Here is a 527,500-nt window from a genome sequence, read left to right as displayed (position 1 = left end):
AATAGAACTCTGTGTGTGTGTGTGTGTGTGTGTGTGTGTGTGTGTGTGTGTAATTTTTCAAATACATGTGAGTCCAGTCTGGCTGGGAGGGTGGTGGTGGCGATCAGGCCTGGAGGCCAACATGAGCAATCTGGATTTGGGACAGAGAAGAGGGCCTCTGGACCTAGTTGTAGGCAAATGGGAGCTCTCTTATCAGCCACCTGCGAGGGTCCCAGGCTGGGATGGGCAGGGACTTCTGGAGAGTGGGGAGTGAGAGGGTCTTTTTGTGTGTCACTGCAGTATTTGTTAATGAAATTGATATTATTCTGACTTATTCACTAGGGATACAAAATTTTTCAGACCCAGGGAGATGGGTGGGGAGCCTGGGCGGGGTGGCTGGGTGCTCTCTCTGCCTTACAATGGGGAGGCTGTCAGCTGGCGCAGCCTAGGACTCATTGCCCTTCGGCTCGGCCCCCTGCCTTCCAGTTTAGTAAATTTCCTGGTTGCTGGAAGCCTTAGGAAATTCGTTTGGAAACCCCAGATCCCTCAGGTTTCCCAGTTCCCCTTTTGGGTCCCACTGTCAGCAACCCTAGCAGGTGGCAGAGTGAGCAAGTTGAGAGGGAGAGGGAGGAGAGAGAGAGAGAGAGAGAGAGAGAGAGAGAGAGAGAGAGAGAGAGAGAGAGGGAGAGAATACGCCTGCCTGGGGCTAGGGAGGTGGGGAAACAGGGTTCCTCCTCACACTTCAGGGATTCTCCTCCACTTCTGGCCCCCGGGAGGTTTGGGAAGTGGGGAGGGGAGGGACCGGAATATCATCTGGCTGCGTTTTTATGGTTCTCCATCGCCCTTCATTCGGAAATGAGACGCCTTTGATCTTTTTCTCAGGTTGTAAACGGAATTGCCCGTCATTAAAAACCCAGGGCCCCATCTGCTTGGTCTCCCAGCATTTTTCCTTTACAGCTGTTTCCCCCTCATTTTACCATTGAAATTTTCCAAAAGGACTTTATGACACCCCCTTCACACCCAGCCGCCTCCCCTCCCCTCCCTTTGCTAAGAGGCGCCTTGAAAAATATATAGATATTCGTTTGATCGCGAACGAAAGGCTGCAAGGGTCACTGGAGGAGCCCATTGGGGTTTTGTTTTTCTTTTTAAAAAGTCCTGGGGGGATGGGAGGGGCGGGAGGGCACCCAGAAGGGCCCGATTCTGACTCGCCGCAGCCTCGGGATGACCCTGCCTCCTTTTGTGTTTGGCTAATGTTTACATCTCATAATTCATGCCCCACCGCGGAGAGTTGCGCAGCGGCGGCTGCGAGGTTTGCGTCTCTTTCGCCAGACTCGCCGCTCCTAGTTGTCCCTAAAGGAAGAGGAAGAACATGGAAAAACCTTGTAATTCCAAGGATGGACCCGCAGTCTCTTTTTCCTGTTCCCAGAACTCAAAAATCAGAACAGAACGAAATAAACCCAAAGCATTCCAACCACACCCCAAACAGAAGAACCCTCGGAAAAGTAGGAGAACTGGAAAAGATCTCTGTCTTCTGTATATACCCTGTAGATCCGAATTTGTGTAAGGAATTTTGTGGTCACAAATTCGTATCTAGGGGAATATGTAGTTGACATAAACACTCCGCTCGTTTTTTCCCCCCCTGAAGAATTTTTATTTTTAATTTTTCCTAAAGGAGGAACCATGCAGTGACTGGCCACGCGAAGACTCCTTCCTTCTGTCTTCTTCCTTCTTTTCCTCCGGAAACTGGTTAGAGAGACCATTTACCTGAAATTGCCCCATGTCTGTCCCCGGGAGCCTTGGTCCCCTGTCCCTTCTCTGGATAGCTTACTGTTGGCGGCGTCTTTTAAATTTTATCCTCGCCCTCCAGCCCGCCTGTTCTCTCTTCTGGGCTCAGAGGGGTTTGACTGAAAATCTGGGGGAAGTGACTGTTGCCATCTGTGTGCAAAGGCGAAGGAAATTCGCTTTTCAAACGGATGTGGATGTCGCCTTTCCGTTTGCCTTGAGAGCGAAATGCCCTGGAAATACCTGATCACCAAGGGGTGTCATTGTGTGTGTGTGTGTGTGTGTGTGTGTGACCTCCAGGGCACCCATCCCCAGCATCCCAGGGATGAGAGATTTGTGTTCACCGAGGAGGAGGCTGTGGCATTAGTGGCAATTACCACGTCTCCACCCCGCGGTTAGTGTTGCTCCGATGGTTCTGGAATTAGCAAATTGCCATTCAGCGCGGAAAGTTGCAGGTTTTTTTAGCCGCTGCTCCTGTTCAGTGTGGGAAACCGAGTCGTGTCTCCCGTCGTCGGGTAAGGAGAGGAGTGGCTAGGAGAAGGGGACAGACAGACGGACTGACAAAGCCGAACTAATAGCGCAGCTAAATGCGATTTGGAAGGCGAGGTCTCCCCGAATTAGTGCATGAATTTTCTATCGATCCGCCCGCGGTTCCATTCATCTCTGACAAGCCCCTCGGTGCACCCGCCCGCCTGCTCCTCTCGCTCCCTCCCCCTCCCCATGCGGCCGCCGGAGGACCGCTCCACGCTCGGTGCCTCTCGCCCCCGAGTGGGGTCCCCTCTGTCTCCGGGCAGAGCCCCTGGCCTCCTCTCTCTGCTCCCCACGCGGACGCGGGGTCCTGACGGGCCTCCTCGCCTCGGGAGGCTGGGAAGGGGCCCACGGAGGCAGAGGATGCGGGCCCAGGCGAGGCGGGACACGAGGGGCGACACGGAGAGCCCCAACTTGCGGGGGTACCTGGGGATTGCGCCTGCCCAGGGCCCCCCGAGACCCCCCGCGGGCACCCGCGCTCTTCCTCCCCCCCGCCCCCCCCATCGCGGAGGCGGCCGGGGGCGCGGGCGGGCGGCCCGCGGGAGCCCCGTGCAGACCGCGGCGCGGGCCGGTGTCGGGGGGCGGGCGGGGAGGGGGTGCAGGCGAAGGGGAAAGCAGCCTCTGCGGCTGGAGTGGGGTCCGGGCGAGCAGATTTCCTTATCCGGGAATCGCAGGCGGGGCGGCCATTGGCTCCCGGGATCACGTGGGGCCCTAACTTTGTTCACTTGACAGTAAGTAGGAGGGCTCTCGGAAACAGGAAAACGAGTCAGGGGTCGGAATAAATTTTAGTACATTTTGTGGGCCATTCCCAGAAATTAATGGCTATGAGTTCCTTTCTGATCAACTCAAACTATGTGGACCCCAAGTTCCCTCCGTGCGAGGAGTACTCGCAGGGCGACTACCTGCCCAGCGACCCCTCGCCGGGCTACTACGGCGCCGGCGGCGGCCCGAGGCGGGAGGGCGGCTTCCCGGAGGCGGGCTTCGCGCGGCGCGCGCCGTGCCCGGGGCAGCGCTACGCGGCCTGCCGGGCCCCGGGGCCGCCGCCGCCGCCGCCCCCCGGGCTGTCCCCCCGGGCGCCCGCGCCGCCGCCCTCCGGGGCCCTCCTCCCGGAGCCCGGGCCGCGCTGCGAGGCGGCCAGCAGCAGCCCCCCGCCGCCGCCCTGCGCGCAGGACCCCCTGCACCCCAGCCCGTCCCGCTCCGCGTGCACGGAGCCCGTCGTCTACCCCTGGATGCGCAAGGTCCACGTGAGCACGGGTGAGTGCGTGGGCGCCCCCCCCCCCCGGCGCTGGTGCCACCGAAGGGACCTCGGAGGCGTGGGGGGGCGGGGGCGGGAGGGGGAGAGCCGGGGGAAGCCAATTGTCCCCGCCATAAACTCGCCACGGCCCGAGATTTACGGGCGCCTGTTTTCAGAGCCACATCATTACATCCCCCATAAATTTTTATGGCCTGGTGGGCCCCGCGCCTTTGAAGTCGGCTCCCCATTCTCTTTTTTGGCCATTCTCACCGGCGACTTTCTCGCCAGGGACCTGTGTGTGTAGTTGGAAGTTGGGGAGGGGGGCGGGAGGCTGGAGAGGAGGAGGAGGAGGAAGAGGAGGAGGAGGAGGAGGAGGAGGAGATCTGTATTTAAGCAGAGCAGTTGAGTCAACTCCCACTATTTATTTTCTCCCCCCTTTTCTTCCCTCGAGCCTGGCTCCTTGGCTTGAGAAGTGGGCAAAAAGTTTTTTCCTGGGGGCAGGCCCTGCCTGGAATCTGAGCGGAGAGGGTGGGAACTGACAGGAGCCAGGTTTAGGGAAGCCCCCCTCCCCTCTCACCCCGCGTTCTCCCTCCCCGGGCCTCAGGCCAAGGCGGGAGAGGAAGGATGAAAACCTTGTGAAGAGTTCCTCACGCTGAACGCCCCCCCCCCCAACAACGTGGAGATAACCCTGCAAAACTCTGAGGTCCCGTTCTCTCCCAGCAGCCCGCTTGCTTCCCTGTCTCCCCCCACCGGAGGGAAGAGGTGGCGGGAGAGAGGGCGGGAGGGAGGCCGGGAGGGAGGGAGACGCCGTGTTTGCTGCAGGAAAGTGCTCCCCCCCTCCTCCTCCCGTTTGGGGCAATAAAACTTTCTCTTTCTCCCTCTCTCCGTGTGTGTCCAGTCAACCCCAATTACGCCGGCGGGGAGCCCAAGCGCTCCCGCACCGCCTACACCCGCCAGCAGGTCCTGGAGCTGGAGAAGGAGTTCCACTACAACCGCTACCTGACCCGGCGCCGGCGCGTGGAGATCGCCCACGCGCTCTGCCTGTCCGAGCGCCAGATCAAGATCTGGTTCCAGAACCGCCGCATGAAGTGGAAGAAGGACCACAAGCTGCCCAACACCAAGATCCGCTCGGGGGGCGCGGCGGGCGCGGCGGGAGGGCCCCCGGGCCGGCCGGGCGGAGGGCCCCCCGCGCTCTAGCGGCGCCCGGGCTGCGGGCTGCGGGCACGGACCCGGGGCGTGGAGCCGGGGAGCGCGGGGGAGACAGGAGGCGGGAGGAGGCCCCGGGGCCTGGGCCTGGCGGAGCCGTCCTGCCTCCCCCTGCCCCCTCCGTCCATTGACACGAATAAACGCAGAGAAGGGGTCGGGGAAGCTTTATTTATAGAAACCACCGCGGAGAGCCAGCCGAGGCCCCCCTCTCCGCCCCAGAAGCAAAGCTCAAGTCTCTGGCTCTCTTTCTTTAAAAATAAACAAATAAATAACAAGAGAAGGAGAAGAAGGAAGGAAGAAAGGACAGAAAGAGGAATAGGAGGAGGCTGCCCGCCTGGCTCTGGGCGGCGGCGAAGATGGATCCGCGCTTCATCTGTAATCGCGCCGGCCCCGGGCCATCCGTCTTGTTTACGCCGCCGCCGCCGCCCAGAGGCCGGGCCTGGGCGGCCACCATTACCTCGACACCCGCTAACAAATGAGGCCGCCGCCGCCTCGGAGCCTCTCTCTTTGTCCCCCATTCCCGGTGACCTTCTGATGGCCAGAGCGCGGTGTGTCGGCCTCGGTAACACACACACATCACACCTCCGCCCCGTCCATCCAGGCCCCTCGGCGGAGACACGGACTGCAGCACCCCCTTCCTCTGCGGGGCTGGGAAGGGGGTGGCAGCAGGAAGGGGCCACTGGAGGCCAAGGAGGGGAAAAAAAAAAGAAGAAAAAAAAGGAAAGAAAAGAAAGAGACCAGCAGACCCCGGAGGGACTTCCTTGGTTCTGGGCAGGGTGAGGGCCGGTGGGGCTGTGAGCACACCCCTCTCCAGAGCTGTCCAGGGGGGACCTGCTCACCCAGACTGAAACTGAATGTGAAACTAGGAAATGCAGATCCGGGGGAGGATGTTCCAGAGACCTCTCCCCTCGCTGATCATGGTTGCATCGATGACGACGATTATTAATAATTAATTAATTATTATTATTATTTTATGTTATGTGTGTCCTCCCTCCCCTTCTCTTCCTGACATTCCAAACTAGGCCCCCCTTCCTAGGTCGGGGGGGGGGCTGCCCGAGTCTAGAACCCTTCCTTGGAGTGGAAAAACCAATGTGTGTCCTGTACAGAGTGACAATAGAAATAAATGTTTGGTTTCTTGTGTGACCAGCACGGCGTGTGTTTGTTGAAGCCTTGATCTAAAGATACGGACAAATGCCCCCTAGCCTCTGCCTGAGGCACCTCAGCCCATTTGGATTCCCATTGGAGGTGGCTGAGGATTTTTTTTTTTTTAACCAAAGGGTCCGATGGGAATTTCTATCTTCAAGGACTCCAAACTGTGGTAGCTGGTTTGTTTTCTTTTTTGGGGGGTGGCTGTGTTCTTTAAATGTTCCCCCTCCGGTCCAAAAAAAAAATGGATGGAAAGGACTAGGAGGGCTGACTCCAATCCTAATGGGGAGGGAGAATGTTTCATTGTAGGACACAAGAGGCTTAAGTACGGCAAAGCCTCTCATATCATGATTTATTTGTCATAAGCAAATAAAATGCGGTTAAGCTGTCTCCTTCTAGACAGACGGCTCTTTGCTTATTAAAGTTCCGAGGGAGGATTCCGTGAGGCCGGCCCCTTTCCTCTGCATGAGAAGGTATCGTTTTCTCCTCGGAGGTGTTTAAGGCTTTAATGAGTCTAATTTTTTGCACAGATGTTTCTGGGTGTTTGCAGGTTTTCAGAGTATTTTTATATTACAAAGGAGCTAGCCGGTGCCATAGCTCAAACTCTGACAAGCAAATAGATAATCAAGAAGACAAATGGCCTCTTTTGTGAAGCCCTGCTCCTGTATTAATTTTCATTTTCTTTCTCATAGAGAGTATCGAAAGTACGACTGGGGACCAAATCGCTTTCTGTCTCGGAGGTCCCAGTCACCCCTAGAGTGGAGTGGGGGAAGGGAAGGCAGGTGACCCTCAGAAGTTCTGTTGAGCGTGGGCCGCTTTTGTGCAGAACCCAAGAGACGTATGAAGGTCTGGGCTCCGGCCTGAGGTGCCTGGTCCTGGGGTGGCCCAGGGCACAGACACTGCCTCCGGAGAGCACATGCAATTCAAAGTGGCTGGTTTCTCTGGTCCCATCTCCCTTCAGAAAATAAAAATAGCCAATCCCACCCACACATTTTATTGTTATTTGTGTATTGTACCCCCCTGCTTTGCAGCACCCGGGAGTTTGAGGCTGGGTAGGGCCATGGGACAGAAAAAGGGTTGAACTGCCGGTTTCAATGTTGCGGGAGATTCATAAAAAAAATCCCCCCAGACCTGGAGGCTGAGAGCGGCCAGCTTTGTTCGGTCAATTTGGGTGTGATGTTTAGCTGCCAGGAGATGCGACTGCCCTCAGCAGAGGGAGAAAACAGAAGTTAAAAAGCATATTGCGTGCCCCCCCCCCAGGAATGCCTCTATAGAACCAAATCAAAGCTACTCCTTGGAAGGTATGAATAGAATCAAAAAAAGATTTCTATGGCGCTTAAAGTTCACAGCCATTCTGTGTAGACAAGAGCTAAGAAAAATGTGAGAATTATACAGAAAACCATTAATCACTTCTTTTCTTTAAATACGTATCCTCTCTCCTTTGTTATTATTCAACAGCAAATCTCCGCAGACCGGCTGTTTGGGGGGAAAAGTGTTAGCCGCCTCTCCCAGACCTGCGAGGGGGAAGCATTTTGGAACCGTAAAGTTGAAAACTTTTTTCTCTCAGTTTGGAAGAAGCCCTTCGCCATGCGTGGGATGCGAGGAGGAGTTCCGGGCGAGAGGAGGCGAGAGGCAGAAAGGTAACAAAGCCCCCGCCTGGGCTGGCATTTTTTTTCTCTCTCAAATCGTTTTATGAGCTGCTTTTTTCTTTTTCAACAAGGGGTTTTTATGGTGACTCTGGTCAGGTTTGGGGCCTTTTATGATGACTGATGCCTGGGTCAGATGGGCGAGAGAGGCCTGACACCTGGAGAATGTTTGGACTGCTGGGGGCTGATGTCAGGGTCTCTGAAGAACCCCAGAAAAGGCTGTGTGGGAGGCAGCTCAGCGTGCTATACCAATTTGGGGGACCTGCAGGTGGACCTGTGGCACCCAAGCATGTGTGCATGTGTATGTGTGTGTAGCGACGCGCACATGTGGCCGGTTGTTCTGCGACTCTGTCTGCGCCGAGGCTTGTGTCCCGTGTATCTGTTCACAGTGAGATGTCACGCCGCCCCCTGGCAAAAGGGGATGCATTTCTCGGATGGAATGCCCCTGCCTCAGAGCAGGGTGTAGGTGGGGGTCTTCCTTTTGTCCCCTTTTTGCGGCAAGCTTGGGATTCTGGACAAATATCCCCAGTTCTCTGGGGCAGGAAGCTGCTCCGTTCACTGGCAAGCTTCTTGCCGCTGGAATCTTCCTCTTTAGTGCTGTCGCCTCCCTTTTTCCTGGAGGCTCTGTGTTGGGTTTGGTTTCCTTTTGCTCTCTCTCTCTTAGTTTGGGGGCTGTGTCCCTCCCTGCCCCCCTCCTGCCCCAGCCCGGGGCCCAGCTTCTGAGGGTGAGGGAGCCAGCGGGCCAGGCGGCCTCAGACCTGAATGTGCCGGCCCTTTTTCCCTGGGGCTCACTGCGTGTTTGGAGGCAGGAGGTTGGCAGGAGAGAGAGTTCATGGAAAGGCCACGTTTTCTAGGCGATTAGCTCAGTATTAGAACCACAAAATGACCTCGGAAGCCCCTTGACCTCTCTGAGACTGGACATTGTGCTGGCTCCCCGTCCTGCCCGGGAGGGAGAGTCACACCTCCGCTGGGAGCTGTGTGCCCATGTCCACCCCCCTCTAGCCTAGTTTGGAATTTCTGGATTGTGTTTCTATTACTGGGGATTGGGGAGAAAAGGAATAAAATTGTTAGCTTGGGTACAGCCGGGGAGGGAGGAAGGTGCTGGTCTATCTCACTGTGCAGGCTCCTTCCTTCAGCCGTCCCCATGCCCGTTCACCCCTCCTGTCCTGTCTTGCTTGGAGGGAGCTGCGGGGCACAGACAAAGGGAAGAGGCAGGAGAGGCCCAGCAGATTCAGGGGGCCAAGGGGACAGCCTGTGGGTCCCCAGGAGAGAGAGGGCTCCCCACTTGAACAGTTCCTTGGAAATTACTGTGTCTCAAAGTCTGATATCCCAGTCCACAACCCCTCTCCCCATTCCCCCCTGAAGTCCCTTTGTCTGGGAAGCAATTCCTAGAATCACTCTCACCTCCTTCCCCTGATCCCCCATTTCACTTCAGCTGCTCCCAGAGCCCATGGGATTCCTCTCCAGCAAAGGAGAGCTGGGAGCAGGGCCCGTGCAGGCCCTCCTGTCCATCTCCAGGGAGAGTCTGCCATGTTAGCCCAAGTTTCCAGCAACTTTTCATGTTCAGAGATGGGTGGGGGTGGGGGGGTTCCTAAGAGCCTTTCCAACCTGCATTCTGCTTGCTGCATCTCAAAAACCCGCTGTGGCAGCCATCCCCTCAGGAGGAGCTGGGGGGGGGAGGGGGGGGACATGACACTCCAGCTGGAAGAGGAGATGCTCCTTTGGGGCTAAGACCAGGAGAGACCGAACTTTGCTGGGATGTGTTTGGCCTCGATCTGCGTGTTGTAAATTGTCTGTTGGAACGTAGGGGCTTGGTCTTAGGCAAGAAATAACTGGAGTCTATTGGTGTCCTCTTTGTACCTGGATGGCATCATACATGCAGGGGGGCGGGGAGGCCTGGGGAAGGAAAGGGGGTGAGCAGAGAGGGGAGCTGGGCTGCTCTTGGGCTGATAAAAGCTGGGGCTCAGGGAGAGGCACCCATTGCTTATAAAGGCAGATAACCAATGGTGGGGGCTCTGTAGGCCTAGAGAGTCTACCAGCCTCTGTCTGGCATGTGAGGAAGGAGGAGGAAAACAATGGGAATGGAGGGTTAGGGTTCACTCAGGACTTCATCCTACAGGTGGGGACGTGGAGGTCTCCCTTTCCCTCATTGCCAGACCCCAACCTGAGCATAGCTCCCTGCTTCGGGCTCCTGGCCCTTTGGGCTCACCTCCTACAAGTCTGGTGGCTGCCTCCAGTCCTCCTCATCTCTGACCTCTCTCCCCTCCAGGTCCCGGTCCTCCCCATCTTCCTCTTCCTTCCCCCCGCAGCCCCAGGCCCCGTGGTGGGTCTCCCTGGGAAGCAGCCAGGGAATGGGGTCTGGTTAGAAAACCAAGTGGGGAAGTTTCCCAGCGTGAGCTGAGCGCTGACGGATTTGTGATCGGCCATAAAACCGGCGCGTTCAGATTCGTAAATCAATCTCGCCTTTCCCCCAGTATAAACGTTCGCTTTATCGGCCGCGAGAAAGCGCTGGGCGCTCGGCTGGCTCTGGGCGCTTGTTTATTTGAACACGGACATTCCCAGGGTCCGAGGAGTGTGGGCATTTTAACAGGACCTGCCCGCATGCCTTCTTGTCAGTTTGCTGTTCTTTCCCTTGTCCTTAAAAAAAAAAAAAAAGAAAAAAGAAAAATTTCTCCGTTTCAGAGATCGCCGCCTTCCCATGCTCCAGCATGTTGTACCTTCTCTCTCGCTTGCTCCTATTTTTCTTTTTTAGACTTTAGGGGAGCGCTTTCTTGGGGGGACCTTTTTAGTGGATTTGTGGTCAGGACCTTGCAGAGAGTCGCAGGGGCTGAATTCAATACGGGTCTGTGTTTTGTATTCAGACAATCAAAGCCGACCACCCCCCTACAGAGTCGGAGCCGGGCCTGGGCCTGCCAGTGCCCCACCAGTGCATCTAGCAAGACTCTGAGGAGGGCCTTCTGCGGGGGCCTCCCGGCACCCACTCAGGGGTGGATGATTCTTTGGGGGTTCCTAAACCGGCTAGGTTCTCAGCTTTCTCACCATTGAGTTGCTTTTGGTTCAGAGCCCTGCAAACAAATCAAAAGGGGAAGCCCCGAGCCCCCTACCCTACAGCGCATCTGTTCTTCCCCCTGCCCGCCTGCCCTCCCGGCCGGGCCTGGCCTGGCTGCCCCCAGAGCTGCGAGATAAGGCCCGGGCCGGAATGTGCTGCCGGGGCTCCGTCAGGAATGTCTTTCCCTCCGCGCCCTCCCCAGCCCATAGCCAGACTCTGGTTCTGGCTGTAACTGGTCTGCTCATTCTGGGGCTGAGGATGTTTTGTGGGGGAAGGTTTGGGGTGTTTTGTTTTATTTATCTCTGAGGTGCAGGTTTCTCTCTCTCTGCCTAGGGAATGGCTCCCTCCTGTCATCCTGGGTGTTCAGCCCTTTCATAGGCAGCGGCCCCCATCTTTTTCCTATTGACCGGTCCCCATTGTCTGCCGATGGGAAGCTTAGGGGACTAACACCTGGGAAATAGGGACCCGGGGCTGCCAGGCCGACTTTGACTTCAAAGCCTCTTTCTTCCTCTCCCCTGCCCGCCCCCTCCCCGTCCCCCTTCAGTTAGAATCTCCAGCTGTCTCCAGTGGAGCTGGGGGTAAGGGCACTGAGACAGGGTGTGACAGAGGTAGAGACAGGCTGAGAGTCCACTCCTTTTGTTAGGAACTTCAGGCCGGTCTTTGTCTCTGGACGGGGTCTCAGATCAGTCAGGAGGACTCGGTTCCCCACAACAGTAACACCAGGAATGAAAAAAGTCCTGGCTGCGGGTCATTCTCAACTTTGGAAGTCCCAGAGCCTCCTGTCCATCCAGCCCCTTTCCTGCCTCTTCCCAAGGTACCCCAAGAGATCAAAAGGAGAACGAAAGCCACAAGCCCCATTCTTTATACATCTATAACGTGGCCTTAGGAAGTGTATCTTTTGGAAATGGTCCCTTTAGAAATGTTGTTGATTATTTAGGAAGAGGGTGGCGGTGGGTCCCACTAAAATCAGTACCCTAAGAGTGAGGGGAAGGGAACCTTAAAGGGCGCAGGGAGAAGGACTGGAGGCTGAGAAATCCAGGGGCTTGGAGAAGGGCTCTCGCCCACCCCACCCCCACCCCAGACGCCCCTGCAGACTCTCCCTGCACCTCCTCGAACTAAGCAGAAGCAGGAGGAGAGGTGGGAGAGGAGAGGTGGGCTGTAGGTAAGTGTGTCGGGTGGAGGTGGTCAGGGAGCTGTGGGTCTCGCAGGCACAGATGTGCATCTGGAAGAGAGAAGGAGAGCTCCATACTATTCCATTGGTGGGTTGGGGGGGGCAGATTTTGCAGGAAATTTTCTCCTCCTGAAGGGGAAGGTCATAGTGGTCCTTTGAGCCTGAAATCGAAAGACCCCCTTCCCCCCTGGTCACGTGATTCATTAAATAATTAATGCCGAGGTTGCAGAATAGATATGTATTCGTCAGGAAAATCGCAGGCTCGGTCTCTCTGTTTCTGACGTGCAATTCAACTGTCCTTTGAAAAACAAGCCTGTACCCTGAGAAAAAAAAAGGGGGGGGGGAGAGAGAAAGAGAAAGAGAGAGAGAGAGAAAGAGAGGGAGGCAGCAATAAAACAGCCCCGCAGCCGGAGCCACACCACGGGCTGGGGTATTGTAAGTAGAAGGGATTTCTCACTACCTACCGTGTCTTATATGTCCATGTAAATTTATTGTTTGTTATTAATGTTATTGTCGTAAACTGTGACAAATAGCCATCTTCATTTCCTGCCATTTCTCTTCACACGATGCTCTCTGTGTTTATACCCATTGAGGCATTGCATAGAGATTTTAGGAATATTTCTCTCCTCTCTCTCTCTCTCTCTCCTTCTCCTCCAACCCTTTTCTTGATTTATAGCAATATGGGTGTCAGCTTCTCGGGCCGGCATGCCAGCCATTGTGTGTGTGTGTGTGTGTGTGTGTGTGCGCTCGCATCTGCGTGTGTTTGTGAGCGAGTTGTGTTGTTTATGGCCATGTCTTCGATAAATCATTTCTCACGGAAAATGATGTGGAAGCTGGGCTATTTCTGCGGCCGGGAGAGAGTCGCTCTCTCTCGGAGGCACTTCCTCCCTCTCTGCTCTGCTCCCAGGAATTGGTTATTTCAGAGGATCCACAGTAATATATCAGCAGTTAATATGAAAGCTCTATAGCTGGAGGTCTTAAATTACAGCAGCCGTGATTATCAATTAAGGCGAGATTTGTATAAATTTGGTAAACCAGAAATGCCCCATTGGCATATAAACCCAGTCAAAGACCATGACCTAATATAAAAATTATATTTGGGAGCCTGATACAGCCAACATCCCTGCAGCAGCAGACAGAGCTGCGTTTTGCAGCCATTCCATTCCCTGCCGGGATTTGGGATTTGGCTGCTCGATTCCAGCCACTGGGAGAGAGCCCAGCTCTGAGGGCAGAAGCAGCCTGGGGGCAGGAGAGGTGGAGGCAGAGGAAGAAATGACTGGAGTTGAAGGCAAAGATTTTTGTTGTGGACGGCAGCGACCAAACCCAAGTCCCGAGCGATTGGAAGTGGGGTGGGGGTGGGGGGCTGGAGAGATTCAGCTATAGCGTGAAAGCTTAACCTATAGGACTGGTGTGTGTGACAGGGTATTCAGGGTGGAGAATGAGCTGCCCAAACTGGGGGAGACAATGGAGGCAGAGGGTGAAGGGCACGGAGAAAAGCTGAAGTCCTGGCTCCCCACCCTGCTGGCTAACAAAACCAGGAAATGAATTCACACCCCAGCAGCCTTCCTTCGACCTCCTGAGACAAAGAAAGTTTCCTCAGACTGCGTGGAGGGGGGGGGGGGGGGGCGCTAAAGCAGGGAGAACTTCTCCAAGTTTCTCTAGGGAAGAAATGTTCCAGGAATCAGGGGGTCCCAGAAATTGAAGTGTGTTCCTCTCCCCAAGCCCCCGTTTCAAAGAGGAAGCAAACAGGGTACAGATTGGGACTGGGGGGGGGGGGAGCTAGGGTTTCCTATGGGGGTCTCAGTCCCTCCCCATCAGGGAAGGGTCTGCTGGCCAAGAGCAAAGGAGTGGTGGCTTCTGGGGACATGCTATGCTGTACCCCAAAGTTGTGGCAGATGAGGGGCAGAGGCTACGGGGCTAGTGGCTTTTTCTGCCCTGGCTGGAGCTGGCTAACTGACTTTATAACTACTGTTATCTGTGGTGTTTGAGTGGGGAACCCAGAGAGACTCTGCACCCAGGTGTTCATTTCTATGGCTTGAGGCTCTTGGAGTGGCTGAGGCCCCCGAGGAGCACCTGGAAGCTCGTGCCCACTCTCTCCTCCAAGTGGGCACTGAGCCCGGCCTTGTTCACAGGCAGATCTGAGGAGGGTGGTGGGTGAAGCCGCTCAGTTTGGGAGTCTGGGCTGACCAGGGCTTAGGGAGAAGGAGAAGGAGCAGAACAAGGCCCCAGGCTGGGGTGGGTGGGGGCATTACCTGGCCTGGATAGAACGAAGGTGGAGTCTGGATTCAAGGGCTGGAGATCTTGGGGAGGGTTGAAGGGTTGGGGGGCAGCAGCAAAGAGAACTGAGGGAGAGGGGGCCCTCCCTCCTTCAATGTTAGGGAATTCTGTGCCTCCCCCAATGTGGGAGGCGACAGACAGGGTGGGTATAAGTGTGAGTTCACCCCGAAACTAGTGCTCCAGAATGTAGGTCAGAGTCTGGGGATCCCTGAGGGAGTGAGAGGCAGGACTACCTCTTCCTTGGAGAGGAGGAGGGACGTAACAGAGAAGGGAGAGAGTGGGGTTGTGTTGATTAGCTTCTGAATTTAGTCTGTTTTGGAGGCTGGGGAACAAAAGGGTGGAGGCTGGAGGATTTGCTGTTGGGGACAGGCCATGGCTCCTGGGAAGAGGTGGGGGCCAGCGCCACAGGCTCCTGCCCCTGTGTTGCCACCTCCACTCCCTATCTTGCTCCCTCTGCTGCCTTTGCTTGTGCTTATGACATGGAGGTCTGCTCTCCACCCCCACTCTTTCCCTCTCCATTCTTCCAGCCCCCTTCAGGTCTTTGTCTCTTCTGGCTCTGGGGCTGCCCCCTCCCTCTGCCTTTCCCCAACTCTCACAGACTCTTCCCCAGGAGACAAAAGCAGGGAGACCACCCCCCCCCCTCCCGGGATCTCTTAGTCGCTGGCCCCAGATAAATCTCCCTCTTTGAGGCCTGAGGCCCCCCATCCGGACACATAGGCTTACCCCCCAAACCATCCAGTTTGAAAAGACTTAGTTTTTGTTTTTTAAAGATACATTTGGTCCATTTAACCACCAAGCACTCTGCCTCTTGCCAGTACTGTGCACACACACGCTCTGTCTGCTTTTGTGCTTGCTGGTCAGGGGACGAGGTGTAAGGCGTTTGATGGAAGGGGGTTTCAGGAAAGCTGCCGATTCCGTGTTCTCCCCAGACTGGTGCCCACTTTCTCCATATAATGATCCTGTTCTCCCCCGGCCTGGGAGAAGCCAGGCTGCCCCTGCTTTAGTGACCAGAGGAGTTGGACAGGAAGATGGGGAGAGGGGGTGAAGGAAAGAGGGGCCCAGAGAGAGGATGGGCAGGAGAACCCCTTTCTGAGGTGGGAAGTCAAGGCAGAACGCAAGGGGAGGGTGACAGGAAGAGTGGAGACAAAGGCCAGTCTGAGAGGCAGCGGGCTGTCCTGGAAGAAGAACCCCACAACCAGGATGAAAACACACACACACACACATATGCACACACTCTCCTCCAATCTAAGTGAGAAGAAGGGAAATGAAAAGGAAACCACTTCCCTTGCCCCCGTCTCTGGAGGAGAGAATGTCTCCTTGACAAAGGGTAGGTTTTCCCTGCAGGTGAGAGAGCCCCCCCCCCCCCCCCCCCCTGAGAGGGGCAGCCCAGGAAGGCAGCCCAGAAGTGCTTTCTGGAGATGCTCCTCCATCCTCCCCACGATCCATTCAGATTTCCTTAACACACACTGAGAGGCAGAGCATGAGAAGACAAAGGGGCGGTGAGAGAGGGCCGGAGGCCAGAGCTGGTTACTACATGGGGGTGCAGGGCAGAGAGACAGAGAGAGCGCACCAGTGAGCCCAAACCCCGGAAACCCCTGAGGGGGCAGGCGCAGAGGGGAGAGGGCTGTGGGGTGTGGAAGCTTTGCTAGGCTCCCGGCTTTCTTTGCAGACAGCGGCCCAGAGCGGAGGCCGTCGGGGAGGATGGGTCCCCGGAGCGGGCCCTCTGGGCGGCTCCCTCAGGGGGAGGCTGCTGGCAGGAGGGAGTGTCAGGAAATGGCCAAGATGCCTGGGGCACTTCCATCTCCTCCCTGCCAGCATCATGAGTAACCTGATGGCTGGCCTGGCCCCGGAACAGAATTCCACTTGGAGCACTTTCTCTCCCACCCGGACCTGGGTTCTTTCTCCGGCTTCTTTGCCCTCCCAGGTAGGGTCCGGGTCTGGCCGCCTCCTCTCCTCCGGGGAAGGGGAGAAGCTGATCTTCCAGAACTTTCCCTTTCCCCTCCAACCCACATCCCTGCGCAGGAACCTGCGGCCTGAGCAAACGGAAGCCACCTTCACTGGTCTCTTTCCTCCCCCCCCCCCCCCCATCTTTCAGGAAAGAAAAGGGAAAAGGGAAGGGAAGTTCCCACCCGCCCAGCAGCCTTAGAGACTCCGGGGACCTGGAAAAGGCAAACCATTCCGCCTCTCCGGGCCCTCTCCCCCCCCTCGCCCTGCTCTGCTCCCTCCACGGAGCCCCCATCCCGCCGGTCCTGCCCGGAGCTCCCTCCCCGCCCTCCCCGCGGCCGGACATATGGAACCCATTTCGCTGGTGACATTGAAGGGCCGCCCGCGCCCGCCTTCCCTTCCGCCATGGCGCCCCCGCCCCCCGCGCCCCCCGCCAGTCGCGGCGCCCCTGCCCGGCCACCGGCCGCTCCCCGAGCCCCGAGCCCCGAGCCCCGAGCGCAGCGCCCGGCGCGGGGACCGGCGTCTCCGGAGAGGGGCGCCCCCGGCCCGCGGCCCCGGAGGCCGGACAAAGCGGGGGGCGGAGGCGGGGCGGGGTGCGGGCCGGCTTCCCGGCCTCTCCCCGCGGCCGCCCGCCCGGCCCGGGGCCGCCCCGTGGGAAGGACCGGGATGCGGCCGGCCGAGCCCCGGCGGGGGCCCAGGGACCCGAGCCCGGCCGGCGGCGCCCCGGCGGGGGGCGCCCAGGTAAGTGGGGTGCGGGGTGCGGGGCCCGGGGCGGGGGGCAGAGCGGAGGGAGCCCCCGGCCCGGCCTTTCTCCTGGGTCCGCACCGAGGCCGGATCCAACCCGCGGGAGGCAAAGATGAGGGCCCCTTAGGCGGGTAGGGGCTGTGGGGGTCGAGGGGACCCCGTGTGCGGGGCAGAGCGGAGGAATGCGGGTGCCTGTGGGGTGTGCACAGGGTCGGGGTTCGGGGTGGGGAGCTCTCCCCCGCAGGAAGGGTGCTGGAGGCAGTGGGGGGCTTTCCAGGGGGCGAGGGGCATCTGCCAGGGAGGGGCAAGCCGCCTGGGCCCGGCTCCGGCGCGCCCAGCCCAGCTGCCACCGGGCCCAGCCTCTTGGCACCTTGCGGCTGTTTGAAGCCCGGACTACAGGGGCTGCCCAGGCCGGGTGTTAAGCGGAGAAGGTAGGCGCGGGGGTGATTTATGGCCGCAGAGGAGCTGTGTTTACTCCCCGCCTGCTTGGGAAACCAAAAACCAAACAGAGCGGAGGGGGGCGGCCCCTCTCCCGGAGCAGGAGGCAGGCAATGCCAGGTGGATGCTCTGGGCCGTATTTCCTCAGATGCGGGCGGTGGTGGGAGCTCCCCTGGAGGCACAGAATGGGGTAGGGGGTCCGTGCGAGGGATGGGGAGAGTGTGCACGCATGCACACGTGTAGGTGTGTTCGTGTATATGCCAGGTCTCGGGTTGGGGTTTGTGGGCGCAGCACTGCTTTGTGAGTGGGCACCCAGGGAGCTGGGAGGGAGGCGGGGTGTGCTCTGGTCTGGTCCTCTGGGCGGGGGCAGCTCTGCTCACACTGGGCTGCCCGCTCCCTGGCCGTGGGGCTCTGTTCGGTTCCGCCTGGGGTTCCTCAGGCCACATGAGCCCAGTCCACTTGGCCTGGCCCCCGGCCCCTCTGTGTCATCTGCCCACACGCCACCTGATAGTCACTTTGAACCTTTAGCTTTGCTGTGGGAGACCCAGGAAGCAGTGAGCAGAGCTGTGTGAGGAGGGGGTGGGGGGAGAGGAGGAAAAGGCCTGGGGTAGCAGGGGAGGGAGGTCAGTGGTTTGAAGCTGGGCCTTGGCAGGCTTGGGTTCCGCCATTGCTGCTCAGATTCCCCTGAAGTGGCTGCTTGAGGGAGGGGGGGGGGCAAGGGAGCACAAAGGGGAACCGAGCAGGAGGGTGGGGGGCGGGGAGAAATATATTTTTGACCCCCGGATCTTTGTTTCCGCAGGCCAACCGGTGGCTCTTTGCATTTCTGTCCAGACACCCCAGCTTTGCCTGGAAATTGTTTTGCATTAAATTTTCTCAGCCGCAGAATTATCTTTCCTCGCCTCCAGCTAAACTTGCATTTTTCCACCAGACACTTGGGTCCTGCACCAATGAAATCTGAGAGGAAGCGGCTGGGCCCTAAGTGGCCGTAATTTAATTGATTTTATCATAAATCATCAACTTGATGAAGAACCCGAGGTTTCAGTGAAGTAAATTGATATTAATGGGAGTTTCTTGAAATGCAAACTCGCTGTATTGCCGGATTGTTGGGGGCATCTTGAGCTGGGGAGGTGGATGAGTCGGATCCCAGGAGCGGGGAGCCTGGACCCGGAGCCCAGCACAGCGTCAGGGGGTCGGGAAAGCGAGCCGCAGAGGCAGCTGCAGGCAGGCTGATTTCTAGGGGGTGGGGGCAGGTAGGGAAGGAGCAGTCTGACTCGGTAAATCCTGCTGGCCGTCTTGGGAATGCTGGTCCCCAATTGGGGGGGGGGGGCAGCTGGAAAGCTGGGCTGGTAGGTGTGTGGGCAGAGTTGGGGGTCGGGTGAGAAGGCCAGGCTGGTACAATGGGTGCATTGAATTCTGGTTAAAAATTGCCAGGCCCAAGCCTTCCTCCTCCAATTATACAAATTAATTATTTACCGCTGAGGTTCCTGTGTTCAAAATCAGCACTTTTGAGTTGGTGATGGAGGTGGAGGACAACCCCCCACCTACACACACACAAGCAGCGAAGCAGTAAACGCCAGTGCAGAGTCTCTGTGGGGCCAGAAGGACGGAGCTGGAGTTGGTGTTGGGCAGTAGAGGTGTAAGCCTTCAAATCCCCAAAGGAAATTTCCTGTCTTATTGTCTGAACTTAGCCTATTGTTACTGCTTAGTGTTGGTGCTCACTTTTGAGAGAAACACAAACTCTCAGACCAGAAAGGGCCTCAGAAGATCATGGAGCCCGCCCCTCCCCTCCACACACAGGCGCTGGCTTTACAGACCGGTATGCTGAGGCCTCACACAGCCAATCTGGAATTTAAGCCTCCTGACTTCCATGCCTATTCCAAGGGTGACTTGTCACTCAAGTCACTTCCCTGGTCTCAGTTTCTGGGTCTGTAACAATGACAGGCATGGACAGGACGACCCCCCCCCAAGTTTTCCCAGGTCTGGCCTTGAGTAGCTTTCTACTGCTTGGGAACATCTCCCCTGCACACAGAAGCTGCTGCAGGCTTATTTGCAATGTACAGGGGTTCTCGCCCATCGGGAGCAGGGGGTGGGGACTCAGACTGGCTCTAGGAAGCCCACTGGAATCTGGACCGTTCCTCCTCCTGACGATTAGAGGAGAAGCTCAGGCCTCGGAGAGCAGTGGGAGCAGAAGGCAGTGGAGAGGGGCTCGCTGGCTGGATTGGGCTGGAATTGGCATTTGGAAGGGGCGCTCAGGGAGGAGGGCTCAACCTCACAGAGCAAGGCACTCTCCCCAGGTGCCCCCGGAGGCTGGAGTTGTTCAGAATGCAGCTCTTACAGTCCCTTCTGCCCAGCCAGGGACTGAATTGTGGTTTTAGAGTTTAGATTCTATGGTGGCAGCCTACCCCACCCGCAGCTTCACCCGGATCCCCTGGTCTTCAGACCCTCTCTTCCTAGGAGAGGGCAAATGTGGTGCCATAGCACTCTACCAGATCTGCCAGGGCAGCCGGGATAGGTCTGCAAGGTGGGTGACCCCCACCCCCCACCAATTCTTGCTCTCATTTTCCATCTCTTTTCCCAAACTGGGAGAAAATAAAATTCAAGAGGGGTGGGAGTTCCTCAGAAGTTTAATGGTTATGAGAAGAGAGATTTCTTGTAGGAGCAGAGATATGAGGAGGCCAGACAGACAGGTGGCGGGGGGCCGCTCCACAGACTGCCTTGGGAAGTGTGATCAGGGATATGAGTTGTGCTGGAGGAAGTGGGGAGAGATGGGAAACAACCTCATCTGAGAGAGAGAGAGAGAGAGAGAGAGAGAGAGAGAGAGAGAGAGAGAGAGAGAGAGAGAGAGAGAGAGAGAGGAAGGAGAGCTGGCAGGTCCAGACTCTGGCCCTATCCCATTCGACTTTGGAGTTTTATATTTGGAGGCAATTCAGAAGGCCTTCAGCTGATTGGTCATTAATCCGGTGAGTTATTGTCTGTTAAACAGAGGTCACTGGGAGAGAGACATCCAATCTGTCAGGGGAGACCCGGCAGTCACTCCCTGGCCCGCGTCTCCCCCCCCCCCCTTCCTCAGCACCCCACCCCCTGCCCCGCTGTCCCAGGCTCGACCCTCTCCCTGGTGCCTTCGCCACTTTGCCCACCTTTGTCTCCACATCCGCGGGTGTGGGTTAGCTAGGCCAGGACCCAGTTTCTAGATGAGGCGGGACCCCTGATTCAGAATGGACTCCTGTGCCAGCGAGGCGCCCGCCCGCCCGCCCACCGGAACTCCCAGCTTGGCCGAGGCAGCCCCATCCGCTGCTCTCCAGTGCTTTAGGGTCGGTGGACACGGAGGAGTTTTCCCTCTTCACCCCGTCGCTTGGGGTTGGGGGAGAGTACAGCTTGGGTTTTCTCCCACCCTAGTGGCCTTTTTATCCTTTCGATCCCCGTTTCTGCTGAGCCAGGTCTATGCCAGGTCTACACCGGTCTCTGCCCCTTTGTTCCCTCCAGCTCCCGGCGGCGTCTTGGGTGGGTGGGGTGGGGTGGGGTGGGGTGGGAGGAAGGCAGGTTTGAGGATCCAGATACCAGGAGTGGTCTTCAGGAGCAATTTCCAGTTTATAATCCCAGCTTTAAAACTGTGAGGGGTATTTAGATGGAGATGGGGGTGCGTGCGTGAACTTTACAAGACTCCGCCGCTGCAGCAAAGTTGGGCAGTGAAGCTGGAAGGTGTGGGTCTGGGGACAGACAGGAACAGATCCCCAGATGCTTCGTTTGGCTCGCAGGTCCTGGAGTTTGGGGCAGGCTGAGCTGGGGGCGGCATCCTTGGTCACCCCAAGGCTGATAATCAGAAATCAGAAATCGATTTTAACTGGGCCAGCCAATTTGTGCTTTTTGAGAGGGGAATTTTCGTTTGCTCTTTGATTTTTGTGTGTGTATGCGGGGTGGGTGGGAGGGGTTCGGGGAGAGAAGCTGATAGGATTCCCAAAGGCCTGGAAGGCTGGGCCGCCGGGGACTTCTCCCGGGTGTTTAAGGTGCTCTGTGTCCCCTGGTGCTGGGCGCAGGGTAGGAGTGGGGGAGGGGAGTGCCAGTGCCAGAAGAGCGCTCTAGCTTTTCGGAAACTGAAGGAGAGAGAAAAGAATGTCTATGAAGGGGGACATTTTCTCTAATTCTTAGCTTTATTGTTAAGTTTTGCCTTTAATTATTAGATTAAAAGTCTCTGTGTCTTGATCTTTCTCTCCATTTTTTTCAATCTCTCTCTCAATACACACACACACACACACACACAGTAAGTTGTTAGGTTTCCCTGCCTTGAGTCCAGGAAGAGGTGGTTTCCTCTCCTCTCTGTAATCTAGGACTCTCTTGGCATCACCGAGGCCCCCTTCCCTTCTCTTCTCCAGACCCCCAAGTCTCCCCTCAAACCCCTCTGGAGTCTCCACCCCAAGGCCCCTGCCCACACTCCTCGCTGGCCGCCCTTTGTCCCTTGAAGTTTGAAAGGTCCCAATCCTGCATCAACGCCTCAAACAAACGAAATGGGAGCCCTCAGGGCTGCCTGTGCTCCCCCCCACACCCCCCACCCGCCCAGTCCCCATCTGGGGCAGCCGGCTAGCCAGAAATCTCGGAGAAAGGAAGCAAAAGGGCAAGAAAGAAACCAAAATGGGACCTAATTGCCTCCCAGACATTTGAGAGGGGCTCTGCTTCCCAGAATTAAGAAGTCTCGCGTCATCTCCGACCGCATTTGGGGGTGCATGTCTTCTGAACTTTCTCTCCAGGTTAGTTTTCTTGCTCCCCAGTTCTTTCTGCTCCCGCCCCAGGACACCCCATTTCTTTGTGACGCTCGAGGCAGCACAGTGAGTGGGGCTCCAGGAGGGGAACAGCTCACTGCTGCCTCTGGAAAGTGCCTGCACCCCCAGCTCAGCCCCAGGCCCTCCAGGCTCTCTCTTTATTCCTTAACGCAAAGCTTGGGAGCCACGGACAACCAGGTTTTCTCTTTTCTCTTTTTATGATGATCTTCTCTAGCAACAGCTTGGAGAGAGGGCGGGTCTGAGATACATTCTTGGCTTTTTAACTTTGGGGAGTGGGAGAAAAGACCCAAAGGTGCTGGTTCCCTTAAGCCTCTGGAAGCCTCCCTGGGCTGAGTCCCTGACCCCTCAGACCCAAAGCTACAGAGTCCCACTCGGCAGGTCTCTAACCAGGGACTAGAGAGCTCAGGACCCATTCCTTGCAGCCACATACTCAGGGAGCCATCATCACTCTCTTTGGGGGTCATGGCTGGAGCCCCCACATTGGGTCTGGCTTGGGCATTGTCTTTTCTCGATACCATTGATGAACCCAGAACAAAATGGCTCCCACCCTCTATCCTCATCTGCCCTCTCTCTCAGCCACCATCTCCCTGGGAGGCCGCAGGATCCTTGGGGATATCACAGTGAAAGCTCTGCATGCTGTTCTGTGGCCAGAGGGTAGGGAGGCCCTGGGTCCCCCATCCCTCCATTCAGCAGGGCCCCAGGAAACCTACTGCTTCCACCCAGAAAGCCTGACTTAGGGGGCTGGGAGAAGTGGGGGCCAGAGGAGCCCAGGAACCACTTCCTGTGGGAATGGAATACTTTCTCAGCCCAATGCAGAGCCTGGGAGGGAGGGACGCTCGGATACGAGGGAAGCTTTGCCAGACACAACCCCCCTCTCCTGGAAGGAAGACAATAGAAGAGCTGGAAACGGTCTCTCACCTTTGTTCTCCCAGTCCCATCTCTCCTTGGTGCATCCAGATGGGAGAAGGCAAAAGCCCAGTATCCTAACCGGGAGCTCCCAGGGCCAGGGGCTGCTTTAAGTTTTCCCAGCTGCCTTTGTAGGGGAAAAGAGAGAGGCTGCCTGCCTCCCTCCTCTTTTTCCCCCTCAGCCCAGAGTCAGCAGTTAGGCCGAGTTGCAAACCATCCTGCTCTGGGGAATGTCCGGGTGCTCTTTTTGTCTTCCCTCCACCAACGGGGCTCTCTCTTCCCCACCCCCGAGCCAAATCTGCAGACACCTACATTCCTGGCCCCGGTCTTCCTCCCACAGGCCTTCCCGCCCTCACACACAGGCCCTGCGGAAAGTTCAGCTTTCACCCTCTTCCTTCCTTCTGCCAGGAGCCATCCTCTCTCAGAGCTAAGAGAGCAGGTTTGTTCTGAAGAACAATCATGATCACAGCCACCACAGCTAGCCGCTGTCTCTCCTGCCAGGTCCCTCCACCTTGAGCCATTTTGCGAGTTCTTCTCATCTTCTTAGAAGTACAAATCCCCTTAGCACCTCTCAGCCCCCTCTGCCCGCCCAGAGGTGAGAATCCGCACAGAAACTTCTCTGGGAAGTTCTCACAGACCATGGCCAGCCCGCCCTGAGCTGAAACTAAACACAGGGTCCTCCTTTTGTCACCATCTCATCAGCCCCCCCACCCCCCGCCCCACCTCGCCCTGCAAGATGGTCTGGGTTTTTAAGATAATCACTCACCGCTTGTTGTCTGTTCTCAAAAAAAAAGGGGGGGGGGAGGGGGCTGTTTTAAAAAAAAATCTGCCCCCCCCCACCTACCAGTTGGAAACTGGGTCTGGAAACTTGTGGGGAGAGAGGAAGAATGGAGTGGGTGTGGGGGGAGGAGAAGCAGACCGGGAGGCTCAGATGGAGGGAGCGGGAGCCGGAGGGCGGGAGACCCAGCCACCAGTCCCAGAGGAGTGAAACTACTTAAAAAAAAAAAAAAAAAGTCCTCGTGTTCCAGGCAGATGAATACAGAGGGGCGCCCAGCACCCCACCCCCAGGGAGGCCGGGGCCTCTGACGAGGCTTCCCCACCGCTACTTCCATTAGCATAATGGTTTGCTCCTGGGGTGGCGAGCGCCGGGCGCACCAACTGGCTGCAGCAGCGCCTTGCCTGGCTCCCCCTGCCTCGCCTGCCGAAACCTCCATTTCAAAATGTACCTGTTCTTACAAAATGAAAAGACACACACACACACACAAATCCCAGACCTCTACCTTCTTTCCTTACCCTTTTTTGGGGGATGGGGGTGGGGGTGGGTGTAAACATCCCCTCTTCCCCCAATACCACCGTCACCTTCCCTCCTTATCAGGCATCTAAGCTCGCTCAAGGGGGAGAGGTGGTGTGTGTGTGTGTGTGTGTGTGTGTGTGTGTGAGCTGAGTGTGTGAGTGTGTGTGTGTGTGCATGTGTCTGTGTGGTTTTTTTTCCTCCCTGTGCAAAAGCAGAGGCCATTGTTACGGAGAGTAGGGCGTACCAGTCTTATAGGGCAACCGCACTGTGGCGACTTGGCCGTGGCGGAGCCCGGAGCTGGATCCCGGGCGAGCCCCGCAGCCCAAGCGCCGCTCGGTCCGCTCCGCGTCTCCCCGCGCCCCGGCCCCCGCCCCGCGCCCGCCGAGTGAATCGGAGCGGACGCCGCGGCTCCCGGCCGGCGGCCCCCGGGCGCCCCAGCCGGGGTGGCTGCGGGGAGGGGGCGCCGCCGCCGCCGCCTTAAACAGGGGTCTTTTCTCCCTTTGCCTTCAAGGAGGGGAGATTTCTCGCCTGCCGCTCGCGCTGGGGCTCGATGTGAATATATATTATGTCTGCCTGTTCTCCCCTCGTCGGTGGCTAAGGTAAGCTGGACTAAAATAGGCTATCAGTTTGTGAATGGCGGAGAGTATGTCTCAATGATTTATGGCCCATATGACTCCAATCTCGGTTCAAGAAGAGTTCACAAGCTTTAAGCTTCCTTCCACGCAGCGGCTGACTCTCTCTCTCTCTCTCTCTCCCTCCCTCCCTTCCTCCCTCCCTCTCTCTCTCTCTCTCTCCTTCTCTCCCTCCCTCTCTCCCTCTCTCTTCCTGCTTCTCTCCTTTTCTCTCCTTTTTCTTTTAGCAACCAGGTCCTGGGCAGATTTTTTTCCTCCCGATAATCAGAAGAGCCTAACCTTTTTCTCTCCCTTCCCTGTTTTTATTTTTCTCCCATTCATTTATTATTATTTTTTTTTTTTAAGTCCTGGAAGGTGGCCTATTCCCCCCCCCCAGATTCTCCCCCCCCCGTGGTGACTCCCCAGGCTCTCCCAGGGGTGTGCCCTGCCTGGTGGGGTGCTGGGGGTGGCTCCCTCCAGCCAGACCCTGGGGGGAAGCCCGGAGCCACCGGCTCCCTCCCGAGAAGCCAGATGGAGCCTGGGTTTTTCCAACATGGAGGCGAGGGGGATAGACACGTTTGGCCGGGTGTAGAGCTGGTCCCCGCCCCCCGCTTCTCCCGGATCCCCCCGATCGCGGGTCCCCCCCAGGCACCTTCCCCTCTGCTCGCCGCCCGGCCCGCCTGGCCTGGGCGCCCCGCAGCCGGGCCGGCCCGGAGCGGAGTTGCCGGCGCCTCTTAGTCCGGTTCCTCCGGCGCCCGAACTTGCCGCGCCGCCCGCGGGGCCGGGCGCTCCGCCCGGGGCGCTGGGAACCCGCCGCCGCCAGCCCGGCCGGCGTCCCGGGCTCCCGCCTCCGCGGGCGGCGGAGCTGGTGGCGGGTCTCCCGGCAGCGGCGGCGCGGACAGCCCGGCTGCGGCGGCGGCGGCCGGGGCTCAGCCCTCGCTCCCTCCCGGCCCCGGCCCCGGTCCCCGCCGGCGGCGGCGACGGCGGCTCCATGCTCGCCGACCGCGCTCCCGGCTCCTCCGCTCCCCACACTCCCCGGCCTCGGCCCTTCGGGTCTATTGCAGGGGAGCGACAGGAATTTGGGCCTCAAATTATTGCTTTATTATCCTCCTCCTCCTCCTCCTCCTTCTCATGACTGCTGTAACCATCATTTAGACTAAATAAAGCCAGGGCCCAGCCAGCCAGCCCCCTCCAACGTTTTTATTTTTATCTTATTTTATTCTCCTATCTATTAATCACAAACTCAACGGATGCCTGCTAATTAATTCCCCCTTCAGCCAGGGCGGCAGCTCCGAAGCTAATTTTGGTTGAATCATCGGAGACGAATGGTGGTAATAATAATAATCCGGGGCCTGGGTCAGCCTGGTCCATGGACTCCCGTTTTCCTGAAAGGACCTGCTGCCGGCCGGTGTGTGTATTTTCCAGGAACAAATTCTTCCGGGAAGCCAATCGGAACTCAGGGCCACCCCGGCTGGCTGTCTTGGCTGGCTGTCTTTTGAGTATAAATCTGTGCGATGAAGAAGGGGATTTATGTGTGGGAGGGACTTCCTTCACCTACACTCCTTTTCTTTTTTTTTCCTTTCCTATTTTTTAAGTTTTCTTTGGAGTTTGCCAGCTGGGCTGAGTGAGATTTAAGGATCCCAAACTCACATGTCAGGAGAGAGGGTCAGGCTGGAGGTTTTATGAAAAAAGGGGTGGGGAGGCATTGGGGAAGACAGAGGAGGGGGGGGATGAAGTCAGAAGTTTCAGAAGAAATATACAACAATCCTATGACAGCTTGAACCTTTATTTTCCCGGCACACTTTTAAAAGGCTGCATGAAAAAAAAAGATTTTATTTAAAAAAAATTTTGCCCCAAAGAACTTTAATAAACAGGGGTAAGATACCCAGCTAGAGAATAATATTGTTGTTGACTTTTTTTTTTTTTTTTTTTTTTTGCCTAGGGAATTTTTTTTTTCTCTTTTAGAAAGTCTTTTCCCATCTCTTGGTAGAAAAGTCCAGCAGTTATCCAGTTTCTTTCTTCTTCTCTTCTTCTGAAGGAGTCAAAGGGAACAAACTGTCAAGAAAAGGGTGGGAAAAATTAAGTCCCGTGAAAAAAATGAAGGAGGGAGGAGACCTGGGCCAAATGGTCACAGCACTGACCAGCCGGCCCGGGAATTGACACAATCCCGCTCCATTTGGGGGCCCCCTGGGGGCGGCTGGCCCGGTCCCGGACCTGGCTGGGCCAGGACTCAGGCTGGAGGAGGTGGTACCTGGAGCAGGGACGCGGGAAAGGCCAGGTTTCTCTGGTTCCCGAGGTGAAAAGTCTCCAGGAAGTTTCTAGATCAGGCCGTTGTTATTGTCTTGGTGAGCGGAGAGGATCCCTTCCCCAAGAAGGCTCTCTGCTCACCATGCTGCTTCCTCCTGGCTCTCTCCGAGCCGTTTTTCCTTCCGCTGAGCCTCTGCGTGGGTGAGAGAGACCTGGATGGACACGGAGGGAGGGAGACAGAGGCAGGAGGCCTGAGCTCAGGGTATTGCTGATGCTTTTAGAGTCTCCCAGTCTCCCCCCCACCCCCCCTGGAGCCCCCCTCTCCAGAGTTGGGGTGGAGGAGCTAGGGGGAGGGAGGAGGAGAGGTGAGAGGCTAGTGTGCTGGCAGGCGAGAAAGCAGGGACTTTTGCAGCAAGTCATACGATTCCATCCCTAGCCAGACCACAACGGTGTGTGCAGTCCTTATCTTTACGTGGCAATGAGAACCGGCGGGCTTTTACTTTAAAATTAAAGCGTAGAAATCAGAAAAATCCATTGCCTCAGCATCTGCTGTGAAGATGTCGGGGTTGGGGGAGAAGAAAAAAAATCTCTATTGATGTCAGCTCCCTTTTCAGTCCCTAAGATGGATTCGAGCCCCAGTCCTCTTCTCCCCCTTGTGTTTCTTCTCTCCCCCCGCAGGTCAGCCAGCGGCTCCCTCCGAACAGACCCCGGGAGGAGGGGGGCGGACAAGGGAGGGGGGGTCCGGCGCCCCACGTGACCCCCGGGGGTGCCAATGTCCGGTCGTGAGGGTCCCAGGCCCTCGCAAGTCGCCCCCCGCTGCCCGGGTCCCGCCCAGCGATGCAGAAAGCCACCTACTACGACAGCAGCGCCTCGGCCGCCCTCTTCGGAGGCTACTCCTCGTACCCCGGCAGCAATGGCTTCGGCTACGAGGGCGCCCCCCAGGCCCCGTTCCCGGCCGCCGCGCACCTGGAGGGCGACTACCAGCGCGCGGCGTGCTCGCTGCAGGCCCTGGGCGGCGCCGGCCCGCACGCCAAGGCCAAGGAGCTCAACGGCGGCAGCTGCATGAGGCCCGGCCTGGCCCCCGAGCCGCTGCCCGCCCCGCCCGGCTCGCCCCCGCCCAGCGCCGCCCCCACCAGCACCTCCAGCGGCGGCGGCGGCAAGGGCGGCCCCCCCAAAGGCGGCCCCGGCGCCAGCGCCACCCTCACCAAACAGATATTCCCCTGGATGAAAGAGTCGAGGCAAACGTCCAAGCTGAAAAGCAGCTCCCCCGGCACAGGTACCGGCTCTCTGCGCTTTTGTCCGGGGCCAGGAATGTCCCTGTTATTCTAGCACCAGCCCCGCGGCGCCCCGGCGGCGGCCCCCGAACAATATCAGGTGGAGGTGCGGCTCCCTGACCTCCCACCGCCTGGTGACCCCTGACCCCACCGACACCCTCTCCCCCCGGCCACCCTCCACCCTCCACCCAGAGATGGAGAGCTCCAGAAAGGCCGGGCGCTGGGCCTCGGCCCTCCCCAGGCCGCCGGGCCTGGAGACGCTGCTGCTGCCGGCAGACGCAGAGCCGCCCACGATTGATTATTATTAAGTATGATCACTGCGGGTATTAATCACACGCCCTGGGGCGGCCCCGGGGTCCCGGCCTGTGGGCTACGGCCGCCTCTTCGCGCCGCACACTCCCGTGTCCTGCCCACGGATGTCCTGGCTCCCCCAGGGTCCTCCTGGGCCACCCATCCTGGTCACAGGCAGGGGCAGGAAATGGGGGGGTGGTGTCTCCCCAGGCCTGGAATTAAGGATGGGGGAGAAGGGACGAGAGAGAGAGAGAGAGAGAGAGAGAGAGAGAGAGAGAGAGAGAGAGAGAGAGAGAGAGAAATCCAGCCCCACATAAACAGCCATGTGGCTCTCGGTCTGCGTGACACGATCAAATTTTCATAAGCTGGGGCAGCGAGAGGAGAACAGGTCTCTTAATAAATGCCACTATTATAGAGTGTCCGCTAATGCGACGGGCGGGGGGGGGGGGAGAGGGATGGGAGCGAGGAGGAGGAGGAGGCGGGGACGGGGAGGGGAGGCGGCGGGGGACCCGAGTCCAGGCCTGGATTTATTAAGAAATGATGCATTCAATTTCGGCGTGTTCAGTAATTATCCTTTATTTCATTTTCTCCCCTTCCCGCCCCTCCCCCTCGGATCCAGCGGAGGGCTGCGGCGGCGGCGGCGGCGGAGGAGGCGGAGGCGGAGGCGGAGGAGGCAGCGGTGCAGGAGGAGGAGGAGGAGGAGGCGGCGGCGGCGGCGGCAGCGGCGGGGGAGGGGACCGGAGCCCCCCGGGCTCGGCGGCGTCCAAGCGGGCCCGCACGGCCTACACGAGCGCGCAGCTGGTGGAGCTGGAGAAGGAGTTCCACTTCAACCGCTACCTGTGCCGGCCGCGCCGCGTGGAGATGGCCAACCTGCTGAACCTCAGCGAGCGCCAGATCAAGATCTGGTTCCAGAACCGGCGCATGAAGTACAAGAAGGACCAGAAGGCCAAGGGCCTGGCCTCGTCCTCGGGGGGCCCGTCCCCCGCCGGCAGCCCCCCGCAGCCCATGCAGTCCACCGCGGGCTTCCTGAACGCCTTACACGCCATGACGCCCAGCTACGAGAGCCCGTCCCCGCCCGCCTTCGGCAAGGCCCACCCGAACGCCTACGCGCTGCCCCCCACCTACCAGCCGCCCCTCAAAGGCTGCGGCGTCGCCCCCCCGCAGAAATACCCCCCGACGCCGGCGCCCGAGTACGAGCCCCACGTCCTCCCGGCCAACGGGGCGGCCTACGGGACGCCCGCCATGCAGGGCAGCCCGGGCTACGTGGGCGGGGGCGGCTACGTGGATCCGCTGCCGCCCCCTGCCGGCCCCTCCCTCTACGGCCTCAACCACCTCTCCCACCACCCCTCGGGGAGCCTGGACTACAACGGGGCGCCCCCGATGGCCCCCAGCCAGCACCACGGACCCTGCGACCCCCACCCCACCTACACAGACCTCTCCTCTCACCATGCGCCTCCTCCTCCTCCTCCTCCTCAGGGTAGAATCCAAGAAGCGCCCAAGTTAACGCACCTGTGATGGGAGAGGGAGGGCGGAGGGAGGAGGTAAAGGGGTGGGGGCGGGGGAGAGCCTGGAGGTCTGAAGGAAGAGGCAGGGACTTGGCCACCAGGCTTCCTGGGAAGGATGGGCCTGGAGTCCCTTCCCTCCGTGGCCTGGGAGGTTGCTTTTCAAAGATCCTCCAGCCCTTGTGCCATCTGTCTGCCTGCCCGCCGAAAAGGGGCCCACAGCAGGTTGGAGATGACAGCCTACCCCCACCCCCACCCCCCACCCCGCAATCAACCCTAGGCCTCTGGCAATATGCAGTTGGCATTCCAGGCTTGGGAGTGGGCTAGAGGGAGGAGACAGGGCAACAAGGTAGAGAAGCACATTTTAAAAACACAGACAAGATGGCAAGGCCATCACTAACCAACCAACCAACTTACCGTCAGTCTCTGTGGGTACTTCCCCCAAATCTTGATTGTTTTCCCACCTTGCAATTCTCCTTTAAAAAGAATTAGGAAACGTTTCAAAACCAGGGGCACCAAGCACCACCCCCTCCCACCTCCCCGAAGTCTCCACTGTCCTCCCGTCTCTCGGAGTTAATTGGGCACTCCCTTGTAGCACCATATTTTTCTGCTCCAGGACATTAATATCTCTACCCCGACCCCATCAATTACAGTTTCCAGAGGGCTCAGGGATGGCGAGAGATCTTGAAAGTCAAAGCTGTCTATATTATAAATATCTATATTTTTTTCTTTTATGGAAAAGCTGGGAGGTTGAGGGCAGGCAAAGTGTCAGGACGGAGGGTTTGCCCATTCTACTGCCTCCCGCCCATCTCAGCTCCAGGTCCATCCCCCTCCTCCCACAGAAAGCAATCGGAGACACGAGGTTCTTCTACACTTTTTTCTTCCGTTGCTCTCTTGACTTAACGTGAAAACAGGGTATATTTTAACAAACTGTCTGTCCCAGGCAGGGCTGCAGCTGGGCCCGTGTGCCTTGCTCAACCCCCTGACAGGACACTTTCGTTGCACTTAGAGTTTACATTTTAATGGATATAAAAACAACTGTGAGAGGTGCCTGGGCCTGCAGGAGTCCAGCGTCGCTCAAAAAGTGTGTGTTCTAGTGAACATTTTCATATATATTTATTGGTCATAGCCTGTTAAAATATTTTCTTTTTTTTGTATTATTTATCCCCGTACATTATGTATTTATATGAGGGAAAAAGGAAAAAAAACTGTTTTTTTTTTAGTATTACTTGTTATAAAGGACGTGTTTCCTGTCATGTAAAACCAGCTATTTTAGTTATGATTGTACTCTAGGAAAGAGCTGTAGATTTATGTTAAACTCGTATTTAGGAGCAATTGTAATTAGTTCTAAAAGGCATGAACTCAGCTCCTAATTGTCACTGTATAGTCCTGAATTTGTAGAATTAGAGTTAATTCCCTCTTGGAACTTCCTTTGTTCTTCCGTAGTTACTTTTTTTCCTTACTTAAAAGGGTTGTCTGTCAAACAATTCTTGAATAAACTTTCTGTTATCAATTTTATCTTGTCCTGGTGGTCCAATTTAGATAGCGGACGGAGGGAGGCCCTGACTGCCAAATTTCCCCCAAGGGGATGGGACACCGGAGACCGTCTCCTGGCCCTTTTGTCCCCTGCTCAGGCGCCTGCCTCCCCTGGCTGTGTCTCATGTTTATGTAGCTTTTCTCAGAGGGGCCTGGGCCATCCTGCCAACTCCTGGAGCTAAGACTGATGAAACAAGGTGGGAGGAAGGAGGACTCTTGGGTGCTTTCTCTAGGTCTTTCTGTTTGGCTTCTTTGCCTCTCCATTTTTCTCCCTCATTGACCATTTTTTGTCTTTTTGATCCTTTGGCTACAACTTCCTTACCCAGCCCCCTCACCCCAACAACAACAACAACAACAACAACAACAACACCAACACCCCCGCAGATTGCTGCTCCTTCCCAGCCACCTAAACCTCACAGTCCTCTTCCGGAGCTACAAAGAAGCCGTCACGTGACCCGCAGCCCAACCACCATTGGGTCTAAAATGAAAACAAAGGAAAATGATTAATCTAAAAAAAAAAAAAAAATCTGAGGCCTGGACTTCTAAGGTCAAATCTTAAAACTAAAGTGAAATTAAATTACTAAATAAAAACGGGGGGGGGGGCGGTGGAGGAGGCGCCTTGATTTCCCCAGCCAGGCAGGAGAGGAGGAGGGCGGGAGACGCTGCTGGATCTCAGCGTCAATAAAATAGTCCCCGGGCTACTGGGCGGCTGTTGCCACGATCCTCGGGAAAACGTCATTTCTTAGTCGTGGTTCCATAAAAGTTTTATCACGTTTGGAGCGAGGCTAGAGAGGCTCTGTCAAAGATGAAATGTCACCGCTGCGTCGCTGGAGTCGATAAGAGCGAGGGAGACAGGGCGGCTGAAATATGGAGCTAATTCGCTGAAAGGGAAGCGATGGCTGCTCGCTGAAGAGTTGCATAATTCTAATTGTAAGCGATGCGCAGGCATTGCTTAATTAGGAGCATATATTTGGTGGAAGGGATTGGGGGTGGGGGTTGGGTTGTCGGTGAGAATCCTTGCAGGCCCTCCGCCTTAAAGAGAGGGCTGATTTTCATTTTTATGTTGCATCCTGGCAGTCCAAGGTTAGTAATTACAGTCTTTATGCAACAATAAATAACAATATATATATATAAAAAAAGCAACCTGAGTGCTACTCCCCCACCCCCACCCCAGTGGGATTTTAACTGGACTCGGCTCATCCAAGCAGCAAGCAATTTAGCATCGGGTCAGGCTATAATTTAAAGGCACAAGAGCGTGCAAAGTTTGATTGGGATCAAATAACGCTCAAGGGTTTTTTTTCTTTCTCCCTTTTCCTCTTCCCCAATAACATTTTCTGAATGATGTAACTGGATGAAGCGCCATGTTTGGCTCTGGGGGGTGAGGCGGGCTGATTAGTTAGCAGGAGAGAGAGGTAGGCCAAGAGCCAGGATGGAGCTTGAGTTTGAAAACCAGAGCTTTGGCTTCAAGCTGGTTGGCAAACAAGAGCAATAAGGCGGGCTTAGCTTGGTGTCCCCCACCCTTTTCTTCTCTTTTTTTTTTTTCCTTGAGAGATTCCAGCGCTAGCTCAGCAGCCAAAGTCCTGGCGCAAATATCTTGTGCTGTAAGATCCACAGCACAACAGGGGGCGGGGGAAGGAGGGCTCTCTTGGCCCCTTTTAACACCCAAGTTCTCTGCTGTTCTCTAATCTGGCAGTAAAACCTGTCAGCGGGGTTAGGCGCAGCCGTATTTCCTGCAGGGACAGGCAGAAGCCCTGGACCCTGCAGCCAGCGCCAGAGCCCGGGAACCCCCTTCCAGGGCTTCTCCAGGGGCCGGCTCTCAGGCCTCACTGCACAACTTGCACTCAGCCTCTGCTACTCGGGTTGTTCTGTGCACCCCCGCCCCCCTCCCCGCGCCCCATCCACGCCTCCAATGGGTAAATGGTGCTTTCTGTGGAGCTGAGCTGGACATAGCCGTCCCTGGCCAGCTTGTCCAGGTCACAGCAGTTCTCGGAGCCCTCCAGAGCTTGCCAGACCGGCCACCCCTGTCCCCGCAGCTCCCACCTCCAGCGGGCCCCAACCTCCAGCCCCAACCCTCGATGCAGACAGCTCAGCCTTTTTAAAATACTCACCACCGCCCACGCGGATGAATACTCACCGCCACCCACGCGGCCGTTTGCATTGACAGAAAGTTTCCAGTTCCAGCTCCCGGCTGAGTTGCCATGTCTCTGCTAAGCAGCCTTTCTCCTCCTGGCTGGGCAGCTGGGAGCCGGGAGGGGGAGGGGAGGCCGGAGCCGTGGGAGTTCTCCAGACAAACTTTCCACCCAACTCAGCGCCCCGACCCTCTGTCCCCATTTCCCATCTGTTTCCCCCTCTCCCGGCATCACCTTTCTCTTGTGCTGCCACCACCCACCCCCGGGCCTTTTAAAGGGATGGGGAATTTCGGCTGCTCCCTCTGCCTTCCCAAAGAGCCAAATTCTTTGATGCCATCCGAGGGAGCTGTCAGGGGGCTAAGATTGATCGCCTCATCTCCTCTCCTGTCCCTCTGACCCACTTATTTAAAAACCTTCCCCCAGATTGACTTTTCATTTTCTGCTTGGAGATCTGGTTTACCCACCAATTGCTTGGAACCCTAAGTCTTGGGCCTCCTCCCTGCAGTAAATTGCAGCACGCCCTCAAGTTCCCACTATCTGGATACCTTTAAAATAAATTAAAAAAACAAAACAACAACAAAAACAACACAAAAATTTCCTCTGGGGCCAGGAAAGGAATATCATCTCAGTGGTCATTATTTCCACCCCCTCCATGTTCAGGGAATTCTTTCTTGACAGTGATTCTTTTTTTTTGAAACTAGCACAATGATAAAAATAGGAGGAGGCATCTCTTTATCCTAGGGGGAAAAATCCACCCCCCACCCCAACTTTGAGATGCTCTGAGTTAAATAAATGGGTGGCCACCTTGGTTCTTGTTCATGTTCCTGGGTGTAGATACAGATGCAGACACAGGCTTGAGGTTTGAGCGGTGCTATGCATTTTAGACGCCCCCACCCCCCTGCCCTTGAGGGGGCGTGTCCTGGAGGATTGTAGCTGCCTCCAGGTAAGGAAGGCAGGTGAGGCGGGTGGACACAGGGGCAGCGGCAGGCAGCGCTGCAAACACTGGGCAGAAGGGGAAGTGAGACCACACAGCTCTGGAGGCCAGAGGCGCCATCTATTCCACTCCCCTGTGTCAGCCTGGGAGTGCCTGTCGATTTCCCAGGATTTATCTGTTGCTTTTGGACGGCGGGATGGGGCTAGTGGTGCTGATGACTGTAAATCTCTCCTCTTCCTTATGGCACCTGAACACCCACTTTCCCCAAAGGCTGGCGGGGAAGCCCTTTCTCCTGCCTCTTCCTGCCACAGTGAGATCCTCGCTCTGCCTCCTTTTGGGGGAGGGGGAAGATGTGCTGGCCATGGACAGAAAGCAATGAGCTCTATTAAAATATTTCGAAAAGAGGGAAATCTCTCCCTTAGATACTCTTGTTTTCCAGGCTTCTGGAGGATTTTGATCCTCTGAAGGGGATGAGGGAAATGTCTCTCTCTCTCTCTCTCTCTCTCTCTCTCTCTCTCTCTCCCTCTCTCTCTCTCTCTTTCAAGAAAGGGAGGCATTGGGGAGAGGGAGTGAAGGACTGGGGGGCTCATGGTGTCCAGGTCGGGGGTCCTCTAGAGTTTTTGAATCAATTAAAGCAAATAATGCTCTCTGTTTTCCACCAGGCCCAGACCAGCGATTGGCCGAGTCTGGTCCCGTGACCACGAATTCCCTGCAATTTCGCCAGAGTCCTGGGTTTAATAGAGAGAGTCCCCATACGCTAGTATTTATCGGCAATATACAATTATAAAGGCCCAAAATTAAAAAAAAAGAAAAGAAAAAAAGAGAGAGACAGCAAAATCCCTCCCTCCCAAAATCGCTCCATCACATAAACCTGGGGGGCGGGCAGGAGGGGGGGTCCCTTCCGATCCTCCCTCCTGACGCCCCCCCCCAGCAGGCCCCCTCCCCCACCACGGAAAGCCATGAATTTTGAATTTGAGAGGGAGATTGGGTTTATAAACAGCCAGCCATCGCTCGCCGAGTGTCTGACTTCCTTCCCCGCTGTCTTGGAGACATTTCAAACTTCATCAATCAAGGAGTCGACATTAATTCCTACTCCTCCTCCTTGCGAGCAAACCTTCCCCAGCCTCCAGCTCGGCGCCTCCACCCTTCAGAGACCCGGGAGCCAAAAGCCAGCCGGAGATGGGCCCGCTCCGCCGCCGCCGCCGCCGCTCCCCGCCGCCCCCCGGGCCCCCGAGTTTCCCTGGATGAGGGAGAAGAAATCCGCCAGGAAGCCCGGCCCCGCGGCCCCGTCTCCCCCGGCCGCCTCCTCGGCCCCAGCCTCCGGGGCCGGCTCGCCCACAGGTCAGTAGCGGGGGCGGCAGGGGTGGGTGAAGGGCGGCTGGGAGACGGGGGGAGAAAGCGATGGGGGAGGCAGGGAAGGTGGCGAGCCCGGTGGGGCTCCTTGCCCCGTTGATTTCAGCGACGACGCGGCAGAACAGACCGCTGGGGCTCAGGCCCGGCCGCTGCCGGATTTCTCCCCCCACCCCCACCCCCACCCCGCTTCCCCCCGCAGATTTTGGGCGCTGGCTGGGGAAGAGCCTTTTCTCTGCTACAAGGGAATTCGATTGCCCTTCATTGCGAGGAGGCGGGGGACTGTTGTTGGGGCTGGATGTGAGGACAGGAAGAGATTCGGTCCCATTTCCCCCAGCTCCAGGGAGAATCGGGGAGCCAGGGAGGAAAGGAGACGAGGAACCATCTTTCCTTTATACACGCCCTCCCCGGGTGGAGTCCGAATGAAGGGGTCCCCTCGGAGGACCTGGGGGAGAGGCTCTGAGGTTCCGGGGGGCGGGGGGCGGGCAAAGGGGAGCCGGCTCTACCCCCGGCCTGGCCCGTGGGCGGCTCTCTCAATGCTTCGCCCTGACCCGGGCCGGCTGTGCGGGCGAGAGGGACGGGAGAGGAGGGAGAGCGGGGGAGGAGGGAGAGCCGGGAGAGGAGGGAGAGCCGGGAGAGCGAGCCGCTCCGGTGGGCGGGAAGGAAAAGGGCGCAGCTGCTGCCGTTCTTTGGCGGCGGATGGGAGAGTCTTTTATTGCAGCCGAGCTGAGGCTGGGAGGAGGAGGATGCGGCCGCTCTGAGCTGAGGCCGGGAGGAGGAGGATGCGGGCCGCTCTGAGCTGAGGTCGGGAGGAGGAGGAAGAGGAGGATGCGGGCCGCTCTGAGCTGAGGCCGGGAGGAGGAGAAGGCTGCGGGCCGCTCTGACGCTCCGTCCCTCTCCCCGCAGACGGCCCTGGGCTGGCGGAGGCGGCGGGCGGCGGGGCTCGCAGGCTGCGCACCGCCTACACCAACACGCAGCTGCTGGAGCTGGAGAAGGAGTTCCACTTCAACAAGTACCTGTGCCGGCCGCGCCGCGTGGAGATCGCGGCCCTGCTGGACCTCACCGAGCGGCAGGTCAAGGTGTGGTTCCAGAACCGCCGCATGAAGCACAAGCGGCAGACGCAGCACCGGGAGCCGCCCGACGGGGAGCCGGCCGGCCCGGGCGCCCTGGAGGACACCGGCGAGCCCGCCCTGGAGCCCGCGGCCAGCCCCGGCCGCCTCTCCGCCCCGCAGGAAGCCTGCTCGCACCCGTCCGAGGCCGCTCCGTGCCCCCCGGCGCCTGTGGTCTCCGGCCCCGACGGCGCGGGGACGCCGAGCCCCGGCTGCGCCCCGCGCGGGCCCCGCGGGCTGGACCCGGAGCTGCTGCCCGAGGAGGCCTTCCCGGAGCGGCAGGACTCGCCGTTCCTGCCCGACCTCAACTTCTTCGCGGCCGACTCCTGCCTCCCGCTGTCCGGAGGCCTCTCCCCCGGCCCGCAGGGCTCGCTCCACAGCCCGGTTCCCTTCTCCGAGGAGGACCTGGACTTCTTTACCAGCACCCTCTGTGCCATCGATCTGCAGTTCCCCTGACCCCCCTCCTCCTCCCGGCCTCTCTGCACCCCCTCCCCGCCTCCCTCGACCCCCGACCCCCAAGTGGTTCAGACTTCTCGATGTATTTTGCTAAAATTCAGGTATTATTGAATTAGCGTCTCATCCACTTCCTTTCTTCTCTCTAAAATATGGGATACTTGGGTGTCTTTTTGAAACCACAGAAACATTCCGTTCGGTAGACTCCTTCCAACGAAATCTCAGGAATAATCACACTGTAGGGGAGATTTGAAGGGGATGGGGGACTTTTCTTTAAAAAAGAACTAGAGGAGCCTATTTTCCACTTTTTTTTAAGTTTTAGACCGTAGATTATTTATTAAAACTTTAATAATAGGAAGAGGGGAGAGTATTTATTGTACATTATTTTCATAGATTAAATAAATGTCTTTATTATACGAAAACGAGTGTTTGTGTTGGGACCCAGCCCCTCCCCCCCAAGCCCTCGGTTCTCCCCGGGCTCGGTCTGCTCCTGGGCTGGCTCGGTCCGGTCCGGGTGGTACAAAAACAGCCCCCCCTGGGCCACCGCTGGAAGCTGGGTCACCTCGCCACCGCCCCACCGATGGCCTTGGCCCCCGCGCCCGTGTCCAGGGCCCCCCGCTTAGGAAGGTGGGGTGCGGGGAGAGGAGGCCGCGGACCCGCGGTGGGAGCCCGGGCCCAGGCCTCAGGGATGGAATGGAAACGGGGGGCGGGGGGTCCCCGAGGCCTCCCGGCTCTAAGCTGCCGCGCTCCTAACGGTTTCCCCGGCGCGCAGGACGCCTGGGGGCTCGGCGCGGCGGAGGGAGTGGGCGTCGGGCGTTTCTCGGGAAGCAGACCCGGGCCCGGGCCCGGGAGGATAAAGGGCCTCACGTGGGCGGGAAGGAGCCGCGGAGGCAGGAGCGCGGCCGGCACCGATGCTCTGCGCCCCGCAGTGGCTCCGGGGCCAGGTGAGCGTCCGCGGGGCGCCGGGCGACCACCCCCGGAGCCCGGGCCGCTCGGCAGGCGCTGGGCCTGCGGGGAGGGAGGGGAGAGCGAGGGGCGCGGGAGGGAGACGGGGAAGCAGGGAAGATGCTCAAAATGGCGCTGGGCCGGGCGGCGGGGAGGCGAGGGCAGAGGCGCCATGACGCTGCTCTGGGGCGCGCGGGTCCCGCCGGGGGGCCCGCCCCGCACCCTCTTTCTCCTTTCTGGGTCGTTCAGTGCAGAAAGGGAGCCAGCGAGTCTCCTTCCAGCTTTTGCTTTATTTTATTTTTAAATGAGCCCAATGGATGCCGAGGACGCGAGATGGAAGGAGGGTCCGCGCGGGGATGGAGGCGGAGGGGAGGGCGCGCGGGCCCTGCAGGCCCCAGTCGGTCTGCCGGGGCGGCTCGGGCTTGGGATGCTTCGCTCTGGGAGTGGAGCCTGCCCAGCGCTTTCTCCAAATGCAGACCCACCTGTCTCTGCCAACAACTTCATTTGCCATCTCCACACCCTCTCCGATCCCCCACCTCCCAGGCCTGGCCGCTTGCAAAGCCCGTGAGCGGGAAGCCAGGATCGATCTTCCCCATTTGCCTTCTTTCTTCCGGGGGACGCGGAGATTTAGAGGGCCCTGGGAAGCCATCCATCCTCCTCAGGTTTATTTAATATTTCTCAGGCCCAGAAACAGACACCGCAGGGCTGCCTCCCTGGCAGATGCTGCCAGGATCTAAAATCAGCTTATTTCTTGGGCCCCCCAGACATTCTTCTGGACCAGCAGGCCGAGGACTTGGAGTCCCGGGCACCAACAGGCACAACTGTCAGGAGAAGCCAGAAGCCAGCATAGGTCATGACATAGAGACAGGCCTCTGAATTGTATTTTTTTTTAACTGGACCCTCCACGTGGGAAGTACACACATCTTATTCAGCTGAAATTTAATCCCTTAAACTGTCTTAATATAGAATTCACCTTCTGCACTAAATAATCTTATGTCATGTTAAATGGCACGCATTTCTTTCACAAATAAATTAATATAGAACAATTAGACGCGTTCTAACAACATCGTGTGTCTTATTAGTTTATTTTTCCTCGTAAAATATATAGGTATGAAATAAATTCAATATATTAAAGTAATAATGCACAGCTTATATTGGCTTGTGTGTTAATTCCCCTCATAAATAAGTGAGTGTACAATATATTAAAACCACACTCTATATTTTATTGGGCTATATGTTTATTTCCCTACAAAATATGCCCATAGGCAGTGCTTAGCGTCTTAAAAGCCACAGCACACAGCCATTTCCACGCTAGCAAAATGAAGCAGACGTTTCAGCTGGGGCTTTGATTTCTATGCACAGCCAAACGGGATAATTTGGTCTAATTAAAAATGCCCTTTCAGCTATAACAGGTTGCTCCAAAGATCAAGAATACCAGAAGGATCTTGCTAATTGGCCACCTTCCAGCTTCCTTTGGTCAAAAAGAGAGCACCCTTCATCAATGCCAGGAGGGCAGGATCTGCTCTGCTGGAGAGAATTCACATCTTGGGACCAGGGCTCCGTGTGCAGCACTCAGGGGCCTCTGAGGCTCTGGTTCTGTCAGAGCCTTGCTGCTCTGCGGCCCAGCGGCACCAGCACCACCCGGGAGCTACTTAGAAATGCAGAATCTTAGGCCCCGCCCAAAGAGAATAAAAAACTCCATGTAGCAGGCCCCCAAGTAACTCACAGGCACGTTAAAGTTTGAGAAGTACAGCTAGATCGCAGTGCTACCTTGCTCCCTGCCTTCCTCACATGCTTAAGAATATTTGACCCACTTTCCCTGGCTATTGCCTTTCAAGCTCCTCCCCGCCCCCCTCCCCTCCCCATCTCAGTGCCTGCCTGAGGCTGCATTAGACCGGATTTCTTCTGCCCAAGTGAGTGTGGGGCCGGGAGGGGCCAGCCAAAGGCTCCATCTACCAGTCTAGTTCTAGGCATTGGGGGCGAGAAGCAGTCAATCCAAGGAGATTGGGAGTTTTACATTTCCCTTGGCTGATTATTAGAGAGCATTTGGAACTCTTTTTACAGGCAACACACACACCTCTCTCTCTCTCCTTATACTCACAAACTCCCCATTTCTGATGCTACCACAGCGGAACAAAGAGGCAATGCATTTTCAGAAGGAAATGACTCCTGCTTTCAATCTCCCCACCCAAATTACAATTCAAAGGAATGCCTGGCAATTTGGGATTCACAAAGAATTGGGACTCAAGACACCTGTGTTCCAACTTAGCTCTTTTTCTTGTCTCATCTCTGGGGTCATCCTCTATAGTCTGATTTTCCTGGTTGGCTATGGAGATGGAAGAAGAGGAGGGGTTCCCAGATAAGGCAGTGGACTCCCCAGTGATGACAGGGTGAAGGACAGGGGCAGTGCCAAGTGGCTGTACTCACCTCATCCTGGTTAGGCCAGGACCCAATGTGAGTGGTCTTGGAGCACAAACTGGACATACGTTGAGTGTGGTTGGAATGGGAATATTTCAGTGCCATCCCAAAAGCTGCTTGTCAGTCTGCCCTGCTTTTGATGAGTCATTCTTTTAAGAAGAATGGCTCATTAATATTATAGTGAAAGCCAAGGGCCATTAGACTGAGGAATTTATTTGCAATCACGATAACCCTGAGTCATTTAAAAAAATGTAACTTATGCCTGGACAAGTCCCTTCTAGACCTCAGTTTCTCTATCTGTAAACTAAATGGAAGAACTAAATGCCTCTAATGTCCTGCACATGATGTGCCAAAAGTATATTCGTTAGTCTTCACAAACAATACATTCAATATTTCTTGTAGCTGGTGCCGTGTGCTTTTAAATGGAGGTGCTGACAATTGCCCACCTCCCAAGTATCCAGGAGAGCCATTTTAACAAATTTTAATTTGTATCTTTACACCAAAGTTGTGCCCATAGTCATTATTTAAATGTGTAAGGAGAGAACTCTTTTCAACAGGCATGTAATTGGATGCAGTGCTGTGTGCCAGATGCCAGGCAGTCAATAAGTATGAATATTAAGAAGTGTCCTGGCCATGTTTTCCGCTGGCTTTCCCCACTGCCCCCTTCCCAGCATTTGGTTATGCTTCCCCTTGTTTGAAAAAGAGCAGGATGTTTTATGCAACAAGAGGCAGGCATCACGCTTCTTCTTTGACATGGTGGACTCAAAAGGCCCCCTCCTCAGATTTTATCTGCTTGCTGGAGCACTAGAGCATTGGTACAAATTCTGGATCTCCCTAAATAGCCCTGCGGAACTGTCCTGCCCCCCTGTCCCCCAAGTCTCTGACAAGCACTCAGGGGTCCCTCGTGCAGCTTCTTGAAATGGGCTCTAGTCAAATACCTTTCCTCAGTTTGCAGAAAGTAGGGCCCCGTGTCCTCTCCTCTTTACCTGCTCCCACCCTCATCTATTTCCTCTGTAATCTCACCTCTTTCTCCCTCAGCCTGCTCAGCCACTCCAGCCTCACTTGCCTCCTCTCTCATCTACAAACAGCCAAGGACATTAGTGCTGCAGGGCCTTAAACTGACTGAGCCCTGTGGCTGGAGAGTTCTTCCCAGGAAATGCACACACTCCTTTCCACCTAGAAGTCTTTGCTCCAATATTGGCAAGGCTCCAACCCCCCAATGACCTCTCCAGCTCAGCTCTGTTCTTCTGTCCCCCACTGGGCATCCTCTCTCCAATGGTGAGGCAGATATTTAGTGCCTGAAGGACATCCAACAAACTGCTTCCTCCTCTAAGGAAGAGTCAACAGTGAAAGAATCCTCCTAAAACCTTCTCTGACCACCACAGAAAAGATCACAGCCTGGACAGTCATTCAGATACAAATTCAGCTTGATCAGAACTTGGGGAGGTTTCCAACGTGGGTATTTTGGCCACAACCACCGCAAACCAGTAGGAAATTAGGTCAGTTCTTCCTGTCGCTAGAATCTTTCCTTTTAGAATGATCCCAACTCTCTGACTCACATTTGGACCCAGATGAAAGTTGACATCCTGCTGATCTATCTAGATTCTAGAAGTGAGGTCTAACCTCCCAGGAGGACAGTTTCTGATGAATCCCTCCAGGAAGAGAGACAATGTCCTCCTTAGAAAACTTTTTCCAAATATGAGATCAGGAAGGTCTTGTTAATATCCAACTTCAAACCTTTCTTCTGCATTTTAATGATTTGGGTTCTTTTAGATTATATAATATTCGGTTTCAATTATCAGAATACTCTTCAGCTTAGAAGAAAAAAAAAATCCTGTCTAAATAGAGCCAACTATCGCAATTCTCAGTGAAATTTGCATATGATAAAGTTCATATTGTATAATATATGATATGTTACATGAAAATACAGTACATGTGCTATTTTCCTATCACATATTTCCATATTTTAATATGCTAGTTTTATTAAAAAACAGAAGACTGACTCACACTATTTCAGAATGTGCATGTAATGTTAATATCATACCTGTATAGAGTTCTCTATGGTTTATATTTTCTTATTTACTTTAATATTACTAACAATGCAGTGAAATAAGTACTATTAAACCCATTCTTCTTCTTTGAGGCTGAGACTCAGAAACCAGGAAACTTGTCCAGGGTCATAATGTTTAGAACTGGTCAAGCAAGAATTTGAACCCAAGTATTCTGGCCCCCAAACTGGTAGTGTTTGAATTACAATATGCACCACTTATAGTCTCTGGTTCTTAACCAGATGTGTGACAATGTAATTAGCTTGCATTAAAACAAATACCACTGAGTTTAAAACCATTCTGCCCACAAACAGGAGAAATAATGATAGAGAAAAAGTTATAACCTTGAATATCTTTTTAATTCTTTAAGTTCCAAGCTTTGATGTTGGGCTTGGCCTTCAAGATCCGGGCTGAGGAGAGCAGGCAGAGAGACACTAAAATACCTAAGGAAAGAACTGTACAAATTGCTCCTGCCAATCCCCAGCTAAAACAGCTTCCTCCACAGAAAAGGCCAGAATCAAGTGTAAACTTCTGATTAGAATTGTGTCCATGTCTGCATGCTCATGTGCTAAGGACTAGCACCTCTCAAACATAATTTTCTAAGCATTCCTATGTTCTCCTTACTCTCCTATATGTCATATCTAAGTATATGATATAAATGAGGAAATCAACTTCATTTCACTTGGGTGTTGGGACCATCATACCTTCTCTGGTGAAGTTCATTTGGCCAACCAGAAAACCCTATAGCCCATAGATTACCCCAGATGTGGATTCCTTGTCCTTGTTTGTTTTGTTTTGCACTCAGCTGTGGGATTAGTAGGGAGTCCAGGCTCCACAGACTTTCTCCTCAGGTCAGATGGTGAATCCTCTCTCTAGGAGGAAGAGACTTGGGAATCTAGGGAGCCAAGTTGATTTTTCTCCAAATTCTTTCTGCTAGAGCTGGGAAAACCAGCAGGAACTTTGGGAAAAGTCTTAAATTTTTCTGCTAAGCAAGAGAGGGAAGCAAGACGCAGGGATGAAGTGGAGATGATGGTGACTTTGAAGAGCTGAGGGTAAAGCATTCACTGACAGTATGACTTGAGGCCCTTTTGCCCCACCCCCTTTTCTTTTTGTCATTAATAATGGACTGCTGGTGACTTCAGCTGCTATCCCGGAGACTGCATTTCCCTAGCTCCCATACAGATTTCTGCTGTTTTATTAAACTCATTTGGAATCTACTTCTTCCTTAAGACCTCAGATTGTTCCCATCATTAAGAGGGCAAGGAATGAGGCTCGTAGGTTCTCTCTGGGTTGAGGGAAAGGTGGAAAGAGAAGGCTCAGGTCTCTCAGAGGCAGGGCAGCCAGGCCTAGTTCAGATTTAGGCCTAACTCAAATATAGGCCTAGCTCAGATTTGGGGTTAAAAGAGAAACCTTAGTTTCCTATACCCTTCTTCCTCTAAGGCCACTGTGGAGAACATCTTAAAGTCAGAGGAAAAAGCTGGGAACATCTACAAACCCCAAAAGTTTCTGGGAAATAGAAAGAAATATGCTTACCCTCACCTCAACACCCTTTTCTCTCCAATCTCTCTGCAGGCCCCCCCCCCCCCCCCCCCCCCCCCCCCCCCCCCCCCCCCCCCGCCTCCCATCTCAGTGCTCCTTTCCTTTGTCTGCCCTCCTCCCTTTGGCAGTGAACATTATCTCACCCTCCCCTATTGTATCTCTCTTAAAGGAGCAACCAGCTGTCCTCCTCCCCCAACTTGCCCTGGTCCCAAGCAGGGGTCCAAAGTAACACGTGAGGAGGGAAAGGGGCAAGGTCCTGTGAAATGCTTTAAGGTCTTTCTTGGTTGGGGGCTAAGCAAGGCACAATTATTAAGAGAAGAGAAAGGCGGTGTGACTCTGGGGATCAACATAGAAAGCTGGAGAGGAAAGGCAAAATGATGGAGAATGGGAAACAGAAACATGGAGAGACACAGAGACTGAGAGACAACGTTGGGGTTTGCTGCAGGGTGAGGAGTACGCCCCCTGCCCTTTTTGCGGGCGGGAAACCTGAGTAGTTTGGCAGTCTCTCTCCGGACCTGTCCCACCTGCTTCTCTTCCTTCCCTGAGCTCAGTTGTTTACAAAGATCCCTGCCTGAACTCTTGCCCTCCTGGACTTGCCCTAGCACCAGCCCCGGCCTCCAGCCAGGCAGACACCCTGACAGGTTACAAATGAGCGTGGGTGTTGGATTGCACCACGCTCTTGTCCTCAGAGTCTGGAGGAGGAGAATCAATGGGCTCTACCTAAGAGCTTCTCTGCCAGGCCCAGCCCAGTCTGAGGAGAGTAAAAGAGGCACTTCCTGTCCTCTCTCTCCCCCCCCCCCCCCATTCCTGACCCAACAGTCAAACCAGAGCAGAAAGGGGTGAGAGTCCCCTCCTGAGCCTCCGGACCTCCACCCCGACTCTCCCATTTTCTGAGCAAACTCCCTTGAGCTAGTCTAGAAAATTCATTGAAAATTTGAGTAATCTGGAAGATGTATTTGGTACAGAGCTTATGGATTTGAGGCTTGGGATTCTTTGGGGAGGTGGGGAAAGGAAATGGAGGGTGGTGAAGGGGACAGGGCTAGGAGGGAACTAAATAATTCAGGACGCACACTAGTTTTCAACGCCTCAGAAAAAAAAGAATAAAATTTCCCTCCTCTTCACCTGTAAACATCACCCAGCTCGGAGCTCATGACTCTCTGGAGGGATCCAGGGAGTTATCTGAGTTTGAGCAAGCGAGCCAGCTACAGCTATGGATGGCTAGAGAGAGGATAAATACATCTTGAGAGATGAGTTGATGGATCGGTAGGGAGCAAATATAAATATGGAGAGAGATGGACGAACGGAGAGATGGATTGAGACAGAGGGAATATAAAGAGAGGCTGAGGGAGAAAAATGGATGTGGGAATGAGGAGAGAGCATTTAGGAGGAGAGATGGAGAGAGAAATGGGGGCATTTCTCATTCTCCATCTGCATTGCTGCCCTGTTTCTCTCCCTGAAATGCCAGCTTCCCACCCTTCCTATAATGAATTCAACATCTAGATTCTAGACCCCGCCTCACACCCCGAGGTGTTTTTGCACCCTTTTCCTTCACAGTCTCACAGCCACCCATTTGGCCCAAGATAACATACCTCCCCCGGCTGTCCCAGCCCACCACCCCTGAACAAACTGGGAGAAAGAAGCTGGGAGTGGGAGCCCTGGACCACGCAAGGAGGCTGGATTCCTTACCTCCCCTTGGGGGGAAGGCCCCCTTGGGGGGGTGGGAAGAGTGAGGGGCAGCTGGGTTGAATTTGCCCAAATCTAATAACCCAGGAGCCTATTGACGGTCTTGGGGGTTGGGAGGGGAGGAAAGTCTTCAATATTCCTCCAACTTTCCCCCCCTCTCCCTCTGGTCCCTTCTTTCCAAAAGTCTTTGAAGAAAGATGTTTTTGACGCTTCCACGTCGCTCTCAGATGGATGGGCTGCGGGTGATTGAAGTGTCTTTGTCATGCTAATGATTGGGGGGTGATGGATGGGCGCCGGGGCTGCCAAACTCTGGCCCACCGCGCCCATTGGCCTGGGAGAGATCACATGCGCCCCTCCACCCCCACTCTCTGCCCCCTTCCTGGGGGAGCGCCGGCCCAGGAGAGCCGGCCCGGGCCATGGACGCAGGCCTCCGCGCCGTGACATACTGCCGAAAGGTTGTAGGGCAAGAGGGTGTCTCCCCCGAACGGGCCGACCCTCCTGCGGCCGCCACGCATGGACTATAATAGGATGAACTCCTTCTTAGAGTACCCACTCTGTAACCGGGCACCCAGCGCCTACAGCGCCCACAGCGCCCCTACCTCCTTCCCCCCCAGCGCGGCTCCCGAGCTTGACAGCTACGCAGGCGAGACCCGCTATGGCGGGGGGCTGCCCAGCCCCGAGCTGCAGCAGAACCCAGGCTATCCCGTCCAGCAGCCGCCTCCCGCCCTGGGGGTGCCCTTCCCCAGCTCCGCGGCCTCGGGGTACCCCCCGGCCACTTGCAGCCCGGGCTACGGGCCTTCCCAGTATTACCCTCTGGGCCAAGCAGAAGGAGACGGAGGCTATTTCCATCCTTCCAGCTATGGGGCCCAGCTAGGGGGCTTGCCCCACGGCTATGGGGCTGGAGGCGCGGGCCCCGGGCCATACCCTCCGCCGCAGCCCCCGTACGGGCCGGACCAGAGAGGCGCCTTCGCCCCGGCCTATGCTGACCTCCTCTCCGAGGACAAGGAGTCGCCCTGCACGTCAGAGCCCAGCGCCCCCACAGCCCGGACGTTCGACTGGATGAAGGTGAAGAGGAACCCGCCCAAGACAGGTAGGGCTCAGGCGTGGCCACCCTCCCTCCGGGGCCCCAAAGCGGCTCCTGCACCGGGGTGCCCTGGGCCCAGGCTGGGCTCCGTGCTCCCAGACGCTCTGAGAGAGGCAGGTAAGAGCCCCCCCCCCCCGCCCCCCGCCGGTCTGAGGCCCGGTGGGGACCCCACTGAGTGAGTGCGGGTCTACCCTTCAGAGGAAGTCTCGCCTCACCCCCATCCGTGTGCCTCGCACAGCCCTGGACCTGGCGCGCCTAATGGGCCGGGTGGGGTGTAGTGGGGTAAGGTGGGGTGGGTGGGGGATGGAAGTGTGGGGCAGGTTGCTCTAGATTTGGGGAACACCTTGAGGGTGGGGTGTGCCTGGTGATGCCGGAGAACTTGGAGAGCAGAAGTTGGACAGAACGGTGGGGGTGGGGGGGTGCAGAGGGCCCAGGAGGAGGGGGCGAGGAGAGAGGTGAGATAACGGGCCTGCCCTCCTCCGCCCCGCCCCCAGCCAAGGCCTCGGAGCCGGGCCTGGGCGCGGCCGGCGGCCTCCGGACCAACTTCAGCACCAGGCAGCTCACCGAGCTGGAGAAGGAGTTCCACTTCAACAAGTACCTGAGCCGCGCCCGCCGCGTGGAGATCGCCGCCACCCTGGAGCTCAACGAGACGCAGGTCAAGATCTGGTTCCAGAACCGGCGCATGAAGCAGAAGAAGCGCGAGCGGGAAGGGGGCCGCCTGCCCCCGGCGCCCCCGGGCTGCTCCAGGGAGGCCGCGGGGGACGCCTCCGACCAGTCCGCCGGCACCTCCCCCGAGGCCTCGCCCAGCTCCGTCACCTCCTGAACCAAACCCCCACCCGACGGGGCCCCCGGCGCCGCCGTCCAGCCTCCGCCATCCCTCACCCGGGGACTGGGCTTTGCTCATGGGAGATTCTCACCCAGTTTGGAGCTGCCTTAGCGGGCAGCAGGGAAACCCTTTCCTCCGGGGCCGGGTGGGATGCTGATGGCTGGGGACCCCAGGCAACCAGAGGCGTGGGGACCCGCCCAGGTGGGTGGGAGCCAGCGGGAGCCCCTGAGCTCTGCTGGCCCTCACCACTTGCGTTTGCTCAGTTCAGTGCCTTTCAGCTGCGAGGACTGCCCTCTTGCACTCACCCCTGTCCTAGGCACCCCCTCCCCCCCTTCTAGGCCTGGGACAGAGAGAAGGCCTAGGAGTGTCTCGCGTGGGACGTGTTTGGGTGCGGGCCTATCACCAATGCTTCCTCTCTCCAGTCACCACAGCCCTGACAATAGCACCAGCTGCCTTGTGACAGACCAAAAAGCACCCCCCTCCCATCTAACCCTGTTACCCCCCGCCCCCACATTTGTATTGCACTAATGCAGCCTCCAGAGGTTGTTTCTGAGAGCTGACTCCTCTGCCCAGCGATCTCATCTCTGAGCCACCAAAGTGTTTGGGACTCGGTTCTGCGGAGACTGATGGAATGTTGGGCGAGGCCTGCCCCCAGCGAGGCTCCACCAGGAAGGCGCAGGCACGCCCACTAGCTCCTCCCCTATTTATTGCCTTCTGGAAACCCAGGACCCTCATCCCCATTTCCACCTCTGCCCCCCACTCTGAGGGGGGGGGGGGACCAGAGAGGCCCAGGTGCAGGGCAGCTCCTGGCAGCTGCACGCCTCTCTCTGAACCCCGGAGACAGTGGAGGCGCCACCCGCGTTTCCAGAAACCCGAGCCCCACGCAAGCTGGGCTCTCTCTGTACTTCCGACTACCTCATTGCAATAAAGTCTGTGTTTCCCCTTCTTCCTGGCTGCTTCTGCTCCTCCGCCTCGGGGTGGAGAAGGCTTTCTGCTCCCAGAATCCCAAGGAGCGGGGAAGGCGGGGTTGGCCAAGGCCGGCTGGGTGGGAAGAACGGGGTGGATCTAAAGCAGAGCCTGAGCCCCAGGTTCTGACAGATGTCAGTCCCCGGTCCCCGGAAGAAGCAGACAGACAGGGAGGGAAAGGCACGGGGAGAAAAGAGCTGGGAGAGAGTCCTGAGAGGAAGGCAGGGAAGGAGAGTTCTTTGGAGAAAACAGAAAAGGGTATAAACAGAGGAGGATGTGTGGGGGAGGCAAAGGCAATTCCCTCCTCCCCCACTCTTCTCCCTCCTCCTCTCCCCCCAAGGCAAGGCCTGGCATAGAGAGAGTGTCAGAGGATGGGTCGCCCCCCAACCCAGCTCTCCCACCCAGCCAGGACATCCGCCAGACCTGGGAAGTCAGAGAGGCTGGGACACCCAGCCACAGCGGGCCCACCTCCGAAGTGCCAACCGCCCAGCTCAGTGCCCTCCCTGCAGGGTTGAGGGTGAACTCTGGGGGTCTTGGGTGCCGGGCCACAGGAAGAAGGCGGCCTCAACAAGGGCGAGGGGGTGAGGGAGAAGGGGAAGGTGGCTCAGAGGGGGCAGGTTGGAGGACCAGGGCCTGGAGGTGGGCGGAGGAGGAGGCCGAGGCAGGTCCGAATCCGGAGCTGACCTTTTTACCTCCCAGCGCCTTTGGGCTTTCCAAACAAGCCAGCAGAGCCCCCGCGGGGACAGCCATTGTCTCCGGGGCGGTCCCACCAACAAACCCTTGGTCCGAGGGGGGTGGGGAGGTGTTGGGGGAGGGGAGGCCGGGGCTCAGGAAGCTCCGAGATGGTCCACAAACCTCCATGGCTCACTGGCCCCTCCGTGCCATTGAGGCGACCCGGGCCTGCGGGCTCCAGGCACCAGAGCCCCGCTTTATTGAATCCGGTTACCCAGGGAGCCCACATGCCCCCGAGCCAGGACAGCTGGTGGGGGCGGCAGTGGAGCCAGGGGCGTGTGTGGGGGCACTTATCCACCCCATCTATTTAATTTTTGACTATTCAAAGCAAGAGAGGCAGCGAGGAGAGCTAACCGCTAAGAGGACTAAGAGCATGTCTATTTGCTTCCTAATGAAATCGGTGCCATTATGGGAGAGGCACCGTTGGCGGGAATGGCACAGCCCAGCTGCAGAGGAAGAGAAGCGTGTGGCGAGAGGAAGTCTGGCTTTCCCAGGGGCTCCCGTCTCATCCTCCGTCTTCAAAATAAAAAACCCATTAACTGCTTTTCTGTATTTAATGGAAATTGCCATCAAGACTGGCTTCCCCACGGGGGTCACCTTGACGGAGGGGACAGAGCAAGGGCCTGTGGAAACAAGACTCCCTCTGCCTGGAGCCGGCCAGGGTAAGCCAGTAGAGCCTTCTGGTTGGCATAATTGTGGATCCTACAACTTCGGATCAGTGGGCAGGAAAGCAGGGAGGAGCAGTGGTTAGAGCAGGCCCCCAAGGATGGTGGGTCTGGGCCTCAGGCTGGTCCTGGGGGAGGGTGACATGGTGGAAGGGACAGGAGGAAAGGGATGTTGGGTCAGAGCACAGGGAACCACCAGGTTCCCCCAGGGAAGGGTGAGGGTGCGAATCAATTCTCTGTTAACAGAGGCGCAGACTCGAAATAATCCCCAATAGATATGAGCCGCCTACCTCCTTAGAGGCAACGCTACCGCCCCCACCCCACTTTGCTCGCTCCTAAAACCCCACTTTGAATGTAAGGCCCCAGATGGATTGACACAGGAGGCGTTTATTTGGAGAAAGAAGAGATCACTGTATTTCGCCAGCATAAAGGACAAAGGAGAAAACGGCCAAACAAATAAACAAAAACACATTTGCTGCCGTTGGGTTAAGTTGATGGTCTTTGTTAAACGTTCCAGTCAGAGACTCCTCCCTCCCTGTCAGACTGGGGGGTTTTCACAGCCCTGGACGGGGTGAAGGGAGTCATATTGGACCAGGGCATCTGACAAGGCATCTCTGCCAACATTGGAAGCCCTCCCTCCACTCTTCCACCTTCATTTTCTAGAATTAAAAAAAAAATTTCCTGTTTTGAAAGTAAAAATCTTGAGAGATTTTTTTTCTTCTTGATTCTTCAGGAACCTTGACAGGGTTTCTGAGGAGCATCTCCTGGCCCCTCCCCTAGGGGTGGGGGGACGGTCAGGCCTCCCTCCACCCAGCCCTCTGCACCATCTGTTTCTCAGCCGCAAGTGTGAACTTTTCCTCTCTCATTTGCCTTTTTCTGTAGCGTTTGTTCTCCCAATGCGAGGTCCTTTGATCTTCTGGACAAGAGACAAGAAAAAGAGAATGGAAACCCTGAGGTTCTCCTTACTTTTAATGTGGGTTTCTTTGTTATGAACGTTCTTTGCGCCAATACCACTGGGCTGCTGGAAAGGATTTGGTGGGCCGGGGAGTGGAGGAGGGTGCAGACGGGAAGGCTGGGGGCACCTCTGGGTCATGGCCAAGGAGGTGGGGAGATGGCCAGGACACTTGGGTTCAGATCCTTCCAGCGCTGCCTCTCAAGCTTGGTGCCCTTGAGCAGGTTGCCTGATTCCCGGTGAAGATGATAATAGTACATATTTCATAAAGTTGATGCCGGCACTAAATAACTTAATATGTGTAAAATGCTTGGAGCAGTCCCTAATAAACACATGTGAGCTATCATAAGAATAATAGTAATTATAATTATTACTCAAAGGGACATGTCCTCTCCCTTTTCTATAGTCCTTTATTCCAGAGCACTTCTTTAAACACACACACACACACACACACACACACACACACAAACAAACAAACACGAGAGCAAGGGAGAGGGAGAGAGAAATAGAAACATCAATGATGAGAGGGAATCATTGATTGGCTGCCTTCTACATACCCCCCACTGGGGATCAAGCTCACAACCAACACATGTGCCCTTGACTGGAATCGAACCTGGGACCTTTCAGTCCACAGGCCTACACTCTATCCACTGAGCCAAACAGGCTAGGGCTCCAGGGGACTTCTTGATCCTTTTGAGATGTGCACACACTCTCACCTCTTGTTGGACCCCAAGTTAGGAGTATGGAACTAGAGACAGGTTATAAGGCTAAGGATAGGTAAAAGGGGTTCCTTCTCAGCAGCTGAGAACATCTCTATTGGGTCGAGACCCCTTCCTTTCCTTCAGGTCTCAGCCTACTCACTTAAGGAAGAGGAGAGTTATCCTGAGCCCCCCACTCTTCCCCTCCCTTCCCCATGGAGAGGATGGATAAGAACTCTTGAAGGCAGACACGTTGAGGACCTGATTTAGAGTGGTGGAGGGCAAGGGTTCTGAAGAATAACTTTGTTATCAACGTGGCCCCCCTCTTATGAGTTGGGCGAGCTGACGCCAGTTATACAATTTCCCTGTGCTCCCATTTCTTCAGATGTAAAATGAAGGACATTGAAGAATAAATGAGATGTATCAGAAACACTCAGAATGCTGTCTGGCAGTGTTCGGTAGCAATTTTCTGTTTCATATACTCACACAAGACATTTTTCTCCTACTTTTTCCTGCTGAGTTGTTTTTGGCTTGATGGAAGCAGGTATCCTTCAGCCTTGGTCCTCCTGCGCTGCACCCACAGGCCCACCTGGTATCACAACCATGAACCTTGCTGCCAGGGAATAAATTATGAATGAAAGGGTTCCAGGTGGTCCCACAGAATACTGGTTTTCAGCAAGTAGTGCGTCATAATGAGACATGCCCTTGGCAGGATGGCCTCATTGCATAACTCTGGGAGCACATGTTCATGTAGGGCATGAGACTGGCACCCCCTGCAGTTGTGCCAGATTTTTTTCTGATGGGTTAGTCCTGGCTCTGAGTACTTCCTTGCATGACTTCTTCGCATGAGTCAACCACAGATGCTTCAGCTTTGGCTTTATATAATCAGAGCGAGTCTTGGGCAAGACAGGGGTTGGAGATGCAAAATACTTAATGTCCATTCCTGGAAGAACAGAGAGGCTCAAGCAGCTGTAGATTTCAGCTCAAAGATAGACAGACCTCTTGGTCCTTGTCCACTATTGTTCGCTTCATCAAAAAGTAAATGGATCAGCCCTGACTGGTTTGACTCAGTGGATAGAGCGTTGGCTTGCGGACTGAAGGGTCCCAGGTTCGATTCCAGTTAAGGGCATGTATCTTGGTTGTGGGCACATCCCCAGTTGGGAGTGTGCAGGAGGCAGCTGATCGATGTTTCTAACTCTCTATCCCTCTCCCTCCTCTCTGTAAAAAATCAATAAAATGTACTAAAATAAAATAAAATAAAATAAATGGATCAGAGATTCCAGAGAAGAAAGAACTTTATAGGAGGCTCCCAGAATGCTCTCTGCCAAGGGCCTCTGTGTGTCCTCTCTGGGCCCTGCTTTCCCAGTTTTTAATACAAGTTGAATTGAGCCACTGCAGCTTGACTCATTCTTTCCTCTGTGGATAGAAGAAGACATAGGTAAGAAGGAATGTTAAACTAGCTCTAGGATGGAGGTACAGATGGGGGGAAGCATCCTGTTGCATATAGGCTACTGGCCTAGTTAGAGCTAATTAAATTCAGGCTCACCCTAACTCCTACCCACCTCTAGTCCATTTCCTTCAAGCTCTCGAGTACACTGGCCTGGGTCCAGATAATTCTGAGTCCTGCAGTTTCTTCTGCCTAAAGGGAAGCCTAGGGGGGAGGGAGTCCTACAACACATGGACCCTCCGCTCCTCTGAGGCCTGAAGCTCCCTTCAGTTTCCTCCGGTCTGACAGCCCCATTTCAACCCCCACCTTGGAGATGAGGCGGCTCAATATTTATTCAGCCAGAGAGGTTTGCCTAGAAGCCTTGCTTCCTCCTCAGCCTGTTCCTGCTGGCTCTGCTGGGCCTCCCCCACCCCCTTCCTTTCCTGGTTCATGGAGAGTTCAGCCCTGCAATGGCCTGCCAGCTCCCACCCCCTAGCCCTGGCTAGCAGTCTGTCCAGAGGATTGCTGAGGCCAGTGGGGCGGGGGGAAGGGTCTTGGTCATGGGGTCATGCCCTGGTCTCTCCACTCTTGCTAGACCAGCAGCCTGGCCTCCCAGAGGAGAGAAGATTCAGGAAACGATTGTCTTTGTGGGGAAGGGGTGCATGGAGATTGGCTAACATGGTATTGCTGAGTTGGGGAATGACCCAGGCCTATGAAGGGCGTGTATCCATCTGCATGTTATTAGTATTAGAGATTATGTTGGTAAACTTATGAGTTTGGACTCTTTCCAAAGACACCAAAAGAGTTAATACAGTAACGAAGTGACACCCGTGTTTCCAGCAGCCATGTATGAAAACAGTCTCTCGCCTCCTAACCTTCTAGAATGGGAGGTCCATGAAGGCTGAGATTTTTGTCTGTTTTGTTCATTGCTTAATTTCCAATGCCTGGCACATAGTAGATGCTTAGTAAATACTTGTTGGAAAAACGAGTGTTGGAACAAAATTCTCCTGTCCAGACATCCCCCGAAGGGTGCTCTGAAATGATGAGGGCCTCAGATGTTCCATTAGTCCAAGAGTATTGCCATAGGCCATGTATTGATATTACTATAAAGATGATGGAGGTAGGGTTAGAGATGGGAGGGAGTTCGGGAGGCATTTTCTTTCCCTCCCACCTTCCCTTTGTTAAAAGCTCTGTCTCGTGCGCTCCCAGGGCTGCCCAGTTTGTGTTTGTTTGCTTTGTTTGGGCTTCCTTTAACAAGTGTAAACTCCAGAAAAGACTCAACTTGGGGGATGTAAAGGATCTGAAGGCCCAGCTGGAGCTTTAGCTTGGTAGAAAGGCCGGCAGAAAAGGGACAGAGAAGCCATCCTCCTGCAGGGAGATCCAGGCGAGGTGCGCCTGTCACAGACACGTCTCCCCACCCTCCAGCTGACCCCCGCAGAGTCAAGTGTCCTTTATATGCGAATGGGCTAAAGTTTCCTTTCATCTTAAAAAAATGTTTGGGATGTCTTCCCCTTCTAGGGCCAATAAAGTGAATTCATGCAAGGTAGTGTAGTGCATGGATTTGTTTGGGTCTACAGGGGGACAGGAAGAAGCATTACTTTCTTTTTTTTTTTTTATTTAAAACAATTTTTTATTAATTTTTTACAAAGAGGAAGGGAGAGAGATAGTTAGAAACATCGATGAGAGAGAATCATCCACCAACTGCCTCCTGCACACCCCCTTCTGGGGATGTGCCTGAAACCAAGGTACATGTCCTTGATCGGAATTGAACCTGGGACCCTTGAGTCCGCAGGCTGATGCTCTATCCACTGAGCCAAACCGGTTTTGGCAAGAATCATTACTTTCAATGCTAATGGAACTCAAGGCAAGGAAGGCCACTCCTTGAAAGTTTTAGAAAATTTAGGAAATTCGGGTCTGGCCTTCAGTGGAAATAGTTGGGAATTGATGACATCCTGGTGCTTATTCCTACTGCCATGGATCTGCACACATGGATCCTGATCCCAGAAACAGAAACCTCACTTAAAGCAGGAAAAGGAAAGGGAGACTGTTAAGGAAAAGGGGAAGTTACCTTTCTGGCCTTCCCTACACTTCATCCTGGGGGTAAAGTTCTAGATCGCCCCACCCAAAGAGCAAAGTTGGGAGAGGGAATTCTTCAGCAGCAACCTGAAGGGGAGCAAAGGTTGGAGGTGCTGGGCGTGGCTCTAACCATTTTGGCCAGAGTTCTTTGATTCCCCATTTTCGTCCAGGCCGCTGTCTCTTCTAGGCACTGTTGTTCTTTCTGGATGGGGAGTCTAAGCAGGTGAAATCTGGACAATCAGCTGTTTAGGAGAAAAAACACCTTTGAGATGTAGGTAAGGAAACATAGGCTGCATCTTGCAGAGAGCTATGCCCCACTCTTTTCCAGTCCCGAATTTCCTCCTCCTTCCATCCCCTCTTCCAGTTCCTCCAATGTCTGTCCTATTCAGACTCAGTCATTTTCTGGAACTCGATGTTTCATTCCCACAGTTGGGGCTCAGCAGGAGAGACCAGGGAGTTGAAGCTAGAAAGAGTCAGAGGAAGACAGGAAGCCGATGTCAGGAAGACAGGAAGCCAAAGACAGGAGGATGGGTGGGATGGAGTGGAGCAACTCCCGAACCCAGCATGGGGTCTCCATTCAGCAATTCAAATTCAGTACTTTGGGTGCATGGCAAAGGGGAATCACAGAGATGCCTTTGAAAGGGTCAGTGGGCCTGTAGGCTCCCACCTACAGTGCAAACATTTCAAACCCATTGACATCCACACCTTGACACATTCCCGCAGACACGCCGGTCTCCCGGACAACAATTACAGACCTCTCTGAAAACAAGCTGTCACCTGTGACCCCACCGAAACACAGCTTTGCACACGGGGCTGCTACAGCGCCATAAAGCAAGCCAGGTGACCTGCGTGGAAAGTTTCTCTTCCTCTTCGACTCTTTCGAGTTTCTTCCGACTGTAAGTAGTGCAAAACAACACTTCCGAGCAGCGTGAGTGGGAAATAGAAGAGTTCTCCACGTAGACATAACAAGTAAGAGGGTCTTTTGCTAAACATCCTCCAATCTAACTATTTCTATAGAATTCCCAGGATGAAAAGGAAAGGAGCTGAGAAATGAATCAGCTCTCCATGTTCCATGGTATGTGGCTAAGCGCTCACAAGGAAAGCAAAAATTAAGACAAAGCAAACTAAACAAACAAAGAATTCCAAACATAACGAATCTACATTTTCCTCACAGAATACCAAAGATCTGGAAAGCTGAAGTTCCTGGTTTTCATTTGGGTGCTTGGATTCAGAGTTTGGTGTGCTTTACCTGAACAGTTATACCTTGAGTAGGGAAAAGAAAAAGAGCTTGTATTTACCCTTAGAATTTAATAATGAAGAGCAAGGGGTCAGATACAAACATTAAAAAAAAAAAATCATCCAATTCATGTCTAATACCAATCCCAACTTTGGGTTCTTTACATCCTCACCTAATTTTGAAAGACATTAAGCTTTCAGATGGGCATTAAATAAATCTGGGCATTAAATAAAACCAAAAATAGTTTGAGTCTCTTCCCAAATCCTCCCTTTCTGAAAAACTCTATTTCGCTAGAAAAAGAAATCTGTTTTTAAAAATTCCTCTTTTTGAATAAGAAGAGAGTTTATCAGCAATATATATAGGTCCTTTTTTTTGTCTCTTTTTTCTTTCTAAGTGAAAGGGATAGAGAAGACTGGAAAATATTCAAAGCAAAAATTAAAAAATATATATTTTTATTGATTTCAGAGAGGAAGGGAGAGGGAGAGAGATACAGAAACATCAACAATGAGAGAGAATCATCTATCCGCCACTTCCTGCAAGCTCCCTACTGGGGATAGAGCCTGCAACACAGATGTGTGCCCTTGACCAGAATCTAACCTGGGACCCTTCAGTCTGTAGACTGATGCGCTATCCAGTAAGCCAAACCAGGTAGGGCTCAAAGCAAATTTTGCTTTACTTTTCCTCTGTCTTCTTCCAGCTCTCTTATACACACATCTCTGTGGGGGTGGGGAAGGAGGATTCTAGGAATTGAATCAGTACATAAACCTCTTGCTCTTATGTCTTCTGCATTGGCCAGGCGCTTAGTATGTCAGATTCCTCCCTTAGAAAACAAGAAAGGACCTGATTCTCTCTCTGTCCCCCTCCCCCACAACCCCCACAGATATTTTAAGTTTAGTTTTCAATTTTATTTTTGCTGACAAGTGTAAACATTTGCTCTGTTGCTGAGACATAGTTCAGATTCTTCTCCTGGGTCAGGGAAAGCCTGGAGGAGCACTCTTCCATCCTCTCCCCTCCACTGAGTCAGGGACCAAGACGCAAACAGTTTTCCTGAAGCCACAGAGGGTCTCCCTCAGCCCTTTCCTGCTTCAGCCTTGAACTGGGAGTGGCTTCCTGAGCCACAGGGTCCACCCTTCAGTGGGTTCTGAAAACTCTGATTAGGAGAGAAGAGAGAAAAGCTCACAGATTGTTGACACGTTGACAGGTCTGAATAGTAGATCTTTCTATACTAGGTGTACCTGAAGAGAGAGGATTCTCTCTGATCCTCTTCTCCCCCCAGCCCCCATACACACATGACTGCAAGCTTAAAGGAATTTTGTTAAGGGAGAGGAGGAGTAAGTTACTCTGCTTCCAGCAACAGGGAGAGGTGTTTTTCTCCTGATCTTTGGCAGATGTGGAAAGAAATGCCTGCCCAGAAATGAGATACCAATCCAGCTTTCAGATCCACGCTGCCTTTGGATATTTTGATGATCATCTAGCTGCTTCTTCGCTCATAGAGCTGAGGAATCTGCATTGCTGAACTCTATTCTGTTCCTTTCTTTCTTTCCCCATGCAACCCCTGAAAATAGCTCCAAAGCATTTTATTTCTCCTTCAGGTAAGTGAATTTCCCTAGACATATCAGTGCTGAAGCTGACTATTACTGGGAATTTCTTGCTCTTCTCAGCCTCACTTAGTGCCCACCTGGGAGGAACTTAGAGGATGAGGGTGGAGCAAATCAAAGCAACATACTGATTAAAAGCTTGGAGATGGAAAGCATGTAAAGACCTTGTCTTTTCTACCCTCACCCAATCTTTACCTCAACATCCTGGGCTCAGACACCTCTAGCAATAGGGGATCACTATTAGGAAGAGTCTTCCAATGTTGGACTTCTCTAAATGACAGAAAATACTCCTCCAGATATTTGAAGACAAGTGTCCTACGTGGCCCTTCTCTAGAGTAATACACATTCAGATTCCTCAATTTGTTTCTTAAGACCCGATTTCCAGATCTTTCCTCATTCTGTATTCCTTCCTTAGTTAATATTTTCCATAATATTAAGTGTCTACTAAACAGAAAACAAAGTGTAATTGGATCAGTTCAAAGTAGAGTGGAAGTGACCTTGATGTGAGCACTGTATTTCTGTTGATACAGGCAGGAGAGCTTGGGCAGGGAAGAACAGAGGGCGGACTAGTGTTTGGTGATAAGGGAAGGAATTCTCTTTCTCTTGCAAATTGTGTCCATCATTCATTTGACCTTTAGTGTTGCATCAGTCACTGATACCATAAGCCACGCAAATCTCTGAGCTCAGGGAGAGAGCTACCAGACTGGCAGTTATTGGTGGGGAGCAAACATTTGCTGAGCAGTGTGTGTAATCTGTGAGAAGCGAAAGGGGCATTGGAGTAGCGAAACAATGTGGACAGGTGAGAAGGAGAGGCCTGTTATCTCAAGGGAAGGAAGTACAGATGATCTTGGCTTAGGCAGCTACTCCGGTTCTGCTCCCTATCATTGCTATCCAGGTAACTGCTTCTTAATATATTTTTTAATTGATATTTTACAGAGAGGAAGAGCGAGGGATAGAGAGTTAGAAACATCGATGAAAGAGAATCATCGATCAGCTGCCTCTTGCACACCCCTACTGGGGATGTGCCTGTGACCAAGGTACATGCCCTGATGGGAATTGAACCCGGGACCCCCCAGACCGCAGGCCAACACTATCCACTGAGCCAAACTGGTTTCAGCTAACTGCTTCTTTATACAGGGCTTTACCCTGACCTTCCAGCTGTCCTCATTTCTGTTACCACTGTGGTTGTTATTGACACGTATATAGCACTTTGCTATTAGTTCTTACTTTTCATCCTATCTCTGGGAGGTTAGTATGATCATTACTCCTTATATGAGGAGCCCGAGGCTCAGAGAAAATAACTGACGCATCCAAGATCACATATCTGAAAAACAACATATCATTTCCTTTTTCTGCCTCTGGCCCTCAAGACTTTATATATAAGGCCACATTTTTGAAATATGCAATGCATTTTAGATGATGGCCTCTCTCCCACCTCATCCTACCCCCAATTCCACCCTAGCCATCGGACCACCAGTCATTGTTCAGGGTCTTAGGTCACTGTCTTTTTTCCTTTCGGAGGAGAGAAAATCAAGCAGACTTCTCAAATATTTAAGATAACCAGGTTCAACTAAGGAATATCCCTCTCTGTGCAACCCTTGAAGGTTGTTATTTCCTAAAAATAGAGACTAATTTGGATATTGGTTGAATTGCTGGTTCTGTGAAAAACTCTAATGGTCCATGTTTTGGTCATGATGAAGGTTTTGCTTTGGGCATCTTGATCTTCTCCAAGTTTGAAAAGATATAAACACTTTGAACACGACTGAGCTTGAAGTTGAAGGGTTCAAGTTTGGTATATTACAGCAAGCCTGGGGAAACGGGAAGGAGGGTGTTAAAGTGAATTGGGGAAGGGTTCTCACTGAGGACACATATTTCCAACTTCTTCTGATGGGTATACGGAGGTACTGGGAGTCATAAAACAGGGATAGATAAAAAGTAAAAGCTTTCTACATAGTTCAGGTGTCTGCTTCCTCCATATTATGAATTAGCTTCCCTCCATATTCTTCCCATCACTTTGTTGAAGATCTTGGTCATGGACGATGTATAGGTCAAAGCTTAAAGACTCTGAGGAGCAAGCAGATCAAAGTCCAAATCTCCGATCTCTTCCACCTGTGAGCCTCCCAGCACTGGTCTGCAGAGCCAGGCACAAGGCAGATGGAAGGCAGAAACCTGGGGGCCAGGAGCAGCTTCCCATTCCATAACTCAGCTGGTTCCTGGAGACCCAGAGTGTGGGCCTGACAGTATCATTAACATGATAGGAGACAGGAAGAGGAAAGAGGAGGGACACGGAGCCAGAATCGGGGCAGTAGATCACCCGGGTCTGGCATCTCCTCTTCTGTTTCATGCAAATGTTGCTTTAGCCCAAGGAAGCCACATTCTGGGCCTGGCTTGCTGTTTACTTAAAAACACACAGACTTTGCAACCCATCTGGAAAGCTCTGAAGGCCTCCTGATAAGGGCATCTCATCATCTCCCAGCAGCAGGCAGTACATCGAGAACATGCAGAAACATAAAAAAAAAAAAAAAAAAAAAAGCCCTTTCTTGATCAGATGTAAAGAATTTGCCAAGTCTGCAGATAAGGAGATCACTAGAGAGAGTGCGGTGTGAGTCCCTCCGAGAAAGCTTATTTATTTTCTTCTTTCCCTTACCTTCTGCTTTCTAGATGAGCAAGGCATGCGCAGCGAGGGGGAGGTGGGCGAGCACTGGTTGTGAGGCCACGGAGCCCAACCCACCAGGTGCTCCCTCCAAACAGGCAATGGAAGGAGAAGCTCGCCTGTCCTTATCGGTTCTGGATTGCAAGGCACCGAGACGCAGCGGCTGCCAAGGTAAAAGGCTATCATTGAGCAAATACCCCGAATGGGAGAGCCATATTTGAGAAAGAACAGATAACATTTTCAACATATTTAGAGATCCTAGCCCTTGTCCAACATCAGTATCGCTTTACCTGAACTTGTACCGGTAAGAAGTGTCAAACAAATGAAAGAGTTTAGGGAAGGCAGGAGCCAGGCATCTTACCAGTCCTTTTTTCACGTGCTAGAGCCAGCATGCTGAAATAATGGGTCTTGGTAATTTTTTACAAGCTAAGGGCCCCCAAGCATGCCACATTGCACTTACTCTGCTCATAGCCACTCAGTTCCCTAACCGCCCTTCCCCCCCCCCAAGGGAATATCAACTTTTTGCTGAGAATCAGTTAAAATGATTAAATAGTAGTGAGAATGTGTGGGGGTATTACATTTCTTTGTATAAAGTGAAGGCTTATGAGTCTCTTCCACTCTCACTTTCATCCCTCCCATCATTAGCCTTGTTTGTTAGTTAAAGAAATGGAGAACAAAGGAATTGTAATTAATTGGAGACAATATTAGAGGTACAATATTAGAGGACATGCTTGCAGAGAGCGTCCTGATGGGAGATCCAAGACAAGCCCATCAAAAGGTAGAATGAGCCCCAACTGGTTTGGCTTAGTGGATAAAGTGCCGGCCTACGGACCGAGGGGTCCCAGGTTTGATTCCGGTCAAGGGCATGTACCTTGTTTTCCGGCACATCCCTAGTAGGGGGTGTGCAGGAGGCAGCTGATGGATGTTTCTCTCTCATCAATGTTTCTAACTCTCTATTCCTCTCCCTTCCTTTCTGTAAAAAAAATCAATAAAATATATTAAAAACAAAAGGTAGAATGAGTAGATGAAGTGTATTTTGAGGAATCAAACATCTGAAATGTACAACCAAAAAGAGACCAATTCCAGATTGCTATATCTGCAAAATCCTTTTAAATATAAGCACAACTGGAAGGAGAGAAAACACTAAAAGCTAATTTAATAAAAACTTACAGTGAGGTCACCCGCTTAATGAAGGAAAATATATTGGGTCTTAAGGAGGGGGCTATAAAAGTGGGAAGAAGAAAAAAAAGAGGTTGCATGCTTAAGCCTCTCTCTCTTCCTCCCTCTTCCTCCTCTTAGAGTTGTGACACATTGTTGGCTTTTCATATTTCCTTGAGATCCAGCCTTACCTGGTTACTCTACTCATCCCTCCAAAACATGGCACTCTTTATTTCTGGACTTCTAATAAGCCCTTCCATTTCTGTGAATGATTTTCTACTCATTCTATGTTTGGAAAATTGTTGTTTACCTTCCAAGATGCAGCTCAAATGTCACTTCTTCAAGGAATCCTTTTTGCCATCCCTGGCGACACAGTGAATCTCTGTCCTTGATTGCTCTGCCCTTGCCTCATTAATATCTCACTGTTGGGCACTTATCTCACTGCTGTTATCATTGCTTATATGTCTATTCATTTTTGTATCCTTAGTACCTAGGGAAAATATATCTTGTAAATATATATGATGTATAGGAAAGGTAAATGAATGAATATAAGAGTAAAGATGAGACAGATCCAACAGTATGCAAAGATGGTGTAATATATAGTAACAGCTGATAGATATAGCAAAATTACTTAGTTTTTTATTTTCTCTCTTCTCATATCACATAAAGATATTTAAGATTTAGCCGAAACCAGTTTGGCTCAATGGATAGAACGTCGGCCTGCAGGCTCAAGGGTCCCAGGTTCGATTCCGGTCAAGGGCATGTACCTTGGTTGTGGGCACATCCCCAGTAAGGGGTGTGCAGGAGGCAGCTGATCGATTATTCTGTCTCATCGATGTTTCTAACTCTCTATCCATCTCCCTTCTTCTCTGTAAAAAATCAATAAAATATATTTTAAAAATATTTAATTAACATAATAAGGAGGGTATTTGTATTACTAACTCAATCTATTACATTGTGTTCACTTCCAGGTGCCATATTTTAAGAGCATCTTAGACTCTCTGCATTGGAAGGGACAACAAAGATTATGTGGTCTAATCTCCTTTTCGTGACATTGTTTTCACCAAGTGGTTGTCTAGCCTTTGATTGATACCCTCCCATCATCAGAGACAGGAAATTGGTCAGTGTTTTCTTCAAACCACTCTGACTGCTTTTCCTTATTTAAGATGAGATTTGTTTTTCTGAAGCTTTAACCCTTTGCTCCTATTCTTTCAGCTATCAGAAGATAATAACAATGCTTTTCCACCCCAGTCTTTCCCGTTCCAAGTAAAACAACCTCTTTTCCTTCAGCTGCTCATTATATGATACTAGAGGCCCGGTGCATGAAATTTGTGCATGGCGGTGTGTGTCCCTCAGCCCAGCCTGCACCCTCTCTAATCTGGAACCCCTTGAGGGATGAATTACTATCTTAACCACAACCACCACCAGAGGTTGTCTACAACCATCACTTTGTAGACAAGTGGATTATGTCTTGCTTTTAGAAGTAAGTAAAGAAAACAACTCTGAAGTAGAAGAAATAAAGGCTGGTTCCCATCAGGAAGTATGCTCCTTCCAAGATGCTTAAGCTTGCAATGCTAAAAAGCTCTCATTCCAATTGGAACCAGGAAGTCAAGATCTCAAAAACTCAAAAGGTGTGACCACATGGGAATAAGGAGAATGGTTACATTAAGGACTAGGCGGAGGGGACTGCTGAGCCAGACTTTCCATCTGTAGACCAAATACTTTTCCGGGAAGCACTTTGAAAATTTGACTTCATCTTTTTTCTGGGAAAAGGGAGAAGTCAGAAACTTTGAGAGTCAGGATGGGAAATGGTTGAGACATAACCCAAATGTCCTTCATACTCCTCTGTCAAGATTCCTAGGAGATCAGGCGGCCTGACTGCTCAGTGAAGCACTGAGCTCCTGGGAGGAGTGGGTATTGGAAGAATATCGATGTCTGCACATTCAGGATTTAATAATCCAGACGCATATTGTCCTCGCCCTTCTGTGAACCCGACCTTCTTTTCAAGTCCCTGGCTTCCATGTTCATTAAAAAGTCTGCTCACCAGTGACCTGGGCCCCCATGTAGCTGACACTGCCTCTGTCCTTTCATTTCTGCTCTGGCCCTGACGTGTTCCAGGGATGCAAAACAGTCAGGGCTCAGTGGTGAGAAAATAACTTGCTGGAGAAATCTGTCTACAGCAAGGATTTCAGAGGAGAACTAGGAGATGGGAAAAGGACAGCCGGAAATAAGAGGTTTTGCCCTGCTGAGCAGAAAAAAATATTGTTTTCATGGGCCACCAGGAGGCAGAGGTTGAGCCAAGGATGGCATTCTGAAATTCTCTTTTAAGGCAAGAAAAACAAGAGAAAGAGCATCTCCCCAGCTACAGCCAAAGCAGCTTTAGGGCCAACCTTTGGGTCAGGGATGCCCTCTGCTCTCCTCTCACAGCTTGAAACTCTGGATCTAAGAACTATCTCCAACCGGCTTTTGAGAGGGTGATATGGGTTATATTCCTGACAGCTTCTTTTTCTTTTTTAATATATTTTATTGATTTTTTTTGCCCCGCTCCCTCCCTCGCATACATACCCTCCCTCCCCAGAGTTTTGTGTCTATTGGTTGTATTTATATGCATGCATACAAGTCCTTCAGTTGATCTATTATCTCCCTCAGATCTCCCCCCCCCTCCCCACTGTAAATTGACAGTCTGCTTGTTGCTTTACTGTCTCTATATCTATCTTTTGGTTCATCAGTTTATAATGTTCTTTATTATCCATAAATGAGTGAGGTCATGTGGTGTTTCTCTTTCATTGATTGGCTTATTTCACTCAGCATGATGCTCTCCAATTCCATCCAGGTTGCTGCAAATGATGAGAATTCCTTCTTTTTTATGGCAGCATAGCATTCCATTGTGTAGATGTACCATAGTTTTTTGATCCAATCATCTGCTGACAGGCACCTAGGCTGTTTCCAAATTCTGGCTATTTTGACAGCTTCTTTTTCAAAATGTGATGTTGAGGCTGGTCCCCCTCCAGCCTTGCCCACTATCTCTGCAATTCTCACTCTGAACCTTCACAGGGATAGAGCGCTGGAGACTTTTGACATGATTTGACATCTCCCAGGCTTTGACATTGAACAAGGACCTGAGTTATGACACATGACTCTCTCGGTCCAACGGGATAGACACACTGAGGGGCTTCTGTGAAAGCGGGGCTGAGGTGCACTGAGTAATCCACTGTCTCTGGCTTAGGTGCCTCCGTGACAGCATTTGTAACGTGACCAGGTAGGCTCAGAGGTGCCACCTAAGATGGAAGAGCAGGTTTTTCATAGGCATGACGTAGCCCTGAATAAATGTTTGTTGAACACGTACTTTGTGTCACACACAGTGACAGATGGGACAATAGCAATTGATGTTGGCATAGCACTTCCTTTTTAGAAGGCCCTTTCACAGACATCTCCTTTCCTCTCCATAAGAGCTCTGTGAAATATTTATGGTAAGTTATTATTATTTTCAAGTTTATTTTACAGATGAAGAAACTGAGAATCCAATGAATGAAGTGACCTGCTTAAAGTCATACAGCTAATTAAGGGGGGACATGTTTTCGGACTTAAACTCCCCCATTCCCTCTCCCATAACAAAATAACCTACACCTGTGGCCAGCATAGCTAGCTTAAAACAGACTCTTTCTTGCCTTAACCGATTTGGAAGGGAGAGGGATAGAGCGTTGACCTGCGGACTGAAAGGTCCCAGGTTCGATTCTGGCCAAGGGCATGTACCTTGGTTATGGGTACATCCCCAGGAGGAGATGTGCAGGAGGCAGCTGATTGATGTTTCTCTCCCATTGATATTTCTAGCTCTTTATCCCTCTCCCTTCCTCTCTGGAAAAAAAATCAATAAAATATATAAAAAAGAAGAAAAAAAGAAAAGAAAAAAAAAGGAAACTCTGAACATGGAATTAGAGACATTCCTATCCCACTGCTGGAAAAACAGGACTTGTAAACTGAAAAGCTCTTCCATTTGGCCAGGCCTGTCTGTCCTCACCTCCCTTAGGGGATTCAACCACTTAACTTTGTTTTGTAATCTCAGGTGCTTGAAGCTGGCATCCATTACCATCTGAGCACAGGGGTCATGGCTTTTTTTTCCTCTTTTCTTTCAGTTCCTGCCAGTGAAATTTCTATCAAAGAGGTGGGAAAGCAGGTAGAGTGGAGTGGAGATGGGGCCAATCGCCTTCAAAAGAGATTTAGGTTCCATGCCTCTTCGTGGCTTCATGGAACTAACCTTTGGCAGGCAGAGCCTTTCCCGTCACTGGACTGGCCAAGGTCACCAAGACCAGCAGGGCGGGGCTGGTCCCCCTCCAGCCTTGCCTGATTGCAGCCAAATCGTGCTCTGGCTAGTCCTCTCTCCTCTCCAGGGGCGGCCTCCTCGTCCTAGTGGGAAGAGCCGTGGGCTGTTATCTGGTGTGGTATCAAATATTTAGCTGGAGAACTTTCAGAGTGCTTCAGGGACACAGGGAACTGTTTAGATATCAGATTCTCTCCTGCCAGGTCAAGCGAACCCTCTGTTGACGAATGGCTGTGTTTCCTCAAGCATCTTTCCCAGCAGCTAGTTATCTGCGTGCCCTTTAACGTGCTGTCCAGCTGAGAGGCCCCAGGCCCGCAGGAGCTGCTCCTCTAATCCCCATCGCAGGCTCCAACCGCTGCCGTGGGCGCTGGGAGATCGTTTACAAAAGATGAAGGCTCGCGGCCTCGCACCTGGTTTCTGTCTGGCCCACGCTGACAGGGATGAAGGATCCTTCATTTATCTCAGTTTCTCTTCTCAGGCAGCTCCCGCTGTCATGGCAAGCTTGGGCCGGTGTTTCATTCCCCGATAAGCAGCTTTCTGAGGAGCTGGGGAGAGCCTCTTACAGGCCTCCATACCCCTCTGAAGGCCCCCACCCCCGGTCGCAACGCAGGGAAGCGGGGCTGAGTGGGGTAGGGGCTGCTGAGGGTTTATAGAGAAGGTCAAGTGGCCTTGATTCCGTTTATCTGGCGGTCAGGTCACCTTGCTCTTTCGCTATCTACAGATTTTGGAAACAGGTAGCCAAATAGCCCAGGTGCCCTTTGTGCCCGCTGAAGAGGGAGAGAGAAAGGGCACCTGCTGGCAAACAACATCAGGAACAACCTTGTGTTATGAAGAAGGGGGACAGTGAAGAGACATGTCCACGGAGGCAGACATCGCATTCTAGAAGGAGGGAGTTGGTATGCAGAGTGTGAAATCCCGTCCCTAAAAGCTCCTGAAGATAAAGAGATGGTCCATGGTAATAACTAACATTTATGGGGTATTTACCGCGTGCCCAAGCGCCGTGCTAAGCACTTGATCTCAATTAATCCCCAAACATAAATACTCTTATTACATCCATTTACTAGATGAGGAAACAGAGGCTTAGAGAGATCACGTATGCAGCCAATTTGAAGAAGAGCTGAGGTTTAAACAAAGGATAGCTCTGCTCCGGGGCCCCCAGCCCAGAGACACACTGTGGGGAACCAGGTCTGAAGGTACAGGGTTACGTGGCTACTAATGTGTGCTTGGGAACACTGGTGTCTGGTTTTACTTGGTGACAAGCTTAGTACTTGAACTTGGAGTGAGGAAGCAAGTGTAGGTGGCGAGTTAGGGAAAGCAGATAGCAAAGGGTGAGTGTGAAGTGGCCTCTCAGTGAAGCTGAATTCGGGGAGGGGCAGGAGACCTCTGGCCCCCAACAGCCTTTGGGGTTTTGAAGAGGCTTCCCTCTGACTTGGATAAATCCACTTGCTGCCTTCCATCTTCCTGGGAAAAGTCAATAACGCATTGGAAATAATACGTGATAGTAGATCTCACAGTGGTATTTTCCTGGGTAAAGCAGAAAGTTAATAATCTCAGTTTTTGGAATCTACTCCAAATAGTTGAATAAAGCACTGACCCTCTAGGAAAGTGTCTCCCTCTTCCCGGGTGGCTTGGGCAAACCACTACCCTCTTCTGCATCGGAGCCATTGGACCCGTCCACAGACAGGACGCCCCCCAGACACACCTGCTGTGCTGATGACCCTGGAGAGCCAGGGCAGACAGTGCGGATGGTGCAGTTACACTATGTCCCCGACCATCAGACAGTCCTGTTGAGGAGACGAGCATTTTCACATTCAGAACTGGTGGTAACATTGGCAGCTGAGCGGAGAAGGACTGAGGCCCTCACCCCAGGCTTCAGTCCCGGGAGGGCTGGTCCCAGATCTGGGAGCTCTGTGATCCATCTTGATTCCACCACTGAGTTGCTGTGGACATTAAGAAGAGGCTCCACAGCTGAAACCGGTTTGGCTCAAACTATCTTCTCTACATCTCTCTCCCTTCCGCTCTGTAAAAAATCAATAATATATATATATATATATATATATATATATATGAAGCTCCATAATCCCTGGACCTCCTCTTCCAGTACAAGGAATTTTGTCCCATTCCTGGACATCAGAATATGACAAAGACAAACAGGATCACTCAAAATGTCACCTTCACTCAAGGCAAGGTGGCTAGGTGGCTTTATTTTTTATTATTATTTTAATATATTTTATTGATTTTTTACAGAGAGGAAGGGAGAGGGATAGAGAGCTAGAAACATCCATGAGAGGCGAGAGAAACATTGATCAGCTGCCTTTCGCACATCTCCTATTGGGGATGTGCCCGCAACCAAGGTACATGCCCTTGACCAGAATTGAACCTGGGACCCTTCGGTCCACTGAGCCAAACCAGTTTTGGCTAGTTGGCTTTATTAAAGGTAAGTCCATGTTGCTGTTCTCCCTTACCTCCTCCTGCCGAGATCTGGGCTGCTGCTTTATTGGAGCAGCCCAATGGACTCCTAGGACCTTACTGTCTGGGGGCAGAGAGTATTGACAGAAGACCTTCAAGCCTCATTCCTACAATTGCAGCTCCTATCTGACCCCTTGAGGACAGACAGTTGGAGACAAGGGGAGATTGAGGTTGGGGAGGGAGAGGGTGCTCTGTTTCACACTCTTCCAACCTGATGCCGTGGTGAGGACCATCCCGGTGACAGGCCCTGGGCTCTGTGTTCAGAGCAGCTGAGTCTTGTGGACAAGAAGCAGATAAACTGCACCAGCCTCTTAATGAAGCCAGCGCCAGCTTCAGATAAACTGTCGCCACTTACTCCTGGCCCTCCCTCCCTTTTCCAGGAGAGAAGGCACAGGCTGGGAGCAGGCCCTGGGTTGGTGACTTGCTCTCCAGGGAAGTTCGGAGCGGAGCAGACTCTCAGAAACTCTGATTAGAACCTTGTTTGATTCCCCTGTGCTCCAGCTGAACCCAACTCCCCAGGCCCGATGAGAAGCAGGAAACTAGCAGATGTCAGAAAAATATAGATAAAAACCACTGGGGGAATGTTAACTTAGAAAACGTGTTCCCTGATCCTTCAGAGTGTGACTGTATTTGTAGATCGTTCCCTTAAAGAGGCAATTAAGGTAAGTGAGGCCGTAAGGGTGGGCCCTAATCCAATACAGCCAGCGCCCTTATATGAAGAGAGGATTAGGGCACAGACATGCTCCGAGAGAAGACCTTATGAAGTCACAAGGAGATAATAGCCATAAGGAGAGAGGCCTTAGAAGAAACTAACCCTGCCAATACCTTGACTTTGGACTTCTAGTTTCCAGAATTGTTAAGAAAACAAAAAAAAATTCTATTGTTGAAGAAAAAAAAAAAATGCATTTGCTTTCTTGCTTTTTACCACTTCTCTTCCTACAGAAGTATGCACAGTGTAAGCCAGCACATTTCTGTTTAGAGATGTTGAAAGCCTCAGCCCAGATCAGCAGGGCAGTGGCAAAGATAAGACTAAAATCTGGGAGTATTGCTTCCCACCAGGAATATTTCATTATAATATTTCCCTTCCTATTTATCTCAATAATTGCCTCAATTTTAGGCTTTGTTTTGGCCCTTGGAGACCTGACCATACAGGTTCTAAGAAATGGATCATCTCTTGGTAGGTAATTGGGACAAACAGATTTAAGCTCATTTCTTCTAGGTTGCACTCTGCTAGGATAACCCCATGAAGTCATACAAAGGTTAACCTAATATTAATGTGTGAACAAGTGGTCATTCTTAGGAAAATTAAGAAGCCTTTTCCAAAGGCATCTGGAAGAGAAGTATGTTTCTTATTGGGGTGATGTCAAAAAAGTATGCGAACACTAGGATAAGGGCCAAGCCCAGGACTGGGGAGAATATGTTGACACAAATCTCAAGCATACCTATTCCAACAGCTTTAAGATTCTATGGGAATTTGGCAGAAGACAGTATAATGTGAAGGATATGATCTAGCACAATCAAGGACCTTCTAATTTTTATCTCAGTGTTTTACATCCAGGATAAATATTTTTAATTGAAGGAGATAGGAAAATTCCCACTTTTTTTTTTTGGACCTAGCTGCTAAGTTTGGATGGATTGGTATTATTCTCTAATGGTTTCAGCTAAGGGAGCAAAACATGCCATAAATTTCTCCTATTGCCCACACAGTGGCTACTTATCACAGCTCTGATCACTTAGTAGGGCTCTATTGAATTCCGAATGAGTTTTGGATGCTTCCTTAGCTGGTGATGCTCATTGGTATTATCATCCTTTCTATTTGACTAGTAAATAATCCATAGCCTTCGACTCAGTGTGATCCAGGGACCAGTCTCAGCAGTATCACTTGGGAGCTTGTTAGAGGCTCAAAATCTCAGGCCCACCCATATCTATTAACTCAGGGTCTTCAATGTAGCAATATCTCTACATGATTTATATGCACATTATAATTTGAAGAGCACTTGTTCATATTACACCATCTCATTTCATTTCTCTTCTATCTTTGACGTAGGCAGAGCAATTACCTCCATTTCATATCAATGGAAACTGAGACTCAGAGGTCAAGCAATTGGCCCATGCTCACACAGCTAAATGGAGGAGTTGGGATTTGAACCCCGGTCTTTTGACTCTAGATCCTAAGCTCTGTCTGCTATGCCATGATTCAGAAGGAGAGACAAACTGCTGACTCAGTGCAATGAGATATCCAGACACTTCATCTCTTTGTGTTTCTGATTGTTTTTCTGATGTGGAAGATGGCCTCTGAAAGAATGTGATGATGACTTTGGTTCTCCCTTCAGTCCTTTTCTCTTCAGCCACCTAACAGCATCCCTAACCCTGGCCAACAGCTTCACACGTACAGGCTGTTAGCAATAATTGCCAGCACCTGTCACAGTGCATGGCGTTTAGTAGGCACTCAACAAATGTTTGTTGAGCCAAATAGAATTACCTAGCGTTCGCGTGAGCTCTCAGCTGTTGATTACCAGGGCGCATTGGTGAAGGAGTGCTCTGGGTCCTTGTGACTCCTCTCTCACGGTACAGAGAAACATTCAAATTCCAGGTCTTCCTGACAGGGATTAGGAACACCGTCTTCTTAACCTGAAAGGCAGATTTAAAAAGCAAATTCCGTTGTCTGTGTCTGTCTCCTTGAGTAGGACCCGAGCCAGGAGTTGCCTGGAGCCGGTGAGTGTGGAATTTACACGCTTACATTGGAAAACAGACTCTGCTGTACTTTCTTGACTGGGAGCATGGAGTGTGGGAAAAGTTAAGAGCATGGACTGTGTAAGCCAAGTTTGAAGCCAGGGGTCAGCAAAAGGAGATTACTGGGTGACGGAACTGGGATCTGCCTATAAAAATTGGCTAAAACTTGAGGCTTTCTCTAAGATTGGTGATAACGGGAAAAACCAAGCAGGGAATTTCAATGCATCCAAACACAGATTGTGTAGGAAATGCTGAGGTTTCGTTGCTTATTTCCCCAAGAGAGCAGAAATGAAGCAAAGCTCTGAGAAGGGTTGCATTGTTATTCTGTAAGAAGTTTTCTGGTGATCTGGGCCCGTAGTCAGCAAACTGTGGCTCGCGAGCCACACGCGGCTCTTTGGCCCCTTGTGTGTGGCTCTTCCACAAAAATACCATGGCCTGCGTGAGTCTATTTTAAAGAAGTGGTGTTAGAAGAAGTTGAAGTTTAAAAAATTTGGCTCTCAAAAGAAAGTGCAATCATTGTACTGTTGATATTTGGCTCTGTGGACTGATGAGTTTGCCGACCACTGATCTGGGCTATGAAGCTGAATCCCAGTAGTAAATTTGGCAGCATTTTAGCATCCCTTACCAAAATATAAACAAAAGGAATACACTGTCTTGTACAAGGAACTTCTCACGCCTCACTGTCCCTGAGTGGGGCCCATACTTGTGACTAAGCTACCTGAGCTGGGGTGGGGCTGGTTGTTCTGTTTTAGCCGTATGCTCTCACCCAGCCCTCTTGGTGTCTGGTGAAATCTGTGAGCCATAAGATAGACAAACCTATAACTCTGTCTTCCTCTGTGTCAGATCCCAAACGATAGAGTGAGCGAGTCCCAGATGCAGAAGATGCAGTGTGGCCTTTGATCATCATTCTAGAGATTAAAGAGGCTCGGTTCATCCTCATTCAACTGTGTTAGTAGCCAGCACAGCGACTCTTTTGCTTACATATAACGAACTGGGGAGGCAGGGAAAGTCCTCCCTTTGCCCCTCCCTACCCTGCTCAACTTGTTTTGACCGGGAAATTTAGGATTTTCTAAGAGCTGGATCAGAAAGAAAGAGGACCAGCTCCAAAGTAGATCTATTTCCATCGTTAGCTCCTTTACTTGTTCTGCCTGTTTCAGAGCTTTGTTGGGGTAAGTAAATTTCTTTCCCTTCCCGTCCTTCTCCTCACTGAGACCTACTCCTCCAGGCTGTTTGCTGGTTGATTCCCTTATCCAACAGGCATGGCTGCGTAGAGCACTGGGTAGTCATGGGAAAGAACTGACTTCTTCCTCTTTGTCCCTCCCCAGATGCCCGCTACTCAGACTTCTGTCACAGCACTTACAGCATTTTATTGCATTTATTTGATATGTTTTAAAGTATCTCCACTTAGAAGACAATGAACATCTTGAGGATTTGTTTCCATCTTAAGCATTTAGCCAGGGTGTTTGGCACATGGGAAATACTTGGTGTATAGTTGATTAAATGGAGTGAATAAGGAGGGTTGAAAGGATAAAGATGAATCAACCAGAGAGATCCAGGTCTCAGAACGAAAAACAACAGATTTCAGTTCTTCTGAGTAGCCTGGGCCTGGGGTAAACTTCCAAAATGATTCCAGGTTTGTAGATGTGACCTCTTCAGTCTTGACATTGCTACAGCCTCGGTGTGGTTGCTGTGCTGGTGATAGTGTCATGAAGATATCTGTCAGGACTGAAGACAGCTGCTAATATATCATCATTTTGAATGTCAGAGAGAACACTTATCAGTAATAGAGCATTGCTTAGACACTGTTGTAACAATACATTTATTAATTGATTTGTAAAATTATTGATATACATATTAGTGTTCATACTTCGTGTGAAAATTTTTTTTATCATCATCCAAAGAATGAGGATATTTTTTTCCATTGGTTTATTTTTTTTTTGGAGAGCATTGAAGTGGAGGGAGAGGGAAACATCGATGTGGCACATTGATTGGTTGCCTCCCACCGGAGCGGGGATTGGACCCGTAACCCAGGTACATCCCCTTGATTGGAAATCAAACTCAAGATTCTCTGGTGCACAGCCCTATGCTCTGCCCACTGAGCCATGCCGACCAGGGCTCTTGTGTGCATTAAAAAAAAAAATATATATATATATATATATATATATATATTTTATTGATTTTGTACCGAGAAGAAGGGAGAGAGATAGAGAGCCAGAAACATCGATCAGCTGCCTCTTGCATAACCCCCACCGGAGATGTGCCAAGGTACATGCCCTTGACCGGAATAGAACCTGGGACCTTTCAGTCCGCAGGCAGATGCTCTATCCACTAAGCCAAACCGGTTTCGGCTCTTGTGTGCATTTTTAATAGAAATATAAAATGTCAAAGGTGAAAGGACTGTAGGAGGAAGTTCACCCCCTTCTTTTTACAAATGAGGAACTGAAGCTCAGAGGCTGAGCAAGAACATTTCACTAGCTACCAGAAGAGCTGGGAGTAGAACCAAAGCCTTCCAACCCACAATGAAATGCTTGGAAACTGTGGAGAAGGTGGCAGTGGCTGTGCAAGAGTTGCTTCTCTCTTATTGGGAACCTGAGTATTTCCTTCTATTTCCTTCCAGCTGAAACATACGCAGCTGTTTCTCTCTCTCTTACATTCTTTCTCTCTCTCATTTTTCCTCGGTCTTACTCTCCTTCACTTTCTAGTGCCAATATTTATTGAGCACTTACTATGTTCCAGGCACTTTGGTATGCATTCTCTCACTTAATTTTCACTAAAACCCTGTGAGGTATGCATAACAACAATTCTTCCTGTTTTATAGAAGAGGCACAGGGAGTTAAACAACCTGCCTAGTTGAAATTAAAATTCAACATGTATCACTGTAGAGTCCATGATCTTAGTCATTGTTTTGTAGTTTTGTGTTGTTGTTTTTTTTTAAAAATAATTTTACACAGATTGAAGCAATAACTCGCTATGGAGAAATGAGCTCTTTTGCTGTAAAAGGAGCCATTTTTTGTCAAGCACTAGGTTCCAGGCTTCACTCTGTTTTGTACACATCAGCCACTGTAGCTATAATTTGTTTTTAATGCTCATCTCTTCCACTAGAGTGGAAGAAGAAGGGGTTGCGCCTTTCACTTTTTAAGATTTCCAACACCCAGCACAGTGCCTGGCACAGAGAAGGTGCCTAATGAATGAACAGAGGCGCCCTGGCTGGGTGGCTCAGTCGGATGGAGAGTCATCCCGTACTCCAAAGGGCTTCAGGTTTGATCCTCAGTCGGGACTCATTCAGGAGGCAGCCAATCCGTGTTTCTTACATGGGCATTTCTCTCTCTCCCTTCCTCTTTCTCTGAAACCAATGAACATATCCTCAGGCGAGGATTAAAAAAAAAAATAGATGAATGCAACTCTGAGAGAGCTCACAGGAGGCAAACACTAGCATACATAAATACTCAGAGCCCCTGAGCCGGGGACTGGATCCACTCCACCTGCTCTTTGTGCTTGGTTTCCTCCTGGGAGAAAGAACATGCCCTTCCAAACGGAGATGCCAGGAGGCAATCTTCCCATCTCCGAGGCCCGGGGCCTGGCCCATTTGCTCCTTTGCTGGGTACCTCCCCGCAGATACCAGTGCAGATGGTATCTACAGAACCAGGGGCTATCTGCGGGCATCAGTAGGTACAGTGTTCCATGAAGATGGCTTTGTTCTCTGGTCTGCTACAGAGTGGGGGAGAGGGGGATATGGGATAGGGAGGGACAGGGCCCAGTAGGGCATGCCTCCTCCCTTGGGCAATACTTTGATGTGGGTAGCCAGGAATCCCTTTCTCTCCCTGATGGCTGGACCTCCGCAAGCTGCAGTGACTTAGGTGCGGCAGCACGGGCCTCATAGGCAGGTTGCTGAGGCCCTTTGGCTCCTGCAGATTCACCTGCTACTTTGAAATGAGGCCAATTCCCCCCAACCCATGTTTCCTCTCTGGGAGAAGCATCCTGGTATCCAACCAGACACCCTGCAGGCCTGCTCCGACTTGAAACCTCTGCATGGGAAGGCGGCTGTTTCAGACCCTGCTCGCCTCCCTGGTGAGCGGCTCACCTCTGCATGCGGTTTGCATGCTTCCGGTCAAAGCTGGGTAGGATCCGGGTGGGACTCCGCACACCCTGCTCCCTCTTCCTGCTGAGGGAGCTGACCTGTCCCTGGCGGGCGAGGCAGGGCGGGTGGCCATCCAGGTTTTTGCGCTTCCCAGTGACCAGGGGGTTCCAGACTCCCCAGAAACGTGCTCTCCAGCGGGACAAGATGGAACCTTCCCCAGGAGCCCCCAGAGGAGGCGCAGGCATAGGCAGAGGGGAAGTCAAGCCCCCTGGCCTATAAATACATCCCTCCCGTCTTCTGTAAATCTCCAGACGTGTCAGGAAGGCACAAAGAAGCCAGCTTGAATTAGAGGCGATTAGAGACCACGTTCTCCCAGAGCAGGGCAAGCCTGCCCGTCAACCGAGCCCCGAGCGGCCCCAGGGACCACCTCCCGGGAAGCTGGACTTCCCCGCAGCTTTCCCCGCCGCCCTGCCCCATTCTGGGGCTCTGGGGCTCCGGGAAGGACAGACACCAGCGTTTCCCCTTTGCCCTCTGCCCTCGAGGAGAAGAGCGCCCTGGTCGCCCGGGGTGCGCCCTGGTCCCTGGTCCCGGGGTTGGGGCCGGGGGGTGCGGGGAAGCACTGCGATGCGGCGCAAACTGCCCGGCCGGCCGGTGGGTGATTTATGAAGTGCTGAAAAGCATCTTCGAAGCTGTCATTTATCTTGCAGCTCTCAGCCTAAATAAACACAGAACCCGCCTAATTATAGTTACAGTGGAAACACAACACCCCAACGGCCTCGCCATCGCTGCCAGCCCATCTCCCGGCCGCCCCGCCCCGGCTGCCCGCGCTGCTCAGCCCACAGCTGCACCCTAGCGGCAGCCTCTGCACCCAGGTCCCCCCACCCCACCCTTCCAGCGCGGCCAGCCTGGCTCTGACGCTCTCCTGGCGCCCCTCATCCCCGCCCCGCCCCCCTCCCCCCTCTCACATTCACTCAGGAACAAACGACTGCACATCCCAGGTGCCAGGGTACCATCTGCGTCTTGCCAGGAAAGGCACCCGCCGGACCATCTAGCTGCAGAGGGGCTGGAGGGGACCCTTGGCTGGATGCTCCTCCTCTTCCCTGTCCTCCTGGGACCTTCCTAGGGTTGTGGCCACTTGGTCTAGCCCGGCCCAGGGGACCCCTGCAAGGTCAAGGGAACTCCTGTGCCTGACCACATCAGGAAAGGCAGAGGGGCCGGAGGGTCTTGGGTAGAGAAAGGAGGAAGTTCTCTGTGTTCCTCGGCGGTTACGGGTCCTCCCAAGGAAAAGGGGAAGCCTCCTCCTGCTTAGGATTCCTCTCTCTCTATCATGTCCCCAGACTTGAACCTGGAACCCTCTTCCCCCTTAGCATGTGGGGATGCCCCTGCCTTTGGAGGCTGTTATCCTGGCGTCACAGCAGAGAGGCAGATGCTTCCATAGCAACCGGGACAGTGATGTCACCGGGCGGTTCTGGATGAACCATCCTTGGGGCACCCTCTCCCTCCCACTTAGCCTTTGACCTGGGGAGGCGGGGCTTAGGGTCAGGGCTGTGTTGGGCACAGCATTATTCAACAACCAAGGGCAGTCAGCCCCATGACTGATGGAGTCCTCGTCCCTTCAAACCTGCTGAAACCAGTTCCCTAAAAGTGGGACTTTCAGGGCCCAAGGGGCCGTTCAGGATGTCACCACGTGGTGTTAACTTACACGCCAGCATATACATTACACTGGACGTATAACTCACCTCTGATTTACTGCTGTCTCTCTGTGTATGCAGGTCCTGTGCTCGCACACACATTTGGGGATCTGATAACAAAGCGAAGGAAGGATTGCTCGCGGGCAGGTGTAACCTGAGCAGGCCCCTGGAGGACCACAGCCAGCCCCGTGGAGGATGCGGGCTTCGCAAAAGGGTCTACAGAAAGGGCTGCCTCTCACCAGGGAATGGAAAGGCGTCTTTGAGGAAAGAGGGACTTGGGGTGAGGGAGCACCTAAGACAGAACAGAAAGAGGAAGTAACTCTTCTTGCTCACTGAGGGCGCAGACCTGGGAATTTTTAAAAAATATATATATTTTATTGATTTTTTACGGGGAGGAAGAGAGGGATAGAGAATTAGAAACATCGATGAGAGAGAATCATTGATCAGCTGCCTCTTGCAACCCTCCACTGGGGATGTGCCTGCAACCAAGGTACATGCCCTTGACCGGAATCAAACTGGGGACCTTTCAGTCCACAGGCTGCTGCTCTATCCACTGAGCCAATCCGGTTTCGGCGACCTGGGAATTTTTAATCCCGGATTTGCTTCCGCCCTCAGTCCCGGCTGGTTCTGCCAGGTGGTTATGGAATGTGGTTCGGGCTCTATGTCCAGTGTTGAAACCAGAGTAGCCAGAACCTGGGACCCACATACTTGGAGGGGCTCCGGCGGCTGGGTTCGGAGGGAGTCTCTGGATTCAAGCTTTCCGAGCATCAGAGCCAACGTGTGGGCTTCTCCCCTTCCAGAGGGCCGGAGCCTTTGGAGCCCTCCCCCCGGGGCTGCTGGCGCGGCTAAGCCTCAGAGTCCAGTCGAAGGAGAAAGCCGGGGCCCTTTCCAGAGTACCGTATTTTCCGGTGTATAAGACGACTCCCTAGTTTTACAGTTAAAACATAGGTTTAGGCCAATATTCACTGTATAAGACTCCCCCCCCCCCTTCAAAGAAAAGACTTACTTTGCCGTCAAGATCTGCAGGTAATTTTTGTGCAATTTTGGCCTTTTGCCCCAGATTTTCAGTTGACTTATTTTCGTTTCAAAAGTCGTCTGATACGCCCGAAAATACGCAGAGGAGTGTAACAACAGATATATATATATATATATATATATATATATATATATATATATATATATATATATATATTTTTTTTTTTTTTTTTTTTTACTAGTTATACCACCGCTTATCCATTAAAGTGAGATAAAAATACCTGTTCCCCGCCTGGCTCCCCGAGCGCCAATTCCAATGAATGAGGATGTAAAAGCTCAGGAAAGAAAATCTCTCCCCAGGCAGTTCCAGACGAAAGAGCAGCTCTTTAGCACTTCCAGTGAGTGAGGCAGCGAGGCCTCTCCTCAGAGCCGGCTGGAGTAATCCGGCATTTGTTATTTTTAATAATAATAAGGGGGCATCAAGCCTCAGAGCAGTTGAACGATGTTCCTGGAGCCGCACAGTGAATCACTCCCGAAGACTTGGTTCTTTATGGGATGGCGATAATTCGAAAATATTTGGTTTGCGTTAACTTTTTGTAGGCCAAGACAGGAGAAAAGTGCATTTTAAAATGGCTTACTTAAGCTGAAACCGGTTTGTTTCAGTGGATAGAGCATCAGCCTGTGGACTGAAAGGTCCTGGGTTCGATTCCGGTCAAGGGCATGTACCTTGGTTGCAGGCACATCCCCAGTAGGGGGTGTGCAAGAGGCAGCTGATCGATGATTCTCTCTCATCAATGTTTCTAAGTCTCTATCCCTCTCCCTTCCTCTCTGTAAAAAATCAATAAAATATATTTAAAAAATAAAATAAATAAAATGGCTTTCTTAAACCAGCTTAAAACACTATATTTTTAATAGGAAGAGGAGAGAAACTCTCTCCTATATTTTGTTTTGTTGAGTCCCTGAATCTCTCCCCCCTCCCCCCATTTTGGGGTGTGTGTGTCTATCTGCCATTCTTTTCCCATTCCCATTTTCCCCCCTTGCCTCAATTCCCCCTTTTCTCCCCTCCTTCCTAACAGTCCGGTCAGCAGTTTTTGTCCCCAGGATGCTTTGCTTTTTTTGATGCCAGCCCCTTCCTGCCAGCCGCCAGGCGCCCCCCCCCCCCCCCCCCCCCAGCTGATCCTGTGCAGGGCCGATAGCTTATCTCCACGCAGCAAGGAGAAAGTGAGATAGTGGGCTCAGATGCCAGCCACCCAGAGCATCTTGGGAAACTGCTTGCTGTTGTGAACAGTCCTGCCCCCTCCCACTCCACCCCCACCCCCAAGCAGAGATCATCCACAGATACTCCTCTCTCTGATCTAAGCGGATTAGGGCAGACAAAAGAAAAGGCTCTGGGCAGCAGAGGGTGCCATGCCATAGGTTGAACTTCAAAGGGAGTTCAAGTCCTGATTTTTTGTCTGCTCTGCTGTGCAACATCAGAAAAGTCACTCAGTCTCTCTGGTCTCCAGGTTCTGAAGTCAAGTAGGATCCGATTACAGGGGCCTTATGTGGTCCAGCTCAGGTTGAGAGTGCCAGTAGGTCCTTTCTGAGGAGTGGAGAGGAATTGCCATTTCCAGTCACTTGGGAGGGGACCTGCCCTCACAATTTTCCATTTCCTTCTCCTGTCACTCATTCTGTACCCCAGTGACCTGACGGTGAAATTTTGTCCCAGGCAGGGATTATCTCACTTGGAGTGCTCTCCGTTTCAATTCTGTGAAACCTCAGGGATTGGAAGTACATTACTCATCAGTTCTTAATCTAATAAATATGCAAAAATTTCCGGTAGTAGAAAAATCTTGTCCATTCCTGCAAGGCAGTAACACCTAGAGAAATCGCTTCTCCTTTTGCCTCCGTCTAAGTCAGTAGTTCTCAAACGGGCGTGGTTTTTTTTCTACCCCTGACCCACCCCTGCTCACCACAGACCTTTGGTGTTTGAAGACTTTTTCAGTTGTTATGACTGGGTGAGGGTTGCTACTGGCTCTAGGAGGCCAAACATGCTACTAAATATCCTACAACGCACAGGACAACCCCCCCCCCACCCCCCCTCCCCGGCCAAAAATCAAGTTATTATCTGTCTCAGAATGTGAAGTTTGAGAAATCCCCATCTAAGTCATTAAGGGAGGTCCCTGGTGGCGTTTTGGAGCTCACAGAACATGGAGGTGATTTGCCCTTAAAGGGCTTCCATACAATCAGGAAATAGTGCCTCTGGCTGAGGAGCAACCTGTCTAAGAGGAGAAACATAGTTTTTAACTCCAAGCTTGAGGCATTTAAAGAAAAATCATATAGATATGTGATATATGAAACCAATGTCTACCCATCCAGCATGTTTTTTTTTTTAAAATATATATTTTATTGATTTTTTTTTGCAGAGAGGAAGGGAGAGGAATAGAGAGTTAGAAACATCGATTAGCTGCCTCCTGCACACGCCTCACTGGGGAAGTGCCCACAACCAAAGCACATGCCCTTGACTGGAATCGAACCTGGGACCCTTAAGTCTGCAGGCCGAAGCTCTATCCACTGAGCCAAACCGGTTAGGGCCTAGCATGTGTTTATTGCACTCCTACCGTATGCCAGGGCCTAGGCAAGGTGCTGAGAATGACCTAAATCAGTGGTCGGCAAACTCATTAGTCAACAGAGCCAAATAGCAACAGTGCAACGATTGACATTTCTTTGGAGAGCCGAATTTTTTAAACTTAAACTTCTTCTAACGCCACTTCTTCAAAATAGACTGGCCTAGACAGTGGTATTTTGTGGAAGAGCCACACTCAGGGGGCCGAAGAGCCGCATGTGGCTTGTGAGCCGCAGTTTGCCGACCACTGACCTAAATGAGTTCTCAATCCATGTATCGGGAGGGAGTTTCCCTTTCATTCAGTTGTGTTTCCAGTCATTGCTCTGGCAGGTTTGTAAAGGGGAAGGAAATCCCAAAGAAAGGCAGCATGGAGAGGGTCTGGATCATATTGGGGGTAGTGCTTAGAAAAGGAGAAGCTAAACTGGTGGGAAGAAAACAAGAGCTGGGCCCTTTGCAGCTGCTCACCGCCAAGGACAGAGACCCCCCTCGGCAGAACCAAGCATTACAAAGGCAGACACGTGGGAAGGCTCAAACCCTGTGCAGCAGGCCACGATCACCTTTTGGTCTGGGTTTCCTTTTCCTGCAGCTGGCACAGGGCTGCGTCGGGAGACCTGAGTTCCAGTTTCCGCGGCTAACTCGCCGTGTGACACTGGAAAAGTTGTCTTCTCTCTCTGGGCCTCGTTTTCCTCATCTGGAACGTGAGGGTTTAGTTCTAAGTGATGTCTAAGACTCCCCTTCCAGCGCTGACCCTGTAGGAGCTTTGACCCTGGTGACCTTTTCATTCCAGTGCCTCCTGTTCTCTCAGCTCTGTGTCAGCAAAACTGCTCTGTGAGTTATATATAAATCAAATATATATAATTGATTTCAGAGAGGGAGAGATAGAAACAACAATGATGAGAGAGCATCATTGACCTGCTGCCTCCTGCACGCCCCCTACTGGGAACCGAGATCACAACTTGGGCATGTTCCCTGACCGGAATCGAACCTGGGACCTTTCAGCCCACAGGCCGAGGCTCTATCCACTGAGCCATGCCGGCCTGGCTGTGTAGGCTCTGATACGTCCATTCACACAGAAGCACCTTTTCTCCCAAGGCTATTGGCGTTTCTGTTGGAATCCAGATGGCAGAAGGAGCCTCGAACTTAAAGTTTCTTTGGTTGGGAAAGCAAGGGGCGTTCGGAAGGGGGAAGGTGGAGGTGGTGTCAGCGGGGAGGAAGTTACCCAAGCTGCCAACTGGCAAGGGGCTCAGCCCTTGGTGGAGATCTTGGCATAGCTCTCCAAGTGTGGCACCGCCGTGAACCCGCCATGCAGCCGCTTCCCTTTCCAGGGACTCCGCGGGGAGCTGGCAGCCCCTCTGTCTCCGGAGAACGGCGCTCCGGCTCAGATACCAGTGAGGTCATGGGGACCCCTGTCTGAGCTGGAATTCGGCACCGGGGCCGCAGGGCAGCTGTCTGTGGTTTCCCTCCTCCTCTGAAGGAAAGTCTGAGCAGATGATCTCCTAGGTGCTGCCTGTTTCCATGTGAGATTGAAGCAGGATGTGGCTTCAGATGAGTGGAGTGGGAGGGGGGCTGGCAGGGAGAGCCCGGGGGGACACATCAGTGACATATTTGGTGAGATGAAAGATCCCAACTTCTTTCAATAACTTCCTCCCGCCTGCTTTTGTTCTGGAGAATGTTTCTCCCCTAATATTTATTCATGAAGAGTCTTGTTTTTGGAGACTTTGAGGAGCAGCTGCTTTGGGTCTGAGGGAATTCTCTCCACTGTGAAGGCAGCTTTTCATCTGCTCGGGGCAGCCAGGCGCCTCATCAAGAAACATCAGCTCCTCAGGGTGCAGGGGCCTCCAGTTCCAGCGGGATTCACGCGCGGTTGTGGAGGGCTTGCAGGGTCCTCAGGCCCTGGCTGGGCAGCCCTGGGGCCTGGGGACAGGGCAAGGGCAGCTTCGAGAACACAGGGGAAGCCACATGGCCTCCTGTTTGGCCAACAAAGGACTAGAATGGAGGCTCTGAGAGGTGGGAGTTCCAGACAGTCTTCATCTTCCAAAGGCTGATGAGTCACGGAAGAAACCAGGGAGTCCTGCCCCCCTGAACACCAAGCCAATGTGACATCGGAATGAGAGCCCAGTGGGGAGGGCCGGGCTTGCTCAGCAGTGCAGGGGGAAGACAATGAGAAAAAGGTGTGCTCAGAGCGGTTTTGATGGAGGAAGTCAGGAATTCTAGAATATCAGAGTTAGGAGGGACTTTCCGTTCTGGTCCAATCCTCTTGATTTTCTGATGGAGACACTGTGAGAAGAACTTATCTAAAGTCGGCATTGAAGATGAGATTCCAATGTAGGCCCAGTGCTCCTTCCTCTACATCTGAGGAGTTAAGATAAAGATTGGGGTTAATGTGTGAGAGTCAGGATTTGGTCCTGGGGTCAGGTGATGTTTAGGTTTTGAGTTGGGTTTGAAAAAACAAGGTTTTTTAAGATAAGGTTTAGGGTTAGGGTTAGGGAGCTATTTAAGATTAGAAGTGAGGTTAATGCTCAGGTCAGATTGCGCTTAGATTTAAAGCGTGTACACTGGTGATGTTTATGTTAGCACCTTGTAGAGACAAAGGCGTTATGGAAATATTACATAATGGGTTTTGTGTCTCGCCATTGGCATTACTGGGAAGTGGCTGCGGTACTTGGGGCAGAGATGACAGGGAAAAACCCTCCTCCTGGGAAGCTTTCCTAGAACCCTGCTGAGGCTGTGGAGAGTCTTTATTACGACCTTCAAGCCTAATGAGGTGATTATTTGGGGTTGCTCCTTATCGCTCTGTGTGACTGCAGGAGACTGGCTTTTGTGTACACATGTCCTGGCATACACGCTGTTGGTGCCAAATGCCTATTTACATCATGTTGCATATCTTATTTGCATACTTCTGGCTCAGAGACACTCATGCCTAAGGTTAGGAAATCATTGCAGACGGAGGGCTCCCCCGCTGTCAGATTGCTGCCGGTACCAGGAAGCCAATCAGGAGGCAGGAGTTCCCGGGAACAGTACCGCGAGATGACTCAGGGACCCCAGCTATGGGAAGATCTTGGAGCTGGAAGTCAGGACACCAACCCATCTCTCACCCTCATTGTTCTCCGTGCGTGGAATGGCAGGTACGTTCATCTCCTTACCCTAGTTTCTCCATCTGTAAAATAACCAGAATAAAACTTACACGAAGCCCTCCGTCCCTCCTCAACTGAATTGGGGGATGAAGTTAATTTCAACAAGCCCTTGACGTATTTGGAGAGGAAGATGTGGTATCAACCCAGGGTTTGTTCAAGTTTCTAGCTTTGTCATTCTGTTTCCAGAAGGAAAGTGTGTACAGAGCTTCTAGCTCAGCATCTGAGCGGTGGCAGGAGCCTGCCCGGGCCTCCATCTGCCCGTGTCGGAGAACACAGGGGGATGGTGGTGCCAGAGGCAGATGCAGCAGAGAGGGAACTATGCTTCACCAGCTTGTCAACATGTCATTAGGGTGTTCCTGTGGGAGCCAAGAGCAGAGTCAGGAGGCAGGAGATGCGGGAGGGAGGGCGGGGGAGGAGCGAGGAAGAGAGAGAATGGGAGAGATGAAAGGGTCCATGCCAGTGCCGCATTCATCCCTGTCATGAGGAGAGCTCTATCAAACCAAGGCCAGGCCTATAAATCAGGCCATAATTAGTTGCAAAGAGAAAGCTTTAACATCCTCATCAAATTGATTAATACATCTTCCAGCTCAGGACAGGCTGGCCTTGCTTTGGAGGAACTGCAAGCTCGCCCAGCTGGGTGGGGATGGAGTGGGGAGAAGAGACAGCTCCAGCGGCGGCAGCTCGGAGTCAGGTGAAGTCTTCCCCTTTGGAAGAAGGCTTGACGGGTGGCAGGCAAGGCCAGTTCTTGGTCCAGGAGAGCATCATGGGCCTGGAGCCTGGATGTTGAAGCGAATGTCCTGATTTTGCCAGGAATTAGCCCTGACACTCCTCTGGCAAGTTCTTTTTTTCTTCTGGGTCTCAGTTTCCCCATCTGTAAAAGGCACATGTTGGATCCAGAAGAACTTTGATTCGTTCTAGTTCAGAAATTAAGTACCTGTGAGCCCAATGGACAGAGACATTTGCAAATTAAGACCAATGAGGACCTCACTGTAGGTTCAGTTTCTAGGATATTCAACGAGAGGTCAGGAGTTTTGGAAAAAGCTAAAATCTGGTCTGCCTCAGGCTTGAGACTACCAAGCACTGAGATGCAAATTTTCTAAGAAGCAAATACCCTTCATATTTCAAGGCAGCATAGAGAGAAAATACAATATATAGATTAACTTGAGTTCCCATCCTTGCTCACCTGGTTATTAGCTATATATTTAGGAACAGTTACCTAACCTCTTCAGCTTCCTCCTCTGTAAGATAGGGATAATAATGTTCACCTTGCTGGGTCATTATGAGTAGATTAGGTAAATTATATTAATATATACATACTCAGCTAAGAGCCTGACACACAGTAAGTGGTCATCAGGTAATAATTAGTATTATTATTATTGTTCAGATGACCCTTGATGAAGTAATGGCATCTAAATCACACAGACTCTACAAAAGTAAAATCTAGTAAAAAAAAATCTGGCCTGGGTAGGCGGCTCAGTTAGTGGGAGTGTTGTCCCATATACCAGAAAGTTGCAAGTTTAATTCCCAGGCCAGGGCGCCTGCCTGGATTTCAGGTTTGATCCTGGGCTGAGGTGCTTGGGGGAGAGGAGGAATGGCCAGTCGATATTTTGCTTCCACATTGATGTTTCTCGCTCTTTCCCTCTTCCTCCTTCTCTCTAAAAACCAACAGAAGCATATCCTCAGGTGGGGATTTAAGAAAAAGTAAAGCTCTGATTCCCACAGGATATAGCATGAACAGGCAGCATTTTTGTGTGCATATGTAAAAAGCATTGGACTTGAAATTGGAAGATGTGGGTTCTGATCCCATCTTCGCACTTATGAATTGTTTGGCATTGTGCAAGATTCTTTACTTTTCTGAATCAGGAATGTTTTTTAGCATTTAATAGGATACTCCTTTAAATGATCCTTGTAAAAGATAAATTATTACTCAAATGTAAAGCATGTTATAAGCAATGTTCTGAGTATCAGTCACTCTCGCCTGCTGCCGACTACTCTGGAGTTCTCTGGAAGAACCAATGAAATAGGGACTTTTCAAGCCCCTCGGACATGCTCCAATGCTTGGAGGGACCCTTTATCCTTATATTTTCTACGAATCACAATTTTCTTGTTTCTGGTTTTAACAAAAACTCTGACCTAATTGCTTATAATAAATTAGAGGCTCAATGCACGAAATTGGTACAGGAGTAGGCCTTCCTTCCCCTGGCTGTCGGCACTGGCTTCCCTTTGGCACCCGGGACCCAGGCTTTCCTCGCAGCCCGGGCTTCGTCTGGGAGGACAGAAGGATGTCCAGAAGGATATCGGTGTAATTAACATATTACACTTTTATTAATATAGATGAAGATCCTCTATTTGGTGGTTTGGGGCCACACGCAGGTTGGTGTAGTGATATAATCTTAAAATCCATTCCCCAGCCCTCCCTCTTGTAGCTAGTATGGTCACGTGAATAAGTTCTGAGTAACAGAATGTAAGCAGAAGGGATATGAGCCACTTAGGGGCTGGGACCTTAAGAAATGGGTGTGACTCTTCTACACTTTTTATTATTCTTGGGATCCAGAATGTGAGTATACTCTCAGTCCAGCTTGGACCAGGCAGACAAGGGCCACCAGAGGGGATTATGGAAAAGCCAGACAGAAGGAACCTGGGTCCCTGAATGGCAGCATGGAGGAAGGTCTCCTGCCAACCTGGAACTCAGGCTGTTCTGTCAGAGAAAAACAAACTTCTATCCTTCGGGCCACTGCATTTGAGGAATCTTTATTATAAGAATTTAATCTTTCATCACAACTAATTATTCGCACTGCATGCCCCCCAGCAATCCAGACATTTTTGTACCTGTCCTACTATCTCTAGGCACCACTGCAGCAAGCCTGCAAAAACACTTTCAATTTTTAAAGATACATTAGGAGATTCCACTGCTCTTGTTGTATCTGCAGGCTGGGTCTGCATCTAAGTCAGAGTCATCTCCTGCTAATAATTTTATTCAGAAGCTCTCTATCCATCAATATTCAAAACTATCCCAATAAAAGTAATCAGTTCCATTTTCTTGTTCTATCCTGCCATAAAAAAAACAACTAAAAAAAGCCTTACTCTTTACTGGAAAGCAGCTACAAGTAGAAGGCCAAAGGGAGAGAAGAAGGAGCAGAAAATACAACTGTAGGTGGAGGATGCCTGGAGCCACAGGACACTGAACTCTGACCCTGGGCCAGGTGAGGAAGCCGGAAGGGCCCTGTGACCACAGACCTGGAGAAATGGGACAGAGGTGCCCAGTGACTCCTCACGAGCCTCTGGTAGAGGAATTGGAGTTTTCAAAGTCTGCATACTGCGTCCTTATGCCTTTAATTCACAAGAAGACTTGACCCTCGTTGGTCAATCCATCGGCCTCCTCATCAGTTTGCCATCATCATCATTACAAAGCCTGTGACAGTCAGAAAGCCTCCTTCCTGACACCCACCCCTCCCCTTTTGGAAGGCGGTTCTGGATGGATCAGCATTGCCCTTTAACATGTTTAACTAAGCTGATGGTTTGGGAAGTGAGAATTGAATACTCCCTTTCAAAAGCCAAGAGCTACATGAGTCTAGCGGACATGGGGTTGCAGGGAAAAAGAGAAAATGAAGGAAGAATATCACGCCAAATAACCACAGGTGGGGGCCGGAGCGGGGAGGAGGGCTGGCCTCACTTTGTCACACCACCGGCCTGAATCGCAGGGCAGGGCCAGAACCGAAGCACCAGTTGCAAATGCTCCCACCTCATCTCACAGCTCACCAAATATTACGGCCTCACACATAAAAGCCAGAGTGTTAAGCTGCCAGGGGTGTTAAACGCAAGGAGCTGTGACCAGAAGCAGGTGGGCCCTGGGGATGGGCATGGGGAGGGGGTTGAGGTAGGCCAGCAGCTCCCATCAGGCCCTGCGGCTCTCAGTCAGCCACGGAAACAAAGTAGAAAACTCCGTTCTTGCCCCGAGACCCACCTCTGCCTCCTGTCTCCCCAGTGAGCGCATTCAGAGGAGTCCCTAGCCTCCTTAGCAGGAGCAGGGCCACCTCTAAGCAGAAAATAATTGCTCTCAAGCCACATAAATCAATGAAAATTAGCGGGAGTCGAGGTACAAATCCATCCTCTGCCACTTGGATGTTTGAGCCAAGGTTCTTCTCAGTGATTTAGAGCTGTGTAATTAGCGCGATCCCATCTCCGCACCCCCCCACCCCCGCCCCGATCCTCCCTTCCCTTTCCAGATAAAGTCCTCCACCGTGAGGCAAATTCCCACTAGTTGCGAGCGAGCGCCTCTGTTCAGAAGCAGGTGTGTGCACCTGTCAGCAAGGCCCCGTGATGGATCACTGTGCTGTCCGGTTTCCCTCCTCCCCGCCTCCTCCTCAGTGAACAGTGCACCTCAGGCCAGGTATGAGTTGTGGGCAGGGAGCTCACATTCTGAAGGATGTTGCAGAGGTAGAGATTTGTGACTGCTTGACCCCAAAGGAAATTTGGACTTCATCCTAGAGGTGGGGGAGGGTGTGCTGGAGTCATCAGAACCCTTGACCTCTGACCTTTGAACTGGGGAGAAGATTGACAATGGCACGAAGTGTTCACAGCCCCGAGGCCTGTGCCAGATGAAGAGCATAATCCAGGAGTTGATGGAAGTGTGAGCGGGGATCCAGGGAGGTTAGGTGAATGGATTCACCTCAGGAAACAGAGGGACACAGGGACAGCACAGTGTGGGAAAGGAAGGTAGAATTAAGAGTCAAGAGAGACTCTAATCCCATCTCTGTCACTTAGCACCTAGTTGAACTTGAGCAAGTTTCTTAAACTCATTGAGCCTAAGTTTCCACAACTTTATTTAAAAAAATTTTTTTAAACAAAGGCTTAAGACATTTCTTTTCTTTAAAAAAAATTTCTTTTATTGATTTTACAGAGAGGAAGAGAGAGGGATAGAGAGTTAGACACATCGATGAGAGAGAAACACCCATCAGCTGTCTCCTGCACAACTCCCACTGGGGATGTGCCCACAACCAAGGTACATGCCCTTGACTGGAATTGAACCTGGGACCTTCCAGTCCACAGACTGACGATCTATCCACTAAGCCAAACCGGTTTTGGCTCCACATCTTTAAGTTGAATATAATGATATCATCTCAGAGAGCTGTCGTGAAGGCTACGCGAAGTGATTGATGTAATATTCCTAGCAATAGTGGCTAGGACAGAGTATGTATTGATCAGCAGGTGTTCTAAAAATACCGATACCTATTGTGCCCAGGACAGTTGTTTGTGTTGTGTGATATAAACTCTTCACCCTCTGCCCCTAAGAAATCACTATTTCTGGTGCACCAACCACATATACCTAGTGGTTTACACACATTCTTTCCTTGGGTTTTCTATAACCTTCCACAGGTGAAGAAATGGAGACTCAGAAAACTTGAACAACTTGCTCAAGGTCACACAAGTGGTCTCTGGCAGTGAAGGGATTGTCTACCTCTGGGTACCATACTCTGTTGCCCCTTTGGGCCTCGGTTTTCTGAGGTTCAAACAGTCACTTAACCCCTCTGGGCCCCAGCTTTTCTTTTTTTTCTTTTCTTTTAAAAATATATTTTATTGATATTTAACCGAGAGGAGGAAGGGAGAGAGATAGAGAGCTAGAAATGTCGATACGAGAGAAACATCGACTAGCTGCCTCCTGCACACCCCCCACTGGGGATGTGCCCACAACCAAGGTACATGCCCTTCACTGGAATCGAACCTGGGACCTTTCAGTCCGCAGACCGACGCTCTACCACTGAGCCAAACCGGCCTCGGCTTGGGCCCCAGCTTTTCTGTCTTTAGGAAGGAGTGTCTCTACTGTTTCTCTCCTTGATCACACAAATACTTGATCGATAATAGAGGCACTTCTAGATTTTTTTTTAAACAAACAACCCTATTGTACCATTAAAAGCATGCTATTATTAATCCCACACCTCACATGCTAAAAGGCCTGCTTAATTCATCCTGCTCTACGGAGCCAAAGAAAACATTTCCCCTCTGTTTAATTTATTTTTAATCAAATGCCAAGTTTGTTCTACTTTGCTTCCTCTCCACAGAAACCAGGCGTATGGTTCCTCCTCCCCCCAAAAGTAAACAATTCAAAATACCATGACTATCTCAAAAGACCCCTTTCTTCCCATACATCTCTGCAGCCAGACTAACCCCGCGGTGTTTAACAAACAGTTCTCCAGAAGGAAAGTTCTGTTCTGATATGTAGCGTTTGCCATTTTCCTTGGTGTAAATATTCCCACCACGCCTGGCCTCACACTCTCATTGTCATATAATTGCATGCAGAATTAGGAAGCCGTTATATTGTATTTCCACCAACAGATATAAATAACCCCCCAAAGTTCGATTATAGTAAGAGTTAGCAAAGCAATTAGGAAGAGTGTGTTTTTAGTATTTATTATTTTTGTCTTAAATGTAATTTATTTAGTTGTAACTTTATATAATTCTATTGTGTGTGTGTGTGTGTGTGTGTGTGTGTGTGTGTGTGTTTTAAACAAATGTTTTGCAAAACTCTTGAAACATTTAAAATTAGTGCTTACATCCCTGGCAGGGTAGCTCAGTTGGTTAGAGCATCATCCCACTATCAAGGTTGCGGTTCAATCTCCAGTCAGAGCACATACAAGAAGCAACCAATGAGCCCTGGCCTGTGTGGATCACTGGTTAGAGTGTTGGCTCATGTACCGAAGGGTCCCAAGTTCCATTCCAGGAAAGGCACATACCTGGGTTTCAGGTTCACTCCCCTGCCCCCACCCCAGTTAGGGTGCATGCAGGAGGCAACCAGCCAATGTCTCTCTCACCTCTCTCTCCCTCCTTCCCTCCCTCCCTTCTTCCCTTTCTCCCTCTTTTCCTCCCTCACTTACACTCTCTGAAAAGCAATGGAAAAAATATCCTCAGGTGAGGAAAAATTTTGTTTTAAATAAAAAGAAGCAACCAATGAATGCATAAATAAGCAGAACAACAAATTGACATTTCTCTCATTCATTAATAAATACAAATTAAAGCAATAAAAAAAGAAATTCAATTGGGAGTCCTGCACTAAAAAAATAAATAAATAAATAAATCAGTGCTCACAGGACAGAATAAAGCAGCTCCAGTACACCCCTTTGTGAGCCACACATGCACAGTAAGACAGGGAGTCTGCAGCACAGAAGCCAAGCCATATTGGAGAAAATGCCAAGTGCTCCTGGGACATATTTTCCTATTCCAGAAACAAGACTCTCACAATAGTATGCTGAGTTGACAATGGTTATTTCAACCTCAGAGATTCTTAAGTTGGAAGCACTCATCCAGTCCTATTCCCTAACCATGAGCAAAAACTCCTTCTGAGTCTTTTCTCCAGAAGCCCATATGGATTGGGGTTCCGGTGGGGAAAACGATGGAGCACTGGAACAGGGTTTGTGTGAGAAGAGTTGAGTAAAGGTATACTAGCGTTCACAAAGCTATGGGCAGGGTTCAGAGAAAGCCACAAGGACAGAGTGGGGAACCATTGGCTTTCTAGGCCAGAAGGGTCAGGGAAGAAGTATCCCCCAGAATCTAGAGAGAACTGTTGAGAGGGTGCCCCATCGGAGCTGCGGCCGTTAGGTGAAGAACAGAGTCGCTGTCAACCTGAGGTCCAGATGCCAAAACCCAATCGCACGTTCTTTCTGCCTTCAGTATTCTCCAGTGACTTGCATGACATAAATGTGTCCTCCTTTTCCCCTTAAAAAGCAAACAAAAAACTTTGGGTAAAGTCACTGTTTCTTGAGCATTGACCATTGATTGAACCCAACCAGAAGTTAGAGACAAGGGAGCCTGTTGAAACAGTTCATAAAGGTCACTTCTGAAACCAGTGTGGCTCAGTGGATAGAGCGTCGGCCTGTGGACTGAAAGGTCCCTGGTTCAATTCCGGTCAAGGGCATGTACATTGGTTGCGGGCACATCCCTTGTTCGGAGTGTTCAGGAAGCAGCTGGTCGATGTCTCTCTCTCATCGATGTTTCTAGCTCTCTATCTCTCTCCACACCTTTCCTCAATAAAATATATTTTTTAAAAATGCATAAAGGTCACTTCCCAGCACCTGCATCCAGAGCAGGGGAGGAGAAGGACGGAGAGTGGATGTGGAAGGGCAGAGAGAGAGATCATCTGGCACAGGTGGATCAATGGCTCATTGCAAGAAGTCATTCCCATCCTATCATCCTAGGCTCATGAGGCTCATGCTTCTACAACATAATGAGCACACCAGTACTAACCTTCCAGGGATTACAATGCAATTTCTGACTCGGTCTGTGTGAGTTGAGGCCTAAGATCCCAGGTGATGCTGCTGCTGCTGCTGACCTGAGGACCACCTTCTGGGAAGAGGATCTTAGGCCGTACCCACCTCAACCTCCCACCTCCCCAACCAGAGTTTTTATAACTGATTTCCTAGTTAAAGAAAAAATCAGAGTTATAAAATACTCTTTATTCTTTCCCTTCTTACTTCTTACCCCCCTCCCCTTTTCCCCCTCTCCCAAAATACCCTTTTTGTAGAACCCAACTATCTAGCAACATCCCAGAATTCTGTTCTCTCTCCTCCCCCCTCTCCCAAGGCCATGGAGAGAGAGGTGTTTGCAGACCTCCAGCAATGAAGGCAGACCCCTCCCCTGGAGGAAACCATTAGGGAATATTCCTAATTTCCCACAACCTCCCCTGTCTACTTCTTTCTCTCTTTGTCCTCACCCTCACAGCAGGAGGAAGCAGCCGCAGGCTCAGCCCCTGGACACTTGGTCCAATTTCCTGTATGTGAAAGGTTGACTTTAGGAATATCTTCTTTAATTTCAGCCATAATGCCGATGTGTGTGCTGGTGGGTATAAATATATGAAATACGTGCCTTGGGGTGGGCGAGGAATACAAAGCTGTAGGATAGATCAAGAGGGCTTAACACAATTCCTTCTCCTCAGAACGTGGATAAATTTGAAAGAGGAACAATGCAACAACAAAGGTAATTAGACCTACTGCCTTTCAAGATGTTCCTCATTACCTATATTCACTCACTACAATTTCCACATAGGATAATTTCCATGTGTGGGTCCAGGCAGAGTCAAGTGAGACTTTCCCAGGGATGGCCCGTTAGTCAGAGCAGCCACAGATATCCAGATCCAACTAGTAAAAGACTCCCCAAGGAACACATGCCCAGCAGCCTGTGGCTAAATAGTTCTGCTTGCTCTTTTTTTCCAAGAGAAAGCAGAAGGGGAAACAGTCCCAGATTCCTGTCTAGTGAACGCACTGTCCCATAACACTCCCCGCACTGTTATTTGGTTGTCACTGTCGTAAAAACATCGGACACCAGAGAATAATTTACAATTTATAAGGATCCATTCAAAGACATTATCCCATTTAATTTTTACAACAAACCTGTGAGATAAGGTGAGGCAGCGTACCACCTTTGTACAAACAAGAGTGGAGCTTTGAAGAAATTAAATAATTTACCCAAGGCCACAAGACTCTTAAGTAGTGGAGCCAGGACTGCAATTCAGGTTTCCCAACTCCGAATTCAGTGTCCTTATATTGCCTTCATCCTCATGCATTTCCGGATCTAGTAGGCAATATGTTGGTATTTAGTCCCCTTACTGATGTATGTAAGTTCCCTGACAGCCCCGGCTTTGTCTCTCTCCCTTAATATGTCTTCAACACCTAGAACAGTGCCTGATACACAGTAGGAACTTAATAAAATTGTGTTGAATGAGTGAATAAACGAAATAGATTACAACGTTGATTTTTGGAATTACACGGTGGGAGAGTAAATATTATCGACAGGACAAGTGACTGCTATCCAGTGGGTGTGACTGACTCCCAGGAAGTCCTGTTCCCTGGAAGGTAAGATATTATGAAGAAAAGGGTCCTCGCCATGGCTTCCAACATTCTAGGAACGGACTCTGTATGCTCAGCGTTTCTCATTACCTTCACATGCTAAGACACTTGCCCTTTACACAGACGGGCATCTTTTTGATTTAGGAACTAGGCACCACGGAGGCTCATAATAATGCTTTGCATTTCCATGTGCTCCCACCGCCACCAGGAGTAATAAAATGGTTTGTTTCTCTTGGCAGCCTCCACCCACCGGTTCCCCATGTGTGTGTTGCTTTCTTCAATTTTCCCCTCTACAAAATCTGGTCATGTTTAATAACAATAAATCAGAGGAGAGATTGCAGCCCGGAAGAGAAGTCTGGGGCAGCCGGGTTTCCACATCTGGGGCCCATTCGGGTTGAAGCGATGACAATTCCTAATAAATGTTAATGGAGAACCTCCTCGGATTCATACACTCCAGCCATAATTTAGCCTGTCTCCCTGCCAGATGACCTTTTGAACATCCAGAATACACCCATCACAGCACCAGCCTCCGCGCGGGATCGCTTCCTGCATACGAAGTGGAAAAAAACAAGGCTTGTTGTTATTGATTACGTTTCTCCCATTTCCCTTTCTTGTCTTTTTCTTCAAAGGCTCACGAAGCCCTGGGGCCCCCAGCCACACAGGTGGTTAGCGGAGGGAGTCAGGTTAAAGGATGTCCCCCTTTGCTCCTAAAGGAGGCTTCGCAGGGTCTGGCAGCCAACGCCGTTCGGATGAGAGACAGGGCTGGGCATGGACACCCTTCCACGCCCTCCTTTGGGGGGTTTCTGAGACCCTTTGCTGATCCTGTTGGCTCTTTTCCCTTCACCAGTCACCCTTTCTCCTCCTGCCCCTTCTAACGATGCTGGGTTCAGTCTTTGGCTTTTTTATTTTATTGATTTTTTACAGAGAGGAAGGGAAAGGGATAGAGAGCTAGAAACATTGATGAGAGAGAAACATCAATCAGCTGCCTCCTGCACACCTCCTACTGGGGATGTGTCCGCAACCAAGGTACATGCCCTTGACCAGAATCGAACCTGGGACCTTTCAGTCTACAGGCCAACGCTCTATCCACTGAGCCAAACCAGTTAGGCCAGTCTTTGGCTTTTTTCTTCCTATACCAATCACCACCTTGAATCTACTGTCTATGTGCAGTTTTCCGGTTCTGATCTTTCAAGATGCAGTCCTGTCCACCGGAGTGGCTCAGTAGATTAGTCGACCTATGAACCAGGAGGTCATGTTCAATACCTGGTCAGGGCAAATGCCTGGGTAAGGGGCTTGATCCCCAGTGGGGGGCATGCAGGAGGCAGCAGATCAATGACTCTCATCATTGATGTTTTTATCTCTCTCTCCCTTTCCCTTCCTCTCTGAAATCAATTTTAAAAATATATTTTAAGATGCAGTCCTGAGTTTCTAACTGAGAGCTGGGTGTTTTTACTTGCAAGCCAGTCATTGTCTAAGATTCTATTTGTCTAGATTACCTTGTCATCTCACTCAAACACAGTTGGCCTTGTCCAGATTTCCATGTTTCTGTTCATGGAAATGAGGCACTTGTATTCTTTCAGCTATCCAGCTATAAAATCATGGCACTATCTTAGACACTCCCTCTGTGCTGCCCCTTTTACATATCAGGTGATAGGGTTATTGAATTTTCCATCTCAGTCTCATTCCTTTTAACTTCCGTTGTCACCTCACACTTTGGGCCCTTATCACCTCTCTTTGAAATTGCCTCCTAACTGGTCTCTCTCTGCTAAACCACCCCTGGACCTGGCAATTATATACATCATCCCAAGATGCTGTCTTGACCATGTCCTTCCCCAGATCAAAATTCCTCAGTGGCTCCCCATTGACTTAATATTTTTGTTATTATTCAAGGTTTCCCTAATTAGGTTCCTATTGAACTATCTAAGAGGACATAATGTTGGAGCCAGATTTCTAGATAGTAAATTCCATGCTTCCCCCGCCCACCACTGTTTGTCCCTAATATGGTCTAGTGACATGCCTTATTCAAATTTATTTAACAAATCTATTTTTTTTGAGAGACACATTGACTGGATCTTTACCTTAATGTATGAGGAATTCAGGTTAGACACAGTGAAGAACTTCCTGCCAAAACTGCAGTGGAACAGGTGCCTGAGGGAGTGTATCAGTTAGGTTGACTACAGTAGTGCTGTATAACAGGTAATCTAAAGTCTCAGAGGTTACAACACTTATTTCTTGCTCACAGGTTTACAGATTGGCTGTAGCGCCTCTGGTCCAGGTTGTGAATCTTGTTCAGGTTTACTCCATGTACCTTCTCATTCTGAGACCCAGGCCAAAGTGACAGGGACACCCTCTTCTCATGGCCAAGAGTAGACATGGAAGACAGCAAGCCAAACTAAGCAAGTAGAGTTAAAACCTCTGCTTACTTCCCATTGGCCAAATCAAATCACATGGCTAACCCCATCATCAGTGGAGCAGGGAGATTTTTCTCCCTCCACGGAGGGGCATGGAGGAGACTGAATATTTGCTGAACAACGATACACTGAGCAACAATACACACCGCAGGAGGCCATGGAGTTCCCTTCACAAGTGGCCTTTACAAATAGAAGACACTGTTATCTATCTGGGTTCCTCTGTGCACCATATTACCTGAACTATAGCAAAGGAGGACAAGAAGACATGATTTCTTAAAAATGCCTACTTTGGTACAAGGGTGATGTAATTCTTGTTTGATATCTGGTTGCTACGGAAGTCACTTTTTCTTTTCCACCAGAGCTGTGCCAAGGGGGTGATTTGCAGCCCAAGTCTTAATACCAGGATCTGTACACAAGTGACAGTCACACAGCAAAAATAAATACGGAAGAGCTTCTGATACCATCAGGGAACAGTATTCCTGCAGTTGGGCCAGCTTTGTCTGACGCCTCAGTACACTTAACTCTGGAATGAAATTGGAGAGGTAACTGATGGTCAGAGGGGACGGGGAGGTTTCCATTTGTAACTGAGACAGGCGAGCTCAGCAGAAGATGAGGCAAGAAGGATTTTACCACAGCTAGATAAATTCAGCTTATAAACATTTCTCCACGGCATTAAACCAGTAATGGTTCTAATATTTGAGCTTATTCAAATATAAAGACATAGGCACAATTATGAACCCACATCTCAGCAGATCTCACTCCAAGGTCTCATATTCTGTATCCCTTTCACTTTTGATAATAACCTTTCTCTCTCTTTTTATTCCAAGGTCTTCTTTTCCTTCTCCCCTCTCAAGACCTCCCACCAGAAACTTTGTAGGCGCTACTCAAAAGTATAGTCCCAAAGGCATTAGCAGCTGCAACACCTGAGAACTTGTTAGAAATGCAAATGTTGGGTCCCTTCCTCAGACTTGCTGAGCCAGAATCTCTGGTGATGGGGCAGGAAGGGAAGGATTGTCCCATGAAAATTGTATTTAATAAGTTCTTTCGGCAATAACTTAAGCACACACACTGAAGTTTTGAGAACCAAGGTGGTTCAGACTTGGTAGGCTTGTAGGTCAATCACCTGCATATTGTTAGAACTGCAAATTTTAACAATAGACAGGTGACACTGAGGCTGCTGTCCTGTTGACCATACTCTGAATAGCACTGCTAAAGAATTCAATCACATACATGTGAAATGATGGTCAACAGTCCAAGCCTTACTGCTCATGAGTGGATAAGATCAAAGTCTTAGTGAAAGAAAAGAGTCACTAATAGTGGGATTTCAGACAAGAGCCCCCAGGTTAAAACAAACAAACAAACAAACAAACAAAGCATGTTTCGGTCAGAGGGTGGACTTGGAGCCTCTGAAGTCATATCGTATATGATTGACTTCATACTTTGTATACAGTCGGTCTTGGCTATGGATGATGAAAGAGGGAGAATCATCTGGGGGCAAAGCATAGGACTGGGAGTCAGGAAACCTGGGATCTAGTTCTTGTCTTGTCACTGAATGTAATCATGGTTGGGTCCCTTACCTCTCTGATTCTCATCCACAAATTGAAGAAGATGAGAGCTACACAATTTCTACTATCCCTTCCCCCTCCCACTTTTTTTTTTTTTAATTGATTTTAGAGAGAGTGTGAGAAACATCAATGTGAGAGATTTGACTAGGGACCTGGATCCTGGGCATGTGCTCTGTCCAGGAATCAAATAGGCGATCTTTTGGTGCAAGGAGGACGCTCAACCAACTGAACCACACCAGCCAGGGCCCTCTATCCCACTTTAAAAAATTTTTTTTTAATTGATTTTTTACAGAGAGGAAGGGAGAGAGATAGAGAGCTTGAAACATCGATGAGAGAGAAACATCGACCAGCTGCCTCCTGCACACCCCCTACTGGGGATATGCTCGCAACCAATGTACATGCCCTTGACCGGTATGGAACCCGGGACCCTTCAGTCCGCAGACCGACGCTCTACCACTGAGCCAAACCAGTTTCGGCTCTATCCCACTTTTTATTGAACAAGATTATGATGGCCTTATCCACAATTTTCTGTCCAAGTGAGTAAGGGAGTCTCAAAAGTATGGGAACGCCAAGATGCAGAATTGAGGGTCCATTGAATTAAATACTTGGCCCTGAGTTACACTGGAATCATGAGTGGAGTTGGGACTGACTCTGATCATTTCACCACATGCGTCCTGGCATAATGCTGTTCAGCATCCAGGCTCTGAGGCAGACTTGCAGGATTGGGATCCTGGCTTCCCACTCCTTCACTGTGTACTTGGAGCAAGTTACTCTTGTGGAGCTGCAGTTTTCTGTTTTATAGAACGGGGGTGACAGTAACCCCTACCTTCTAGACTTGTGACGTTTAAAAGAGTTCATACATATCTAGCACTTAGGACAGTGTCTGACACAAGAAAAACATTTGATAAACCACAGAGACTATGGTGACAGAGGACTGCGATGCCCAGCTCTGTCTGCCACAAAGCCCTAGAGTTCTTGAGACCAGATTGCAGGGCCTCTTCTCTCCTGTAGGTGGCGCTTCCTCTCGTTGAGCACGCTATCTGAGTCCAGGAGCGCTTGATTGAGCAAGTTAAAGGAAGTAAGTTTCTTTACAGCTCTGCTCTGTTTAGGATTGCCAGAGCAGGATCTTCTGCAGTCTCCTGAGACCTGTGCCCAGGACAGCAGGGTTTGGGGACTCCTATTTCCTTCCTGGAATGACTCCACCACCCCCACTCCCATCAAGAGCCGCTCTCTCACCCCAGAAGCCGCACCTCCCTTGAGGACGCCTGCAATTTTACAGGCCACGTCCTGGGGGGATTCAACTCCCAGCACCTGAGCTAGGGAGTTCAGTGGGAGTTTCTTTCCTGCTCGGTTAAAATGACAAATTGGTACATGAGCGCTTAATGAAAGATGCTGGAAACATCCGTGGGGATCAGAAAAATCGCCTCTGCGAGCTGACAGCCAGGCCATCTGCATTCCCGCATTCCTATTAATTCCTTAACAATAAACGACAGGAGCGCCTAGAGGGTTAACAGCTTAATTTAATCTCTGAGATTCCTTCCCCGGAGCACGGAGAATTAGATAGGCATTTACAAAACATTATCTGCACACCTGATTTCCCCCCCACTTGATGTGTCTGCTGGACGGTCACACCCATTTCCTGCTGCCTCTTGTGTGAAGGCTCTGCTCCTCCGGCCAAAGACCGGGTCCTCTCCGCCTGGCGCCCTTGGCTTGCTTGGACCACGTGATTGAACTCCAAGGGTCACAAGATTTGGTTTCTTATCCGTTGCCCCCAAAACTGGTTTACATGATTTCCTCAGGACCTTTTAGAGACAAAATCCCCCAATAGAAAGTTGGGAAATGCCCTGTTGGAAATGATTTTCCTTCCCTGGCAGGAAGCAATGCAACAATGTAGGTGGTAGCAGCGACCAGCGTGGAGAGCTATGAGGTCAGGCCTTGAATGTCTCTGGTAGGTCATGAACTATTCATCAGAGATGGCCAATTCTAACGTAGTTCCCTGATTTTATGGGTAAGAAAACTGAGGCCTGGAAATACCGAATAGTTTGTTTAGGGCCAAATATCCAGATAATGTCAAAGCTTTAAAGTAGGATTCAAGTCTCCTTATTCCCAGACAAATATTTGTTCAGTGAGAGGCTTGGCAAATAGACTTCATCGTACATGGTTGGTACCGCTCATAACTGGTTAGTAGGGGTGGCCCAGAGCCCCATGGACTTTTTAGGCTGAGTCCAAAATCCCCAGGGAAGGCCTTGGTAACAGTTTGAAGATGCTTTCTGGGGACAGAGAGGAGGCAAAGGTGCCGGGTATTTTCTGTTCCATTTACCATTAAAATGGAAATATTATCTGGAAGAGTATAGCCATTATCTGTCATTAATACCTTGGCTAGAATTCATGTCAGATTAGTGTGCAGCCTGGCTGGTATGGCTCAGTGGTTGAGCATCAGTCGACCTACATATGTACCAGGAGGTCACGGTTCTGTTCTGATCAGGACACGTTTCAAGCTGAGTCACCATGAGGGGGTGTGCTGGAGGCAGCTGATCAATGATTTTCTCTCATCATTGATGCTTCTCTCTCTCTCTCTCCCTCTCCCTTCCTCTTTGAAATCAATAAAAATATCTTTTTAAAAAAGATTAGTTTGCAGACCCATGCGGGAATGAGAGTTTTGACCAGGATAGGGACCTAGGAAAGTACAAAGGGCCTCACTCTGGAGGGTGAAATATTTGGAGGCTCAGTGCAGACAGGGTTAGAAAGAAGACACTGGATATCTAGCAGGAGGAACACTGAGGGGCTTCGGAAAGGGGAAGAAGTGACCCTGAAGAGATTTTTGCACAGTTCTCTCTTGGCTTAAACTGTGCATAATATGATCTTTACCAGCCACACTGCTCAGTTTCTCCAACTGTAGAGTTGGACTAGATCAGACCACATCCTCCCACCTAGGCAGGAAGTGTAAAAGAAGATCAAGGTCATTGAGATGTGTTTTGTTAACTTGTGATGTGACAGCGTCTTCCTGAACAGCAGTGTCCTGTCATCCGGGATCTGATCCTCCCACCCTATCTCGCTAATTGACCCCACAGCATCAGACCTTCATCGTACTCAGAAAGAGACCACCCACTTTCTGGCTTCTGTGCCTTCATCTCAGACCACGGGTGTTTGTCTGTCCGTGACATCTGCAGAGCTTTGTAGGGGCCCCATTTCCCTGAAAAACAAACTTGATTCTGCTGCCAAGAGTGTGAGGAGAAAAGAAAGGCATGTCCATACACTAAATAAAGCTGATATCTAGAGAACAAACTGGACACGTAAGCATTGGGGTGATGCCCAACAAAAGGACCATCAGCTGGGATAGTCAGATTATAATGACAGATAATGGCTATACTTCTTCCAGATAATATTTCCTGGCAAAATTAGCCATTTTGAGAATTGTCTTTAGATAATGGGTTAATATCCTTAGTGTTGAAGAAATCTCTAAGGAGAAAAACAAAAGTGAAGACAAATACCCCCAAAGGAAAGCAGGTAAAGAGTAGAAGCAGTAATTTATAAAAGAAGTAATCTGAAGGCCAATGGATGCATTTTTAAGAGTTTATCTTTACCAATAATTAAATAAATATAACTTAAAACAAGATACCAATTCTATCAACTTGATAAAAGTTTAAGAAGGTTCTAAAAAACAAAACAAAAACCTAATGTACCAAATAACATCAATTAGCACTTGTATCTGTTCCTATAGGTTTTGGTGGAGTTTTTTTTTGTTTTTTTTTTTGTTGTTTTGTTTTGTTTTAGAATTGTAGAAGTTGGAAAGTTAAATACTTTCCAGCCAGGATTCTAGCTGTGAATTGGGTTCCACTAATTAATGCATTTTTCTGAGGTTTGGATGATGCTCTCTGTGACTGTCCAGAAGCCTTAGCCAGCATTCCTTTGTGTTAGGTTCTTTAGGTTACTGAACTTTGTGGCAAATAACTAACATGTATATGGTGCTTTATAAATGAACTAGAGGCCCAGTACACGGATTCGTGCACTCATGGGGTCCCTTGGCCTGGCCTGCACCCTCTCATAATCTGGGAGCCCTCAGGTGAAGTTGGACTGTTGTTTTGGCCCAATCCCTGCAGGCTAGGCCGAGGAACCCCACAGGTGCAAGTGCACAAGGTCTCTAGTATGCATTTAAGATCTTTGGTAAATCTTTTCCCACCCTCCCCTCTCCCCCATTCCCTCTGAGATTTACCAGTCTGTCCCATGTTTCCATGCCTGTGCATTGGGCGTCTGCCCTCCTGGTGGTCAGTGTGCATCATAGCTACTGGTCCAGTGGTTACTTAGGCTTTCCTATATATAGATTATAAAGCAAGGAAATGTAGATTAACTCAAGGAAATTTCTGGCTTTGCTTTCATGGTCTTAAATAGGCACTTATCTCTCTGGGACTCAGTTTCTCCATCCCTACAGAGAAAGGGACTTATTAGATGACTCCTGCCATCACTGACAGCCTAGCCCCATACCAATCAAACACAGTGCTGGGTTCTTTCTCCTTGGGAGACTCTGTCATGCAGGTGACCCTAATCTGACTTGAAGATCTGTGGGAGAAAAAAAATCAAAGTTTGTTTGATTTGAGGTAGATCAATGTTTATTTCTTTGGCCAACTCATTTGGCCAGGGTAGACACCACACATACTCTTAGCTTTAGTATCTGTGTGCTTTGCCATCTTAGTTCTGCCTCTTCTACACAAGGAAAATGGTTACCATGCTTTTAGGAGTTGTTATATAGGTGTTCTTAAAACCCTCCTGCTGACTATTTTCCAACTCTCACTCTCCCAGAATGCTGGCAAAGTTGCAATCACCATTAGAAATGACTCCTAATATCAGGCCAAGGAATTATTCCTAGTTAAAGCAAAAAATGCATTATTAAAAGAAGCCATACATTCATATATTAACCCCAGCTAACCTCATTAGCACTTCTTACATGTGAGGTTAGCTAACTCGTTCTCGGTTTGGAAGGCAGAGAGCAGGTCTGGAAGAGAATGCTTTTCTTCCTGGTGTGAAGAAAGAGCTGCTGGTACAGGAAGAGGGGGGTGTGTGTGAACAAACTACAGCTACCTTGATTTTTATCTAGGGCCAGCCTTGATAAGGGAAGTGCAAACCTCCTTTGTGATTGGATAATGAGGCCAAATGAGTTTATAGAAGAATCAGAGGCAGAGCTCCATTTGACTTCTGTGGTAGGAGGGCTAGCTGCCTGCCCAGCATCTGCAAGTTGCCAATAGCAACATGGGGTACAGGTTGTGGTGGCTGAGAGCACAGGATTTGCTATCACACTTCCTGGGTTGAACCCTGCCTGGCTCTGTGACCTTCATCTAAATACTTACCATCCTTGGCTTCACTTTTCTTGTTTGTAAAGTGCGGATAAAATAATACCCACCTCATGGAGTTGGGAGGATTACATGAAATAGTGCATGGAAGGCAGTTAGCAACTGTGGCAATTTCCATATATTTTCTGAGAAGTGTTCCATGAAACAGAAGTTACCTCATTCAATGGTGGAGTCCAGGAAGTCCAGCTCTAGTTCAGTATCTTTGGTTTCCCTGATGAAACTAATAGCTTCTCCATGTATCCCAGCGATTTTGCAAATCTTTTTAAAAAAAGTATATTTTATTGATTTTTTACAGAGAGGAAGAGAGAGGGATAGAGAGCTAGAAACATCGATGAGAGAGAATCATCGATCAGCTGCCTCCTGCACACCTCCTACTGGGGATGTGTCTGCAACCAAGGTACATGCCCTTGAACGGAATCGAACCTGGGACCTTTCAGTCCACAGGCCAATGCTCTATTCACTGAGCCAAACCAGTTTTGGCTGCAAATCTTTTTTTACAACCTTTTTCCTGCCTCATGTTCCCATCCAATTCTTTTGTAATTAGGTGCCTCACATTCAGAAATCTCAGGACAGGAAAACCTGAGTCTGTTAAATAGATATATCTAGAGTTCATTATTCATATTACAAAATAATTATTTGTTTTACAGGAGCATTAACCTTGACGAAGTTAATTTCCCATGTACACGCAAAACTGAATGCAGAATATAAAAACTTACTTTACACACCTCTTAGACAATAAAATTGTGAAAACTTAAAGGTGGAATGGGCCTGAGAAATCATCAAAGCCAGTGGTTTTTAAACTTTTATTGTTGCAGCTCTGTTTCTTTAGAAGTCTTTCTTAAATTCCTTAGCTACATGATACAAAGGAGCACAGCTACTCTGATGAAGCCAGGGATGGAAAGGTGGCAGCAGTCACTCCCTCACTCTTGCCCAAACTGTAAAGCCGCTTCAGGGCCCCTCTGAGGAAGCTTAGGGCTTCTAGAAACATAAATGTGAATTTCACCGATCTATCTGAGCCATCTCACTTTGCTCATTCCTTTTGCAAAACGTGGTACTCCTGTATTTCTATTTAACTGTCTTATTTTATTGTTAAAATTACAGGTTTCTTGAGGCCAAGAACCTTTTTATTTATATAAAGCAATTCTTAATGTGCTGTTCTACATGCAAGTTAAGGTTTTAAGGTCTGCTTTAAGTCTTCCTGTTAGCGCAAGAAATGACCAGACTATTATTATGTCTAAACATCCTTTATTGAATCTTTGAAAACGGACTTCATAAAACCATCAACTTTTCAGCTCGAAGGGACCTTAGAGAACTGCACTTGAACAAGTTCATTTTCCAGATGTGGAAGCTGGGCCCCAGATAAGTGATTTGGTTGATGTCATGTTGTAAGTTAATAGCAGGGCTGGGACGACAGTGCGGGATGTCTGATTCTTGGGTTAAAGCTGTTTCAACTTATAACAAGAGGCTGCTCTTATTGTACTAGAGTGCTATAGATTTGTATTCCTGAAGACGTACTTAAGCTTCCTACACATCTTCTTTCTTTCCCCAATAATTAACCCAGAGAACTACCTTTATAATTTCCTAGAGGCCTGGTGCACGAAATTCGTGCAAGGGGCACAGTCCTTGCAGCTGCAGCTTTGTCGGAAGGTCGTCTGGACAGTTGTCCGGATGGTTGTTCTGCTGTTTGGTCTAATTAGTATATTAGCTCTTTATTATATAGGATAGCCTATGTTTCATTAGGCAATTCTTTTAAATTATAAAAGTAAAAAAGTACTGACCTAAAGAGATGTCCAAGAAATAGTAAATGAAAATGTAACTATTACCATGTTTCCCTGAAAATAAGACATCCTCTGAAAATAAGACCTACTTACAGGTTTCCTTCTGAGTGAAATATAAGGCATCCCCCCGAAAATAAGGCCCCCCCTAGGCTAAACATGAGAGATTTGGTCCACTGATTCTGAAAGAAATGGAGTCACAAGAAATTCACCAGGAAATTCAGGAATTGGATTGGTATGATGATGTTCCAGAAGATGATGACATGATTGTCATTGAATAAACGAGTAAATTCTTGACACTGTAGGATTCACAGTTTGTCTGGTTTGTGTTGACAACTACTGTACTACCGTACCGTACCGTATACAGGTAATCAATTTCCTTTATTTTCATTTAACAATAAATGTGTACCGTATTCTTCTTCATGGAAAAATAAGACATCCCCTGAAAATAAGACCTAGCGCATTTTTGGGAAACAGGGTATATGTGGGATGAGATTCCATTTTGTTTAAAGCTTGGGTTATTTCTCTAAAGTTTAGCTGGATGTATTTTTCAACGATCCCTCTTGACACAAGTACCTAATGATATCCACACCTGTTAACTTATAGAAGTTGACATTGATGCCTGATTTCAACAACCATAAAAGTTTGTATTTGCTTTATCTTATTATTATTACTTCTGCACATTGTTGTATATTACATATGCATGATAATTTATGTGCCCAATTCTTTATTGGCAACATGTAACTTACATGCAATTTTTCACCAAGCTGCAGGGAAATTCCTCACACATACATCCTTTTGCACATACGTGAGCATTTTCATAGGATAAATTCCTAGAAGTGGAATTGGTGGAGCAAATTTTGAGATACTGTATGGCATTTATTCTCATAAATCCTCCTCCTTGTTGTTGCTGAGTCTAACATGAATAAACCTCAGCATTCATACATAACTTTGTAGTTAATAACACATACATGAAATTATTGGAACTTTTATTTATTTATTTATTTTTTATATTTAAAAAAATATATTTTATTGATTTTTTACAGAGAGGAAGGGAGAGAGGGATAGAGAGCTAGAAACATTGAGGAGAGAGAAACATAGACCAGCTGCCTCCTGCATACCCCCTACTGGGGATGTGCCCGCAACCAATGTACATACCCTTGACCAGAATCGAACCTGGGACCTTTCAGTCTGCAGACCGACGCTCTGTCCACTGAGCCAAACCAGTTTTGGCAATTATTGGAACTTTTAAAAACATATATTTATTATTGATTTTTTACAGAGAGGAAGGGACAGGGATAGAGATTTAGAAACATCAATGAGAGAAACATCAGCTGCCTCCTGCCCACACCCTGACTGGGGATGTGCCCACAACCAAGGTATGTGCCTTTGATTGGAATCGAACCTGGGACCCTTCAGTCTGCAGGCCAACACTCTATCCACTGAGCCAAACCGGTTAGGGCTATAGGAACTTTCTAACAACTCAGTGAGTTTATGGATGGGGAAAGTGAAGTAATTTGCCCAAGTCCTATAGCTAGAGCAGATAGAACTAGATTTGAAAACTAGGCCTTCTTCCTTCAGGTGTAGGGCCAAAAGTTCCCAGTGAACACAACATAAATAAACGCTTAGGATGAAAACAGGTATGTCAACGCATCTCTTGCTGTAGCCTCACATGGCCAAGAAGGAAAGATCTCATGTCTTTTCCTCTTACAAGGGCACTCATCTCATGAAGAAGGCCCCACCCTCATGACCTAGTCTGGCCACCATTACCTCCCAAACACCCTTCCTCCAAATACAGCCCCGGTGGCATCAGGGTTTCCACATATGCACTTGGTGGGACACAAACACTCAGTGAAGCTTCACGGCACAGAGAAGTCTCTGATGAAAACTTTGGGCGCCTGCTGGTAGCACCTCCTTCCTCAGCTACCCAATCCTTCTCAACCAGAGTTTCTCTCCGGCCGATGCAGAGCTAGCCAAGGTCTGGCTTGTCACCCCCCTGCCATGGGCCACTGGCTGTGAGGGGGCCTCGGTAAACTTTGGGGCTGGGGTACGTTTGGCTCCGTCTCGTCGGCTGAGACCCCCCCTGACTCGGAGCTGCGAAGGATGCCAGCAGGGCCCCAGAGATGGATTTGGTGACCTTTCTGGATGCGGCCTCCAAGCAGGAGGAGGAACAAATCAGCTTCGAAGCGGTTAATTTTACTGGCTCCTAAATTGATAAGGGGGGGGCCACAGGGGGGCACGTCAGTCTGAAATGAACTCGCCTTGTTCAAAGGGGTTCGAAGACAGCGGAACTCAATCAGCGGCGGGCCGCGTGGTTCAAGGCTGCAATTCATCCCGCCGCGCCTCTGAAAAATGGGAGGTGACAGTTCATTTTGCCAGTGACAGTCTGTCGGTCTCGCTCGCTGCCTCTCCTGTCGATTGCCTGGCGGAGGTGAAGTGCAGCCTGGAGACACCAGCGTTTGGTATTCCACTCAGCCGAGCAGGAGGGTCCGTCCTAGGACCAGGCAAGGTGTGCAAACCTCACTCGCGCCCCCACGGCCTGTCCTCTCCCCTTCCCTGGGTCCTGACATGCTCATGTATGACAGTGAGTCCCTGGAAGCATCTTCCCACGTCCTGCGCCTCAGCTGTCCTTCCAGCTTCCACTTCTGGCGCCCTGGGCGTCCTTCTCTTTGTGGGATCCCGTGGAGCAAAGCCATCCCGCTCAGGGAGCTCCCCGCCCGGCAGAGGACCGTCGGAGAGGCGAGCTGTGGACATGGATGCAGAGAAGTTAGGGGAGTCAACAGGAGGGTTACAGTGGCGCACAGGATAGGAAAGGTCTGAACCCTCAGGAATCTTGCAATTGGGCGAGAAGACAGGTGGCAGATAAATAATTACAGATAGTCCTAATGCTACCGGAATGTATGAGAGGGCAACAAGCCAGCCTAGGAAGCCAACAATGATTACCAGGAGAAATGATGTTTAAAGTGAGACTTGAAGCATGAATGAAGGGGAAGAGCGTTGCAGAGAGAGGGAACAGCGCATGTGAAAAAATGAAAGTGGGAGAGGGTGTGACTCATTGGAGAAACCGAAAGAAGGCTGAAACTGAAGATGATGGAGTACAGCAGCCCCCTTACCTGCAGGGAATATATTCTAAGACCGGAGTGGATGCCTGAAGCAATGGATAGTACTAAGCCATATATATATATATATTCAGTACTATGTGTTTTCCTATACAAACCCATGATCAAGTTTAAATTGTAAATCAGTCACAGTAAGAAATGAACAATAATAACTAATAATAAAATAGAACAGTTAGCTTGACTGGTGTGGCTCAGTGGTTGAGCATCAACCTATGAACCAGATGGCCACAAGTTCATTTCTCGGTCTGTGTAAATGCCTGGGTTTGATCCCCAGTAGGAGACAGCCAATCAACGATTCTCTCTCATCACCGATGGTTCTATATCTCTTTCCCTCTCCCTTCCTCTTGGAAATCAATAAAATTATATTTTTAAAGATATTTAAAAATAGTCCTAACTGGTTTGGCTCAGTGGATAGAGTGTCAGCCTGCAGAATGAAGGGTTTCAGGTTCGATTCCAGTCAAGAGCATGTTCCTTGGTTGTGGGCACATCCCTAGTAGGGGATGTGCAGGAGGTAGCTGATCGATGCTTCTTTCTCATCGATGTTTCTAACTCTCTATCCCTTTCCCTTCCTCTCTGTAAAAAATCAATAAAATATATTTTAAAATAGAACAATTAAAACAATACTAAAATAAAAGTATGTAAATGTGGTTTCTCTCTCTCGGTAAACTAGCATGAATTACTTTTTCCTTCTTCACAGTTTCACGGACAGAATTCCAGGGAAGAAATTGTGAAATAGGAGTTTCTTTGCCTTCAGATCCCATTTGTTCTCCATATTTCTTTGTTACACTGTCATTCAAATTGGCGTTAATATTCACCCAGGCCTGAATTCTCTTGGGTAAAGTTCAGTGTCTTAAACATTTCCTGCTTTCATGTCCTATCAAAATTTACCTGCCCACATCCTACATCGGCCCCTCAGGACAGCTACTAATCTGATAAACTGATGTGTATTAATGGGACAAAGAGTGGGAATGTAGCAACATGTTCGCCCTGCCAGGTAATTCATATCTTATTTATTTATGCATTTTTATTATCGGACACTGTTCCTGGCACATACCAGCTATTCAGTTCATGCCTGCTGAAATGACATTGATTGAATATGCTCCTTTTCACTCAGACATGCTGGAGATAATACCTTACTCAAAGTTAAGGCCTTTATGGAAAAATTTTAAGCATTGTAGCACATCAGAAGAAGAAAGATATTTGGGAGCAGATGGCCTTATAACATTCCTCAAACTAACCACATCCTGAGGTCAAGTGCCCATCCTGGTTCTGTTTAGGATAGACCTGGAGGTCCACATGAAACATTAATCGAGCATTTATTTGGGAGCCCTTGTTTTGGCACTGAACATCTTTGGGTGCTCAGTTAATACTGAAGTATTAAACAGGCAAGTATTTTGGTCTCTAAAGAGGATCGCACTGTAATTTGGCATGAAGATGATATTAACATAGCACTGTGGGTCATGTGTTGGGGTCCAGTCATGAGGATGAGAGTAGTCAATATGTTTGATTATTCTTGAGAGCAGCTCTATTGCCTCTTCATGTCTGTGTTCTAGTGCTTTGAACATAGTAGGTGCTTAATAAATGTTGAATGGATAGATGAAAGAAGGAACCCACACTGGTGTTCCTGGTTCCCTTCCTGACTAAAGGAATACCCAGGCCAAGGCCATTTTGTAGTTAAGGTTAATAGAAGTTCAAAGGAGCGAAAAAATGGTTTGTTGTGTTTTGTTTCCTTTGCTTGTGAAACTGAGGTCAGAGCCCATAACCTTGACTCTAAACAATATAACTGCCCTGCCTTGAGTTATCCTATTAGCTGGAATATTAACATCTTAGACTGACATGAGTAAAACCGAACAGGTCTCCTCCTCTTCCATCTTGAAACATTAGGCATTTTGCTGCATGTGTCCATTCTGGTCTAAAATCCAGAGGAAGCCCTGGGAGTTGAACATGCCTTTGGTGTTTGCCACATTGATGATATAAGCTTGGGCAAAGGGAAATGAGCTATGTATAAGATGTAGATACATGATCACATGTGTAACCAAGCACTGTAACAAAATACTGGGGAAAGGCTGGGAAGTCTTTGTGTGTAGAGATCATGGAATTCTGAATGTTAAAAAGGAAAGAGAAGCAAATTACCTGCCGTAGGTGGTTTAATTACTAGAAGGCAAGATGCCAAACTAGATATCCTCTTGGCGCTCCTATAAGCTCCATTATTCTTTGATTTCATGATTGGATGTTGGACACCAACCAATAAACAACTTGAACCATCAGATCGTTGCTCCCCTCAGGGAGCGGAGAGAAACAGTGTGGGTTGAGTGGGGACAGTTGTGTGTAAGCCCACGATCTTGTCACTTAACTCTCACATTGTCTCCTCCAGAATCCTGCCCCATCTTCCCTCCTCCAGTATCAGCTAACACAGGAAATGGTGATGCTATTTATCTGTAGATTCAGCCAAATCACCATTTCCTGATTCAATAACCACTTTTGAATCCTCCCCCCACTTCCTCTCCAATTCAGTTTGAAGTTCAAAACCATCCAGGAGGTAAATTAGTTCTCAGCTCAGCAGAGTGGGGCCCTCACACCCTTGCGGTTCGGCCCTTACTTTTCTGAAACTCAGGCATCACTTCTCCAGTCTGGGCCCCTGTAAGTCATACGGTTTCAAAAGTCCCTCTCAGTTCTGAAAATGTGAAATTCTTCGACAGGATTTCAAAAGGAGAATCTACTGGACCAGCTCTCTCTGGGAAGGAAAATGTGTCATACAGCCCTATGAATCTCTTCTTAGTCCCGACCTCATTATTTCTTTCAGAGCGCCATATTGGAACAATGAAGGAAATCAGGGAGGCAGTGTGACTGGTAGCTGAAGTCTGCCAGCATCTCAGGTGAATTGGCAAATGGAATCAGAGGATGCCAGCTTTGAAACATCCAGAGCTGCTTTTTGCTGAGGCTGTTCAAGGAAAGAGGCTGTGGGTTTCTCCTTTGACATTGCCATATATATATATAATTTTTAAAAATGCATTTTGTTGATTTTTCACAGGGAGGAAGAGAGAGGGATAGAGAGCTAGAAACATCAATGAGAGAGAAACATTGACCAGCTGCCTTCTTCACACCCCCCACTAGGGATGTGCCTGAAGCCAATGTACATGCCCTTGACCAGAATCGAACCTGGGACCTTTCAGTCCGCAGACCGACGCTCTATCCACTGAGCCAAACTGGTTTTGGTGCTACATTTCCTTTTCTTTTTAAAAAAAAATCTTTAAAAGTTTTCATTTATAATTATATAATATATAATCAATATTACTATATTAGTTTCAAGTGTACAACATAGTTATTAGATATTTACATGACTCACAAAATGATCAGATAAGCCTAGTACCCAGCTAATACCATGCCTAGTTATTACAATCTTATTGATGTGGTGCATATATACAATGGAGTATTACTCAGCCATAAAAAACAAAGGGGATTTTGCCATTTGTGAAAACATGAATGGCCCTGGAGGGTATTATGCTAAGTGAAATAAGTCAGGAAGAGAAAGGCAAATATCCTATGATTTCATTTATATGTGGAATCCAAAAAAACACACAACAAAATAAGTGAGCAAATACAATAAAACAGAAACAAAGTCATAGACCCAGAGAACAAATCAATGATTGCCAGATGCGAAGCATTAATGGAGGACAGATGAAAACGGTGACGGGATGACGAGGCCCCGGTTATAAAAAGTGTCACGGGGACATTGCTATATTTCTCTCTCAACTTCTGCTTCCCATCAGTTTAGTGCAAAACTCTGGTCTCCTACTCTAGGCCAGCTCAGAAAAAATCGCATCCTGGTTTTGTTTCGAATTCAGGAGTTAGGTGAGGAAGTCCTCTGAGGCCCTCAGAGGCACTCTGATGACATAGATGAAATCAGGGTTAGATGCCCTAGTGACTACCACTGTTTTGATAAAAACTCACTTCCTAGGACAGGACTCTACTAGGGGTTAAGAATGACTGGGAACCATCTTCTCCTGGGGACTTGGGAAGCCCTTCTCCTTCTCTTCCTTGGTGGAAGATGTTGAAACGTGGAGGTTAAATGACTTGCCCGAGGTCCCACCGTTGGTGGCAGAGCAGAGATGAAAACCTCAGGCCGTATACTGAGTGCTTAGCCTGGCTTTCCTTGGCTCCGGCCACAGCTGTTCCCTGCAGAAGGGACAATTGTACCTCCTGAGGATGATGGGCAGGAGTGCCAGGTATTGATATGACTGCTGCTCCAGTCCCCAGTGACCTTTTACATCCTGCAGCGTGCTGAGTCGGCGGAGGAAGGAGCTCTGGGGCAGAGGGGGCTGCCATATGCAGAGCTGCCCTGGCGAAGATAACAGGTTGTCAGTCAGCCCGGGAAGCCTATGTATGACCTGGACCACAGAGCTTCCACCGAAGGAGAAATTAAACCTGTCTCACATACCAATCCCAGCGCTCTGATTACATTTACAGAGGTCACGGCCTGCGTTCTGTCGCCATGGAAACCTCTCGTGCTGCCAGGGTGTTGTCTGTGTGTGTGGTTGATATTTAAAGGCAAAGTCACAAGCCCTGTTGCTGAACTATCAGCTGCCAGGGGCAATCGCTCTTCTTCACCAGCCAGCATCCCGGTGCCTCATCCCAGAGATAAGAGGGAGGGAAGAGATGGAGAAAAGGTCCTGCCTGTCTCTCACAGACAGGCCCTTTTAATGGGTTCAGGTTTGTAGGCAGAAGGGCCCCGGGAGGGAGGTGCTGGGATAGCAGATGTGGGGGAATCAAAAAGCTCCCGGATTTTGTCAAAATACGAGCATCTTCTTACAAGCATGTGAGCCTGGCATGAAGTGGAGCCCTTCTCTCCCTGATGCTTTCTCCAGCTCCTGAGCACATTGCAGAGTGGCCAGTCGGAGCAGGAGAAACAGACCCCCTCTCCCTGAGTGTCTTTGGTGGTTTCGATTTTGCACATCTGGTAGCTGTGCGAATTGTGCTGATAACAATGGGGTTTATGAAGGATCCCTGGTCCTTCCAAAGACCCCACAGCATTGTCCTGGAAAAGCTACCAGGGAGTGACTTATCGGGAGCCCCAGGTGTTGAAGAGGTAAATAACACCTGATTCAACAGAGTAAGGAAAGAACACAAGTGCTGACTCGGCTTGTGACCATCAATTTTTTTTTCTTTTTTTCTCAAGACAATTATTTCCACACCATTGAATGGAGTGTAGATAACATGGGCACCTTAATAGTCTGGGAGCAGAGGCTATTTAGAGGAGATTTTAAGCACTGTGAGCATAAAATGAACATGGATATTCTGCAATCTGCATCTTACCACTTGTCATTAAGTGGATGGCCTCAATGATGTGAAGCAACAGGCTTCGATTGGAATAGTGAGCTCCGAAAAGGAAAATTCTGCATCAATAGTTCCACGATGCGGAATATCACGTATAACTCAATAAAACGTGTCATTATGTTGATAGCGTATACGCTAAAAAGTACAGTGGCCGATAATAAAGTCTTGAATCTCTACAAGGCACTTTTTAAAAAAGAATTTACAGCCATTCCCTGAAGCTTCTGTGTCCTTGGGGGTGGGACGTGGAACATCTTGAAATTACAATTGGGAAATAGAGTGTCTATATTTGATTTCATGTCTAATCCCTCAAAATATGGAAACATCTTTATTTTCTTCTTATGTTTTATTTCTATTTCTTTATTTCTTCAATTTTTCATCTGGCTTCTCATTCACCTTGTTTTCTCTCTCTCCTTCCTTCCCTCCTTCCTTCCTTCCTTCCTTCCCTCCCTCCTTCCTTTCTTCCTACCTCTCTCTCTCTCTCTTTCTGTCTTCCTTCCTTCTTTCTTTCCCTTCCTTCCTTTCTTTCTTTCTTTCTTTCTTTCTTTCTTTCTTTCTTTCTTTCTTTCTTTCTTTCTTTCTCTCTCATGTTATCCCTAGGCCATCACTCCTTCCCATTACCTCCCTTCCCCCACCACTGCTTTCTGTAGAGTGTAGCCCCGCTGGCAGCCCTCCAGACTAAAGAGGCTACTGACTCCTGGGATATAATCTGCTTTCTGATTGGCTCTTCCTGGAGTCTGTGTTTATAGTGGAAACTTGGTTTCTGCCACAATGAGTGAAAAGAGGAGTTAATATCTTATGCCTTCCAGATGAGTGTTTTCCCCAGGTGGTTTGGAGAAGACTGCAAATATTCCGGAATAGATAGGGCAGGGAGGGAGCCTGGAGGTGGCCAGGGAGGATCTGCAGGCTGATTCTCCCAGGTTGTTGGAGCCTGGTGCCAAGGAAGCCAAGGCCACTCCTTCTGCCTCTTTAAAGGCAAGTGACCTTCCTAAAAGAAAAAATTCTCATCCTTGGAGACCAATGGCACCCATATCTTGGCCCGTCACTCACAGATATATCTTTAGTGAGCAAGGAGAACGAAGGGGGAGATTCTGAATGACTCAGTATATATAGTTATTGAACACTTCCCAGATGCTAGTTGCCCCGGGGAATGCAGAGATAATAATAATGGCTAACAGTTAGGAAGCACCCACCGTGCTGCAGGCAGTTAGAAACATAATATACATTCGCTCTTTGAATTTCCACAACGACCTTGAAGACACTGTTAGGATTGCCATTTTACAGATGAAGAAATTGAGGCATGGAGACAATGAGTTGCCCACTTTCCTGCATTGCAATAATCAGCCATTGCTGGTGTTATTTCTGAATCCAGGTAGGGCTTCTGTTGGTATTTGTGAACTTTGGTGATTATATCAGCTCCTCTTAGTGTGCATATACCTCCAAAGTGTGTGTGTGTGTGTGTGTGTGTGTGTGTGTGTGTGTGTATGCCAGGCAGGGTTAGCTTTCTACCAGATTCTAAATAACTGTTCTTCCTCTCACCTTGAATCCCCTTGTCCCAACCCTGAATTCTAAGACCTGTAGTAAAGGAAAGGCAGAAATAAAGGAAGGGGCTTAGGGAACTTAAACTTTTACCTTTTGAAATAACAAAGGAAAAGAAACCAGTGAAATCCAGTTCAACCTTAGGAAATTCTCTATTATTTACTTTAATCTCCTTAATCACCTCAAAAGAAATGGCTGCTCCTTCTATATAGTTTCCCAAAGTTGTCATGTCCGCAAATGTCTCGCCTGTAAGATTTACCTTGGCCCCACCTGCCTCTTGTGCAGACGAACCTCAGAGACTGCCCCCACATCTCACTCGAGTCCACAGCCTCATCTGGCTACAGCTGGCACATTCTTCCTGCCACCCTCTCAAGAGAACCAATCAAAGCTAGAGAATGTCAGAGTCAGCAACCTCTGTGGTCTTTAGGGCTTCTGCTGGGCTCAGCGGAACCCATGGGGGGTGCCTAATGTGGTCTCAGGAATGGGCAAAGAAATGTAATCGGAGAATATAGGGATAAAAAACAAGGGTGTTGATAGAGAGATAAGAGAAAGAACGAAGAAAGACATGTTAGATTTAGATGGAGAGGGCCCAGCAAGGAGCGCTCCACAGAGTTGCTCAGTGATGCCGGGGCTGTCATTACCCATCTCCGATGTTCAGCTCCGGAAGAGCTGTAGACCAGTGTGAGAACACCAGGATTCCCATGCCCGTGCAGCCCCTGGTGAGTGGGGTGGCCCTGGGCAGAGCACTGGGTCTGTTCCTCATCTTAACTTTGATCCCCTTGAAGATTCCTTTGAGTTTCAATAGTTCCTTGTTCTGTTCTGAGCCTGTGCCTTCTTGAGAACTTGCTTTTGGGAATGTTCCTTGAGATGATTAGAGAACCTGCTTGTTTTGTAGGCCAGGCAGGCCTACAAAAAAAGTGTAGTGTGAACTAGAAGGGGAAACCATCCAAGTTCATTTATGCAAATACTCAAATAGGAGGACCCTCCTAAGTCAGAAGGTTAGCTAATTGGTCAGAGCAAAGGAAGCTGTGGAATCTCCGCCTTTTAAGGCCACTGAAATGATGGGCCCAAGCGAACATCTTGTATCTGTCCCTCTGCCTGGGGGTAGCATGAGGCTTGGATTCTGGGGCCTCGCAAAGCGTGCAGCAGGCCTGGTTTTTGGCATTGGCAGGACGCATCATCTCTCCTTCCATAGCCCTTAATGAAGTGTGCAGCCCTGGTCCTCAGCACGTCAATAAAAGAGTCAATAAACCTGGCGGATGGGGTTGGGACCGAGGGGCTGAGATGCAGAGGCCGCAGATCCACGGGGCAGGTGTCAGCTCTGCTGTGTGTCACGCCCCAGCACCCAGGGATCAATAGTCAGCTCCGAAGAAAGCCCCAAAGCCTGTGCTCTGAAGTCTCCTCTCTAGACCCATTTTTTGCCCAGGGCAGAGCAATGCCAGCCGGTCCCTGCTTTGCTTGCAGTTGTTCTACCCCATGCCATCCGGGGCGCCAGCTGCTTCTGTTTCTTCCTGATTAAGCCCTCCGGACACCCCAATGGATGCATATTTAGTGAGTGCCCACCTGGCAGGAGAACTTGGAGATGGCAACTCTAAGCAGCCCAGAGGCTGGCGTGGGTCCTGCTTTCTGTGTCTGCTGTCTGCTGACAGTAGGCGCGGAGCCCTGGTGGACCCGGCAGTATATTTTCTGCATGCCGTGCTGCCAGACTCCATTCCTGCCTGCTCTGCATCTCTTTAGATACCCTTATCTTATCTAATTACAAGGAATTTCTGATTAATTTTGTGGCCTCTGCTCCAGAGGACCGCTTATCGGAGAGGGCCTTGTATTTCAACCTTGTCATTCTTTTGTTGTTTGTTTTTAAAGGCCGGACAGCTGAGAGGGGGATGCTTGCTGAGATCTCACTGGAATTGGGGCCGTGGGGGGAGGGGAAGGGAAGGGAAGCAGGCAGACCTGGGATTTGTGTACCCGCTCCATCCCCCGGCCTGTGCGTGGAGACAGCTGGCTGCTTACTTCCGTGACAGCCACATGGTACCCAGCCACACAGAACAGGACCGGGGCAGGGACGCGTCGGCTGCCAACCTCTCCAGATCCCTTTGATATTTCCGACAGAGCGGTAAAGGACTCTTGACTATCACATTCTGCCCTGCCTCTCTCACCTCCTCCAAGACTCCTCCGTGTAGTTTCCATGGCTACCCCCAATCAGATCCGGCTTCCTGCGAAATTGGATTTCAAAGGAGGACAAGGCTTCAAAGGAATTTGTCCATTTAACAGAATGTCATTAGGAGTGAGGCTGGCTGCTGAACCAGGGCCCCCCCGATGATGAAGGAGGGGTCGCGCTCATGGGTGGAGGCAGGTTTCTGTCTGCCGTGAGGAGCCTTGATGCAACATGACAACGCCATATTGGAATCTGCCAGTCACCCAGGCACGCTCTCCAGCCCTGCACCGCCCTCTCCCCGGCTCTCAAACCCGGCGTGGATGCATGGCTGCTCCTCCGTGTAAGGAAGCTCTGATAGGCAGTGAGGCCTGAGAGGATGGGCAATGACCTGGGTTTATCGCTTCTTACCAAACAGCTCATTAACTTGTAGCCTATAGTCGCATCTGAAAAATAGCCTAACGGAGAGGGGCTGGAAGCCAACTTTCCTCCCACGGCAGAGAGGGGAAGCAAGGTCAAGCCGAGGTCACACACAGGAGAGACTCGGCTTCCTTTGCATTTTTTTTTTTTTAAAGAACAGTTTTAAATTTAGAGAAAAATTGTAGTCATCGTAAAGAAAGTCCCAATATATCCTCCCTTGCTTTTTAAAAAATTAAATATATATATTTTTCATTGATTTTTTTTTTTAACAGAGAGGAAGGGAGAACATCGATGAGAGAGAATCATTGATCAGCTGCCTCCTGCACATCCCCTACTGGGGATGTGCCCACAACCAAGGTACATGCCCTTGACCAGAATCAAACCCGGGACCTTTTGATCCACAGGCCGACGCTCTATCCACTGAGCCAAATCGGTTTCGGCTATCCTCCCTTGCTTTTTAACATGTCAGAAGTACTCAAAAATGATTCAGAGCAGCTCCAGTGTTGTGGAAGGAGCAGTGAGTGTGGTGAACTGGTCCCACCAGGAGCCTGGTGTTCACTCCGAAGCCTGGAGGAGGCAGCATGTTCCCTTTTCCAGAGCAAAAAGGAGCCAGGTGCCCAGAGACCCCTGCCGGCCCTTTCCCTCCACCGTCAGCCTCACCCCAATTTGCTGCAACTTGCCAGTGGGTCATGTGATCCTGAAATCAAGGCACCGTTTCTCTTCAGAAAGCAGGGCATAGACCTGTCAACGTGCTCAAAGCTACTGCAGCCCTTCAAGCAGGGGTGGGGAACCTTCTTTTCTGTAGGGGCCATTTGGATAATACCATTCGCTTACTATAATTCATTCAGTATAAAGGTATGTTGCTATGAAAAAAAAAAAAAAGCTCTTTGATTTATTGAATTTTGAGTCCCACCTGCAGTTGCCTTGGCAGGGCCAGACCAAATGTCTTCCCCGCCCCCTTCACCCCCCTCCCCACCCGTCCCTCGCCTTAAAGGATCGAGTCACCACATCCTGGGACTGTCTCTGGAGAGGAAACCATGCCAGGAGCAGGCATGTTACCACGCGTGCTTCTGGGCAATCTCTCCATGCCGCTCCTGTTCCCATATCCACGGTTTCGTCTCCCCGTGTCTCCCTGAGGCTGCTGTGAACACGGACTCACCCACCTTTTCCCCGGGTCCTCTCCGACCATTCTCAACCCCGGCCACATAGCAGGCAGGGTCCGAGGACAGAAAGCCCATTTTTCACAAAGAAGGGAAAGGGTAGAGGTGGAGTGAGATGTGAGAGATCACACACCACACAGGGGCCCAGCTCAATGCTGGTCAGCGGCCCCCGGTGTCACTCAGTCAAGTTAAAATCCCTCATTTCTGCCTTTCAAGTCCCTTCGCAACAGAGCTCCCATTTTTCTTCAGCACCATTGTTTCTGTGCGCCACCCAGCCAGAGAGGGCTGCGGACTGTCCCCAGCGGGAGGCTCTCCCATCTTTACCTGCTCCTGGAAAGCCCACCGAAAAGCCCTTCTACCTCTTCACAGTCTGGGTGTTCATGCCAAAACCGGTTTGGTTCAGTGGATAGAGCGTTGGCCTGTGGGCTCAGGGGTTCCGAGTTCCATTCCGGTCAAGGGCATGTGCCTTGGTTGCGGGCACATCCCCAGTGGGGGGTGTGCAGGAGGCAGCTGGTCGATGATTCTCTCTCATCGATGTTTCTAACTTCTCTCTCATCGATGTTTCTAACTCTTTATCCCTCTCTCTTCCTGTCTGTAAAAAATCAATAAAATATATATTTTTTTAAAAAGTCTGGGTGTTCAGAGTCCATCTCAAATGGCATGTGAGGCATGAAACACACATATATGGCACCTTCCTCCTCTTACAGTCTTCTCCCTCCTTTTAACACCCACGGCACTTTAAAACTTCCTGTGGCACTTGGTCTATTGCACTTAACAGTAACGACAACAACGCCTCTTTCTCTGGAGATGCTGCAGTCTCAGGAGTTATGGAAACATCCAGAGCCATGCTGTCTCCCAGCCGCCCTAGTGGGAACACCGTCACCCCAGGACCCTGACACCGCCTGCGTGTGACTGAGGGGCAACACCCGCTGTCCTCCCTGGGTCAGCTCCTGGGGTCCCCTCGCCCTCCCTCCGCTTTCTCCCCGGCAGCCCCTCCTGTCCGTGAGGGAGGACGGGGCACGGCAGCGCCCTCTGTGCACCGCTTTGGTGCTCCCCAAGGTGGGTGCTTTGGATCATCCATTGGGAATGGACAGTCATTCCCTTCCAGTGTGGGTGGGTGTGGGTGTGGGTGGGTGTGGGTGGGGGTGGGTGGGGGTGTGGGTGGGGATTGGGGGGCCTAAAGGACACAGCCTGAGCTTCCCCCCCCCCCCCCAGGTGGGAGGCGGGCAGGGCGCACAGGTGTCTCCCTCCCCCTCCCCCCCACCCCCCCCCGCTGCGCGCGCCGCTTCCTGGGCGGCCCCGCCCCCGCCCTGCGCTCCGCCGGCCGGAGGTCCCGGTGCAGGTGCCGCCGCCCCGCCCGCCCCGCGCCCCGCGCCCCGCGCCCGCGCCAGCCTCCGCCGCGGGCCATGCAGGCCGCCGCCCTCCCCGAGGAGATCCGCTGGCTCCTGGCAGGTAACGCCCTGGCCCCGGGCACAACCTCTGGCGCTGCCAGCCTCCCGAGGCTGGGCTTTCTCTCCCTGCAGCGCCCACCACCTCCTGGACTCCAGGCTTCCAGAGGCTTCCGCCTGCAAAGCCCGGGTGCTGGCTTCCACCCTTCATCCCCCTCAGTCCCCCCTTCGTTTTCTTCTCAGGGTGTCTCCACCCCCCTCTTACCCTCCAGCCTCTGACAAACTTCAGGCCAGGTTCCTGCAGACACACACACACCCCTGGCCAACTAGCCTGGTACACACACACACACACACACACACACACACACACACCCCCACCTAGTCTGGTACACACACACACACACACACACACACACCCCTGGCTGGCCACCTAGCCTGGTACACACACACACACACACACACACACACACACACACACCGCCACCTAGTCTGGTACACACACACACACACACACACCCCTGGCTGGCCACCTAGCCTGGTACACACACACACACACACACACACACACACCCCTGGCCACCTAGTCTGGTACACACACACACACACACACACACACCCCTGGCCACCTAGCCTGGTACACACACACACCCCTGGCCACCTAGCCTGGTACACACACACACACCTGGCCACCTATCCTGGTACACACACACACACACACACACACACACTCCAGGCGGCTCCTGGTATCCGGGGGCCCAGGGTGCGGGTGAAGGGGAGTTTCACCCCGGCCTCCCTCCCCAGCCTCAGACCTCGGGGCCGGGGGCCCTGCTTCGCTGACCCTCGCTCAGGGTAGTGGCTGCCTGTTCCAGCGGTGCCCGCGGTGGCGTGTCCACCTGCAGGCGAGGGCCTGAGCGGCCTGGGAGGAGGAGCCCAGGCCCTGGCACTCAGACCCTCCCAGCGCTCAGAGAGGCTTTTCGCTCCTGGCACATCGCCCGCTCAGGCCACACTTTTCCTGGCGAAAGCCGCTTGCTTTCCGGTACTGACCTTCCCAAAAAGAGGCCCGAGGCCTACCAGGTCCGGGAGGAAACTGCTCAGAGTGAAGCCTGTTGGCATCGCGGGCCATTCCTGACACACCTTTAGCAGATGGCCTGCTTGGGGCCTGTCAGCCTTTTGGCAAGCAGGAGTCTCCACCCCGCTCCAGTTTCTCTCCCTGGAATTGGTTTTAGATCTCCATTACCTTGTTATCTTGGTATAAATGCCTCCTAATCAAATATTTGGCAAGTCCTTTCGGTCTCTGTAGCACTGTTTCCATTCTGGGTTGTTTCTGGGTAAAAGCTGTCAACTAGGTATTTCTCCTGAGGCGACCTTTGCCAAACCTAGGACCTGAGGAACCGTAAGACCTCAGCGTGGAAAAGCGTTTGCGGGTGCAGGGGCATCGCCGGGGGGTCTAGGCAGAAGCCACCCAGCTGCCCTGTGGTTCCCGTTCGATGTGCCCAGAAAGGCTGCGATAGCTGACCTCCAGGGGGCAAAGAACTGTTGGCAAACCAGTTCTGCCCTTGCACTGAAATGTAAAGATGCAAAGTGATTCCTTTTACGGGTATCTGTCCTCTGACGAGAGGAAACCCCCTGGACAAGCTTGTTAAACCGAGTTGCCATGTTTGTGGGCGGCCTCGGTGAAAACGCCGTTTTATTTTCAGAGACTCGGAGGAAACCCACTCCTTCAGCATTTTTTTTTTGTTTTGTTTTTTGATGTGCGGTTCTTTATTGTTCAGACCTGACACTTTGTAAACAACTCATTTCTGCACCTGCCACCTTCCTTTAGCTTAGATTATTTTCCTGTTAGCTGACTGGTTTTAATTGAAGTCTTCAGATCTCCCTCCAAAGCAGAGCCTTCGCTGACAGGTGGAGCAGGGTGTGGATGGAGATTAATTGCAATTAGAGTCCCGTTCTGAGGGAGAGAAAACACTGCAGAGGTGGGATTCAACCGGTCATTCTGTTGAAAAAAAATGTTTGAAGAATATGTTTTAGAAAAGTTCATGGAATCATAGCCACATATTGGTTATAGGTTTGTTTGTTTTTAATTAAATACTGTCTCTGGTATAGAGCCAACAGAATTACTTGCTATACTACAAATAATTTGTGTGTGTTAGAAACCGTAATGGCTATCACTTTGGCATAGGTTGCTGTTTGCTCGCTCTCCCCAACCCCCTCACATACGCTTTAAAAAAATTTTTTTTAATTGATTTTTTACAGAGAGGAAGGGAGAGGGATAGAGAGTTAGAAACATCGATGAGAAAGAATCATCAACCAGCTGCCTCTTGCACCCCTCCCCCCACACTGGGGATGTGCCCGCAACCAATGTACATGCCCTTGACCAGAATCGAACCCGGGACCTTTCAGTCCACAGGACGATGCTCTATCCATTGAACCAAACCGGTTTTGGCCACACACACTTTTTAAAGTTGACTATTGACATCTAGATCTTGAGCTCTGTATGGTCACTCAGTGGAGGGAAAAGGCTGCCATGTGGGGTTGGAGTTCCCACTTTCATAAACCAAGGCCTAAGCGTTTGCACGTGACTGAATGCTGATCATCATAAGCCATAACTTAAGCATTTATTTACTTATCACTACATGGGCATAAACGATAGGGGTGCTGTTGACATAATGCATATACATTTACAAGGTAAAATATGCAAAACATTGTGAAAGGTTATGCCAAAATTATATACATTGAAAAAGGAAGCAGAAATTCTGGAAGTCTAAAGTTAATTTTCTTTCAGGCTAACATTTTAAACATTTGAAAATGTTTCATTCAACCCAGAAACTACTTTCAGGGACCTGTGTTACTGAAATGAAAGGACATGAGGTGTATATAACATACATCTAGCCCAGCCGGTGGGCTCAGGGATTGAGCATTGACCCAGGAAGCAGGAGATCTCCATTCAGTTCCAGGTCAGGGCATGTGCCTGAGGCGGAAGCTAGATCCCTGGAGTGGGGCATGCGGGAAGCAGCTGATCAATGGATTCTCTCTCATCACTGATCTTTCTATCCACCCCCCTTCTCTTTACTTCCTCTCTCTGAAATCAATAAAAACATTTAAAAAAAAAATACACCCTAAATGTCCATGAGTTGGGGAATATGTGGAGATTATATGAATAAATTATTCATCTTATGGAATATTTTGCAGCCGTTAAATGGATGTGATGTGTATATGTGTGTTTGGGAAGCATCCATAACAGATTTTTAAGACTAAAAAGCAAGGTGTACAAATTACCCCTCCCCCCAAAACAAAACAAAGTACCCACAGCCTTCCTGTTGTATGTGTTTGCGCAGCCTAGGAAGAAGTCAGAGAGCATCTACACCTGTTAACACTGCTTTCCTCGCGAGGGATGTGAGAGGGTGGGAGAGAGCGGGATTATTAATTATACTTCCTACATCTTCCAGCTGTTTGAACTGTGACAATGACCATATATTGCTCTTGTAATCAGGAGAAAGCAGCCAGTAAGGTTACTTAAAAGAAAAAGGAACAAACAAAAGACAAATAGAACCTTAGAGAGATCAGAGTGCTAAGGGGCCATTAACCAAGATTGTGATTATATTTTTCTCCTCCTAGCCCTTTGGGAGTGTGGGGGGAAATTTTTTTTTTTTTTTTTTTTAATATTTTCTTGGATTTTTGGTAAATGTTCAAGCCGGGGGAAGCTTCTAGACTAACTCAGGAAACAGCTCCCTCAGATAGACTCTGTCAAGCTCTCATATAGAAAGAGTAGCTAGTCTCTATCAGCAAATAAGTATCTTCTAGATAAGCGGCGTGAAGGCCGGTACTGCATTATTGAAAGCGGAGGAAATATTCAGGGCTGTTTTCAAACAATGAGGCTTCAGACGCAGAGGTTATCTTTTTGTTTTTTTGTTTTGTGATAACCATGCTGAAAACAAATACAACGGGTGCTGGCAGTTTGCATAATCTCTGTTCCACAGATAGAAGCATAATCAGCTTCTGGCTTGTCTTTCTAGCCTGGCTTTCGAAGTCAGAAGCACCAGAGGCAAGTATGAAGCACAGAGAGTAAATATTTATTTGGTTCACAGTGTATTCTGTGTGATGGAATGGCACCTACTGACTTCACCTATTATATATAGCTAACAGGGCCCAGCTGCCTACCAAGTACCTAAATCCTTCTCGTAATATGGACTAAAGCCAAAATAACACCCACACCCTGGCTGCATTTAGTAGCAATTGCTGTGTTAGTGCTGATTCTGACATGCCCATGGTTACTTATTTTTAAACTTCCTCCGAAAGAAGCAGTCATTAATCATTTCCTTCCAGATTGTTCTCCAGATTTGTATTGGTCGATGCAGCCGACCATAAAATCCTATTAACATAGTAAAACTCCGGCTCTGTGGAGCCCACAGGCTTGACTTGCTCTGGATAACTGGGGTTGTTCTCTTTAAGCTCTCTAACTTTTTTTATGATAAACATTTGTGATCTTTTTTTTTTTTCCTGTATGGCATTAGGAACTTCTCTCACTTCCTCAACCAACCAGTCTGTGTTCAGAACACTTCAATTCAGAGTTGTTATCATGGATCATCATCGTACTTTCAGAAATATGTCGAGTTTTGGCTCAGGGACGTTTCTGCCATCATTACAGCTGGATTGCTCTGGGAATGTCTATGTCTGGTTTTTATTTTTATTACTGCACTGCTCTCTCTGCATCTCTATTCCTAATGCTGCTGGAAGATGAGATAACCGAGTCTGTTGGAATTGAGATGTGGGTAAAGGAAGGTATGTCTGGTTGAACACAGGACCCAAACCTTTGGGTGTGGCCTTTGTGGCTTATATTTTGGCTGCTTACAGCATTTTTTGCTTGATTAAAAAAAAAGATCTTTATTGTTGAAAGTATTATCTCTCTCTCTTTGTCCCTCATTCACACCCTCTAGCCCACCGAGACCTCCCCGCCCCAGGCTCTCTCTGTTCTGGGTTGTATAGACCTAAATTAGTGGTTCCTAATTGGGGTAATTTTGTTTCTGGGGGGGGGGGCCTTTTGGCAGTACACGAAGACATTTTTCATTGTCACAGCTGGGAAAGGTCCTTCTGGCATCTGTGGGCAGAGGCCATGGATGCTGCCAAACTTCCTACAGTGCATAGGACAGTCCCCACAGCAAAGAGTTACCCAGCCCAAATGCCGATTGTGCCAAGGTTGAAAAACTATAGCCTCAACCAGCGGTCGGCAAACTCAGGTCAACAGAGCCAAATATCAACAGGACAACGATTGAGATTTCTTCTGAGAGCCAAATTTTTTAAACTTAAACTTCTTCTAATGCCATTTCTTCAAAATAGACTCCCCCGGCCGTGGTATTTTGTGGAAAAGCCACACTCAAGGGGCCAACGAGCCGCAGTTTGCCGACCACTGGCCTAGACACATTCTTGTCCTCAAATTCCACAAAAGCCTGCCCACGTGAAGTCCCAGTGAGTGTAGAAGACATCACTAGAGATTTAGGGGGTACCGGATGTGGGAGGAGGGGTTTATATTGCTGTGATGCAAATGATTTCAATTTGAATCTTAGACCTTCCTCTTCCTAAATGCCCCTTTACCACCCCAGTCATCAGAGAGTATCCTCTGACCCTTCACCTATATGGTTCCCTGCCTTATACCTTCTCACTGGCACTTTTCCCCTTTATGCTATTTGGAGCAAAGTTTTAAATCCTTTTTTAAATTGCCCTGTGAAAAAATAGTGTATCTATATGTTTAGTTGTTTAGGTTCCCATCAACACCCACACACAGAGAAACGAGTTACCTTTCCCAACAACAACCGTTCTCTTCTTAAGAGAGATTCTAGTGCCAGCTATTAAGATAATAACATTTTTACCTCATTATGTAAATGTAATACTTAACCAATTTTTAATCACTTTAAATATAGGGAAAATAAGTTAAGTTTCAAGTTTACCGCCATCTGAGAATCTTAACATATTGACATAACTACCGCAGATCTAATTTTTTCACATTATAAACACCCTACAGAAACCCTATAATTTCTGCTACATTTATTCATATTTATTTCCCCTGTGTTTCCAAGTTCATTGCTTGCTTTTCCGGTTTGTCAGTGCTGCATTATAGGTTAGGTGATTATAACAGATGGCTTTTCTGCTTTGGAGTCTTTGAGTTCCACTGTTTAGTTTTACTATCCAGCTTTTCATGGAAGATAGGACAGATGTGGGCTCAGGAGCAGAGTGGTCTTAGCATCCAGTGAGCAAGCTTTCCTGAAGGCTGATGGCTTTGATAAAATCGTTTACGAATTTCTTAAATTCTTCTAACATTGTTGACATTCTAATACTAGTTTGTTATAGAGAAGTAAAAAATTTTATTCGCCTAATAGGAGTTTTTATAATAAAAAGTAACCAGTGGCACATATTTATATTTAGTTGAACCAATACTGTGAATTAGAATTAAGGTGCTCATAATCCAGGATGAAAAGTTTGCCAGGGTACTTAGCTAAAGAAAATATCTCTTAACTGCATCGTGATACTAGTAGTAAAAAGGATAAAACTGATACACAGAACAACATGGATAACTCTTTAAAAAAAAACAACACATTATGTTGAAAACAGACAAAAAAAGAAAAAGAAAAAGAGAGATCATACTGAATGTATGAAGTTCCAGAACCGGAAAGGAAAATTTCTAGGATCATAGTAATGTTTATGTCTTGATCTGGTTGGTAGTCCCACAGGTATACTAGGTGTACTGGTTAATAATTCAGATTGTTTTTAGATGGAGTTACACATATATTGATATATATATGATTTGAAATGTATGCTATTTTGTTGTATTGACAACAAGCTTCAAAACTTCATATGTCAAATTTACTGAAGGTGTTGACATCATAGATATTTTTATGCTCAAAAAAAGTCAAATTTCATGCAAAAAAAAAAAGAGCATTTGCAGGAAGTTTTAATATATTAATTTGTTTTGAAGAAAAGTGCTGCTGAATACTTCAGGAAGCTTATGGTGAACATGCTCCATCTCAAGATACTTGTGAATGCTGGTTTAAATGCTTTAAAAGTGATGATTTCGATGTGAAAGACAAAGAACGTCGAGGTAAACCAAAGAAGTTTGAAGACCAACAGTTATAAGCATTATAGGATGAAGATGCTTGTCAAACTCAAAAACAACTTGCAGATAGATTAAACGTCACTCAGCAAACAATTTCTGATCGTTTACAAACAATGGGAAAGATTTTAAAGGAAGGAAAATGGGCACCAATTCAACTGAACGAAAGACAAACGGAAAACCGAAAAGTCATCAGTAAAATGTTGCTTCGGTGGCACAACAGAAAGTATTTTTTGCATCGAATTGTGACTGGTGATGAAAAGTGAACTATTTTGAGAATCCCAAATGCACAAAATCATAGGTTGATCCAGGTCAACCATCATCATCGACTGCATAAAGAGGGATATTTCATAATGATAAAAGGGCCAAGTCATAAGGAAGATAGAGCAATCATAAATGTGGGTACACATAATAACAGAGCTTCAAAGTAGTTGAAACAAAATCCAACAGAACTAAAGTGATAACAAAGACATATCCACAATTATAGTGGGAGATGTTACCTTCCTCCATCAGAAGTTAATAAAACAACTAGACAAATAATCATTAAGGAGAGAGAGGACCTGAACAACACTATCAACTACTTTGACCTAATTCAGATCCATGGAATGATATGTCCACCAACTATAGAATACATATCTTTTAAGTGTACGAGGAATGTTCACCAAGATATATCTTATTCTAGGCCATAAAATAAGTCTTAATAAATGCCAAAAATCTAAAACCTCCCAGAGTATGTTCCCTGACCATGAAAGAATTGTTAGAAATCAATAATAAGGAGATACCTACAATTTGAAATAACATAAATCAAAGAAGAAATATTCTTTTTTTGAACAAATTGAATATTTCAAGTGGAATGATTATAAAGCAAACCCAGATTTGTAGGATTTGTAGATTTCCTTGCTTAAGGAAATGTGTAGTTTTAAATGCTCAGAGAAATAGGTTTAAAATCAGTGACCTAAGTTTTCACCTTAAGAAAACTGAGAAGAAGAAAATCAAATTAAATCCCAAGTCGAAAAAAGAAAATAATAAAGATGAGAGCAAAAATCAATTAAATAGAAAGCAGAAAAAACTCTGGTTGGTTCTTTTAGAAGACCAATAAATTTGATAAGCCCCTAACAGATTTATCAAGATTCATGAAAGGAAAAAATAGAAAACACAAATTACCAATATCAGGAATGAAGACAGGATATTATTAAAAATCTCACAGAAGTTAAAAGAATAAGGGAATAGTATCAACGTCTTTTTGCCAATAAATTTAATAGATTAAACCAATAAATCCCTTGAAAAGCACAACTCACCAAAATGACACAAAATAAAATCCAAAATCCAAATACTCCTATGTCTATAAAAGAAATAGAATATTATAGTTTAAAAAAACCTTTCTAGAAAGAAAAGTCAGGCCCCAATGATTTCACAAGTAAATTCTATTAAACATTTAAGGTAGAAGTAATACAATTCTTACACAAACTATTATTACCAGAGCAGACACTTTCCAATTTATTTTATGAAGCCAATGTAACCTGATATTGGAACTTTATATTAAGGGAAGAAAATTTACAGACCAATACATAATACATTTGCCCTTCAGTTTAAAAGATGGTGCTGCCGAAACCGGTTTGGCTCAGTGGATAGAGCGTCGGCCTGCAGACTGAAAGGTCCCAGGTTCGATTCCGGTCAAGGGCATGTATAATATATTGGTTGTGGGCACGTCCTCAGTGGGGGGTGTGCAGGAGGCAGCTGATTGATGTTTCTCTCTCATCAATGTTTCTAACTCTATCCTCTCCCTTTCCTCTCTGTAAAAAAATCAATAAAATATATATATTAAAAGATGATGCTATTCACAGTGAATGTGATCCGAAAGGTGCCTGAGCAGTACCGCTCGGAACACACCACTCACCACTGTCCAGGGGAGAAAGTTGGAATGGCTCCTCAATAGATCACCTCCCTTTTTCAACCATGCTCACCACTCTACCTGATGGGTTTTCTATTAAATGACCAACCTTTTTAGCACAAAACGTTTTCCAGTATCAACATCATGTCACGTCACCTCAGGAGACCTTGGGTTACCTACGAAGTAGATACTACTCTTTCATTTTCTGGATGAGAAAACTAAAATTAAAAAACTTGCTCCCAGCTTACACACTGAGCAAGTGGTGCAGCCAAGATATGGATCCAGGTAATCTTACTCCAGAGTCTGAGCTCTTAATCACTGCCCTGTACTCCTCCCCCCAATAATTTAATGTAGTAAACACAAATTCAGGTACTAAATTATGGGGCAGATGCTTCTGGTAGATTGAGAGGGGAAAGGTAGAAAATGTGTTTCTCAGACTTACAAACACAAACACATTTTACCTTTTCTTCTAATAATAAAAAAAGGCATTATTGCTCATTGTAGAAAATTTGCAAAATACAGAAATTGATACGAGGAAGAAAATTATAATTACTTATAATCCCACCACTCTTTGTTTTTATTCTCTAACATGACCTTTTATCTTCACTTTCAAAAATTAGATACCAAACGTGCTGAGGTTTTCCACTTAACATTAGTTATATCACAGATCCATATAATGAATGTATAGCTATTTAAAGATAATATATTCATGAAGAAAATTTAAGGAATTCAAAAATCCTCACATATTTTTATTGATTTTTCACAGAGAGGAAGAGAGAGGGACAGAGAGTTAGAAACATCGATGAAAGAGAGTCATCGATCAGCTGCCTCTTGCACACCCCCTGCTGGGAATGTGCCCACAACCAAGGTACATGCCCTTGACCGGAATCAAACCCGAGACCCTTCAGTCCGCAGGCTGATGCTCTATCCACTGAGCCAAACCGGTCCCGGCCCTCCCAGTATATTTTTAATACAGTACTAAAGAAAAAGGAAGAGGAGGAGAAGAAAAAGGAGAACCAAAGGTGGAGAAGTCAACTTCAAGACTTACTATGGCCTTGGCTGGTGTGGCCCAGTTGGTTGGAGCATCATCCTGTATACCAGAAGGTTCAATTCTTGGTCAGGGCATGTACCTGGGTTGTGGTTTCAGTCCCTGGTTGGGGCACATGTGGAGGGCAACCCATCAGTGTTGTCTCTCACATCAATGTTCCTCTCTCTCTCTCTTTATCCCCCCCGCCCCGTTTCCTCCTCTCCCTCCTCCCTCCTTTCCACTTTCTCTTTCAGAAAAAAAAAAAAAATCAATGTATCCTCAGGTGAGGATTAAAAAAAAAAAAAGAGTAGCATAAGCATGGGAACATATGTCCAAAGGTCTTGAGGTGACAGATCTCAGAGAACCTGAAAGAATTTCAACTTGGAAGGCAGAACATACAAGTTAGGGGCAAGAGGGACAGTGGCAAAAGATTATTCTGGAAGGCTGCCTTGTAACAATATACAGTATTTTGTACTAAAAGTAATAAACAATGATGTTAAGTCCCATATTTAAAAGGTAAGCACAGCTCTGGCAAAGATGCATCTTCCTGTTATAATTCACAGCTGTCCTAAAACATAGATTCCTCAGCTCCCAGGCAGCTTGTTTATTCCAGCAAATAATCGCAGAATAATCAATAGGAAAGGAAGACAGGAGGCTAAGGGAGCAGAGAGTATGTGGATGGAACACTAGGCATGATCTGACCTTCACATCCCTGGGAGATGGCACTGCAGGACTGTAGGCTGGCTGAGAAGATTCTGACTTAGCAGGACACGCCCAAGATCACTAGGCTTTGCAGACTGGTGAAAGCCTCTGACGTACCCCCAGATCTCTGACCCTGTCCATTTGCAAGGCTATTTTGTTTATTTGGAGAATGATGTCTTATGGGTCACATTTTTCAAGTTTGCCTCCATCTGTTTTCTAAGCAATGCTCCTAATACACGGAAAGGAAAAAAGTTGTTGGTGTTCCCTAATAGTTGCAAATGTCTTTTTGTTGATATATGTTTCTACAGCTCAAAAGTTTGCTTTAATCAACCTTCTGTATGGAGGCAGGATGAATGGTCAGTGCTGCTGAAAACAAATCCATCAACCAAACACCAATAAAAGTATTCCTAGGGGGGATATTTTGTGAAAGTATTTGAACTACTAAAGCAGAACTCACATTTCTAAGAGAAGGATGGCACAAATTTCTGTCTGTATTGGCTTATACATTGAAGATTTTTTTTTGTCTGTATGCAAAAGGATTGGCACAGGCTGAAATGACAGTATACAGATGCCCCCCATTTTCCCTGCCTTTGCCCTCCTCCACCCAGTCCCTGTCCTTCACCACACTATTGTCTATGTCCATAGGCTATGCATATCTCTCTATATAAAAGCCTAAGCAACTGTAACAACTGAAAGGCCAATCGCTATGATGTACACTGACCACCAGGGGGCAGACACTCGATGTGCTCCCATAGCCAACCTCTTATGGTTGGCCAATCTCCTGTAGCTCCTCCCTCTGGCCGCCAGGCCCCACCAGGCTGAGGGGCCCCACCCATGCACGAATTTGTGCACTGGGCCTCTAGTATGCATGTAAGTTCTTTGGTTAATCTCTTCCCATTTCCTCCACTCCCCTCACCTCTGAGATCTGTCAGTCTGTTCCATGCACCCAGATATTTTCTATATAGATACAAGACCATAAAATCCGAAAGTAGAGATAGTTTTACTTCTACCTATATAATCTAGACTTTTAAAACTTAATTTTCTTGCATAACCTCCCTGGTAAGTACCAGTAAAGTTTTTAGTATAAATGGTGAGAGCAGACATTCTTGTCTTGTTCCCGACCTTGGGAACAGGGAGAAAGTATTCAGTCTTTTTACTGTTAATTATATATTAACTGTGGGTTTTTTGTGGATGCTCTTTATCAAGTTGAGAACGTTTTCTCCTATTCCTGGTTTGTTGAGTGATTTTTATCATGAAGAGATATTGAAATTTGTCCAATTTTTTTTTCTTTATCTGTTGAGACGATCATGTGATTTTTCCCCCGGTTAATATGGTGTGTGATATTAATTAAATTTTGGGTACTATTTATTTTTACCTTTTAATTCAACTTCTCATTTTCTTATTCTTTAGCCTTCATAGGATCTTGGAAAAACCTACTAAATGACATATACAACAGCTGTGATGCAGGATATAGAAGTTGATGGTGGTCCTCTGTGGAAATTCTAATTTTCAGAACTTTATACCTCATCAAAAATGTTGGTGATGGCTATCTGGAATTTTTTGTTTGGTGATTTTTAATGGTATGAATGTAAAATAGATTTGTAAGGGTGCTTATTATACAGTGACCCAACTGTATAAACTCTAACATTATTTTGATAGTATTTATGGTACAGTTTCATATTACAGGCTCTATTTTTGGAGGTGGAAAATTTTAACTATATTATTTATATACTTTTTTAGGGATGATAACCATTTTATGTATAACAAAGTGTGTAGCTAGTGTTTCTGACAATTGTAATCATTATCAATATATTATAATTTGAAAATTTATAGTTCTCCCCCAATTTCTTTCAACATAACATGATTTGTTTCATATTATATCTTTCTACCATGTTCCTGTTTTATAATGTATGCTCACATTAATTGCCGTTTCCTTCTCTTAGACACATTTTTCTTTTCCATGTGGGTTCCTTCTCTTGGCTGCAGTGTCATTTTCATTGATGATGCATCTGCTAATTAATTTTTCTTCTTTGGATGCTTGCCCTTTTGTTCTTGATTTTGCAGTTCTGCTCTGTTTTTCCACTTCAGCTTTATTTATTGGTACTTCTTTCTAGCTCCTATTGGTCTGTGACCTTCCATGAATTATTTGTAATATTTAGATGTTTGTGAAAATGACAGTCCATCCTCTGCCAATGATATTTACTACTTACATATTCCTTTAAAATAGCTTAGAAAATAGATTTTTGGTGTTGTTAATATATGCATTAACTTTCTAAATTTGTAGCAATGCTTTGTGTTATCCAAAGGTGTCACTTATAGGCATATATAAAGTTTTATTTATTTTTTATTCTGGTAAACTCTACGTGACAAAATTTACCATTTTAACCAATATTAAGTGTACAGGCCCGTGGCATTAAGTGCATTCACATTGTTCTGCAACTTTAAAGTTTTTAGAGAGAAAATAATATCCGTTTCTAAACTCTTCAAATTTTCCTGTTTTTCCTTTAGTACTTTTTAGTTGATCTACTTTCCTCTTCTTTTAGATGCTGAGGAGTTTCTGGCGGAAGATTTGAGGAATGAGAACCTCAGCCCTGTGGCAAGGGACCACCGAGACCACATTCTTCGGGGTTTTCAGCAAATCAAAGCTAGGTTTGTATAAGGTTCCATTCTTCTTCCTCATAATTTTAAGACAGTATATAATCAGTAAAATCTACTTTAGTAGTGTATAAGTTAACAAGATAAGACATACCCATCATAGTTCTTTATACTTGGTAGAAGCCTAGTGAATATTATTTTTGTGTGTGCGTGTATGTACATTTATTTTATTTAAATGCAAGGTAAGTTAACCATTCACATGAAGCTTAATAAAACATTTACTGAATTGAATTGGAACGAGGCAGGTATAATTAGTATAGTTTACCAAAATAGAAACAGTTTGACAGTTATGTGTCTAAAGATAACAATCCTGCTTTTAGCTTTAGACTATATTGGTCTTTACTGAACACCTTTGCAAAATGTGTGACAGCGAAACATTTGTGCTTGCCCACGTTGCTAAAGGGAATATGTGAGGTAGCGTGATACAATTAATTTTCACTATGATTTTCAGTCCTAATTTTTCTTCCATATCTCCTTCAAAAAACACACACACCAAACAACAACAAACAAACAAACAACAACAAAACCCCCACACACAAACAAAAATTATAAACCCAGACTTATCTAGCTTATTCTTGACTATATTGGAATGTTTCAGTCTCAGACTGGACTGGGCCATCATGCTCATTAGGATTTTTAAATAAGAGGCTCGCACCTAGTTTGTGCCTTTGAGAATGTGAGCACCTGACAGATGCATACACCTGTGTGGGGAGGGAGCAATGAAAAATGTCCTTTACAATATACTTCTCACCCAGGTCTTACTGGCAGTGTGGTAACTGAGAGAGAGTTGGGGATAAGTGAGCATGACTCGAAGCCTTTCCCAACCTGGTGGTGTGATTCGGAATGTTTGATCTGAGTACACTTAGGAAGGGCAGAGCATCCGCAGGGTTAGAATTGGGAGGTAATCTGTGTGGCTGACCGATCTGAGCAGCTACTTTAGAAACCTCCCTGAAACTCCTGGGAAGCAGGGAGCTTCATCCTTTCAAAGGGCACAGCCAGAGTCTCTTCTCTCCAGGAGTGTGAGAGAACCTCACAAGATGCCCTGCTGGATCTTAATCGATCTTTCCTGCTGGCTAATTAAGCATCACTTTTATTCAGCGACTGGGGACTGTGTAATTATCAGCCTGGGTTGCCCTGAATAATTGAAACTAACAGAATGCAGTAGATGGGAGCTTTTGGCAAAAGTGAAAATATTATAACATTTGGTAGTCTGGAAGAGTATTTAAAACGAACTCTCCCATAAGGCTCCTTTATGAGTAGACTGGAAGCCTGGTGCACGGGTGGGGTCCCTAAGCTTGGCCGGATCAGGGCCAATCAGAGTCAGGCCAGTCAAGGCCCAGCCAGAGAGGAGGGGAAGTCACCATGCCAGGCATGGAAGGAATGGACACCAGATGCTGACTCCGCCATTGTTGGCACCCTGGCACCACGCGGTTCCCTACTCCTCTGCTCCCTCCTCCTTCACTCACTGCCACACTGCCACCGCAGTGGGCGGGCAGCAGGCCGATCAGGGCACTGGAGGTTGACCACCAGCCCCAAGGAGGGTCTGGCCCTCAGTCCCCCTGGGAAAGGGACCATGTCAGCTGCCACCCACCTCCAGTTCCCCATCCCAGCCTGTTTGGCTGGGGGGAGAGAATGCGGGAGGTTGGCTGGCTGGGGGAGGTTTGCTGTGGAAGTGCACTGACCACCAGGGGGCAGCTCCTGAGTTGAGCGTCTGCCCCTGGTGGTCAGTGCGCGTCATTGAGACCAGTTGTTCTGGTCATTCTGATCCATCTGGTCGCTTAGGCTTTTATATATATAGATAAGCCCAGGCTTAGATGTGAACTTGAAGGCTTAGTTAGTAACCCATAGAATTTTTAATCTTTTAATAATACAGAGTTGACCTTTGCAGGATAAGGATAGCAGGAGGGATCAAGGTGGGATTATATTCTTAAAAATATTTTTTCTGTTTCTATTTGGGGTGGAATTACTTTAAATTATATTATAGGGAGAAGGATGCCCAAAATATAATTGTGTATATGGAGGTACAATTGGTGTAAATCTGTGATAGGGAATGCAAAAACAATTTTATTTCATCTGTAGGGACAAATATGCAATGAATATGAGTTCTCCTTTTCCATATTTGTACCACAGCATTTGGAAAGGGCTAAATTTCAATCTGAAATTGGTAACAAAAGGTGATTTTTGTGGTGACTCATTGTTATCAGTTTCATATTACTTATTAGTCCTCTTTTATTTTTATTTTTTTTAATTTAAGATTTATTTCTTCAGTCTCAGTAGACACATTTTTTAAAAAAATGTATTGCTTTTTTACAGACAGGAAGGGAGAGGGATAGAGAGTTAGAAACATCGATTACAGAGAAACATCAATCAGCCACCTCCCGCACACCTCCCACTGGGTATGTGCCGGCAACCAAGGGACATGTCCTAGACCGGAATCAAACCCAGGACCTTTCAGTCCGCAGGCCGATGCTCTACCCACTGAGCCAAACCAGCTAGGGCTCCTAGTCCTCTTTTTAAATGCACACACCCACACATACGCACATCGAAGCTGTGTTTGTTATGGGGTAAAGAGGCTTCCTTGTTCTCAGAGAACATGCGGTGTGGTTTGTGGGATAGACATTCAGGAAATCATCAGCAGGAGCTTTAGGAAACATCTGCATTGTTGATGGGAGCTTTCTGTTCATTGATTTGTTGCAAGAAAGATGACACTTTATTTAGAAGTTCATACTTATCAGATCACGGAGGAAATGAGGAGCCAGAAATGTACAAGGAGAGGGGAGACGGAGCTCCCCTTTGGCACGCTGTTTAAAGTTGCCTTATAGCCACCCATTCGGTCATTACTCCGTTAGTGTAACCCTCGTTTCTCTGAGTCCTCTCCTTCAGCTACACTGCCTTTAGAGCCCCTGTTTTGCATTTATGTGTATTAATACCAGTTGGTTTGAAAGCACTAAAAGCCTGTGCAATGCCAGCCTCATTTACTTTGGTTGTGTGACCCCCCAAAAGCTGGGCGTGAAGAGGAATTTGGAAGCCATCAAACTTGAGATTTAAATGCTGTGTAACATGAAAAGAATTATGGGAGATCATTAACGGTGTCTTATCTTTGCCATATTAGAGCAATCATATTTCAGGGGTTTGTGTTTCCTCCAAGTGCTCAGTTGTTTTTCGGTACTGGTAGCTTAGTTATTCTCTCCTCTCCCAGACTTAAAAACAAAAAATGAAATCATATCTGTGTCTTTACCTACATATGAGTTCTTGGGCTTAACGGTGTTACCCAGGAAGGGCAATGCTTTCCATGTAAGACAAAATAAAAAACGGATGGCAATCGGTGATTCCAGGGAAATGAAGCCCTGATGTGGCATTTGATAACCCGAGCTGTGATGTTTATTGCTCTCCTTCAAACCGCCTCCTCATTCAAACCTTCTCCCTGAAAACGAGCGGCGTTCACATTCCCAGTCCACGTTTCCACTGGGCTCCTTGGAGAAGGATTGGGATGAAAGCCAGGCCAAGGCCCCTCCTGTTTTATGACACTGGTCACTGCAGGAGCAGCGCCAGATGTGCGACACCTGGAATGAGGCAGCCACAAGCTACACTCAGATGCCTGATGGTGTCCTTATGCACTTGGAGAAACAGCTGAGCATTTCTTGAGTTTGATTCAGGGGGAGCCATCTGACAGCAAAAAGACTTCTGGAGAAGGAAGGAAGAACATAGAATATTTTTTATTACTGAGGGAGGGATAGATTCTCTCTCAATGGCCTGTATTGGAATAAGTAGTCCTTTATGCTCACCGTTGGAGGTGAAAGCCAGGGCCAATGGAAACAGACTGGAGCATTATTTCTTCTTGTGAACCTTAAAGGAGTTCCAAAGAGAGACAGGCAGATGGATGATAGCGTATCGGAAAGGAAAGAAATAAAGAAATAACTTTATGTAACAGGATTATGGCACAAAACCCAAGACATTTAAAGTACAGGCTGAAGAGTATCTTGAACATGTCTCATTGTGGGTGGTTAGAATATAGCTCTGTATGAAACATTATACACTAGTACAAATATTATAAAGGTAATTCTAGTTTTCTTTGGGAACTCAAGTTTTTGGTGTTTTTTTTTTTTTTTCTTTCAGATTAACTTGGATTTAGGATTTAGCTTTAAAACAGGAGTTAGTTTAAGAATATATAAGTCAGATGTCTTTGTATTATAGGAAGAAAACCAAAAAGTTAGTCTGATACAAGTCTTGTGTACAAGACTTTCAAAGTAGTGTAAGTACTGTAAGATGTCATTGCCATTCATTACATAGAGGGTTTTACTTTTCCTAAGTGCTGGTTAGTGAACTTAAAAACCTCCAGAACAAAATGGAGTGTGCTTATCAAGAGAACGAATATATAATGCGCTGTTCATACATTTGTGTTACTCACAAGTGTAGATATTTGGTTATAACATCCCTTCCTATTGTTCATTTTGCTACGTGTACTGGAGTCTCAGTGCCAACACAGAAAAGGAAGAGAAGAGTAGGAGGTTATGGCCCAATTCATCTAAGTTTAAAGAGCTCTGAAAAAGCTCAAAAGTCATCCCCATAACCTGACCACATCTTGACTGTTAAAAATCCATTTCTTCCTTTTTTTTTTTTTGTCCTATCCCTTCCTCTTATCCTTAAACCAAGAAAGAAAACAAAAACCTGCAACCACTTCAGGGTTTTCAAGTGTCAATTTTACATCAAATTCCTGTATAGTCTTCTGTTACTCACTGGGTGTATGCTGAGATTTGCAATTGTGTTCAACATTTTTGGAGATATATTTATCTGGGAGCAAGGGGTTATATTTATTTCTTTTTTTTTAATCTGAAAATGCTCTGCAGGTGAGACTGGTAATGATATTAACTGCTGTTGGTCTCTTGGTTTGACCTGAAAAGGAAGATCTTATTGTGTTCTTTCATAGCAAGTCTCCTATCCTTTCAAAGCAGCCTTGCAATGTACAGCTCTCCTTTTAAATTTATGATTATTTTGTTTATTCTTTCACTTGTGTGGGTCTCTTGAATTTGGCACCAGTTCTACGATTAAATTGATTCTTTTTTTCCTTTTACACTGGCCTGTGGTGGTGGTATTGATGGACAGGAGCTTTTCCCTTTGGGTATCCTAAAAAAATAAATATTTTTTTTGTAAGTAACTCTGTTTCTAAAAATAGTTCTGTATTTTTTATGCTCAGTGATAGGTGGATTTTAAAAAATGTCTGGATGAATAAATTTGTTTCTTCAGTGTTGAGCTCTTTAAAGAGAATATATTCTATCAAGAGTACAAAGAGCTGGAACCGGTTTGGCTCAGTGGATAGAGCGTCGGCCTGTGGACTGAAAGGTCCCAGGTTCGATTCCAATCAAGGGCATGTACCTTGGTTGCGGGCACATCCCCAGTGGGAGGTGTGCAAGAAGCAGCTCATTGATGATTCTCTCTCATCGATGTTTCTAACTCTCTATCCCTTTCCCTTCCTCTCTGTAAAAAAATCAATTATATATATATATATATATATATATATATATATATATATATATATACACACACACACACACACACACACACACACACACACAACCACACAATATATATACACACACACAAAGAATTTTGAAATGTGGTACAGGTGACAGGCAGGTAACTGAGTTTTCACCCTTCAGGTTGGACTAACCTGTTAGAAGAATAAGCTGAGCACTGCTCTTCAGCCATGTAGTTCGGTCACTGAAATGTGCTGTACTGCTGATGGGAGTATAGTTGTCATTATCACACAGGCACATTCCCACTATCAATGTAAATGTGTCTTGGAAGGTCTCAGGAAATCCTGTGTCCGTTTTTTAATACATGAAGCTTTTCTACCTGTCTATTAAATGGAGGCTCTTATTTCATACATTGTGTGGAAAGATCATTTATATAAAATGACGGTATTTATTTTACCACCATGTGCTTTGGCCTTGGTTTTCTGTCTCACGTGATCTACAGCGGTGTACTGCAGAAAGCCAACAACAACAAAGGGCCCCTCTGTGTTCAGCTTTTGTGGGTGTCCAGGAACCTGCACGCAGGGTCTTCTGGTTGTGGTTTGCTCTCACTGGCTGTTTTCTCTCATTTCTGACACAGACCCATCCTGTCTCCACTTCCTGTGTCACAGTGGAACTGGAGCGAAGAGGAGAGAAAGGCAAGAGTTGGGTGTCAGGAGCCCAACTCTTAGTTCTGAGGTTGTTTCTGTGACACTGGCTGATTCCAGTGAAGATTCCCCTAATGTCAAATTCCCCTGATACTTTCTCTCTAAGTTGTCTTCCCCCCAAAATGTTTGGAATTATTTTCACACACAACCCCCAACCCCCAGATGTTACAAAATGCAGCCATGACCAACCATACTTCGAAACCTCGATTTGATTTCTTTTATGGTATCACTATGTTTGTTTGTTTGTTTGGTTGGTTTTTTTTAATTTGGAAAATGATTCAGGACATTTCGTCTCCTTGGGACTTTATTTGATGTGATGATTCTGTTGAAAATGAGCTGGGTGCGAAGTGGGTTTTTATCATCACACCACGTGAGTCATTCTTTCTTTGGAAGCCGGATCTTCTCCCCACTGTGCAGCCCCAGCCCGTCTCCCCGACGTGCAGCGCTCGCGGGGCTGATAATGAAATGCAGTCCTACTTATCCCGCTCAGCAAAGAGCTCAGAGAAGGCAGAGAAAATCAATCCCACAGGAACCTCCCCAGCGCTGGGTACCCATATTTAACCCCTGCGCATTGCAAACGGAAATGAGATAGCTCAGGGTTTTCGTTTTTTGATTTACACAAGGTGTCACCGCCTCCTGGGCAATGGGGATGTTTTATGGACCAACCGCTGACCCGTCGGGGAAGCTCTCAGCCCGTCGCCCCAGGTCCAGTTTGGCTTCTTCATCTTTCCTTCCGAACGCCCAGCGGTGTTTTCCGTAGTTTTGGTTCTTTAGGCTTCAAAGAATGCCCCTTCCAGAACCAATCTTCCGAGAGAGAAAAAATGAGTGTAGGGAACAGACAGTTTGTAAAGGAAAGACAGCTCTTCCTGGGGCAGCTCTCACTGGAGTGGCTAGTGAGGAGTTGGCAAAAGCCAAGAAAACTCCAACCTGATCCTATGGCTTTGTTACAAAATTCCCACTTGAAGCGACTCGGTCTCCAAGAGTCCAACTGCAAATTATTTTATTACAGACACACAGTAAGGCGACCAGATGTCTCGCTTTTGAACAATTTGTCCTGCTTCCCGCGGCGTTTAAAAAAGTCCTGATTTTGGGGAAGATTCTTTTTATATTGAAATAATCATGTTTCAATTCTTTCCAAAAGCGGGACATCTGGTCACCTTAACAGAGTGGCTTATGTTAGATGCATGGTCATTCCATGTTCAAACTCAGGCGCCCTCAAGTCTGTGAGCCTTTTTGAGGTTCTCATTATAACTTACAGAAAATTGTATGCCCACATAATCTCCAATTAGCTATTTCCTTAAGTCAGTGGTCGGCAAACTGCGGCTCGCGAGCCACATGCAGCTCTTTGGTCCCTTGAGTGTGGCTCTTCCACAAAATACCATGTGCGGGTGTGCATGTACAGTGTGATTGAAACTTTGTGGCCCATGCGCAGAAGTCGGTTTTTTGGCTCTCAAAAGAAATTTCAGTCATTGTACTGTTGATATTTGGCTGTGTTGACTAGTGAGTTTGCCGACCACTGCCTTAAGTTATATTAGTGAGTGTCTCATTTGTGAATTCTGTCATAACCACAAAGTCCATATGCAGTTTGGTAATTGAGGCATTCCACCATGTCTACCAAATGCCTTGTTTCCTTTGTTAATGGGAGAACTGAGATATAAGAAATTAATCAAAGTAACAATTAATGGAAGATTAGGATTTAGAATGTAGAACTTCCAATTGATTGCTTACTTTGCTTAGCCAAGCCATTGGAAAAAACAAAAGAATGGGCATCTTTCAAAAGGTTATTGGTTTAAAAGAACTGTAGCTAAATATTGAAGTTTAGTTAATTATATATGCATGCTTAGGGTTGGAGTGTACTGATGTCTGCAATTTATTTTGGGATGCATCAAAAAAATAAAATGGGTGGGTAAATATGTAACAAAGCAAATGTAGCAAAATGTGAATCAGAGAGTCTAGGTTATAGTCTTTTTTTCTTTATCTTTTATGCATATTTGAAAGTTTCTATAATGCTATAAGGTTGCAAAAACATTATTTGTTTCACTTGGCAGTTCAGAAACCATAGACTTCATTCACTGTGGTTTCAGAAAACCATAGACTTCCTCAATTTGGAAATGTAATAAACATATTTGTGATTATTTTAGGATGATAATTTTCTAGGAATAATATTATTTTTGGATGAGTGTGGACTAAGGGGTAATCTTCCAGTTTGTTATTTCTGACATAGCTAACATTAGGTGGCCAACTTTTATGCTTCTTTAAAACTTCCAGGCCGGCAATTATTGAGAGCTGAAATTTAATTCAAACATTCTGCCCAGGAGATCCTGAAATTTTGATTTTTTTTTTTTTTAAAGGAAAGGCAATTTCTGACTTTTCCCATAAATTTGATAAAAGGAAAGCTAATATGAGATTGGTACTCCGGTAGGAAATGGAACTCAATTTTACATTTTTTAAATCATTTTATGGCATTAAAAATGACAAAGGTTAGAAACAAAGCTCTTATTCTTTTATTGAACTAGAATTGAAAGTGGCAGAAAATCATTTTGGCCCTAGTGCAGTAAATGTTATCACTAAAACATGTTCAGGGGATATTAGGCTAGTCTCTCAAGCACTGGAGACAAAAGTTCACAGAACAAGAACTGATTTTTCTGTCCTTATCTTGAAGTTATTAGATGTCCAGGAGATGAAAGTATCTTAGCTCTGAGAGGACAGGGATGGAGTATGTGCTGAAAATGATAATGTCTCCATTCTGGAGAGAGGTGAAATGGAGAAAATATGGTGGGATGGTGAAGTTCACAGGGACAGGAGGGCTGGCCATGGGGGGGCTGAGGAATCCAGAACCAGAGAAAATGAAGACTTGTGCAAAATGGTGAGCTGACAATGAAAATGGTAAGAAAGCAACCGATAACTGTTCATGAAAAGAACTGTTTGAAGATTTCGTTGAACCAGTAAATTAAACTGGAACTGTCAGCAGCTCCTTCACTTGGAGAATCTGGTAGGAAAGACATTTTAAGTCCATTTGGGAAAAGCCAATCATTTTTGAGTGCGCAGTTATTCTTTAGAATTTTGTGTAAACGGAGCAGGTTGGTAGGCATATGTTGGGTGATCCTGTAATGATTAAAATTCAGAATAAGTAAGACTCCTGTGAAATTGAGTTTTCAGGTTCCAGCGAGTGCTCTATACTGCCATATGGCATAACTGGAATTAATTGCTCTTCCCAGTCTCTTATTCTTTTACTGAATAGCTAGGTGCCTGTTTGAAACATTAGAGGCTCCACAGAAGTGTTTAATCGCAGGAGGTAGAAGTTTTTTAATCATGAAAGCAGGGTGTGAAGCTAGAAGGAAAAACCCTTCTCCTTTTCTGAGGTTTTCTACCCCTCCACCTTTTTTTTTATTAGAAAAAAATGAATGGATAGGAGAGTTAGCAAGGAAAAGAGGAAAAATTCTCAGGATTTTACAGGTCAGCGCAATAGAAAAGGTAAAGCAAAGGAATCTTTTGGGCCAGAGTCTTTAGCTCCTTGATACTTCAAGTGTGGCTGTGGACCAGCCATACCAACATCACCTGGAAACTTGTTAAAAATGTGGACTCTCGGGCTTCAATGAATCAGACTTACTGACTCAAAATCTGCATTTTAATAAGACCCCCAACATTATTCCACATGAGCATTAACATTTGAGAAGACTGCTTGTAACACATAATTAAAAAAAAAATCCTTACCCGAGGATATTTTTTTCATTGATTTTTTTTATTTTTATTTTTTAGATAGAATGGAATTGGGGGAGGGGGCAGGGAGGAAGAGGGAGAGAGAGAGAGAGAAACATCAATGTAAGAGAGACACATCGAGTTGTTGCCTCCTGCCTGTGCCCCAACCAAGGGGATCAAGCTTGCAACCCAGGTACGTGCCCTTGACCAGGAATTGAACCTGCAACCCTTCAGTGTAGGCTGATTCTCAAACACATACTTTTAAGTTCATTTAAATTCAGTTTCGCAGAACTGAACACATATCTCTGGAGATTATAAACTCCTCAAAGGCATGGATCATCTTATATTCATTAGAGAAAAGTTAGCATGGTGCTGCCACATGGTGTGAGCTCAATGATGTGAGTTGAGTGAATGGATTGTTACAAATGTGTTTTTAGGTCCTAGGCTAAAACTTAAAAGAAGAGACTCTCTTTATTAGGAAATTTACTGTTCTGTGGCCAGCTCCACATATTCTATTCCAGAAATAGTATTATTATTATTATTTTATTTTTACTGAACATTAGAGGGGCCAAAGCCATCTGTAAAGATGGTGTCCGTTTCTTCAGATTTATCCTATGATAACATTGCTCTCATTTGGTGATAAAAGGTTACAAGACTGCAGACCGTGTGTTAGAATTCTGGGGGAGTATGGATGCCAGTCATTCCAGCCATTTCTGTTCTCCATCCTCAGCCTTTGGTCATCATCCTTCCTGTTCAGCTTTGTACTTCCTTGTCTCCACCACCTCTCATCTTTCCCGATGACCTCTCCTCGAATCCTTTCCCCTGTGTTTCCTAGGATCTATGTGCTATTATAATCAAATTTTACTGTATTCTCAACCTCTTTTCTCCCTCTCTGACTAAGTAAAACATAGCTCTTCCGCAGGATACTGTTTTGCTTGAAGTAATCTTAAATAGAATTTGCTCATTTCCCAGAAGCGCTGTTGGCACTCTTCAAGCTCCTTGCTGCCACTTTTACACTTTTGCGATTTAATCTTGTCCAAAACCTCTCCCCTGTTGAGAATTGTCTCTGTGACTTTTCCATTCTCTGTTCCTCTGTCATCTTTTGAGTTCAGAGTCCCTCCTTACACTGTCTGAGGACTGAAGCACTGACTTGCAATTGTCATCTTCATTCCACTATTACTGCCCCCAGACATCCTGTCTTTCTTAAATTCAGCTTTTCCTTCTCTATTACATCTCTCAATTCATCATATAAATGTGCTCAGATGTCTTCTCATATTAATAAAAACATTACATCCTACACAGCGATTCCCTTTAGCTACTATCCTGTCTCTGTGCCCCCCTTCCCCAGAATTTTTACCAGTTTACTTTTAATTTTGCAAAGGATGCAGGACAAAAAGGATTAGACCTAGAAATGGCCATTGCCTATTGGAACTTAGTGCTTAATGGAAGATTTAAATTCTTAGGCTTATGGGAAAATTTTTTTGTTGGAATGTTATAAACAAGCAATATCAAAATAAAAATAGTTGGAATCTTCTTTTAGACTTCAGTACAGTGACTGCAGATGACATGTCTAATTATGAAGAAGAAGGAGCATGGTCTGTTATTTCTTCTTTTATTCCTTCCTTCCTTTCTTCTATATATATTTTTATTGATTTCAGAGAGGAAGGAAGAGGAAGAGAGAGATAGAAACATCAATGATGAGAGAGAATCATTGATTGGCTGCCTCCTGCACACCCCTCTCCCCCACCTCAACTGGAGATCAAGCCCGCAGCCCGGCATGTGCCATTGACTGGAATCGAACCTGGGACCCTTCAGTCTGCAGAGTGATGCTCTATCCACCAAGCCAAACCGGCTAGGGCCAGACAAACTTCTTGAAATAAAAGCCTAAACTAGCCATTTCTATTTTCCTCTTCTGTGTTTACACCTCAGTTGCCGGCTCTTTTTCTAGCAAGTAACTCTCTCATTGCCACATGCAGGTAACACTGTTCAGTTTTTGTCTTATTTGGTCTCTCTGCAGCCTATGACACTGTTAATAGCTCCCCTTTCCCCCAAAGGTTAAAAAACACACTTCTCCCTGTTAATACCTATGACAATAGTTTTTTCCTAATTTTTCTCCTTACTTTAAGTAACTGTCTGCAGGAGGCAGCTGAGTGATGTTTCTCTCTCATCAATGTTTCTATTTCTCTCCCTCTCTTTCAAAAAATCAATAAATTTTTTTTTTAAACGCGAATTCTCAAGGTCCACTCGGACCTACTAAATTAGCATTTCCAGGATAGGGTCCTAGAAATCTATTTTTAACATGATCCCAAGTAAATCACATGATGGGACAAGTTTGGAAAATACTACCAAGGATATGGGTATTTTACCAGCAGTTTCCCTGTTAGGACAATTCTAGACGGGCAGCCCCAGTTCAAGTATAGACTGTGTCCCATTTCTAGTTGTTTGGACCTTGGAAAGCATTTTTTTTTTTCTTTTTAAATAAAACAAAGTAATGGGTATTGGTAACTTTTCTGGGCCGGCTTACAAAAACCATTAAACCTTGTTAACAGATTTGAAATATAGTAAATATAATCTTTAATTTATAAACCGATCACATTTCAAAAGTTGAAGCATAAAAATTCAGATCTTTAGAATGTATTGTCCTATAGACATCAAGTTCTAAGAAGGGATTAGGTTACCTGGCTGTCCACAAAGGTTTATTACATCCACAACAAACCAAAGCCAGCTGCAGAAGCAAGGTTATAAACATGAGCTTGGCCTCCTCAAAGCCAAGATATTGAGAAGGAGAAATGATTTGTCTTTCTTCTGTGGGCTTAGTTATTAGCCTTTCAATGAATTCAGTTCCATTTTTATAATTTGAATAATTGGATACCTCCATGTAAAGGTTTAATGATGTCTACTGTAGGTATTGTACAACAAAATAAATGGGAAAGGATGATATTTTAGTATCCAGTCTTATACAATTAGGAAAAAAGTCAGGTTGAGGGCTAAACTGTGAAATAATTTAAAAGTGATTTCTGACTTTGTATACATCTCAGTTCTTAACTGGAAGAAACTATACACATAAAGGTAGGAGGTTGTTTTTGTTTTTTTTAATTTCAATAATCCATTGTAGCTTTTACAGTGGTTACCAGTAGAAGCCTACTTTCTGGATTGTGTTTTTATATAACTATTCAGATTTTGGTGTAGTATGAATGAATGAAATAATATTATGTCTTTAATTAGGATTCTGTTGTTATTTTTCCAATTAATCTATGTCAGTAACTTTAGCATTTGTATTAAATCATTTTCTTCATGAAAGCTTTTAATGAGGAAACAAATTGATTGTATTTATATATTGGATTCTTGCCACTGCGATGTGTATTCAGTCGTGTCTTTTGAAGTATATTTTTGCCGGCCATTTTGTGGCTAGTCTTTGAAGCCACGCTTTGGGGCAGGGTGGGGGAAGGGGGATAATTCTTCATTGGGATGAAGTTTTTAATTCAACAAAGCTTCCTTGTTTTTATTTTTCTCTACTTGCTTTTCTTCTTCTTCTTTTCCTTTGATTTTCTTTCTTTTCCCCCCATTTGCCTCTGTGTGAGTAACTTAGAGAAAAATTATTTCTCTTTGGGATAAAACCCATGCCCCATGGCATTCTGGGAGAGCTTGGCCTTCCGCCTGCCTTTTCAGCCTCAACTCCCATCCCTCCCGGAAATGCACCCTCATGCTGAACTCAGCCAGCTGTTCTGTTTCTCACCGTCAGTTACTTACTTAGCAAGCATTCATTGAGCAAAAGCTCTGTGCCAATGGCCCTTGAGGGCTCAGTCAAGAACATTGAGAGATAAGAACATTGTAGTACCATATGACAGGTGTTGCTGAGAGGTGTGTACATATGTGCTGGGGGAGCATCTACAACTGGAGAGTGAACTGAGCCTCCAAGGACCATCAAGGATTCCCTAAGAGAATTCAGGGGGAAGTGTGCTGGCTGATAGAGCAGTGACATGTCACAGCAGGAGGGTGAGCAGAGCAGAGGAGGACCTAAGGTTCAAGCAAGAGAATAATAAGACAAGGTTTGTACCTTAGGCCATCAGAATAATGATGGTATTAATGACACAACAGTGGACATTTATGGAAAGCCTGCAGGTGCCAGACCTAGTGCTTAGTTCTTGCATTATCTCGGTTCGTCCTCCCAAGAGCCATAAGAGACAGGTATGATTATTATTTCTGTTTTAAAGATGAGAAAATGAGGTTGCAGCCAACTTCTCACAGCTAAAAGATGGAGGATCTGAGACTCCAACACAGACCTGGCTGCAAAGACTTTGCTCTTCAAGGTCACTTCCACTTCCTTCTCCATAATCACTGAGGAGAATGGGTTAGAGAGGAGTGAAATGGCAGGCAGACCAATTAGGAGGTTACATTGATCTAGGTGAGGCATTCTGAGGGGTTGAATGAATTCAGTGGCTGTAGAGATGGGAGGAGATAAAAAGTATGAAGGGAGTAGAATTTACAGATCTCAGTGGTTGGGTGTACATGGAAACAGAAAAAAGAAGTAAGAGAATTATTTGTAAGTTTCAGTTGGGTGTATGAAGATGTCAACCACTGAAACAAGGAACATGAGGGTAGGGAAGGTTTGTGACTTGTGGGACAAAGCATAGTCTTGAGAGAAAAGAGTAGAATAATAATATCTCCTGTTTTTGATATTTTAATTGGTTGTTAAAAGTATTTGTGTGCAGACACCATAGTCAAGTCTTTGGCCATTTGTTTCTTCCCTGGCCAGCCTGAGTGAGCTCCATGACATGACCCTCCTGTCTTCTCTTACTCTCTCGTCCTTTCATCCCACAAGCCTAGAAAAATCCTGACCTTGGATCAGTTCAACTGTCCACCTTTTATGCTCTTATACCTGGGCAGCTAATCAGTGCTGGAGCAAAATTATACGATTGGATTGCCACCACCATAACCCTTAGTTGCCAACCTCAATGGAACCCTTCATAATGCCTTGAGGTTATATTATATGCTCCATAGCAGCAAGCTCTCCAATTTTCCTCAGTGTTTCTTTCCTCTCAAGTCCGTAACTGTCTTTATCATTTCACTTTGCATTCTAACATGGCAGCATAGCCCACTTCACAAGATAAAACAGGGTTTCAGGTTGGACCCCCCCCCCCCTCGGAATCCAGCCCTGTTCCCTCCTCTGCCACCTGCTCTGGTGAATCTGGATCCCCTCTGCGTCCTGACCCCCCAACCCTGCTCCTCCTAGAAATCTTTTATCATCTGATCCCACAGGCACCCTCAGCAGTCCTCATCTGCAGGCAGTGAGACAGGTTCTGGCATTAGCCAGACCTGGGTTCTTCTAGCCCCAATGTTCACCCTGGGCATGTTTTGGGCCAATCACATCACTGCACAATTTGAAAATTTCAGCCAAACTGGCTCACAGCTCAGTCTTTCTGCGCTTTCAGAAATATCTGGCCAAGTGTGAAGATTTATTAATGTTTGAGAGAATGAATGCAGTCTTCCTAACTTGTGATATAGAGGGCATGTTGTCATGTTAATGTTGAGAAATCCACCCTGCCTAGATGCGTTCTAAGAACCAGTCCAGCTTAATATATATATATATATATATATATATATATATATATATATATATATATATATATATATATATATATTTGGTCTGTAACATTTGCTCTCAGGTAAATAATGTGATCATGTTAATAACACAGAAAATATCAAAGAATTTTTAAATATCACGTTTTCGAACCTGCCTCTGATTCTGCACAAGATAAACTCCGGTAGCTCCATAGTACCAGGCGTCCTCAAACTTTTTAAAGTGGGGGCCAGATCACGGTCCCTCAGAGAGCTGGAGGGCCGGACTATATGAACTACTAATTCCTACTGTAACACCTCGGCTGTGCTCACTGCCCAAAAAACCTGGCGGGCCGGATCAGACTCCTCTGCGGGCCGTAGTTTGAAGACCCCTGGATAGACTTTTAAACTTCCATGATGCAATCAGATACTCTCTCCATGCTTCATTTTTCTCATCTGTGAAGTGAGGGGCTGGATTGAATGACCTTCAGTGTCCTTCCAGCTGTAAAATCCAGTGAGTAGGTGGCTGTACTCACAGAGCCATACAATTATCTGTTATTCGCTAATCAGATAATTAGGAGGTCTCTGTGGTCCAGGAGTAGCTATTAACCTGAAGCAAGCAAAAAAATAAAACAAAACTGGGTTCTAAGCATCAACAGTGACAAAATGACAGGGCAACAGCCAAAGATAATGCAGCTTAAAATATGGTAACCAGCTGGAGTGCTTTGTATGTGTTGCTTTGTTTTCTTCAACAAACAAGTTTGGGAACAAAAGGTATCTCTGACTCTTGTCTTGATGCTCTATTTCCAACCTGCCTCCAAGTCTGTTATCAAATCTCTTGTTTCTCTTGCTCTTCAGGAGCTTCCTAAACTGCCTCTGGCTTCTCTCCCTCCCAGTCAGGCTACACATTTCTGCTAGGTTTTATCACAGCAGACATCATTCCCTACCCATAAAAACAGGCAAACAAACCAATCAGCCCTGCGGTTGCTCCCTTTTATCTACAGAAAGAAAGAAAAAAAATCTAAACTCTGGCCTGACATTGAAGGTCCTTTATTTTGCTACAGTGGACCTGGCTGGCATTTAAAGAATAGTTCATCGAGTTACATTTGATACAGGGAGTATGAGTATTGTGTAGACATATAACCAAAATCTGCAGTCCCAGTGCTAGAGCGTAGAGGAAGGAATATTAAGATGTTGGTTTCCAGTGTTGAGTGAAAGGGTATAATCACTGACTAATCAAGAAGAACTACCCACCCAGCCAGAGTGAGTGGCTCAGTGGTTGAGCGCTGATCAATTAACCAGGAGGTCATGGTTCGATTCCCAGTCAGGGCACCTGCCTGGGTTGTGGGCTCAGGAGGCAGCTGATGGATGATTCTTTCATCATTGATGTTCCTACCTCTCTCTCCCTCTCCTTTCCTCTCTGAAATCAATAAAAATATACTTAAAAAAAAAGAAGATCCCCCAGATTTCTTACTGTTAGCATCAGAGCGGATGTTCAATTGACGATAGCAGGGATTTTATGTAGTTCAAGTGTTATAAAAGGTTCTAGTGAGAAATAGGGTTTTATTTGTTTTTAAATTTTATTACTCTGTTCAGTGTCTTGGAATAGACTTCAAAAAATTTTTAGTCACGGGTGTTACTGTCAACATCAGATAATATTGCTTATTTAGCATTTAGTAAAAGATTAATTGTGACTTCTAGTTTGTAAGGAAGAGAACATTATGTTGCCTTCTGGAGTAGGTTTTTAAAATGTGTGGCTGGCTATAGACTCAAGCCTACAGAAATGTTACCTTTCAAAAAAGAACACAGAAGCTTTTTTTTTTGACAGGTTCTTCTATTACTTTAGTTATATGCATATTGTCTATTATTACCATAGTGTTCGTTATTTACTACCTTAGATTTACACATCTCTTCTTGTGTAAATATCTCATAATTTAGACTAGATCGTAAGCTTCTTGTAGGCAGGCACCAGGTCTTTTCACTTTTTTAAAAATCTTTTCACTCTTGATAAATTAAAGGAACTGGGGCTAGAGGGACACCAGCTCCCCCACAAGGACCTTTCCAATTCCTTCCCAACTCTTTCTAAGGCTGGTATCCCAATCCCTGGGTCCCAGGCCTCTGATGCCCCCAGTAAGGCTTCCACCAGGTGGAGCTCTTTTCCCATTTCTGTTCCTGAGTTGTCCTTGGCCATATTACTCTGGTCACTTGCCCAGGCCTTCTGTGAGGGAGGATGGAACACTGGTAGAAAGACGATTTGAAATCAGTTAAATCTTCTCAAGTGAGGAAATAAACTACAGGAAATATCTCTAGTGTCCAGATGGTTAGCATTGTTCAGGAAGCCCATTTCTTTGACATTAATCAGTCTCTGCCATATGCCTTGCTGCTTAAGATCAATTACAAGGGTTTCTGTGCTCATACCATTTGCCGCTGAAGCGCTACTCAGCCAGGTGTCCATTTGAGTCCTTAAGATTCCATTTCTAATGCCAGAATAATATTCAGTATGTGTCTTTGCCATCTGTTTGGAAATAGCCACTACCAGAGAATAGAGATGGTCAAGAGGGAAATAGAAGATGACTCTGAACATCGGGTATTGCAGACTGCCTATCCATTTACAAAAACTGAACCTTAAACTTGGACATCCCTAAGACAGCAAGAAGAGATTTGACTTTGTCTACCAGGCAGCAGGGAATATCTGATGAGCTTTAAATTTACATAAGTCACAGATGAAACAACCCTTTTAATAACTTAGTTGCAAAAAAAAAATTTCATCTAGATGTTCTAGATTTATCACATTACAGATGTTGGCCTTTCTATGGATCTAGAGTTATAATGCCATTACAACCTTGTTCATCTAACCCAGAGCGTCTTCTCATTTTGGAGGGAGAGAGTTATTGATATATTTCAGAAATCTAATGAAGTTTTTGGACTATTTTTCAAGAGAAAAGAAAACACATATTACTTTTCACTTATAATTTTAGGGAGTAAGAGAACATAATGTTTATTTCCCAAAGCTCAACTATGGACTGACTTCACGTTAAAGACCTCTGATCTATGTACCCTCTGAGAATAGGTTGTCCGACAGAACAATTATATTTTCTCTTAGTACTTTTTTTTTTTTTTAAATGTTACAGCCAATTGAAAAATAGTTAATATGGAATTTAAGAGCTGTGCTCTGGAAGAAAGTAGACCTGGGTTCAAATCTTGGTTCTGCCACTTAATAGCTTCATGATTTTTGGTCAAGTTTCTTGACCTTCCTGAGTCTCAGTTTTCTTATCTATAAAATGGGAATAATAATGGTACTGACCTCATAGGGTTGTGATGAAAATTAAATAAAATAATACATGTAATATATACCTATATATCTCAATGTTTATATTAAATACGGAATATGTTAATTTTAAAACTATAGTTAGGAAATAGAATTATTTTTCTTCCTAGATATTTCCAACATGAGGATAGTTACAGTTGTTTGTTTTACCTCCTTAATTTATTATTAGAATACCTATTCTGGAACTAGTTGCTAGGATTGGTAACTTGTTTGCCTTATTTGCTAGCTGTGTGATTCTGGGCAAGTTATCTCACCTCTTGATGCCTCAGTTTCCTCATTTAGAAAATGAGCATAATAATAGGGTTAGAGTTGAGGAGGGAGTAAGTTAATATAAGAACTGCTTAGAACAGTGTCCAACAATGTGTTCAAAATATCTTAACATTGTTATTATTACCATAATTATAACAATACAGTGGGTTCAATTTATTTGTTGTACCTTTCCTTAAACTAAAGCTCAATTAAAGGGGATTAAAGAAGAGTGAAAAGATAAAGGGGATGGAAAAATACAAACTTCTGTTGTAAAATGAATAAGTCATAGGGATGTAATAAACAGCATAGGAAATATAGTCAATAATATCATAATAACTTTGTAAGGTGACAGATGGTTACTCTACTTATCGTGGTAATCACTTCATAAGGCACATATTTAAATATTAAATAATTATGTTGTACACCTGAACTCATTAAAATATGTGTCAACTATACTTTAATAATAAAAATAAATCAATAATGTTCAATTGAAACCTCTTTAATTTAAAACATGTATTACAAACTTTGCCTTGCACATAATATTTAACCCTAAATGTTCAAGACTATTTTGTAGAGTAAACTTAATGTTGTGGATTTTTATTCTTTAATTTTTATTTTTGGAAGCAAAATATGTATTTATTTTGATTGTGAAAAATAATCACCACTATGGTTTCAGCATTTTCTCTCTGCTCATTCTGTACTCATCTTTTTCTAGTTTCAAATCTTATTTGCATGGACCTGATAATGTTGAATATGACTATTACAGAGGAGTGATAGCTTCCCCTTCACGTTGAAGCCAAAGCTTCAAAGAGAAGATTAAAGAAGTATTTGTTATCTATATGCACAGGCCTGATTTGAAATTCTCAGAGGCTTTTAGGATAAACACAAATGTGTGTGTGTGTGTGTGTGCGCGTGTGCATGTGCACGTACTTTGCTTTCATATATTTCTAATGTGGTCTTTGCATTTGGGTTCAAAAATTTTAGTTTCAGACTTTTTGGGGTCTCTGGCTACGGGATAATTGTTTTCAAAGTGAAGGATAAAAATTAGAAGATTTTGGCAGGTTTTGACTAACTGCCACCTAAAGAGTATAGAATTCTCTAGTGTGGAATCATCTTTCCAAAGAATGTGATGAAGGCAATCCATAGGCTGTGTTTAACAAGACAAGATCAAGACCTTAAGTGTGTCCAGCAGAGAATAATCTGTGGCTCCTCCACTGAGGGATGAGGTTGCTCACCTTTTGGCCTTGCCTTTTAGAAGTATCCTCTGTGGTCTACGGCCATACCACCCTGAACGCGCCCGATCTCGTCTGATCTCGGAAGCTAAGCAGGTTCAGGCCTGGTTAGTACTTGGATGGGAGAAGTATCCTCTGTGAACTGTGTGTGTGTGTGTGTGTGTGTGTGTGTGTGTGTGTTAATAGACTTTCTTTAGGGTCGTTACTAATTAATACTTAGAGTAAGAAGAGAGAGGGGAAAAAGGAGGTAAGGTAACAGGATAATTTTGTAACTTCTGAAAAATAAGGGAACTAACATTCCACTTCATGTCATCTCACTTTAGTTCTACGTATGATTTTTATTGGCAGAAATATTTAATTACAGTATTATCAAGAATAAAGCAGATTCTGCTTTTTAACATCAAGATAAACCTACTATATTTGATCTATTACATCTAATCTTTTTTCAAATATAATCAGCTGTCTTAAGTCACAGCTATTGGCAGAAGCACCACTCTTAGTGTCTGTGAGCCTAAAACATCTTCCTAACCAACAAAAGAAGTCGGAAGGCCAGAGGCACATTATGTAGGGAGAGGAGGGGACTGAAACTGTGTGTGTGAGTTGGAGTGGGGCTTATGGAGGAGAGAGGACAAAAGAAGAGACTGAAATCATCAAAAACATTTTACTTAACAATTTGCCAAGAGTTGGTCTTTTAATTGCTGTTGCATGGCTAGGATTTTTGTGGGTAATACATGAGAACATTGGTTAGCAAAGTTCCTGCTGTTACCGGTACCATTAACATTTTGGTGTCCACATACACACACACACACACACACACACACACACACTCACGCACACACACACGCTCACATGCACACACGAACTTGCATATGCTCACACCCTAATTTCTCTATATTGAATTAGAAGTTGGTTAATGATTGGAATCAAAGGCTTGGGCAGTGCTCTGCAAGAAGATGGAAAATAGTAGGGGAAGATGGCAAATTGCTCAGGCCTTTAAAAAAAAAAAAAAAATATATATATATATATATATATATATACATACATATATATATATATATATATATATATATATATATTTGATATTTTACAGAGAGGAAGGAAGAGGGATAGAAAGCTAGAAACATCGATGAGAGAGAAACATTGACCAGCTGCCTCCTGCACACCCCCTACTGGGGATGTGCCTGCAACCAAGGTACATGCCTTTGACCGGAATCGAACCTGGGACCCTTGAGTCTGCAGGCTGACGCTCTATCCACTGAGCCAAACCGGTTTCGGCTGCTCAGGCCTTTTCTGATGAGCTTGGGTAGCTGTATTTACAGAAAGGGGTTTTATGGAAAACTCTCCCAGTGGCCGCAGGTACGGTGGAGCTGCATTGTCTGCTGGTGGAGATTGGCCCATCATGCCAGTTCCTGTGTGCATGTCCCTACATCCACACGGCGCCTTCCCGGATGCTGCAGCTTTACATTGTCCACCCCTTTCTTTTCTCATTCCCTCTTCCTTTCCACTGCAGCTGCCAAAGCTGTCTTTAACTTCCTGCCATCTAACCCAAGCATCTTTCCTTTCCCCTCACCTGATTGCCAGCCCAGAACTGTTCCGGGAAAGGAGAGGAAAAAGAAAAGCCAGTCGTGAGGTTTCCTCTCCATCTTCTCTTTGTCATCTGATCATTTCCCACGGATTCATTACGGGATTACGGCAACCTCTGCCCCCTGATTTCCTTCCTCTCCATTTTCTGAAATTTTATCTTATTAATAAATAACCTAGATACTCACTCATATGCACATATAACTCTTGGGAGGCCAAGATGAAGTTAAGAAATATCCACTCTACTTAGTGGTATGGGAGGGTCACTACGTCCACAGCAAGAAATAACATGTGGTGATTGTAAGCGAGATTGGACTTTGTTGAGAAATGAGTGGGAGGTGAGGAAATAAAGAGATCAAACTATAGACAAACTTTTGAAAATGTCACGGTGATGTGAGGGAAAAGGGGATAGTCAAGAAGGAGGGATATTAAGAAGGTGAGGTAAGGTTCGCTTTATTTTTATATTAACATAAATGCTGATGGAAAGGGACACGGAGAGGAAGAGGTTGATTATAAACAAGAGAAAATCGATACAGAAATCGTGTGAGCTTCCTGCGAAGGCAGGAGGAAATGGGAACCAAAACACAATAGACTTTTGTGGGTAGCCACCATGTAGAACATCTTTTTGGAGGGAGGGGATGCAATTTAGATTCCAAATAAGTGGCTTTACAATGATCCTACCACTGCGGTCTCATTGGTTTTAAGGCTTTAAGGGTTGTTAGTTTTGCCAATCATTTCCCCAAATAAAAAAGGAGATGGCAGGAGCCTTCAAGAGCCCCAAACTTGACTCAGATACTAAAATGTGTGATGACCTTGTCAGTTGCTCATGCTTGACCTGTAAGATTTAAGAATCATTTAGGCCCAGAAGTATTTGAGAATGTGTTGGGGGGGAGGGTGTATTGGAGGTGCCACTGGCATTCGATGACCAGGACCAGCGATGCTGGTTGTCCTATAATACTCGAGACGGGTGGTCACAAACAAAGAATTGTCCTGCTCCCAGTCTGTAAGCTCCTATGAGAAACCCTGGTTCATGGCTAGCAAACCTCTTAGGACAGTGGTCGGCAAACTGTGGCTTGCAAGCCACATGTGGCTCTTTGGCCCATTGAGTGTGGCTCTTCCACAAAATACCATGGCCTGAAAGAGTCTATTTTGAAGAAGTGGCGTTAGAAGAAGTTTAAATTAAAAAAATTTGGCTCTCAAAAGAAATTTCCATCGTTGTACCGTTGATATTTGGCTCTGTTGACGAATGAGTTTGCCGATCACTGTCTTGGGACATTTCCAGCAATGTGGGCAAATTTATCTAAGGAGTTATAGTGAGGTAAATGCCGCTTTCAAGCCTTTGAGAATCTTTCAAGTCCCTTTGGTTCTTGTCAAAGTGGGTAGTGGCTTTGGCTAGTTACTGACTACTTAGCAAGCTTTTGGGACTGGATGCTATAGCTACCATATGCCACCCAGATTGAGAAATACAGGTTTGACTCACCTGCATTCTTTTTCTTATGTTTTTCAGATACTATTGGGATTTTCAGCCCCAAGGTGAGTACTCTGACCAGTTATGGTTTCACCCTAAGAATGTGGAGACGGTATTGTTTACTTCTGTCTCTTATGAAAAAGCTTCTCCACAGATGGCAATAGCCATTTCTGAGAAAGTTATTTTTTTTAATTTATTTTTTATTTTTTTAAAATATATCTTATTGATTGTTTTTACAGAGAAGAAGGGAGAGGGATAGAAAGCTAGAAACATCGATGAGAGAGAATAATCAATCAGCTGCCTTTTGCACTCTCCCTACTGGGGATGTGCTCGCCCTTGACCGGAATCAAACCTGGGACCTTTCAGTCCGCAGGCCGACGCTCTACCCACTGAGCCAAACCGGTTTCGGCCATTTCTGGGGAAGTTAGCGGAGTGTTTAATGGACCTTCATCCTGCTGGGCCCCCTGCCCTGCTTTTCAGCCACAAGAGCCTTGGGCGCGTCATCTTTCTGAGTGGATCGGTGCCAGATTATTTTATAGAGCTAACACTATAACATGCTCTTATTTCTTGAGCTTTGTTAGAGACCAACAAGATCCACTGGCATTCAAATGAAATGGTAGCCACGTCCATCATAAAAGCTTTGAGAGGGCTCCAGCTCGGCCGATCCTTCATTGGCTCCAGAAATAAATTCCAGTGTGTTGCCTCCTCGATCACAGTGCTCTTCCCCGCAGCCGGCCTGTCTGGCAGGAGAGAAAAGTCAGAAATGGAGCTGTGCTGAAATTCCCACTAGAACGGTGTTATCACATTTTAATATGGGCCTCGCTGCAGCCTCGGAGCTTCTAATTACTTTCAAACCATTGTTTTCCTGCCTTTGCTTGATGAACCCAGCAGCTGGCATGATTCTAAAAAGTACAACAGACAGCTGTGTGCAAGATTAAAAACAGGAAAAAAACAAAACAAAACAAAAAAAACAGGATTGGAACACATTTTTAAAAGGTTCAAAATTAGAATATATATATTTTTTGAATTCCAACAGTTTGAGGGGAGAGTATGTGCTTCCCTTCTTTTCGGTATTCTGGTTGAGAATGTCAGAAACATCCCTGTGAATGTTAATTACCTTATCTTATTAGAAGTACAGACTTTTATTTTCTCAGAAAATAATAGGTCAAATTTGCAACTACTTTATGAACTATTTTGCGCTATAACTTTTTGACCAATTGTAAACTTTCCCCATACTTATTCAATTTATTTATTTTATTTTATTTTTTATTGATTATGGTATCACATAATAGTCCTCATCCCCCCATTCCTATCCCAAACCCCTCCCCATGTGTACCTCCACTCCCCTGTTGTCCGTGACCACTGGTTAGGCTTATGTGCATGCATACAAGTCCTTTGGTTGATCTCTCCCCCTTTCCCCCCACCCTCCCCTACCTTTCCTCTGAGGTTTGAGAACCCCATACTTCTTATTCTTTTACTGTCACTGTATCTCATCTCAGTGAACAGATAGGCCTTTAAGAAATTTAACTTGTGCATGATGATACTACAATAGTTTTATTAAATTTTTACTTTTCCTAGCTCATACTTTGTTTTCATATATTTCAAGTTTTTTTTAAAAGCAAACTTTAACAAATGAAAATATTATATTGTATATTTCTTATCTTGAAATTCTTAACTTCATTTTTTTCTTTTTTAAAATTCTTTTATTGATTAAGGTGTTACATATGTGTCCTTATTCCCCCATTACCCTCCCATCACCCCACTCCTGTTCTCACCCCCCCTGTTGTCTGTGTCCATTGGTTAGGCTTATATTTTTAAAGCTTCTTGATTCTTGTAACAAAGTCATACATGATGTATGGTTATATGGTGTGTGGTACCTATATATCTCACTGTCCTAAAACATTAATGGCAAAAACATAGGTTGAGAATAGAACATTATATGTAATCCTGTAGCAGTTTGCTTGTAATATGTGAATATGCTATTCAGGGAATGGCCCTACAGTTTGGGTTTAACAGATGTTAACCAAAATCCACAGGGGCCAGAGCATGAATGTGAACTGGCAGGAATGAATGGAACTGCGAGGGTAGAATTAATTACCTAAAGGAGAAATAAAGAATTAGTGTCAGAGATGTGGTGTAATAATATGTTGAGAAGAAAAAATAATTTTGGAACTTAACATAAGAGACTATCTGGAGCTAAAAAGACAAAGGACACATCTTACCAGATGCTAATAATAGTGGCATTGCAGTCATCTTCCGCACTGGGCCATTTCTGCACAGCCTTTCTCTATTGAAAAGAGTTTATTTAGAACAGAAAACTATTTACCTCTTTTTTCTCTGTGTTTTTATTTTAATTTTCAAAAAATAAATCATTATTGTTCAGATTATTACAATTGTTTCCCCCAGCCCTATAGCTCCCCTCCACCCGGTTCCCACCCCACCCTCTGCCCACCACTCTCCTCATCCATAGGTGTACGAATTTTGTCCAGTCTCTTCCTGCAGCCCTTCTATCCCTTCCCTGCCCCCCAAGAATTGTCAGTCCACTCCCTTTCTATGCCCCTGATTCTATTGTATTCACCAGTTTATTCTGTTCATCAGATTTTTTATTTTAGCCAAACCAGTTAGGGCTAATTGTAGTTTTGAAGTGGTTGTGCAAGCCAGCAATTTCAGGTGTTTACCTATGCCGCCATCTTGGTTTCTCACATAGCTATTTACCTCTTGACAGTGGTTGAATATATGTAGCAAAATCTTTGCTCATTTGGAAGTACTAGTAAAATGTAAAGAAAGATCAAGTAGCAAAACCCATTGTCGTGTGTTTTGCCCCCAGCCTTGCTCTTACCCTTAAGGCATACTTTTGGAGCAGGGGAGGGAGAATATCTGTTACCTTGAAGCCCTTTTCATCAAGTCTTAGCTCCCTGTGTGCTTCAGAAACTGGTAGAGTGGGTGCGCACAGGTCTGTATGAGGTTGTAAAGGTCAATTTAGGATTATACAAAGAAAATGAATATGTAAAAAATAGACCAGCTGGCGGAAGACTTTCTAAAGCTCTAGAAGACAAGGTGGTATTGAGAAGGGAGTAAGAAAGGACAGAAATGATAGCCCCAGACTTTTTTAGCATCTTCTATCTATGGCAGGATCTTCTGTGTAGGAATGTGATGGGGTGAATTTTATTAACTCTGCACACCAATGCACCTGTGTGCTCTTCAGGATATTTGGACTAAACCAGAGTCTGGCGCCTGGAAGGAAAATGGTCCTTAATTAGAAAAGATCCCTTATTTATAAAGCTCTTTAGTAGCGCATGTTTAAACATATGTTTATGGTGATGATTCGGCACAATGTGCTGAAAGAGTAACCTTTAAAGAAAGATGCTTGCCCAGACATGGAGAAAGATTGCAAGCAAAGTTTTTCTTATCAATCCCAGGTTTTCTATTCAATCCCAGGTTTAATGTGCTGGAGGAGTAACCACTGCTTAGGATTAGGGAGGGTCTTATCCCTGTTTTGGAAAAGAAACATGCTTGGCAGAAAGAGCATGAAGGTTGAGGCTTGCCAGACCTGGTTCAAAGCCCAACTGTACTATTTAGCTAAAGGTCATTTGAGCTTAGCAAGTTGCTAAATTTCTCTGATCCTCAGCTTTCTTATCTATAAAGGACCAGACACTGGGCTAAATTCTTTACATGCACTATCTTATTTAACCCTCAGAACATCCCCACAAAATAGGTGCTATTAATGTACCCATCGGCAGATTTGGAAAACTGAGGCACAGAGAGGTTAAGAGGCTTGTTCAAGATCGTTCCTCTCAAGATTTCAACTTGGTCAGTCTGATTCTATAATATACATTTAAATATATAGAAAGCATGTATTAATATATAATTCATATACTTTAAAATTCACCCTTTTAAAGTATACATCAATGATTTTTACTTTTTTAATTTTTTAATGTATTTTTATTGATTTCTGAGAGGAAAGGAGAAGGAGAGAGAGAAACATCAATGATGAGAAAGAATCATCAATCGGCTGCCACCTGCACACCCCCTACTGGGGATCGAGCTCGCAACCTGGGCATGTGCCCTTGATTAGAATAGAACCTGGCACCCTTCAGTCTGCAGGCTGACACTCTATCCACTAAGCCAAACCAGCTAGGGCAACATCAGTGGTTTTTAATATAGTCACTAAGTTTATATAACTATTACACTATTAATTTTAGAACATTTTCATCACCCTGATAAGAAACCTGTACTGATTAGTAGCTCCAGAACCCCTGCTCTCCATGGTGATATATTATTGCCTCATTTTGGGGTTGTTATGAGGACTAATTGTAATATGTATAAGCCCTAAGCACAGTACCTACACATACTAAACAGAAAGAAAATTTAGTTGGACTGTTTGATAGTATTAATGGTAATTCTTTCCCCCTCATATTTCCACCCAAATTTTCTTATTGGTCCACTGTCGACTTCCTGAATTATGTTCATTAAAAAAGAATGACACTGAGAGGAAATAAAATGTAATCCAGACAGTTATTACTTTAATGTAGGAGGACATGAATGAAAGAGCTCTTTCAATGAACTCAAATATGATTGGAGAACGTGGGAAACCCTTATTTTTATTTTTAAAAATATTTTTATTGATTTTTAGAGAGAAAGGGGGCAGAAAGAGAAAAACACAAAACATCGATGCGAGAGCAGAACATCCATCAGCTGCCTCTCGCATGCCGCACACCAGGGATCAAGCCTGAGACCCAAACAAGTGCCCTGACTGAGAATCGAACCAGCAACCTCTCAGTGCATAGGGTTATGCAACCAACTAAGCCACACTGGCCAGGGCACCTCACTTTTATTTTTAATCAGACATAGATTCCCTTTATATTTCAACTCGTGCCTACTTTAAGAACTTTTCACCCACTTAATTTTTCACTTAACGTTGCAAAGAAAACTCATTGGAATCTTTGCCATGGAACTTTTACCACTTCACTAATCAGACATCTAAAAATAAAAAAAAAGATCGATCAGATGTCTAAACAATAATATTAGCTTTTCCCTTTACATATGACAACAATACCATTTTGTCGCTTGAGAAAAATGATTTTCTTCATTTGGTTTGGTTTCCCCTTTTGTAAAATAAGTTAATTATTGCCAGTTGTAATTTAAACTTCATTGCAATAAAACTATCTTCACATGTATTAGAAAAATGGCCACCATGGACCCAGAGTCTGAAACAAATGACACAATATTTAAATAAAAAGTTTAAGAACACTGACAATGTAAATGTGTGTAACAAAATCAGTGATCACTCATATTACATTTGTGATCATGGTGAATACGGGGCAGGGAAATTTCTTGCCAACTTGAAGATCCTGCATGGATAGCATAGCGGGTTTTTGAGGAGGTTATTCAGTATATTTAAATATGAAAAATTTTCATTCTGTGACCATTAAAAACCTATATTGAAATGGCAAACCTATATCTCTTGTCAAAGCAAATCTATCCCTAACAATATAGCTTGCCAAAAGCAAATAGTGCACAGTGGAATGAGGTAAATATTATTATAAAGCCACATTAACTATAGATTAAGAGAGATGTGTCACTATAAAAAGTAGTATCTTATCAGATAATTCAAAATTTTAACACTGACTGCATAGTTTATATTATCAAAGAGGAGGTAGAAGAAGGGTTAGGGGCAATAAATGGTGATGGGAGGAGACTTGATTTGGGGTAGGGAACACACAATACAGGGGTACAGATGATGTGATGTGGAATTGTGCACCTGAAACCTGTATAATTTTGTAAAGCAGCGTCACCCCAATAAATACAATAACAAGAAAAAAATGTTAAAAAAGAAACAACTGTTAATTTTTTAGGTGTGACAATGCTTTATGCGTATGTTTTTAAAAAGAGTCCTTATCTTAAAAGAGGTTTGCTGTGATATTTAAAGATAAAGTGGCACTTGGCTGACATATTATTCAAAATAACTCAGGAGGGGAGAGGAGTTTTGAGGTGGAGTTGTAGATAAAACAAGTTGGATCATAAATTGACTCTTGTTGAAGCTGGAGGATGTGTACCTGGGGGCTTATTATACAGTCTTTTCTACTTTTGTACACGTTTAAAATTATCCATAATGCAGAGATAAAGGCAAAAAGAAATCCAGGTTGAGATTAATAAAAAATGTGCCATTATTCTTTTATTTCTGTTGTGAGACCTCATACATGAATGCGTAAGATACTTTGTGTATCTTGAACACAAAATACATAAAGTAGTTAGCTGCTTTTTTTTTTAAACTGTTGTTTCAAGTTTAATGTTTTGTGATGAAAGAGCATGAGCTTTGAAATCAGACCTGAATTTGAATCCTGACTCCTATTCTTAACAAGCTGTATGAGCAAGTGACATATCTCCCCATTTACAAAATCTTGCTAATGGTATCTACTTCACAGTTACTATGTATGAGTTGTAATGAGGCTTTTAAAAATTAATTTAAATTACTTATTGTTTAAAGTATTACATAAGTCTCTTCTCCCTCCCCCCCTTGCCTTTCCTGGCCGACCCCATCCCCTAGCTAGCACATGCCCCCATCCCTGATCCCGTCTGTGTCCATTGGTTATGCTCATATATATGCATACAAGTACTTTGGTTGATCTCTTACCCTCTCACCCCCTGCCTTTCCTCATAGGTTGGACAGTCTATTCAATGATTCTATGACTTTAGTTCTATTTTTGTTCATCAGTTTATGTTGTTCACTATATTCCACAAATGAGTGAGACCATGTGATATTTATCTTTCTCCAACTGGCTTATTTCGCTTAGCATAATACTCTCCAGATCCATCCATGCTGTTGTAAATGGTAAGAATTCCTTCTTCTTCTTCTTCTTTTTTTCTGCAGTGTAGTATTCCATTGTGTAGCCATACCACAGTTTTCTAATCCACTCATCTGCTGATGGGCACTTAAACTGTTTCCAAATCTTAGCTATTGTAAATTGGGCTGCTATGAACATAGGGGTACATACATCCTTTCTGATTGGTGTTTCTGTTTTCTTGGGGTATATTCCTAGAATTGGGATTACTGGGTCAAATGGAAGTTCCATTTTTAATTTTTTTGAGGAAACACCATACTGTTTTCCACAGTGGCTGCTCCTGTCTGCATTCCCCCAGCATGCAAGAGGGTTCCTGTTTCTCTGCATCTTCGCCAGCACTTGTCATTTGTTGATTTGTTGATGATAGCCATTCTGACAGCTGTGACATGGTATCTCACTGTTGTTTTGATTTGCATCTCTCGAATGATTAGTGACTTTGAGCGTATTTTCTTATGTCTTATGGACTTCTGTGTGTCCTCTTTCAAAAAGTGTCTAGGTCTTTTGCCCATTTTTTGATTTGATTGTTTATCTTCCTTTTGTTAAGTTGTATGAATTTTGGAGATTAAACCCTGATTGGAGATAACATTGGCAAATATGTTCTCCCATGCAGTGGGCTTTCTTGTTTTTTTGTTGTTGTTGATGGTCTCTTTTGCAGTGCAGAAGCTTTTTATTTTGCTATAGTCCCATTTGTTTATTTTCTCTTTAGTTTCCATTGCCCCAGGAGCCGTATCAGTAAGGATATTGCTATGACAGATATCTGCTACTTTGCTGCTTATGGCTTCTTCTAAGATTTTTATGGTTTCCCATCTTATATTTAAGTCTTTTATCCATTTTGAATTTATTTTTGTGTATGGTATAAGTTCGTGGTCTAGTTTCATTTTTTTTGCATGTATCAGTCCTGGCCGCTCAGTGTATATCTTATATAATAAAAGGCTAATATGCAAATTGTTCCTTCAACCAGGAGTTCAACCAGGAGTTCGACCAGGGGGTGGGGCCAGCCACAGGACCCCACTGGTGCACAAATTCGTGCAGTAGGCCTCTAGTCTTTTCATAAAACGTATTCATTTCAGCTGAACCTTGAGGTAGCAGCATGTAAGTCACCATGCACATGTTTGTGGGGTTTGCATTTACAGGATGTATATGCAGAATTTTTATTGGTAGGTCCTTCAGAGTTTAGATTTATGAGCTTGTTGCTCTGTAATGTCTGAGACATGTTGAATTGAAGCATGGATGTCACTTAACTTCTCATCTCTTACTATCACATACTTGGAGCATGTAGTTATGACAACTACAAGAAGCAAACCATTAAAGCAGCAAAGAAACACCATCTTTGCACTAAAAAGGAGAGAGAAGGGTTTCCCTTTGAAGTTGAAGAGAAGTGTTTTGGAATTAATGGAGTGTACAGTGATTTTACTAAGTTTATTTATGAAAATACTCTTTGCATTTATGCCAAAAGGTTTTAGCAGAGTTGTAAGTAGGATTTATACAAAGAAACACAGCTCAAATTTATGACGTGTTTGCAAATGCAAGAAAAAGTCCGAATTTACAATATTTGTAATTTATTGTTAAGTATCTTTCTATCACTATTCCTGGAATGCTAATATTTTATAAACACAAGTGTTGGTTATGAACCTAGCATATCCTAACCTATGCTACTTTTTACAAAGAAATCTTCCAGAATGCTTTCTGTGTCTTTCGGGGACTTAACGGGGGAAATGTACACAGGACAAATACTCCTGCTTTTGGCTTTAGCCCAGCCTTTTAGCATCAACAATCTTGACAGCTGCTTTTGTGACTTGACTTCCTTTAGGCCTTTCCCCCTTTCTTTATTTGCTCCATTTTATACAAATCAATCTGTGGAAAGTGAATGTACACACAAATTGTTTTTGAAGTTAATTATTGACTTTAATACCTTTTCAAATATTTTACTTCCTATACATCTACTGGTTTTTATTTTTTTATTTTTATTGTTGACGGTATTACAGATGTTCCCTATTTTCTCACCCTTTTGCCCCTCTTCACCCAACATGTTTTTAAATTAATATACTTTTGCAACTACTGTCAAAGATAGATTTTAAAATAAAAAGACTCACTTTTTTTACTCTTTTAAACATTAATTTAACAAAAATTAACATTTTCCTACAATTTTTATGTCCTTTGTAAATGTCCTAACTCGAAGTAGATTATGTTGAGAAATAAGAAAAAGAACTGCTTTCATGGGGGTAAAAGAAGAAATTATTGGAATCAGATGCTTCTGTCTTCTGTATCCCCGACACAATATATTATGTATAAGGATGTTTATTATACGTTGTTTGCAATAGCAAAGACTCCTAAATGTGCAGCAGTAGAGGACTAGTTAAATAAATTACATTACAACCATTAATGGGCCGCTGCATAGTGTTTAGAAGAACATAACACATATATATATTTGTAGCATGAAAAGCTGTCTCCAAGGCATATTGCTAAGTGAAAAGAGCAATTTGGACAAACATTGTATAGTGTGTGTGTGTGTGTGTGTGTGTGTGTGTGTGCCTGCTTGCTTTTATTTGTGTATGGAATAATTTTAGAATATAATAATAGTGGTAACCTCAGTTGATAGGTTACCCAGTATGAATGCAAGAGAGAATCTTTATTATTTATATCCTTTGGTACTACTTGAATTTTTACCACATGCACATATTTTGTGCTAAAATGAGATAAATCTATATGTGCGAATATAGAGCAACCTTAAAGATAAATGCTTAGGAGAAAAAGCCGGTGACCAAACAGGACAAATCCTACCATTTGTTGTTTTTGTTCTTTAAAAAAAGATATACCACACAGACCATTAAATGGAAAGTTCATAGAACACCCAAGAAGCATCACAATGGTTGTCTCTGGAGAGAAGAACCAAGAGAAGGAGGGGAAGATGAGTTTTCATTATATGTCTTCTTGTAACATTTGAAAGTTTTGCTCTGGGCATGCTTAACTAATGAAGAAGCTTACAAAAAAATCTTGATTTGACACAGGAGTGAGCTCTTTTTCAGTAGAATCATGATTTGATCATTTTATATTCATTCAAAAATCTTTCCTCCTTTACTTATTAATTTTTACATATGAATTTTTGGGCAAGACCTTGATGATGGTATAAACTAGCAACAATCTTTGTTGCTTAGTCTTTGAGAATCAGCAGTATGTAGGTATGTTGTCTTGACATCCTATCTAATAAAAGAGTAATATGCAAATTGACGATCCCTCCAATACACAAGATGGCTGCCCCCATACAGTGTTTCCCAAACTTTTGACATATGTGTACCCCTTCTATAATTTCCGTAACGCTGAGTACCCCTCGTACTCATGAGAACATAGAATTAGGCGCAGCTAAGCACATTGCAGTGCACATCCCCACCAAACTCCAGTGCAACGCGTACCCCCACCAAACTCTTCCCGTACCCCTGGGGGTACATGTACCACACTTTGGGAAACACTGGAGATGGCTGCCCCCATGTGGACACAAGATGGCCACCATAAGATCGCCAGCAGGGGAGAGCAGTTGGGGGGGATAAGGCCTGCAGGGGAGGGCAGTTAGGGGCAATCAGGCTGGCAGGGGAGTGGTTAGGGGGTGATCAAACTGGCAAGCAGAAGCAGTTAGGGGCAATCAAGAAGGCAGGCAGGCGAGCAGCTGGGAGCCAGGAGTCCCGGTAGGATGGGGCCTAAACAGGCAGTCGGACATCTCTTGAGGGGTCCCAGATTGGAGACGGTGCAGGCTGAGCTGAGAGTCATTACCCCCCTCCCTGAATTTCGTGCACTGGGCCTCTAGTATCACTTAAAAGTAAATTTTAAAATAAAATAGTATCATATAATACTCATGGTAGCTGATTAAAAAAATATCTTTTTTTTACCCTCAGTATTTTTTTCCCCTTATGTGGTATCTAAATGTTCATAGAAAATCTGGTTCTTGTCTTGATGTAGATGGCAAACAAAAATCAAGTAATTGATACATTAATGTCTGCTTTAAATGTCTGATAAGTTTTGGGAAATTTAGTAGAGAAAAAAAATAAATTATTTCTCTTAGATAATATTATCCCTAGAGCAACACAGAAAATCAAGCAAGGAGTATAGTTTCTAAACATAAAATTTTGACATAAGAATTTATCTGTTCAGAAATTCTGCCTCTAATGAATTTTTATGTCTGGACACAAAATGTTGAGAAAAAAATGTGGCTAGTTTAAATATATATTTTTTTCTGCTTACATTGTTTTTTCATAAAGGTTAAGCCCTTGTAAGCCAGTGAATTTGTTTGATATTTGGAGGCTAAATAATGTGGTGGTTGAGCCCAATTCTTATAATGCATTAATTTTTCACTATGCTGACCATCACTACACACTTCTCTCAGAAACTTGTTTACTAGTTATTGGGTACCAGGATGGCCGAAGGATCACTGAAACAGAAAAGGAATGACTTAGTTATGGAGAAGGGGGCTTATATATGATGTGTAAAATAAAGCTTCCAGCTACTGCTGACTCTTGTGAGGCAAATAGTGGGAACTTTGAACCTTTCTGTCTTTGTCAGCTGATGTGTATTTAACACACACCTTCCAGCCTGAAAAGTTCTTGATCACAATTCATCTCTAAAAGATACTTTCCCAATTTGAATAGACATTGTCTGTGATCACTATGAATTCATGGTGGTATCTTGTTGGAACTGGCAACCCAAAGTGACAAATCCTATCCGATATAATAAAAGGCTAATATGCAAATAGACTGAACAGCCAAATGACCAGTCGCTATGACACTTACTGACCACCAGGGGGAAGATGCTCAATGAAAGAGCTGCCCTCTGGTGGTCAGTGAGCTCTCACAGGGGGAGTGCCACCCAGCCAGGAGCCAGGCTCATGGCTGGTGAGCACAGCAGCATGACAGGAGCTTCTCCTGCCTCTGCAACAGTGCTAAGGATGTCCTATTGCTGCCTTACGCCCACTTCCTATGGGCCCAAGCCGTTAGTCCGACATCCCCCAAGGCCTCCCAGACTGTGAGAGGGTGCAGACTGGACTGAGGGATACCCCCCTCCCTCTCTGCCAAGTGCATGAATTTCGTGCACCAGGCCTCTAGTTGATTAATAAAATACATGTGTATTAATTAAAATAATAATAAAAGGCATTTCCCAAAACTTAAAAAATGGTATCACCTTGCCCTCAAAGTCTGTGCACTTTACTTGTGTTAGTGATACCCCAATAGAAAAGGAAAAATAAGTTTTTTTAAAAACTTCTGTTCCAAAAGGGACCAAACACTGAACAGAACGCAGATAGTGAGAAGTTTGGCTTGTTGATATTGTTGTTACCTACATGTGGTTACACACATGTTATTTTCATACATGAACAGGAGACCTTGGTTAAGGTGGGGTTGGGGTATCTTGTCACCTGTTACCATTACACCCTTAGTGATCTTGAAGATCTATATTGCTCACACAGAAAACTCTCCTTTTAGGCAGTCTGCTAAAAGATGTTTTACATTTTCCAGGTCTGCTCACCTAACCTGTGAATCATTCTTTATTGTGTGCTGTGTTATTTTGACTCCTTGGCTGTGTGGGCAGCTGTTCCTACATCTGCTCACAGCCGTCACATCATGCAGTCCCTTCTTCTTTAGCAGGAGATATTGGGATCCAACTGGCCTGACAGTTTTTCTCAAAAAGAAGTAACGTTGGTACAAATGATCCTGGAATGCATCAGGACTAAAAGTGGATGCCACGGTCTTACTACAACCTGTCATTTGGGAAAAAGAAAAGGAAGAGAAAAGAGAGCAAGATGAACCAATAGCAATAAAATCACTGTATTGATGTGGGATTGTATATTTTTCAACCAGTTTTTCCACTGTGAGACTTAAAGCATGATAGTGCTGGAAAGGAAATAACATTCTTTAGGTCCAAACTATATTTGAATGTGTAACATGTTGGTTCATTTTACACGAAGCAAGACCAAAATACCTAGGATCCAATGAAACCAAACAGGAGATGTAGGAAAATATTTAATATATTTACTTGACTAAACCCAAAGTAGTTGTATACATTCTGTAAGCATGAAACTCGTGTCCCAAAGTGGTATTTTTTTTTTTTAAATCACTGCAATAATTCTACTGCAGTAAGTTTGGACCTTTGAATAGGGCTAACTCCCTCTTGAACAAATCACTGACCACGTTCAGCTTTGTCTACCAGCCCCATGCCTAATGTGATTACTGGTATTACTACTACTTACAATAATGTATACTTTTGATTATAGATTTACTTTCCTGAAGTAAGAAAATAATAATTTATAGCACATGCCACAAACCCAAGTCATTCAGCATGCTTTGCCCTTGAGTAATGGCCGTCATTTATAAAGCATGCAGATTTGGAGACTGTACAGCTCAGTGGGTTAGAACAAGAGGTTAGTAACCAGACAAGGTAGGGTCAGAGCCTGCCTCTGCCACTTGTGAGTCACTGATGTGGCTTTGGGTGGGCTATTTCATCTCTGTGTCTCATTTTCTGCAGCTTTGAGATAAAAATATATCACAGGATTATTCTGAGAATTAGATGAGATAGTGCGCGATAAGTCTTGATCCAGAGCCTGTAGCCAGTAGGAGCTGCTTCCTACCCTGTTTCCCCGAAAATAAGACAGTGTCTTATATTAATTTTTGCTCCCAAAGATGCGCTAGGTCTTATTTTCAGGGGATGTCTTATTTTTCCATGAAGAAGAATATGGTACACATTTATTGTTAAATGAAAATAAAGGAAATTGATTACCTGTATACGGTAGTACGGTAGTTGTCAACACAAACCAGACAAACTGTGAATCCTACAGCATCAAGAATTTACTCATTTATTCAATGACAACCATGTCATCATCTTCTGGAACATCATCATAACAATCCAATTCCTGAATTTCCTGGTGAATTTCTTGTGACTCCATTTCTTTCAGAATCAGTGGACCAAATCTCTCATGTTTAGCCTAGGAGGGGCCTTATTTTCCAGGGGATGCCTTATATTTCACTCAGAAGGAAACCTGTAAGTAGGTCTTATTTTCAGAGGATGTCTTATTTTCGGGGAAACACGGTAGCAAAAAAATAAAACACTAAGAATGTAGGGGTCCAAGGAAAACAAAACCAGGTTATGATTGCCTGGTTGTTATGTGATAAATGCATTCATTTTACCGTATATTCATCTACACGCTAGTAAATACCTATGTTTACATGTTTTGAATTCTGTCAAATGCCATCATTACTGAAAACATGCCAACTCAGCAGGCTGTATGTGAGCAGCAGTTGAACAATAACGGTGGTAGATGGAATGTGTTAGTGTAAAGCCAGAATGATTGCTGACAGGCTGTAATTTGCTTTATGAAGTGTGTGTTGTCACATATACAATTATCTGGTTTATATTTGTTGCTGCCAGCCCTCCAGTTCGTTAATGTCCAGGAGTTATGCCTTTATGTGAAACCTAAGAAGGGTTAAAAAAAATCTCAGCTTTTTTAGGGGGCTGGGGAGAGCAGAAGGGTTTGTTCCCATGATGGCTACCTTTTCTTTCTTTCTTTCTTTCTTTCTTTCTTTTTTTTCTTTTTTTTCTTTTTTTTTCTGATTTCTTTTTTAAGAACTAGGATGATGCTATACACTGCAGCCCACCCTACTGGTCAAAAGGAAAAACTGCATTATAAAGGACCATTTCTTGAAGGAGAGAGGGGGAAAAAGAACTTTTTCATTGGCTCCCACAGGCCTGAACAACCCAGCACTGACGGATGCCGCACATTTTGGAAATATTATTAAGCTATGCTGCCCTTTTGGTTTATTGGGTTCACAGGTGTGGTAGTGATCGTGCTGTAAGTGTCTACTCAATTTGGTTCCATTTCTGATCATTTAGATTGTGCTTCTCTCTGCAAATAGCACCCCTAAAGTTTCTTAAGAGGTTCGTTATTCTTAGCATGATCCTTATGATTAGTAAACAGTATTCTATGTTAAAAACTTAGTTTTAGGCTCAATATAGTTCTTGTCCGTTCAAGATCTAGTTGGAGCAACTTATAAAAAGAATGATAAATGGAAACTTTCTTTACCTGGCCCATGGTTTGTTCCGTAGATTTAATGACATTCAGTACTATTACACTCACTGCTAGGGCCTTGAGGGGGGAGGGCAGAAGAATATTTATACATTGAGTTATGGCTACACGTAAGAGGAAAAAAGAGGGACGGGCAGGAAGTCAGACTGTATAGAACAGAGAAGAATCTGAGACCTTCACTACATATGGATTAATCACAAGAACTAACCACGCAAATCCAAATGGGTATTTAGAAACCAGTGAAGCCTCTGAGATGTTCTGTGGGGGAACACCATATATTTTCTAATGCACGAGTGTGTGCAAAAGGGTACGTCATTTATAACGGACGTGTTGACAGAACTTTAGCTTTGGTGTTGCAAATGTGCCCCATAATATATTTACATGTGAGTAACGTTTCACACATATGGACACATGTGTACCCAACATATTTTTTTAGTTGGCGTTATATCCAATAATTTAGGTAAATGGTGGCAATAAGGAGCAATAAGCTGCAGTTTTGCTAATCTTAACCATAGTTCAGCTTTGGGAACCGCATTACTATTAAATTGGCCAATGAAAATCTGGCAATATTAATGCTATCAAGCATGAAAACTAGCTGGATTTGGATCAAGGACCTTTATTTATAGCATTTTACGTAGGACTGATTAGTTTAAAGGCAGAGCTGTGTGTCTCATGCGTTTTTAAATATTAAGTAAATTCAGAAGTCATGTGTTCCCTTCCAACAGCAACAATAAAAAAATTACAGATAATTTCACATTAATTTCAATTTCCTGATATTACCCAAAGATGCTTGATGAAGTAATAGCAAACCCTGTAAAGTTTTTAACCATACTGTATAAACAGTTGGTTGCAGATGTGAAAAAGCCTTAATAATACAGCTCACAGTTAATTAGAAGAGAAGATGATGACTTTATAGTTACATGAAAAAAATCATCGAGCCTTTACATATTGAATAAGCAAACATGTTTACGTTTTATTTGTTCTTTGTTACTCTCATGTTATTTTTTATGCTCATACTACTTTCTGTCTTTTTCTCACTTCCTTCTCATTTCTTTGGTAAAATTGTCACTATGACCTGTGTTTGTCCCTAAACAGTACCTGTACGTTTAGGATCAGATGGGTTTGCTGTGAGTCAAAATAGTTACAAGGGGAACATCATCATGGTTCATTTTCCTCCCTGTTTTATTCGGAATTGAATTAGGAAATTAAAGGTTTTAGCCGTTTAATTCACTTCTCCATAAAGTTTATGGAGCAGCAACAGCTGGTTGAATCCATGGCAGAAAAATCCAACTTCAAGTGTCCAAGCTATTGTTTTAGAATTAAGTGGGGGGAGGGGGAGAGAAACTCATTAACTGTTAATGAAAACACAGGGAATAAAAACAAATAGCACAGAAACCCTAGCAAATAATTACCTCACACCTACCACACAGCTACTTTATCTTTCTGCTCCAATCCCTGAGAAATCCCCAACTTATCACTCCGCGGAGCATGAATGAAATTGAGTTTGACTCTCAGGAAAGAACAATAGAGAAATGCCCCCCTTACAGGCCTCTCAGCACAATACTCAGTGGAGAACCTGACATTGAATGTACTAAGGAGTGTATCTAGCGCCCAATTCTTATGACACTTAGGATGAAGGAGCAAATGATCAGCTAATAGCGGGTGAACCCTTGATATAGTTCCCCCAGACCCTGTTTAGAAACACAAAGAGCAGGAGGTGGTGGATGTGATGAATGGAGATGCTGTGTGGTAGGATATATATGTCCGTATAGAAATACATTGATTCTGAGTGAGTTGCAATGGGAAAGTGTGTCACCAGGGGCCAGGGTTCTTGCTTGTGAGAAAGCCACGCTGAGCAGATGGAGTTCTGGGCCCTAATTGGAAAGCTGCTGGAGTGGAAATGTCTGTCACTATAGCTTGTGATCATTTACGTCTGATCCCACCGGACCTTCGTAGTGGCCACTTGGAACTGCGACTCTCAGAGCTCTAGATAAATCCACAGATCACTTGCGGCTATGTTTTAGCAACAAAAAAAATGATGTTATAAATGTAAACAAATCCAAAATGACCGCAGTAATGGCTGGTTCTTCTGTAAAACTTTCCGCCCTTGCATCTTGAGTCGCTGTAATCACTTTAATGACATGGGAGTGTCTGTTTATATGGTGTTAAGGGCTTCATACAGTTTGTGCCCATGGGAGCTGGGCCACTCGATATAACACTAAACACACTCACAGCAACATTTCCGTCACCGGGAACTAATTATGCTTGGGTGTAAAAACATATTTTCAAATATTTCTCCCACTGCAGCCATTCTTAATACTGACCTCAGCTGTCTTTCTTGCATTGTGTACCTTTGTTGTTATCTGCTTTATGGAGGTATGGTCTCATCTTTGGCTGTTAAAATCCTACCTTGGGAAACTATGCCCAGAAACCATATGAATCATGCGGAAGCGACGTTTCCATCTGAAGTTGGTAAATCAGATGCCAAGCCCAGGCAGGTATTTTGGGTAAGACTTTAACGCTCTAGCCCTGACCGCATGCATGGCTCAGGGGTTAAGCATGTACCTGTGAACCAAGAGGTCACAGTTCAATTCCTGATGGGCATGTGCCCAGGTTGTGGCAGCTCAATCCACAGTGTGGGGTGAGCAGGGGGTGGCCAATCAGTGGTTCTCTCTCATCGATGTTTCTCTCTCTCTCCTTCTCTTCCTTCCTCTATGAAAGCATTAAAAAAACATTTTTTTTTTAAATGGAAGCTCTAAATGCAATTGGAGTAGATCCTGGGATGGAAAAAAAAAATTAATGGGAAAACTGGAGAAATCCAATAAGGTCTGTATTAGTTAGCGGTACCAATGTTAAATTCTTGGCTTTGACAGATATAACCTAGTTACATACTTGGTTGACAGTTGGGGAAACTGGATGAAGGGTATACCTGAATTCTCTTTACTATCTTTGAAATAAGTCGATATTATTCCAAAATAAGAAGTTCATTAAAAAAACAACAAAGCAACACAAACCCCTACCTGATCTGCTTATTTAAGAAAAAAATAAAAGTAAATAAAACCTGGGATGCTAGAATGTATAAGAGAGTAGATTTGTCACATTTCTGAAGCAAGCAGAAAACTGTGTCTAGAATGTTAGTTGATAAATAATGTTTGGTATATCCTACAAATGTTCAATGTTGCATGGCAACCCAAATGATTTATTTATTTATTTTTTTAAAAGATTGAATTTGGTTTGACTCAAAATTTTTAAATTGCTTTAACTTCACAGCTCACGTTCAGGTCACCTGCCAGGCAGACTGTTTAGGTGGTGTTGATAGAATAACTTCAGTGAATTCGCAGTGATGCAGTTTGCGTAGTTTAATTCCCTCTTTGAGGTTGAGAATTTTCCTGGTTATGATGGACGTTTCATTGGGATACTTTAAGCATAAGCATAAGCTTTCAGTCCTGATCAGTGACCTAATAAAGGAGAGCATTTCCTGTGGCTCTCGCCAGCGACTGTTCTATGAAATGTTGTTTGCTTTTCTTTTTCATTTTACTTTTCTTCCCCACAATGCACTCCAATTTATTTCTGAAGAACTCCATCTGCAGGTGTTCTGCTCAGTTAGGAATATCTACCTTGATTATAGAAGAGTCTGGATATGATCATCTAATGTAGGGGTGTCGAACTCAATCAGAGAAGGGGCCAAAATCTAAAATCCAGCCTAAATCGCGGGCCGAATGGTTTACTGAACAGTCATAAACTGTCATTGTGATGGAAACGCAGCGGAGTGCAGTGATGACAGTGCGGTGCGGGCCACATTGCAAGGCCTGGCGGGACGGATTTGGCCCGCGGGCCTTGTGTTTGACACATGTGATCTAATGTATGGAAGGAGAAGGCTACAGCCATCCTTTAAAAAAAAAAAAAAGAATAGTTTATTGATTTTTAGAGATAGAGGAAGGGAGAGGGAGAGAGAAGCATCCATGAAAAAGCACACCGATAGGCTGCCTCCTGCACACCCCCATACCAAGGATCGGGCCTGCAACCCGGGCATATGCCCTTGACAGGAAATTGAACCGGCAACTTCCAGGTGCACAAAGGATGCCTAACCACTGGGACATACCGGCCAGGCTGCTGTCCTTTTGTTGCTGTTGTTGTTGTTGTTGAATTTATTGGAGTGACATTAGATAATAAAACTATACAGGTTTCAAGTATACAACTCCATAAAGCATCATCTACATACTGTATCGTGTGCTCAGCCATTCTCTTTTCATCATTTTATATCCTCCCTATCCTTCTAGTTTAATTGTAGGAAATAAACCTTTAAAGTGAAGCAATACAGATTCTATGTAGGTTGTTTGGTTTCACTGCTCCCTCGTTGAAACCCAGGGCCAAAACTCGACAGTGTTTACTGAGATTAGCATCGGTGATTTCCTTTGGAAATTAGTATTGGAAATAATATTAAATTCGGCTGAAAATCCCCTTTTCATGTTTGCGAAATGAACGCAGCAGCTGTTGGTGTCCTTTCATCAGCAGACTGTACCTCTGTTTAGGGGATTTTAAGGAAAGCCATTTGCAATGCAGAGCCTCTTCTTCCGGTTCCTGACTGAGCTAACATCTTCCGCCTGAACCTTTTAAAGTATCATAATAGCACAGGCCACTTCTACAAAATATAATCCAATGTATGTTGAAAACACCCAAAAGAGATTAGCATTGTTTTAATTGCATAATTCAGTATTGTATATACATTACCTTTCATCAAAGCCATTTTGCAGAACAAATATTACCTTCTCAGAGCTTTTAGAATTCCTAAGAGGTTGGGTTGCACAGGCTGTAAACTAGAATTATAAAGAGAGAACTTTCTTAAGATTGCAAAACAAGTAGTGATTGAAATTGGAATGGAATCCGGCAAAGGCCAGCCTCTCCATATTTTTACTTCTCTTCCTTTTCAGAACCAGAAAGCATATTGGCCTTGCTCCATTGCATTATGCATGGAAGGTTAACCCTTTGTGCAATTTAGTCTGCTTCATTTGGAAATATAAAGAGAAAGAGCTACTCATGAACAAGGCCATATAATGGAGATAGAGTATAGAGGGATACATATTTATATTGCTATATTTTAATTTGAAGTGTGGTGGAGAAGCTTTCCTCTGGTGACAGAGGTCTCCCCAGTCTAAGCTAATAGCTACTAAGCTCTAGTTAGAGAGTACTAGAATGGAAAACTTCCCAGCCAGGTAAGTTGGTTTTTGAGCTTATTATCTGTTTCTCCTATGTTAATGGTTAGCAGCCATGTCCATCGAGATATAGCTTTTGGCGTATCTTTTTATGTGAACACCAGAAGAAATAGACAAAGACCTTTATAAAGATGCCCAACGTATGACCTTACTTATTTTCTTTTCTGTCCCTCAGGGGGAGACCAAGCTGAAAATTTCCTTGGACAGGACAGCTCCGATGATAACCACAGTGGAATTCATGGCCCTTCCTTCATCTCAGATGCACCTTTTTTGCCAGATTATCAGGATGAGGGTGAGTGTCATTTTCCTGGATTTTGGCTCATCATACTTTGTTGCTTTTTATGTGTCTCTGCCCTTTGTCATTTGGCTCAAGCAGCTTCGGTGTGGGTCCTCTGAATGGGTAATCACTCGTTTGCAAAGAACAACTATTTGTTTCATTGTGGTGCTGGGCCTCCTGTAATTCAATACTTCTGAAGTTAATGTATTTAGGAAAACGCTAATTCCATATTGAAGCAGGAAGACATCATTATTGATCTTTTTATAAGGACTGTAGCTTCGAACGCTAAGAGGGCATTTTCAGGTGGCAGGGCCCAATTTGCCATTCTTTCAGATTTTTGAGCCTCATAGAGTTGCGTGAGAATTAGAGCTTTCATTTAGTGGTTATTGGATTATTGATTTGTTGTTGATTATTTGAAATTTTAAGATCATCGTATTATCATAAGACGTTGTTTTTACTTGTTCTTTTCACATGCCCAGCCATATTGGTGTTGTTCAAGGGGAAGCCACATGAAACATAATGCAAATCTTCCTGGAGCATTGATTTTACTTGGAGATTTAGGAATGGGAGGATTTAAATAATTCAACTGTTACGAATATTGTTTTTATATTAAAACACATTGCTGTGTAATAGAGTCGGATGCAAAATGCAGATGAATTTTTAAGATGCATGAAAATAAAAATGTTGGCTTGGTGGCTGCCAGTTTCTGGCTCAGACTCAGACATCCCAAGGGTAGGGTTCACTGTGCCTCGCTGGCATCTGGCCACTGGAACAGAAGGTTTGATCACCACTGATGCACACGGTTATCTTACCAACGTCTCTCTTGTGCCTTGCCAGTGGAGGGAAAAGGTAGAGATGCTGCTAAACTGAATATTAAATTGGAAGCTTACTACTCACTTAGGAGTTGGGAGTAAAGTTGGTAAATTATTTCTTATTTCTCTTTATTAGTCTGCAATCTTTCCAGTTATTTTTCTTCCAAATTTCCCTACGACTTTGGCATTTTCCAAGAGTTCTTAATCCCTATATTCCCTTCTATTCTCAATTTATCCATGAATTCTTACTTCATTTAGCTCGTTTGGTGATTCATATTTTCTCCTTTGCATTGACTTGATAACCTCCACTATGGATACAACCACACAGAAACATTTTATTTTGTTTGAGCTTGGTAAACCGGCACAATTAGTAATACCCACGTTTTAGAAATTGGGCCCTGTAAGGTGAGATCTGAATATTGGTTCAGGTATGATTTGGGAGCTTAATAATTACATTAGTAGCTGATTAATAATTGAAGAAAATTAACAGTGCAAAACATTAGGAAAAAAAAAAAAAAACAGACACCAAAAACCTGTCATTTGTTTCGGATCAATCTGATGCTTGACAGAATTAGAACAATAGGCCCTCCTTCATCCATAAGTCACTTATTTGGTATTCCCAATTTTCCCAGACACCGCTGAAAACATGGTAAGTAAGCCTCTGAGTAGAAATAGATGTTCCTGAGTCTGTGTTAACACTGACGTGCCTTCTCTGTGAGAGAGCCCTGAGGCCTCACTGCGCTCTCAGCCCACAGGGAGTGAAGCATCAGATTAGAAGAAGGAGGTCCTGTCAAGGCATCCACCGAGGTATAGTCACATAACACCGAGGTAAGGAACAGAAAAACAATTGAACATTTATATAGAAAACGAAGTTTATCATTAAAACAAAATTTATGTGGAAACTTTAAAAAAGCTGTTTGGGGACATACTGTATGATAGAGGGAAACAGCTCAAACTCTCCAGTAGCTCAGTACTTTAACAAAGTGAAACTTTTTAGCTAGCATTTATTGAGTCTTGAATCTATGTTCTAAGCACTTTGAGCATACCGTTATTTAATCCCCCCGAGCAGCCCTAAGAGGTAGATATTAGGATTTATCTTTATTTTACAGATAAGGAAGTTGGTACCAAGGGAAGTTAACTTGTTTAAGGTCACACAGCTAGTACATAGTAGTGCCAGAATTTGTACTTACAAAGTCTGGTCCTAGGACCTCTGTTCTTAACCACTCTGTCATCCTTACTATTATCCTCATCGAACTTATCCAAAAAGATGGATTCATGTTCCAGACATTTTGGTTAAGACTATGCAGATACACATGGCATGTTTGGAAATAGTTTCATTAAAAATAGTTGAAATTTTTTTTTAAAAATTAGTGTTTCCAGACAACAGTGTGGTGGTTGCCAGAGGGAAGGGGGTGTTGGGGTGAGGAGGGGACCTCATATATGATGATGGAAGATGGTTTGATTTTGGGTGAGGGGCATACAGTACAATATACATATATGATTTCATAGACATGTACACTTGAGCCGAAACTGGTTTGGCTCAGTGGTAGAGCATCGGTCTGCGGACTGAAAGGTCCCAGGTTCGATTCTGGTCATGGGCATGTACGTTGGTTGCGGGCACATCCCCGGTAGGGGGTGTGCAAGAGGCAGCTGGTCGATGTTTCTAGCTCTCTGTCCTTCTCCCTTCCTCTCTGTAAAAAATCAATAAAATATATTTTTTAAAAAGAAAAAAAGAAATGTACACTTGAAACCTATATGATCCTATTAACCACTGTCACCCAAGTAAATTTAATAGAACTTTTAAAAAATCATGTTGACATTTTTCTAGTATCTGGAAAGTCCCAAAATGGGGAATTCTATTCTATAGTGGCTCCCCGTAACAGATGAGTTAGTAACTATGTTAGTAATATTAAATTCTCAATAGATTTTTATTTTTCATTCTGTGTATAAAAGTTAAAAGAATTCCCAAAGAGCCAGAGTCAATGGTAGAGGTAAGAATAGATTTGTTTATATGTGTTAAAAGTTTACTTGTGGGATGGTGAGATAATGTTTAAATATGAGTTTCTGTAAGGCATTGATTCTAGCACATGCCTGAATACTTGATAAGTAATGAACACAATACATGTTTGCTTCCTTCCCCTGGGAAAATAAAAATGTTTACATTTCCTGTGAAATTTAAGAGAAGGTTAGAAAGATGTTAAAATTTTAAGTAAACGTATCCTGATTACCTAGATTTTACATTATAGAGAACAGTAACGCTTGACACACTACTTATTATTTTTACAAACACTTATTTAGAGATTATAAGGTAATACCAAGTCAATATGCTAGGTTGTAAGTGAAATATGCAGCTGAAAAATCAGACACAGTCCCTCTCCTCATGGCGCTTACCATCTCATTGGGAAAACACACTATTAATAAGTAGACCAGCTCTAGCCAGTTTGGCTCAGGGGATAGAGCGTCGGCCTGCAGACTGAAGGGTCCCAGGTTTGATTCCAATCAAAGGCATGTACCTTGGTTGTGGGCATATCCCCAGTAGGAGGCAGCTGATTGATGTTTCTCTCTCATCGATATTTCTAACTCTCTATCCCTCTCCCTTCCTCTCTGTAAAAAAAAAATCAATAAAAAATATTTTAAAAAATAAATAAGTAGACCAGCAAATATAAAGTCAGTGTCTTCAGTTGCCAGTGAGATAGGTAAGGGCATCCTTTTTTTTTAAAAAAAAGATACTTTACCTTTCTTTGTAGTGCCATTTTTTGGGCTTTTGGAATCTTATCTTTATTAGATAATGAAAGGTCACTGTTAAAATATTTCATTTTTGTTGCCTTCCACCCCCAACTAGTGTCCTAAAGGTACAATTATAAAAGGACGCATGGACTGACCCATCCACCCATAGCTTCAGTGATGAGAAGCAATAACCATGGTGCGTGTCATGTTTGGGACACGCTTTTGTGAGAACTACAAAGAGATCTGGAAGAATATAGAAACCTAGCCAGGTGCACAGCAAAAATGAAAACCAAGGTTACAGGCTAAACCATGCATAAAAATGAGAGCATGCTGCCACCGCCTCACAATTCCTTCTTCTTTTCCTTTCTAAATGCCCTCAAACAAGCACATAGCCCACCATTAGAAATGAAAACTTGCTAGCAAGTAATAACATTTAGATTTCTAAACCTAGGGAGGCACACTTTCTACCATATCGAAGGAAAAACATTTAGTATGAAATGCGGAATATAATAACTTTACAAGAGTCAGCCAACTATGAAGCCCATTGCTTTTATGGTCCAAAATATATAACGGATTTTAGTGTATCTGTAAACTTACTTTATTAGTATAATGAATAACCCCTATTCATTAAAAAAAAAAAAAAGATGGATTGGGGAAAGAAATTATTCTATAAATAGGGTATAGTGACTCCTTCTGGAAGAAAAAGAAAAACATTTTATAAGAGATGAAACTTAAAATCCTATATAATAAAAGCTTACTATGCTAAGTGTCCGACTGTTCATTGGACCATTTGACCAGTCGCTATGATGCGCACTGACCACCAGGGGATAGATGCTCTGACAGGTAGGTTAGCTTGCTGCTGGGGTCCAGCCGGTTGAGACTGGGCCACATGGACGGGCCAGATGCACCAACGGGGTCCCTCAGTCTGGCCTGTGGGGATGGGGCCAAAACTTCGACATCTTCCGAGGGGTCCCAGATTGTGAAAGGGTGCAGGCTAGGCCTAGGGACCCCACCAGAGAATGAACCGATGCACTGAGCCTCTATATATATAATAGTATATTATTTATTATGTACTATGTATTATTACATTCTAATTAAGGTAAAGGGAATGAATGGATATGGGACAGATATATCTGAAAACAAATGGGAAAAATGTTTTTAGAGTTTATTTTTACATCAGGAAGTTGAAGGTTTAGGGAAGGTTGTTATTCTCTAGCAAAATGAAACATATCGATAGATTTGGAAACGTGAAGACCTATAACCATCTTTGAAGAAGAGTAATAATGACTAAGTGAAGAGCCTGGTATTGGTCAATTTATAGTATGCTACTAGATTTGAAAGAAATTTCAGATCTGTTATTGCACCAATAGTGGCCATTTTCAACCCCATGCCTTTTCTGAAAGGTACATTAAAAAGCATATAGAATATTTGAAAATATAGAGAATAGGTTTTTGTGTTTTTGTTTTTGTTTTTTACAGCTTTATCCGCATCCCCCCACCCTTTTCCCCACACCTCCCTGCTTTCATTTGATTCTGGGATAGAAGTTGGTTTTGGATTTAATATTATTAATAACAGTAGACTAGCTCTTATTGATTGTTATGTGTTTTATTTCTATAATAATAATAAGAAAAAGGTATTTTAATATATTTTCTAATGGGAGGAAGAATATATTTTAAGCAAAACTATTTTAATATTGTGAAATAAAAATTAAGCTTTAAGTGGTTGATTAGATTTTTGTAGTATGTCTTGAATTTCATTTTACTAAAGTTGGAATCTTGAAATCTGGAGTTGGAATGAGTGTCATCTAGCAATAAGAATAATGTATTGAGCACTTACTGTGCAGTAAAAAATGCTTTATATGGATTATCTTATTTAATTCTCAAACGATCTGAGAGTTAGTCCCATTTTACAGGTAAAGAAATTGAGGTTTAAAGAAATTCAGTGACTTGGTAAAAAGGATGATGTCTAATCCAGGGGGCCTGGGTTTAGGGATTGAATTTCAATATTCTCGACTGCTTTAAGAAGAGCTCTGATTAGCTGGATTTGTCCTCTGAAGCATCCATTCTTAGGTGCTTTACATCTCATTCTCCTTATTGCTTTTATTCCATTGAATATAATGTTCATTTTAAAAAATAAATGTAATCAAAGCTAAAAGCTATCCTCTAAATACTACTTTAACTGTAACCTACAAAATTTGATATATACTACTTTCATATAATCATAATTCCATTCTAGGTATTTTGTTATTTCTTTTATGATACCCTTTTAAAAAAAATTTTAAAGTATATTTTTATTGATTTCAGAGAGTAAGGGAGAGGGAGAGAGAGATAGAAACATCAGTGATGAGAGAGAATCATTGATCAGCTGCCTCCTGCAAGCCCCATGTTGAGGATCAAGCCCACAATCTGGGCATATGCCCTGACCAGGAATCGAACTGTGATGTCCTGGTTCATAGATTGATGCTCAACCACTGAGCCACACCAACTGGGCTCTGATATCCCTTTTTAATCTACATGCTATCTAGAAGCGTTTTTGCATGTGTGTGTATTTTTCCTGGTTTTTGTTTTGTTTTAGTTTCTAGGGATTTTTAAACTTGCTTTTTAATATTGACTTCTAATTTTATTACATTATAGTCTAAGAACATAGATTTATTACTTATTTTCTTTGCATTTTATTGAGACATCTTTTGTGGCCTAGTAATGATCAGTTTATGCTTATGGGCTGTGTGTACTCCCAAAGTATTTATTGAGTACACTCTTATTATTTTTACACTTGTAGATATTACTCTTCAGGTCTTTTATATCTTAGCTTTTCTTTTATCTGCTGAAAGGATTGCGTTAAAATCTCCAATTACAGTGGTAGATTTATCAATTTTTCCTTGTTTTGTTTTACATTTTCAAGGTCGTGTTATTAGATCCTCATAAAGAGCTCTAATTGTTTTTTTTTAAGGTTTCCTCTTACTGAGCTGGAATCCTATACCTAGAGTTTCCACTTATTAAGCAAGTTTTGCTATCCAAGTCTACTCATAGCGCCCCTAATAGACTTGATACTCAAGGAGTATAAAAGGTGTTTGTTTACTGGCCAGTTTAAGACACTCGTAGCTGTGAATCATCTATAAGGTGTGATTTTAGTGTATAAATTACATTGCTTCACAGAGTAAATAAGCTACGTTTCTTACAGTGTCTACTGAGGCATATGAATTAATGATGCAGTGATGAGTGGTGAGTGACCTCACTGATCAGCTAAAACTTGGGAGAAGCACGCGTATATTCTAGGGCTGCTTCATTTAGAATCTGCCAGTTCAGATTCCAGGTCAGGGCTTACCCCCCAGTAGGGGACATGCAGGAAGCAGCGGATCTATGTTTTGCTCTCACATCAATGTTTCTCTCTCTCTTCTCCATTTCTCTATCTCTAAATATTAATAAAAATATTTTTAAAGAAATTTCAGGCCAAAGGTACCTATTGCAGGCTCCACCACTGATTCTCTAGTACGTGAAAAGCAGCAAGCGATTTGCTTCCTTCTCACTGATAGAGCCAAGTGCATTACCTTCTCTGTGCGTGTGTATGTGTGTTTTAATGACATAAACTATGAGAACATAAAGTTTCTAGTTCCTTTTTGTTCTATGCTACGAAGAGAACGAAAGTGATTCAAGATAGTCTCTGTCCACATGTACACATATAAACAAACATATGTGCATACATACACCCACCCAATAAGCATTTATCTCATTTTCTATTTGTCCTTGAGACAGTTGCTTTCATCTTTGTTGCTCGCAGGTATATTTTCCTTTAATAAAAGCACATGACTCCCGACAGCCCTAATGGAATTTATGTGTGTTGAGAGTGCACATTGTGAAAAAATACACAAAACTTGTTTCCATGTCTGTGTTTTGGGGCCAAAGAACAAATTCTTCTGGAAAACACACACTTTTGTGAGCGTGGTGAGTTTCTGAACAAGTTCCTGTTGGCTCCAGGTGAGCCCACCAGACTTCTGATCCCGGTTCGGAATGAAGGGCTCGGTGCTGAGTTAACTGTGATAAGGGTAAGTAACCTGTCACTCAGGACTGCAGTGGCCTCCTTCATGAAGATAAATGTCTTATTAGATCGAAGACATCATGTCGTTTATATAATCCGTTATAAATCACAGATGAAGATGACAAACTGGGTTTCAAAGTTAACAGTAATTTATATAACTTAAACAAATGATTACCGTGGATTATACATGTTTTGCGAAGAATAAAAAAACAATAACAATTATCTGTCTGTGACCCACCCATTTTTCATTCTTCAGCCCAGCACGTTGGGCTGTTGGTTCATGTTTAAACTCTAACCTCCCATCCAGTACCCAGTAGAACACTCCCACGTATGTCGATGGCTGGCTAGCTTCCATAATGCTTCTTTCACTAAGACAGAATCTTTGCAAATTTAGCGCAAGTTTGCACATCTATTCATGGTCTTTCAGAGCTGTAAGAGACTTGGTAATCACTTAATCTGATCTCTCTTTTACCAAAGAGGAAACGAAATTTTATTTTATTTTTATTGAATTTATAGGAATGACACTGGTTAACAAAATTATACAGGTTATTCAGGTGCACAATTCTACAACACATATTTGTACACTGTATTGTGTGTTCACCACCACAAGTCAAGTATCCATCACTATTTATCCCCCCATACCTCTTCTCCCTCCCCAGTCCCCCATTCCCTAGCAGTCAACACACTTGTCCATGTCCATTAGTTTTTTCGAGAAAACAAAATTTTATTTTTTTCTCACAAGAATTGAGGGGCCGGGCACAAGAGAAAACTGCATTTTAGAGGCTACGTGCCTAGGTCCTATGGCAGGCGACGTCTGTTTCCTCACCTGCATGATCTCAGCGCGCTTTTCCGTGCAGACCCACACAGTTCTGCAGGAGGCCTAATCGTGGCTCTGAATCTATTTCTTGAAAGTTTTTGTCAGGTTCTTCAAACATGTGCATCTCTTTGTCCTGTGTATGCTCTTAGCCTCTTCCCAGAATAATTTGGGAACAGTACATTTTATAAAGAATTTCAAAGGGCTCATAAATGCTAAAAATTATAATTATGAATAATATAAAATTAGCCCCTGAATCGATTTGACATAGGACTAATAGTTACCTTTTTTGTCTGCTCTAGATTTTAATACACTGCCAATGAAGAGTTTGTTATTGAATAACTTTATTGCATGCCCTTAGTTAATCATGAGTTTAGAGGCTGTTTCAAGGATACAAAGAGAAGTAAAGTATGACTCCTTTCCTCAGTGAGTAAATAATCTAGCGAGTTAATAATCTCAGTGTGAAGATTAGACACTTCCACAACAAAGTACCTGGTCCATAATCAAGTGCCTATTATTAGGGACAGAGTTTTCAGAAACACACACACACACACTCACACACACACACACTCACACACACACACACACACGGTTGGATTTGTAGTAGTTTGGAAGAAAGTCAAGATAATATTTGGCCTGTGCTACGGCCAAAGTGTTTTTAGAAGTCTTCCAGAGTAGGCGTATGAGCAAAAAGTCCATTCTTTGAAAGGTCAAACATTCATTGAGCTTCCACTATAATTAGCAGTGAAATATCGGTGGCTGTTTTCAAGTGCAAACAGTTGGTTGTTAAGTGAGTAACTTGGCCGATGAGATTAAGCTTTTTCATACTGCCTTAAGTATTCTCTCTGTTTCTCCCCAAATTCTAAACTAGTCAACAAGTTTAATGGTATTATGAGCATTCTAATATACGATTACTGAAAGTGTTAGTGTGGTTAATACAGTGGTGGTGAAATGATATGCATTGTTTTGGTTGCTAATGTAATCTGTTTATCTGATTGGTATATAAGTAAGTTAGAGGTGGGGTTAGGTTATGTTATTGTAGTATGTCTTGGTTTATTAGAAAATCTTATATACTGTGTTCTTAGAATCTATAAGTGCATTATAATGAGCCATGGCACCTGCCTCATAGATGAACACCGGATTATCTAAGGGTTAACTGCCTTACCCGCAGCAATGGTGTCTAATCTGGATTCCTCGTGATAATTTTAACCACCAGACCATCCTTCCTCAAGCTTCAAATCTGTTGACCATTTTAACCTCAAAGTTCAATATTCACTTAAACATGAAATAATTTTGTTTAAGAATTTTCAGGCCAGCCCTTGCACAGAAAGGTTGCCGGTTCAGATTCCAGGTCAGGGCTCATGCCCGGGTTGTGGGCTCAATCTCCAGTAAGGGACATGCAGGAAGCAGCAGATCTGTTTTTGCTCTCACATCAATGTTTCTCTCTCTCTCTCTTCTCCATTTCTCTACCTCTAAATATAAATAAAAATATTTTAAAAGAAATTTCAGGCCAAATATATAGATACATATACTTAATTTAATAAATATAAATTTATATATTTACACTTAATGCTTTGGTGACCTTTTTTTCCTTTTTCTTTTTTTCACTAGCCATAGTCTTTCTGCCCTGTCATAGAACTCTGACTTTTCAAAAAGAAGGTAAATGCTAATAATACTGTTTAAAATAATGCTGAAGCACCTACTAATCTAGAATATGGCCTACTAGGGAGATATTGTTGAATTCACAAACCGTATTACACTTATGGTCTAGACTGCCTTTCTGACTTTGAGTGACAGTTTGTTTATCCTGAGTCCTAAGTAGCTTAAACCCAAATGCATAGTCTGGTGGGAAAGAAAGATTATACAGAGTGGTTCTCTGGCTTGTAAAATTCCTTGATGGAAAGTTTTCACTATAGGAGCCTTATCCAATTTGCAGACACTGTTAGGATATAGCTTACATGGTTCAGTATATTTTAATAGAATGCTCCAAAAGATAAACATAATTGTCATGGTTAACTTTATAATTATGTTATTTCATAATAATACTCCAGATTTTGTTTTAATCAACAAAACATAGGGTTAACTGGGTTCATGAGCTCTCCTCTCTATAAATGATCATTATCATCATTGAAAGACATTTATGAATGTCTAAGAACATAGTTGGGCCTAGAGATTGTCACAGCTTAGGGGAAAAAAATCACTTGAGTTATCTAATCTAGCCCTTCTAATGAATTCCCATCATTCTTACTAATATCTCATTTAATTAATTATCAAATATAGCGATTGTGCTTTGTATCCTTCCTTGGCAGGACATCTTTCCCGCCCAACTATTATTACTAATTTATTCTTCATGTCTAATCTAAACTTTTCCTTCCTTAGTTTCAGGCCATTGCTCTTTCCCATACCATCTTCTGAGACTGAATAATTCCCCTAATTCATTTATATTGTTACCTTTAGAAAGTATTTAAAGACCATGAACATTTATCCCCAGAGCCTTTCACTTTTTCAAATTACATAAATTTCAGTTCCCTTAATCCTTACCTCACTCTGCCCCTGTCATACTGTCCAATCCTTGGGTATTTTATAACACCCCTTGATATTTTCCATTCCAAGAGAGAGCTGCCTTTTGGGACGGAAATGCAAAAACATAAAATCTCATATAATAAACCACTAGAAGGTGCCTCAGTGTTCATCTGATGTTGGCATTGGTGATCATCTGGTGGGCATGCCAGTGTAGTGCTTGCTCTGGCATATGTTGGGATATATGTGTGTTTTAAAGCCTTAATGTATTATGGCCTGTTGTAATTGAATGTCTATAAAGTAGCAGTTAAGAGGGTTTTATAGACCTTAGAAGAGATCAGAATTCTCTAGCCCCCTCTTGTGGTAAAAGTAAATACTTCTCTTGGGCTTTTCTAGATTTTTAGTTGAACGGGAAGGTTAAGAGACACCACTTCTCAACATGTGACCGTAGGAAGTGAATCCAAGAATTTAAAAATTATATGTATATATCTCCAAGTGTATACACCCTCAGATATAAGAAGTTTCTGTTCCTTTATATTATTAATGCTCTAAAGCCGAAAAGATAATCACCTTCTTACAACCATCATTTCAGTATATTCTTATTACACAAATCAGGAGGACAAATAAAATAAAACCATAATCTTGAGGTTTTTCTATTCCTAAATCAGTAAATAAGAAACACGTGGATATGAATATTAAACCAAAATTACAGGTACTTTTTTATTTGCCATTATAAGTGGATATTTTAGCATTTCTGACAGATGTAAACAGATATTCTATATCTCCAATAACATATTAATTTTACCAGTTTTATAACTTATTATTGTAGCATTCCTTCTATGATGGATGCATTTCAGATATTCATAACCGTTTAGTAAGTAGCAAATAGCTGAAGGGAAGACTAACCTGATATGCAAATAAGTTAGTGTGCATTGCTTATGGGAAAATTCTCTACAGATAGCACAAAATTATGTTTGCTTTTCTAGGAGACCACTAAAAGTAACACTTCTGTGTTGGAATAGTTGGTCTGTAGGAAAGAACCAGTGAAAAGTTGCTGCTAATATGCCTCACATGGCAATTCAGGAAGAGATTGAAATTAGACATTTTCCCTAAGTAGTTATTTTTTTTTAAAGCTACTAAGAAAAGCTTAAATAATGGTTATGCAGATTGCCTTTATGCTCAAGGCACATTCTAATAAAATATGAGGTCCTATTTGGCAATTCTGAGAACTCGGGAAATAAATTTGAGATCATGCTTTTTATTTTTACAGTTTAAATTCCGTATTATTTTGTATTAGTTTCAATTGTACCGCATAGTGGTTAGTCAATCATATACTTTACAAAGTGTTCCTCCCAATATTTCCAGTACCCATCTGGCACCATACATAGTTATTAAGTTTTTCCAAAAGGGAATATTATACTGATTGAGGGATTGCAAGTGAAGAGTGGCATAGACATAACAGAACAAAATGAAAAGGGGTTGGGCACAGGTGAAATGAGTGAGAATATTGTAATGATTGAAATATTAAATACAAAACTGCTAATTTTGACTGATTCTCTTTTTATCTCCCTCTTGAAGAGGTGATAATAGTTATTTTTTTAATGGGGAAATGAATTCCACTTATGTGCTTTTCCCTTAAGATGCGTGAATAAAATTTTAATCTCAGCCACTTATTAATTTTTAGAATTGATATTCCTCTGAACATATGAAGACAAAAATGAACAAATCTAAAGGTGAAACCTCTTAGGAACAAAGCACTTATGGATCTTTGTAGGAATAGCCTCATTTTGATACTTTTTAAAAAGCAATAATTTGACATAAGGTTTTCAAGATTTATCTGTAATCAGTTTAGATTACAGATACCCACCCTGATTTTCCTGATCTAGGTCAGGTTTCTCAGGGAAATGCTGGATCTGATTTTTTCTTTCATGTAATCATGATTTTCTTTTCACGAGACAGACTAAATTGTGGACTTTCATAAAAATTTGGAACATTCTCAAATGAGTAAAGAGCAGAAAATGGCCCTCAGTTATTATACCTGTGTTATTTATATTTCAGTCGGTTAGATCAGCCAAAAAATTACAACTGCTGTTGGATACACTGTTCTTTGACTATTGATTCTAAACTAGGTATATGTAAACTCTCTGAAACATAGCTTTCTTACTTTCGAGATATGTCTGTCTGTGGCTATTGTAAAAAGATTCACTTTAGAATAATTTACTAACCCAAATTTATTAATCAGTTTAAGCGTTTGTATTCTTCATTTTAGCATTAACATTAGGGACATTATAATAACCAATTTCTTGGATGATTATAGTTAACAACAGTAAAATATAGAAAATGTTTGGCTTGTGTCTTGTCAGAGTGTCATGGGTTGTTGTCAAAGTACATGATAGAAGAGATTTTTCTGGGAAACCACATCCTTATTAAATGTCTTATTGTAAATATCTTCTTTAGCCTATCGCTGAATCTGCAAGTAAGGCGGGTTATCCTTTCTTCCTTGCCTTCTCACTCTGTCTGTGTAAATGCCTTCAGCTATAAAGCAGGCATCTTTCTGCATTTTCCTAAGGAACCGCAGGACAATTCCGGGAGCTTTTCCCGTGGAATCTTTTGCATGTTTGCTTCTTTAAAAGAACACATTTCTTTTAATATGATAGTGTCGGTTTTGTTTTTTTTTTAAGTGTTTCCCCTTAATTTGGAATCTACTAAAATTCCCTTTTCATTTAAGAGGAGACACATTAAAAAGGAGCCAAACAGGAAAAACTTTTTACTGCTTTATCGACTTGTTCAGAGCCTGCTTTTCTAAAAAGCAGCTGCTCACTGCTTTTATATCTGTTCCATGGATAAATGATCAAATTGTACTGTAATCTAGTTCTAAACACATCAACTTTTTTAAAGGTGTGTTTCATTTAGCGTTAGGAGACAATACAGATAGCTTGTCTGACCAGTGGAAAGACATTTTTCAGCTCTAGCAAGTTTTAGCTTTATCTAACGGAGGGAGGAAAATATACACATGAACGACTTTGTGTATTTGGTCCAAAAAATTAGAACAAATGTTGGAAAAGTTGATAGTAGTTCCAGTTCAGTTAGGAAATCTAGATTATTCCATTAACTAGATCAAGCGAAAATACATGGGAACTAACTTGTGGAGGTACATACATTTATAAACCTTTAGCATGTTTACTTTCTGTATCTGATTGTGTCCTTCCTTCAGCATTTTTGTTGTTTCTTATATTCTTTTCATTTGTTTGTTGTTTTAAGAATTTTGTGAAGGAGAAATCACTGAAATTGCACAAGGGATGATTTGGTAAATTCTAAAAGTTGAGTTAGTAATGAGGGCACACTTTACAGCTCATGTATGATTGTTACAGTGTGCTGTGCTATGTACAGCAGTTATGGCTGTGACAGTATGGATCACTGTACAGAACTTGCCAAGACCCCGGTCTAGCCCTGTAGAAGCCAGACGTAGGTAGAAAGTTTCACAACGCTAAGTTTACTTTTCCTGCACAGAGTAGGCAAAAAATTGAGTTCTATCTGATTTAGTTATAATGTTCTTTAAACTCCTACCCGAGTTATCACTCACACGAATTCGAACATACTCTGTTTTTCAGTCCAAGTGATATAAGAGGATGCTGGGTATGATTTCCAATACATGGCAAAGGTGCACAATTAAGAAAAGATTCCTGTGAAGTTTTTCGCACACTCTGCTAAATGAGTTATTGAAATTCCAATAAAGAAAAATTTTAAAAACCTAAAAAGCCGTATGGGTTTTATTTTCTCCTCAATCCTTTCAGCTCTCATAAATGTCTCCGTGAAAGCTGTATCTGCAGGGTTAGAAAGGAATATGTCCTTTAATATTTACCCGATCAGGAAGATTTTTTAAATGAGGCGTCTCAGAGTGAGGTATTGACTGGAGTGGGCTGGCAGGCTTACTGGGTTTGCAGTAAATCCATGTGGCAAAAGGCCCCTGAGAAGTTTCTGATGAAGGAACTTTTACTATCCTTTTAAAATGAAATATGCTGGCCATTTTTTAAATGATAAAAGCAGATATTTTATGTTGTTGTCGTCTGAGCCAGATTCTGAAATATATTTTTAATGAGTTTGCTGTAGAAAAGTTCCTGGATTTCTAAGATGCTAACTTAAATTGATCAGTCCGTAGTCCAGCACATCCAGAAAACATGTAACAAGAAATGATAAAAAAAAAATAAGCCTACTCAGCAAAAATAAGTATAAAGTGTTATATCTAAAGCCAGAAACTCTGCATTCAGAGAAGAATTCATATTGGTTTTATTTTATATAAATGTTATGAGTTATTTAAAGCTGTCATGCTATAAGAAACTTCTGAATGGTATAATTAAAGAAAAGACATTTTTAAATTAACAAATACAATCTTAAAATATTTGTAGTTTTTTAAAAAACAAAAGTTATGCCTTCTAGATTACATTTCTACTTAGAGTTAGTAAAAAAAAAATGATTAATTTAAAGCAAAGTGAAGAGACTCAAAATGCTAAACAATTTTATTAGGAATATGAATTTAGAGAATGTGAATAATGTTTTGGATAGAATTTTACAATAAAAGCTTATATAATTTATTGAGAATAAAATTTTGAAGAGGTTGCCTGTCCTTCAAAAAACCACATGCCCAATGAGTATATTATCTCTTTCCTTAGATGTTTTATTAACTAGAACTTCTTGACTTTTGCATAAAAGTTAGCATTTAGCCCAACTGGATTTTTAGAAGTCTTATATGATTGAGAATTTTAAAACTTTTTTGATTTAATGAGGTAAGAGCAGAGGAGGGAGGGAGGGAAGGAAGGAGAGAGAGAGGGAGAGAGGTGTCTCAAATTGATTTCTGGTTGCTGTTGAAGAAGAGCTATGTGTCTATATTCCCTCCCAAATTAAACTTTTTTTTTCTTTAATCCTCAACATCGCAGTAACAAAAACCGCTCCTTCACTCACTGGGACCCTATGTTCAACTCCACCGTTTCAGGAGAAGCAGCTAAAACAATCGGCCTCATTCTTCACCTAGATAATGCTTCCTCCGCAGCTAATAGCTCCTTGTTCATCAAGGAAACGAATGTGCTGGGAGGTGACATGCTCCTCACCCGCTGCTCTTTGTTCTGGGGTCCCTCAGACTGATTGTATCAGCCCCAGCACTGACAAATATCCCCCCAAACTTTAACACTACGTTAAGTTGAGTTATGAGGTTTTAAGGTTACTCTCCTCTGGCTAAAGGTTGATTGTCTCTGAGAGATAAAGGAATCGTGCTTCACGAGAACAGAATCCTTGCCATGGGACAATCCTGGTTATTGAACTCATAGCTCTCTTTATCGGGTTACTTGGTCACCTCTCTCTCTCTCTCTCTCTCTCTCTCTCTCTCTCTCTCTCTCTCTCTCTCTCTCTCTTTCTCTCTCTCTCTCTCTCTCTCTCTCTCTCTCTCTCTCTCTCTCTTTCTCTCTCTCTCTCTCAATACTAAATTGGTGAATCACCATTTTCCACTTCCTCCCCCAAGGATATTTTAGAAAGACCCACAACATTCTAACAGTTAAAGGAACAAGAAACTCAAACAAATACCAATACAACTCCTGGAGGTGTCACTTAGGCTGTACCAACTACCAGATGCAGGAGAGTCTCGGTTCTTTTTGCCCTTCTCCTGGCTACATGACTGTAGGAGGGTCTGAGGATCCCTCCGCCTTCCCCCAGCCCTCCCGTTTCTCATGCATCCATTTTATTGCTGTTTTTAAAGAGAAAAAACAATGTTTTCGGATTATACTCCATAGGCGGAAATTTCCGACTTGCTGTACGGACAAAATTTTAAGCTGCAGGCTTGGTGACAGTGGTGAGACAGTTCTGTATGTCAGTCTTTGTCCTTCCAACCCAGCCCACCATTCCACAAATGCTTTTCTAATAGTAAAAAGTACTGGGTAATGGTAAATTTAACCCTACGTCATATAAACTTAAGAGAACTATTATGAGTGGATTGATGATGCCATAGAGGAAAACTTTGGGTTAGCTGCATTCTAGGAACACCAGAGGAAGCCGTCTGTAGGGAGAAGTGCCTAAAGAATGTGTGATGCCATCCTGCAAAAGATTTACTAGTCTGTCCTTCATTACCAACAGCAACAATCACTTAGCATCTAACTATGCTGAATGCACGGCGCTCTATAAGGTTAATTAATAGTGCTTGCTTTCTATAATAAATTTATGGAATGCCTACCATATGCCAGCCATAGTGTTTTACATACATTATCCATAATTACCAATACCACTGTGCAGCGCAGGTATTATTATTCCCACACTGAGGAAGAAACTGAGCATCAGAGAGGTTAATTTGCCCAAGGTCCTCAGCTAATCAAGAGGCAGAGGAGGACTGGAACAAGTTTCTATGCATCAAAAGCCCATTATCACCAAAACCGGTTTGGCTCAGTAGATAGAGTGCCGGGCTCTGAACTGAAAGATCCCAGGTTCAATTCCGGTCAAGGGCATGTACCTTGGTTGCAGGCACATCCCCAGTAGGAGGTGTGCAGGAGGCAGCTGATCAATGATTCTCTCTCATCAGTGTTTCTAACTCTCTATTCCTCTCTCTTCCCCTCTATAAAAAAAATCAATTATATATATATATTTTTTTCTTTCTTCCTTCCTTCCTTCTTTCTTTCCTTCCTTCCTTCCTTCCTTCCTTCCTTCCTTCCTTCCTTCCTTCCTTCCTTCCTTCCTTTCTTCCTTTCCCATTATCTTCCCAAAATGCCACCCAGTCTCAGAAAAAAGGAAGTAAGTTTTGAGGCCAGTCCCCCCAGAGGACCTGTGTACACTGCTAAAAGGAAAAATTGGAGACTCCAGCGTTCCTTGGGAGAGCAGTAGTGTGTTATTAACGGCTACCGTTAACTGAGCACCTACCCTCTGGACCCTGGTGCCAGGCACTTACACAATTCCACGTCACCATTCAAGACTGATATCCAAAAGCTAAGGGCTGGCTAATTGCAAAGCTCAGATCTCTCCCATTACACCCCATTGTCTTCCAGGACATGGAGAAGAGGGGTGGGAAAGGAGCTCTCACTCCGTGCTGCCCAACAGGACTTTCTGCAATGATGAAGATGTTCTAGAATAATGATGCATTTCGAGCTACAAGGCACTTGAATATGTGGCTAGCAAGATGTTTTAATTTAAATATCTATTTACTTTGGGTGGTGGGCGCACAGTGTAATATGCAGATCATGTGTCATAGAAATGTAGACTTGAAACCCAAATGATCCTAACAACCAACGTCACCCCAATAAATTTAAAAAATAAAATATATGACTGTAAAATCTATAGCCACATGTAGCTAATCGCTACCATATTAGAGAGTGCAGCTCTAGAAAAATGACAACTTCTTAACTAGTCAAGACAACCTGGAAATGGTGTTTTAAAAGCTTATAATATATATATTACTTCAGGTAGGAAGAGAGAGGTAGAGAGGAGATAGAAACATCAATGATGAGCCGAAACCGGTTTGGCTCAGTGGTAGAGCGTCGGTCTGCGGACTGAAAGGTCCCGGGTTTGATTCCGGTCGGTCAAAAGGCATGTACCTTGGTTGCGGGTACATCCCCGGTAGGGGGGTGTGCAAGAGGCAACTGGTCGATGTTTCTCTCTCATCGACGTTTCTAGCTCTCTATCTCTCTCCCTTCCTCTCTGTAAAAAAATCAATAAAATATATTATATATATTAAATATATTTTATTGATTTTTTACTGAGAGGAAGGGAGAGAGATAGAGAGCCAGAAACATAGACCAGTTGTCTCTTGCACACCCCCAACCGGGGATGTGCCCACAACCAACGTACATGCCTTTGACCGGAATCGAACCCGGGACCTTTCAGTCTGCAGACCAAAGCTCTACCACTGAGCCAAACCGGTTTCGGTGATAATAAAATATTTTTTTTTTTAAAAGAAAAAGAAAAAGAAACATCAATGATGAGAGAAAATCACTGATCGGCTGCCTCCTGCACGGCCCTACTGGGAATTAAGCCTATAGCCCAGGCATGTACACTGACTGGAAATCAAACCCTGCCCTCCTGGTTCAGAGGTGGATGCTCAACCACTGAGCCACACCACCAGGCTCAAACACTTCTTGATAGATGTATAGGATAGAAGCTAGGTGGGCAAGGGAGAGAAGAAAGAATGGCTCGGGCACAGATGATGGTGGAGGAAAAGGTCAGAAATGGGAGGTAGGTGAAGCAGCAGGGGGCCCTCAACTAAATTTATGTGAGAAGTCCGTCAAAAACAGGATGTGGAGGGGAGTGCTTTGAAGAAGAGCATTAGAATCCATAGTTAATGGATTTGCACAGATTGAAAGGTAAATAAAAACCAGCATTTTCCCCCCCAGTATTCACCTGCTGTAAATCATTTCTCGACATGTTGATGAGTAGCTTCAGTGTGAGTTGTTTAAACGGGACTGTGGTGTTTGTGTATGGGAGAAGCTCATCAGGCTCTCACCCCCAGAGCCCAGAGCTCCGGAGTGAGAGGGCAGTAAGTTTCCCGGGTGGGGCTGGAAACTGTCATTATTCCTTTACAAGTGTTCGCTCAGTCATATAGGTCATCTTGTTTCGAGTCAGTGCCCTATCTAACCTTCCTCAAGAAACTAATTCTCCAAACATTAAAATATTTTTTCATTATAAAAGTATTTAAGGCCTGTTAATAATTAATGCCGTCACTAATTTATACACATTCATAGCACTTTACGGTTAAAAAAAAAAAATCTTGCTTGAATGCATCAACCCATTTGACCCTCTCAGCGATCTTGTGAGGTTAGTGGAAGGTATTCTTGTTTGATGGGTGAGGAAGCAGAGCCCGAGATTTATCTGTGATCACACATCTTGCATGCAGTCGAGCTGGAACCCAGACAGAAGATGGGCCATTGCCGGGTCTGAGTTCTCTGGCCATACTCTCACCAGCATGGTTTGTCCGCCTTCAGCTCCCTCTGCAGTATCTTAGTGAGCTGTAATACTTTCATGTGTGGGCTTTCATTTTTCAAATTAGGAAACAGAGGCACAGAAACCTCAAACATGAGTCATTAAGCCTTTGGGTCTAACTACACATTTGCAAGAAAAACAGGCAGAACAACGTGTCCAACTGTCTTGTGAGTGTGTTAGTTACCAAAATGTGGACAGTTCCAAATGGAACTACCAATGAACATCCCATGTTTTTCAACAGATAAATTATAAGGAAAAATAAGGGATGAAGAGCAACATGTAGATTAAAAGAGATTTATAAGACAAAAGAGCTTACATGGGCAATGTTTTTAAAAAGGAAATAAAAATTAAGATGCAGGTGTATTAGAATCCAAATCTGAAAACCATGATTTATTTTCTTGTCTATCATGTAGTTTCTTGAATTATATTGAAAGAGTATTCCATTAGTTAATATTTAGCAATTACTTTGGAAGATACATATTTAAATTGTTTTTAAAATAAACAACAGTTGCTCTTTTGTGTGTTGACCCTAGTGGTTCATTCTGAATGACCATAAACCCTTTGCCCATCCAGTTTTCTTACCGCACATTTTGTGGTCATCCCTTAAAATGGTTCTTTGGGAAGACAATATTTTGGATTGAAGCGCCTTTTACGAAGTTCCTAGTATTCTGTAAATCTTGATAATGCTCAAGTTTATGGCCATTGGTACAAGGATAAACCTAGGGGGGAAAACAGCAAGGAGAAATTGTTGGATATGTTATTAATGTCCTGCTCTGGATTCTGATCTACAATCAATATAAGCATGAAAACAAACATTAAAAAAAAAGAAAAAAAATTGGACATAAAATGAATGCACATATACTGTGAACGCTACAGTCCAAGTGTTTGAATTTGGTCTAGATAAACCATTTAAAACAAAATCAGTTCTTAACTCACAGGGGTGCTGAGTTTGCAGGGGCTGGGGGTGGTGGGGGATTTTTCAATGAGAGATGGCAACCTTGCAGATGCTATTTCCGATCCGTTCCAAAGCTCCAGGAGATGGAAGAGCCTGAACCATTTGACCTTGGAGTTTCCCATAGGCCATGATGGTTCCTTTTGTTTTTATCCTGTGTTCCTAGCTTTGAAACAAATGAATTTATCAAGGTTTCAAGAATAATATGGGACAGGAAGATTCTGACAGGCATCCTAATTAGTCTGGCCCATGCTAAAATAAACAAATGTATTTCCCTCCATTATCGGGACAGTTCTAGCAAGAGCAAGATATATGTACAAAGATCTTTTGTGTTGTTTATAATAAAAGTGGAATTATTGATGAGTTACACCCTTGGAAGGATTTCAAAGTGTTATAACATCAATACAACATAACTCTTTACGTTCCCCCCATTCTACTTGGTTGGAACTTGTAGACCTGGGTTGTTTGCATAAAAAGATGGGGTGCGTATGTGTGTTTTTGGCAATGCAAAGTGTGCTTGTGTGCATTAATGAACAATTCCCCCTTTAATATGAACGTTATTTATAATATTAAGAGTTTCTTGCTTATAAATACTTGTGTAGAGCTTTCTTGGTCAAGAATTCTGAAATAAAAGGTCTAAGTTTGGAAATACATGCTTTGTTTTTCCTTCCATAAAGATTAATCTGCCTATGAACACTTCCCACTAGATTAAACTTTCAAAATCTTGGACATTTCCTGTTTTTCTTTAACACCTATGGATTCTTGTATAGCACATTGTATCAAGAGTTGGTGTTCCTAGTGGGTAGAGCATTGACCTTGCACCAAAGGGTCTTGGATTCAAGTCCCAGTCAAAGGCACGTACTTGGGTTCTAGGTTCAATCCCCAGTCCTGGCCAGGGTGCAGGTGGCAACCAATCAATTTGTCTCTCTCACATCAATGCTTTTCCCTTTCTCCCTTCCCTCCCTCCCTCCTTCCCTCTCTCCCTCCCTCCTAATCTCTCTGAAAACCAATGGAAAAAATATCCTCAGGTAAGAATTAACAACAACAAAGAATTGAAATCTGAAAACAAGCTTGCAGCATTTTCTGTAGGAAAACTTGGGAAGTTCTGACATTAATCATACATTTACCCAGCAAATATTTGTTGGTGCCTAGAGTGTGTCAGACACCGATAGATACTGGGACTATAGCAATGAATAATATACCCCTGCCTCTAAGAAGCATAGACTAGTTGGAAAGACAACATTTGAATGAGCTATTTGACTACAACGTAGTAAGCACTAAAAATGAGGAACATAAATTGTATTATAAGAGCACATTGGAGAGAATAATAAGTACACCTGGAAATGAAACTGGAGGTCAAGGAAGGCCTCTCAGAGGAGGTCATATTTTAATTAGGTCCTAAAAGGTCAGCAGGAATTTATCAAGCTGACAAGTGTTGGGTAGCAATAAGTGAAAATAATCAGTGTAAGGCCAAAGAGTAGGAAGTGGCCACCACTGCAGGTGGGTATATTGCTAGGTACTGTTTTCCCAGAGAGAAATTGGGGGGAAATACAACAAAAACCTTAGTTATAAATGCCCTTTGACTTAGCAATTCAACTTTAAATTTAATTTAAAAAATTAATATACATAATGATGTTTCAGGATATATATTGCTCACTTGTTTATAAAAGCACAAAATTGGAAACAAGCTAAATATCTAAGCTACTATTATACAATGGATACATGCAACCATTAAAAGTGATGTTTGTAGGAGAATATTTTTATGATTATGGAAATATGTCCATACCTTATTACGTGAAAAGATAAGCAGATATAGTAAGCTCCCGGTTTTGAAATATATCTATATTTGTGCATAGAAAGACTATAATGTTCTCCACCAAAATTTTGGGCTTGCTTTTATTTCTGAATTTTATGCAGTGAAATGTGTTTGTTTTATAAAAAATAAACAGTGCAAGTTCTTTTTCAAAAAAATCTGTAGGCCCAGAAGTTTCGCTGTAAGAATTTATTCTAAGGAAATAAGCCAGTGTAGCTCCCATGAAGTCATTGGAAGCAACCTGAATGTCTAATTACATGGGATTGGTTTAATAAATTGCAGCGTACCATATGATGAGCTGCAGTGCAGCCATTAAAAATCATCTTGTCAAGTAGGGTAGCCATTATTGTCATGAGAAAATGTTCTTGATATATTAAAGGGGTAAAGGCAGAGGACAAAAACAGTATGGAAAGGCACATACCCAAATGTTAATAGTGGTTTTCTCTGGGTTATGGGAATTATGTTTTTGTTCTTCCTTTGCGCTTTTCTGTATTTCCTAACTTTGCTGATTTAAGCATATTACTTTTTTTTTTTTAAATGAAAGGTGTTGTTGTTTTCATGAGTGTGCTCTTAGTTGTGAGATTAAATAATTATCAACGAACAGCTGAGGATAGAACCTGAGAGTCCACAGTGACATGAGAACATATTCCGAGCAAACAGCACCCATAGTCTGTGTTTGTAAAGGGGTGGATGTCCTATAAAACATGCCCACCAGACCTGGGAAGTCTCCCCCATCCTGTCTCTAGGGCAGAGTTAGAGCAGCAAACATCCCAATACCCACGGTCCCATCTGGGATCTACCCTCACTCAATATCATCCCTTTCAACCCTCTTGTTTTTGTCTCGGCCTTCACATGTTTCTCCCTCTTCATCGTCATCTTTTATGAAGGGAGTGATAACGCCTCATTCAGCTTTAGATTGTCCTTCTCTTTCCAGCCCCCAGAATCTGGCCTGGTGCTTTTTGGATAGAAATACTCAATAAATGCCTGTTAAACTATTTTTAAAATAAGTACATTTAAAAATAAAGGTCGGCCGAAGCCGGTTTGGCTCAGTGGTAGAGCATCCGTCAAAGGCATGTACCTTGTTGTGGGCACATCCCCAGTAGGGGGTGTGCAGGAGGCAGCTGGTGGATGTTTCTCATCGACCTTTCTAGCTCTCTATCTCTCCCTTTCTCTCTGTTAAAAATCAATAAAATATATATAGATTTTTTAAATAAATAAATAAACATAAAGGTCGCAGTGCTCTCCGCCATCATGCCTCCAATGGTACGCCCTGTTTGTCCAGAGCAGGCCTTTAGGCAAATGTCTTCAAGGACATCCTGGTCTAAAAATCGCTTTCTAATGATCTCAGTGAGAAATTTCGCTTTGGTGTTAATTGTTGAATGTCCATAATGCATCAAGTACGATTTGGATTCTGTGAGTAACATTTTTGTATGTTTTCCCTGTACCAAACCAAGCATTAGCTACCACTCAGCTACACCGGGAGCGCATCGGCCATTTCTCCACCCAGTATGGATGCAGGCTTGTGAGGTTTTTCTGCAATTTGTTCACATTCACTTGACTTTTTCCCCCCCTCCCTTTAGCTTGGTTTTACTGGGATCTGAAAACTTAGTGATTTCACTGTCTCCCCTCTGCTGAGTTGTCACAGGCTCTCTTCGTTGTGTATCAGTATCCATTTCACTTTATTTCTTTCATACAGAACCCTGCTTTTGTTCACAATGGCTTCCTCAGGCAGAACTGCCATACGGTAGCTACATAGTTCTGGCCACCAAGGGGTGAGGGGGAAATCACCAGAGGGAGCACACCTCCCCAAATAAAAAAGCTGAGAAAGCCCTTTATCCCTACTGTTTCCACCTTCCCTTCTGCAACTTTACCTCCTTCCCACCTGGAATGCTGACTTATTGCCTAGAGATATATTAGCCATTTGCTCCAAGATACTGTGACTTGCCCTGGCGATAGCCAATAAGTGGCAAAGTGAGAAGAATATAATAGAAAAATATCCAGGCCGTTCTTTCTATTGTACTTTGAGTGTAGTTATTAGTAAACTTCCCGTTATTACTGAACATTTCAAGTGAGAGAAGTCTAAATAAATATATGCATATACAAATATGCATAACTCAGCAAACATATGAGTGCCTTCTTGTGCAAGCTTTATGGCAAGAAATAAAGGAGAGAGCAAGACCAACCCTGCCCTCGAGAAGCTTACAAATAGACATATGTACAATTGTAATGAAAGTAGACTATGAGTTTTATCTTGGGTGGGGAATTCTACAGAAACTTCAAGAAGGTAGCGGACCTTGAAGTACAATCAACAGTTATAGATGAAGAAAAGGTAATTCCAGGCAGATAATGAAACATGGATGAGAAGATAAAAAGAGACTTTTTGGGTAGGGTTCAGAGTTGGCCTGGCTAAGATAGAAACAGAAGAAGACAGAGATGGAAAACAGTTTGGACTGCAAAGACTGTTTAAACTTTGTTTTGTAGGAGGTGGGCAGCTCTGGAAAAAATTAATCATGAATGGACATGATCAGATCTCTGTTTTGGGAGGAAGAGATCAGTAGAGAGAGGTAAGGAGGCCCTTGCCATGGTGTTGGTGAGCAATGGCCAGGACATTCTCATCTCATCGGCAAAGGGGGAGAGAAGAGGGATGGATGAGAGAGAGAGCACTTTCCCTTTAAAAATGATGAAACAGAAGGATGAACTGGACCCCAAAGATCATTGTAGAATATTGTTCCTTGGAAACCTTTTAAATTTGGGTGGCTAGCCATCTATCTTGAATGAGTCACATATTTATATCTGGGAATGTAAGGAATTGCCCAAAATGATTTCATGAAGGACCATTTTCTGCTCTTGGGTAAATGGGAAACATGTACAAACGGAATAGCTCCTTCTATAGTCTGGTTAGATTATTGATTATCTAAGTCCCTTGTTTCCCCGCCCCCCTCTTTATTCTGTTTAGACCGCTAACTATTTTAGTGATTAGTATAACATTAAAAAAAAAATAACTGGGAAATTTCTGAGACCTCACATGCTAAGGTATTCATTATCTGGATGCCTGCCATTGGCTCGGGTAGCCTAAGCTTAAATACACAGATTTACCCTAGAAGTAGAAAACATTAGACTTGTAATGAGTTCAGTAATCACTGCCTTCTACTCCTCCCTGGCCAGCATGATAACAGTTAAATGAGTTTTTAAGTATCTATGAATTGTATTTATTATTGCTCTTTCCCCCAACTTTATTGAGGAATAATTGACAAATATAATTGCATATATTTTGAAGTGTACAGTTTGACGATTTCATATGCATATACATTGTGGAACATTTACCAAGATCAAGATAATTAACACATTCATCATCTCACTTAACTATCTCTCTCTCTCGTGTGTGTGTGTGTGTGTGTGTGTGTGTGTGTGTGTGTGGTGAGAATGCCTTGCTCTCAGCAGCTTTCAAGTATATAATACCATGTTTTATTATTGCTCTTTTAACTCCCATTATTATTGATAAGAAGAAATGCTTTTTTTTTTTGCATTCATTTTGTTTCTGTGTTTCTTTTGCCTTAAAAAGATGTTAAAGAAAAGCATACTTTCTTCTCTATACTACAGTAACTGTTACTATTTTTAGGAATTACAAAGTTCAGCCCAAATAAGTTATTTTTATTTAACATTTATAAGTGTGTGCTAGGAACTGTGAATTTTTACCATGTTCTGGGTTTTTATAGTAACTTTAATTCCAGAACAATAAGATAAAATTTTACTTTTGAAGGACATACTTGTCTAAAAATATCAGTTTAAGGTAATATTATTGATTTATTTAGCTCTCAGAATTGATGTAGAGGCTTTTTAAGGTATGCAGAGTGATTATTCAGTTCATGCTTAAGGCCAAGTTTCTCCTGATGACATAGTCTTAAATTATTACTTGGTTATTTGTGGTTCATGAGAGACTATTTCCTGTTGTAATCTACATCACTCATTATTTTTTTCCTTTTGGCTTGATTTTTTGTTCCTGAGTTATCTTGTATGCCTTTATATCTCTTATTTCATTAACCACCCAATAATTCTGCTCCTCAGTTTTTTTCACAGTTGATTACTAGAAGACCTTGGATTATTTGTCCATTTGGTAGGTAGTTTTTATATAAAGCACACTTTATTTATTTTAAAATATATTTTATTGATTTTACACAGAGGAAGGGAGAGGAATAGTGTTAATAATATCAATGAGAAACACTGATCAGTTGCCTCCTGAATGCCCCCTACTGGGCGTTGAGCCTGCAACCAAATTACATGCCCTTGACCAGCATTGAACCGGGGACCCTTCAGGTGCGAGCTGATACTCTACCCACTGAGCCACACCAGTTAGGGCTATACAAAGCATATTTTAGATACTTACCAATAGGCTTTGTCATCAAGACTTCAAACATTCAAATTTTTATTGAAAGAGAAGAACCATCTCAAAAACAATATTTGGAATTTTAATATAACTATTCTGATCAAGTTCTGGAGCAGCATCATTGACCACCATGATCTGCTGAAGTTTCTACGTCCAGAATACACTGACGGAGAAAATGACTGGCTTCTCTGAGTTTGTCATTATTTGCCCCGTTGGGAAAAGGTATCACCCATTCTTTCATATTAACCTAAATATGGATCTAGATCTCACTCTTAAATTGTCTGCTCCAGGGAAATGGAAAAGGTGTGGCAGGTGAAGATCTTTCTCAAAGAGGTGGGAGGACCTTGGGATTTATGGCGGTAGCGCTTCTGTGATGGACAGTTAAACCTACAGGGGACTGGACATTCCTGAGACGGCTCTAGTTTGACACTCCTGATTGCATGCCTGTCTGCCTGCCTTTTGCCATTCCAGTCCGTTTCTTTTATTTTCCTCCCTCTGTCAGAGAACCATCAACAACCAAGTCCAACAATACATTTGCCCAAGATAATTTCTATGAGAAAGTTATTCTTGCCTTTCTGTTACTTATGGTCTGATGCAAACATTAAACATTTGTGTCTTCTTTTTGGTTCCCCTCCAAGGTAAGCATGTATATTAAATTGGGAATACTCAAGTCTTTGAAACATTGAAGGTAATCACAGAAAAATTTCATTTTGAAGAAAGCAAAGATTTTTAAAACATCCATTAGTAGAACCCATACAACTCTTTGTATTCCATCCACCTAATCCCGACCCCCTGAGAACCTAATACTGATAGTGGTGACAGCAAATCCTGAAAGTAGCTTAGCGTGTCACAAAAGCCAAGTGAACGAAGATAGCAGCAAGCCTTGATGTAATGTTAAGTGGGACCTCTTAAGTGGGCCACCCAGCATGAAATCCAAGGGAGCCAGCCTCCTGCTTTGGGTAGAAGATAATTGCCATCCGAGGTCACAAAGAAATGATGTTCTTGATATAGAATTGCACCATTAGGTGTCTTATTGGATTTGGGCTGGTGAGGGGAGAGCTCTCCCGGAAACATCTGCTCCCTGTCAGGGCAGCCTGGCAGAGAAAGATGAACCAGTGGGCTATTTCACTGTGGCAATTCCTGCACAAGAACATGGGAGCACAACGCCGTCCTAGGCTGCTGTGACGTGCGGTGCTGTACATGAAATCTAAAGTCACTGTTTTTGCTTGTGTGTCCTATTGCCAGCTCATTTGCCCTCTCTATTGCCATGAGATCTTGACAGCACCATGCCTTTTTTTTTTTTTTAACTTTCTTTTTTATTGGCACTTGTATTTTGGAGTATTTTTCTCCCAGACCTGTTGATTGCAATTTTTCCTTGATTGAATTCCATTTTGTTTTATCCTTGAGGTACTTCAGATTCTATTTCTACTCTATGCTTTGAATTCTTCTCTGTATTTGTAGATTTCTATGACACCTTCTAGGTTAATGTTTTGTGAGAGCTTAATATTTGTTCTGGTCTTGGCCATTAATAAGCATAAAACACACTTAGCATCCTAAGAAGCTCAACTAGATTCTTATTTAATTTTTATAATATAATTATTATATTACACAGCTCCCCTTTTAAGCCATAGGAAGATATATATTACATAATAATATATTATATATAATTATAATAATTATGATTAAAATTTTAAAATACCAGAAGTTATTTCAAAGCCTTTAATTTATAGATAATGGTACTAAGATGCAGAAGTATTAAGTCACTTGTTTATTACCATTTGTTTGCAAGTTTTATCTAATTTTTGGTACATGAAAATTATTCATGTCCAGTTATATTTGAGTTTCTTTCAAAAGGAGATTTTTATGGGCATTTTATATGTCCAGCCTATTGTCCTAAGTATAGAATTATACTTTGCTTAGCTTGAATCTTTGAGCACTTTAATGTTATCATCCTTAAAATTATTCCTATTAGGTAACTCGAATTCTTAATTTTATTCAATTCAGTATATGTGTTAGGCATTATCATTTTAAGTGTCATATTTGTGATATTTCTACTTCTGTTTGAAAATTGACCTCTGGGGGGAAAATGAAGGTCACCTAGTAACTTAGGTTTAGTTACTATTTGTGTTCATCATTATTTCATCAACATTGGAGTAGTGTTTCCCTCCATTATCATGCAAGGAATAGGCGATTTTTCATAGATTCATTTTCAGCGTGAGTCTTTTTTCTTTATTCAGCCTTGTCAACAGATGAATGCCCGTGAACATTCATCTGAGTGTAGAGTCGGGGATTATCATTCAGGGTGGCTCCAAGGGGTTGGCACCCTTCACTCCTGCACTAGCAGCTGAACCTCAATCTGTCATGGCCGGATGTGACTGTCAGCTCCACCCATAAGCCAGCGCTCGGCACCTGCTCCGTGTTGGATGTGGTGAGGGGTACAATAAAGGCTTAGCTAGGGATTTTTCTAACAAAGGCTACTAGTGCGAGAAGATCGGGAAGATCGGTATGCAAATAAGCATGGCACAAAAGAAATAGTAATAGGTACAATCAGAAAGACATATTTTAGTGTTAGGGAAATTGAGGAAGAGACAGCTGATGTTTAGTCAGAAGTGTAGCTGATAGTTCAGTTAGGTGTGGTGGCTTCTGTTGTGTGAACACATCCCTTAAAGTTCACTTGAAAACGAAGAGCAGTAGATGTCTGTTGCTTTGACTGCTTTTCATTCATTCATCATTAAGTACCTACTGTGTGCTAGATCTTAGACTAGGCTGTTGAGGACACAGAGATGAAACTGACAAAATCTCTAGCCAGAGGGAGCTTATATTTTACTGGGGGAGATATATAGTACAATCCCAGGTCCTGGTAACTACACTGAAACAAAACAAGACATAAAAAGCCTGGAGGACACAGAGATAGAAAATAACTAAGATTCCCTAACCTGGTTTGTTCCATAGGATAGACGTCAGCCTGAAAGGTCCTGGGTTTGATTCCCATCAAGGACACATGCCTCGGTTGTAGGCTCCAGCCCTGCCCAGGCCCTGGCCTGGGTGTATGCAGGAGGCAACCAACCAATGTGTTTCTTTCACATGGATATGTCTCTCTGTCTTTCCCTCTCTCTTCCACTGTCTCTAAAAATCAATGGAAAAATATCCTCAGGTGAGGATAAAGAAAAAGAGAGAGAGGAAGGGAGGAAGGGAAGGAGAGAAGAAAGGGAGGAGAGAAGGAAGGAAAGGAGGGAGGGAAGAAGGGAGGAAGGAAGGAAAGAAGGAAGGAAAGAATGAAATGACTAAGAAAGGGTGGCAGTAGGACTCTTTGAGACAGAATGCCCAGAGGAGGCCTTTGAACAGAGACCTGAATGAAGTGAGAACTCAAGCCACCAGCAATCGGAAGTAGAAGCATTCAGGCAGAAGGAACAGCAGAGGCCAAGGCCCTGAGGTAGAGACTGTCTCAGAGAGTCTAAGGGAGAGTTAAGAAACCTGTCTGGCTGGAGCTGAATGAGTGAGGCAGAGCGAGGAAATGAGGTTGAAGAGGCAGAAAGGAGTAAATCCTGGAGGGCCTTGAGCTAGGGGAGGTATTTAGATTTTATTTTGCATATCATGGTGGCAAATAGTAAATTTTAACAAGAGATTAGCATGACACAATTTATATTTCTAAAAGATTTCCCTAACTACTCTGTGGAATTTATTATAAGGGGCGTGGGAGTGGAAGAGAGGAGAGTCCAGAGTGAGATATACTAGATCAGTGGTCGGCAAACTCATCAGTCAACAGAGCCAAATGTCAACAATTGAAATTTCTTTTGAGAGCCAAATTTTTTAAACTTAAACTTCTTCTAACGCCACTTCTTCAAAATAGACTTGCCAGGCCGTGGTATTTTGTGGAAGAGCCACACTCAAGGGGCCAAAGAGCCGCATGAGGCTCTCGAGCCACAGTTTGCCGACCACTGTACTAGATGATCCACAATAGATGGGAAGAAAGTATTAGAGTGTGTGTGTGTGTGTGTGTGTGTGTGTGTGTGTGTAGAAAATTAAGCTTTTATAATATTAATGGACTAATATTAGCATATGCATATAATCTATAAGTTAATATACATATATTTTGTGTCTAATAGAAATTTACTACTGGGGCAAATCGATTTTCAAAAGTTTGAAAACCACTGTTTCTAAGTGAAAGATGATGGTGACTGTTAGTTGGCTTCCAACACCTTTCCTTTGGAAATTGTAATAATCATTTTTTGTGCGTTTATTCCTTTCCTTATCACTCTGTAGCAGTGTTTCTTCTTGCCATAAAAATGAGCTCGCACAGGCAAGCCCACATGCCCATTTGCATATAATTTCAGGGTGTTCAGATACCACATTAAGAATCTCAACTGTAGAGTACCCCTCCACCCCGTTTGTCCTTTTTTCTGAGCACTCTACACCAACATTTCTATCCCTGTTTGTGCCAATTCTAAACTTATTATACAAGTGCATATTTTTAATTTACTTTTCAAGCCCAGAATTCGGACCTGCAAATGGGCACAGATCTCTTTAGTTGTATTTTGCTATCCATCTATTTCGACAGTGAACTATCTTGAGGCTCAGAATAATGCCAAATCCATGATTTCTGTCACAGAATGGGTACCCCATTCTCCTCTGTTTCCTGGAGGGTTGCCTGGTATACCAATATGAATAGATATTGGTAAAGGTCCTTACGATAGCCAAACAAACATTAGAGGCGATGTTTTCATAAATAAATGGTGTGATTTTGCTTTCGTCTGGGAAGTTTTGTGACCTTCTTCTATATTTCTTTGGCCATGCCTCAGACCCTTGCCAGAAGTGGGAGTAGAAATAGGGCATTTTTCAAGAATTCTTCAGAGTTCTTTATAAGTTGTACTTTTGTAAGTGAAGGAAGGTAGCATATTTGACCCATTCCCTTTAGGAAATACCTAATGGCCCAGCATCGTGGGAACCTTCCAGCTCATTCTGTAATGTCCATGCAGCCCTGGCTACACTTGGCACCATAAAATGTTAATCTTCTGAAGATTTGCCTCAGTGCACACTGTAATAATTTCCTACTCAGAAAGTTTGCCCACATACTTCTTTTTTTCTTTCCTGTTTGCTTAGGCCTCTGGGTTAAAGTGTAATTAAAACTAATTGCTGAGAATAAAACTCAGGATGCTGGTCCACCATGGTGATCAGATGAAGGATTACTTTCGCATTGTTTAATTATTGTAAGAGAGGACACAAGTAGGCTCCACAAAAAAGAACAGGTGATCTGGCTTCACAGGTGTGTGCTTTCCACGCCTTTTGTCCCCTCCCACCTGTCATGACTGTTAACATTTGGAGTGACATGATGCACACGTGACATAAAGGAAAATGGACTGTCATCTCATTTCTGAGAGAGCAGGATGCCTTGGAATATGAATTATGACATAAAAAAGTGAAAATAATCTCTTCTTTGTTTATCTTTTGCTGTTTAACTTTCTGCAATTCATCTTTATTTTTCAATTGTCTAAGATAAGATATTGAAACACTGCAGTCTCGGTTTATTCCTTTAAAAATTGTAACTTGTGGTAGAGAGAAATACAGTTCATTTTTAAAGTAAATATAATTTCTATCAACTCTAGCTTTGTTTTTAAAGCACTTATTTAATTTTTAAGAATGTGTTTCATAATTTAAGCTTTTTAATGAAAGTATTTTGGATTTGTTGCAGTAAACTTAGCAGACACCTCCTCCCCTACACACACACACACACACACACACACACACACACACACACATTTTCTTTAAAAAAAAAAATTCCCCTTAGTTTAAATTGATTATACTAACTCTATTGACATTGCCTGTGTCTGCTCTATAACCTGAAGTCTGTAAATTATCAGGAGAAAGTCTGAATCATAATGGATTAATGCTGAGAAGTCAGATAATTTCAGAACCTTGTGGGAACTTTCTAGTTTGCACTCTTTTGTCTCCTCAGAAGACTTTTTCATGAAAGAGGGGGATTAGTGACAACTTTCTACTGCAGAGTTAGTCTTTAGTTTTTTGTTTAAAAATGACACTTTGAACATGGAGTGCATTAATGCATTTGAAGGTCTGTTGCCAAGCAGCTTGGATCCCAGGGGGCATTGTTGAGTGTGAGGGAATAGTGGGTTCAGGGAAGGGGCCAGAAGAAAACTTGAGAAAAATAGAGTAAGACTAAAGTGTTTTATGATAATTAGAATAAAAATTGGATATCAGGACTTCACGGGTCAGCTTCTGTTCACACATTCAGCTTTCACCTTGCAAAGAAAGGGATGTATCAGGTAATTAGGTCAAATCAATGATTATATATCTTTAACTCAAGTGGAAGGGACTATAATTGTGATGAAATTTGTCTGAAGGGGAACGCATGGGGAATCTTGTCAAAGGTCATGAGTTCAAAGGGGAAATTAAGTTCAAGGTTCGGTTCCTGTTCACACTCCCCCCCTCCCCAGCCCCCAAATACCGCATAACAAGAAACCAAGCTACCACTATTTCTATAAACAAATTATTTTCATTATTTTTTACATAAGCAGAATCTTTCTCATTCATTATCCTTCAGGGACATAGAATTAAAGCAGTTACACCTCCTTCATGGGGTCTTTTCTCCTGACATGGACAGAAAGAAAAACTCCAGTATTGTGTTTCCTGTTTGTTGGTTTCTTCTGCTTTGTTGCTGATCACACACTAGGAGCACAGCTGCATGGATCCCCAAGAGATCACATGGCCATGTGTCCCTAATGTAACTTCTTCCCTTATTTACAACAATAAAGTGTTGTAAGATTAGAGGTCTAAGAAGACATCTAAGAAAGTTGTTGGGCTCTCTCTCTCTTTCTCCCCCTCCCTCCCTTTCCCTCTACCTCTCTCTCTCTTCCTGAATTCAGTTTCCCCTTAAACTTGACAAAGTGGAACCAAAATTCACCCTTGTCTTGGTCATTCTTCTGAAACAAAGGGTCTATTCTCCCTTTTGGTGCATGTAGGACTTCCATTAAGGTTGACCGTAGTAAACTCTTGCATGGGATGAGAAAAAAAGAAAAAGCCCTCAAACCTTTTCTTTACCCTGGTATTATTTTTAAAGGGCAAACAATAAGAACATAGTTTCACATAGTGGTAAAAAAAAAAAAAAAAAAAAAAAACCCACAAAAAACAAAAAAAAAACCCACACAACTCTGGCGGAGGAGACATGGCCTTTAGAACCCAATGGCCTTTAAATACTCTGGATTCCATGTTTACCTCAATACATTAAATCCTATAAGATTGTGTTAAGACAGAGAAATATATACAAGACAAAAAGTATATAATTAGATCAAATCAAGAAAGTCCTTGCAGACATTTTAAAAATATTTTTTTTCACCTAATTGGGTATGACGTTTACAATTCATAAAGTGACCCCATTGCTGACTGAAAACCAAGAAGCATAGCTAGTAAAAGAAAAACTATCCAGCCTGTTTTACCTAATCTACAGGGGAGTTAGTGTGTGGACCTGCACTCCCACGTGCACTGGGGCTCAAACAAACGAGGCTAGTCACTGAAAGAGTATTCTAATATTAAATGTGATTCATGGAACAGAAGACAGAAGTATTTCCATCATAAACACAACCACCACATCTCAGATGTTTAGTTCCTCCTTAGAAAATGTTTCATAAAAGCAAATTCTTACCATAAAAGGGGGAAAGAAGGCATTTGATGAAAACCCTACCCATATTTTTTGCTAATAAATTTCCTTGTATTTATGTTTGATGCTTGAGTGGACTTACTATCATGGTGTTACTTCTTAAATAATTCAATATTTTTGTGTCAGAATGTATAGGATCTCTGTGAACTCTAAGATACTGCCTAGATTTTAACAACAACAACAACAACAAATCTCTGACACAGATCGTGATGGATAAGCTATTTTGGGGTAAACTATTTTGGGGTAAACAGGCCTGTGCGTGAAGAGGAGACAGGTGCCTCGCTTGACTGGCTGGGTTGGGAAGGGATGGATGAAAGACTCAGCTCTGGCAACTAAAACCTCCACCCTGGTGAAATGTAGAAGTTCAAGGAACAACATTGGCATGATATTAATGACCTCTGGGGGCGTCTAGAGTTCAGAGTTCATTTTCTATTTACAACATCTCTCGCTGCTCCACCTCTTACCCTTCCCTTCCCTCACCCCCCCCCCCCAAACACACACACACACACACACACACACACACACACACACACACACAAACAAAACAAAAAAAACAGCAATGATTTAGGACACTGTGACACTCCGCCGGACTAATTTTCATACAAAAATAGAAACACTGGGAATATATATAGCAGTTCCGTCTTCGTAATGGGTGGAACCCTCAGGGTGCCCAGTGCGGGGAGAGGGGGTACATCTCCTGAGCCGTGCAGAGTTCACCCTTTGTTCGCCTCGAATGAAAAGTCTTCAGTTATCAGGTATTTAAACCCAAATCAGCAGTTCCATATCCGTAACCTGAGCCGGGCGGCCCTCCGCCTAATGGCCGCGGCTGCTGTCGTTTGCAGCGAGCTGGGTGACATTCGATTTGTACGGGCGCCGGGAACAGATGGGCCTGCATTGTGGGCCCGCCTGTATGCAAATGTGCACGGAGTTTCACCCGGCCCGGGCCTGACCTGACCGTGCACACGCCTTCGCCCGCCGGGCGGGCGGGGCGGCGGGGGATAAAAAATGGCAATCGGATAGTACCAGCGGCAGGTCAAGTTTACCATCCGTCTTCCCGCGGCCCGCGGTGGCAACACCGTTATTTAGTCTCCGTGCTGATGGGCGCTGCAATAAACTCCATCATTTCACCTGTTTATGAACCCGGCCTCGTATGAGATGCCTGTGAAATCAGACAAAGCTGGCAGTCGCCTCCCTTGTTGCCAGCAGAATGGGGGATTATGGACTTTTTTCTTTCTTTTTTTTTAAAAGCATCTTTATTTCCCCCCCCCCCAGCCTCACAATTATAAATCAACATTGTTCCCCCCCAGCCCTATTTTTTATTATCATTATTTCTTCCATTGAATGTATTAATTTCGTCGTTAGAGGGGGAACCAAATACATTTTCCCCCAAATGCTTTTTTGTTTCAAATGAAGAAATATGATCGCTCGCGTCAGAATAAACAACCGGCGTTTTAGATGTCAATTAACGGTTTTTGCCTGCACACAAGCCGTGTACAGCGCCTAATAAATCTTACAATTAAACGTGCAGCCCTTCATTAGGGCGAAAATATGAACAGCTGTAATCATGCCCATGCTACTGACAGAGAAAAATTTGGTTTCGTTTCGTCATTTTTCACACCGGGAGAGAATGAGAGATGGATGGAAACACGATTGTGCTGCTGTAGCGGTGGGCTTTTTCCTCACACGTAGAGGACAGCAAGCCAGCATCTCTGACTCCAGGGTCTAACAGCAGTCATTTGCCTCAATTTTCTTCTCTCATGAAAGTAAATTTCTCTGGGGAAACATTAGAAGCCTTTGGCTAGGAAACCCACAGGACAGACACCCCCAAACTGTAACAAAACAAACAAAAAACCCACTAGGAAAAACAAATGGATGCATTTCTCCAGTACATCTGTTCTTGAAGGGGTTCTGTTAGCTGACGTCTGGAGCTGGCATAAAAGAAAGAGTGGCTGAGAATATAGTGAGAGTGGATGCATGCAGCAAAAACGGCTGCTGGCAACAAAAGACACCACTTCTGGTAACACATATGCATTGCTCAGGATGCAAGCGTGGCCTTTGGGCGTTGTATGGGTGCCTGTTTCAGGAAAACCAAGGCAGACTTCCCTCAAAAAAGACGCCCCATCATCTGCATAAGGATTCTCTTCTGCCTCACCTTATGCCACCCCTCACTCAAAGGAGCAAGGTCAACACGTCAGGACAGCTTTTTCAAGCAGTTCTAAAGAGTTAGGTTTGAAATAATCTCAAATAGAACTAAATGGTCAGGACTGGGACTAGCATTTGTCCACAAGGCACTGGGTGGTAGCTGGCAGAGATAATAAAGAACAAAAAGTTGCATGACAATATAGTGGTATTAAAAAATGTTGTACTCCTTTCCTTGAGTATTCAAATTGATTTCCTTATCTCACCTGGTCTCTAAATATGTATTTCCATCTATTTGGAATATATGTGGAAGGTATATGTGGACATATATGTATAAATACATACTGACAAGTACATATGTATTTACATCTGTATATACAAGTCCTTTCTTATACAAATAAGGATTTATGTGAATGCAGGATTTAAAGTCCACATAAACTTTTGCTCATGGTTGAGTTATTGTAGGCCACCTTAAATCAAGGATATAATTTACACCCTTAGAAAATCTGTTTGAGAATTGTCAAGACGGTGCTTACCAGGGAATTTAAAAAAATGTTTATTTACTTTAGAAGCAAGCAATTCGTATGTCCTAAGTTTAACAAGAAGCTTAACAAAGTTGTCTTCTGGCATGAGTTAGATCCTGAAGACTTTTTTTTTTTCTATTCTTCACCACTATTTCATTTTAGTGAAAAATTGAAAAGTAAAACATTTACGACAATATTGTAACCAAGTTATTAAAACCACTACATGTGGTTGTTTTAGTAAAATGATGAATTTACTAAAAGACTACCTAAAAGAAGCTTGAGATTTTGAAGTCAACAGTTTCTTTATTAAATAAGAGTATGAATTGGGAAGAAATGCTTAGTGCTTTTGAAAGTTCTTGAAGAGCAAAAATCTAAGACATGATCTATCAGAGCATTAGGTATCTAGAAAAATGATATTCTTCATGTCTATAAAATCCACGAAAGTTCTCCCTTCCCCCTTCCTAAATGATGGTGGCACAAAGTACTTGCAAACAAGGAGATTCTGAGCTCCAAAACCATGATGATGATGATGATGATGATAATAATAATAATAGCATTTATGTGGCTATTATTATGAACCAAGGCCTCTTGCAAGGGTTCTACATATGTTAACACATTTAATTCTGACAGAAGTTCCATAAGGAACATGAAGCTCCATTTTACAGTTGAGGAAAATGAAACTTGCCCAAATAGCTTCTCCCTGGAACAGAAAATGGAAAAAGTGAGAAAATGAAGACTCGGACTCTTGGAAAGAACTTCCATGCAATCAGATGAGTGATTTGTCTCTCTCTGCCTCTTTCATCTGTAGAAAATTATGATGTTTTCTGAAAAATTACATTTGTGAAATATGTCCTGTTTCTTAAGCAGCGGTAAGTAAATAGGAAATATTTTTAGTCCTCTTAAAGCTTTGCAGTGCTTGGGGTCACTGTTCTTCGTCTATGACATGGTGCAGGGCTTCTAAGAAAGTGCTGCAAAGTCCTCATGGAAACTTTCCTGGTGGGGAAGTCTCTAGAACCATAAAATCCAGACCCCTTTCTGACTCCAAATATGAGTTCCAGTTTGGTGAGAACATGCTGTAGGCTTCCCTTAAAGTTTGGCCTTGTCTAGTCTGTGACTCTGTGCTCTGGCAACCAAAGTAGGTTCCTGGAGAGCGTTTCATTCCTTTCCTCCTATTGCTCTAAGTCAGCCAGTTGCACCCTTGGAAGGATGAGTAAAGAGGAATTAGGCAGGACACAAAGGTCTTTTGCTTCCTCCTCTTTCTAAAGACTAGTTTGCATTTTATCTTATTGTACCAGGGTCTGGGTTGTGATCCATTCGATTCACAATAAAAATATAGTATTTATGGGTCATAATTAGCCTCTGACTCCTAGTCCATTGGCTGCACCCTTTTGGTTCATGAGAAGGGGTCGGGGGAGCCACCTTGTGGCCGGAAGAGGATCCAGCAGCTTCTAGGACCCAGTTCTGTTTTGAGTCAAAAGAAAAGACCATGAGGGTAGAAGCCAGAGGTAAATCAGAAATATCAATCACTAAATATTTGTGGAAAGTAGTAAGGGATATAAATAGAATGTATAACTACAATAACACTGAAGCTGTAGTTGTAAATATACATTATCCTCTTTAATATGACATAGAGTAGATTGAGAACCGAGAAATTATTAAGATCCCCACCAAAAAAAAAAAAGAAGAAAGAATGAAAACATTTAAGTTAAAATTATGTTCATTTTGTAATTTAATAAAGAAATCCCAGAGACATATTTTTAAATTTAATGTTGTTTTCTAAAGCACAGCAAAAGCCCCACTGACATCTGTTTGCATACATTGTGTGTCAGGCAGCATCAGATTTGAATGGAATTTATCTAAATTTTATATGCATGGCTTGATGTAAATTGAAATAAATTGTACAGCATACTCTGCGCGGACATATTGGTTTTTCCATCGCTGCTTGAACTTTTAACCCCGGGGCCTGAGCCGGTCACACGTTGACCTGTCTGAACTCTGCTGGTAGATCCAAGTGTGGAAGGCTGACCTTGCCTCCATGGCAACCACCAAGGAGGGTCCATGACTCTCCTCTCCCTTTCTCTCTCTTTTCTCCACACTCCACATAAAACAAAACAAATTAGTATATTCTCAAACAGCCAGGGAGTGTAATCTTGGAACAGTTTTGCCAAAAATGCATTTTGCCTCTAACCCAAGCTCTAAGCAAAGCTTTCGCAGCTTGCTTGTCAGATGTTAATGAAAGTTTGAAACGAATGCCTTTATAAAATTAATGGAAAAGACCCCTTCCTGAGACACATTCCGTTTGCTTGTCTACTATTATAGTAAAATATACTTCACATACTCATATATTAGGTAATGCTGCTATAGGTGTGTTACACATGCAGATAAAAATTATACTTGTGTGGAATGGCCACATCATTCTTTATAGGTGGGATTTAAAAAAAGAAAAACTTGGATTAGGTTTTTCCAATGCCCACAGTATCCACATCAGATTTAACATTTTCCCAGTGTCATGGAGCTAATGGATCTGTAAGGAGTAAGCATTATGGATCTAGAGTTAATCTCTCTATTGTGGATTATAGTCATCTTAATTAAGGTACTTTTATGTTTCTGATTTGTCTTCATTTGAATGATTGATCTTTAAATCCACGTACTAACAAATTATTATTTCAGTGGTAGTTTCAAGGTGTTATTTATTCATCTCTAAAGTTAAAATTATGTTCATGGGGTGTATTTGTAGTCATTCATTTATTAATGCAAGAAGCATTTGCTGAATGCCTACCATGTAGGTAACTTCAACTATTGATATATACTATGGTGATAAAAAAAAAAAAAAGAAAAAAGAAAAAGAAAAAGAAAAAGAAGAAGTGTATGCTTAGTCTTAAGGAATCCCAGTTTTGTTGCGAGATAGGAGGTTATTACACAGAAAGAGAAAAACTGTAGAACAATTAGACAGCAGTGACAGATGTATATTGTTTAAAATTGTATGCCAACTGACAAGGAAACAGGGCATAATGAAGTGACCATTTGGGAGTGGATTTAATGGAGAAAGGCCTCTTATGAAGGAAGGCTCTAGAAAGGTGGTTGACCAGGACTAGTAAACAAACCTTCTGCTAAGTTTAAGAGTAGATTAGGAGGTTTCATAGAATTTGCAAAACCTGGAATAGTGTTGTTGATAAAGAGGAAAAAATGACCAGTGAAAATGGCCTATATTATTCCAGGAATAACAAGTATCTTTGAATGCTCATAGATTAATCTGCTATCCTTCAGATCCTGGGGTTCGGATGCATACCTCAATTATTTGTTTCTGAAGTTGTGCAGTAAATATATATATTTATTTTAAAAACAGGCGTGTCAATTTTGATTTGCAAGGGCCTTCTAGTGTCCTTTTTAGAAAATCTTAATTTTTAAAAGTTTGAGGTAGAGACCTGAAAATAGCAAATGTTTGACAAGTTGCCTCTGGACAACTACAGGTGACAGGATTGATAGGAGTCCAGTCTGATTAAACTGAAATCCTCATGTAGAGTGGCCTTGGGGTAGTTTAAAAATGGCAACCGAAATATCACAAGAATGTTTTTCTTTGTCAGGCAATGTAAAATATAAGAAACAGAGTATAGTGTAGGCAAGGAGAACCAGGAAATTCTCCCAGTTTGCCTCTAGCAAATTCCTTGACCCTCTGAAGTCACATTATCTTGGTGGGCCACAGTTTCCTCATGTATAATAATAAAAATATCTAACAAATACCAAATTCTTGCTTTATACCAGGCTCTAGTGTTCCAAGCACTTTCACTAATTCTCACAACAATCTATTGGGTGAGTATTATTGTTCTCAGTGTACAGATCAGAAAACAGAGAAACACTATCTTTCCTAGGATCATACCCAAGTAGTCCACTGCACCAGGGGTCAGCAAACTTTTTCTGAAAGGGACCAAATAGTATGTCTCTTAGGATTTTGGGGCCTTGCAAGTCTCAAGGTGTTGACTGTGCCAATATACTGCAAATATATCAACTACACTAATAAAAGAGTAAGATGCAAATTGACTGTACCTTTGCGACTCCCACCAGCCAATCAGAAGTGAGTATGCAAATTAACCCAACAAAGATGGCGGGTTAATTTGCATGCACAGGTGCCAAACAGCCAGGGGTGGGGTGGGACACTTTGTTGCCATGGTGATGACACGGGCATTCCACAGTGCCCGAGCCACTGTGGGCCTCTGGGCAGCATGGGAAGGTGGAAAGGCGGCTCTGGCCGGAGTGAAGGCGGTGCCAGCAGCCAGGGGAAGGAAGGCCTACTCTTGCACAAATCTTTGTGCATCGGGCCTCTAGTATGTAAATAAACAAATGTGACTGTGATCCATTAAAACTTCTTTTATTGTCACTGAAATTGGGTGATGTGATAAAAACAACATATAATGTCTCTCATATATCATGATGTTCGTACATATTATCCTCAGTTACAACCTTAGCCTTCAAACTCCTACATAGTCTGCTGAGCTGTATGCCTTATAGCTTCCCAAACATTCACAATTTATTTCATAGGTGGCAAAAAATATCCTTTATTATCTAATAACCTTCTGTATGTCCTAGGTATGATAATATAGAGGGCTGTACTTCATCCTCAGGAATGGCCATTGGAATCAAATTTTCAAAGGCTTTTCCCAAGCCTGTGTCTTTTTTTTCCCCTCCCCAGATATTAGAACATATAGTTTTTTTGATATAAGATGGTTCTATAGCCACAAAATTAGAAGTACATGAAGGAAAGCAGACTGCTTCCTTTATGTGTGTTCCATAAGATCTTGGAGTACCCACTCAACAGCTTCGCTCATAGAGCTGTAGTGAGACCAGATGAATAAGGAGCTCATCTATTTATATTTCTAAGACTCTAGACTATTATTTTACAGATGACATGGGCATTAATGTAAAGGCTATTTACAGGGTATTTGAAGGGGATGAGATAAAATCTGATTTTATCTAGGGAAACATCTAGGGAAAAGCCTTAGAAAGGGAAAACAGTAGCCTGACAGGGAGATCTTATCCCCTTAAACAGTGTCACAGGACAGTGGCACAGATGACCCACCACCTGGTAATTTTTCAGCATAAACAAAAGACAAATTTAAAGTTACTAGCTGTCGTGAGATCCTCTCCTATTTCTTTGCCCTTGCTATGTTTTGCTTGTATACAAAGAGTTTATTGCCGTTAAAGAACTTTATTTTGAGAATAATCTGTTCTCTGAGTAGGTTAGTCAATTTTTTTTTTTGTCTTTTAGTTTGTACTTGTTTAGTTTGTTTGCATTTAAATGATCTTTTAAAACTTCACATACAGCCCGGATGTGATAACTAAGTGGATTGGGCATCGCCCCATGGACCAAGAGATCCCAGGTTCGATTCCCAGTCAGGGTGCAAGCCAAGGTTGCAGGCTTGATCCCCAGTAGGGGGCGTGCAGGAAGCAGACAATTAGTCTCTCTCATCATTGATGTTTCTATCTCTATCTCCCTCCCCATTCCTCTCTGAAATCAATATATATAAAAGAACAAAAAAGAACCTACTACCTATGTTTTAAAAAAACACACCTTCAAATACATTTTAAGTTTTAAAATCTTAAAATATAGGATTGCCCAAAACAGTTCACTCTCTTTTTTTTTAATCCCTGAGATCTGACTTCTTCAAGTCACTGCCAACGTTGTATTAGAACTCCATCTTTATAAACCTGTTCCCACTGGACTCTGGCCCCTAGAAGGCCTAGCACAATGCCTCTCACAGGGTAAACGCTCCCAGAGTGTTCATTGATCTGAACTGTTGAACCAAATAGTGACAAAGATGGTGGATTTTGACTGAGCATTAGAATATACTCAGAGAAACTCGTGGCTTCTTTACATTTTTAGATGGACAGGACCACTCTAAAGGAATGCTGCAAGTAAACAACTGTAACAAGCCAATATTGCTGGTTTTCTTAGGCATTTCACATTGCTTGCAATAAGCTGGATAGCAATATAGGGTAGAGAAGAAGCAGGGTAACCTGGGTAGACACTTGTGTGAAAGGAGTTGTATGACATTTGAGCTGTTCCTCATGGCTCCTAAAGTTTCTCAGTGAAATGGAGTTTATGAGAGATGGGAGAAAGGACCTCCACTTCCTGTTAGTGAAATTCCATAGCCATATATATATATATATATCTCCAAAAACAGTGTCCCTATATCCTTATGCATCTGAGTCTGAAGTAGAAATATGTGCTCTTGCACCCAATGCAAAAAAGCATATTTATTTATTTATTTATTTTATATTTTTGAAATTTATTCTTTTTTATTCTTTTTTTTAATTTTTGTACATATACCCCTTCCCATAAATACCCTCCCTCCCCAGAGTTTTGTGTCCATTGGTTGTACTCATATGCATGTATACAAGTCCTTTGGTTGATCTCTTATCTCCCCCAGATCTCCCCAACCTCCCCGCTGTAATTTGACAGTCTGCTTGTTGCTTTACTGTCTCTATATCTATCTTTTGGTTCTTCGGTTTATAATGTTCTTTATCATCCATAAATAAGTGAGGTCATGTGGTGTCTCTTTTTCATTGACTGGCTTGTTTCACTCAGCATGATGTTCTCCAATTCCATCCAGGTTGCTGCAAACAATGAGAATTTTTTCTTTTTTATGGCTGCATAATATTCCATTGTGTAAATGTACCATAGTTTTTGGATCCAATCATCTGCTGATGGACACCTAGGCTGTTTCCAAATCCTAGCTATTGTAGATTGTGCAAAAGCATATTTATTAAAGACTAGAGGCCCCATAGACTAATTCGTGCATGGGTGGGATTCGGCCAGCCTGTCCCAGTGGGGGCCAATTGGGCCAGGCTGGTGGGGGGGGGGGGGGACAGGAGGTTGGCCAGCCAGCCCTAACCCTGATTGCAGGGGGGGGGGGGGTGGGATCAGAGCCCCAATCAGGCTGGTGGGCCCCCACAGTATGCGTCATAGTGACTGGTCATTCTTGTTGTTCCATTGTTCTGGTCGCTTGGCTTTTATTTATAAATATATATGATATGGTCTTTGGAGGCAAGGATGGGAATAGAGGGAAACAAAACAGGAAGTGCTTTACTAATCTTTCAAGGAGCAGTTCAGTGGACTAGTGGAAGCAGAAGCATGATTTTAGGCCATGGGTATGTACTACTTTTAAAAAGCTGGTTGATGAAAAGAGGGAGAGGGATAAGTGGTTAGTAGCAAAGAGGAATTTCTTTGCTTATTTTGTTTTTGTTTTAGGAGAAAGCAAATCTGAGCGGATTTCCCAGCAGATGAAAATGAATCCACCTAAAAAGAGAAGATATGGATAGAATCAAGTCCTAGGAAGGGTAGAAGTGGGATCAGATAATACTATTCAAGAATCAGTCTTGTCTAAAAGGCAAGGCACTTACTCTCTAATGATAGAAAGTCAAGGAATGGAAAGGGGTAAAGATGCAGAGATATTTTACTTGAAGGGAGAGGAGTGCTAAGCCATTTGCTGAGAGTAAAGAATATGGAGTAGGGATTGGACCAGGAGCTGGGGAAATGGAGAGTGGAAGTATAGGGAGGCACTATAGAAATAGAATAGAATCACGAAAGTAATAACTGCTAAATAGTAATTAATATACAGCGTGAACCATCTCAATCCATTAAACAAATGTTAAATATTAAATGGAGAATTCATGGAGGAATAAAATGGTAAAAGCTCCTAATCCAACTTCATTTCCAGGCTCAGCCGGCATCGCTTTCTCTTGGTGTCATGTGAGCCATAGCCTTCAGTCCATGGAAAATCACATGACTTCTTGCTGAGTTGCCCTGAATCTTGGCTTACCTGTATGATCCCTGTTGACAGCAAGACCCTGTCCTGAAAAGATTCCACATTCACAGAAGCACATTAAGAGGAAGCATTTCAGGCCCCCAAAATACCTGAAGTATAATTTTTAAAATATATTTTATTGATTTTTTTTACAGAGAGGAATAAAGAGGGATAGAGAGTCAGAAACTCAATCAGCTGCCTCCTGCACACCTCCTACTGGGGATGTGCCCACAACCAAGGTACATGCCCTTGACTGGAATTGAACCTGGGACCTTTCAGTCCTCAGGGCGACGCTCTTTCCACTGAGCCAAACCAGTTAGGGCTGAAGTATAATTTATAAGATAACTTTCCCCTCCTCAAAATCCCCACAACTCCCTGGAGCCTCTTGCTGTCCTAGCCCAGAACTCTCCCAAACATATAGTTCTGTCCTGTCTCTCCTGATGCCCAGCAGTACGGAGTGGAGAGTGTTTCTTTGTTCTCTGTCCTCTACTATTTTACCTGAGTGACCTCTGTCCTTTTGAACTCCCATCTCACTCTCCTCAGTCTCCCCAAACTGTGCAACGAAAGGCTACAGCACTAGTCTGAGGGCGGCAGATCCCTCCGAGGAAGGAACCGAACCAGTGACATGAGGGGCACACAGTGGGGATACTAACAGGCAAGGAGCACTCGTCATTGAGAACTGTTGTCTGGTTACACTGCAGCTTCGTGATCTTGCCTACGATCTCAAACACGAGTCATCGTTCTGCACCTACCTTTCCTCTTACCTTCCTCATGTGAAACTCTGCCTAACCTTTGGCCTCACAGGATTATTCATCATTCCCCAAACCCAGCTCCGTGGCTTCCACCTGGAACTCCTTTCCCACCCTCTCCAGCCACCCACGTTTCACTAAATCCTTCAAACTCTTCTCAACATGGCTTCCTCGGTGTCCCAACTTAGACTCAACATCTCCCTGTCTTGCAGTTTACTTGACCAATAACTCTATTATGGCTGTTGCCACCACTTGCCTTGCATTATAATCCTTACATGTTCTGGCTTCTCTGACAGACTGGGAGCTCCCAGAGGAAAGGGTTTTGTCTTAATTATTTTTTATATTTCTTACAGATTTCAACACATAGTAGACATCCAGTAAGTATTTGTGAAATTGAACCCCTCCCCCAAAAATGTGGTCATGTGGCCCAGTCCCAAATTATATGTATATATATGAATTCGTCATATCCTAAAAACCTTCAGAGAACCTTGAGATAATAGCAGTCTCTTGTTCAATAGTGTTTCTTAACATGTCACAGAGTAACAACCTCCCCTTCTCCTTCTTCCCTGATATCTGGAGGTTTTCCTCCCTTAGACAACAGCAATACTGAGGGTAGAAAACACCGTAGCAGATAAATCCAAGATAAGTGTTTACTTCGTTCAATAGAGCGTATGAGTACAAGGCAAATGCTGGACAGTATATTGGCACTACAGAGACAGGAACTGGGAAATGAGGCAGTCAACAAGGACATGCTCACTTGTGTACGTTACAACTCAGGGAAGAGAAAATGGCAGAAAAACCAAATCTACCTAAGAGTTTATTTCCCTTAGACTACTGAAATATGTTTATGCTTAGTTGTCAACAACCTATGATCACCCACATGAAATGAAAATGTTCCTATTTATATGGTACTTTTCATCCAGAGAATCCAAAGATACTTTACAAATTAGAAATATGAATATTCCTGATGCAATGACCCTGATATTCTCCATATACAAAATCCAGCTCCTGGTGGCCAAAATCTCCCCTACCCACACCACACCAATATTTAAACATTTTTATCAAATCACATTTTTTTGTCTTTAAAGTATTCTCTATTTTGAAAAGTCTACAAGTCACACTATTTCTCTTCTAACCAATGCTGCATCTCTCCTGCCCACTACCCTTCCCCCACTAACATGGAAAGTGAATTCAATTAGATCTACGACAAAGAGTAATTGCATTGGAAAATAGAAAAAATATCTCATCCAAGAGTGATTAAGCTCTTTACCTTATAGAGGGAGTTTAACTCTTTCAGCAAAAGAGGATCCAGTGTAATAAATTAATACAGAGATTTGCTAGATCAAAGTATAGAATCTTGTTTGAATCTAATTCCCTAGTCACCAGTAGGCTCTGCTTCAAGAGAACAGGGTATTTATTTTAAGGTCTGCAAGAAATATAAAGACTAACTCAGTAAAGAGTTTTAATTCTTCAAAACTGTTCTTACTTATACACTAAGTATCTTAACTCACCCATTCATATCTTAAAGTCTGAAACTCAGACTAAACTCTTAGATTGTGGAAAGTGAATCTAACCATCTACTTTCCTAGAATTATTTTGTGCTTTTGGTATCTGGATTTGATAACCCCTTCCATTAACTCAATCAGAATTAGTCCAAGCAGCGTCTGAGTCATTCTGCTTTGCCAACATTCTAACTCATTGCTTGTGGGTGCTCATCCTGGAACTTCGCAGGAAGATAATAGAGCAGCAGAAGGTGACAGGTCCTTTAGAGGACGTCCTAGAACTTTAGATGACCCATTAGGTAGAGATGACTGGCATACAGGACTTTCATTTGCGATACTCCACTTTTGAGGTGGGAAGGATTGTCAATGGCAGAGGAGACTTACTACTAAAAGGTAAATAAGGGAATATCTGAGACAATCTGGAGTCAAAAGACAGGTCAAATGTATATTTGGCTGCAGTCAGCCCTATGGAGGTTGCTCAAGGGCACAGTATAGCAAACAGAAGAAGAGACCTTTCTAGGGCAAGGAATGAATTCAGGTGCCTTGAACTAAGAAACCTTCCTTCTTGGACTTTTCCCCACCTGTATTATTCAGGCATTTCATACCTATCAATATGGATCAATTTCAATAAGATTGCAAGAATTTCTGCAGCTGGCCCTGTTTTAATTACCTTAGTTAAACTGTCTTAGTTGCTGAAACCGGTTTGGCTGGGTGGATAGAGCGTCAGCCTGCAGACAGAAAGGTCCCAGATTCGATTCTGGTCAAAGGTACATACCTTGGTTGCGGGCACATCCTTGGGTGGGGGGTTGCAGGAGGCAGCTGATTGATGTTTCTAGCTCTCTATCTCTCTCTCTTCCTCTCTGTAAAAAATCAATAAAATATATTTTAAAAAAAATAAACTGTCTTAGTCATGGCGAAGTTCTATAGGTCCAATCCATATATTTCTGTTCGTCCTCTGTAAGAACCTATAAAATAGGTACTATACCTTTTTTACATCACATTTAAAAACACACTAGCGGCACAAGGGTCGGGCTAGGTTTTGACCTGCGTCTCTCATGGTGGCATGTACTTTTCTCTAAAGCAGCTATGTTTTTTGAATGTTGATGAGACCCTACTTTTATTTGCTTGATAGGAGGGTGGGTCTGATTTTAAAAGTTAGAGCAAGGGGAATAAAAGTTGAACACTTGTCTTACAAGTTTTATTCCACCTGTCTCACCAGATGACCTTGGTTGTCCCCACTCCTAACGAAGGACAATAACATCTGTAGTTATGTATGAAGTAATGTATATTTTCTTGGAGAACTACTGGTGAAGGACACTGTGGCAATTAATCCCAATGTTAATATATCTATGTTTTCACCCACATCTTAACTCTATTGTACATAGGACAATTTCCTTTATGACATGTCCTCAGTTTGTTACACTCAACAAAACTGTCACGATAAATACTTTAAAATAGTTAGACACATTAACTAGGGGTCAGAGAGACTGGTGTATCTACTTGGAGTGGGTTGAAGAATAAAATATAGCCTCCATCTTTCAAAAGAAAGATGGAATGGAATCGGATAAGTCCAGAAGTTCTTAAGTAAAATGTTTTTAGTCCACAACAGGGTGGGTCGCATCAAAAGAAGCATCTGTCATAATGTAATACAAGAACTGGCTTATAGGACTTTCATTTGCAATACTCCAATTAAAATATTAAAAATTTAATATTTTAAAATCTGGAAATGAGTGAGTTAAGAAAATTAACAGCTCCTTTAACTCCTGAGACAGAGAATGGTCCTTTCAAGTATGATGGAGGTAGTTTTCAGGACAATCTAAGAAAGAGGTTACAGTTCAATTTCCACTAGCAGGACTTCAGAAAAGGCAAAAAGAAAAATGGATTGAGTTTCTGAAGCTTCTGTGCTTTAAAAAAAAAAAAAAAAAAAAAATTAAAGCTGCCCAGCTGGTGTTGCTCAGTGGCTGAGCATCAACCTATGAACCAGGAGGTCACGGTTCGATTCCTGATCAGGGTTGTGGGCTCCATCCCCAGTGTGGGGCGTGCAGGAGGCAGCCAATCAATGATTCTCTCTCTCATCATTGATGTTTCTCTCTCTCGCTCCCTCTCTCTTTCTCTCTGAAATCAATGAAAAGATATTTAAATAATAGTAATAATTAAAGCTGATAAAAATGCAAATGATTACTTACATTCTGAATATTTTATGCTAGTAGTGTATTTTTTTCTCCCCCAAATTTAAAAATTTATCATTTTTTTCCAAAGACCACAATGGAGAGAACTCAAGCTAACCAAGATACAAGGAATGTGTGGCAGTGTGTACTGACTGCTCATGGAAATCTTTCTTCACAGCAGGATTTGGACAGAAGCTCACCACTTAATTGAATAGTTCAGACGCCACCGAGTAGAAAATTTTAGTTAGAGCAGAATATTAGTAAACTTAAAGTATACAAACTTATATGTTTTCTGTCAACATAAACAGTATTTTCAAATATCAAAAAAAATATTTTTAAGAAATCTTTTGTGCTCTTATGCCAATTGTGGGTATTGGGACTTTGAAGTATTCCTTTTATACTGTAGCTGTTGTTTTGTTTTGTTTTTAACAACGACAATAATCTTGCTTTATTTTCCTTTTTATTTTTGAGCTGTTTGCAACCCCCTTTTGAATAGCGAGAAACAATGCAATTAATTTTCTCCAGCGCAATCATGCATAGATTTAATAAGCATCCGAAGGTAGGATCCATCTGCAAAGTACGCGTTGCATGTTAAATTACTTCTCTTCTGTGGATTTTTTTTTCCTTCCAAACCTTAATTAATTGGAGAAAAAAATGTTTATTAAAGTGGGAACAGGCTGGGCTCTGGCTCTCCGCCTTTGGTTCAAAAGTTCAGACAATTCCCTGAAGGCTCATCTGAATGTGTGTGTCTCCCTCTCACAATCTCTCTTTCTCTGTCTCCATTGTCGGGATGAATGCCTAGAAAAGGTGTATTATCTTGTTCCCAGGATCCATTTTAATAACCTGAACTTGAGTCAACTAACTTTTTGTGTGTGTATAGATTTGCATACATTATGTGTTTATATAAATAGTCCATATACGCAGACACACAAATGTGTTACCCATTTTCCTGTTGCTTAAAATAAAAATTAAAAAAAATTGATATCGTTTCAGTGGCATCTTTAAACAGGATGTAGGGGGAGAGCAGGAAGTATGATTCTACAGGTGGATCTCAGACAGGAAATTAGAGAAATTATGTATGACACATAAGCCACGTCTTCATGGGTAAATTTAGACCGGAAGAAAAAAATATTAAACCTGTCCCAAGTGGGAAAATGTCTACTGGTAAACAGAGAAATGGGGGGAAAAATAAATAAATAGAGGACGTGACTCGCTCCTGTGAGGTGCTTTGGAGACAGAAGAGATGGCCCCACCTGCAGTAAGCGTTATGTGAGCTGGGTAGAAAACAGCACGTTTGCTGTAAAATGAAAATATTATCTGAAAGATGAACTCGGAACTTTTTCAAATTTTTTTTTTTTTTTTTTTTTTACTTTAACGTAAGACTTGTTTTCTCCTTTAACATGAGGGAGGTTTGCACGGTCACGTCTAGACTTAGGAGTGTGGGGAACCAGGAGGCAGTGGTGAACTTGACTGTGATCTCATGGGACCGAAGGCTACTTCCCTGTGCCCGGCTGCCGCTTGTGCAGCGCAGCGTCCACAGAGGCGCCCAGAGGCGGGCTTCCTACAGGTTGTTCCGTTTTCTCTTTGGCCTCTTACCCAGGGTCCCTCCAGTCGCTGGCCCGTTAGTCATTTTAATTTGTTTTTAAAGAGACATTTAAATAGGGGCAGCAAAGCAATAGGGAAAGCTATTTTAGTCTGGCACGGATGCAGCCCGGGCACGTTGGCCCTTTTAGTATGCACACGTTTACCATCCCATACGCTTGCTGCGGGTGTCACATGAGCCAGGAAGGAATTTTGATGAATCAGCATCCCATATTTTTTCTCTCTCAAAGGCCTTGTTGCTACTGCACATGGACATGCACCCATTGGGGCCACATTTGCTAACGTGTACAATAAGTGACATGGAGGTGATGCTGAAACACGACCACTCAGGAACCGTTATAATTGTCTTGGAAACTTCATGATTGCCGTCTGCCATGGAGGGCATCTACTTGTGTGTACACCCTGTCACCATCTCCCCACACCCCAAACCCTATGACTTTCGGGGAAATCTCAGCCATTGCTTTCTGAACAGCTTTTGGCTTAGACTTCAGTGAAAACCCTGACCTGTGTGTTCGTGGGTTCCGCAGCCTGCATGCATGTAAATAACATACCTTCGAGGGGAGGGTGTGCGGGCCCTGACTCCTACATGCTATGTCTCTGTTGTCGTAGATTGGCGTCCTTGGTGAGCCATTCAGCGACATTTCAGAACCATTTCCCTCGGCAGAAAGCCCGCAGTTGTGTTTCTTTAGCTGACACCGTGGCACTTGGCACTTGAAATTGCTAGTTAGAAAAAAAAATTGTTGAGGCCGCCGGCTGTAATCAGCGCTGTTGCTGTCTGTTCCCTCAGACTGATAGCGGAGCGATCCGAGTCTGAGGGTTCAAACAGAGGTTATCTTTCCCAGGTAGCATCTCGTCCAACGAGAATTTGATTTTTTTCTATGGGACTTTACTCCATTAGATTAATGAAATTTCAGTGAGAGCCTGGCGCCCCCTGAAGCTTTGTTAGGAAAACAAATGGTGATTCTGGAGGTGTGACAGCTTGCTCGGAGAGTTACGAGAAGGTGAATACAGCCCCACCATCCAGGCAGCCTGCAGCCCATTGATCTCTATTTAAAGCACCAATCGGATTTTTGTTAATTATAAATGATTGATCTGCAGTGTTCCCCTCTCTCTCTCCTCTTATGTGCGAGGGTGCCCCTCCTTCCCCCACTTCTAACTTCTTTGCATGCTGAGTGCGGAGCTTTTTGTTTAAAGGGACAATCAGAGAGAGCAAATGAGAGCAGGACCCAGCAGCCGTGCTGCCGGGAATGCCATTGTCACAGCCTTCACCGCGCCCCGATGGAGGTGCGCCCCAAAGTAGGTTCCAGGCAGACTCTGTGTTCCCTTTTATGTGGCGAGTTCATTCCTGAAATAAAGAATTATCTTAATGAAAATAAAGCCATCGGAATCATTAGGATAGTATACAGACACTATCATGGTTATGTTCTGAAACCTGGATTGTGAGCCCACGACACGAAACCCCCAATATTCACTCTCAACCACAGAGCACACCTTGGACTCACCAGGACATGCTGTGTGGCCAGCCAGCCCCGCATGCTGACAACAGGGTGCGCGAAGGAAACATTTCTGACCTTAAATCTCAATTTATAGGCATTTTGGGTGATTAATCCACCCTTTATCAGCTCTGTGGAGTGTTGCGTTTTTTTAAAATAATGTTTAGGAGCAATACTGTACTCAAAAACCGACACGTGTATTACTCCTGACAACCGCTCTCCACCTGGTTCTGAGGAGCACAGAAACATGACCCTCGCTTTTTGGTGAAACTATTTTTAGTGACCATACCTGAGCATTAAATGCTTACTTATTAATACAAAAGCACGTGGTTGCTTCTTTGCTACTTGTAACATTACAATACATGAAGAATATAACTCAGCTCTTAGGAAACATATTTTGTAAAAGAATTATTGATAGTTTCAGGAGTCCAGGGCCTAGTAGTTACATTGAAAACTACATTGATTTCACAGTTCTAACTCAAATGCAGCTTTTAGGAATGCGCGTTTCTGAAGTTTGAGCCCTTAGTGAAGTTTCCGGACGGATCTTTTCGAGTTAGAATCATGAATTTGCCTGGGGGTTGCTTTTGTCTATATAATCCAGGCAAAGCACAAGACACTTTTCTAGGTCAAGAGTCTTGGAGTGGTTTATATTAATAGTTTGCAGTGGCGCTCTTCTGCAAAACCTTCTAGATCTGAAGAAGGATTGCCTCGTTTCTTCAAAAATCCTGCAACTTGTTCAACTTCCTTAGGAGTTGCTGTACCACTAATTATATATTATAAACTCTCACTAACACAAGAGCAATTCTGCCCTTAAAGCAGCAGTGTAAAAAGGGCAAGAACCTCAGCTGTAACAGACCGTAATCTCTCCACATCCCAAATTCTGTAATTTTTGGCAGGAGCTCACTACTGCTTTCTAAACAGTATTATGGATTTTGTAATACTCACCCAAATACGATGTTCTGACAGAACTTACCGATGAGGTCACTATTGAATGATCCTGTAAGTACTCCCAGGAAAAAATAGAGTTAAAGTGTAATTTTTGCCACATGCTGTGCGCCCTCAGCATTTTAAAATATTTTTCTTCTCCTTATAACTGCTTATTACTTTTATTATAATATTTTTAAATTAGCAAAAGTTATTAAGGCAATTTATAAATACTTATAACTCGGACTTTGGAAATCAGATTTTGTATTAGCCAAAAAAAAAAAAAAAGCAATATGACTTTTTTACAAATATTAACATATTCGAACAGTTGTTGATGTCGATGTCTAAATAATAAGTGACCGATGGCAACAGTAAGAAACGGGTGATCATGGTAAACTCGCCACATTGTTTTCATAACACGTGTCCAAAGGGCTGATTTGTAAATGGTTTTTATTTTCTTCCTGTTGGTTGTTGTGGGTTTTTAAAGATAGGCTAACGAATGATTTTCATTAGTGTATCTGTAATTTATGTGATCTTAGTGGGTACCACCAAGGTTAAATAATTTAAGGAAATAAACCCTTACCTGATGTAAGATAGCTAACGAAGTATATTAGATCCTTGCCCTATTGCTACATGAAATGGATCTCCAAAGCTAACAGCCGCTTCCTGCGGGAACACAAATCTCTCTATAAATATCCAAATGGAGCAAGATGTGGCAAATTTTTAAAGATATGCCATAAAAATAGATTAACGCTAGCTTGCCGTCCTGTTCAACTGAATTACAAAGGGATATCATGGGATTGCCAGTGACATCCACATAAATAAAAAATCAATTCTTAATGATGAGGCAGACTCCTCTTAGCGCATTACCCAGGTTAAATGGGAGCACACAAAGACATCAACTCCTATAAGACTCGTGGAGTCATTGTGTATGAATATGATTTAGGGAGCTCCACACCTCGATGGAATAATTGTTATTATATCTATAGAGCCAGATGGCATGAGGTGTAAACAGCCAGGGAGCACCTCGCCCACGAGGGTGGCAGGTGATTGCCAAGGTGTTCTCGCATCCCGCTCACCCATCTTATCACTGGGATCTGCATTACTGTTTGCAAACTGCAGGATGGTTTAATTGCTGGTACGCAGATTTCTCAGAATGGTTCTGTTGTTCAGTAGGACTGTACAATATAGAGTGTCCTTCGCGGGAGAACAGATGAGGTAGAATAAATGAGAATTGATGAGGCAGCTACCTGGATTTGTGTGGTGAGGACTGTATTTTTTACAAGAAAGAGACAGGGAAGTCATTTTTTTCCCCCCCAGCATCAGTGGCAGCAACAACAAAAAATGGTGTTTTCTAAAATTCTAAAAAATGAATTCACAAATTTTCAGTGAAAGAAGCTCTAGTAATTACTGTTATCAAAATACTCCTATAAAGGAGACCAAAGGTTACAAAATCGTGTGCTCCCAACGTAAGAGAAATGCAAATTCGGAGAAGTATATTTAATTTCTTGTAAAATATCTTCCTTTTTTTTTTTTTTTTTTTTTTTAGACTTAAGTTGATTTCTGCTAACTATCCAAATGGAGAAAACTCACCCATTCAACAGATATTTATTGGGCACCTGCTATGGGCCAAGTATTGGCCCTGGAGATACATCCATGGGAAAACCCTGCCTTCATGGAGTTTACATTCCTGGAAAGGCGGCAACACATGATATATGATATATGATATATGATATATGATATATGATATATGATATATGATATAAGAAGATATGGGAGAAAGTGTGCTAAGTTAGAGTGTACAAGTGTAAGATTTGCTTTTTCCCATAAAACATAATAAGACAATCTAGGAATAATAAAGAGGCTGCAAAAGTTCTTGTTTATCAACTTCATTGAGCGTATGAAATTTCGAGTGATGAAATACTGATTAGGTATCTGTTGTTTCATCCTCAACTCAGTGGCCATTGTTAGAGTTAGAATGAGTTCATGTAAGCTTAGATTTTCTTGGCTTAAATTAAACTTAATAGTGCTACATTTTTTTATTATTTGGTTGCTTTCCTTTGATAATGGCTTTGGCCAGGTAGCTCAGTTGGTTAGAACATCGGCCTGATATGCCAAGGTTGTGGGCTCAGTCTATCGTCAGGGCACATACAAGAAGCAACCAATAAATGCATAAATAAGTGGAACAAAAAAAATCAATATTTCTCTCTCACCCCCTTCCCCAGTTTCTCTCTTAAATCAATCAATAAAAAATGTTTTAAGCATATTATCTTTAATTATAACTAATTCCTAAATTGTTCCTTGCTCTTCCTTAAATAATCCATGGTTTCTGGATTATCAATATCAAGGACATAAAACTAACCTCGTATTGGATTATTTATCATAGTGTATTTAGTGGATTTAGATTTCCAAACGTAAAACAGATTTTCCAAATGTCTAAAATATAGCAAGTTCCTAAAATTTTGGGGATCTCATAAAATAATCCTTCTGTCCCCTAATATCAAAAGCATCTCAATCCAGAGATTATATTCCTCACCCTACTCCATGGTGCTATTGACTAATTAACTCCTGGGTTTTAAACCAACGCTCAGTTCTTCACCAGAAGTAGTTACCATGGAACTGCAGCTACTCTTTGGATGAGACACGGTACATGCTGTGAAATATTCCTGTAGTTTTGGTGAAAAGGTGAAACTCATTTTGTAATATCGTCTTCATTCAGGTTCATTTTTTATTAACTATTAAGAATAAAAAATATATATGCTTATCGCTGCATTTAAAAATTCCTGAAAGGATGTGTTCCAAAGTGCCAATGGCTACAGTTTATAACATAATATTAGGGGTAGTATTTACTCTTTCTTTGCTCTCTTCGTTATTTTAATTTTTTTCGATAATGAGCTTGAATTTTTTTTTTTGTAATAAAGAAAACTCTCAATATATTTAGAGACTAAAAATTGATTTTTTTATTTTATTTTATTTTTTTACATAACACAAACCTCACAGCTGGCAACTGTATGCAGGTCAGTTCTGCAAATAGAAAGTTGTAGAAATCAGCAAGCATCGAGATTTGGACAATACCATGAAATTACTAATCTAAGCTATCTCTATTCATTGTACTTGAAAAGTGCTGTGCAAAAATTTGATCAAATCATCAAATTTGGCGTGGCACTTATTTTATTACCAATATATATATTTTTTTAAATAGTAGGCTGCTATGTTTCTATAGCGCCATGTCAGATATACTAAATTTCATGAGGAAACGAGTTTTTATCTCAAACCTTTGAATGTGGTGTCTCTCCATAAGGATGAGTTTTTATGAATGTATAAGAAAAAGAAAAAAAAAAAGCTTGGAAACTTGATTTCTTTTAGCAGTCAACAATAGTTAGCCTATCAGGATGCTTGAGTGGATAAACATCCCTACTGTTTTAATTTTGAATATAGATTGTTTCGTGCTGATGGGGAAGTATGGTTAATTTTAATAAAATTAACTTTATATTGTTATTTCACCGCTTTATAATAATTTTACATGGCACCCTGGGGATGCCTCTGTTTTACATTATCAGGTGTCACATTTGCCATTTGGTTCTATAGCTGCGTTCAGCTTCACTTCTCTATTCAATCGCCTGAAGCCACACTATTCACATTATATTACAAGTAGCTATATTGCTATAGGCTGCACAAGTTTACATACTTTTGTTTTATATGTATATATCATTTTTGCATTTTCTTAAAATCACTGTTTTGTGCTGTTTACCTGCACTCCTGTTACTTGCCTTTAGGTAGACATAGTTATGACAAGTTGGCTAAGATTCCTTAGCAATAGGCATCAAGTAATAACATATATTTTTTTTCAATCTAGTAGTCAGTCATGATTTTGATACAACCTCAAAAAGTGCTTCATTGTTTTTGATAAGCGTTATAATTTGATAAACCCTTTAAAAATAACTTTTTAAATGGAGCGATTGCTTAAGGGGAGATTATTGATGACTTTCATAACTCACCGCATGTCGGACAGATCACTGAGAGATAATCAATCAAAACACGTCTTCATTAAATGCTACCGCTTGGCTTATGCTCTCCCAGGAATTCATAGAAATCAGACAGACTAGCAAATAATCTGTAAGAGAATTGAGTATTTGTCAAATTAAAGACCACTGTTACTAAATACACAGTAATTAAAGATACACTGAGTTCCTCCTGAATCCATTCATGTGTTTACTTTTTACACTTTTTAAAATATATGTTGATGGCTTAGCTTTAAAGTTTAAGTTTTCTCTCCCTTGAATTGTTCCATGCTTTTATCATGCTGCCAGTAAGGTGTAGTGTGTTAAAACATTTTGATTGTGTTAAATATTTATTGTGGACCGTTTAGAACATGCATTTGAAAGTAGACTTTCTTTTCCACTTGAGTTTGTATATATATAATGTTGATATGCAAGCTGGTCTCTTGTCTGAGATCCTATATGCAGCTGGCTGGTTTTTGATTGATAGACTAATGATTCCTATAATCAGAGGCGCATTTACCCAACTGATAACTGATTTAAAAATAGAATAATCAATTTAGCTCTGCTTTAGCAGTTGGTAGACAGAACTACATATACTGAGTACTGAGAGATTTCTATGGAAGTGTGCTGTAGATTGATATTTCTGTCTTTTAGAAAATATTCCATTTTTTCTTCTCATACCAAAAATTTCTGTGGCTCATAGGAACTGTCTCAGCTTTGAATTATACCATTATTCCTTATTAGTAGTAGTAATCACATATCACTTTCTTTCACACTTTCAATTTTTATATTTTGTGTACTCTCTTTTAGTTAGAATCTTCAAATACATTATTACAGTTGTACTTTTGTTTCTACAATAATAACTGCAGCTGCCCTCTCATTCTTTTAAAGTGTAAGTTGCTTAGTGAATATCTGTTTTTCATTTCCTTTTATTATTGTGGAATTTGTAGGTTTGGGGAACGTTGTTGTCTATAGGCAGTGAAGGGGTGGAGTCAGGTGGTCTGAGCCACTCCTATGTCGTAGTTGTGACACTGGTATGACTTCCAAAGTGACTTCGATGACATAATTAAAATTATCTAGCAAATTAAGATGAGCGTTATGAAGAGAAATTGTAAGAAAAGGGCAGGGCAATTATTAAACTGATTTCAAACCCAAAAGAACTCTTGTCCTTGAAGAAGACGTGTGCTTATTGTGGGATCTTGTAGATGTTGGCTTTAGACAGGGTGTGCCTTTTGAATGCTTACGTGGCTATCCATTCAGAACATTCTAGATGGCTATTTGCCTCTGCGCTGAATTCGTAGACTTTATCTTTGTTTTTCTATCAATAGTTCAAATATTTACAGCTCCTACATGTGCTATTTGAAAAGTAGTACCTAGGCCATTGCAATGGCAATATTGCAGAGAACTTTCTGGTAAAAAATTTAGCAGAATGTGGAGAGAATTTGGGGGTAAAAATTGTTTGCCTAACATCCCCCCACCCCCGCCATTTCTGAGTCAGAATTGGGGCAAATGACCCACAATGTGAACAAAAATTCAATGACTATTAATATATTTCTGAATTTTTACAGGGAGATGTATTTGAAAATGATTTTACGAAGTCTCTGAAAATGTGGGTAATTTGGATAATGTTTATAAATATTTTACCTGCCTTGGATGCATGATTAGTTTTGTCCAATAACAATTTCAGAGCAGCTAATGTGGCAATATAAGTATGAATATTTAGGGAGGCATTTTCTCTTTATATTGTAAATATGTGATTAGTAATGATTTCTTTTGCAGAAGGCTTTTTTATGGCACATTGCTTTATATAGGAAACAAAGTTAAGTCTGAAGAATTATATAATGAAATCTGGGAGCAGGTAGTTCAAGTATAATTATAAAAGTGAAAATGTATAATTTATGCTTTCATAACACCTTTCATTGAAGGTTATGAAAATAAATCTTGTGATGCATTCTAAGCTTTAAATTTCTTACATGCCTTCCTATATAATAGAAACAACTTCCCTACAATGGTCTAACAATAGTCCTACACTCACAAATACCTAAAATTTTGCATCATGCAACAGATTCTCTCCAGGAGATGAGTGATGCCTTATGTGTCTTTCTTACTGTTTGTTTATGTATTTCCTTCTTCTACTGAGTCTTTGAAGTCAGCCTCTCCCACCTTTTATCCAAGCTAAGTAACTACAATCAAAAATTAAAATTGCACCAAAACCGGTTTGGCTCAGTGGGAGAGCGTCGGTCTGCGGACTGAAAGGTCCCAGGTTCGATTCCAGTCAAGGGCATGTACATTGGTTGTGGGCACATCCCTGGTAGGGGTGTGCAAGAGGCAGCTGGTCGATGTTTCTCTCTCATCGACGTTTCTAACTCTCTATCTCTCTCCCTTCTTCTCTGTAAAAAATCAATAAAATATATTTTTTTAAAATTAAAATTGCAAACGTTTGTTGAGAGTGCTATGTTAGGCATTGTACTCTCTGCTTTCCATATAAAAACTCATTTATCTCTCCTACTAATTCTATAATCTAGATATTATTATCCCCATTTCACAGATGAGGAAACTAAGAGTCGGAAAGGTTAAGTAACTTTCCCAAAACTCAACTGTGGCCCAGCAAGAATGTTAGCTTACATCTCATTCCAAAAGCAGATGTCTGAGAAAATGAGGAACAGAATAAGGAACGATGTTCTGAATTCCTGTGTTCTATTCTCACTATACAATTGCTTTTATGATTTCTGGTGGAGAAAACAATAAACAATAAAATTATAGAACTTGTGTAAGGCCAGAGGATCAAAAAGGGCTCATGGGAAATACTGGCTGAAGGGCTCCCTTTTTCTCTCTAGACCCAGCATGACCAGCAGAAGGAGTTGGTATTCTGCAAAGAATACAGGTGTTTAATGTAGTCCCACTTATTGGTTTTGGCTTTTATTGCTTGTGCTTTTAGTGTCATATCCCTCCCCAAAAAAAACTGATGAGAAGATCAACATTAAGGAGATTTCCCCCCTATGTTTTCTTCTAGGAGTTTTATGGTTTCAGGTCATATGTTTAAACCTTTAACTCATTTAGACTTCATCTGAAAACCATATATCTGATAAGGGGTTACTATCCAAAATATATAAAGAACTCCTACTATTCAATAACAACTATAAACTATCCAACTTAAAAATGGGCAAAGGAACCAAACAGACATTCTTCCAAAGAAGACTTACAGATGGCCAACAGGTGCATGAGAAAATGCACATCACCACTAATCATCAGGGAAACACAAGTCAAAACCACAGTGAGGCCCCCGCTGGTGTGCTCAGTGATTAGAACATCAACTCACAGACTGGAGAGTGGTGGTCTCAATCCCCAGTAAGGGCACATGCCTGCGTTATGTGTTTTCTCCCCACCCCTAGTTGGGGCATGTGTAGGAGGCAACCAGTCAATGTGGCCCTCTCACATCGATATTTCTCTCTCTTCCCCTCCCTACCCCCTTTCACTCTCTCTGAAAAAAATATCCTCAGGTAGGAACAACAATGAAAAAAAACACAATGAGCTATCACCTCACACTTGTTAGAATGGCTATGACAGAGAGAGAGAGAGAGAGAGAGAGAGAGAGAGAGAGAGAGAGAGAGAGCGCGAGCTGGCAAGGATGTGGAGAAAAGGGAACCCTGGTGCACTGCTACTGGGAATTTAAATTGGTGCAGGCACTATGGAAAACAGTATAGAGGTTCTGCAAAAAAAATTAAAAATAGAACTACCATAGAATTCAGTGATACCACTTCTGGATATATATCCAAAGGAAATGAAAACATTATCTTGAAGATAGATCTGCACTCATGTTTATTGCAGCATTATTCACAATCGCCAAGATATGGAAATAACCTAAGTGTTCATAATGGATAAATGGATAAAAGATTTTACACACACACACACACACACACACACGCACAGGAATATTATTCAGCCGTGTGAGAGAAGGAAAACTTGCCATCTGAGACATGAATGGAACTTGAGGGCTTTATGCTAAGTAAAATATGTCAGATTAAGACAAATACTTACATATATAATAACTTATATACACTAAAATGTCCAGTTCGTAGAAGCAGAGTAGAATGGTGGCTACCAGGGGCTGCGGGATAGAAGAAATGGGGCGATGTTAGTCAAAGGGTTAGTCAAAGCTTCCAGTTAGAAGATGACTGCTCGGTTGTGGGGATCTAATCAGCATTGTGATTGGAGCTAACAGTTTCGTATCATGTACTTGAAAGTTGCTAAGAAAGTAGGACTTACATTCTCACAGCAAGGGAGAAATGGTAATTATGTGATGTGATGGGGTGTTAGCAAAAGCTACGGAGGCAATCATTTTGCAATATATGCACATCAAATCAACACATTGTATACATTAATTGACACAACTCAAATGTCAATTATATAGCAATACCCCTGGAAGAGAAAAAAGGACAGTTGTAGAAATGTCTTCTGATCCTCTCCTAAAATCATCTTATTCACTGCTCATTCAGAAATAACTCAAATATTTTATTTATTTGTTTGTTTGTTTGTTTATTATTCATCCTCGCCCAAGAATATTTTTCCCATTGATTATTTTTCCCCCATTGATTTTTAGAGAGAGTAGAAGGGAGGGGGAATGAGGGAGCGAGAGAGAGAAAAACAATAATGTGAGAGACACTTTGATTGGTTGCCTCTCGCACATGCCCTGACCCGGGCTGGGGATCAAACCTGCAACCCAGGTGCGTCCCCTTGACCTGAAATCGAACTTATGACCCTACAGGGCACAGGCCAGCGCTCTAACCACTGAGCCATAGGCAGGATGAAAATAGCTAAAATATTTTGCTAATTGTTTCCTCGGCTATAATAACACCTGGCCATTGAGGAAAATACCCCAAAGGAATATTTAGAGATGGCTGTGAAAACTTGGAGAACTTACAGAGTGAACAGACCAAAGGCATTTTGAAAAATGGCCTCTCTTTATCAGAAGCCTCAGGCTTCCTGGGAGAGAACTCTCCCTTTAATTGCTTTGTAGGCTAATCCATACGTTCATGTCTTCCAATATGACTTCCATAAATCTCAGGCAACTGAGAACTTCACAGTGCACTGCCCGGCGTCGGATGCTGAACACTCCAGATCTGGTAACCTGATCAGAGTTTAATGAGCGCTGAGGGAGAGCCTGTTAAATTGTGCACAAAATCCAAATGCTTTCGGTCTTATCGTGTATGTCTGTGCCAGATTCCTGGCAGCCCATGAAAGCCAGGTTTGCCCCGACTTGGCTGAAGTTTAACTTTCTGTAAGATTTCTAAGCTTCTCGGACTGCTACAAGATGTCCTGCCGTGTAAGGTAGAATGAAATGATCACAGCATATAGAAAAGGGCAGATCAAATATAAGTGTGTTTCCCCACAGAGTGCCAGTTGTGTTTTTCAGAAGCTATTTCTGAGCATGGTGCTGGAGCACATCTGAGTGTAGAAGTCACCTGTGTCCTCACACCTAGGCCTCCTTTACAGATCACCACCCTCAGAGCTGGCAGAGCCCACCTGCCTCTGAGTACACCGAAAGGAATGCCATTTCATAAATAGCCTGTGCCGAGACACGACCAACCATTTCTCTGCATGTTCTGACAGCTACGCGTGAGCGATCTGTTTCAGTGTTTCAAACTCACCATAAAATTCCCATTTGATACAGAATGTCTTGAAAGAAACTGATCTTTACAAATGACTACTTATCTCTACCAGCAGTTCTATTTGTAACCCACTTTTTAAAAAACATTACTGAAGGATCTCCTCAGTAAAATCATAACAACAATAAATGTTTGTCATAAATGGTGTAGGGTTGCCCTGTCAACAGGTGGGGAGCTCCCCCTAGAACAGTGGTCGGCAAACTCATTCGTCCACAGAGCCAAATATCAACAGGACAACGACTGACATTTCTTTGGAGAGCCAATTTTTCTAAACTTAAACTTTTTCTAATGCAACTTTTTCTAATGCCACTTTTTCAAAACGGACTCGCTCAGGCCGTGGTAGTTTGTGGAAGAGCCACACTCAAGGGGCCAAACAGCCGCATGTGGCTCGCGAGCCGCAGTTTGCCGACCACGGGCCTAGGAAAAGGTGTCGTGTGGGATTTGGCTAAGTAGAGCAGGCACCAGAGGAGAGGTAAAGGAAGATTTCAGGATGTGACACGGAGGAACAGCTGGTTTCCCTGTGAACTGAGTTTAAGAGAGGCAAGTAATTTCAAATTTACACCCAAAGCATTCAGCCCAAGCGGGCGAGGCAGGGAATGGCATCAAGGCCGACTGGGTGATCCAGGCACTCAAAGAACGACAGGGGAGAGTCTGGACATTCATCGAGAGTTGATGCGGGACAGGAGAAAAGTGGAGTCTGGCCGAAACCGGTGTGGCTCAGTGGATAGAGCCTCGGCCTGAGGACTGAAAGGTCCCAGGTTCGATTCCAGTCAAAGGCATGTACCTTGGTTGCGGGCACATCCCCAGTGGGGGAGGGGGGGGGTGCAGGAGGCGGCTGGTCAATGATTCTCTCTCATTGATGTTTCTAATTATCCCTCTCCCTTCCTCTCTGTAAAAAAATCAATAAAAAATATATTTAAGAAAAGAAAAGAAAAGAAAAGAAAAGAAAAGAAAAGAAAAGAAAAGAAAAGAAAAAAGAAAAGAAAGTGGAGTCTGGTCTCAGAGAAGCCGGCTGGCTGGAGTCCCCCTTCCACCCCTGCTGGAGCCGAGCCCACAGCAACCTAACTGGGTCAAGGAACCAGGCAGGAGGGCCAGTTAGGCGATCGGAGAGCACACTGTTCTCCCGACACCTAAGTGCCTACCCCACCCGGCGGGAAACGGAACCAGCCCTTACTTGTGACTGGATGAGAGTTCAAGAGCCAAGGCGAAGCCACCCCTGCCTGCCCCCACGTTTCAGCGAGGGTGAAAGATCATCCGTCAGCCGCGTCAGCAAACACTCCATCTCCCCTGTGTGGGTCTTATGGCCACGCCTGTTGCATCTGTGGGTGGGAGAGGCTATGATAAGCATCTTCGGTCAAGCTGGATCTGAAAGGGTTAAACAGCAACGTACAGAGCACTGAGGGGAGCACTGAGGGGGCTGAATGTGAGTTGAGCCCAAGCAGTCTGACTCCAGAGCTAATCTTGCCTTCACCGCTCCGTTATGCCGCCTCCGTCGCCTGCTCTTAAATGTAAGACACAGTTTTAACAGACCTTCCCTTGGGCACCTTCCTCCAGGCCTCTCAGCAGTTACGTATTTTTGTCTAAAGACTCTAAACTTTTTATTCTTCGCTGTTGTTAATGCTGCTCTGAGGTATTCTCGAGTTGCTTAAGATAGGTAATCATTTTTTATGACCTTGACAAAATCGCGGGCTCCCCAAGGGCCTCGGCTGTGTGTCTTGACCTAGTTCACGTATTGGCTGGAGCTACAGAGAGGAGAAGCATGCTAATCCTGCTGGCTCTTCGGGGTCCGCTAATTACTGTTAGAGAATCCAGGGGAGATTACCCCAGCAAGGTCCTCAGACCAAGAATCCCAAATATTGGATGACTGGAATAACTTACGACATTTCATAATGAGCAGCGGAATTCTGGGTGGCAAGGGAAGCGCATCTGCTCCCGAACATCCTACTGGGACCTCGGATCAGGAGTCTCCTGACATCGTAATTATCTATGTGTTAGAAACGGCCCATGTGTCTAGGCCAGAATTTTATTGGTATTTCTGTGTTTGAATAATTATTAGATCAGATTATGTCCCTAACATAGGAGCTTGACTCTCCCAAACATCTTGTTAACTAAAAATTTCATTAGTTTATGGCTATTTCAGAGATCTTAAAGCACTTGCTCTTTTTTGGCCAAATTAAGAAAATAATTACAAGGAACCACAAAATTGCTAAGGGTGGATGGTGTTTTATAGTTATTGTTCCCTCAAATGAGTGGATTTGCATGCAGCAGAGGAGCACAAAAATTGAGCCGTTTTTCTTACAGAAAAATAAAAGCAGTTTATGAGTATGGGTGGCTACACTGTGGTTTTGTAATTTGCTAGTACTGGGGGGCTGATAAAGGATTTAAAGGACCACTGTCATATTTTAACCATTTTTTTAAAATCATAAATTAATTCAAAGTTAAAAAGGTTGTTGTTGTTTTTTTTACAAAAAAAGAAAGACATAATTTGGGTGGAGGTGAGGAGTGAATAGGAGATAGATGAGACAGGATTGGCCAAGAGATGATAATTATTGAAGCTGGGTGATAGGTACAGGAGGTTTATTATACTATTTTCTCTATACTTGTACATGTTTGAAATTTGTAATGATAATTTTAATCTAATAAAATAAATAAGAAAAAATATAAAGAGGAATTATGCACAGTTTGAGGGGAAAAGCATAAGAATTTTCTAAATGATAGTTGTCAGCTGGGACAAAGTTGTATTACTTTGGATACTTATCCTTTGGTGCACAAAAAAAAATAAAGTATGTGCTTCTGTAATTTTTTTAAATTCTAGAATATATATTCTTCATTATACTTGGCTATTATTCTTCAGATTTTTTTTATTATTACAGTGCTAAACTATATTCCTATGATAAACCAGAAATTTTTTTAAAGTTGTCTTACCTACCCATAGACTAAGAATATTTATTTTATAAGTTTGGTTTTTATTATTGTTTTCCTAAACAATATGAATGTAAAGTCACATCATTGTCAGATATTTCCCATTGTTTTTACAATAAATGTATGCTATTCCAAAGATAATAAATTATACTGGGTCAGCACTGATGGGTAAGAAGTTTTAAGTATTATACCATGTTAGAATTTAAACCATGGGCCACTAAATGGTGGCCTGAATGTTTATTTCTTATTTTCTAAGTCCTCCTTTAAAGATATCTGAATTAGAGGGTTTCCTTATAAATGAATTTCCTTAATTAATTTGGATATACAAAGGGCTTCTCTAAAGCACAATTTTTTAGATTTTTAATATATATTTTTATTGATTTCAGAGAGGAAGGGAAAAGGAGAAATAGAAACATTCATGATGAGAGAAACTCATTGGTCAGCTGCCTTCTGCACACCCCCTACTAGGATCAAGCCCGCAACCTGGGCATGTGCCCTTGACTGGAATCGCACCATGACCTCTTGGTTCGTAGGTGGACACACAAACGCTTAGCCACACTGGCTGGACTAAAATACAACTTTTAAGGCATGCTGCTTCTGCCCACCAGCTATATGTGTGGTGTTTGACGTGGGATCAGGCAATCTCCACTTGGAGAGCAATGCAGACAGCAGGAGAAATCAAAAGAACACAAAAAAGGGGCGCCATGATGATGGCAAAGAGCTTAGGGGTTCATTGGATACCACTGGCATGGAACGCTTAGAAATATGAACTGTTTATCTAGACTGCCTAGGTCTGAACACAGGTTTTTGGTTTGAGTGTTTATAGCAGCTTCCTTCACAATAATCCCACACTGAAAATAACCCAAGTATTCATCACCTAGTAAGTGGATTAAAAAAATGGTATATCCACATAACGAAATACTACTCAGTAATATAAGTGATAAACTACTGATACATATAACAACATGGATGAATCTCAAATGTTTTATGCTTATTGAAGGAAGGCAGACAAAAGATTAGGTACCATATTATTTCACTTATAGAACACTGTTTTAAAAACTGTACACAAAAATAGTTGTTTTTTATAGCCCTGGCTGATTTGGCTCAGTGGATAGAATGTCCGCCTGTGGACTCAAGGCATGTACCTTGGTTGCGGGCACATCCCCAGTAGGGGGTGTGCAGGAGGCAGCTGATCGATGTTTCTCTCTCATCCATGTTTCTAACTCTCTCCCTCTCACTTCCTCTCTGTAAAAAAAAAAAAAAAAAAAATATATATATATATATATATATATATATATATATATACATACATACACACACACACACACACACAACAATAAAAAACCTATACACAAAAATATAGATTAATGATTGCCAGGGGTGGGAGGGAGTAGATGGACTGTAGAGAGGCACATAGGAATTTTTGGGAGTGATGGAAATATTCTCTATCTTGATTTGGTAATGATTATACAATTACATATATACCGTCATTATACATATTTATATGTTTGTCAAATATTCAGGATGGGGAAGCAGTATGTTTATGGTTGTTCATACGGGAACTAATACAATCATTAATAAATAATAATACGAGAATAAACTCTGTGTTTTTGCATACTCACAACTCTTTTGCCCCACCCTGTATAAACATGTGGCAAAGAACTCATTTATCACTTGATTCTAGAAGGACTTCTGACCTAGAGCAGTAACAACAGGCTTGTTCATGGAAGCCAGACAAATTAAAAAGGGTCCTAGAAAATGTATTTTATATATTTGATTTTGAATATTTTTGAGATATAATTTACATGAAATAAAATTCTTTATACATTTGGATGAATTTTGACAACTTAGATATATGCAGGGTGGACAAAGGTAGGTTTACAACTTACAACTTACAATTGTGAGTACATGAAATAGTATATTCTTGTATTATTATTTAATTATTGTAGTCTTTTCTGAATTAACAGCTGTAAACCCACTTTTGCCAACCCCTATATATTCTCTTATCTATTTACTCTCTTCTGCTAAAACCATATAACAGAGTTTTTATCCAAGCAGATAAAGACAGCAAAAGGGACCCTGGGTTAAATACTGGCCTTGGAAGACAAGCTTTTAGAAGGAACTGTAAGCACAGGAGAGAAGGACTGAGAGAAAGTGGAGCTGGCCAAGGCTACAGAGAGAGGAGGATCCCAGAGCAGTGTTGCCTGACCCTAGCAAAGGAGGAGGGAGGGAGGTGACCCTGCGGGGAAAGGAGGCTGGGAGAATGAGATGAAATGTACCTCTTTAGGTATCACGGCTCTCCAATTAACATGTTTACACATTCATGACACCCAAGTGGCTTCAATTTCTCGGCAGTGGAATTTCTCACATAATTAAGCTTTTAGAAAAGAAAAAAAATTCCTTTTTTTTTGCCATTAAAAGAAACCCTGACAAATGGGCCACATGTATCATTTGGACACAGGTCACATTACCCAGATAATGAACTCATTCATGTAAAATTTCCAGTAGATTTTTAACATGCAAAAGTCCTTCTCATACGTTATCCTGCATTGATCCGATCGGAGCTGTTAGTGTCTAGTGGATCAATGACCAGCAAACTAAAAAGTCACTTAGTGACTATGACACCCATGGCAGTGTTAGAATCTATTGTGTCAGGAATTCTTGTTTTATTAACTCTGTAATTACCTGTTCAGCTGAACCGGTGAATTTTATTACACATTTTCTTTCACCTGAACAAGACCTTTGCACTTCTACCAGTGCCCTGAGGATTCTCTCCCCCCGCCCCCCTTGCTCACTGTCTCTCTCCAGCGCCCTGTGGCTTCCCCGCCATCTGTTTGGGCAGGTCTGGGTGTGGAGAGCGAGGCTTCACAGAGACCGTGGCCTCGCTTTGGGAACTAACTGGCCTCGCCCTCTGGGAAGGTTGCCTCGGTTGAGATGCACTTGGGCCGGCGTCAGGAAAAGGGAAGTCAGAACTGCAACTCTGCTTCCGTGTCCTGGTGCTCTCTTTAAACAGAGGATCATACGCTGAGCGCATAATAATCTGGCCACTCAGTGTATATGCTATATAATAAAAGGCTAATGTGAAAATTGTCCCCTCGACCAGGAGTTTGACCAGCAGGCAAGCTGGCCAGCAGCCCACGTCCCCTCCCCCTGGCTAGGCTGGCCGGACCCCACCCATGCATGAATTCATGCTGCACCAGGCCTCTCTATATTTATATACACACACATGCATTCAGAGATCATAATAATCCGGCCACTCTGTAATTCTGCATGGCACAGGAGTTAACAGCAAAGGCTTTGGAGAACTCCTGGCTCTGCCAGCGGACAGGCTGTGTAAACATTCTCAGCCTCAGTTGCCCTTCTGTGTTGAGGGGAGAACAGAAATAGCTTCTCCCTCATAGTAACACATGGATGTCTCCCCAGAGCCTCAGGCTCAACTTTCCTCCTCTGCCCCCAACCCGTATCTCTTCTGCTTTGTCCTGGGAAATGGTGCCATCTTCTTGGACCAGCTCTCTCGCTCACCCCACCCAAACACCCAGCACTCTCCAAATCCTATCAGCTCTGCCTGTTTAATGTTCTTCTTGATACATCCATTTCCCTCTATCTCCATCAGCTCTGCCAAAGCCCAAACTGCTACCATTTCTCATCTGAACTACTGATCATCCAACTGCACTCCCCAAGTTCACTCTTAGCTTCTTTTAATATCATCACCACGCGACCCTTAGTCAACGATTTCTCTCTTATCTTTAGAATCAGAGTCAATATCACTAATACCTCCAAAAGACTTGGCATGATTTCATCCTTTTCTCTTCCTTCACGTCACTCCTCTTGGCTACTGTTGTACTAGGGTTTAGACATAACATTTATGTTTTTGTTTATTCACCCATTCAATTAACATTTATTGAGCAGGTATTGTGTGTGAGGCACAGTGCAAGTGCTGAGAATAGAAAATGAAGGGGTTTGGTCTCTGCCTAGGATGAGCTCAGTGTCTAATGGAGGATAAAGATACAAGAAAGTGATTTAAAATGGTGAATGAGAGAGTGATTAGCTTTGTGTTTGGCATGTCAGAGAAAGCTTTGTAAAGACAGTGACCATATCATATCTGGAAGGATAAAGAGAAGCGTATGTGGCTTTGAGTTAGATTCTTATGCTAGAAAACATGTTAGGAACATAATACAAACCCAAAGCATAACTCTCCTTCAGAGAATGTGGATGGTGCCTAACAGTGTCCCACAGCATTTAGGTTACGAGTATAAACACCACTACCTATTGATAATTTCTCTTGTAACAAATAAAGCTGATGAAACATCCTTTTTTTCCCCCCAGGAGAAGTACTTTTCTGTCACCTTTGTTAAATCTGACTACTTGTTTTGAGTGGCCAATCTAAATCCCCAACTTCCCATTTTCTTGAATCATATCCAAGGAACAGGGGAAAAATCGAAAAAGCTTTTGATTGTAGAATATGGTCAAAATCAACCAAAAGGAAATCAATTCAATACCTTCAGACTTTGAGTCTTTTAAACTGGCTTCTTAACAAAATGCTCCATATACTCATCATGTAAATCAGGCCTTCTTTAATATTTAATTTCAGTACATAGCAATTAGACTATTCACAAGTGACAGAAGGTTTGTCACTTTAAGGTTTTGTGGCCTGCCTAAAGAACACATTAGGTATGAAATATCTAGTTTTCTAGAAATGCAGCCTTAATACTCAGCTATTACTGAATGTCCACTTGATAAATTTAACTCAATAACAGTTTCCTTTAAAATTTGGTCTTCTGATTGTATTTTATTTTCCAAATTTTTAGATAATCATAATCATTTTCTTAATTAAAATTTGAAAAAAATTATTATGCAGTTGAGATAATTTCCATAATGGGAAAGAGAGACTTAAATTTCCTTTTATGCCTTATGATGTTTATTGACCATATTATTTAGCAGACATTTCATAGAAGCATTTGTACCATAAGGAAACTGATTCATAAACACAGACACTATATCCATTGTTAGAGATAATATCTGTCTAAAGCCTGTCACATAAAGATCTTAATGTACTTACTGCATAAGGTATTTTAGAGTTCTTAGTTTTAAGCCCAGTGCCTAAGATACAGAGAAATGCATGCAACTAGCTCACTCTGTGCTTCTGAATGAAACATTTATCAATTAAGCAAAATTGAATTGCTTGTGAGACCTCTGAAAGTACCGATGACACCTGAGTTGTGAAGAGCAATGGGAACATTACTCTCCTTTTCCTTTGGCTAAAGAATAAGAAGTAAGAAAAGTTACCTGACCCCGTGTGAAGTTGACCTAGAACTCTATAAGACTGTTTCTTTCATTTGAAATGATTAGAAAAGCGCGGTGTGTGGGACAAAAGAAATTAAATTGAAAAACGTAAACCATAAGTTAAGAGACCTCATCATTATAGCAACATCACCTCTTCTGCTTCCTAATTCTTCCTTAAAACGTGCTTACTGAGGTAGACTCTAAATATATAAAGATGAATAAGATCCAATCCCTGCCTTCAAGGAACTAATAATCCAGTGGAAAACAGATGTGTACCGCTCACCCTAATCACTGAGATTCATTGTGTTTTCAGAAAAGTCCTAAGTGGAAGAAGAACAAAATAAATTAATTCTGCCCAAAGGAATCAGGGAAGACTTCATAGAGGAGGTGACATTTAGTTGACTCTTGAAGGATGAGTAAGCTTTAACCAAATAAAGAAGTAAAGTAGGATTACCATAGAAAGATAAATATCAGGAAAACAAAGGCAAGTTGTAAAAAAATACTTAGTATGTTTGAGGATACACAGAGAGAATGGCTGAGAAGGTATATTAGGGTTAGTTATGAAAAATATGAATATCCCTCCTGTGTTGATCCACTTCCATCACCTCCTGTTGATAGTTTAAACTTTATTTTGTAAAACATTGGGGACCAATCAACTTTAATATTTTGTGGTAGGCATTTTTCATTGTTTGGCCATCTGTAGTCAACTCCTTTTCTCCCTACAAACCCTCTGATCCCTTTTTGTGTGATCTCCTATCATGTGTGGTATGAGTAAGAGGTAGTGGTCCCCTTCCACTTCCGGATCCTTCTTCAACCAAATGCAGTGCTGTCAGAGTCTAACCACAGGATTTGGATACTCTCTCCTTGAAGACTTTGAATCTTGCTTAAGTGATGCACATATGCAGCAGCAGCACCTATAGGTGCATTGCAGGATGTTTGTTGTGGTTCCTGTCCCAGGGCTCTCGGTAGTTCCCTTAACCCCAACCTTGAGACGGTTTCTGCCTTGCAGCTAAGAATCCTGACAGAATAACGTCCAAAAACAAATTCATCATTCAATTTCAAGAGTTACACACTTGAAATTTATAACTACAGATTCAGAACTTTAAAGGAAAGAGTTTTCAGAGATGAGGAAGACCCAATCTATGAAAGCTGAGAATTAAAGCCCAGGAGGTATGTCACCCAGAGAGAGACTATAGAGGAAGAAAACAAGAGGACCAGGATAATTATATGTGGTAACTGAGGGCTCTGTAAGTCAGGGATTCTCTGAATTCATGTGAAGTCCATAAATTAGAAAACTGTGCCATTGAGGGCCTTGCACTAGTAAGCTCAGTGTGTGGTACAGGTTTTGTCGTGTGAGAGGGTTTTTCTTACGTAGTCCTTTGTCATCTTATTATTTCAATCTGCCTTTCTGAGCATTAGCTGCTAATGGTTAAGTAATCCAGCCCTGATATACTTTGCATCCTCTTCCCATTCTTATAATTAGCTTATTATATTGGGTTGGAGACCTCATCAAGTCTTTTTTTTTTTTTAACTCTAGAGAGAAATGTCTATCTTTCAAATATTTTATATGATTCATTTTGTAAAGTATTCCAAACCCTGAAATGATTATTACGTTAACTGCCTGGGTGATCTCAGGGAAGGCATTTAAATTCTCTGATCTTAAGTTTTCTCATCTATGAAAAGGACAATACACACACGATGTATTGATGTAAAAGTACTCATAAACAGCCCCTATGTAATCACTCAAGAAATTATATGCCTTTCCATATCTCCCTTTCCTCCATATACCTATTAATAGCTATTTGGTCAGTCTTCTCTGCCTTTGGCTTCATGATTACCCTTCTTAAGGGAGTTCCTAAACTTTTCCCATAGAAATTCTGTCACTTGCTGACTTTACTTAAGACCAAATGGGCTAGGAATAGAAATAGAGCAAATGATTTTGTAAGCAATTATAAAATTAATTGATGTTAAATTAATCATAATTCATGTTTAATTGATTAAGGTATTACATATGTGTCCATATCCCCCATTGCCCTCCTACTCCCATACATGCCCTCACCTCCCTGTTATTTCTGACCATTGGTTATGCTTATCTGCATGCATACAAATCCTTTGGTTGATCTCTCCCCCTTACCCCCACCCTCCCCTACTTTCCTGCTGAGGTTTGAGCATCTGATTGATGCTTCTCTGTCTCTGAATCTGTTTTTGTTCATCAGTTTCATTATAACCCGAAATTCTGTTGTTCATTATAACCCGCAAATGAGTGAGATCATGTGATATTTATCTTTCTCTGACTAGCTTATTTCACTTAGCATAATGCTCTCCATGTCCATGCATGCTGTTGCAAATGGTAGGAATTCCTTCTTTTTTACAGCAGCGTAGTATTCCATTGTGTAGATGTACCACAGTTTTCTAATCCACTCATCTGCTGATGGGCACTTGGGCTGTTTCCAAATTGTAGCTATTATAAATTGTGCTGCTATGAACATAGGGGTGCATATATCCTTTCTGATTGGTGATTGTAGTTTCTTGGGATATATTCCTAGAAGTGGGATCACTGGGTCTAATGGAGTTCCGTTTTTAGTTTTTTGAGGAAACTCCACACAATTCTCCATAGTGGCTGCACCAGTCTGCATTCCCACCAGCAGTGCACGAGGGTTCCTTTTTCTTTGCATCCTCGCCAGCACTTGTCATTTGTTGATTTATTGATGATAGCCATTCCGACAGGTGTGAGATAGTACCTCATTGTCATTTTGATTTGCATCTCTTGGATGATTAGTGACTTTGAGCATGTTTTCATATGTCTCTTGGCCTTCCTTATGTCCTCTTTTGAAAAGTATCTATTTAGGTCACAGACCTAGAATGAACTCTCCAAACATTGATCTGGAATAAAAAAAGACCTCGAATAGCTGCAGCAATCCTGAGAAAGAAGAGCAACATAAGAGGGATCTCAATACCAGATATCAAGCTGTATTACAAAGCCACTGTTCTCAAAACTGCCTGGTACTGGCATTAAAACAGACATATAGACCAATGGAATAAAATAGGGAACCCAGCCAAAACCGGTTTGGCTCAGTGGCTAAAGTGTCGGCCTGTGGAATGAAGGGTCCCGGGTTCGATTCCGGTCAAGGGCATGTACCTTGGTTGCAGGCACATCCCCAGTAGGAGGTGTGCGGGAGGCAGCTGGTGGATGATTCTCTCTCATCGATGTTTCTAACTCTCTATCCCTCTCCCTTCCTCTCTGTAAAAAATCAATAAAATATATTTATTTTTAAAAAATAGAGAACCCAGAAATCGACCCAAACCACTATGCTCAATTAATATTTGACAAAGAAGGCAAGAGCATACAATGGAGTCAAGACAATCTCTACAATAAATGGTGTTGGGAAAATTGGACAGATACATGCAAAAAAAAAAAAAAATGAAACTAGACCACCAACTTATACCATACACAAAAATAAACTCAAAATGGATAAAGGACTCAAATGTAATATGAGAAACCATAAAAATATTAGAGGAATCCATAGGCAGAAAAATCTCATACATATGCCCAAGCAATATCTTTACCAATACAGCTCCTAGGGCAATGGAAACTAAAGAGAAAATAAACAAATGGGACTACATCAAAATAAAAAGCTTCTGCCGAAACCGGTTTGGCTCAGTGGTAGAGCGTTGGTCTGCGGACTGAAAGGTCCCAGGTTCAATTCCGGTCAGGGGCATGTACATTGGTTGTGGGCACATCCCTGATAGGGGGGGTGTAAATGGCAGCTGGTCGATGTTTCTAGCTCTCTCTCTCCCTTCCTCTCTGTGGAAAATCAATAAAATATATTTTTTTAAATAATAAAAATAAATAAATAAATAAATAAATAAATAAATAAAAGGCTTCTGCACAGCAAAAGAAGCCATCAACAAAACAACAAGAAAGCCCACTTGCATGGGAGAACATATTTGCCAATGTTATCTCCAATAAAGGTTTAATCTCCAACATTTACAAAATACAACTTAACAAAATGAAGATAAACAAACCAAACAAAAAATGGGCAACTGACCTAAATAGATACTTTTCGAAATCACAATTCATTTTAATAATAGAAAATGGAGCCAAGTCAGTATTCATACCCCTCCATTAGAAAAGAAAGTGATGTTTGGGGAAATATCATCTTCTAGAATATTACTGATTAATATAGGTCGATAAATTTGGTGTTGATCTTAAGGACTTACATACAAAGTCTGTATTAGAACCAGGTGGTCAGAACCAAGTGTAAATGCTGATCGTGTCTCCTTCGAGCCAAAATTGTTGATTAAATGGGCATGTTCAACATTGAAGTGTGTATGTGTTTCATTAAAACTGATTTTAGAAGAATTCTCGAACTACTCTTCCTAGGTAAAATGGTATTTTCTGCCTGTAAAAATGAAGTATTGTAAAATTGAGATATATTGTAGTTTGGGTTAAATTGTGTATGTTGAGAAGTATCTACTTTTGTTTTTTCTCTCTAAGGCCTAATAACTTATATATCTACTCATGTCTTCATTTCATTTTTAAAACTTTTTTAATTTTCTTTATTGATTAAGGTATTACATATGTGTCCTTATCTCCTCATTGCACCCTCCCCCTCATCCCTCTGCTCTTGCTCTCACCCTCCCTGGTGTCTGTGTCCATTGGTTATGCTTATATGCATGCATACATACAAGTCCTTTGGTTGAATTTCACTTTATCCAAGGAAAGGTTTATTCGCGTTTATAATTCGGAAGTTGAAATTATATCTAAGGAAGATTCTAGATACCATAAGAGCATTCAGAGCCCTAAGAACAGGGAGGGGTGTGGAAAACAGATTTGAAAAAAAATAAGATTTTGATTGCTATCCATCACCTTTTTTATGCTAAGCTAACATTCAGTGTGCTAATTCTATCATTTCCTATGCTCTATTGGGCTTTCCTTAGAGCAGTGAAAGCATATATGTTTAGTCTTAGTCATAGTCACAGAAAGAAAGAAAATTTCATGTGTATTTGTACATCTCCACTTTCCACCTACGAATTCTCACTAGTAATTAATTATAAGGTAGAAATATTCTGAAATTTAAAATTAAAAAAAAAAGAAAGAAAAGGGCATAATTTAAAAAAAAAATGGAATTTTAAAAATTTAGTTGATTTTCGGCTGCAGACCTGATTCTTGCGCTAACAGTTTCAAAACTGTATCCACTGATGTACACAGCATAATTAGTATCTTACAGGCAACAACCATCCATCTGTTCTGATAACCGGCAACTACCTTTAATAATAAAGCACCTCCTTTCTGACACCAAAGCTCTCTGCCTCTGAGAGCTAGGTAGAAAGACGCAGCACAGTGTTTGCATCCATCTGTCATTTACATGAAGACGCATCTGATGATTCTGTCTTATAAAATGCATCATCTTAGTAAACGGTTTGAAAAGACCGAGCTGGTTTTTTAGTTTTGTTTCCCTTTCAGACTGCCTCTAAAATATGTCCAGCTCCCTCACAGGTTAATAATCGCCCGATGATGTCAGGCAAATCAAGCGCTGACAAGGAAATGGGAGGCCTGTTCAAGAGAGAGATGAGTAAATATCCCAGGAGGGGAATCAAACAGCCAGCAGTCATTTTTCATAAAGAGAAAAATCACTAAACTAAAGAAAGAGGTTTTTTAAAAAAATAAGCTTAACTGAGAACTTGAACAACCTAAAAAGATGTACAGATGGTGAGAGGCTAATGGAAGAGGCACCTGGGAGTGTGGCCGGCAGTATGTCCCACCTGCCACAGGCGTTTGCCTGTGGGCAGATGCAACTCCCTCGTTTGAAAAAAAAACAAACAAACAACACAAAAGTGAAATTGGTACATCCAGGTGAGGTAGACACATCTCCAGCCAGGGTGATGTTCCGAAATTATTCACATGGCTGCTGACGGTAACAACACTATAAAAAAATAAAATGTGAGATCAGGGTGCTGATTTTTTTTGACTACCATGTCAACAGGCTTAAAAAATAATTTGAGGGTGGTTTTGTGTGTGTGTGCCTTTTCTAAATAAAGAGTAACCACACATAGGTTTATGGCTTCATAAGTTTATGGCTAATAAAGGACTCGCAGGTTGTTAGACGCAAACTTCATCTGAGAGTCTTCGCGGCTTGAATGCGGACTAACTTTCCAAATTAAAACTGGGTCCAGGTACTTTTTCTCTTTAACAGATTGGGATCCATTAAGTCCCACCACACACAAATCCTTTTTTCTTTTTCTTTTTCTTTTTCTTTTTTTTTTTTTTTTTTGTGTGTGTGTGTGTGTGTGTATTGTTTCAAATAGCTGCAGAGGAGCAGCTTTGCCCATCACTCACTGGAGCTGTGATTCACCCCAGTAGAGTCGTGTTTTTAGTAAGGCTCCTGTGGGAGACCTGTTTGTGAAAGTGGCATTTGTGATTCAGACTCCGGCTCCCCATGCCAGCTTCGGAAAGTCAAACAGATGTTTCCTCGTTTACGGCAGCATAGCTCATCACTTATCCCAAGAGGAAAATCGGAAGAGGCTGGGGACAAGCACAATCCTGTCAGCCAAGCCACAGGAAAATGGGGATAGAAAGAGGATGTGTGTGTGTGTGTGTGTGTGTGTGTGTGTGTGTGTGTGGTGTGTGTGTGTGTGTGTGTGTGTGGTGTGTGTGTAGTGTGTGTGTGTGTGTGTGGTGTGTGTGTGTGTGTGTGTGGTGTGTGTGTGTGTAGTGTGTGTGTGTGTGTGGTGTGTGGTGTGTGTTCTGTTTCTGAATAAATAGGAGTCTACACTTTGCTTTATGTAAAGATAGAAACATTCATCTATAGAAAGATTCACCCTCCACCTAAATTTCCTTTTTTTACTCTCTTTTCTCTCCTTCCTTCCTCACAAAGTCCGGTATTTGATGAATCTTCTGGGAGTACAATCTCTGTGCTTTTCAGTTTTGCTTTGAATTAATAGGTTGTTTAAGAGCAACGCTTAGCTCCTTGTTTGTTTTGCGAAAATAATAAGACCACACGTTTCTTATTCACACACATCAAAACATACATACAAAAAAAAAAAAAAAAAACACCCACATCTAAACGTATTTTAAATCTCAATACCACAATGGAGTGGCCTGGGAATTACACTCCTTAAGTGAATTACCCAAAAACTGGGTCATTTATAGTGGAAAACAATTTTGCACACACCCTTAACTAACATTAGGAGGGACACAGACATTTCCATTTCTGATCTGAAAAAAAAATTTTTTTAATAGTATTGCTGATTTTCAAGCTAGAAATCACATTACTTTAGATTTGCAACAAAACAAAACAAAAAAATCAATCCGTTTCAAGCATTCCCATGTTTTGGTTTCGGCATATGTGAGACATAAACCTCCCTGACTCTATTCTAGAGTCAGATCTTTAAGTTGGATCTTTGGGAGAAATAACCTGACGTCTCTCTGCTCGGGATGAATTCCCCTGGCCCCAGGCCTCAGGCCAGCAGTGGGGTCGCAGCTGGTTTAGAGGGTCCTCCTTGGGTGTACATCTCTGTCTCCCCTTTCAGACGCTCTCGTTTGCTCTCTTCTCTGGCTCTGTGCGAACGCAGAGTGCTGTCTGTGCTCCGGGAGAAGAATGTGTGTTCAAAGAACTAATGGTCCGACTGTCCATCAGGCTGGGCAGCAAGGGAGGTCATCGGGCGGTCAAAACCAAATCATCTCAGCCTGGCCCGAAAGCCCCCGAAGCTATTGGCTCGATGGCTGGAGTTCACTGCCTCTTGTTGCTTCTGTATCCTCTGAAACCTGGGAGTTTTCGTCTTGGAGACAAGAACGGGCATATTTTCTCCCTAGCAACGGTGTGTACACAGTGCCTGCCTTTCAGCATGGCTCAGGTTAGCTGGGCTGGAGTATACAGTCAGTGCTCCTTCTGGATACAGGCCTGGCCTGAATAGACAATAGGCCTGGTTTTAAACCGGGCTCCCAAAATATTGGAAGAGTTTAACTGTTTGTGCTTGTTTGAAGTGCATTGTTATTTAGAAAGCCTAAATGTTTAAAAATAAAATATATATATATTTTTTTTTTTCTCTTTTATAAAGAGATCTAATACTCTGAAACTTTCTACAGGCACATGTGTTAAGGTCACTTCCAAGTTTTCCACATTCATATGGAATAGATGGGAGTGGAGGTGGCTGCAGAGCACTGACAACTCAATTAAAAATGTTTTTAAGTCCAGAATCCATAAATCTGAACCAGATATGGGTTATATTCACAGCCCTTTCGTATTCCTTGTACCCTGTTTGTGAACACCACCACCTGCTGGTAGTTAATGACAAGATCTTACTTTGTGGAAGGGTCAATCTGAAAGTCAGTAGTAAATAAAATTCAAATGTTTTAAGTAGGTAAGTTTTTGAAATGTAAATCTATTCACTGTGTTAGTTTGAAACATCCTAGCCACAATTAGTTTATCAAAACTTTTTAAAAGGCATTAGGGGGAAAAATTGTACATGGAATATTGTTTTGAAATGAAAGTGTTCTTTCATTTTACTTCATACCAATTGTTATGTATCATTTCACTTCAGATTCTTTCTCTTTGTCCACTAGATTTCAAAGTGATGGTAGAAGTCAAATCATCCAGTTTGATTTTCTTCTACTTCTTTTGTCTGCCCACTTTCTAAGAGAAGAGTTTGTTTGCAACGAGGAGGAGGAGGGACAGGGAAGCACGGGAAATCCACAAGCTGAATAATTAAGTACCATCTTCTGAAGCTTATGCCTGTGACTGAGAGATTTGCCACCCTTATTTTGGCATTGACTCAAAAAATACATGTTCACAAAATCTAGATGTGTTTTTTGGGGGGAGAAGGGGTTAAAACAGGCTAAGAAATTCTAAATACACAATAGATTAGGAAAATGAAATTGTCATGCAATCGTATTATGATAGACTTGTTTCTTTTACTCCTCAAACCAAAACATACTATAATACTTATAATAAAGTAAATTAAAATAATTAAAAAAAAGTCACTGTTGCCCAATACAGGGAATAGCAAAGTTTTATGGATTAGGATAATCCAAAACTACAGTATTCCAACAACAAGAACAACAACAACAAAAAACATGCTGTTTTTATTCTGAAGCTGCCATTCTTAAATATGCACCCTGGTCCAATTTTAATATATGCCTTTAGCAAGGTCGCTTTAGGATCTCTTGGTATCTAGTACTAGAAATGTACTGGTTTGGAGCCAACTCAAGCAAAGCTTCCTTCTTCTTCAGTGTCTTTTTCTGTCCTCCTGGTTGAGGGCCGCCTTGAAGGCAGATGTTTCTCGGCGGCCCTCCCAGGTGAGAGGCCTCCCCTTTCCCGCGTACAGCACACTCCTGATTGGCTAGCTGTTTGGAGCATGCATGTCTCAGTATGTTCAGTATTTCCGTCAATTAGAAGTTGCAGGTCTTTGGCAGCAAGAAATGAAGCCTTACCAAAACTTGGTTATACTTGCATAGCCTGGCACTGAGTTTTATGCGCTACCTGGAGAAAAATAAAATTGACTCAACGCGAGAGAGAGAGAGAGAGAGAGAGAGAGAGAGAGAGAGAGAGAGAGAGAGAGAGAGAGAGAGAGAGAGAGAGAGAGAGAGAGAGAATGCCTTCCAGAGATTTTACTGTCTTGGGGGAGCTTTTACAGAATTTTTTCAATATTCTTTCATTGTGTATGAGATTCCCCGCCCCACCACCACCACCACCACCACCACCATCACCACCATAAAACAAAAGTAACCCTTCATGTCACAAGGAAGGAGGAACAGAAGAGTGGAGAAGGATCATACCAAGTCTCTTTTGATCATGGAAAATCTAAGTAGCAAACCCTATTAATCCACTTTAAGAACTTCTCCCTTAACCTGAGAAATCTGGGTTCAGGCTGGCCCTTGCTTTTATACTTTTCGCATTTCCCTCCACCCCAGGCTTCTGAGGAGTGCTAAGACCCCACTTCTGCCCCCTGCTGCTTACATTTAAAAGGTCACCAAAGCAATGACGCTAGGTTTTCTGCAGGCTCCACCCATCCCTGTGAGCACAGCCTCCATCGGTATTCTCCACTCTGAAGCGCCCCCTACCGTTCCGGTGATGCAAGTGCACGAATGAGTCTCAGGCCTGTACTTCCAGGACTCCCCTGCATAGGCCTAAGGGGAAGGTTTAGTTTGGTGCCACACTTCTTACAGCTTTCTCAGGGTCTGTGCAGGGCAAGCTACCCTTCTTTGATCAGTAGAACACAGAATTCTCACTCAGCACAGCTTTGAAACAAACCATATTTTGAGAGGTGATTTCACATAATCCTTTCAACTAATTCAGATAAACAGGTGAAGCATTGTCCCTCAGAGAGCACGACACCAATCTTTTCCAATACTTGTCAAGGAATGGCTCCTGAGACTTCTAAACTCGGGGTCATCCAAACGCAAACACAGGTATCATCATGCTAATACTAGAATGTGATAATGACTGTCATGGAAGTGTGTTTCTTTTAATTCTGTAGGAAAGGGAGAGTTTAGTTCCACACGGTGGGTTCTGAAAGGCATTCTGGAGTAGGTGGGTTTCGAATTGAATCCAGAAGAACGTTCCAGGCAAAGGGAACAGTAGCATTGAGAATGTGACATTTGTTTTCACCAGGTCTTCGGTTTCCCTTGACTTCTTGGTTGCCTTTGTTGTTGACTGCGTGGTTAACCAATGAAAGCCAGGGAAAAGCTGGTTTGAGAGAACCGAGTGTAAAAAAGCTTTGATCTGGACATTTGTTTGTTTGTTTTTTTCTTTTCACTTGGTGATTCTGATATGGATTACATCATTAACTCTTTTTTCCTCTTATAATCCATTTACCTCTTTCCATCTATATTCTCTCTCTCTCTCTCTCTCTCTCTCTCTCTCTCTCTCTCTCTTTCTCTCTCTCTCTCTCTCACACACACACACACACACACAGAGTTTATTCTTGGGCACATTCCAGTTTCTAATATGATCTCCACAAGTCAAATCAATTAGTGAAATTGACAGTACAACTTAATGACCCTGCTTATCTTCGCAGGTAAACTTGAGAACAGGATGAATCTAACTGCCAACTCATTAACCTTGAGAGACAATCCAGGTGGTTTTTATCCTAATGTTTCTAGTGTTTGTTTAGAGTTGAGCTCACTTTAAATATGTCTGCATTGTTTAATAGCCTCTTGTTGTACACAGTGTTTTGATGGGCTCAATTGATAGTCTTCATTAAAGACCAGATCTTAATGAACTCATTCACATTCCTCTTGAGTTTACATTCAAAGAGGAGATTTCTTAATAGCGTCTTAAAATGCTGACTTACTGGTTTTAAATTTATGTATTTCATGCCGGCACACTCAGAGTTTCTTGTCTACATCAGATTTCCTAGGTTCTCACTCTGAGCTTTGTGGGAAACAATTACCCCACCCTTCTCTCTTTCCATTTTCTCTCTAATGTTGTCATCCATGCTGATCCCTTTCCGGGCCATGTATGTCTTCATTAAGGGATTGGTAGGCTTTCGGTCCCCAAAGACAAATATTTTGTTATTTCTTAATAGTGATCTGCTGTGGGAGGTTACATTTCAGGACACTGTTTATTTTAGTCTTTTCGTAACTTGTTTTTAAGGAGGCTTTTTCCTCCTTTTACATTTCCATCGGAGAGAAATCCTCCAGAAATGTCTCCACTGCCACCTACTTGCAGTTTGGAAATTTACATGCACCTGGCTTTTCAAATAAAGCTGATTTTTTTCCCCCTGCAAGGCAAGATTGCTGTTGAGAGTACTGTAGGTGGCATTGTGGATTCTTCTCATGTTCTTAAAGGCGTGGGTTCTGTGAAATTGTTAGAAAAATACCCCCATTATAGGATTTTTACTAACATTCGTGGAAATGACTTTTTCTTTAAGTGTGGTATGTCTTCTCCTAAGATAATTATATTGCTACAAATTATACAGGTAACAGTCTAAGTGAAAAAGCCATTTAGAAGTGCTTTATTCACATTTATATTAGGTTTATGTTGCTATAGTCATAATCCTTAATAACTTCTTATAAAGCATGTTATATAATGCATTTGTGATTATGCTGTGGAAGCTGTTACCTAGCATATTGTAAAGACAGACATTTAAAAAAAACAACAACAATGCATGCTCCTGTTTAATGGAGAGAGATGAGTTATCAGACACCGTGTAGTTGTAATTTTATAAATAATAATAAGGTGTGTGTAAATGGCTCTTTAATGTCCAGTGTTAGGTAGAGAAGAAAGTGAACTATTCTAATATAATAATAGGTATGAGAATTTTGAGTCATTTTTTTCTTCTCATCACTCTTCGCCTAATGATTTCATTTTATTGCAAATCCTCTGAATGGAAGCTTAAAGATTTGACATTGTTATGCGCTTTTTAAATGCAAGTTATTCTACCTTTTATTCAGCCCACTAAAAGTATATTGCCCTGTCTTAGATATTCAACTAGAAACTCCAGCTGGAGTCATTTTGCAGCAGGCTCTATAGAGTCTCCCTTTTTTTTTTTTTTTTTTTTTTTTTAATTATGGCCATCCAAGCAGCTGCCTAAAATTTTAATTATATCCCAACCTTCACTTCCTCATTTTTCCTCAATGTTCATTCTAGATAACTAGACTCAATTTTTAAGAACACTTTGGAAAGTATTAGTTAATTATCTTTAATCTGAAAAATCATTTGGATCCTATGGTATATGTATTCCTCTTCACAGGAGGACATATATGATTTGTGATGAGAAATACGGCATTATTTTCTCATGAATACAGAGCTGACAGTTCAGAGTAGAGGGCTGGTCCTTTTCTGAAACCATCCAGTACTATCTAATTTCCCATCTATACAGTTTGTCCCTAAGTGACATTTTAAAAGCAGCTGTAACTTTATGGTTGTTTATGTTCGGTGACTAGGACGGTTGTTGAAGAGAAGTATAACAAATCTCTGCTGTGTGTTCCCTGGCTGGTACATAAGCAGGATTGCCTTGTACTTTCAAACAACTTCTACTGTCATTTGTTTTCATTTGTACGCTGCTCCCTCTTTTTAAGATTTTTTTTAATATCATCAAGAGAAACTGCAAGTCATTCACGTTTTCTTAACAGCCCCAGTCATGTATATAAATTGTGTTAGCGTGCAGTGCATTTCAGAACGGAGTGGCATTCGAACACTCCTTTGGTGCAAAGTCATGCTTTAAGGAAGGCTTCCAGATCTGGAGATAAATGGCTTGCTTGGCGAAACCACTTCATCGGAAGGTGTCTGGAATGTAATTCATCTTGTAAAGGCAAACCTTTCACATAGCATAGGAGCCAGTAGATTCTCGTTACCCATGTGGAAATCTGTGCAGTAGGATTAAATATAGCTTTATGTTTTTCTCCTGGATACATGCAGGAGAACAACATAGTGAGATTGTGCGTACGGTTGTTCTTCGAGTGCGCAGGGAGCTTTGAAATTTCAGTATCAACAGCGGGGTCAGAGGATGTCCTTTTGGGATGGCTGGCCATTTATTCTACAGGAGCATGCCTGCCAGTGGCCAGGAATCGTGACTGTCCTCATGTAGAACGAAGAAGCACTAGCGTGTCACACTGACAGAGCCTTTTACTGGCACTTGGTGTGAACAGACAGGCAGGCCAGAGGTGACGACTGTCCTCAGCAAATTTCCAGTGTGGGGTCACTTCTCTCACTCGTGTGGCCCACGCCCAGAGTGGCTCCCTTTGTGAGCAGATCAGCCTCTTGCATTCACTCAGGAGACATATAGACAGCGGCAGAGGCTCCAACTGTCAGCTCCTTTTCTGCTTCAAGAAACGAAGAAGCTCCATATACTACTGTTATATTTTAAAAGACGGTAATAAGTTACAGTTATGGGTCATGGCAGTTTTTTTCTATAGTGTTATTACCATTATTATCTTCCACGGCAGTAAAAATTGATTGTTCCGATGAGCAGTGTGAGAGACCCTCAAATTCAGGCAGCAGGACTAAAGCTCCCTTCTAGATAACAACAAAACAAAAAAAACAAAAAAAGGAAAAGGAAAAGGAAGAGCAAAGAAAAGAGGACACTAACCTATTCCTCCTCTTCCTCTCATGGCTTTCCTAGAAAATGTTATCAGTACCCATGGGTGGACCACAAATCTGTCCCTCTGAGTGAAACTACATGTTAAAGTTGTAAATCTTAAGTTTGTGACCATCTGTCACCTGTTTAGTTCATCTTTAGTCATAATCTACTTTACTGTTATAATGATGATAACTTCTCACATAGCTCCACATGTAGGATTTGTGCTTGTAATAAAATGGCTAAATATCATTTTGGTTACATATTTGTAAATGCAGATGAATGAAGGCAAACATTTTTGAGCCCCGGAATACATTAACAGAGACTATGATACAACTAGTGGTTAAACAAGGAACATTAAGTTAGGAATCCTTGAGTTCCATGACCTGCAGCAAGCTACAGTATTTTCCAGACTCATTAGACAATGAGACTTGTTTTAAAATGTTTTAAGATGCATACTTTAAAATACAATAACATGGTTTTTAAACTACCATATGCTAGGCTTTCATAGTTATTAGTGGTAGTTTTAAAACTTGAGATTGTCAAAATAACATTCTGTGGGTTTGTGTGTTTTTCTCATCTCTTTATTGCCTATCAGTTCCTTAGGATCATCCCGGTGCTTAATCAAGTAAACTTATAAACACTTAATAAAACCATTTTCACGTTAGAGGATATTTGGAATCCTTCTAAAAATCACAAGACTGCCAGCAGTCTTTGGACCAAGTGTTTATGATCTTGGCTCTATTCCATCTTGAGATGTGGCTACTCTCCCCTCCATATTGAGATATATTTCACCATCATTAATAATGCATCAACCACATACCATTTCTAGAAGTATTTTTTATTTATAGCGTGGCTCCTTCCTTCCCCACCTCCAGTTGCCAGAGGAGCCCTCAGAGCCTCCTGCCCGTTTTTATCTCCCTTCCTCATCTCAGAGGCATTGTCCTTTAGAGGACTTTCTGAGCAGCGATGGATAGATCGGTCCTTCTGTTCCACGAATCATAGTGTCTCCAAAGATTCCAGGGGAATCTCTCTTCATGGAGCTTGGCGAGCACCGTCTCCTCACAGCTCTCCTGGAAGGAGGAGGACTGGGACGCTGATAGAGGTTTCGTTTCTTCCTTTCCCATCAGTGCTGAAGTGTAATTGTGTCATGCCACAGACTAAGAAACATACACTGATGGGACTCTGAAAATACTTTTATGTCCCTTTTATGTGCACACTTGATAATAGTTTTATTTTATTTTTTTGCTAAGTGTTTTCATCTTTATTTAATTTTCATTGATAATCACTTTTAACTGGGAATGTTCTTCTTGTAATTTTCCCCATTTTTCATCATGTAACATCAGACCATTAATATTATGTATATGAGATGAACTTCCTTGGATTGTTCTCTTGTCCTCTGTTCTCCGGACCTTCTTCACTTAATTCCATGTGTGAACTCCTAACACACACATGCCTTCATTCGCACACACAAATTTTGATAAACTGAAGGATACACGTGGGTGTGAAGAAAGTGACGAATGCAGAGGGGTGACAAGTAAGGAGAAAACCATGCTAAGTCTGGCTATTTTATAACCCTATTTATATTGATTTAAAAATGCATTCCTTGCAGAAGCCTTTTCCTTTTGCTCTTCTGCCTGCTAAACCAAAAAGGAGGAGAAACCAATGAGAGCCATAGTGTTAAGCGGAGAGCAGACGGCAGCGATTTAGTAAATATTGCGGTGTCAGTTTTATTTCATTTATACAATTTATTTCATTGAGAAATATTGGATAAAATAGATTTCCAAAACAAACGTTATGACTTATATTCTCTTAGGGTGAACCGACTGCATTTCTCATAAGCTGAGGCTGCAGATCTCTTCAAAGGAAAATTATGAGGCTGATGTTACAAACCTCCTAGGTAGCTCTTAGGGTATAGATTTTGAGGTTGGGGGACTAGAATGTTTGAATAACGTGGAATAGTTGTATCACAAAAACTGTAATCTCTGGCCACATTTTGCTTAAGTTAGGGAAATTTTTAACATTCAACGTTTTGACTGGGAAAGTAGTCTTTTTTTGCCAGATTACATAATTATCCATTTTAGGGGAATTGTTTTTGAATTTAATAATTACACAATGCTTCATAGGAAGGTCAGGATTTTTTTAAATCTATTACTATACTCCTCATTCTAATGTGCAGTACATCGGTATTTACATAATGATTGCTAAAAAAAAAAAATGAAAAGAGCCTTTTTTATGTGGCTAAGAAATTAAAAAAGAGTTTGCCTATAAGTAGTGAAGCGAAATGGGAGACCCAGAACGTAGAGCAGGTCACCTCTAATGAGTGCGAACAGATGACTGCAGTCTCCACTGCTAGACATAATTCTGATTTAAGATCCAGTCATTTTGTCTGGCTTTCATTTTAATTATATTCTGTTAATTAAAAAAAAAAGATAAGCCCAAGAAGAGGTTTTAGACTCTTTTCCTCTTCGTTTCTTCACCGAGGATAAAGCTTATCGCCATCCATCTCACACGAGGTCCCACCGCTGTGATGACGCTCAGCATCTCAAAGGGGAGTACAAGCCCATCCCAGGGAGGAGCTTCTGTCTCATATTAATGTGTGGAGAAATTCAATGAAAGGGAAGAAGACATCTCAACAGCTTACTCAGGAGAAAAATAAAAACAAAGACCTCAAACTCTAAGAAAACCCAGGTCCCTCGGAGTCAGACCTCATTGATGTTTTGCATTGTATTTGCTTGCATTATCAAAGTTCATATCCATTGCTTTGGATTCCTAGAATTTGATGGTATTTTTAGAGGTATAGGAGAATCCTTGTCACTTTAAAGAAGTATAATACCAAGGTTAAGTAAATCTACTTTTCTCCCAAGAAAACGTAAGGAAGAAACTTGCATATTTTGTGGGCACCCTTGCAGTTAGTAGGCACTCAATAAATAGGAAAGAATGAAGGAATGCTCTGTGAGCTAGAGCATTGTCCAAATTCTCTAAAAAAGCATCATGATACTGTACTGAAGAGTGGATACAAGTAAGTCTTGTTTTTCTCTTCAATCAGACATGTATGCATTTGGAGGGAAATGAAGCCATTGCTCATGTACACTTGGGGTTTACACTCTATTCATGCACACATGGTGCGAATACTGTGTATCAAGAAGCTAGTGCTCATTTCTCAAAATGTTTACACTCATGTGGAAGGCGTGAATTAGGGAGTTCAAGCAATACGTTCCGTAGCAGAAAATGGCAATTAATAATGTGCAGATTTCACATATTCCATTCCAGCCTTGTGATTAGGAGTGAAGGTTGTTTTATGCGTTGTGACTCATGAACCAAAGAGGGGGGAGAGGGGAGAGAAAAGAAAACATTCCCTGAAAGAAGTTTTCTCTTACCAAAAGTTTTCCTAGTGTTATTTTTATAGCCGAGTGAGAGAGAATTTACAGGGAGCTGAAATCATTGAAGCTAATTAGTTGAATGGCCCTATTATTTATCCAGGGACACGTAGTACAATAATTGCTATTGCAGGTTTGAAGCATCTCAGGGATATTAATTCCAGAGCTTTCATGTCATCTCAGTACAGTAAAACTTCCTAATGGCACCCTGAAGGTGCATAATCTCATTTTAAAACTACTTTTTCTTATTTTTTTCTGAAGGAACTGGCAGAATCTCCTTCCATAAAAGCTGAAAAAGGGGAAGAACTCATAATATTTTCCTCATAAGAAAGCAATTATATTTTCTTCTTCTTCTCCTTTTTTTCACTGTGTGACCTTTCCTACCTTCTGATGAGGGGGTTGCTATGGCACTTTATCAAAAGTTTATCTGAACTCTGCTCCTGTGCCTCCTCCTCGTGGCAGCTAAGGTATCTCTCGATCTCTCGGGAGAGATAGGGAAGGTGTGAGGCGGAATAGCCCTAGTCCCTTTCACAGTCACTTAGGAAAGGACCCATCACAGGGTAGTGAGAGTTGAGTCCAGCACCCATGCCTAAGACAAGTCTCCGGTAGCCATCCCACCCTGTCCCTACATTGATTCCCCTCGGAGAAAACAACAACCATCATATGATCTCTACAAAACCCCACCAAGAAAAGCCACTTGTGCAATTTTAGAGGAAAATGAAGCCATTGCTCACGAAACTGCTAGCACCGTCTTGAGTCAGGCCTCGGGTTGGTTGTTTGGCAAACATCCCACACTCATCTCAGGAAAACCACCTCCATTCTTCCATTTCTCTCTCCTTCCTCCTCCTCCCTCCCCTTCCTATTGCGTTCATGGCCTTGACACAGCTTGAAGACCCAAGTCCTGACCCAGAAAACAGATAGTTCAGTCTTCAAAGTTTCAGACTTAGATGCATACAAATCTCATCGGACTCAGGAGCTCAGTGGGACCTGCAGGAACCATTCCACCCAGGTCTCAGCCTCAGGCCTCTCTCTTTCCACTCTGACCTTGCAAATCTCCAGAGAGGTAGAGATTCAGAGCCTCCGATCTATGTCAAATGGCTTCCAATCAGGAATGTACCATGGATGCTTCCTGTTGCAGTTCTCTAAGTGAGAAGTGACCAGAGGTCCACAGTGTTATGTCCTCATTGGGGACCAGATCGAGGCTGCTCAATCTGTGGTCTTAAAACCTAAGCAACAATTTATACCCAGTTTTCAAGAAAAGCAAACACAATTCTTGCTCTGCCATTAAACCGGAGAGAAGGTGTATAGCATCTACTCCAGCAATAAAGCAGCAGAGACCTCCAGGGAAGCTGATGCAATTAGGGAAACTTGACTTAAGTACAGTATATAGATCAACGTTCCCCTCTTATTGGCTGCGGTTGTAAGTGGCTGGGTCTGTACACACACGGATGCACGCCCACGCGCACACGTACTGTCTTAGAGCTCTGGCCGTTTCTTTCATGATATTCTCATTTCATTGTTAAGGTTTCCTTGCATCCCTTTAAACCCAATGTAAACTTATTTGAATAGCAGCTCTATTCATTAAGGTCTTAATAGAACACAACACTAAAATGGTAATGCTCCGTCCTTGTTTTCCTTCTCTTGGAGTTCATTATAAAGATTGGTAGATTTTCCTCAGGAGTCAGGGGCTGCCTTTTCCGATATCCTTGTAAATACTACAGGCCAAGGAACAACCAGTTCATGGCTTCTCTCAGATCCGGGACGAAACAGGCATACCAGAAAACAGTGCCGCTGCTCATCTGACTTCTGGTCTCAAGAAGTGCTGCCGAGTGAGAAAACCAGGATTAAAATCAAAGATCCCGTCTTCCTGCCCTGTATCAACCAAACTAACAACATCACTCATGCATGTGTTCCCCTCCTTATTTCCCTCTCTCTTTCTCTCTCTCTCTCTCTCTCTCTCTCTCTCTCTCTCTCTCTCTCTCTCTCTCTCTCATCCTCTCTTCCATATATTATTTACTCAAGAGTCTGTACCAACCCTTTGGGGGCTGTTAGAATCTATTTTATAGTTTGGTGGTCACTGACCTGATAAGTCATAATGGTTCAGAAAGAATCATCACAATTTTATCAGGTGAGGGCAGCTGCGGCACAGGCATAGTAAATTCTTGGGCTCAAAATCTGTGCAGTTATTTCTTTCCCCAGAAGAAATGTTAAATAAATCCATTATGCATGCAGTGAAAGACTCTTCAACCCTATTTAGAGTTTAGCAATGGTGCTTTGGGAGGGGAAATTAAAAAAAAAAAAAAAAAAAAAAAAACAGTGTTCAGGGAAAGAATAAGAAAGAGGATTTTGAAATTTGACACAATCCTATCCATATAGGACTTTGAAACCCTTTTCCCTTTTCCTTACACAAGTTTACAATTGCAAAATAAACGGGAAGGGGGAGATTTGTGTATGTGTGTTGTGTGTGGACAGGAGGTGAGTGGTGATACAATGGAATTTCTAATGTTTAATATCCTTTAGAAAATCCAAGTACATAGAAAATTTTATGTTTTAATCAATTTTATAGCTAGTATGCCTTCGAAAGCTGGTTTTGTTTTGTTTTTCTGAAACTCAAGAAAAATCTGAATTAAATAAATGTCTTAAATCACTAGAATCCTCATCTCTTTTGCCCCAAGATGAACTTTTAAAAGTCATTAAAGATAAATAAAAATTCATTTCCAGGCAAAGCTGCCCAGTATTAAGGTTCTTCTTCTTTTTTATTTTCTTTCTTTCTCTTGTCCCTTCCAAGTTATAAACTGGTGACAGCAAGGTTTTGCATAAAAAATGCTGACAGACCTTTAACTCTAACCATGTGAATGGTGCTACTTTCCCTTTGATTTAACTTGCTTTACATGAAAAGAATGTGAAATGGAAGAGGGTGTGCATTTGGAGGTGATTCTGTACACTTGGTTTTAACCAACAGGCTTTATAAGTGTTCATTAAGAAACTCCACCAGGCATGTTTCCTGCTGCAGAATAGACTTTAACGGAAGAAATAAAGCTGTGAAGATTCCGTTTTCACTTTGTTTCTCGTAAAGACAGTCAGGATCCAACATAAACAACAATTTACACCCAGCATTTATTCTGGAAATTACAGTATCGTGCCGTTAACGCACACAGATAAATAATGTTTTATGGGATTCTGTGGAGCCCTTTCAGAATAGCGGATGTTTAACCGAATTAAAGGATTCTGAGAACGCAAAGCTCTCGTTTTAAGCAGGTTTACACAGTTAATATTACAAAACACCAGCACCAAGGAGCTGGTCCAAATATATTTTTAATGCACAGTTATTTTATTTTCATGATTTCCCATCTTGGTTTTATTACCAAATTTGGCACCTTCCGTTTATGCTAAGTTACTTGTCTCCCAAGCCTTTTCCCTCAGGACTTCGCTTGCTTTATGGTGACATTTTTTAATCCACTTTTTAATCCCCTATATATCTGCAGGTGTGGAAATATCAGAAATGGAACCATAATTCCTGCTAGATGGAGTAAGGCAACAGCGATGATTATAAAAAATAAAGAATGGTGATTTTTAAATAATGATACCAAGAAACTATACATATATATTTTTTTAACAAAAAGGAAAGAATTGCATATTTAGGCTAATTTCTGGCTTTTCTGAGTCAGAAAGGGCAGTTGTTGTTTTTTTAAATCTCTCTTTCTGAGGCAGAAAGGAAAAAAAAAAAAAAAGATATCACCCTTAAAAAAATAATGAATGATAACAGTTTGGAGTCATTTTAATATAAAATATATTGGAAAATTGTAGTCAAGGAATGCTGATGTGAGAAAAGGTAGAGAGGCATCGGAGAAAGGTGAGAGGCCGCGGGGAGGATGCTCCAGGTGAAAAGCTATGGCTCCGAAGAGCAAGCTTTAGAAAATGCTCCTCGGTCCTCCCTTACCCTTCAGAGCGGTAACAAATCTGTGTCATTTTCCAAAGATTGCTCCCTTTCCGTGTTATTAGGTCTACCTTGCCTCCCTTCCCACCCGCTGATGGGGCCTCTGTGCGCTCCCAGATAAGCCATATATGTCAACGGTTATCGGGGAGCCATAATTTTTAGTAAAATTCAAATTGTGATTTTAAATTTTAGTAAAATCCCAGGTTTTTTAAAAAAAGATAACCTCAGGAAATAATTATGAAGCTTTAATGTTCTTGTTTCGCCCATCTATTTTACACAAGGTACGATTTTCAATCCTGTTTTTATTACAGCATTAGTTTAGCTATGGTTAAGGTTAAGTTGGCATTTCTATTCTAAATCATCTTTTTAGGCTTTTGAAACTTGACCTTTTAAATTCTAATGGGGCCGGAGCTGAGAGAGCTAGACCAAGTGAATGCAATTAAATATACATAAAGCCATTAAAAATCTGCTGTGGGGGTCTGCCCACTAGTCTGTTAGAACTAGTTTGAATTGACAGCTACAGTCTATTGGAAGATCTGAGTATTTCTCTTCTGTAATTAAATTATCTAAATGTGGGGTATGTTGAGGAATAATGAAGTTACGGGATCGTTTTTAAAGGCCCTCCAGTGAGCCCTTTCCATGGATAGAAATCCAACTTCTCTTCTATTTAAAATCTCACCGCCTCCAAGCCGTCCTTCCTGATCACTCCAACTGAAGGCATTTCTCCCTTCTCTGACTGAGAACACGTGCATCACTTATTCTAAATTTGTCTTTCTTGCCTTATCATTGTCAAGAGCTCCCTGGGGGAAAAGGATTGTGTCTTAAACCTCTTATCACCTACAATTATTTTTATTTTTAATAGTAGAGGCCCGGTACATGAAAATTCATGCATTGGAGTGGGGAGGGGGGCGTCCTCAGCCCAGCCTGCCCCCTCTCACAGTCTGGAAACCCTCAGGTGTGGGAGGTGACATGGCGATTAGGGGAAGGTGACATCCCCATCACACCTCTGCTGCTGCCACTGCTGGCAGTGCAAGCCTTGGCTGGCCCTGGTTACCTGAGCCTCCGGTGGCCCTGGGCAGTTGCAAAGCCTCCATCCAAGGCTTGCCTGCACCTTGGGGCTGACCTGGGCAGCAGGCGGGGCTGAGAGGACTGGGCACTGCCATGTTGTGGTGGTGCGCGCCACCATCTTTGAGAGCTTGGCAGTCAATTAGCATATTCCCTCCTTATTGGCTGTGGGCACCCTCATCTTTAAGGGTGGGTCAGTCAATTAGCATATTCCCTCCTTTATTGGCTGTGGGTACCACCATTTTTGCGATGGTGTGAGGGTCAATTATCATATTCCCTCTTTATTAGATAGGATATTTTATTGATTTCAGAGAGGAAGGGAAAATGTGAGAGAGAGAGAGACAGAATCATCAATGAGGAGAGAGAATCATGGATTGGCTGCCTTCTACACATCCCCCACTGGGGATTGAGCCCGCAACCTGGTCTTGTACCCTGAAATCTCTGGAATGTACCTTGTATCTCTGGAATCTCTTTTAAAGACCTCCTGGTTAATAGGTCGATGTTCAACCACTGAGCCACACCAGCCACGCTCACCTGCAGTTCTTGATACACACCCTATACCAAGAACACACTTACTAATTTTTTGGTGAAAGATTGACATAACTAAAAATTTGGACCACTAAAACCAGTTTGGCTCAGTGGATAGAGCATCGGTCTGTGGACTGAAAGGTCCCAGGTTCGATTCCGGTCAAGGGCATGTACATTGGTTGTGGGCACATCCCCGGTAGGGGGTGCGCAGGAGGCAGCTGGTTGATGTTTCTCTCTCATCGATGTTTCTAGCTCTCTATCCCTCTCCCTTCCTCTTTGTGAGAAATCAATAAAATATATTTTTTTAAAAATTGGACCACTTGTTCCTTGTAGACGATCCTTTTTGGAAGAATAAATTAGTAAAAATACAGCTAATTAGTTATACACTGGAAGGTCTGTTCATTGGCCTCTTTTATCATTATGACTTGTTTGCCTTAATAGAAATAGTATAGTTAATCATTCATTCATTTACTCAGCTATTTTTTCCTGAAAGCTTACCAAAAAAGAACAAGGTAGACAGGTTCCTATCCTCGTGGGATTTATATCCTATTGGGAAATAGCGATAATGAAATAAATGAATAAGTAAAATAATTGTAGATTGTGATTAGTGTCATAAAGAAAATAAAGAAAAGAGGATATTGTAATAGAGATATGCCTTTCCTCCTTTGGGGAAGTTCATGAAAAGAGATTCCAGAGATAAAGTAGAACAAGTTTGCAAAATTGATGGATGTCTATTATTCACACACATACATCTATGGTGTTTGGTTAACACTTGACACATCCCTCCTAAAGTTGTTGGGGTGGGGAGGGAGGATGGAAAGAGATCTGTAAAAGCACTTTGAAAAATTAAAAACAGTTCATGTATTGTGGTTAGTACTGTCCCCAGCTGAAAAGGTGCTTATATTATAGTTTTCAGTCAGACTTTAATAAGGAAGGCAGAGGTTACCCTTAAATCACTTAGTTAAGAAAATGAGTGACGGAGGTGAACAAATCCACAATATTGGGATTAGTTTGCAAATTGGAGGTGCACAAAAGAGACAACATAAGACATGCTACATGATACCAGCAGCTTCCTCTGATAACTACTATACCCTTAGCCTCCCTGTGCCTCTTTCTTTCTTTCTTTCTTTCTCTCTTTCTCTCTTTCTTTCTTTCTTTTTTTTTTTTTTTTTTTGTGTGTGTGTGTGTGTGTGTGTGCACGCGCACATGTGCCATTTGCCTTCCTTGTCACATATGTGCTTTTGTGGTGCTTAGTTAATAGCTCTCTAGTGGTATTGTGCATAGTTCTTCCCAATATGTTGTGGCCAATTGGAAGAGAGGGTTTGGTCTCCTACTTCTTTGGTAAAGGACTAATCCAAGATTCCCTGTGTACACTTTATAGTCAAATGCACACCAGGGCCCAGAAACTTTTGTGAAGAAAGCGAATTAGCGCATTCATATAAAGTATAATGATGCTTCATTTCCATTAACTTTTCTGCAAATGTGGATGTATTTCTTTATTGTGCCCTGGAATTGATAGGTTTGGTCTAAAAAGAACTTTGAGAGGATGAAAGATAGGAGACAATGCGATGGGAAGGCTCTTTAACTCCTTCCTTTTTCACATTCATTCATATGTTCATGAAAATGTGTACTTAGTGCCTGCTGGTTGCAGGCTCTGTTCTAAGCACTCTTGGGGATAGAAATGGGGGTGTCAAAGGTGAATGAGGCCATGTGGGGAGGTAAGACATGTACCCAGCCATGTGCACAGTATCCAAAAGCAATTCGAGACGCTATGTGATAAGTGCTGTAGGTACTTCTAGCAACTCCAAGAAGGCCAGGCAGGTTCATCTGAGAGTGAAGAGGAGGACCAAGAGGCTGAGCAGTTTGCTCTCAGAGCTCTCTGCACAGCAAGGAAGCCAGGTTGTAGTCTGAGCTATAGATTAGCGTCTGGGCAAATCACTTAACCCTGCCAGCCTTAGGAAAAGAAAGTAGACCTTTTGGTCTCTAAAGCTCTCCCAGCTCCAAAACTCCATAATTCATCAAGTAGCTACATTTGAGCCAGGCCTTGAAGGATGGATAGAAAAACAAAATAAAGCCTTATTGTTTGAACAAGAGAATCTCGGCGATGCTATGATTTCAACAAGGAGAGGTGGGAGGTCTGGGAGGACAAAAGTGGGAATGGTAGATTTCGGAGTGAAGGGGCTACATCTACAAAGGGGTAGATGTGGGGAAATGCGGATGTGCTCAGGAAACACCGAGTAGTGCAGTCTGACAGGCATTACTCATTGTAGACGGGTGATAAGAGAGAGAGCTGTAAAGGTAAGTCAGCCTAACTTATGGAAAACTTTGCATGCCAGTCTGAGGCCTAATATTCAGCTTAGTTGAAGCTATTTAAGAACGTCACTGATATCCTTTGTCAGTGATTCCACTTCTAGGAATATATCCTAAGGAACCTGAAGCACCCATCAGAAAGAATGTATGCACCCCTATGGTCATAACAGCACAATTTACAATAGCTAAGATCGCGAAATAGCCCAAGTGCCCATCAGTAGATGAGTGGATAAAAAAAGCTGTGGTACATTTATACCATGGAATACTATGCAGCAGTAAGAAGAAGAAAAGGAGAAGGGAGGAGGAGAAAGAGGAGGAAGAAGAGAAGGAGGAGGAAGAGGAGGAGGAGGAGGAGGAGGAGGAGGAGGAGGAGGAGGAGGAGGAGGAGAAGGAGGAGGAAGAGGAGGAGGAGAGGAAAGTTACTTAATCTCTCTGTGCCTCAGTTTTCTCACCCATCCTTGAAAAGTCTCACTCAAACCTATAAAAAGGATACAATTAACAGTCCCTTTTAAATTTTATTTATTAAAAATATACTTTGGTTTATTTCATAGAGAAAAGGAGAAGGAGAGAGAGGTTAAGTAATTTTCCTAAGGTTACACAGCTGGTGAAGTGTCAGGGCTGAGCATCAACCCATTTGCTTGAACTCCTATAGAAAAGTTATTAGCACTATCTTCATTTTTCTCTAAGTTACATACTATCTAAAAACACATGTAAAAATCAAAAGATTGAGTAACATAAGCCAGTACAGAACACCCATTCTCAAAGCATGATGAATGCACTTTTACCCAACTCCAGGCTGAGTAAGCAACAACTTATAACCAACAGCAGCCTGTCACTATCATTATTAAGAAGACTTATTTTATCAGAATGTGTTCATAAAAAGGTTGGTTTTGAAAAATCAGAGTGTGAGTTGTGTTTATAGAGACTGCAATCATTGTTGAAAAGCACAAATATCCCAGGAATCCAAGAGGGCAGTGGCTCCAGCCAAGTCGAGGAAGAAGATACCCACTATCTTCCCGGTTCCTACCATTTTAGATCCCACAACTTTTTTAATTCCAGGAGCCCTTCGGGCAAATGGTTTCCCCCAGCATCCCACTGCTCCCCGTGAAGAAAGGACAGTCAGACCGAAACCAGTTTGGCTCAGTGGATAGAGAGTCGGCCTGCGGACTGAAGGGTCCCAGGTTCAATTCCAGTCAAGAGCATGTACCTTGATTGTGGGCACATCCCCAGTAGGGGGTGTGCAGGAGGCAGCTGATCAATGTTTCTCTCTCATTGATGTTTCTAAGTCTCTATCCCTCTCCATTCCTCTCTGTAAAAAAAAATCAATAAAATATATTTTTTTAAAAGAAAAGAAAAAAGAAAGGACAGTCAGGAAGTCAGGCCTCCTTCCTGGGCCCTGATTCTGCTAAGTAAAGAGATGTGCATGCTTCCTCCAGCCTCTGGCTCAGCTAGGACTCCGTATTGAGTCACTGCACCCGGAAACCTTCTCTTCCCACCCTGTGTAGTCCTGGTCCACTTTCCAGAACCAAGAACAAATGGAAAGAACCCACTCAGCACTTTGGAGGTTCTAAACAAAACACAGGGCCATTGTCCCTCTTCAGTTCTCTGGTTTGTCTGTGACAAGGATAATGTTTAACTAACTCCTGGCGCCATGTTCCCCTGTGAACGCATCTTCTTCAAAGCGGGCCTCCATGCTTTTTGTGGGCCGTCTGGTCATTCCTTCGTCTGACCAAAACCCCTTCTTTTGAGGTCCTCAAGCTTCCTTGACGGCACTAACGACTGTGTGCCATCAGCCAAGTCTTCAGTTTTCTCTCCCCACTTACTTCTAAACGCTTGTTGAAATGAACCCTTAACAGGAAGTAAACTTGCCCGGCGTGGCCCAGCTGTGCAGGAGGCTTGAGTGAGAGGTATTTATGACCTGACAGGAAGATAAAGATAAAGATGAAGCTGACTCGTGGCTGTTAGCAAGGGGAGAAGGAAATGTTTATGACCCCATCTGCTGGCGTTTCAATAGGATGGCGCTGCCTTTATGGTGCCAATCTCCCCTGTGACTTCCTTCCATTTGGGGAGCAATATCTTATTTCAAGATGTTCCCACACAACACACGGTTGTCCCCTTTGTTTGGGGATGCGGGAGGAAGGAAGGACTTTGTTACTGGGATGTGGGGATGAGTGGTATTTATGGTTATGACTCAGCTAGAGAAAAGGCTTCATTGGAGTTGATTGTATAGGTCCAGAAAGCTGCCGTGCATTCTGCTACTTCCTTTAATGCTATGCACACTGAAAGCAGCACCATATTAGCTCTCATCATTATCAGGCATTAAGGCTAACCATTTTCTAACACTATTATAACAAGAATTACTGTAGCTTATTTCCTTGCCCACGAGGGGGAAAAAATGACTTTTATTTTGTTGGTTCTTTGTTTCTTTTGTTTAACTCCTTTAATGTTCCTCTCCTCGATGTCTTTTCTTTCTTCTTCTTGGAGGAGGAGACACTTAACCAACAGGTGCAATGTCTACTCAGTTCAAAAATCTATGTGCACGAAACAAAAGCAGCATGAAATGATTCCTTTCTTAAAACCAGCCCATGTTAAGAGAACCTGCAGATGGATTGATATTCCTTTGTTGAGATAACACATTTTAAAGTGCTAAGCCCTAGCTGGTTTGGCTCCGTGGATAGAGCATCGGCCTGTGGACTGAAGAGTTCCCTGGTTCAATTCGGGTCAGGGCAGGCTCAACCCAAGAGGCAGCCAATCGATGTGTCTCTCTCACATCGATGTTTCTCTCTCTGTGTCTCTTCCTCTCTTCCACTCTCTCTAAAAATCAATGGAAAAACATCCTTGGGTGAGGATTAACAAAACATAAATAAATAAATAAATAAATAAATAAATAAAGTGCTAAAAGTATGGGAGTAGGTTTACAATACCAAATCTTATGTATCTCTGAAACCAGTGTTTATTTGGATAGATAGATAAATGGATGGTATTCAATTTACTGCAAAATAAGTATTTATTTCTCAGTTTTATTTGTACTTCCCTCAGGCCCATTAGTGCAGATTAAATTTTATATTAAATGGCTCAAATAATTAGCACAATATATGTAAATCAGGAGCTTTAACTTCATTGGCACTATTTGTGTAGATATATGTGACCGTAGTCAACAGAGCAAAAACAAGGCTTCTTTTTAGTGCTAAGATCCTATTTCTAAAAGATGAATTGTTTACCAAATTACATATCCATAAAGCTCAAAATTACAAAAGGAATGACTTCGTTATTGCCATTTTGGTTTGTCTGATTTAAAGAACAAAGGGGAAATTTTTGTTTGAGGGTAAATTGCCCAATGATGGGCTTATATATCTCCTTAAGGTCCTATCTTCGCTTTCACTGGTGGTGAAGAGTAGGGAACACTATGGCTTCCTTAAGCATTTTCCTCTAGAGAAATCCTATAGTAATATTTTTTTTTTTTAAATAGGAGAGTCTTGTAGTTAAGTTGGGCAAACTAGTTATAATCTTTGGAAGTGCTTACCTAAAAATTGGGAGGCCATACTGTGTTGACAAGTTACCCTTCACCTCGTAGCCCAGGTATAGCCGATTCACAACGTGGAAATACTCAGGTGGCCATTTTCCTTCCAGGGGTAGAGCTATCACTGAAATAAATCCCATATAAACACTGAATATCCTAATGCCAAGATCTGATCCTGGATTTTTAAGCAAGGTCCTCCAAATATATATATATATATATATATATATATATTCTACCATTCCTTCTATAATACAGATCCAAGCCTTGGCATGTTCAGGAGACCAGCAAGTCCAATGCCAACCACGTTTATCCAGTGTGATCTCCAGAATAATGCGATAGGCCCATGAGGGGAGGTCCTATCACACCTGCCGTTTTCTGGGATCTCCTTTTGCATTACAGGTTATCAGGCGGCGTTCCTTTTAATAAAGGTTCAAACCACACCATCCCATGGTTAACCTCCTGGCTTAGGAGTTAAACCAGCTTCCTGACCCTCCCTTGCAGCGGTTCATTCCACCGAGAAGCTCTCTATCAGCAATAATAGCTCCAAGGTAGGAAATAAAAAATGGAGAGTGTTTAAATTGTTAATGGGTTTCATGTTCTTGTCACTGTTGAGGGTTTGTTCCCTTTTATAAACTCATAGTTTTTGGTTGACATTGCTTTTATGCGAGCCATCAGCCAGTTGGTGATGGTGTTGCTGTGTTAGACCATTACTGCCGGATTGTATTTGCAGTAAAGAAGGAGAATGGAGGCCGTAAATCTGCAGCTGGAGATTTAGGGCTCTGCTACTCTGCAGTTTAGGCCCCTGTGCTGGGGAGTCCATTCTCCTCTGGCAGAATTATACCCTCCGAGCATGCCTTCCCGGGCACTGATCGACGACGTTCATTCCCTGGGCTTCCGAGGCACTTAATACGGCTAATTCAGTTAAAGAAGCCTGAGGGGCGAGGCGGATGAGGCCCTCTCCCTGCTGGAAGCCAGACGCCGGGCAGGTTGGCAATGCCGCTTCATCCTCTCCCCCGTGCGAAGCTGCAAGGACAAGCCACTGCTGCAAACACAGAGAGGAAAAAAATTTTTTTAAATGATTTTCTAATGCCGTTGGACTCCATTCTCCTTCAAACAGGAAATGCCGCCTTGCCCAACCTCCTTAACCCCTTTAGGACTGAGCCCATTGTCAGCAACATTCAGGAAACACATTCTTTCAGAATTCAGGATGTGCCAGAGGCCTGCGTAGCTGGACATCGTTTTTTTACAAAGCTAATACCGGAGAATGAGGAGCAAGAGAGTCAGTGTTTTGGGGGTACAGGTAACTGAAAAGTTTTTAAAAATTCCCACCCTCATCCAGCCAGTGGGTGTTGGACAGAGGCAGTTTGGAAGCTAGTATCTGTTACTGCTGAATTCAGAAATAATCTCAAGAAGATGTCCATATCAAACATACTTAGGATGGCTTTATGAATTGTGTATCATTTGTAATTGCAGATATTTTATAGTACAAAGAATACTGCAGTATGCCTTTGGCTGGCAGACGTCACCACCATGATTGTGGAGTTTGCATGTTTTGTTTTGCTTTGTGCCGCCTTCCCCAGAGAGGAAGGACGTTAAATACAGACTCCTCCCCACGCTCCCTGCGAGGCATATGGGCCGGCTCTCCGTGTCAGCTGCGGCACAAATGTGCATGATTTAACCACACGACTATTGAGCCGGCTTCGGCCTATTAAGACTTCGGATGATCTGTTCATGAGCTGTCAGCCCAAATTGAGCTTGAAGCCTGCTGTAAAAGATCTAATTTTCATAATTATCCAGAACCTCCACACCCTCCTTCCCCGCCCGTCCCGCCCACCTCCGCACAGGCACCCGGAGGAGCAGGCCCTCCCACACGGACACAGAGGCACAGGGCAGCGCTGTCCCTGGAGATCCATCAGGCCCCTCGCCCGAAAATGCACCGAGTTCATCCAGGGGTCAGGCCCGGCGCTGACTTCCTGTCTGAGGAGCCCCATGTGTGGTGTTCCCGCATCGCTAGAGGCTAGGGATAACGAAGTAACCTTTCACACTCCCGCCTCCCGCCAAGACACCAGGTCCCTGATGGCCCCCGGACCTGGGGTGATTAGGGCACAACAAATACCTTTTTAATGTCTAAGGTGGAACTAATGCCTATAGAAATAGCGCTCTGCTGTCCCCGTGGCTTCACGTGTATATAAAGGGGATGGAGCCGTTGTCTTTGAGGATGAAGGATTTTAAAGGCAACCTGATTCCCTCTCAGTATACACTGGGGACTTGGATCATTTAGGGCTTGCTTAAGGCTACCTCTGAGCTTTACCTGACCCTCATCTCCAGAGGAAATCATCCCGCCGCGTGTGGAGTTCAGCTGGTCATATCCCTCTGAGATGCGGATCAGTGGAAACGGGCAGCACACTCTCAGGTTTAACCCTTTGCAACACCGGAGATAAATAGCGCACGCTCCCAGGATCCGGTCCCTCTGGTGTGGCTCCCACAATGCCACTGGAACCACCCTGCACCATAAACCATTTGATTTCTGGACATATTATAGATCGCCCGTGTGTTAAGGGTGGGCTGGCAGCAAGCACTTGACTAGGTTTTTCTCATACAACCTCAGGTGTTTTTTCTGAGGCGGCTGAGGCTTACATTTCCTTTCTGAACGTAGGACAACTGTATTTTTACACTGGCTGTCAACTGTCCTTGCCCTTAGAGGGCATTTGCTGCAACTCAGGGCTCTGCAGTTGGAATAAAGGGAGTTATTTCCTGTCTTCGCCTTTTTTTTTTTTTTTTTTTTTTTTTTTTTTTATCGTGAATGGAGACCGAGTACATTATTCAAACCTTGTCTTTTCCCTGAAGTCCGTTGTTTACAGAGAGGCATTTGGGTCCCTGGGGCTCACTCCCATAAAACCTTATTATCATATATTTCAAGGCATAAACTTCAGTTGTCAGCTCGGGAGCACCAGTTTGAAAGCCCTGGCTGCTCTTGTTTTTCTTCTGCTCCACCCCGGTTTCTTTTTCTTTCAGCTTCGGCGTTCTACCCCCTCTTGCTCATCTCCAGCCATGCTCAGCTCCGAGCTGGCTCGCTCCTTATTCCACTAATTAGACAAGAAGTCCAGAGAGGCCATTATTAGATTCTGAGAACCTTTATCAGAGCCCATTATGGCCTAAACACTGCACAAACATTTTACTAACTGAACCCATGAAATTTCCAGCTGATGCATCCTTGGTCTTTAGCATCTACCTTCTTTGTACCTACAGGGTTATGTTACTGATAATAGAGGTTCTTAAAGGTTTATTGTTCTTTGTGTTAATTTTCCTAGAGGCAGTGAATCCCATTCCCTCTCTCTCTCTCTCTCTCTCTCTCTCTCTCTCTCTCTCTCACACACACACACACACACACACACACACTAATTACTGGTGGTGGAGGTGCAGGTGCAGGTGGAGGAGTCTAAGGAGCCGGATTTTTTTCTGGGTGGGGGTATGTGTGCGTGTGTATAAATGCCCTATGGATTAATGTCACCCGTGAGTAGGATTCATGGTTGCCTGTTTTTCTCCTTTTCTTTGCAGAGCCAGGGATTATCTGTATGGGCCATGGTCTACCTTTTCTTTCCATGGAAGAATAATCCTGCATTATAATATAGTAACTGCAAAAGAAAGCTCTTTTTTCTGTTTCATTCTTTTCTTTCTTTCTTAATTCACTGTCTGGTGAGTTTCTGATTGACTCGCAGACCAATTAAAGTAAAATTTAATGGAAGAATAGATTAACTCCCTGAGGTTTCCCTCCCATCCATCACATTTTTATAGCAGGAGCTGTGAGGAAGCTCATAACTTCCTGCTGTGAATGTGATAATAAAGAGGGCACGGAAAGGATTCCGATTTACTGCTGGGCTCATGTTCGCCGGGACAGAATTTACTGCCCAATCCCCTTCCCCTTCTTATTCAGGGGGAGGTCACTGGATCTGCCCTCGGCCCGGGTCTGAGACACCGAAGGGCAGACTGTCAGGTGGAGATTCTTTCCCTTTAATTGGGGTGGTGTGAGCAGGGAATGCGGGTTTCATTGTCCAGAGGTGGATATTGTGTTAAATTCATCTCTGCCTTTAGGAAGCCGCTGTCACCACAAATGATATTTTCAAAGGACGTATTTGATTTGTTACTATTTACTCTCATAGAAATTTAAAAATATCAGGCATATCTATTTCTGAGTCACTAAGTTGTTGTTGTTGTTTTTTATCTACATGCTTTTCTGGGTAACTAAGGACACCTCTCTCTACATTTTTTTATAGTTGACATTAATACTATCTTCTTCTGGGTATCTTTCATGTGAAGACCTCAACGCACTTTGTAATCATGGTTTTAGTCTCTCTGGTAGGTCCAAAATAACCTATTAGCCTTCCAAGCATTTTGCCAGTTCACTAACATTTCTCTGATTCAACTTAATGACGTGTGATAGTGTTCAAGTGTCATGGTAGTCATGTGATGGAGCCCCACACCTGCGCCTAAGGTGAATTTTAGACAGTTACTAAAATGTTTACTTCGTGTGGCACCATCTATTGTTAGGCCTTGAGTATTAAACCTATGTCAAGTTTCATGATTATACATATCACATAATTTTTTTCAGAAGCTTGTTGAGATAGATTCAAAGTTTTAAAATCATGATCATCTGATTGTCCTAAAAATCAAGATGGGTTTGAACTGAATTCATTACCTGACTCCTCCCTCATTATCAACTCACTCCTCTTCCTGTGTACAAAATCTGATACAAGAGGATCCACCCTTCAAATTGTTATCATTTGGAAATTTGGGCATCATCTTATATTCCATCTCTCTCTCCTCTCTCTCCTCTCTCTCCTCTCTCTCCTCTCCTCTCTTCTCTTCTCTCCTCTTCTCTTCTCTTCTCTTCTCTTCTCTTCTTTTTCTCTCTTGCTCTCTTGCTCTCTCGCTCTCTCTTCTCTCTTTCTCTCTCTCTCTCTCTTCTCTCTCTCTCTTCTCTCCCTCTCTCTCTCTCTCTCTCTCTCTCTCTCTCTCTCTCTCTCTCTCTCTCTCTCTCTCTCTCTCTCTCTCTCTCTCTCTCTCCTGCTCATGGCCCACTGACTCTACCTCCTTAGTGTCTCTTAAAACCATCCCTTCTCTTCATTCATTCTCTTGCCTTGGTTTTCTTTGTTGGACCATTATGGTTATCTTCCAGATGATTAAAAAAACAACACTTGGCCGGGACCAGTTTGGCTCAGTGGATAGAGCGTCGGCCTGCGGACTGAAAGGCCCCGGGTTCGATTCTGGTTGAGGGCATGTACCTTGGTTGCGGGCACATCCCCAGTGGGGGGTGTGCAAGAGGCAGCTGATCGATGATTCTCTCTCATCGATGTTTCTAACTCTCTATCCCTCTCTCTTCCTCTCTGTGAAAAATCAATAAAATATATTAAAAAAAAAAAAAAAACAACACTCGGTAGTTCTTATTTTTCTTGTTTTACTACAGTTCTGAAGCTTCATGTTGTTCTCTTCTTGTATTTGTGAGCCTGAAGTGGTTAAGGCACAACAAATATCTTTTTTAATATAAAAGATGAACTAATGCTAGTTAAGTAGATGGTCTCAGGAATTTCAAATCCAGCTTCATGATTTAATCGATATACAATCATAGGAGAGTTGCTTAACCTCACTGAATTCAAGTTCCTTTATCTGTAAAATGTAGTAATAGTACTTACCTCTTAATGTTGGTTTGAATATTGCATGATATATGTGTATAAAGTGTCCCCACATAGTGAGCACTTGACAGTGTTAAGTATTATTATTTGACCACCTGGCCTCATCTCCTCTCACTCCTCTATGAGCACCCTATGTCTACAGATACACTAACGTGTATTCGGGGGGTTCCTGGTGGTTCCTGGACCAAACATAGTTCCCTATTTGTCCCTCCTCCTCCATTGGCAAACATCTTCCGTGGTCCCATAACATTCTGTAGACTGCCAAAATCATACTCCATGCTTGTCGTATTCTTTAATCTCAATATGTGATTAAATACCATAATATTATAGAGAAATTGATATTGGGATTTTATTGCTTTTTATTCATTGATTCAATGAATATTTATTGAGAATCACTATATGCATAAACCTCTGCATACGGTATATTCCAATAGCAGAGATGCAACATCCAAGGTTTGGGAAGAGCTAATTACTCTCTTCTGTGATTCTGTGGAATCTGGTAGATGCATTAATACAAATGACAATCTGTATTCTAATTATTAGGTTACAGTCTGACTCCTTCCTCTCTAGACTGAGTTCCTTGAGGGCAATTATCTTACTCCTTTTTGTCTTTCCAGAACCTAAAGCTTTGAGGGTGCTCAGAGTAGGTTTATTGAATAAATAAAGCAACATCAGCATTCTCAACTTTAAAGAGCTTGATCGAATCTTGCTAACTCTATGGTTGACTGTATTGTCCCTGTCTTTGAAAGAATACCATGCCATTGGAACTATTTTTAAAAGGCTGAACATCATTTCTGGTGGGTCCACATGAATTTTATCCTACAAATTGTGTGTGACGCTCCATCCAAAAGCTTGGGATGGTTTCTCTCTTAAATCAATGAATCATCCTAAGCCATTAAAAAATTATATGTGTGGCCCCTTGAAATACATACCAGACTATTGTAATAAACTCAGATCTTCTTGTATGTTCTGGTATGTTTTGACTCTAGGATTATAATGAACTAGAGGCCTGGTGTATGAAATTTGTGCACTCGGGGGAGGGGAGTCCCTCAGCCCGGCCTGTGCCCTCTCATAGTCCAGGAGCCCTCAGGGGATTCCGACTGATGAGTGGGCCTAAGCCGTCAGTCAGATATCTTTAGCATCCTTAGCATTCTTAGCACTGCTGTGAAGGTGAGAGAGGCTCCCACCACAGCTTCTGCACTCACCAGCATTGAGCATCTGCCCCCTAGTGGTCAGTGCACATCATAGAGACTGTTCGTTCTACCGTTTGGTCTATTTGAATATCAGGCTTTTATTATATAGGATAAGCAAGGGCAAGAACTATGATTTCTGGTCCAAGTACATGTAAGACTTGCCTCTGGGTAACATTATTTTGGGGGGTTAAATATCATCTTACATTTGCAATTATGTTCTCAAATTTGGGAGGTGAATATCAACATCCCTAGATACTAAAAGCTGTGAATTATGAGCAATCTCTCTGATCATGCTTATCCCAATTTAACACATCCCAATTTAACACAATTTAACACGCATCTTGGATATTCAGCTGTTGTTACGTTAGCATTCTGCCTTCCAGAGTTTTGTTGCAGTTGATTTTGCTCTAGAGTTTGCTAAATAAATAAAGTTTTACTAAATAAAATCTCTGAGCAACATTGATGAACTCAATAGAAAAATGAAACTTAACTTTTGAAACTCTGTTCAAACTTCATAGTTATTGAAATACATGGCAAGTCAGGACAGCCTGCTACTTTATAAACCTACAACTGTCCTCATGCTTAATACTCCATGGTCACGTATTCTGTGACACTCCTCAAGAATATACATTTTTGTTAATTTTTTAATTTCTTTGTAGATCAATGCCACCTCCTTAGCTTCATCTCCCTTTGCTGCTCATTGCCCCTTTTATATATCAGCAATACCAGATAGTCCCCACTTTTTACATCTTTTTTTCTTTCCAAATATTGTTACTCCTTTATTCTTAGAGAATTCTTGTTCATCCTTCTACACCCAGCTCTGTCTTTGTCTCGTCTGTGACGCCTTCAGAGAGAGAGAGAGAGAGAGAGAGAGAGAGAGAGAGAGAGAGAGAGAGAGAGAGAGAGAGAGAGAGAGAGAGAGAGAAGAAGAAGAAGAAGAAGAAGAAGAAGAAGAAGAAGAAGAAGAAGAAGGAGAAGAAGAAGAAGAAGGAGAAGAAGAAGAAGAAGAGGAAGGAGGGGAAGAAGAAGGAGAAGGAGAAGAAGAATTTCTTGAGTTCTTGTTAGGATAATCATGCCAGGAACTATGTTTGATGCTTTTACAAGTCTTAAGCCTCACAGAGCACTTCAAATAGGCATTATCCCTATTCTCAAAAACTAAACCGAGGCTAAAAAGTTACAATATTTTCCCCAAAGCTTAATGGCAAGCAACTGAAAGATCTAGGATTTAAACCAAGGCCAGCATGATATCAAAATTGATACATATTCTACCATATCACACCACTGCTCATCTCCTTAATCTGTTTTAATGTATATGTCTACAATTTTGCTTTTTATTCATCATGTCTATTGTGTTATTCATTTGCCAGTCTTTCCTACCAGAAAAATAACTCGTGGAAGTTAAACTTAATTCTTATTAATCTTGGTACCTCCCCACCCCCCTTTCCAGGGCTCCCAGAATATTACCTAACACATAACAGAAGCTGGAAAAGGTTTACAGGGTTGTATTGGATCACATTGCAATTGAGTTGCACTAAGCAACATATTTAGCTTAAATCTCAAAAGGTTGCATTTCTGATAATGTCTTGGTGACATGTAGCCTCTTAGCAATTGTCCATGTCTAACCCTGTACCAACTTCATCCTGAATGTCTCCCCAGGAATGTGACTAAACAGCATAGTCATTAGCATATAGAAGTTCCTAGAGAACCGCCTTCTATCTCATATATTTACTGTAGTCAGTGGAGTATACTCAGTCTTTTAGGGATAATTAAAATAGTCTGTAGTTCTAATTAAAGTAGTCTGGATATTTTTAAGAAACCTATATATAAGAACAAGCTGAGTGCTGACATCAAGTTAATTGTGTTATTTTTAGTGGAGCTATCATTGGAGACAGCAATATGGCACCCAATGCCTTTTTAATCCTCGTCTCTGGATGTATAATGTAAAATAACCAGCATCTTAGGCTCTTAAGAGAAAAGGCATTAAAGCATAAATAAATAAAACTGTTATGAAAACTCGGGAAATTATCTAAATGCACTTGAATTAGAAGTCATATAGTTATTAAGTTGCTAGCTCTAGAGATTAATGCCCTTAAGACCTTTCACTGCCAAAAGCAAACAGCCCAACAACTTGGAACCCTTGTCATATAAGGATAATGGGGGGAGGCAGATAGAAAAGCCAGTGTGGCTCAGTGGATAGAGCGCCGGGCTGGGGGCTGGAGGGTCCCAGGTTCAATTCCGGTCAAGGGTATGTACCTTGGTTGCGGGCACATCCCCAGTAGGGGGTGTGCAAGAGGCAGCTGGTCGATGATTCTCTCTCGTCGATGTTTCTAACTCTCTATCCCTCTCTCTTCCTCTCTGTAAAAAAATCAATAAAATATATTAAAAAAAAAAAAAAAAGAAAGAAAGAAAGAAAAGCTGGGCTTAAATTAGATAGAATGATATCTGATCTGTTTAAATCACAGACTGTTTTTGTTTTCACTAGACGTCCCCTTCTTTCGAGTCCCTTTCTCCAAAGCGTGGCTGAACAGGGAAGACACAGACCCGCAACACCACACACCCTAGCATGGCAGTTCTTTCGTTTTCTTCCACGTGAAGGGCCATCACTGTTTCCTCTTAATGGCCTCCTTCCTCTTCATTCCAATTTAACATTGAGCCCCATTAGGAAGTGGCACAATTTAATTTTCTGTAGTTGAAATGGCGTTTCTTTCCAATGGACCATCCATTACTGGTGGCCTCCCCAGATGGTGACACCTGCTAGCCACAACGGTTGCAGACCGCCCAGTGGAGGTGGAGCATTCTTTCCATAAAATTTACTCAGGAAGCGGTCACCAGACTAAGCTTCTCTGGTCTTCGTCTCTTCCTGTTTTCCGTGACCAAGAACGGCAAACACGAGTCTCTTGACAATAAGGCACAAGGATCAAGTCACAGCGTGGGTATCCGCTCGGAAATCTGGCTCTGGGTCACCTGTGAACCTGAGAAAAGGGAAATCGGGGGGGGGAGGGGGGGGTGAATTTGCTTGGAAATAACAAACACTGCCGGTTGGGTTTTGTGAGCGGAAGTTCTGGAGTTGATCATTATTCTGCGGGATCCTGAATGATGCTGCTGGTAGCTTTCCTATGCAGGCGGTGTCCCCGGGGAGTCCTACTAACGGTCTTTTGTCAGGCACTATCAGCAGTATTGAGCCAACCTGAGCACCCTATTATTAATCCTTTTCTCCTCGTGACATGACAGCGATCGATGTCTGAACAAGCTATTGAAACTGTAGCAATCAAGTGGACTCCAGTTAATCCAGTGGGATACTTACTCAGAGCCTATGGGAAGGGCAGGGGATTTTTTTTTTTCTAGCCCTGGACTATTTCCATATCCATACGCTCTATGCTGCTTTTATTTGGGTAGTCGTTGACATTTACCCAGGCCTGTAAAATACACAGGGCGATGACAAATACATTCACAGCACCTTTACAGCCATCTGCTACTTCTGTAAATACATAAATGTATGATCGTTATACAAATATTTGTGCCTATGTAAATATAAAGCAAGGGCGATGAGACCTTCTATGGAAACGTCCTCACCTGGTGATGTTCATGGTCTCATAGAAATCAATCCGCATTGATAAAGACCAGCGTGTACAACACACGGGGACCAGATTTCCTGTCTCCTATTTCAGATAGAAGAGTCTGCCATGGTGATGCCCCCGCAGGCTGTGCTCACCGATTCCTGGGTTCCATTCCCACGGGTTTCCATTCAGTTCCGGTGGGGGATGCCCAGGAATCCACAGTCTATGTTCCCAGGTGATTGGCCTACAGTGAAGCTTTGAGCTATATCCCATCATGCCTTAGGATTTCCTAAGCACCTACGTGGTGTATAGAAGGGACAAGAGGGGCAAAGGCCAGGAAGGACAGATCTGTTCTCAGCTTTGCAAGCAAGAGCATCGCTTGTAGCAACTCACCTCGGCTTCTTGATTCCGTTCCTCTGGCTGTAAAACCCACATCAGTAATGTGTTGCTTTATGTGTTCTACATGGATGTTTTGAGAAGAATAATAGGAGAGGGTAGAGAAAAGAAGGGATGATAGAGGATGAAGCCAGCTTCCCAATCAGTGTAGAATCCTGTTAACATGAGGTCACACAGTCACTGCTTAGCCGTACAGTGAGGTGGGGCTTCCTTTCGGTGGCCACCCTGTCTCCTCGGGGCTGGAGTGGGGACAGCTCTCAGGACCTGCTGGGGCTTCCTGGTGCTGAGCCTCAGCTAACCCTCCGTCCTGTTTGCCTCTGCTCATGGGTTCTAGGATTCCCACTCTTCCCCGTTTCTTCAAATATTTGGGGATTGTTATGTCTCAGGCTAACATTTCTTGCTTTCTTAAACTATTCCTCAATTAATTCGCTTAAAGTTTTCTGTGTATGTTTATTCATGCATAGAACAAAATTAAGAAATGATTATTTATCTTGTTTGTATATATGTGCGTTTGTTTTGAGTAGTTCATTAGCAAATCATTCTTTGGCTGGGCAGCATCTTGTCTGTCCCCATCCAGCAGTTCTGGAAGAATGTGTAGAAAGAGGCCTTCCAGTGTAACCCAAAACAAAACTTGGCTAATGCCCTCACCCGGCATGGACATGATTAGACATCCTAGAAGGCTCCGGGGCACACAGCAAGTTCTAAGAAACCGCTTTCAACAAGAAAATTGCCTGGTTATTATTTTTAACTTAATGAAACTTGTTCCTGTAAAAAAAAAAAAAAAAAAAATGCAGGGCAGATATTCCAGGAAATCAGCATCTTTTTTTAGCCCTAGAGCAGACAGCTTAGTAGTGGCCACAGCGAGACAAGTGTCCCTGACCTACATTCCAGCCCCAAGGGGCATTGCTGAAAAGTGAGAAAGATTTTTGAGTTCAGGGTCTGAGCCTGGAGGATCCTTCCCACAGAGACTGGCCACAAGGAGGCAAATTTGGAAACAAAAGTTTTGTGACGTGTTCATTTTCCACTACAAACTGGACAGAGCCCAGAACTCGTTTCTCAGAGTTCCCCGTCCAAGCAGAAGATGAGGGATGGTCTTTGGTCATTAGCGCTTGGTTTGGAATAGCCCAGAGGTGGGAGTTGCTATTGGATTTCATTAATCTGAAGAATAGTGTTTAGGTTAAAATGTCTTCCTGGTGTTTAATTGGGGAGGGTAATATTGGTGTTCAACAACAGGCAAAATACATACTCAAGATTAAGGGCAGGGAGGGGACAAGTCCTGGTGATGAACCTCTGAGTAAAAAACTGAATGTTTTAAGACAACACCAATAAAAAGTTGATTTTTGCCCACTGAGTTGATCCTTCCACATCTGATGGTCATCATTCTCTTCATTTCCAAACTTACATAATAAAAAACAAAACAAAATAAAATAAAATTTTCATATTAAAACTTCAGAACTCCCAAACTGAAAAGAGTAGTCATACTGTCCACATGCTTATGGGGAGCCGACAATATGCCTGGGAAAAATAAACTTTTTTGTTGCCATTAGGAATCCCACCACACTCTACTCCCCTTCAGTCCAGATCTGTGGTGCCTAGTTCTCTCTTCAATTTCCTAAAATGCCTTAAACCCCAGCCAATAAGCCAAAAGCCATGACTGTGAACTCTGAAGTTCACTAGCTGTGCAACCCAGACAAGTGTCTTAATCTCTCTATGCCTCAGTTTCTTCATCTGTCCAATGGGAGAATATCTGCCCCCTGTGGTTGTTATAAGAACTGAATGAGTTGACACATATATCAATAAATCACTTAGTACAACAGCTGGCACATAAGTGGAGTCTCATGAATGTTAGCCGGACTGTTTGCTCAGTACTTGCACAGTACCTCGTTCAAGGCTTAAATTATGCCTACCTTTGTCTACGTATTGGATATGATTTGAGAATCTCACTCAGTCCTGCAGCAGTATCTGAATGAGGCTCCCAAAGCAGAAACCAACCTATAGAAGCATCTGTTACTAGCTCTAGCCAGATGTCAGAAGACATTTAGGGCTATTGAAGTGTCAGTGCTCTCTATGGGAGGTTTATTAACAACACAAATGTTCTATATCCTGTCCTTGAGCTAGACACAATACACCAGTGAAAAAAATTTTAAAGTAATTTGTAGACAGACTTTTCCTTCATGAGTTAGGAAGATTTCTCCCTTCCTTTCCCTTCTTTTTTCTTCCCCCTACTCACTTTCTCTCTCTCTCTCTCTCTCTCTCTCTCTCTCTCTCTCTCTCTCTCTCTCTCTCACACACACACACACACACACACACACACACACACACTACTTATATGATGATGGTTCCAACAATTTTAATGATAGTGAATCAAATTAATGTTTCTATACACAAACTCTTAATTCTAGATATTAACTATGGATCATAAGATCTTTGCTACTCATTAATGCTAAGATGTACATAGAAATATACTTTGAAATTATTGACAGAATTTAAGTCCAGTATTTTTCTTTATTTAACAACATTGTATAGTGCTTACTTACTGTGTGTCAGGCACAGCTCTAAACACTTTTCAAACAGCAACTCATTTTATCCTTGTCACAGCTTTTATAAGGTAGATATTATTACTGCCCCATCTTACAGATGAGAAAACCAAGGCACAGACAGAGATTTTCTCAAGTATCACAGCAAGTAAGTGGTGGAACCTGGATTCAGAATAGACCATTTGGTTTCAGAGTCCATGTTCTTTACCATTACTCCACTGACCAGTAAATGTCACTTCTTTTAGTCCTCAAAACAAAACAAAAAATTCCTATCTCTTTGAGTCTATGTTAGTGAGTCTCCCTCTCGCTTGACATAAATTTTCAAAGTGCCAATAGCCCCTGCATTATATAAAATTCTAAAATTATTAACATAGAGTGTTAATACTCAATCAGCATTTATTAGCGATGATGATGATGATGATGATGATGATGATACATAAAATTTAGGTTTTAAAATGTTTTCCAGTCCCTTTCCCTATTGAACTGAAGCCCAGATGGCAGTGGTCTAGGTAGAGACAAAGGAGGATCTGAGAAATCTTTGAATTGGGAAGGAGCCATGTACTCACGAGGCCCAGCCCACCCATGTTACAGATCAAAATGTAGAGAGTTCAAATGACTTGCCCGTTATTGTAGAACCACTTAGTGGCACTGCTGGTACTAGAGCATGGGACAAAGAATGAATAGGGGTGGTTGAGAAAACAAGTCCTAGAAACAGTCTCAATTTCTCCCAAGTCGGGGCTCTTTCAATTATACCATGTTTCCTCTCCCTGTACAGAAACTGAAGTAAGACGTGAGAGATCACACCAATCTTGGGAGTCAGCGTAGGAGAAATTCAGAATCCAAGTTATTAATTAGGGTTTGAAGGATTAACCTGTGCCAAAATTAAAACAAGGTCAATGGCCAAAACTAGAGAGACAAGCCAAGTCCAGGCCAAGAGAAAGATACATTGAAAGTAAAGCCAGACAAGTAGCTCAAATTCAGGCGAGCAAAAGGTGAAAGGTTAAAAGAAGCCATTGGAATTGTAATAACCTGCCCATTTCAAAACCCAGATGCTTAAGAAGGTCTCAAACTTAGGGGAGGATGCACTGTCACCCTAAATGGTACATCCCTTTTGAATGATTAGCATCACATTTACCATTCATATTATTCAAAATTTTCCAACAGGGCCAAAACACCAGAATTGAATTTAATGTCAATTATTTAAAAACCAGATGAGATTATGGGTTGCTACAACTCATCTAAGAGATCTGTGCACAGTAAGCTTCTCAGTATCTTAATTTATCTGCCAGTGAAGACTGGAGGACTAAGCCAATACAGCTGGGAATTGAACCTGTGGTTCCAGGAAGTCTAGATATTTCAAACCTCATACTGAGTCCATTAAGATATCCCCTCCAAGAACTTAATGTAGTTAAAGTAGACTTAGGTATCTTTAGTACAGAGAGTGGATTTTATTTCCACTCTGGGAATTTCTGATCCATAGTAGGGAGAGCTATAGATGAAACTTACCTACAGGAGTGCCTATGGAATAATGCGTGTATGTCAACACACACTGTCACTTTTCTGATTTACGGTAAGAAGAGGAAAACCATCCTGAAGGGAGAATAGATTATGAATGCATTTGCTAAATGGGGGCTTCAGACATATCCCCCTTTTCTTATTCTTCCTAAAGACTCACTCTTGCCTCTATCGATAAAAATAGAAGCAATTATACTTACCTGGACAATTTGAAGAGGGACCAGAGATTTCACACATCTGTCAGGTGGGTCGGTTTATTTTGGGGACATTAGAGGAACATCCTGTACCATTACAGGCTGTCAGCCACAGAGAATGTTTACTAATAAGCCGAGCCATTAGGTTGGGTCGATGATGGATGGTCTGTGTCCCCCTGCCCTGGCCTGGCATGTGCTGTGATACTCACTGACCAGCAGCAGCTGTTGTACTAGCTGCCTTGTTAAGGGTCTCGCCAAGTGACATCAGCTATACATCACACTGGCTGATACCTTTGATTATTTGGACAGCTCCTGGCATGATGAATCGTTGGGATTGATCTGTCTTTTCTCGCACGTCCTAGTCAGTGTTCTTTAACCATCTCTCTCAACTCTTCATTCTTAAGTTAAGGGCCCTTATTACTGCTCTTTCAGATGTGTGCACCTTCCACCCTCTCCAATTTCAATGGCTTGCTCATGTTAGTCTTCATAATGAGAAACTGGGAGGGGGCCGGAGAACATAAGTGCACCATAGTCAGAGTAGGCCGGCCGGCGAACAGCAGTCACTCTCGTGCAACCAGAAAAACAAGGAGAAAAAGCTTTTTACCCTGGGCATCAAAGACTCAGCAGCCTTCATTACTGAGGTCATGGGCCTTCCACATATTCCATGTGGTACAAATTAAATGGGAATGTTGTGGGTAACCTGAACAATGCCTTCTCTTTATAAGATCCCTTTCTTCCCAGGAGTACAAATCGTTTTTGCACACAGTATCTCAAGCATCGCCATATTTATGTAAAAGAAATGTTATCACCTTGATTTCACAGGAGAAGAAAAAAATGAACACCGAAATCTATCCATACCCAAATCTATCTGGTAAATGAATGGCAAAAAATCAATAGTAGGACCTAAAATCTCTGACTCCCTGCTATATTAAATCCTTCAGTTTGTTGGTTTATAAAATGTTTATTAAGCACCTATTGGGTGTGCCAACAACTAAGAATTTGAAGAGGCTCTGTGTAGCAGTCCTTAACTCATTCAGTCCCACTTAACTTTAACTGTTAGTGAGGGGGGAGTATATGGAAATATACTATTTTATTTTAGAGAATTTACGTCCAAGTACTATTCCAGCTTACCATGATTCAGCCAGAGGCCATAATAGACTGCTCTCCCATTTAAACTATAAATTCCTAAGTGGTTTTGAGACAACGTTCCCTATAGTTCGCTTCAAAACCATTGATATTGAGTAGATTCAAATATGGATACATAAAAGCAGTAATTCTCAATGTGTCTTAATTGACTTGGCAAAAACTTCATTAAATATGTTTAATTTCTTTCCATAAACAATTCTACCAACATAAATTATGGCCATTTTATATGTAGCAATATAAATGTTCAATATCTTCTTTCTCTCCCAAACAAGAACCACTGAACAATCAATACAATCTCAAAAAAAAATTTTAATGTATTAACTTACAAATTTTGTTTTGTTTGATTTTGTTTGGGGCTATATATAGAAAAGTGATAAAAAAAAAATAACACAAGCTATAAGAGAAAATTATGGGAAAATTTTCAATTTGAAAACATTTTCTATCCATTAACTAGATATAGAAAAGCCATATTGTTCCAGAAAGAATCAAAGGCAAGAACTAATTTATTAAGGCCAGGACCGGTTTGGCTCAATGGATAGAGTGTCAGCTTGGGGACTGAAGGGTCCTGGGTTCGATTCCGGTCAAGGGCATGTACCTTGGTTGCGGGCACATCCCCAATAGGGGGTGTGCAAGAGGCAGCTGATCGATGACTCTCTCTCATCGATGTTTCTAACTCTCTATCTCTCTCCCTTCCTCTCTGTACAAAATCAATAAAATATATTAAAAAAAAAAAAAAGAACTAATTTATTAAGAACTATTATTCTAGCTGAAGCCGGTTTGGCTCAGTGGTAGAGAGTCGGTCTGCGGACTGAAGGGTCAAGGGCATGTGCCTTGGTTGCAGGCACATCCCCAGTGAGGGGTGTGCAGGAGGCAGCTGATCGATGATTCTCTCTCATCAATGTTTCTGGCTCTCTATTCCTCTCTCTTCCTCTCTGTAAAAAACAAAAAATCAATAAAGTATATTTTTTTTAAAAAAAAGAACTATTATTCTGCAGAGGAATATTTTATAAAACATATGATTACCTATCTAATATGCTGTACACCAGAAATTAATACAAAATAATACTGGATATAAACTGTAGTTGAAAGGTTTTTTTTAATTTAAAAAGAAAAGAATTATTATTCTGTTTGAAAAACTGAATAGTTCAGCCAATGGGAGAATAATTATAGAGCAACCATATATAAATCACCTCCATTGCTAGAAAACACTGGTTTTATCATGTCTTTTCCTGACTGAAAACTCCCAAGGACTCAGTATAACTGAAAGGACAACTAAATTACTGGAACCTCTTAGCTTGACCTTGGAAGCTTTTCATTGCTCATCCTAAACTCACAGAATAAATGCCAAGTTCACTTTATAGAATGCACAATGCCTGTACATCCAAGAAAAGCTCCAGGCTTCGTTCACGTTCCTGTTGGCCAAGGACGTGCCATACTCAGCATGGGATTCCAAGCCCTTGCTCCTGTCATGCTGCTTCCCTGTCTAGAAAGTTCTTCGTCCTTCCCTCCCTATGCAGTCCCCACCGTCCAGCTCAAGGTTCCCTTCTCCACCGTCTGTGAGCACCACCTTCTCTGAACTTGAGATGTTTATTTTAGTGCTTAATCGTATACTTTCTTATATTATGAACAATTTCAGGTACACAGATTGCCACACGATGCCAGCTGTTCTTCTCTGTCTCTAGCATAGCACTGTACTCATAGAACAAACATCTGTGGCAGTCCTTCTAAACCTGATTTGTGGAAATTTGCAGAAATGTATGTCTTAGACTGATTTCAAAGTTCTGTGGCCTGGCTTATATAGATATACACTGAGTGGCCAGATTATTATGATCTCTGAACGCATAATAATCTGGTCACTCAGTGTATATCCTATATAATAAAGGCTAATATGCAAATTGTCCCCTCAACCAGGAATTCAATCAGCAGGCGGGCCAACCGCCCATGTCCCCTCCCCCTGGCCAGGCTGGCCGGAACCCTACCCATGCACAAATTCATGCACTGTGCCTCTGGCTATATATATATATATATATATATATATAGCCAGATTATTATGTGTTCAGAGATCACACAGGGCACTTGGCCCACATTTCAGTTTTCAGCACCCCGTAGGTACATGCCAAAACGACATTGCTATACACTATGCAGTATATAATGTAGATTAATAGGAACTAGGAAAGTGTCCAGAAGATAAGGGACTGGTCATATGATTCAGGGAACTGCAGTATTGCATACAACAGCACCCGTACTCTGGTTGTGCCAGAAAGCCACTCTGGAGAAGTTCAAAACCTGAAACTGGAAGGACCTTACATTTCCACACACTGTAATTATTTCTCTGGCATAGGTCTTTATGACGCATAAATCTATTTCTGATTCTTTAGACCTTAGTTGCTGTAATTCAGTTTCCATTTACCTATGAAGAATCAGCAATTTTTAGAATGCCAATACTTCCAAAACCATATGGGAATTGAGCTAAAAACCTAGTAGCACTTTAACATTGAAGAGCTTGATTTCAAACCAAGCGTCTTTTGAGAGAGAGCATTAAAAATATTCTTTGACATGCATCTCCTCTTTTAGCTAAGTAGACTTCTCAGCCGCCAATCCCCCAACCCCACCAAAATAGACCAAGGCAGTTAATGACTTCCATAGAATATGGTTTTTTTCTTGGTGGCAGAAAGAGTATAGGAATATGAAGGAAGATAATCAATGGGAAGAAAACTTTAGAAAACTATAAATGAGAGCTAAAACTGTTACTGACTTGCATTTGTTTGAGAAAACGTTTTTATCACACTTACTAAGGGTTTCCTCTAGACTCATCTCCATTTAGCTCAGCTTCACTCCCCAAAGGCCTTTTTGTGAGTCCCTCTACTTCTCAAACACCATTGGTGCCAGTGGCAACTTCATTTCTGAGCCAGTGTTAAGTACCAAGTTACCATTTAAGTGGGTATTTTTGACATCATTGTTGCAGTTGGTGGGTTTATGATAATGATTCTTTACATTTACATACCATATTTTATCATAAAATCACTACAATTTATAGATGTTAGTCAATTGGGCTTTCTTCTTCCTTTGCCATCAGGAGGAGAAGGCCATAGAGATTCACAGAGAGAGAAACTGAGTTACGGACGTTTCACTATCAATAAGTGAGCTAAGACTCTCAGTGCTCTCTATAAATATTATTAACAATAATACAGTGGAGCTAATATTTTTTTAAAATATATTTGTATTGATTTTTTTACAGAGAGGAAAGGAGAGAGATAGAGAGATAGAAACGTCGATGAGAGAGAAACATCAACCAGCTGCCTCTTGCACACCCCCTACCGGGCTTGTGCCTGCAGCCAAGGTATATGCCCTTGACCAGAATCGAACCCGGAACCTTTCAGTCCGCAGACCAATGCTCTACCACTGAGCCAAACCGGTTTCGGCTGGAGCTAATATTTTTTTAAAACCTACTCTTACCAGGAATTTTACTAAGCTCTGTGAAGAGTAGCTTTTTAAACTATTCTACCATTCCACTGTTGAACTGAAGACTATTGCTTAAAAGACATCTCAAGGGATCTTGTGATCAGCCCACCTGCTAGATGGTTTTCTTTGCTTTGCTTAAAGATATCCAGCAATTCTGATTCCACAATTATTTAACTTCCTGGTCTAGAAATTCTTTTAATGTCCAGCTGAAACTATTCCTGTTTTAATTTAAGCTAATTTTCTCTTGCTGCACAGAGTAACAGGTTAACACCCTCCTTATAAAACATGCACTTACAACACTTGAGTGTATAAGCCTAGTCACCACTTAGCCTTAAGAGCTCCAGACTAAAAAGCACAATTTTTGTTAGCCATGCCTATGTATTTCTCTAAAACTTTCTTTTTAATAACTGTATAGTTAATTTCAATCAAGGAGAAACTCCTTTGTTTCTCAGTATTTCAAAAGTTGACCAAGGCATTAAATAAATAGCACTGATATCTTTTTGTTCATTTTCTTATTGCAATATATTATCCTATATAATAAAAGGCTAATATGCAAATTGACCAAACGGTGGAACGACCAGTCGCTATGACACACACTGACCACCAGGGGACAGACGCTCAATGGTGGTCAGTGAGCTACCCCAGGAGGAGTGCTGCTCAGCCAGAAGCCAGGCTTATGGCTGGCGAGTGCAGCAGCGGTAGCAGGAGCCTCTCCCGCCTCTGCAGCAGAGCTAAGGACCTCTCGGGGATGTCTGACTGCCAGCTTAGGCCTGTTCTCCATGGGGAGTGGGCCTATGCCGGCCGTCAGACATCCCCCAAGGGGTCCCAGACTGCCAGACGGCACAGGCTGGGCTGAGGGATTCTCCCCTCGCCCTTCCCACAGATGCCATGCACTGGGCCTGTAGTTATAAACAGATAAAATGCCCAAGTCATAAGCATAGAACTCAATTATTTTTTAAACAAAGTGAGCACACTCATGTAATCTCCACCCAAATCAAGATATAGATCATTACCAGCCCCCCAAAAGCTTCTCTCTGTACTCCTTCCCAATTGTCATCTCCCCAGAAGCAATTACTATTCTGACTTCTATAACCAGATTAATTTTGCCTATATTTGTACTCTATATTGGCAGAGCCACACAATATATACTCTTGTGTGTCCGGATTCTTTCACTCAGTATTATATTTGTGAGAATCACCCATGTTTTTGCATGTAGCAGTAGTGCTTTCATTACTGTGTAGAATAGTATTTAATTCATTCATTTGTCTTACTTTATTGTAGGCAGGCATTTGGGTTGTTTCTGCTTTGGAGATAGTTCGGATAATGCTGCTGTACACACTCCTCTACTTGTCCTTTGGTGCAAATTATGTTGACATCTCTGTTGGGTATATACCTGGGAGAGGAATTGCCAGGTCAGAGGGCTCAGCTCTAATAGATTCCTCCAATTAGTTTTTCAAAGGGTTTGTGCCAATTTACGCTCCCACCAACAGTATGTGAACATTTCAGTTGCTCCCCACCGCACTGGCTCTTGCTATTGTCAGTTTTTCTTAATTTTAGCAATTCTCACGGGTAAGACTTGCTGCCCTGGTGGATTAGGTCTCTGAGGACATCCTTCTTTTCCTACTGCTGTTGTTCCTTTGCCGGTGAATCACAGGCATGTCCACAAGGTGGGGAGCAGTCCTCGTTTGCATGACTTTGGACTGTTATCTGTGGCTGTTGGAGATTGTAGCAAGAGCAGACTGGGACATAATGCATGCAGCCATGATGACCTTTTCTTGTTTTTTCTGTTTTGTTTTGTTTTGTTTTTTTAAAGAGCATTTGCGGAAAGTTGTTTGTTTGTTTGTTTTTAAATATATTTTATTGATTTTTTTATAGAGAGGAAGAAAGAGGGATAGAGAGTTAGAAACATCGATGAGAGAGAGTCATCCATCAGTTACCTCCTGTACACTCCCTACTGGGGATGTGCCCGCAACCAAGGTATATGCCCTTGACTGGAATCGAACCCAGGACCTTTCAGTCCGCAGACCAACGCTCTACCGCTGAGCCAAACTGGTTTCGGCCTCTTCTTGTTTTTTTAAGGCCCCACGTAGCTCTTCATGGAGCAGCAGTAGAAACAACCTAGAAACACGGGTCACGACTCTGAGGCTATATAATATTAACCTCATCAGTAACAATTCAAAGAGAAAAAGGCAGAACTTGAACAGCTGGGTGATACCAACCCACGGAAAATGCAAAAGTCAAGTTAAGAGCAGCTGTACTTGAGTTTTCAACATGCATAGCACTGACACGATCCTGTTCTCTGTAACATGTATTCAGGGTTTTAAATTTTATGCTGACATCTAGAGAGGGGAAGGTTGTCTTGAAGTGTATTTAAAAAGACTAGTAATCAGTAAGCAGTCATGGCAGAAGCAGTTAGAATTAGTGCAGTGCTTAAAGCTGGACACATCAGAGTTTTTAAAAGCTTTGTGAATAATAACTCCTCTCCTTTTGTGAGCAAGAAATTCAAGTTCAGTAACCAGTTGTTGTTTTTTTTTTTTTGCCAGTGAGAAGTGAATAGTACAGCTAACTTTAAAATCAAATATCAAACTCCACATACTTCCCACCTTGGTTTCATTTAGTTTCTTAACAATGGAACAAATCCTATACAATAAAAGGGTAATATGCAACTCGAGCAAATGGCAGAACAACCAGTCACTATGATGTGCACTGACCACCAGGGGGCAGAGGCTCAAGGCAGGAGCTGCCCCCTGGTGTTCAGTGTGCTCCCACAAGGGGCGCCAATCAGCCACAAGCTGGGCTGACGGCTGGCGAGTGCAGCGGTGGTGGTGGAAGCCTCTCTCACCTTCACAGCAGCGCTAAGGATGTCCCACTGACAGCTTAGGCCCACTCCTTGAGGGGAGCAGGCCTAAGCCATCAGTCAGACATCCCCCAAGGGCTCACGGACTGCTAAAGGGTGCATGCCAGGCTGAGAAACTGTCCCCTCTCCCTCAGAGCAATGGGGTCTCTAGTTTTTCAATAAAAACAGAGATGCAAAGGCTAGCCAAATAACTTTATTAATATTGAGGGGATTCTTACCTATTGGAAATCTGTGTGTTCTGCCCAAAGTTTGGAAACAAGGAGCCCTTTACTGATAATTCTGGAAACTCAAAAATTAAACATATGCTTGTTAGGCAAATACAAATGAGAAATTGGATTGTTATATTTTTTTCAAAAGGTTAACTTTTCCTCAATCTCCTTTTCTCTAGTTCCCACCGTAAGATGTATGCATGTACATTCCTTTCTGCTTTATGTTCTGATTCCACTTGACTACCCACCCACCCCGAGAGGTTTTTTAAAATCTGTAACCCCCCAAAATATCGGATGATTATGGAAACAAGGTGCAGTATTTCAAGCATCATGCCACAATGAAAGTAACAAGATAATGATTTTCTTTCTCAGTCCAGACACCAGAGGCCCAGGTATTGATTGCCTTTTCTTTCGCCGCCTGTCCTCTGGTGAAACTACACTTTTGACACAGAGTCACAGGAAAGTGTGCCCTTTCCAGCCCGAGATCTCTGTAGATGTCATCTCCACGGTCGTTGTTTTTACAATTCTGTGTTCTTCGCCGAGTGGAGGGAGAGAGCAAGCAAGGTTTCTACTTTCGCTGGAACAAGCGGGTTCCATTATTTGGCTAAGGGCAAGTAGCATTCTAACAATAAGACTCCTTTTCATAGCGACTCCAACATTGCTATTATTGGAATTGGCTGGATGCTAAGGACTTAGACACCGGGAGGCTTCGTGCGATGTCGTTGGGATTTTGATGTTGGGTTTGGCAGGCAACGGGAGGTCGTAAAAAATCACGGTGAGCGTTGGTGTTTATGGACGAGAAGGACTGGCTGGCAGCCTGGGCTGCAGGCAGGCGGGGGACCCCGAAATGACAGTCGGTTTCCTGCTCCACTCTTCCTCCTGACCTGCACCTAACTCCTGCTGCCTCCGCTCCACGCCTCTGATTCCAGCTGCCAGCTGGTGATTTGTGATTTTGCTTAAGGATAACTCTCGGGGTCAGCCTCGCTGGAGGCCACCAAACTCATTTCACTTGTGCCCTGCACCCAGTGTGATCCCAAAGGTAGACAGCACGTGTGTTAACGCAAAGGAACACTTATTACCTTCACCCTCTCCCGTGAAATCGGTTTATCTCGAGCCATCGCCTACAGAGGACCCGCAGACACAAGCCCCGCGCGGAGCGTTCGCGGACGCCGTGATCGATGTAGCCCGCGCACCGATGGCTTTCCAGGCCCGCCCACGCCGTGACCCGCCGTCTCACTTCCAGGAGCTTTTTTATTTATTTCTAATCGCTTTCCAATCAGTCAGCACCGGAGTCCTTTGTCTAACCTCCGATCATGTTCTAATAATCAGTGCTGGTGCTTTTATTGGCCTCCGAGGCAGTGAGCGGGCAAAGCCTTTCTTTAACAGGTTTCCCTTTGATAACAGAGGTTTCAGTGGGCTCCGTCTCGCTTTTACCTTTGCCTGACCTTCTCTGGACAGACACAAAATCATGGGTCACAGACCCTAGCAGCAGCATCTGACCTCGACATTAAACTCACGTGGACGTAGCATCACCTAAGCCTCCTGAAAATTCCTGGTCGTATGAGGTCGGAAGACGGAGCATGGTGTCTGTAACGGTCACTGCACACTATTGCATTTTGTGAGAGATTAAAATGGCCTGGGAGTATGATGAGAGCATTCTTCCCACTGCTAGTTGGTTTTCTTATTTTTTTAATATATATATATGTATATATATATATTTTAAGTGGGTTTTTTTTTGTTTGTTTTTACAGAGAGGAAAGGAAAGGGACAGAGAGCTAGAAACATCAATGAGAGAGAAACATCGATCAGCTGCCTTCTGCACACCCCACACTGGGGATGTGCCCGCAACTAAGGCACATGCCTCTGATCGGAATCGAAGCTGGGACCCTTCAGTCAGCAGGCCGACGCTCCATCCACCTAGCCAAGCCAGTCAGGGCAGTTTTCCTATCTTTTGAAGATTAAATGCAGGGAAGAGAACCAACTGCTTTATTTGCATTCTCCATTTTGTCTATATGTGTCTCGGTTTCTACCTCCCTGGGCCAGTTTATGTCCCAGAGGATGAAGCCAGCCAGCTGCAGCTGTTACCTAGGACTGATGCAGCCAGTCCCATCAGAGAGCAGTCCTCCCGGACCCATCCAGAAGCTCCTCTGTCCATGCTTGCATCAACCTGTGTGGAAGGCAAAGTCACTGGGAGATCACTGAGAAGACAGATCGTTTCTGTATGCTTCCTACCTGTTTCCTGTTGATTGTCCTTCCAAGAAAGGTAGCTGATTTAGAGGGTCCGAACATGGTTGTGGAGAGACTGGAAAGGGGGGGAAATGAGATCAGTGTGAAGAAGTCAATATCACCCACCCTTCTCCAACTTGGCAGACACATTTAAGTTCTGAAGTAGTTCAGCCCCGGCCAGTGTGAGTCAGTGGGTAGAATGTCAGCCTGCAGACAGAAGGGCCCCGGGGTTCAATGCTGGTCAAGGGCATGTACCTCCGTTCCCCGGCCCTGGTAGGGGCATGTGTGGGAGGCACCCAATCGATGTGTCTCTCTCACATCGATGTTTCTCTCTCTCTCTTTCCCCCTCCCTCCCACTCTCTCTAAAAACCATTGGGAAAATCTCCTTGGCTGAGGAGTAACAGAAATGTGTTAGATGTTCTTTCTATTTTATATGCAAGAAAGGTAAGTAGTGGCTTTATCAGTGGGAGATGGTCAAGGTAGAACCTAATTTGTAAACTCTCTGTTTTAGGCAGGGATGTGAACCCAGCCACTCCACATAAGGCCCTTTCAGGAAAGAGGGCATCCCGGGTCCTTAGGGCATCTTTCCGCTAAGGCAGAGGCCAGAGATGGGACCCACAAAGCCATATTGTGGGAGCCCATTGTTTCAGTTCGGAGACACAGACCTGGAGGGGAAGGCCTAAGTGGGGGGCTGTTGTCAGGCTCAGGGGGCTCCCCTGAAGGGGAGCTGGCCCTGTGGGTGCTCCTCCTGTCCACAGTGGGAGGAGAGAACAAGTGTCTCAGATCGGAATCAGGGGAAGCGGATGGGGCTGGGGCCACCTTTATCTAAATCCTGATCTCATACTGCTTCCCTGTGGAGAAGGCTCAGAACTGCAGCTTCCCTCCACAGGCCCCGCCCTGCCTCTCACCCACCCGGTGTGCTCTCTGGCCTGGACTCGGTGTCCTCTGAGGACCGTAAAAAAATCATAAAGATTAAAATTTTAAAAACCTGCTGTTGAGAATCTCAGCAAAAAGAATGGGAAAGCCACGAGGGAGTGGCCATGTCCTGAATCCAGATGTGTATCTGGCTGCAGACCTGCTTCCTCACCCTCCCCTCTTAACACACTTTTCCAGAAGCTTCCATCTGCCGGGTGGTATTTTCCATCTCTGCTTCCACAGAGCTATCTGTGTTCAGACTTGCACCCTTGGAAATTCAAATCAATGGGTAAAACTGCCTAAACTGTCTCTGAATCCTCCCCCCCCCCCCCTGCCACTACCACCACCACAATTCTCTGTCCAACAGAGAGGTCCCCCCACTCATCTCTTGATGATTGTCATCACACTTCCCACTCACCTTCAGCATGCTCCAAGGGGCATTTTGGTGGGAGACACGGGCATGAACGAGGATGCTGTTACCCCCAGCCAGCCTTCTGTGTAGGGCATCAGGGCATTAAAGCACACTTTTTGTATAGATCCTACTACTTCATCATGATATCAAAACAGCATTTGTAGGAGCAGTATGGCTAGTGTGGCTGTCCCATTTTCCCATTTCTTTACATCTTAGGAATGAGGAGAAAGCTCAGACGTTCTTAATTTTTTTTTTTCATTTTGTATTAAGGGATTATATTATACATATTTTACCATTGCCCCCTGCCCCCCACTCTCATACACACCCTCACCCCCCAGAGTTTCATGTCCATTCAGACGTTCTTAATTCGTCGACAGTCAGAAGCTAACGGAAAGCAATCGTGGTTCCATTTTGACACTTTTTAGGGGAAGTGAAGAAAAGGGGAGTAAGTCCTCTGCGCTGGCCAGGGGTATTTTCCAGGGACCATCTGAGTGAGAAAGGAGAGAGGAAGTTGGCGATGTAACTCACATTCCACAGAAAACCTGTGACCCTTCCTCTTCCTCTCCTCTCCACCCCTGTCAGAGGCTCCAGGGTGAAAGCTGTAAGTTGAAGAGGACAAGCCATCAGCAGAGGGTAACTGATGACGAGAAATAAAAATATTTGGATTAGCTATAATACCAAGCCAGTGATATTTACAAATTATTAAACTGCCATCCGCACATCAAACACTCTTCCTTCTATGAAATGCTAAGCTGTGCTTTCAGTGGGTTTCAAACTGTCAGGCCCATTATTTGATGTTCCTCTGTGTTTGTTTATCTTAATTAAGATGTTGAATCAATCATTTTTACTTTCTCTCCTCAAGAGCGGCAGCCGGCTCCTCGTCCAACGAGGGCTGGCCACCCTTGAGTGCCGTGCAGGTGCTGAGCTCGTTTGTTCTCTGAGGGATAAAAAAACAAAAAAAAACAAAAAACTGTTCTCCAGGTCGTGTGGACAGACGGACAGATTTTTTTATAGGGAGGCGGAGTGGGGGAGGGAGTTCTGCCTGTGGGGAGAAATGACATTTCTATCTAGCACAAGGAAAAAAGGCAGTAGCAAATTTTATTCCTGTGTTGCAGATGACTTTCTCCTACATCCTGACAACTCACCATGGGGTGGGGAGCACTGATGTGGGGTTAAAATGGGAGACAGCCAAAACCGGTTTGGCTCAGTGGATAGAGCAACGGTCTGTGGACTCAAGGGTCCCAGGTTCAATTCCGGTCAAGGGCATGTGCCTTGGTTGTGGGCACATCCCCAGTGGAGAGAGTGCAGGAGGCAGCTGATCAATGTTTCTCTCTCATCGATGTTTCTAACTCTCTCCCTTCCTCTCTGTAAAAAATCAATAAAATAACTTTTTTTTTTTTAATGGGGACAGAATGTGGTGTCCTGGACCAAATATGAAGCAGGAAATGAAAAACTCTGAATATGACAGTTGTGTTCTTGCCACTCTAGCTTTCTCTTCCCACTTCTGATGTCGCAGTTCAGTCCCCATAGGTTTGGGTCATATCTCCTGAAAGTTGGATGGCTGATGGTCGGTGGGCCCAGTTCATATCTGTGTTCCTTTCTGTATGGAGATGAGGGTCTGTATGGGATTTTCCCAGCAGTACAGACACCTACTCTTTCCTAGTCGGTCCCCCTTCGGAGAAGCAAGCTTTCATTCAGAGCAGCTAGCCAGGGACAGAGAAGAAATCACCTAGACATGGAACAGAATTTTCCTCGGCGTACCCATCCCTCTGTCTATGGATTAGCCTGTGACCTTGGTCTTGTTAGTACTGACACGTCTGTAACCTTAGAGTTATACACTTGGAAGAGTCAGGAGAAAGAACACCTTTTCATTGATCAGAGTCTGCTCTTAAGCACAGCTAAGCAGAATGTGTGTGAGGTAAGGATTAGCATTTCTCCTAGTTAGCACTGTCAGGACGAGCAGCCAGTCTGCAAATCCACGGTGTAGCATCTGCTCCACTCCCGACACATAACGGAAGCTGACTCTAGGGGTTCGGGCAAGGGGGCTCGCGTTCCCGCCCTTCATTAAGGCGAGAGGTGGAGTCGTGGGATCACATAATTCCGGGAGGAAGCGAGCTTTCAAAAGAGAAACCAGGCACTTCATTTATTTGAGGCCTCTGTTATGACTCCTGGGCCTCAGATAACTACTTTCGACAAATCCTCACTCTTCATTAGTGGAAAACACGTTGCTCTAATCACCACCAATTACCCAACACCTGGAATGAAGCAGCCTTCTCTTACCACACTCATTTGCTCTCTTTCCGGGGGGGACTCTGGGTTCATAAGGTGACTGCCAGCCCTGGTGTAGCTGTGCGCACAGTTCCCGGTGTGGCTGAGACACCTAGCTGGTCCCAGGTACGCCCTCTCTCTCTTCTGCATGTCTAGGTGGTCTCATGGCTGCCAGAACAGCTCCGGGCCTCCTGACCTCCCTGCCAACTGCATCTAACCGTGCGGCTTAACTTCTGGGGTCACACACCAGTGGCCTTACCCCGCAGGGAGGGGCGAAGTGCTCTCTTCCCTGCCCCCTCTCCCCGTCCTGCTGGCTGCAGCCGGAGCCAGCTTGGACGTGAGGAAGAAACCACCTGCTGAAGGTGGTGGAGGTGAGAGAGGAGCCTGGGCACGCGGAGTGTGCTCCCCTCTCCGGGCTGCCTCCCTCCAGCCTGTTATACGTGACAGAGAAATCGTCTTCTGACTGGTTCAGGCCTCTGTTGTTTGGGGTTTTCACTTGCACCGGCCGAACTAACCCCGACTCGCCTCATAAGGACGCCCTCAGAAAGAAAACCAAGGACAAGCTGAGCAGGACTGAGTCTTAGGGAGGGAGGGGGTGACGATAAAGAAAGGGATGGGCCCTGGCCAGTACTGTCAGTGGTTAGAGCATCAGCCTGCAGACGGAAGGGTCTCAGGTTCAATTCTCAGTCAAGGGTATGTACCTGGGTTGGGGGTTCGCTCCTTGACCCCGACCTCCCTTGTTGGGGTGAATGCGGGAGGTAAGCAGTCGATGTGGCTCTCTCACATCAATGTTTCTCTCTGTCTCTCTGTCTCTCCTCTCTCCTCCCTCTCCCCCCTCCTTCCTTCTTCCCTCTCTCCCACTCTCTCTGAAAAAGCAATGGAAAAACTTTCTTCAGGAGAGGATTAACAAAAAAATAAAGAAGAGAAGAAGAATTGGATGGGAAAAGATACTATAGTAATGAAAAGACTTACAACATTTGAAATGATGAAATAAGCCTATGTTAAGTGGGCGTAGATAATAATTCCCCTGGCATTTCTTAAATGGTGCTATGCAAAAGCCCTAACTTCCACAGATTAATGTTGTTTCTCCGAATTTTGGTAATAATACCCCTAACTAGTTTGCCAAAATGGTGAGGTAGACACATTGCCCTGGTTTTTTTCCAGGTCACCTTTGGTTACTTTTCCCTCAGGGCACCTCTCTCGCCTCTCACCACCCGTGTATGCTGGTGCTCAGTGTCCAGCCCCTCCCCCACCCAGAGGCCCTCCTCACCAAAGCCCACCAGCAAGCCCTCAGGTTGAGAAGGACCTCATATTCAAATGCACGCTGAGGTGCTGTGACTTCCACCCCTAGAGCTTGGTAACAGTAAATGTCTCAGCTCTACTCTCAGATGCTCCTGAGTCAGCCTGTGTAGGGTGCAGTCCAGGTATCTCCATTTTCGGGGAGATCCTGATGTGCAGCCAGAATTAAGAACCACTGCTCTAGTTGATGGTGGCGGGTGGCTCAATGCAGTATCGTCAACCATGCACCCCTCACGGGTAAGAGTCACGGCTGGACAAGCTCTGCCAGTTATCTCTGCTCAGTGGCCTACTGCTTGGTTACAAATGGCCGCACCTTATCCCTGGCAGAGCTTGAACGTTGGGCCTCCCTCTCCCAACGGTCTAAGACGCACCAGTTTGTCACCACTCTGTGGACGAGAATGCCTCACTCTAATGGACCACCTCTCCCAAAAGGCACTTATCACTCAACAGGAAATCATGCTCTCAGTTAAGGGATTGGGCTCCTCCTGATGGTGGACTTCCGGGAATGAAGGAAGTCAGCTGAGAAGATATTGTGGAAGAAGGACCCTTAAACACACCCTATTTAAGCAGCACCAGTTCTGCTTGGTTTTAGAAGGTTAGGCTTCTAGACGGTGGGGTAGGGGAAGAGACACAAACATATGCCCTCGTTTTTTCTCATCTGCTATTTGCAGTCTCCATCAGCCCACATGTTCTCTTGCCCCTGGAGTAGCAATGTCATGCATCCCTAATTCCACCATAGATAGATGGCAAGAGAGCTTGTGTTAAAAGAGCACATTACACTATCCTAACTATCTCTTCATGCCTGGAATATGATCTTAGGACACCGCGCAGAGGGTCATTTAGAGATCAGTGCTCTGCCATAAGCACAGAAACAGGCAGGCTAATCAATATTCTTACATCTGGCTATCTTTTACAAACCTGGCATATCATTAAGATTCTCCAGCGTCTTAGGTAATCCTTAATATTTCACTGGCTTTTCGTCTCAGTTGTTTAAGCTGTTTCTTCTTATTTTTATCCTCTCATTCCAGGTTCTGTAAAACCTACCTCGTTAGGGCTATTATAAAAGTCGAATGGAAATGTGTAAAGCGCTGTACAAATGCAGAGTAAAATTTCTATAATAGGGACTATATTCCTTGTGTAGCAGCAGCACTTCAAATCTTTGGTGGAAAGAGGAGGGGAAAGGATTGAGCGGTGCTGAGAGATAGATGCTAAGGATTGGCATGGGGATTCTTGACTTCGGCTCCTGCCTCATCCACTTACTAACTGGGAGACTTGAGCAAGTCACTTTAATTCTCCATCAAGAAAAAAAAAATGATCATTTTCTTACTACGGATAATTTTCTTGCTTTAGAAGGAGTGGTCAGGATTAATGAATCAACGTGTATAAGAAGATTTAATAGTCCATAGTGTTAATGAAAAAAAAAGCAAAACATTGAAACCTGTAAAGAATTTTTGTGAGTTTATTTGAGCCAAACTGTCGACATATGCCAGGAAGCAGAACCTCAACGGATTGAGATAATGCTCCGAAGAATGGCGGGTTACATTTCTCTATTTATACACTGAAATCAAAGGAGGGACATAGGTGGGTTACATGAAATTCATTGATGATGGCCGAAACCGGTTTGGCTCGGTAGAGCGTCGGTCTGCGGACTGAAAGGTCCCAGGTTCGATTCCGGTCAAGGGCATGTACATTGGTTGCGGGCACATCCCTGGTAGGGGGTGTGCAAGAGGCAGCTGGTCGATGTTTCTCTCTCATTGACGTTTCTAACTCTCTATCTCTCTCCCTTCCTCCTCTCTGTAAAATATCTGTAAAATATATATTTTTTTAAAAAAGAAATTCATTGATGATGGAGTAAGGAGGCAGGAGAAAGCAAAGCGGTGGGAAACTCCTGGTGTTTGATAAAAAGTAAAATGATGGACGTGTACTCAGGTGAGTGCAGGAACAATTAACATGATAACGAAGGAATTTGAGGCGTCTGTCCTGGCGTTCACCACATTAAGTTGGGCCCCAGGGGCTCCGGAAAAAGGGAAGTTACAAGTTACCCAGACATCTCACAGATACGTTATCTTAGAGGCAAAAAAAAAAAAAAAGGCAAACGGGCTCAGTAAAAAGCTCGAAGTTGATCTTTGTCTGAGAAAATATCGGCCTAGAACATGACTACCCACTATAACCTGTTTGTAGTTAGATATTTGATTTTCAAACCATCTTTTGTGGTTAGTTTAGGTCTCTGAGTTTGCAAGACTGCCACGCAGGCCTCCCTGAGCTTGTCAGGTTAGCATGTGGCTCTTTTCTTTCACGATAGGTTTTAAAAAAATCCTGCAGAGAGAATCTGGAAGGTTCCGATCCAGCCCCAAATCACAGTGATGAACTAGAAACGGAACCCAGGCATCTAGGCGCTGGGTTCTCAGTTCTAACTATGGGCGCACTTCCTCTGCTAAGTAGGCTGAAAGGAAGTTTTTGTTTTGCAAAACAACCTCACACCGTCTATGGAGATTTTTTTTTTTTTTTTTTTTTTTTTTTAACCATTGCAGATTTATTACCCTGGAAATAGGATTTGTAACAGGGGTGTCCTCCCACCATGGCTGGTCCTAACGGGGCTCCGGGAGGAACAGACAGAGGAACCGTTGAAATATTAACAGGACAGCGCCACCTCCTCTAATTGTTTATTTTCTTTTCCCAAGTGACAAGGAGCTGTTGGGGTTTCATACTTCATTTTATATACAAATTGAGGTCCCGGGGGAGCGTATCCTTCATGCGAACAGCTCTCCCCCGTTCCAGGAGAAAACCGAGCAACAGTAAAACCCTCAGGGACATCACTTAATATTTCCAGCATTTCGCGTGAGCTTCCGACACCCCGGTCTTCAAGGGGGGAACGATTTATGCCTGCAGCCGTTAGACAATGTAAAGGTGAGGTCAGGCACGGGCATCCTTCATCCCCTCTCCCCCTGCTCGCCGGTCCCCTGGGCAAGGTGGAATCAAAGCATTTCAAATGGGAGAGGTCACCGGAGTGACACCGTGAGAGGGACGAGAGCACAGGCTCCTTCCTCCACCGTCGGGCCTGACGCCCATACATCTTCATATTGCTGTTGTTTCCACTTGAAAAATTACACGCAGTTGGTTTTACTTTTCCTTCCCTTCCTATTCCTAAAACATGATTTCCACCACCACCACCACCCCCCATCTGAAGTGTAATTTATGTCGAGAATGATGATGATGTGTTCCTGATTATTTTTTAAAAAGGTGAAACCTTGAACATAAACGCAGGACAACAGGTGTCTTGTTTTATGGCCTTGTACCTCGCCAACCCTATAAATTAACATCATGTCTGTGCTCTCTGTGTCTCTGCACTGATCTGAAGTGGTCTTTCGAGGACGTCCTAGGAACTCCGTGCCCTCCTCCGGCTCGAGGCTTCCGACACGGGAGGCGCCGAATACATTTTTCCTGATAGGACTTTATCTGCAAGGTACTTGATCCGGTTCCGGTCATGCTCAGTGCTATTGCCACCCAGGTGTATACCCTGGGCTTCTGACCCCAACTTTCATAATGAGATTGGTACATGCCCTTTTGTTACTTGTGAAATAAAACACATCTCCCTGTTTTACGGGGGCCCCCTGGCAACGTAGGAAGAGCTTAAGCAGGATTGAACCGAGGGTAAATCAAAATACAACATTGCCAATGAATGTCAAAACTGCACAAAGACTGCAGGTTATTAAAATATTCTTCAAAACAGCACCCAACTCAAATATGGCTTTGTGTAAGTGTTTTTAATAAAAATAGTTTCTCCTTATTCTACACTGACTTCACCTTTCTTTTCTGGATTCCTTTGCTTTAAACCCTTCACATCAAGTTTAGGAATTTTGTTATGTTGAGCCATTCAGAATGGACGTCATTATGTAAACATGGGAACATATGTCTTTGTTGTAAAAATGGTTTTAAAATGGCACCTTTCCACTTCCTAATGGATTTTTATTTTTGTCAAAATAATGTAGATATATAGTGTTTTTTGTTTTTTTTAATCAAATAGTAGTATTCTGGCTGGTGATCTCAGTGGTTAGTGTCAACACATGCACCAAAGGGTCAAGGGTTCAATTCCGGGTCAAGGGCACATACCTAGGTTGCAGGTTTGATCCCTGACCCAAGTTGGGGTTCGTGCAGGAGGCAATCAATTGATGTGTCTCTGTCACATCAATGCTTCTCTCTCTTTCTCTACCTCCCTCCATTCTTCCCTCCCACTCTCTCTAAAAATCAATGGAAAGAAATACCCTCAGGTGAGGATTAACACACACACACAAAAAAAAAAAAATCATACAGCACTACAAGCAGTCATCACTTCCCAATACCAGAGCACTGCTCTCCAGGGGCAACCCCTCTCAATTCTTTCATCAATTCTGGTGTGCACTTCCACATTTCTAAATAATATTATTACACAGATATTTTTTATTTATCAATTTCAGACATTATCTATTGATTTCATATAATGGCAGAGAATTTAATACTCCTATCTCATCCCGACCCTCCCTTCTCCCTTCATCTTCCCAACATAATTATATCATAATTTTTAGTTAGTTTCATTTTAGGGTTTACATGATTTTAACTATGTAAACTGTATTTACTGCCAACCCTCATAAACTTCTGTAATTAAATTTTATTTCCTGTTTTTTCTAGAGTTGGCAAATGCCGTGGCTTTTTCATTTGATTAGTTTTCTAAGTCACCATCTCTAATTCTTCCCAAACTTTTCAACAGGATTGTCTCAGGCGGTATCCTGAGAAGGGCTGCCTAGGAGGTAGATTTCTTGGGATTGTACATGTCTGAACATTTATTCTACCGTCACACTTGATGGATAGTTTGGGTGTAAAATAAATTGTAATGGAAATCATTTCCCCTTGGAATTTGGAAAGTTTTGCCTCATTGGCTTCCAGCTTTATTTTTTTATTTATTTTTGTTAATCCTCACCCAAAGATATTTTTCCCATTGATTTTCAGAGAGAGTAGAAGAGAGAAGGAGAGATACAGAGAGAGAAACATCAGTGTGAGAGAGACACATCAATTGGTTGCCTCCCAATGGGGCCGTGGGCCGAGCCTGCAACCAGAATGGAACCTGGGATCCTTCAGTCCTCAGGCTGGCGCTCTATCCACTGAGTCAAATCAACTAGGGCATTTCCAGCTTCATTATTCTTTGTGCATGACCCGATCTTTCCTCCTGATTCAGAAGCTTTTATGAACTTCTCACTATCCATTGGATTCTGAAATTTCATGGTGATTACAAAAGTGGGGGTCACTTTTCATTCATGTGCTGGGCGTAGAGAGAGCCTTTTAAATCCGAAGACTCATATCCCTCATTTTGAGAAAGTGTACTGGTTTGGGGTTTTTTTGTTTTTTGTTTTTTGTTTTTTGTTAATACTCACCCAAGGATCTTGTTTCTATTGATTTTTAGAGAGAGAGGAAGGAAGGGAGGAGGGGAAGGGGAGAGAGAGGGAGAAACATCATTGTGAGACAGACACATCGACTGGTTGCCTCCCACACGCACCTCAACCAGAACCAGGGATCAAGCCTGCAACCCAGGTGCTTGTCCTTGACAGGGAATCAAACCCACGACCCTTCAGTCCTCAGGCCCATGCTCCAACCACTGAGAACACTGGCCTGAGCAAGAAATTGTAGTTTCTTGCATCATTTCCTACCCTTTATTCTCTATGTTCCAATTTTTTTTGTTGTTGTTGATTTCAGAGAGGAAAGAAGAGAGAAACATCAATGATGAGAATCATTGATCAGCTGCCTCCTGCATGCCCCCTACTGAGGATCAAGCCCACACCCTGGGCAAGAGCCCTGACCAGGAATGGAACCCTGACCACCTGGTTCAAAGGTCAACACTCAACCTCTGAGCCACACCAGCCAGACTATGTCCCAATATTTTTTATCTTTTTGTTTTGTTTTCTTTTCCTTGATCTTTTTGTCTTATTTCTTTAAGATTGCCTCAATTTATCTTCCAACTCACCTTTTGATTTTGTTTTTAATTTTGGCTATTATGAATTTCATTTCTGTCTTTTCTTGTTCTCTGATTATTCCTTTATAATTATCCTATTTCGTGGACATGACGTCTTCTCACTCTTCTGGTGATATAATGATGATATGTTTGTTTATTTGTTTGTTTGTTTGTTTGTTTTAGTTTTTTATTTTATTTTCTGCTCCCTAAATTAACTGTTTCCCCTGACTTCCATTTTGTATGTGTAGGTCTTTGTCTTTCATCTTGGAAGCTTTTCTGCAAATGTCTGATGATCCCTAGGCCCCGCTTCCATTAAAAGCAAGGCACTAAAATGCAGATTGAAACTTCCGGGTGCTGAGGTGGACCACATCCACTCCTGGGGTTCACTTTGAGAAGCCTAGTGTTAGAAGTGATGGGGGGGACCCAACCATCTTGCTTGGTTTCTCCCAAAAATTACTATCTGTAAGTCTTTTCTTTGAGGCCGTTCATTTTTTCCAGAAAAGGATCCATGAATCTCCTGGTGGTGCCATTCTACACGACCTCTGAGGTCCTTGTAACGGAGCAGCAAGGGGGCGAGGGGGCTCCGTGCTCAGGACATAGGCTGTTACTTAAATCACCTCTTTCAGGACGCTTCTCGCTCTGCACTGGACTCTGCGCCCCAAGATTTGGGGCCTCCATGGTTTAGTTTCCCCGCATAAATTAGACCCCCTGGAGCAGGGTTAGAGAAAGATTGTTCCCTAGCTAGAGGGGGAGAAGTCACATTCTGAACTGGAGTCAGAAAACCCTATTTCTCTTCTCCACTCTGCAACAGATGAGTCACGTTACCTGGGGTGATGTGACATAATGACACCGCGGAGTGAGTCACATCATGACATCACCGGGTGAATCAGAGTCCGGCTGGGTGGGCGTTAGCGTCCCCAGCAGTAAGATGAGTTGCAGGGTCTGGCTTCCTCCCCCTGGAGAGCCCCGTGACCTCTCCACCTAAGCGCACCTCCTCCTTAAGGTGCCTCACGGAGACGCTGCTATAAGGGGTGAAATAATGCTTAGAAGGTTTTCCTTGATGCCTATCGCTGCCTTCTTCAATGATGTCCCCTTTCAGCAGTTGCTCCTGCAGATGGAACTTTAACTGCGGGGCGGCAGGACACGCAGCTCAGACTCTGCACCAGAGCTCTCCTTCCACATGTTCTGTGCAGTTTGGCCCCTGAGAGGCCCGGCAGGTGGGGTTCAACATTCCTGTGAACCTCAGACCGGAGGGTCACCCCGGGACCTGCCTCTTCTCTGACCCTGCCCAAGATCAGGTCCCACTTGAGGGGTGACATCCTGGACAGCTCTCCGGCTCCATCTGGCAGGACTGGGACCCAGATCCACGGAATTTGGGCTGAGAAATATGGACTTAAAACATTCTGCAGCTTGAGTTTACATGATGGTTATGCCTATAACATTATTCATTGTGGAAAACATTTGTATAGCATGGTTTAGCAAAAAAAAAAAAAAAAAAAAAAAAAAAAAAAAAAAAAAAAAAAGTTCTGAATTTGAAACTTAAAAATAAGAACACCTGAGTTTATGTCTGATTCTTTTCCCCCCATCTGTGTGAGAAAGTCCCTTTCCCTCCCTGAGCCTCCGTTCCCACTTCTGAAGGCCAGACTGTTGAGAGCTTTGCGTCTGTATCAGAATCAAGGAGTTGCCGTAAAGGAAAGCATCTTACAAACACTAAGGAAAGTGCTCCCCAGCTACAAAGTGTTACTATTACCATGGCTACTATCCTCGCTATTTGATCAGGGAAGCCTGCCTTCCGTGCTGCCTCTCCCGTCTGTTTTGTAAAACTCGCAGGCAATTCCACAATGAGAGCTGGCTTTCCGGAGAGACTATTGTTCTTTTCTCCCCTGTAAAACAAATGAATCCGGAACCAGTGTACCTTAGCCATCCAATATGTGCCGTCTCTTTTGTTCATGAACAACCTGAAGGTAATAAACCGGCCTGCCCCTCTGACAGAGAAAAATGTCGGAGGGAAATGGGTTTCCATCCCTGGCTCCTAAGGTTCTATGCCAGACAACAACAAGGGGAAAATTATTCAGCTACACCTACCTGACGCGCATTGGCGTCCACGATGCCGCCCCCCTTGCGAGGCATTGTTACTTATGCACCTGCCGCTGGGAAGGGCTGCTCAGAAGAACTACTCTATGTTCATCAGACATACATTTTAGGGACTTTGAAACAAACGTATATAGAAATACAGAACAGCATGTCTTCTAAACTTTGCTATTTCATCCGTCTGTACCAAGCACCGTGAAGCAAAAATGGATGTGCCTTCAGCGTCCTACGGCCCTGGAAAATGAGCCAGTCCGCTTAACAATAAATGGTGGCTGGTTCACACACACATGACTGGCCTAGTGAAGAAGAAAAGGAAGCTGAGCGTAATGAAGTCCGGTGTCTGTGTCCCTGTGCTTGGACAGGAAAGGACGAGTGTTTTATAACTGTTTGTGGGAGCTAATGGTAATAAATCCCTCACTTGTGATGCATTAACTTTAATGTTTTCATTACGTGGTGATTTAGGTTTTCCCTTTTCACGTTGTAAATCATGTCGTCCCAGGAGCAGAGCAGGTTAGGTGCCTGCCACAATGTTCAGAATGCTCAATGGGGAAAAGAATTCCCTCTCTCTCTCTCTCTCTCTCTCTCTCTCTCTCTCTCTCTCTCTCTCTCTGACAAAAGATACTTTGCCTCATCCGATTTGCTACTTTCTAAGTCAGCAAGGAAGACAGACTAGACAGATGCATCTGACAGCAGCCTAGCAGAATGTGGCAGGGCCTAGTTCAGATCCTGGGGATGGACAGTCTGCGTGGTAACTTTCCAAATGTATTTGGTATTGAAGTTTTGTTTTGTTTTTCTTTTTCTTTTTTTGGATGGTGTGTGTGTGTGTGTGTGTGTGTGTGTGTGAGTCTTCCATTTGCTGAGTGTGAGCCCTTGCTTAATGAGCTGTGCAAATAGATATTGAGATTTAGTGTTTTTATTTTGCAATTACAGACTCGATTTGGTTGGAAACTTTTGGGTCTAGACACATCACCCTCATTTTCCCCTCTCTAATTTTTTTTCCTTGCGAAGTTCGACTTCCTTCAGACTTGAGTTTTGTCGAATGAAACAGAAGAATCAAGTAAGATTTTAAACCTCAAGTGCCCTAAGGTTCCTTATCAGAGCCTTCATTTTTCTGTCTCCGGTTCCATCCTGCTGCCCAGGGACACCCAGGGAGCCGGCCAGGAGTGAGGTCTGATTTGAGAGTGGCGCTTGGTCCAGGAGATGATCCAGGCCAGGTCAAAGCCACATCGCTGAGGTCACTGCATCCCATCAAGTTCTTCCTGATGGGGAGGAGAGTTCTCATTAGATCACCCACCCTGAAATAGCCCCAGAGAATCACGATAATTAGTTCCCATCTTCCTTTTTATTTTCTGCTTTGTTTGCTTTAACAGTTTTTATTTTATTTTGTTTTGTCTTTTAGGCAGTGCTCTCATGATATCTGAGTGTCTTTAGCGAGAGAGACAGGGAGGAGACAGAATTATCGTTCTCTTCCTCCTTGAAATCTTTTGGTTTGGAGAGTAACTAAAATAGAGACGCCAGGATTCTAGGACATGAATCCCCACGTAGGCTTCACCAGCAACTCCGTTAAGTGCTCAAACACATGTAGGATGTTTGCATACAGGATGCAAACAAATGTGCCTTTGGGGGCTCAAAGAGAAATGAACAAGACTGGGGCAACACCATAAGAAGAGATCAAGTTCCCAGCCACTCAAGGTCTGTAGCTCAGAAATTGATCTCTCTGAAACCGGTGTGGCTCAGTGGATACAGCGTCAGCCTGTGGACTGAAGGGTCCCAGGTTCGATTCCAGTAAAAGGCATGTACCTTGATTGTGGGCACATCCCCAGTGGGGGGTGTGCAGGAGGCAGCTGATTGATGTTTCTCTCTCATCAATGTTTCTAACTATCTCTCTCCCTTCCTCCCTGTAAAAAATCAATTAAATATATATATTTTTTAAAAAGAAATTGCTATCAACAGTTGTTTTCTGAAGAGTATTCAGTTACTCGTTTAAGTTGTTGGAGTTGGGTTCCCTTTGTACATTTATGGTTAGCCCCCAACCCCCTTTCTCCTGATGCTTTCCTGAAATAGATAAGATCTGAGTGAATAGAATTGGTGTCTCACTGAGGCTGTGAAATAGGCTCAGAAATTTAGTTCTCTGCAATTGGGGCTCATAATATTTTTTCCTAAAAATTTCCCCAAAATCCTCCTTGCCCTCCTATTATTTTCAGTACTGTTATTCATCTGACTTCTGCACTCCCCACATCCTCCTTGCTCTCTTGTCTAATGCTTCCTTTCTTTCCCTTTTTTAATTTCTTATTTCACATTACCAACCTTGATATTAAAAGAGTGAATATACAGCAGAACAGAAATTGCTGTTTGTGGCTTGAGTAAAAATGACTTATCTAACAAATATTCACTCCCATATTGCCTTCTTAGATCACAAGTCCCATTAGGCTAGAAGTGGTTTCGGTTCAGCTTAACAAACATTTATTGGGCACCTACTGTGCGTACTGTGTCTTTAGGGATAAAGAGGCAGGTATATGGTCCTGGCTGGTTTGGCTCAATGGCTAGAGCATCAGCCTGCAGACCAAAGGGTCCTGGATTCAATTCTGGTCAAGGGCATATTCCTCAGCCACACGCTCCTCCCTGGCCCAGGCCCTGGTCAGGGCTGGTGCAGGAGGCAACCAATTGATGCCTCTCACATCGATGTTTCTGTCTTTCCCTCTCTCTTCCACTCTCCCTAAATGTCAATGGAAAAAATATCCTCAGTTGAGGAGTAACAAAAATAATAATAAATAAATAACAAAACTGGTATATGAATGATGAATTGCACTGCCCTCTATGAAAGGGACCAGATTTCCCAGTGGCAGCTTTTCTTTAGGTTTCAAGAAATTAAATCATTAACACCAATCTCCTTAGAGTTTATACTATGTATATTTCAGGGAAGGATTCTTATTCTAAAAATGAATTATCCAAAATCTCCACACCTTCAAGTAATCAAAGGATACCACTGTGTCATGATACCATGATTGAGAATCAATGATTATTATATTGAATTAGCTATTCTTTACAATGAACTATTCACACCCACCAGATGCTATTCTTAACATTGATTAAGGCGCTAGAAGTAGTGTTGTAGAAGTTATGATGCCTTCTTTCTAATCCTTTCATTTCTTAGAAATAAAAATCCCACTGAAAGTGAAAATCTTGGAGACTTTAAGGCCACCATCCTATTCACTTAGCGTGGTTCCTCTTTGTCCGAACAAGAGCCTTCAGCCTCCATGAATATTCATGGTTTCAGTATGTTGCCTTGCAGCTTGGCATCCCTGGTGGAGTGTTTTATGAAAAGAATCCAACGTGGATATTTGGCTTAACTTTTTTCTTTCTTTTTTAACCAACGCATCTTCCTTAAAGAGTAAGCAAACCGGGTCCAAGGTGCCTGTGTGAGCCCTCCGCTGGAACAGAGCTTCATTTTTCTAGATCTCACTCTTGTGTCGGAAGAGGTTTTATAGACTTTGGTGACAAGGGAGCATTTGTTAGAGAGCACCAGGTTGCTTCCACTTGTATTTTCTTTGCCCTGTGTATCCTTTGATTATGTTATCATTCATTTATTCTGTGCATCTGTTGACCTCTTCATTTCACACAGCCTTGGCCTAGAAAGCAATTCCACAGATAAATCAGCCAGCACATTAAAAAGTAAATAAGAAATACAAGATCTTAAAGTAGTTTTTGACATCAAGTATGAGAATAATCATACATCGGTCTGTTTCTTTTTCCATGTTTAAGTGGGGTCTCTTTTGTGGGAGAATGAGGTGGAAAGACCCTGTCTTTCCTCAGCCTTTTCTGAGTCAGTCTGGCTCCAATTGCACTTGTTTTGTTTCCTAGCTTCTTATGTCACAGCTTGCCAAAGAACTTGATGAAGCACATTCTGTTGGCTCCTTTCCTTTCATCTGCTATTCAATATATTTCTCCAGGAAGTAAAAACTGAGTGGTTTCTATATCTTTGAAATTTTTAGATCCTAAGTCTATTATTAGTGATTTAGAATTTTTCACCTTACTTGTGTTGGTCTAAATTCCTTTAATAAGTGAAGCAAAATGACAGAAAAGTGTAAGAAATATAAACGCACCTGGATATCAAATGGAACATGGATGTGAAAGAACTGTTACCAGCTTGTCTCACGGGACTAACGGCAGAAGAGTCCCTGAAACCAACTTCCCGTTAGCATCCAGCTCAGGTGAACACTGTTTGACAGACACCTCAAGATGCCATGTATTGACTGATTCCTGAAAAAAATGAGGAAAAAGGCACAAAGTAACCCAGAAATGCAAAAAGCTAAGGAAAAACAGTAATGAACTTATTAAAGAAGGTCACCAAAACGAAACACACGGAAGAGGGTTTCATGGACAGAGTTAGGGTCCACAAACAGGAGAATTCTATCCACACACCCCACCTGCCTGTTTCCCTTTTTGTGCCTTTGAAACACTGTGAAGTGTGTGTCCGCCACTTGTCTGCAGGGCACACACACCAGCGATCTGCAAGTGAAGTGGAATTGCAAATGGAACTTGACCGTTCCCAGCCTTCAACTATTAGATTTTCTCCAACCTCATCCACCCGGCTCCCCGGGTCCTCTATCCTAGGTCCCTGAATGAAGGCCCCATGGTGAGAACTCACCCCCGGGAGCTCTCAGTCTACAGGCTGGATGGGGATAGTTGGGTCTCTTTTTCCAACAATGGAGAAGAACTTGAATTAAAAGGAAAGGGGAGGGTGGGAGACGTCCATCATTTAAGGTGGGGACTTGAATAAAACATTTTTCTTTTCTTTTTTTAATTACTGATTTTTATTTCAGTTGAGTTAGCAAGAGCCCAAACCAACTCTACTGAGGTTCGCAAGCACCTGGTGTGTTCTGCAGGTGCTGCAGCCTTCTCCCGGTGGAAACGGAGTGGCCTCCTGTACTATCAGCCTGGTGCTGCGGTGTCGCCAACTGATTTCTCCAATTCTCTTCTCTCGGTGGGCTAGAACACAGCTGGTTAAATAGGCCGTGACTCACATAAGCTCCCGTGTCTTTTTTATTGACTGTTTTATGGAAATGTATCACACTCCACAGGATCCCCATTGTTGTGGCCGTGAGTAGCTGACTGAGAAGCCACGTTTAGCACTGAGAGATGGAATCCTACTCTGTCGCTTCCTTATTGCGGAGTTGGGGATGGGTGGGATACAGGGCTTCGAGGAATCTGGGTGAGGATAGAAGGATGTCTGAGAATTGCTTTTCTCTTTCTCTGCCACGAAAGTTGGGTGGCCATCACTTCTGGGTAACACGCTTCTCTGTTGATCTTATCTTTATGGCCCCACAGCATTCAGCTAAGTGAATCTTTTCTTCCTGTAGGCTATTCTGACAGCTTTAGTTAAGAGTAGTGGTAGAGAGAGATTATGACACTAATGTAATTCTGTTGTGTGCTGATATAATGTGATACACCCTAAGGTTTATCCAAGAGGGCCATTCATTCCCAATAAATCTAAATCATTTCTAATCTCTTTTTAGATAATGGACACACACAAAACAACTCAATTCTTTAAAAATTGCATATATAAATAAAAATGTTTCTGCCTTAAAATAGCAATTGTTTATGGCTTCTTCCTATTTTTATTACCTTCCTGCAAGTCATTTGTGTACTTGTATTCTGCATTAAGTAACTCTGTAGATCGGTTCACTTGCCAGTAGGTGTCAATTCGGACGTACAAGACGCCTCCTGTCTCATCACCCCAGGACTGTGGCTCACGTGTGCACCCTCAGGATAATCCGTTCTCATCAGTAGGACCCCAACTGACACGGAAAGAGGAGACAGTTTGATTGCCTCAGTGGTTGTCTGGATTTATCTGAGAAGTCATGGAGCTGATGCACTAGAGCTCACAGTCCACTTTATGTGGAGAACAACTCTGTCATTGTACAGGGCCCTGCCCATGGAAAATGATCAAAAGAATAGAGATTGGTCTTATGATGTCCTCACTTTTTTCCATAACCATTCCAAACGTCACCTGTCATCCCACTTCCCACAAGAGAAACCAGGCAAGAGAGTTCACCAGTACAGATTCCCTCTAATGAGAAAGCAGCCTGACACATCTTACAAAATCCTGCAGTTTCCAGCTCTGTTACTCTCCAGAATCTTGTTGGTAAATGACCGAGAAAGGACATTCAGCAGCTCCTTGGGTGCCCGATTTTAGAACGCCAGGTGTGACGCTGGGGGGAGAAGGTGGTGACGGTGCTGTCTCTCCTCTCCCAGAATCGGTGGCTTGAAGTCCAAGCATCTCTGCTGCCTCATCTCTTTGTTTTCTTGGAGGCGGCATTCTCGGGTTTCAGTTGGTGGGAGAGAAGAGCCTCATGCTGATAATGTACTGAAAGTAAATGAAATTAAATAAGCGAAGCAGTGCTCATCGCTCCTTCCTTCCCCCCTGGGTAATTCAATTCAAGCTCTCTCTCTGATGGCAACTCACGGGGACCGTCTCTGTTACCCCGCTGGGGTCTGGAGTCTTAACATCTAAATAAAAGTTTCACTCAAGCATTTTTTATGCTCCTGCCAGCAGGATCAGTGAGCTGGTGTGGGCACATTAATGCAATATTCATACTCACTCTCCCTGCACACAAGGCAATGTCTTCCCATTTTCATAATTATAGATGTTCCATAAAATGGCATTTAGATTTGCATTTTTAAAAGGAGGTTTGGAGTCTAATAGGACGTTTAACGTGTCTTTTATGATCCAGACTCTCATCATCTTTTAACAGGTAGCTGTGTCTCTTAAGTTTTAACCAGACCTTAGGAGAAGGAAAGAAAAAGGTAGGGGGAAACCCTGGGAAAAAGAGATGTATACTTCAAGCTTAGGGGACCCTGTTTTCCTTGTCTCCTGTGTTTTATCATTTAATTTTTAGGCCTCTGGGAGCGATTTTTTAAATATATTTTATTGATTTTTTTACAGAGAGGAAGAGAGAGGGATAGAGAGTTAGAAACATCGATGAGAGAGAAATATCGATCAGCTGCCTCCAAGATCAGCTGCATGTACCAAGGTACATGCCCTTGACCCGAATTGAACCTGGGACCTTTCAGTCACAGGCTGACACTCTATCCACTGAGCCAAAGCAGTCTTGGCTGGGAGCAATTTTTTTACTGCACTGCAGACAGGATGGGCTCTGCTTCCAAGGGCCTTCTCAGCCGTGCTGCTCCTCACCCATCTCAGTAGGACCTGTCTGTTTTCTTGGAAAGCATTTTCACAGAGATAATGGAATTTTCAGAGAGGTGGGAGAAAGGAAAGTGTCCTAGACAAACAAGCTCTCCTTGGTTGCTGTTCATCTCATGTATGCACCCTGAGACTCCTCTCGGAGGCTTCGTAGCAGTGTTAACTGTAAAACACACAAATCCGAGCAGTCCATGAACAAGGAAGTCGGCTTTATGGACAAACAGGTATTTAGACATACTAAAAAGGAAAAGAGAGAAATTCTTCTGATCCATGTGTTTAAAACTAAGCTTGGAACAGCTTAGAAGCAAGTGGTGATTTTAGTTACATTTTACGTTGTCGTAAAATGTTATTTTTAGACAAAAGTATGCAAAGCACTGAGCAAAGTAGCCATCACTGGATACAAGTTAGTTATTGTGGAAGATGTTTTTAAAAATCATGTAATTGAAAAAAAGTTTTCCACCCAACAGTCTTAAGATATTGCATAGGCTGTGCCTTATTTTGGTTTGTGCTTTGTTTGCTTTCTAAATATTTTAAGGCACACGAAAAGAGATTTGGGTTTAGGGACTAAAAGAATAAATATTAGGACTACACTAACCCACTCCCTTTCTCATAATTTTGGGGGGTTTTGTTCTTTTTCTTTCTTTCTTTTCTTTTTTTTTTTTTTTTATCCTCACCCGAGGATATGTTTATTGTTTTAGAGAGGAAGGAAGGGATAGAGAAAGAGAGAAACATCAATCAGTTGCCTCTTGTACACACCCAACCAGGGATCAAACTGATAACCTAGGTAAGTGCCTGCAACAGCTGAGCCATCCATCGGGGGCTCATTTTATCTTTTGAGGGTAAATATCTTCCTCTTGGTCTCTGTTCTTTGCCCCGCCCTTCTATAAAGTAAGTATAAACTCCGATGGTGGAAGATGGATTAGGATCTTGACTTTTCAATAAATTTGTACCTAACCACGCTAGTTGAAAGCCAAGAATGTTAGCAGCATGCAACTAAAGGCCGGTGTCAGTCCCAGGATCTTCCCTTCAAAAGAGCTTCCACCATTCTTAGACTCCTTCCCATACTGTTACAAAACCAGGATTTGGCAGTCATTGCCAAGTTCCGCTTGCATAACCCTTCTTTGTGTGAACTTAATAAAATGTATGTTCTCTAAGGTGGCTGTTCGCTTTAAAAAATAATAATAATAATAATGTGTGTTTATTGCTCCTGAGGTAACTGTGTTCATGGTGAACTCTCACTCATTAAAGCTGTCTGTCCTGGAGGCTATTCATTTGACTGTTGGTTATCTCAATGTGGATTATATTCACAGCATATTCTTCATTCTCTGGAGTCCCTTGCTGGTCAATCAATACATATTTAGGCTACCTTCCCCTTGAACAAACTAATATATGTTTAGATCATTTTAAGTGATCTTAGCCTTAGATATACTTAGGAAGAAAGAAAATTTACTTTTTTCCCTAATCATCTTGACGTCGTTTTCTTTTGTGCTGTGTGTAAGCAGTTGTCCTTCTGTACCCCTTCATCAATGTGCACTATGGGAAGCAGCCTAAACAACTGAAAATTCTGTCAGGTTTCCATGACGCATTGTGCTGTTGTTCCTTTCAGGAATGGAGGACTTCCCAAGAGGAGCTCAAGAGCTGGATAGCGTCATCAAGCAAGGGTACTTGGAGAAGAAAAGTAAAGGTAATGATCAGACCCCTGGGTCTCAGACCATTCCGGGAAGGGAAGGGAACTGAGGGAAAAGAGGGCTGACACAGCGGTGTCCTCTCTAGGCCAGGACTGTGGTAAGTAGGTGGGAGGCAAAAGGAAGGGGAGAAAAGAGGTCTGGTGTGTAGGCTAAACAGAGATGGCCCCAAATCCTCAGCAGGCTGTGAGCTTCATCAGGATGGGGACTGGATCTACCTTGCTCACCTGGTATGCAATAGATGTTTAATAAATACTTGTTGAATGAACCAATGAATGCTATTCTTTTTTTATATATATATTTTATTGATTTTTTTTTTACAGAGAGGAAGAGAGAGGGATAGAGAGTTAGAAACATCGATGAGAGAGAGTCATCGATCAGCTGCCTCTTGCACAGCCTCTACTGGGGATGTGCCTGCAACCAAAGTACATGCCCTTGACTGGAATCGAACCTGAGACCTTTCAGCCTGCAGGCCGACGCTCTATCCACTGAGCCAAACCGGTTTCAACTGAATGCTATTCTTTTTTTTTCTTCTTTTTTCTTTTTTAATATATTTTATTGATTTTGTACAGAGAGGAAGGGAGAGAGATAGAGAGCTAGAAACATCGATGAGAGAGAGTCATCGATCAGCTGCCTCCTGCACACCCCCTACTGGGGATGTGCCCGCAACCAAGGTACATGCCCTTGACCGGAATCGAACCCGGGACCCTTCAGTCTCCAAGCCGACGCTCTATCCACTGAGCCAAACCGGTTTCGGCCTGAATGCTATTCTTGTTCTCATTTCTCCATGTACTCCCATGAAGAATGAAACTATGTTGCCTGGAGTATAAATTTTTTTATTGTTTAAAGTATTACATATAGTAGTACATATATCTCCTTTTTTCCCCATTGATCTTTCCCAGGCTTTCCTACCCCTTATTATTTTTAATATATATTTTTATTGATTTCAGAGAGGAAAAGAGAGGGAAAGGGAGAGAGAGAGATAGAAACATCAATGATGAGAGAGAATCATTGGTGGGTTGCCTCCTACACATCACACATTGGCGATCGAGCCCGAAACACAGACATGTGCCCTGACAGGGAATCAAACCATGACCTCCTGATTCATAGGTCAATGCTCAACCACTGAGCCACACCAGCTGGGCTAGAGCATAATTTTTATATCATATGTGAAGCAGCCACTTTTAAGTGTCAGAGGGACCCAACTCTCAGCCTATCACTTGTTTGATTAGAGCAGGTACTACTAGGGCCAGCGTCCAGTTTAAATTGGCCTCATACAGAGAAAGCCTTTCTTGTGCCCAGGGCCTGGAGCAATCTTTTGGTTTGCTCAAAGGCAGCACAGGAAGACATCCTGGAGAGTTTGAGAAGTACAGGGAAAGATTTGAAGCTGAAATAAAGGAAGACAGGCAGCTGGAAGGGGTCAGAGCAGGCAAAGCCTGTTTAGGACTTGGACCTCTGACTGAGCAAGTCCTCTGGACCCTGAGTCAATATGGGATAACCTGTGCGAGTGAAAGGGAGGGTTTTACAGTCCATTAACCTGGGAAATAAAACAATCGTACACTGGGCTGTGTGTGGTTAGGTTTTAAGGACTCTTCGGCAATTGTAGTTACCTGAATTTATGTCCCTCACTGCTGTTCCATTTAGATCCCAGTTTCTTTGGATCAGAGTGGCAGAAGAGATGGTGTGTTGTCAGCAGAGGCCTCTTCTGCTACTATGCTAATGAGAAAAGTAAGTGCTCCTCGTTTGCACAGCAGCTTCTCACTCCTGGATGCAAACACTCCGTAAATTCTCAAGCACTCGGATCTCCAGACAGCAATCTTTAACTAACACCCATAAAGGGACCTGCTTGGGAGAGAAACAGGCCTGAGTAAATAATACCTTGCCTATCACCAAACACTCAAATGCCAATTTAGAATTTATGTCCCCATAAACAGCAGGATATTGTGGTCAGCATGTCGCAGGTTTATCTTTTATTATGACTAATAACATCATCAAGGTTGAACACTTTGTCATTTAAAAAAAAGAACCTCAAACTCTTAATAATATAATTAAATTTTAAAAATAAATTTAACTCTGAGAGAGATTTAAACAGCTGGCCAATGGCCCAGAAATAGAACCTTCAAGTCCAAACTCTCTAAGAACATGTTTCAAACTTTATTCTACTGACTGCTGGGAAGTAATCCATGGAGTGTTGAGCCCCAAATGGTCACTGTGCCCAAGACACCCTTCAAGCAGATGGCAGCCACCACAAAGTGTTGACTCAGGCCAGAGTAGCTTCTTAGTCAGCCACCACTGACTCAATCAAGCACAGCACTCGAAGCCACCCCTAGAACTCCCGTCCATGCTTAATGCAGTTGCTTCTTTCACGAGAAGGAATAGGAAATATAATCACAACTTGGAGGCAGCTACAAATCTACACAAGCTAAAAAATTATCCCTTTAGGTGAATGCAAACTTTCAAATAGGCTCTCCTCCACAGAGTCAGGCTGTCCCAGGAGTAATTCCACAGAACAAAAGGGAGATTACGTAAAGCAAAACATTCATTCTTTTGGGAGGAGAAGTCGGATTTCCTTCTGCTCTGTAGCCTTGGTCCAGAATAAATTCTTTCTTTTCCTCCAGATCATTTTCTGTTTCTCCACTCCTCCTTCTTTCCCAGGCTTATTCCTCTCCCAAAGCCCGAATATACAGTCTGAGAAATATTCAGATTTTACCCTCATTGCCTTTGAACTTCCTGCACCTTTGGCACTAAGGTAACAGAAAGGACTGCAGCTAAAGGACTTGGAATTCTCAAGATTTACCCTTGGTCTTTGAGGCAATGGTTTCACCCCACCTCTCTGCCTACAAGTATCACTGACCTTCACCTTGGGTTCACTACTTCGGGTTTTTCAGACCCCTTCCACCTAGGAGTAAAGAGTGAAGCCCCGCTTAGCAATGAGAGCAGCATCCCTCAAAAACTGAGTAACAAGTCCCCTACCCACATTCCAGCCCACTCCCAAACCCAGCCACCACACTTTCGCCCCTGAATTCTCGGCTTACAAGCCAGCCAGGTGTGTTTTGCTTATTTTAAATCTACAAACTAATTCAACATTTAGGTCTTTGTAAAAAAAAATGTTCATCGTTTCCCTTTGCATTTAAATAAGCGGTTGGCACATCTGAATAGAAAACCAAGGATCGTGTTCATCTATTCAGAATCCTTTACACTCAAGATGAGAGGGAGAACAAGAGCGAGAGACTAGGAGACTTTTATTGACCATTTTGCTGTCAGGGTGAAATAAAACCCGGTGACCGAAGAAACAACAAAACATTTTAGTGGCCAGTTAGAACAAGGAGAGATACTTTAACAAAAAAGATTCTGGTGTCAGAAAGCACTGTTGCATGGCTCCCTTCTCTACAGTTACTTCTTATTGTGCCCAAGACATTTCCTTAGTAAATACAGAGTGTTTGCGTATTTATTTATTTTTTTAGCTCAACCGGAAAGGACAGAATCTTTTTCTTTTTAAACTTTTAATTATCAGTCCACTGCCATCCTCATCATCATCATCATCATCAAAATGCCCTTATTAGGCAAGTCACTCCACATGATACAGAACACAAAGCATCACCCATATATGGAAGTGCCTGTCCTCTATGCATTCTGCCTGAACACACCATGAGGACACAGAATTCTTAGGAACCACTTCTTCCTTTCCTGTATCTAATTTTTTTTAATATATTTTATTGATTTTTCACAGAGAGGAAGGGAGAGGGATAGAGAACTAGAAACATCGATGAGAGAGATACATCAATCAGCTGCCTCCTGCACACACACACACACACACACACACACACACCCGGGGATGTGCCCGCAACCAGGGTACATGCCCTTGACCAGAATCAAACCTGGGACCTTTCTGTCTGCAGGCTGACGCTCTATCCACTGAGCCAAACCAGTTTCAGCTCTAATTTTTTTTTTTTTAAGGGAGTGGCAGGCAGGGTACTGTCTCCTTCCTTTCACGTAGAGTCCTTTGCCTTTTATCTCCTTCCTCAACATCTGATAATACTCAACATTACTCTGCTATTTCTCAACTTGACCTCTTGGAAGGAGGATAAAATACTGAGTTTTAATTACTTAGCGTCTAGCATAAACCCCCATCCGCCCAGGAGGAGGGAGAGGACAGTTTAGTCCACAGGCTGCGTAGGGCATAGGAGGAGACCCGGGAACTTACAATGTCCCCTGCGCTGCCATCCCTCCCCTCAAATGTGAGCTCTGTTGGACCCGATGATCATGTTTCATTTCTATAACAGCCTTCAGGAGCCTCACGTGTATAGCCATGCTCTCCCTGCTGCAATAATTCCTTCTTTCTGTTATTATAGATCTCTGCACATTCTAATAAATTCTCTGTCTCCGTTGCACTCCTTTGGCAAAATAACCTTTCCCGTAGCATTTCCCTAGCTTGGCGGCCATGTCTGCCTTGCTGTCGCGGTAGCCTCTTCTTCGGCTTCCCTAAAAACCTTTCCTTGGCTCTTGTGGTTCCTCGGGGATGTGACAGCTGTTTCTGCGCTCTTATTTTACACACCCGAGAAGATGCCTTCCCTTGGCAGTTGCGTCTCTCTAGGGGTACAAGGAGCTTTCGTGTCTTGCAGGCAAGCAGCCCAAAGGGATCTTTCTCATTGAGGGCTACAGCGTACGGATGGCCCCCTACCTGCGAAAAGATTCCAAGAGAGAATCCTGCTTTGAACTGACCTCCCCGGATAGGCGCAGCTATGAGGTAGGATGAACCAAGGAGATGGCGGCCTTCCTTAAGGTTGCAGTTTCCTTCCACATTGCATGTGAGCCGTGTCTGCCAGGCTGGGCTTCATCCTTTCTCTGTTACCTGCTCATCTTCTACTGAGACCTTCTTTCTGGACAGGTCCACACCTTTGCTATGTAATGCCCTCCCTTCTCCTGTCGGCTGCCACTCTCATCCTAGATACTGCCACTGCCTCTGCCTGGCTTCTGTCGCTTCATCCCTCCTCTTCTTGGTCTTTCGCCATAGGTGAGAGTCTTGTCATCTATCGCAGCGAACAGTCTAATTCCTCATTCAGAGCCTCTAATTTCACGGCTTTAATTTCCATTCTATTTTTCAACTGATTATCTTCACTTCTTTTCCCATGAAATCCAGAAAAAGAGAAATCTGACTGTCAGGTGATAAATATTTTCCCATATTTATCTTGCTATCCGAAATAATCTCCCTGTGTGAAGAGCACTGCCTATCTTTGGACGATTCCTAAGATATTGGTGACAGTGATTACTGAATAGTAATAGTGATAACTGAGGGAGTAGACCTGGGGGGGTGGAGGGGAGGAGGTAAGAAAGATTTATTCCTCACGATATTCATTTTTAATGTATTTTGGTATCATGCATGATATAATATGTAATGTATTTATAACCTATTACAAAATTTTTAAAGCAATAAAAAATGTCTGACCCTGAGAACATAGTGATTTTCAACAAAAAATATATTTGTGCGTATGTATATACATGATGTTTCCTGCTTACTGGTCATTTTTATCTTACCACAATTTTATGACAACAATTTAGAAAACCTTTAGCTAACTTGTGAGAATGAGAAAAACCATGCTAAGGTTAATATTAACCACTTATGTAACCCTTTGACTCCAAGTTTTTGTCAACATTCATCCTTTCATGTTTCAACAGTATCTTAACCCTTATTTTGTCAAATGACTTAGGTCTTCATTATACGATTTCAAATATTTTTAATTTAAACTTTTCTATAGAATCATTTGTAGATATATATAACACAGATGGATGCACTGGGTATGTTTATAAAAGTTATGTTTGTTATTCGGCTCTGATGATGCCTTACCCAGATAAAAACTTATATGACAAATCTAAATCCGTTTCCCTGGACATTTTTTATACAAATGTGTTTTTAAGAAACCCAGAATGACAATATCTATTAATAAGTATTAAGCAGGAATGTAGGTTTCGTATACAGCACATATCTTTGTCTTCGCCTAATGGCCAGATAATAAAAATGTTTTCAGGAACATTCATTTTGAATTGATTCATTTAAAAAATAAAAAAATTACTGAGGGCTGATGCCTCACTGGCCTGTTTTGTGAATCAGAATGCAGGGTTTGTTTACTTCTTCTTTTCTTTGGCCCATTGAATCCAAGTCATTATCATGGTCTGTGGATTCTTCGTCTACAATACCCTTTGGATCTTTCCCTTCTTATTTATTCCCACAGCCATCACAAGAGTTAAGTCCTTATCCCTTCACCCAGAGGATTAGTTAAACAGCCTTCTAGTTGGTCTTCCATCTCCAGTTTCTCCCTATTTCAACCCCTTCTATACACAACTAGTGAATCTCCCATTTCTTTTGTTAGAATTTACAGTGGCTTTCTCTTGCCTACATTATAAGTCTGCACTCCTTGTTTCATCCCCTCTTCTCTGACCCTCAACCCTTTAGCTTCATCCTTGATTGTTCTCCAGTCAAGTTTATCTGCCTAGCTTCCCCATACCAGATGGTGTCATTCTTAATCTTTTGCACATGGTTTTCCTTTCCTAAACTGTCCAACTCCTTCCACCAGTTTTCAACAACTCCTTCTAAAATCCAAGCAGGAACAGTATTGCTTCCACAAGCTTCTCTGCTTACCCTGACTTCTCTCAACATCCAGCTGTTCCCAAATGCTCCGACTTCGTAATGTTTCCATTTCAAGGGCGTATGTTGTCTCCATAACTGATGCATTATTCTTTGAAGTCAGGAATTTTGGGTTGCTTTTTTTTTTTTCCTATAAACTTTTATCAAATAAATGTCTGATGAATGAATAGGTAATCATATGAATGCACACGGACATGAATTCTGGACTCAAATAGCTATCAACATTGGCTATACAAAATTGCTAAAGGGAAAAAAAATCACTTTGAGTATTTTGGTCTTTTTTCAAAATATTAAGAAGGCAGAAAATCGTGGAAATTTTAGTGAAGGTGATAAATTAACTCACTAATTTTTCTCTAGTTTACAGCTACTAATCCTGCTGAAGCCAGAGACTGGGTGGATCAAATAAGTTTCTTGCTAAAGGGTAAGTATCATTATTATAGAAACAATACTTGAGTGGGTTTTGCAGTTGGAGTTCTATGGCACAAATATAATCCACAGGCTTCAATGTGTGTTTCTTTCTACCTGTTCCCCCTTTTTACCCTCCCTACCACATCCTTCACATTATAATAACAAATGGAGCCCTACATAAATGAGAAAATAAAAGAAACCTGGAGAGGACTGCTGAGATCTTTCTAGCTCATCCACCTACCTATAGACAAGTGTGTCATATTCATAATCACTAGGAAAGGAGATTTTGATCACCAGCTCAGCTCAATTTCATAGTTCATGATATCAAACTTAAGTCATCTAGATGCAATTTGATCCCAAACCCTCTTGTTTTGGTCTTAGGAGGAAGTAAAAAACCTACACTCAACTAGGTGGCCTTCAACAACATTGGACATTCAAAACAAATTGTTACTTCCAACCCACAGTGAAATGCTCCTTGCTTTATGATTGGAAGAGTCCTGCCTGGAGATGTTAAATGGCTGCTCTTAGAGTACCCTGTGCTGGTCAGCCTGCAGGCACAGCAATGACCGTGGCCTGGGAAGCCTTGTCTGGGAGTGGCCTGGCAGGTAGAAGTAGCCAACCTTCAGATGACCCTCATAATGGCGTACCTCATGGCAGGACCCCAACTCCACAGAAAGACAAAAACATCAACTTCGCATGTGGCCCACCACCTAGGGAGAAGTACGTCAACCTAAAAGCATCAGGCCTTTCATCTCTGTGGGTTTTTTTTTTAATCTGCTATAAGATTTTATAAAAAGAAGGAAGCACCAGAGCTTTAATTACGAGAATTGCCTATTTTACTCAGTTTATGCTTTTTCTATCACAAAAACAAACCATTGCCTCTACCAAGAGCATCACGTATAATAGACTGGAACCAGGCAAACATGAGCATTGATGGCGAGACTACAGGGTACACTCTCATCTAGGTGCCTTAGATTTATGCATGTAATATACCCCTAAGTGTGGAAACCTCAATAAAACTCAAAGCGGCTTTATTGAGCTGTACCCTGTGGTACTTTCAGAATTCCACATTGAAGAAATTATTCATTCCATTTTATTTTAAAAACAAACAAAATAATAACATATGGTTTAAGCCACAAATGCATCTTCGATCCCTTTCCTCATGTGAGGTGGCACCAGAATTCAGAGGGAAATCGTTTCAGAATCTTTATTAAAAGCCTACCCAAGCCAAACAGTGTTATTGTGTTTTGAAATGAACATCGGATGTCTCTCCATCCTTCCCTTCCCTAGAGTACCCCGCCTGCACTCGCCCATCCTGCAGAGGTCCCTCAGCAGGGTTTCACAGAGCACTCTGTACTGCACATCGGAGAACGAACCTTCCCAGTTCCCTATTAAAATAAAAAGCCAATCTCCCGCCACTGCCCTGGGCTCCCCAGTGCTGTAATGGCTCACCATCTTCTATGCGGTGACCCACTTTAAGGTCAGCCAGGCTGTACTGTTGCAAACGGACATGGTAACCACTCACTAAGCCATTCCACTCCGTCTTGTGTTGCTGTTATATTTTTTCCATATCCCGCTTTCCCTTCCTCTTCCTCTTGTGCCCCTCTGTTAGTAAACTTGTCTGACGTTCTGCAAGGAGATCTTGGGAGAGATGAGCTTCTGACAGCTCAGATGCCCTACGGACGCCGCCATGGTTCCCACAGCGCCGTGGGCCCTGGTGGTCCACAGGCCATCACTCACACTTCCGGTTTTCTCCTTGAGGAGCAGTGCGGGGACGTGCGGGCATCTCCTCTCCTGGCCTATTTTCTTCCCTTTATCTCGCGCGCTCCTTCGCACACCCATACTTCCCAGGGCCGCTTCGTCCTGATCAAGTTTTATTGCAAGGGAGGATTTATGTTGATGGTTTAAACCTGACGCAGTGCTAGTCTGGCCTTTTCTGTAGATTTCCTGCCACCAAGGCCCACATTAGAAATAATAGCACTTAACCTGGCGTTTCATTTTCTTTTGACATGTTTTATTCTCAACCCTCCTTCTCCTCCTCCCTCTTTCCTCCCCTGCCTTATTCTTTTCCTTTTCTCCCTATCTTGATTCATTCTCATCTTTACTTTGGCAGATCTGAGTTCCTTAACCATTCCATGTGAAGAGGAGGAAGAGGAAGAGGAGGAAGATGGGGAGATGTATGATGACATCGATGGCCTTGACTCCCAAAATTCTGGTTCCCAGCGCAGACCCATCATCTTGCCTGGGAGTCTAGGACTAAAACAGCCCTCAGAGGAGAAAGAAGAAGAAGATATTTACGAAGTCTTACCAGGTGAGAAATGTCATCTTCTAGTTATCTTCCTCGAGCTTCAGAAACTCTCAACCTGGTAGAAGAATGTAACTCTGGAAACTCCAGATGAAGCCAAATCTCTAAAGGAGAGCATGTAGGGAAGCTCCCGTGATTAGAAGCTCTCCCTTGCTCTGGTAGCAAGATGAATTGACCAGGGAGGGTCTTTCATCTGAACCACATGCAGGAATGCATTACCTATGTCAACAAAGCAAAAGAGTTAAGAGTATTTATGTTGGGTTTCATTGGTTCCCTGTGAATTTGGGGGTGGATCATCAAAACTCTCTTGTTTCAACTTCTTTGCTGTGAGAACTGTGAGGATAATGGAAAGTTACCTCCAAGTGATGGATAGAATAGAAGTCTGAAGGCCTATAGATAAATGCTGACAAACCTCTTCTGTAACCCAGGAAAGCCCTGATGGAGCACAGCTCCTTGTTACTTAGTGCAGATATAGCGGGAGTCCAACTGTGCCTCTCACAAATAACCCTAATGTGTTCCCCCTGCCCACCATTACAGCAGGTCCTCTGCACATATTTCCTCCTTGCCAAAGGCGCCATAACTGGCATCTCAGAAAACGTACAGTCATCACTGCGTCTGCAGAGCCCCTTCTTGTGGGGATAACGGCAGCTGTTGAACAGTGCGGAGCACAGTGGGGGTCAGACTGTAGAAAACCGGAGCCTGAGCCTTTTAATTGTGAGGTAGTTAGGCTGCAGGAATGCTAAATCTTCAAGTCCATTCAGAAAGATGGCTCCTGTGGAAATTTGCCAGGCTCTGCTGAGAATTTCAAGTTAAGCCTAAATTTATAACAATTTAAACTCCAATCCCAGATAAACTTGGGAAATAAGGTGAGTCTGGATCCCCTGAAGACAGGGCTGGTTGCTAAAAAGCATCGAGTAAGCAGCTTGTGTTTCGGAGCTTCCTAAGAAGAGGGTCTAACCCTGTCGATGCTGCATTTGTCTCTCCCCTGGGGGAGAAGCCACGTCATTGCTTCCTGAGTCAAGGACCAGGGCTGTGGCCACAGATTTTTTCCTTGCTGGGACCTCACCCACCCACCCATCCACCCATCCGCCAGCCACCAAGCCAAGTCTCCCTTCTTCTCCTAGCACTTCCAGCCTCTGCCGGTCCCAGCTTCCCCAGCCCTTGTGTTGTGTTTTATTATGCAAATGATATCTTGGTGGAGGTCGAGCCATTTCTTGTGTCTGAAGTTAAAAAAAAAAAAAATGATAATTTCCTCAGCAAGTCATCGTCGTTAATGAAGTTTTACAAAAACAGATACAACCAAAGGAAAATAAAATTTCACAGGTGATAAATTTTTCCAATTTCCCTGGCAGAATTCGATAGGATTGTTAAATTAAGAGTGAAGGTGTCTGTTAGAAAGCAACGAGCAGTGATGGGTAATTTTATAGAGTGGAAAATTGAATCAAATTGCTACATTAAAACACAGCTCCTCTGAGAATCTTCCCTTTCACAGTCTGCTCCATCGCAACAGCAGGGTGCAGAGATGGATCTAATTCACAGCGCTCCCTAAAAGGAGATGTACTCCCCAACTTGGCCAGCGTCTTCCTCGTGAGCTCATTTCCCACTCACTCCCGCCCGGGCTCGGGGAAATATCCGGGTGACAGCGATGGAAGACTGCTCTGGGAAAACTCCCTGAGTCACTCAGCCTTCGGGGAGCGGAGGAGGGCCTTTTCACGCACCCCGTTTGGCTCTCAAAGGAGCCAGGGAGGAGGGGGCTGATGTTCAGAGTGGGGGAGCCAAGAAGAGTTAAGGGACAGAAACCTCAGAAAATAAGATGAGTTTTGGATCATCACATTACCCCAGGTGGGTCCATGAATGCATGATTGACTTCTTAATCATCATCCTTCCCCTGCCTTTGAAATGCCTACTCTTCGCCAGTATGGCACTGCCCACACTATCAGGGCCTTCCCCCCAAAATTGCACCAGTCTGGATGTTGGCATGGACTCCAAGGGCATGGAGCCTGGTCTGCTTGCTCAAGAAAAGTCACTTCCCCTCTGCTCACAACTGTCTGTCCCTCGGGAGCGAGGGCAGCTGCACTGTAGGAGAGCCAGGGTCTCTTTCTGTGGGTGAGGAACACGCCAGCATGGCCCAGGGTGAGCCTGAGGAGGGGCGGTGGCAGACTAAAGGAGACAGACAGAGAGAATCCAGCTGGGGCTCTGCGGATCTCCCAGGCCTGGATGAGGACACAGAAGACCCAGCCTGCAAGCCTGTGCTTTATTGTATAGTCTGATTAAGACAAGGGTAGATTAACATGTGTACGAAGGTTCTTGTTTTGGCAACACTTGCTGCACCTCCCACAGACCATTAGCTACTTAGGAAGGAATTAGGGTGGGCTACAAGGTCAGGTTTAATTATGCTAAGAGAGCTCTGCCCTCCAGGCTGGGACTTGTTTATGGCCCTGGCAGAGGTCAGCCCGAGGCTTACCCTAGCTGCTCCCTACAAACTTGTTTATACGTTTCCGAAGGACAGCGCTGTATGCAACAAACAGGTTCTTTCCCAAAAGCCTCTTTCTATCCATCACCATTTTCAGAGATAGCATTAGAGCTGAAAATATTTTGGCATCTACCCGTATTTTCCGGCGTATAAGACGACCCTCTAATTTTACAGTTAAAACATAGGTTTAGGCCTATATTCGCTGTATAAGACTACCCCCCACTTCAAAGAAAAGACTTACTTTGCCGTCAAGATCTGCAGGTAATTTTTGTGCAATTTTGGTCTTTTGCCCCCGATTTTCGGTTGACTTTCTTTCATTTCAAAAGTCGTCTTATACACAAGAAAATATGGTACACTAATAAAAGAATAAGATGCAAGTTGACCGTACCTTCCCGACACCCACCAGCCAATCAGGAGTGAGTATGCAAATTAACCCAGCAAAGATGGAAGGTAGACGGGCACTGCACTGTCTCTGGGCAGCGTGGGAAGGTGGGAAGGTAGCTCTGGGCTGGAGCAAAAGGCCGCTCCAGCCAGAGTGAAGGCGGTGGCAGCAGCCAGGGGGAGGAAGGCCCATTCTTGCACAAATCCTCATGCATCGGGCCTCTAGTTTAACTATAATAGGAATATTTCCGCCGTAAGTCTCCCATCTACCCCACTCAGATTGTTGCTTCTGAAATTGTTATTCGTTTTGCAGTCCTAGAGGAACTGAAGAGGGGATGTGAGGGGCCTCACATGGTCTCCCCTCTGCCGGCATCTCCAAGACCACCTACCAAGCAGCAGCATGAGAGAGGCAGCATGGAATCTCAGACCAAAGTACTGGCTCTAAGTCAGGTTGGACCTGCTCTGCCACCTGCCAGCTGTGAGGCCTTCAGCAAGCGCTTTGCCCTTTCCCTGGGTGACCTTCCCACATGTGGAACAGGGATGGCAATAGTAGCCGTCAAAGAAGGATGATATGAGAAGTCTAGAACCAATGCGTGCACAGGACAACCCTGAGAGCAGGGCCCTGGCATACAGCGAGCACTCAGTAAAAGCTGCGTATTGTGAATCTGGCGGTGGTTACTAGTCAACAGGAAGCGTTTCTTCCTTGAAGAGTTGGAGGGTGGCTAGTGCCCCACCGCCACCAACCAGACCTGAGCCAGTCCCCGTCGGACATTTCCAGCGCTGGGTAGGAAGCAGGTGAAAGGGAAAACCCTCAGCAGGTGGAATGTGGCGCACACCTTCCGCTCAGGCCCGGCTTTACTGCGAGGACGGGGGCTGGGTGGAGGGACAGCGACGGTAACGCTGGGTCATGCTAACGTCGCACACCATCCAGAGTCAGTGGCTTGGACAGCTCACGTTCGTTTCATTGTAATAAGTCAGTGAGCTTTGTGGAGACGCTTTGGCATTGATGGCGCTGTCTCCTGCCTCTTTGGGATGGGGCCTCCCACAAGCCTCCCGGTCTCCATGTGGGAGGCCTTGGAAGTGAGATTCTCCCTCCGTGGCTGGTTTTCCAGGGAGAAAGAAAAGCGCCTGTGACCTATACCAAGCCGATACAAAAAAAATACGTATTCCTAATCAAAATAGCAAATGGGTCCTCCGGGGACGTGCTCTCCATCACATTCATCGGGGGATGAGTAGCGTTTGCCACGTGGTACGCTACCTCCTTCCCACAAGAGAAAACCAGAGCACTTGAGGTTTGCAGCCAACCCCACAGAAACGCTCCTCCTGGATCGTATGGCTTCCAGGTTGGTATCCGGCGGGATTTCTGAACATCCATGTTGAGCATATGGGGGCCCTTGATTTTTAAGATCTCATTTGCAGTCGATTAAACTGCAGGGAACTGCCACAAAGAAATGCTAAAGCAATATGTGGGAAATGGCTGGTTTTTCCCGAGCCCTCTCTCACCCCTCCCTGAAATTATTTTTCAGGCTAGCACAGGCCCAGTTTCCTGATTTGAGATTCCATAAAAGGACAGCTTTTATCAGGTTTCTCTCTGTCTGGGGCCTCGATGCCAGAATCCAGCAAGGCGCCGAGACCGCGGAAGAGCTATAACGAGGGCCTTGCCGCAGCTGCGGTGGCAACAGAATCCGGCCGTGTTCTCTGGAGAGGTTTCAGGGGAGCAAACAGAGAGGGAGACAAAGAGCCTTCCCTGGGAATGTCTGTGTGCATTCCAGTGCCGCCTGCACCGCCCCGGAGGGTTATTACAGACTCGGAAACCGGATTGCGTTAGAATAAAGCATAGCACTGGGTTTGGGTGGGTTTTGTTTTTTTGTTTTTTTAATTTGACTCTAATGGAAACAAGCATTCTGTGGAATTATGTTTCCCCCTGTACAGCTGTCCAAACCCACAGGAAGGGGAGAAACCATGATCCTGGGAGGTCTAACGAAAGAAAGAGGCAGGCCACCAAAAATACAAAAATTAGGAAGAAAGTGAATTCCAGTTTCATAGCAAAGCAGCACTGGATGGAGGGGCGGGGGGGGGGGGGGGGAGGGGGGGGAGGGGAGACATCCAAGAAGAGTCAGCACCAGCATCAAGCTCCCCCTGAGCTCCCTGGCCTCTTCCCTGTCACTCCCAAGCGCACAGGGTCCTGGCCACACAGTGCTGATTGGCCAGCACCCAAACCAGAATCGTGCTGATTGCTTCTCGCCAGACTAACCCCCCTTGGATCTCCGCTGATGGAGTCCTGCACAGCGGGCTCCACTGTGTCTCCTCGGCGGCCCAGCTGGAATGGAGTTCTGTTTTAGCCCGCACCCTGGGGATCTGTATTCCCGTCTCTCTTCCCCCAATTAGTAGGTGCTCAGTTTTTACGTGTTGAAATTGAGTTCAAAGCATTCCAGGTATTGCAGTTAGCAGAAAATCGAGTTTCATATCGTGTCCATCAAGACCGTAACACAGAGACGGGATGCAGACACCTTAGTAAGGTAACCCGTTGCGATGGCCAAACACACACCAGAGAATGAAACGGGGGATTCGCGCCTCGCTCGCATTTCCCGCGTTGTCTAACAGGCGCAGTGGCCTCCTCGGATTTCTAACACGGATGTGCGTGCGGAGGAGCGGCTCTCGTCTCTGCTCTTCTGCGTGTTCGCTTTGCGCTTCGAGTCTGGCTGCGTGTCTGTTGCATCTGTCACCGGAGCACCTGGACCTCTGGATGCTCCTTGATAGTGTTTGGCGTGTTTTAAGCGTCTGCCACTCGGCTCTGTGTGGGGGGAAACGGCCTCCCTCTTTCTGAGCTGGTCGTTTTTTGAATGTTTTTTCCCCTCGGCAGCACTTCCGAAAGGAGCCGGGTGTCCAGGGAAGCTGGCTCCTCTCTCCTCTCTGCGCCTCCCCAGCGGCTCCGCGTCCTGCTCCCCTCAGCCTCTCATTAGCGCCCCTGACTTTGTGCCAAGAGCGCTGATGGAAACCAACTCCCCGGATGCTGGTGCTCATTTGCGGTGCCCCGTGGTCCTCGTACCCGCTCACACAGTTAACAGAACCTTCCTCAACTCTTTTCCCAGTTGAGATGAGATATTTGGGGATCAAGCAGAGCATTTGATGTTATAAGTGGACGGTAATCTTTGGAGGTTCATTTGTTTGAAACCTCTGTCACACTGGGGTCCCCTATGCCCCGTTAAGAGCAAGGACCAGTATAATCTACCACTGTTGCAAGTTGAGCTAGCGCATACATTTTAATCCTCTCTTAAATGAAGAGGTATTTCCGTAGATGTCATGCTAACATGCCCAATAGTCTTCTTCTAAAGAAGCACAATAAGCTCTTTAGCCTAAAAAAAATGTTTTTAATAATATCTTTTAAATGAAAACCTCACCTTACAGGTGAATAAAAATGAGACATTGGGCTGTTTAACCCCACCCTCCTCTGTGGGCACGTGATCCTGCTGCCATAGAATCGGTTTTCTTGGTTTTGGAGCTCGAAATTTGATTTTGTTGAAGGATGTGAGATGAAATGTAGGCCCCTCGGTTTATATGGTTCCCTCTGAAGCTGGGAAGGTGCTAGAAGGGGTGACCTTCACTACCAGCTGTGGAGGGCACGTTCCTTCTCCGGGGGATGGGACCCCAAACTCGCTTAAAAAGCCAGAGACACAGCACCCAGCTTCTCACATCAACGGCTGGGCTTCTTGGCTTGGTCCACTTTCAGCCAGCTGGGAAGGACAGCGTTAGGTAGGACAGATGTGGGGACGGGAGCTTCCATGTTCACACCCATCCCTGCAGAGCATAGCGCTGTGAGATTACGGCCAGCATCCTGCTTTCCTTCTCCGTGACGCCACGGGCACAATGGGAATCAGAATATTCGGTCTGGGAGTGAACCGCGCAGAACAGATTTTTATTCTTCCCGTTCTTGTTTCATGACTAGATTAAGTGCCGTTGCCTGAAAGGATAAAGGAGGAATCACATCTTAGTTTTCATTTTTATCATTGCAAAATACATTTACATTCTCCTCTTTTACAAATGCAAAGAGCAGGCAAGCCACTTTCAATAATTTATTTTAAAATCAATGCTAATGAGGTTATGTCTCGTCAGTGGCCGCGTTTTACAATAAAGTCTGATTTATTTAGAAAAGATCTTCGGTGCAGCTTCCCATCTAATGGTGGTGGGAAGGAGGTGGAGGAGCAGGCACGGTGACCCTCCAACTTCGGATCCAATTTGTAATTCACAGCGGAGACCTGACCCAATTTACATTGATTAGAATTGGGAGGAAGAGACATCTGCGCGCAGAGAGCAGAGGTAGTGGAAACGCTCTCCACTGCAAAAGCGTCTCAGCACAGCAGATTATTGAGCTTCATGACTGAGTTGCCTGAGAGCAGCAAAAGAGCTGTTCTCTATCCCAATTATTGCGTATCTCTAACACCGAGGGCGTGCCAGCTCCTCTGCTAAGCGTCGTTTTCAGTCCTGTGAGATTAGTCCCATGTCCAAGAGGAAGAGCATCCTAGCAGAGAAGAAAGGACGTGGGCAAGAAGTAAGACGGTGTGCAAAGAATGATGCTTGACGAGACTTATTCTGTCACGATCTGTTTATGATATTTGATTTCACTCTTCCGATATCTCACATCTTTATTCCTAATGGCGCGGAGCGGGGAGCACCACAGGTGGCACTAGGAAATTCTCTGCTGCTCAGTCATACATGCAGATAAGGAGAATGGAGTCAAAGTATCTTGTAGGGTAAATATATATATATATATATATATATATATATATATATATATATATATATATACACACACACATACTATTTTTTTTGCCTTAATAACTGGTGACTTATTTCTCCAGAGTATCAATCCCTTCCTTTTTTTTATTTTTGCCAGGAAATTCTATCATTCTGTATGTGAGATCAACTATTTCTTTAATGGTCTAAAATATGTTTATGCTGTTTCTTCTTACTTATGAGCTTAGAGTTTATTTCCCCCAGTCTGGCATGTCAGAATTCATATTGCCCTATATGAACCTTATATTTTTAAAAAGCCATCTCCTCAAAAAGTTCCATTCAATGGCATAATTATGGGGAAGCGAGAGAGGTAAGTGCCCTAAGACCCAGGAGGAGAAAGGAAAGGAAGTGTAGACAGAAGAAACTTAAGTGTTCAGCCCTCAAAATGCTACTTACTATGCCCCATTCAGAGTGTGTGTGTGTGTGTGTGTGTGTGTATATGTGTGTGTGAGTGTGTGTGTGTGTGAATGTGTGTGTATGAGAGTGTGTGTGTGTGTGTGTGTGTGTGTGTGTGTATGTGAGTGTAAGGACTCATGCTTTCTTTAAAAAGGCCCAATGTGCCGAAGCCGGTTTGGCTCAGTGGTAGAGCGTCGGTCTGCGGACTGAAAGGTCCCAGGTTCGATTCCGGTCAAGGGCATGTACATTGGTTGCGGGCACATCCCCGATGGGGGGTGTGCGGGAGGCAGCTGGTTGATGTTTCTCTCTCATCGACATTTCTGGCTCTCTATCTCTCTCCCTTCCTCTCTGTAAAAAATCAATAAAATATATTTTAAAAAAATAAAATAAAATAAAAATAAATAAAAATAAATAAATAAAAAGGCCCAATGTGATCAGGGAGTATGAAGTCTGAGATGAAACAGGTTAATGAGGGTAAGAAATACAGGCCGATCATGTTGTGACTTTGACCACAGAAACACTTGACTGGACTTAGACAGTAGTGCTGACTTAGAACCCGTTGGGTACCTGCAGCAGTTCACTAGAAGACCTTTCCAGCTGCCCTCAGGAACGTACACTCTAGTGAACAAGGCAGGCTGAATAAAAAAAGATAACACTAGGAACATAACTGTATGTACACGGCCAGCTTTTGTTACAGCTGAACGAAGCCTGATACATGAAGGACTAATTATTAACATGAAGGAGGTTTTAAACACGTGCTCAGCTTCACACGCTTTCACACACACACACACACACACACACACACACTAAGTCTAGACATTCACATGGAGATACTACATTTTGAAGAGAATTCCAGAAGGGGAGAAGAAATGGGATTTTAGGAAAAGGACCGGGATTTAGGAAAAGGACCGGGATTTTGGGAAAAGGACCAGGATCCACTAGATAATCCAATGGATGGCAAGCTCCCGAGGGCAGGGCCTGCCGGGCTTGTCCAGTTCCTAGTGCAGTGCCTTGCACATCGTAAGCACTTTAAAATGTTTGTGAATGAATGAACAGGGAGGAGAGAAGGAGAGGGCCTATTTGAAGATAAGAGGGGATAAAAAAAGAAAAAAAGAGGAAAAAAGAAAAGAAAGAACATGGCAATTATTCCCTTAGGAAGAGAGTTAGGAGGTATAAAAAGCCCAAGACTATGGACCATTCACTGCTAATGCTGACGCTGTGTCTCCCCTCAGATGACGAGCTCGATCTAGAAGAGGAGGAGAGTGGCACTGGACAAAAAAGAGGTATGAGAGCTTCGCACATGTATAGGCCTGGGTCGGAGGACACTGGGGCTCCCGGCCGGAGGGAGCACCGTCCTGATATTCCAGGACTCACTCATTAAGAAGGTTCTGGGGTGTCGACCTCAAATGGCCCAACTAAGATGACTGGAGAGGAAATACCTTACTCTAAAAGCCGCCACCCCACTCGTTTTAATTAATGTTCCCAGGACAGGATTTATCCTAGAGAAGGAGGAAGCCAAGTCAGATATTTACTTTTTTTCCTATCAGTATTTCTGAAGTCAGTCCAGGGGAAATAGAATTGCCTCATCTGGAAGAAATCAGAGGATTGAGAATAGAAAGAATGGAAATGTTCCCTCTCTGAGAGCCCGGAGATTGCAGGTTCAGAGGGGAATGGGAATGTGTCAGGCCTGAGGAGTGAGCGGGGGCTGAAGGATAGGATTGCTCGGTGATGCTGACTCCTGATGGCCCAGTTAGATTCCAGGCACATTGGGAAATGAATATGTAATAGGTTTGTTGAATACAAAATCGCATCTTCTTCATCTCGGGCTGTTAACCGTGCTTCAGGCTGTTAGTGAGTCCATCCTTCCGAAGGTCAGGTGCCCCTCGGAAGCCGCCTTAAGTGGACGGAGGACCTCTTCTGTCATCGTCAGCGAAGGGATGTGTGCTGCAAGGACATTTCATTCCACCAGCAGAGCCTCAACGGTGGCTGATTTTTTTTTTTTTTTTTTTTCTTAGAGATTCTATGAGTCTTCAGCCTAGGAATTCTTTTCCTCTTCCCTTCCCTGCTCCCTCTCCAATTCTCTGTTCCAATTTTTCCCCCCTCTTTCTCTTCTCTATGCCTTTCCTTGCGCCTTTTCTTCTCTTTTCGTTATCCATTCAACAAAACCCCTTTTTTTGGTTCATTCCCCACAGAAAGCGAACATGTCACAGGTTTGGTGGAGGACCCAACTTCATAAATACCCAGCTTCTCCCAAGGGGGGAGAAGAGACAGAAAGAGTCATGTGCAAAGCAGGAGAGAAAGAAAGAACAGGGGCCAGTCTGATGCAGGAGGGTTAGTGTAGCTTCAAGTCAGGACCTCCCAGGGGTCCTCAAACTTTTTAAAGTGGGGGCCAGATCACGGTCCCTCAGAGAGCTGGAGGGCCGGACTATATGAACTACTAATTCCTACTGTAACACCTCGGCTGCGCTCACTGCCCAAAAAACCTGGCGGGCCGGATCAGACTCCTCTGCAGGCCGCATGTGGCCCGGGGGCCATAGTTTGAAGATGCCTGTAAGCACAAGTGGCTGAGTCCATTCTGAAACCTATCCCCCTACTGTTTTCCACTTGGCGTCCAGACTTCCCACCGAAAATCTGTTTCCTGACCAGCCCAGGCCCCACGGATGCCTTTTCTCCTCTAGTTTCCATCCCCGGAGCAGGGAGGAAACAGTTCATGGGGACGGCGAGGGTGGGAGACCAGGAAGCTTCCCATGGCCAACTGGATAGTAAACTCCATTCCGGAAGCAGCAGGCTTCTGGCAAAAGTCTAAAAATTCCGTTTCAGACTCCTCCTCCATCTCGCTTCCTCCTTCTGCCTCTCTTTATAAGGTTCTATCTGGGTGGCAGGGGATGGGGGGCAGCACAGGGGGGTGTGAGGGGGATGTATTTCCTGTTTCAGTAGCTATAATTCAAGTAGGATTTTTGCGTTATATTAAAAAAGAAAACCCTTTTGTGCTTCATGCTTCCTGCCTAATCAAAATAGATGCTGTTCACGTGCAGTGAGCTCTGAATATGTTTCTGTGGTTTATCCTTCCCACCAGTTATAATGATGGGTGAGTTGGTGATTTAAAAAAACAACAGCAGGGGAGGACTTTCCGCGCGCTCTGCAGAATCTGAGGCGGGAATTTTTATTATTGGTGTTTACTTATTTATTTATTAAGTTTATATAGTGCCTTTTCTCCCAAGGAGCTATAGCAGCAGCAACACATATGTAACATCCAAATGTCACCGCTTAGTGTTGTAACAGTTAAATATGAAGGTCCGGAGGAAGGGGAGGCAGCCCCACAGGAAGCCTGCAAAAGGCACGGAAACTCTATGACAATGTGAATTCCTGTGTAACAGACAAACTACACACGTTTGGCTCATATAGTTTTTACATGCTACATCTCAGGTGACACATGCCTTTTTTTTTTTTGGGGGGGGGGGGGAGTCTTTTCTCTTAAAAGGTACTGTGGCCAAAACCGGTTTGGCTCAGTGGATAGAGCGTCAGCCTGCGGACTGAAAGGTCCCGGGTTCGACTCTGGTCAAGGGCATGTACCTTGGTTGCGGGCACATCCCCAGAAGGGGGTGTGCAAGAGGCAGCTGGTCGATGTTTCTCTCTCATCGACGTTTCTAACTCTCTTTCCCTCTCAATTCCTCTCTATGTAAAATCAATAAAATATATTTTAAAAACAAAAACAAAAAAAGAAAAAAAGATCCTGTGGTTAGCAGGGTTACCTTTAAAATCCGTTTTCTCTACCATTCCAGGAATACTCCTTTCACCCCTCCGACCCTCCCCCCACTCAATGCTGCACTTTCCCCTAAAGGAATTGCTAACATTTTTAAAGCCAGTGAGATCGTATCAGAAGAGGAGGGGAAAAGGAATTCAGTTTATCCTTATTGGGTGTTAATGACCCCGTAAGATGTAATTTCTTTTATTTTATTCTGTTACCTAGAAAATCTATCACAGCCCTGTCGTATTGATTGTCCAATCTATAAAGAGCTTGGTTTACAGCATGACTGTTAGTAACAGGGTTATTTTAATGAGTGACTCTTCAACACCTCTGATGTTCACTGAATTCTAACCCATCAGCCTAACAGGCTAACACTAAGTGTCTTCGGTGATGAATTTATCTCCCTTTCCTATCAGGAGAAGGCAATGTCCAGGTAACCAAAAATAAAGCTCCTTCTGTGCTGTTTATATGAAAACTACTGGCCGTTTGCTTGGGTATGCCATGCCAAATAAAATCAGGGATGGAACCCTAGCCGGTTTGGCTAAGTGGTCGGCCTACAGACCAGAGGGTCCCGGGTTCAATTCCGGTCGGTTGTAGGCTCCTCCCCGGCCTGGGCCCTGGTCTGGGCTCGTACAGGAGGCAACCAATTGATGTATTTCTCCCACATCGTTGTTTCTCTCAATCTTTCCCTCTCTTTTTCACTCTCCCTAAAAATCAATGGAAAAATATCCTCGGGTGAGGATTAACAAAAATCTATATATATAAAAGCCTACTGTGCAAATTTTTCCCTTGGGAGTTTGACCAGGAGACCAGGAGTTCAGTCTCTCATTATAACATGCACTGACCACGAGGGGGCAGTGCAGATGAAGGAAGGCCCTGGCCAGCAGACAACAGCCTGGGAAGGAGGGCTTTGGCCAGCAGCTGGAAGGCCCCAATCAGCCCTGATCCCTGGCTAGCCTAGGGACCCTACCCATGCATGAATTTCATGCACCAGGCCTCTAGTAATAATAATAATAATAATAATAATAATAATAATAATAATTAATAAATAAATAAATAAAAAGCAGAGACTGTGACGCAAATCATCCTTAGATGCATCTAACCTCTGACCAGGGGAGATCTTGAAACAGTCTATTTTCACTCTGAAATTGTGGGTGAACTCAGCCAAAAAGGAGCCCATGTTTAGTAGTCTCTGCAGCGAAGGAAAATGGTCGCTGATGAGCATTCCATCCCTGAGGCATTCTGGCCACTTTGGTGCCCACCAATGGGGTGAACTATTACACACACAAAAAACCAGAGGGAAGCCACAGAGGTATTTGCAGCATTTACTTTTTGAAACTTATTTCCCAAGACCAAACATGAGTTAATTATCAGCCAGCTACAATTCTGGCCCAATAAAAGGAGCACGGGAGATGAGAATCTAGATCTGCGTGTGTTTTCACTTCAAGATCATAGTTATAACATTAAGGATCATAACTTCAAAAGTAAAGATTAAAGAGCTACAAAACTGCCAAAACCGGTTTGGCTCAATGAACAGAGCGTCGGGGACTGAAAGGTCCCGGGTTCGATTCCGGTCAAGGGCATGTACCTTGGTTGCGGGCATATCCCCAGTAGGGGGTGTGCAGGAGGTGGCTGATCGATGTCTCTCTCTCATCGATGTTTCTAACTCTCTATCCCTCTCCCTTCTTCTCTGTAAAAAAATCAATAAAATATATTTTTTTAAAAATAGAATGTCAGCAGAAAAAAAGAGCTACAAAACTAAGCAAACGGTATTGCTCTTCCTGTTCTGACATCATAGTCAATGAGCTTGGCACATTTTTTTTATGCGTTTCCTTCCGAATTAGTTAATGTGGTATCAGACTGAGACTACTTTGATGGACTGAACACAGTGGCCTTTTCAAGTCCTTTACAACGGCCACTGCTTTGGCCTTCTTTGTCCAAGTCCTACCAACCCAGGCTCTAGCAAAGACTGGCTTTAAGTGTCTTCTCGTTCTCTTTCTCTTTTCTATAATTCGTTATGTAGTGGTACCCAATGCCAGGCCTTGTTGGCACAGTCCTTTTGCTCATCCAGACAATGTAGACACGCGCTGACCTGCCTTGAGCCCCTTTCTCTTGGTCACAGCTTGAGTTCTGGAACTGCCCAATGTCCCCAAACAAAAGCCCAAGGTAACCGATGAACTCTGGAAGTCACATCCTGTTGTCCCTAAGGAAGGCTGGAGGCAGAGAGGTGTCCTGGTCCTTTCACCTTTGAACTCTCCTCATCACAGAGGCTCATTTCCATTGCCGGAGAACTTACCATCACTGGCTATAAAGAACTTGGTGTGAAATGACAAATGCTTTGCAGTAACTACCTAGAAAAGGGAGAGGGGGAAAAAACAATATTTTTTTTAACTTGGTCTGTTGCTCTTTTTTTTTCTACAACATTTTGTTTACTGGAGCTTAGCTTCTCTTACATGAGATAAAGAAAATAAGATGCTCTTCCCCCCCCCCCTTATTTTTCTCTAGTAAAATTCCTCAGCTCTGCTAGCAATTTAAAAGCCGTGATCATACACATTAGCTTCTCCATCATTGTAATTGTTGTTAATTGTTATAACTGTTTTAGTTATTAGTGTTGTCATTATTGCTCTAGGTCCTCTATCTGTTTTATGCTGAATATATTAGTGCTTTGCTTTTGAATTATCAGGCTTTATCTAGTGCAGTTACTTTTTTTTTTAAGGGGGGGGGGGGGGTATTGAGAAATACTGGCATTAAGCTTTATTCTTTTGTTTTTCATTCCAAATGGACAGACTCAGGGAAAAATAATTAGATGGAATAATGTCCTCAAAATGAGGATGAGGGTGTTTTGAATTAATTAAGTGGTCAGAATGCTGCACCATTTCTGATCTCAGAGTGCTGTCTCCCCAGCTGGAGGGTAGGCCTGAGAGCAAGGACCAAAAATATGGCCAATGTGGGGTTCCCAGCATCTAGCATGGCCCCTAGCACTTAGTAGGTGCTGTGCCCATGGTTGTTAAATGCTGAAGAATGAATGCAGGGAAGTTGTGTACATACTTATGCATGAATGCAAACCACACATATGTCATACAGGGAGTTGGCAATAGTCAGTCCAATCTTGTCCAGTTAAGGTGTTCCTCCTCCCTGATTTCCTTAGTGCCAGAATACTTCTGTCCAATCAGCAAGTCTAACCTCTGCCTCATGTTTAGCCTTTCATTCTTATTTTTCAGAGCTTTTTTTTTTTTCTTTTGGTCATGGTTCTGATTATTGCAGTTCTTGCGGACGAGGCTGACCTATCTCCTGGATTCCTGAGCTCTCTCTTCTTTTGGCCTTATAAAGAACTGAAGGCATTTCCTATTCCTTTTTTTTTCCCTTGGGAGATTTTCCTCTTCCTTTCTCTGATCTATTGTGCTTTTAGAATAGTTCTTTTTATAAGTGTTCTCCCCAGATGCCTTATATCCTCAATATCAAATCTTCTTCTTTTTTTCTTTTTTTTTAACACATATATCCAAAAGGCACTCATGGTCTTAGGCACTATCCCACATCCAGGCCTGTGGGGAGCAGTACCCTGCAGTGACCATCTGCTAGGCCAGAAAAAGCCAGGATAATGTTGTCAGTCTTACCATTTGGATATATCATTGTTTTAAAAATCTACTTTTATACATTTTCTCTACCGTGTTCTATTGATGTCAGTATACTTTTTATCCCTAAATTTAGCCAAACTCTCTGGGTGATTAACTCCATTCCAATTGCTCTCACTTTTCAGGAACTGTTGTTTCTCTGTGATTTCATGCACTGATATCCAAGAAATATATACCTTGTCCTTTACAATAGCATTGGTATCCCAAAGTATTGTTTCTTCCAAAAACTTTTCCTAACTGTAGCAGACTATTTCCAGCGTAGCTGTCTTGTTTGCTGCCCTCTATTGTCTACTGCATATATAATACAAGTCATTTTCTGTGTCAAGGACACGTGCCTGAGTTTCTGTATGGTGAACATTTTTACTTCCGTTTGTAATATCCGAATCTTAACTCAATAGCTCCATGCCACCTCTGTTTCTGTGTGCTTTGAGCTTCCTACTAAAGTTCTTTTCCAGAGACAGGGATGTTGTTCCCCTGTGCCTTTATTTTTTTAATTACTCATAAGTTAATAACAAGCAGGAAAAAAAGGAAACATAGCCAGGGCCTCTGTCTCTCCCCCCGCCTCTCCCTGCCCCACATCTATTCCCACCCCCAGCGACTAGCATCATTACTCCTCAAGGGAGGGTCAAGGCAAATGAAGGAAACGATGGAAACTGGTAAAAGAGGGTCCCCCAAAATCACTTAAACTTCCATTAAAACCCAGGACTCCTGACTCCCAATGATAGGAATGTCATCTTTGGTAGGCGCTTTGCTTAAAGCGCTCATACACAGCATCTGGGGAGCATCGCCCCAGTATCCCTGGTCTAGTGGGTATTGGCTCTCCTGCCATTCAGATCCCCAGATCCTCTCCCACTTTGTACTCCAGTGTTTAACCTTTCCGGGTAGAAGGAGATCAATACAAATTCTTCATTGTTAAGAATCGATGGCTGTCCTGTGGCATCACTGCCATCTAGTCTCGCTGAGAAGCTCAGTAAATCTCTCCAGCTGCTTCGAAAGCTTGGTTTGTCGTCTTGAGTTGCTTTCATTTTTAATGCAGATCACTCTGGTTTCCGTTCCCCTGAGGGCTTGCAGATAAATCTTGGCAGACATGTTCAGGGTCTACAAATGAGATGCTGGAAAGGGGCCAGCCCACCCAGAATTTAGTTGTAATGGATGAGACACCCCCTTGGTTCCACTTAAAGACGGAGCTATTTGTTTCCGTATTTATTGGTGATGGCCTCATAGAGTACCTGGGTGGGAAGTGTCCAGGATGGAGTTCCTCTGGAACAGAGGAGGCCAGTGTGTGAGACTGTGATGCAGACACATGCTGGTTGACTCAGCCTCTCTTGTAAATAGGAAGTCAGGGACTCACCCCGTTCCTTCAAACGCATAATGAAGGGAAGCACGGATGGTGTAGACGCCCTGGATCAAGAAAGCCTAGCTAGCAGGAAATCTCTTTGTGCTACTTACATACAAGCCAAGTGAGAAATTACCTGCCTGGTTTCCTTTTGTTAATAAATGAATATATTTATCATATTATTGAACAGCATCCGACTAAGGGTGATTGGTAAATATTTAATGTTAGTTAATGATCTCCCTCTCCCACGGAGTATGTAGCTGTATCTCATCCCAGCCCCCCTGAATCCTAGGTTTCCTAGGGGCAAAACCCTGGTTTCCATTTGCAGCAAAAATGTGGGCTCTCTGGTTAACTTTGATTTCTCCTCTCTTTGATCAGCGGACTATGCCAGCTATTACCAGGGCTTGTGGGATTGCCATGGTGACCAGCCAGACGAACTGTCCTTCCAGCGGGGTGACCTCATCCGCATTCTGAGCAAGGTAAAGACACACAGAGGGCGGGGCTTGGACCGAAAGTTAATTTTTTCCCTCTTGATGATGTAGTCACCATGACCAGAATTATTCCACATGCATACACTTGTGTGTATTACATGGCCACCTCACACATAAATTCCCATTGACTTATAATTCTTAGGGAAAATCTTAATTGAAAATTCAGACCCAGGAACCAAGTTTCAAGTTTAAAAATACAACAAGGTAGACATCATACCAAAGCTATGCCAATCAAAATTTGATCTTTCTAGGGTCTGGTGATATTTAAAAGGTCATTACTATGTACATAATTTATTATCATATAATACTCTTAAAAACATTCTGGCTAGATCAGATGCCTTGTTTCATTTATAGATAAACAAGACGGTAATAGAATTACGTATGGAAGGAGGAGTCAGAACCCGCTAGCTCAATTGGTTTGAACAAGTGCTGATAAGACCAAGAGAGTGACTCAAACCCCACCAGGGCCAGCTAACTGCATTCTCTTCCTCAGTCACAGAGTTAACCCCTGGCCCCAGCTAAGCATCTCACAAATGATATTGTTGATCAAGAAAGAATCGGGGGAGAAAAAAAGGACAGATTATTATAGATCCATCACCTATGTGAAAAAGAGTCAGAACAGATGGGCTACAGAGGAATCAGTAGCATTATCTTTGTAATGAAATACTACACAGTCTGTATAAGTGGATAAGGAACTAGGTCCCTGAAAAAAAAAAAAAAAAAACTTATTAAAAAGTTCTTTCTCTTGCCCTGGCTAGTGTGGCTGGATGGAGAGTCATCCTGTACGCCAAAAGGTGGTGGGTTTGATTCGAAGCACATACCCAGGTTGTGGGTTTAATCCCCAGTCTATGTTTCTCTCAAATCAATAATTTTTAAATGTTTGTTGTTTTTACAAAGTTCTCTCTCTCTTTCTCTTTCCTCCTCCCTCTCCCTCTCTCTTCGTCAATCAAGATCTACAAACACATTTTTTAAATAGGCACAATTTGCTCTTTAATCGATGAGTCTGTGGATTCCATAAAGCAATATTGAAAACCCACTGTGTCACTAACCCATTATTTGCTGTTTATCTAAAGGTTTGTCTCAATTTAAACACACCATAAGCTCCTTAGGAAACACCAAGGCTGACCCACGGCACCTTTCAGTGGTTCCCTCTGCCCCAGGACCAAATTCAGACCTCCCTCTTTTCAAAGGAGTATCCGAGGCCTGCAGGAGCCCTGCTGAGTGAGATCACAATCTTCTAGCAATTTCTTCCAGCGTCCTAATTCACCAGCACCCTAGCGCCATTCCCGTGCAGCTCTAACACACCAAGAATAAATTGGAAGCAAAGGAGGGAGTGGACATTGGCCTGATTGGTATTTCAAATGCCCGAAAGCAAGGTTTGCGTGTAATAGAATTTGTGTACATTACCACGCTGGCATTATAGGGGTAATCGAGTTACCCACTCAGGTGTGACCAGGCCTCTGTTTGCCCAGAGCCTGCAGGTGAACAAATTAACTGTTTACATTGTCTGAGGGGCCTGCAGCGGGAGGTGGGAGAACAGAGCCAGACTGTCTGCTGGCCTCCTCTCCCGGTCATGATGACTTTGTTTGTTTTGCATGTCTTTTGCCTTTGTTAATGGCTTCTCCCTGGGGGTCCCTCTCCTCCATTTAGAAGTGGCTGTGTGGTGACTTGCCCAGCAGTGAGGAGCTGTCTGTGGTTACCATGGCTGTTGTGTTTTTAAGAACCTGGGGACCTCCCCCACCTGTGTTTCTTTTTAACCAATCTTCCTTCCCTTCCTCCATTAATAAAAGCTAGTCCTCTCTAATAAAGAGGGGATATGCTAATTGACCATCACTCCGTCACAAAGATGGCTGCACCCACAGCTGAGGCCAAGTTCTCATAAAAAGCCTTAACAAGCAATCAGCAGGGACCAGAGGCTACACCCTCCCCCACCCCTGTGGGGCTTGACAGTGGACCTTGGCTACACCCCACCCCCCACCCGAGTCAGGCTGGAGGACCTCAGGCTGCACCCCAGCCCCAGTGCCAGGCCGGGGGGCCTCAGGCCATGCCTCCCACCCGGTGGGGCTTGACAGGGGACCTCAGGCTGTGTCCCCCACCAGGCAGGGCTTGATGAAGGACCTAAAGCATGCCTTCCACCCTAGTCTGGGCTGGGAGACCTCAGGCCATGCCCCCCATCCTGGCACCGAGCCAGGGGACCTGAGGCTGTGCCCCCTCCCTGGCTGGGCTTGACAAGGGTGGGACTGGCTGGGTCTAGATCTAGCCCAATGGGGGGAGGGGGCATCCAGGTCTGGGTCTCACATGATTTTGAGGTGCATGTGGGTGGGCAGGGACTTGACTCTGGGTCCCAGGGTGTGCCCCAGACTCTGACAGGATGAAGGTTTTCATATACATTTTACTAATTTTCTTTCATCTCTGTCACTTCTATTATAGAGAAAGGGCAAATAGCAATATTAAATTATTTCCTGAAGTTAACCCCTTTTTAATGTGCACCAGGTCACTAGTATATCGTAATTTAATTTGGCGAGAATACCTTCTGCCTGGTTCTATCCGGCTTCCTTCTCCATCTCTGGAAGGTCATGAGTCCCTTTCATCCCTCACTACTGTAGTAGCACATTCCTTTCCACAAAAGCCACACCAGCTGCCTGCCTTCTATCTCCATGTTGCTTATTTCTGCACGGCAGAGGAGGAAATGAGAAACTAGAAGCTCAACTGAAGTTTCCCTCATAAAGCTTCATTCCCGTTAACACTGGCTTGGGGAGCCTTTCGGGTTGAATTTACCTTTATTATATTACCTAACACAATCAGAGTCCCTGGACAGGAACACACCTGAAAAGGCCACCCAATCAATTCCCTTGCCTCTTAAAAAAAAAAAACCAAATTAGCCGAAACTGGTTTGGCTCAGTGGATGGAGCGTTGGCCTGCAGACTGAAAGGTCCCAGGTTCGATTCCAGTCAAGGGCACGTACCTTGGTTGCGGGCACATCCCAAGTGGGGGGTGTGCAAAAGGCAGCTGATCAATGTTTCTCTTTCATGGATGTTTCTGGCTCTCTATCCTTCTCTCTTCCTCTCTGTAAAAAATCAATAAAAATACATTTACAAAAAAAAAAAAAAAAAAAAGAAAGAACCCCAAACAGATAGAAAAGGAGATTCCACTACCATTCCCAATCTTCTGTCTACTCAGGTGTTTGGTAATTCCTTATCTCTGGAATTTTCTCCCATATGGATCCTAAACTCATTCCATTTTAGCCCTCGCTGGCTTCCTTTGTTGGATCAGTTACCCGTCTGCAGCCTGGAGGAACAAAATGGACCCAAGTTGAGGTTAGTCCGGAAAAACAGTTCTAGAAATCTCCATTGTACTTTCTCTCTGGCCAGTAGAACCTGTGTCGGGCAGGAAAGGCCGGCTGTTTAGGAACCTAATATGTCTATTTCCCTGAGAAATAAATGCAAGACAAGGAAGACTCCAGAAGGTGAGGCATAGCTAACCTAGACCAGCTTCCTTAACTGTAAAAGGAGGGAGTTCTGACGGATGAACTCTGAGGTTCCTTCCACCTCAAACATTACCTGATACTGCAAAACCACTAAAGAAATTACACACACACACACACACACACACAAAATGCATTTATTCAGATTAAGTGAATAAACATTTCCAATTATGAGCTCTTTTGTTTTGGGCCTTCATAAATGTATCAGGTTCCCCATCCCCTCTCATTTATGATAAAATAAATATTTTGAAGGAGGATGGGTGGATAACAGAAATGGCCCCAGGACAGGGAAGAGAGTTGGCAGTGAGGATTGGAGGAGAGGGGGAGGGAGGGGGGAAGGGAGAGAAATACAGCTTTATTCTTAGGGTCATGCTGCCCCCTACTGTTTCTTAAGAATTGCCCACATATGACCCAACCTTGAATCCTAGAATCCCAGAGCCAGGGGAGGTTGTTAGGACCTGGAGCCTAAGGGCAGGAAGAATCCAAAGAGTTATTTACTCTCTAAAATAATAATTATAATAATAATAATACATAAATAAATAAAAATCCAGAGAAGATGTCTGCCTGGGTAAGAAAGATGTAGCCCATAGATAACCAAATGCCCAGTCACCTGTTCTATTCTTAGGGACACAAGTCGATAGCCAATGGGTTACTTGTGCGACCTTGAGCAAAGTCACTTAATCTGGCTGCTCCTCAGCCTCCCCATCTGTAAAAAGTGGGCTAATCTCTACCCATAGGGTATTGTTGTGATGCTGACATTAGAGAATCCGTGTAAAGAAGCGCCTGGCATCTAGGAAATGGTTACTATCAACTCCCCTTTCCACTAACACACTTTCTGGGTTAATGCTGGATACAAACTAGCAGGTCAGTAAACTACTGGTGACTTGAGAGAGGAAAAAAGGTAGCCAAGATCTCTCCATGGAGGTGCTCAGAAGCACAAAATGTACTCACCTGGAAATAAAAGAAGGGAAGAGACCTGCATGAAAATGCACCATGTCCTCTCTGGCCTGAGAGTTCACCACTGACAGAACTGCTCAGACTCCTCCTTTGAGGAGAGGCCAGAGCCACGTATCCAAGCTCTGACGCAGTGGCCGGTGGCAGAGTCAGCAGGACTCCCACTGACCCACCCCAGCACATCCAGACTGTCGTCAGCCCCATGCCACTTCATGCCCACCTCATTCACCGAGTTCCAGTTTGAGCCTTAACATACACTGAAGGGAGATTATATATATATATATATATATATATATATATATATATATATATATATATAATTGATTTTTTTACAGAGAGGAAAGGAGAGTGAGAGAGAGCTAGAAACATCGATGAGAGAGAAACATTGACCAGCTGCCTCTTGCACACCCCCTACTGGGGATGTGCCTGCAACCAAGGTACATGCCCTTGACCGGAATCGAACCTGGGACCTTTCAGTCCGCAGGCCCACGCTCTATCCACTGAGCCAAACAAGGGAGATTTTTAATAACAAAGCAGCTCTGTGCACCCAGCGATGGTGATGTTCCCGCATTCCTTCCGGACCCAGTTAGTTCTGAAAAGCTCTTTCCAACGACACAGGGACTAAGCTCAGCTTCCACCGGCGCAGGGGCGCAGCTCGGGGCGCAGCGGGGTGCCGCGCTCCCAGTGCCTCCAGATTGCGTGCTGGTGCGGGCTCCCTCAGACGTAACCGATGGCTCCTGAGAGCCTGCCTCTCGTAAATTACTTCCCACGATGCCCGCGACCGCGGCAGAATCCAAGTTTGAACAGAGCAGGGGGAAAAAGGTGTTTGAAAGGCCTGTTCACTCAGCTGCATTTTAATTTCCTTTTCAATCTTGTCCCAATTAATTTCCCAGAATTAATCTCACAGAAGCAGCGCGGCAGCGTCGAGGCTGCGGTTTTAGTGTGGCGGCCGCTCTGCCTGAACATGAAATAGGAGCTAATATAAAAATCCATCTGCTGCGTTTGAAATACACGCCGGCTGCTGCTCGGTCCTGTCTGACATTCCCAACATCAACAGCGGGGAGAAGTGATTTGGGGGTTGGTGGCCATCAGTACTTGGCAGGGGTTCAACAACAGGTGTACTCCGAAAACCCATTCAGCCTGGGCACCGGGCATGACGGGGCAGGTGCTGAATCACCCTCCGCGCAGGAACGCTGCGTTCTGGCTTCGTCTCTCCTGTGACTGTCAGTGCGGGGAGGGGCGGGGAGAAGCCTCTCTTTGGATAAGACACGGCCCAGGCCCAGCTTTCAGAGACGTGACTCTGTCTTCCTGGCTCCACGGCCTCTCGTCACATCACCCTTTCCCTAAGCAATAAAAAGGCTTGTTCCACTCTGCAAGATTGCGTACCTGCCCGTTTAAAAACTAAACCTCCTCTAGTGACGCGAGCTGTCCGGCAGATAAGGGTGAATTAAAGAGAGAACGAGAGAGAAACTCCTTCTCCGTTGACTGGAAAGGACAGGAGATCCTTGCATTTAAGGTAAACCAAGTCAGCAGGCTGCCTCTCTCGGGCTTACGTCGTGTGCCTCGTGAGTTGGCCTTGGGCTCCTCCCAAGACTTGTCCGGCTGCTTACTCCCGTGGAAATCAGGGTTGCGGCAACAGGTGGGCACCACGTAAGGTTCATACTGACACGGCAGCTTAGCTGGGGTGGGGAGACCCAAACACACCCACTTCGGCCGTCTTCTCTGCTGGAGCAGTTGATCTGAAAGCAGGGACTCTCATAGTCAAGGCCAAGTTTCACGTCGAACTCACTGTGATGCTGTGAGAGGGCCATGGGCTTTGTGTGGATGAGGGTGGACTGGTTTGGTCACCCTGAGTGACATTTCGCTTCCAGCACTCGGTTGGAGCGACTTACACTCAGGCCGGATCCCAGCTCCAACCCCGGCTCCTGGTGACCCGAATGCAGCAGGCCTGTTGCCAGCACACCTGGTCTACGTCAACCAACTCCCTGTCTGTTCTGATGGGAATTTGAAAGCCCCACGTTCTCCACCTCCTCCCTCAGAGGACTCCTTAAAGAGGGTAGACCTTTCCCTTCCCTTGACCCCCCGCCCCTCCAAAAGAGAACCGCGTGTTGTAAAAATTATCCGAACGCAGCAGTCCTTCCGCTTTACTTCGTTGAATGTGACAAGAACCCTCATAAAAACAGATGAGTCCATTCCTTCCATTGCCTTAAAGGAAGGGGTGTGTGGGGTTGTGCGTTTTTGTTTTGTTTTTAATGGCAGGGCTCTGAGGGAAAGGAGGTGTTTGGTGACATCTAGTGTCCATTCAGGACTTCCTCAGGCACCGTTAGCCCCTGCGCGGCAGCGTGGGGGATGGGTGGGGTTATCTGGGAGGTAATCCGTGGGCAGTGAGGAGGGAGAGTACAGGCCTGGGGGCTGGCTGCCCAAACAGGGTGATGAAACTGATCAATGCTTGTCAAAGAGCCATTACTCACCTCTGACCTAACCGAAGGGGGCGGGGAAGGGGGATACCATCGGAAAATATCTGTTCTTATTTATGATGATAAGAAAGAGACGCAGAAGCTGTCCCCACCACCCCATTTCATGTTAACAAGCGGGTCAACACTGTGCTGCGATGACGAAGATGATGATGGTGGTGATGGTGTTTTCTCTCGTTAATGACCCCTAGGGGAGGCCACGGCGTTAGGAGGATGGAAATGGGGTTTGGGGTCAGCTGGAAGGCAACGGTCACACACCGGTCAAATTCAGGGCAGGCCATTCCTTTCCCCCAGACAGGAACCAATCGTCTAGAACAAACCCTGGCAGCCTCATTCCTTCCAGGTAATTTTTATAAATGAGGGGACACCCATTCCAAGAGAGGACAAAAGGGAGAGGGTGTTTGTGTATGTGTGTATGTGTGTGTGACCATGTGTGTATGTGTGTGTGCGCAGATGCACGCATATTAACCTGCTAATAAGAGTTCAAACTGCATATCAACTGTATCCTCCAAACTTGGCCATTTATTATAAAACCCATTTATTTTTTAAAAAAAAGAATTAAATCGGCATTTTGCACTCCTTACTCCTAAACTGTCATCCTTTCACTTTCTAAATACACACACACACACACACACACACACACACACACACACCTTTAAGTCAGGTGGAAAGTCCTAGATCAAATAATTAACCGAGGCCCAGACAGAAATGTTTACCTAGAACCATATAAGCCATGGCAGGTTTAGGTTAATGCTCCGAATAGCCCGATGCTTTACAAACTCCAGTGGTAAAAAAAAAAAAAAAAAAAAAAAAAATCCCAGCCATTTATTTTGCAGTGAATTTATAACAAGTGCTGTTAAAGTCTTCGTCTTTTGACAGAGGTAATAATAAATTCACTGTTAAAGACGGTAGTTTAATTCCTTATACCTCCAATACTGCACAGAATAAACCATATTCATCACTGAGTAATTTTTTACCACATAAATCTAGAAAACTAACCGGTGAAGGCTGTTGAGGCTGAAATATTGTGAATTTATTAGATATGCCCATGTAGTATTGGATTCAGAGGTTTCCATTCGAATATATTATGGGGGGAATTTGTGTCTTTAACGGTGACATTTCCTCCATTTCCCACTGCCAGTATTATAACAAGCAGCTCCTCCGGAGTCAACTGCACGTTTATTAGACAGAGATTTAGTAATAAACTCCTCACTAATCTGCCAGGGAGGCTGCGCAACATTTCGGTGGGATGCTCTATTTAAAAGGAGTCACAAAAGCTTTGTTTCTGGGTAATTATTTTCTCAAAAGGAGCTCAGCCTCCCCAAGCCTCTGCCTGCCAGTGTTTCTTGGTGGCGTATGCATTCAGCTCTCCAGCCAAACTAGCAAAATATTGAAGCAAATTATAACCTCTTTGTCAATGAGGTTATAGGATTAGCAATGAGGAGTTTGGGGTAATTTGGTGAGAACGAAGAAAAGCTGGAATTTGCCAGACGCGGCCAGACGTGTGGTATTTGAGGCTAATAAAAAGAGTACATTGCTTATCAAACGAGAAAGAAGACAACGGTTTCAGAAAACTTGTCCTTTAAAATCTTTCACCCTGACGTATGACACAGTAATGATACAATTACACGCTCAGAGTTGAACGAAAATCTTTTTACTCTGCCATATTAATTTTGAGCGAAAATCTGTGCCTGTGAGATGATAATACTCTGAACCTTTCTTATGATTTGCTAGTGATGTGACATTTAAACTAACCAACTGATTATATCAAATTGTCACACCCTCTCCAGCTTCATTAAGGAAACATTAATATTGCTAGAATGGAAAACGTATTTTCTCTTGGATGCAGACATGTGCATCATCTTTTTAGCAAAAAGCTCCAGCGGCTTCTCTCTTCCCACTAATATTTTGTATTGGGGGAAGCGTTCCAGATACAAAAAAAAACTTCCAAGGAGCACTGAACTTGAAGATTTAAAAAAAATAAAATAAAATAGGTTTCACACTGTTAAACAAAGGAGAAAAAAATCTCCTGGCAATGCAAGACTGCAGCCCATCAGAATAATTATGAAAAGACAGACCCGGCTAGAAAGATAAGCATAATACCAGCAATTAATATTCAGCATTCAACATTATAGTCAAGAGGCTGTGTTTTTCTTTGTGATGTGGCTCATAAGCTAAGGGTGTCGGGAGCCAGGCTCAGCTCTGTCTTCTTTCTTGTGCACGAGGATTAAGGAGGAAAAAAACAGCAACAACAACCCGGCTCCATCTGTAAATGAACAAACATCTTGATTTTATAGCTATTTGCTCTGTAAAACTGAGGCACGGAACAAAAATTACTGGATGCCTAAGTAACACTTTAATTCTGAATTCATTTACGCGGTAGCTCTGTAGTTGTCACAAACCATAATGCAGTATTTAATTAAAATAACACAAGTGCATCTAGACATGTCCTGGGTGGCTATCACCAAATTACAGCCTGTGCCACCCGTATTTTATTTATGAAACGGCAGATCCTAAGGTGCAAATCGGCTGATTCCAAAGCATCAACATTTTAAACCTGCATCTTTAGAAAGGCTTTTTTTTTTTTTTCCTGCTGCGTCTTTAAATTCGCCCCCCCCTCCTTTTTTCAGTGGGATTGTTTGGATGTCCATAAATATCTCTCTTTCTAACTCTCGCTTTTCAACTGTTGACCTCCTGAGTCTTCTCCCTGTGAAATCCCCCCGTCTGTTGTCATGGAAAGGCTTGTGAGGTATCACAGGAGCCACCGCGAGCACGGGGCATCTTAACGGAACCTGGGAGTGGATTCCGAGAGGATGGGGGGGGGAGCAACCCTTTTCAGGCTCGGCGTGCTTGTTCCCATACAACCTTCCTTACACTTTTTTCCCCATAAATACCAGCTACAGCTCACAGGCTGGCTTGCTCTCCTCTGTGGATGTTCGCATGCAGACACCCTGCTCTTTTTCATAAACACATAGCATCTATCTTCCATACGCCCACCATCTATCTCCTCGTTCACATTGGCTGTCCCATCCAGCTCCTTGTCTGCAGAGTTATGTTCGGCGAGGTCCCGGTTTATAGGAAATAAATAATGAAAATGGAATGGGCTGCGAGAGATAATCGAAACATTCAAATTGTTATTTTTCACTGTACCTTCTGCAAACAGAGCATCTAGAAACACACCTTAGCAAAGGTGCTGGCCGGTCCCTAAAAAGCAGCACCTTACGGACTGTGCTGACCCCGTGGGTCTCTGTACGGTCCCTTTCCTGTCCTGTCTCTCTTGCTTTGTGACAGTCCAAGATCGTGCCGCTTTCAAATGGTCCATGATGCTGGTGTTATGTGCATGCTTCCTGCTTACTATTCATCCTGCCTATAATGATGTTTCTGTCATCGTGGATCTCTAAGAAGTAATCCCGAGAATTACACAATAGAAACAGAATTGCAATCGCCGTTTGAAAGGAAATAGCCCCCGCAGTTATTGTCTAAAGATATCCCGATAAATAGAATCGTTTGATCACAGCCTGGTCCTACAGCGAGGGTCTTCTGGAGGAAGGAAGGGTTTCCTACACACACTTGTAATTACGTTAGCCCCTTTCACAGGTCACACAGAAAGTTAATTTCAATCGCTGCTAATTTCCGTCCAGCAAGAGCATGTGGTACTTTAAACCGCCCAAAATAATTGGATTCAAAACAAATTTAGGAAATTGAGTGTGTTAGAAAGCAAATAAAAATATCCTTTTGGTAAGAACGGAGGGTGAAAGTGGTAAAAATGGCCTTTTTTTCTCTCTCTCTCTCTCTCCCTTCTTTCCCCTTCACAACTTTGCCATTAAAGTTGCACCTACAGCTAGAAGTTTGTCCGTGAAAAATGGTCATTTTGTTTCTCCGCTCAAAGAATGTTATTAAAATGCTAATTTAAAAGAAAAAGGAGTTAAATATCTAGCGATGGTGCATTCTAATTGCAAGCATAATGAGCTCTCCAAATGTGCGTGCCCCTGACACACACAGAGCATAAACAGCAGTAAACAGATCATTAGTACCCGCGTTCATTTATTCTGGCGACCTTACCATGACCCCGCCGAGGGTAGGGTGAAAAGCAGGTGGATCTGGCTGTGACACCCCCTAGAGGGATCCAGGAAATGAAGCTATAAGCGGTTGCCATGGCAACGCCTATGTGTGCAGATGATGTAACACACCGGCAGGCTGCAGGGCTCCCGCAACTGGGACGCTGCCTTTTCCCTCGCCGGAACAATCTTGGGGATTAAATTATTCATTCCTTTAATTCACAACGCAAAAAAAAAAAAAAAAGGAATCCTAATTTTCTTGATGTGCAACTCTCTTCCCCCGTTTGTCTGAGGGTCTGGAACAGGGTGGCTTGTCTATCTCCTCGTTCTCCTCCGAAACCTGCCCCAAGCTTCCTTCCTATCGTCTAAAGCCCCACATCGCAGAATCTGGCAGCATCTAGTGGGGGACAGGGAGCAGAAATCTGGCACTCACCATCTGCACTTAACGAGAGAAAAACCTGAGATTTTTTTTTTTTTAAGCTAAACTAGATCATGCAGTGTCCCTTTCCGACGCGGGCCTGTTGGCCTGGGACTAAATGTGTATCCGCCCTGAACAAGGTGTCTTTGTGTCGAGCGGGGCCGGGTCCGACACAAACAGCAGGAAGCAGAGAGGCACCGGCCCCAAATGAACCCGTCACCCTTGCGAGGTGCAAGAAACAGCGATAAGAGGAAACGAGCATCCCTCCCGTGTCCGATTGAGGGGACCGAGATGAATAAAAATAATTCTTTGGAGAACGACTCCACTCTATCCTGCCCTGTTTTGCACCCAACAACCTCAATACCCTTACGGCAACAGTAGAATAACTTTCCTTCATTTTTTTTTTTTTTTTTTAAAGGAAAGCAGGAAAGACCATCTCTGGAAATTATTTTAAAATAAAAAATATCCCGGCCTGGGCCTCCTCCCCGGACCCCTCCCCATTGCACTTTAGATGAACCTGTGATATTGTAGCAATGGCCCTTGAAGTGCGCTGGGGAGGTGATTTAGGAGAATATTAAAGGCGATGTGGAGATGCACGGCGCCTCTCGCAGGGAGAGCGGGAGGAGCGCGCCGCACAGATGGGCCGAGCAGATTAAACATTTCCGTCACATCGTTTCCAAATTGTGTTGTGGCGCCTGAGGCTGGCACTGCGGTCAGAGCAAAACAGAGCGGTGCGGTGCGGAGCGGGCGAGCTGCCGTTTGTGGAATCCATATTAATACTCGGGTCTCACATGGCATCACAATCCTATCAGCTCCCAAATGGCGCTGTCTCCATTGTCCCTGGGTTCTGCGCCTGGCACCTTGCTTTCTCTCAACGGCAACGCGTTTACCTTCCCTTTGCCCTTTCTCTGTTCTTCAGGCCGAGTTCCAGCTGTGTGTTTCTGTCTTGTTTCTCGTCCCTGGCTGCCCTGTGCCACCTCCCCTCTTCCCTTCGCGGCTTAGGGTTTCTCTGCCATGCACGCTATGAGGTTTGCACACGCTTCCATCACCAGCCATGTCCAGTTTGTACACAGGGTCCTGCACACCTCTCTGGCCTTGATTGGATCATTGTCCACTCATTCCCACTGCAAGGCATAAGCTTCAGACTTGGGGCCGAATGCCCCCTTGCTCTAGAATGTTCTACTCCTCAGAACACTTAGCTAGGGAGCGAGTTTTGTAGCATTGTTGCTCTGTTACCCGCCCTCCCCCTCCCCAATTGCTCTCACTGACCATCCAACCTGTCCATGTTCCCTTTCTTACACTCACATGCTTTTCCCGCGCTACCCCGCATCCAGGCCCATCGACCTCCCGGCTAGCAAATCCTCTGAAATGTAACCATGCCCCGGGTTCACTGAGGCAAGCTTCACAACTCGTTTTTATTATTCAAAGACAAAGACCCGGAGTCATGGAGGAAAGAGAACACGGCGGCCAACAACTAAAAACACCGCGTGATACAGTCCGGAGAGGCCGCCAAGGTTTCAGCCAAGCGCTGGGCTCTGAGCTGCTCACGGGTTTCACCACCACTGACCCGCTGTCCGCCCGACTGAGCGCCTCCCTGCTCCTGCAGACCCTCCTCACCAAACCACTGTGCCGAGAAGCAGGCCCTGTTAGTCTCTGGAGAGCAATGCCTGTCCCCAGACTGGTTTTCCTCAGCAGCAGGAAGGGTACTGAGTTAGAGCCCTCAATTTATTTAATCATTTACGGTATCCTCAGGAAGCATTAAATTTCCAAAGCTGGATTTTAAGAGTAGAGACACTGTGGGCCAATCCAGAGTAGAAATGGGATATTTTTCGGCTGACTCTGGAATATTACCATCTACTCCACCTAGGAATCCAAATTCCCCGCCTTTACCAATGATAATGTATGGTGCACACGCACGAATAGAGAAATAAGCAATCAGAAACAAATAATTCTGTGGTTGACTGGCCTTTCCCATACGTTTATCAAGCATGTCTTGATCTTTCATGTGAGGGGCTGATGGATTGTTCCGGGGAAGAGGAATTCTGTTGTTTACAAGGGCAGATATAGTGAACTTGGGTGGTTAAACGAATGAAAGTATGAGACCTTTTTCTGGGAATCGTCTTCCACGGAGGCTTAAGTCAATGTGAAAAGAGAGCATTTCTGCCGAAACCGGTTTGGCTCAGTGGATAGAGTATCAGAGGTGGTGCCTTAGAAAGGACACAAGGCTCGGCCAGCATCTGAAGAAGGGACAGACTCTGCAGCAGGAGGGCTGAAACATAGGAAACCCAGCAGCCAGAACAAGGATTCCTGATTTCCTTTCATTGTGTTTTTTCAAAGGGGGGAGGGCGGTGACGATGGCACCCTGGGCCAGAGTGCAGATCCAGGCTGTAAAGAGCATCGCATTTCCCTCTAGAGCAGCGGTCGCCAACCTTTCAGACCTCACAAGCCACCAGGGGTCCAAGGACCACCGGTTGGCGCCCGCTGCCCTAGAGCACTGGTTTGTGAACAGGCGTATAAATCCTTTGAGAATCTGATCAAAGATCTGGACGTGTACCCAAGCTTTTACACCAGCCAAAACCAGTTTGGCTCAGTGGATAGAGTATCAGTCTGTGGACTGAAAGGTCCCAGGTTCGATTCCGGTCAAGGGCATGTACACTGGTTTGTGAGCGCATCCCCAGTAGGGGGTGTGCATGGTCGACGTTGGTCAACGTTTCTCTCTCATCAATGTTTCTAGCTCTCTATCCCTCTCTGTAAAAAAAAAAAAAAATCAATAAAATATATTTTTTTAAAAAAAGATTTTACACCATTTTAAGGAGTTCGAAGATTCCTTCACGTCCATCCACGGACAGGCCAGGGGTTCACAGACGCCAGCATCAGAATCTGTGTCCTAGAGGATGGAGATTCCCTATTGTTGGAACAGCCCAGGAGTCACTGAGCCTAGAAATTGAATTCTCATCCCAAGACAGGATGGTCATTTCAGGTCATGTCTGCGCTCCTCCAGGGGAGCCACGGAAGAGCTTATCCAAATAGGAACCAGCGGGGAGGAGAGAAATTAAAATGCAGCAATCACGGAGTCGGGGTATTTAATCTCTTTTAAGGCTTATGATGGGCGCCTGCTGGTTCTCCCCCTGATAGCCCCTGACACCTACTGACAGGGTATTTGCAGCCCCACACGGGGACTCAGGGCCCTGTGACAGGAGGAGCACCGAGGAGGTCCGTGATAGTCTGGAAACCATAAAGAGCAATAGGAAGCCACTGGAGGCGGAGTCCCACTGTGCGACGTGCCAGTGGCTGGTGGCCATACTGCTTTTTGTTTATAGAATCCGCTGTTCTCTTTATGGCAGGTTTGGTGGGGTTCTTTTTTCCTCGGTGACGGAGATTAGCCGCATAAATCCGTTTATGGCAGCGTGCAGCCCCCCATCGACACTTCCGCTTGTTGCTGTGGGTGATGCTGTGTCGATTTCAGGTTCGCTCGACGCTCCGCTCACTCAGGCTGGTAGCTCCTCCAACCAGACAATGGACTCCAAGTAGCCAACCCTTCTTTTTTTTTAAGGCTCCTTCATTGGGGGGAGAGGGGGGTTCAGGGAGGTGAGGTAGCGTTGGTGTTGAAGGGAACAGATGTTTAATCGAGCCTAGAGATACTTAGGATGAGAACAAACTATTGTGCTGTTTTCCGAGGAAAGTCTTCTTAAAAGACTGTGGCAAAAGCAAGCGCGGGTGTGAAGGGTTTTTTAAATAGCTTTTTATATTCTTATCTAAAGCATCTTCTGTGAACAGTTTTGTATAATTAACATCTTAGCGCTGCCATGCGCAGTGTACCAGTCTACAGAGTTACAAGCATGGGGAGCCTTCGTGATTCTGATCCCCTGACATTGTCACTTGTAGGTGCATATTCCCGTATCGAGTATTTGAGGTCTTCCGGGGAGGTCTCCACGTTTTTCTTGTCTTTCCAAACATCTAGGCAAAGAAGTCAAACTTTATTTAAAACGTTGAACCCCAAGAATTCGGGCCCCTCTGCCATCCCAAAAAAACGAATCCAAGACTCAGCAACTTAATAAAAATGCAGTAAATTCGCACCTCTAGACAAGAGCAGAGTTCATTCGGAGCTGGGGTCTGCCTGGTTGAGCCAGTTCTCTCTCCGTTTTAATAGTTTAATAAAAATTAGCATAATTAACGAACATCTGTATGATCCAGAGTGGTGCAATTTGGCACTTGGAAACGAGGGCTTAAACATGATTGCTGTGAGTTTAATGTTGTTTTAATTCTTTTTGGCACTGTGCAGTGAAATAAACGTTTGGTGGTGATAGTTCTCGGCCGGATCTCATTTGCATTTCTCTCCCTTTGATTATGAGCAATTGTGGACTCCCCAGCAATTCATCAAAGTAGAAATTATTTTAAAATACCTCGTGGTGTTTCGGCTGGGCTGGAGCAAAGCCTGGGGCCGTGGGGGACAGTGAGAGAGGAGGCTAGAAATGCTCCATCCATGCTTCATACGTCTCAGCCCCGCAGCCCTTCCTGGGTATCCAGCCAAGGGATGAAATCTGGGGAAGACAGTCAGATCTCAAGGCCTGTGGGTGCTTTGATTAAGCTCCGAGGCTCCCACGGCAGGATACATACGGTCTCTGAGACTGTGCCCTTCTCCGTACACTTCCGCCTGCTTCTCTGTGCCGCAGGGCAGAGAGCTGCTTTCACTCATTTCAGTTCTCACCACTGTGGTGAGGCTGCCATATCTGTGGTCGGCAGGGTCGGTGTTCCCCTCCAGCAAGAGCAGGGTCCTCCCGCGCCGCATCTGCTTCCCGATTGCCCCCTCTTCGCGCTGACGTGGACCTTCCCAAGGCCTGGTCCTCCTCCTGGCATCAGGCTCAAAGGGGGATGTCAGTCAGGAGTCGTGAATAGCCCCTAGGGAGAGAAAGCCCCCTCATCACTCTGAGCCCCTCTGGTGATGAAGATGACGGCATCTGGTAGGTAGAAGGCCACTCTTCACACCTCAAAAGACTGTCAGACATCATGCCCTCCCCATTTGTGAGATAGCAGAAGAACTAAAGTAGAGTTTTGATGAGTTCCAATGAGAGGAGACGACAGAGGATGTGTTTCCCCTTCGCAACAAGGCCCTATGGACATGTCCATGGCAGTGACATGCTAACATAAGGCAATACTACAAGGAAACTTATAGTAGAAACTGCCCTGAGTGTTGGGAGGTGGACAAGAACATAACTTATATCGACAGGAGCTTTAAAATGTACATGCCCTTGACCGGAATCGAACCTGGGACCTTTCAGCCCTAGCCAGTTTGGCTCGGTGGATAGAGCATCGGCCTACGGACTGAAGGGTCCCAAGTTTGATTCTGATCAAGGTCACATGCCTGGATTGCAGGCTTGGTCCCCAGTGGGAAGTAGCCAATCAATGACTCTCTGTCATCATTGATGTTTCTATCTCTCTCCCTCTTCCTTCCTCTCTGAAATCGATAAAAATATATTTTTTAAAAAATGTTCTAACAGCCAGGACCGGTTTGGCTCAGTGGATAGAGCGTCGCCTTCGGACTGAAAGGTCTCGGGTTCGATTCCGGTCAAGGGCATGTACTGTGGTTGTGGACACATCCCCAGTGGGGGTGTATCGATGATTCTCTCTCATTGATGTTTCTAACTCTCTATCCCTCTCTCTTCCTCTCTGTAAAAAAAAAATCAATAAAATATATATATTTTTTAAAATGTTCTAACAGCACAGGCTAAGGAATTCTGGGTAATTTCCCTTAAGGCAGTGCAGACTGTAGAGGAGTTGGCCTTGGGGAGAAAGGGAATAAGGTCTGGTGTGGAGAAGCGGTAGACACATTCATTTATTTCAGACTGACTTTTAAAGATAATTCTCTGTTCCTCTTAGGGTCAACTCAATGGTCTCACTTCTTATGCCATTTGAGTCTGTCTTCACGGTACTTAGGGAGCCATTTGGCGAAATGTCTCCAAAGGCAGTTGCTCTCTTCCTGCCACCACCAGTTCAATCCCCAGGAGAATATTTGGCAGTTGACTGTAACTAAATCTGCTCAACTGAGAGTACAAATCCCCGCTGCTTCCCTTCATTCCTTCATAACCTCATTTAACAAGTATTTTTTGGCCCCATTCTGTGCTGGGTACCACACTGAGTGCTGAGAATACAACAGCAAAGAAAACCAACAAGGTCCCAGCTCTCACAAAACTCCCCACCTAGTGATTGCCACGGAGACAAAAGCAGACCGATACAAGTTAGCATCATGCGCTCATTTCCAAGGAAGCACAGGCCACAGCCCTGTGGACCACATGGCTAGGGCCCCCACCCCATCAGAGAGTGGCAGGGAGAGGATTCTAGAGAACCTGGAGAGACTCAGGAATTGAGATCTGAGAGCTGCTTAGTACTGAGCCCATGAAAGGGAAGAGGGAAATAGAGGCTAATCAGCAGAGGGAAGGCTCCAAGATGAGAGAGGCTGTAGCCATGGAGCAGCTGAGACTAGTTCTGTTGGACTAAGGGTCCGCCAGACGTAGGGGCTGAGTGAAAGTGCTGGGCAGTGATCAGGAACAGGACATGAAGGGCTCTGTCCACCTTATTAACAAGTCGGCAATAAGTAGGCAGTGGGAACCCACTTTAAGGTTTTGAGCAGAGCAGTGACATTTTACAATAGAAGAATTCTGGCTGCAGAACGAAGACTAGATTGGAGGAGAATGAGACTGGAGATACAGAAACCAACTGGGAGGTTATTTTCTATAGTCCTCATGAGAGACGACTGTGACATGACTCAAGAATACTGTCAGTGGGAATGGAGAGAAGTGGGTGGATTCCAGTAACATTTTGGAAAGAGAATTGACAGGACTCAAGGGCTGATTGGGAAAGGGAGGGTGAAATTGGAAATGACTCCTGGGTTTCTGGCTTGAGTAACTGAGCTCATAGTTACTGGTACCATTTACTGAGACAGAGGAAACAGGAGGGATAGAAATTTTGGGAGTGGGAGTGGAAATAGAAGCAGAGTGATGGATCAAATTTAGTTTGAGCAGCTTGACATACACTTGGGTATTGGGAACCCATCCTTTAGATCTGGGCTGGAGACTGGTTTTTAAAGACAATTCTCTGCTCCTTTTAGGGTCAACTCAAGGGTCTCACTTCTTATGCCATTTGAGCCTGTCTTCATGGTACTTAGAGAGCCATCTGGGGAAAATGTCTCCAAAGGCAATTGCTCTGTTCCTGCCACAACCAGTTCCATCACCAGGAGAATACTTGGTAGTTAGCTGTGACTAAATCTGCTCAACTGAGAGTACAAATCCCCGCTGCTCCTTTCAGTCCCTCATAACCTCATTTAACAAGGATTTCTTTGGGCCCATTTTTTTTAAAATATATTTTATTGATTTTTCTTGCAGAGAGGAAGGGAGAGAGATAGAGAGCTAGAAACATCAATGAGAGAGAAACATCGACCAGCTGCCTCTTGCACACCCCCTACCGGGGATGTGCCTGCAACCAAGGTACATGCCCTTGACCGGAATCGAACCTGGGACCTTTCAGTCCGCAGACCGACGCTCTACCACTGAGCCAAACCGGTTTCGGCTGGGCCCATTCTGGTTGGAAATCATTTACACACATATTAGTATCTAAACCACAGTTATATAAGATGGCTCAAGGAAAGTGCATCATGTCAGAAGGCAGGACAGAACCCTGGAGAACAACCACATGAACTTCAACCCAAGCATGTGCTCTGACCCGGGACCTCTTGGTTCCTGGGTGGATGATCAACCACTTAGCCTGCCTGTAATTATTAATGTACCTGTCAACCTCCCACCTCTAATGTTGGGAGCACCTACTATGTATCAGTGACTTGGAATTGTTTTCACTTCTGTGGCATCACTTATATCCCCACCACATAGGGGAGGGGTGATGGTCTCCCTACTCTTACAGAAGAGGAAGTTAAAGCTAGGGGAACTTAAGGTCACATGGCTACTCAATGACCACGTGGGGATTAGATCCCAGTCTGTCTGACTCCAAAGCCCATTACTCTCTGCTGTAAGCTCCCAGGGAGCAAGCAGTGCTCTGATTCATCATTATACATCTCATGGGAACTCAGACAGCACTTTGCACATAGAAGATGCTTGGTAAATATTGATTTGAACTATGACCTGACTCCCTGAGTATCTTTAGTGTTCTGGCATTTTAGGATGTGCTCAAATTTCTCTGAAGAAGCCATTCAACTACGGTAAAAAGAAAGAAAAAGGAAGGAAGGAAGGAAGGAAGGAAGGAAGGAAGGAAGGAAGGAAGGAAGGAAGGAAATAAGGAAGGAAGAGGGAAGGAAGGAAAGAAGAAGGGAAGGAGGAAGGAAGAAAGGGAGAGGGAAGGAAGGAGAGAAGAAGGGAGGGAGGAAGTAAGGGGGAGGGAAGGAAAGAGAAGAAGAGAGGGAGGAAGGAAGGAGGAAGGAAGGAAGGAAGGAAGGAAGGAAGGAAGGAAGGAAGGAAGGAAGGAAGGAAGGAAGGGGGAGGGAAGGAAGGAGAGAAGAAGGGAGGGAGGGAGAGAAGGAGGGAGGGAAGTGTTCTTTAAGTTGAGCAAGGCATCAAATGTGCGAAGTTTACAATGTAGACAGGAAGATGGCAAAATGAAAACAGTTTGCTTTCCTCCTCTAGATGACTTTTTAAACATTTAATAATCCCATCAAGGGTGTCAACCACCCCCACAGAGTCTCCCATGTAACCACCATGAGAGATTACCAGAAGCATGGCCAAATTTCAATTGACACCATTCTCTTTTCATTTTGCAGGAGTATAACGTGTATGGCTGGTGGGTAGGAGAGCTCAACAGCCTCATTGGGATTGTCCCAAAGGAGTACCTCACCACAGCCTTTGAAGTAGAAGACAGATGAAGCCCAGGTACCCACACTGTGGCCGATGACGGTGTTGGCCATACCTTTGTTTCTCTGTGAAGGATGGGAGTTGCCAGAGAAGTAGTTGTTTTTCATTTCCAAAGGTGGTGCTCATAACCCACCATGGAAAGGTGATGATTCTGGAGTTGTTTTGCCCAAATCATCAGGGGACTGTGTCAGTTACGATTAAGTTCAACTACATGGGACAGAAAACTCAAAATAACTGGTTTAATTAAATAGAAGTTTATTTTTCTCTTCTGTAAAAACCCGGACATAAATAATACAAGGTATCTGAGTCCCAGGTACCTTGCTTTTTTGTTGTGGTGGTGATTGTTTTGTTTTGGTCGTGTGGCCAACATTCCTAAGATTACCTCGTGGTCCAAGATGGGTGTTCCAGCTCCAACTATCATGCCTGTATCCTACCCAGCAGGAAATATAAGAGGGCACGCCTTCTCCTTTTAAGGACACTTCACAGATGCTGCACATACCTCTTCTGCTTACCTTCCTTTGGCCAGAACTTAGGCATACAGACAGAAAGACAAAGCTGCAAAGAAAGCTTTATTGTACCTAGCTTAAAAGTGGAAGATGGGTTCATTAATAAAATTAAAAGGGGAGAATGGATATTGAGGACAACTAGGAATCTGTGCCATAAGCATGGGTCTGTATCCCAGCTTGCAAATCCAGGCATGGCACCACTTCCCCCAAATGCCCATGTGTTACAATACGATTGGCCAAAATTAGGAGCCCAGTATGAGGATTCTTGGGGGACATAAATTAACTTTGGGGTAATAAAGAATATGGCTTGCATTTTATGAGCAAGAACCACATCGTATTTTAAAACAGTTGGGTAAGTGCTTGCTCTGGGTAAGGTAATGTTGCAATTGCTTTGGCGGGGAATGGGTTTTGTTTAGAATTAGGATGGCGATAGAGGGCACCCAAAGCTAGCACGATATCACTAGCTCCATCTTCCGGCCTGAAATGGGAGCCAATTTTATTGCTGGGGGTGAGGGATGACATGTGTGACAGTAATACAAACTGTCGTTGGAATCTTCCAGACCAGTTCCATTCTAGTGTGCAGTGGATTCTTTTAGGAAAACACATAAGGATAGATCTTGCTTTCAGATGCCCTTATACAGCCTAAAGCACCAGCTCAGACCTGTCACACAGGTTTGACTTTATGGCTTTCCCAACGAGGGCTCCATTTCCTGGCCATGAATGTAGAAGGGTTGGAATTTTTCTCTCAAATCTACACAGATTCACAGGTTTGACTGACTGATTTAATGACAAAGTTGTTTATCTTTGACCCAATAATTCCACATCTAGGAGTTTATCCTACAGCATGCAAAATGTTAGTCACACAAAGTTATTTGTTGGTAATAACAAACCATTGGAAATAACCTAAATGTTCAATAGAGAACTAGCCAAATAACTGTAGTACATTCATAGAATTGAATACTATGCAACAGTAAAAAAGAAAAAAGAAGCTCTCCCCATTAGTATGGAATACATTGTAAGATATGTTTGTAAATTAAAGAGAGAGAAAAAAGTAGCAAAGAAAGGTAGGCCTAACTTACTCCACTCATGTAAAAAGGGAGTTTCCAATTGCTTATAAATGTACTAGAGGCTTGGTGCACAAAATTCGTGCACAATTAAGGTCCCTAGGCCTGACTGGTGATCAGGGCTGATCTATGGGGCTACCGGCAGGGATTGGGGCCCTTCCTGCTCACACCTGCCTTGGCCTGGTACCACCCACTTGCCAGCCCCAACCCACACTGTCGTGGGGCTGGGTGGGGGCAGCTCCAGCATTGAGCACCTGCCCCCTGGTGGTCAGTACGTGTCATAGTGACCAGTCTTTCTGCTGGTTATTCCGCCATTTGGTCTATTTGCATATTAGGGTTTTATATAGATAGATGAGATGCTCTGGAAGGAAAAAGAAAATGCTAACGCTGGTTGCCTCCAAGGACAGTATGACTGTGAGACAGGGAGACACTTTTTACTCTGTGCCCTTTTATACGTCCTATATTTTAAACCAGAATGCAAATGTATGTGTTTTTCCTCCTGTAGGACACATATCCTTCTCTCTCGCCTGCCTTTATAAAGAAACTGATCATCAGAAGCTCCCACTTCCCACCTCTGCTACCCACCAACACCATGGACTCTTCTCTGTACCCACGCCTCTGACACCTGTTAGTAACTGTAAGCCATCAATAGTGCAAGAGGGAAGAGGCATATTCAGCAGACCTGTAACCACACCTGCCTTGTCACAGCTCATTCCGTCTCTAACCGTGCCCACACCGCCACTTCTGCCCTTTCCACAGGCTTGTCACCGAGAAGGTGAGAGAGAAGGAACCCTCCTGTCAAAGGTTTTTCCTTTGGAGAAGGGAGTCTCTGGTTGTTCTGTTTGAAAAGCACAAATAAATGTCTTACTTGGTTCCTGGCCATGTGTGATGGTGCTGAGTTTCTTTTGCAATGGCATCAAAATGCTGGTTCCGGGCATTCTCGACAACTCCAGACCAAGTAGGAAGGAAACAAAAGCCCAGAGAGAGAGAAGGGGACTTGCAGTTGTCTTTCGGGGTAGGAGCATTTCTGGGGCCTAGGCCTGCCTGCTTGGCCTCTCAGTTACCTTGGTTACCTCCTTTGGTTATTTTTTTGTGCTGACTCTTTCTGAAATGAGACAGGGCTAGAAGAAAGTCCTTGAAGTCAGCACATTGGAGAGTTCCCTTTCCCCCTCAGTTAACTACTCAATGGAGTCCTGTATGGGAGCCAGTCCTAGGTAGGGGCCAAGCAAGAACTTTGAAGAGGGCTGGTGTATACACAGTCCTGTTCCTTTTCCTGTTGCCTGAACCTAGCACTCAGGTTTATCTGTACCTTGAAGAGGCAGCAAGACAAAGTTATTAAGAACATAAACTCTGGCTTTAACGGGTTTGGCTCGGTGGGTAGAGCATCGGCCTGAGGACTGAAGGGTCCCGGGTTCAATTCCGGTTAGGGGCATGTGCCTTGTTTGCGGGCACATCCCTGGTGGGGAGCATGCAGGAGGCGGCTGATTGATGTTTCTAACCAATCTCCTTCTCCCTTCCTCTCTGTAAAAAAAAAAAAAAAATCAGTAAAATATATATTTTTAAAAAAAAAGAACATAAACTCTGGGTCTGGACAGCCTGGGAATAAACCCCAGTTCCCCATTTGCTACATATGTTCCCCAGAGCAAGTTACGTGACCTTTTATGCTTCAATTTCCTCACCTGAGAAGAGGTACACTCCATCTCAGCAGGTCATTAGGACGATTAAAAGAAAAAACACATGTAAGTAAAACAATGTAAGTAAAAGAATGATGGGCACATAGTAACTCCTCAATAAGGATTAGCTGTTAGGATTGCCTGACTATCTGCACAAGAAATATTTGGAAAATGGGCAACTGAGCAGCCAAATAAATTTTCTCTTGTGTAAATTACAGCATAGGGAATATAGTCAATAACATCATAATAGCTATATATGGGGCAGGTGGATACTTAAAATATGGGGCGGGGGCCACTCTGTAAAGCACATGCTTGTCTAACCACTCTGCTGTACATCTGAAGCTAATCCAGAATAATATTGAATGTCAATTGTAACTGAAAAATAAAAAGGGAAAAAATAAATTTTTTCTCTGAAACTGCCTATTCAGAGCAGTGCTGGATTGGCAGCAGCCTTCCTCGCCTCTATAACAACTATATCATAGCCCTGCGGAAACACTCATTTCACACCGTCAAAAGAGAGAAACGGGAGCAACCAGGAACTTTGTCAGTGGATTCCCTGTTTCTCAAAAGATCCTATGCCAGCTCTTCATTTCCAGATTTTCCGACCCAGGAGTAAAAAAAACAATGAAGCTTTTTGTGGATGTGCTGTAAAAAGAGGTAAGCAAAGGGGAGGACTTAGGTCTGGGAGAAAAATAGAAAAGAGATCAAGTACCCTATGAACTGTCTATAACATCTCCTCCATTTTACACAGCGTGCTAAGGGAGAAGGGACCACTAGGTGGCAGCATATGAGCAGATGAACCGAAGAGAACCAATGGCCTCCAGCTTGGGGAACCTTTGCACCAATCCCAACCTACAGGTAAAGACAATGGGCATTGTTCTAACATGTTTAACTGAGGGAGCAAACAGGAACCCCTCTATGTCCCTGATTGTTCCCTCCCTGGAGAACCCCTAAGGACCCAAGTCTGGAAGGCTGGGGGGCTGGGAGCTGGGAGGCTGAGGAGAGAATATCATTGTGGCACTGCTCTGACCGAGCAGGTATCTGGGGCAAGGCCAGGAGGAGGATGGAAAGGGGCAAGGTCAAGGTCACTTCACTCTCTGCACAGTTCAAGGCTCTCTCAATAGCATAGTCATTGGCTTCCAGCATTTAAAACAAAATCCCCTTAGTGCAATAGTCCCTTCAGTAGACCTGAGGAAACAACCATTGGCCAAACTGCAAAGGTCTGTAGGCACCCTGTCAACTGCAAGGTAGACACCACGCTTAGACCGCTGGCCCTTCCAGCTGTACGCCTCAAGTGGGAAAAGAAATTAGATTGGTCCTGGACGATGTTAACAAACGGGCTGATGGGAAACCTGGTCCCTAGACATCTGGCTGTCTCTGCCATTGTTACATACAGGAAATGATGGTGCACGTTCGGTGTGTTGATGAGACTATCCATGGGGTTGAAGGGCATTCTCTGTTAGGGGAAAGTTCTAAAGGACACCTTTGGGAAACAACAGATTTCCACAGTTCTCCTGGAGATCATCCTCACCTTGAAAAACTGCTCTCCACGCAGTATATCACCCAGTTTTAGCCAATAGCCTCGGATTACCACTTCTCTGACTCCACTAACCAAATCCCCACCTTACTGCCTGTGACTAACTGGATAACTGGGGGTGGGTATTAGAGAACTTAACTAACCACATTAGAACAGGTTCTTTTTTCTTTTCTTTTTTTAAAGAATGGGTTATATATATATATATATATATATATATATATATATATATATATATTATTGACTTTTTACAGAGAGGGAGAGGGATACAGAACTAGAAACATCGATGAGAGAGAAATATCGACCAGCTGTCTCCTGCACACCCCCCACTGGGGATGTGCCCCACAACCAACGTACATGCCCTTGACTGGAATGGAACCCAGGACCCTCAGTCCACAGGCCGAAGCTCTATCCATTGAGCCAAACTGGTCAGGGCAAAAATGGGTTCTTAATAGCCACTAATTGATCTGGCATGTGAAATAGGAGAGGGTTAGAGGTGGGAGACTTTTTTTTTTTCTTCTTTTTCCTTCATTTTATGTAAAGGAGGGAAAATAAGAAAGCCCAGATCCTAAATTTAAGAAGCAAATGTGCTATCTGCCTTTTACAGATAAATAATTTACACAGAACTTACTGACATCCACTGGATAATCTGACCCGGGGCTGGTATAGTTTGGCCTGTATTGTCCAAACTAATATCTGAGAATACTAAATACTCTGAAAGCAATCTTTCAGTTTCATTTCATTAAAATTACATTTTTTTAGTGTGTGTTTTTTTCCTGTCATCCATATAGCAAAATAGCACAGACACTGTTTTGCCGTTACTTCAATATTAAATTTCCCGACACAACGGCCTGTTATATCTCTTAGAAGTCTGAATTTAATTCAAAACCAACTCTATCTTTCCCTCTGGTGAATAAAAATGGGAAAGAGAATTCCTATTAAGTTTCATTTCCTAAACCCAGACAGTCTGATTCCATTGAAAGTGAAAGCAAATGCCAAAAGGTAGGGCTGATGAGATGTCCTCCCTCCTGTTTCAGATAGATATTTTTTCTAAACCTAATATGTAAGGAATTGCCTAGATTTCACATTACTTTTTTTTTTTTTTTTTTTTTTTTTGCACTTCAGCTTGCTCAGTTTAACACGCTTATTTGTAACCGTTAGTCTTGCCAAGTGGTAAAACTGAGGATCTGAAAGGTGGTGACTTCCACAGAAATCACACAGAATCTGCTGTAGACGAGGAAATGAAATGAAAGACTCTAAATCCTCAGTCTGCCGCGTGGCACAGTGAATCACTCACAGCCTATTGCAGTTACACACCTCCAGCAGCACATTTTCAAAGCCCACATTCCATGCCAGTGACTTGCGACACCACCAAGCAGTGATGTCAATGCAAAAAGCAAGATGTGTGTGGGGTGGAGGGGACACACTCATGCCTTTAAAAAGCAGCCTGGGGGGGGAAAAAAAATGGAGTTGAAGCAAAGCTAGCATGAAAAAAAGAAAGAAGGAAAGAAACCAAAGTATGTTATTTTCTATTCTTCCTTGCATGTTGAGAAGAAACAGTCAGATGTCAGGGACAGAGGTGCTTTCATCTTTGGCCAAAAAGCTCTCCCCGAAAGTCTCCCCACCAGGAGTGGTGCTGATTTGCTAATTCCCAGAACACCAGCAAAATCAGGTGAGGCTTGCCCTGATCGATTTGGCTCTGTGGATAGAGAGAGCCTCGGCCTACGGACTCAAGGGTCCCAGGTTCGAGTCTGGTCAAGGGCATGTACCTTGGTTGCAGGCACATCCCCAGTAGGGAGTGTGCAGAAGGCAGCTGATCGATTTTTCTAACTCTCTATCCCTCTCCCTTCCTTTCTGTAAAAAATCAATAAAATATATTTAAAAAAACAAATCATTTTAAAAAAATATCAGTGGGGCTGACTTGAGAAAAAGCAGCCACTACGACAGAGGATTATCCCTGCTACACAGCTCAGTGACTCAAACTAATTGTCTAGTTTGTGGACTACCATAGTCCCTTGTTCCTCCTCTCGCTTCCCTTCTGGTCCAATCATTTCATTTCCCATTTGAATTGACAGAAATTGGGTAGAGGGTTTGAAAACTACAACTAAAAAGAGATTTTTCTTCTTCGAGAGATTTGAATCATTCTCCCTATTTCCCTATCAAAAACTTACTGTTCAGAAAATATGTGGGTTTTTTCCTTTCTTTTTTTCATTAGTATAAATCAAGGGCCATTCTTTTGCAACCCTTTGGAATTCAATTAATACATTTTAAGATGTAGCCCATTTTATGCAAAAATCTCATATATGTGTGTATATATATATATATATATATATATATATATATATATAAAACTATTGTATTAGAGCAGTGGTTCTCAACCTTTCTGATGCCACAACCCTTTAATACAGTTCCTCATGTTGTGGTGACCCCCAACCATAAAATTATTTTCGTTGCTACTTCATAACTGTAATTTTGCTACTGTTGTGAATCGTAATTTAAATATCTGTTTTCCGATGGTCTTAGGCTTGCAACCCTGCTAGCAGTTCTCAACCTGTGGGTCACAAGCCTAAGACCATTGGAAAACACAGATATTTACATTACGATTCATGAACAGTAGCAAAATGACCATGTCCCTTCTAATGAAGTCCTCTCCTCTGCAGGCCTGGTATCTGGGCAAACCCTGCCAATGAGGCTCTCTCTGCCTGACGCCAGGCAGTTCTGAGCCTGGGGTCTCTCGCTGCCTGTGGGGCTGGCGGCTGTCAGCAGCTGTGAGTGTTCAATTCCCTCCTGGCTCCCATCACACCCGCCCCCCTCCGCCTGGCGGAGTGCCACTGAGGGAAGCGTTTCTGTGGCACCGCGCAATAACGTGCCACTCCCTCGCCTCCTGTGATGACAGGGAGTCCTGAGAGGCCTCGAGTGCTGGTCCTCCACAGGGGCATCTGGCCGCACTGCACACTCAGCCTGATGGTGAGCAGCTGGCAGGCCACTTCTGTCCCCCACATCTGATCCTGGAACAGAAAGCACTCTTCCCACTTTCCTTCCCCCTCGATCAGACACTTGTCCAGCCCTGTTCTGCCTTGAGTCACCCGGGGGCACACGCACACCACGACATTTACTGGAAGCCTCCTACAGCGAGCACCCTGGTTGGGCCCGTCCTAATCCATCCCCAACTCTGGAACAGCACCAGGCCTCTGGGGATTGGCGATCATTTCTTTTTTAGAACAATTCTTTATTGTTGAAAGTATTACATATGTCCCCTTTCTCCCCACGGACCCCCTCCAGCCTCTCCCCTCCCCAGGCCTTCACTGCCCTGTTGTCTGTGTCTGTGGTTATGCATGTATGCACACAAGGTCTTTGGTTGGTTACCGCCTGCCCACCCACCTTCCCAGCCTTCCCTCTGAGATTTGACAGTATGTTTCCATGCTTGGCAATCATTGCTTTTTTTAAAAATGCATATTTTATTAGTTTTTTTTTAGAGAGAGAGGGAGAGAAATAGAGATAGAAACATGGATGAAAAGAAACATCATCCATCAGCTGCCTCCTCATGCCCCTGACGGGATCAAGTCCGCAATCTTGGCATGTGCCCCAACCAGATTCGAACCCAGGGCCTCTTGGTGCTGAGCTACACCGCCGGGCTTGGAGATTATTTATTTATTTATTTATTTATTCATAACATTTCCAAGGCAATGCAGTGGAAGTTTGGGGGACAGAGAGGGCAAAACTTGGAGCTTATTCCTTCACTCTGTTAGTGCAGGGTTCGGCTGACACAATTGACTTTTTGGGCCAGGTAATTGTATGTTCAGCAGCATCCCTGGTCTCCAAACACTAGACACAAGTAATACTTCTCCCCTCCTCTTCCCTCCCATACCCCACCCAGTTCTGACAAACAAAAATATCCTCTGAAAACAAAACCATGCCTGGCTGAGAACCACGGACTCGGGGCATGTGGGCATGCTTAGGACCAAGCACAGAGAAACTGCCCTGCCTTTTAGGAGTTTGTGCTGGAGCAACAGGCAGCAGCTCAGGGATAGGCTGGGAAGACAGGTACACATGCCATGGATTCCTCAGGGGCTAAGAACCACCATCAAGCTTCTCTGCTCCGCAAACATCTTAGAGATCTGCTGGCCTTCACCACTGCAGATCCGCACTACAAAAATGGTGTTTTCAGATGAATAAGCCGCTGCATTACCCCCACTCTCAGCAGCTCTGTTTACTGTCCCTGCTTCCCTTCCCAGGGGCAGAAACCCCTGACACTCGTGGTCAGGACCGAGTGGAATGCTGTGTGCTACACTTCAGAGCAAGAAACGCAGGTCCGTAGAAACAAGCGCGGAAGGCAGCTGCAGCTCAGGGCGACTGCTCTGTTCCCTTCGCCGCCAGAGCGGCCTGGCGCGGTGCTCGCCGCAGTCCCCGGGCGGAAGTGAGGAGTCGGGACAGACTGGCATCTCCTGGTGGTGATTTTCCTGGCTCTCCATGTTAGTTTAGGGGAAAGTTTTCTCCTACAAATGACTCCCATGAGCTGTCAAGAACCAAAAGAACCACCACAACACAACCAAAACCCACGCCTTCTCAGGAGGCTCAGAGGAGGGGTCCGGTGCTTTTGTTGTCTGCGCCTGGATGGGCCAGACAGGAGGACCGTCGCTGGCCCTGGTGCCAGCCAGAGCCCTGTCGATGCGGCCTCCCAGGGGCCCTGCATCTGAGGCACCTGGAAGGGTTATTAGCAGGATTGGAACTCGTCCCTCTGCTGGGACTAGATCATAATTACAGTAATTTTCTAACAGAGCTCAGCAGTAGGACTGTTTAATCAGCATCTGACTCCCTCGTGCGCCCAGCCCTCATCACTCAAGGAGAGGAGTGGGATGGCTCTTAAAGAGACAGTGCTCGCCTTTCAGCATTTGGAACAGATGTGCCCTAATTGGCAGAATATATCTAAGTCTCGTATGGGCAGGTTGCACTGTCTCCAACAAACCGCCCCGGGCTCTGGCTATCCCGGGCCTTCTGCCAGAGGGCTTGGGTGGGGATGTTGGGAGGCCTGGCCACCAGGGAAGGGATATTCACGGGGCTAGGGCACTGGTGGAAGAACCGAAACTGCCTCCCTCTGCCCTAGGCGGTTTGACTCAGTGGATAAGAGTGTTGGACCACAGACTGGAGGGTCCTGGGTTCAATTCCAGTCAAGAACAATGCACCTCGGTTGCAGGCTTGATCCCCAGCCCTAGTCAGGGCTTCATGTGGGAGGCAACCAATCAATGTCTTTCTCTCATCGATGTTTCTCTCTCTGTGTCTCTCCCCCTTCCCTCCCCACTTCTCTAAAAATCAATGGGAAAATATACTCAGGTGAGGATTAACAAAAAATTTTTAGAAACAGCCGAAACCAGTTTGGCTCAGTGGATAGCGCATCGGCCTGCGGACTGAAAGGTCTCAAGTTCGATTCCGGTCAAAGGCATGTACCTTGGTTGCGGGCACATACCCGGTAGAGGGTGTGCAAGAGGCAGCTGACAGATGTCTCTCTCTCATCAATGTTTCTCTCTATCCCTCTCTCTTCCTCTCTGTAAAAAAATCAATAAAACATGTTTTAAAAAAAAATTTTAGAAACAAAAAAACTGCCCCTTTCAATCAGATGGCATGAAGGAAAAAGTGGCTGAAAGGACAGAGAGGAGGGACTTGACAGCCACAGACAGTGATTGTGGCTGGTGGCTTCCCATCACCCGAAGATTTCAGAAGCCTCATGTCCTTGCCCTTTCAGGGGGGAAATCCTTAAAGACCTTCAGGTGCCCTCTGCTCACTCTGGCTTTACCACCTCTCCCTCCTATTCAGGCTCCCTTTCCCCACCATATAAGCACCTTGTTTTTTCCCTCCTCTGCTTGTGGAAGCGGGCCATGTCTCGCCTTAATGAAAAGTAAAATTATCACTCTGTTCACTGAGTCAGGAGCACCGCCTCCTGAAGAGTGTGGCTCTTGGTATTCCTTTGAGCATAAATTGTCCTTACTTACTGTATCTTGAGAGTTGAGGTTCCAGCACTCCGGTTTCGAAGCCAGCCATGACTAAGGCGGAACTGATTTCACCCAAGTTATTTCTCTAATAAGATGTCAGGGCTGGCTCCTGCTGCCCTGTGGGAAGCCAGAGGCCTGCGTACTTGGGCTTTGCAGCAGTTCCTGAAACAGCTCCTTAGAAGAGCTGAGGCAGGGAATAGGAGAGAGAGAAGAGGTGGGTGGGGGGGCTTCCAAATCGATGAAGGCAGTGGTGGGCAAACTGCGGCTCGTTGACTAATAAGTTTGCTGACTTCAAGAAGGAAGGTACAGTGGTAAGAACAGGAACAGGGACACTCATCTCCAGTTCAAAGGGTTACCTTGAGCTGGGCAACGTGCCCTCTACACAGCCAAGTCCCTGCTGGCAGAGGGCCACCCGGGAGGGGTGGCTTAGGATCAGTGCCCCAGCTCGACTGAGGAAGTCACTATCTCACACTACCGTGATTATCTGCTTGGCTTTAACCGAGTCTCAGCTGGCTGCTCACACATCAATCCGCAGATGCCACTCCAGCCGACGGAATGCTCCTGCGGCCTCCGAGAGGCAGGCCGGGAGCTGGTGTTTCCATTTCTGCCTCCGATCCCACCTCGCATCCTCCAGGCCCACTGTCCTCCTCACCCGTAGATGTTAAGGATATTCAGCAAGAGCTAAGGCACATAAACACATTCACAAATAATGTCAAAAAATCACAATCACCTCCCAAGCAAAGCTACCAGACAGGGTACGAGTTGCTTAGGACTTGGTGGTGTGGATGGAAGGCCTTAGCAGTCAGAAAACAGAACTGTGAAGAGCTCTGACTTCCAAGATTAACTGAAAAGAGAAGTGTGGTTTTTCTTTTACTAGTGGTGGTTTAAGATTTAAAAAAAAAAAAAAATCGGGGAGGGGGGGTTGTCTTACAGAGCTTGGAAAAAGACCTCACATGAATATATTCTACCATCATCTAAAAACATTTTTTAAAAAAACATGCTCAGCTCAACTCAAGTTTACTCAGCTAGAAAATGAGTACAATATTGCTCTGCCCTCCTCATTGGGCACCAAGGTCAAAAATGATGTATGTGAAACTTACTATTTTCATACAAGAGAATTCCCTTCCCTCTCCACCCTCCTCCACACGCTTCCTTCCACCAAACAAAACCAAACCCAAGAACTTGGGATCACTCATCCTGAGTAAGAGGGCTGGGCTTGGGCCATGGAAGTAGCTGTTGGGAGAAAGGTGTCATAGAACCTACCTCAATCCTGAATTCTAACAAAAAAATAATTTCTTTCTACAAAGCGGCTCAGTAGGCCAGAGGTCACCAGTCCCGAGTACACACAGGGACAGAATACACCTTGATAAAGGCAAATGGCATTGTCTGGATGAAGAAGGAAATCCATTTTTGCTGTTTTTCTGCTAACTCCAGGCCTGTATGATTGGAAAAATGTTTCCGTTCTTAGCACATCTCCTTCCATCGCCTACACTCAACCCTGCACCAGACAGTGAGGGGATGGTGCGTGGCCTTAGATTAACTGAGGTGCCGTTATATACACTGCTGTTAATGGATCGTTAAAAAAGCCAGGAGTCAGAAAAATTGCGTTCGTGTCTTTGAACGGCTCCTGCTGTCCCAGCAGCCTACCCTGCTGGCAGCACTGGCTGCTGAGCACCAGCTCCAGACGGAAAGGAGCGAACAGAAGAAGGCTAACCCAGCTCGCTGTGTTTTGGCTGAGTAGGGAATTGACACAGACCACCTCCGGCTCCTGTCTGGAAGTTTTGAGATCAGAGAGCTTCAGGCACAGCTGGGTTCACAGCTGCACCATTTGGAGCAGTGGACTCATTAATATTCATGAGTCATCCCCACCAATCAGCAGAACGGATGCCATTAGCTTAGCATCTGTCGGGTTTTTGTGAGGGTTGTGTATGGAGGTTTTTTTACCCCCCTTTTTAAATGAACTTCTTTTGACATTTTGGATTTGTCTCTGTAGGTTTTCTATACTCGCCTTGCTCTGCTGCATCACATAAAGGAGAGACTCAGGGGAGGTGGGCAGGAAAGAGGGATGAGTCCCAGCCAGGGCTTTGCATCTGCCTGTTGACAAACTTTATTTCTCTTTCAGCACCTGGCACCGAGGATGGAAGCAGCATCAGGTAAATTATACCTAACAAGGTTCATGCCCAGACCTGTGAGAAGAGCTGGATCCTGGCTCTTTGGAAGACAGTCCCTCCTCCAGTGGTGAACTTGAGCTGCACTCACAATGCAGGCGCTGCAGTGCACAGCTCTGAACCATTATTTCCACGCTGATAGATTCATGATTTATGAAAGTAACTAGTGCCAGCCTTCGTTCCCTCCTTCTCTGCTACAGCTTGTTAGACACAAATTGCAACAACAGTCTTCAATAGTTGCATTTTATTTCAGGCCAAAGCCCCTCAACTCTGAACTAAATGCCATGACAGTCCCACAGCGCAGGCTGGGAAGAGAGCGCACAGCGGGATGGCCAGGAGGGAGAGTGGGCGAGAGAAGAACCACACCAAACCCAAGTGCAGTGCAGAGCAATGCCGGGTGCCGGCGGCACGCATCCCCCCAAAGCTGGCTCCCAGCGGAGAGGAATTATGGCAGCAGGAGGGCAGGACGCCTCATTGTCTGAGGGAGGCGCGCCGTTCCTCATCTCCATCCCTAGAGCCCTCTCTCCAGAAAGAAACAAAGCCCTCGCGCCCCATTGGACTGAACATATGGCCTCCCTGCCACTCAGCAGAGGGACGCTGTAGTGGCGGAGGCCCTGGGGACGGGAAGCTGTTACCGAGGGGGGGAAGGGTTTAGAAGAGAAAGGAGCTCATTCTCCCCCTGCAGAAGGATGCTCACGGCTCTGCGTTATAACCAAGAGGCAGCGGCAGCCGGGACAGCCTTTTCCAAAACAAAGCTCGCTGAGCTGTTTGCCCTTCCCCGGCTGCAAACCACCACCTCCCTTTTGTGGCGGCCATGACCTTTTCTGTGGCTCTCAGGCCCCACCCCGCCAGGCTGAGGTCTTGGGATACACAGGAAAGCCTAGCGACAGGAGTCACAGCACCATTCCATCCAGTGGTATTAGTGGAGGGAAAGCAAGGAGGTGAGAGCATAAATACTCACCGCCCTGTCCAGGCAAGGAGGTAGGCAAGAGGCCAGCCTCCCAGAATCAAAGTGCTGCGGCAAAACAGAGTCAGTGGGAACACACTACACAAGCATTGCTGTCGGGATGATGTTCCGTACGGCAGCTTAAAACCCGCCACTGACAGATCCCCCCCAAACTAGTAACCTGAGGCAGAGCTCATGGGCCCATTAACAAACATCTAAAGAAGCTCAGCTCTAAGACAGTAAACATGGGACTCTGTTCTAAAGCAACAGCCCCTGGATCTCATGCTGAACGTACAAACATCTGCATATGGTCTATGCCCGTGGAGGACGTTTAAGGAATTGTTGTGACCAACCTCTATGCGACCAACCTGAGCAGAGGCAACTGTAAAGCACAAAGTAGCCCAACTCCCACCTGGGCCCATCCAATCCCACCAAGTGCCTGCCTCTCCTTGCCTGCATCTTCTCTGTCCACTTCAGAGCAGAAGCCCCAGAGCTCACTTTTCCAAAACTGTCTCTAACTGGCTAGGATCCAAAGGTACAGCATGGTCCCCTCCCATGGACCTCCTCACAGGTGGGGGAGCGCAGAGTCCTTCATCGGGTCTTGCAAAGTCACAGCGTGAGGGTGAGGTAGGGGGACGCGGAGGGGGGCTTTCCGAGGAGGGAGCCTCCGAGTCGACAACAGGAGCCCACACCGCAAAATGGTCCTTTTCTTCCTCGGGAGGCGGCGAGGGAGAACTCCTCCGGCCTGATCTTGGAAAAAAGCAGCAACTGGAAGAGTGGGAAAGGGAAAAGAAAGGACAGATAAGCAAAATGAGTGGATAAACAAGTGACGACAAACAAAAGGATGGATTATGAGCCCTTAAGTAAAAAGGAATAAGTACTGATACACACTACAAAATGGATAAACCTTGAAAATATGCTAAATAAAAGGATGTCCGGAATAGATAAATCCAGAGACGCACAAAATAGATTAGTTGGCAGGAACTAGGGGTTGGGGAAAATGGGGATCATGCTAATGGGTACGAGGTTTCTGTTGGGGTGATGAAAATGCTCTAAAATTAACTATGGTCATTAACAGTTGCCACCACTTTGTTGAATGAACAAAAACTACTGAATTGCACGAGTATACTAAAATGGTGGGATTTATGGGACGTGAACTGATTCTCAGTAAAGTTATTTTAAGGGCAGGGGGGAGATAAAGGACATAAGAAAGCCTCTCTTCTTTCTCCCAGGTTTCTATGAGAGCCTGCTACCCAGGGACGGGAAACACCGCCCCTTGTGCTTGACTAAGAACCAGGCAGGAGGGAAGAAGGCCTCCTCTGAAAGGCCACCCATGCTGTGACTTCACTTTCTCCATCGAATGGACACCTCGCTGGCCCAGGTTACAGTCGCCCTCGCTCCCAGCGTCTCAGAGAAGAGAGCTGTAGTTACCTCTTGGGCTGGTCCCCTTTAGCCAGCTGAGAAGGGCCCTGCCTCTCCTCCTGGGCCCAGCCACAGTTTGACATGGCATAGCGAAGGATGGCCTCAGACACGGTCGTGCGGCTTTGGCCCTGGACACACGCTTCTATCTCAGGCACCGTGAGCTGGCTTTGCAGGAAGAGGTGTAACTGGCTGTCTGACAGGAGGACAACACTCTGCAGGACCCTAGGGCAAACACAGGTAGGACAGCACACAGGTAAGGCATCACCCTAAAGCTTTGTTCTCCCCAACCCCATCTTCTTCTTCTTTTTAATGTTTAATTATTGATTTCAGAGAGGGAGAGATAGCAACACAATGACAGAGAATCATTGATCAGCTGCCTCCTGCATGCCCCACCCTGGGGATCAAGCCTGTAACTTGGGCATGTGCCCTGACTGGGAATTGAGCCATGACATCCTGGTTTATAAGTCGACGCTCAACCACTGAGCCACGCCGGCCAGGCCCCAAACCCCCCCGCCCCCTTCTGTAGGGTTCTGGCTTGAGTGAGCATGAAGAGTACAAAAAAAGGTTCTACCCCAAATGTCCCGCCTGTCACCTTCCCCCCTCCCTGCCCTACCACAGGAGGCAAGGACTAGCTGGCATGTTCACTCACTTTTCGAGGAAATGCTGCAGACCTTGTCGACGCTTCTCAATGAACTCATCTGAGCTGCCAAAGAAGGTTGACTTCCCAGGAAGTTCAGGTACAGGCCTGTGAAGTCACATAATGTAACACATGAGATAAGGGTAACATGCAAGACAATCATGTCAGCCCTGATCCAGGGCCATCCTCTAAAAAGAGGCACACATCCATACAAATAGCTTTTAATAAGGTGGAAGGGTGGGAAGCTAACAATGACTCACTGCATACCATGTTTCAAGCACTACGCTACGTGTTTTACAAACCTTATCTCACTAATCCTTCCAAACTCCATGAGAAAGATATTAGTGTTCTCATTTTACTAGCAAGGAAAAGAATCAGAGCAGCTGAGAAAATTTTCCAGTGCCACACAGAGCTGATATTTGAACCAAATCTATAGCTTCAAAACTCCATGCTACTGCCCAGCCTGTGCTGCTCAGGAGTTGAACATCGACCCATGAACTAAGAATCACCTGTTCAATTCCAGTCCAGGGCACATACCTTGGTTGCAGGCTCAATCCCTAGCTCAGATCCCCAGCCCCGGTCAGATGCATACAAGGAGACAATCAACCCATGTGTCTCTATCACACTGATGTCTCTCTCTCTCTGTCTCTCCACTTACCTTCCACTCTCTCTAAAAAGAATCAATGGGAAAATATCCTCGGGTGAGGATTAACAACAACGAAAAACAACAAGGCTAGAGGTGCCCAACTTTTCAGGGGAATTTCCAACCGGCTTATGAGGGCCTGACCCATGACAATGGCCTCATCAGTCCCAAAGGTCATTAACTGGCTAGGTCATCAACAGGCCGCCCGTCACCAGAGCATTCAGTGACCATTCTGTAGTGGAATCACTATTCTAAATTGTCTTCAGTTTTTAGATTTATTTGGGAGGTGTAGGTGAGGAGTGAATAGTACTCTTTCTTAAGGCTCTCAGTCTGTGTGTCTCTGGGAAAAGGTCTTTGCATGCCCGCATGCATACATACACATACATACACACACACACACACCACATTTTTTACAAGTCAAATGGACAGCATCACCACCTATTAAGTAAGTCCAGGTGATAACCAATAATAGGCACATTTAAAATGCTAGCAGAACATTTGTTTATCCCTAGACTAATATATACCAAAAAAGAAAAATATTTTTTACATTTCTATGGCACTCTTAGGTCAAAAAACTAGAAATAAAAACTCTGTTCATTACTTTTTTTTCACTAATTTGAAAACATAATTTAAAAACAGATTTCTCCGTGTCCTTAGTGCCTGGCATGTTGCCATGTTTTCCTCATTATAAACTCTAATCCCCAAGTAAGTACATAAAAAGCCAGTCTCAGACCCAAGAAGGAAGCGAGAGCAGACTCACACTAAACCGGCGTTTCTCTGTAGCTGCTTTCTCAGCCACACGAACTCACGGTAGCGGCGACGCACACAGGAGGTCTTGGCAGTGAAGGCTTTGCTGTTGGTCTACAGGACAAAGCACAGCAAAGGACTGAATGGGGAAAGATCAGTATCACAAGAACTCCCTGAGGACGTAAGCCACGAGGCCACCGTCCTGATCAGGGGCTCCAACCAGAGCAAGATGCCACCAGGCAGCCTGGCAGTCCACTCTCAGGCACACCCCATGCTCTTGTTCCTCTCCTCCCTCCTTTTCTTCTGCCTCGGGCCTGTCAAAACATCCACACACAAGGTTCTGTCTCAGCACTCTCCCTCAGCCCTGGCAGATGTTGGTCCTGATACAGAGGTGTGATGCACTTACGTGGAGGAAGATCTTATAATCCACGTAAGAGTTCCAGGAGCCCTCATTCTGCACGCGGGGGTCCTGAACACGCACCGTGATCACCTCCTGGGGACAAGAAATGCTCCTTCAGCTTCAGAAGCTGACACAACACAGGCTGCCAGATGTTTTCCCAGACAGACAGACAGCAGCAACTTTCATTCATCTGTTCATTTATTCATTCAACAAATATGAATTGACCCATTCATTGTCAGACACTTTTCTAAGACACTGAGGGTAGAACATGAACAAGAGACAAAGTCTTGCCCTCATGTAGCTTACATTCTAGTACAGTGTAAGAAATGGAAAAATTAGTCAAAATGGAATCTCATTTCCCTGAAATGCCTTCACTTCTGACTGCCCTCTCCTGGCTGTCAGAAAGATACCACGAAGCAATGATTCGCACCTTTTCCCAAATCCCCTCAACCTTTTACCCACCTGCTCTGTGGAGACCACATGCTTACCTCCTGCTCTTGGTTCTCCAACATCCTACATCAAAAGTCCATTGGAAGAAAACATCTGATGAGATACAAATGACAAGGGAACGATCATGGTTAGTGTGCTTCTATTCCTATCACTCTTTACCACGGAAAAACCCTGAAAAACTTCAATCGCCCCTCCTGGGGAAAACCAGGCACCTTTTTTCATTCGTACGTACAACTTAAGAGGAAGCAAAAAAATTCCACCACATTAGCTTTCTTACACCTACAGGTCCTGGGGGGCTTGCCTCCCTTTTAAAACCATGGCCCAAACCCTTAAGTAGGCCACCTCTAGCCAAAGCACGTTTGGGTCTGTGCAGTGTTCACCTCAAGCAACAAGGTTCCACTGCAAACCCTCTCTGCCTGCAGTCCGCAGGCCCAGCAGTGTCTTGTGGGGGCACACAGCACAGCTGTGCGAGTGAGCCCAACATCGCCCCCTCCTGGCTGTCCAGAGACAGCCACCCCCACAAAGCAGCAGGGCTCCTGTCTTTGTCTTGCCAACTTGTCCAGTCACCTCCCCAGAGATAATCTGAGCTAGAGAGCAGCCGGAGCACCAGAATGGGCTGCCCAGTGTTGATTTCCCTTCTCTAATCTGTTCTCCAGAACCCAAGCCAATGGTTCTAATTATTTCTTGGCTGGACATGTGCCTCTGCCCAAAGGTCCCACAGCTGCCCAGGTCGCCTCAGGATGTTTCTACTCCTTTGTAAAGATTCATTAAGGCCTAAGCTGCTGATTTCCCCCAGGGTGGCCGTGTGCATGTGCGGCAACATGGCCCGCCCCGACAAGGGGACCATGAAAGTTTCAGCCCAGAGGGGCCCATGATGTCACCTTCTGTTAAAATACAGCACTAATCTTATTACTCCTAGAACCACTCCAACAGCCTCCCCCTGGCTGCCACCTGCACCCCCTTCTCCTCTCCTAAGAGCGGAACAATAAGGTTTAATTTCCCTTTTCAATTTACCTTGAAATGAAAACTGACTTCAGCCAATACGTACTGCCAACAAATGATCCCGCTGGCTCCTGGGAGAACAAGACTATCTCTGAGCTCTCCCTCTCCTCCCCCCGCCCACCCGCACCCACTCATTTTCACATTCCCGCAATTAATTTTAAACACATTCCCTTATTAGTTCTGCCTTACCATTACAAGAGTGTGTAATGAGTTTCCTCCTATCTTATGTTTTGCTAACACAAGGCAAATGTTTCAGGAGACGGGAAACTCATTTACACCACAAAATTTGCGGAGCAAACAGCTTTTCCAATCATTTCCAGTACACCAGGTCTCTCCGCACACAGACACTGCACTACTCAGAGACGAAACTGCATGGCACGTGACAAAATTGGGCTACACCGCCGAGCCGACCGGAGGTTTTATGATGGCAATATCATCGTAAACGATATTCTTGCTGACAATCTGATTTTCCATCTGATGCAGGCACCATTGCCAAGGGGTCCTTAGCGGAAAGGTAGGTGATATCGATGCCATAACAACTGATGTGCAAAGTCTCTATGTAAGTAGTCAAATGCCTGTGACCAAAAAGGCCGACTCACTGTGACCAATTCATCTCCTCAGATGTAAATACAGTTCTCTCTCTTTTTTTTTTTTCGGGCATTGGGTACACTGCCAGCACAGGAGCAGAGGTAAAAGAGGCTGAACTGTCTTTGCACAAAAGTAACAACAGGAAAGACAATGCCAAGGAAGCCATAGCCACCCACAAGCTCGGTGGAGCTCAGGCATCTCCTGTGCCTTGAAAGGTTTGCCAAAGTAAGGACTACAATTGAGCAACTAAACGGTCACCACTCTTGGACTCAAGAAGAGTTTGCACCACCTCCATGCGCAAGTTCCTCTTGGGGCTCATACCGCTGAGAAACAAATAGCAATAAACAGGCTTAAAAAAAAAAAAAATCCTAGGACCCCAAAGATGCTGTGTACTTGAATCTAAAATGCGGAGGAAATAAAAGTTAAGGTCACTAAGAAAGTTTCCATTTTAACTTTCCTTAAAAACACACTGGAACACCCTGGCTGTGGTGGCTCGGTGCATTGAGCGTCATCCCATGAACCAAAAGGTCCCGGGTTCGACTTCAGGGCACATGTCTGGGTTGCAGCCTCGATCATGAAGCAATGAGTCTCTCTCATCATTGATATTTCTATTTCTCTCCCCCTTCTCCCTTCCTCTTTGAAATCAATAAAAATATTTTTAAAAAACACACACTGGAATAAATACAAACACCTAGACTTCAAGGAATAACTTCTAGCAACTTCTATTCTCCATTAGCTTCCTCCCCAGAATGCCACTCCTCAGAAGGAGAAGACGCTCAGTTCCTTGGAGGGGAAAAGGGAAGTGAACTGCAGCTCTATGATCTGGGAGACGGATCCCTGTCACCCACATAAGAACAGAGTCCGTGATTAAGTCAGCTACTTGTGCAACTCCGTGCTAACTCCATGTCTGGGGTCCATTCAATCGCATCGGAAGTTTCCTTTACTTTCTCCACCTGTACCAGAACCAAGACCTCCCGCGAGAACCGAGCTGTTTGCTGTTTGCAAAGCAGATTCTCTGTAAAGCTTTCCAATGTCATAACAATGCAAGGCTTTAATGCCACCATTTTCACACCCGTTTAAAATACTACAAGAGAAAGTTAAAAAAAAACACACAAAAAAAACCAATCAGGTGGTAAAAGTATACTGAGCCACGGAGACTTCCATCCATTCTAACTCATGCCAGAGCCAGTGGGCAACTCAAAAAGCTCTTCTTCCTGAACACCCACAGGTGGCAGAAGAAGCCTCCTCGGTCAGACCAACCTCTGACCAACCTCGGTGTGTTCTCAACCAACCAGCTGTGCTCCATTCTTGCGTCCCTCTGTAATTTGCCAATCCTTCCACTTAGGGGGTAAGTCACAGAGACGACCACAATCTAAAATACTTACTAACACCCATCGTCCTAACCGTTTGGGTAAATGCCCCCAAACTTGTTTATTCCGGCCACATCCAGCCCCCCTGCATTCTTAACCACCCAGGAGCAAAGGGCCACGTCGTCTCTCTCCTTTGCCTATTAAGCTTGGAGAGTGGGAAGGGAAGACGCTTTATACTTCTTTAGAAATAAACAGAAGGCCCTGGCGGGCTAGCTCAGTTGGTTACCTGATATGCCAAGGTTTTGAGTTCCATCCCAGGGTTAGGGCACATACAAGAAACAAGCAGTGAACGTATAAATAAGTTGAACAAAGTGATGTTTCTCTCTCTCAAATCAATAGTAATAATAATTAATAATAATAATAGTAAATGGAAAAGCTGGGTTTCCTTCCCTGGGTCTCGAGCAAGGACCAGCCTTTATTCCAGCAGGTGAGACAGCCCCTAGGAAGCCAAGCCAAGTCCCCATCCCACGCGCCATGGCAGACGCTTAACCCCGCAGCCCGCACTGAGTAGGACCTGCCTCCGCGGCCCGGCCCGCCCGCGCCCCTCACCTGAGAGCAGCACCCGCTCGCCCCGGCGCCCGCGCCCCCATGGAGCCGGCCCCGCTTCTCCTTCCGGGTGATGCGGGCCCCAGTGCACGCCGGGAGCGGCGCCGGCACGCCCCGCCCCGCAGGCCCGGCCTCTCAGCGGGACCCACCGCCCCGGAGGCGCGCTGGGTTCCGGCCGGGCCCTGGCCGCAGGCGGGGACCCGAACCGCCCACTCCGGGAGCTGCCGGGGCGCCGGTGAGGGGCGACCGCGGGGTTCTGAGGCGCCGTGCGGGCCGGGCCCGCCCCGCGCAGTCGGGCCGGCCAATCAGCGGCCAGGGGCTTCCTTAAAGGGCTTAGAGGGCCCCGCCGGGGGCGGAGCTGTCCGCGCGCTCTCCGCCGGCGGAGCGCTGGCCGGGGCTCGGGGGTCGGAGCGCGGGCCGGGGCTCGGGGTCGGAGCGCGGGCCGGGGCTCGGGGGTCGGAGCGCGGGCCGGGGCTCGGGGGTCGGAGCGCGGGCCGGGGCTCCGGGGGTCGGAGCGCGGGCCGGGGCTCGGGGGTCGGAGCGCGGGCCGGGGCTCCGGGGTCGGAGCGCGGGCCGGGGCTCCGGGGTCGGGAGACGGCGCCCCGCCTTCCGGAGCCTCGCCACGTCCCAGAGTCCCCGCGGGCCCGGCGGATGGTCTCCAAGACCGGGCTCCTCAGAGCACAGGTTGTCAGTGCGAAAGCCCGGACCGAAATGGCGCGGCCACACACACACACACACACACACACACACCCCACACACTCACACACGCTTCACACACATGCACGCTTCACAAACACACTACACATACACACACACCACACACAAACATCACACACACGCTTCACACACACCACAAACACACTACACATATACACACCACATGCACGCTTCACACACACATGCACACACACACCACATACACACACACCCCATACACCACACACACCATACACACCACACACATACACACACACCCCATACACACCACACACACACACCACACACATGCTTCACACACACCACAAACACACTACATATACACACACCACACACACTTTACACACGCATGCACATACACCACACACACCACAAACACACTACACATACACACACCACACACACACAAACACCACACACTCCACACACAATACACACACACACCACACAAACACCACACACACCACACTCACACACGGGCGCGCGCGCACACACTCCACACACACACACCACACACACGCTTCACACACATGCACGCTTCACACACGCATGCACACACGCGCGCGCACGCGCTTCACTCGCCGAGACAAGCCCAAAGGAGCACGGTGCTGCTAGTTAGTGAGAAGGAACCATCCGTTGACTGTGATGAAGACTTTTTCATGTTGTTGAAATGTTTTCCGACTACCAATTTAACGATTATGTTAGCAAAGATAACATCAAGCAAGGAAAAAGTGAAGTCACCAAAACGGGCTCTGGAGCTAAGGGCTAGAGACTACCCAGCATCACATTGAGCCCGTGGCCTTGAACTGGTGGTCCTCCATCTTTGCGAGTCTGAATTTCCTCATCTCTAAAGTGAAGATTATTGGCATCCTTCAGGGCAGCTTTTCTCAAACTTGTTGATCTCCGGATTCCTTTACTTTCTTAAAAATCATTCAGGACCCCCAAGGAGCTTTTGTTTATGTGGGATAGTCACCAAGTTAGAAATTAAAATGAAGAAATTTAAAAGCTTTTTTGGGGGGGTGGCGAACACACAATACAGATGATGTATTATAGAATTGTATACCTGAAACCTATATAATTTTATTAACAAATGTCACTTCAATACATTATTAAAGATTTTTTAAACATTTATTAATTAACCTAAACCAATAATAATAAGCCATTACATGTAAAGATAATATATTTTATGAACTCTAACTACACTTGTTAATAATTATTGAGTAGAGTGACATTTTTAATTCTTTTGCGTAAGTATAGCAGTGAAGAATGCAATGACTCTACTATAAGTTGATGCCACGCTTCCTTGATTCATGCTAAGGTGCCAGCAGTTTCACCCACTGTTACTTTTGTACCATCAGTGAAAATGTCAACACAATGGAAAAGATCAAGTAATGTCTTCATTTTACTAGGAAAATAATTTTGACCATACAGACTCTCTGGAACTGTCTCTGGCACGCTCAGACTCTATGGATTACACGTGGAGAACCACAAGTATATCTGCAGTATGTATCCATCCGATCAGCAAATATTTTTTTAATATATTTTATGGATTTTTTTTACAAGGAGGAATTGAGAGGGATAGAGAGTTAGAAACACCGATGAGAGAGAAACATTGATCAGCTGCCTCATGCACACCTCCCACTGGGGATGTGCCCGCAACCAAGGTACATGCCCTTGACCGGAATTGAACCTGGGACCCTTCAGTGGGTAGGCCCATGCTCCATCCACTGAGCCAAACCGGTTTTGGCAGCAAACATTTATTGAACCCTTTCCATGAGCTGAGAACTGTTTTTGGCAGTGAGCCAAACAGAAAAAGAAAATATTCTCACCTCCTGGAGCTTATGTTTGTTATACAAACAAAAAAGAATATAAGGTCTTAGCTTTGCATCACCCACTTGGAATATTAATACATGTATTAAATAATTTGAATGTAATACAGGTTTTACAACAGTTGATCCCCTATCTCGAGCTTATTTTGTCAACAATAATTTCCAACACTTGATAATAGGTCAATCCTTATCATACCAGAAATGCTAGCAAATTATATAAGTACCTCTCCAAGCAGTGATCCCTTCTCTGAGAAAACTAATCAATGTCCGGGATATGGGTGGAGGATTTGAGAAGTGTAGATTCTAATTACCGTCCATTATTACCTGGCAGTCAAGTGCAAAGCAGACAGGATGGGGAAGTAAAAGCTCTTAAGTGTATTTGCCTCTTAAAAGAGTGATTGTTAACCCCAAATGAATAAATCTTTAACAATAGAATTTCAAAGTATAGTAATCAAAATGAAACAAAGACTCATACCCATTAGGATGGCTACCATTAAAAAAAATTGAAAGCAACTAGAGAGGAGAAATTGAAACCCTTCTGCACTAATTGGTAGGAATGTAAACTGATGCAGACGCTGTGGAAAACAGTATGGCAGTTTCTTAAAAAATTAAAAATAGCCAAAACTGATTTGGCTCAGTGGATAGAACATCTGCCTGCGGACTGGGCATGTGACCTGACTGGAAATTGAACCGTAACCCCCTACTTCGTAGGTCAGTGTTCACCCACTGAGCAATGCTAGCCTGGCTTAGCTTACTTTGTAAGACTAACTTGGCCTGAGTCTCTTGTTTATGCCTCCTTTGGCATAGATAATAAGCAAAATTTGAACTGTTTCCCAAAGTTGATATGAGTTAAGCACTGACCAATTCTCTATCATTTAAGAAAACTCTAATATTGTAACTAATAACTATGAAGAATAGACAGTCATTGCTGTAATAACTAATGTAATGCTTTACAACAATATACATCTAAGTCTCATTCCATGTTTTTTTAAATATATATTTTATTTAATTTTTACAGAGAAAGGGAGAAGGATAGAGAATTAGAAACATCAATGAGAGAAACAGCAATCAGCTGCCTCCTACACACATCCTCCTAGGGATGTGCCTGCAACCAAGGTATGCGCCTTTGAACGGAAAACCTGGGACCCTTCAGTCAGCAGGCAGATGCTATCTAAACACTGAGCCAAACCGGTTAGGTCTCATTCCATGTTTTGGTTTGAGTACTCCCAGTTTACAAACTCTTTCAACCTGAGTGCACAATAAATGTTTACTAATTACTACTTATGATTCATTGGTTTTTCTTTGGCTATTTCTGAACCTTAGACACAAGCATGGTTTCTCCCTGTTTATTTCTTTGGGGTGACTGGGTGGAGTGCGCATGAAGATAAGGGGATTCTTTGCTAATGCTATCCTTTGGCACAGATAATAAAAAGGGTAAATTCAAGATGCCATGATGACACTACCAGAGGGACCTAACATAGTCTAAAGCAAGCATGTCAAACTCTCAGCCTGTGGGCCACATGTGGCCCAATAACGAATATTTTTGTGGTCCAGCAAATATAATGGTATGTAAGAAATGTTTTAATAAAAATTTTGTAACTTAATTTTTATAATATCCTCTTAAACATAATTTTTTAAAATATATTTTATTGATTTTGTACAGAGAGGAAGGGAGAGAGATAGTTAGAAACATCGATGAGAGAGAGTCATCGATCAGCCGCCTCCTGCACACCCCCCACTGGGGATATGCCCGCAACCAAGGCACATGCCCTTGACCGGAATCGAACCCGGGACCCCTCAGTCCCCAAGCCGACGCTCTATCCGCTGAGCCAAACCCGTCTCGGCTTAAACATAATTATTTTTAAAATATTTTTTATTGATTTTTTTTTTTTTTTTTACAGAGAGGAAGGGAGAGGGAGAGTTAGAAATATCAATCAGAGACAAACATCAATCAGCTGCCTCCTGCACACCCCCACCAAGGATGTGCCTGCAACCAAAATACATGCCCTTGACCAGAATCAAACCTGGGACCCCTTAGTCCGCAGGCCAACGCTCCATCCATTGAGCCAAACAGGCCAGTGCTATACATAATTATTAATAATGAATCTTGTTGCATTCAGTTCCCTTTTGGGCCTTACACGCAAGTGCACCATTTCTCTCCATTAATACTGGCAGTGAATAGTAGTATTTTTGGACTAACTTGTTTGATGTGCGAAACAGGAAATATTTTGAACAAAAAAAAAATAGGTTTATTTGTGTTACGCTTATTAATTTGTGCAGTTCTTCAGTATCTGGTAAGTTAATGTTTAAGAAAGAATATTATTTTTTATTTAAATGTTCTATTATTTTACATGAACGATGACTCATTTATTTCAGCCCTTTGTATTCAGCATGTCTATCAATATAAACCTACATTTCTATGAAAACTGAAGCTTTTGTTTTTTTGTGGGCCACATAAACTTAAACCTTGTTTATTTGGCCCGTGTTAGCCTTTGAGTTTGACACGCTTGGTCTAATGAGTCAGGGAAGCCCTCCCAAGGAAAGTAATCTAAAGGCTGAGAAGTAGGAGCCTTACAGAAACTTGAGGAGGCGATTAAGGATTTCAGAGATTATTGGAGATTTTGTCAAGTTCTGGTGAGAAACCTGCTAAGATTAAAAAATGTTGAGAAATGTGCATTACTCTCCAGAAGGGGTTCATCTTTCGGACCAAGCATCAAGGGACCTGCTTATAAAAGCACACGCTCCCATTTTCTAGGCAACAAGCTTCTAAACGACACTCCCCCCCATCCCAACACCTGGCAGTTTAAAAACTAAAACTCCCTGAAATCCTCGAGCGCGGCGGCGTCAGACGCGCGCGGCCCCCTGGATCTTGTAGTCCCGGGCCGACTTTGTATCCCATAGAGCAGTGCGGCAGGTCGCCGCGCCTGCGCAGTGCGGGCGGCGGGCAGCGCAGAGTGAGGCTCTTTTGTTCGGCTACGGAGAGGGCCGTTGGCTTGGGCCTGCGGTACGCCGCTTCAGCGAGGGGCTCGCCCGCAGCCACTCGGCCTGCTGCTTTTGTGGGCGCCACTCCTCCGGCCCCCCCAGACGTGACGCGCCGGTAGCGCAGCACCGATTCCTCTCGTGCTTTTGGGCGCTGCTCTGAGGTAAGGAGTCCGCTAGAGGCGGGGGAGCGGCGGGGGGTGCGCGGCGGCGGCGGCGGCGGCGGCGGGAATCCCGGGTGAGGGGCCCCCGGCTCGCCGCCGGGCTTGGGAGCGGACCCCGCGCCCTTCCCGCGCCGGGTCTCTCGCCGCGCGCCGGGAGTCGGGACGGCGAGCGCCCGAGGGTGGAAGGGGGCGGGGTGGCGTCCTCCGAGGCGGACGTTACCGCGCTCCGGCGCGGGCCTAGCTCTTGGGGGTCGCCCTGCGCGACCCGGATAGACCCAGGCAAAGCTGACTTTGGATTGGGGGGCCCGGGGGCGGGGGCGGGGGCGGACAGGACGGGGGAGACTTTATGGAAATGTGGGGGACCGGACAGGCCGGGCAGCCTTCGTGCTTGGAATATGTGCGTTTGGAGGGTTCACAGCTGCGAGCCGGAGGTTTGGAAATGGACCCTGAGAACTTGGGGGTCTGGTCGGGGCGCCCGGAGGAATTTCGCCTGCGAGAAACTTGGAGGAAGTTGTAAGAGGGTCCTGCGCCGCCCGAGGTGTGGAGGGATGGATAAGGAAAAGGTGATGTGCCCCATAAGCCGGGAATGGGGGGGAGGAAGGGGAGGAGGAGCCGTTAGTGGCCTGCCCGGGCAGGAGAGCGGGAAAGAGCCGTTAGCGCAGAGGAGGAGGAGGAGGAGGTTTCGGGAGCATTTCCGTGAGGTCTTGAGGGGACACACCTGGCTGCCCTTCCTTCCTGATGGGTCCGGCGGGGAGGCTGTGAAAACAGTGCGAAGAAAGGGTGGTACACGCATTCCTTCCTCTTCCAGGTTTTCTACCGCCTTCATTCCATGCTTCATCAGGAAGTTTAAAAAGTGCATCTCTTAACTTTGATTCAGAATTCGTTTCTTACGTGTTTTTTTTTTTAATATATTATATTGATTTTCTACAGAGAGGAAGGGAGAGGGACAGAGAGCTAGAAACGTCGATGAAAGAGAAACATCCATCAGCTGCCTCCTGCACACTCCCTACTGGGGATGTGCCCTCAACCAAGGTACATGCCCTTGACTGGAATCGAACCTGGGACCCTTCAGTCCTCAGGCCAACGGTCTATCCACTGAGCCAAACCAGTTAGGGCAGTGTATTTTTGACTACAGGATACAAAAACTTTCTAACTATAAATGGAAAGAAAAGGAACAACCATTATATCTTCTAGTACCCATTTTAGTGAGTAGGAAAATGTTTCTTTTTGAGATCACACCATTTAAAACAGGAATTGATGCATTTTTGACATTTTCTAGTAATTTATATTTTGAAGTATACCTTTTTCGTATTCTATTGTATCTTTGGTGGTATAACAGATTTTGCATTAGACCTGATAAGTTTTTCACTTTATAGTTTATTTCTCTGAAGAGCTTTGCTTTTTAAAAAAATATATTTTATTGACTTTTTATGGAGAGGAAGGAAGAGGGATAGAGAGCTAGAAATATTGATGAGAGAGAATCATCGATCGGCTGCCTCCTGTACACCCCCTAATGGGGATGTGCCCCCAACCAAGGTACATGCCCTTGACCGGAATTGAACCTGGGACCTTTCAGTTCGCAGGCTGACGCTCTATCCACTGAGCCAAACTGGTTTTGGCTGATGTAGCTTTCTAATAACTTTTGTTTCATCTTAAACAAAAATATTTGCTTTATATATAGTTGCCCTGATATTTACAGATCCCTGTGGCCTCTCAACCCAAATCTATAGTTTCATTCTGTACCTCCACATACTGTAATGGTAAGGTTTGCCAAGTGTCTAATTACATCCCAGATGATATTCTAATTTTATTCACACATCAGTATTTTACTCCTAGATCCTGGAATTGAAAGGCAGAGATTCCTTTAAAAAATTTTGAGATTCCTTTAAAAAATTAAATCCTTGTTCAGTGGATATGCGGCACAAGTTCTTGTTTTCTACTCAGTCAAGTTTTCCATCTGGAAAGCATTTGCCTTACAAGCAGTCACAGCTAACAGACTAAAAGCAGTTTGGAAACATGAATCAGGAGAACTACAAACTGAATATACTACACATGCTTTCACCTGCCTTTTGATGGCTGGTGTTATAGTTGCTAATGCTCAGCAAAGGTACTTCTTCCTTGTATTCCATTTAGGGTTGGTAGTTAGATTTATTTTGCTGATTCCCTAAAAAGCTGACAGCTTTGTACTTCTGTTCTCTGTTTATCTGAGGCTGAGACGTTCATCTTTATTGCCCCTGTAGGGTTCAACACCTTACTTGGGGCCAGACCTACCTTTGAGTGTCTTAAGTGAAAATAGAAACAGAATGCTTTGGGAAATGCAAGGAAAAGAGAAATAATATTCAGCTTGGTTGGGTAGAGAAATAATACTTAGCTTGGTTTAGCTTATAATATTTAGCTTTTTTTTTAATATATTTTTTATTGATTTTTTACAGAGAGGAGGAGAGAGGGATAGAGAGCTAGAAACGTCAATGAGAGAAACATCAACCAGCTGCCTCTTGCACACCACCTACTGGGGATGTGCCCGCAACCAGTGTTACATGCCCTTGACCGGAATCGAACCCGGGACCTTTCAGTCCACAGACAGACGCTCTACCACTGAGCCAAACTGGTTTCGGCAATATTTAGCTGCTTAATAGTGAGCAAGGCCATGCATTGGAGAAACATGCAGAATATGTTCAGGTTATGGTTTTCTGTTTTGTATTGGTTTTTTAATATATTTTTATTGATTTCAGAGAAAAATCAGTGTTGAGAAAATGACTACTTAGCTGCCTCTTGCACACTTTACACTGACGATCAAGCCCACAAACCGGGCATGTGCCCTGACAAGGAATCAGTGACCTCCAGGTTCGTAGGTTGACATTCAGCTACTGAGCCACACCAGCTGAACTGGTTTTCTGTTTTGACAGCCGTGTAGGTTTTGTGAGGGAAACAGTAGTATAGAATGGTAGGAACCAGAGGATGTCAGATGTTAAATACTGTGGAGTTTGGACTTTAAGGAGGAAGAGGCCTTGTACACCAGGAACCGAACCACACCCTCCTGGTTCATAGCCCAGCGCTAAACCAATGAGCCACAAAATTTGGGTTTACCTTTTTATATTTTATCCTTTGGTCCTGGCTTTGTGCCTTACTATTGGGGACTTTGGGAAATCTTTGCTTCAGTAAGCCTTAGTTTCCTCATTTGTGAAACAGATTTAAAAGAGTTGCTTTAAGGATTGAATTAAGTGCCTTTATAGTCATTAAGTGTTAAGTATTTAATAAATGCTTAGTTATTGTTATGTTATTATCACTTAGCCTTAAGGGGTTCAAAAAAGCTGTACTTTCTGGGTGTCCTTATATTCTGCTAGCCTGACCAAACAGCTACATTGCCTGGGTCTGAGAGGGTTCCTGTGACGTGGAACTTTCTTGGTCACCCTATGTTCCACCCAGGTTCTTAGTAACCGCCCATTGATTTGATTTGGTTTTATAAATAGAGTATTAAAAGCTAGTAGAGCTGTAGATATATTGGTTATTTAATATATTTAAACCTAAGCAAGAAGGGGAAGGAAAACAAGGAATGGAAAAGGGCTAGATCCGTGGTCGGCAAACTGTGGCTTGAGAGCCACATGCGGCTCTTTGACCCCCTTGAGTGTGGCTCTTCCACAAAATACTACGGCCTGGGCGAGTCTATTTTGAAGAAGTGGCATTAGAAGAAGTTTAAGTTTTAAAAATTTGGCTCTCAAAAGAAATTTCAATCGTTGTACTGTTGATATTTGCCTCTGTTGACTAGTGAGTTTGCCAACCACTGGGCTAGATGAAAGAAAGGATGAAGTGGGAAGTGATGTGCACAATTTTGATCACCTGGTCACTACTGCCTACCACTCCCCTCAGTCTAGCTCTTTCTAACCTGGCCATGTTTGTATTCCTCGTAAACCAACCTCTACTTACCTTGGGATTTGGAGTCAATTATTACCTAAACTTGGTGGTGTCTTTTTCTGACTTGCTGAGTTGTCTCCTTGTCATTCGGTTCTCTGTTTAAATGTTACTTAAAGATATTTTTATAGTATTTTTTACTAATTTTGTTTAGATTATCTTTCATTTTTTAATATGAAATACAATTACTATTTATTTTATTATTAAAAATCTTTTTTGTTGAAAGTATTACATTTGTCCCCTTTTTTTCTCCCATTGACTCCTCATAGCCCATCCCTATCCCCTGTCCCAAGCCTCCACCACCCTATTATCTATGTCCATGGGGTCCAAGTTTATAAATTGTATATGCATACAAGTTCTTTGGTTGATCTCTTCCCACCCACCCCACCTTTCCTCATATTCAAAATTCTGTTCCAGGCTTCTATGTCTCTGGACCTACTTTGTTCAGTAGTTTATTATGTTCCACATGAGTGAGATCATGTGATACTTGTCTTTCTCTGGCTTATTTTGCTTAGCATAATAATCTCAGGGTCCTTCCATACTGTCTCAAAGGTTAAGAGATCCTTTTTATTTCACTGCTGCATAGTATTCCACGGTGTAAATGTACCACAGTTTATCCACTCATCTGCTGATGGGCACTTGTGCTGTCTTCAGATCTTAGCTATTGTAACTTGTGCTGCTATGAACATATGGGTTCATACATTCTTTCTGATTGGTGTTTCAGATTTCTTAGGATATATTCCTAGAATTGGGATCACTAGGTCAAAGAGCAGTTACATGCTTACTTTTCTGTAATGGTCGCACCAATCTGCCTTCCCACCAGTGAACTAGTGTTCCCTTGCCAGCACTTGACATTTGTTGATGGTAGCCATTCTGACAGGTGTGAGGTGATAACTCATTGTTGTTTTAATTTGCATCTCTCTGATGATCAGTGACTTTGAGCATTTTTTTCTTGTCTCTTAGCCATCTATATGTTCTATTTAGGTCCTTTGCTCCTTTTTTTTTTTTTTTTTTTTTTGTTATCCTCACCCAAGGAGATTTTTTCATATATCAGAGAGGTAGGGAGGGAAACAAATTGATTGATTGCCTCCTGTACGTGCCTCAACCAGTTGTTACCTCTTTTGATTCTGTTTTAATTATTAATTGGGTCCTCTCTGTTTCTTGATGAGTCTGGCTAAAGATTCATCAATCTTGTTTATCTTTTTAAAGGACCAGCTCTTGGTTTCATTGATTTTTAGTTTCTGTGTCATTTATTTCTGCTCTGATCTTTAGTATGTCCTTTTCTTTCTTTCTTTCTTTCTTTTTTTTAATATATATTTTATTGATTTTTAACAGAGAGAAAGGGAGAGAGATAGAGAACTAGAAACGTCAATGAGAGAGAAACATCGACCAGCGTGCTACCAGGGATGTGCCCGCAACCAAGGTACATGCCCTTGACCGGAATCGAACCTGGGACCTTTCAGTCCGCAGACCAATGCTCTACCACTGAGCCAAACCGGCTTCGGCTAGTATGTCCTTTTCTTACTCTGGGCTTTTCTTCTTGTTCTCTTTCTAATTCTTTAAATTGTAAGGTTAAATAGTTGATTATTAACTTATTTTGTTTTTTCCTTTTGTGTGTTTTGTTTTGAGGTACACCTGTAATGCTGTGAACTTCCCTCTCAGGAATGCTTTTGCTGTGTCCCAGAGGTTTGGGGTTGTTGTGCATTCATTTTCATTTGTTTCTAGGAAGTTTCCATTTCTTTCTTGATCTCATTGGTAATCCATTCATTGTTTAATAACATGCTATTTAGCCTCCATGTGCCAGAGTGTTTTTACTGTAGTTGATTTCTCAGTTCATTCTATTATGATCTGAGAAGATGTTTGGTATGATTTCAGTCTTCTTGAACTTAGTAGTAGAGTCTTGTTTTCTGTCCTAACCTGTGGTCTCTCTCTGATAATTACCCATGTGTACTTGAGAAAAGTATATATTTTGCAGCTTTGGGGTGAAATGTTCTATAAATGTCAATTAAATCCATCTGATCCAGTGTGTCATTTTTTAAAATATATTTTTATTGACTTTTTACAGAGAGGAAGGGAGAGGGATAGAGTTAGAAACATCAATGAGAGAGAAACATTGATTATTGCCTCCTGCACACCCCCTACTGGGGATGTGCCCACAACCAAAGTACATGCCCTTGATCAGAATCGAACCTGGGACCTTTCAGTCCAAAGGCCGATGCTCTATCTACTGAGCCAAACCGGTTTTGGCAGGGCCAGTGTGTAATTTTTTTTAAATATATTTTTATTGATTTCAGAGAGGAAGGGAAAGGGGAGGGGAACATCATTGATGAGAAAAATCATTGATTGGCTGCTTCCTATACACTTCACACTGGGGATCAAGCCCACAACTTAGGCATGTGACCTAACCAGGAATTGAGCCATGACCTCCTGGTTCATAGGTTGATGCTCAACCACTGAGTCATACTGGCTGGGCTGATTATGGCACTTTTGATACCATAATTTGGTTGCCAGGATGCTTGGGGGGGGGGGGGGGGGTGGCAAATAGTGTTGGTTAAAGGGTCCACCCTCCCCCCTCAATATGCTGCAACACTGATCTGAGTTACTTTGAAGTTTTCTTGCAAGCAATTCTAATTGAGAACTCTCCTTCAAACTATCTCTGCTGGTGTTTAGAGACTGCCATCTTCAGGAAGTGGAGGTTTCCTTTAAAATAATCCATTTGGAAGCTATAAGAGAATAATTGGCCTGTCATATATTTAAGGGGCTCTTGGCTCTTTTGAAGGTACTAGATTCTATAGGAAGAATGGGTTGCATTCTGTTGAGTTTGAAAACAGCTTATTCAGAAGCCTAGAGAACTACCTATAAATAATGGAGGAAATACATTCGGAAGCATGGCTGAGAATCCTCAATGCAAAAAAATCCAATTTCTGGAGGTAGATGCAGGGATGAGCCCATTAAGAAAGCTCAAGAGAAAAATGGGAGTCTTCATTCTTCTTATTTGAATTGTTTTTAGGACAATAATTTGTGTAAAGATGTAAATCAAGAGGTCTTAGGTACTTTGGATTTCCCCATTTAGGAAGTTTTCTTTTCCTGACTTTAAGGATTTTATTCTTGTTCTTTGCTGTGATTCCTACTCCCTGGAGCCATGCTAATGGGAAAGAGAGGCTTGTAGTAGCTAGAGACTGCCAGAAGCTGACCTGACCGTTTGGTTCCTAATAGCAGGACCCAGATGGACAGTATTCAATGCCATTTATTTTTCTTTTTTAAGGATAGATCTCATTTTGTAATTTTTCAAAGTAAGTTTATTGAGATAACATTACAACGTTATAATTTTCAGATGATAGATTATAAATTAATATCTATACACTTAATTGTGTGCTCCCCACCCTCAGTCTAGTTTCCTTTACCGTAAGTAAAATGCTGTTTCTTTTTGTAAGGCAATTATAGGTATTAATGTAGATAACATTGAGCCTTAAATAGCTCTGAATTTTGGTGCCATGGTAATAGAATACCTTTTCTTTCTTAAATTTAATTAGTTAGAAGGGTTATTAGCGGACAGTTACTGTTTTTTGGATTATCTGTAACCTATTGTTTTCCTTCCATCTCTTGAGAAAGGGAATGTCTTCCAGTTGTCATGTCCAGATTAATATAGGGAGTTGTCTAGCCCTTTGTTCTCTGCTCTTTTTTAAAATACATTTTTATTGATTTTGTACAGAGAGAAGGGAGAGAGATAGAGAGTTAGAAACATCGATGAGAGAGAGTCATCGATCAGCTGCCTCTTGCACACCCCCTACTGGGGATATGCCTGCAACCAAGATACATGCCCTTGACCGGAATCAAACCTAGGACCTTTCAGTCCCCAAGCTGACACTCTATCCATTGAGCCAAACCGGTTTCGGCTGTTCTCTGCTCTTTTTAAACAAAAACTGACCATGAATGTTGCTACCCCTTCAATCAACAGTGAAAATAAGGAAGCAAGTAGTAGCACTTGTTCTGGGGGAAACATCGCTGCATTTATCCTAAAGGAAAATGGACTTTTCTTTACTCATAAAATAACATTTGTCACATGGCAATCAGAACTTGAAAACCTGAATCAAGCCTCTCCCTTCAAAAGCACAGCCTCTCCCTCTCCCTTCTCTAAAATCAATAAAAATATATATATATTTTTAAAAGATCCATAATGATGATCCTGACTTTTATGAAAAGTTTGTTAATTTCATAGTCTATAGATGGATTATTTCTAAAATACTATAGTGCATTCTTTCTCTGCAGTCCAGTTGTAAAGTATTTGGAAGTTTCTACAACCAGTTTAACCAAACCAGATTGGGCATTGTCTGAAATTCAAACATGGTAGTAACTTCTTTATTGTTTGGATCATCTGCCATACTCTTGGATTGTTTGTATCTCATTCTGAGCAAGTGATCCATCAATTTGTAGATTTTGGCCAATTTTGTAGAACAATTTTGTTGTGTTGGTATCTTATGGTGCCACCTACTGACACAAATTGGTAAACATAAGGCTTTAAGCCTAACAGAAGTCAAAGAATTGTATGAAGGACAAAAGAAAGTATATTAAAATCAATAACAAATATATTTAAGCCGAAACCGGTTTGGCTCAGTGGATAGAGCGTCAGCCTGCGGACTGAAAGGTCCTGGGTTCGATTCCGGTCAAGGGCATGTACCTTGGTTGCGGGCACATCCCCAGTAGGGGGTGTGCAAGAGGCAGCTGATGTTTCTCTCTCATCGATGTTTCTAACTCTCTATACCTCTCTTTCTCTCTGTAAAAAAATCAAAATATATTAAATATATATATATATATTTTTTTTTTTAAGTATATTTATAGGGGACTAGAATTTTAGCACTGGAAAAACCTTTAGAAAGGTTATCCAGCCTGATTATGTATTTTAAGAATAAAATCTGGTTCTATTATTTGTGATAACTAAGCTTTTCCCCTAATTTTCCAAAAAATTTCAGCCTTAGAAATAAAATAAATAGAATGAGAAGTTAAGAAATTTGTGATGTATAAATTAATTGTGGCATTCAGGAAAAAAAAAAATCTTTTTATTGATTTTGGAGAGGGAGGGAGGGAGAGAGAGAAACATGGATGAGAGAGAATCATGGATCGGCTGCCTCCTACAGCCAAGGGGAATTAAGCCTGCAACCCAGGCATGTGCCCTTGGCCAGAATTGAACCCAGGACCCTTCGGTCCACAGCCACTGAGCCAAACCAGCCAGGGCTGCATAAAGAATCTTAAGGGGACTTAAAAGAGAGAGTCTTTTAACAGTGCAGAGGAATGGGTTATATACATATACAAAAGGGAAAATTAACTAGACGTTTAATAAATAGGACAAATTATTTCCCACGCTAAAAATTCAAGTCCAGTACTATAATGAAGTGGAAAACAGAATAGGAAAAGTACAGATCAGAGGGTTATATGTATATGTTTTATGTATGTACATTATTTTTAGGATTGGTTTTATTTCAATATAATATAGTTTAGATATGCTTTATAGTAAAGGGGATATTGGGAACTTTTTAACTTAAAATATGTATAAAATTTTATGTAGCTATTCAAGAATAAGTTTTTCTGTGAGATTAGATAAAGCTATTTATGAACTAACTTTCTAGCTGAGTATATCAGCAAATTTCATTGTGTATTGAAGATGAATAGACAGAGCACTTAAATAAGCAGAACACACTATTAAAATCATCTATTATGTCCCTGCTTTTCTTAGCATCCATATATTCACCTAACCAACAACTTACATCCTTTTTATTTTCTTTATTTTAGCAGCGTCACCCTTTATACCAGAAAACTGGCGGGCACTATGGGGAAGAAACAAAACAAGAAGAAAGTGGAGGAGGTGCTAGAAGAGGAAGAAGAGGAATATGTGGTGGAAAAAGTTCTCGACCGTCGAGTGGTGAAGGGCAAAGTGGAATACCTCCTCAAGTGGAAGGGGTTCTCAGAGTAAGTGTCCCTTGACCTGGGTGAATCCATTCATTTAATCACCAACATTTCTCAGGGGTCGAGGAATGTCAAGGGCTAGGGTGTTCCAATGGGTGCGGTGTGACTCAGGCCTGGCCTTCATGGTTTATAATCTAACTAGGAAAATGGTCTATATGTATAAATTGCTATAATACAAGACAGCGATTTCTGAGGGACAATTTTGTGTGTGGCTTTAGACTGATACAAATTTGCAAGAGAAAGTAATTTTTTAAAATATATTTTATTGATTTTTTACAGAGGAAGAGAGAGGGATAGAGAATTAGAAACATCGATGAGAGAGAATCGTCGATCAGCTGCCTCTTGCACACCCCCTACTGGGAATGTGCCCGAAACCAAAGTACATGCCCTTGACCGGAATCAAACCCGGGACCCTTCAGTCCTCTATCCACTGAGCCAAACTGGTTTCCGCAGTAATTTTTTTTTTTTTTTTTTTAAGAGGCTAGTTTCTAAATTTTAAATTTGTACTAAAAATAAAAAGCACACCCCTACTCCCCTGTCCCTATCCTTGACCCCAAGAAATTTTAACTTTGCTCAGTTCTTGGTCTTGGACAAAATCTAGCTACTCACTGTTAACTCCTCTTTGCCAAGGACACCCAGCTCTTGTCCTCCTGTGCTTCTCCTTTTTATGAGTATGCTAACTTTAAGTGGAAAGTGACTCACGGTGTCCTTTGATTTCAGTGAGGACAACACGTGGGAGCCAGAAGAGAACTTGGATTGCCCTGACCTCATTGCTGAGTTCTTACAATCACAGAAAACAGCACATGAGACAGATAAATCAGATGGAGGCAAACGCAAAGCTGACTCTGATTCTGAAGATAAGGGAGAGGAGAGCAAACCAAAGAAGAAGAAAGAAGAGGTAAGGGTAGGAGTAAGCATTGTTACTAGCCACAGTTCTTACTGCTGTCAATGAAGCTGAAAGCCAGATAATTTCAGTACTTTTGTTCTTCTGCTTCTTGAATATGAGCAGCCCTCCCTCAGCCCTTCTGGAATCTTAGATAGGCTAATGCTTACAGAGTATTTGGGGGCTCACTACTCTCAAAGACAACCACATAACCTACTTTTATTTTTATTTATTTTTAAAATGTATTGATTTTTTTTTTTTTTTTTTTTTTTTTTTTTTTTTACAGAGAGGAAGAGAGAGGGATAGAGAGTTAGAAACAACGATGAGAGAGAAATATCAATCAGCTGCCTCCTGCACACCTTCTACTGGGAATTTGCCCGCAACCAAGGTACATGCCTTTGACCGGAATCGAACCTGGGACCTTTTAGTCCTCAGACCACCTCTTTATCCACTGAGCCAAACCAGTTTCGGCTAATCTTTTATTTTATGTGAAGGTTCAGGAACAATTCATTCCTGTAACTTGATAGCATTCAGTGTTTTGTTTTGTTTTTATGTATTTTTATTGACTTCAGAGAGAAAGGGAGAGAGAGAAACATCAACCATGAGAATCATTGAGCCCTAACCAGTTTAGTTCAGTGGATAGAGCATTGGCCTGCAAACTAAAGGATCCCAGTTTCTATTCTAATCGAGGGCTTGTATCTTAGTATGGGTTGTGCAGGAGATAGCTGATAGATGTTTCTCATCAATGTTTCTAACTATATCCTTTTCCCTTCCTCTCTCTAAAAAAAATCAATATGTATATATTTTTAAATAAGAGAGAATCATTGATTTGGCTGTCTCCTGTGTGCCCCACACTGGGGATTGAGCATGCAACCTAGGCATGTGCCCTGACCAGGAATTGAACCTTGACTTCCTGGTTCATAGGGTCGACACTCAATCACTGAGTCATGCTGGCCAGGTTGTTTTGTTTTCTTAAAAATAGTTTATTGATTTTTAGAGAGAGAAAAGAAGAAGGAGAAGAAACATTGATCAACTACCTCCTGCACTCCCCTTACCAGAGATCAAGCCCACAATATGGGCATGTGCCCTTGACCAGGAATCAAATCAGCAACCTCCTGGTACATGGGACAATGCCCAACCAACTGGGCCACACCAGCCAGGATGCAGTCGGTATTTTATAATCATTACAGGTTGAGGTAGCTATTTTAATCCATTATCACTACCTTAAAGTAAGTTGTCTTTTTTACATATATTTGTATAATAATAAAAGGATAATATGCTAATTAGAACGACCTTCTGATGACCATGCTATGACTCCCAGGACAGGTACAATGCAATTGGTCCGGGGCCCAGCCATCACCCCGTGATTGCCCCACAGAGGGAGGCCCAGGCCACTGGCCGGCAGGGCAATCAATCGAGGGGAGGAGGGGGGCTCCACAATTGCCCCAAAGAGGGAGGCCCGATGCTGGAGGGAAGGAAGGCCTACTCCTTCTTGCATGAATTTCATGCATTGGTCCTCTAGAGTGAGTGTGTGTGTGTGTCCCACAACCCAAGCAAGTGCCTTGACTGGGAATCGAAACATGACCTCCTGGTTTCATAGGTCAACTCTTTGTTAACATCTTTTTTGCTTTAAGGTGTGTGTCCCTTTTTACATGTGAGGAAACCTCAAACATTTCAGACCTTGATGGGATTTTCAGTTCTGAAAGGCTTGGAACCATGGTATTGGTGAAATATTGGCAAAAGAGTTTGCGTACATGAATTAGAGAAAGAGGAGTAACTCCGGTCTGGATAGCAGTCCATGTACTTAAAACGGTTCAATCCCTCTGGTTTTGCAGCCAGAAAAGCCTCGAGGCTTTGCCCGAGGTTTGGAGCCGGAACGGATTATAGGAGCTACAGACTCCAGTGGAGAGCTCATGTTCCTGATGAAATGGTGAGTGCCAGGAGCTGTGTGTGTGTGTGTGTGTGTGTGTGTGTGTTGTTTTTGTTTTTTTTTCCTCCCGTTTGTTCCATGCCAGAGAAAAGAGCTGGATCTTCGAAATTCCAGTCACCCAGGTGTGAAATCTTTAAGATGGCATAGTCCTTCGATAATGACCCTCGGCCTGACTGTCAACTTGGACTCATGATTTACAGGTAGGGGTCCTTAGGATTTTCAGATCTTTGGCCATTTTTTTAAGAGGTGGGAGAAAATCTAGAGTGGAGAGGGTATGGGAAGGACTCACATTTCACTTTCCTAGGTGAAAGGAAAAAATATGAAATGTGATTGAACCACCCTTCCCTTCTACCACCTCCTTAATAAAGAGAAATTAGCTTGGCCCCAGGCTCAGAAATTCTGTTATCTTCTCTAGGTTAGGAAAGAATTTCTGTAGTTTTTCCTTCGTCCTTAAATTAAGATTTTTTTCCAATTTGTACAGTTCCAAGATCAGCCAGCAGGGGTCATATATTGAGCATAGAGCATGTCTACATTTTTCTCCATTAAGTATAAACACCAATGATAGCAGTCCTCTATGAAACAGCTTAATGGAAACAGTGTCTTGAGAATCTTAAGAACTGTAATTAACCCAAAATTTTGGATAATTTACCTATCTTGTCCAAAAGGAAGGCATCACTTTTTTTTTTTAATTGAAAATACCTATGCTTTTTCCCTCTCAAGTGGATCTCAATCATTGTTTTTAAAATATAAGGAGTGAATAATTCTAAGCCTTTGCCTATGAAGACAACATTATAGGTGTTTTGTCCTTTTGCCAGTTTAGAACCTTCTCTGAAAGAGAGGTCTAAGTTTAACACCCAAGAAAGCCTACAGCTAGCTAAACCTGTTTTCTTCCTGTGCATTCCCTGGTTGTTTACTGAATCTAACCTTTTAGCTGATTGATTGCTAGCCCATAGAAGGAATATTTTTTGTTTGTTTGTTTTTTTATGTGTGGGAGGTGTGTTGTGTTGCTTTTTTTTTTTTTTTTTTTAATAGTTTATTTTTTAAGGTGCTTCATTTGGAGGGAAAGAATTGATTCCAGGAGTTATTCAGTCCAGCTAGAGTGTACTTTCTCTATCTGCATTTGACCTGAGTTAGACTAGTATCTTCATGTTGCCTAAGATTATAATCCTTTGATTGACTCACTGCTGTGTGTAAAGATTATAGCTAAATATAATCCAGTATGTTAAGATTGATTTTGATTATAAAACCAAGTTCATTTTGAGGTTATTTTTCTGGGGAGTGGAGATACTTGTCCATTTCCAAAAATAGCAAATATTCCTATGAAGTGAAATGATTGAACTTACTTCTGAGGACATTGTTGAACAAGGGGCAGCCTGCTTCGTGTTCCCATACTGTTACACTCCTTTCTCTCAATTCCATTATTCAGAAATGCACCTTACCAGCTTAGTCCTTAATGCTGTGGAGCTGTGGAACTTTTTACTATCTTGCTGGGTTTCTGGAACTTTTGAGTGGTGATTCATCAGAGATTCTATCTCGTGCGCCAGTGGGGTCCCTTAGGCTGAAACCGCGCCTCAGATATCCCTCAAGGGATCCTGGATTGTGAGAGGGTGCTGTGGGGGAGGACTCCAGAGTGTGTCTGGCCTATCTTGCCCAGTCCCTATTGGCTGGACCCCATCCACAAGCTAACCTACCAGTCAGAGCATCTGCCCCCTGGTGGTCAGTGTGTGTCATAGCAACTGGTCAAATGGTCAAACAGAGTGACACTTAGCATATTAGCCTTTTATAGATAGATAAACAGAATGACACTTAGCATATTAGCCTTTTATAGATAGATAGATGATAGATAGATAGATAGATAGATAGATAGATAGATAGATAGATACTGCCTGCCCTATACTACTACTTCCATCTGGAGCATTCCCAATGACCTATAGATAGAGTTTACTCTTTTGTCCCTTGGAATAGATGTGATTTTTTACATTTTGAGGACATTTTAATATTCAGAAGAACATAGGAATTGCGTTATAGTCCATTTTCTACTTCCCAATGTTGAAGAACCGTTTCAAAGCACCTGGAAGTTCTGGCATATCTGTGAGCATGCCATTTGGTAACGTTAAACGGTATAATTATGAGTTAGCAACAAAGTGTTCGTCTGCATTGGCTCTGGCCAGTGTGAGATTGGTATTCAGTGTTACACAACATAGTGTAAACCCCATTACAAAGCCAAGCTCTCCATGGACCCCTAGCAGCTGGCATATGGCTTTTGGAAGAGGGCAGTAGCCTTTGTTTTCTCTCGGAGAACCTGAGAGTGGTGCTTTTTCTGGTCTTTCCCAGAGGTTCACATGTGGTAGATTGAATTAGATCACCTACCTTTTGACAAAGACATCCAAAGGGGATTTTCAACAGGATATCTACAAGAGTGTCACTTAACTAAAAAGCTGTCAGTAAATGCTGCTTTCGCCGTATTAACGCCCTTCCCTAACTTATGCTTCTTACCCAAGTTGGGAGACCGCTAACACCTGGTCTCAAAGTCTCTCTGTGCTTTATTCTGCAGGAAAAACTCTGATGAGGCTGACCTGGTCCCAGCCAAGGAAGCCAATGTCAAGTGCCCCCAGGTTGTCATATCCTTCTATGAGGAAAGGCTGACGTGGCATTCCTATCCCTCAGAGGATGATGACAAAAAAGATGACAAGAATTAACTCTCTTGAGTACCGGCCCCTGTCACATCTGACTGTGGGTTTCAAGGGGGGCGGGAAGGAGTTCTACTTGTCCTGACACCATAGAAGTGGCTTGAGAAGATGTCCTTTGAAGAGCCAGTATCGTTTCTGTGCCCTACAGCAGCCCAAGTGCTTTAAGCCGTTCCATGCTGTATAGTTTGCACACTCATCCACGTGGAGGGGAAGGAGGATAAGTGTTTCAAGGCATTCGTTCTGCACTTTGCTGAGAAAAGCAAAGGGCCTTCTATGAAGGATAAAACTTGCAGAACGGGTATGTGTGAGAGCAAAAAGATACTGTAGATCTTCAAAGAGCATCTCCACAACCCACAGCCTTCTTCCCAATAGTGTTAACTGCATTTTTACAGCGTAGCATGTGTGTAGTTTTTTGCTATTACTGCTGTATTATTTGGGGGTGGGAGGGATGGGGTAGGAAGAGAGATGAGTAGGATTGTTTTTATTAAAATTTGGGACCTGGTTGTGGAAATGGTGAAACAATGAAAAGAAGAAACTGCTAATGATTTGGTTTTGGTGTCCAGAATATCTTCTTTTTAAAAAATGTAATTGGCAATTTAATTGAGGACTCTAAGAGACTGTTTAAAAGCTGTGAATGCCTGAAACTTACAGGCCAAGGTGTTCCCTGCCTGAGATTAATTCTGTTCCCATCAAAAGACTAAACCAGTTGATAAGTTACCAAAGCTGCCATTTGGGGCCGGGGGTCAGGGAGGACGGACATTAGTTGAGAAGGGAAAGTCTTTTATTGGAGCATATATATACAGGCAGATCGTTCTGTCTTAGAGGTGCTAATTCTTAAAATTGACAAGACCCTTTCTTTTCTAATTATGAAGCTATAGATATTAGCTTGTCCATCCAAGCTTCTGGCTGAGGTGTTTGGGGGGAGGCAAAGAGGATGGTATAGGAGGTGTGAGAGTAAAGAGAGGGCCCATGTTTTAGGATGGGAAAGCTCTTGGAGCCTCTCTGTTTTTTGAACTTTGAACTCTGAAACCATTGGTGGCAGGGGTCAGTCACTGACAGCACAAGTTCATTGAATCACTTCAAGAGTTGGATTATTTCAAAAGCCCTGGTCTCACAAGAAGATTAAACTTTCATTTTCATACTGGGGCAGTGGTTCACTTTAAAACACACACAAAAAATTTTTTTAATCCCAAGAATTAACTGATACCTAAAATGCTGTCTTTACTCATAAACTCCATCAGTTATTGATATCATTCAGACCTACATCTAGAACTTCATTGTAAAATCCTTTTCGGTATGTGTTAGATTTCTGTGAAAACGTTTTAAATGTAAACTTCATACAACACTGTCAGTTTTTGTTTTAATAAAACTATAGATTTATAATCCTTGATTTGTCTTAAGTCTTGCCAGAAACCCTCCTTGCCTTTTATTACCTTGTAGGTTCAGCCTGTTGGAAACAACTTCCACACCTGGATGGTTTCATTTCTTTAACACTGTAGGCTTGGGAATCTGGCACCTGGTCTGGAATCTTTGCGTGGTCTCGCTATGTTAATTGAGTAAATATTTATTGGGCATTTATAATTGCTGCAGAGACTGTAAATGTCAAATCATTCTGTCTTTCTTATTGCTCAAAGGTTGGTTGTTTAGCACTCTGTGGCCTGATAACACTTCCAAACTACGGTATGTTTGGAAACATGAGTTTTTGAGTTAGGTTTGGCTTCTGGTTCATGTATTGCATAGATTTGTGTGACCTTAGCTAAATTCAACTTTCCAGAATGTTCAGGAATTAGCCTTGGATTTGACTACTGAATTAAAATATCATCTATTTTCTTAATGTTGTTTTCTGCCTATAATTCTAGAGCCAATATGGGATTTTACTCTCGTCGTTTATAAAAGGGGAAAGTGGGATTTCCACTGAGGTGAAATCAGTGTAAAATATTCAGCTCTTAATACAGAGCATTTGTTTCAAGTAAACTGATGTGTAGATACTGTTTTCAAAATGCCTTTTAGGAGTTTGGGGGGATGTACGGAAAATGGAGCTGGGAGACTTCCTTTGCAGAGGTGTGAGGGTGTGTCCATGTAGCTGGCAGCAGCAGAGCAGTCGGTAACTAACTCAAAAAGAGTTGGGGTGAGATGGGCAATGTTCTGGTTCCATTCTGCATCGTAAGATGCACTGAAACTAACCTTCCACGTTGGTTGTGTCCAGAATGGGCTACTCATCTTTAGCCTTAACCTTTGTAACCTATTTCATTGTTATTTCTGGATTCCTGAACTCTTATAAAACTATATATCATTCTTTCCAGGGAATATCTAAAATTGATATTACATACAATGAAGATTGAAATGGAGATAGATATCCACAATTTTGTTATCTTTATCACATTTCTAGATTCAAGGTTTAAGAATTTTTTCTCAAGTGATTATTGAAGCCATAAATGCATGCAAAAATGTTAGAAATAAAAATACATAGGCACAACAAATCTTAAAAACAAAGTATTCAGAGAACATTTCTTCAGGCATTACAAAATGTGTGTGTTGGATGGCTTCAATGAAATTGCATCATCATAGACCTCTTGCCAGGACTTGAAGAGGAGATAAGTTATTGCCTTAGTTACTGTTACAAAAGGTGAGCGAGCTTACTAATATGATGACAGTATCATTATTGAAGGAGTCCTACACTGACAGAGCCAATGGAAGAAAAAACAAACAAAAACAGCAATAGCCTTGCTCCTCCACTGTCCAGTTGAGTTTCAAGTTGGTACAGTAAATGACCAGTATATTGACCATCTTATCAACTGACAGTGCTCTGGAATAATTACTTAAGCTTTTCAGTGTCATTTGAAAGTTTTGACTACCAACTCTAAATAATTTTTAATAGTTGAGTTTTTAAGTATTTAATTTCAAATACCATCTTCTATACCAGAACTCATTCACACTCAGCTCAATTTGATTTTAACCCATGGCCATTTGGTGTTTTGGCCATGTGTGCTCAGCACATCTTTATAGTCTGTGGCATTGGCAATCTGTATTACAAAGTAATTACTTCCCTCATACAGAAAGAGAAAATGGGAGAGGAAATTGCTATCATTGGGTGGAACTGGAAACTTGAAATGCAAATTTTCTGTAATGCTCCAGATCCTGAACTATGTTTGGAGCTAGGTTCTGTTTGAGCTCATATTAATATGATATGCAAGTTGGATTGTCTCATGAGGATGTTCTTGTTTAAAAATTTAGAGCTGATGCCTGGCCACGTGCCTCAGCGGTGGAACGTTGGTCTATGGTCACGGTTCGATTCCCAGTCGGTGCCCATGCCCAGGTTGTGGACTTGATCCCCACTCTGGGGCATGCAGGAGGCAGCTGATCAATGATTTTCTTTCATCACTGATGTTTCTTTCGCTCTCTCCCTCTCTCTGAAATAAATATATTTTTTAAAAATAAAAATTTAGAGATGATAGGACTGAACTAAGTCCAGGCTCAGTGTTTTCCCTCCTAAAATTTGGAATACCAGTATCACTACTAGGCCAGCATTCAGCTTACTGAAGGAAGGAGTTTTGGCTTCCCTTGCCTCGTAGCAGTAGGAAGCAATCAAGTTAGAGGCATCCTGGTATTCTGGTATACCGTTAAGGAAGTTTGATAGAAAAGCTTAAGATCCCCAGACAGCCATCAGTCTCTGACCTGCACATTACCCTGGGTTTGACTGTTCATCGCTGAGGTTTTACCAAGTTACTGCTTTCCTAAACAATGTGTTCAAGTTGCTATCTCACTTACATGCATGACTTTTAATTGACCTTGGCCTTGGGAGCTTCTTGCTGAATACTGAAAGCAAATGAAATCTGAAATATCCATCCTGTTGGGATGAAAAGCATAGTTGGCCCTGCTCTGTGGTGGCAAGGACGGAGCACAGTTAATGACCCTTGAACAACATGGTTGGGTTACCGACACCCCTCCCCACACAGTTGGAAGTCCACATATAACCCAACTCCTCCCGAAACTTAAATTAGCCTACTGTTGACCAGAAGCCTTAACAATAGCAAACAGTTGAAAAACACATATTTTGTATGTTATATGTATTATAGACTGTATTCTTACAATAAAGAAAATCATAAGGAAGAGAACATTTACATTATTTATTGGGGGGAAATCTACATATATGTGGACTTGTGCGATTCAAACACATATTGTTCAAGGGTCAACTGTAGTCTGTTTCTAAGGTGCTTTTTCCCCCCTTATTTAGATCAGTGAGGTGACAGAACTCCAAGGTAAGGTTGAAACAATAAGTTTACAACGTGCTGACAATTCAGTTCTATAGTTCTTGTTTATGTTAATAGCTTGTGTTAAAATATTCAGCAGCAGCCCTGACTGCACTATGACCTTGTTGGTTTGCATGGTGGTAATAGCACCAAAGCCATGTTTACCCATGTGGACTTTTAGATCCTAGTTGACTTTGACCAGTCCCGCCGTTTACTGTTTGTGGTCAGGCAGGGGAACTTTGGGGCCTGGCTCTGGTCAGGGCAGAGCACCAACTGTGGTCTTTCTCCACCCTTCCCCATGTGGACTGAACGAGGTTTTATTTCCTTGGTTGAAATATCTGTAATGAAGTAACATTTACTGTGCAGTCTATCGCCAGTCCAGTTAAAGTTGGACTGGAAAAGAACCAACTTTGAGACTACCATTGGTATTTTTGTTTGCTCTAAAAGGAAGACAGAGTTTCTATCCAACTGATTCTGAACACAACTCTTTAGCAAGGTCCCATACTCATATCAGGAGACACCTGGTGTACTAGATTCTGTTAATCAGCTAATTTAGGCAAATGTGCATTTTCAAAGGATCCCTGGACAGAACAAGGACTAGAAATCAAATAGGGTGTTGAGTTTCCCATGTATTCCCAGAGTTCCCACATGCCCCACGATGAAGTCAGAAGATAGAGACAAGGAAATGACTAACCCCTCAGTGAGAAAGTAAAGGTCAAAGAAGGGTTGCTGTTCGTGGTACACTGACAAAATGACAAAAAGTCTATGGCTCACCATTCACTTTCTAGCTGAATGGGTGGTAAGAAAACAAGGTTCAATCACTTAGGATAGCCAAGCACCTCGGCTTTGCTAGAGAATTTCTACACTTGGCTGGGAAAACAACTTCCAGAGGCAGATACCAACCTAGTACCTTACTGGCATATAGATGGCATCAGTAAGAAAACAAACTCTGGCTGGAGATGCACTAAAACTCCTGATTTAGTCTGAGCTAAAGCTGTTGCTCTGGCTCTGGCCAGGTGATTCAGTTGGGTTGGAGCCTTTTCCACATGCACCAAGGTTGCAGGCTTGATATCTGGTGAGGGCATATGCAGAAAGCAACCAGTGAATGCGTAAATGGGATAGTCAGTGTTTCTCTCCATAAAAATCAATTTAAAAAATAAAGCTGTTGCTCTAAGTCGGTGCCTACTGGATGTGGAAGGCGGCTTGATGGTGTTGGGGTTATTTTTTTCTGCAAGGCACTTGTTTTTTCCAGCTATTTGCTAAACCTGAAGAGCAGCAAGGCCTGGTGTAATCTGGGGCTGTAAAAGCAGGGAGTAGGGCAGCCTGAGGAAGATGAGGTTCTTTGGAAAGTACTACCCCGATCACCAGCTGTTTGACTAGATGCTGTTTAGCTTTCCCTGGAAAAGGTGAGAAGTCAGCCATGGAGGGCCAGGTATTGCAGATACTATTTTACCCTTTCAGGTTTTTGTGTGTGTGTTTTGTGTTGTTTTTTTTTAATGATACTGAAATAGCCCCATCTTCATTGGTGAAATCTGCAGGGCAGATGTTAAAACAGTGAGTCTGTTTCCGTCTCACGTGAATGATGATGTATGGGGAAATGGTTTGAGTGAAGCCTAGCACTGCTGAAGTCAAGACAGAGCAAGTTTCTACCCCTAGCCAAGCAGGTCATGCTGAAATTTGGTCTGTAGTTAAGGATTGAGGCCTATTCATCTCTTCTCAACTTCTTGTCTTAAGTGTAGCAGGTTTTTAACAGGCTTTAAGTGAGTCCTATCTTGACAGAAAAAACCTTGAAGCTGGAACACCCATTCCACCAGCCAGCAGCAAAAGAGGTCAGCCCCACAGCAGTGCTGACCAACTTGGCCCGAAGCCCCATCTAATCAACATGACCCTAGATACAGCTGTAGATCTCCATAAGGGGACATGGGAAAGGGGGTGACAAAAATACTTTCCCAGACTAGAGGCAACACTAGTAAAAAGGGTAAGAGGAATGTTTCACTTGAAAAACCTTTATATCTCATGCTAAAAAAGAAGTTGCAAAACAAAAGGTATAGCCTAATATTGTTAAACCCAAAATATTTGTTTCTAGAAGGAATACAAAATATATACTTTTTGAATTTTACTTGTCAATTTATTCTTCTACATAACAATTTGTATTTTCTTAGTAGTGAATTTCTTAATTTTGTCCCTTTTTTCACTTTGAGAATCTTGGTTTTACCTGACTGACAAAAAACACTGCTTAATTCCTCATGCAGGAAGAGCTCTTGTTAATATGACCAGTCCTTTCCAGCTAGAGGTAAGAGGAAAGCCATTGTAAATTGAAACAAGTTTAAGAAATCAATGTTGTTCCGGGAATTCTATTCCATCCCTCAGGATAAACTCTAGCAGCATCACTGAAGGACTAGGCCGAGCCAGTTCACACAGTGGTGCAGGGGAAATTAAAGATCACAGGTTCTATTACTAGGATCATGGCTTCTGGTCATAAATCTTGTCTTGAACTGCTTCTCAGCTTTTTGGCCAAGATCAAGTGAATAAATCTTGTCCAGTAATCTCAGCCTGCCACTGAGTATTCATTACTTGGGCATTTGGCATCTACCTCAAGATGGGCATATGGCAGTTCCAGCTACCACCCAGTACCTCGCAGCATTCAGCACCTCAAAGGCTTGATATTAAGGCAGAGGCGTTTGTGTGTCAGCTTCCAGTTACCTCGGCTGGGGCTTTCCGATGCCTCAAAACCCTGGGGTCTGGCTTCCTGCTCCTCCAGTTCTGTGGCCATGCTAGTTTACACTGAAGCCTTTGGCATGCCTTTTGAGAAAAGCCAAAAGGATTCTGAATCCTTCCTCTGAGGACTCGGCTGGTAAACCTTGTGAACAGATACCTAACACCTGCCTGGAAGGGTTATTAATACAGTATTTAAGACTATTCTGTCCTTTCTAAATTACTTGTCTACCCGCCTTCCCAAGTAAGCTCTGCCTTAGTCACACAATGGCCAGCCCTCCTGAGGCCTACTTACTGTTTAAATTCAAGATAGGGAAAAATTGCACTTGAGAATGAATCATCCATTTTATTTTATTTTTGTCATGTGCTCACAACCTCTTCTCTCCCTTCCCTGGCAGGTCACAGATAAATTAAAAATAAAATCTACAAGGAAAATAATTTATAAAAGCACTTCCCAGGCTCATGCCTTCTGGCCCTACTGCTCAATTAATGTTACCCTCCCCCAAAGTGGGGAGAACCAGTATTTCCCCCATTTAACTCCTGCTAGTCCAAACTACTCTAGTCAGCCTGGGGGGAGGGGGAAGCAGCAGTAGCACAGTTAAAAGTAGACACAGGTCCTGGAACCATGTGGCCACCTTGGCACTCCCCTCTCTGCTTCCCCCAGGCAGTCCCTCAGGAGCCCTTGCTGAGCTCAGGGTGCTGAGAAGTTGCCTATGGCCAAGAGCCTGGGGCAGAGGGAAGATGCTGTAAACCTCCATTCATGCACTTCTAATCCTCCTAGGAAGAAACTCAAAAGAAAGCAGACAGAGACCTCAGGACGGAGGAGAAAAATCCCAAATGTTCACACAGTTACACGGAGTCTTTATGGCAAAGAGAACATTAGCAGCTTTGAATATTGGGGTATCTCCTTTTTACTCAACACAAGCATTCTAGACCCTATAAGTGAAACAGGGCTCAAGCCCTAAAAAAATCAAAGCGCAAGAACCTCTAAGAGGACTAGTATTTTGTTGTTGCTGGGTTTCATTGTTTTGGCTTTTCCAGTGACAAGCCCAGTTGGTGGGAGGTCTGAGGGGGTCACTCCCCAGTGTTGTGCTGAATACTACCTGGCTTCTCCACATCATCCCCCTGCCTCAGAGCAGCCCCCAGAAGGCTGTAGGCCCATTGCTGGGGGCACTGCCAGCACCCAGGTGCAAAAGAGCTCTGGGCAGCTGGTGTGGGCAGGGAAGAGAACAGCATTTGCATGCAAGCTCTGATGAAGTCATGGGAACCTCAGCTCGGTGACTGGGCACCAGGGGAGAAGGGGTGACGGGACAGTGAGTGGCATGCTTGGTGTTGGGGCTGCTGCAACATGGGGCCTTGTGACTCTTTCCTCTTCACTACCCTTTAATCCTAACCCTCAAACTAGTATTGGGTCCCAGTAGCTCCCATGTTGAAACGTTCATTACCGGAGAGCTCCCCTTCGTGGGTATCCGAGTGGGAGTAGAATGAGTTCACAAAGCCCCTCCCCTGGAGTGAAGTGGGGTTTACTCACACCAACGACCTCGTCCCACCTAAAACCTGTTGCCTGGAATCCTGGCCAGATTCGATCTTAACCTGCATTTTTTTTTCTTCCAGCTTTGATTTTTTTTTTTTATTTTTTTTTTTCTATTTGGTTTTTCTTTCCTTCCTTTCTTCCTGGAATGAGACTTCCTACTTCTTTTCTCTCCTCTCTCAAGTCCCTTCCCCTTTGTCAGCCTCCATCAATGCCATCACCACCCCTCTCCCCTCAAAGGAAAGGGGGATGGGTGAAGACCCTGTCCACCCAAACAGTCTGGCAACTTCAACATTCCCCAGTGGGGAAGCTGAGCCAGACAGCGCCTGTGCTCACCTCTTCCTGTCCACTGACCCACAGTCATCCTGTCTGAGCAGATCTATTGGATAACAAGGCATTCAAGTCCCCCACTGTAGGTCCAGGTCCAGGCCCAGCCCTCCTCCAGTTTCAATCTTGGTGAGTGTCAACCCCCCTTCCTCCCGGCTCACTTTCTCCGGTCCTTTGGCTTCCTCTCCTGCCGCCGGGCCTGCTGGTCGGCCAGGGTGCGGGGAATGAGGAGGACACTACCATCCCCGGCGTACTGGAGAGCATACTGACTGGGCGAGTAGGGTCGCCCATTCTCATCTCGCAGCCGCCCAAACACCTCCTGATACAGGCTCTGAACCTTCTGCTTCATTTGCCGCAGGGACCGGAGGAACTCTACCTTCTCCCGCAGCAGTCGGGCTTTGTCACGCTGCAGGTCCTCCACGTCCCGCTTCAGGTTCAGGATGGTGTCCAGCTTGCGCTTGCGGCAGTTCTGCGCTGCCATCTTGTTCTTGCCCCGGCGCCGGATATCCCGGATGAGGCTTAGCTGGGCTTCGCTGAGCTGGTATTTGGACAGCAGCTCATTGAATTCCTCCACAGGCAGGTTGATGATTTTGTCATTGGTGAAGGGGATCTTCATGGCTCGGGCTCGATGCTCATCCCGGCTCATCTGCTTGTCAGAGTCAAGGGCACTGGGTGCCATGTTGTACGTGTGGTTGTGGCCCACGTGCTCCAAGTAGGGCAGGCAAGAGAGCTGAGACGGATCCTGGTAGCTCATGCGGCAGAACTTGGAATACTCAGGCTGGTAGCCCACAGCGCCCTCGACCTCCTCTAGATCCAGGGTTTCAGAGTCAGAGCTGTAGCCAACGGCACCTTCCTCAGAGAAGGAGGAAGAGGCTGAGGAGGAAGCAGAAGAGGAGGAGGAGGAGGAGGAAGAGGAGGAGGAGGAGCTGCCTTCAGAGCTGCTCAGGGAGGAAGGGCTATGGCTAGAGTCCAAGGAGAGGCCTGAGTCAGAATCAAATTCCTCTTTAAGCTGGGAGGCCTGCACGGAGTTAAAGCCTTCTTCAATGGCCAGGTCCATGAGGCTGATCTCATCCAGCATGGCTTCATCTAACAGACCCCCCAGTGGGTCAGGCAGCTCGGGGCCTGCCGTGTCATTGGCTGTGCCATTGAGCTGGGGTGGAAAGAAGAGGCCTGTCAGGTTGGTGGAGCCAAAGGTGGAGTTGAGGCTGGTGGAGTTGCTGGGGACCAGTGGGAGCAGTGTGGAGCTGCTGGCCACAGGCAGGCTCTCCACCTCAGGGCTGAAAAGGGAGAAGTCCTGGCTGCAGCCCCCCAGGGATGCCTGATGCAGGCTGACATTCTGATTGATGGGAGTGTTGGGGGCAAGGCTGTAGTTGGTGCTCAGTGGGTCTCCAGGAGGGTTATTGTACAGGATCTCATTTGTTGATGTGTTCACTTCCATGGCCTGAAAGGGAAGAAGAGGGTCACCTTTTACTCAGAGCAGACCCTCCCAGGAGAAGCTGAGGGCTTCTATAGAGTAGACACTCAACAGAGGCACAACTGCATGGGTATAAAACCAAGAAACTGGAAACCAGAGCCCATGGCATCAGCTCCTGGCCCTAGTTGGTCCACCAGGCCTGGCAAAGATGGGTTCCTCCCTATGGACCCCATTCCAATGCAGGACTGACCAACTCATGTTGGGCCAGACTTCCCCATCTTTTTTTTTTTTTTTTTTAATTTAAAAAAAAATTATCTTTCTTACAGAGAGGAAGGGAGAGGGATAGAGATCTAGAAACATTGATCAGCAAGCTCCTGCACAACCCCTACTGGGGATGTTCCCACAACCAAGGTACATGCCCTTGACCGGAATCAAACCTGGGACCTTTCAGTCCAGAGGCTGACGCTCTATCCACTGAGCCAAACCAGTTTCAGCAGACTTCCCCATCTTGAAGAGAGAATAAGTAAACACCTAACACTAACTACCTCTTCACTGCAAAATCAACATAGTAAAAAAACAAAAACAAAGAAACAAGCCTTGGAATAAGGAAACCGCTGTACCACTTTTGTGTGACCAATATATCATAAGCTATCTGAGCTTCCATATCCTCACCTTTAAAATAATAAAGGGCTGCCCTAGCTGGTTTGGTTCTGTGGATAGAATGTCAGCCTGTGGACTGAAGGGTCTCTGGTTCAATTCAGGACAAGGGCACATGCCTGGATGCAGGAGGCAGCCAATCAATGACTATCTCTCATTATTGATGTTTCTATCTCTCCCCTCTCCCTATCTGAAATCAATAAAAATATATTTTAAAAATAAATAAAACAATGAAGGGCTGACTAGATTATTATGAGGGCCAAGTGAGGTAATTTTTACGGTGGCTGTAAAGCACTGCATGGTATACCTTGGAAGCACCTAGCCAAGTGATTATCTGCTTGAAGGAAGAAGGCATACCCACTCTAAAAGGCTCAAGCCCTGGCGTTTTAACCCAAACCCTACCCCTCACTTTACCCCCATCTCCCCGAGGAGATACCTCGACAGTTACCTCTCACTTTCCTATGGACCAGACAGATATTTTACTCTTTCTCTTCCGAGAGGGTTGGCACCCCACACAAAGTCCCATGAGTTTGTGCTCTGACAGTCTTACCTGCATTTCCATGATGGACATGAGATCTTGCCACTGCTGCTCCAAATCAAATGGTGACTCTGTCCCCGTCAGGAGAGGAGACAAGAGGTTGTTCTGAAGACCTGGGGGCTCACTCTCACTAGGCACTGCTTCTGTTAAGCTGGAAATGTCTGCTGGGAACTAGGGCAAAACAGAGTCTTGAACAAAGAGAAAAGGAAAGACCAGCCTTGTGCTTTCCTCCCAGAGACTACCATCAGGTCTGTCCCTTCCTGATTTCACCCCGGCAGCCAGGACAAGGCCAGCACCAGGAGTTGGCCTTTCAGGCAGCCCCATAGGAACACTGTGTGCAGGCTACTCTGCTGACTTGGTGGGCTCTCCCTGAAGTCCTCACCTCGGCATTCTCCCCAAAGGGGCAGGTGGCCTCCAGCAGCCTAAGGCACAATTCCAAGGACAGGGCTGTCTGGTTCTCCCCACCAGGCACCTGTGGCAACAGCAACTGTAAGTCTGACTGATCTGGGCTTTGGCTGCCTGCAGGCTTTCCCAAGGGGACATCGAAGGAAGACCTGCATGGTTGTAGGCCTACACTCCCTCTGTTTCCAGGCTAATGGCTTTCCCTAAGCCCCAAACTCCAGGGGAGAACAGGGAAGGTAAGAGTCCTGATGCAAGTAGGAATCTGCTAGGTGCCGCCTCTGCTGTTTGTTACCAAAGCCTGGCCCCTCTACTTCTGTTCATTCACTCCTCTTTTCTTAGCCCACTCGCTGTGAGAGACCCCAACCCAAAATATCCACTCACGTCCATCCCACAAGACATAACTGCCTTCTCTAAAGAGAAGTTTCCTGGAGTGAGCAGAGGTGGGAGTACCTGGGCAGGGAAGCTCTCCCCAGTTTCTCCATCCACTAGCAGGTTTGGTGCCAGAACTTCTTCTCCCTCTCCTGGCCAGGTGTCCTCCTGCTCCACTCCATCTTGCAGTTCCTTATCCACATCTTGTTCTTTCTGGCGATGACTATAGTCAAAAATCTCACGCCCAGCCCCCAGGTCAATATCCTGTCGCCAAAGTATGTCAATCAGATCTATGTCCTGAAAGACAGATCACCACGACTTTAGCTCTTGGATCTAGGAGCCCCTTCCTCCCTCTCAGGGGTCCTTCCTAGCACTGCTCCAATTATTCCCTCCCAGGCCTAGAGCTGCCAGCCTCTTACCCCCACCACTCTGCATCAGCAAGGCTTCATTCACTCATTCCCAGACGCCAGCCTCCAAGAAACCCAAAACCTATCAAAAACCAATAGCGTACCATCACCGTGCCAGTCTGGGGCTTTGTATCTGCACCAGAAACACCCCAGTTGAAAGGCAGGGCACCTCATTGCTATGTAAGGAGGAGGAAATTAAGGGGCATTTCTCATTTGGGGAATGGGAATCCCTTGAAACATGGTTTGTAGGAAGCTGGCCACAGCAAGCAAGGGCAAATTGTCATGCAGAATTGCTTCGATGGTGGCCAGACTTGCATCAGCCTATGGTACCATTTCATTTGCATAAAGGGGTGGGCTGGGCTGGAGAGGAAAATCCCTGCATTTGCAACCACCTGATGAAACCAATGACAATGACAGGCTGTCTCCAGCCATCCCCCTTCCCCGGCTGAGGCAGGAGTAAGACTGAACACCCACAACTCTTAAAACCCAGGCTCACCTCAAGATCCATCCCTGCCAGAATCCTCACTCTCCAGCTGATCCCAACAAGCTGCCGCTCCCAGGAGAGCTTCAAGCAGTCAGCTGATCCTCACTGGGCACCCCACCCCTACCGAGGCCAGCCCGGTGCCCCCTCTCACACCAGAGCTCTCCGCCCTTACCACACCCCAGGACTCACTCCCTACCACTCAAGGACATAGCTTCCATCACCACTTGGCCACGGCTGCTGCCTCAGGTACCAAAACACCCACCCTGCTCTACCCTGGCGGCTCCTGCACCAACTGCGACCACCCCCAGCCCCAGCCCCTGCCACCAGCATAGAACCCCAGTAAATAGCTCTTGGAGCTTTTCCACACATGACACCTATAGCTAAAGAAACCCTACTGTTTCCTTCCATTCAGGTTAAGCCGGCACTTTTCAGAAAGCAATATCCTTAATGAGATTCACCTCCCTAACCCTTATCAGGTATCCTTTCCCACCATACCCTCTTTGATCCTAAGACCTCCCACCACGTGTACCTCTCCTTTCGGTCTCCCCACATACACCAACCTGAACAGAAGCCCTGGACCCAGGAGCAGAGTGGGGCTGGGCCACCCGATGACCAGCCTGCAAAGAGTTAAGGGGCCTGCTCCCTTTGGCAGGGCCCCCACCGCTGTGAGAGCTGCGGTCCAGGCGGGTCATGTTCTGCGAGATGAGCCCCAGGGCAGCCGGTGCCGGGAAGCCGGACGGGGGGCTGCGAGGAGCTCTTGGCTTGCAGGAAGCACACCAGGCTGGAAGGGTGGCCCCGTGCTAGCTCCGAGGGGCCTGAGGAGGTGCCCCGCCCGTACAGCTGCCTGGGCGGCCCAGCCCAGCCCTCTTCCTCCATCCTTGAGCAGCCCCCTCCCACCTCACAACCCCAGTTCCACTCAGGCGCCCAGCAGTCCCCACCCTGAGCTCACCGCAGCGGCTGCAGTGAGACGGGACTCCCACCCCATGTTCCGTGCCCAAGCTGCAGAGGAAAGCAAGCGTCCTCCTAGGCCTATCCTCCCACTCCTCCCTCTCTTCCCATCCCCACGCCCCCCAAACTTGTTACCTAGGCTGCAGCAAGGAGCCAATCCCCTCCCCCTCCCCCCCGCAGGTCACTGCTGAGGCTGCGGAGAGCCAATCCCCTCCCCCAGGTCAGCAGCTGGGCTGCGGAAAGAGCCAATCCCCTCCCACTGTCGTTACCTAGGCTGCGACGAGAGCCAATCTCCTCCCCCAAGTCTCCGCTGGAGATGCGGAAAGAGCCAATCCCCTCCCACCGCCTGTTACCTAGCTGCAGCCCAGAGCCAATCTCTGCACCAGGGCAGCTGGAGAAGCTGCGCAAGGAACCAGCCCATCCCAGGGCCGCCGCCTCCCCTCAAGGAGACGCACCCAGGGGCGGGCAGCCCCACCCAGCCCAGAGCGCCAGTGCGGGTGGGGCAGTGAGCGCCCTGGGGGGAAGGGGTGCCACTCCTTCTAGTCGCATCCAGCTTACCCAGCCCACTCAGGACTGGGCAGACACTCCTGAAGCTTCTGCGGGAATTGAAGTTCTTCCCTGGAAATGGAAGTTTTCCCGTTCCTCAGGAGGACCGCGGCCAGTTGTCCTCAAGCCCAAGGATGACCAGCCAGGCTGGGCAGGAACCCAGTGTATCCAGATCACATGTGCGCCAGGGGCTTTCACTCTACAGCGGCCAGATGAGGAAGGGAGAATGCCCTTTGCACGTGCAGCCATGTCAGAGCCAGCAGGCTTACTGCGAGGTGGGAGCCCCCGCCGGAAGGCTGAAGGAGACACTGAAGAAGACAAGTGTCGGAGCCACAAACATGTCCCCACTCCCGTTACCCTAGCTCTGCCTGACCCTGGCCCACATCTCTGAAGAAGGAAAGAAACCCTGACAGAATCAGCACCCTGTTCTGACTCCGACCCTCAGTGCCGCTCCCCCGAGCTGAAAGTCAGGTCAGGGGCAGTGCGCTCTCCTGGTCACTCTGCTGCTAGCCTGGGGAGAGCTGTGCACAGGCCACCCTCGCCCTGGGCAGAGTGCCAACCTCGAGGGGAATCCTATCCCTGACGGGCCCAGGCTATGGCTGTCCATCGAACAGGCCTGGCAGCAGGGGAGCACTGCCACCAGGGATAATACCGGCTCCAGCAATGCCTGTCACATGCTCCGGACCTGGGTATTTTTATCCCCGAGTTGCTGAGGAAATGTTCTAGACACATAATAGCCCTCCCTCCCCCCATACCCGGCCTGGGCCCCTAATGCTGACCCACCGCCAACCCCCAAAAGGGAGTCGCGAAGGCCTGGTCACAGAAAACAACCTTCTAGAAGGCCAAGAAATGGAGGAAAGCAGAGTCAAAGTCCCACCCACCCCAGCTACATTCTATCGGAGCATCCATCCCAGAGGGCTCCCCTGCAGGGTTCCCAGAGCGAGCCAGTTACACCCTAACCCTAACCCTAACCCTATTCCCTTGGGGAGCTACACGGGCGGGGGGAAGACGAGGATGCAGGCCTACTTCAGACCGCTGTGCCAAGACTGGAGTCCATTTGAAGTAAATGACAGAGAGAGAAGAGAGGTTCAAGTTCCCAATGGCGCTGTAAGGATCTAAGGAAAAATGTGAAGGCCGGGGGCGCAGAGTGGGGTTAGCTAAGGGGTCAATGGGACAAATAAGGGGATATATGTAATACTTTAAACAATAAAGATTGTTCAAAATGCACTGAAAGCCCTAGCCGGTGTGGTCTGGTGGACAGAAAGTTGGCCCTGGGACTGAAGTATCCTGGGTTTAATTCTGGTCCAGGGCACATACCTTGGTTGCAGGCTCCACCCAGGCCCTGGTCAGGGCACCTGCAGGGGTAACCGATCGATGTGTCTCTCTCACATGGGTGTTTCCTTTTCTCTGTCTCTTGCCCTCCCTTCCACTTTCTCTACAAATCAATGGAAAAATATCCTCGGGTGAAGATGAACAAAAAATGCACTGAAAAGTAGGAATGCTCACGTCTCGAATGCTCAGATAATTCTAGTCTCTTTCAAAGTAGATCCAGTATGAGCCAGCTGAACAGTAAAGCAACCTGGCACTACTGACATTTGGGGCCAGATCAGTCTGTCATTTGGGGGGCTGTCTTGTGCTTCTTAGGAAGTTTAACGGCATCCCTAAACTCTCCCCACTAAAGGTCAATAGCACCTCTAGTTCTGACAACCAAGTGTCTCTAGACACTGCCACATGTCCCCTGGGGAGCAAAATCACCCCCAGTTTAGGACCTCTGGCCCAAAGGAAGCCACACGCTTGAGAACTGAGCTCAAGAAAAGGCTCAACCGCAGGAGAGAAGAAAAAACCTGGTCTGACTAGTGGGCAGAAGGAGGCAAGTTCAGCATGTGTAACCCTTTTTACAACCCCCCGCCCCAACACTCAGGTCTGGAAAACCCAGCCTAGTGCAATCCAGTCTTCTCTTTTCCTCAGGGGCCTTTTTTTCAAACTCCTTGGGGTTGAGTGGCAAGCCAGGGCAAAACATAGAGCTCAAAGCCATCTTATCATTGTGTTGGTGGGACAGGGGCAGTTGTAGCCATTCACATTATTAAAGCCAATTACATCACTTTCTGCCCGGAACAGTATGTCTGCCACATGTCAGGAGCTGAAGATCTGACAGCTCAAAGCTAGAGGACTCGGGCAGCAGAAAGCATTTCCTCTTCTAGCTCCCAGCCTCCTTCCTATGCCTACAGCAGGCCTTTAGCAAAGATGGGAGCCTTGGTCCGCACTGCACCGAGAATAACTATCTAAAATCTACCCCTTGGCTCAGGCCCAGGACAGTGCACTTATCAGGACCTTAAAACAACAGCAGGACTGACCACAGGGAGAACTTCAGGATATGTATGTATGTTTTGATCTGGGGGGAGGTACAAGGCAAGAGTCCACAAAATATTTGTGTCTTAGCAACAGATATACACGGCATCAAAGCCCATCACAACACGACTCCCTCCCCCACCGCAGGGCCTCCAGGAGTCATGTTGAAATCCAAGCAGTAAACACACTGGCATGTTCTAGGAACCTCCCACTGCCCTGACGGTACATTCAGAGGTGGGTCAATGGTTCAACACAGGAAATGCTCCCAGGCCCCAATCCCAGGCAGACAGTTCAGCTCAGTCCTATCCAAGACCAATGCCTGAGACATCCCCCCACCCCCAGCCCAACCTCTGGTTCTTCACAAGAGTTAGTGCTACAGACCACAGTCCTCCAGGACCAGCCCATCCCCACCCCCAACCCGGCCCTTCCCACCCACCCCTCCTCGTGGCCACTGACCTCTTTGGTTAAGTCTCCACTGACTGGAGGGGCCACAGCCCCCAAATCCTCCAAATCTTCGCTGAATCCCTGCTCCGTTTCGCTTTCTCGCACCCCGTTGTCTGGGCCTGTCACATCCTGGAGGCCACTGGAACTCTCGAGGGCAAGGCCTGAGCTGGGCTGGCTGCCGGAGACAGAGCCCTCCGGATCCCGGTGGACCAGCCAGGCGCTGACCTCGGTGGTGGGCACCTGGAGCCTGTCCAGGGCCCTCACCTGACTGAGGAGCCGCCGGGCGGTGAAGTAATTGTCCAGGTCTATGCTCTTGGGGTGGATACCATAGCCGTCCAAGGTATTCCTCAGGTTGTGGAACTGGGTCTGAGTGTAGGCGGAACTGGGCCCCAGGATGATCTCCCGGAGTGGGGGGAGCTGAGAGGTCAGGTAAGTATCCACGTCCACCCGCACCCCAATCAAACTCAGCAGAATGGTGAACTGGAGGAGTCCTTCCGTTAAGTATTTCTTCAGAGAAAGCATTGCTGAAGGACCACAACGTTTATGTTTTTTGGTTTTTAAAATCTTCCAAAAGTCAAATCAAGGCCACTGCTCTGCTGCTCCAGCCAGCAAGTTACCCCCCGCTCAATGCCAAACCCGCACCCCACCCTGGCAGGGCACAGGGGCTGAGTTCCCTGATGGCCTCACAGGAAAGCACTCCCCGTGGAGCCCAGGCCACACTCTGGGCCACATTCACTTTTCCCTTCTCCACGCCTCGCCTCTGCACGCACCACCGTTCCTCACCCCGGCCAGGCCCTCCGGTCCACGTGACTTACTGTCCCCACATCCACACCGTCACTTCCTCCCTCCCAGGAGCGGTGCTCTGTAGACTCCACTGCGGGCTGCTCTCGGGAACAGCTGATGGGTATTGTTGTTTCTGGTGGGGTTTTTCTTCCTAAGGTTTATTTTCTTTGGCTGGAGCTACAGGCCTTTTGTCTTGGGTCAGAGTGTCCCGCCTCCTCCACACTTACCAGGAGGGTTTCCAGAGAAACCTGAAATGGGAATCACAAGAGCAACAGGGTAAGATTCCATAGAATTCCCACACCCTGATCAAGGCGGAAGGTAGGAAACACATTAAAAGGCCACTTTTACGAGAGGGAAAATAAGTCAGTTGTTATCCGCCCCGAACAAAAACCTTTCAGAGACACAACTATGAAAGGAAGTATTGCTCACAAAGGATCAAAGGATCCCTGTTTCTGTAGATGAAACCTGCAATGCCCTGAAACACGGCTTGTTAGGAAGAAGCAGACAATGCCCAAGCATCCAACATGTCTTACATGTTGTCTGACTTACGGCCCTCCTCCCCCCTCCACCCCTGCACACACCACCCGGCGTCTATTTTTAGCGTTAAGTCCATTTCCTATCCTAAAGGAAAGTTGGTTGCCCATCTCTGGAGAAAACGGCCTACAATCCCTGTCCCTCCCCACTTCTAAAGGGGAGGGAGAGGTTATTAATGGATGAGAGTGTAGAAGGACACGAGGAACACGGTCAGGCCACCACTTCGCAGGAAAAGATAATGCCTTTTATTTTTTTCAACTTTGAAACCTGGTTTCCCTTTCCTATCACTCTCCCGTTTACAAGAAGAAAAAAAAAGGGTGGGGGGGAGGTGGAGAGAGGAAGGTGAGCTGAGCCAGGCTTATTCCGTCCATAATTTGCATGGGCAGGTTTTATTTTCATTCTCATGACCTTCTGAGCCCAAACAGAAGGATATGGCAAAGTGCTCAGCCCAGATAGCCAAGTGGGGAGGGAGCAAGTCCGACTTTCGGTTTTTGGTCTCTTACTTTTGAGCGATTAACCTTTTAAACCAAGACAGAACTCTCTTCACGGTTATGAGTCACCTACCAACTTCATCCTAAGGGAGAAGAGGGATCTACACCTACAACCACACACACACACACACACACACACCTTGCTTGGTTAGTAGTAAACACAATTGCGACCCAGTTTCAGCTTACACTGCCCTCCTGTCCTCACGCCATTTATTACTAAAGCCCCCTCTAGAGCCAATTAAATTAAAGACCGAGGAAGGCCAGAGGCCCCTGGTGTGAGCCCAGTCCCACTGCCCCGGGTACCCGCGTCCGGCGGAGACCACGTCGCCATGCCCGCTCTCGCTCCCTCCGCTTCCAGCTCCGGGGCCGCGGGAACAAGTGCCGCTTCCCCGGCCTTGACCCACCCTCGCGGCCCTGCCCCGTCGCGCCGCGCCTGGCCCCACCCCGCGCCGGAGCCCGGCCTCGCACCACGCCTTCTCGGGCGCCCGGCCCTCCCCGTCCCGGCCCACCGGGACCTGGCTCTCCTCGCGGCCTCGCGGCCCCGCCGCCCCTCCCTGCCGGCCCGGGCCCGACCCCGACACCACCCCGGCCCGGCCGCCCGCGCCCGCCTCCTGCCCCTCAGCTCCACCCCGCCGCCCTTCAGCCCCGAAGTCTGGGCCCCGCGGCGCGGCACACGGCCTCTCGTCAGGGCAAACAAGACGCCGGGTACCCGCTGCTGAGCTCCGACTGCCCTGCTGCCACAGCAGGTCCTCACCTCGAACCCCCGCCTTTCCGCAGCCGCCGCCGCCGCCGCCGCCGCCGGCCGGCCCAGAGCTCCCCAGCCTCCGCTTCCCTCCCCGCCTCCTCCTCCCACCTCACCTCTAAGCCCGCCCTCCGCGGCCAGAACGTTTCTCCAATCAGCGAGCCGAGACCCCGGCCGTCGCCGGATGTCACGTTGATTGACAGCAGCGAGGGCCCAATGGCTGAGTTTCTTCCGCCTCCTTTCCCCTCCGATTTCCCAAGACGGGCACGATTCACGGCCCAATGGGAGGTGAGCCCGCCCCCACGGCGTGGGCCCTCCAATAAGTGGGGCGAAGGCCCCTCTCGCCCGCGGCATCCCGGCCCCCTCCGCCCCGGGAGGGAGCACACGCTGGTGCGGAGCGAGCGGCCGGCGGCGCGCTCCCGGCGCTCTCCTTGGCGGGGGGAGAAGGGCCGAGGCCTGGGAGGGCGTACCGCCGCCTCCGCGCGGGGTCCCCCCCTGAGAGTTCCCACGGTGACTTGCAAAAGTCCAGGGAGACCCGAGGGCGGGGATGTTTGAGGTCGATGCGGAGCCGAGAGCATGTGCTTCGTGTGGCGGCGACGCTCGTGCCGCCATCTTGGGTGCTGGCAGCGGAAACGGCTGTGCCGACTTTCGCCAGCCCGGGACGGCAGCACCTCCGTCGCAGGCTCGGGCCACAACCCGGGGGTGACAGCCCGGGGCGCGGTCGGCCACGACGGTGGAGGGCGCCGCTGTGTGAGGGCGGGGGGCCATGAAGATGTGGGTCGGGAGACGAACTCCCTGAAGAGTGCCGTCTCCTCTCCGGTCCGCTCCCCGCCCTCCCACGGAGCTCAGACTTGCCTCTTGGGAACTTTTCTCAGTTCCCAGTGTCCTCCGATCTCGTCTAGCCAACACCTGTGTGATTTTCCCAAACGTGTGTGTGTCCCCAGCATCCCTGGGGGGACTTTTTCTTTCAGTCCTCACCCAAGTTTATGTTTTTACTGGTGTTTAGAGGAAGGGGGAGGTAGAGAGAGAAACTTCGATGGGAGAAGTATCAATCCTGCAACCTATGGCACGGGCCCTGACCTGAATCCATCCAGCGACCTTTTGGTGCACACCACAACGCTCCCATCAGCGGAGCCACACCGGCCAGGGCACAACTTGGGTAATTAACTATATATATAGATTGATTTTTTTTACAGAGAAGGAGAGAAACATCAACCAGCTGCCTCCTGCACATCTCCTACTGGGGATGTGCCCTCAACCAAGGTACATGCCCTTGATCGGAATTGAAACCTGGGACCTTTCAGTCTGCAGGCCGACACTCTATCCACTGAGCAACACCGGCCATGGCACAACTTGGGTAATTTTAACGCAGCCAGTTGTGGTTGGAAGACCACAGTTAGGCAGTCACTAAGCTGGAGTTTGTAGTGCGTTGTTCCCCAGCTGTGGGACCAAAAGGTGTCAACTCAAATTCTTAACTCCCAGGAAGATCCTAGTAACCTATTGGTCCTTGTACAGCTGAGGAGGAAGCCAATGGTAACTTGTTAAATCAGAGCATCGCGTCCATCACGTGTTTGGAGAGTTAGGAGGCTTAATTTGGGGTGTTTCTTAGATTATCAAGCACTTTCACCACATAAAAATATACACCAGCACCCATGCATTGAGAATCCTCAATTAGTTACCCGTTTCAAATACTGATTCGAAGAGCACATGTTTTAGCCCGGCTGGCAGGGCTCATGGTTGAGCATTGACCTATGCACTAGGAGGTCACAGTCTCATTCCTGGTTCTGGGCACACGCACAGTTGCGAGGGCTCGATCCCCATCCCCAGGAGGCAACCGATTCTCTCTCATTGATGTTTCTCTCTCTCTCTCTCTCTCTCTCTCTCTCTCTCTCTCTCTCTCTCTCTCTCTCTGAAATCAATAAAAATATATTTTTAAAAACCAAAGAGCACATGTTTTAGTTCTTCCTTTTACTCTGTGTCTCTGGTCCATGCTAGAATATAAACTCCATGAGGACTACAATTTTGTGCATTAACTGTTGAGTCTTCAAAGCCTCCAACAGTGCCTGGTACTTAGTAAACAATAAATACTCACTGAATAATTAAAGGAGCTCAAGCAGGCAAGCATGCCATTAGAAGTTTCTGTTAAAAGCAGAAATTAATACTTGGAGGAGATGGGTTTTGAAGGGTGTGGCATATTGCCAAGGGAATCAGAGACCAGCCCTGAATAAGGCCATGGAGATTAATACTAATGGACAAGAAAGGAGGAGAAAGGAGGTGTGATCCTTAATTCTAAGAACACACTACGGAGGGTGAGAAGAAATATTTTAAAAATAGAACTAAAGATGTCAAGGCTAGACTAACATAGGGCTTACATACTATTTTGAGAAGGTAGAACAAGAGGCTGCTCACTAAGTGTGGTCATTTGACACAGCAAATACAGAACAACTACAGGCCCGATGCACAAAATTTGTGCAAGGGGCGTGGCCTTCGAGGTGCGGTAGCCTCGGCACCAAGGCCCTGACCCTTGCAGCCCTGGCTTCGCCCAGAGGGTCATCCGGAATGTATGGAAGGTCGTTCAGCCGTCTGGTCTAATTAGCATATTACGCTTTTATTATAGATTTTAAACACAGTTAAAAAAAAAAAAAAAAACCCTCTCCCTGGCCAAAACCGGTTTGGCTCAGTAGATAGAGCGTCGGTCTGCGGACTGAAAGGTCCCGGGTTCGATTCCAGTCAAGGGCATGTACATTGGCTGTGGGCACATCCCCAGTAGGAGGTGAGCAGGAGGCAGCTGGTCGATGTTTCTCTTTCATTGATGTTTCTAACTATCCCTCTCCCTTCCTCTCTGTGGAAAATCAATAAAAATATATTATAAAAAATAAAACTCTCCCTGGCCATGTGGCTCAGTTGGTTGGAAACATTGTCCCATATACCAAATGGTTCTGGGTTCAAATCCCAGTCAGGGCACATACCTGGGCTTCGGGTTCAATCCCCCGGGTTGGGATGCATACAGGAGGTGGCCAATAGATTTCTCTCTCACATCGATGTTCTCTCTCTCCCTGTTCCTTTCTCTAAAATCAATGGACATATCCTTGGGTGAGGATTTTTAAAAACTGGGCAGTCTTTTATGGGGAGTATTGGAAAAATCCGTTTGTATTTCCCCAAGTTTCTTTTAAACTGTAGAGCAAAGTACCAGGTGCCTAGGACAAGAAATGAAGGCATATGGTAGATATAGAACTAACATAAAATCAAATACATAAGAAATATTCACCAAAATGGAATGACAGCTATTGGTGAGAAGCCCACACTGGAGAGATAACATATGATATGGTCACATCATTTTGAAAGCCTAAATTCATTTGGTCACTTTTTAATGACTCAGTTCCTTTCTCCTTTTTTTTTAGTATATTTTATTGATTTTTTTTTTTACAGAGAGGAAGGGAGAGGGATAGAGAGTTAGAAACATTGATGGGAGAGAAACATTGATCAGCTGCCTCTTGCACACCTTCTACTGAGGATGTGCCCACAACCAAGGTATATGCCCTTGACCGGAATCGAACCTGGGTTCCTTCAATCCGCAGGCCGATGTTTTATTCACTGAGCTAAACCGGCTAGGGCGAGGTCTTTTGTTTTTTCCTACAATCCTATTCATGTTCTCTTGCCTTCCGACTTCAAATACTGTGTTGAAAAGTGTATAAAATAACTGGCTGTACAGGGGAGAGGGAGGGATTAGAAACTCTGTTACTGGGTTAAAGGAACTACTAGTTAGAAAAAGTTTACTGCTTAGCAATTACACAGAGGTGGGAAGAGAAAGGGAAAGACAAAGAATTGCTGGCCAGTTGCAAGGACTGAGGAGAAGACTGGATAGACAGAGAGAGACAGTGTCAACCAGCAGCAAGCTGTGAGGCCTGTGCGGTGTGCTCCGCGGGAGGGAGTAGCGATCGAAAGACTGTCTCCCACGCTTGTCTAGACTAGAGCTCCCGATCAAGTCTGAGCAGGTGCAGACCTTCCCGGGACCCACCGAGTAACTTTGTAAAACCCAGGGTGTGTCCCTCTCCCACACCCCCACCCCCTGCCTGGGACAGCTGTGAATAGGAGGACATTTACTCAAGAAGCAAAAGAAAGATGCCATGCTCATGTGTCATCGGCCCCGATATATCCATGAAATCAGACGGAAAGACCACTGGAAAGAGTGAGCACATGCGCTTTCTCCCGAGGGAGAGGCCGGAGCCTTCACTGAAACCAAGCCTTGCCCTGCGACTCCAGGCTGCTCCTGAGGGAAGGGAGGCTGCAGGAAGCCAGGGAGAGGCTTAGTCCTAATACACAGGGTTTGGGGCCGTCAAGAGAGACAGATAACTATGAGACCCCTCTCCTCCTGGTCTTCTCTGCTGACCCAGCCTCTATAGCAGTGGTCGGCACACTCATTACTCAACAGAGCCAAATGTCAACAGTACAACGATTGAAATTTCTTTCTTCTTTCTTTCTTTCTTTCTTTCTTTCTTTTTTAAATACCATTTTTTCATTTTTATTTTTATTTTTAATATATTTTATTGATTTTTTACAGAGAGGAAGGGAGAGGGACAGAGAGTTAGAAACATCGATGAGAATCATCGATCAGCTGCCTCCTGCACATCTACTGGGGATGTGCCCGCAATCAAGGTACATGTCCTTGACCGGAATCGAACCCGGGACCTTTCAGTCCACAGGCCGACGCTCTATCCACTGAGCCAAACCAGTTTCAGCTGAAATTTCTTTTAAGAGCCAATTTTTTTTTTAACTTAAACTATATAGGCAGGTACATTAATATTAACTTAATTAGGGTACTCCTAAGCCGACCTTTGCTAAAAACATCCTCAATCTGATTGAGGTACGTTCATTGAGGTCGACCCCTTCCAACTCTCCCATCCACACTCGTATACTTGTTCCGTCTACCTCCTTTCATTCATCCTCTCTGTCTGTCCAAACCATCTCAGCATACCTTTCTCATAAGTTCCCTAAAAGTAACTTAAAGTTCTAAGTCCTAGCTAAACTATAGGTATGTTGAATAAAACTTGATTATCATACTTAATAACGATGTTATTTATTGATAAAATTAAATTCCTTACAATTTACCTTAAAATATCCATAAAATTAAATCATGACAATGACTGACGAACACTAATGTGAACAATGGCCTTGCATCTCCTTGGAAAGTTTGGGCAAGTCAGGTTTGTATGTTGTTGTTTTTAATTTTAGGTATGATTCCAGGTTCTCATCAATGAGACGATTTCTCAATCTACTCTTGATAAGGTTCATGCTTGAAAATGATTGTTCGCACAAATATGTAGACCCGAATAAGGACAGCACAGCAAACGCGAGTTTTTTCAGTTGATGGTATGAGTCAGGAATACTGTTCCAGGTGTTAAAAATCAGCATGTCTTCCTTCTCCAGGTCTTTCAGAGCAGACCACCTGTGCCGTGAACTGAGTTCACATTTGTTTTTCTCCAATATTTCCATATCAGCACAAAGACGCTCAAATTTCGAGCTCCACAATTCTTTGGTTTTTAAATCCAGCAACTGCATCTCAAAGTCGCCAATGTCGATATTAAAGGGAGAAAAATTTAATTCTGTGACAGAAGCATCGAGAGGTTTTTTAACGAAGGCTAACGTCGCTTTGCTGTCTCTGAATTCCTGAAACCTGTGGAGAAAAGCTTCCCTCATATTTAAAAGTGTTGTTTTGAAATAGCAAATGTCAATGTCGGAATTACTTTCTTGGCGATGTTTCAGCAGGCTTGGAAAGTGAATCAAAGTTTCTCTTTCAAAATCTTGAGCAAAAAGAGATAGTTTGTTTTCGAATGAAATCACTTCTTCCAACATCGAAAAGATTGTGTTTCCTTTCCCCTGTAGTCTACGATTAAGCTGATTTAGGTGAGACATAACGTCTACCATGAAATAAAATTTTTGGATCCACTGATCGTCTGATAGTTCTGGGTAGTGAACACCCTTCTCCAGGAGAAATGCTTTAATTTCTGTTAATAAGAAAGCAAAATGTTTCAAAACGTTTCCCCTGGATAACCAGCGAACCCTGTTATGCAGCAGCAGATCTGCGTACTCACTCTCCATTTCAAATAAAAATTCTTGAAACTGGTGGTGGTGAAGAGCTTTCGTTATGATGGACTTGATAATGTTAATCACCAGTTCCATAACTTTGCAAATTTCTTCTGGAAATGTCTGCACACAAAGCGCTTCTTGGTGAATGATGCAATGGTAAGTGAGTATCTCGTGACTGATTTTTTCTTTCAAAATGGCAACACACCCGTTTCTTACACCGGTCATACTTTCCGCCCCGTCTGTGGAAACCGAGACAATTTTATCGAGCGGAATGTGATGTTTCTCAATGCACTCAATGACAGCATTCGCTATATCCTCTCCACGTGTTTGGCCTTTGAGTGGCAATAACCCTAAAAGCTCTTCTTTGGGGCCGGTGGGTGAGATAAATCGTACAAAAAGGGACACTTGCGCTGTATCGTTGATGTGACAAGACTCGTCCACCGCTATGGATAAAGCTGAAGCCAGTTTAAGATCTTCGACTTGCTGGTCGGTTATATTCGAAGACATTTTGACTGTCCTGTCTTTCACTGTCTTAGCAGACAGTGGTAACTCTTTGATTTTTCTCAGAATATCTGCTTTGTTCTTAAAATCCCGAAATAGCTCTTCCGATGCCTTTATAAAACAACTTTTGATGTATTCGCCGTCTGTATAGGGTTTTCCTCTCTTCGCAATCTCTTGACTAACCACGAAACTTGCGATATTAACATTGTTGGGAGATGGCATCCTGTAATTAAATACAGAAGGTGGTTTCTCCTGACTCTTCTGAAGTTCCTCAACTGCCTTCTTCCTTGCCTCGCCGACAGGATAGTTAACACTGAATGACACGTGTTTGGTTGTGAAGTGCCTCTCCACATTGGATTTCTTGTTATGCGCCAACGTTTCCTGACAAATAAGACAGGTCGGAAGGCCGTTTAAGTTTGGAGTAAACGCGAACGCCTCGGTCCATTCAACTTTAAATTCACGGTTTTCGTCTTCCGTTTTTCTTTGCTTCTTCTCTGTAGCCATGTCAAACAGGGCACCTAAAAAGAAGTTTCATTTTATAATAATAGAGCCACCAACGCAAAATAATTACAATTCTTAAGTTGATGACAATGCAGGGTTTGCAGCTGGTAGGAAGAATACAGGGAACATTATGCTTCGAGCAGGTACTTTTGTCACCTGCGCCTGATTTGCGGGCGTGACTAGCACTAACCACTGCACTGACTGCTGACCCACTGGCTCACTCAACTCCTGCGTGAATCTCGCACCCCTCCCCCCGTGCTGCGTGTCCCGTCAAACGACCGACCGACCTACACCTCCACTTCTTCTGTCGCCACTTCTTCAAATTATACTCACCCAGGCTGAAAACTGACTTCTGCACACGGGCCACGAGGTTTCAATCGCACTGTACCTGCACACCCACACGTGGTATTTTGTGGAAGAGCCCACTCAAGGGGCCAAAGAGCAGCACGTGGCTCGCGAGCCGAGGTTTGCCGACCACTGCTCTATAGAAGCTGCTGCTACCACCAGCAGGCACACCCATTCTCCAGTCATCCTGCCAGGAAACCCCGGAGAGGGGGACGTGGGAAGGTGGCCTGGCTGGGACCTAGATTTCTCCTAGAATAGCAGGACTTGCTTTCCCCTTAGGTCGGAGAAAGGCAGGCTTTCTGTGCTTTGGGTTGCCCATTGGTTTTTCCTTTCCTTAAAAATGTTTTTTTTTTTTTAATATATATTTTATTGATTTTTTACAGAGAGGAAGAGAGAGGGATAGAAAGCTAGAAACATCAATCAGCTGCCTCCTGCACACTCCCCACTGGGGATGTGCCCACAACTAAGGTCCATGCCCTTGACCAGAATCAAACCTGGGACCTTTCAGTCCGCAGGCCGACGCTCTATCCACTGAGCCAAACCAGTTTCAGCCTTCAAAATGTTTTTAGCTCTAGCCAGTTTGGCTCAGTGAAGAGAGCCCGCAAGCCGAAGGGTCTTAAGTTTGATTCTGGTCAAGGGCACATACCTTGGTTGCAGGCTTGATCCCCTTGTGGAAGCAACCAATTGATGTATCTCACATCGATATTTCTCTCCCTCTCTCTCTCTCTCTCTCTCTCTCTCTATATATATATATATATATATATATATATATATATATATATTCCCCTCCAATCTTTCTCTAAAAAAAAAAGGAAAGAAAATTTTTAAATGTTGCTAATCTATATAAATATTTCTCAATTTCAACTTCCAGGGGAATGGATTAGATGCCTGCCTAAGATTTCCTTACACCCTTCTGAGATTCTAGGATTACATTCTGTCAATACTAAATGGTATCACGTTTTGCAAGGAAATCAATTCGTTTTCCAGGTAATCCAGACATCTGGCGCCTTTCTTACTTGGTAAACATCATTAGCAAGCCTGTTACCATTAAACCACCAAAACAGGCAAAGCTGCTGGCAGCCTCTCCCTGTGCACCCCATCACACCTGTCTCGGGAGACTGCGTCTTAACCCTAGAATCACCTGGGGGCTTGTAAAAGCCACCAATGCCCAGGCCAAGCCGGTGTGTTCAGTGGTTAGTGCCGGCCTGAGCACTGAAGGATCTCCGGTTCGGCTCCAGTCAAGGGCATTTACCTGGGTTGCAGGTTTGCTCCCTGGTCAGGGCATGTGCGGGAAGCAACCATCGATGTGTCTCTCTCACGTCAATGTTCCTCTTTTGTGCGCTCTCTTCTTCTTCTCCTCCTCCTCCTCCTCCTCCTCCTCCTCCTCCTCCTCCTCCTTCTTCCTCCCTCCCTCCCTTTCTTCTTCTTCTTCTTCTTCTTCTTCTTCTTCTTCTTCTTCTTCTTCTTCTTCTTCTTCTTCTTCTTCTTCTTCTTCTTCTTCCCTTCCTCCTTCTCTCCCTCTCTCCCTCCCTCCTACTCCCTTTAAAAATCAATGGGCAGACCTAGCTGCTTTGGTTCAGTGGGTAGAGCATGGGCTTGCAGCCTGAAGGGTCCAGCTCAGTTGGGGTGAACAGAACATGAGGGGTCTCAGGCTCAATTCCGGCCAAAGGCACATGCCGGGCTGTGGGCTTGATCCCCAGTAGGGGGCGTGCAGGAGGCAGCCAGTCAATGATTCTCATCATTGATGTTTCTACCTTGCTCTCCTTCTCTTCCTCTCTGAAATCAATATAAATATATTTTTTAAAAATAAAAATCAATGGGGGAAAAAATCCTTGGGTGAAGATTAATAAAGCAAAAGCAAAAAAAAAAAAAAAAAAAAAAATTAATGCCCCAATCCCACCAACCAGTCTCCCAGAGCAGCCCTGGGCATCAGAGTTTTGTAAAATCTCCCCTGGTGATTCGTCTGTGCAGCCAGAGATGCTAGCTTGGAGTAAGAATCCAAGCTGGGCCGAAACCGGTTTGGCTCAGTGGATAGAGCGTCGGCCTGCGGACTGAAAGATCCCAGATTCGATTCCGGTCAGGGGCACATCCCCAGTGTGGGGTGTGCAAGAGGCAGCTGGCCGATGTTTCTCTCTCATCGACGTTTCTAACGCTCTATCCCTCCGGTTTCGGCTAAAGTGATTTAACTTAAAAAAAAAAAAAAAAAAAAAAAAGGACATCAGTGAAACAGTGCTAACGCATGAGCACACACTAGAATCTCCGCCTGGGAAAGGAGGTACTATTTCTCAATCCCCAGATGCTCTCTTCCTTGACCTAGCAGCAGCCAATGAGAACACCTCGTTGCTCACTCATGTCTTGGCATAACCTCTGAGGAAGCTGAGCCCTAAACGCCCCCTCCACATGCCCCTAACAATGCCGGTAACTTCTTGGTCTAGCGCCCAGGCTGGCATGTCTCTGTCAGGAAGGCCCTACCGTGAGAGGCTTTGGACTCAGCGCTGGGTTCAAAACATGGCTCTGCCACTTCCTAGGTGAGGCCCCTGCGCTAAGTGGAGATGACAATCTACAGACTCAAAGTCTAAACATCAGACTGATGTGCCCTGGCTAGGCGGCTGGTTGCTTAGAGCATCAGCCCATACACCAAAAGGTTTTGGGTTCAATTCCCAATCTTGGTGGCACATGAGGGGACCCATCGATGATCCTCTCTTACACAGATGTTTCTGTCTCTCTCCCTTCCTCTCTCTAAAAATCCAGGGAGGGAAGAGGTGAGAGTTAAAAAAAAAAAAAAAAAAAATCAGATCCTACGGCTAAAGTCACTCGGGCATAGAGCTGATTGTTAGGTCCCAACTCTGGTTTTGTTTTTGTTTTTGTTTTTTTAATATATATTTTATTGATATTTTACAGAGAGGAAAGGAGAGAGATAGAGAGCTAGAAACATTGATGAGAGAGAAACATTGACCAACTGCCTCCTGCACACCCCCTACTGGGGATGTGCCCGCAACTAAGGTACATGCCCTTGACAGGAATCGAACCCTGGACCTTTCAGTCCACAGACCAACGCTCTATCCACTGAGCCAAACCGGTTTCGGCTGTTAGGTCCCAACTCTGCCCACCCTACAGCCTTATCCTCCCAGAGAAAGCCAAATACAATGAAGACGGGAGAGCCGTGCTGAGGGTGGTCAGCTGGAAACCAGCCTGCAGAGCGAGCACGGGCGCCTCATTTTCTCTCTGGAGAATACCCAAGCACACGCCCAGGCCTCACATTCCACGCACGCCTCCCCCTCCTGACATTAGAGCAGGAGAGAGAGCTGCCACCCAAGGGAGCTGTTTCTTCTTGTCACACAGAACAGATGCCAGAATCCTGGGACAGACAACACAGAGCTGTGGCAGCCGCAGGCTGAGTCAGAGGAAACAGAACGGACTCACCTCCAAGACGTGCCGAGGCCCAGGGGGGACCCTTTGGATCACCTGCCTCTTGCTGTTCTTAACAGGGTTAGCTCTGGCCGGGCTGCTCAGCGGTCAGTGTTAGCAAAAGGGCTCAGGTTCAATCCCACGCCCCAAGAGTGGAAGGCAGCCAATTGATGTCTCTCTCTCTCCCTCTCCCTCTCCCTCTCCCTCCCCCTCTCCCTCTCCCTCTCCCTCTCTCTCCCCTAAACCTCCAGCCTCCCTCCCTCCCTCTCCTCCACTCTATCTAAAAACCAATGGAGCCAAAATCAGTTTGGCTCAGTGTATAGAGCGTCGGCCTGCGGACTCAAGGGTCCCACGTTCGATTCCGGTCAAGGGCATGTACCTTGGTTGTGGGCACATCCCCGGTGGGGGGTGTTCGGGAGGCAGCTGATCGATGTTTCTAACTCTCTATCTCTCTCCCTTTCTCTGTGTAAAAAAAATCAATAATTTATTTATATATATATAACCTATGGAAAAAAATATCTTCAACTGAGAATTTTATATATATATATAGTTTTATTTATTGAAGAGAGAGAAACATTGATGTGAGAAACATTGATAAACTGCCTCCTGAAGACCCCCTACTGGGAACCAAGCCTGCAACCCGGGCCTGTGCCCTGACAGGGAATTGAACCAGCGACCTCCTGGCGCGTGAGCCAACACTCAACCGAGTCACCGGGGCCGGGCAGAGCTCTGGCTTCCTCGTTCTGGGGAGGCTTCCCTGCTGCACTGGCCGCTTCTCAGGTGCTGCCAGGCTTACCCTGCGGGTCCTCTGAGGCGATGCTCTGTGGGAGGCACTGTCCGGGCACCGTGCACACCGCGCTTATGTTTTTACATAGAATCTCACTAAAGGGGCACCCTAGGCCGGGGCCCTGAGCAAGGAGCATCAATGAGAGAATCTCTTCCTTGAGAAGTTCAGCTTGAAGGCTCTGTACTTATTCACCACAGCATCCTGGTGATTAAAACAAGAGCAGCCAAAGTGGTGTTGATGATAAGGATTTCATGGTCCTTAAGCTTCCTTTCCTGCCTTCTCTTTCTGCCGGCCTCTGTGCCTCTCTCTAGTGCCTTCTTATCCACTCCTGCTCTAACCCTTCTCCCCCCCTCTGCCCATGGATCCACCCCAGCTCCCTAAGTGGACTAGCTCACAGAAATGTTAAGGGGTCAAAATAATCAAGTCAGCCAAAACCGGTTTGGCTCGGTGGATAGAGTGTCGGCCTGTGGACTGAAAGGTCCCAGGTTCGATTCTAGTCAAGGGCATGTACCTTGGTTGCAGGCACATCCCCAATAGGAAATGTGCAGGAGGCAGCTGGTCGATGTTTCTCTCTCATCAGTCTTTCTCTCTATCCCTCTCCCTTCCTCTCTGTACAGAATCAATAAAATATATTTAAAAAAAATAATCAAGTCAGTATTTTTTCATAACACACCAAGCTGGCATGATCATTGACACGATGCCTGGTGATCTGGAAGCCAAATAAAACACTGCCCCCCCCTCACTCCCACATTGCACCGGTGTTGGTTAACGTTCACTGTGATAACTCGGGACAGCCTGCAAGGGAGATCCCGGGTGCCTTCTAAATCATCATACAAAGAGGTTCGGTAGACGCTTTCATCCGATGTTTGCATGGCTTACTCTGTCACTTCCTTCAGCTCTTTCTTCAAATGTCATCTTCTTGAAGGCTTTCCTCAGTGACACGAATGGAAATGGCACTCTGCCCAGATCCCGCCAACCCTTACATTCCTGACCCCTATTCCTGCTCTATTATTCTTTGTAGCATTTATCAGCAACTTACATAATATCTATTTATTATCTGACTTGCAAAGAAACCTGTGCACACACACTGACATTTGAATATAAACTCCACGAGAGCAAAGATTTTGGATATTTTGTCGACACGTGAAGCCCAGTGACTAAAAAGTATCTGGTACATAGTAAGCACTCAATAAATATGTGTATGTCACCTAAAACATGGTTTCATTGATAAGTATATTTTAATTATTTGCTTAAAATAGGTACTTTGCCAATGCACATGATCTCCTTCATCCCGAACTTCACCTATTCATTCACTTACTCAACAAATGCTTCCTGGCAAATCAGGCCCAGTTTGGGGGCCAGAGCGGGTAGGGAGGAGAGGGATTCCACAGTGAGCAAGACAGAAAAGAAATATTATTTCTGTTCTCAAAGTCTTGTGAGGAGAAGGCCCATTAGGGGGTGTACAGGAGGCAGCTGATTGATGTTTCTCTCTCATCAATGTTTCTAACTTTCTATCCCTCTCCCTTCTGCTCTGTAAAAAAAAAATCAATAAAATATATATATTTAACAATAAAAAAATTAAAAAATTAAAAAATCGTACACCTATAGATGAGGACAATGGGGAAGGAGGTAAGGGCAGAGGGTAGAGTGGAAACCGGTGGGGTGGAGCTTTGGGGGGAAAAAAGAGGAACAATTGTAATAATCTGAACAATAAGGATTTATTAATTTTTTTAAAATAATAAATAAATAAATAATGCTTCTAGCCCAAAAAAAAGGGGGGAGGGAGGCACGTGCCCTGGTTGCAGGCTTGATCCGCAGTGGGAGGCATGCAGGAGGCAGCCAGTCGATGATTCTCTCTCATCATTGATGTTTCAATCTCTCCCCCTCCCTTCCTTTCTGAAATTAATAAAAAAATATATATTTTTTAATGTGTGTGTGTTTTTTTTTAATTGATTTAAAAGAGGAAAAGAGAAACATCAATGATGAGAGAGAATCATTGATCGGCTGCCTCCTGCACACACCACACTGGGAATTGAGCCTACAATCTGGGCATGTGCCCTGACCAGAATCAAACCGTGACCTCCTGGTCATAGGTCAAAGTTCAACCACTGAGTCTGTCATGGGCTGGGCTCAATAAAACTATATATTTTTTTAAAATCTTGAAAAGGTCTGAGTCTCCCTTCCTTAACATAGGAGTGATAATACCTACCTCACAGGTGTGGGTTGGGTTGGGTCATGTCTGTGAAAGTGTTTACGGGTGAAATATACGCATGAGGGTGTGATGGGTAAGTGGGTCAGTGCTGTTGGCTCTGCAGGGTGACTCTCCCACTGGCCTGGGTATCCTGGAGGGAAGGCTTGCTCCCTGCTATTGCCAAAGCAAGGCCAAGCCTTGCATGGGGCAGCCATGCTGCTAGGCATCGGTCTTGCTTCAAGTTTGTCTGTCTGTGTGTGTCTGTCTGTGCCTGGGAGGCCTCAGAGGGTCCTGGCCATGGCCCGGGAGGAAGTGGCCGTGGGCAGACCTGCCCTGCGCAAAGGGCCTCTCCAGAGCTGCCCTCGCGGCTCCCACGGCTGGAACTTGTCCCCGGGGCCCGGTTGCATTGGTCGCACGTACTTACCCGCAGTTCAGAGACAAAGCTGGACTTTGCCTGTGTTCTCTGCAGGCCCCGTTAGCCCGCCAACCCAGCCCGCAGCCAGAGAGGAGGGGACGGCGGGAGGCGGGGGGGTCCGGGGCACCGGCGGGGGCTCGGACTTTAGGGAGGAAGGAGGGAGCGATGGGGCAGGAGCGCTGGGTGTGGGGCGCAGGAGGGAGGGCCGGGCCGCGGGGAGAGGAGAGGAAAGGCCGGCGCCGCGCGGGGGGGGGGCGGGCGGCTCGGGGCGGCGCGGGGCGGGGCGGGCGGGCGGCGCTGTCAGCGCGGCGGGCGGCGAGCGGAATGCAGCGGCCCGAGGCCTGGCCACGTCCGCACCCGGGGGAGGGGGCCGCGGCCGCCGGGATCGGGGCCCCGGCACCGCCCGCCCGGGCCGGGGAGCCCGCGGAGCCGCGGGTAGGGAGCAGGCGGGCGGGCGCCGGGGTCCGGGGGCAGGAATCGGGGCCCAGGAGGGAATGGGGGGTGGGGGTGGGGGGGGATCTAACTCCCAACTTGCACGCCCGGCGCCGGGAACTCGGTGGCACCGCTGGGCGGCCCGGGAGGGGGCCGGGCGGGAGGAAAAGTTGCTGCGGGCGCGGGCGCGGGCGCGGGCACGGACTCCCGCGGAGGCCCGTCCGGAGTCCGCGTGGGCCCGAAGTTCTGGATGAGTTTGGAGCAGCGACGGGACGGCTCGGGGTGGGGCTGCACTGAGGTTCTGCAGGGATGGGGGGCCCCGGACTCGTGCGCCCCCGCCGTGTGCGCTCCGGAGCCCGCCGGCCGGGGCGGCTGGGGGCGCGCAGGGGAGGGCCAGCCGGAAGGAGGAGGCACCGCCGTCCCCCCGGCCCAGGTTCTGTGATACACTCCGACTCGGGCTCTGCAGCAGTCAGTGCATGACAGAACTTGGGCCCGGGCGGACCTTCCGCACAGGGTGCAGAGCGCCCGCCAGGGGCCTGCAGGGGGCATCTGCCTGGGGGAGGAGCAGCCCCCGGAGTGGGCCCTGGGGGACAGGATTGGGCCAGAACCAGCTATGGGCCTTTTAGGTTGGGGGTCACTGGAGCCTGAGCCTAGATAGACTCCTGGGGCCCCTAAAACCAATGACAGGGCACCTGCCTTGAGTCAGGGGCCAAAGGGGGTTGTCTAACTCCCTCACCCACCCCGTGTCAGTTGCAGGAACCTTCCCTCTACACCGTCAAGGCTGTTTTCATCCTAGATAATGACGGACACCGCCTGCTGGCCAAGGTAACTCCCATCCTCACCGAGGGCCCCTGGTGACTGTGCTTCTGTCCTGAGAACAGGAGTCCCCACCCCCCAGCGGCCTCTCCTGCCTCAGGAGAGACCCCGCTGCGGGTTCTGTGACTCAGAGCAGCGCAGCTCAGACCCTGTTAGACGCTGCAAAGGTCCCTCTGCCCCTCCTGCTGCCCTGCCAGACTGCTGGCCCCTGTTCCCAATCACATCCCCTGAAGTGTCGTCTGGCCATCCTTTCCATCGGCCAGCTGGACCCGGGCATGGACTCAGGGGTCAGTGGAGTGTGGAGCCTGGGACCCAGGGGTCCTAGTCCCCAAATTCTAAACAAGCAGCCTCCACTGTTCTTCTACAGCTTAGTGAACACTGAGGATTTAGTCGGAGGAGTCTAAGGATTTTAGACCCAGACAGGATCAGAGACCACAGAGTCCAGCTCTTTCACAAATGAAGAAAACGCGATCTGGTCTAGAGAAGCTATATGAGTTGCCCGCGGAAGGGTTCATAGCAGGGCAGCGATCTGACCTCACGTGTTCTGGCTTGGAACTCAGGAGTGTGGCTTTCCCTGCACAAACCAGTCAGTTATCCAGTATCTATCCCAGTGAATGTGGCTTATGAAAATCTATGTAATAAAAGCCAGAATGGACCAGAATGACCAGTTGGACTGGTCGCTATGATGCACTCTGACCACCAGGGGGCAGGTGGAGTAGTGAGCTGAGCAGTAAGGAGCAAGGGGTCCCAGGCTGCAAGAGGGTGCAGGCTGGGCTGAGGGATACTCCCTGCCCCCCAAGTAAACAAATTCCCTGCCCCCACTCTCATCCACAAATACATGTCTACCTCAACACAGCTAACCATGGGAGGGACATGGTATCTACACCAGCTAGGAAATAACTTATAGATTGGCTTGTTTGCCTTCATGCCTTCAGAGGCGCGACAGCATTGACTGAATTGTGCAATGTGTCCTGGGGACTTTCCCTCAGCTATTTCGTCTTCATACCTGCCTGAAGTCAAGCCATCCTTGGCGCTGAGTCCCAGATCTGCTCCTACAACTGTGAGAAGTTACCTGACTTCTTCACGCCTCAGTTTCCCCGTCAGTACAATGGGGATCATAAAGCAGTTATGGTTATTATGGTGGTGAAGAAGGACCCCGGGATCTACCCTCTTTCCTGCAGGCTCAGGTCCGTGTAGAAAGAGCATGACTTGGTGATCACCCCAATCTCCTCAGCACACCGCACATCTGCTCACCATACAAAAGACTCCAAGTATTGGGAGAGGACAAAAAATAAAAAATAAATAAGGCCTCCAAACTCCTCTACATTTTATTGTTCTTTGCGTAGAATTTGCGTCTGTAGGAAAACAGTGAGCAGGCAGGCCTAAGGGCAGTAAAGATGAGATGGGCACTTGGCCAGCACCCACCGTTCCCTGCCACCCATCCCCGGAGGAGCCAGGCTCTGTGGAGTGGCCATCGCCCCTTCTCCTTCCCTTCCTCGTAGTATTATGATGACACATTCCCCTCCATGAAGGAGCAGATGGCCTTCGAGAAAAATGTCTTCAATAAGACCAACCGGACTGACAGTAAGTACCCTCCTCTTCCTCGCCCGGAACTCTCAGACACGCATTGTCCTCTCCATCCGGACCCATCTGTCCCCGTCCGGCCTGCACGCCCACGGCCATTTCCTTTTCTTCAGAGGTTCTTACCTCTCCTTCCAGCTGTTCATCTCTACGTCTGGGGAACCTTCACCCTCCACCCCCCGCACCCAACCCTCTCAAACCTCCTACCACCTGCACACCTAGACCTCACTCTCAGGGGAAGAGGCCAGCTGAGTTGTGGGCCCCCTACCAGCCTGGGACGGGTCCCAGGCATTGCACGTGGTGGGAGCGGGAGTGCAAGGTCGACCTTGACCTGGGTTTGTTGACGCCTCGGAATGAAGCAATCCCTAGAAACAGGGGGTGGAGGGAAGGACACAGAGCAGCCTGATGGTAGTGCTCCTAGTGCTGGTCTTTCCAAGGCTTCCCTAGAAAGGGAGGAATGAGCCAGGGGGAGCAGTGCAGAGCTGCAGCTGGGGAGGAGGGGCCAGGCAGAGGTGGCCAGAACGGAAGTCTCCTCTACTTCCAGGTGAGATTGCGTTTTTCGGGGGCATGACCATCGTCTACAAGAGCAGCATCGACCTCTTCCTGTACGTGGTGGGCTCATCCCAGGAGAACGAGGTGAATTCAGGAGGTTGGGGTGGCAAGGAGGGTCTGTCTGGGGGGGAATGGCTTGGAGTCTGGGGTAGAAGCTGGGTACCCCTCCTTCTAAACTCTGGGGGTCGGTGAGCAGCCAGAATGGTTCTTTCTGGGACCAGGTATCCCCATTATGCCCCTTAGGTTCCTTAGGGAACAGGAGTGTTCTCTGCAGGAGCTTTGCTTGCTCTCTCTCTCTCTCTCTCTCTCTCTCTCTCTCTCTCTCTCTCTCTCTCTTTCTTTCTTTTGAACACCACTAGAGAAGGATACACTCTGCCTCCCACTCTAGTGCTTCCCAACCCATGTCCAAGGTCAAGCTGCAGGCAGCCTCCAGCCCTGTCGTCTCCGGAAAGGGGCAGTGTCCCATGCAGGTAGACTCTGAGGTCTTCTTTCGGCCTTTCCAACCTGAAGCTCTCTCATTTTCCTCCTCCCGTATCTGCCCCACCTCAGTTGATGCTCATGTCTGTTCTCACGTGCCTGTATGAGTCCCTGAACCACGTGTTAAGGTGAGTGAGATCTTCGGCCCTTCAAGGCCCCATCCCCCAGGCCTTGACACATCACAAGGACAGGGCCCCTCCTCCATGCTTTTGTCCTGACTAAGACTGGAGCCAGAGCATCCCCCTCCAAGACCTCTGCTTTTCCCGTAACCACGTGTTTCACCCAGAGCAGGGCAGCATGAAGGTATGGCCAGAAAATGAGGTCACAGAAAAGCGAAATGATTTGCCTGAGGTTACAAATGGTTTCTATCACAACAGGGACTCAATCTCAGGTTTTCTGACTTGAGGCTCAGGCGGTTTTCGCTGAACCCCAATTCCGTTATCCAGTCTCTATTCCAGTAGGCATGACCTTAGAAAATCCAAAAATAAGTGAATTCCCTAGTCAACACAGTTGAGTATGGTAGCGCTCTAGCATCTAAACTAGTTCCGAAATGCATTAGGGGTGCCATGGTGGGCACAGCATCAATGCCCCACATGTAGGAGGTTGGGCAAGGAGGGTTTAAGGCTGTAAGCCTGTCCTCTGCTCAGGAATCCCTTGCCCAGGCGATGTCCTCACAGCCCTTGACATTGTCCTTCCCAGTGCTTGTTGGGGGTGCGGTGGGGTATGGTTGGCGGGGCGGGGGTTTAGGGGGTCTGTCTCACCTGAGCAGGGACCTGGTTCCTCCTGGCCCTGGGGAGGCTCAGGAGCTGTGTCTCCCTCAGGAAGAACATGGAGAAGCGCTGGCTGTTGGAGAACATGGATGGAGCCTTCTTGGTGCTGGATGAGATTGTGGATGGCGGGTGAGGAGGGGGTGGTCAGGGACACTCACGGGGAGGGGGGTGTCTTTAAAGATCATCAGCTCTAGATTGTACCCAATACACTGCTGGCCACCTCTGGCCACCTTCTCCCTCCTTTCCCCAGCCTATTCCCGGTGACCTCATCCCCCCACCCACTCATGAGGACAGAGGTTAGGTCAGTGTTAGAGTCAAGCAAACAAGAAAGGAACCTGGTGCCCAGCTGTGGCTGGCTGTTCGATAGGCAGGGTTCGGGTGAAAGGGTTTGCTGCCCAGGGCCCTTGCCCCTCCCTCGAAGGACTTCATTCGGGCAGAGCTCTGCTGCCTCCACACCTCCCGCCCTTAGTGCTCCATTCTGACCTGCCTAGGCGTGTGACCTGGGCCAGGTACTCATTCTCCCGAGCCTCCCTCTCCGTAGCGTTCAAATGAGGATGATGAAGGAGCTACCTCATAGGGCACGGGGATTAAATAAGGTGATGCTGGTCAAGTTCATGGTTCTCCTCCAATGAATGTCACCTGCTATTGGCGCCCCATTCTGGGAAGCTGAGTGTCCTCAGGAGAAGGGTTGGTTAGTGAATTTCCACTGGGGGGCAGGTAATAACTGGGGAGAAAAAGAAATTCTGCCTCAGGGGCAAAGGATAATAGAAACTGATGATCTTAAAGACATCCACACACCTCTATCATTACGTCCATTTTAGAGATGAGGGAACAGAGGCTCAGAGATTCTAGTGACTTGCCCAAGGTCACACAGCAGGGCCAAGATCTAGAACCACGGGCATGGTTCAAGATTGGGCTCTTTCCATGGCACTGAACCACATGCCCCGGGGGGCAGGGAGCTCTGGGAGATGGGGTACTATGGAATTCCTCTCCCTTCCCTCCCCACTGACTTCCTGCTAACTGCAAGCCTTGTGCTAATTGCTGAGACCCAAGAGAGATGGAGTAAGACTAGGTTTTGTGGAACCAGAAGTATATACAGTTTGTACAGTTTGGTGTTACCTCTTTAAGGAAAGCACACACACACACACACACACACACACACACACTTACAAAATGGGTGGCAAGGCTTAGGGAAGACCATGGAGTTCCCATAGCTTTTCTAGATGACATGGAATAATAGTGAAACAAGGTAGAGACCCCAAGGCACCTCCCTCCCTTCTCTGAACTTCCCTGAACCCGACCCTGACCTGGAAGGGGAAGTGAACTTTCCAGAGCTCTGAGTGTCCCAGCCCCTGCTTGTGACACCCAGTTTTTTCTGGCCTGAACCCACTCTGTTGCCCAGCGTTTGCCCAGTGACGGCCATGTGTCTGACCAGCAGGTTTGAAGTATAAAGAACCAGAGTTAGGGATCTCCGTGGCCAGGGAGAGTTCTGATTTGAGAAATACCAGTGGGAAGGTACCCCGGAGGGGAATTTTGCAGGATCTGGTGACTGAGGGATGAGGCTTAGCAGCGAGAGGCTGCAGAGGGGAGATTCCTGTCACTGATTTTCCTCCTGGTTTCTCTCTCTCTCTCTCATCGTTGTGCAGCGTGATTCTGGAGAGCGACCCCCAGCAAGTGATCCAGAAAGTGAACTTTAGGGTGAGAGTCCCCTGCAGGCCCTCACCTCCTCTGGGCTGCTGCTCCCCTCCTCCCGTCTCCTGTCTTCCCTGTGCTGGGGCCGCCAGGGCCCGGGGAGGGGGACCCAGGCTCCTCTAGCAGAAGCAAGGACTGGGATGATGTGTTTGGGGGTGTCAGTTAGTAAAGGAGATGGACTGCATCTCCCCCTGTAGAATCACCAGTACCTCCCCTCCTCCCTGGTGGGAAGGAAACTCTCCGAGACCCGGTGGCTGCCTTGGCCTTGAGATTGGGAACTGGTCCTCCAGATAGCATGGCCCTGCCTAGTTTGTCTTTCCTGCCTGAATTCAACCTTTCCTCCCATCTTTCTCCCCTTCATTCCCGTACCCCCCGTGCACCACAGGCAGGGCCTGCGGGGCCTGGCATCCACGGGACAAGGTGCAGGGCTTCCCCTAAGGGGCGATCCGGGCGCAGTGCCCGATTCCCATACCCTGCACCCCTCACCCCAGCCTTCCCCTCCCTCTCAAACCCAACGCTCCCGCCCGGCCTGACCCTCTGCCCCTGCTTCCCCGCAGGCAGATGACGGCGGCCTGACGGAGCAGAGCGTGGCCCAGGTAGGCCCCACATCGGCCTGGGCCGGGGCGTGGGGAGCAGCGCCTCCTGGGGGCCCGAGCGGGGCTGTGAAGCTGAGAAGTCAGGGTGGGAGGGATCAGACTGTGACAGCCATGGCTGGAGAGGCATGGAGGCTTCTGGAGTCTCTGAGGCGGTGCCCAGCGGGGCATTGATCACTGATCACGCCCTGCTGGCAGCCCGCCTGCTCTCTGGCTTGGCATCTTCAGACGGAAACCCTGGGGTGAGTGCCCGCCCTGGAGGCGGCTGGGTCAGGTTTCCCCAAAGCAATCCCAGGGCTCGAGCCCTGAGGCCCCCCTCGCCCAGAAAGGACAGCAAACAGGAGTTTTCCTCCAGACCCTCACCCCTCCATGCTAAGGTCTGAGCTGCCATTGTTTAGGGATCCGTGAGCCCGTGATAAGATCTAACTTTCTCCCCCCCTCGCTTGCCCCCTAGCGCCTAAGCGACCTGGCTGTGGAAAACTCCATCCCCCCAGCCCCCTGCATGGTCCTAACCGGGGGTGCATGTGGGGCACAGGGGGAGGTCCCTGCACCCGGGGCCTGACGGTTTCCCAGCTGTGCCAACCTCCTGCCAACCAGCTGACTGCTTGACCTCCGTCTGTCTGCCCCCCCCCCCCCCCCCCGCAGGTCTCTCTGCACAGACTAATCCTCACTCTGTGGAGCCTCCTGCCCCGGCACTAACTCCCTCCCGCTGTGGTGGCCGGGCCTGGACGGGTGTGTCACATCCGTGTGGAGCCCTAGGTGTGCTGCCCACTTGCCTGCACTGCCCTGGTGCTCACCCTGCCTCTCCCTCCTCGCGGCTCCCCAGGGAGGAAGACAGACAGCCCTGTGGCCGGTTCCGGTCCAGAGAGGTTAGGGGGCGTGAGCAGAGCATGTATGAACCCAGGCGGGGACGATCCACTTTCCCACCGAGAGCCTGGGGGCCCGGGGCCAGTGTCCCAGCCTCTCTGGGCCTCCTCACAGCGGTGTGGTGAGAACAAGATGAGTGAGTGCACGGAGAGAGGAAGAACGAAGGGAGGAAGAACGAAGACATGGCACTTTCCATGGGATTCCTGAGTAAAAAACAAGGAAGTTGCAGGGAGTGAGAGGAGGAGGAAACGAGGAGAAAGCTGGGTTCTGGTGGGAGAAGCAGGAGGAACCCCCCCCCCCCCCCAGGGCCACGCTGTCCCTGAGAGAGGAAGGGACACAGGCTGTGGGTGATCCTTCAGAAGGGAGTGAGGGCTGGTGGCCGGAGGAATGTGTGTTGGCCTCCGTCCGGCTTTGCGTAAGCACTGGGCTCCGGTTGTTTCCTCAGCTGCAGGTGGGCGTGCACAGTGAGGGCAGGTGTCCTGAGGCCCTGTCTGGCCAGCTGCTGTGTGCCAGCTGTGCCACATCAGCGGCGGGGCGGGGTAGGGAGGACACACTGCCAGCCAAGGGCAGACCTCGGGTTCTGCCGAGGTGTGTGAGCTCAGGAAGTGCCAGGCCTGGGCCCAGAGTCTGCCTGGACGTGGCACTGTGGGCAGGAGCTAGCACGACATGGGATGGGAGAGGCAGGGCCTGCCGCCACACCCACCGCTGCGGAGGCAGAAACCAGAGGGCTGGGCAGGCCTGGGCCTGGGCTGGGAGCTGGCGGCAGCCAGTCCGCACTGCTCTTCCCTCTGGCGGGCCTGGCCCCGGCTCAAGCCGGTGGAGATGAGCTGCTGCCACCTAGCGGCCAGGAGTTGCAGGGACACAGGGGAGGTGGGCGGTAGCCCTCCCCCTCACCGCAGTATCAAGGCCTCGACATTCCCCCTGAATTCTTTCTCTCAACCTTCCTCCCACCCCAGGTCCTCCAGTCCGCCAAGGAACAGATTAAATGGTCGTTACTGAAATGAAGGCCGTGCATGCGTGCGAGGCTCCCTGCCCCCAGATAATCCGCCCAATCCTGGCAAAAGCTCAGAGCCCTCTCTGTATGCCCAGGCCCTCCCAGAACCATCTCCTGAGGTCTCAGGACAGAGACTCTGAAATAAAATTTTTTTTAAAATATGGCTTTAGCCCCGAGACACCGCTTCTCATGGTCCTGGCCTGCTCCTGGGGCCTCGAGAACCAGCCGAGTTGAACTCAGACCTCAGGCAGCCCCGAACCCAGAGCCCTAATAAACCTGCTTTCCTTTCCTGCCAGTGGTCTCCTGTGTGTGTGTGTTCCGGTAAGGGTTCCTGCCCTTTCTTTGCCTCCTCGTCTTTAGGATGCCCGTGACCAGGGCATATCCCTGGGGTTGTGTGATGGGGGAGAGGGAGGTCGAGGGGAAGGGGACACTTGGACACAGCCAGGGGTGTGTGTGGCAGGAATACCACGAGGCCCCGTAGGTGGTAGTATGACGGTGTGACTCGGTAGGTAAAAGAGTAAGAGGAGAAACGGCACATATTTGGGGAAAGGAGACCCAAGATGGTACACACACTCGTGGTGTGCCCGCTGGGGATTCTGTGAGTCACGTCCCTGTGACCAGCCTCCAGAAGGGAAGGGGTGGGGCTTCCTGGGGACAAATGGAGGAACAGCACGCCTGTTTTTCTTGGCATGCCTGGCACCGTGGAATTCTTACACTGGCATGCACCCTGGGCACGAGAGCCCTGCAAGCTTGCCACGGCTGGGCCCGGATGCTGGGGGCGAGGAGGCATCAGGCAGCATCCCGCCCCCAAGCCCCCGTGCGTTTGTGTCCAGAGCACCTAGTACATTCCCAGGGGGTGGGGGATGAAGAATTAATTGGTGGAGAGAAGGGCGGGAGGGACCCCAGGGGCAAACGAGAAGGATAAGAACCGCTTTCTGGGCGGCGTGACTCCTCTTTTCTCTCCCCATGCCAGGCCTCTTTGTTTCTCCCCTTCTTTCTGCGACGCCTATACCTCCTGCGTCCATGGACCTGAGCCCCCGGGAGTGCCTAGCGTTCAGTCCCCGGAAAACTTGTTTCCCCGGACCCCGTGCTTACGGCAGCCGCCAGCCCACGCCCCGCCCCGGCCCTGCCCCTCGCGGGCGCCCTGGCCGAGGGGAGCCCCGCCCCGGGCGCGCATCCGCGGTCCTGCAGCGCCACCTGGGGGTGAACGCGGGAAACGCGCTCCCTCTGGGCCTCACTCCCCAGGCTCACCCCGCCCCCCGGGGCGGGACCCACCCGGGACCCACCCGGCTCCTGCGGGGTCTCGTGGGGCTCCGGCCCCGGGACTGAGCTTTGCACAAACAACCCCCACGCCGGGCCCGCCCTGCGAGGGCCCCGCCAGCAGCAGCCACAGTAAAAAATAAATAAATAAATAGAAATGAAAAAGCGGCGAGCCCTGGGCGCTAATTGAAGCTGCCTCTGCGGGCTTCACGCCCTTCATTATAAACCTCTCAAGATGGGACTTTTATGATGGGCACGGCTATTTCTGTAATTAGAGAAAAGCGATCGAGACGGAGTTATACAAACATATACGTTGTAAGCGCTGCGTATCACCCATTCCGGTAAATACTGCAGGAAGGCCGCTCTGGAAGGGAACAGAGAGTCTGCAATTAGAGGCTGCGGAGTTCAGGGGCCAGCGTAGCGACGGGAAATGAGACATTTTCCAGAAATACTTTGGCAAATAATTGCGGCCTCATCCGGCGCCCGGCTCCGTCCGCCGCCTCCGTCCGCCGCCTCCGGGAGACCGCCGGGACGGGAAGGGCAGACTCGCTTCCCAGCCCCCGGGTCGCGCCCTCCCGGGCCCTGCAGTCCCCGTTGTGCGGGAACAGGGCCGTGCGGGCCCGGCGGGCCCCACGCACGGGCTCGCGGAAGCCTGCGGCCTGCGCGGCGCTCGCCCCATTTCGCGGAGGGGCACACTGAGGCCCGGGCAGGCGAAAGGGTTTGCAGCCGTCTCCGCAGAGCGGGCTCGGGAGGGAAGGAGCTGCTGGAGAGAGAGGTGGCGTCCTCGCACCCCTTCCCGGGCCGCCCGGCCTCCTCGCCCGCACGGGGACTGTCCTGGGTTCCGGGGCAGGAGCCGAGGGGACGCAGCGGTGCAGGGAGGCGATCGGAATGGTGCCCTCGCCCCAGGCCCGCAGCGGGGAGGAGGGGGCGCACCGGCGGGGAGGGGACGTGCTCCCTCTCGGGGAGCCCAAGGGTGCAGGCCGGGCCCCCTCCCGGCGCCCCAGTCCCCGGAGCCGCAGGACTGCGGGCCTGGCCGTCCGCCCGGAGTGACGGGGCACCGGCTCCACCCGGGCGGCCTCATTAGCGCGGCCGCAGAGCGGCTCCGGGGCCCCGGGGGGCGCGGCGCCGTCTGCCCGGAGCAGGTTCCGGGAAGCGCAGCCGGCGGTTCCCGGCGAGAGAGGCCGCCGGGGCCTGGCTTCCCGGCCGCTCGCACCCCCGGGCCCCGCCCCGCCGTCCTGCATCCCTCGCCCCCTCCATCTCCTGGGCGCCCCAGAGGCTCTGGGGTGTATGTGGGGAAAGGGGCTGCTGGGCACCCCTCTCCTCCTGCTGAACTGGTATCGGGGTGCTTCAGAGACCCCTCACCCCCTGAGCCTGGGTCCAGCCGGAGGGCGCCCGCCGAGGCCGGGGGAGAGGCCCTGGTGCAGGGGAGACCCAGGCCCCTCCTTCCCTGGGCCCGGGACAGAGGTGGTACCTCCCTTTATACCGCCGGGAGCCGGCCACGCCCTCCCCGCCCCCTGCCTCCCACTCATTGGCTGGCAGGAAGCAGCGCTGGTCCCATTGGCTGGCATCCAGACAGGGATGGCTGGCCCCCTGCGGAGAGGGCCACGGCTCTTTACCTGGCGGCAGGCTCGGGTGAAGGCGGGGCTGGGAGGTCTGGGCGGGAGGGGGGAGGAGAGGAGGGGAGGGTGAGCAGGAGACCCGCCCACAGTGCAAACTTTCCGTGCCCTCAATCTCCATTTGAAACGCTTCAGAGAGAAAAAAAAAATCTTACCTTTGAATTCCCAGGAGAAACCCTTTCACTCCTGAACCTGATGTAGGCAAAGTAGAATAATTTACCCTAAGCAATCTGGGCACAACCCTACAGACCTCCCTTCCCCTCCAAGCTGGGTCTCATTCACTTATCAATATATTCGTGCGTTCCTTTTGTTCGTTCGTTTATTCATTATTTCATTCATTCATTTATTCAAATATTTGAGTGTCATAAACCAGGAAAGGAGGGGGGGTGATGGGGAGGGGGAGACAGGGAGGGAGGGAGACTGACTGACGAGTGATTGGGTCCAGACGTGGCAGTGGGGTGGGGGTGAAAGGTTGGAAGGAGCTGAAACCGGTTTAGCTCAGTGGATAGAGCATAGGCCTGCCAACTGAAAGGTCCCGGGTTTGGTCCCGGTCAAGGGCATATACCTTAGTTGCGGGCACATACCCAGTAGGGGGTGTGCAAGAGGCAGCTGGTGGATGATTCTCTCTCATTGATGTTTATAACTCTCTATCCCTCTCTCTTCCTCTCTGTAAAAAATCAATAAAATATTTTAAGAAAGAAAGAAAGAAAGAAAAGAAAGAAAGGATGGAAGGAGAGAAGGGATTTGAGAGATATTTCAAGGTAGAAATAACGTTTTAAAATCAAAGGGCGTTCTATACCTTGAGCTGAGTGGTGTAACATCAAATCGATGTTTCTCCACTTACATCGAAGATGTGTGATCTTCCTTGTAGGTAAGTCACGTTTCATTTAGAAAAGAAAAAATCAAATGGCTGCCACATCTTACTCTATCAACAACATTTGTATAGTCCTCATTGGTTTCCTACTCTCTTCCTCACCTCCACCAGCTAAAACTGGGAAATATCTTAGCTGAGGACCCAACGAAATGAGAGTGGTTGTGGAACACGTGTGGATTTTACACTTACCTGCAGATGAGTGCCATCCCTCAAGGTGAACTCGCTGGTAAAAAGAAAAATAAAGCAGTACTAATAAATAAATAAAATAGAAGTACTAGTGCCGAAACCGGTTTGGCTCAGTGGATAGAGCGTCTGTCTGCGGACTGAAAGGTCCCAGGTTCCATTCTGGTCAGGGGCATGTACATTGGTTGCGGGCACATCCCCAGTAGGGGGTGTGCAAGAGGCAGCTGGTCGATGTTTCTCTCTCATCGATGTTTCTAGCTCTCTATCCCTCTCTCTTCCTCTCTATAAAAAATCAATAATATATATTTTTAAAAAATAGAAGTAGTAGTAAAATAAAGTTTCTTTTGGAATAAATTCTTCTAACAGACATTTACTAACTGGCTGTTCTGAACCAGGCACCTGGCTGGGGCTTGGTGGGGACTCCTAAGCTGAATGGGAAGACAGTTTCTGACCCAAGAAGCTTACAACAAAGTCCCCAATGCAGAAATCACAAACATTGACCCAGGACATGGTGTATTGCATAGTATTTGATAGAGAGAAGTAAGAGTAAGAGACACCCAACAGGGAGCGATAACATAAGCAAAGGAAGGAGGCAGAGAGCCTGTCTGGGGAGCTGCAGGTCGGCATCTGTAGCTGGAGGACCGACGGGTGTGTCTGTGGGAACGCTGGGGTGTGCTGAGGTTTCTCCCTCGGCAGGTGGTATGCAGATCGAGAGGAGTGTGGAATGACACGTGGAAGCATAACTGCCATTTGCTGTTTGCTACTTCATACACTTAGAAATACTATTATCTCAGAACAACCTAACAAAGGTGCTGGTAGCCCTGTTTTTATAACCGAGGGCACAGGAGTTTGGGTAATTTGCCTCAGGGCACGGAGGTGAGGTTTAAACCCATGGGGGTCTGACTCCATTGCCAATAGCTTTTCACTCCAACCACAGAGCCAAGGAGCTTGGCTTGCTTTCTCAAGGTAATGGGGCCATTGAAGATTTCCAAGCAGTTACGTGATATCAACTCTGTGTTTTGAGCAAGGAACTCTGTCAGTGACAGGAAAGGTGGACTAAAGAAGGGGAATAAGAATTGAGGGTCAATGTATGATCCACAGAAGACAATTATTTTTTTGTGGGATTTTTTTGTGTGTGTGTGTTTTTGTTTGTTTGTTTGGTTTTTTTTTGTGTGTGTGTGTGTGTGTGTGTGTGTGTGTTTTATCAATTTGAGAGAAAGAAACATGGATTTGTTGTTGCACTTACTTATGCATTCATTGGTTGATTTGATTCCTGGCCTGGGGTTGAACCTGCAACCTTGATATATCGGGATGACTCTTTAACCGACCGAGCTACCCAGCCAGGGCCCAGGTGCAATTGCTTTCATTAGATATCAAAACAAACCAAAACCCAAAAAACCTGAGACCAAAACACATCTCAGCGTTCTCTGCAGGGCAACAAGAATCCGCTCTTACAGGTCTGTCCAGAAGATGGTGCTGTAAGACAAGTCCCACTTCCATCCTTCCTTGCCCAGTTGCTACCAGGCCTGCAGGAACCAGATCTAGAGCATCAGAGTCCACTGGAACCAGTGCTGAGCATCGGAGTCCATCCCCTAGACCACAGAGCAGAACCTTGGGGGTGAGAGGTGTGAGCGCCTTGGTGGGAAGGAGGAGATGAGAGACTCCAGGAACCCAGGACAATGGTGCTGAGAACACAGGGCCCTGATAAAATGGAGTCAGAAAGCCAGACACACTCAAGATAGGACCCCACTCCCCAGGACAGCTGGAATGGAGAAGGGGTCCTAGGGGCTTGAGCACGGAACAAGGTTTAGAATCTGAGGCAGAAAGAAGAAGTTGGTTGGTTCTGGGACAACAAGCCAGAGACTTTGAAGTTCAAAGGAATGACTAACCCCGGGTCGCACAGCTCACAAGTGACAACTGAGACAAGAATGAGGGTTTCCTGACCCCGTTCAGCTCTCTGTGCCCCACTGCCTTATGCTTCCTGCACAGCTTCAGAATCTAACATTTATAAGTAGAATTCCTATCGCAAGGAATGCATTTCTGGGCAATTAAAAAAAACAAAAACAGGATTCTTGACTTGAACCCCAAATCACATTTTTCTTTGCATGCTTTCAATCAGATTTATGGAGGTACTAGGGGCCTGGTGCACACAAATTCGTACACCAGTGGGTTCCCTCTGCCTGGCCTGCAGGATCTGGCTGAAAACCAGCTCTTTGATATCCCTCGAGGGGTCTGGAGTGCAAGAGGGCACAGGCCAGCCTAGGGACCCCACTGGTGCAGATAGGGGCCAGGGAGGGACATGGGAGGTTGGCCAGCCAGGGAGGGACCTCAGGAGGGCTGCAGGGCATGTTGGGCCCATCTTGCTCAGTCTCTATTGGCCGGATCCCAGCAGCAAGCTAACTTACAGGTCGGAGCCTCTGCCCCCTGGTGGTCAGTGCACATCATAGAAGTCGTTGAGTGGCCTTAACATATCATTAGCATATTATGCTTTGGTTGGTTGAACAGCAGACGGACAACCAGACACTTAGCATATTAGGCTTTTATTATATAGGATAATTGTTATACCTTAAAATTCACCCATGTTAAGTCTACATATTATGAGTATTAACAACTGTGTATGTGCTATAATTTCTAGGTACACCAATTCCAATAGAGTCCTTTTTTTTAAAATATATTTTATTGATTTTGTACAGAGAGGAAGGGAGAGAGATAGAGAGTTAGAAACATCGATGAGAGAGAGTCATCGATCAGCTGCCTCTTGCACACCTCCTACTGGGGATGTGCCCGCAACCAAGGTACATGCCCTTGACCGGAATCGAACCTGGGACCTTTCAGTCTCCAAGCCGATGCTCTATCCATTGAGCCAAACCGGTTTCGGCTCCAATAGAGTCCTTGATTGGTTGATTGATTCCAGAGAGAAAGGGAGGGAGAAGAAACCCCATCATTTTGTTGTTCCACTTATTCACTGGTTGATTCTTGTATGTGCCCTGACTAGGGATCACACCCACAGTCTTGACCCGTGGGGACAACACTCTCCCCTCGCCGGGCCAGGGCCTCCAATGGTGTTCTTAAAACAATTAAATTAAAAAAACAACATTATTTTAAGGGGCCCTATTTGGCTGCATGTATTGTATTTTTAAACAAGGGGAAGAGCATTTATATACAAAATACAGAATCGCTTCTTGCATAGGTTTCTTTTAACAGGATTATGCAAATAACTGACATTTGTCCAGTTCTTTAAAAAGAATTCTCTGGCTGAAACCGGTTTGGCTCAGTGGATAGATTGTCCACCTGCGGACTGAAAGGTCCCGGGTTCGATTCCAGTCAAGGGCATGTACCTTGGTTGCAGGCACAGCCCCGGTAGGGGGTGTGTAAGAGTGCAGCTGATGGATGATTCTCTCTCATCGATGTTTCTAACTCTCTATCCCTCTCTCTTCCTCTCTGTAAAAAAAATCAATAAAATACATATTTTTTATTTTTAAAATTTTATTTATTTATTTAAAACATATATATATATTTTATTGATTTTACTATACAGAGAGGAAGGGAGAGAAATAGAGAATTAGAAACAACGATGAGAGAGTCATCGATCAGCTGCCTCTTGCACACCCCCTACTGGGGATATGCCCGCAACCAAGGTACACGCCCTTGACCGGAATCGAACCCGGGTCCCGTCAGTCCCCAAGCCGACGCTCTATCCATTGAGCCAAACCAGTTTTGGCTCCTTTAAGCTCTTTTTAAAAGTACATATATATTTCAGAGAGGAAGGGAGAGGGAGAGAGACGGAAACATCAGTGATGAGAGAGAATCATGGATCAGCTGCCTCCTGCACGCCCCCTGCCAGGGATGGAGCATGCAATCCGGGAACTTGGGCATGTGCCCCTGGCCAGAATCAAACCTGGGACCCTTCAGTCTGCAGGCCGATGCTCTATCCACTGAGCCAAACCAGCCAGGGCTCCTTTGTGTTGTATCTGGATGAACTGAGAGGTGCGAAGGTGCAGCAGGTGGGTATGAGACAGAGAGGGCTGGGACGCACGGCGGGAACAGCAGGGAGAGAGACAGGGAGGCCGGGCTTGGGAAGGCTCATAACCGCCCAGCGGGTGCCCACACACTTCACCACAGGGCTTCCCGGAGGATGCTTAGCTTAAAGCTCTGACCCTGGGCAGCAGCAGGGAGCAGGGGGTTGGGGTGTCTGCAGGCTCAAGGGCCCTATTTGCAGAGCCAGAGGCCCAGAGGTTGTGCAAGCCGCTTAGGGCTCCGGGTCACGGGAGAAGCTTCCCCAGTCACATTCTTTCTCCTCCTTTCCGGCCTGACCCCCTCCTTCCTGCCACTCTCCCTAAACCCTCGAATCCCTTAGGCAGCTGGGATCAGCATAAGCCGGAGGCTGATCCGTGTACAAGGGAAATAGAGGGGCCTGGAAACAGCAGAACCTGGGAGAGGCGTCCGTGTGCAGGGCGCAGGAGGGGAGCCTGGAAACCGCTGAATCTGGGGAGACGAGCCGCCTAGTGAGAGGGCAGGGGGTTCTGGAAACCGCCGGACCCAGGGAGGCCCATGTGTGTACCGGGGAGCACGGGGGAGCTGGAAACAGCAGAACCGGGGAGACAGCCCGTGTGCAAGGGGGGCAGAGCGAGGGAGAAGCCCGAAAACAGCTGAGGCTGGGGAGGCAGATTCATGTGCAGGGGGAGCACGGGGGGACTGGAAACCGCACCATCTGGGGACGCTGCACCCTGGAAGCAGGGGCTCTCAGGGGGCGGCTCTGCCTGGGACCGCAGCAGGGGCCCTGGGAGCCTGAGGAAGAGGAGGCAGGCAGGGCAGGGAGTCAGGCAAGCACAGGCGTTGTGTGGCCGGGGGCACAGTGGAACCCCTCTCCCAGGAGGTCTGAGACAGCTCTCCAATGGGACCCAAGGTCTCCCTTGGCAGGAAGAGAAGGGTCGTTGTGGGCAGTTGCTGCCCTGGTCCTCACATGAGCAAACCCCGGAGTTCCTTAGGGGAACTAAGGAGCTGCTTCTGCCCCTCTCCCTCCCCCGTCCCCTGCCCCCCTCACCTCCCTGCCCCCCTTCTTCCCCACCCCTCACTGACAGGGACAGGCCTTTCTTCCTGGCCACCAACCCGCCTGACCTCTCCCCACAGCGGTTCACCTCTGAGTGACAGACAGACAAAGACGGAGCTGCCGACAATCGACTGAAGGAGGCCCCACAAAGACTCTCTCCCCACCCTCCACCCCCACAGGGCGCGGGGCTGGCCGGGGCGGGGGGAGCTGTCACTCCGCTGGAGCCGCCGTCAGGAGCCAGGGTGCCGGCGGCTGGGAGGGGCCTGGGATGGTTGGGGTTCTGCCTGTGCCTCTTGGAGACCAGTTTCCCACCAGCTGTGGCCTCTGGGAGGGGAGAGGGAAGGGCAGCCGCGGCCGCCACAGCAGAAAGCAACGCCTGGCTCCACCGTTCTGGGGTCTCGGGCCAGCTCCGGTCCCTCGCCGGGTCTGTTTCCTCATCGGGAAAATGAGGGATCGGGTTAGATCCCCGAAAGGAGGGCCGGGCGGCTCTGACACGGAGGTTCTTAGCAGACTGGGGAGGGAGACCCTGAGCAGATTTACTCCCTTCCGCTGCTGCTGCTGCTCAGGGCCCTGCAGGCACACGTGGGGAGGGAGCTGGCGAGGTGGATGCTGTGGGAGCCTCCGAGCAAGCTCTCTGGCTGCTGAGAACTTTCCCGCTTCTCATCACTGTGAACAAAATTGCTTTTTTGCCCCAACCGCCTTCGACTTCCTGGTTTGGGATTTTGCCCGGAATGCGGAATCCACACGAGTCTCATCCCCCTGCCCCTCTCATTCTGCAAGGCTTCCATGCTGGCCTCACACCTCCCCCCCCACCTCTTTTTACCTGTGGCCTCACTCTCCCCCATTCCCCACCCCCCTGTTTCTCATGGGGCCAGGGATGGCTGGAAAGAGGGCTATGTTTTGGGATCCTGCAATGCGGCCTCAGTGTTGCAGGGGAAGAACCCTCCTGCCCCCAAGAGAAATATCTCACTGCCAGCCGTGCCCACACCAAGCCTGGAAAGGGACACCGTGCATGGCCCGCCAGGCTGCCTGCCATAGTGCATCGGAGGCCGCCTATGGACAAACCCCTCCGCCTGGGCGCAGGAAAGCCTCCTGCTATGTGATGGGGAGGGGCGTGTCAGGGGAACCAGGGATCTGACTCCCATCAGGCCCGCATCCCTGCAGTACGGACCCGGGCCTTCTTTCCGCCCTGAGTCTGGGAACGCCTGGACTCAGCGCCAGGGGCACAGCCTGGAGGGAGAGCCTGATGGCTCCACACACCCTCCCCAGCTCCATCCGTGCAGAATGGGAGCTCCTGCCCGGTGGAGGGGGCGCTAGGGTTGCCTGCCTCCCCTCGCAGGGACCTCAGGCGACCTGACTCAAAGCAACCGAGCCGGGAGCGGAGGGGTATCCCCAGGGGACAGCCCTGGGGGGGCAGGATCCCCGGGGTCCGGTGCCACCAGAGATGGCCTCGGGTGCACACACCGGGGCGAGCCATTCCTGAGCACAGGCCGCCTCTCCCCTCCTGGCTCAGCCCCATCCCAGTCGCAGGGCGGTTCTCAATGGGCCCCGGGATGTGGGAGCCGAGGGGCTCCCCGGGGCCGCGGGGAGGGGCAGAGGGGAGGGGAGGGGGTCTGATTAGAACCCGGGCCGTATGGCAGCCGCGGCGGCGGCGGCGGCAGAGATGGAGGTGGTCGCTGAGCGGGCGAGACAGCGGCTCCGCGACAGCAGGCGGCCCGGCCGTCGCCATGGCAACCGCGGCCTCCGGGGCGCGCGGCGCGGCGGCGGCGGCGGAACATCTGCTCCGCGCGGGGCCGCTGGGAGCCCGGGGCGCGGGCCGGGCCGCTCCCCCCGCCCCCCGCGCCCCGCACCCCGCAAAAAAGAAACAAATTAGGCCAACTGTCCAATGAGGGGCCGCAAATGTATTTATTAATGCGAGGGAAAGGTTGTTCCGGAGCGCAGTTTGATTAATGTTTGAGTCTCCGGCTTGTCAGTCTGGTTTTGTCTCCCGCAAAGGGGGGCGGGGGAGGGGAGGGAGGAGAGAGACAACAAAGCGGGAGTGGATGCTAATGGCCAAATAGGCTCTTTTTCATGCCCCCCTCCGCCTGCCAGGCTTGATGGATGGCTCCGACAGATAGCGGAGCGCATCGGGGAGACGGAGCCCTCCGGAGGGCCGGGGAGGGGGGGGGAGCCTGTGGGGAGGGTCCCCACGGGGCTGCGAGGGAAGGCATGGCCCCAGGAAACCGGCAGCTCCTGGGGAAACCGAGGGGGAATGCACACACTGTTTGCACGTCTCCCCGGTTTGCAGCCGCCGGGCCGGGCGATGGTGCGGGCGGAGGGCCCTTCCCGGTCCCCGGGCGCCGAGCAGCTCCCCCCGCGGAGTAAGGATGGAGGGGGGAGGTGGTCAGAGATTGCAGCTTCAAAGTCTCCTTTTTCCCTTCCCTTCACTCTTGTCCTGATGCCGCTCTCACCCCTCCCACTCCATCTTTCCCATCTCTCCGTTTGGCTCCGTCCCCCTCCTGGCTCTTTGTCTCTCCTCCCATTGTTTTCTCCCGTTGGTGACAGCCGCCGCCGGGATGGGGGCTGCCTGGCTCCGCGTGGGCCGCGGACACAGTGGGAACAAACCTCGTGCTTCCCGCTTCGTCTCTTCCTGTCCCGAGCCCTGGGTGAACGGAGTCCCACTGAGTCCCCAGACTTGACCCGAGCGCTGGGAAAACACAAACCTACTCCTTTCCTTTTCTACGGTTTTCTTTTCTTTTCAACATATTTTATAGATTTTTTTATAGAGAGGAGGGGAGAGGGATAGAAAGTTAGAAACATCCATCAGCTGCCTCTTGCACATTCCCTACTGGGGATGTGCCTGCAACCAAGGTACATGCCCTTGGCCGGAATCGAACCTGGGAGCTTTTAGTCCGCAGGCGAATGCTCCATCTATTGAGCCAAACCGGTTAGGGCAACCCTACTCCTTTTCTGCCCGCCCCCCCCCCCCCAAACCCTGCTCCACCCAGCCTTTCAGGAATATGGGGTGAGGGCTGACAGCACACATTTCTGGGGAACCTGGGACTCAGAAGCCCAGGAGAGGGTCTGAGGTTAGAGGTGTCCCGGTTGACACTCCAGGACAGGCCCCCCTAGAGAAGGAAGAGTGGAGCCCTCTCCAGGCCACCAAATCCTAACACGACCCTGCAGCTCATTTTGTCATTTCGGACAGGAAGGGAGCGAATGCATCCTTCTGAGGAGTTTTGCAAAAATGAAGTTATCAAACAGTGAGAGAGCAGCTCGGGCAAATCAGAGCCTCGCTCTCTTGGGAAGGTTTTTATTTATCGTCAGCATCGCAGTTATTACTTGTAGACGTGGGGCTGGGATTCTCTTCTCTGTGGTGGTGAGGAGCAGGGACTGGCCATCGGATGACCTTGGTTCAGTCCTGGACTCAATCCTGGATCTTCTACTTCCTAGCTGGGTGACCAGGGGCAGGTGAGCGTCTCTGAGCCTCCGTCTCCCCATCAGCCACACAGGGAATGTACTTGACCCTGGATCCCTGTGCCGTGGAGAGGATATGTGAGATAATCCACATAAAATGTGCAACTCTGCCCTAACTGGTTTGGCTCAGTGGGTAGAGCGTCGGCCTGCAGACTGAAGGGCCCCAGGTTCGATTCCGGTCAAGAGCAGGTACCTTGGCTGCAGGCACATCCCTAGTAGGGAATGTGCAAGAGGCAGCTGATCAATGTTTCTAACTTTCTACCCCTCTTTCTTCCCCTCTGTAAAATATCAATAAGATATATTTTAAAAGAAATGTGTAACACTGTGTGTGGCCGTTATTACCTGTGCCGCAATACACGCTGGCTGCTATAATTATTTACCAGCCCTAGACCCTTTCCAAACCAGTTCCCTGATGACTGGCACTGAACATTCATTGTGCTCCAGCTGTATAAACGGTGTTACATTCCCTGCAAGGCAGGAAGAGACAAAACCATGAAGGGCTTACAGTCTTTCTTGGGAGAAAGAGTAGACGCGCGGAAGTCACAAATCACCTAGAGAGACGTGCCCAGTGCCCAGTAAGGGGTATGCATGCCACATGCAAGCCCTCAGCTCCAGGGGGGGGGGGGGGGAGGCCTGCAGTACGTGGAGCGATGGAGGTAGGGAGGGAAGGTCTCTGAGGAAGTGAGGGATGGAGTGGAGTGGAGAGGGGAATGGGTGTCAAGAACAAAGACTAAGAAAATGGCTTCCTGGTGGGTGAGGGATTTGGCTGGATCTAACCTGGAAACGGAAGCTTGAGGAGAGCATTGCACACAGACGCACCTAAAGCAGGACCTGGGCCGGAGGGAAGATAAAAGAGTAAATGTGAGCAGTGGGAATAAATGTGCCGATGGACTGGGTGTTCGGAAGAGAGAGAGAAAAAGAACAATTAAGCCGAAACCAGTTTGGCTCAGTGGATAGAGTGTCGGCCTGCAGACTGAAAGGTCCCAGGTTTGATTCCGGTCAAGGGCAGGTACCTTGGTTGCAGGCACATCCTCAGTTGGGGGTGTGCAGGAGGCAGCTGATCGATGTTTCTCTCTGATCCATGTTTCTAACTCTCTATCCCTCTCCCTTCCTTTCTGTAAAAAATAAAAAATAAATGAAAAAAGAACAATTCAGCATTAAGCGCTAAGGCTTTGAGCCGGGGTGCAGGGGCGGAAATCTACAGAAACGCTGGTCACCGTGAACTTGAATTCTGGTTGGAGCCCAAGTTGCCTCGGTTTAGCAGGTGGTTGTCTGGTCTGCTGCCATGTGCTTGTTGACATGCGTCCACTCCTGGGTGTCCTTTATGGAGTGTGTCAGGAAGTCAACATTATCCGTCCTCCATCAGTCTGACACGTGTTCTGAGCTGTTGGGAACTGACGACCCAGCATATCTGTTTGCCCATCTACATCCTCCATGACAGATCTTAGAGGTCAAGGGTTCATCCCAGGGAAGGCAGAAATAGCCCTTTCTTGGGGCTGAACCTGGGGTTAATGCCAGTAGCCCCACCCTTCAACAGATGATCTAAGAAAGCAACACAGGCCCCATTCTCCGGGAGTTGAAACGCTAGGATGGTGTGCAGTTTACCACCAAGTAATGAGGCACCTTAATTGTTTTTATTTTTATTTTTTAATATTTTTCCCTTTTTTCTACAATTTCAAGCCAATGTTTCTTTTTCTTTTCTTTCTTTCTTTTTTTAAATATAGTTTTATTGATTTCTTTTACAGAGAGGAAGGGAGAGAGATAGAGAGCTAGAAACATCGATGAGAGAGAAACATCGATCAGCTGCCTCCTGCACACCCCCACTGGGGATGTGCCCGCAACCAGAGTACGTGCCCTTGACCGGAATCAAACCTGGGACCCTTCAGTCCGCAGGCCAACGCTCTATCCACTGAGCCAAACCGGTTTCGGCTAATGAAGCACCTTTATAAGCAAACACCCTCGGAGTCATTCCTTTCTCTGAGGAGCATCCCTCCAAAGTCATTATAGCAGGAGGCGGGCTGCACTTCTTCCAGATGCTTCCATTGCTTAACACATTTGTGAAGTCTTTGTGGGAAGTACCTTCGGAGTCTGCAGCATGTTGCTTTGCTGTGCTCAGAGCTACCAGCTCTTCCTCCTGGGACGGTGCGATGGTTTGGCTCCTTTCTTACGTTGGCATTTTTCAGAAAAGCGTCCAAACTGCTTTTAACAAAATGTTGAACTGAAACCATGGACAACAGAATGCCGAAATGCCGTGCACGATCCTGGGCTGGCTCCTAGGCTGGGGGCGGTGGGAGGAGGAGGTGGGGGTAGCGAGAAAGGGCATTAATGGGGGGAGGGGAAGCTGATGGGAATTACATAGCAGTCTTGCAGCAATGTTAAATTTCTGGATTTTGGTAATTATGTTGAGGTTGTTTGTGCAAGAGAACGCCTTTGTTCTTAGGAAATACAAACCGAAGTATTTAGAGGTAAAGAGATGTCTCTAGCTTAATCTCATGGCATTAAATTTCAGGGGGAAACATGCCCATGTAAACATGTGGATAGAGAAGAACGAAGCACATGGAGGTCACTGTAAACAGAGGGTGAATCTGGGTAAAGGGGGTTCTTGGGACTGCTTTTTCTATTCTTCTCTAAGTTTGAAATTTATCAAAATGAAGAATTACCAAAGACGAACCAGCTAGCGCCTCCATCGGAAGGAGAGAGGCTCATTTAGACATGGATTCTTTCTTTCTTTTTAATATATTTTATTGATTTTTTACAGAGAGGAAGGGAGAGAGATAGCTAGAAACGTCGATGAGAGAGAAACATCGACCAGCTGCTTGCATACCCCCTACTGGGGATGTGCCCGTAACCAATGTACATGCCCTTGACCGGAATCGAACCTGGGACCTTTCAGTCCAAAGACCGACGCTCTACCACTAAGCCAAACCGGCTTTGGCTAGACATGGATTCTTTCAAAATGGCCCACTCAGGAGGCACGATGCTCTTCAGTTCTTTATTGGGGATCGGATGAAGATGTGGAAGACAAGCCCGTCACATCTGGGGATGACACAGAGCTGGTTAATGTTCTGGGTACCAGGATGGGAACCTTGACGCAAATCAAATACCTGGAAACATGATGTGCTCCATGCAGTTATTTGATTTTAGTAAATAATAGCTAAAACGGTTAAAATGTTATAATAATATGTAAGACATATAGATGCTATGCTTTATACTTATCACCCAAAGTGTTAATTCTGCAGGGAGGAGGAAGGCATGGCCTACGGCATATTCTCAAAACAATCAGTTGACTTGGTTTCAACCTCCATATGATATTATGGAAACCTCTGTGATCTGTGGCTGCCATTTAAAAATTGCAGATTCGGGGGGGGGGGGGGAATGGTAAGATATGTACACAGATAATAATTTAATTTAAAAAATAAAAAATAAAAATTATAGATTCTGAGCTGCGTGAATAAAAATACAGTCTCGCCAAAACCGGTTTGGCTCAGTGGATAGAGCATCGGCCTGCAGACTGATGGGTCCTGGGTTCGATTCCGGTCAAGGGCATGTACCTTAGTTTCGGGCACATCCCCAGTGGGGGGGGTGCAGGAGGCAGCTGATCGATGTTTCTCTCTCTCATTGATGTTTCTAACTTTCTGTCCCTCTCCCTTCCTCTCTGTAAAACAATCAGTAAAATATATATTTTTTAAAATACAGTCTTCAGTACAAGGGAAGTGACATTTGAGCTCTGTCCTGTGCCCGCTGGATTTAACGGAGAGCATTCCATGTGGGTCTGGGGCGGTATTTGTAAGGAAAAGCATTGCTAATGACAGGGACACAGAGGAGGAGAAGAGAGAACTTCTGAAATAAGAGCATTGGAGGAACAGCTGAGGAAATCAGGAAGCTTACATCTGCAAGCGTTCCCGCTGGCTGCCTCCTACAGACCGTGGATTGGCATGGGGACTGGGGAGGAAGGTTCTGGCATCCTGCATTGCTCCGCACGGTGAAACAGGCCCGCAGGACGGGAATCACAAGGAGACGTCACATGAGGAAGAATCCTCTAAACTAGGGGTGTCGAACTCAATCAGAGAAGGGGCCAAAATCTAAAATCCAGCCTAAATCGCGGGCCGAATGGTTTACTGAACAGTCATAAACTGTCATTGTGATGGAAACGCAGCGGAGTGCAGTGATGACAGCGCGGTGTGGGCCACATTGCAAGGCCTGGCGGGACGGATTTGGCCCGCGGGCCTTGTGTTTGACACATGTGCTCTAAACAGACGCCCAGCCTGGAAACGGAAAGGGGCTACCGAGAGGGGCAGCGAGTTAGTTCCCTGTCCCTGGAATAATTCCAAAGAGGATGCTCTCAGGGCGACTCTAACGAGACTTCTGGCCGCAGAAAGGACGCGGGTTGAGCTAGACCTCCTGAATTCCAGGTGATCACGGGTCTGTTTAGAACAACAACAACAACAACAACAACAAATAAACCAACCTCCTTACTCCGGGGTCTTTATTGTGTCACGTGTACGGAACTGCCCGTAAAGCCAGCGCTCTCATGAGGCTTGGGAAGCCGGACGCAGAGCCTCCTCATTGTGAGCTCTCCCTGCTTCTCTGGTCCTGCCTCTTCCCCAGCCTCCCATCTGCTCCGGGGTTGCCTCTCCTGAGAGCTTCCCACCTCCGCCTGCAGGATGGGACTCTCCGGGAGAGATCTGTAACGCGGGACAGTCCGGGTATGTACCCGTCTCCCTCGCTGGGCCGACTCGGACCTGCCGCCGCTGGCATTAGCGTTCGGGGCACGGTTCCCGCGCTGGAGGAGCCTCGGTGCTGCTGAGGCGGCAGCGTGCGCAGAGATGTGTGTGTGTCCTCGGCATAATGTGTTCCAAACCCCAAGTGTAACTCACCTCTGAGCACGGACTGCCAAGCTCAACACCAAGAGAAGGGAGAAAACAGAGATAAGAACTAGGCCTCTCTGCTCCGCTATAGTCTCCCCACCCCCCCACCCCCAAGTTCTTTTCTGCTTTAATCCCAGGAAGAAGGATTAGTCAGCCTCGGAAGGACGGGGGAAGAAAGCAGATGAGTCTTATCGGGCGGGGGGCTGCCTGAGCCGCAGCCATGTGACTGCCTGGCTGACCTGGGGTCTCCATCATGTCCCCGGCTGTCCATAAGACGGATCAGGCCGCCCCTGTCCACCACTACCTCCCCCCCCATTCCAGGAGAGGGTTGCTAGGATAATTCTAGCCTACTTGTTTCTCTCTCGCCTCCTCCTTGGGGTCCTAGACATGTTTTACTTTCCCAAGGAGCTGAGAAATGAGATCGATACTGTGGCAGACTAGAATCTGGAAGGTTCTCTCCAGCAGAAACAGTGAGTTAGGTTCTCAGGAGTCATCCCTAATGGGCAGCCCGTGTTCCCTGGGCACCCGTCGCCTCGCCCCTCATTCCGGCCACACTGAGCCTCTCCCCGAACACTCAGAGCCTCTCACCCTTCACAGGGGCCAGGTTCTCACTCAGCGCTGGAGTGAGCGGCCGGGGCTGGAATCCTAGTTCTACGCATCTCACGCTGCATGACCCTGGGCAAGTTGTGTGACGCTGGGCAAGTTGTAAAACCTCTGGGGAGTTGCTGATGCCCCGTCTGATGCCCTGTCATCACACAATAGGACCAATTCTACCTCCTTCACAGTGTTTGTGAGGATCCGGAAAGCTCTTAGCCAGCGATGGGCAAGGCAGGCCCTCAACATATGGCAACTCTTACTCCTCGAGCTGACCTCTGCCAAGTGGACAAAACACAAGGAGAGGGGGAAGGTTAGGGAGACCAGCCGGGAAGGAGACGCGGAGAGATGCTGCCGAAAGGGGTGGACTGAGTTACACGGAGAAGACAGGGAGGAGGGAGGGAGGCGAAGGGCCCACGGGAGACCGGCCTGCACCCTATGGAACCAGGCAGACAGGGGGAAAGGGACGGACAGACGGAAGGTGGAATGACAAAGATTGGTGTGAGACAGACAAGAGGTGCTGGAGAAATAGAAGGAGAAGCGAAAGCTGAGGGGGGTGGGGAATAGGGAGATGGGGGAGGGGTGGGGTTAGAACAGGCTGGGGAGGCAGGGCCAGGACAGACAGACTGGGAGCGAGCAGGACGGCCCGAGACAGACAGACAGATGGCAGGGACGAGAGGGTGGCCCGGGCTGCCCGCACTCTCTGTGTTTACCAGCTAATTGAGTTAAATTGTTGTCAGAGATGTAATTAAAGGGTAGGCAGAGCTCGCTGGCAGGCCCCAAACAGATGGAGGGGCTTTAATTGGTAATTAAATTCTTCCCTGGCAGCTGAGGAAGGCGCTGGTGCTCCAGTCTCAAAGGCCACGGGTGGCCTCCCCCTCCTCCCGGCCCCTCTCCGGGCTCCTGGGGAGGGGGCTGCCCCCCGCCCCTCCCCCTGCACCTCCCCATCCCGCACACCAGCAGGCTGGCAGGCGGGAGGCTGGGTAACGGCAGGAGAATGCCAAAGCAGCCCTCCTTCGCTGCCCATGCTGGCTCAGCTCTCCTGGGCCGAGGCGGGCAAACCCACCGGTGCCTGCCCCTCCCTCACCTCCCTGCTCCCACCCCCCAAACTGGCTAGGACCGGTGACTTCCTTCCTGGCCCCCCCCCCCCCCCCCCGCCCCGGCTCCACTCGGGGGTGCCAGGGAGAACAGGGGGCTTGGGAAGGGTTAGTGGGTTTCGCCAGGGGCTCCCGTGAGCCTCCCAGCATCCGCCCCCTCCCTCTCCGCGGCCCTCCCTCCAGGAGCCGCTGTGCAGAGTCCATTCTGCGGGCACATCACTGTCTGGTGCTGACGCTGCCCCTCCTCGCCTTCCCGCCTTCCTCCCCCCCCCGCCCCCCACCCCCTCCAGCGGCAAATAGGACAGGATGGGATCGGCGGCCTTGATGGGCAGACGGTTCGGCTCTAACATGCGGGCATTTAGACTCATCAGCTTTCAGCTCCGAATCTCGGCTTGACCCGCGTTTCATTGGGGAAGGGCCCCTGGGACGGCAGATTTCCCCGAGTCCCGACACGTCCCACTTCAAAGAGGGAGATAAGTGAAGAGAGCAGCTCGGGAGGCTTTTAAAAGGGAGGCCGAAAGGGGACTCGGCAGGAATAAAACGCGAGACGGGCCTTGTGGGGGGATGTGAGGCGCAGGGCGGACGGTGACAAAAGCCAGCTCCGCGCCGGCCGCACAGAGGCCCGGGGTCACTCTCCGCAGGGCTCAGCTGATCAGACAAAACGCTCTTTGTCTGGCTCCCGGCTCCCCGGGGCCCGGAGGCAGGGGGAGCGGAGGGGCTTCTGGGAAGGGCCCGGAGTGACAGGCCGGGCCAGAGGCACAATGCCCGGCTGTGTGGGTTTTGTGTGGGTTTTCAGGCGCTTCACCGCGGCTGGCTCTGCTGTCTCACCGTCATCCCCACACACGTTCTTCTTTTAAAAAAATACATTTTATTGTTTTTTGTTTTTTTTTTACAGAGAGGAAGGGAGAAGGATAGAGAGCGAGAAACATTGATAAGAGAGGAACATCCATCAGCCATCTCCTGCACACCCCCTACATGGCATCTGCCCGCAACCAAGGTACATGCCCTTGACCGGAATCGAACCTGGGACCCTTCAGTCCGCAGGCTGATGCTCTATCCACTGAGCCAAATCGGTTTCGGCCACACACGTTACTCTTGCTGCCAGGAACTACTCGCACCCCCTCCCCCCTCTGGACCATGCTGAGGTCCCAGCCTCCCCCTCATTCCTTCCGAACTCTAGTCCTCACCCCTGAACCCCTGTCCCAACATCTCCCCATCCCATCAATATTGCAGTTCAATTCTGACTCCCTCCCGGGCTGTATGCTCAAGTGTCCATTTCACCTACTGCTGCCTCCCCAGCACCTAACGCGGGGCCTGGCCCTGGGGTGCTGAAGGAATTCTGTGGGAGAAAATAACCTCGGAGCACGCAGGCCGGGCCAGGCCCGCGGAGGCGAGGGGCTGGGTGCAGCCGGGAGGCAGGCCAGGGGCAGGGAAGGGCGTCCCGGCTCTCAGTGTTCGCTGGGGGGGAGGAAGGGAACCTCTGGAAACAGAAGACAAAGACGGCCGGCGCGGTTCTCGCTGCCTTCGCTGCGGGCAGCCCGGGGAGCGAGTGGGATGGTCCCCCGACCAGCAGAACCTTCTTCTGTTGGGAATTTCTAAATCAATAAGCCTAGCCCGGCCGGCGGGGCTCAGTGGTTGAACGTTGACCTGTGAACCAGGAGGTCACAGTTCGATCCCCAGTCAGGGCACAGGCCCAGGTTGTAGGCTTGATCCCCGGTGTGGGGCGTGCAGGAGGCAGCTGATCTGTGGATCCATGGTTCTTGCTCATCACGGTGTTTCTCCCTCTCTCTCTCTCTCTCTCTCCCTCTCTCTCTCTCTCTCTCTCTCCCTTAAAATAAAAAGATAATAAAATAAATCCATAAGGCTAGGAGCAGGGGCAAGAGATGGCATTTTTTAAATCTTCCCAGGTCATTCTGGTGATTGGCAGGTCTAGAAACCACTGGATCACACGCTAGGATTTATTTTTTCGGCCACAAATGTTAGTTTTCTTTTCCTTTGCTCCTCCCTCCCCCTCCCCGAGAGAGTGACTCAGTCTGGCTGATTCTCACAGTCGTGTTCATTTTAAATGTGGTCTTCTCAGCGGGGAGAGCAGAGCGGGGGAGAGCAGCCCCATCCCACCACATGGCAGTGAGGCACAAGAGCTGCCTGGCCAGGGGCTGCGGGCGCCCAGGGTGAGCCCTGCCTCCCTGACGGGCATCGTCCCCACCACAGGCTGGCAAAGCCACTGTGCTTCCCCCGACGGCTCCTGCTCTCTCCCCCTGGACCTGAGTGCAGCCAGGAGACACATCCCTTCGCTTCCCCGAGAGGCCAGGGGGCAGCCTGGCGGGGGGAGGCCAGCAGAGGAGATGGGTGCTCTGCTCTCCCCTGAAGCAATCCCACCTTCCTGCCACCCAGGGAGAGCCTCCTGGTGCAAGACCTCCGGCGAGGGCCCGGCTTCCAGAGGCCACCACCAGCCGTGGCACCGCAGGGTACAGCCACTCCCGGAACTGCTGCCTGCCTTCTCAAAGCCGGCTTGCCCACACGGCCAAGACTTTTTGTTTGTTCGTTTGGTGAAAGATTTTTGAGAGAAGAAGGTAGAGAGAGAGAGATGCATCGATCTGCTGCCTCTCCGCCCCCCCCCCCGCCCCAACCGGGAATTGAACCCAAAACCCTGGCATGTGCCCTGCCCGGGAATCAAACCCGCAGCCTTTCGGTGTATGGACGAGGCGCTAACGCCGTGGTTGACAAACTGCGGCTTGCGAGCCACATGCGGCTCTTTGACCCCTCGAGTGTGGCTCTTCCACAAAATACCACGGCCTGGGCGAGTGAGTCTATGTTGAAGAAGTGGCGTTAGAAGAAGCTTAAGTTGAAAAAGTTTGGCTCTCCAAGAAATTTCAATCGTTGTCCTGTTGCTATTTGGCTCTGTGGACTCATGAGTTTGCCGACCGCGGCTCTCACCAGCGGAGCCACACAGGCCAGGGCTCGCAGCCAAGTCTGATCAGCCAAATCCAGTTGTAAGACCCCAGCCTCTTCACTGTCCTTCCCTCTCCCTCTCACATCCTCCTGTGGCCTGTCACTCAGACGCGCAGGACTCAGAGCTGGAGAGACTCTCGGGTTTCTTCTCCTCTGACGGTTTTTAAGTCCTGGGTCTGCCGAGGCTTGGCGAGGAGGCGGCCCTCCAGCCTGAGCCACAGCAGTTCTGCTTTTCTGTGTTTTTGGTAACGAGTCAGGGCCTGGTCAGCAATGTGCTGGCAAAAGTTTAACAGCCGAGTCTCCATTCTCACCGGTGGGCGCGGAGAAGCCCCGAACTGCAGCCTTTGCCGCTTCTGCCGAGTAAGGCCTCCTGCCGAAGCCCCGTCCGAGCTGTGGACAGGAAGCCGCCCCAGCAAAGCCAGGAAGTCTACACGATGGCTTCTGGGGAGCTCCTGGGCCGTGCGAGCCAGAGGGGCCTGGTCCTTCTCTTTAAAGGAGTGTGGCCGAAACCGGTGGGGCTCCGGGGATGGAGCGGCGGCCTGCGGACTGGAGGGTCCCAGGTTCGATTCCGGTCAAGGGCATGTACCTTGGTTGCGGACACATCCCCAGTGAGGGGGGTGCAGGAGGCAGCTGATCGATGATTCTCTCTCATCCATGTTTCTAGCTCTCTGTCCCTCTCTCTTTCTCTCTGTAAAAAAATCAATAAAATATATATTTTTTTTTAAAAAAGAAAAGAAATGTGAAGACCGTAGTCCAACATCCCCTCTTAAAGAGGAGACAACTGAGGCCAGAAAGGTTTACAGAATTGTTGAGGGCCCCAGAACTAACCAGGTCCAGAAGCCAAGCCTCCTGATCCTCTCTCCCCGCCTTCCCCAACCCCACTCCCCAACCTCCTAAAACAAGGAACCCTGCTTGGCCTGGGCCAGGACGCCGGGGGAGCCAGACAGTCCATCACAGTCTGCACCCAGGCTCGGGGAGGCCTGGCTGCACCGATGTCAACGTGAGTGGCCAAAGCATCTGGCAGAGGCCTCTGCTGGGCCCATTGGTGCTTTTCCTTCCTTTTTTAAATCTCCCCCGAGTGTGAACCTCTCCCTGCTTTCAGAAACATTTGCTCCCATCACCGGGGACATTCAGTATTACATCAGCCTCGGCTCCGCAGCGATGGTTAGGTGTTCTGTAGCGTATGCAGGGATCCCCCAGTGAGCCTAGGACCCACCTGGCACCGCGCCTGGTTCTTACAGTCTTATTGGCTGCGCGCCCTCTGCTTCCCCTTACTCTTCACAGACAGAAGCCAACCTCACCCCAGTCCTCCGGGGAGTGACCGCCCCATTCCCGCGGGGCAGCAGGCAGCACCCTCACCCAGGCCCCGAGGGCCCATCCCCATGCCTCTCCCGGGCAGCACTGTCTGCGGGGGCGGTGGGGCGGTGGGGCGGGGGGGGGAAGAGGAACTGGGAGGAACGAGCCTAAAGGCCGTCCAGGGAGGGCTGTTTCAGCCGCCAGGTACTTGCTTCCCGGGTGCGGAGCGGAGAGAGCGGTGGGTGCCCAGGAAAAGGACACGGCCTTCCAGAACACTGGGTCCTCGCTCTGGCTCTGCTGCTGCTGTGGGTGGCGTCTCCCTGCCTGAGGCCCCGCCCCCCTGACACCCCCCCCCCCGCCCCCGCCCCTGCAATGGGAAGGCAGAATGGATGCTCTTCGGCCTCTTTCTTTGACCATTGCTTTGGGGGGGGGAGGCGGGGGGGAATCTGTAGGAGGCCCCCAGGAACGCTTCTTTGCTCCCCCTCCTGCCCCCCACTCCTTTCTCTGAAGATGCCCCCCCCCCCCCCCCGACAGCACCCCAGAAAGGCTCCTGGCTCCGGCCTCTCTGCCGGGACAGGAGACACGGAGTCTCCGGGGCTGCCCCGCCGGCAGCTGGTCTCCCGTTTCCTAGGGACCCTTTGTGTCTGCCTCTCCCCAGGGAGCGAGAAGAATGGGTGGGGGGGGGGCATCTTCCCCCAGCTCTGCCCAGCTCCCCTCCCTCCAGGCTGGTCTGCCGGCAGGGGAGGGAGGGAGGGGGGAGGTGGAAGGAGGGGGGAGGTGGAGGGAGGGGGGAGGTGGCGGCAGCATCCTGTGACCCCCCCACAGCCTGTCCTGCACCTTCTCACCGCCCAGCTCCCCCCACGGAGGAAGGAGAATGGCTCCAGCAGAACAAGGGCCGTTATCCCGCCCGGCCGGCGGCTGCCTGACGGAGCCCAGCCCGCCCCCGCCAGATCTCATTAAGGGGTCGCCGCTTATGCTTCCCAGCCGCCCCCCATCCATCTCCGGCCACGGATGACAGCCGGGCCCGGGGGCTGATGTCCGGCAGGTGACGGGGTTAATGGCAGGAGAGGGCAGAGGGCAGGGGCCAGCCGGCTCACAGTGTCGGGAGGGCAGCCGGGGGGCCCTGGCCCTATTCCAGCTGGGCAGCCCCTCAGATTACAGCCCCCGGGGGAGGGGGGCTCTGGGCCCGTCCGTCCCGGGGAGCAAGAGGGGCAGTGGGGGCCGAGGTGGGAGCAGATGGTGGGGGGAGAGGGGCTGTGAGCCAGGGAGGAAGAGGGATGGGGAAGCTTACAAGGGGGACAAGGGCTGGATGTTGGGAGGAGGGGGAGCCCTTCCCTCTGTGGGCTCAGTAAAAAAATAAATAAATAAAGCCATATAAGTACATTAAAAAGCAAGCCTCTTGAATCCCTGGGAACTCTTTGGCAAGACGCACATATTTTGCTGATGGGTATGAAGTCAAGTGATTTTTAAAAAAATATATTTTGCTGAAACCAGTTTGGCTCAGTGGATAGAGTGTCAGTCTAGGGACTGAAAGGTCCCAGGTTCAAATCCGATCAAGGTAATATGCCTTGGTTGCAGGCACATCCCCAGTAGGGGGTGTGCAAGAGGAAGCTGATCGATGATTCTCTCTCATCGATGTTTCTCTCTATCCCTCTCTATCCCTCTCTCTAAAAAATCAATTATTTATATATATATAAAATTGGTTTTTCACAGAGAGAAAGGCAGAGAGATAGAAACATCAATGAGAGAGAGACATGGATCAGCTGCCTCTTACACACTCCCCACTGGGGATGTGCCTGCAACCAAGGCACATGTCCTTGACCAGAATCGAACCTGGGACCTTTCAGTCCACAGGCCGACGCTCTATCCACTGGGTCAAACCGGTTTCAGCTCAAGTGATGCTTTGGGGTGGGTGCCCTTGACCCGTTCTGTTTTCCCTCCCACTGTGTGTCCCGCGACCCAGCCCTGGGTGAGGGACAGGGCTCCGGGGTCCGGCAGTGTGGGTGCAGGTCCCGCTCAGACCCTCCCTGTGTGAGTCCGGTACGTTCCGTGACCTCTCCGAGCCGTGCTCTCCTCCGGTGGAGGGCAGGCCCCGGGGGACCGGCTCCCGGGAGGATGACGTGGCGCGATGCGTACAAAGCACAGCACCTGGTCCACCATGTGCTCAAGGAGCACCCGCTGCTCCTGGTACTGTTTTCATTATTGTGTCACCTTGGCGGCCTCTTGCCCATCCCCAGGCCTTTCCCAGGCCTCTGCCCCGGGCCCTCCCCTCCCATGACCTCCTCCCTGCCCAGGCCCCCCTCCCGGCCTGCGCTGCGCACTCCCAGGAGCCGCTGAAGGCCGCTGTGGGGGCAGCCGTCCCCCTCACCGCTCCCAGGGGGGTGGCCCCACCGGCAAGGGTTAGTCCCTCGGGAGGGGCGGGGCGGGGCGGGGAGGGTGGCCTGTGTGGGAGGAGAGGGGAGGAGGACTATGGGCAGTGCAGGGCCAGCAGGCAGTCAGGCCAGGGTGTGGGGTGGAGGTGGGGAGGGGCAGGAGGGGGGAGCCATGACCTCCCTGAAGGCAAGCAAAACGTGCAGGAGAGCTGCAGTCTCCGTGGTCTCCCACGGGGACCCCGGCCTGGAGGGTGTCCTTGGGGAGGGGAGAGGGGCTGCTGCGACGTTGCCTGGACTGACGTTGTCCAAAGCTCCCCCAGAGGGGCCCGGGAGCCCCTCCTCATTCCAGGGACCGCTCCAGTGCACCCCGATCTCGGTGGGCAACGTGGCCAAGCAGCGCCGCTCTGCCCCCCTTTGGGAGGCGGGTGGAGGCTCCCGGTGCTGATCCCCTCCATTAGGCCCTCAGTCTTGCGAGGATAATGCATGGCCCAGGCTGGGCTGGGAGGAGGCCGCTGGCGGGGGAGCCGGGAGGCAGGTGCAGGGCCTGAGCAGAGTACCAAGCTGCCTGCCTCGGCAACCCGCAAACCCGCAAACCCGCAAACCCGCAAACCCGCAAACCCGCAAACCCGCAAACCGGGCCGGTAAAGGCTGCAGGGGCGGGGGTCGCCCCCTCTGACCCTCCTGCCAGCTCCGCCAGCTCCCCGTGGCCGAACCCCCAGAGGCTCGGGCTTCTCCTCGGGGTGCCTCCCCGCCCAAGGCTGCCGCCCGTGTGGTGCCAGGGTCTGCCCCCCTGACGGGACCAGAACCCTGCTGCGCTCTGCGCCTCTGAGGACCCCAGCCGGACCAGAGTGAAAGCAGCCCTGACGGCAGGGGAGGCTCGGGACGGGAGCGGGAGCTGCCCTGGCCTCGTCCGGCCGCCCTTGTCACGTGAAGCCAAGCGGGGCTCACTCCACAGGGCGTGTTGCTGCGAGGTGGCCTGCTCGCCGCTAACTCCGGCCCCTTGGGGGTGCTGCTGCCCGCTCACTCCGGGGGCCATGCCTCAGGCTCTGTGCAGCCCCCCCCCCCAGTGCCCTGCCTCCCCCTGGGCAGCCCTTCCTGCCACCGTGCGTGTTAGATGGTGAGGCAGCTGGCAGAGCCCCTGCACGCCTGTGGGCAAGCCTAACGCTGCCCACCCGCCCGCCCGGAGCACTGGCCCTGCTGTCCCTGAGGGCAGAAGAGCCTCCCGGTCAGGGGCAAGTCCAGCTGGAAAGCAGCATCCCTGCCCTGTGACCTCTGGCTGTGTGACCTCGGGCTGTGTGACCTCTGGCTGGGTGACCTCGGGCTGCGTGACCTCAGGCTGTGTGACCTCGGGCTGTGTGACCTCGGGCTGTGTGACCTCTGGTGTGTGACCTCTGGCTGTGTGACCTCGGGCTGTGTGACCTCTGGTGTGTGACCTCTGGTGTGTGACCTCTGGTGTGTGACCTCTGGCTGTGTGACCTCGGGCTGTGTGACCTCGGGCTGTGTGACCTCTGGCGGCAGCTGAATCTCTGGGAGCCTGGGTTTCCTTATCTACTAAATAGGATTAAACTGGCATAGCTCTTGTTTCTGAGAATCCGTTACAGGAGGAAATTCTAACATAAAGCATTTAGCACAGTGCCTGGCACATTATAAATGCTGGAAGATGGCAAAGGGAAAGGGCATTCGATAAAGAAATGGGGTTCTAGCAGGTGAGAGGTTGGGCTGGGTCACAGGCAGTGCTGAAGTGGGGTTCTGTGACCCCCAGTGCTCCCTCCACCCCCACCCCCACAGGCAGGTGCCCCTGCCCTGCCTCCACGGGTTCTGCCCACCCCACCCCTCCGCCCCTCCCCTCAGCCTGGCCCCCAGGCTCCGGCTCCCAGCTCAGCTAGCACCCCCTCTCCCGCCACCAGGCTCCCTGCCTGCGGAAGCTGGTTCTCCTTTCCTGTCGCCCCCAATGGAAATGTTTGCCACAATGGAGCAGCAACCAGAACCCAAGGCCCATCCTTCACCGCGATCAGACGGAGGGAGGTGCCCGCATCAGGTTAATAACGGCGCCATTAGAACCGGCCCGGCCGCGGGGGTGGCTGGGGGAGTGTGTTTATTTATTTTCCCTCCAGGAGCAGACGGGGCCGCGGAGGGAGAACGTTAAATTATCTCGTGGGACGATGCCGGTAATAAGCTGGCAGGTCGGGAGGGCTGTCGGCAGCTCCCGCCTGACCTCTGTGACCTCTCCGCGCCCCTGTGACCTCTCAGCGCCCCGAGTCACCTGGCCTGGCCCGTACAGGGCCAGTGACTCCCTCTGGCTGCCCGTGCCCCTGGTTTAGAGCTGGTGTCAGATGGGCAACGTGGGCGCTTTTTCATCAGCCGAGCAAGCAAGAGAGATCGTCCATTGTTCTTCGCCAGGAACCGGAAGGTGCCGTGGAACAGAGGGGGGACTGTGGGGACAGAGGCTTTGCACAGGTGCAGTGAGGACTGTTCTAGAACTCGGGTCCACAGGGGCCCCATAACACAGCGTCAGTAATCACCGTCACTGACATTTACAGCGCCCTCCCGGCCATTGTCGTGTGTTCACCGTTGGACCTCACAAGAGCCCAGGAGCAGGCCCGGTGATGCCCATTCTACAGGCGAGGACAGTGAGGCTCTCGGCCGGTAGGGAGTGAGTCTCTCGGCCGGCCGGCAGGGTGTGGGCCTGGGCTTGGTTCCCAGCCCTGTGACTTCCCGGCTGTTCCCAGGACCTGCCGCCCAGACGGCCTCCCGGGACCTGCCTCCTTCGCGGTTAACTGTCTGAGGTGGCCACGCCCGCCTGCGTGAACGCCATGACTGCTGAGGCCGGGACCCTTCCTGCCGCCTGTGGTCGCAGCCATGGCACCTCCGGAGCCGGGCTCCGGCCGGGCCCCGGGTTATGTGCGGGACCTCACTCGTCCCAGTGCCGGGCGGCTGGTGCTGTTACCATCCCCACTGCGGGTCAGCAGACCAAGGCTCAGAAAGGCAGGCGGAGTTCGACCGGGACCGACTGCACGCCTGGCTGCCCCGTAAGACAGTTTCTCCCACGTCCTGGCCAGGATTTTTGGGATCCTGCCGCTCCAGGGCCAGGTCTGACCAAGCCCAGTGCTGGGAGTTGACCCCACGTCTAAGATGCCCAGAGCCCGAGGGTGCGGTCCGAGGCCAGGAGACTCAGCCAGGAGCAGGCCAGGACCGGAGGCGCAGGGAGTCTTTTAATTTTACATTAAAAGCAAAGGTCCCCTCCCTCTGCTTCTCCCTCACTCCCCACCCCCCACCCCCGCCTCAGCTCCCTTCCAATCACATCGGAGCCCCCAGAGGGGGCCTGACCTCTGTCCTCGGGGGAGGTCAGCCTGGTGACCCCGCCTGAGTGCAGGATCCCACGCGAGAGGCCCAGCTGCAGGCCCCGGAGGCTGGAGGCGCACCGGGAAGGGGGCTCGGGGTCACCGGGGCGGCCGGCAGAGGGAGGGGCTCCCGGCCCTTTGTGAGCGACGGGCAGCGGGGGGATTAGTTCCACAGGCGGCCCTGTGTCCCCAGAGAAAAGGCCTATTATGGAGCGACTCCAAACACAGGGCCCAGCCCAGCCCACCGCCCTTTTATCTCCATGGCGATGAGGGAGGGTGGGAGGATGGGGAGGGGGCGATGGAGAGAGCAGAAAAGGGAGGGAGATGGCAGAAGGGATGGCAGCGGAAGATGGCAGGGGGGAGAGTGGACCAGGCAGGAGGGGAGGGCCCGTCCCCATCCTCAGTCCGAGCAGCCGGTGGGCTTGCTCAGCGTCATGTCGCTCTCCTCGCTTCCTCCCCACGCTCTGCCTGAGAGTCACACACACTCCCTGGGGCTCCCGGGGCCAAGGAGGGCCGCCCACCCCCCTGCAGCTGGCCCTCTGACCTCAGAGGGCGAGGGGTCTGGCCATCTGGGATTACATTGCAAGACGGCCACATGGAAGGCAGCTGGGGAGCAGCTGCTGGGCCGCGTCCAGCTCCCGGACACACCAAGTGCCCTCAGAGTCATCCACTCGCTGCAGGGCCCCCCCAGGCACCACCCGGTGTCGGCCTATGGCCTCAGTGACGGTGACCCCCTCCCTGTGTCCGGGGAGCGCCTGTGGCTGTCAGGAAGGGCTTCCTTCCATTGGGCAGAAACCTGCCTCCCTCTTAGGCAGGCCCGGTTCCACCTGCGGGGACTGCACAACGGAACAGGGTAGGCCAGTGTCAGCAAACTCATTAGTCAACAGAGCCAGATATCAACAGTACAATGATCGAAGTTTCAATCGCACTGTACCGCTGCCCGCACATGGTATTTTGTGGAAGAGCCACACTCAAGGGGCCAAAGAGCCACATGTGGCTCACGAGCTGTGGTTTGCCGACCACTGGGGTAGGCATTTAATAATATGGCAGTCGAAGAGGATACAAGTCTGACACTTTTTTTTAATATATATTTTATTGATTTTGTACAGAGAGGAAGGGAGAGAGATAGAGTTAGAAACATCGATGAGAGAGAGAGTCATCGATCAGCTGCCTCTTGCACACCCCCTACTGGGGATATGCCCGCAACCAAGGTACATGCCCTTGACCGGAATCGAACCCGGGACATTTCAGTCCTCAAGCCGATGCTCTATCCATTGAGCCAAACTGGTTTCGGCCACGTCTGACACTTCTTGACATGAAATGTTTGCAGAAAGTTGTTGAGCACGTAATGATGTTGGGAGAAAAAGACAATCCCAGCCCCTGGAATCCCATCGCCCAGGGGGAGAGGAGGACAGACCGAGACGCCAGGACCTGGGTGCTGCTCTGTGGCCACACAAGGTCATGGGCAGGGCCTTCTGTATCGCAGCAAACTAGGCATGTGCTGAGCAACCGCCCCCTGGACAGATGGAGCCCAGAGTCAGAATGTCCTAGTTACTGTGTCCGGCCGCTGCCTCCATGTCCCTGCTACGAGCTGGAGAAACGTCCTCCATCCCAAATAGGACGCTCTTGAGAAGAAGAGGGGCTGGCTCCCAGCAAGCAGCCGGAGGCCCTGTGTTCTCACCGGAGACATAGAAAGGAAGGGACCTCCCTGGAGAAGACCCCAAGTGGGAAAACTTGTGATTCCATGACTTGGATAGAAATAAGGAATCAGGGCTGAGGTGTGGGTGTGTGAGTGGGGGCGGCGAGGGGGCTGGAGAGATCCTCCAACCAGCAAGGGTTCCAGCCTGCAATCTGGGGGACCCTCCTGGCCCCCTCCAAGGGGTGGGTCAGCCCCGGGGCCGAGTGGGGCAGGGAGGATGGAGGAGGGACAGAGGAAGAACCCAGGGCCTTCTCTGCTCCCTTTTGTGTCCGCCGGGGGAGGCCTCGGAGGCAGGCTGCACAGGCAGGCGTTCAGAAGAGGTTTCGTGTGGGTGGGCCAGGCACAGAGATAAGCTGGTGTGAGGCCGCATCGTAAATATACACACACAAACAGCTGTTTCCAGGTGCCCGGCCTCAGCGGATGTGGGAGACGCCCCGCTCCCAGCGCTGGAGAGAAGAGGGAGATTACGGTGCCAACGCCTCGGCTGTCAGGAAAGGCAGGCGTCCCTGCTGCTGTCGCTCCTGCCCAAATGCTCGCGTCCAGATCGTATTTATGACTGTTTTAAGAAGGAGTGACAGCGCCTTTTAATATCCCTGACAGCCGGGATGTTCTAATAGATGGGAGCGGGGCTGCCGGAGTGGAGGGAAGAGCGCGGAGCCGCCGAGCGAGCTGTCAGGCCTGGTTCCGATGACAGACCTACTGATCGACTCGATGACAAAATAAAATACGGGCCCGTGTCTCTCCTCGGCCCCGTCAGGTTGACAGACAGTCAGTTGCCGCGGTGTGTCATCTTTCACCTCCTGATCACTCGGGCTTAGGGGACCTGCCTGCAATGGGCGTCTCTACAGGATTTCCCCCTGACTCGCCTCCCCCACACACCAGGCCTCCGTTCCAGGCACTTGGCTGGCCTCCGCCAGGTTTCAAACCAAACTCTCTGCCTGAGCATTCTCTCTGCCTCACCTGTTGCTGTTGGGGAGAGGTGCGTATAGGTCACATGTGTCAAACACAAGGCCCGCGGACCAAATCCGTCCCGCCAGGCCTTGCAATGTGGCCCGCACGGTGCTGTCATCACTGCACTCCGCTGCGTTTCCATCACAATGACAGTTTATGACTGTGCAGTAAACCATTCGGCCCACGATTTAGGCTGGATTTTAGATTTTGGCCCCTTCTCTGATTGAGTTCTACACCCCTAGTATAGGTCCTGGAGCAGCGGTTCTCTCCCTGTGAAAGGTGTCGCCTAAGACCATCGGAAAACACAGATGTCTACATTACGATTCATAACAGTAGCAAAATTACAGTGAGGAAGTAGCAACGAAAATAATTTTACGATTGGGGGTCACCATGACATGAGGAGCTGTATGAAAGGGTTGAGGCATTAGGAAGGCTGAGAACCATTGCCCTAGCCTAGAGGATCATCTGCTAACACAGACACACAGATGGAAAAGGCGAGCTGGCGGGAGGGGGGAGGAGGTATTTGCACAACAATGGAAATGTCCTTCACTCCACTGAACTATACACTCAAAAAGGGGTTAAACGGTCACTTTATGTAATGCCTGGGTCAGATACCTTCACACACACACACACACACACACACACACCACACACCACACAGGTGGAGTAAGAAATGAAGAGAGACGTGGGGTGCTAACTTGGGTGTCCACATCGTAGGCCTGTGATCTGTGGCAAGATGGCTCCCAGGGCCTCCACTCCCATAAAACACTCCGCCCCTCACCTCCTACCTCTGTGCCTTCGCCCAACCCTGGGCTCAGGATTGGTGTTTGAGGTGAACAAGTTCCTTTTACACACTTTCCCAGGTCTCGGTCTGGGGCTGGTCTGACCTTGAACTCGGTCTGGGGCTGAAGCCGCTGTGGCTCCCCCTCAGGAGGTTCTGGCCGGTGAGGTCCATGGGGTTCTCTCATTTTCCTGGTTTTATTTTTTGGTGAAGAGAGAGCTATGGATCGAGGAGCCACTGATCTTGTTCTTTCTCAAGTGGCTGAAAGGAAGACCTCCCTTCCCCGTGTTGGGGTGAGTGGTGCCGGACCTGCCCCCACATCCGGGGCTCCCCTCCCTCCCACACCACCACCGGCTAGGAGGCAGCACTGGGGTTTCTGGGCCCGCGTCTCCGCGGCTGCAGACAACGACAGACAAGAGCCTCCCTCCCTCTCCCCTCGCCGGCTCCGGGCTCTGCGTTCGAGTCCTCGGCCAGGCCAGGAGGGAGTGAAGGGCTCGGGTTTAATTTGCCGTTAATCACAGTTAAGAGAAGTAATGAGGGCCTCCCGAAAGCCTGGGTGTTCCTCCGCAGATTAAGCGGCAATTTGCATAGCCCCTTTATTCATCCCACCTCCCCGGGCGGGCGGGCGGGCGGGCGGGCGAGCGAGCGCCGAGCGGCTGGAGGGAGCCGTGACAAATGGCCCTGCCCGGCTGGTGTGGACGGGAGGGAGGGCGGGACGGCCGGGGAGGAGAGGGCAGCTCCCGACAGTAATGGATCGCCGGGGCGGTAAATAGTGCAGAACTTTTTATTAGACGCACAGGAGAAGTTTAAATATTCAGACCGGTTTTCTCAGGCCCGGGGAGCGAGAGGAGGCGGCGGGCAGGAGGAGTGACAGTTTACCCAGGGCCGGTTACTCCGAGGCCCTGCATCAGCCCCCGGAGAGGAAGGGCGCTCGGAGGACAGGGCGCTGTGGTCAGCCGGCACCCAGCTCCACAGCCCTGGCTGGCACCCAGCTCCTCAGCCCTGGCCGGCACCCAGCTCCTCAGCCCTGGCTGGCAGCTCCACAGCCCTGCCGGCACCCAGCTCCACGGCCCTGGCCGGCACCCAGCTCCACAGCCCTGGCCGGCAGCTCCACGGCCCTGGCCGGCACCCACCTCCACGGCCCTGGCCGGCACCCACCTCCACGGCCCTGGCGCGGCCGTGACCCCCTCCCGCCGGGCCCTGGGACCTGCCGCCTGGGAGCAGCTCCTCCGGAGCCCACCCATGGGTGACATTCAGCAGGTGGGGGCTGACCCCAGCTTCAGGCAGCAGACCCGGCTGTGAAGCAATGATCTCTCCAAGAGGATGGAGATATCACCCCCCTCGCTCCTCCCTCCTCCGCTCCGGCCCCTGGAAACAGGGGAAGAGGAGGGACGAGGCTGCACCGTATCCGGGGACAGCGCTCTGGCTGGGTGGCTGGGAGACAGGCCCTTAATCACCATCAGCCCAGTTGAAAAGCCTGCTTACACTCAATTTTCTGCCTAAACATCACGTTTTGTGGGACTAGTCTTCACTATAATTTGTGAGCCATAGGATCATAGTATTATAGAGGTCAGAGTCCCTTCAGAGATCATAAAGACAACTGAAGTTCAGAGACGTTTTTTATTCCAAGGGCGACACGAACATGAGCAAGACCCGGCCCCGGCCCCTCAGCAGCTCGGTTTGGGGACAGACCCGGGAGGCAGTCGGGGTGCGGCTGAGGAGGGGGACTCACTGGGCAGGGGGCTGGGAAGGTCCAGGGAGTCATGTTTGGCTCTCAGATCTGGAAGGCTGGGAGGGGCCACAGAGAGGGTGGGGTTTGGGGGACCAGGAGGGTGTGGTGTCTTGGATGGATCCCCAGGCTGGAAGGCAGGGGAAGCCCGAATAGAAAGAGGCAGCCGGCTGCACTGGGAATTGGAGAGCTGAGGGGCCGTCGGAGTTTCTAGGCCGCGGGATGGTTGGGGTGACAAGGCCCGGGGCACGTGGGGAAGGTGGGTTAGAGGGGAGTGAGCGGAGAAGGCGGAGGGGGAGGAGGTGTGGGCTGGGATGGTGATGGGTTTGGTGGGGACGTGTGGGGATGTCTGGGACCTACAGAGCCAGGACCCAGCACAGGCTTCTGGCCTCAGGCCAGGATCCTCCGGTCCAGCAGCCTCTGGAGCAGCTGGCACGTGAGGCTCACCGTGCCAGCCAGTGTCTAGGGGCGCATGCACCACGGCAGCCATCTCCCCGGGAAGGAGGCACAGAGAGGGCGGGCCTCGCCCAGGGCCACTCAGACGGCAAGAAAAGCCAGGATTTGGCCCAGGCTTCCCAGAGCTGGAGAACAGGCTAGTCACCACCACCTTCTTTTCCTGTCCCCTTCCTAGCCCACTGCTGCTGTTAGTCTCCCAGGTGTGCACAGGAGAGGAGGAGAATAGTAAGTGACAAAAGGTGAAATAAGATAGAGCCCTCGGCGGTCCGGGTCTGTCTCCTGCTTCAAGTGTTTGGACGGAACAGACTCAGGGACTCCCCTTCTTCCAGCTTCCGACCTCTCTCCAGCCTCTTATCCAGTCACCCCTTCAGAACCACCTCCAGAACCCCACCTCTCTCCAGCCTCTTATCCAGTCACCCCTTCAGAACCACCTCCAGAACCCCACCTCTCTCCAGCCTCTTATCCAGTCACCCCTTCAGAACTACCTCCAGAACCCCTTCCAGAACCACCCCCAGAACCACCCCCAGATCCACCCTCAGAAAGCACCCCCCAGAACCACCCCCAGAACCACCTCCAGAACCACCTCCAGAACCCCTTCCAGAACCCCCCCCAGAACCACCTCCAGAACCACCTCCAGAACCACCCCCAGAACCACCTCCAGAACCACCTCCAGAACCACCCCCAGATCCATCCCCAGAACCACCTCCAGAACCACCCCCAGAACCACCCCCAGAACCACCTCCAGAACCACCCCCAGAACCACCCCCAGAACCACCTCTGAGACCAGCCAACACACCGGGGTTTTTCTCCCTTACCTCCTCATTGCCGAACAACCATGAGCTCCCACATTCACCGGAATTATTCCACCGAGGAGGGAGCCGCGGTCAACCGCCTGGCCAGCCTGCGTCCGCGGGGCCCGCACCTGCCTCTCCCTGGGCTTCTGCTTCCCCGTGACCACGTGGCCCTCGAGGGCGTGGCCGCCTCTCCTGCGAGCTGGCGGAGAAGAAGGTCAAGGGCGCTGAGCGTCCTTTAAAGGACGTGCCGAGCCTCCCCAAGGCGAGTGGGCAAAACTCAGGGCCACGGCAGCCGCCTGGCCCTGGAGAGGACCTGACCCAGGCCCTTGGGAGCTGCAGGCCCTGGTTCTGCCCGCACAGACCCTCAGCTCCATGACTTCCTGCAGAACCACTTCCGGGTGAGGAGGTGAACCTCATCAGGAAGATGGGCGACACCTGACTCACCCCCAGGCTGCGGCCCCCAGTCTGGTGGGCGAGCATCTTCCTCAGGCTCCCCCTCAGGCACGGCCAGGAGCCTGTGGAGCCCAGAGGCTCTGAGGGCCCCTCGGCACCCCCTGGCGCCTGGCTCTTACCTGAGCCTCTCCCTGAAGCCCTCTCCCAGGCTTTGGACCAAATGAAAAAATAAAGTTTTTGCAGAAAAAAAAAAAAAGAAAGTAAGAAAAAGAGGAGAAATGAAATAAAAATTAGTAACAGGACAGCCATAGCTGGTGTTGCTCAGTGGTTTGAGTGTTGGCCTGCCCACCAAAGGTTTGTTGGTTTGATTCCCAGTTAAGGGCATGTACCGCGCTTGTAGGTTTGATCCCTTGGCCCTGGTCAGGGCACGTGTGAGAACGAATCATTGGTCAGCTGCCTCTTCCACACCCCTACTGGGTCTGGAGTCCGCACTGGGCATGTGTTCTGGCCTGGAATTGAACCCGATCTGCAGGCCACCCAGCTAGGGCTACATTAACTCATTGAATGCCACCCCCTGAGGCAATCCTGAGAAAAAGCAGGAACCTAAATGCAGTCAGTGATGTAAGGGAAACCTGGGAGCAGACCCGAGTGACGTGGGAGTGAACAGCCAGGCAGGGTCTTCAGGTCGGGAAAGAGGCCCCAGGAAGCGAAGCACGCGGCCAAAAGCAAATGGGGCTAAAGCAGTGGTGGGCAAACTGCGGCTCTCGAGCCACAAGCGGCTCTTTGGCCCCTTGAGTGTGGCTCTTCCACAAAATACCACGGCCTGGGCGGGTCTATTTTGAAGAAGTGGCGTTAGAAGTAGTTTAAGTTTTAAAAATTTGGCTCTCCAAAGAAATTTCAGTCGTTGTACTGTTGATATTTGGCTCTGTTGACTAATGAGTTTGCCGACCACTGCGCTAAAGGATCTGCAGAACAACCCACGTTACGGGGTTAAAGGCTTTTAAAAGACCATTTACATCAGCCTAGGAGTCGGGTAGGCTGAGAACAGGCCCCTAATCATACCTTCTACCAAGACAGCAAGACCTACTGAGAAACCCTCTTTACCTAAAGCCACTTCCCTTCCCGCACAGATGGCCGCCCTCAGCCTGCACCCTTCTCCCACGTCCTCAGCGGGCAGAGGCCGGGAGGGAGAAGTGTGCAGGCTGAGGGTGGAAGGCCGAACCCAGCCTGCAGGTCCCTGGAGCTCGGTGCCCAGTGAGCAATGGAGTCTGTGTAACAGCCGGTGATTGGACGAGGGATGTCGGAGTGGGCAAGGGCAGCATGCCGCGGTGGGCTGGGGGCTGCTGCAAGAGGGAGGCCAGCAGTGAACAGGTGGGGCGGGAGGAAGCACCATTCGCCTGGAGGGGAGGGCACCAAGAGGCGCACACAGCTCCCCAGGCAGACAGCTCCCCAGGCCAAGCGCCCGCACAGCGGCTGAGGCGGGAAGCGGCCCACTCCGGCCCCTTTACGCCCTTCCATCCCAGGGACAGTTCTACCTCGATGTTCCACACCAGTTTTTCCCCTTTGCAATTCCTGGACTTGTCTCAGTCCCCAAGACCCCCAAAAGAAGGTGAGCAGGCAGAGATTGGGGGGAAGCGATGGCTGACATTAATTGATAGGAGCAGCTTCCAGCAGTTCATGCTGCCTTATCTCTCTCCTTTGGATGGCGTGTGTCCGCGGAGTCCGCGGGGTCGGTGATTAATAGGGGCCATCACTCACTGTCCGGGGCGGCTGAAAGGCAGCGGGGAGGGGGCGGCCCTCCCCAGAACTGAGATAACAAGCAGCAGGAATAATGAGTGGTGTCACTCCACTTTTCATTTTGATGGAAAGTCATTACGGGAGTCAACGCCGGCGACAAAGAGCCATGAATCAACTGCTCTGCTATGAAATTAAAATCGAATTGCCGGCCATCCTGGCCCCTACCCTTCCTGGGAAGCAGAGACGGGTAGGTGGCTTGGGAGACGGGTGCTGTCTTGGGGTGGGCTCTACCCAATCAGAGCGCGGGCAGTTACGGGCAGGAAGTGAACAGGCAGCTAGTGAAGGTGACAACTCCTGTCTGCACCTTGTTCATCAGCTTTCCTCCCCAAACCGCATTTCCCCTCGGGGGTGGGGGGGTGGGGGGGAGAGCTGTGGCTGAAAGGGAAAGACAGCTTTGCTGGCTCCAGCAAGGCCACCTGACTGCTTCCCTTGGGCTCTGGCCGAGTGGGGCAGGCTGGACCTGGCTCCGAAAAGGGGGCCCCCTGACTCAGTGACCCCAGAGCCCCTTGCTGAGCCACCTGCAGACTCTAATCTGGTCCCTCCCTGCCACCCAGAGGACAGCGCCCTCACCTGGGCCTGCACAGGAACAGCTGGTGGCCCAGGGAACCATGGGGATCACGACCCCCATGCAAACAGGTGTGCAGCCTCAGCTCCAGGCCCAGAGAAGCAGAAACTATCAGGATCCAGCCAGTCTCTTCCTCTTTATTAAGTCCAGCTGGGTTAACAGGGAGGCGCTGGGCTGTCAGGCTGACAGGCTACAGGGCCCACAAGACAGCTTCTTGCAGAGTCCAGTGAGTGCCAAGGTCACCATCTGGGTGATGGTTCCCGCACGTGGCTTTCCGTCCTCCAGCAGCCTGGTCTCTTGCTGGGAAAGGCCCTGCCACATCAGCCCTGGCATCCCCGCCCCGTCCTGAAGGCCGAGGAGACGAGCAGGAGGCGTGAGGGTCACAGAGAGGTCCCCATCAGGTTCACGGGGCGCCCGTTGTACCTCTTGGAAATGTCAGCTTCGATCTGAAAGACAGCGACAGCGATGCCGAGTGGGCCTCATTCTGCAGAAACTGGGGATCCCCCCCTGGTAGGGTTCCCTTTCCTGTCTTACCAGCTTCTGCAGCTCCTTGGTCTTCTCCAGCAGCAGGTCCAGCTTGGGCTCCAGAGCTGCCTGCTCCTGCAGTGCCTCCTGCTGCTTCTGCACCATCAGCTCCTTCTTCAGAGCCAGCAGCTGGGACTGCTTCAGCTTTTGCTGGAGGAACTCGGTCACTCTGTCCACGTACCTGCGGGCGGTCAGGGCAGGGGTGTAGCAGAGCTTCCTGTTCCACTGTGAAGATGCAGCTCAGGAAACCAACCCCTTAGTTGGCCTCATCCCTCCACCTCTGCTGTAAGGACACCCCCTGGCTCCCCTGTCCTCCGGGTCCTGCACACATCACATCCCCCCCATCTTGCCCCAGAGAATCTAGATGCCCAGGTGGGCAGGCCCAGCCATGGAGGGCAGGCACGAGGTCTAAGGGGTCTCGGAGAAGAAGACAGGGGTGAGGACTCTTCAGGTGGAGGAGACCTGCTCCGATCCCGGCACAGCCCAATGCCAAGGGGAAGCCGGACCTGGGTGAGGCCAGGATCATAAACAGGTGCTGCATTCGGAGATTGGTGAGCCGGCCAATCAGGTCCTGCAGCAGTGACGCCATGGTTTCCATCTTCGCCTTGGTCTGGCCCTGCAGGATGGCTGGAGCCAGCTGGAACTGGCTCACAGACAGGATGTCGGCCTCCTCGCTCATCTCCACTGCTCTCTGGGACAGGAAGATCTCGAGCTGAGGACGAAGAGGATTTGGTTCAAACCAAGAAGAGAATCTGAGGCTAAGCCCTCAGCCGGCCCCAAACGAAGAATGAGACGAAAGGGTGAGGCTCTGGGTGCGGAGGGCTTCCTTCCTCTGAATGGTTTTATTGCTGGAAACACACCAACTCTCACGGGGGAGCCTGGGCAGCCTCTGCTGTCACCGTTCCTGCCGCAGGCCCCGTCCAGGCCTGGACCCGCTTCCTCCCCGCTGCGGTCAGATGGCAGAACGCAGAGATTCAGAGGGCCCTCTCAGCCCGGGAAAGGTGTCTTCTCTCCGGGGGAGGAATGAGACTCAGGGGCAGGAATCCCTGGAATAGGAAGGACTAGGAAGCTCTGAGAACAGCCCACAGCTGTCCCTCTCACTCAACCACGGAAGCTGATCCCCTCCATCCCCCTCTGCCATGGAGGCCAGGAGGAGCCTCTCTGGAGGGAAAGAGGCTGAACCTGCTGAGGACAATAATCTTCACAAAGCCTCCCAGCCGCAGGGCCCTGGGAGGGAACAGACCCAGCGAGGAACAAGGGCAGCCCCCAGGCCCACAAGGACCGAGAACACGGGCTCCTGACCCTGGGCTGCTGTACCTTCGCCCCGGGGCAGTACTGACACAAATTCTCATGTGGCTCTGAGCCTCTAACAGCATCTCAGTCACTAGCAGAAAAAGCCCAAGTCCAGATGCGTCACCTCTGATAGCCTTTCCGTCCACCCGCAGCTCTGCCAGGCCGGCCTCCGTGCATCACGGGTGCAAGGCGTGCGCCCTCTGCCTGGAGCTTTAGGCCAGGCCTCTGCATGGCTTCCGCATCCCTCAGATCCTGGCTAACTGGTCACCTCACCACGAGGCCTTCCCTGGACACCGGAGCTAAAGCCCAGCAACCCACCGGCATCCTTTTCCTCCGGCACTTCCGTTAACACCTGACGGGCACTTCCGTTAACACCTGACGGGCACTTCCGTTAACACCTGACGTACCGCATCTCTTACTTCACTCATCTGTTTCCCGTCTGCATTCCCACTGGACCTAAGCTCCAGGGGGCCAAGGACTTGGCTGCTTTATTCCCCACTCACTCTCGGCACGTTAGGCAGCGCCAGGGGCTGAGAAAGGGCAGGATAAATCCTTGCTGAATGGATGGGGCATCTCTGGGGTCCTTCATAGAAACAGGACGGGCGGGTCGGGGTCTGGAGCAAGGCCAGCTCCCACCCTCTCGCCGAGGATGACGGTACCTCCATGAGCTCATCGATGAACTGATTCCGGGTCTCGGGGTATTCGAGGAGCGTCAGGGCATCGGGGCCCCTGGCAACACCTTCCGGAGCTGCCGGGAGAGACAGAGAGGTGAGGAGCCGAGGACCGGAGGAGACCTCCCCCAGTGAGCCGCTCCGGTGGGTTAATACGGACATGGACTCACTGAACTAAAGCACCTCCTGTTCCAACCCCAGGGGGGAAGGTTACCCATGCGGGTGTCTCAGCCCGTCAGTGAGGACCGCAGCGCTGGGTCTGAGGAGTGAGGCCAGCCCTCTGGGCGATGGGGGGAAGTCTCGGCCTGCACTGCCCTCTAGTGGCTCACATCGCTGCTACAGCCTCCCAGCGGGTGGGGAGGGTCAGTTCAGACTCGGAGCCTATGGCACTCAGGGAGCCCCCTGGCCAGAATGGCTGGCCCCCATCCTCTCTAAAGCCTTGAGGGCTTCGGGCAGGGACGGTGCACTCACCCTCGGTTCCAGCCTCCACCACGGTGATCTGCAGAGCGGCAGCATCGTCTCCCCAGGCTTCCTGGGTGGAAAGCCAAGAACCCCAGGAATGTGGGCAGAATTCTCCCAGCAAAGGAAGCCCTCCCCAAGGACAACAACCGCCCATCTCAACTGCAGGAAGGACAGGCAGGCCCATGGTGCGTGGCAAAGAGGCCGGCGCGAGGCCATGCGCGTTGCGACCCTCCCCCACTTTGTAGAGTTACCACCGGCTGACAGCCCCCACCTCGCCCCAAACACCAGGAGAGGTCACGTGGCTGAGATGTCCCTTTGGAAGCTGCCTCCCCTGGACCACACCTGGTCTGAGCTACGAGCTTCCATGGTGCCTTCGAAGGCACAGACCAGACGTTCTCCTCACTGAAGCAGTCCTCAGAGACGCACCGAGAGGGCAGCCTCACCTTGGAGTCTGATTCCAGGGAGATGCCCCAGTCAATGCCGGCGGGCTGGGCAGGGTCTGTCCCTTCAGAGGCCACCTCCACCCCGAAGTCGCCCCAGTCGATCTGGAAGGAGGCAGAGGGTTAGCTCGCAGAAGGCGGGCTGATAGGGAGGGACCTGCCTTCCCAGGGCCTCGGCCGCCTCAGTGGGATGTGCTAGTCACTGTCTAAATGTAGTGGCCTCCGAGCTCCCCAGGGAGAGCCCAGCTCGGAGCTGATGGGACTGACGGTTCCCAGTTCAGAGCCAAGCAGCTTGCTGAGGTTCTCTAGTCTGACCTGAGGAAGGCCAGAAAGCCCGCCGGCGTGGCTCAGAGGCTGAGCATCGACCTCTGAACCAGGAGGTCACGGTTCGATTCCCCATCAGGGCATGTGCCTGGCCTGCGGGCTCAATCCCATGTGCCTGGCCTGCGGGCTCAATCCCTGCAAGAGGCAGCTGATCGATGATTCTCTCATCGTTGATGTTTCTCTCTCTCCTTTTCCCTTCTTCTCTGAAATCAATAAAAATGTATTTAAAAAAAAAAAAGTGGCCTGAGAAATAGGGGCGTCGGGCCCCCGGGCCCTTCCACCAAAGCCTCTCACACAAACCCCCTCCCCCTCTGGGACGCTGATCCAGGCTGAGGCCGGGGCTGTGCGCTGGGAGGGTGGGGAGCAGCTCCGCTCGGCCTGTCTCACCGCGTCCTCTTCCACCGGCTCGGGCGGCTCCTCCAGGTCTGGCCGCTCCACCACGGCGGGCTCGGTCCCCGTCCGCCACTCGTACACCGTGGCGTTGCCCCGCCTCTGCATGAACCGCAGCATCGGCAGCACCTCCTCTTCGGGGCTGCAACGGCATGCAACGGAGCCTCCGGCCGCCCGCCCACGAGGCCAGCAGGGTTCCGGCGACGGGCAGAGCTCCCCGCTCAAGGGTCCCGTGGGGAAATGCGAGTGGAGGAGAGAGAACAGCCGGGGACACTGGCGGCAGACTGTCCCCGCTGGGGGCAGCGCGGTCCTTACCTTTCGCACACGAAGCCCACGCAGGCCTGGTACAGGTCGATGGCCTCCCCCAGGGCCTGGGCCCCCGCCCCGATCTCGGCCAGCTGGCTGGGGAGCTCCTTCACCAGGGCCAGCAGCTCCCTCCGCACATTGTCTCCCTGGGGGGGGCGGGGAGGCTGAGGCGGAGCAGCGGGAAGGGGGCCGCGGACTAAAGAAAGCATGGAGGACCAGGCGGGAGAGAGCTGGCCCCGAAGGGCACAGGCCGGCCGCGGGGGAGCCTTTCCCGGAGGCAGCGTGTGGGGCCCCCACTCCCCCGCGCGCTCACCGTGATGCCGTACTGCTTGCATGAGTGGTAGAACTGCTCCCGCATCTCCGCGGCCCCGCCCTGGCCCTCCTCCTCCTTGCGGCTGTACTCCTGCTGCAGCTGCTGGCACTTGGCGATCTGCTTCTTCAGCGAGGGGATCTCGTAGGTGACGTTCCGGACGAGGAGGCTGGAGAGCTCCACTGAGAAGGGCCAGGACGTCCGCCTCAGACACCGGCCCGGAGGCCAGCACGCCCCAGGACACGCACACGGGTACCCTTCGCTGGCGGGAAGAGACGGGGTGGCTCCCAGCTCCTCCCTCCCTCGCTGTGGAACCTAAGACAGCCATTAAACTCCCTAACTCAGTCCTCACTGTATCACAAGGACGGCAGTGTTTGCCCTGAGGACCAAAAGAGGGATCCACATAAACACCAAGCCCAATTCCTGGATTTAGGTATTTAGTACCGTATTTTTCGGACCATAAGATGCTCCGGACCATAAGACGCCCCAGTTTTTAGAGAAGGGAAATGAAGAAAAAAAGATTCTGAAACAAATAGAGTCCTAAAATATTTTATGTGCATTAAAACCCAACATCACAGTCATAAACACATGTAATCAACCCTGTAAAGTAAACAGCAGCATTTAGAACCATTTTAGAGCCGGGCAAGCACACAGAGACCACACAGAGCCGGGCAAGTAAAAAAACTTTTTTTTTAAAGTATATGTGTAGGCTATATTTGGACCATAAGACGCAGGGTCTTATGGTCCGAAAAATACGGTAGGTGCTTGGTGAATACTAGCTATTATAATTATTATTATTTATACTATCTGAAAACACACCCAAACTACAATCAGCCCCTCAATTACTCTCTCAGGAACCTGATATGGCCCCAGGGTAATCCCTGCATCTTCTGCTACTAGAGACGGGGGGTGCGGAGGGAACGGGCCCCACACTCCACCTTACCAAAGCTCAGAGGGGAGAACTCCCCCACACCTGCTGGGTCGGGCCTGGCGTTTGCCTGTTACCCACCTCCCAGCACTGGAAGTTACTCCCCGACCCGGCCAACGCCTACAGCCCAGCCTCTCCCTCCACGTCTGTGTCTCCTGGAAGCTCAGTGACCGGAACTATGGGAGTGGGAGACCGGAGGCCCAGGCTGCCCTCCTCACCCAGGTAGCTGTTGTCCTTCTCATACAGGGCCACGATCTCCTGCCAGTCCTGCGGAGGACAGGAACAGGAAGTGAGCCAGGACGGCACATCCCAGCGCCAGCTCCCCCGGTCTTCACATCACATCACGCACAACGCCCCGTGCTCCTCTGTAGCACCGGCTGGACCACCCGCTGGATTTTAAGAGTGTGGCACCAACGAGCACGCCCCAGAGGAGCTACTTTTAGCATTCACCATGGGGATGGAGAGAAAGTTCCAGAAGCGTGCCATGGAGGCTCTCCACCGGATCCTCTGAGAGACCGGAGAGGCTCTGACCCCATTGCGACCCTCGCCCACACTTGCCTTCATTCGCTGGGAAGAGTACCGGCCGAAAATGTTTTTTGTGGAAGCTTCGGTGCCTTTGAGAAGGTCCACGATTCGTAGGCAGTGAAAGTAGTGGATGTCTGGAAAGCAAGGAACAGCAAAGACATTGAGAATCCCAGTACCTCCCCCAGCTACTCCGGCCAATCGCCAACTCCCATGCCCGTGAGGGAAATAAGCGCAGCTCTCCCATCATGCGCAGCTCCCGCCTCCATCAGTGTGTGATGAAGAAATGAGCATCTAGCCCCCAGGACAGATCCTTCTCTGGGGACCCGCTGTGACTGACCGCAGGGGAGGGCTCCGGGCACGTGGCCCACGCACTCACAGGAGCCGGAAAGCAGCTGGGCGATCTCTTCGCTCTCCGGCATGTCCTGGATGGCAGCATTGATCTTCTCCCGGATGGTCATCACCAGGCTCTGCCACTTCAGGTTGCAATGCCGCCTGTCCACCAGCCAGTCTACGTGAGAAACACCCAGGTCACAGCGCTCCCATTCGTCCGGCCAGCCACGCTACGACAGTGGCTGAACGTTGTGCTCACACCGGTGAAGGTGTGGGGGTCACGGGGATTTGGGAAAGAAGCCAGGCCCTAAGGGATGCTGGCGGGGGCTAACCAGGCGCGGGCAGCCTGACTCCCCACAGCAGTCGCCTCCCCACAGGGAGAGAGAAAAGCTTTATGTCCTGACATCAAAGCGCCACTTCTGACCGCTCTACAGTCTCCATAATGTTTCTGCTTCCAGGGCTAATTACACCTTTCCTGACAGAGGATGAGGTTCGACTTCCACTTCCTCGGGGCTGGATTAACCGCGACAATGAGAAACACAGAGGGTTATGCCAAGTACCGGCGGGGATGAACAACCGCAAAGCCCCTAATCCCCGTAGCGCCCCGAAGACGGCACCACACGGGTCTGTTTTTACAGGGAAGTCCCGCCTCGGACACGTGACTGCATGTGACTGACCTGGAAGCTGGGCCTGGGTCTATGCATTCAGTAGGAGAGGGTCAGGGCGGCTGAGAGCCACGCGTGTTTTTTCAGTAGGATAGAGCTAAGGGCTAGGCGTTGTGGTTCAGGCGGTCCCGCCTTCTATTTATCAACTTCCCCGGGCAAGTCTCTCAACCTCCGTGCCTCGGTTTCCCCACATGCAGAATGGGGATAATAAGGTACTGAGTATAAGGGGAAATGTAGGGAAAGCATTGAACAATGTGCCTGTTACATGGCAAGGACTCCATAAACCCTCCTGATCTTCCCTTGTACAATGCCACGTGCCTAAAAACCTGGTCCGTGAATGACTGAGGGCCTGCTCCGTACCCCCCGTGACCGAGGACAAGTTCACACACTGAGGCTGCACCTGGGCTGGAGAGCTGGGACAGATCTGAAATGAAGCCAAGGAAGCGGCCACTGCACAGGACTGACTGGCCCACAGCGGTCAATTCAGAACCTGCCCTGGCTAATAATAATAATAATATAATAATAATAATAATCGGTCCAACATGGGGGCCCCACAGTAGTGATCATTCTACTCCCTCTGCTGTACTCCTTTAAAATGTTCAGGAAGAAAACCTCTGTGGATGTCATCGAACCAGAAGCAAACTGACATCCTAATGAAAGATACGGCATCACACCCATTAATCCAGGAAGGAGTTAAAGACCCAGCAGCCGTGCAGTGCCCCGGAGGAAGGGGTCCTTCCCTCGCCCTGAACTGGGAAGCGGCTCTTTGGACCAGATTCAGACCTCAGGGAGATGGCCCTGCCACTAACAGGCCTTTATTGCCAACTGGGTCTCTGTCCCCCTTCTTCCTAAACTCAGGGGAGACGGAGCTTTTAAAAAGAGGGAGCCCTGGCTGGCGGCTGGCATGGCTCGGGGGTGGAACGTCGACCTAGGAGCCAAGATGTCGCTGTTCGGTTCCCACCAGGGTTATGGGCGCAATCCCCAGTGTGGGGCGTGCAGGAGACAGCTGGTCAATGATTCCCTCTTATCACTGATGCTTCTCTCTCTCTCTCCCTTCCTCTCTGAAATCAATCCTATCCTCCTCCTCCTCCTATATAATAAAAGGGTAATATGCAAATGTACTGAACTACCGGTCACTATGACATGCACTGACCAGCAGGGGGCAGACGCTCAACACAGGAGCTGCCCCACAGTGCGTTCCCACAGCCGGAGGCCGCTCAGACACAAAATGGGCTGAGGTCCAGGCGGGCGGCCAGCCTGCCCGGTGGCCAGCCTCTGTGGCAGCGCTGAGGCAGTCAGACTGTGGCTTAGGGATGGGCCTAAGCTGTCAGTTGGACATCCCCTGAGAGCACAGGGACTGTAACCCCCCCCTCCCTCCAGTGCACGAATGTCACGCACTGGGCCTCTAGTAAAAATGTTTATAAATAAATAGATGGCCGAGACCGGTTTTGGCTCAGTGAATAGAGCGTAAGTCTGCGGACTGAAAGGTCCCAGGTTCAATTCCTGTCAAGGGCATGTATTCGATACATGTCCCATTTCAGACCTGCCATCCCCTCCCCGGCCTGAAGGATGTGACCGGCCGCACAGGTTTAAAACCGGGCCCAGTGCAGACCAGGGCGGCCCCTCCCGCTCCGGTTAGCGAGGCCGGGGCACAGGCCGGCCGGCCGGTCAGCGGTGTGACAGGGGCCCCGGCCGCAGGGCTCCCAGCTGCTGGCGGCAGGGGCAGGGGCAGGGGCGGGGGCCGGAGCCGGGGCCGGGCTCCCCAGACAGCTGGCTGCGGGGACGCCGTCCTACCGAGCAGCTTGCTGGTCTGGATGTCGATGGGCACGTGCTGGTGGTCCTGGCGGGAAACAGACAAACAGCGGTGTGAGCGGGGCGGGGCGGGCGGGCCACTCGCGCTCATGTCACGGGCGCCCGCGGGGCCGGGACGAGGGGCGGGGAGGGCCCGCCCGGGAGGGTGGCCGGGGAAGGGATTCGGGACGGACCGGCCGAACCGAACTCAGGGGTCCCGGGAGAGCTCCCGCCCCATCCCCTCGGCTCCCGCTCCCCCACCTGCATCTCTCCTCCACTCGTGCTTCCGGCGCCGGCCGGGCAGCCCCGCCTCCCGCCTCCTGCGCCGATGGCGCAGCTGCAGCTCAGGCCCCAGCCCGCCTCCGCCGCCACGTCGCCGCTTTCCTCAGAGCCAATCGGGCGCTCGCTCCACCCCTGGCCGCAAGCCCCACCCACCCCCGGGCTCCGAATGGCTGAGCCGAGGAGGGGCGGGAGAACGGGAGGCAGCCAATGGGCGCCGGGGAGAGGCGGGGCGCCAGGAAGAGCTGCCGTGAGGCACGATCGCGGCAGGCGGCGCCCGAGAGCTGGGCGCAGCCACGTGGAACCCGCTGAGCGCAGATTAACGCGTCTGCAGGGTCGTAGCGCCGCCGAGCGCACCTGAGGATTTCTCATAGTTTGTAACTTGTTACACTTGGCCTTCCCATTCAGTTTATCTAATGTGTTGAGCACCTGCTACGTGCTCATTAGGACAGGGAAGGGGAGGAAAGAGGGCCAAGGGAGGCATCCCAAGCACAAAGTGCCTAGCTGGTTTGGCTCAGTGAATAGAGCGTTGGTCTGCAGACTGAAGGGTCCCAGGTTTGATTCTGGCCAAAGGCACATGTCTGGGTTGTGAGCTTGATACCCAGTAGGGGGTGTGCAGAAGGTAGCCGATCAATGATGATTCTCATCATTGATGTTTCTATCTCTCTATCCCTCTCCCTCTCTGAAATCAATAAATTGGTTTTTTTTTAATGCCTAAACTGAGTCTTAAAGGAAGAGCTGCAGAAAGAGGGGTGATGTGTGGAGGGGTGTTTCCGGTGGAGGAGACTCTACAGACAAAGCTTGGAGGCCACCAGATGCAAGACAGGTGCAGGGAACCGGCAATATAACTTGTGGGGTCCAGTGTAAATGAAAATTCGGGGCCCCTGCTTTGGCCTGTGTGACTGGGTTGGGCGTCCTCCGATGCAAGGAAAGGTTGCTGGTTTGATTCGGTCAAGGGCACATGCCCAGGTTGCAGACTCCATCCCCAGTAGGGGGCGTGCAGGAGGCAGCTGATTGATGTTAGGCTCTCACATCAATGTTTCTCTCCCTTCCTTGCTCTCTAAAAATAAATTTTTAAATATATATATATTAAAGTGCATGGCCCTTGCTAAAAAATATGAAGGATTTAAAAAAAAATATGAAGGATTTTAAGAGGGCACTGCATAGGTCTCACACTCAGGAAGCTGGTCAAGCAGGCCAGCCTCTGTGCAGTAAAAGGCATGGACTGGCCAGAGAAGAGGCTGTAAAGGTTGGATGGTCATATCATAGGGAGTCTCATTAAAGAACTTGGGCCCTGGCTGGTGAGATCAGTGGTTAGAGCAGTGGCCCCTCTCACTGAAGGGTTATGGGTTCAATTCCCAGTCAGGGGCATGTTCCCGGGTTGCAAGTTCACCCCCAGCCCCTATCAAGGTGTGTGTGGGCGTCAACCAATCAATGTGTCTCCCTCACATCGATGTTTCTCTCTTTCCCTCCCTCCCCTCCACTCGTTCTAAAAATCGATGGAAAAAATATCCTCAAGTGAGGATTTAAAAAAAATTAAGAAGATCTTGGCCTTCACCCCTGCCACTGGAGGAGAACCACTGGAGGGTTTTAAGGGTTTGAGGCAGGGAGGGCTGCAAAGAGGATGGATTTGTGGGATATAAGAACGTGAGATAAGACAGCCAGGAGGTTATGAGGCAGAAGTTCGGGCCAGCCTGGGAGAGAGGCATGGGCAGCGTGGGAGGGCTGGGTTTCAGAATGCTTTGGTGGAAAATGAGCAGAACTTGGCCAGTGATTGGCTGTGTGTGTGTGGCGGGGGGGGGACTGCAAGGATGACACCTGAATGGAGGAGCCACACTCTGAGACAGGGATGTGGATGCTGAGCTGGGCGGGGGGTTGGGGGGGTGGAGTTTGAGCCTCGGGCTTGTGGGGTGCTGGGGGACCCTGTGGGAAGGCTGCAGGAGACACCGAGGTCCATAGCTTGAGTTCAGAGGAGCCATGGGCTGGAGGACACTTGGAGAGCCACCGCTGAGCCGTGGGCCTGGTGGCCCTGCAGCGAGGGAGGTGTGGGGTTCGGGAGAGAAGGTGGGGCGAGAACACATCCCTGGCATCTCACAGGGCTGGGGGGGCACCGGGGGGCCCGTCCTTCCAGGTTGTCAGCTCCTCCAGGGCCCCCCTCCCCCCGGCTCTCGGGGCTCAGCGAATGTTTTATTAAACAGATCGAGATTCCTGCCCGCTGAGATCTGGCCGCTGCCCACAGCCTCGCTGCCAGCGCCGTTTCCTCCCAGGAGATAGCGCCTATCGCGCCCATCTGGGGTATGTCTGTTCGTAGCGTACACAACAGCAGTCCAGACGCACTCACTCTTCACCGTTACAGCACGCCTGCATACAAATACAAAAAGAAAAAAACACGCCTCCATTCAGCTTCTCATGCTTTGTGAGCTGTGTGTGTGTGTGAGTGTGTGTAAGTGTGCGTGTGAGACTGTGTGTATGAGTGTGCGTGTGAGAGTGTGTGTGTGTATGTGTGTGTGAGTGTGTGAGAGTGTATGTGTGTGTGTGAGTGTGTGTGTGAATGTGTGTATGTGAGTGTGTATGTGAATGTATGTGTGAATGTGTGTGTGTGAGAGTGTGTGTGTGTGTGTCTGTGAATGTGTGTGAGTGTGAGTGTGTGTGAGTGTGAGTGTGAGTGTGTGTGTGTGTGAGAGTGTGTGTGACTGTATGTGTGAGTGTGTGTGTGAGTGTGTGTGTGAGTGTGTGTGAGTGTGTGTGTGTGAGTGTGTGTGTGTGTGTGTGTATGTGAGAGTGTGTGAGTGTGTGAGAGTGTGTGTGTGACTGTGTGTGTGAGTGAGAGTGTGTGTGTGTGTCTGTGAATGTGTGAGTGTGTGTGTGTGAGTGTGTGTGTGTGTGTGACGTTAATCATTAGCACAGCACGAGTTGAGAGACTTTCCTGAAAATGGCTCCCGGCAGGTGGAGGGCTCTCAGGGCTCTCGTGTGGGAACTGGCTCTCGTCTCAGAGCCCTGACTCAGCCTCCAGGAATGGCGGGGCTCCCCCTCTGCACCCCCTCCCTCACCAAACACACACGGGCTGTGGCTGTGTCTCTGGCGCCGGGACATCCAGGAAGCTGTCCCCACCCCACCCGCACCCCAGTCCCCGGTGCCTCTCCCGCTGCATCAGCAGGCGGCGGGCCGGGTGGGAGCCGGGCCCAGCCCGGTGACGGTGATGGGGACGCGGCGAGACCACTGGCGCTCCCGCCCTCCGCTCCCGGTGACTCACTCCCTCAGCCTGGCCTCTGGGCACCGCGGGCGGCTGCCGGAGGGCAGGGTGTGGGCTCGGTCCCCTTCTCCAGGCCAGGGAGCCTCCGGGCGGGGGCAGAGGGGCAGTGAGTGGCGGGCCTCCGGGCCTCGGGGTTCCCAGCAGCTGGACAATGGTGTGTGGGGGGTGCTTCTGACCGAGTACCCCCACTTCCTGCTGACTTAGCAGGTGGGAGGGACCCTGTCTGGGAGAGAAACGGGCACAGAGCACACGCCCTCGGGCTCTGCAGCAGCCGCCCTCCGGGGCCCTGTGCTGGGCGGCTGTCGTCCTCCCAGCCAGGGTGCTGACTCAGAGATGGCAGGAGCCCCGGTCAGCGTGGATCTCCTGCCTGACAAGTCTTATCTGCTCCGATCCCGCAGCCTGTGGCGTGGGCACCCTACTGGCCCATTGGAAAGGCAGGGCGCCAGCACTTCCACACGTAACCGCCCGGCACCGCGCAGGTCCTGGGGCTGGGAGTCTCCCCGGGCCTGGCTCCCCCTCCAGCATCCTTTCTCTGAGGACCTGTCTTCTCCTGCAGCCCTGCCTGTCCCCTCCCCAGCCCAGCGCCCGGCCCCTCTCTCCCTCCCGCTCCTCGGCCTCACTCCCATGTCCTCCCCAGTTGTTGTGCCAAACAGTCAGAACCCCCGCCCACCCTGCGATCCCGCCCCTTTCCAAAGTTCTTTCCTGCCACACCCGTCCTGGGTGAGGGCGCCCATTGCTCCCTTCCTGCAATAGCCATAAAGAGGGAGGCTTACCCCTGCGTCAAAGCAATCCATATTCTAACCGGCCCTAAGTTTATTACTTTATGGTCCGTGTCTTCTGCGTGTTTGCTCACAGCCACGCTGCCTGTGTGTGTGTGTGTGTGTGTGTGTGTGTGTGTGTGTGGTCTGCCTGCCAGCAGGGAGCTCAGCAGCTTCAGGGGCCCTTGCTTGTTTGCACTATGACCTCCGTGTGACCTCTGTGTGGTGTTGTCCAGTGTGTGTCCTCCCGGCTACCCTGGGGGCAGCTGTGGGCAGGAGGACAGTCTCTTCACCCCGGGACCCCAGCCCCGGCCTAGCAGCTGACATTGACCGTGAGGGGCCTGGCGGTGGGGAAGAGGGAGGACTGAGAGGAGGTGCTGCTGTGCACGAAGGCGGTTAGTGACGAGGGGACCAGGGTCACAGGTCTGGGGCGGAGTGTGTTGCCCCGCCTGTGCCCTCTCCCTCTCTCTGCAGCTCAGGACTCGCAGTCCGGCCCCCAGACCGCCGGGAGCCAGAGGGAGGAAAGTGGGGTGAAGGCGGCAGGGCTGGCTGGCTCCCCGAGTTAGGCACAGACCGTGACTTAACTCACCAGCCGGGTGGCGCTCTGGGGCCGCTGGCCACACCCTAGACCCCGGCTGCCGTGCCCTCCCGGCCGGCCGTGCCCTCCAGCGCCTCCCTGGGTGGCCCCGTGGGTGGGCCTGAGGTGTGGTCTCCTAAGGGTGCCCCTCATTTCGTTGTCTCACCCCCGTCACAGTGTGTGTGTGGGGGGGACACCCAAGCCCCCGGCCCAGCCACCCGGCCTGCCAGCCTCCCTCCCCATGTGCATGATGTCAGGGACCCTCCGTTTGCCGAGAACGATTTCCCAACCGAGACACAGACACGTGGTCCCCACCCTCAGACAGCGAGGATGTGTGCGGGCCACCCCCTGACAGCACCGCCAGTGCCCAGCCTGCGCCCATGCAGCACAAGTCTCATACGTATATTAGAGGCCCGGGGCACGAATTCGTGCATGGCTGGGGTCCGGCCAGCCTGGCCAGGGGGCGGGGACATGGGCGGTTGGCCGGCCTGCCTGTGGGTCGAACTCCTGGTCAAGGGGACAGTTTGCATATTGGCCTTTTATTCTATAGGATGTACACTGAGTGGCCAGATTATTATGCGTTCAGAGGTGATTGTCCTCCAGCCCCTCGGTGTATGTTCCCCCGGTTCTGCGGGCCCGGAGACCGAAACCAAGGCGCCAGCCAGGTGGCTTCAGCACAGCGGCCGGCTCCCAGGGAGACTCGGCTCCATCCTCAGAGGGCGAAGGGAGAGCGGCACCCGGGAACGCAGGTTGGCCCCCCGGCTTAGAGGGTCCGCCCCTGGTGACCGCCAGGATTGCGCCCACACAGGCCCTGGCCGGTGTGCTCAGTGGGGAGAGTGTTGCCTGCACCCCGAAGAGTCATGGTTTCGATTCCCGGTCAAGGTTGCAGGTTCCATCCCCGGCCTTGCTCAGGGTGCCTGCGGGAGGCAACCAATCTATGTGTCTCTCTCACAGTGGTGTTTCTCTCTCTCTCCCTCTCCGTCCCTCCGTCCCTTCCACTCGCTGTAAAAATCAATGGAAAGGATTACCCTTGGTGAGGATTAACAAAAAGAAAAAGAAGGAAAAAAAAAAAAAAAAGTCCGCGCAGGCAGAGCGTTTGGGAAGTGCCTGGATCTCGCCCGTGGTCGCCCTGAAGGGAGGGAGCCCTCCCACCGAGCGGGGAAGGCGCCCATGGCAGCCCCACGCCCACCTCAGAGCAGAAGGCACGTCTGCCTGCCCCTGCCGCCTCCCAGCTGCACCCGGGGTGGCCCCCGGAGACCGATTTTTGGCCCACGTGTCCCCTGGGCCTTCCAGAGAAGGGGGTGCTGAGGGGAGGGCGCCTGGATCTACTCCGGGGCCGAGGTCCGTAAGGCAGACCTGCCGGGCCGGACGGGGTCGGCCCAGAAGGAACCACAGAAAACGGGCTCCAGGCCCCGCAGGCCAGCAGGGTCCTCGGAACTCCCCGCGTGCGTCTTCCTCGCTGAGCTCGACAAGGACACGTACCCGGGGCACACACTTCGCATGGCTGTTTGTGGAGCATCACCCTCGGACCTAAAGGGACAGTCATAGCCTAGAGCCTGATCTCAAACTCCCCACCCACTGCTCCTCCCCACGTAAATCCCCGGAGGCCAGGGCTGGGCCTGGCTCTCCGGGCTGGGCTCTGCCAGGAGGGTGGGTGGGGAGCTGGTCCGGGTGGCATGCTCCAGAGGGCGGGCCACGGGCGGGCACCCCCTGGGGCCTGGGCACGGCGGTTCCCTGGGGCTCCTTCTCCAGCGTGAGGCTGAGAGGACAGGACCTGCCCCCGTGTGTCCCAGAAACCAGAGGCCTGGGGGCGGGGGGGGGCGGGGGGGGGGACGAGTGCTGCCACAGGGGCCTCCTCCTGCGAAGATGGAAATGGCTCCTGGCCCCAGTCAGATCCCCCAGGCCGGTGCCCGTCCCTCCGTCCTTCCGGTCTCTTCCCAGCACCGGAGGAGGGTGGCTTCCGGCGTCGGCTGGCCTGGACGTCCACTCCCACACAGACTGGGCTTGCAGAGGCAGTGTCAGACTGAGGAAGGTGTGGGCGCCTCCCTGGGACCACAGTGCACCCTTTCCACTGGAGCCGGGGGCCTTCCAAATAACATCTCCCGTCCACACACACCCTGGGAGACGATGTCACAGGCCTGCTGCCGCTGACACAAGAAAAGGAATAAGCCGGGTTTCCCCAGCTGGCGGGCTCAGGAGCTGAGCGTGGACCCCTGAACCAGGAGGTCACTGTTTGCTTCCCTGGATTTCAGACTCTATCCCCAGTAGGGGGGGTGCAGGAGGCAGCCGATGGATGTTGATCTCTCATTGATGTTTCTCTCTCTCTCTCTCTCTTCTCCCTTCCTCTGAAATCAATAAAAAAACAAACAAACAAACAAACAAAAAACCCACACATTTAAAGCCCTGGCTGGTTTGGCTCAGTGGATAGAGCATCAGCCTGTGGACTGAAAGGTCCCAGGTTCGATTCCGGGGAAGGCTCAGTCCCCAGTGGGGAGCGTGCAGGAGGCAGCCAATCCATGATTCTCTCTCATCATTCTCTCTCCCTCTCCCTTTCTCTCTGAAATCAATAAAAATATATATTTAAAAATATATATATTTTAAAAAAGAAGGAAAGAAACCAGTTTTCTCTCACACTCAGGTTTTGTGCGCTTTGTAATGCTCGGCAGGGTCCCTCCGAGGCACAGCTGGCTGTGGGGGGAAGCTGAGGGAAGTGGTCTGGGCGGGAGCCATCACGGTTCTCTCTGAGAGGGCGAGGGAAGCAGGTGCCGCACACGGGCCCGGAGCCCATGGTGCCGGCCCAGCGCCCCCTCCGAGGAGGCTGCAGTCAGTCTGGAGGCACAGGGCCCCAGCCCCTCGGGCGCTGGGAGAGCGGAGGAGGCACGGGAGCCGCAGGCCCCTGGGGGCCAGGAGCACAGCCGCCCACCCAGGCCGGCCCGCCCGGCCCTGAACCGGGGGCGGAGCGGACAGCCTGGGAACCGGTCTGCCAACCAGTCTGACCAGGGACTGGTTTCGACGCCGGAGTTCAAAGGAGCTGGGTGCACCCCGTCCTTCTCAGCCAGCGAACAGCGCCCCTTAACCCTTTCCCGGCTGTGCCCGGGGCAAGGTCCGGGCTTTGTTGTGGCCGGAAGGGGGTCTGGAGCTCCCGGGGCGGGAACGGGCGGGGGTGGCACTGGCTGCGGGTGGTGCGTGGGGAGACTGAGGAGGGAGGCCGCCCTCGGCCCCCGCCCCGGCTCCCCCGGGATTTCCTCCTCCGGGCGGGGGCGAGGCGGTCCCGGGAGGACCCTGGGTGGGTGCTGGGGCCCCGGGGATTGGGTTTCCGGGGTCATGAATATTCATCAGGCCGAGCAGGCCTCTGCTTCTGTTTACTTAGCCGGGAGGGGCTGGGTTTCAGGTTCACCTTGACTCCTGGAGGCGCCGTGAGCAGGTACCCCGCTCCTGCACCTGTTTCTCTGGCACCTGCCGCCCAGCTGCTCCCACCGGCTCCCGGGCCGGGCCGAGCCGAGCCGAGCCAGCCGGGCGCAGCACCCTGGGGCTGCCCCGGCTCCCCCGGGCTCCCCTCCGGGCAGCGCCTGCACACGGCCCCTTCTCTAGGGAGGGGCTCGGCTCCGCCTGCGCAGCCGGGATTGCAGGTACCGGCCAGGGTGGGCGGCGGGCACCACGGGGTAGTCTGGGCCCGGTCTGCCTCCGGGGCTGGCAAGTCCAGCTGCAGGGGAGACCCTGGCATGCGGCTCCCACCTCCTCCCGGGCGAGCAGGCAGAACTCGGGGCTCGTCCGTCCCCTGGCTTCCTGGAGTCCGGCCGGAACGCCTGGTGGGAGCGAGAGTCTCTCTCCGGAGTAGCTCCCTGTTAAACTCCTGTGGGGCTGGAGCTAGAGCCCACCAGCGCCTGCCCCCCGCCCGGAGGGTATTTCTGGGTGTCTGGCGGGAACCGCCTCCTGCTCCTGTCTAGGGTACCCCAGACTCATCCAGAGCGACAGGTCCCCCGGGGCCCCCCGGAAAGCGGAGGGCTGGGGCTCAGGGTTTTGTCTAATAACGCAGAAGCCGAGGTGCTCCCCCCAGCCCCCTGCATCCCTCCTCCTTGTCCCGTCAATGGTTAACTGGGCTCAGCTGAGAAGGGGCTCTGCCTCAGCTGGGGCAGTGGGACCTGTCCCGGTCCCTGTCTGCTGGGAGCAGTGCTGGCTGTCACAGGCCCGGGGGGTGGGCTGTCCCGGGAGGTCCCCTTGAGGCCGTGCTCCCGAGCTGTGCACACAGCGTAGGTGTAGCGGCCTCCTCAGGGGCAGATTTCTATCGCCTCCAGGATTGCAGGGCCCCAGGGCAAGGGCCAGCCCTCCGCTTGCTTGGCCACGAACAGACTGCAGGCCGAGTTCACAATCCCAGTTCATTCCCCGCCCGAGGCCCCCTGCAACCCTCTGTGGTGAGGCCTGGGCGTGTGGCTGTAGGTATCCTGCTCTTGGCTGCTTTGAGTAGCTGGGACGTGGGGATAACACCTTCTCTTTTTTTTTTTTTTTCTAAGCAAGTCACATTTACCCTCTCTTGGGGTAGCTCCCTGTTTACCAGAATCTTCTAGCTAGCTGGGTTATTCTGCAAAAGCAAAGACCCAAGTTAGCTGTTCTGCAAATTCAGACTTCCATAGGCCAGGCTTGCTTCAAGGGGCAAACACCTGCTCACTTGTGCCCGCGTGCCCTAAGCAGGGGGGCAGCACGGCCTGGCACACAGTCTCCCAGAGAGCCCGGGGTGCAAGCCAGGAGGCCGGGCCCCGAGGTGCCGTGGTGGAGGCTGCAGGGCAGGGTCCAAGGGCCATTCCCGACTGGTTTTCTGAGCAGGTCCCTGGGATGGTCCCTCCCTGTGGACTGAACACCCGTTACAGCAGGTGTATTTTATTTAACTGGCACGTAAAAGAGCCACTTTCTCCAGGGCCGGCGGTCTGGTTATGACTGTGGGTTCGGGAGTCGGACCCTCCAGGGCCCGAGCTCCTTGGCAGCCCTGGTGGGGCCATGCGACTTGCCCCAGACCAGGCGGCGACTCGGGCACCCACAGGCCGAACAAGGGAGCGAGCGTCCTGTCCCTCCTTCCCTGCCCTCCTCACAGCACCTTCCACACACCATCCCGGAACTCCGAGATCTGTGCAAGGCTGTGCTCGGCCCAGGTGAGGCACGCTGCCAAAGCAAACCTCCGCCGTCCCCTGGGTGCCCTCGCCTCTCCAGGGTGCCCGGAAAGGGCTTATCTGGCCACTCTCGCCCCTCCCTCACCTCCTGAGTGGGAGCGGACAAGGTCCCCTCGGGGTCTCTTGCTGCAGGAGGGACAGGGCTGGCCACGTGGGGTCTGCGTTCTGGACAAAGCCGTGGGAGGAATTGGGGGCATGCTCTGGGCAGGGGATGGGCATGAGGGTGGGGCCAGGGGACAGCAGCGAGGGGGCCGATGGAGGCACTCAACTCACTCCCCACCCAGGCCAGCATCCTGCCTTCGTTTTTTTTCTGGATTTGATGTGTTCCTCCTCCAACAGAACAGACTCCATACTCACTGCGGCAGGTTGGAAATGAGAAAAGTGGAGGGGAGAGAGCATCCCACGTTCCTTCTACACAAAGGAAACCACTACTAGTCATTTGTGGTATTTCTTTCTGGTCTTTTTAGAAAAGGTAGTTAAGACGATCAGTTTTTATTTTTTTAAATATATTTCTATTGATTTCAGAGATGAAATGAGGGAGGGAGAGAGGAGGAGAGAGAGAGAGAGAGAGAGAGAGAGAGAGAGAATCATTGATTGGCTGCCTCCTGCACACCCCATACTAGGGATCAGTTTTTATTTTTTTAAATATATTTCTATTGATTTCAAAGATGAAATGAGGGAGGGAGAGAGGAGGAGAGAGAGAGAGAGAGAGAGAATCATTGATTGGCTGCCTCCTGCACACCCCATACTAGGGATCAGTTTTTATTTTTTTAAATATATTTCTATTGATTTCAAAGATGAAATGAGGGAGGGAGAGAGGAGGAGAGAGAGAGAGAGAGAGAGAATCATTGATTGGCTGCCTCCTGCATACCCCATACTAGGGATCAGCATGTCCTCAGGTGAGGATTACAAATAATAATATGCCCTGACTGGGCATCGAATTGAAGCTCAACCACTGAGTCACGCCAGCCAGGCAAGACCAACTGTTTTTATTTTTATTATAATATTATTATTTCTTTAAATATATTTTATTGATTTTTTACAGAGAGGAAGGGAGAGAAATAGAGTTAGAAACATCGATGAGCAAGAGTCATCGATCAGCTGCCTCTTTCTTGCACACCCCCTACTGGGGATGTGCCCTCAACCAAGGTACATGCCCTTGACCGGAATCGAACCCAGGACCCTTCAGTCCGCAGGCCGATGCTCTATCCACTGAGCCACGCCGGCCAGGCAAGACCAACCGTTTTTAGAAAGAGGTGACACAGTGGCCTGTGCCTGGGCTGGCTGACCGTCAGCTTTCTGGGGTGTGATGGCTGCTGCCCCTCCTCCCAGGACCTTTCCCAGCCACACTGAGAGTCCCAAGGCCGGACTACCAGCCTCTCCCGAAACAGAGATGCCCTGACCACTCCCCCCTCTGCCTGCTCTTTCTCTGCTCTCAGCCCCCCTGGTCGGCATGCCCACCTGTCAGGGATGTCCGGGCGACTTTACCTCCCAAAATCTCCACGGGCTCTGATGACCTCGTGACGAATGGTAAATGGTGAGGGCTCCTCCCAGGCACATCACTTGTCAGCGGAGAAGCCTGAACTTGAGCCCGCACCGCCCATCTCCTGGGTTTCCTATGGAGAGTCCAACCCATGATGCCGTATGTCACATGGACCCCGCCAAACCTCCTTCCAGATTTTCAGCTCCCTTCAAACTCCTGTCCTTGTGGAAGCTGGGTGGGGAAAGGGTCCGTCCCTCAATCATTATCACCATTATCGTAAGCAGTATTTTGCAAAGCGTGTATCTCTGTGGGCGGGCATCGACATCAGAGCTGAGAGGGACGGATGAGGCACCGAGGCCCAGAGAAGTAGCCTGCCAGGGGTCACACACCTGGAACAGTCCCGGGACTCCCCACTCCCAGCCTGAGGCTCCTCTCCCTGCTCCTCACCAGCGGGAAGTCCAAATTCCTCCCAACATCACATGTCCTATTTAAATGGGAATAAATGGATTTATTAATGAATGAATTCCGAGCAAGATGCCCAGGGTGTTTCTGTCTGTCTGATACCAGTTGACCATCTGCCCGAAGGGTGTCCAAGGCCTGGATGGTGCGTGACTTGGGCGAGCTGTTCACCTTCCCGCAGCCCCAAGGGGCCGGGCAGCTTGCTGCTGCCTGGCGATGGCGTGCGTCTCCCTGCTGTCACCTCCACTGGGCTCAGAGGGCTTTCTGTTCAGCTCTTCCCCAGACCCTCTCTCTGCTCTCCACATGCATTGAGTCCCCGACCTGAATCTGAGGGTCACGTGGCCCCACCTCTCAGCCTTTAGGCCCGGGCCACTGAGTGGCTGAGTGGCTGTGGGGTTGAGCATTGCCCATTCAGTTCCCGATCAGGAGGTCAGGAGGTCAGGAGGTCAGGACGAAGATCTGGGCTTCGTGTTCGATCCCTGGTTGAGACACATATGAAAGGCAACTGATCAAAGTTTCTCCCTCTCTCTCTCTCTCTCTCTCTCTCTCTCTCTCTCTCTTCCTCTCTCTCCTCCCTCTCAGCATGTCCTCAGGTGAGGATTACAAATAATAATAGGCCTAACGGGTTTAGCTCAGTGGATAGAAGTGGATAGAGCATCAGCCCACAGACTAAAGGGTCCTGGGTTCTATTTTGGTCAAGGGCGCATACATTTTTAAAAATATATTTTTTATTGGTTTTTTACAGGGAGGAATGGAGAGAGATAGTTAGAAATATCGATCAGATGCCTCCTGCACACACACACACACACACACACACACACACACACACCCGCCCCGGAATGTGCTCACAGCCAAGGTACATGCCCTTGACTGGAATTGAACCTGGGACCCGTGAGTCCGCAGGGTGATGCTCTATCCACTGAGCCAAACTGCTTTCGGCAGGGGCACATACACTGATTGCAGACTCATTCCTGGTCGGGGCATGTGAGGGAGGCGACTAATTGATGTTTCTCTCTCTTCCCCTCCGTTCCACTCTTTCTAAATATCAACAGAAAAAGATCCTTGGATGAGGATGAACAATAACAAAAATAAATAAAGAATAAAATAAATAAAATGTGGTCAGGAGTCTAGAGAGGGCTAGCCTCCTGACCACCACCCACGTCTCCCCCCCCTTCCCCCCCCCCGCCCCCCCCCGCAGGAGCCCGCTCTGCCCGGCAGCACCATGACGGAAGTGGGCTGGTGGAAGCTGACCTTCCTCCGGAAGAAGAAGTCCGCCCCCAAGGTGCTGTACGAGATCCCGGACACCTGTGCCCAGACGGAGGGCAGCGCGGAGCCCCCGGGGCCGGCGGGCGGGGCGGCCGGCAGTGACTTTAACAGCCGCCTGGAGAAGATCGTGGACAAGAACACGAAGGGGAAGCACGTCAAGGTCTCCAATTCCGGCCGCTTCAAGGAGAAGAAGAAAGTGCGAGCCAGCCTGGCGGAGAACCCCAACCTCTTCGATGACAGGGAGGGCGAGGGACAGTGAAGGGGGCCGAGGCGGGTGCCGGCATCTCCCTGCCTGCCGGCTCCCTGCCGTCAGCTGGATCTGAGCAGGGAGCTGGCCACAGCCGAAGCCCTGGGGGCGGCGCATGCCTGCTGGCAGGAGATGTCTCCTTTTAGGTTCGTATTTATGTGCCCTGGCTTTCCGGGGCGTCTGGAAGATACCGGGGTCCTCCCACCGCCCCCCACCACATAGAAAGGCACTCGGGTTCAGGGGTGACAAGTGCCACCCAGGGCACGGGGTCAAGGGTGAGTTTGACTTGCTGCTCCCTCTAACGGTCTCTACCCGTGCCGGTTCCCTGCACCAGCCCTGAGAGTGCCTTTTCCAGACGACACGTGATGGGGGGTCGTTTCCAGGAGCCAGAGGCGGGCTGACCTGGAGCTCACCTCCTAACACAAGTGATAAACTTCTGGGGGCCTTGTTCCCAGATGTGCAAAGGGAGGGGGACCCTGGCACTCCCTGGAGGTGCTGCAGAAGGCCCGGTTAGGGGCCCCCAGGTCCAAGTTAGTGGTGGGGAAGCTCTGGTAGGACCTAACAGCAGCCAGCTCTTCCCACCGGTATTTAAGATGGACCGGCCCAGAGATGAGTCCTGGAGCCTTGGATTTTGTTTAATAACCGTAGGTTTCTCTCTTTGTAATAAACAACGCTGCCAAAGCTGAGAATCTATCTGCTCGCCTTCCATCGCTGAGAGGGCTGTGCTGTAGGCCTTTGTTTCCCTTCACGTGAGTGGAACCCGGTGCTCAGATGGTTCCTCTCACGCTTCACACGGTCCCAGGTGTCAGATGTAGGGACTGGGACACCAGTTTCACCCTCAAGCCACCCTTAGCACTGGGGGGGGGGGGGGGGGGAGGATACAGGAAGGAGCTTGTGGCACTCCCGTGGTCAGTCCCTCTGGTCCACAGAGGCCAGCGGGGGCTGCAAGAGAAGGAGGCAGACCCCTGTGGTCTGACCCAAAGTTGCAGTGGTTTGGTTTGGGGTCAAGACTCAAATTCGGGTCCCACCCCTTAGCAGCTGTGTGGTGTGGGGGACATTAAAAAAAACCACACGCACAGAAACAACTTCCTCTGAAGCCTGATGGGTAGCTCAGTTGATTAGAGCATCGTCCCAATACCAGTCATCGTTCCATCCCAGTCAGGGCACATAGAGTGGATGCATAAGTAAGTGGAACAACAAATCAATGTTTCTCTCTAAAAATCAACCAATAAAAAAAAATTTTTTTAAACCTACCTCCTCTGAGCCTGGTTTCTTTTCTATACAAGGCCTGTAAGGATTCCTATTTCACAGGGAGTGGTCGGTAACTAGTGGCCCGTTAGTAGTCCTGTAGAAGGTTCCCCATTAACTGGTCCCCTCCCGGCCTTTTCCCTTATTAAGGAACTCGCCACGGCCCAGAGCTTCCGTTTAAGGAAGAGGAGAGAGCGTGCTCTTGAGGCTGTTAGATCAGGATCTTTCTCAAGCCGCAGGAGCTGGGAACTGGAAAAAATTGGCCATATCTCCAGAGCTCGCGGTGGGAACATGGAGAGAGAGAGACCAAGGTGGCGACTCAACAATGTGGTCCAGCAGCTTCCAGGCCAGCTCCTTGCAGGCTGCGGGCCACCCCACCCCACCCCACCACGGAGCGCTGCTCAGGAAATGTATCACCAAAACAAACAGACCAGACAAGGGGGCCTTTGTTGTGCGGCCTCCCCCAGGGCATGGGGAGCTGAGGATGAGTGAGGGAGATCAGGAGTTTGGGGAGGACTGGAGGACTCTTCCCCATCCCTCCTCATGGCAGAACTTTCTAAGGCCCCCATAACTCGGTCCATAAAGCCTCCCATGGGGAAGCAGACTTTTCGCCATCCTTCCCATTGTTAATGCCTGACGTTTACAGGTTTAAAAAGGGCCAGGCCCACACTGGCTGGGTGGCTAAGTTGATTGGACTGTTGTCTTGTACATCAAAAAGGTTTCGAGTTTGATTCCTAATCCAGGGCATGTAGCCCAGTTGTGGGTCTGATCCCCAGCCGTTGTCAGGGCGCGTATGGGAGGTGACCAGTGGATATGTCTCATCCATAGATGTTTCTCTCTCTCTCCTCTCTGCCCTCCTTCTACCCTGTCTGGAAATCAATGGAAAAAATCCTTGGGTGAGGATCAAAAAAACAAAGAAACATCCTTGGATGAGGATTCGAATGGGACAGGCTCTGTGGCAAGTACTCCCCGAGGTTCCTCATTGAATCCTCTGGTCCCCCATGGAGACAGGGCCTGCTGCTAACTACCCCTTTTCCAGGTGAGGTGCTGGGCTTAGTCACTCACCGGAGATCATGCCCTCTCAGAGGTGAGGCTGGGCTGAAGCCAGAGCTGGGCTGCGCATGTGACCTCAGAAACACACAGCCCCTTCCCTTCTTGATTTGCATCTGCTTAGGGGGTGGGAAGCTCCGGACAAAAAAAGGAACCGGTCCTCTTCTGCTGCAGGAGGGTGGGGTGAGAGAGCAAGGCCTGGCCTCGGGATCCTGGGAGGTGAGCAGCATTTGAGGGTGCTGCAGACTCTGGGACCAACGGGGGAAAGCCAATCAGCGATGAGGCTGAGTGTACCGCGAGACCCCAGACTGTAGGGACCTCCCACTCCAGCCCATCCTGAGGCGAGGGTAGGGGGATGAAGCTGGGCCCTGGGCCCCGTGCATATGACCATGCTCCACGGGCCCAAATGTGACTGCAGGAATCTTCCCGGAAACTCCATCCGTACCCCTAACCTGGGTATTAGTGGACGGGGGTGAGGAGGTGGGTGGTTACCAATGGCCAAAGGGATATCTGGTGCCCAGGGAGCCAGAGCCCAGCAGCTGAAGGTTTTACCAGGCCAGAGGAGGAGGAACCGAAAGTGCAGATATGTGCAGGAGCCGGGAGAGGCTACGGGTCATCGACCACAGTTTCACTGGGACTCAACCCAAGGGGGGAGGGGGCGGCAGGCGGGGCAGGCTAGGATTGGCCTGTGCGGCGCGAAGGGGCCAACCGTGGGCAGTGGCGCCCCCTGCTGGATGCCCCACCTCCCGGGAGAGGAAAATGGAGGTGGGTGGAGAGTTGTTTAATCCCCCAACTCCCTTTCTTCCCAGGGTGGGGGGCAAGACCAGACCAGACCGACATTAGCATCACGCACTGATGAGCATCTGATGGGTTTTTATTACAGATCTGGCACAGTGATTGCCAGACACAGAACAGAACTGCTGAGACCAGGCTCAAAGCCGGGGAGACGGATCCAGAAACACAAACAGGACAAGGAAGGGTCCCCAGCACCCTCTCCTGTAGGTTCCAGAAAGGTCAGCATCGTGCTTTCCTGCGCTCGGGCTTGAGGGGGATCAACAAGGAGAGAGAGGTCCTCGGGGGAGCCGGTCACTCCCAGACGCTGAAGCACATGCCCATACAGCGAGTGAAGCCGTGTACAGAGTGGCAGGTTCAATGCCACTGTGCACAAAACAGTCCCTCCCTCATCCTGGCTGAGTCAGAGCAAACATTTACCCAGCCTGGCTCCTCTCCAGGCCCGAGGGCCACTCAGCCAGGCTGACCCTGTCACCAGACTGTGCTCCAGGAAAGCACCTACAGTCAGCACAGGCCTCAGCGAGGGTTACGGGAGACAGGCAGAGGGTCAGAGGCCGGGGCCAGGGCACTGGCACAGGGGTGGGTGGGTCCTGTTAAACGCGGGAGGGAATTCCGGGGGTCTGGGGTGGGCTTCCGAGTGATGCCAATGCTGCCAGCCGTCCTGAGGGGCTCAGACCTTGGCTTCACGAAGTCCCTGGGAGCCTTTAAATTTCCCAGTGCCCTCAGACCCGTTAAGTCATCTCTGAGGGGGGGACCTGGGCATCAACAGGATCCCCCCCACTCTGCCCCTTGGGAATGCCAATGTGGATGAAAAGCAGCGATGTGGAGAGGTGAGGAGCTGGGAAGGGGATGTGTGAGTATCTCTATAATTTCATACCTGGGAAGTAAAATAAGTAAATACCGTTTATAAGCCAACGTGGAAAATAAAGCTTGATTAAAATCTTCCTGGCCCGTAGGTACCAGCACACAAAAACTGGTTTGGCTCAATGGATAGAGTGTCGGCTTGGGGACTGAAAGGTCCCGGGTTCGATTCCGGTCAAGGGCATGTACCTTGGTTACTGGCATATCCCCAGTAGGGGGTGTGCAGGAGACAGCTGGTCGATGCTTCTCTCATCGACGTCCCTAGCTCTCTATCTCTCTCCCTTCCTCTCTGTGAAATATCAATAAAATATATTTAAACAAAAAAAAAAAACTCCTGACCGGGACTGAATACTTCCCATAAGAGAATGCTCACTGCCTGGTGCTCCTTACCACCTTCCCCTTGAAACCGCTCCCCATATTGAAGAGAAATCTATTTCTGTGTAATATCCCCCGTGGGTCCTTTGGAGCTACAGAGAATAAATTCAATCTTCTCCCACAACGCTGTGCTTCGATAATGGAAGGCAGCTAGCAGCAGGGTAAATGCTATAAGAATATGTTAATAAACGAGTTGGTTAGGGTTCTTTTATTTGCAATCAACAGCAAACAGCAAGTTTACATTAAAAAAAAAAAACCTTTTTAGAGACGGTGGGTGTGAGGCCGGAGGAGGAACTGCAGGGCTCAGGAGTGGGAAGGGGGCGCCAGGCCACTGGGGGAATTTAAGAGCAGCAGCCAGAGGCCTGGCTTCTTGGCTGCCGCTCACAGTGCGGCCTCGGGGAGCATGCTCTGGGTCTCTCCGTGCCCAGTTTCCAGTAGCTGACAAGAAAAACCGACTATCGGGACTGGCTCAGGTGCTTATGCTGGGACCGATCAGCTTTGGCCAGTATGACTGTCACAGTGGTCAAACACAGGGCTGCTGGGGCCGGCTCTGTGTCACTGGGAAAGGGAATTCCAGCAGCTGCTTCCTCCAGAGGGAGCCATTCCAGTAAACCAGTGTCAAAACCGAGAAAATGACGATGAGATGATTGTCCGTGTGTGACTCTCTGTGCCGCCATGACACTCCGCTAGAGAGCTTCTGGGAGCCAGCCAAGTGGAGCACTCAGGTGGCTCTGGAGACCCCGACATACAGGGAGCGGGGCGGGAAACCGCGGCCCTTAGAAGGGCCTGACCCCAACCCCACAGCCTCCCTCAGCGCCGGCCCTCGCTCCCGGGCGCCCAGCCTGGGGTCAGGGAGCGAGCCTCTCGTAGAGCCAGCCTTCCGCCCCTTGGTGCGTCATGGGCCCCAACGGGGTGTCCCCCGTCTGCAGGCTCCGCCGGAAGACGATGCGGTCGTGCAGGCGGTTGGTCTGGCCTTGCCAGAATTCCATCACCTGTGGGTACAGCACGTAGCCACCCCTGCGAAGGGAAGCAGAGGTCTCGGGCTGTGTATTTTCCCAACCACGTCACTCCCCGGACACCCTCGGGCCGCCTGAAGGAAGCCGCTGTATCACGGGTAGGAGTTACAGTAAACACGAGGGTCCTGGTGTCCCTTTCCACACGACCAGGAGGCATCACTCACCAGTATTTTGGCTTCGGCACCTCTTGCTCCTGGTACAGCTTCTCCAATTCCTCGTTTTTCTTTCTCAGATACTGTTCAGGGGAAGGAGACAGAAGGGCCAGACCGGGTCAAGGATTCATTGAATAACCACTCACTGAGCATGTGCTGGGGACACAGGCGAGAAGGCACAGGTGGCCTCTGTCCCCTGGGACACAGCCCAGCGGGAGGGTCCCCCACACACAGGAGGCCATCGGCCCATTCCCCCAGGAAGACACCCTTTTCCCTGGCTGGGGAGAGGGCCCCGCACCCCTGGGAGACGGCCTCGGGATGAGCCCAGCACCGCCCCCGGAGGACGAAGAGGAAGCCCACTCACCTCCCGGTCAGGGACGACGGAGCTCTGCTGACTGACCACGGCCCCGATCTGGCTGCTCTTGGGGCGGGAGTGGAAGTAGCTGGTGGCCTCCTCCTCCGGCAGCTTCTTCACAGGGCCCTCCACACGCACCTGCTCAGGGACGGCCTTGGCTACCTGGGTCCAACGCCATCGCCCTCCCCAGGCCACAGGCCCATCCCCCTCGGTCTTCTCTATCCGATGCCTCGCCACTCCTGGCTCCCGCCAGCCCGGCTAACTGTCTGAGAGCTATCTGAGAGGAAGGACGTTTGCCCGGCCTGGCACCTCCACTGGGCTCATATATAAACTCGGGCCCCTCCCAACGCAGCCCGCCCCCGGCTGTCCTGGGCACGCTCACTCACCTGGCGGTTCAGGGGCTCCCAGTAGAAGACGAGGGAGGCAAAGGGATTAGAGTCCTGGAGAGGAAAGAGAACCCAGACCGCCGTCAGGACAGCGGGGAGGACGCCTCTGGCCGGCAGGGGGAGGCAGAAGTCTGCAGCCTGCAGGCCCCCGGGAGGTGCACTCGGTGTAATATCTCATTTAAACCCTCAAAGACAGGCTCAGAGAGGTTAAGTAAGGAGCCCGAGCTCACACAGCAAGTGGCAGAGCTGCGTGGAAACCTACGCCAGCTGGACTCCGAAGTGCCGCTTGCCATTTCTCAAACCCACAGATTTTGCAAGTTCTCAGAAATGTATGCTTGGCTGCAGGGACTCGGGGCGGATGGCTCATTTGGAATTACGAACTGTATGCATATGAAGTGCCAGCTCTGGATTCGACACCAGAAGAGGTCACGGGGTGTAACAGAGTTACAACAGATGCAGCCGCTGCCCCCACAAAGCTTACCACTTCACAGAGGACACAGACATTAATCGCATAATCATATGCATGCACAGTTAGAAACTGAAAAAAATGGCAGGGAAGTTGCTAGTTATAATGACAGCAAACGGCATGAGCGGCTGACTCAGTGTAGGAGTGGAGGCTTTTTGGAAGAGGCTGCCATTGGGGCTGAGCCTGAAGGGACGGGGTGGCTTAGGTGGACAGAGGACAGAGGCAGGGGTGGTGGGAGAGGATTTGCGCATGTGCAGCAAGAAAGACCAGGGCGAAGGCCCCAGGCAGGGTGGGCCTTGAGCACAGACAGCGAGCGGGTTGGGGGGGGGTGACTGATGAGGAAAGGGCTGTGCCCTCTGCAGCGCGAGGAGGATTTACCGTGACCCCTCACCAGCTCTTTTCCTTTCCGGCTCTCAAAGTTAGTGAAGAAGCGGAAGCCATCCTTGCCATAGCCCTTCAGCAGCACCATGCGGGCAGAGGGCTTCCCATCTCTGGGACAGAGAGCAGAGCGCCGTGGTCAGAGCCCACTCCCATGTTCCCTTAGGATGTCTGAGCATCCCTACCGCTGGGTCCCCTTATTCTGCCCTGTCCGGGCCGCAGGCCACCACCCATCCCCACTCGGCCCTGGGGATTTAGCCTGAAAACACCCCCCGCTCCCCCCAGTATGACAGATGCCTTCCCCCTGCTGCTGGAGGCGTCCTCCCCCGTCCTGACGGCGGTCTGTGGCTTCTTTCATCTCCAGGACTGTGAGGGACTAAGCCGCGTCCCCCTAAAAGCCTATGCTGATGGCCTTGCCCCCAATGTGGGTATTTGGAGACAGGGACTTCCGGGAGGGGAGTAAGGGTCAATAAGGTCATAGGGTGGGGCTCTGATCCAAAAGGACGGTGTCCTTAGAAGAGGAACAAGCACCAATGATCTCACTCGCTCTCCCTGCGTGCACCAAGGAAAGGCGGTGTGAGGACACCGCAAAAAGGCGGCCACCTGCAAGCCATGAGGAGAGGCTTTCCTAACCAGCTAACAGAACCTTAATCTTGGACTTCTGGTTTCCAGCACTGTGAGAAATACATTTCTGTTGTCTGTGTATTTTCTTATGGCAGCCCTAGCAAAGCAGCAAGGCTCCAAGGGCAGCAACCAACGAGAATGCAACCAGCCCTAGCTGGTTTGGCTCAGTGGATAGAGCGTGGGCTTTCAGACTGAAGGGTCCCCGTTTCGATTCCTGTCAAGGGCACATGCCCGGGTTGTGGGCTCGATCCCCAGTAGTGGGCATGCAGGAGGCAGCCAATCAATGATTCTCTCTAATCATTGATGTTTCTATCTCTTTCTCCCTCTCCCTTCCTCTCTGAAATCAATAAAGAAATATATTAAAAAAGAAAAAAATGCAACCGGCTGGTGCTTAGGGATTACAGAAGGCGTGGCTATTATCAGACCCTCTGCTCAGGGTTTTGGGGGACACGCAGGGCACACAGCACAAGAGCCCTGCCTTCAAGGCCTTACATTTGAGTGACGGGGGACAGGAAGAGTTGGATTGGATGAGAGGCTAATATGAGAGATGGCTCAGTGGTTGACTACCAAGTGAGTGATACAGCTAAGCATTGTCTACAAAGAGATCCATGAAGAGGTCCCAGGAGACACAGCTCTTAAAGGGCAGCTGGGAATAGGGTAGGTGGGGAGATAAGGGAGGCAAGGGTATATGGGGGCATTGCATCAAGGGCAGAGATGAATGAGGCACTGCGTTTCATCCCTGAGATGTAACTGGGTGAAGTGTGATCTTTGGTTTACAGGTAAGGATGCTGAGGCGCAGAGAGGGCAAGTAACTTGCCTGAGGCCACACAGCATTTCAATAAAAGTGCTAGAACCATAAAGTTGTCATCCATTACACTGAGAGCTCCCTTGGGATCCTGCTTCCTCTGTGCCCGCCCACCGAAGGGCCCACGGCTATGCCCACCTGGTGCAGGTGGCCAGACACATGGCATTGGCCTCCCCTATGTCAGGACACTGAACGGCCTCCTCGAACCAGGCAGCAAACTGCTTCAGGGGATCCAGAGAGATCAGCTGAGCCTCCTCAAATGCCTGGAGAGGAGGGAGAGTTTTATTTCACTGAATGAACACACCTATTGCTTCATGTGTACGCGGAGCTATTCTAGGCACTTTTCAAATATTAACTTATTTACTCCTCGTGACGAAAAATAGTGCCCAGGAAGTAGGTTCTGTTAGCCCCCTATTACAGGTGGGGACACAGGCACAAGGAAGGAGACTGATGGCTGATGAATCGGCTTCATGTCATGAAGTGTCAAACCTATCATTTGAAAAGCCTTAAAAACAAAAACAAAAAAAACACAGATTCTGGACTCTGCCCTTGTAAATCCTCATTCCCAAGGTCTAAGGGTCAGTGGAAAACCGCATGTCTAACAACCGTTCTCTGGGCTCCTCTCCGGAGGAGGACGAAGGAAAGGACGTTTTCCCCAGGGGTAAGCGAGGGAACCAAGGCAGCAAGGAGCGTTCCCCCTCCTCCCCGGGAGGTAGTCAGTCCGCCTCCCCGAGTTCTGCTTACCCAGCACCGGGAGGCTGTGTCCCTGTTCTAACCATTTTACAAACATCTGAGTCCGCCACATTCCTGCGAGGTGGTGCTGTCACCTCACAGGGGCCCGGAGAGGTGCAGGGAACCGCCCCAGGGGTGCACCTCGTGAGTGAATGAATGAATGAATGAATGGCGGGATTCCGGGCCTGGCAGGCTCCAGCCGTGCCTCCCCCCTCCCCCCCCCTCAGCTGCCTCCGGTCCCCACCTTCGTCCCGGCTCCCCCAGAACCTATCCCCGACCCCCAACGGTTGTCTTTGAACCCTCTCCTCTCAGGGAGATGGCCTCAAGCCCCTGCGTCCCACGGGGTGGCCCCAGAAACCCCGTGGGGTTCCTCCCATGTCTCCCCCGCCCCCTCCCGGATGATCGGAGACCCCTCGCTCCCCGCCCCTGCGGAGACCCCTGCGGAGACCCCGCCCGGCGACGACACCTCGCGGTCCCCGCGGTAGCTCTTGCGCATCGGGCCCAGGTCCATGGCGATAGCGCGGCGGCACAGCTGACGCAGGTGGCGGGGCCACTCGGCCAGCCGCCTGAACGCCACGTCGACGCACGCGACGGGGCCGTTGGCCACGTGACCCAGCGTCGCCCGGCGGCGCCGGGTTCCGGCGCGTTCGGAACCGGTTCCTCAGTCCCGAGTCTACCCCGCGGGAAGAGGGTGTGTCAGTCGCCCAGCCCCGACACCCTCGGTCCTCGGAGCCAATGGGAGCCCAGCGT

The 527,500-nt window shown here is 46.8% G+C and overlaps 13 protein-coding genes and 4 long non-coding RNA genes across 47 annotated transcripts in view; 9 read left to right on the top strand and 8 right to left on the bottom strand.

Annotated features, from left to right (window-relative positions):
* Positions 1-31,562, top strand: part of HOXB3 (homeobox B3) — a 55,292-nt gene extending 23,730 nt beyond the window's left edge. The window contains exons 2-5 of one of the 2 annotated variants that reach the window (XM_045586067.1): positions 7,334-7,515; positions 24,631-24,718; positions 27,656-28,253; positions 29,162-31,562. In XM_045586067.1, the coding sequence (XP_045442023.1) occupies positions 27,815-28,253; positions 29,162-30,057 (1,335 nt within the window). In that variant the 5' untranslated portion in view covers positions 7,334-7,515; positions 24,631-24,718; positions 27,656-27,814 and the 3' untranslated portion in view covers positions 30,058-31,562. Of the gene's footprint in view, positions 1-7,333; positions 7,516-16,664; positions 16,704-24,630; positions 24,719-27,655; positions 28,254-29,161 lie in introns of those variants that run through there. The other variant, XM_036450999.2, reaches the window with a different exon arrangement.
* On the top strand, positions 2,832-4,814 carry HOXB4 (homeobox B4). The gene is made up of 2 exons (XM_036451009.2): positions 2,832-3,543; positions 4,422-4,814. The coding sequence occupies exons 1-2, from the start codon at positions 3,108-3,110 to the stop codon at positions 4,718-4,720; spliced, it is 735 nt and encodes a 244-aa protein (XP_036306902.1). The 5' UTR covers positions 2,832-3,107; the 3' UTR covers positions 4,721-4,814.
* On the bottom strand, positions 26,577-27,228 carry LOC118726356. Its single transcript, XR_004990281.2, has 2 exons — positions 26,982-27,228; positions 26,577-26,785 (listed from the first exon to the last, which is right to left on the bottom strand). It is a non-coding gene; the product is annotated as an uncharacterized LOC118726356 (long non-coding RNA).
* On the bottom strand, positions 30,455-34,009 carry LOC118726355. Its single transcript, XR_004990280.2, has 3 exons — positions 33,715-34,009; positions 31,987-32,058; positions 30,455-30,520 (listed from the first exon to the last, which is right to left on the bottom strand). It is a non-coding gene; the product is annotated as an uncharacterized LOC118726355 (long non-coding RNA).
* Positions 34,010-34,533: 524 nt separating this feature from the next.
* On the top strand, positions 34,534-37,977 carry HOXB2 (homeobox B2). Its single transcript, XM_036451007.2, has 2 exons — positions 34,534-35,984; positions 36,900-37,977. Exons 1-2 carry the CDS (start codon positions 35,603-35,605, stop codon positions 37,556-37,558), a joined length of 1,041 nt encoding a protein of 346 aa, XP_036306900.1. The 5' UTR covers positions 34,534-35,602; the 3' UTR covers positions 37,559-37,977.
* A 7,648-nt stretch (positions 37,978-45,625) lies between these two features.
* On the top strand, positions 45,626-48,129 carry HOXB1 (homeobox B1). The gene is made up of 2 exons (XM_036451326.2): positions 45,626-47,278; positions 47,767-48,129. Exons 1-2 carry the CDS (start codon positions 46,702-46,704, stop codon positions 48,093-48,095), a joined length of 906 nt encoding a protein of 301 aa, XP_036307219.1. The 5' UTR covers positions 45,626-46,701; the 3' UTR covers positions 48,096-48,129.
* A 72,107-nt stretch (positions 48,130-120,236) lies between these two features.
* Positions 120,237-373,779, top strand: SKAP1 (src kinase associated phosphoprotein 1). 2 transcript variants are annotated; one of them, XM_036451283.2, is made up of 13 exons: positions 120,243-120,367; positions 133,569-133,674; positions 157,014-157,039; positions 177,264-177,380; positions 324,332-324,409; positions 326,055-326,138; positions 329,033-329,157; positions 331,411-331,474; positions 333,575-333,772; positions 343,043-343,093; positions 350,905-351,005; positions 371,167-371,275; positions 373,333-373,779. In XM_036451283.2, exons 1-12 carry the CDS (start codon positions 120,322-120,324, stop codon positions 371,266-371,268), a joined length of 1,098 nt encoding a protein of 365 aa, XP_036307176.1. In that variant the 5' UTR covers positions 120,243-120,321; the 3' UTR covers positions 371,269-371,275; positions 373,333-373,779. The 2 variants fall into 2 exon arrangements, with proteins under 2 accessions (XP_036307177.1, XP_036307176.1); XM_036451284.2 differs by lacking the exon at positions 329,033-329,157 and having other exon boundaries at positions 120,237-120,367.
* On the bottom strand, positions 216,296-229,243 carry LOC118726462. Its single transcript, XR_004990305.1, has 2 exons — positions 229,075-229,243; positions 216,296-216,795 (listed from the first exon to the last, which is right to left on the bottom strand). It is a non-coding gene; the product is annotated as an uncharacterized LOC118726462 (long non-coding RNA).
* Positions 373,780-374,391: 612 nt separating the features above from the next.
* Positions 374,392-393,120, bottom strand: SNX11 (sorting nexin 11). 6 transcript variants are annotated; one of them, XM_036451288.2, is made up of 8 exons: positions 392,944-393,116; positions 389,473-389,527; positions 388,991-389,077; positions 388,598-388,698; positions 387,207-387,302; positions 386,567-386,779; positions 385,828-385,903; positions 374,392-375,145 (listed from the first exon to the last, which is right to left on the bottom strand). In XM_036451288.2, the coding sequence occupies exons 2-8, from the start codon at positions 389,494-389,496 to the stop codon at positions 375,074-375,076; spliced, it is 669 nt and encodes a 222-aa protein (XP_036307181.1). In that variant the 5' UTR covers positions 389,497-389,527; positions 392,944-393,116; the 3' UTR covers positions 374,392-375,073. The 6 variants fall into 6 exon arrangements, with proteins under 6 accessions (XP_036307181.1, XP_045442022.1, XP_045442021.1 ...); XM_045586066.1 differs by lacking the exon at positions 374,392-375,145 and adding an exon at positions 376,471-377,481 and having other exon boundaries at positions 392,944-393,105; XM_045586065.1 differs by lacking the exon at positions 374,392-375,145 and adding an exon at positions 380,498-380,530 and having other exon boundaries at positions 392,944-393,106.
* Positions 393,121-398,489: 5,369 nt separating this feature from the next.
* Positions 398,490-416,721, top strand: CBX1 (chromobox 1). 4 transcript variants are annotated; one of them, XM_036451293.2, is made up of 6 exons: positions 398,490-398,629; positions 408,326-408,502; positions 409,220-409,397; positions 411,218-411,312; positions 411,427-411,512; positions 413,867-413,989. In XM_036451293.2, the coding sequence occupies exons 2-5, from the start codon at positions 408,363-408,365 to the stop codon at positions 411,503-411,505; spliced, it is 492 nt and encodes a 163-aa protein (XP_036307186.1). In that variant the 5' UTR covers positions 398,490-398,629; positions 408,326-408,362; the 3' UTR covers positions 411,506-411,512; positions 413,867-413,989. The 4 variants fall into 4 exon arrangements, with proteins under 4 accessions (XP_036307186.1, XP_036307185.1, XP_036307182.1 ...); XM_036451292.2 differs by lacking the exons at positions 411,427-411,512; positions 413,867-413,989 and adding an exon at positions 415,443-416,721; XM_036451289.2 differs by lacking the exon at positions 411,427-411,512 and having other exon boundaries at positions 413,867-415,387.
* A 1,506-nt stretch (positions 416,722-418,227) lies between these two features.
* Positions 418,228-434,302, bottom strand: NFE2L1 (NFE2 like bZIP transcription factor 1). 9 transcript variants are annotated; one of them, XM_045586056.1, is made up of 6 exons: positions 433,946-434,062; positions 431,396-432,414; positions 426,287-426,502; positions 425,817-425,906; positions 425,447-425,605; positions 418,228-424,266 (listed from the first exon to the last, which is right to left on the bottom strand). In XM_045586056.1, the coding sequence occupies exons 2-6, from the start codon at positions 431,903-431,905 to the stop codon at positions 422,983-422,985; spliced, it is 2,259 nt and encodes a 752-aa protein (XP_045442012.1). In that variant the 5' UTR covers positions 431,906-432,414; positions 433,946-434,062; the 3' UTR covers positions 418,228-422,982. The 9 variants fall into 9 exon arrangements, with proteins under 9 accessions (XP_045442012.1, XP_036307170.1, XP_036307171.1 ...); XM_036451277.2 differs by having other exon boundaries at positions 433,901-434,042; XM_036451278.2 differs by lacking the exon at positions 433,946-434,062 and adding an exon at positions 433,495-433,627.
* A 4,689-nt stretch (positions 434,303-438,991) lies between these two features.
* LOC123652903 (general transcription factor II-I repeat domain-containing protein 2A-like) lies at positions 438,992-448,356 on the bottom strand. The gene is made up of 2 exons (XM_045586060.1): positions 448,178-448,356; positions 438,992-441,039 (listed from the first exon to the last, which is right to left on the bottom strand). The coding sequence occupies exon 2, from the start codon at positions 441,023-441,025 to the stop codon at positions 439,088-439,090; it is 1,938 nt and encodes a 645-aa protein (XP_045442016.1). The 5' UTR covers positions 441,026-441,039; positions 448,178-448,356; the 3' UTR covers positions 438,992-439,087.
* An 84-nt stretch (positions 448,357-448,440) lies between these two features.
* On the top strand, positions 448,441-457,237 carry COPZ2 (COPI coat complex subunit zeta 2). Of its 12 annotated transcripts, none has more exons than XR_004990312.2 (11): positions 448,441-448,603; positions 449,351-449,425; positions 450,919-451,000; positions 451,542-451,633; positions 452,099-452,154; positions 452,848-452,925; positions 453,047-453,097; positions 454,443-454,494; positions 455,046-455,084; positions 455,727-455,840; positions 456,905-457,237. XR_004990312.2 is itself a non-coding variant. In XM_036451366.2 (11 exons), exons 1-10 carry the CDS (start codon positions 448,493-448,495, stop codon positions 455,778-455,780), a joined length of 690 nt encoding a protein of 229 aa, XP_036307259.1. In that variant the 5' UTR covers positions 448,441-448,492; the 3' UTR covers positions 455,781-455,813; positions 456,905-457,237. The 12 variants fall into 12 exon arrangements, 7 of the variants coding, with proteins under 7 accessions (XP_036307259.1, XP_036307260.1, XP_036307261.1 ...); XM_036451366.2 differs by having other exon boundaries at positions 455,727-455,813; XM_036451367.2 differs by lacking the exon at positions 455,727-455,840.
* A 37,949-nt stretch (positions 457,238-495,186) lies between these two features.
* On the bottom strand, positions 495,187-504,374 carry CDK5RAP3 (CDK5 regulatory subunit associated protein 3). Its single transcript, XM_036451091.2, has 14 exons — positions 504,288-504,374; positions 504,030-504,075; positions 501,617-501,748; positions 501,274-501,374; positions 500,934-500,982; positions 499,791-499,969; positions 499,487-499,623; positions 499,169-499,313; positions 498,461-498,562; positions 498,027-498,087; positions 497,544-497,632; positions 496,098-496,303; positions 495,601-495,772; positions 495,187-495,512 (listed from the first exon to the last, which is right to left on the bottom strand). The coding sequence occupies exons 1-14, from the start codon at positions 504,291-504,293 to the stop codon at positions 495,447-495,449; spliced, it is 1,491 nt and encodes a 496-aa protein (XP_036306984.1). The 5' UTR covers positions 504,294-504,374; the 3' UTR covers positions 495,187-495,446.
* Positions 504,375-508,733: 4,359 nt separating this feature from the next.
* Positions 508,734-518,203, top strand: PRR15L (proline rich 15 like). 2 transcript variants are annotated; one of them, XM_036451096.2, is made up of 2 exons: positions 508,734-508,739; positions 517,196-518,203. In XM_036451096.2, exon 2 carries the CDS (start codon positions 517,220-517,222, stop codon positions 517,520-517,522), a length of 303 nt encoding a protein of 100 aa, XP_036306989.1. In that variant the 5' UTR covers positions 508,734-508,739; positions 517,196-517,219; the 3' UTR covers positions 517,523-518,203. The 2 variants fall into 2 exon arrangements, with proteins under 2 accessions (XP_036306989.1, XP_036306988.1); XM_036451095.2 differs by lacking the exon at positions 508,734-508,739 and adding an exon at positions 512,507-512,522.
* LOC123652902 lies at positions 512,500-524,606 on the top strand. The gene is made up of 3 exons (XR_006742461.1): positions 512,500-512,534; positions 521,140-521,146; positions 524,489-524,606. It is a non-coding gene; the product is annotated as an uncharacterized LOC123652902 (long non-coding RNA).
* PNPO (pyridoxamine 5'-phosphate oxidase) lies at positions 522,101-527,444 on the bottom strand. The gene is made up of 7 exons (XM_036451092.2): positions 527,217-527,444; positions 526,157-526,281; positions 524,603-524,702; positions 523,746-523,799; positions 523,369-523,497; positions 523,017-523,087; positions 522,101-522,853 (listed from the first exon to the last, which is right to left on the bottom strand). Exons 1-7 carry the CDS (start codon positions 527,259-527,261, stop codon positions 522,685-522,687), a joined length of 693 nt encoding a protein of 230 aa, XP_036306985.1. The 5' UTR covers positions 527,262-527,444; the 3' UTR covers positions 522,101-522,684.
* Positions 527,445-527,500: the final 56 nt, after the last annotated feature.

This window comes from Pipistrellus kuhlii, unplaced genomic scaffold (assembly GCF_014108245.1).
Source record: "Pipistrellus kuhlii isolate mPipKuh1 unplaced genomic scaffold, mPipKuh1.p scaffold_m20_p_22, whole genome shotgun sequence".
In the NCBI taxonomy this organism is placed as follows: domain Eukaryota; kingdom Metazoa; phylum Chordata; class Mammalia; order Chiroptera; family Vespertilionidae; genus Pipistrellus; species Pipistrellus kuhlii.
The sequence above is the reverse complement of the archived record's forward strand: the minus strand, read 5'-3'. Positions and strand labels throughout refer to the sequence as shown.

Bases quoted from the DNA above. Each gene is read 5' to 3' on its own strand.
- COPZ2 (XM_036451366.2), top strand. From the start codon at position 448,493: ATGCAGCGGCCCGAGGCCTGGCCACGTCCGCACCCGGGGGAGGGGGCC. The intron at 451,001-451,541 runs GTAAGTACCCTC...CTCTACTTCCAG, and splicing joins TAAGACCAACCGGACTGACA to GTGAGATTGCGTTTTTCGGG. The intron at 454,495-455,045 runs GTGAGAGTCCCC...GCTTCCCCGCAG, and splicing joins TCCAGAAAGTGAACTTTAGG to GCAGATGACGGCGGCCTGAC.
- SKAP1 (XM_036451283.2), top strand. From the start codon at position 120,322: ATGCAGGCCGCCGCCCTCCCCGAGGAGATCCGCTGGCTCCTGGCAG. The intron at 326,139-329,032 runs GTAAGTGCTCCT...CGTGTCTTGCAG, and splicing joins CTACTATGCTAATGAGAAAA to GCAAGCAGCCCAAAGGGATC. The intron at 329,158-331,410 runs GTAGGATGAACC...ATTTTTCTCTAG, and splicing joins CGGATAGGCGCAGCTATGAG to TTTACAGCTACTAATCCTGC.
- CDK5RAP3 (XM_036451091.2), bottom strand. The intron at 498,563-499,168 runs GTGAGACAGGCC...GCCTCCTTCCAG, and splicing joins AGCCGGTGGAAGAGGACGCG to ATCGACTGGGGCGACTTCGG. The intron at 498,088-498,460 runs GTGAGGCTGCCC...CTTTCCACCCAG, and splicing joins CCCTGGAATCAGACTCCAAG to GAAGCCTGGGGAGACGATGC.
- SNX11 (XM_045586063.1), bottom strand. From the start codon at position 389,496: ATGTTGGAGAACCAAGAGCAGGAG. The intron at 387,303-388,597 runs GTGAGTCTGCTC...GTGACTTCACAG, and splicing joins CAGAGAAACGCCGGTTTAGT to GCCTGTACCTGAACTTCCTG. The intron at 385,904-386,566 runs GTAACTACAGCT...CCACTCTTCCAG, and splicing joins AAAGGGGACCAGCCCAAGAG to TTGCTGCTTTTTTCCAAGAT.
- HOXB1 (XM_036451326.2), top strand. From the start codon at position 46,702: ATGGACTATAATAGGATGAACTCCTTCTTAGAGTACCCACTCTGTAAC. The intron at 47,279-47,766 runs GTAGGGCTCAGG...CCCCGCCCCCAG, and splicing joins GAGGAACCCGCCCAAGACAG to CCAAGGCCTCGGAGCCGGGC.
- NFE2L1 (XM_045586056.1), bottom strand. From the start codon at position 431,905: ATGCTTTCTCTGAAGAAATACTTAACGGAAGGACTCCTCCAGTTCACC. The intron at 425,907-426,286 runs GTACTCCCACCT...CTGTTGCCACAG, and splicing joins GGGAGAGCTTCCCTGCCCAG to GTGCCTGGTGGGGAGAACCA. The intron at 425,606-425,816 runs GTGAGGACTTCA...GTTTTGCCCTAG, and splicing joins CCTTTGGGGAGAATGCCGAG to TTCCCAGCAGACATTTCCAG.
- HOXB2 (XM_036451007.2), top strand. From the start codon at position 35,603: ATGAATTTTGAATTTGAGAGGGAGATTGGGTTTATAAACAGCCAGCCA. The intron at 35,985-36,899 runs GTCAGTAGCGGG...CTCTCCCCGCAG, and splicing joins CGGGGCCGGCTCGCCCACAG to ACGGCCCTGGGCTGGCGGAG.
- HOXB4 (XM_036451009.2), top strand. From the start codon at position 3,108: ATGGCTATGAGTTCCTTTCTGATCAACTCAAACTATGTGGACCCCAAG. The intron at 3,544-4,421 runs GTGAGTGCGTGG...GTGTGTGTCCAG, and splicing joins CAAGGTCCACGTGAGCACGG to TCAACCCCAATTACGCCGGC.
- CBX1 (XM_036451289.2), top strand. From the start codon at position 408,363: ATGGGGAAGAAACAAAACAAGAAGAAAGTGGAGGAGGTGCTAGAAGAG. The intron at 408,503-409,219 runs GTAAGTGTCCCT...CTTTGATTTCAG, and splicing joins AAGTGGAAGGGGTTCTCAGA to TGAGGACAACACGTGGGAGC. The intron at 409,398-411,217 runs GTAAGGGTAGGA...CTGGTTTTGCAG, and splicing joins CAAAGAAGAAGAAAGAAGAG to CCAGAAAAGCCTCGAGGCTT.
- PNPO (XM_036451092.2), bottom strand. From the start codon at position 527,261: ATGGACCTGGGCCCGATGCGCAAGAGCTACCGCGGGGACCGCGAG. The intron at 523,498-523,745 runs GTGAGTGAGCGT...GTCCCTGAGCAG, and splicing joins GGGAGCCCCTGAACCGCCAG to GTGCGTGTGGAGGGCCCTGT. The intron at 522,854-523,016 runs GTGAGTGATGCC...TTCCCTTCGCAG, and splicing joins GTGCCGAAGCCAAAATACTG to GGGTGGCTACGTGCTGTACC.
- PRR15L (XM_036451096.2), top strand. From the start codon at position 517,220: ATGACGGAAGTGGGCTGGTGGAAGCTGACCTTCCTCCGGAAGAAGAAG.
- LOC123652903 (XM_045586060.1), bottom strand. From the start codon at position 441,025: ATGGCTACAGAGAAGAAGCAAAGAAAAACGGAAGACGAAAACCGTGAA.